The sequence below is a fragment of the Nyctereutes procyonoides genome, unplaced genomic scaffold (genome assembly GCF_905146905.1).
Source record: "Nyctereutes procyonoides isolate TBG_1078 unplaced genomic scaffold, NYPRO_anot_genome, whole genome shotgun sequence".
In the NCBI taxonomy this organism is placed as follows: Eukaryota; Metazoa; Chordata; class Mammalia; order Carnivora; family Canidae; genus Nyctereutes; species Nyctereutes procyonoides.
In genome coordinates, this window is record NW_026575040.1 from 24844772 (window position 1) to 25354209 (window position 509438).

General features: G+C 36.9%; 5 protein-coding genes across 10 annotated transcripts; 2 read left to right on the forward strand and 3 right to left on the reverse strand.

Moving 5' to 3' along the window:
* Positions 1–100154: 100154 nt before the first annotated feature.
* On the reverse strand, positions 100155–121254 carry DTWD1 (DTW domain containing 1). Of its 2 annotated transcripts, XM_055320281.1 has the most exons (6): positions 121158–121254; positions 118574–118667; positions 116619–116937; positions 111985–112128; positions 109522–109765; positions 100155–100472 (listed from the first exon to the last, which is right to left on the reverse strand). In XM_055320281.1, the coding sequence occupies exons 3-6, from the start codon at positions 116880–116882 to the stop codon at positions 100225–100227; spliced, it is 900 nt and encodes a 299-aa protein (XP_055176256.1). In that variant the 5' UTR covers positions 116883–116937; positions 118574–118667; positions 121158–121254; the 3' UTR covers positions 100155–100224. The 2 variants fall into 2 exon arrangements, with proteins under 2 accessions (XP_055176256.1, XP_055176257.1); XM_055320282.1 differs by lacking the exon at positions 118574–118667 and having other exon boundaries at positions 121160–121254.
* A 258-nt stretch (positions 121255–121512) lies between these two features.
* On the forward strand, positions 121513–306665 carry FAM227B (family with sequence similarity 227 member B). Its single transcript, XM_055319907.1, has 16 exons — positions 121513–121576; positions 131921–132047; positions 135017–135070; positions 138879–139110; positions 140448–140515; positions 145315–145350; positions 145804–145908; positions 149339–149437; positions 163716–163817; positions 167235–167361; positions 173372–173509; positions 271428–271525; positions 275830–275992; positions 299241–299316; positions 303494–303563; positions 306549–306665. The coding sequence occupies exons 2-16, from the start codon at positions 132000–132002 to the stop codon at positions 306663–306665; spliced, it is 1533 nt and encodes a 510-aa protein (XP_055175882.1). The 5' UTR covers positions 121513–121576; positions 131921–131999.
* FGF7 (fibroblast growth factor 7) lies at positions 190946–244061 on the reverse strand. Of its 2 annotated transcripts, none has more exons than XM_055319912.1 (4): positions 243846–244061; positions 242698–243070; positions 193350–193453; positions 190946–192071 (listed from the first exon to the last, which is right to left on the reverse strand). In XM_055319912.1, the coding sequence occupies exons 1-4, from the start codon at positions 243882–243884 to the stop codon at positions 191877–191879; spliced, it is 711 nt and encodes a 236-aa protein (XP_055175887.1). In that variant the 5' UTR covers positions 243885–244061; the 3' UTR covers positions 190946–191876. The 2 variants fall into 2 exon arrangements, with proteins under 2 accessions (XP_055175887.1, XP_055175888.1); XM_055319913.1 differs by having other exon boundaries at positions 242698–243074; positions 243846–243924.
* GALK2 (galactokinase 2) lies at positions 306661–436580 on the reverse strand. 3 transcript variants are annotated; one of them, XM_055319910.1, is made up of 10 exons: positions 436403–436580; positions 419353–419441; positions 416649–416772; positions 406936–407026; positions 403814–403960; positions 356686–356784; positions 355063–355215; positions 345207–345417; positions 316944–317145; positions 306661–307251 (listed from the first exon to the last, which is right to left on the reverse strand). In XM_055319910.1, the coding sequence occupies exons 1-10, from the start codon at positions 436420–436422 to the stop codon at positions 307044–307046; spliced, it is 1344 nt and encodes a 447-aa protein (XP_055175885.1). In that variant the 5' UTR covers positions 436423–436580; the 3' UTR covers positions 306661–307043. The 3 variants fall into 3 exon arrangements, with proteins under 3 accessions (XP_055175885.1, XP_055175884.1, XP_055175886.1); XM_055319909.1 differs by lacking the exon at positions 436403–436580 and adding an exon at positions 430153–430326; XM_055319911.1 differs by lacking the exons at positions 355063–355215; positions 356686–356784; positions 436403–436580 and adding an exon at positions 430153–430326.
* A 256-nt stretch (positions 436581–436836) lies between these two features.
* Positions 436837–468667, forward strand: COPS2 (COP9 signalosome subunit 2). 2 transcript variants are annotated; one of them, XM_055320048.1, is made up of 13 exons: positions 436837–436907; positions 449609–449722; positions 450389–450466; positions 454684–454809; positions 457031–457141; positions 457258–457335; positions 460053–460227; positions 460927–461105; positions 461236–461288; positions 465187–465284; positions 466608–466690; positions 467205–467263; positions 467915–468667. In XM_055320048.1, the coding sequence occupies exons 1-13, from the start codon at positions 436854–436856 to the stop codon at positions 468057–468059; spliced, it is 1353 nt and encodes a 450-aa protein (XP_055176023.1). In that variant the 5' UTR covers positions 436837–436853; the 3' UTR covers positions 468060–468667. The 2 variants fall into 2 exon arrangements, with proteins under 2 accessions (XP_055176023.1, XP_055176024.1); XM_055320049.1 differs by having other exon boundaries at positions 457052–457141.
* Positions 468668–509438: the final 40771 nt, after the last annotated feature.

The following is a 509438-nucleotide window of genomic DNA, read 5'->3' on the forward strand; positions in this document are numbered from 1 at the left end:
CTTTTTCTCTCTGCTGTGCAAGAGAGCACTCAGAATTTGAGGAGGGGAGAATCAAGCTTGACAAATGTATTAGTTGAAGCATACAGCTAAGTAAAAACAAAATTCAAATGAAAAGATAGTGACTGAGCCAAGGCTTTTTGCATTCTCCCAATGCTATTGAAGAACATGTTCTGGTCTATTTATTGCTAATCACCCTTCTTAAACATTATTTTCTAGTTATTTTAGGGATAATCTATTTATGTTACTAGTTTATTTTCACTGTGGCCAGGAAAAATATGATTTCAATTATTTATCATTTATTGAAAACTATCTTTTATCCAGCATATGCTCAATTTTGGTAAATCTTCCATGTGCATTTGAAAACATTGTGTATTCCATAGTTATTGAATGTTGGCTATGAATTCATTTCTCCATTCTGTTACGTTATTTCTTAGAATTGTTAAGGCTATATTTTTAGGTGTACATATATTTAGGTTATTAAACCTTCCTTTTGAATTGACCATTTTATCACTATAAAATGTCCCTCTTTATTGCTATTAATATAAAATAAAATAATTATCTTTAATAACATTAAATACTAAAACACTTAGAAGTATTATAACTTCCTTTTGAGTTTGTCAAAATTAACTCTCTAGAATTATTGCATATAAAAGTTTTACTTTATCTCTAGTAATACTACATAATAAAATATTTTAATTATTCAATTTCCCCTCTATTTAATTTTCTATTTTGCATTCTGATTGTTACAATATGCATCTTTGATTATAATTTACTTTAATATTTTTATCAACTTTCCAGACAATGAAAGAATCTTGTAAGACTTTTTTTAAAAAGATTTTATTTATTTATTTGACACACAGCACTGCTAGGGCGTGACCCTCCCAGGGCGTGACCCTAGAGACCGAGGATCGAATCCCACGTCGGGCTCCTGGTGCATAGAGCCTGCTTCTCTCTCTGCCTGTGTCTCTGCCTCTCTCTCTCTCTCTCTCTCTCTCTCTCTGTGTGTGTGTGTGTGTGTGTGTCTCATGAATAAATAAAATCTTAAAAAAAAAAAAGACAAGATAGTCCTGATGTCTGGTCTGACCTCTACCTGGATGGCAACATAAATGATTCCTAGAATTATTCAAACCTTCCAAACAGATCTTTTATCTTTTCATCCTTGAGAAAGGTTTTTGTACTAAATATATCAAAGAATTATGTATGTAATCCTTTCTACCACAACCCTATTATGCCTTTAAATTTGCTTGTGGGGGATCCCGGGGTGGCTCAGTGGTTTAGCGCCTGCCTTTGGCCCAGGGCGTGATCCGGGAGACCCGAGATCGAGTCCCTCATCGGGCTTCCGGAATGGAGTCTGCTTCTCCCTCTGCCTGTGTTTCTGCTTGTGCCTCTGCCTGCCTCTCTCTCTCTGTCTTTCATAAATGAATAAATTAAAAAAAACTTTAAAGTTGCTTGTGGATTTTTCTACATATAAAGAAGGGTAAGACCTTCATCCTTCTTCTCATCCTTACTCCTTTTTATCTGGCTTTAGATAACTGAAAAATAACTAGCCCAGCATCTGGCACAAAATAAATATAAAATAAATGCTGATGAAAGAATAAGTGAAATTGCTTCATTATGTGAAAAATATAGTTAATTCTTTGATTCTTTCTCTTTATTGTTAACCCACCACTTATTTGAATACAAAAGTCATTTAAAGCATAGGAAAACTTGAGACTGCTGAGTCTATATTTAGTGAGTTCCACGGGACTGAATTTCACATATTTTTAGTCCATATAAAGGTATGCCAACAGCTTCATTTATTTACTTTGAATCATTTTTTTTGCCTGTCATGTAGGTGGTCACCCAGAAGTGATTTTTGACAAAAACCTCACTATATATACATATAACTAATCTTGACTGGTATAAACAGTTCTTCTAACATGAATTTCTATTTGAGAACATGACATAGCTGATGAGACAGCTACATTGTTCATTTTTAAAGTATCTCATAGAGTAAACTTAGAAATAGAAAGTCATTGTGTTATGTATTGAATTTCTGTCAGGGTCTGCTGTGTCACGTTTCCAGATCTTGAACATTTTCTTTTTCTTGTGCCTTGAATGTCCTTCTCCCTTTTGCCTTTCTGGTAAGCTGATTCAGTGCTTAAAAATGCTACCTCCCTTGTAAAGTTTTTCCTAATATCCCAGCATCACCATAAGCTTACTTTTTTGGTTTCCCTTTGTTTCCTGGTATTCTACAACAGTGCTTATTATTGCATGCCATTATTTGTCTTTCTTCTTCACTAGACTCCTACAAGGGTACAGGGTATGCATTACTCTTCTTGTTAACTTCAGTGCCCCAAATAGCAACTTATTAGATCCTCAGTATATTTTGTTAAAGATAAAATTCACACAATATCAAATTCACTCTTTTAAATTGTATGATTTGGTGTTTTCATTTATTCACAAAACTATACAGCCATTACTACAATATTATCACATACTTTCTGCACCTCAAAGAAATCACATTCACATTCAAGTGCAGTGACTCCCCATTTTACCCTCCCTCATGTTCTTGGCAGCCACTGATCCATTTTCTATTCCTGTGAGTTTGCCTTTCTTGTATATTTCAAATAAATGGAATTGTACAATATATGGCCTTTTTTGTCTGGTTTCTTTCACTGATCATAAAACTTTCAAAGGTTCTTTCATGCTGTAGTATGAATCACTACTCCATTGGTTTTATGAGTGAATAATATTCCATTGTATGGATATAGCATATTTTGTTTATCCAGTTATCAGTTGATGGATGTTAGGGTTTTTTCCACTTTTTGGTTATTATAAACAATATCTCTGTGAACATTCATGTAAAAGGTTTTGTATGGGTATATGTTTTCAAATATCTTGGATATATAGGAGTATAAGCTCTGGTAATTTTAGGTTTAACTTTTTAAGGAACTACCAAACTGTTGTCTGTAGCTGCACCATTTTACATTTCTATCTGCAGTCTATGAGGGTTCCAATTTCTCAAAATCCTCTCTAGGATGTGTTATTATTTGTCTTATTTATTATGGCTATCCTTGTGGGTCCCAGGAAGCTTTCTTTTTGTAATTGTGGTATATAACATTTTATTAGTTTCAGGTGTACAATGTAATGATTTAGTATTTATATACATTGTGAGATGATCTCAGATGTATGATTTGTACATATCTCAGATGTACATATCAGATGTATGATTTGTAATAGCCTATTGAGAGCTTGCTCTAAATGCCACCCACTGTCTCAGGCAACCAAAACTGCCTGTAACTGTTTTTGACAAATCACCCCTGGAAAAAGCTGTTTTCATGGGGCAAACTCTGTGTCAGGCCAAATGAGGACCAACTTAATATGGGGTCTCCCATGGAACCCCCAGATAGGTCAAATAATGGCTCTTTGGGAAGGTGGCTTTGTAGAAGTTCTAATCCCATTCTGTCTCTTCCACTGGGTGCCAGGCTACTGGTTTTCACCATGATTGCAGGCTATTGGGTTTTAAGGCTATCACACAGCTAGGAGCAGTTGAGTAGGTTTGTGTGAGAATAGGACAAATTAAATCACCACAAAGTTTGCTTTTCAGGATTGAGCTATTTTTCCTTAATGAATGCTCCCTCAGATTATGCTAAGCCTTTGATTAATTTCCAGACTTCTAAAAATGTTGATTCTGATCATTTTGTTGTGTTATTGCCAGTGTTCTTTTAACTTTCAAGAAAAAAAGTTTTTTTAGATGTCCTTCCTCCATTTTTATTGACATTCCCAGTCTGTGTTTTTGAATGGGTGAATGAATAAAAGAACTAATTAAAGTATACATGCTCACTAAATTGCCCTCAGACTCCCCAATTCAGCTAAGATACTTGTTCACAAAACAAGTTGATTTATCTGCTACAACCTGCAGATTCTGTGTTAATTAAGCCCTGGAACTGATTGCTGTAGCAAGAAGTGAGATGAGATAGAAGTTGTTTGTATTGCAGTGCTTCATATTGGCTGTCCAGTTTTTTTGCTCAGGTATGGAGAGCACCACCTGCTGCATTTCCTGTAGTCTAATTATTTCTTGCTTCTTTCTAGACCTTTCAATATGGTCTTTGATCTTGTGTTTGGAATCATATACTTTTGTTCATATCTTTTTGCCTGATCTGAGTAGTTATCTTGCCTTGAATTCAGACTCTGTGAAGCCTTTGCCTCATTATTTCTTTACATTCATTAAGTTTTTTTCAGTCCAGATATCTTAATGAACTTTTAAGTTGAGTCACCATTTTAGTTTTCCTGATCCTTCCTGACCAGCAGCCTTTGGGTACATTTATCTGATCTCTTGCCTGTCACCTGTACTTTTGCCTTGCAGATGATCCTAAACCTCATATTTGCTTCTAGTGATTCCTTTGTTAGTAATGTACCTTGCAATGACACTTCCTTAGCAAGACGTAAAAACGTCTAAGTACTTAAGTCCTTTGGTCTAATCCATGAAGGATTATGGGACTAGTCTTCTGGAGGTATACTATTTCTGGCCACTGTCATCCAACAAACTAAATGAGTAGATTCTATTTTTTTTTAATTTTTACTCCTTTTTAAAAAGATTTTATTTATTTGGGGGAGAGATCATGAGCAGGAGGAAAGGGCAGAGGGAGAAGTCCCCTCAATATGTGACTCAATCCCAGGACACTGCAATCATGATCTGAGCCAAAAAGATGCTAAACAGACTGAGCCACCTAGGCGCCCTGAATGAGTACATTTTAAATGCGTTATTTTTAATGCAAATATTTGTACATCAGATTTAGCTGCTGAAAAATAATTCTACAGACTGGTTCCCATTGGGGGAAAAATAATTCTCTTCATAAAATATAAACTGTAGTACATTAAAATTTTGAAGAATTTGTTTGAGGGAACATTTATTTGAATTGGGCCGTGCCAAACCAAAAAAGGTGTAGGAGCTCTTAAGGAGCAGGAGCTAAGAAAGGTTTTTATAAGACAGATGCAGAAGCAAAGCAAGGAAGTTATTTGATTGGCTATAGCTTAAGCTGTTGCCTTACTTGGGAAAGTTTAGTTGGCTGTGATTGGTTGTTCTTATGTTTTGATTTCTTAACTTTGAGGCATTTACAGGAATTGATTCTGGCTTAAGTTTTAGTTTGCTGACTTAGGCCACCAATGCATTAGAACTCCCTCAGTCTAATGGACTCTTTAATTATTTTCACACTTGCATATATTTAAAATCATTAAAATTCTCTACTTTGGGATCCCTGAAAATACTTTTGGTTCTTGTTATTTCATTATATTAACTAAGACTTCATTCTTTATTCTTCTCTTCCCCTCTCCAATCTTCTCTTAGCACTTGTGTCTAACCAAAAAATATATTCAATTTAGTTAAACAAAAACTATTGCTTTGGAGTTTTTCTTTTAACTGACTAATTGCTTTTTTTTTCAATAGCTGTAAAGGCATCAAGTAAACATGGTCTACTGCATTTAATTCATCTATGCAATCAAGAGCCTAATGGACTACCATCTATATAATTTTCATAGTCACATTAAGAGTTCGTATAGATTATCTCCCTGTTTCTTTATTACATACTTAATTCTTATTTAACAGTCTCTTTGTTCTTCCTTTATCAGGTTTAATATTGCAATAGCTAGATAGGTAGTATTGTTTTAAGCTTTGAACCCCACTCTAAATTTTGAGAAAAAGGACGGATGCCTATATGGAGGTGCTTTTATTAGATTTGACTCAAATATTCATTACTTAATGTCTAGTATTTAAAAACACTGCTACCTCCTTGTTGAGGAAACTATTCTTGGTTGTTTTTGTTTTGTTTTGCCATCACTTAGATTTACCTCAGTTAAGTGCATATTCCTGATCATTTTAGAAATTTCTTATAGATACCAACTTATTAAAAAATACTTTAAAAGGGGATGCTGAGACCCCCAGATCTGCTTATCCATGGATTTATTTTTATTCTAGTCAAAGAGATAAGACCAGGAGACCTAGACAAAAATCTATGGAATAAATTACTATCATATCTTACATTTGTATATAGTCCAAACTGTGCTAAATAAATGAAGTATAAAACTGGATTTGTTTGTAGTGTAGATTCCTCATACTGTTCATAAGTGAACAATTCCCCCCTTTCTATGTATGTATGTATGTATGTATGTGTATGTGTATATATATATATTTTTTTTCTTCCAGATGCAAAACTTGGGTTTAATTTTATTTTATATATATATATATATATATATATATATATATATATATATATATACCCAGTTACCTTAGGGGATAAATAAGCCATATTTTCCAGCTGTTGATATTGAGGCATGGAGAATTGGGACCAATTTCATTTTTACAAGAAAAATTCAGCAGAATAGAAAGGAACAGATAAGATAAGCATCCCTTCTATGTGTGTTCTCCAAAGTTCTCACACAAGTACTAAAGATTTGCTATAGTTCATACTGGTAGGAATTCAAGTTTTCAGGTACGTTCAAATAAATAAACCTGTTGCTGTAGGTGGTGGGCAGTAAAGTGACTTTTGGAAAATCAATGCATTTTATTTACTGCAATTCTTATTTGAGTATTCTCAGCAAAATTAAATAAATGTCAAGCCTCTCTCAGGACTCTAGTGAGGAAAAGGAATTTAAAAGCCCCAGGTGAAAAAAATAAATAAATAAATAAATAATACTGCAGGTGTTACCACAGTATTGAAACCTGTCTAGTTTGGATGCTAACAATTGTAGTATAGAACATGGAAACTCCCAGCAAAGTCCTCCTCTAAAATCTTCATAATGATTTGGAACATGGATGAAAGGATATCAAAATTAGTTCTCTTATCTTTATGCTTTATAAAGTCAGACTTAAATGCTGGGTAGGACTTCCCTGCAACCTGAGATTTAAATTAATATTTTTAAGGGAATAAAGAAAACATGCCAGCAATTGGCTTTCAATTTTTATGAAGATGCCTACAACATATTTAGAGACCAGAAATAAAACCTACTAGATTTGAAGCCTATCATCTGAAGAACATAAACAAATCATGATAGCTTCTCCCTTGGTTCAGATGGCTTATTAGCTAAGGGAAAATATTATGAGCTTGTAATTTAATTTGATCAATACTCCTAGAAATTTTCAAATAGTGCCAAGTTAAAAGAAGTTTAAACAAAATAGTATACTCATCAGAGAAAATGTTTTCTACGCAAATCATTAAAACTGTATACTTCTGTATTGTTTTTATTGAAAGTGAACTGAACAGGGAGAACTAAATAGTTATGTTTTGGCTAAATATATTAAGACAGCATTGCTGGTTCACTTTTGACTTTCACCCAGGGCCACAATTTTGACGAAAAACAAAATTATTTGATTTGGTCTTACAGTTCTCATTGAATCCTACCAAATATGCACTGTAACTCTCTTTTCAGATATTCTTGTAAGGGCACAGAAGTATAAAGCAACACATGACACCTACTTGGTTCTCTCGGCTTAAGTTCACACAATTCACTTTGATATTGCTCATAAGCTAAATATGGCAACTATTACATTTTTTAGGTCTCATTGAGTAATTAAGTGGCTCATATTCTATCCATGAGAATGGGAGCTTCATCTTCTGATATGGAAACTAGTCTTCAGACAAAAGTTATATTGAAATATCTGGTATGTGTCCAAATTGCCTATAATCTCAGGATTCCAAATAATCATGTATTTCCTCCAAAGTTGTTTCTTGTCATTCAGAGTTAATTATTTCTGTAGAAAACAACCTGTTTTACAGAGACAAATTCATTGGTTGCATTCTTTGTGCAACACTGATTATCACCAGCCTGTGATACACTACTTGTTCTGAGCCCTTCTGAATGGGGAATCTAGCTTTTATGTAATTCTCTCTCATGCAAATGTACCCCCAAGCCTGGATTTGCTTTTCCCCTACAAATGAAAAATATAAGTGGAGCTCTGGAGACAAACCATCCTTACTTTCTCTTTGCAGGGGGTGGGGAGGGAGTAGGGGAATGGAGGACCCAGGATATTTTACTATGAGTCACAAGCAGGTGCAGGCCCCACAGGCTGTGTGGGCAAGTGATAACTCTATGATCTCTGGCTCAGCAGCACTGTATCACCCAGCTACAGAACCCTTCAGCTGCTGAGAGCTTGATATGTAAGGATCCCATGGCTGCTCCTGTCCCAGCCCTCCCACACAGCTCCGCAAGGCTCCATGAAATAACCACCCAACCCGACATCATTCAGAAATAGTCACAGTTTGAATCAATTCAAACTTGGAAATGATTCCAGAATCATTTGGATCTGGACAAGGAATTCATTAAATGAAAATTCAAACTGGCTCAAATATTGGGCCAATTATAGTCTGATACAAACTACATGCTGAAATGTTTTCAGATTTGAATCCTTTCAGACACTGAGCAGATTCAAGTCAATAAAAATATTGAGTATCATCAAAGTGTCTGGGGAATAATAACAGATGCCCCTTACAAATCTTCTCTGTTAACCCCCTTCCCATTCCTATCTCTGACAGGCATTCAACATGGTTGTGTTATCTCAAGGACACTCTGGAGCTGGGTATTTTGATTGATCTGGCCCACTCCCCAGGATACCAGCCATACTTTTCCACTAACAAGGCACAAAGAACTCCCATCATTCGTTGACTTTCACAGGCATCTCTTACTTGAAGGTACCAGCTTCAAATTTGTTTTTCCTTGGATATTTGTTTAAGTATTTTCAGAGATTGACAGAATTCCAAGGCTTAGAGGACTATAAAGATCAAGAAAAGTCAGCCTCTCAACCACTGGTAATTGAACCACTTCAAGAAAGCCTGCTCTCCTTTTAGGCCTGGGAGAGAGAGTGCCTAATTCATTCATATTTGGAAGGTCTTTCTCACTTGAATCTGCTATTACTGCTCTATTCCATTCTCAGCTCAGAAGATCAATGAAGGAGATGGACTATCCTTCCACATGAAATGTGTTTGTAAGGAAGAATGATTCAGACAACTGTCCTTGTTAAAAATTTGTGTGGTAGATGAAGCGTGCCTAAGGGTGGTGGTTCTTCAACTTGGTTGGCCTGAGCCCAGGCTCCCTGGGCCACATGATCTTTGGATGGAGTCCTACCATTTGCCTTTTTCTTTTTCTTTTTTTTTTTTTGCAAGTTCCACAAATGATTCTGAGGTAGTCCTATGAATATTTGGGAAATGCTGATGTAAGGCACGTTCTCTCCTTTTTCCTTAGCTTTCTCCCCTAATGCCTTCTCACCACCTACTAGCCAATGCTATCCATGGTTCTGTAGACTCTGCAGAGTGGAATCACAGCCTCAAAAGTTCTCCTTGCTGGGGAAAGGTCACCTTCCCCAGCACCTCATACACAAACACAGACTCAATATTCTTAGCCCTCTCTAATAGGTCAAGTATAAAGCAATGAAATTATATCAAATTACAATTGAATTCTCCATAAACTTAATGTGCTAAATCTTTCAGGAGTAATTGCATTTTGGAAAAGAATATAAAGTTTAGGGAGGACATGGGGGGAGGAGACATTATTGGTGAGGGCAGCCTTCTTTAAGAGATCTATTATTAACTGTGCAGCAAATAGTTATCCTATCTTAGGCAGGACAGATTCTCATCTCCCAAGTGGACAAGGTGGGCCCCAGTCAATCAATTCAGGAAAGCCAGAACTGGCTCACTATAGCAACTTGGAAAATACAGAGACAGGGATCCCTGGGTGGCGCAGTGGTTTGGCACCTGCCTTTGGCCCAGGGCGCGATCCTGGAGACCCGGGATCGAATCCCACATCGGGCTCCCTGTGCTTGGAGCCTGCTTCTCCCTCTGCCTGTGTCTCTGCCTCTCTCTCTCTCTCTCTCTGTGACTATCATAAATAAATAAAAAAAAAATTTAAAAAAAAAGGAAAATACAGAGACAGTTGTGTTGTTGCTTCTAATTAGCTCCAGATAGCACTGAGAGAGAATTCCATTTGTTAAGGTTGCCTAATGGTGCTTTGGCCAGTTACTGTGGCATATCCACCTGGTCCCACTGCTGGGGTGGCATCCTAAAGGACAGGCTTATCTTTCTTGCTTTGCTTGCTAGCTGCCCCTGACTGCGCTCTAAAGCTTTGGCTTGGGGTCCCGCTAGTTTGTGTAGGTTTCAAGTTTCAGTTACTACCGCACAAAAAGGTTTTGCAAACACCCTTTATTTAGCCACTGTATTGGGAGCTGGAAGGCCCAATCATTCATTTAAATAAAAAGAAAATAGAATGTTCCTTGGGATCCTAAGAACAGAGTGTATTTAAATTAGTAGCCACATTAAATCTACTCTTGCTATTTGGAACAAAACTGAAAAGGCAGCTGCATAATCTATGGAAAGTGATAGCTCTGTGTTGAGGGGTTATCAATCTTCACTGATTCTTGGGATACTTCTCTTCCAAATCAGGAGCAGAAAGTCCAGTACTGTCCCCTCTTGATTTGCCCTTTCAGCTAAGCCTTCCAAGGCCCTTAGAGCTAGTTGAGATGCTGGTCTCCCAGGAACTGGAGATAGTCCAGGGCTGAGCTCACTATGACCACAGGAAATTCAATTCATGGTAATGACTTGTGGTGCCTGCCAGCCTGAGCTAGATGCAAGCCAGAGACTCAAGAAGCCAAAGGTTCCATGTCCTTTCACTATCCTCTGGAGTCATTTTGTTTCTGTGGTACAGTTTCACTTGATGATTCCCAGACAGAGATAGCCTACAAAACCCAAAAGTCTTCAGGCAAGCTTTAAGACTGAGCTCGAAAAGTTTGGGTCAAATCTAATATTCTCTTCCCCACCTATACCTCACTCATTCATTGTCCCTTCATACCACTCAGTTTTTATTTACATTGAGTTTACTTTCAGCTTATGGTGATTTGTTTTTTCTAGGAAATGCCAGCTAGAGGCATTTAAGCTCCCAAGATTGACAGCAACTGAATCCTTTATGTCTTAGTCCCCTGGACTTGGTTGAACAACAGAAATGTTTTATGATTCCTAGGCCCCATTCCATGCTATTATATCAAAATATCTGTGGGGTGGTCAGGTATTAGGACAGTGTCCTAGGTGACTACAAGTTACCCCTAATACTACACTCCACTAGATTGCATTCATCTTTCTCCTGTTCCAGACTGAGAATTGGATGTCCTGACTCCTAACCCTTGATTTGCCACTAAACTTGTTACATTATCTTGCCTACCTAAATCACTTAAATCTCACAGGCTTCAACTTCTTTATAAGGAGACTGGAGTGGGAGACGGGGGTTAGATCCTATCAGTTATTATCAAATTTAAGTCCCCAACATGTTCGCTTTTGAAGCTTTTGAAAAATTTGAATATGATGGTTCAGATTTATTTTTCTGCATCCTCCTCCAGTCCCTACCATCCCACAACCTTTCTGGGGCTTGGCACATTCTGAGCTAGGATGAAAGACACATTCCTTCAGCATAATATATGGGAGTTATTCTTGTAGGTAGTTAACCTTGACAATTTGAAAGTCTTACAGCTTTTTAGATAAACACTGTAATGTTAAACTAGAGAATGAATGCTTCAGAGCATACTTTTTTGTCTCTACTCCTCTCACAGAATCAAGAGCCCTCCCAGCTCAACAAGAATAAATGATTAGATTTTGATGTGAGGTGAAGGGGGGTCAGGAAAGTATACAATCTGCAGCCTTGGGAGAAGGAGACAGAAAAAGAAGGCCCAAAGGAAAGAAATTTTCTGTTAATCATAGGGACTGGCATGTGGGGACCACCAGAGTGGAAACCCTGAATATATTGGAGGGGACAGGAGTTGGGATAGCCAGAATAGAGTGCAAAAATCCATTCCAGACTCTCCACTGCTCTGTGCTTTTGCATGGGCTTGAAATCCCACTCAAATTTAAAGAACCACAGTCTTCTGGACACAATTTCAGTGTGAAAAGATCTTAAAACCTTTTGATGTTGGAATGTACAATCTACCTGTAAGTGTGAGGGTATACAGGTGATCATTTTTAGAGATTCTGATTTCACAGGTCTGGAGTGGTGGCTAGGCACCTGTATATTTTTAAATACCCACAGGTAATCTTGATACACAGCCAATTCTCAGATTTACTTTATTAAGTTAATTTTTATTTTTTCTTTTGACATGACCAATTTCTTATCACTCTCCTTACCACTGCCCAAGTCTCTCTTGCCCTTGTTGAAAGAGATTTCCCCAAGTTAGAGTCCTCCCCTGCTCCAGGGCACTTGGTTTAGCAAGCAGAGCACAGGCTAGATTTCAGTGCCCAATTACTCCCTTGGTTAGGTGCCTTGTGTAGAGCACAACTTGCATAACTGTGACCAGAAGAAGAAAAAGAATATTGGCTTCCAAGATGGCAGATTTGTGTTTCAGCCATAACTCCACTTTCTACCTATCTAAACTTGGGTAAGTTGCTTAAATTTTTTTTTAAAAAAAGATTTTTTAAAGATTTTATTCTTAAGTAATCTCTACATCCAACATGAGACTCAAACTCAGAACCCTGGGATCAAGAGTTGCACGCTCTACTGATTGAGCCAGCCAGGTGCCCCTTAAATCTTTTTGGACCTCAGTTTGATTATTTATCAAAGAGGGATAAAGGTGGTTACTTACTAAAGTAGTCAAATCCAACAGTACAAGAAATCTATCAAATAATTTCTGAGGCCTCATTTGATCTGTGAGCAGCATTGGGCCCTTGTGACCACTTCCATTTTCATAAGCCATAGCCTTCTGGGACACTCCTGCCTCTTCATTCCTTTCTCGCTCTCTGACCATGCATTCCCAGCCTCATTTTCCAAATTATTTTTTACCTTCCCAACTTTGAGTCATTGAAGTATCCAGGACTTAGTCCTCAGACTTCTTTTCTTACCTCTTTACTCTTATTTCTTAATTTCTTCTAGTTGATTGACTGTAAGTACCACTTTTAGGCTGATGACTCACCAAAGGCTGTATCTCCAGCCATAACCCTTCCCCTGATTCCTAAATGCTGGAATCAAATTCCAACTCAATAATTCTGCTTAGATATATAATATACATTCCAAACTTAATATATCCAAACCAAACTCCTCATTTTTCTCCTCATAGTTAATCTTTCCACTATCTTCCCAACCTCAGTATGTAGCCTCTTGACTTGTCCAATTACTCTGGGCTTAGCCTCTTTTTCTCACTGCACACTTCCAAAACATTAGCCAATCTATTAGCCCTACCTTAAACTGTATCCAGTCCCTGGTCATCACTGCTGTATTCCTACCCTTATCTGCTATCACCTCTCTCCTTGGCTATTGCAATAAAGGAGTAAATACCTCTTCCCACCCCCAGTGACCTTGCTCCTCCATAGTCTACTCCTGACAGCATCCAAGAGATCACTTCTCTGGTCAAAATCTTCCCATGTTTTCCCCTGTCATGGAGAATAAAATTATAAACTCTTCTCATGGTCTCCCCATGAGGGTTTACATGACATGCTTCTATTATCTCTCTGACTTCACAGATCCTTCAGCTCTGTGATCACTTCTCTCCAGATATATTAGCTTCTGTGTTGGCCCTCAAACGTACCACATGTGCTCCTGCCTCAGAAGCCCTGGCTAGCCCTCTTTAGAGAACACTCACTTTCTACATATCTATAGCACATCAGCTTACTGCATTCAGTTCTTTGTTCAAAAGTCACATGATCACAAAGTGCCTCCTTGGTCCTTGGTCTGAAACAGAACATTATCCCAACCCCCATAATACTGTTTTCTTAAACAGCTTTATTTTTCTTCACAGAATATATCACCATTTAATATTTACATATATGGTTTGCCAATTTGTTTGTTGTCTGTCTCCCCTCACTTGGAACTAATCATGTTAAGAGTAGCTGTATTCCTAACATCTAGAACAATGCCTGGGACATAGTACAGGGCTCAATAAATATTTGCTCAATGAATGAATACAAAAATTACGTCAGTGATAGAAGAATTAAATGAGATATTTTATGGGAAGAGTTTGGTACATGCCTCTTACTAGATACTCAGTAATTGGTCATGACTCTTACTAGATGCTCAGTAATTGGTCATTTCCTCTCTACTTCTAGTTTTTGTCTCTCCCCCCAGATATTTATTGAGCTCCCCCTCTAAGCCACTCATTCTGCTAGATGATGGTGATAGAAAATGTCTCTACTATAAGCAGCTCATGTTCTAGTTGTTATATGTTACGAGGAGACAGAGCTATAAAGAAGTAACCACCAGACAATGTAATAGGAGCTGCAAAAGAGACAGTATATTATGAGAACACAGGTAAGGGGACAGTTAAGGAAGAGTTCAAAGAGCAGTGACATTTAAGCTGAACCTTGACAGATAAATAAGGACTTTTGTGCAACAAGAGGGAAGGATATTCCATTTAAATGCATCTTTTTTGGGGGGGGAAGGGCACAGAGACATGAAAATGCCCCCCTCCTAGCACATAGCTTCTTAGTTTCTTAGTTTAAGCAAAAGATTAGCAAAGTGAAATGAAGAGAAAGTGTAGAAATTAAAACAATTGTTTGTCCCCTCACCTTGGTGTACAATGTCATATTTCTCAGAGTTCTTACACCTTCTAAATTTTTTTTTGCTCTAACAATATATCAGTAGGTAGCGATCCCCTATGTTATAACCAAAGAAACTAAGGATGAAAGAAGATAAATGATCTAAGGCCACAAAGAACATCAATGGAGGATTCAGGGTTGGAACTTGATTCCTGTCTGGTTGACAACTTGTGCAATGTGAAGTGAAAGGCAAATGATGGTCTTCTCCAATGAGTTATAATATTTTCAGAACTTCTTTCTAGATCAAAGAATTTCATGTTGTTTTCTTTCTTAATTGGCCATATCCACCTGCCAGTTATTGAGAACCTATCCTACAACACACTGTACTGAGTTCACCACATCTAGGATTTTGCCAGTTTTTACAACAACCTTGTGGTAGGTGATACCATTATTTTATAAATGAGGAAACTATTACCTAATATGTCCAAAGATATTCAAAAAAAGAGGCAATGCTAGGTTTTAGAACCTGGCTTATATGATACCAGTGCCTATGTTCTTTCACCTCTGTTACATTTCTGAAATGAAATCTAACCAAATGTGCAAGTCCATCTTCTATTCGTGCTTCCTCTGAGCTATCTATATGTCAGGGACATGTCATGTAGAATTGTTTACCCACTGGAAATTTCATCTTCCTTTGTAATTTTATATTTATACATTTCTCTCGCCAAGTTATACCACATGTACTCATGTACGTTTTTTCTGCTTTTGCTGTCATATAAGTGTGGTCATATGAATCACTCTCATGTATCCAGTTATAACACTGTAAAATAGGAAAAAATGACCACCAATGGTAAAGTTAGCTGAGGCAATATGGTTACTCTTCATAAAACCATAAACAAAATCAGGAAGAACAATTTTCAAGCATTTTGCTGACAGCTCTTGTATAACCTAGTAATCAAAAGAGAATATGAAACATTTTCTTAATCTACACATATCCTTTCTTAGGTGAAGAAAATATTAAAATCTTCCTAACCATGGAGTTGCCTCTTAACAGGCCCATTTCCTGGGATGAAACCCAATTATGTCTCTACTTTTCAAGATTTTTTTGTTCTTAACTTTGGAGATCGAGATGTTGAGGTAACTTGCTTTTCTCAAAGACACTACACTGGTCAACACTGGCTGACAGTTTGTTGGTAGTATCCTCAGAAAGCAATCAAATGCACTGTCCTGTGAAGGAAATATACCATACAGACACAGGCCTAATCCTTTGATCCCTTGCTTTGAGAAAAGAAAAAATTGGCACACTTCAGTATTATTCCAACTTGCCTTCTATCTAGTTTCTTTTGTTATATTATTTTTACAATGTAAAGATTTTCAACAGCTCTTTTTTACTGTAACCATATTTTTATAATTACTTAGTCTTAATTCTAGCTTTAAATTTGTTTACTATATACCACAAGTGTTTTTTTTAACCTCAGGTTCTTTATTCCCAACTTTTAAATTTTGGTTCATATCTTAGTTAGCCTGGTTTCCTTTTCAAGAAGCTTTTGTTTTTCTGAAGAACAAATTATAGGTGCTGTAGTCTTTTTGCATACTTGAAATTGCCTGTCACATTTATACTTGAAAAACAACTTATCTGGGCATAAAATTCTTTGGTCATCCTTCAGTTTTGTAAAGGCTGTTCCATTATTTTCTGGTACTAAGAATTGTTATGGACAAGTTTGAAGAAGACCAAATTTCTAAATTTCTCCCTTTAACATTAAACTTTTTTTTTCCTGCTTGGATGCTTGTACTATTTCTTTAACCTTAAAGTTAAGGAATTTCACCAGATGTGTCACAGTAATTTTTGGTATTAATTTTTTTTTGGCACCAGGCATACTTTTTTTTTCTGTCTACATATTCAAATCTTTATTTGAAGGAAATTCCTTCTGATAGACTTTTGAATACTTTTGCTTCTTTTTTCCCCTGTGTTCTTTAGGAACATGAAGTATTCTATATATTTTACACATAATTGTCTTCTCTATAAATGGTAGATACTTTTGTGATTTTTCTTCATTTTCTCTGTGTACTTCTCTGTAGGCTGCCTTATAGTCTAAGCTTCATTTCAAATTGTACTTATTCTATTTTATTAATTCATTATGATGTCCCTGTAATATTTTCTTTTTCAACCTGCTCTATGAATTTGCTGGTCATCCTCTATTGTTTTATAACCTATTCTTATTGAGCGTTTTTAAATTTTAAATTTCTTTGAAATTATAACAATTATTTATCTTATTTATCTTTTTAAATTTATCTTTACCTCCTTTTGTCTCCCTTCCTTTCTCCTCACCCCCTCTCTGCTTTCTCTCTGGCCTGTATTTTATGTTGGTTCTTTTCTGATGGTTACATCTCTCTGGTTGGGACCAAATGTCCTTAAAGAACAGAACAGGAAGAGATGGGGATGAATTTAGAAAGTCCGTAATTTTCCGTTGGTTCTACCAGAACTCCTCTCCAGACCTCATCTTCCTTTTGCTCAGTCTTAGCCATCAGGAGGTTGAAATGGCTCATGGGAAAGCCCCTCTGCCCCATGATCACCCTTACTACTCAGATAGAGAGGATGTAGGAAAAAACTGGGAGATCAGCATGACTGCCTTCAACAACTGGGCATCCCTACTATCCTGAGCCAAGCAGGATCTCTATGGGAACATTACTCACTTCTCTTGGGGCTAGCACATGCCTGTGTGGGCCTGACTACTGTAAGCGAAAGAACATTGACCAGACTCTTTGAAACTTGTAGGGAAATCTGTTGTAGATCTAAGCATTTCATGGATTTCATTGGATGTCGATGACTTCCCTCATTGCAGATTGATTTGTAAGCTGGATTTGCCACTTTTTTCATGAAATAAGGACTGACAAATTAGGTCAGTTTGGGTTTACAGACTTGGATATTTGGCAGCATTTTTTTCCCTCAAAAATGAATCAAATGAGCTGTCACATCAAGCAAAGTAACTGACAATATTTGTTGACAACAATAAAATTCCAGCTTTCAAGAGAAAATTGGAACTTTTGAAATCTTGTATCCACCACTGTGAACTTGACAGCTTCTCAAAACATAAATACTTTTCTGATGAGACTGGTGGTGATTTTAATAAATGAAAATTTTTGATATTACATAATAAATTGTGTCAACACTCCTAAGATTTGCATAACTGAATAAATCAATATTTTCCAAATGACCAATCAGGCATGCTACAAAATCATACATGGGGAAAAACTCCATTCAAAGTGAAAGGGAAAAAAAAATCAATGGATTTTAATGTAACAGGGTATTAATTGGTTCATTGATACAGTTTCACATTCTACATTCCAATTAATCTTTAAGAAACTATTACTTATTGAGTTTTGGTGTAATATCAAAGAAGAATATCTAGAATTATCTGGAAATGTTTTAAAAATGATTTCCCTTTTATAATTGCAATCAGTTTGAGGCCATGTTTTCCTCCAAATGATATATTTAATGGAAATATAATTTTCCATTACCAAATGATATATAGCAATAAAGTATCCTATCCTATCTATCCAGCTGTCTTCTATTAAGCCAGATATCAAAGAGATTTGAAAAATTGAAACAATGCCACACTTCTCATTAAGTTCTCTTATTTGGGAAAACATAGCTATGTTTATTAAAATGTTACTTATGTTAGCATGAAAGGGTTATTATTTAGAAATAACAATAATTGTTTTTAAAAGTTTTGTTTTAATTCCTAAGATAATAATTATAAATACAACTCACATAAACAAAAGATCTTTGAAGTCCTTAATAATTATTAAGAATATACAGAAATCCTTAGACCAATAAGTTTGAAAACTTCTGTGTTATGTGTACAATGAAGTAAAACAGTAAGTGGTGTAGGACCACAAAATTGAGAAACATTTTAGTTTGGATTTGGCTTTCTTCCAGAATGGCACATAGACCACAGGTTGCTAAGATTCAAGTGGGAGAAATAGAAGAGGAACAGTGTAAGAAAACGTATGGTAGTAGGGACAGTCAGGGTAGGTTTGGAGGACTGTTTGGAGTCCCTCTCATGCTTCAAGTCTCCCCTTCCTCCTCACCTCTTTGACCCTTCTTCTGTTTTCACATCCTTTCTCTCTCTTGGCTTCCCTCTGATCACTGCTAGAAAAAGTTATCTGCTTTTAAGAATGCATGTAATTATATTGGGTCCACCTGAATAATCCACACTAATCTCAAGGTTTTTCATCTGATCACATTTACAAAGGCCTTCTGTCATGTAAGACAACATCTTCACGGGTTCTGGGGATTAGAACATGAACATTTTTTAGGGATCATTATTCTGTCTATTTGTCTAGTTCTGTTGGGGCTGCTGTCACAAAATACCATGGATGAGTGATTTATAAACAGAAATTCATTACCCACAGTTTTGGAGGCTAGGAGGTCCAAGATCAGGGTGCTGACATGATCGTGAGGGCCCACTTCCTGGTTCCTCATTCTGTTCTCACCTGGTGGAGGGGCAGGGGAGTTCTCTCAGGCCTACTCTATAAGGCTAATCCTATCCATGAGGATTCTTCCCTAATCATTTCACAAAAGCTCCACCTCCTAATACCATCACTTTGGAGGTTAGGATTCAACATAAATTTGGGGGGATACACAAATACTCAGATAATAGCACCACCACACATTGGGGGTTAGGATTCAACATAAATTTGGGGGATACACAAATATTCGGATAATAGCACCACCACACTATGGGATATTTTTGAGCAAGGAAGTGGTATAATGACAGTTGTATTGAAGGAAAAACCTTTCCCAGTAATTACCCAGTATGGAACTAATCTGGTGCCAAGTTTGGGGCAGAGCTCTGCCTCTGCGGAAAACTACTTCCATGTGTTTTTAGTACAATACAGATGAGGCATTCAGGAGGACATCTGCTGATATTCTGGCAAGCAGATCACTTTCCCATTGCCTATCCTATCCAGATTTGTCATTAAGGTCACCAAAGGGACAAATATCCATGGGTTGTAGAAGCAGCAGCATTTCTGCATTTCTTATCTCCAAAGTTTTCCACACAAAGAAAGGACACAAGTTGCCACTCCAGACCTTAGAAACTTGTCAGCAGAATGGAAACTTGTTCCCTTTCAGGAATTGGAATCTTAGGGGTGACCTTTTACATGAAGCATTTCATTAAATAGTGTGGTGAGTTTACCAAACCTTGAAGTCAGAAGCAACGTCTGAATGAGTATTAGGTTACCACCAGTGCTCTGAAGAAAGAACAATAAGCTTAAATGCTTTTGAGTAATAATTTATCAGGAAGACTAAATTATGAAAGAATGCTTGAATTAGACAAAAGAAACCCACAAGATGGATGTAGCTCAAATATTTTTCAACATAAGCTTCCTTTTGAAAGTAATTTGAATGTCTGTCTGCCTTCTCATTGCATTTATGTGTGATATGTTGAACAATTAACTAAGGAGGACAGAAAGGGAATCCCTGTGGTATAAATTCCAGGAACAACTGCAGACTCATCCAAAGGTCACTTATAAATCAGAACAAAGCCAAGTTCATAAGCTAGTCTCAAACAGAAACAAGTATCCTATAAAAATAAGACAAAATGACAAAAACCATTATTTCAATTCCCTCAAAATATTTATATAAAAAAAAGAATGCTGTTTCTTCAGTCAGGCAAATAACTTACCAAGGGCATTCTTAACTATTACAGTATAAGAATGAACTTAGACATTTTGCAACTTGCATTGTGCAAAGTAGATTATCTGTTCAATTTTCTTGGGTGTGTACAGTTTACTATTTTTGCCTACACATGTTTTCTTGAGGAAAAGATGTCATAAAGTCAGGACTATTCTTAAGAAGAACAGGCAATACTTGCTCTAACATGTTCTCACTTCTCTTTCGCAAGATATTTTTTCTGGGAGAAGCTATCACAGCCCTTTCCCCTGTTACCTACCCCAGACAGCCAGGGACATTGTTACCTAGAGGTCTCTTCTCTCCTATTACTATTCCATTGACAGTTCTCTGAGTTGTATTACCTCCTTTTGGACCCAGCTAATTGGTGTTTCCAGTTAATTATAGACAGATGTAACCTAATCAACTAGGTTCTCTTCCAGGCAATGCAACATGCATAATCTAGTAGACACTCCCATGTTCATCTTAGAACTGAACTTGGAGTTGGGCGACTTGGATTCTTATCTATATTAATTGAGATGCTATCTGCTCCAACAATTCCTAAATCTATAAAGGCTTAAATCCAATATAAGCTTACTTCTCATCCAGGAAAATCCAAATGTGTATTCTCAATCGGTGTGCTACTCTCTTCCAAGTGGTGATACAGGGACCCAGGATCCTGCTATATTGTGTCTCTGCCATTGTTAAGATATGGCTCCCAAGGTTGCTATGTTCATCAATATCAAGCTGAAAGAAAAGGAAAGAGCAAAAAGGGATTTTATATTTATTTAGTAAATATTTACTTGTTGATTTGAGAGAGAGAGACACAAGTGAGCATTGTGGAAAGGGGCAGAGGGAGAGTAAGAATCTCAGGAGGACTCCCTGCAGAGTGCAGAGACTGTTGCAAGGCTTGATCTCACACCCTGAGATCATGACTTGAGCTAAAATCAAGAGTCAGCCACTTAACTGACTGAGCCACACAGGAACCCCAATTTTTTCATTTTTAAAGTGGGTTTTTATTAGCCAGACATGAAAGGGGTGCATATAAGTTTGGCTCACCATTCCTTTGACTAGAACTCAAAAATCTGGCCACAGCTAACTATATGGGAACCTAAGAAATGTAATCAAACACTGTATAAAGGAAGAAAAAGAAATAGGTTGGGTGACCAGCTAGCCAGTCCTTGCCATAACCTTAGTTCTGCCACTATTTATTTGATCTTCTCCTTTTGATTATTAGTTTAATTTCATAGTAAGGAACATTTGTCCCCCATTTTTACAACTTCCAGAATATTTATAGAAGTGCCTTAAATATAGTTCATGCTCACTACTGCATGCTTGCCTAACAATAAATGAATAGTGCTAAACATTCATAATTTTTCAGAGAGTTAGAACAAATTATTTTAAGATTTGTGTGGAATCAGAAAAGACCCCGAATAGCCAGGGGAATTTTAAAAAAGAAAACCATATCTGGGGGCATCACAATGCCAGATTTCAGGTTGTACTACAAAGCTGTGGTCATCAAGACAGTGTGGTACTGGCACAAAAACAGACACATAGATCAATGGAACAGAAGAGAGAACCCAGAAGTGGACCCTGAACTTTATGGTCAACTAATATTCAATAAAGTAGGAAAGACTATCCACTGGAAGAAAGACAGTCTCTTCAATAAATGGTGCTGGGAAAATTGGACATCCACATGCAGAAGAATGAAACTAGACTACTCTCTTGCACCATACACAAAGATAAACTCAAAATGGATGAAAGATCTAAATGTCAGACAAGATTCCATCAAAATCCTAGAGGAGAACACAGGCAACACCCTTTTTGAACTTGGCCACAGTAACTTCTTGCAAGATACATCCACGAAAGCAAAAGAAACAAAAGCAAAAATGAACTATTGGGACTTCATCAAGATAAGAAGCTTTTGCACAGCAAAGGATACAGTCAACAAAACTCAAAGACAACCTACAGAATGGGAGAAGATATTTGCAAATAACATATCACATAAAGGGCTAGTTTCCAAAATCTATAAAGAACTTATTAAACTCAACAGCAAAGAAACAAACAATCCAATCATGAAATGGGCAAAAGACATGAAGAGAAATCTCATAGAGGAAGACATAGACATGGCCAACATGCACATGAGAAAATGCTCTGCATCACTTGCCATCAGGGAAATACAAATCAAAACCACAATGAGATACCACCTCACACCAGTGAGAATGGGGAAAATTAACAAGGCAGGAAACCACAAATGTTGGAGAGGATGCGGAGAAAAGGGAACACTCTTACACTGTTGGTGGGAAATGTGGACTGGTGCAGCCACTCTGGAAAACTGTGTGGAGGTTCCTCAAAGAGTTAAAAATAGACCTGCCCTATGACCCAGCAATTGCACTGTTAGGGATTTACCCCAAAGATTCAGATGCAATGAAACGCCAGGACACCTGCACCCCGATGTTTCTAGCAGCAATGTCCACAGTAGCGAAACTGTGGAAGGAGCCTCGGTGTCCATCGAAAGATGAATGGCTAAAGAAGATGTGGTCTATGTATACAATGGAATATTACTCAGCCATTAGAAACGGCAAATACCCACCATTTGCTTCAACATGGATGGAACTGGAGGGTATTATGCTGAGTGAAGTAAGTCAATCGGAGAAGGACAAACATTGTATGTTCTCATTCATTTGGGGAATATGAATAATAGTGAAAGGGAATATAAGGGAAGGGAGAAGAAATGTGTGGGAAATATCAGAAAGGGACACAGAACATAAAGACTCCTAACTCTGGGAAACGAACTAGGGGTGGTGGAAGGGGAGGAGGGCGGGGGGTGGGGGTGAATGGGTGACAGGCACTGAGGGGACACTTGACGGGATGAGCACTGGGTGTTATTCTGTATGTTGGTAAATTGAACACCAATAAAAATTAATTTATAAAAAAAACCAACAATAAAAAAAATTTTCCCTTTCTACACCTCAGAACATTTAAGTGTTGTTCGAGAGGACTGAGAAATGCTTTCCTTTAAGAAGTCACAATATATCTCCGAACCATTTTGACTGTAGAGTAGACTAATACTGCTGCATCCAGGACAAGGCATCTCAGGAGGAGAAACTGATGTCAAGAGCTGCATATCAGAAGAAAATCTGATAAAAGAACCAGTTAACAAATTAGAACAGAAAGGGTGACTCTCCAGTACTCTGCTTATGCTGTCCAGATTCCTTGGAAGAAAAGCAACTACTCTGGATGGTTTGAAGAATCTCTGACTAGACTTGTGAGTTTCAGCCACTAAGGAGGGTATGCATGATCATCATGAAAAACAAGAGACGCCTAAGGATGTCACAGCTTGCAGCAAACTGCATGGAGATAATCAAACAATTATAGGACCCAGAACAAGAGATCTTCCTTCAAAAATTATAGGTAATATGGGGATTTGTAGGGGACGGTGCTGGAATGAAGCTACAGTCTACACCTAGAATTCCTGTTTTGTGGGTAGTTTATAGCCAGCATGCTCAGAAGGTAATATTAACTTAGGAGTCAAGAGACCTGGGTTGTATTTCCATGCCTGTGAATCACTAGCAATGTGACCTTGGGCAAGTCAATCTACCTCACTGGACCCACTTTGCATCCTCTTTTATAAGGAAGAGTTGGATTAAATGGGTGATGACACTGAAAATGGCAGACATTGAAAATCAAACAAAACTTTTTTTCTGAGCCCATATATGATCCCAAGATCCTTATCAACATCCAATCTAAGATCTCCCTATCACTCAACTAGAAGTGACACTGTGTGTCAACTATGTCTTTTATTTTCTGTGTTCTGATACTTTGATATTTGGGCCTTGCTGGCCCTCCCAAGGTTAGTCAGTTCTTATAAATAGGAAACAACTTGTCCAGGAGCACACTTTTCAAAAGCAGACTGACCACTGACCAATATAGAGCTCTCACTACAATCACCTCTTTCATCAGGCTGCCACACCAAGCCACTATCCAGCTGTCCTAATCACCCCAGGGCAAAATACCAGACAACTAAGTTAGACAACTTAGACAACTTAGAATAGCGCGTAACTCCTAGACTCTCTGAAATTATTCAAACTAGTCAATACTAACCCTGCTTTCCCTGCATTGCCCATTTCTTCCTGAAGCTCTTTTCCATAGTTGTCCCCACTCCCTCCTGCCCAATCTCTGTGCTTCCTCCACATGCCTCTTCCTCATGGCATCACATACATCCTTTCTCTTGGGATCTATGAATATTAAAAACTGCCTTTTTAGTGGCAGCTGTCTCCTGATCTGTTGGCTCTACCATATTGAATAACAATGAAATCTATTTTATTATTTTCTAAAGATTTTATTTATTTACTCATGAGAGACACACACAGAGAGAGAGGCAAAGACATAGGTAGAGGGAGAAGCAGGCTCTGTGGGGAGCCTGATGCAGGACTCAATCCCAGACCCTGGGATTATGACATGAGCCAAAGGCAGTTGCTCAACCACTGGGCCACCCAGGTGCCCCATAAAATCTATTTTAAAACAACATAGGATGGAAGCAGATGATATCTGGAATCCTAAAGAGATTCCAGAATTGGAATGAAGCAGATGATCTCTGGAATCCTTTCTAGCTCTAGCAATCTTTTATCCTCTAACTTTACATAGGAGAGTATTTGCTATCTCTAAAATACACATATCAGTTATAATAAGGTCTTAATCCTCTAAAGTTATCTAGTCTTTAACACTGAGGATTTTCTGAATCAGGTGTTATACCAAGGGAAATTCCACAGAAGGTTTTGTGTAAAGATCATTGCTAAATGGTGGCAGGGGGAAATCCTGGTCCTGTTTTGGAAACCCCTTCATTTTTGTCTATTACAGCTGAAGGATAAAAATCATTCTAGTGTGCCTTCTTGGACTTTTGTTAATTTTTCTTTCCTTAACTCGTCTCTCTTCTTTCTTTTTTTTTAAATTTCTTTCTTTCTTTCTTTCCTTCTTTCCTTCTTACTTACTTTTTTAAAAATATTTTATTTATTTATTCATGAGACACACACACAGAGAGAGAGAGAGAATGAGAGAGAGAGAGAGAGGCAGAGACACAGGCAGAGGGAGAAGCAGGTTCCATGCAGGGAGCCTGACATGGTACTCGATCCCGGGTAGAGACCGGGTAGAGATCCTGGGTAGAGAGATCATGCCCTAGGTTGAAGGCAGCACTAGACCGCTGAGCCACCTGGGCTGCCCTCTTCTTTCTCTTTGGATTCAGAGTAGCAAGGTTTCCTGTCTGATAATGTGATTATGAGAGTTTGGAATGTATATTGGGAAGAGTTGGGAAAATATTGGGATAAAGTTATCCCTATAAAAGGCACATGAGCATAGGATTTTGCTTGTAGTGGATGTTCAATAAATACTTATAAATTAATAATAAACACATGTTTTTGCTATTCTAATACACAGTTTTGGGGTTGGGTTTTTTCTCCTCACCATCCTCCAAAACTTGTATATTGAAGCCCTAACCCTGGTACCTCAGAATATGACCTTATTTGGAGAGAGAATTTTTAGAGATAACCAAGTTAAAAGGTGGTCATAGGGTGGGCCCTAATCCAGTATGACTGGTGTTCTTTAAAGAAGGGAAATTTGGAGCCAGATATTTATATAGGGAGAATGCCATATGAATAGTAGACCGAGATCACTTGCTTCTACAAGTCAAGTGATGTCAAAAATTACCAGCAAACCACCAGAAGCTATAGGAGAAGCCCAGAACAGTCTTACAACTCTCAGAAGGAACCAACTTTACCAACATCTTGATCTCAGACTTCTAGCCTCTAGAACTGTGAGACAATCAAATTACTTTGCTTGGTTTTTTTAAAAATACATCACATGGTATATTAGACAAAACATAAGAAATATATCCAAGTATATGAGGAACTAGGTTGATAATGGAATATTACTGAGTATTTACTGAATGAATAAACTAAATTCTAATCTAGTACAAACAATAATTCACTGGGTAGTCTTAATCTATTGCCTCATGCTTTTTTGCCTTTACTCTGTTGTGGAAACAATATTTTCTAACCCCTCTCCAAATTCTTTTCATAGAAATATTGTGAGGAGCCGTTTAACTTTCAAAATTATTCTGGAAATTACTTTCAGTTACTATAAAAATTGCAGGGAAAGATGACATGCAAGACAAAATTATACAAGCATTTGTTTGAGAGAATAAACAAGGAAATGCATTCAGTTCAAGAATTAATACTTTGGTTCAAATTTTAATTAAAGGGTACCGTAGCTGCTGAAATCAAGAAAACAGTTCAGTCTTTTTTTTCCCCAAGAAGTTGTGTGTTTTTTACTTTTGTTACTTTGTTTGATTCTGAAAAAGCACCAATTCACAAAAACTCTGGCCAAATTGACAAAACAGATTTACAATCCTCTGAAATGGGCCAGGGCTCAAGTTGAAGTACAGTTGGCTAGACATTTAAGATGCGGAAATGGCTCACCTTTCTTCTCCACCTGAAGTTGCCAAGTAAAGCCTTCCAAATTTTCAAGAGAAAGAAGATGCCACTGACTCATATTCCATTTGCCTTTAAGTCTCGTTCATAGTATTTTTTCAAGTAGAAAAAGAATGAAAGAAACATTAAAACTCAAGGAACTAATCTTGTGTGGAAAGACTACACAGCTGTGGAATCTCAAGTCTACAATTGTATAAAATTTTTTTAAAAAATTCCACCCTAACTTATTCAATGCCTTAATTTGAAGATGAAGGTGTTAAAGAAAGGTGGGACTGAGGCGCTCCTTCAGAGGGATGGTTTTTTTTCCTCTCTGTTTCAAAGACATTTGAAAGATTGCAAAATGTTCCCCTAGAACCACTTTGAAAATTGGAGACACTGACACCTTTGAATACTTCAAATCTCTGTCAGTGGAAATTTAATAGCCTCCAAAAATACTAGCTCTCAATATAGAAGATAAAAATGTTCACAGAACCCTTTCAGAGTATATGATTTTGTCTAGCTTAGCCATGCTTTAAGATCAACACAATCCTGAAAATCTTCCCTCAATAATAGATTCAGATGAGTAGCATTCTCTCTTGCCCTAAGAACTAAACTGATAACCATTTGTAGGGCCAAGAATTCTGGGGCATGAAAAAACAGAAGTTAACATACTGGGTATATCTTTTAGCTCAATTCTTTCATTTTCAGATGTCTGGGCCAAGGCTCAGAGGTGGAAGTGTACACTGAAACTTATCCTGAGGTCCCTACTGCAGGTAGTAGAGAATATAGCCTTACACCCAAGTATCACTCCAGGTCTTGCCTATCCTCTTGCTGCAATAATGAGGGAACTGTGTTGTCTCTCTTTATAAGTATCTCTAGAATTCTTGCCTGGTTAACTGAGTCTAAGAAGAGTTGATGGGGAAGGGGCCCCTTAAGGGCCACCCCCTTCTACTCACACTCCTCTGCCCTGTAGATTCTAAAACAACAGGATATTCTGGGTAAGGCCTTTGAGCAAACTCTGGGGATGGTAACTAAAAAGGCAAGGTGAGGAAGCAAGGCCTGGCACTCCCAAAAGCAACACTAAGTGGTATGGCATTTGCATTCCCCCCTTCATTTTTTTCTTTCCTTTTAAAAATGTTTTGTTTTGAAGCATGTGGGTGGCTCAGTCAGTTAAGTCTCTAACTCCTGATTTCAGCTCAGATCATGATCTCAGAGTCCTGAGATCAAGCCCCATAGTGGCCTCTGCACTCAGCAGGGAGTCTGCTTGAGATTCTTTCTCCCTCAGCCCTTACCCCACCTGAAAGTGCTTTCACTTTCTTTCTTGCCCTCTCAAATAAATAAATCTTAAAAAAAAGAAAATGTTTTTTTTTGAGCAAGACTTAAAGGCAAACATGATATGAGTCAGATGCATCTTTCTTTCAAGAATTTGGAATGTTTCACTTAGCATCCTTGGAGTTGAAAAGTAAGCATTTTCCTCACTATGTTGTTACATGTCTAGCCAATTGTTCTTTAGCTTGAGTCCTGGGCCATTTCAGAGGCCCCTGGTTATACATCCATTTTGCCTGACTGCTTTTATGAATGGATGTTATTTTCAGAACCATAATTCTAGAGAAGTGCACAGATTTTAACGTGCATAGAAATCACCAGGAGGGCTTGATAAAATGGATTGCTAGGCCCCATGCCAAGTTTCTAATTCAATAGGACTGGGATGGAATCAATTCTAGCAATTTCCCAGGTGATGCCAATCCCAGGGTTTCAGACTAATTGGGACCCAGCCTGAGATGCGCTCTATTCACCTTACCTGCTATTACAGCTCCTCTAAACCCCCTTTTTGCCCCGACTCAGAGAGATGGTGACAATGGTAAGTATTGCCATCTTTTCATAGGAACCTTGCTGCTTTTATTCCTAACTCTTCAGCAATGATTTTAGACTTTGTTTTAGCTCTTTATTTATCCTCGCCTGAAAATGACCACAAAATCCCATAGGTTCTGTATCTACAGAGGCTCTCCCATTCCTCTCCAGCCTTTTCTTGCTGCCTTGATTCAGGTCAACATTATCTCTCACCCAGAATTCTGTAGCAGCTGTCTATTTGGTCTCCTCTTTTACTCCACCACTAGAGCAAATTTTCTGAAACAGAAATCTGATCCTAAAACTGTGCTACTCAGAATGGCTCTAGTGTGTCCCCTGGGCCTTCAGGAGACTGTCAGAGGGACACTGATGTCTCAGGAACATTGCCTCTTTCCATCATTCTCTTCCTTTCTCCAATCACACTAACACTCTAGACCAAACTTGGATGAAGAAGGAAGAGGCTAAATTGGTCAACCTCCTTCTACCTTTTATTTTAGTTTAATGAGCATTTATGGGTACCTACTGTTTGCACTGCTTTGTTGTTTTCACTAATCCTCACAAAGCAGGTGGGGAGAAGAAAATGCGACACAAAGTTAAGGAGCTACCAAAGGTTATACCTGGCTAGTTAGATGACAAATTTGGAAGAGAGAACAGGTCTTTGATTGTCTGTCCAGGTTTCTTATCAGTGAAACTCACAACAGTCTTTGTTTTTCAAATATGTGATTTAGGTCAAAGAAGTTAAATAAATAAGCCCTGTGAGGCGGGGCAGGATGGTGAAGGAGTAGGGGTCCTCAACTCACCTGGCACCACCAACTTACCTAGATAACTTTCAAACCATCCTGAAAACCTACAAATTCGGCCTGAGATTTAAGGAGAGAACAGCTGGAATGCTACAGAGAGAAAAGGTTTTGCTTCTAACAAGGTAGGAAGATGGCAAATGATGATAGATAGATAGATAGATAGATTGATTGATTGATTCTATCTATCTATCTATCAAGTGGGGGAGGGGCCCTGCGAGGAGCCGAGTTAAGGTCTGAGGCCAGAACCTCTGGACAGGAAAGCCCAGCCCCGGAAAAGTAGAAACTTTACAAATCCACGCAGGAGTTTTCCCGGAGGGAGAAGTGCTCAGCAGGGAACTGGGGCAGAACCGCAGGAGGGGCAGTGGAGCCTCCAGGTTCCCGGGGTCACTATGAGAGGAGGGGTGCCCAGGGGGAAGCTCACCTCACACTGCAGGCTGATCTCGGTAAAGGGCTGGAGGGCGCCCGGCGGGGCCTGGGGAAGCCGGTCGGTCGGGGGGGGGGGGCGGGCATCTGGGTGGAGGGGGCTGTGCCCGTTCCCTTCAGGAGCCTTGGTCCCGGGAACACAATTCCAGCAGCACAGGCCCCGGATTCCCAGGCGCTGAGCCGACACAGCCCAGGATCCTGTGTTCCCCCGGGTAGGGGGAGGCGGGGAGGGCACAGGACAAGGAGGACGCTCCTGCCGCCGGGCGCTCCCCAAGCTGTGCAGGTCAGTACCCGCCCCCTGCCCCGCCCCGGGAGCACTTAGGCCAGTGTGGATGGGGAGACTGCGGTAGTTACTGCAGAGCTGACTCCAGAGCTGTAGACCTGGCTGCCACCGTGTGGTTGTTCGTCCTTGTGTCACCTCCTGCCTGGGATGGAGCAGGCCGCCAGGGAACAGGAGCCTCACCGGGTAAACAGCTTGCACTGAGCCCCGCACCTGGCAGGGGGCGTGGCATGGGCGTGGCATCTCCCCAGGTGCACACAACTGAGAGTCAGCATAGCAGCCCCTCGCCCAGAAGACCAGTGGATGGACAGGGGAAGAGCAAGTTCTTGACCAAGCAGCACTGGAAAGCCTCAGGACCAAAGGAAAATTGAAGAAATATAGTATAAAGAACTAGAGGATCCCCTCCCTCTTTTTTTTTTCCATTACAATTCGTGTTTATATCAGACTAAAAATTTCCAATATTTTTCTCTTTTCCCACCTTAACTACAATATTTTACCAGCTCTTCATTTTTAAGTTTTTTCCTTTTTGACTTTCATATTTCTACAATTACATGTCTTAGATATATTTTTTACTTCAGAACCAAGAAGATCACCCTCTAGGACCCCTCAGGTAGACTACATTCTCTTTCCACTAGCCTTCTTCACCACTACCATCCCTCAACCACCACCCCCCTTTTTTTCTCTTTTTCCTCTTTACTTCTTTTTCTTTTGTCTTCTTTTGAGTTTTTAGCCTTTTATTTTTTACTAATTTGTTGTAAAATTTGTTTTTCACTTTAGTGATCCTTTTGTTTTATTTTGTTCCAATCTTCTTTTTCATTTTCTGGTCTCTGATCTTGTCAGAATGATCTAGGGTGGAATTTACTTAGGTCGTGATTGATATTCTTGACTCAGCCCACTCATACAGCCATCTGCACTGAATAAAATGACTAGAAGGAAGAATTCACCACAAAAGAAAGAATCAGAAACAGTACTCTCTGCCACAGAGTTACAGAATATGGATTTCAATTTGAAGTCAGAAAGCCAAATCAGAAGCACAATTATAAAACTACTGGTGGCTCTGGAAAAAACCATAAAGGATTCAAGGGACTTCATTACTGTAGAATTGAGATCTAATCAGGCCAAAATTAAAAATAAATGAATGAGATGCAATCCAAACTGGGTATCCTGTTAGGGTTAATGAGGTAGAAGATTGAATGACATAGAAAACAAGTTGATGGTAAGGAAGGAAGCTGAGGAAAAAAGAGAAAAACAGTTAAAAGACCATAAGGAAAAGCTAAGGGAAATAAATGATAGCCTGAGAAGGAAGAATCTATGTATAGTTGGAGTTCCAGAAGATGCCTAGGGGGAGAGACAGCCACAAAGTATATTTGAACAAATCATAGACGAGAACTTCCCTAATTCGGGGAGGGAAAGGCATTCACATCCAGGAGATAGGTTCCTCCCAAAAAAAAATCAATAAAAAACATTCAACACCTCAACATTTGATGGTGAAACTTGCAAATTGCAGAGATAAAAAGAAAATCCTTAAAGCAGTGAGAGACGAGATTCTTAACTTATATGGGGAGAAATATTAGATTAACAGCAGACCTCTCCACAGAGACCTGGCAGGCCAGAAAGGACTGGCAGGATATATTCAGGGTCCTAAATGAGAACATGCAGCCAAGAATACTTTATCCAGAAAAGTTATCATTCAAAATAGAAGAAGAGATAAAGAGCTTCCAGGATAGGCAGAAACTGAAAGAATATGTGACCACCAAATCAGCTCTGCAAGAAATATTAAGAGGGAGCCTGTAAAAGAAAGAGGAAGCCCAAAGAAACAATCCACAGGAACAGGGACAGAATAGGTATTATGATGACACTAAATTCATACCTTTCAATAGTTACTCTGAACATGAATGGGCTAAATAATCCCATCAAAAGACTCAGGGTATTGGACTGGATAAATAAGCAAGACCCATCTATTTTCTGTCTACAAGAGACTCATTTTAACATAAGGACACCTGCAGTCTGAAAATGAAAGGGTGGAGAACAGTTTACCATTCAAATGATCCTCAAAAGAAAGCTGGGGTAGCAATCCTCATATCAGATAAATTAAAATTTATCCCAAAGACTGTAGCAAGAGATGAAGAGGGACACTATATCATACTTAAAGGGTCTATCCAACAAGAAGACCTAACAATAATGAATATTTATGGCCCTAATGTGGGAGCTGCCAAGTATATCAATTAATAACCAAAGTAAAGAGATATTAGATAATACACAAATAATAGGAGACTTCAACATGGCATTTTCTGCAAATGACAGATATTCTAGGAAGAACATCACCAAAGAAACAAGGGCCTTAAATAATACACTGGACCAGATGGATTTCAGAGATATATACAGAACTTACCATCCAACCACAACTAAATACACTTTCTTCTCAAGAGCACATAGAACTTTCTCCAGAATAGACCATATACTGGGTCACAAATCAGGTCTGAATTGATACCAAAAGATTGAGATTGTCCCCTGCATATTTTCAGATCACAATGCTTTGAAACTAGAACTCAATCACAAGAAGAAATTTGGAAGAAACTCAAATGCATGGAAGTTAAAGAGCATCCTACTAAAAGATCAATGGGTTAACCAGGAAATTAGAGAATTAAAAAGATTCATGGAAACTAATGAAAGTGAAGATACAACTGTGAAAAATCTTTGGTATATAGCAATAGCAGTCCTAAGAGGGAAATACATTGCAATACAAGCATCCCTCAAAAAATTGGAAAAAATGCAAATACACAAGCTAACCTTGCACCTGGAGGAATTGGAAAAAGAATGGCAAGTAAAACCTACACCAGGGAGAAGGGAGATAATAAAGATTCGAGCAGAAATCAATGAAATAGAGACCAGAAGAACTGTAGAACAGATCAATAAAACCAGCAGGAGTTTGTTCTTTGAAAGAATGAATAAGATAGATAAACCATTAGCCAGTCTTATTAAAAAGAAAACAGAAAAGACTCAAAATAATAAAATCATGAATGAAAGAGGAGAGATCACAACCAACACCAAGGAAATACAAACAATTTTGAAAATGTATTACGAATAGCTATGTGCCAACAAATTAGGCAATCTAGAAGAAATGGATGCATTTCTGGGAAACCACGAATTACCAAAACTAGAACAGGAAGAAATAGAAAACCTGAACAGGCCAATAACCAGGGAGGAAATTGAAGGAGTCATCAAAAACCTCCCAAGACACAAAAGTCCAGGGCCAGATGGCTTCTCAGGGGAATTCTATCAAATGTTTAAAGAAGAAATAATACCTATTCTACTAAAGCCGTTTTGAAGGGTAGAAAGGAACGGACTGCTTCCAAACTTGTTTGATGAGGCCAGCATCACCTTGATTCCAAAACCAGACAAAGATCCCACCAAAAAGGATAATTATAGACCAATATCCCTGATGAACACAGATACAAAATTCTCAACAAGATTCTAGCCAACAGGATTCAATAGTACATTAAGAGGATTAGTCACCATGACCAAGTGGGATTTGTCCCCAGGATGCAAGGCTTGTTCAACACTCGTAAAACAATCAGCGTGATAGATCACATCAACAAGAGAAAAAAACAAGAACTGTATGATTCTCTCAATAGATGCTAGAACTCATACAACAATTCAGCAATGTGGCAGGATACAATATCAATGCACAGAAATCAGTGGCATTTCTATACACTAACAATGAGACTGAAGAAAGAGAAATTAAGGAATCAACCCTATTTACAATTGCACCCAAAACCCTAAGGTACCTAGGAATAAACCTAACCAAAGACGTAAAGGATCTATAACCCAAAAATTTACAGAGCACTTTTTTTTTTTACAGAGCACTTCTGAAAGAAATTGCGGAAGACACAAAGAGATCGAAAAATATTCCATGATCATGGATTGAAAGAATTAATATTGTGAAAATGTCTATGCTACCCAGAGCAATTTACACATTCAATGCAACCCCTATCAAAATACCATGGACTTTCTTCACAGAGTTGGACAAATAATCTTAAGATTTGTGTGGAATTAGAAAAGACTCCAAATAGCTAAGGGAATATTGAAAAAGAAAACCAAAGCAAGGGGCATCACAATGCCGGATTTCACGTTGTACTACAAAGTTGTGATCATCAAGACACTGTGGTACTGGCACAAAAATAGACACATAGATCAATGGAACAGAATAGAGAACCCAGAAATCAGCCGTCAACTCTATGGTCAACTAATATTTGACAAAGCAGGAAAAAATATCCACTGGAAAAAAGGACAGTCTCTTCAATAAATGGTGCTGAGAAAATTGGACAGCCACATGCAGAAGAATGAAACTAGACCATTCTCTTACACCCTACACAAAGATAAACTCAAAATGGATGAAAGATCTAAATGTGAGACAAGAATCCATCAAAATCCTAGAGGAAAACACAGGAAACACCCTTTTTGAACTTGGCCACAGCAACTTCTTGCAAGATACAGCTATGAAGGCAAAGGAAAGAAAAGCAAAAATGAACTACTGGGACTTAATCAAGATAAAAAGCTTCTGCACAGCAAAAGAAAGAGTCAACAAAACTAAAAGACAACCTACAGAATGGGAGAAGATATTTGCAAATGACATATCAGATAAAGGGCTAGTACCCAAGATCTATAAAGAACTTATTAAACTCAACAGCAAAGAAACAATTCAATCATGAAATGGGCAAAAGACATGAACAGAAATTTCACAGAAGACATACACATGGCCAACAAGCACATGAAAAAATGCTCTGCATCCCTTGCCATCAGGGAAATACAAACCAAAACCTCAATGAGATACCACCTGACACAAGTGAGAATGGTGAAAATTAACAAGGCAGGAAACAACAAATGTTGGAGAGGATGTGGAGAAAGGGGAACCCTCTTGCACCGTTGGTGGGAATGTGAACAGGTACAGCCACTCTGGAAATCTGTGTGGAGGTTCCTCAAATCGTTAAAAATAGAGCTACCCTACAACCCAGCAATTGTGCTACTGGGTATTTACCCCAAAGATACAGATGCAGTGAAACAGCAGGACACCTGCACCCCAATGTTTCTAGCAGCAATGTCTGCAATAGTCAGACTGTGGAAGGAGCCTTGGTGTCCATCGAAAGATGAATAGATAAAGAAGATGTGGTCTATGTATACAATGGAATATTGCTCAGCCATTAGAAACGACAAATACCATCTGCTTCGACATGGATGGAACTGGAGGGTATTATGCTGAGTGAAGTAAGTCAATCGGAGAAGGACAATCATCATATGGTTTCACTCATACGGGGAATATAAGAAATAGTGAAAGGGATTATAAGTGAAAGGAGGGAAACTGAGTGGGAAAAATTAGGGAAGGAGACAAAACATGAGACTCCTAACTCTGGGAAATGAACAAGGGGTGGTGGAAGGGGAGGTGGGCAGGGGGATGGGGTGACTGGGTGGCAGGCACTGAGGGGGGCACTTGATGGGATGAGCACTGAGTGTTATGGTATATGTTGGCAAGTCAAACCTCAATTTAAAAAAAAAAGTTAAATAAGTCCTACTTCAAGTACTCCTAATTAGAAACCTGATTCTGCCATGAGATAAACATGAGTAAATTTCTTGCCCTTTTGAGCCTTCATTTCCTTATCTTGAATTAAGTTTAGCATTTATTCTTCATCTAAGAATCTCCTCTGGTAGCTGCATTCTAAGATGACCCTGTGATCACTGCCTCCTGATATCCACGACTTCACCAAATATTCTTCCCCAGAGTGTGGGCATGACTAAAACTGGCTTTTAACTAATAGAATATGTCAATGGTTACATGATGTCTCTCCCCTGATCATGTTGTGGCATAAAGGATTTTGCAGATCAAAGTAAGGTTTGACTTTGAATTAATGAAACATAGATTATTCTAGATGGGTATACTATAATCAGGTAGTCCTTTAAAAGCGGGTTTATTCTTTTTCTAAGCTCACAACGTCCAGACAGCAAAGATTCCCTTTTTCCTGTTGGCCCTGAAGAAGTAAGTTGTCATGAGATCCATAATAAGGAAATAATTCTTAGAAATAAATTCTTCAAACATCCACATGAACTTGCAAGAGGACCTCTAAGTCTCAAATGAGACTGCAGCCTCCTTGAATGCTGTCTTATAAGACCCTAAGCAGAGGAGCCAGCTAAACTTCTGACCTCTGCACACTGTGAAATAATAAATGTATGTCGTTTTAAGCTGTGCTAAATTCACATTAATGTGTTACACAGCAATAGCTAACTAATATATCCTCTTTAATATGTAATTTCACCACCAACTCACCCTATTGAAAAAGGGGAGGTAGAATGCAAGTCCAAAGACCAGACTCTATGGACCAGGTAGGGCTGGCTTGGGAGTAACCACACCTCTACCCATTCCTAATATTAGATAAGCAGAATGGATCTCATCAGCACTGCTTTGAGAAACCAGATGAGATAAGTTGAAGGGGTGGATCCTACTGGAGGGCAAAACAGTATGGGACTGGATTAGAGGACATTTTTCCTCTTCTACTTTTTCCATAGTTCTGCCTTTCTCTGGAACCCCAGGAGGGAAGCACTGTGCCAAGGGAAGAAGGCAGAGCTGGCTCTGCTTCCCAGGCTCTGGGCAGCCAGGAGAGGGCAGCTGCAATCACTCAAGTACTAAGGGCATTCTGAGTACCTAGTAGATATAGTGCTCTGGGTTGGACTCTGTGGGGCTTAGAGACACAGAGTGTCATGCTGTGCTCTGTCCTGCCCTTTAAAGGCCCTAAGAACTGGTGGGAAGAATAGTGTTAACATGTGGGGTAAGTTAAGTAACAAAGCACGCCATATCAGGTGATTGGCACAGGTGGAGACAATGGAGCTAGGTTTGAAAACCCAACACTCACAGTCATAGTTTGATTCTGCCACTAATTGTTTCAGAACTATTAGGCCTTCATAGCACACCTTTGAATTCTTGTTTCCTCGACTCTAACATGAGGAGCTGGGATGTTCAGTAGTTTCTAGTTTCTTCGGAAGTACACTGCCTTTCTTCAGTGACATACAGAAAACACATGAAAAGGAGAGCTGTTGTGGTTAAAGCAGAGGACCCAGCACAAAAAGCTGCTGCAGGGGCGAGCCCCTTCTGCCTCAGACAACTTGTGATGCTACAGGTCTCTGGCAGAGGCTGGCAGGGATGTGGATCAGGGGGATGCATGCAGGGTTAGGCACCTTGCCACTTTAATGGGGGCTTCACAAGTGTGGTAGGGCTGGTGGGGAGAGAAGGCCACAGGATAGCATGAGCCCTCTACTCCTGCAAGACCTCTGAGGCACACATTGAGAACAAACACATGTGTCTCACTTCCAGCCATTCTTCCACTTACAGCTGGTCAGCTAGAACTTTTTCTGATGATCCAAAGACTGCTCTTTTCTTTCTCAACTAGAAAGATTGAACTATGTAAGTTTCATTTTCATTACATGAGCAGTTCCAGGAAAGTCAGTTTGTCAGTTAAAAGGCAGTACATTTCAATTTCACATTGCATCAAATAGAAACTTCCACCCTACTCACACTCCCATCCCCAATTCTTGGTTTCACAATTTGTTCATATGCTACAAATATCCTCACCCACACCAACCCTTGAAGTCAGTATTATAAACACAGACAATAGAAAAAACCTCTCCCTAAACCTTGTAGTTTAGACGTTGGCCAATTCCTTTATAAACATTTTGGTACGTGTATGTTTATAAGTTGTCTCAGATAGCTTTTTGTAGGGTGTAGAGAAAAGACTAGTAAACAGAAAGGATGTTCACTTTTTTCATCTAGTGCATTTACTGCACACCTACAATGTGTCTGGTGCTGTTCTAGCCACTGAGGGTACAGGAGTGAACTGGATAGACATCATTTCCACCTTCGTGGAGCTTACATTCTGTAGAGGAAGAGAAGAAATGAAAAATAATTGTGTCTAGTAGACACAAACAAGATAATTTAGAGTACGGCCACTGAAAGAAATAAGCAAGATGAGATAAATGGGAATCGAATAAAGTGGGAGAAATACCTTTGGTAGGGACATTCCAGAAAGGTTTCCCTAAGGATGCAGCACTCAGCTGAAACCTTGAGGCTGAGAAGAAGCCAGTCAAGCCAAGATTTCAGAAAAACATTTCTAAGAAAGAAGTGATAGCAAAGTCAAAGGCCCTGAGTCAGAAGAGGGCTCAGCCTGCTTGAAGAGTGGAAAGGTCAGTCTGGCTGCAATGTGGGGAAGGCTAGGCGGGTGGCATGTCTTTCCAATGGATCCAGCTCTCTTCTGAAAAGCTTAGCTGAAATTGAAAGGTGTGGCTTGAGCCCTGGCTCTGCAATTCCAACTCAATAGCAGTCTGTAAGAGCCAGTACGTTTTCCCAAGTCCCTAAATAAGCCACAGTGACAATAACCTGACCCAAGACAGTACAGACTGGTTATTCTGGCCATTGCAATGATTAGATTGAATTGCATCAGTGTCTTAGGTTGGGTTCCCTGGGAAACAGACTCTGAGGTAGAGATTTGAATGCAATAAGTTAAATGGGAGGCACACTTAGGTATACACTCCCTGTGAGGGAATGAGGCAAGGTTTGGCGAGGCAGTTGCCAGACGGGCCACAGCCAGTCCCACAAGGTGTTCTGAAGCTGAGAAAACCTATCAGAGTTATTTCAAAGTGAAGTATAGACACCAGACCTTTTATCTCCATGTTGACTAGTCTATCCCTAGGTAGAGAATATAACTTTGGGTGAGACAGCTCCCTTCCACTAAGGGCAAGGCCCAGAGAGTTGGTTGTGCGTCATCATAGGCAACACATCCATCACTGGGAGAATGAGTATGTCTGTCCTACAGCAGGCACTGGATGGCACACCAGAACATTCACTACCCTCAGAGAGCTTCTGGCTGACCCAAAAGCAACCAGCCATCACTGAGACTTAACTCCCATTGAAATTTCTCTGCAGCTCAGGTCATGGCTCTTGAGAGACCACTTTGCTATTTTCTGTGGGAAAAAAAACTATTTTAAACTTTTCCTGAGGTTACTTAGAAGTGTGTCTGTATTTTAAGGTGTCCTGTTAGGTAGGCCTCTAGCCAAATAGCTTCTGTAAGGGTGAAATAAATGCCTTGCAAAAGATATGTGTTCCTGGTTGCTTATGTACTATCTAGGATTTCTTGTAACTGGCTATGCTCCCAGCACCTACTTTGCTACTAAGTTTTAGGGTAGAGACATTTGAAGTCCACAAAACCTAGTTCCTGGCACTCTGAGAGCAGATTAGAGCAATTTAAAGGGAGGGCTTCAGATTCTTCCGTGTGTGGCAGCTCATGCTCCTGTGAAGTGGTTGTATTCTTTGTGCAAATCCAATAGTGTGCTGTCATTGGGCAGTGTTGGTCAAGTACAGGACCAACATCAGGGGATAAGGGGGGAAGGGATACCTTGTGCTACATTCAACAGGATGTTCAGAAAGGCTGTGGGATGAAAAAGTGATATTTGGATTTAGAATTGAATAAACTGAGGGAGAAAGTAGATTCTCAGAAGTAGAAAGTTCCAGAGAAAGAGAAGAAAATGTGTAAATGTCCTGAGGGTGGAGAATGTTCAAGTTACAGTAAAAAGGTCAGTGCATCTGGAGCACAGTAGGTAGAGGAGGAGGGTCAGAAGGTTGGTGGGAGCTAGATCACATGGGGCCAGGAAAACAAACCATCGAAAGGATTTGGGATTACTATTACTATTCTTTTGTGACATGAGAATCATTAGAGAGTTCTGAGGAAGGAGTGATATGACCTGACACTATGTTTTAAAAAGGCACACTCAGAGGGACGCCTGGGTGGCTCAGCAGTTGAGTGTCTGCCTTCGGCTCAGTGCATGATCCCAGGATCTGGAATCAAGTCCCACATCGGCTCCTTGCGAGGAGCCTGCTTCTCCCTCTGCCTGTGTCTCTGTCTCTCTCTTTCTGTGTCTCTCATGAATAAATAAATAAATCTTTAAAAAATAAAAATAAAAAGCCACAATCAGAGAACAGACAGTAGGAAGGAACAGTAGGCAGAGCACAAGTAGGAAGCTAGGATGTGGTAAATAGGATGTGAGAAGAAGGTGGTATAGACCAGGTATCTGTGGAGGTGGTGAGAACTGGTTGTAGCCTGGAAGAACCTCGGAAGTACAACTGGCTGATGATTTGGCTATAGGTATGAGAGGGAAATCAAGGATGGCTCCAGCTCCAAATGTTGTTTTAGTGCACAGCTCCCCTTCTCTCCCCTACTTCCACTTTGCTTTAATTTACTACCCTCTTCTAACTCTAAAGACTCTCACGTAACTTACCCAAGTGCTCCAGTATGACTTCTGTCTCCCACTCCAGACCTGCCCTGTCTGATGGTCCTCATACTCTACTTCTGAATACCCTTGTATATTTAAAACTTTTCTACATGATGCCCTAGTCTATGAATTTCCTGCATAATCACTGATTAACTAGTTTGCAAAAGTAACTGATGACCAAGATGCTACTTTGAAAATATCATTCACCTCTACCACCAGCACCTCATACATTCCCATTTTTAGTACATTACCCCTACTTATCTCAGAGTCATGCAGGAGTTCCAGGTACTTCAGAGTCAATGGTGAGTGATGTGAGGCATGGGGCCTTTTCTAACAGGAGCTTCTTCATTAACTTTATCCCCACAGCAATGTGATCAGTGTTTTTATTCCCATATTTCAGAAAAAACTGAGGGTCCAAGAATGTGGGCTGAAGACATGGCTGGTAAGTAACAATTGGGATCCAACCCAAACTGCTGACTCCGAGATCTGAGCTCTTCCCTCCACTCCATGCTGGAGCACATGGGTGTGCAATTAATTTCTGGTAATAAGAGGACAGAGAATGGGCCTGCTCTCCAACTATGGCAAATTCCTATTAGTTCCAAAGGTTAGCACAGGAGAGAACTGAAAATGCTACCTGATAAATATTTCTTATGTTTTTATTTGTTTCTAGCATTCAAGACAGTTTTATGAATGACTCTTACTTCAGAGTTATAATCTGCCAATTTGCTAAAACTCCAAATTGCCTGCTTTAGTTCCTAGAAACCCACATGTGTGTATGAGCACAAGCTCTATGTCATTTTCGGTCCCTTGAAATAGCCTGATAGTAGATTGGTGGTAAAATTAGAAGTTCAAGTTGGGATTTTTTTTTCATAGACACCTTGAAAGGTAGTGTTTACCACTTCCTGACAAGAGCTTGGAACCTGCTCACATCTGTCTCACCATTTGTAATGTTATTGTACCACAGTAGGTCTATGCTGAATCTCCTTAGCCTTCACCTCTGTCTACAGGTTCAGGGAAAGAATGAACCATTAATGACCAACCCTGTCAATTTGATAGACCATGTCAACTACTTTATTTGGGCCTGTAAACAGAAAATCGACCTGTGGTTTCCTGCTGCTCATCTGGATTTCCAAACTGGCTTTCAGCCATGAACTTCATTCTTCCTGATTAGAAACAGAGACATTGTGGGGAAGGAAGATGGGGAGAGAGGAAGGAAATAGTTATGAATCTTATCAAGGTGACTTCCAACTCTGGGAATGTGTTATTCAACTAGATCATTTTTATGTAGGTAAGCAGACCAGTTGGTATTTGTTTCCTTTCCTTGGAAAATTTTTGTCTCAGCTATTTTTCATATAATACTAAGATTTACTAATTAACTTACATTGGTAGTCATTTACCTCTTAGAAGAAGCATGCCACTACAGATCCACATTAAATTTTTTAGATATTTAGAAGATAGTCTTATGATTTGTAAGAGTAACTTTTAAGTTTATGTATTCCGCTATTAAACTTCAGCAAGCAAGCAGCTGTCCTAGAAAAGTAGCTGTAACTTGTTTAGTGGCTATTAGCACTCAAATTAATTGATTTTAAAAAGTATTAAATTTTAAAGTATTACATAGTTTTCTAAAAGTCACAAATAAAATATCAGTATTTATGTTTTATTTCCCCGGGCTGTTTTTTATTTTTTCTTAGATTCATGCATGGGCATTTAATGGGTTTGCTAAAAAGTAGAAGAGCAAAAAGGAATTACCATGTATTCAACCATACTATCTGTTATTATTTATAACAAGACTGACTATGTACTAGGCACTTCACATATGTTATCATGTTTAAATATCCAAATGAGTAAGTCCAGTGTCCTGAAAAGTCAATATTATCAGTGGACTGCATTGTAGAGAGTCTGCCACAGTTAATTTTAAGTTTTAGTTTGCTCAGTCTTAAAATTAGTTTGTGATTCTGATCATAGTTAAAGCTTATAATGGGCACATTGTCCTGAAACTTAGAATTGTTATCTTTCATTTAGTCAATAAAAAGTGTTTATTAAGCAGCTACAATGTAATAAAGTCTGAGATTAATCAGATACAAACTTAATTCTAATAAAATTATAATCAAATGCAATTTAAATTAAAACATTTTGTGGAACAAGCTCTTTCATGGGACTTTTCATAAGGTGATTTAAAATTGAGATGGAAGCACAAATAGCAAATAATTGCCAGGGCTATTTTTCAAATAGAGAACAAAGTAAGGAGGAATCTCCACTTAACATATACTGGACTTATAATACAGAAATAAATAATAGATGAATGGATCATAACAGAAAGCCCAGAAACAAAGTTACATATACGTAGAGAGATAGATGATAGATACATACATACATATATAGGTACATAGATGTATTTTAAATATCTTTAAAACCCTTTGAAATGGATAAAACACTCAAGTTTGACACAGCCATATGACTGAGTTCTGACCAATGGAATGTTTAAAGATGGCTTCCCAGACCTGGCCCATGAAACCTCCCTTGTAATAATACTCCATGTTCATTTTTCTGGGTCTGCTAGACAGATGTAGAAAATCTAGTGGAGCTCTCTGAGGACGAAAATAGATGGCATAGTCACTAGATGGAAGAAGCTTAAATGGGCTGCATGGGGCAGGAACCCCACTGCACCCTTTCTGCAAACCCACAGTGGACAACAAAATAACCAAGAAATAAATCCTTGTGTTTCTTTTTTTTAAAGAACTTATTTATTTATTCATGAGAGAATACACACACAGAGAGAGAGACAGAGACAGAGACACAGGTAGAGGGAGAAGCAGGCTCCATGCAGGGAGCCTGACGTGGGACTCAATCCCAGGACTCCAGGATCACGCCCCGGGCTGAAGGCAGGCGCTAAACCACTGAGCTACCCAGGGATCCCTGCCCTTGTTGTATTTAACCATTGAACATTAACATTGTTACAGCAGTCAGCCTATTTTGACTAACATATAATTGCATTCACATCCTGTCTTTTCCTGTGAAACAGTGAGCTTTTGAGGGCAAAACCATGTAGTTCTTCATCCAATGTTGCTTAGCAAAAAGATGATCAATAAATGTTTATTAAATTAATAAATATTCAACTAATGCAAGAGAAAAGACTAATATATTTTATAATGTTTTCCTTATACCCACCTCTCCTAAAATGATTATTCAAACAACCATGCACAGAAAAAAGTTCTTAAATATCATAAAATAAAGAGCTAACCAGATTTCACCATTTCTCAAGTATTCTGGGTATCTGACATTTTGCTGCAATAGAAAATAAGAGATTGATCTGGCGGTTTCCAAAAGGCACAATCATACATCCTTCAAAGCAATGAAGGAAAAAACTTTACATATGTCATTCTCATAATGAAAAGAACAGAATTCTCTACATTCTATAAATCCAAATTAATTTCTATCCCTAAGATTCCATTTGAAACAAGAAAATTTTATGGAGTCATTTTCTCAAGGCTCTTTTGACTAGATAGGCTTTTTAACACATTTAACAAGGTAGCTATTTGGCACAACTGAATCAAAATACATTAAAATGGCATTTAATGTACAAGCTTTACCCCTCTTTTTTAATGACCAAGAAATAGTAGAACACATTAACTCCAGGAAATCTTAGGAGACTTTCATTTTATGTATATGAATATATGTGTTTTATTGAGTGCTGAGAGAATCATTAAGTATACAGTGAAAGATTCCCTATGGAGATCTAAGCTAATATTAGCAGATCAAATTATGCCAACATATCCCCCCTTTCCGAAATTTCATATATATCAGGAAGCCCACAAAAAACATATATACTTATCTTCATTTTCACATTTTAAAAAGCAGTTATCATGATTAAGCAGAGGTTCTATGTATTGATTTAAAGTAAATTAGTATGGCTATTATAGCTTTAAAAGAGAAATCAGAATTTGACACTTAGGCCATTCATTTAGAGAATGGATAGTTGCATTAATTAAGAATGATTGATGGCCTTTTTTGGTGTGTGTGTGTGTGTGTGTGTGTGTGTGTGTGTTTTGATGGCCTTTTTTGAAATGAATTTGGTAAATACATGCCTCTTGATTGTAGTTTGTCTTCTAGATGGTGTCTGGGTGTCTCTTCATCCTTACCTTCCCCTCTGCCCCAACTCTTACCTTATCCTTACTAGTTTCTTTGACAGGGAATGGAGGAAGGATGATTATGTCACACATTTCTCAATATTAAAAAGTTGAAATTTTAATATAGTTTGTTTTGGGATTGTGTGAAGGAGTCCACAGATCAAAATGTCTACCTTTAAAGGCAACTATAGAATGCCATTTATCCTGTTTATTCTTTTCCTGTATAACTCCTACCATTTTGTCAACTTTTGTTTTGCCTGAATGGCTTCATGCCAAAGTAACTTCTGGTTCTCAGTTTGATAATTTGGGTTCCTAATTGTTGAGCATCTTCTCTCTCAGCATATGAATAAAAGCACATATGTTTTCTTAATACACTTCCATATATAATACTTATTTTGTGAATGTTGTTCATGATTTTCATATTAGTCAAAAAACAATCCCTGCTTCGATTAAAACAAAAGTTGTGAGTAAGTTTCTTGGGGAAATCATAAGAAAATGTCTTAAAGTGCTAAGAGGAAATTGACAGCAAGACACATCTATGATTCTGTTCATTGACATGTTTAAACTTGTTAAACACCCCAATATATTTTCTAATAATTCAAGACCAAGACAAAATTTTTAGAATTGGTTTTCCAGGCCAATTTCATTATGCAAATGCATCTGAAGTGTAGGATGCTGGGCTGTAGATGTCATGCACACACACAAAAAGATACCAATCCTGATCACAAAGGAGGTAATGGAAGCAGGGAAAGAAGGTCCTATAAATAGGAACTTGAATTAGATGCTAATGCAGGATGCAGTTAGTGTGTTGAACTTAAAATATCTATAGAATCTGACTTAAAAAAAAAAGCTTTACCATAAAAAAAGTCCAAATAGGGGATCCCTGGGTGGCTCAGCAGTTTGACACCTGCCTTTGGCCCAGGGCACGGTCCTGGAGTCCCAGGATCGAGTCCCCACATCAGGCTCCTGGCATGGAGCCTGCTTCTCCCTCTGCCTGTGTCTCTGCCTCGCTCTCTCTGTCTATCATAAATAAATAAATAAATAAATAAATAAATAAATAAATAAATAAGTAAGTAAGTAAGTAAGTAAGTAAATCTTAAAAAAAAAAAGTTCAAATAATGTCACTATGTCCAAGCAATGTTTCAATCAAGAAGAAAGTAGTAAACCTCACAGAAGAAAGGTAGCAGTTTTTTCAGAGCCATTTCATGTCTGCTGTTACAATGCTTGCAAATGGAAATAAAGCACATGATGGTTCAGAAGAAATGAGACAACAAATGCAATGTTACATAGACACATTCCATCTCTTGAAAGCTTTATGCTCTGTTGTTTTTATGAGAAGGATTATTCTGTTCTAAATATCTCTATCCAGAAATGTCCCCAAGAAGATACTTCAAGCTTTAAAAGAATAATGGAACAACCAGAATCCTAAAACAGTTGGGCAAGGGGTGGGAGGCATCAGGAAGTAAGAAGAAACTTCTCGGCATATTCCTTTGATGATATGTGAACACTAAGGTTGGATTGCATTTTATATTTTCTCTCATGATTTGGTTTTATAATTATGTGATAGAAGTGGCATTTTATTCAATTATCCACTCACCTTCCCAAAGAGACCTTCTCTGATCACACTAATATAAAATAGCAACACTTCATTTTCTATCTTACTATTCATGGTTAATTTTCCTGTAGGGAACTTTAAAACCATCTAATGTACTACATTTTGTGTTAGAATGGAATCCCTGAACTATGTTACTGGACATAGAGAAAATCTCCTGGAATATTTAACAAAGAAGAAGTAAAACATTGCCAGGAATAAGGAGGCACTGGGGGAAGACTGTATTTGTGGGAAAGACCTTTCTCTCTATGGGCAGAACCTGATGCTGCCAAACAACCAGCTCCCAGATTGCCCTAATGACTCTGAAAGGGGGTAGTGGAAAGGTGGGGACAGATTGAGAGGCTTATATGTTGCATATGAGATGGCTGAGGTGGAAAGAAATTTCAATCATTGTTAGCATCAGTTTCCTCTAGTCTTTACCATGTTCAATTAAAACAATGCTCAAATTGCAGGGTTTCCCACAACAAAGCAGGTATCCCAGTGGCCTAGGGTAATTCCCTGATTAGGATGGCTCTTCACAAGGCCACACTTTTGTCTTATCCCCTCATCTGAGGCAATGGCTTTGATGAAGAGTGGTGAGTTGTAAATGCCATAAAACATCAGAAGTCTGAAAGCTGGCACTGGGCCCACCATGGTTTACCTCCAAATCCCTGGCTTCCCTAAAGCTGAATGCCTGGTTCTAAGCTTATAAAAGCAACACTCTGGCAGAGACTACTTTGAAAATTTGCACCCAAACTACAATTGCAGGGATTTTAGAAACCACAGAAATAGGTTTTTCTTTCCATTTCCAAAATTAGAGAAATGGAGGGTATTTTTAAGGGTAAAGAGATTTCCTAATTCAGTGGCTCCTTGACTAAGATCTGTCACTGAGGCTAGTATTAACTGTCAAAATCTCCAGACAGCATCATAAAGCAGGGGAGGTGTGCTCTATACATCTTTGTCCCACTCTCACCCCCACCCCAGAACTCTCTCCAACTCTTCCCATCTGTGACCAAGAGGCAGTGATTTTGTGCTGTATTTTTTCACTTATCATCCCCTTTCCTCATCAAAAGCTGTTCTCAGAAAGCAATCTGATATTGGTTACTTTGTTTCCTCTCTGTTTGTTTTCCTCTCCACTAGTGTGTAGGTCACCATGAGGAGGTCACCTTCCGTCAGGAGGATAGAAGTAGAAAACAGAAGCAAACTTTAGGTCATATGCTAAGACAGAAAGACTCATGCACCGAAGCCTTGTCAGTGAAGCAACACCAGGACAGGGGCTGCACTGTCAGAGCAAGAAGCATTCATTTGGGGGAGAGGCACACACACAAAAAAAGATTCACAGGGAAATCCAAGATCAAAATGAGTAAAGAGTTGCAGAGATTATGTTTTGGGTAAGTCATAGGAAACAGGGCACGTATGCAGTTGGTTTGGATGAATCCCCTGACTTGTATGTGTGCGGGGGGAGGTTCCTCTTCAGAAAACTAAAAACTACTGGGTATAAGGCACACCTCTGCTGTTCTTATAGAAAGAATTAACATTCACCAAACACATTATCTGTGATAGGCACTGTGCTGAGGGGTTTACTTGCATTGTTTTATTGAATTCTTGTGACTATCATATGGTGTAAGCATCATGTTTATCCTCATCACTTGTTTAAGCTTAGAGAGTATTATGTGTAGAACACAGGCTTTGAATCTAACTCTAGCTGATTCTAGAAATAATGCCCACTCTAGACAGTTGTATGGGTTGGGTTGAGGGCTGGATTAACATACAGCCTGTATTTGACATACAGCAACACTCCCCAGTGTCTAAGTAAATAGAGTGCTACCTTTTCAACAGCCTCCCTCATGTAATGCCATTCTCCTGAGGCTTTCAATAAATTTTATGGTTCTCTGGAGTTTGTGATAATAATGTATCTGTTTTGAATCTTAGAATTTAATAAGCTACCTTGGCCAGGAAGGATTTGGTCTCTAAAATATTAGCTCTGGGATAAATCTAATATGCCTTTTAATCCAATCCAGATATACCTGATGGAGTCAGCCTTAAATGGGTAACATATAAAGAAAATTATTACAAAGGCATAAGTAGTGACAATTACATTATAAACTTTATCATTTCCTAATAACATACCAGATTGACCAAATTCTCCACTAGGATTCCTAAATCCCCCATAATTGTGGTCCAGGGGACACACTGCCCAAAATCTCTGAAGGGATATCTCCTAATACTTGGAGTATAAGGCCTAACTCCATTTCTAATTCCCTAAATGCTATTCTGGAATACATCAATTTTGACTGAAGCTTTGCCATGGGTCTCCTCAGCCCAGACACTCATGCACTATCACACAATTTATTGGCATTCATTCACTCAACATGGAATCACTAAACATCTACTCTGGGATATACCTTGGGATTGAACAGTGAACAGGAAAGGCACTGTCCCTCAAGCAGCTTATGGTACAAAGTGGTAACTGAGCCACACTGTAGTGTAGAGAGTACTAACCATGAAAGCATCCCATTCTACCTCCCAATGAGCTATACTTTCTAGCCATATTTTTAATTTTAATTAAAAAAATGCTATAGGGTCCTTCACTCAGGTTGAGATTGCTCTGGGGTATCACGTGATGTAGACTGCTCTTGATAGACTGGAGTTTCCTGACCATATACATTCCCCTTCAATATGGAATGAATTTATTCCTGCTTCTGGATATTCCTGCTGTGTATACAGTTTTCTCTTCCTGGAAAACTTTTCTCTTCCATCTTGTTTATCTAATCCTTGCCTTTCTTCAAAGCCCAGCTCAGTTTCCCTACTTCTCTGAAACACTCCCTGACACAAGGAGTTCTTCACTTAAACTCCCAGGTTTTCATTATTTGTGCCACTTGTTGTCATGACACCTTAGATTATATATCTTTTCTTATATCTACCCTCTAGGAATTTTTTTTAACTTTTTTATCTTTGTGTTCTGATGTTTAGAAAAGTGCCTAACACATCATAGTTACCCAGAAAATGTTTATTGATGATAAAAGCACATATTTCTCTATGAACTTGATGATTATCAGGCTCTAAACTTATTCAGAGAAAATACTTTGTGGCAATTAGCTTTTAGTCAGGAAAATTCACTTTTAGACTGAAGATCTACATATTTTCTTTTAGCTATCTCTTTATGCCATGAGTCAAGAGGTCATCTTTTTCATCATTGTTCCCATGTGGGTGGTATATTATAGAAAGGAAGCAGGGAGCAAGAAAGAAGAAAGACAGAAGGCTTATGGTTTGCAATATGGCTACAGTAGGTGATATTCTGTAGGAGGAGATGGTTATTTATACTAAGGGTTGTATAGGCACTATAAGTGATATTGAATAAATAATTGAGTGAAAATCCCAGGTAGGCCACTGGAATTATGAGAACAAGATAAGACAATGAGTTCAAACACTCATCATTAGAAAATGTTAAGAACATAACAGAAGACAGGATGATTCATTTGATCAAAGACCAGGAAAGTTACAAGTATCCAGACAGTAACCCAGGCAGTAAGGGAATCTGAAACCAAATCAAGCAAAGAATCTAAACAGCAAAGTTCAGGAATGAAGGGAAATAATTTTACATGATCTGTGGGGTAAGCAGTACTCGATAAATACATGTTGAGTGAATGAATGAATGAACAAAAAGGACATAGCAGGACCTGACTGTAATCTAAATAAATCAATTTCCCCTCAGATGCATTCCTTGCCCTTGTGCCACTCAACTCTGTATCACAGGAAGATTAACCTCTGTGGGCTATGTTTTCTAGGTGACTTCCTGCTGGGTCAGCAGCACTGATAGGAGATTGGGGTGACAAGGTGTAGCCAGGGTTCTCTTCCCCTTCTTTCCGGTTCCAGTTGGCATTTCAAGCAACAGCTATGTTTCCTTCCTGCCTCCAGTTCTTCATAGGCTAGCTCATCAAGGTTCCAGGGACTCTGAACTTTAGTAACATCACCTCTCACATTTGTTTCTCTAGCCTAGCACCATCAGACAGAAATATAATGTGAGCCATGTGTGTAATTCTTAATTTTCTGGTAGCCACATTTAAAAAGTCAAAATAAGGGGATGCCTGGGTGGCTCAGCAGTTGAGCATCTGCCTTCAGCTCAGGGCTGAAGGGATCGTGCCGTCAAGGGATCGAGTCCCACATCGGGCTCCCTACATGGAGCCTGCTTCTCTCTCTCTTTTTTTTTTTTAATATTTTTTATTATTTATTTAAATGCACAGAGAGGAGAGAGAGAGAGAGAGAGAGAGAGAGAGAGGCAGTAACACAGGCAGAGGGAGAAGCAGACTCCATGCAGGGAGCCTGATGTGGGATTCGATCCCGGGTCTCCAGGATCACGCCCTGGGCTGAAGGCGGCACTAAACGGCTGAGCCACCTGGGCTGCCCGGAGCCTGCTTCTCTCTCTGCCTCTGTCTCTGACTCTCTCTCTCTCTCCATGTCTCTCATGAATAAATAAATATTTTAAAAAATAAAATAAAAAGTCAAAATAAATTTAAATACTATATTTTAATTAACCCAATATGTCATTTTTGTATTCAATATAAAAATTATTAATGAGCTATTCTTCTTTTTTCCATATTAATTCCAAATCTGGCATATATTTCATACTAAAAACATCTCAGTTCAGACTAGCCATATTTCAAATTCGCACCAACCAGATGTGGCTGGCTACTATATTAGACAGTGCAGTGTTAGCCTCCTGGTAAGAGTCAGTTCCTGCTACTGCTAATTTTGGAGTTGCTTCACCATTACTCCTTGTTTTGCTTTTTAGCTACAACATCACTTGCATAACTAATTCCTGGAAATAAAACCTCTCCATTGTAAATACTTGAAGCAGTTTCCAGGGTTTTTACAGCCTGCCTAAAACAGATTTTATTAACAATACTAAAGAAGTAACATCAGAAAAAAATAAAAAATAAAAAAAAAAGAAGTAACATCAGAGAGTCAGCCATGGAGGGGAGAAAAGGAGAGTAAAAAAAAAAAACACTAAAATTTGTATAGAACTACAAAAGATTTTAAATAACTAAGGCAATCTTGAGCAGGAAGAATGAAACTAGATGAATCATATATATATATATATATATATATATATATATATATATATATAATATATATGTGTGTGTGTGTGTGTGTATACCAAAACAACATATTGTACAACTTAAATATATATAATTTTCATTGGTGATCATACCTCAATAAAACTGGGAGTGGGTGAAGGATCACAGAAGCAAACTAGCTATAATGACAAAAGCACTGTTCAAAGAAAGCAATTTTTGTCAGTCAGACTCTTAGGATTATGACTAACAACACTAAGAGTGATGTTAGGAAAGGTGCTTCAAATTCTTTCAGCAGACACTTTATCATTCAACTCCTCCTTTTCTTTCTCTGCTCCATTGCTGTAATTCCATGTACACTGAGCAATCCTCTTTACACTGTGACTTCCTGTGTAGGTCTGCCTATTAAATAGAAAGCACTATAGCTATATGGATTTAAAAACCTGGTCTTTCTCTTTGTGACCTCACTGGGCACTTGCACTAAGGTGTCTTCAGCATGTAGCATCTTGCTGCACACAGCAGACCCTGGCAAGAGCCTGCTGTAGTGCTTCCAGTCAGAAACGACCTGGCAGGTCTTAACTCTTTAAACTTCAGTCCCTACCACCTCCTCTTCTGTAAAATAAGAGATGAATTCTATACAGCTTTTATGGTCACAGAGAATTGGAGGGAACTGTGGTGTCTAGCAGTCCAAATACATATTTTTTTAGAGATTTAGTGAGGTCCACAGGGATTTAAAATATTGTCCAAAGTCATGCAGTAAGCTAGTAGCAGAACAGCTATTATGACCTGTGTTTTCTGTTTCTTAGAACAGTGTTCTTCTAAACTGTGTCACACATTTGATTACCTTAGGTCCTAGATAAAAATCTCAGTTGTATTTGTCTAGCATTTAGATTTCCCAATACAGAAACTCATATATCACTAGCCCTATAAACAAATGATGGGGTTGGTTTGTTGGGTTTTTTTTTTTAAGTTTAATTCATGGTATGAATTTGGGAAATGAGGTTAGGATCTGATATGTTGAATTTAATAACATGGACGCTTGACCACAGTGTGCAAAGTTGGTAAAAGTCTGTTTTTCTCTTTCTTTCTCCATGCTGTCTTTTGCTGGATGATGCCAGAAATGGTAATTAAAAAATGGAATAGAATCCATCTCAAATAAACTATTTTTGTTTAGTTTTGAAAATAACATGTGAAGATTCAAACCAACAAAAGATAATAGGATTCATTCATTCATCTATTTAGTAGGTGTCTGTACTAGTCAAAGGTTTAGGCAATGAAGAAATAACCAATGAACAAAATAGTTCAAGTTTCTGCCTTTATGGAACTTAGATGCTGGTGTAGAAGTCACCTAAGAAATGACTGTCAGATGAAAAGCAATTATAGACAGTGGTAAATGCGGAGAAGAAAACTGTAGGTTGCCATGATCAGTAACATTGAGGCACTTATTTTGAATAGGATAGCTAGGAAAGGCCCCTTAGGATGACGATCCTTACACTGAGTTCTAAATTAAAAGACTTTGCCATTCCTTGGGAAGAAAGGGAGGCATTCTAGGCAGAGGGGAAAGATATAAGGGTACTGAGGTGATAAGTTTTGAGATCTTAACAGTAAAAAATAAACTGGAAAAATTTGGAATATAGACAATTTCATTTCGTAGTAAAGTCAACCTTAATTCAGATTTGACTTAATGATCAAACGGGGAGAGTAGGCTCAGTAACATGTATGGACACAAGGAACTGGGTCCATTTATAGCTCTGCTGCATATGTGGCTCTTGGAGTCTTCCCATAGAATGCCTGAAGACTGTGAGAGAAAAAAATAGATTAAGATAAAATGCCCTGGTAAGGGCCCCCAAAATAAAAGGGAGTATTCCCTCTTAATAGATAACAGAGCATCACTTTATTCTACTTCAGCTGGGAACATACCCATTGCATGACAAATTTTTCACTGCTATGTGCACGTCTGTGAATGACTGTGCAAATGCCCTGAGTATTGACTTTGTGGCTACAAATAAATTTTAGCAAGTAGTCAAATTGATGGGTACAGAATCCATGAATGGTGAAGGTCAATTATACGTATATTTAGTATATTTCAGGCTCTGTGCCAATCACTTTATATGTATTGCTCTATCTTATCCTCATAGAAATTCTATGAGATAGGCACCATTTCTATAACAGTGTGCATATTGAGATTATGTATATTCCTAAAGCCACAGAATTAGTAAGCAATGGAGCTAAGACTCCTACCCTGGGGTCTCTGAATCCAAAGCCCGTGTTCTTAGCCATTATTCTGAGTTTTCCCCATAACTATGAAGTTTCCCATGAGTTTTCTTGCCTGGGTGGAGGTCGGTGAATGAAGGCCATGTTCTACATTTTCAAATGGTCACTTCTTTAAAGGATGAGTATAACCTATTGCTGACCTATCGTGTCAATTATAGTACACTATCTTTCCATTTAACCTCTATGCCTTTAAGCACTCACTAGCCATAGGAATAGTTGACAAAAATGTCAAAATGTTCAGCTCAGATAAATAAGTATGAATTGTTTAATAGGGAAGGTGATCAATGCTACAAGAAAATCTTCTGAATTTAAGATATAGGCTCCAACATTCAAATCCACACAGTGTTTGACATTGTGGAATTGGATCTCCCACCATCATTGAGCCACAATATCAATTTTAATATGATAAGGAATGTGATATTCTGTTTTCAAAATATTAGAAACACATTATTGTAAAACACCACTTATTGAAATCTTACTTAATGATTGAATGAAAACACAATTGATGAGACACTAATTTCCATGTATAAATAGTATCAGAAAAGCAAGGAACATTTTTCAAAGCTTGCACATGCTTTATCCCTTTTCCAAATAAACACTGTGAGAATCTATATACTCAATCCTTGACTACCTTCTAAAATTTCCTCCTACTGCCTTATTGGTAATTGTTCGTTTTTTAAATATATTCTGCAATGAGTGTTCGTTTCATGATTGAATGCCAAGCTTATTAAACTAAGCACTTGAAATACTGGTCTCCAGCAACTCACAACTCCTGATTCTTCTGTATTGTTCTGTATCAAGTATGTTACATGTCAGTGTCCACTGCACAAAAATAGACCATAATAATATTTAGCAATATAAAATGAGGACAGTGACTATCCTCATCCCTCACTCCTTTTCTCATGAGGGTGTGGTGTTCATTGTTTATTGCTTAGAGGAATTTGCCAAGAACCATGGCTACTCAAGCCAGTAGCATTTATTCCAGCTGCATCTTGAATTGATCAAAAACAATTTCTCCATGCAAAGATTATTTTCACCTTGAGCCAAAGGATGACTTGGATTAAGGGATTTAATTGGATCATCAGAGAAACAGTGATACGAAAATTGAGAATAAAAGGATAGTTGTGCTTATTTTCTCAGTTACAACATAAATGCATAACTATTCAGGTTTGACTGATCCAAATATCCAATTTCTGACTTACATATATAGATATTACTTTTCTATTCATTGGATTTTAATTCTTAAGGAAAATATGAATAAATAAATTGATGATAAAAATTGGGATATTTGGTAAAGACCAGACTCTGCTTTGTTTTCAGTTTGTAATTGGTACACAAGTAGGAAATGTTCCACTTGGGAGCATTTAGTAATGCTCCAGAATAATTCAGAAAAATTATCAACAGATTTTTTTAAAAAGTTCTAATTCTGAGGAGCTGAAGTAGGAGAAAGAGTGAGATGGCATCTTTGAAATAGTTTGTTCATTCCAGGGAGTTGGCAAGGGCTAGAGCTGAAGTTCCAATGGAATAATAATATCCCAACTGAAGTGCATGAGGAATAGGTATGCTTCAACAATATTTACATGCAGGTAAAGAGATATTTTAGATGGAAGATTTCCCTAACTAGTCACAGTAGTTCCTTACCAGTGACTGGAAAGTAGATGAATTTAGGTGCCAATGCATGGATGGACTAGCAGAACACTGAGAAAAAACTCAAAAGTAGGTATACTGGCAATTGTCTGTTAGTTTTCATCTACAGAAGAAAACTAGAAATTTTCTAATTCCTCATGAGTATATTCCACCAAGAACATTCCTTCCTAGAAAGTCTAGTTTAATCTAAGGGACCCTGCAAGGAAAGCAGAGAGATTTTGTCCCAGAGATAGGTACTTTGGAAAAAATATGAAATTGCAATTGATTATTGAATAACAGTGGGCTGGAGCTATAATAAGGAGGAGGGAAGTTGGTTAATGAAACATCTACAAATTTAGCTTATGCCATTCTCAATGAATCTTGCAGGTTTCCAAATATACATTATCCCTTAATACATATGCACTAGTGTTATAGGTGTGGCTTTTCTCTCACTAATGTCATGTATCAAGAAAGCAGTTTTGATAGATTATTTCAGTAACATACACTCTCTCTTCTTAGAGGCAGGGGACAGGCCATTCTGACACCCTGGAAACAGTGTCTTCAACGAGAGAAGAACAGAGCAGTTTTAAAAATATGTGGCACTTTTTTTCTATTTAAATTAATATTTTCATTGCTGCCTCATAATATATGTACTTGTGGAGTTTTAGGCATGGATTTACTCTTCATAACTAATACTGTTCCAATTATTATATTTTATAGGAATATCTACATGAGTTTTCAAATAAATTCATGTAAAGTACTTAGTACATTCCAGGTATAGTGTAAGAACTGAATAAGCTTTAGCAAGCTACAGTTTACATATTACATAAAAAATAGCTGTTAAGATCTTCACTTGCTAGTCAGAAAGTGACAACATTAATCATTGGAAAATTAAGTATTTGTCAATTATGTGATAATACTGCTACCAATTTCATTTTTAGTTGATCATTAGTCAAGCCTATACTTAGCCAGCTCATCTCAACTTTATAGAGTTTTGACTTAAGTCTTAACATTTGAAATAAATTCCTACAGGTTTTCATCATGTATTATACATACTTTTCTGCTCTTCTATCTCCAAGACATAAAACAGTAGATTCCTAGACTCCTTGAAGAGAAATAGGTAAAATTTTGTGTGCTTTACCCACCACCATGGTTTAGCCCCAAACTGAACTTGGTACTGGAGATGTCCATGGAAGTTCTAGTCTGGTTGAGGAGATAAACACAAATGGGTATTTGCAGCACAGCTGCTGATAGAATATGTGCTGAGTGCCATGAGAGAGCAAAGGAAATATCTAATTGTGTCTGGTTAGATGAGGGGATTGATCTAGTGGCCATTGAATGCTTGAACTTAGTAGTGAAAACTGAATAGAAATTGGGTTGGTAGATAATGGCTGGAGCACCCTCCAGGAAAAAGGAAAAACTGAAATTATGTCAGGTCATGAGACAATGTGAGGAGAAGCAAGAAGAGATGAGGCCAAGCTGGTACTTCATCCTATAGCTCATTGAAGGAGAGTCATTGAAAGGTTTCATGTTGTAGTATGAAGGACAAGTTGTGAGAAGAATGAAAGTTAGAAGCAAAGTCCAGTGATTGATAAGGTCCTAAGGATAACACATATTTAAATTTTTTAAATAAATATTTACATAGTACTTATGAGTCAAGCCCTGGTCAGAGCATTTTATAAATATTAACTCATCCCCTATAACTACAACATCCCTATGAGGTTAAGTACTATTATTATCATCCCACTTGTTTTTAAAATTTTTATTTAAATTCCAGTTAGCTAATGTACAGTGTAATACTAGACTCAGGTGTACACTCTAGTGATTCAACACCTCCATACAATAACCTAGTGCTCATCACAAGTGCCCCACCTCGGGATGCCTGGGTGGCTCAGTGGTTTAGCACGTGCCTTCCGCCGAGGGCATGATCCTGGAATCCCAGGATCAAGTTCCACATCAGGCTCCCTGCATGGAGCCTGCTTCTCCCTCTGCCTGTGTCTCTGCTTCTGTCTCTCATGAATAAATAAATAAAATATTTTAAAAATTTTTGTTAAAACAGGTGCCCCCCCCCGAATCCTCATCACCTATTTCACCCATCCCCCCCCACCCCTTCTCCAACCATCAGTTTGTTCTCTACAGTTAAGTTTGTTTCTTGGTTTCTTTCTCTGTCTCTTTTTTCCCTTTATATGTTTGTTTTGTTTCTTAAACTCCACTTGTAAGTGAAATCGTATGGTATTTGTCTTTCTCTGAGTTATTTTGCTTAGTATAATGCTCTCTAGCTCCATCCATGGCAAGATTTCATTATTTTTTATGGTCAAGTAATATTCCATTGTGTATATATACCACATCTTTATCCATCAATCAATGGCCACTTGGGCTGTTTCCATAATTTGGCTATTGTAGATAATACTGCTATAAGTATCAGAATACATGTATTCCCTTGAATTAGTCTTTTTGTATTCTTTGTATAATTCTGTTTTTTTGGCCTAGGAGACCAAGGGACTAAAAAATTAAGAATTTTGCTCAAGGTCATACAGCTAATAAGTGATAAAGCCAGGATTTGAATCCTGGTGCTGGAACTGGAACCCAATTCCAGTTTGGCACCAGCATCCTTACTCTTAATCATTATATTTCATTGTCTTTTTATATTCTGGAGGAGGAGTTTGTTTCAAGACATAGGTAACTAGGTGGATGGTAGCATTATTGCAAAGACACAGAAAGAGGAATAGATTTTTTTTTTAAACAAAGTGTAGAGCTAATGAATTCAGATTTATATATGTTAAGTTTGAGAGCCTTCTCTCCCACACTTTTCTCAGGCCTGAACCACAACAGATAATTGTTGGCTCTAGCCAATTGTTTCTAGAACCGTAGAAACTGGAATAAGGGTCAACATCAATGCTAGTCTGAAAGCTTCTTTGTGCCTTGGTGGTTTCTGTGTAATATTAAAAGTAGTGGCACACCATGGAAGTTGGTGGGACATGAGCACTCATATTCCTGCTGCTCACTACACTATCCCCTCAATTCAGAACACAGTAGGAGGTAAATCACTGAGATTTGTACTACTATATATTTTTAATATAAGTTTTTTTCCTCTTCTCTCTCCTCAAATCCCATTGAGAAGATAAAGTTCTCAAATTTTCTTGAGCACATTTTGTACAACAGTCACAGCCCAAAGGTCACTGAGTTAGGGTCATTGTGTTGTAACAAAAATTTCAAATGAATAAACATCTAGAATATTTCATTTTAATTCATTTAAGACAAGGCAATGAAAATAATGTCTGCCTAAGAGAACTAAACGCAGCCAAAATTATGCCCAAACCTGCACATCAACTTCTATTGTTGTCAGTTGGAATTATCCTGAAATACTTAAAAGAGGTAAGACAAGTCTATTATACATCATTGTGCCAGGGCTTTTTATCTGTTGCTTATTGTTAGTTTTATTTTTTTTTCCACTTGTGAAATGGGTACAAGATAAAACAAATTTCTGAAGTAGATTTCAAATCTTTGGTGGTTGCTGAATTCCATTCCTTAATATTCTTGCCTCGGGGTGGGGGGGAGGGAGGGAAATAAAACATTTCTTGACAAATAGGTAAGTTTTGACAGACCGTCCTGTCATGAAACTAGGATGTGGGACAGAGAAAGACAAGTTGTTTTATATTTGAATAAGCACTCTTTCATGTGCAGTGGTTTCCTCTGGGAATGTCTCTGAATTCATTCTAACTCTTCAAGATGCATACAATTTTCTCTAATTAAATTTCCGTGATGTAAGGGCTCATTCAATAGTTTACCCATTGTCCTAGAGCGCAGTGAGTTCTCCCTTAATTTCTCCCAGAAGTCCACAAGTCAGGAAGTCAGAAAACCACTGCAGACAAACACTCCTAAATTTTTGGCTGAGTTTGTAGATTAAATTAGGGGTATCTCTCTCCAAGTACAGGCTGTACCCATAACAGAATGATAGGCACGCCAAGCTACTCAAAATAGTCCTTCCAATACCAACACATGGGTTTGTATTCAAATACTATATTATTATCCTTGGAGAGTGAAGTGACTTTTTCTTTTAGATCTTACTTATGAAAGTAATGAGTAGAATAAAATTCATAGAATTGAAAAAAAATAGCCTATAAATCCAATTTCATCTTTTCCTTTGGATTCATGACTAATATATCAGACCGCATACAAGGCATTTCACCAGGATGTCAAGATCCTTCAATCTCAACATGCCCAACATCTTCTCTGTTAGAGGTACTCTTCCTATTAGAGTTTCTACTTCAGTTAGTACCATCATTATGTACTCAAACCAGAAATCCAAAAAGACTTTTCAATTCCTCCATTTCCCTCCTCTCCATACCAATCAACAGCCCTGGCTTCACATATGATCTAAAAAATCTCTAAATACCTTCTCTCTTTTCCATCACCACTGCTGCAACCATTGTTTTTTTTGCTTATGTTTAGGCCTGGCTCCTCTAAACCATTTCCTCACCTTTCTTTATGCTCTAGTAAAGAGGTCTCTGAACACTCTAAGGTTTTTCATGTCTCCATCCATTCAGTTCTACAATGGGTCAGTTCCTTCAATGGCTACTATTTAAGTAATATCCAAAACCTCTATAAAAACCCCACACAGCTACTACTTTAGCTCAGAGAATTGTCCAGGGTTCCTTCCTATTGAGGTTGTTTTACTCATATTTTCCCCCTATGTTTTATTTTCGTGCTCAGCTTCTCCTTTGCTTTTTCATCTGGTTTTCTCCCCTCTCATTCTGAGCAGGAAGCCCTCAGGCAAGTGACACCCCATCCCTATCTCCTAACCCAAGCCCTTCATACCAAATGTCAACAAGGGTCTATCTGGAGGATGGATGAGTCTCTGCCTTTGTATAACAACACCCTCTCTCTCTGCTACTGATTATAAATCCCTCTTGTTGTCTTTCAAAGCCCATCTCCAATGTTCCCAGCTCTGAGAGCCCTTCCCAAATTAAGCTAATTTTCCCTTTTATTTGTCCTATACCTATTTCATTTATCACTGTTCTGTGATCTTGGGCAATATCTTTTAAGTTTGCCATGACTGATCCATAAGAATAGGATAAATTAACTTTTGGGGTTGCCATCACATAATACTCAATAAGTACCAAGAACTAGTGGAAAGGATACAACTAACTAGGAATAGAAAGCCATATAAAGTGTGTGGATACATCCATGCCATGACAATTTTAGGGATTAGATATAACACTTTTGTAGTTTAAGTTCTTATTATGTACTTTTTAAAACTTATGGCTCTGGACACGGAAATGTTGATATGACTAGGTCCTCAATTTCACAAAATATCCGTAGAGAACTTTATCAAAATTAGACAAAGAATATTAATGCCTGTGTACCCAGATTATTTTGTATGTCATCAGGAGTAGAAGACATATTTATGCACACACTAGACTGCTTAAAATTAAGTTGTTCAATGAACTTATGACTTGCCTCCATTTGGTGGAGAACAAAGACAAGAGGAAATGTAGACAAAATTAAATCACCTTATAACTTGCAGCCCATACTTGAGAGAGGCAGAGTATGAAATTCCTCCAGGAATTCCCAAGAGTCTTAATGTTAATGCCTTGTTAGAAAACAACAACAACAACAACAACAACAACTTTAGCTTGACAATAGTCAGGCTTCCAGGATCCTGTAAATCTTTGACACCTGAAAATCCTTTTGGAAACTACTCTTGTACCCCACAACTTAAAAGTATATAACCAATTGCTCCTCCCAATCCCTAGGCAACTCTTTCTGCCCATGGGTCCTGTCCCCATGCTTTAGTAAAACCACCCTTTTTTGCACCAAAAATGTCTCAAGAATTCTTCCTTGACAGCTCATTCCCAGACCTTACATCATATGACATCAGTGAAGTGGTCTCTGATCTGTGGTGAAGTCGATGTCTTTAGATTCCATGATTTATATAAATAGCATGCCTTTGTACTAACATATCCCAATATCAAGATTTCCTATGTAGCTGAAATCTCAGGGAATCATGAAAATTTCCCCAAGGGTAGTTCTCTTCTCCCAGTAGCACAAAATCTGTTTGCTACTACCTTCATTAGATCATCTGATAGATGGTCTCCACATATTTTTCTTCAGTCTTTGTTTTTCTTGCCCTCTTTGTACTATTTGGGACTTTAATGAAGCCTACCTATTCTTTAAAAAAATTTTCTGTTGGCTTCTACAAACTCACCTATTCTGATCTTTTTTAAACCTTGCCTCTTCTGATTTTTATTTTTTTAGCCTAAAACCATGCATGCTTTACATGCTTTGACTATGGGAATTCTGTTCTTTCTTCTCACTATACTCCGCCTAATCCTCTTGGATGCATGGATGATGCAAAAGCAATTTCTCAAGAATTTGTCTTTAATTTGCATTTATTGAATTTACTTTTAATTTGCATTTATTCTAAGACCCAGTTTGAAATCCCCATCATTACTTTAAACTCAATATTCTATATCCAAAGCTGATAATTGCATCCCTCTCAAGAATGGATTCTCCTTTATCAGTTAATGATGCCATGTTTCAGTTGGACAGATATTTGATTAATGAGCAAAAGTTAGAAAAGCATCTTAAGTATATATTTCTTCTCAAGTCACTTGGAAGACAGGAAAGAGTCTGCACCTTTTCAAAATTTTTACTTTACTTTTCAAAATTTCTATCATCAACAGTTAGGCTTATCCAGAATATTCAACCTAAGAAATGGCTGTAAAAAAACGCCTTTAAGAAAATATATGTAGGAAAATGGAAAATCAGAAAAAATAATGTAGAAAATGTTGTGCTCTTAAGTTTGCAATAGTGTGTTTACTTTTTTTTTTTTTGCAAGTAATTTTACTATCAGGAATTCTGAATTTACTATCCCATTCTTATGTAATAGCATTTTAGGTTCCAAGATCTTTAATCAATGCTAAGTTATGGATCAAAGGTTTTTAATACTAACATCTTGAGGTTTCAGGTTTATAAAAATTTAAAATAACACATTTCCCTTGGATGTGTACTCACTGAAACAAACACTCTCATCACTTTCTTTTTTCTTTTTTTAATAATAAATTTATTTTTTTATTGGTGTTCAATTTGTCAACATACAGAATAACACCCAGTGCTCATCCTGTTAAGTGCCCACCTCAGTGCCCGCCACCCAGTCATCCCAACCCCCCGCCCACCTCCCCTTCCACGACCCCTAGTTCGTTTCCCAGAGTTAGGAGTCTTTCATGTTCTGTCTCCCTTTCTGATATTTCCCACTTATTTTTTCTGCTTTCCCATTTATTCCCTTTCACTATTTCTTATATTCTCCAAATGAATGAGACCATATAATGTTCTCATCACTTTCTTCATGGTACCTAACAATATTCTACGAAGCTACCGAAAGGAGAAAGTCCTTTGTTGTCCCTGCTGGTGGGAGGGGTGAGTGGTCAATTCTCTCTAGGCCCACAAAGATCATATATGTAGATAATATTTTCAGTTGACTGAAACTTTTCATCTCATTGTTTCAACCTCACCCATGAGATGATTCAGATTTGTTTATTCAAATGCAAACTATTTTCTTTTATTTATTTATTTATTTATTTATTTGTTTGTTTGTTTATTTATTTTAATAAATTAATTTTTATTGGTGTTCAATTTACCAACATACAGAATAACACCCAGTGCTCATCCCGCAAACTATTTTCTGAACTCAACATGGAAACTCAGTCAAACCAGTTCTTGGGCCGCAAGAAGACAGGAAGGTCACTGGAAGTCTACAGAAAGCAGATAGGAAGAAGGAAATTCTTTTCAGGATCCCAAAGGCTTTTGTCTTTAGCTAGTTCCATGGACTAAAGCAAGGAATTAAACAAATAAATGGTTTTAGCATTACAAATGTACAGGATCATAAAAAGTTAAACAAAGATGACAGGGTAATTGTAGAAGGTGATTATAAGCCTAAAACAAAAAAAAATTTTTTCCTCCTTTATTGAAAGATTTTTTTTCCTCCTGTTTTTCCCCTCATAATAAAAACAAAGGGGTCAAAAACATGACAGAGAATGACGAACAAAAGGAGACAATGCCATTTAGGGATCATTTAATGTTTGTGTGGTCTTTTTGCTTTAATAATATTCAGATGCTCAACTACTTTCTTTTTTGTCTCCAGATTTTAAAAGTACAACAGTAAAAGATGTGAGAGGCTGATAGAAAATCTAATGGTCAGAATTTAAGACAACTATATTTGTTTTATTCTCTCTTCCCTTCTTTTATTTAGTCTCAGGATTCTTTTGAATTTGCATAAAACAAATATTTTACAGTTCAGGAAAAAATTTCTGTATAGTTTTCCTGTGCAAATTGACAGAAATCTTTACTGTTCAACCAAGTGTAGTACCATAAAGTGCTATAGAAGGTTGGTTACTTTGAGAAAAGGTCATCCATGTGAAGTGCATGGTTTTGAATTCTGCCCGAAGTAGGGTTTGTTTATTTGTTTTTGCAATTCTGGGCCCGTACTTTATTTTTAGTTTAGGAAGGTATTCAGAGTTAGGAATTTTCTTGCTTTTACCCATATAACACTCATGCCCATTTTACTAAGAAACATTTCTGTTGGACCATCTAAAGCAGTCCATCCATAGTTAGCACCCATTTCAGGTACCAACACGGATTCTGACAAAGTTTCCCTACACCTTATGAAACCTCTGCTTCTCATTAGAAGCAAGAGTACCACTGAAGTATAGATTCAAAAAGCTGTATGAGAGGTCATTTTTTCATTATCTATTTGGATACAGAGTTAGCCACAAAAAATTCGAGTCATTAGATTACTTGTTTTTAAACCCTCATGGTACTCATTCATTTTGATTATTTTGTGGATTATGGCATTATGTCATCAGGCATTTGAAACTCATTAAGGTGTTTTGGGGTTTTTTTGTTTGTTTGTTTTTTTATTTTTAGGTAAAATGCCTGAAAGAGGCAATGAGTGGAAGTGTGCTTTAACCAGATGAATATCAGTTGACAGAACTGATTTAGCAAACCATATCCAAAAATAATCAATATCTGTTATATCCTTCAAATATTTCTCTATCTAATGTACTGGGTTGGACAATGAAATATATAGCTAACTAAATTGCTAACATAAAGCATTTTCTCCTCTTTTGTCATTCAGTGAATAAAAATGCTTTGGGCCATGAGTATATAGTATGGGAGAGTACAGGATATATGAAGTAGAAACTTCCAGGGTCAAGGAGATTACATCACTGGGGTTTTTCCTTGCTTTTGTTTTTGTTTTTTCTTCTCTCTCTCTCTCTCTCTTTTTTTTTTTTTGTCTTGTTTTGTTTTTTCGTGTGGTGTATGCTGTTGTTACTATTATGTTTGTAGACTACCATCTTCTAAATAGAATCTTCAGTGAGTTTGGCAAGCAAGAGGGCAGAAATTGGGAGATAATAACCTCAAGAAACCTGAAAAGTTCAGAGTTTGGGGAAATCATTAAGGCTGCTTACCACTCATTAACTCCAGCAACTAAAGGAACCCCCACTAACACTTAGATATGGTAGGGTTGCCAGAATTAGCAAATAAAATTATGGTACACCCTATTAAATTTGAATTTCAAATAAACAATGAATTTTTATTTCATTACCAATGCAATACTTAAAACACACTTATATTAAAAATTTATTTGTTATTTATCTGAAATTCAAATTTAATGTACTTTTTCTGGCAAACCTAGGAAGTAGCAGGCAAGTACACACTACAAGCAACAAAGAGAGGATTATGGCAGGGGTCACTGCTAAAAATGAACCCACATGTCATCTTTAGCATTCAGAGCTTAAGTAATTGATTTCCAATCTATGTTGAGAGTAGGTGTATGACTGTTATTTTATCAGTGTAGACAATCTCATTTCTACAAATATAAATGAAGGTTAAAAATAAAAGCACCACTCTGAAACAAAGTAAATCATCCTGACTAAAAACAGTTGCCAAATGATGGTATCCTTCTTCTGAACATATCCAAGATTCTTTTTAAGATATTTTAATTTTTAGTGAAGTAATTATTATACATAGCTGAGAAATCAAAATGCAGTATAATGATAAAAGGGATAAGAGCCATCCACACTATGGAGTACCACTTCCCAGAGGCACTTTTAAACACATTTTTTGTTTCTCCTGGTATTTATGTCCATATTTCTAGATTGTATGTATAAACTGCTATCAATATTTAGATGGTATCTATGATTTCTGGCTATAAAATATGATACAGCTTTTTCACACAGCCAATCTCCCCCACTATATACACACCATTTCCTTTTATGACCTCATACCTATTATCTCAATATAATTATAATGTAGTCGTTAGCTGTACGGAATAACACTTATATCATTATCAAGACATGAATATAAGTAAAATCACATAGTGTATATTACAATTTGCTTGCTTGTACAACTTTTATTTTCCCTGGAGTTAATTATAGCTTAAATTTGTCAATGTTTACTTCTTTATGCACTAAACTCAAATTCATCCCCAAATTCTTCTGAAGAATTTTAAAACCCTTTTCAATATGTCAAACACAACCAAAAATTTTTAAGTTCCATATTATTTTTTCCTTAAAGGTAGCCTTCTTGGAGGCTTCTGTCCTCTTACTTTGACCTCAAGTAGTTACTGTGTAGTCTTGCTACCCAGATATTGTCCTAGGATTTTTGTTTACTGCCATCAAGAGACTTCCTTCACATCTCCTGTAATGACTTCTCTAGATCCTAGATTCTAGGTCTTTCTCTTTCTTGATTTAATCCCTTATATTGACAGAGTACATTTTTTAGGACTTTGGGAGGAAGAGTGCATGGGTAGTATATACAGACTCCTGAATACCACAGAGTCAAACCATCGATCAAAAAAAAATGTATTGGTCCTAACATCTTTAGAGCTATAAGAAAACTGTAAACTACCCTTCATTTTACAAATGAGGAAAATGAAACTGAAATAAAGAAACTCTCATCAAGGTTATGCTGTTATGAAATCTATAAGACTATTTTTATAAAGAATAAAGAAAAATTCTTCTTTGTTTAACCTTGGGAGAAAACTTGTGATACTCTGAACTACCAGGATAAATATGGGCAAAGGTGAGAAAAAAAAAAAAAGAACATTTGTTGTAACCAGATGAAAAGAACTCTTCCTAACCCCTGTTGGTATAGTGTACTACCTTACCTGAAATGAATATATTTACTATTTATTGCTGCAGTTGACTGGCCTGAAATGAATATATTTACTATTTATTGCTGCAGTTGACTGGCCTCCTTGTACTAATAACTAAAGACAGAAAGAGTTTAAGAGCCATCGTGGCTCTGTCAATCTCTTTGAAATCAATTAGAAAAGATAAAAATAAATACTATATTTTTTTGAAGATTCACATCCCAATGTTCAAAGAAATCTCCAAGTTATTCTCCTTCAAGCAATAAAAGACCTTTTTTTTACACCCCAACCAGTCTGCTTAAAAGAAAATTTCAGTATCCTAGAATTTCTCCTGGTATCAGGAACCTTTTATTAAAACAGGGGACCAGGCATCTCTGAGAATTCCTTCATCTTTAAGAAGGAACACCTTGCCATCTGTAGCAATGAAAAGGATCTCTATTCCATGTATGGAGCATAGAATAAGAATATTGTCTCAGTTGAACCTAATGAAAATAATTTTGGACAAGACAGTGCATTTGTAATCCTTCAAATTACACCATGGACTGGTCTGGGTATGAAAGCAGAGAGTTTTTTTTACTTTAATATAACAAAAGGCCTTTCACTGTTAGGTAATAACATCAAATTTAAAAATCAAAGATTTCTCAAAATTGTCTAGCACAACAGTCACAATTGATCCAGAAGATTGTGCTATGCTTTGCACCTAATTAATAAAAATAGAACCTGCCTTAGCAATGTTAATTTTGGCCTGCACTGTTATGAAATCTTTTCATCAATTCTTGAAGTTTTCCTGCATCCATGGAATTTTCCCAGCTTCTGAAATCATGTGTCAAATTGTTTGTAATCTGTTGAAAGCTATTGGTGACCTTTCTTTAAGCTTAAAAAGAAATAATTCCATCTGTTGGCTACATCACCAGAGGATTCCAGAGAAGGAGCAAGCTCAAAAGTAAAGAGAAAAGGAAGGCAGTTTTTTCTCCTGACCTTTGAAATTGTAATGTCATGTTAATTGAATTTGAATTTCTTGTTAACAGCTATTTTATTGAAGATTTCTGGGAAATGTATTAAGTCCAATGTTTATAAGAAAGCAGGTGTTTTCTCTCACATTTGTGTCTTCCTGTTTTCTACACAAACTCCATTTTCCCCTTTTCTCTCTGAGTAATTCATTCTCACAATGAACTCCTCACTTTTCACCCTGTAAACTCCTGAGAAGTTCCTGTTTTACAAATATTTGTTGAAGAAAACAAATATTTGTGATTAATAGTTGAAAATTATTGCTCTCCCTCAAAGTGAACACTATTTGTAGCTTTATCAGTGATCACTTGAGTCAGAGGATAAATAATGCTTTTTAAAGGCATTATAGGCATATAAGGCATATAAATATAGTTTTTCTTTTGCATTTTATTTTATTGTAAAATATATTGTTAGAAAACATCTGTGCCTATATTTTTCAAAACTAAGAAAAATGCCTTATCTATTTATCCTGTTTTAACTATTTCTTGGGATCTTCATCTTTGTGTAGACTGGAAGGAAGGGAGGTAAGAAATGAGAGAAACTGAGATCAAGATCAAGGTGGGAAAAAACAAACAAACAAACAAAAAAAAAAACAGAGACCAAGATGAAGACCGAGGGAGAAGAATGTTAGGTGGCCTGAACTTTTCTGTGATTTCTTCTCAGCTGCCCTTGACTGTCTACTGGTGCATATTTTAACTCCTTTCTAAGGTTTCAGCTTCTCTGCCCTCTGAAAAGGAGCACTGCCAATCATAGCCCCAGTGAACCAACAGACCAGAGGCCTCTGAGATGGAGGTAGTATGGTGTTAGGAAAGAAAAGAGCAATGCTGGGAAGCTTCTCCGAAAGACCATGCTTGTCTTGGGTCCATCAGATAAGTCAGCCATGTACAAAAGCTGGCTGGAGGACTTCAATAGCCAAACCAATAAGCTTGTCTTAGCAAGGCCAGATGCCATTTGCAAAAGTTAAAATAGGTGGGCAAGAACCAACCTAGCACCAACAGGTAAACTAGTTATGATTTGTTGAATAGTAAACAGTGAGTGGCATCAATTTTCAGGGCCACTGATGACTTGGTAACCATGAAGAAACTATGTTATTTATCCTGGGAGTAGTACCTCAGGGCCTCACAAATAAAATATTCCTCTGGAATATATTTGCTGTGATTAACTGGAATACTGCAGGATAACCCAAGTTCAAGTTTTCCTATAAGTTTGTCCTTTAAATACTCAGCCTCTCCTGGAAAGTCTCAGTCTCAAGAAGCTCAAGTAGAATCACTTTATTTCTTCAGAAGCCAGCCCTTGAGAATTCACTGGCTTCTAATAAGAGTGGAGATAACACCTAGCAGCCGGTAAAGTCCCAAGGAAGTTTATCCCATCACCATTATCAATATTTTAGTGATCCTCAATATCCATAATAACATTGCCCCTCACCTCCATTTCTATTTCCACTACCTCCACTGAGGAACAAATAATAATTATATATCCTTTGGGGGGTTGCTAATACACAGTTTCTGGAATCTTCTTGTGGACTAGGTTTTCTTTGGTTGCTTTATCATCTTGAAAAATAAATAAGAAGTGATCATACCCTGGCATTTTAACAAAGCCAAGGGCTAGAACTACTGCTGCACCATTTTCTTTGATTTTAGTCTGAGCCTCTAATGTCAGAAAACCCTGTCACAGAAATAAAACATGCTCTCACTTACTGTGTATTACTTTGTACCTCAATTCCAGCATTTTTAATAACACAGAACATATTTTCTGCTCTTTTGGATGGTGCTCAAACATTCTGACTTAGTGTAGATATGTCTAGATCAGCCCTCTTGCAGGAAATATCTTTCTAATCAGCCATCTTGTTCTGGGTTGAGATCAAGGAAGTATAAAAGCTATTAGTAGAAATAAAGTAAGGAATAACAGGCTGATCAAATATTCTCTTCCTTTTAAATGAGAGCACTTGAGAAGCTAAAGTCCAGTTCAAGTCACAGAGGATCAGTATCAGCTAACCTAAAGGCTTTTTACATTAACAAAAGTCAAAACACTAGAATTGAATTTGCCTTATTCCAAAGACTGACTCCATTTTCCTTCATCGACAGTTAAGCATAACAAGACAGAATTTTTTTTTTGTTTATTTGCTTTTCCATTTCCTGTATTATTTTTCTGGTGCATGATATATGCTAATCTATTCCCATCTCCCTCCCCACCCCCTGCACCCTTACCCCTAACTACCTTCTTAAGGTCAGGCTTTCACCAAACCATGATTACAGAGCAGGTCTTTTTAAAAGTAAATCAAAATAGAAAACTGAAGTATTAGCATAATGGCACCTAATAGTTATGCTGTTCTTGACGTGGGTCACTTTTGGCAATGTGAAAATTCTAATTGTTTTGAAGATGCTTGGTCTTGATAGTGGAATCTATAGGGAAAAGAAAGAATATAAGACAACCTCATCAATTCTTACCTCTTTTAGCTCATTCAGTTCCATCCAGAGAGAAAGGCTGATGGAAGGAAATAACAGAATCCAGGCAAAAGGCTGAGGAAAGTATGCAAGATTCATGAGGTAGTAGAAACTGAGAAATACAAATAGGAAAGTGAGAAGATTCCAGGTATCTAAAAGAGGGAAGGGAGACCATATAGGCAACCCCTAGAGATGGGAATGAAGGTCCATTACCTCAGAAAATTGTTGGAGGCAGTGAGTAGAGACAATGAGTCTGTCAACCTTCCACACACAAAGTAGACTCTAGGTAAATGGGTATTCATGACGTAAAAGTGAAGTTAAGAGCTGTTTCTTGTCTAAACTCTTCAGAAAAGTTGAATTTATTTGGTCTTGTTTTTGCAATGGAGTACACTATCCTGGTTTCTCATGCTAAGAGGTTACATAGGAACTGAAAGGAAAATAAAATAAGTCTAGAAAGGCTAGTGACTGCATCTGTGTTAAAAATCCAAAAGCAAACAATTTTGTTTCAGCTTACTAAACACACATCTTGCCACACAGCCTGCATATTTGGGTTGACCAAGTCTGTTTGGTGAAAACATTGGTCAAACTAATTACTTAATAGACAATTCACTTTCAACAGCCAGTTTGTAATCCTTATATTCACAAAAGACACCGGGAGCCATCTTCCTTATAAACGAGAAAAAAGAAGATAACAAAAGAAATAAGGAAAGACAGAAGTTTTTGCTCAGTTAGCCCTGGCGGGGAAAACCGTCACTCCTGAATTCTTACAGCTGAGTCAGGTGAAAATGCCAAAGCTTTAGTTTTTCTTAAATAGTTATTTCAAAACAAATGTTCCAAGAGTAAGTGATTAGGGACTAGATATGAAGAAGAAATATTGTTATTATTATTACTTTACCTGGAATACCAAGTCAATCTAGCAGGGTTTGATTGGCACTGTTTTCCAGCTTCCTGGTCAATGAAACCATTTTCCATTGCCTATTTTAATCCTAAAGCAGGATAATTAATCCAATTGTCTTACAATCATAAGCTTCCACTTAACAACTGTTCTATAAATTAATGTTCTATGTCACAAAGTGAAACTCGACAATAGTAAGAATAAAGCCATTCCCACAATTTGAAAAGGTAACTGTATGTGCCTTATTGATAGTTGGACAAGGCCATCTTCATTCCATTTTGGTAAACAGAGATTTCCTGCTGTGTGCTGAGCTTTGTGCCCATTCTATGAGAGACATCATGTCTTGCCCCCTTAAGGAACTCAAAATTATATGATAGGGAAGGCATCATGAAAAATAATCACAAATAGCTATAACTACTGTAATGATGTGATAAATACTATTAAAATGACACCTGAAGATATATGTGAAAGACAATGTATTTTATTAAAGCAAGATAAGATGAGCCATCTTGTGTTCATATTCTTAGTGCTTGATAATATGTCTATACATGTCTATGTACATAGATGAAAATATGCATGAGTAATACTATCTGACTTACTCTTTGACATGCAAGAAAATAAATTATTTTAATTGGTAACAAGTCTTTCCTTTAGACTCCTTTTCCATGCAGAGAAACGTTGGCTATAATGAACAAATTCATATGGTTTGGTTTTCCCAGCCATACTCCATATGTGACATATGGAGTGACATATCACCCTCATACTCTGTCCTCTTTGTCTTCATTCATAAGATCCCCTAAAGAGATAGATCGTGTGCCAAGTTGCATTATAATTTCAACCTCTGCCAACAGAGTTCTACCATCTTGTTCTTAAGGAATGGATCCAACATGAAGCTACCTTGACCCACAGCAGTTGGTGCTTGAGGACCTGTATGGTTCAGGAAACGTTAAAATGCCAAGTTGTTTGTCAGTAACCGAAGTAGAGAATAAGCAAGAGAACTCTCTGCCCCACAATAAAAAGTGAGAACACTTCTAATGATTCTTTCTGACTTTCCCATTACATGCATTCCAGCATGCTCAGCACCTCAAATTCTCACTAAATTATAGTATGTTCAGGACATGTATGCATTTAAAGAGCAAATGTATTTTTATTCAAGTTCCTGAGAGGTAGAGCCTGAGAGGGATTCTTGATCAGTGGATTTATTGGAGGAGTACCCTCAAGGGAAGCAGAGTGAAGAAAGCCATATAGTGCAGAGCAACTAAGTGAAGGAAAAATAGGTTACTGGGTAAGATGGCTTTTGTTTGGCTGAGAGCAATTTTTTGGGGAAACAAGAAAAAGAAGCAGTAATATATTAGCATCTAGGGGATGGATTTCCTGAATCGTAAAGGGCATCTATGTAGGGTACCAGCAGCATCCCCTCCATGATACTGTTTCTAAAAGACTATCACTTTTAGGTAAGAGGTGCTTCATGCTTCATTTTGGGAAGCAGATGTCTTTAAAACCTGGTGGAGTTTTTTAAGCTATGATTCAAATATATAATGCATGATCTTGAAAAAAATTATCTATTAAAAACTTTGCTTGAAAATTAATTGGTTAGCATTATGTATCCCCCCAAAATCTAATATGGTCTATAGGTACTATTCAGTTAACAAATACTCAACTTATCAGCATTTTATTTTTTTTAATGTTATTTATTTATGATAGTCACAGAGAGAGAGAGAGAGAGAGAGAGAGAGAGAGAGAGAGGCAGAGACACAGGCAGAGGGAGAAGCAGGCTCCATGCACCAGGAGCCCGACGTGGGATTCGATCCCGGGTCTCCAGGATCGCGCCCTGGGCCAAAGGCAGGCGCTAAACTGCTGCGCCACCCAGGGATCCCTCAGCATTTTATATATAAAAATAGGATGTCCGATGCTTTACAGAGGAAAGCATAGAGGCTTCTTAGAATTTCCTCACCAATGTGATATAGATACTACTTGATTATTGAGTATCAATTATGGTAATAGTCTAAAATACTTTATAAACGGTATATTGCTTTAAAATTTAATATAGTATTATGGTGATGATGGTGATTAATGAATGAATAAATGATAGATAATTGGTTACGAGAGAGGAATAGAGAAGAAATGTTTCTCTATTTTATGCTTGTTATTTTTATGGTATATTATAATCACCTCATCTCAACAATTTTTCTTGCGTTAGGTTAGACATAGTTAAGATAATCAGGGCTAGCTTTGTTAAAAAAAGATAGATAGATAGATAGATAGATAGATAGATAGATAGATAGATAGATATAGATGTACCTGTTTACTACCACACATTTCTGTCAAGTGGCAATGAAGGGTTTTGGGAAAGGAAGGCTATGTGGACAAGCAATAAGGATGGTTCTGTTTTAGGGTCTTGCAAAATTGTTTTTTCAGTCTTGAAATCCACCTCCTTTCCCCCAGTTATACATTTGGGAAATGCCCGCACCTCTTTTACATCCCTATTCAAATTATACCTTCTCCAGGGCCTTCCCTGACCACCCTACTTAATATGCAACCTGTGCTACCCCAAAAACACTTACATATTCCTGGAACCCTAAGCTTACTCAATTTTTCTTATAGTATTTGTCCCCTTCTAACATGCCATACTATTTACTTATTTTTTTTTAATTTTTTTTTAAGTTTTTATTTATTTATGATAGTCACAGAGAGAGAGAGAGGCAGAGACATAGGCAGAGGGAGAAGCAGGCTCCATGCACCGGGAGCCTGACGTGGGATTCGATCCCGGGTCTCCAGGATCACGCCCTGGGCCAAAGGCAGGCGCTAAACCGCTGCGCCACCCAGGGATCCCTATTTACTTATTTATTATGTTCACAATTTATTGTCTCTCTTCTCCACTAGAATATAAGTTCCACGAACGCTTGGATTTTAGCCTGTTTTATTCATGTATGTATCTTTTTCTGGGGCTCTGCTCATTTGTAAGTAACAAAGTGAGGATTCAGTAGTATCATAATGGTAAAGTACTTGTTAAACACTTAAATCATCAAGACCAAAAAAGCATATTTGTTTTAAGGTTAAAGGTGGAACATTGGCAACTCCAGAATCGAAGCCACTCTTGTGGCAAGGTGCTCATGCATGTATGTACTTTCCTTTACTCTCTCTTTCTTTGTCTCTTGGCAAAAATCTTCTGCATTGATTTCATCTTCAGGCAGCAAAGAGGGTCCCAGGAACTTCAGACTTGTTTGTCCTTTAAAATTTGGTATCTTACAAAAAGAGACTCTGTTTTTCTCAGGCCCATTTGGATCCCCAAAAAGTGGACCCTTTGGGGCCTATCTGTGTCAAACACCTAAGCTTGGATAAATCACTGTATTCAGAGGAATTGGCCAATCTGGGTAATTACTTACTGTTGATGTGGGAAAATCAGGGCTATGTGACTGTAACCTTGGCAATGGAAGGAGTACTGATTCTAAAAAAAAAAAAAAAAAGATGATGAACAAGCAAAAAAAAAATAATAATAACTAATTTCCCAGCATAGGAACAGTATTTGGACTGTTATAGCACTCAATAAATGGACATTTGCATTATATTCTCATTTTTCTTGGTCACACCTCTCAGTAGTTTATTAATATTTTCAGGGAGCTGTTTTATTTATCATCTACTTTAAAACATCTTCCTATTCATTAATTTCTGATATTATCTTTATAAATTCCTTACTTCTCTTCCTTTGATTTTCTTTTGTTGTTTTCTTTTTCAGATTTTCCATCATTTTTGTTTTTTAATAAGTATATGTATTGGTGGCATTCTATATGTTTTGATGTATTATGCATTCATTGTATTTCTAAATAGATTTATAGAAAATTTGGTTTCTTCTTTTGCTCACAGAGATTATTTGTTATGGAAATTTCTAAGAGCTATCTTTTTGTTCTCATTTCTAATTTAATTACATTTTGGTCAGAAAATGTGGACTCCGGGACGCTTGGCTGGCTCTGCAGTTGAGCATCTGCTTTCAGCTCAGGGCGTGATCCCAGGGTCCGGGATCGAGTTCTGCATTGGGTTTTTTGCCAGGAGCCTGCTTCTCCCTCTCCCTCTCCCTATGTCTCTGCCTCTTTCTTTTTGTATCTCTCATGAATGAATGAATGAATGAATGAATGAATAAATAAATAAATAAATAAATATTTTTTAAAAAAGAAAATAAAATGTGGACTCAGAGATTTGATTTACCTAATGAACTACATAATCAATTTTTAAAAATATTCCAAGATGGGGAACCTGGGTGGCTCAGCGGTTTAGCGCCTGCCTTCAGCCCAGGGCATGATCCTGGAGTCCTGGGATTGAGTCCCACATCAGGCTTCCTGTATGGAGCTTGCTTCTCCCTCTGCCTCTCTCTCTCTCTCTGTGTGTCTCTCATGAATAAATAAATTAAATCTTTAAAAAATAAAATAAAATATTCTAAGAATATTTGAATAATCTATTATTCTGTTTCATATCATCCATACTATCCATCATTGTTTATATTTTTCATTTTCACCTACTTTCAATAAATTTATTTTTTCCATGTGCTTGATCCATCAGTTTCTGAAAAGAATACATTAAAATCTACTATGAAGATTGAGTTTCTATACATTTCTTTGTGTCTCCAATTATTCTTTTCAACATATATTATGTGGTTATATTGTTTGATACATAAATACTTGCAGTATCTTCTTTGTTATACTTAATGATCTCTTAAAATTCTACTTTGTCTGATATTAACATCATCTTTTTTTTTTTTTTAAGTAGGCTCTATGCTTGGCTGGCATTGAACTCACTACCCTGGATTGAGACCTGAGCTGAAATCAAGAGTTATATACTTAATTGCCTGAGCCACCCAGGGACTCCTAAGATTATCATTTTTGCTTTAAATTGTCATTTACCTAGTTCAACTTGATTTATTTTTCAATATCCTTTATTTTTCAAACTTTTGGAACTACATTTGGAGGCAGTTACTAAGGCAAAATAAGTTTGGCATAGGGCACAATGGTAACAGACACCTCAGTACAGATATCCAGTCTTATTGTAAGGAGATATAGTTCCCTCCACTTCCTTTCTCTTCCTTAGTCACTGACCAGCCATAGCTATAAGCTAGCATTTGTTTTGGAGCTTTTAACTCATTTTGACAATGGTGGAGAGTAGGAGAGATAAGAGTGGGCTTAGCCTGAGTAGGTGATGAAAACAGAGATGTCTTGTTGGGGGGAGGGTAGTGGGAGAAGTTATGCAGCTGTTAAAGGTAGTAGGCAACACCTTGGAAAGACTGTGGTCTTAAGAAGTGAGAGGAACAAGAGTGCCTCCTTTACAGTGGCCTCTGAGCCAAACCCTGCACATGTTCTCAATCATCTGCTCAAATACTGTGGGCTCCAGTTCTGTGAAGAAGTGCCAGAATGTGGCCATGAGATAGGTGCAGACCCAGAATAAGCCAGAATATCTCCCTACAACAACTACAAACAACTCCCTCATCCCTTTGGCCCCAGAGATGGAGCATGCTGGCTGGTGCACTAACAGTTTATGACATGTTTTACAACTACAAGAACTAGCATTTTAATATCAAAATGAGGCACAGGGGTGGAGATGGCGGGAAGGGTCAGTTGCACTCCTCACCGCTGCACTCTGGTCTGGTGAATGTCTCCAGAAAGAGCTCCTAAGGATTTTCAGGCACATGGTGGGAATAAAAAGCAGGCTAACCACTTTCATTTGGCTTTACTATTTTTAAAAATTCTCTACAGAAAATGCACCCTCCTATTTCCTGCATCCAGAGCAGACAGCTTCCACAGCTCCCTATTCCCTTCCCTTGGGAAGCCACTGCTGGGTTCTCACAGAGATCTCAGAAACTCTCAGTTATATGGGAGGGTATCCCATATAACTCCACCAGCCTCTTTCACCAAAAACTCCTCCCACAGATTTGCTAATTTTGTCTGCTATTTGAGGAAAGCTGAGAAATCTCAGGTCTTCCTGCCTGCAGGAGATTCCAGAGAGGGGTGGGTATTGTTCCCTTAGATAGAAGTTTGAGCAGGATTAGTCAAAAAGAGTTCAGCAAAGAAGGCTTTGATCAAGGTCGATCAAGGTCAACAGAGTCCAAATGAGGCTATCTCTCAATAATCATAGTATTTCTTGATTGATATCAAAAAGAGGGAACTGGACACAGTGATTTTTGACTTTGATGTATCATATTGACTTGGATGAATTGGAAATTTCACTGGGAACCAGCAGACCTGGATTCAGACCCTAGCATTACCAATGACTTTATTATCTTAAATTATTAATTTACTATCTCAGACTCCTCTAAGATGAGTTGATAATGACCTCTTTCCCAAAGGGCTGTTCTATAACAATATGAAGGCAATTGAAGAGGAGCCAGGCAGTGTGACAACAAGAGCTGGGGAGAAACTTTCCTGCCTCTTACTCACTGAAAAAAAGGCTAGGCTTCTGGGCCTCCTATTCCCAAAGTAAACAAATAACCTCTTACTAAAAGGTATATTCCACATACTCCTATAGGTATACTCATTGTATATTATATTATGGTATTATATATTTATTGTCTATTATCATATAGACATGGATTTATTGATCTTTATTTTCTTTGTGCTAAATGGCATTTTCATCCAACATGGGCCTAATACTGCAATTATTGTTATTTATTTTTGCTGAAGTAAAACATACATACAGAAAAGTACATAAATCATAAGGATATAGGTAATTTGTCAAAAATTAAACATATCCACGTAACCAGTACCAGATCAAGAAACAGAGCACAAGCGTCACCCTAGAAGTCCCCCTCATGCCTCCTTCCAGTTACTATCAACCTTTCCTCCCAAAAGTAACCACCACCCTAAGTAACATAGACATATATTAGTTTTCCTGGTAGCTCTTTAACAGAATAGACAGGCTACTTCATTGTAGTTGCTAATAGTGCATTCATCTTTGCTGTGTGATCTTTTGATGATTTAATAAAGGGGGAGAAGTAGGAAGAAAACAAGCAAAACACAGAAGATAGGACTGGAAATTATCTATTCTATAAAATATTGTTGGTTAAGACCAGTGTGTCATTTCCAGCAGGCACATGATCTTGTAATATTTCAGAGAAAGGAAACTTAATGATGTTGGAACTACTGTGTTTCTTTTGTCTCAGATAAATTGCAAAATACCATTTATAGAAAATTTTTTAAAAGAAGGAAAACATTTCTCTGTGGCTTAACTTGGTACGTGTCCATACTTGGAGAGAGTTAGAGATGTACAGTATAATATTGTCATCTTAGTTTTTTTCAAGTCCCCATTAGCACAATATTCCCAAGAGAACAAACAAAATCCAAATGCCAGGTCTTACCCCAATCACCAATCTATTTCCTAAGTGATGAGGAGAGAGTTGGGGGCTGGAAATGGGGGAAGGGGAAGGACCTGAGACTATGTGCCAACTGCCTCAGGACAGGAAACCAAGTTCCCTCTCCTTCCCCCCCCCCCCCATATCAAATCCCCAACTACATTCCATTGTCTGACTGGGCTGGCCACAGCTGTGGCTGTTTCCAAAATGAAGATGGAATCTAGCCACACTTGGATTTAGTATTCTCTAGAACTGCTGTTCCTCTGGGCATTATTTTTAGAAGGATCACATTGCAGAGGGGCCCAATTTTTCTAACTGGCTTTGGAAAAAAATTGCAATCCGTTTCCCCCCTAAATAGAAAAGATTAGTGTAAAAGGCTTCTGTTCCTATTTTCCCTTTGGAATATCCTTATCCCAATGGAAAAAGAAAACATGATTGCTTAACCCAGATATCTCCCTAAAATAACATTGTTAGGGTTTTTTTGTAAAGCAGATAAATTATATATCATAATAGCACAACACAGCTGTGTATTTGAGCTTAAGGGTTTATGAAGTGAAAGACTGTATGATGAGTTCTCAGTACAGTTCTATTTGACTTAGATCGATCAACATTTTCTAAGAATTTATGGTGTAGCAGGCAGTGTTAGATACAGATGACAAAATGATAAGACTTTATCCCTATCTACAAAAAGTTCACAGATCAGTGACAACAACAAACACAAAACCAATAATTAACATATAACAATGAATGTTATAATGAAAGTACTATGTACAATGTTTTGCAGAAGAAGAAATTAACCATCATAGAATGAGCAGCCAGGGAAGAAGTCATAGAGAAGGTATCACAACATAACTGGCCAACAAAGACAAGGTCCAGACATGTCAGGGAGAAGGAATAATGCAAAGGCAAAGAGGAGTGACATAGCCCAGTGTCTTCAGAAACTGAAAGGAAATGAAAATCACCTAATCACCAACTGCAAAGGATGACAGTTGGTGAGACTACAGCAGAGGACTGGGATCATATCATGAAAGGACTTCATTCTCCAAAGAGTTTTAAGAAAGGACCAATATGGTTAGATTTGCAGTGTAAGGATTGACTTTGGCAGAGAAGGGGCTCCATCAGAGGAGGATGAAAATAGAAGCAAGAAGATCAATTAATAAATAATGTTAATCCCAGGCTTAAAATATGCCAGGCCTTTAATATCACACACACTCTCATTCTTACCCTGGCCTGTTTCTTTATTCACCCCCTCGCTTCTATTTCTAGCGTTGCCTTTCTTTCTCCTTACGTCTATAGACCTTACTCACATTTTATGTAATATTATAGGGATTCTAGGGAAATTGTGAAATATCCCGTATCATCCCACAGAATATACCCAAGATCCAAAAGCAACTTGAAGAAAAAAGAAAGGGATTAATATGACCCATTTAAATAATATGTCATGTTACTTTTTCCCATTATTTCAAGTATATTGGAGAAGATACCTGTTAAAATATTTGTCTGGTAGTCTCTCTGTTGGCTCTGTTTAAATGATGGCAGACTTGGTAGCAGAGCCAATATGGTTTCACTTCTATAACAAACTGCAAAGAAGAAAGTTTCTCATTACTAGTGACCTGCTGGTAATGCTTACCTGCTCCCAAGAGTTTGCTGGACTTCAGCCTTTGGCCAACCATCTCTAACCTGTTAGTGTTTTCATGGGCTGTTTTCTTTGAAAACAAAGAAGTGACTTCTTTGCACACTTTTGTGTGAAATAGCTGGCTTCTTTGTGTCCTCCTTTTCTGGAAGGCATGGTTTTATGGGGGAAAATGAGGAGACTATCTATAGTAGTGGAAACTGCTCTATTTCTGGACATACAGATGAACCATTGTCTGACCATTTAGGGTGAAAAAGACCTTAAAGAACAAGAAGACTGACAAAGGATCCCCAGATGGACAGATACCAATGACTTTGGTGGGGAGAAATGACTTGCACTTCCAACATATGGTGTCTCACACTTAGGGAATGTATTTGAATCTTAGGAGAGGGAAACGAGGAATTTGGGGGGAAATACCCTAAATTCCTGAAATTTTTCTTTCAGTCAAAATGTTCATTAATTTAGAAAATTTAAATGTAATATAAGAAGAGTATAGAATATTTATATTTGTGAAAAGGGAACAAATCTTTTTGTTCTTTTCTTTTCTTTTTCTTTTTAAAGACTGAGAAACACTGCTCTAACTTGCCTCTCTAACTTATAATGAATGGAAACAAGCATGGAAGAGTTGTCAGCCAGAAGAGAATAAAAGCTCAAATTCAGTACCTGATGCAATAGTTTAATAGATTTCTTTCCTTTACTATGACTCAGTTTTTCCTCTATAGCTGAGGGGAAGTAACCCTTCCAAAAGGAAATGAATGCATTATTTAAAATAACCAAATTATGGAAACAGCCCAGGAGTCCATTGACTGATGAATGGATAAAGAAGATGTGGGGTATGTATGTATGTTTATATAAGGAATATTATTCAGCCATGAAAAAGAATGAGATCTTGCCATTTGCAACAACATGATTGCAGCTACAGAGTATTATGCTAAGCAAGATAAGTCAGTTGGAGAAAGACAAATATCACATCATTTCACTCATATATGTAAATGAAGAAACAAAACAAACAAGCAAAGGGAAAAAAAGAGAGAGAAAAGCAATCCCCAAAACAGACTTTTAACTACAGAGAACAAACAGGGTTACCAAAGGGGAAGAGTGGGAGGGATGGGTGAAATAGGTGATGGGGATTAAGGAGTGCACTTGTGATGAGGACTAGGTATGGTATGGAAGTGTTGAATCACTATATTGTACACCTGAAACAAATATTGCACTGATTGTTTAACTGGAATTTGAATAAAAACTTAAAAAAATGAAAATAAAAGAGTCAGAAGGGCATGCCTTTAAAATTTGAATATACTAGGAAATATATGTAAAGCCTATTCGTAATGAGCTGTCAATGAAATAAAATGTTTTAGTTTTAAAACATTTGTTTTACTTGAAACAAAAATAAAAACAAGAAAAACTTGTACATATCCTAAGTAAATTTTGACTTTTCTCTTTTAAGCAAAAATAAAACTTACTTGCAGTATAAAGATAAGTTTAAAATTGAGAATTATGTTACACAATACATAAGGGATTGTGGGGGCTTATAGAAAAAGTTTTAAATGTTTCATTATGGCATAATGAAAATATTAACTTAAAAAAATTTGGGTTCAAAATCCAACTTAAATTTCCACTGCTGGTCAAGATGAAGTAAGCCAACTACAATCTATCTCTCCCAGTGATCACGGACCACTTGAACAATACCATCAACCTGCTTGACACTGGAAGGAAAATCTAACATCAAAACATACGCTTTTTTCAAGTATTCCTGGAAACTAATGATGATAGGTCATATCCTGGGCCATAATGCAAATCATAACAAACTTAGAATAATTGAACAAAATAATTTGTTCTCTGATCAAAAGGAATTAAATCATTAAGCCCATTCACGTTCAGAGTTACTTGAACTTCTTCTTAAAGGGGAGTTTTAAGAGTCCCCCTTAAAATTTCTTGCAGAGCTGGTTTGGAGGTCACATATTCTTTCAGTTCCTGCCTGTCTTGGAAGCTCTTTATCTCTCCTTCCATTTTGAATGAGAGCCTTGCTGGATAAAGTATTCTTGGTTGCATGTTCTTCTCATTTAGGACCCTGAATATATCCTGCCAGCCCTTTCTGGCCTGCCAGGTCTCTGTGGAGAGGTCTGCTGTTACCCTAATATTCCTCCCCATGAAAGTCAGGGACTTCTTGTCTCTTGCTGCTTTAAGGATCTTCTCTTTATCTTTGGAATTTGCAAGCTTCACTATTAGATGTCGAGGTGTTGAACGGTTTTTATTGATTTTAGGGGGGGATCTCTCTATTTCCTGGATCTGAATGCCTGTTTCCCTTCCCAGATTGGGAAAGTTTTCAGCTAGGATTTGTTCAAATACATATTCTGGCCCTCTGGCCCTTTCGGCGCCCTCGGGAACCCCAATCAAAAGGCGCAGAGTTTCAGACTGGATAAAAAAACAGGACCCATCTATTTGCTGTCTACAAGAGACTCATTTTAGACAGAAGGACACCTACAACCTGAAAATAAAAGGTTGGAGAACCATTTACCATTCAAATGGGTCTCAAAATATACCCTAAAAACTACAGAACACTTCTGAAAGAAATTGAGGAAGACACAAAGAGATGGAAAAATATTCCATGCTCATGGATTGACAGAATTAATATTGTGAAAATGTCAATGTTACCCAGGGCAATTTACACGTATAATGCAATCCCTATCAAAATACCATGGACTTTCTTCAGAGACTTAGAACAAATTATTTTAAGATTTGTGTGGAATCAGAAAAGACCCCAAACAGCCAGGGGAATTTTAAAAAAAGAAAACCATATCTGGGGGCATCACAATGCCAGATTTCAGGTTGTACTACAAAGCTGTGTTCATCAAGACAGTGTGGTACTGGCACAAAAACAAACATATAGATCAATGGAACAGAACAGAGAACCCAGAAGTGGACCCTGAACTTTATGCTCAACTAATATACGATAAAGGAGGAAAGACGATCCACTAGAAGAAAGACAGTCTCTTCAATAAATGGTGCTGGGAAAATTGGACATCCACATGCAGAAGAATGAAACTGGACCACTCTCTTGCACCATACACAAAGATAAATTCAAAATGGATGAAAGATCTAAATGTGAGACAAGATTCCATCAAAATCCCAGAGAATAACTCAGGCAACACCCTTTTTGAACTTGGCCACAGTAACCGGAGAAGGACAAACAGTGTATGTTCTCATTCATTTGGGGAATATGAATAATAGCGAAAGGGAATGTAGGGGAAGGGAGAAGAAATGTGTGAGAAATATCAGAAAGGGAGACAGAACATAAAGACTTCTAACTCTGGGAAATGAACTAGGGGTGGTGGAGGGGGAGGAGGGTGGGGGGTGGGGGTGAATGGGTGACGGGCACTGAGGGGTACACTTGACGGGATGAGCACTGGGTGTTATTCTGTATGTTGGTAAATTGAACACCAATAAAAATTAATTTATAAAAAAAAATAAATAAAAAAATAAAAAGGGATGTGTTACAAACATAAAAAAAAAGGAATTAAATCAGAAATAAATAGCTTTCTGGAAAATCCCAATTGTTTGAAAATTAAATGGCATACTTCTAAATAAGCTATGGGTCAAAGAGGAAGACTCAAAGGGAATTGAAAATTATTTTTAACTGATTGAAAATGAAGACACACATATCAAAATTTATAGGGTGTAACTACAGTAGTGCTTAGAAGAAAATTTATACCATTAAATGCTTATGTTTGAAAATAAAAAGGATTTCAAATCAGTAATCTAAGTTTTAATATTAAAACACTAGAAAAAAGCAAATTAAACTCAAAGCAAGAAAAAAAGTAAATGATAAATATGATAAATATAAGCATAAATCAGCAAAATTGATTAATTAAAAAGTGGAGGAAATCAAGGTAACAAAAAGTCTATTCTTTGAAAAAGTCAATAAAATTGATAAACCTCTACCTAGATTAATCAAGAAAAATAGAAGACTATCAACCTTGTAGACATTAAAAGGATAATAAGAGAATCCTACAAACAACTCAATGCCCACAAATTCTACAAGTTAGATGAATCAGACTAATTCTTTAAGGAGATGAACTGCGAAATTTCACACAAAAAGAAAAAAAGTTAAATTTTCCTATATCTATAAAGGAATTGAATTTTACTTATAAACTTTCCCAAAATGGAAAATTCTAGGCCCAGATAGTTCCATTGGTCATTTCTACCAAATATTTAAGAAAGAGGGATACAAACCTACCCAAGAGGAGGGAACACTTCATAATTCATTTTAGGAGGCTGGTTTTACTTTGTTACTAAAACGAGAGAGGCAATGAAAAAACAATGGAGCTACGTACCCCACAAATAGAGATGCAAAAATCTTCAACAAGATATTAGCAATATCTCAGATATATTCAATATACCAGTTATATTTGATCAAAATATATATCAAATCTAACAATACATAAATAGAATAATATAATACAACTGAGTGGAGTCTATCCTGGGAATGTAAGGCTAGTCCAACATTAGAAAATAAAATTAGAAAACTGTATTTTGCCATTTCAATAAAGAAGAAAAATCTCACAGACGCAAAAAACAAAAAACATTTGATAAAGTTCAAATTCCATTCATTACTTACATATAAACTCAACAAACTACAAATAGAAGGGAACTTCCCTAATCTCATAATGGGTAACACGTATAAACATGCACATGCATATCCACATATGACTTAAGGCCAATATCATACTTAATGGTAAAGGTTTAAATTCTTTCCCCCTAATATTAGGAACAAGGAAAGGATGTCTGCTCTCACGCTTCTATCCAACATTATACTGGAACTCCTGGCCTACTCAAGTGGGCAAGAAAAAAAAAAGCATACATACTGGAAAGGAAGAAACAAAATCTATCTATTCACAGATGATGTGATTTTCTATGTAGAAAATCCTAAGGAACCTAAAACAAAACAAAACAAAACTCACTTAGTGAGTTTAGCAAATTCATAGCATATGAGGCCAATATACAAAATAAGTCACATTTCTAAATACTAATAATGAAACTTGGAAATAAAATTTTAAAAACCAGTCACAAGTGTATGGATATATCTGCCAAATAGAGGATGCTCAATAGATATTTCTTGAATAAATGTGCAATTTGTATTTCAAATGCATTCTACTTTTGGCTTTTAATAAGTTCACATTTCAAAATATGTTCTTCTCGGTAGTGTTAACATGGTCTGATATCCTCAAAAGTATAACAATTACTCATGGATAGTAGCAGCTGAGAATAAGCTAGATAGCTAAAAGTAGCCAGACTGGCTTAAAGCATGTTTAATAATCCACTCCAAGAATGCTAGAATTCCCTTTAGCTGTGGTATTTAAATGGGCATTGATTCTTCTTGGTAGGTAAGCTTCTAGGAGAATATTAGTTTCTTGTAACTCTGTTTTAAGCAATATACTCTCTACATTTGAGTTGATTACCATATATCAGAAGAATTAAAAATTCTATTTGCATACTCTTAGTAATCTTAATTACACTGAATTTATTAATCTTTTGACACAAATGAGGAGCAAGAATTCTCAAGATTAACATTGCTGATAACAGGAGATCAGGTCCCTAAATGTTAGCAGTATACATCCATTCCAAATCTCATTTTAGAATGTGAAACCAGTTCTAGTCAGCACTACATCTTTAATAAAGTGAACACATATTTATTAGTTACTTATTATTAATTTTACTTTTTTACACTATTACATCCATAGTGTTGCAGTTCTATTGAATACTTGTAGTACATACTCCGTTTTAGCAGGTGAAGCAGGGAAGATTTGGCAATCTTAAGGTCTGTTTTTGAGCACCAAGAGAGACACCTTGCTCATTTTATTTTATTTTATTTTTGTGTGTTTATTTTTTAGAGAGAAAGTGGGGAGGGGAAAAGGGAGAGGGAGAGAGAGAGATGCTTACGCAGGCTCCATGCCGATCAGAGCCCAGTGCAGGGCTCAATCTCACAACCTTGAGATAATGACCTGAGTCAAAATCAAGAGTCAGATGCTTAACCAAATGAGCCACCCAGTTGCTCATTTTAAAGTACTCAGTAATAAAACTATTTGTATCCATCTTTTCAAGCAGATAAATGGGGTCTAAGTCTACAAAAGAAAAAAAATGAAATAAGAGCTTTAAAAAAGTCTAAATATATAAGCAGCTCATCTCCTAACATTTATGTGTAAAAATTATTGTTGGAACAAAATTTCTTATTATATTAACACAACTATTCAGCCAATAGCCTACAATAGAAGAATGTTTGCACCATATGCCTAAATTTGAATAAAACATAGTATGCCATTTCTTTCACTGATTGGAAAATTTCAACTAGAAATAAGGAAAGTAGCCAAAGACTCCACTTTGAAATCACCAATAGAAAAACCTTAATTACTTAGAAATTTATGAGGTTTGATTCTTTATTAAACATGAAATATTAAAAAAAATAAAAAATAAACATGAAATATTGGGACATCTGAGTGGTTCAGGGTTGAGCATCTGCCTTTGGCTCTAGGTGTGATCCCGGTGTCCTGGGATCGAGTCCCACATCTGGCTCCCCGCAGGGAGCCTGCTTCTCCCTCTGCCTGGTTTCTCTCTGTGTGTCTCTCATGTGTGTCTCTGTGTGTCTCTCATGAATAAATAAATAAAATCTTTTTTAAAAAACATGAAATATTTTATGTGGTTGCTTCTGTTTGCATAATTTTAGAATGGCTTTAAGTTTACACTGTCATTGTTCCACAGAATAAAACTGCTGTTATGGTGGTAAATTATTTGGAGGCATTTGTTTTTTGTTTTTGTTTATTTTATTTAAATTCAATTTGCCAATATATTGTTTGAAAGCATTTGAACATTGGAGAGGTAGATTAATGTGGTCAATGAACTTGAGTTTTTTTTTAATTAGAAAGGCCTAAGTTTAATTTTTTTAAATTTTTTTTAAAATTTTTATTTATTTATGATAGTCACACACACACACACACACACACAGAGAGAGGCAGAGACACAAGCAGGCTCCATGCACCGGGAGCCCAACGTGGGACTCGATCCCGGGTCTCCAGGATCGCGCCCTGGGCCAAAGGCAGGCGCTAAACCGCTGCGCCACCCAGGGATCCCCTAGAGAGACCTAAGTTTAAACCCAAGTTCTCTTACTTATTTACTATGTGACTTTCACCAAATTACTAACCTATGAGCTTTGTTTGGTTGCTTTATGTCATCTTAAAATGAGACTGATTAATAATCTTAGGATGCTGAGAAAATTAAGAGATTGCATATAAAATCCCTGGTGCATAATTTCTTTTTTTTTATTTTTTTTATAGATTTTTTTTAAAATTTTTATTTATTTACGATAGTCACAGAGAGAGAGAGAGAGAGGCAGAGACACAGGCAGAGGGAGAAACAGGCTCCATGCCGGGAGCCCGACGTGGGATTCGATCCCGGGTCTCCAGGATCGTGCCCTGGGCCAAAGGCAGGCGCTAAACTGCTGCGCCACCCAAGGATCCCCCTGGTGCATAATTTCTCATTAGATGGCAGTTTTTATTGTTATTATGTAGTTTGTTTTTAAATAATTATATAAGCCCATGTATTTTAGATAGTCCATGTATTGTACATAATTTTTGTTCTTGGATTCCTTTTGCCTGGTAAGCCTCATGTTTTAGGGAAGAATCAGATCAGATATTCCTTTAACTAATTTTCCGAAAACCAGTGACGAATGTCTATAGCAGACACAGCTGGTTGTCTACTCAAGTGGCTTCAAACTCTTTTATTACTTTGACCTACACTAAGAAATTCATCTTAGATCATGACTGAGTATACACTCACATAACTGAAATATAAGTGTCACAAACCATGTTAACACCTATTAAATATAATGAGGTTACCATTTACTTTATTTCATTTTATTAATTTTGTAAAATGTTGATTATACTTCACTAAATTGATTTCATGATCCTCTAATGGGTTGCAACCTGCAGTTTGAAAAATATTAACCCAATAATCATCCCCTTCCTCCTTCCCTCTTTGTTTAAATAAAATGTGACTTTATTCAGATACGTACTATCTCAAGGAAATCAATCTAGTTTAAAGGCAAATACTGGTTGAGCTGCCCTTGTCAATAATTAATTTGGGGTGAGTTTGTGGTGCTGTCCTAACCAATATAAGGAGAGATGATCTCTCTGGTTTATTTTCTTATAAGAGTACTAGTTTGATCCATGAGGATTTCACTTTCATGACCTAATTACCTCCCAGAGGCCCCACTTCCTAATACCATGACACTGAGGACTAGGATTTCAACACATGAATTTGGGGAAGGGGACAGAAACATTTAATCCATTGCACTTGAAAAGAAGGTCTTAATACAGGTAGACTGAAAAAGCAGCACCTCTTTATTCAAATTCACTGCCTCTAATTATCGTGAAGAGCACAGAGTAATGTATAGAACTGTGGAATCACCATATTGTACACCTGAAATTAATATAATACTATATGATAACTATACTGGAATTAAAATTAAAAGCTTAATAAAAAAGTTTCACTGACTCTAAAAGACCTGATTGGTTATCATTTAATTACAATAAATTTTCACCAACCCTTATCAAAATCTTTTATATAGAATAATATATAATGATATGCCTTGCTTTCTAGGAAACTGAAATTTGAAATACCAAGTATTTCTTACTATTACTAATAGATGGATATAATAAGGTGATTTTCAGCAATGTGCAAGCCAACTTCAATGAGCAATATGCTACTCACTATATTTAATGCGCACATTATATTTAAAGGCCTAATGTTGACAATCTTGGGGGAGAAAAGCAATGATGGCAAACTTTCAGCTTTTCATTTTCTTTCTTTCTTTCTTTCTTTCTTTCTTTCTTTCTCTCTCTTTCTCCTTTCTTTCTTTCTTTCTTTCTCTTTCTTTCTTTCTTTCTTTCTTTCTTTCTTTCTTTCTCTTCCTTCTTCCTTCTTCCTTCCTTCTTCTTCCTTCCTTCCTTCCTTTCTTTCTTTCTTTCTTTCTTTCTTTCTTTCTTTTCTTTCTTTTCTTCCTTTCTTCCTTTTTTTATGTAGGCTCCACACTCAGCATGGAGACCCTGAGATCAAGAACTGAGCTGAGGGATCCTTGGGTGGCACAGCGGTTTGGCGCCTGCCTTTGGCCCAGGGCGCGATCCTGGAGACCTGGGATCGAATCCCACATCAGGCTCCCGGTGCATGGAGCCTGCTTCTCCCTCTGCCTCTCTCTCTCTCTCTCTCTGTATGACTATCGTAAATAAATTAAAAAAATTTAAAAAAAAGAACTGAGCTGAGATCAAGAGTTAGATGTTCAACCAACAGAGTTACCCAGGCGCCCCTCCAGTTTTCTCATATATGGCAAAAGTGTCAAGTATGGCTACTTTCATATTACAACAGAAGCAGTGACTAGACAATGAAAAATATTCAGCCAACTACCTGATTGCCTAATATAAAGGTTATGTGGTACCCAGTTTAAATATTTTCTATAGCTGCTTCAAGGGATGTTAACTGGGTTTGTTGTTGTAGCTGCATTCAACTGGTAGTTAATTTGAGCTAGAGAGTTCAAGATGGTCTCTCTACTTATCTGGGGCTTTGGTGCTATTGACTGGGGTACTTCAGTTATTCCCTAGGTGGCCTTTCTTTTCACATAGTGCCTCAAAGGATCTGCCACAATTCCAGCAGGATAGCTTGGATTTCTGGAGATACCATGTTCCAGCTTTAAATATCTCTGTACATTGATTATATCTGAGAAGTAAAATCAATTTACTTTTGGAGTAGCTTCTTAACTCCTATTGTTAAAATAAATTGAGGTGTCCAGACTTAGACTTGGAAAACGTTTTTAACTTTACAAAAGTATTTTCCAAAAGTAACAAAGGCTTCTATTTTTTAAATAGAAAAAACATGTTTTCAGGGAAATATGTCTTGGAAAGAAAAAAAGGATTTTTTTTCCCCTTAAGATTATAAAAGATTAGTCCACTTGGTTCAGTCTGTTTTTTTTTTCCCTTTTTGCCTTCCTTCCTTCTAGACAAAGTGCTTTAAAATCAGAACTCATTATGTATTAAAGTATTAAAAGTTTCTCTAGGGTTTCCTAAAGTGTTTGTGAAATATTTACTTGGGAAATTAGAAGAGAAAAATAGGTTATAATAATGAACGTTTAATAGTTTATCACTGTGGAAAAAAATTGCCTAAAATAAGTGATAAAAAGAAAATTAGGTAAACTTCTTCAAGAACAAAAGTAATCTAGAATTGTTTTTATCCCATTATATTTACAATCTATTAGACTTAAAAAACTCTGAAGATAACTATTTATTTCTCAGATTCAGGGTAGTTATAAAATTCCAAAATGTATAATCAGTTAAAAAAGTAAAAGGAGTCATCAAATTGGAAAATTTGATTCAGTAATTTAGATTCCATCTGCAGCATTGCCAAGGATATATATTTTTTAAAAGGAATCATTGCCCTTGATAATAAGGTTGTAAACATTGTTACTAATGTTCAGGAATAAATAAGATAAAAATTGTTTTGTAAGTATTTGAATTGTTTTTTCAATTCCCAGCAGAGAACCAGACACAATCAACACTTTCATATGGATAATCAAACATAAAGTATTTCTATGCTAATAAATAATTTGCTTCCATAAAAATTTAACCAGAATTTCATTCATGTTCCTTTCTGCTTCAGAAATTAAGTTGTTCATTAAATGTTTGTGGATGCTATGATTATACCATATTTCACTATCATGAATGTTTATAATGCACTCAATAACAAAATATATATTACCTCTAAGTTTAACTTGTATTTGTTTTTAAAAGTACCACTTTCAAAGTTCTTTATGATGAGTCTAGAGAGGAAAGTAAAAAATGTAGACATCATATCCTCCTATAAACTCACAGAGCATACAAAACTGTCTCTAAAGTATTCTCTACTACTTTTATTCTCAACTTGACCAGCTAGAAAAATATTTTCAACGTTATAAGTAGTCTCAAGGCAAAGATAACAAGCCCAAGGTGCCAAAAATAAAAAATAAAACATAGTCTCAAGGTTGTGATTAATCAGAGGCTATAAGACCCTTTAAGATTTTAGAATGATGTCAAGCAATGCCTCATAGGGCCTGTGGGCTCAGAACACTATGAGCATTTTCCACAGCACCCTGAGTCTCAACCCATGGTAGAAGGAACCTGTCTAGAAGAGATTTATAGAAGTGACTTTTGTCTAATGATGTAGACTACTTTGCTATAGAAGGCTCATAAAGTTTTTAAGAAAATTATATTAATGAAGATACTACTGTCCAGCTAAAGGAGACAGAGGCAGTTCAAAACAAAAAAGCGATCTCTTGGCTCCAGCTCTCTATGGCTCTTTTCTTCATAAGTCTCTTTTTCTTAAACCCTTCCTCTACAAACAAAAAGATTGCTGTATCCATTATCTATTGCTATGCAAAAGGGCCATCCCAAAACTTAATGGCTGAAACAATTATTTTTAAATTTCCTGTTTCTGTGGATTGACTGGTGGTTCCTCTGCTCTAAAATGGTGACAGCCAGCTGGAATCATTCATGTGGCTGCATTCAGATGGTGGTTAAACTGAGTTAGAAGGTTCAAGGAGACTTCTCCCATGTGCCTGGGGCCTTGATGCTATTCACTGGAGTATCTCAGTTCTTCCCTATGTGGCCTTTATTACCCTGTGGTTTCTCTAGGGACTCTCCAAATGGTCCTTCTCTCCAACAGGATAGCCTAGAATTCTAACATGATGACTTAGGAAACCAAGAACATGAAAGTAGAAACTCTCAGGCCTCACTTTCACCACACTTTATTGGTCAAAGTAAGTTACCGGGCCAGCCCAGATTGAAGAGGAAGGAAAATGAACTTCACCCCTTGTAGGGAGGAATGGTATGCTTGTAAAGGAAGCAAGAAATTGTTTGGGGACCATCTTTAAAGACTCTATCATAGTCCACCCTTTGGCCACAAACTTGCCCAACCCATATGCAAAAATATACTCACTTTGTACCCTAAAATATCATTCCATTATGACATAGGTTTAAATTCATTAGCTTATTGTCTAAATCAAGATAAAAATCCTCAAGTTATTGCTTGTCAGATGTAGCTGCTTGGAAGTGGCCTCTCACTCCAGGTTTTCTAGGATAGAAAAACCACACAGACATTCCTAGTCAGAAGGCAGGGGGCAGGGAAACAAGAGCTAAAATAGTCAGAGCACCACCAAGGGCAAGGGTAGTCCTTGATTGTGGTTCAGTTCATCCCTCTGATAGGGATTTCCTAATCCATCACTCATTTTGCTTCTTGGATCCTTTCTTCAGTCTGTGTACCATTCAGTTATGCATGCTTCCTTTTCCATAAGAAATGCCAAGTGCTGGGTTGGAAATGTTTCCTTTAAATTCTTCTTTAAAATTAAACAGTTCCTTCTTTAGCTCATTTCTCTCTTCTTGTACATTCCTGTCAGTAGTTACAAAAAGTTAATTGATGGGGCACTTGGGTGGCTTAGCCAGTTAAGCATCAGATTCTTGATTTTGGCTCAGGTTATGATTTCAGGGTGGTGAGATCTAGCCCTGAAGTCAGGCTCTGTGCTCAGCATGGAGTCTGGTTGATAGTCTCTCTCTCTCCCTGCCTCTGTCCCTCCCTCCAATTGTGCACTCTCTCTCTAAGTAAATAAATAAAATCTTTTTAAAAAGTTAATTGATATTTTCACTACTCTGTGTGGAAATCTTAAGAGATCTGTAAGTTCATAAGGCTCATTTTCTATCTTCTGTTATGACAGACAAAAGTATTGCTAAGCATAGCATTTTTTCATGCATAGATCAAGTCCTACATCTTTTAGCATTTGATGATTTTTTTAACTGCTTTTCCACCCTCTACTGTTCATTTGCTATTCTTCAAGCCTTTGCTAACAACCTCCTAACCACCTGTTTTTTTCCTCTGGCTTCTTTAGCAAATCACCACAAACTTAATAGGCTTAAGCAATACAAATTTAATATTATATAGCCTTGTAGACTAGAAGTCCAACACAGATCTCATAGAAAAAAAATCAAGATGTTGGCTGAACTGTATTCCTTTCTGGAGGCTCCAAGAGGGAATCTGTTCCCTTGCCTTTTCCAGCTTCTGGAGGCCAACTGTGTTTCTTGCCTTGTGGTTCCCTTCAACCATCTGCAAAGTCAGCAACAGAGGGCTAGCCCTCATTTTGTATCATACTGACTTTCTCTTATGTATCACTTTTCTACTTTAAGGGTCCTTATATTAGGCCCACCTGGATAATCTGAGGTATCTACCCATTTCAAGATCCCTAACAACATCTGCAAAATCCTTCTTACCACAGGAGGCAGCATGTTCATAATTTCTGGGGATTAGGATGTGGACATATTTGCTGGGGAGAGGTGTTATTCTGCGTACCACATTACCTTTTCAACTCAACGAATAGTGGTCTTGTCATTCTTCCAATCTGCACCTTCCACCTCATCCTAAAGCCAATACCACATGTGTCAGCTTTTTGTTATAGTACCCCATTCCAGATACCAATTTTGGTATCTAATACTAAATAACAAACCATCCTAAAATGTAGTGTTTTAAAATGATTCATTATCTTTCACAACTCTAATTAACTGCTCAGGTTTTTTGGTCCCATGTGTGCTAGGGTCACTTCTATAGCTGCATTCAGCTGACTTCACTTAGCCACCAGATGTGGCAAGGGCATGACTGGCTCTCTGCAGTTGAGGCAGACTCTGAGGAAGCTGACAGCTGGAGGCTGCTGACTTCCTTCCTTGCAGCTGGGCAACAAGTCCTTTCTTGAAGATGAATCTGGGCAGCATTATCTCTTTGCTTACCACAATCCACCCCTTGCTCCACGTAGGTCTGTATCTCCATATATATTTAGGGAGTTGCTCCTACAGGATTGAAGGGGACACTTTTCCTGAAGGAAAAATGGAGGTTTAATGGAAAAAATTCCAATTCCCACTGCTGCAGTCCAACTGCTGGACACAATCAATACTCATCATCTCCCCCTCTGCCATTAATTCTAGATTTCCCTTAATGTCCACTACCACCTAGGCTGCCTTGGTGGCTTCACTGGTGCTGCAGCTCAACTGCATTCCCTGAGAAGCCTGAATTTCTGCTATCATGCAATTTTCAGGGTGAGGTTGCTATACCTATTCATTAGTCACAATTTTTAGTTCTATTATGTGGGCTCCACACTTATTCCTTCCTGCCCTGATTGTGTAGCAGGATCTCTATCTCCTCCTGATGATCAGAGTCCATTGTCCTTGGGAAGATGGTGAGTCCTTTACTCACCTGCTGGTCTCTGGACACAAGGAACCCAGAGGACCAAGAAAGTATCTGAAGCTTCTATTTCAATGTGATTTTTGCTATATTTCTTGACAAAAGTGTGTCCCTTTAGGGACCAAGACCTCTCACTGTGCAGACTTCAGAATTGTGAAGCACAATATACCCTAAAGCTCATCAGAGGTAATTGTAGGGGTGAGGGGGTGAGGGGCACTTCTGTTTCCACCTTTTGGTTCCTACACCCATATTTTTTGTATTGGGGAACAGTGCCATATAAAAAGCTGATCCAGTGCATATAATGCGTTTTTGAGTATGGCATCCTTGCAGACTATTTTCTTGGAACTGATGTTCAGCTCTATCTTTAGCCAGTTGTTCCAATGCTCTGTCAGTCTGGAAATTTCTGGGTGGTGAGATATGATATTATTGGTGGATCCTGTGGATAGGGTCCACTCTTATACTTCCTTTTCTGTAAAACAGCCTCCCTGGTTTGATGTGATATTATATGGAGTCCCATGCCAGTGAATCTAACATTAGATAAGCATTCAGATGGTGGTACTGGTTGAGGTTCTGTGGGCAGCAAAAGCAAACTCATACCTGCATTATGTGTTTAGTTCTGTGACAAGGAACTTCTGGTCTCCCCAGGATGGAAAGGGCTGAATGTAGACAACTTGACATTTGATCTCGAGGAATGTTACATTGGAAACTCAGTCTTATTCTCTATTGCTAGTAGGTTGGGCCATTCAGCAGCAACAGGAGCTAAATTAGCCTTGATGAGAGGAAATTCATGCTGCTGAACCCATGGTTAGTTTTCATCCTTTCCACAGCAGACATTGCATTCATGTGCTTGCTGCCCCAGCACCTGATGGCTAATGGGCTAAGGAAGGAAGGATGATGTCAACTGGGCAATTTGTTCAGTCTTCTTTATTGTTAGTGCCTTTTCAGTAGTGGATGCTCACTGGTGGGTATTACACATTATTTCCTTTATTATTATTATTTTAAAGATTTTATTTATTTATTCATGAGACACAGAGAGAGAGAGAGAGAGAAGCAGATACATAGAGAGAGGGAGAAGCAGGCTTCCTGCAAGGAGCCCAATGTGGGACCCAATACCAGGACCCTGGGACCATGCCCTGAACCAAAGGCAGACGCTCAACCACTGAGCCACCCCTTTCTTACAAGGAATAATGACTAATATTAGCACGATCATCAGTAAATAACTTCCCTTCAAGGTTTTTTTGTTTTTGTTTTTGTTTTAGCAAAATGTTAGCATGTAGCTCCTGGTTTCTTTCTTTTTGTTTTTAATTTATTTATGATAGTCCCAGAGAGAGAGAGAGAGAGAGGCAGAGACACAGGCAGAGGGAGAAGCAGGCTCCATGCACCGGGGTAGCTCCTGGTTTCAAGTACAACTCTCAACTAAGGTTGGACTTTATTGGATCTTACAATTTTCTTTTTTTTTTTAATTGGAGTTCAACTTGCCAACATATAGCATATTACCCAGTGCTCATCCCATCAAGTGCCCCCCTCAGTGTCTGTCACCAAGTCACCCCAACCCCCCGCCCACCTCCCTTTCCACTACCCCTTGTTCGTTTCCCAGAGTTAGGTGTCTCTCATGTTCTGTCACCCTCACTGCTATTTTCACTCATTTTCTCTCCTTTCCCCTTTATTTCCTTTCACTATTTTTTATATTCCCCAAATTATTGAGACCATATAATGTTTGTCCTTCTCTGACTTATTTCACTCAGCATAATACCCTCCAGTTCCATCCATGTCGAAGCAAATGGTGGGTATTTGTCATTTCTAATGGCTGAGTAATATTCCATTGTATACACAGACCACATCGAAAGATGAATGGATAAGGATCTTACAATTTTCTATTCTTATGCTGTATTTTATATGCTCTTAAAACGAATTTTTATTTCAGCAATCATTTTTTAATCTGTAGGATCTCTTTTTGTATTGTTATACTATCACAAACTATACAGTATTATCTCCTTTTTAAAAGATATTTAGTGGGTTTTTTCTTTTGTTATCAGGTTGTCTGGTTCCTTTAAATTTCCCCCTCCTTGTTAATTGAGCCCCTTTTTTTAAGCTTTCACCAAGTGTCTAGTGATACCTGGCTCATATTTATGGGTGTTGATTTTTTGGCTAGTGGTCTTCATTAAAAGCTCATTAAGTGTTAGCCCAACTTCACAAGAGTATTTTGTTAGTATTTGGAGCCAAAATTTTGGTATAAATATTGCCTCCAATAACATGGAAGACAAAAAATGTACCTAATGGCACTCATGGCATTGGGTGAGATTTTAAGGCAGAATTTTGAAAAAATAAGCTGGTTGGTATTAGCTGCAATGGATAAAGTACTTAGTCAAAGAAAAAGACAAGTTCAAAAATAAGGAGGTGTAAGCAAATAGAATAGAAACAGAATACAGAGTTTAAGTGGTCAGAGCTGGAAAATGAAATGTTTTTCACCAACTCAAATGTGTGATAGTTAAATGTAGCCTTAGGACAAAGACCAAATCCAGGATATTGCCATTACTGTGGCCTCAAGAAAAAGACCTAATAAAGAGTGTAACAATACACTCATTTTTTTTTAAAGACCTCTGAAGGGATGAAAGGGGATGCCTTTCACTTAAAATAAAGAGCTACCTCATAGATTAAGGGATTGATTAATTAAGACTAGTAAGAAGGGGGCAGCCCCGGTGGCTCAGCGGTTTAGCGCCTCCTTCAGCCCAGGGCCTGATCCTGCAGACCCGGGATCAAGTCCCATGTCGGGGGCTCCCTGCATGGAGCCTGCTTCTGTCTCTGCCTGTGTCTCTGCCTCTCTCTCATGAATAAATAAAATCTTTAAAAAAAAAAAAAAGACTAGTAAGAAGACTGATATGCTCAAGATGTACATGTCTATAAACTAAGTCATGAATATTTGGAATATCTTGGGCTGAACTAGTTAATGACAGTTTCTGCTTGTCTTCCAGATCTTTACTCCCATGGTGATTCCTATATTTGGGTGAACCCTAATTCCTCTATTAAACCTCTTTATTCATGTAATACTTGTAATGAATCTACTTTCCTCACCAAATCTAGACTAAAACATGTGGCTGCCCTAGAAAAGAGAGCCTAAGGCAAAAACTTAATATATTACTTTATAAGAAGGGGCAATCCCCATGCCAGTGAAAGGGAAGAAAGGCTAGCAAAGATGAGAAGCAAATGCAAATTGTTACTGTATAGTACTTGGTTTCTGTTTCATCAAAAGCCATGAAGACAGATTGCCACTCAGCAAGTATACTTGCTTAGCTACATGGTATATTTCTGGGTGAAAAACTATGCCTTAAAGCAGTCTGTCAGAGGAAAAGAGAGAAATCGATCTGACGGCTTCTTCTAATTCATTGATCCAAGTTTTCCAAATGGTTAACTTCACTGCTTTTTCACATATATCACCTAGCCCTTCTGACAGTCACTTGGGAAAACCTTGTGGCATGGTACTTCCTAGAATGTAGAAGTGTTGGGATAGGCCTGGGATTCTGAGCATATGGCTAGTTGACCTCAGGCAGAGGAATCGCACAGCCTGCTGATAGTCCATTACTATCTATGCAGGATGGCAGCTATGGCAAAGTGAGTGGTTAGTGGTCTGGAAAACAGTGAGGCCAAGAACCTGAGAAGGCACTTGAGGAAGATATGCCTGATACTAAATCTAAAAATGAGGCTTCTACTGGCACAATAATGCTGTATAATAAACAGCTATAAAACTTCAGTGGCACAACCATGGACATTTCTTGCTCACACATCTGGAGTCAGAAAGGTGTAAGGTGGTTCTGCTGATCCCAGAGAAGATTGTTCACATATCTGGGGGTTGACGGGCTATCAGTTAATCTAGGCAGGATTGAGCTAGGGTAACCAATAACTTGACTCTGCTCCATGTGTGTCTGACCCTCCAGCAGGCTAACCCAAGCATGTATGTGCTTATGGCAACAGCAGAAGCACAAGAGTAGGTAAGAATACACTAGATCTTTGGAAATAAAGATGGCCCTGAATCAGAGGAAAGGGTCCTTTAAAGGAGAATGAAAAAGGACTATAAATACAGGGAAAAGTAAAGAATTAGGGACATTTTTACAGTCTGTCCTACCAAAGAAAAACAAAACAATTCATTGTTCTAAAAGGTATTATTGTTTTCTTTGGAAAAACTTGAGATTTTTTCTGGCCTCAGATATAAATTAGGTTCTTACAAAGTATGTAGTCATCTTTTTGATGCCAGCTGTGAGATGGGAGCAAATCCCCTCTCTCTTACCTGTTATGTTTAGCTGGTTGGTAGAGCCAGTTAAATGGCAATAGATTTTGGCTCAGGGAAGTCCAAATTTAGCCAGAGAAATCCAACTTTGGCCCTGCTTAAATCAATTCTGTGCTTCCTCTGTTCTTACAGCCAAGTTCTAAACATGAAGAAATCCACTTTAATTCCATTCTTGTAAAATAAATGTTAAATAGGCAAACCAGTTGATTTGGCTAAAGCTATGGGACTAATAATGTTCAAACTTTATATAATCCACATTACTTTTTATGAAATAGCATAATAAAATGGTGACTTCATTGAACCAAATCAGAAGTCCCAGATGCTAGACCAGATCCTACCACCAACTAGCTGTGTAACCCATGAGCAAATTACTTAATCTCTTTAGGTCTCAGCTGCCTACATAATCAGGGTTTATTTTAAATCACAATGTTCCAAGTATCTCATATCCACAAGATGTGAGTAGGCATTACTTATTCAAATAAGTGTAAGAAATACTAACTTAAAGTTCAAAAAGTTTACTTCCAGACTTTTCACTTTTAAGCTGTACCTTTTGAATCTCTAAGAGGGGAATATAATGTGCAGCAAATTGCACCAATGATTCCTTTTCTCATAAAACATGTTATTTGCCCTGAACGTACTTAGGTAAATGTACTATTAATTGCTAGCATCCACATGGTTGAATTCATCAGTCAGGGTCCCAGAAAGAGATAGAGGGCAACTCACACAGGGACAATGGAGAAGAATATAACAAAATGACTATTGAGTAAAGGCAGCATTCAGGGAAACCAACAAGGAGTGATGTACTACTCTGGGGCTAGTTACACCTAGGAGCCATTTCTTGCTATAAAGGGATGGAACAAGGACTTGAAATTAGAGGAGTAACTGGGATAACTACCTGGGAAAAATGCCTGATAGGATGGCCTCTAGTAGAGGTACACGGCTAAGGGAAATAACACAATTTCATTTTCCTTCAACCTCCAATCTCTTGCTAGTGCTTTTATCTGTTGAACCTAACCAAAAGCCAGAGGGCAAGGGGACCCACCTACAGAGCAGAGAACAGAATGGAAAAGAGTGGAGGGTGATTCAAAGGGGCAAACAGAAGCTATCCTACACAGTAAGGCTCCATTCACAAGCAGCTAGATTAGGTGATTAAATGATGTCCTCAGGACTCAGTCTTCTCTCTCCACTCTGCTTTCTTTTGCTGCCTTCATTCTAAGGCAAGTTCCTATCACCTGCAGCACAGATGCCACCAACAGCTCTAGGTTGTAGCATGGTTAGTTTGCAATTTCAGATAAAATAAAGAGTAAACACATATATAGCACTTAGTTTATGCCAGGTGCTGTTGAAAGCGCCTTGGATACATTAGCTCAGTTAATCCTCATAATAATCCTATAAGGGAGCTACTGTACTACCATCTCTTAGAAATGAAGAAACTGGCATAATGACCGTTGAGTACAAAAGGAAGAGCTGAAATTTTGATTTAGGTAGTTAGCTCTAGAGTCTGTGCTTTTAATTACTGCACTGTATTGCTTTTTGAAAAATAAACCCTATCTCCTACAGCATTCAAATCACTTATCAAAAAGGATGCTGGGTCATGTGCTCATCCTCAGTCACTGGTCATTTTTCTTGCCAAACTGGGTCATATGTCCATACCTATGGCAGGACATGACTGCCAAGAATTTCTTCCTAAATAAAAATGTCAGGTAAATGTAAAAAGCAACAGATGTCCATCACAGGCAGCACGGACTTAAAGAAATAGCCCTAGGGACTGAAGCCACAATTCCAGTTCTACCTGTGTTTGCCACAAACCTCTACCAAATGATTTATGACTTCATTTTCAGCAAGGAGATTCTGGTCCCACCCACCTCCAAATGTGATAGTGGGTATAGATGGAAAAATATGAAGATGCCTAAACAAATATCTAATTATATCTAATTACATAGTTATAAACATATTATGTTAAAATATAGTAATAAAATTGAGATTTGCCAAAATTGAGCAGATAACTTCTGAAATGAGTTTTTCAGTCAACTCTATTTCTGAAAATTCCCTTAGAAATAACTCCCTTTAAAAAATATGAGATAAACAAATGAAACCTTATTTTTTCAAGTGGTCTTACAGATAATACATTGATATTTCCTAAGAATAAACAAAGCACAATTATAGGTTTATTGATTTTTAGCAAAATAAAATGACATAAGTAGCTTCTTAAAAACTAATGGGTAAGTTTTCTTGTTTCCTTATCTCCAGAGCATTTGGCATTCTTTATCAACTGGTACATAAAAGAGTAGAAAAATAAGAGATTGTCATATTGTCCTTGGTATTTCTCTTTTAATATATCAGTATGGTAGTCTACCAGAAAATAGTAAATGGCTTCAATTGTGGAAAGGAAGGTATCTGGCTTTCCTTTTTGATGGCGCCAAAAGCAAGTTTTTCTTGTTTTCAACTCAACTTGTAACAATCCTGCCAAAAACAAATTAAAAAAAAAAGTATAAATCAGAGCCTGGCACAATATTGATAATTTCTCTTAATTATTTTAAGAATTTTTTAAAAAAGGACTTTAAGAGTAAAGGTAAGTTCCTTCAATCCCAATTCCAAGTACAATATCTTCTTAAATGCATTAAGGTATATACAGAAGTAATATAAAACAGAACAAAATCTTATACATGACAGTTAACTTATCTATAAATCTTAGGACTTGCAACCATGAGTTAAAAGTAGTTAACAATTAAGATGTTCACCTCTTTCTATCTTCTATCTGCCAGTGTCTTTTTTTTTTTTTAATTTTAACTAGCGACAGGACTAAATTCACCAATATTCAGAAGAGTTTCATTTCCTTGATGAACTGACATTTAAAATATCATTGTAAAACTCACTAAAAGAGATAGGCAGATTAATGGCCCTTAATATGGTTAAAAGTTTATTTCTGGATTATCACTTTTTGGCTCTATCTTCATGAACAAAGTACCTAGAGTTGTTTCTTTAGCTCTGCTAAGGAAAAAATTCAAATGTTAGGAGATATGGAGGATCCAATGTCTAATAAGACTCCCAGGGAAAGAGAACAAAGAGAACGGTGAAGAGATAGCATTTAAAAAGATAATGCCTATCACTTTTCCAGAGACTATTTTTAAAAGTGCAAAGTCACAGATACATGAAATAATATATCTCAAGCAGAATAAATACAAAGAAATTAGTGTCTAGATCCGCCACAACATAGTAAAACTGCAAAAGAACAAGAATAAAGAGATTTTTAAAGTAGCCATTAAGAAGGGGCAGGTCACTATGACCCAGCAATTGCACTGCTGGGGATTTACTCCAAAGATACAGATGCAGTGAAATGCCGGGACACCTGCACCCCGAAGTTTATAGCAGCAATGTCCACAATAGCCAAACTGTGGAAGGAGCCTCGGTGTCCATCGAAAGATGAATGGATAAAGGAGATGTGGTCTATGTATACAATTATTACTCAGCCATCAGAAATGACAAATACCCACCATTTGCTTTGACATGGATGGAACTGGAGGGTATTATGCTGAGTGAAATAAGTCAATCGAAAAAGGACAAATATTATATGGTCTCATTCATTTGGGGAATATAAAAATTAGTGAAAGGGAATAAAGGAAAAGGAGAGAAAATGAGTGAAAATATCAGTGAGGGTGACAAAACATGAGAGACTCCTAACTCTGGGAAATGAACAAGGGGTAGTAGAAGGGGAGGTGGGCGGGAGGTTTGGGTGACTGGGCGACGGGCACTGAGGGGGGCACGTGGCAGAATGAGCACTGGGTGTTATGCTAAATGTTGGCAAATGTTGGTCAGGACAGCCCCGGTGGCTCAGTGGTTTAGCGCCACTTTCAGCCCAGGGCCTGATCCTAGAGACCTGGGATCGAGTCCCATGTTAGGCTCCCTGCATGGAGCCTGCTTCTCACTCCGCCTGTTATCTCTGCCTCTCTCTCTCTCTATCTCAGTGTCTCTCATGAATAAATAAATTTTTTAAAATATCTTTAAAAAAAAGGGTCAGATCACATATAAAAAAATGGTAATCAGAATGACAGGAGATTTTTCATTAGCAATATTAGCAGAGTATTCATTAGCAGAGTATTGAAGACTATGGAATAAAAATCTCCAAAGTATCAAAAGAAAAAACTAACAACCCAAAATTGTGTACCCGGAAGAACTATCTATTAAGAACATGAATGAAAACATTAGTAGAGAAACAAAAATTGAACACAGGCCAACAGGAAACCAGATGAAAAGAATTTCTAAGGAATGCATATCAGCAAAGACAGTCTGGGTTGTTTTTTTTAAACTATATTGTGTTTTTTTTTTTAATTTTTTTTTTTATTTATTTTTGATAGTCAGAGAGAGAGAGAGAGGCAGAGACATAGGCAGAGGGAGAAGCAGGCTCCATGTACGGGGAGCCTGACGTGGGATTCGATCCCGGGATCACGCCCTGGGCCAAAGGCAGGCACCAAACTGCTGCGCCACCCAGGGATCCTGACAGTCTGGGTTAAAAGAATGGTGAACAAAGAAAACAATAAACATCTATGCAAATCCAAATAAATGTTGCCTGAATGAAACAAAAAAATAAAAATATTTAATTTGTGGGCTGACGATAAAGGATAGAACAAAAATAACAGTAAGTTGGCCAACTAAGACGGAGCTGAATCAAACTTAAGTGTAGTAAATCCTTAGAGCATTCAAAAGCAGAGGTTAAAATATTGTTTAAACTTTGAATTATTCTAAGTCACATGTACACAGTCCAATTTTCTAAAAGAACCAAAATAGGAATATTAAAAAATGGAATAAGGAAAAAAAAAAAAAAAACTCAGGGCACCTGGGTTGAGCATCTGCCTCTGGCTCAGGTCCTGATCCCGGGGTCCTGGGATCCAGTCCCACATCAGGCTCCCTGCAGGGAACCTGTTTCTCCTTCTGCCTAGATCTCTGCCTCTCTCTCGGTGTCTCTCATGAATAAATAAAATCTTTATAAAAAAAAGAAAAAGAAAAAAGAAAAACTCGAGTTTTCAAAGAAAAGGAAAAAAAAGTTAAAAACAGGACAAACAATAATAAAATTTTAGATGGTAGAAATATGTCCAAAAATATCAATACTCATCGCAAATGTGAATAGATGAAACCTACCATATAAAAGAGAGAGATTATCAGATTGAAACACAAGGATGAGCACTACAGGGCTTCTGCTCAATGCACTGGAGGTCTTAGCTGACTTAGTAATAAAAACAATAAATTAATTAGATGCAAAATAAGTGAAAAAGAAGAAACATAATTGACATTATTTACACAGAAAATACTTTTAAAATCTATAAACAAATTTGAAAATATATAGTATCTTAGGGTAGAGAGGATTTAAACAAGACACAAGGGACGCCCGGGTGGCTCAGTGGTTGAGCATCTGCCGTTGGCTCAGCACATGATCCCGGGGTCCTGGGATGGAGTCCTGCATCAGGCTCTCAGCAGGCAGCCTGCTTCTCCCTCTGCCTGTTTGCCTCTCTGTGTCTCACATGAATAAATAAATAAAATCTTAAAAGAAATAAAAATTTAAAAAGCTGTTTTAAATAAATGACACAGTAAGTGCTCAACATGAAAGTCTGATAAATTCTACATGTTCCTCAAAAAATACAATAAAGAAATTTAAAAGATGAGTCATGAACTGCAAGAAGATTACTATCTACATTCTAGTAGATATAAAGAATTCCTACAAATCAATAAAAAAAACACTAGAAAAATGCACGTAGGTATTTCACAGAATAGGATTTGTGTGGCCAAATAAGTGAACAAAATGATGCTCAATCCAATTATTAAAGAAAGGCAAATTATGATCAAAATGAGATCCCACTTTATATCCACTATATTGGCAAAAATCAAACATCTGAGAATACCAAAGTAGGAGGCAACATGGATCAGTGGGAACTCTCATACATCAGTGATGGGTGTATAAGTTTATACCCACACTTTGGAAGACAATTGGCATTATCTGTAGAAGTGACCATTCTCAACCCAAAATTCCACTTCTAAGTATATTTCCTTAAGGAACCTTATACATGCATAAGACTGTTTGTAGGTTCATTATTTGTAAGAGCAAAAACTAGAAACAACTCAAGTGTTTCATCAGTAGGAGCTGATAAACTGTAGTATATTCACACAGTCAGATAATATACAGCAGTAAAAATGAACAAACTATAGCTAATCATACAATAACATAGACAAAGCTTAGAAACAAAATGGTGACTTTAGATTTCAGGCCCCCAGGAATACAACATGCAGGTCAAAATAAAATTAAATAATATAAAGAATATGAAAATAGATGTATAAAAATAATATACAAAGTAATGATAAAAACATAGTTCAGGAGAACAGTTAACTCTGGGGAAGAAGTGGAGTGGCATAGGGGAGCACACAGATAAAAGTTATTGATACAATTCTGGTGCTTGGGTTCTTAACTATTCATTATATCACTATGTGCTATACCATTATACCAGCTAAAAATTTCCCAGCTTTATTTACAGCCAGAGTGCTCAGGTAAAGCATTCTGGCCAAAGAAAGGAAAAATGAAATCTCCTAGGTGGAAATTCCAAGAAAGCTATTATTATTATTCTTATATTTACTTTTAGTGAAACAGACAGACTCAGTGGGCATATACATATTGTCCTTTGTCCTTTATTTTGCCTGAAATATATATGGGATGTCTCAAGACCCAACAGCTATCTTACAAGTGTGAGGATGAAAGTGATGGAGGAAGAAAACGGAATGAGCCTGAGTCTTTATAGGGATTGTGAAATCTTTGAAACAGCTTTGGACTACCCATTTCTGGACTTTAACCCATAAAAAGTAAACCCACTACTTGTTTTCAGATTCTATCTGAGTTTCTGTTTCAAGTGGTGAGACAACCCTAACTAATAGCCATTGTGATCGACTGGAAGGTAGAGATACTGCTTTATTCTCCTTCATATCCGCCAATCTAGGACACCGCCTGTCTAGGAACAGGTGTTTAACCAATATTACTGAATAAACAGACAAATCACAAAAGCTTTAAAGTATTCTATCTAGCTGTTTTGAACAATTCTGATTCAAAGATACACAAAAGTTGTAACAAACCAAACCAAACCTTATTGTACTATTTGTATTAATGTTGATTATACCCAAGAAGTAAGGCAGACATTTGAAAATGTTCTAAGTAATTAGTATAATTTAAATCTTCACATAGGATTTGATATTACATGTAATTTCTAAAAAAACAAAGAGTTACTATTAAATGGTGCTGGTTTCTAATACAGTATGCTCTAAAATGTTAAAAATAAAAATCATAATTTAGTGAATATTACAACTAATCCATCCTGTCGTGAAGATTTACTTACAAGTATATAGAACCTTTTAAAACACACTGAAATAGACAGGCATGGGATTATACAGAAAATATTTATTTTTTAAAAGTTCAACACATACATTAAAAAATTCTTTTACTAGCATTTCTGGCAATTGATAACTTTATGATGAATTCAGAAAATTTTTTTAGAACTTAAATGCAGATAACTATAAATAGATTTCTCTTCAAAATTACTACCTGAGTTTCTTCAACTGAAAAGTGAGAATAAAAATCTTGAGGCATTCTCATACTGTTGATGTGAGGACTAAATGAGGCAATATATGATACAGCAATCAATGACACACTGAATACAGCTCAAGCAATGCTTTTAATCTGAAAAAAGCAGTCACTTTAAACATTGTATCAATACAGCCAAAATGAAGGCAGAGAGCTGGCTAATTTTTAAAACAAATTACAATATAATGCCAGTGTTTATCATTTGGACTACCTTCCGAACAAAAAAATACCATCCTTCCCCACCAAGTCCTCCCAAGGCTTCTTATAGTGAATTTTCAAGAATGTTATGACATTCTTCACTTGTAGGTTCACATTTTATGATTAAACTACACAGTCAACCTTCAAGTGTTTTATTTTGACAGCAGTAAAATATTCAGAGCTATTTCTCTGTAAAATGTGGCAAAACGGTATATTTTTATATTGTTAAGGGCATTCTTAACCTCAGCATTCCTAAGATAACAGAAACATAATTTCCCATATATTACATTTGAGGTTTTTATCTGAGGTTTAGAGCTGGTTTGTTTAGCTTAATCCCATCAAGTAATAAAACATTTTAAAACCTAAAGGCAATGATTAATAGCAAACATGGATTGTTTCTTGAAAAAGTAATGTGGTTTATCTGGAAACTGGTATTTCACATATACAGAGACTATAAATATGTGCAGAGCCCCAAATATTCCGTATGGTGCAATAAAGAGCCAGAAACGGGAGAGGCTGAAGTAGGGTATGCAGAGAAAACTGAATGTTTATTCCATGATTTTGAAGTAATTAAGAAATCTCTTTTAAAATTTTTCATGTAGCACAGAATTGAAATATTGTGGGACCCAGGAAATTTAACAAAATCCCCTACCCCTGGACAAGCAGAGCAGGACTGACTCTATTTTGTGCTGAACCCGCCTTGTGCTGACCTGCTTATTACTTAGGGCACTGCCCCACCCTAGTCAAGCTCAGGGCACACCCTAACCGGAAATCCGGCTCAGTGATAGGCCAGTTCAAATGGATACTTTAAGGTAAAATGTAATTCAATCAGCCACCTGCGAGTGGACCAGCATGACTGTGCAACTTTCTACGTATCCCATTGGCCACTGGCCCCTATAAAGTTGCTAAGCCTCTTAGTCTCAGGTCCAAGTCCCTGCTCCGCTGTGTCCGGTATACTTGGACCCAGGCTCGAGCTTGTAAATAAACCCTCGTGTGTTTGCATCGGTTGTTGGTGGTTTCTCGGATTTGTGATCTTGGGCACAACAATATATGATACTTACTATGTGATCTGGAAGGAATAACAGAAATTTTTCCAAATCTGATTTTAAGCCTTAAGCTTAAGTATGAACACTCTGAAAACAGATTTTGAATTGTGCCTCAATAATTCCTTATATAGTTTTTTGAACTATTCTCACTCACGTTCTTTCACTTGATCCTTTCAATTACCATATAAGGTAATTATAAAAGAAAGTGGCTCAGAAAAATCTTCAGACTGAAGAATGAGTTGATGCCTGAGTTGATGCCGTAAGGATCCAAGGTAATAATATTCACAGGTAGCACTCCAAAGAGCAGGGCCTTAGGGTTTCATCTCTCTATTAAACAGCAAAAGGTTCTTTCAGGTGTTTCCTTTCCCTCTCACATTCCCTCTCCCCCACTGTCTGTCTGTCTCTCACACACTCACACACACACACACACACACACACACACACACACACACACACACAATCTCTGCCTCTATTTTTCTGCCTATCTTTCTCACATACAAACACACAACTAGAATGACAAAACAATCTAACTAACATGTATGTTGACCTCAGAGGTATGAACTCTGTCAATTAAACTAAATCTAGTATTGTCACTACACTTTAGTTTGGGATTACTCACCACAAGTTAAACTCCAAAAATTGTCATTAACTTTCTTTTCTAAGTGACATGCATTTTTCACAGCAGTCTAAGAAAAGCTCTCCTAGGTTGAATCTATTTGGCAACTGCCTAAAACCAACTAGGTAGCTCTCTCTTGCCTTCTAATCATACATGGTATACAAACAAAGTCATCAAGGGCTGGAAATAAATCTAGTTTCTAGAGAAGCTACTGATAAAGCCTGAAGAACTGAGTAAGATGCAAGTAAACAAGAGAAGTACCATGAGTTTCTGAGCACTAGTTGTGCTTCTGTTACTAGTTGTGCTACTTGGACAAGCAAAGCAACACTTTTAAACTATTTTATTAGGAACTGAACTTTTCACTCTAAGAGAAAGGGAGTACAAAGGTATAACAAAAGGAAGGAAATCCCTATAATATTAAGTCTTGGAATTGGAACTATCCATGTGAACTCATGATATATATTTATTTTCCTTGGCTCTATCAACTGAAACAATGACATCCAAGTTGTTATAAATTTACCAGATATATATATATATATATATATATATATATATATATATATATATATATTAGATTTTATTTATTTGTTCATGAAAGACACAGAGAGAGAGGCGGAGACCTATGCAGAGCGGGAGTCAGGCTCCCCACAGGGAGCCTGATGCTGCACTCGATCCCAGGACCTGGGTACGACTCTGAGCCAAAGGCAGATGCTCAACCACGGAGCCACCCAAGTGCTCCAAATTTACCAGATCTTGGTATATCACTAATGCACTAAAAAGAACCATAGCTCCTTTGCACAATCACTGGTTCTAGGTCAGGCACGAAAAAAGTACAAGTGAATTTGGGACATCCTGCTGTACCAGAAAGACTGATGAGGCCATGCCACATAAGACTTGAAGGGCTCCTACTGGCAAAATGATCTGAGACAATTTGGGTATCAAAAGGAATACAATCACAACATATTACATATGATAAACCCATACTGATCTCATAAAAGGGAAGAGAAAAAAAAAGGAATAGGTGGAAGAGGAGCTCTTCATATAAGAATGCCAGCTAACAAATGTAAAAGAAAGAATACTTTAAAATGTCATCATTTTGCTATCCTCAATGTATCCACTGATTTAGGCAAATCATCAATGAATACTAAAACCACTCAGTGAAAAGCAGCTGGGAAATAGTTCATAGTCTCAAAGTATCACCTCAAAGATTATTACTAGCTTCAAAAAGAAGAAATGAACTTTTATAATAGATCTGGCAATCCTCACTTTGATAAAATAATTAAAGTTATTACTAATAATGAAACTTAAATTATATAGCTCCTGATTTGATGCAATAAATATATAACTTTATCTATGAATATGGTAATCATATAATTTATCAGCTTAATAGCTTCATTTCTGAGAGTGAAAGGGAATGCTATTAATAATTATATCAAAACAAAAGGTATAAACTGGAATTGTCATGCACAACCCTAGATTTATCTTTATCTCTAAGTATCCTTACAAAAACACTAAACTGAATCTAATCAGGACAAAGCATTCAGACAACTGTCCCCTTCACACAAGTCTAAGTCATAGAAAACAAAAACAGGGGACTGCTCTACATTAAAAGAGACTGAAGAGGCATAAAAAACTATATGGAATATGAGTCTATATGCTGTAGCAGAAGAAAAAAGGTTTCAGAAGATATTTCTGGATCAGTTAGGGAAATGTAAACATGGATTATATTAGATATTATAGAACTTCTGTTAATTTTCCTAGAATGATAATAGTATTGCAATTATGCAATTATTCTTAAAAGATGTACAGTAAGGTATTTAAGGGTGAAGTATTGCAAAGCCTGTGACTTACTTTCAAGTGGTCAAACAAAAAATGTGTATAATATCTAAGCACACACACGCATATAATAGAGAAATGAAACAAATGTGGCAAAATGTATGGGTATTCCATGCAATTCTTTCAATATATCTGCAGGTTTGAAGTATTTGAAATGAAAGTTAGGGGAAGAAGCTATCCATAACAATTCTGTATTCCTACCTTGAAGTCTTTCATCAGTGAATATTTTGTTTGTTTGGTTCCAGGTGCTATCTATAAATATAATTTTTTTCAGTGTTGCGTCTTGGCACTTGTCATTCAAATCCTGTTCTTCCGTTTTCTTGCGTTTAATAGATGGCCTGTCAGGGTCATCATTTTTGTCTCTAACATTTTGAATCCTTTTTTGCAGATGAAAAGAAATATCTTTTATTGAGACAGACTTAGGTCCAGGAAAAACAAGCGCAACCTAAAGCAAAGAAACTTAAGTTAGTGGTTATGCTGTTATGATCTTCAAAATGAATAAATTCTGATATTCTTAAAACTTTAAGAAAAACAAACATGTTGAATATCTGAGAAACAAACATTAGGTTCTATAACAACCACTTGAGCCATTCTAAAGTTTATGTTTCTTTAATAAGTATGGTAAAGTTTTTGGCTATCCCTTAATAATTTATAAACCATAACATACTAGCTAAAAGTATTGCTTCAAAATAAGTTATTTGCCTATTGATAGAAGCCACGTTAATTGTATAAGGAATCAAAAAACTAAATCCTGTTGTATTTCACAGCATAAGAGACAAAGTACATCATACTAGGTAAAAGAACCAATGAAAAACAGTAATTAACACGATTTTCACCTCTATAACAAGCAGAGAGAAGACAAATATAGTCAATGCTGGTGAGGATATGGTGTTCTGGGCCTTTATATCCATTACTGATGTCAGGTTTCAATAATATAACTCTTCATGAAAGCAGTTTGGCACTTTAAATCAAGAGTCTTAAAATGTTCATACCTTTTGGTTATCTCACTTTTGGGAATTTATACAACTCACAATACCCAGAATATCTGTTAAATACAACTCACAATACCCAGAATATCTGTTAAAGTATATTTATTACAGGGAAAAATACCCAGAATATCTGTTAAAATATATTTATTACAGGGAAAATTAAAAATAGGAAATTTTAATTAAAAATTAAAATAGAAAAATCTGACTTTCAAGGAATAATGCTATCTTTCTTCAGCATGTTTTAACTGAAACCTTACACACTGTCAGAGCCTCCAATGTCTGAACAGGTCCTGCCACAAAGCAGGCACCAATTAATATTTGTTAAATGAACAAATGTTGGTCAAATCATGGGCATTTTATCGCCCATATTTTTCTATATTTCCCGAATTTTTTAATGAGCATATTCCATTTTTAATATGAAAAAATAAGCAGTATAAAAATAAAAGAAAAAATCTTGAATTTAAAAACTTCAGAGTTGTAAAAGTTTCTCAAACATTTATAATGCATGCCTATGTTTCCTCTATACCCAATTAGCAAAGATCAGGGCTTTGTAATTTTCTTGGATTGAAACATATCGCTTTATAGAACCTAGCACTGTCTTCTATTCAAATGATACTTTGCTGACCAGAGAGGGAAACACAAATATATTCCTAGATCCAAAACCCAGAACTCGGGATCCCTGGGTGGCGCAGCGGTTTAGCGCCTGCCTTTGGCCCAGGGCGCGATCCTGGAGACCCGGGATCGAATCCCACGTCGGGCTCCCAGTGCATGGAGCCTGCTTCTCCCTCTGCCTATGTCTCTGCCTCTCTCTCTCTCTCTCTGTGTGTGACTATCATAAATAAATTAAAAAACAAAACAAAACAAAACCCAGAACTCGTTTACAAACACTTTCTATATAAACTCAACCAAAATATATACAGAGAGAGATGGGAAAGGAAAACTAAGTTCTGCCTAGAACAAATGAACACATTGATTTTTAATTGTTTCCAGATTAACCACACCAATAAATGGTCTCAAAACTAAAAGGGTTTACATACTTCTTTTAGAAGTACCCAAGGCCTAGTTTTTTTGAGATCTATTACTTTTCAACAAGAGAAGTAATATCTCACCAATGTGACAATTTCAACTCTGTGAAAACCAATTAAGAATCTAAAAATGATCAAAGTAAGGCCTCTGAACAGCCAAAAGATGTTACAAAGGCCATCTTATAAAGCTCTTAATTCAGAGAGAATTCTTGAAAATCCTTCCAATTCAGAATTTCTTTTATTCTTTTGGAGAAATTCCAACAATGTCTCCAATTTCCAACAACTGTAATATGGTTTCTTAGTTTGCATGAAATTAAATCATCTATACATAGTATTGGCAGGAAAATGGAGAGGCTAGAAAGTAAGAGCAGGCATGGTAATATTAGCAGAGTAAAAACCTGAAGAAATAACGCAGAAAAACTATAAAAAGTAGAAAGACAAGGTTCAAAAAAGTGTTAACAATCTCAGATCATTTGATCTTTGAAGATACCAATGAAATAAATAAATTGTATTGCTTAGTGCTACATAAAGATAACCCCAGGTCATTAATAAAAATATTAAATTATGTTCAAGTAAGTTCAGAAAGGCAACAGAATTCAAAACTCTTTTTTAGATTCAATATGAAGAGTTGTAAAAAATAAGCTGCCTACTTCATGGTCCTTTTCTTCGTATTCTGGAATACAGGGATACGTGTAAATATTTACAAAATCAGGTGCTAATAGTTTTGCATGTATAGCAGTACTTTTGCCATCTGTTTCATTTGGATGTTTAATGATATCAATCTTCAGTGGAAGCTAAAATTAAAAAAAAAGACAAATGAACACAATAAATATAAAAATTCTAATTTTTATGTTAATAAAAATTATCTTCAAAGCTTAAACAAGCTCAACTGAGTTCCTATAATATAATTTGAAAGGCATACTTTTCAAACCAGAATATTAGGAATGCTAAGAGTCATAAAGCAAACCCAAATTTCTTCCTTGATATTGTTGATCATATAAAATAGAACAATTATTTCCAACTCATTTAACACAGAATCTGTTCTTAAAGCAATACTTCAAGGTCATTTTTATTTAAGCTACTTAGGTATTGAGTCCAATTCCTTGCATTTCAGTATCTGTGCCAAGAACATTTTTTTATAATTCCTATAAACTTTAGGTTTGTTAATATTATGACAGTAAAGGAAATATAAGTTTGGGTAAAGGCCTCACATCTAATTCAAGTCAAAATTTTGTTCCCTATACATCCTTTGAGATCAAAGGTACCAACCTTCAAAGGACCCTTTGTTATGAACATCATGATCCTAATCAGTGGTCTTTAACAGCACAAATGAAATAATTATCAATTGGAAAAGTAACAGAATAGGTCTAGGAGGTACACACTTTATACAAAAATCAACTCTCTTCAAAATCATTGTCTATTTTCCTTAAAGTTTCATTATTTGTTATATATTACATCCTACCTCTTTGCAAAAATGATATTCTCTAACATTTTTTGAGTTAGATTTTACTATTATTTCACTGACTTGTAGTTTTCTGTATAATGCCTGTACAAGTGCTGTAGTCAGCCATGATTATGAAAATGAAAGCCGAGTCATATTACCCCCCATAATATATACCTAAGAAACTCTCTAAGATGAATTCTTCACTGTCAATTATAAGTTACTTGTTATTATAAGCACTGCTCCAGCTCCCACCCCACCTAGAACAGCCAGGATTCCAGGTATTTACCCTGGGGCAAGCTAATTTTACCCTGAGGTACAAAATTATTTTTCTTGCTTTTTAAAACAGCTTTAACAAATAAAATTGGTATAATAAGTTCCACATAATTAAAGAGTACAATATAATACATTTTAACATCCTTGAATTCATCACTATAATCAAAATCATTAACATATCTGTCATCCCCTAAAGCCTTCTTGTGCCTCCTCCTTCCCCTTTCCCCATGCTTAGGCAATGACTGATCTGCTGTAACTATAGGTTACTTTGCATTTTCTAGGATTTTATATAAATAATTTCATACAGTTGTACTCTTCATCTGACTACTTTTACTTGAAATAACTATTCTGAGATTTATCCATATTATTGTGTGTATCATCAATTACAGAGCTGTTTTTCAAAGAAGCAGTTGCTGCATGCTACTGAATGACCTCAACTGCATAGACTTTATCTGTCTGGATGATTGTGTGGAAAAAGGATGGTGTATATCCCGGAAGGGCCATAAATATGTATCCCAAATAATTTTCAATTTAGGGTTTCAAACCCTGTGTCTCCTTCCCTCCCCACTTAGGCCTAGTGACCAATTAGGGCCAATTGCTTTAAATCATCAAACCAACTTCTAGTTATAGAAAATTTACCATTTAAGTAGGCAGTTCACAAATGATTTTACATCAGTCTACTTCTGGCTGAACTCTACATCAGAATTTCCTCATGATGCTCAGTCTCAGTTGACACTACATTCCCTTTCCCCGGGGTCTCTCAGTCCCAGGTCAGCATTATCTTAGCCCAGGCAAGATAGGAAAGAGGAAAGAAGAAAAAGAAAGCACATCATGACAAAGTATTCTATTAGTAATAAAACTGACTTTCTTACATGGCTGATGAGTAGAGTTGAAAACTGCAAAGGTTAACCATCAACATTTCTCATCAGCTTGCTATGTCTGAAGGGTATCATTTATATCAAGAACACAGGACTATTATTCATGTATTTAAAAGTCATGTACCAGAGTACCTGGGTGGCTCAGTGGGTTAAGCTTCTGCCTTAGGCTCAGGTTCTGGGATCAAGCCCTATGTCGTGTCAGGCTCCTTGCTCAGGAGGGGGTCTGCTTCTTCCTCTCCTTCTGCCCATCTCCCTGTTCATGCTCACTCCCTACCTCTCTCTCTCCTTTCTCTCTCACTCTCTCTCAAATAAATAAAATCTTAAAAAAAAAAAAAAGTCATGTACCTTGCCTATTATTAACTAAATTCTACAGGTGTAAGGCAATTGTGAAAAATCTGTGTTCAAGAAGTATTCCTGGGACCCAGTCTAGTTCCTTTAGTTCTCCCTGAGCAAGCCTGAAATTTCTGACACTACAAAACAAAAGCCAAGACGCAGATCAAATCATGGAAACATATGTTTGTGCTCTAGTTCACACATTTTAAAGGAAGATAATTCTTAATTAATGACAGAGTACAGGGTAACACCAGTAGTGCTGACCAGACACAGTTCAAATAGAGATGTTCTGTTTTCAAACACATAAAGAACATCAATCTGCTCTCTAACACCTGTATTTTCTTTAAGTGTTTTACCAAACCATTCTGCCCAAATTTATCAAAATATCATTAGCAGGAAGTCCTAAGTCTTTTCCTATGTGATCATCAACTTTCCTAAAGAGAGTCTTACATTTTAGGACTCTAATAAAGATGATGCTTTCTTTGATCTTGTGGGGGTTTTTTGCTCCTCTTCTAAAAAATACCAAGAGCATCTTTTTACTTCTAGTTATGCATTTCTCATGACATTTAAAAAAAAAAACTATATTCTGCATGAAAAAAGAAATCAGTATTTATGAATTTATTCCATAGATTAAAATTTAAAGCTTGGGAGCCACTTACTCATTATGTAGTCGTCTTCCCTTCCCAAGCAGGCTATCTAAAAGCATATGCTGAATGATTTGTAAAAATTAGAAAAAATTTTAGTTTTTATTATTAATATATATTAACATACTGAGGTTTACATTTGGCCATTAAAATATAAACACTTTAAAAAACTCTGAATGCTCCAGTAGGCCATTTAGAGTTGATCAAACACATGGCATAGTGTTTTAAGTCACTTCTAAAGAGTGGACATTAAACCACTGCTTTGGAAAATAATCCTCTATTACTAAATTTTTATGAAGATAAATTATTATGAAAAGTCAGTATGCTACTGACTTTTCTTATTCTGATCTTCAATCCTTTTGAACACAATACATCTTAAAATAAAACCTTTAAAGGGATACTCTTTATGTGGCTATAATGTAAACAGAAGATAGAAAATTCTGTATATACTTCAAAAACTATGCTTTTGAAATGTAACATTCTTACAAGATAACAGGAAACTTAAAGAAGATTATTTTCCTCAAGCCCTCAGTTCTTCTAAAGTAACTATGAAGCTGATTAGATTCCATGCTTACTTCTTGGACAATAAACTTTCCAATAGCTTGTAAGAGTGATTTTAGATCCCCAAAGAGACCCTGGACTTGCCAAGATGACATATAAGCTAAATTGAATTTCAAGTAGAAAAATATAAGTATTAAAATGCTTTACATCAAATTTAAATGAATCTTAAAATCATCACATTAAATCTTTTTAGTTTTAACTTATTTTCTCACTAGAAAGTTCTAATGAGTCCATGTGTAGAGTTTAATCTCTCTAAAGTCCTAGTAAGCAGCAAATTTTATACATTATTTGATTTACTCCTAAAGTTCATGTCAGTGTTAGACAAGTTGACATATATGTAATAAATTTTTTGATTACATAGACATCATGGTCTATAGACCTTTGATCTACACAAGAATAGTCTTGGTAAGCAACAAAAAGTATAAAGCAATCAATTCAAATCAACACTTTAAAATCTGGCTTCAAACGCTACAATTATAACATAGTCAAATGAGTAGATCTTAGTCTTTCCTTTTTTTTGGGGGGGTCCACATCCAGTGTGGAGTCCAAAGTGGGGCTTGAACTCAGAACCCCGCGATTGAGACTTGTTCTGAAATCGAGAGCCAGATACCCAACCGAGCCACCTAGGCACCCCACATCTTAGTCTTTTTAATTTTAGTTTAGTTTTGGTCACCAACATGAGATCCATCTCCATCTAGGATGGGGCTAAGTCTGTTCTACAAAAGTCTAAGCAAAAATCAATCCTAGCTCCTTCAGGATATGTTTTCTTAAAAAGAAGTCCAAGATCCTGAGGGAGCTTTTGAACTTCCTTCAGGCAATCTATGTACTTGTCTCTTGTAGTATTCATGTTTATCATATTTTTCCCCTGTGTTTCAGATGAATTATAATCATTAATGAAAAAGTAATTGATTTCATTCAAAATAATACCATTCATCTCAGACCCAAGTATTTTAGCAGTGTGTATCTCTTTTTCCAGAGACAAGAAAAACAAATAGGTCTACTAGTCTGTAAGATTAATTTTTCTATTAATATTATTCATTTCCATAATAATACTATTTATCACCCTTATCAATTGTATCAGAGAAAGTATATATGAGATGTCTTTTTAAAACTTCTTTCCCTACTTTCAAATAATTAAATTTCTTACCAACCTTCACAAGTGGCATCTGTTCAATAGGTACATTTTCAACTGGGACATAACATGTATAGCAATAGAACATTCTTGAACCACCACATTTGAGACATTTTGATCTTCCACTTTGCTGAGCTTTTTGAAGGACTTCTTGAGATGCTAAGCGTAAGTTTTGAAGAGGATCTTCTGCAGCTATGGAAGTAGTTTGTGAGTGTTGTATTTCTACAAATTTTGAATTATTTTCTTCCGTTTCTTTGAGGAATATAGGTGGATTGAGAGACATTTTTCATTCAAACCAAAGTTTAACATCTATTTCTAAAACATAAATTACGGGTGCACTGCAAAAGAAAAAAAAAAGCGGAGGGGTGAAATAAAGACAGGAAATATTTTATTCCTTGCCTCCACAAAGAAAATTACTCAATTTAACTCACAACTGTGTGCTATTTTTAGTATTTATTAACAAGTGTTAATAAACCACTAAATTAGCACGACTGAAAGTACAAAATTAAAAAGTAATAAACTCAAAACAGTAAGTTACCCTTCTGGGCCATTCCCCCCATAAAAATAAAAAGGTGCTCTCTTAGACAAAGTATTTCAAATATAAAATTTAGGTACCAACAATATATTTTTCAGTGACTCTTATTTTGTTTTATATAGGAATATAGTGTTTTAATGTATCAGCCAGGAATGTATTCAACTCTGTAGGATCTAACTTTAAACTGATGTTATATGACATCAAATCTCAACCTGAATCCTAATGAAAATACAAGGTTGCAGTGAAATTAGTAAAATTTAGTTGGTTATGTTCTAAAGGATATATTCTTCCCCAACTTAAATCACACACAGAAAAATATAACTAAACATCCATTTAAATAGGACAGGCATCTACTGCCAATTACAATTTGTAAAATATCCCAAATGATGAAATACATGCCCAGAGAAATAAAGTGTAATCTTATAAATTTAAAAATTTTGGAGAGTAACATTAATGTCCTCTTGCTCTAAGACTTTATACCACTTTTTAAAAATATGAATCATTCAGATTCTTGAGTTCTAAGTGATAAAACAGTAAAATAACTTTCCCATTTAAGTATTTCCTTCCAAGAAGAATTATGGCTGTCCCAACTGTTATTAAAATACTCTGTAAGCACAGTATCTTTTAAAGGAGAAAAGAGACCAGGGCCGTTTTGATTTGATATGCATTCCAAAGCTGTAAAAGGAGTCTCTCATTATAAAGCTTTATGACATTGTGGTGTTTAACTATGAAGCCCCAGGCATTCTGAGTACAAACAGACAGGGGAGATGCTGTGACTGCAACAGGAAACTTTTTTGTGGTATCCCAAATAGAAAGTGAACAAAACTCCAGTAGAACATAATATGCAACATAATTAACCAACAGGAAGTTAGTGATACTAATTTAATTACTCATCAAGAGTTTTTCATAGATTGTAAATCCCAGTAAGTTTGAGACCCAAACAAAAAGATGCAAAGAAAAAAGATGCTTGCCACTTTTTTTTCCTTGCCACAAGGAAAAATAAAATATGCTGGTCAAATTTACTCAAAGTAAATTTACCAAGCTGCCACCTTTTTCTGAGTCCCAGATCCTTTTAAGATCTTGTGTCTTGGACCTTATCTGCAGAAAATGCATACACAAACACAATATTTTGAACACAATTTCAAGTGGCTTGCAGATCTATGAGAGTCTACAGATCCAGGTGGAGAAATCCTGACTATGATCAAAAAGTCATTCTGGAACACCCAGGAAAATGGAGTCAAGTTAAATTAGTTCAGTCCAGTTTCTTTTTTAGGATGAGTCCCATGATGGAGTAACTCAAGACTATCACAACCTAAAAATGTTTCTCTGTAAGGACCTCAGGCAACACCAGAGCAAACCCAAACCAAGATTTAAGGGGAATTTAACTACATTCCTAAGTGTAGTAATGAGACCCCTACTGGCTTGTGACAATTGCTGACCTTTGGTTGCCCAACAGGTGATTTGTAGCTCCAATTTCCAGAGACTAATAGGATCTCTTCCCAGACATTAAAGCTGCTCTTGTCCTTAGGATGACTTTAAAAAAAAAAAAAAAAAGATTTTATTTATTTAAGAGAAAGGGCGAAAGAGAAAGAGCACACATGCATAAGCAGGACGAAGAGCAGAAGGGGAGGAGTAGAGGGAGAGGGAGAAGCAGACTCCCCACTGAGCAGGGAGCCTGACACAGGCTCCAATCCTCAGGGTTTAATCCTAGGACCAGAGTAAAAGGTGGATGCTTAACTGACTAAGCCACCCAGGTGCCCCAGACTAATTCAACCTGACTCCATTTTCCTAGGTGTTCCAGGAGCTTTGTAGGGGGTCTGCATATGCCAGAAAAAGGCCCAGGCAATAATGGGATTGAAGTACACAGTTCCTGGGGATGCCGTGAAAAGTCAATATGTTTCCTGATGTTCAATGGAAAACTACTGATATGTTTTTCTAGCGCCCTCAAAGAGCCTTCTGCCTCAGAATTATTCCTATATATTTCACTTGGCTTTCCATCCATAAAGCCGAATGGATATTAATGAAGCTTTATATAAATGTTCTTCCTCTAAAAAAAAAAAAAAAAAAAAAAAAAAAAAAAACAACATAAACATGTATAAGGCAGTGAAAGTGAAATGTTTTTGGCTCCTTTCCCTGTCTCACCCATACACTCTCACTTAGGGCTGTGACGGCCACCTAAAAGAGGCCAGAAAGAGTCATGGCCTGCTCCCTCCAAATGTCTCTGACCCATATAATGAAGTCATCTGCCCTGACCTAACAGCCTGCCTCAAATGTGTACCAAAAGTTTGTTGTAAACGTGATGGTTCACAACCTTCAAAAAATACTTATTAACATCAAATTTGTGCAGGGAATACAAGTGGAGATGTGGGAGTTACCTAGAAAACATAAAAAGAACTTACTCCTAAAGAACAAATACTTTTAACATGATGGGTACATTCATCACTCTAACTTAGGCTGAAAACATTTTTCACTCCTCCTCTAACTTCTTTTCCAACAAAACTAATTACTCATCAAATCCCATTAATTCTGCCTTGCATATAATCCTCCATTTTTAGTCTCAAAGTCAGGATCTAGATGATCAATCTAGTTTTGTTTTGTTTTGAACACCAGCCACTGTGATTTAATAAATAGCGGGGTGTTCCCGTGAGGTCTGCCCAGGGGAGAGACAGGCCCGGTGTCCTGCTTTCCCTGCTTTCCCAGAAGCAGAGCCGAGGGAGGGACCTACCGCACGGTGTCCTAAAAGCACCCCTCTGAGGAGAGGCTGGGAAAAGGGCCATAGTCACATAAAAAGAGATTATTTAGGGATTTTACACAGGTAGGGTGTAATCTCAATCTCTGACCTCTCTTTACCGTTGCCCACTTATTACTGGTGCCACATATTTAGCATAGAAAAATCTGCTTTAGTCTGGAGTTGCCATTTAGCCAAGCTATCCCTCCTATCAGCCAACTCTGCAAGAACAGAATTCTCTGCTGATCTTAGTATCTATCCCTGTGTCTTATGCAGCAGGAGGAATCGGACACTTACTAAATCAAAATGATTCTGAAAAAGAAAGCGTATGTATGCATCTCCCTACTGAGGAACCTGACAAACCTGGCATCCGCATTTAACGGTCATCTGCAACTTGGCACGAGTGGCAGCACGACAGATTTTTTTTTTTTCCCCAAAAAAAACGATGTTAAAAGCTCTGAGCTACAAGTGGCCTCCCAAAGGAACACTATATAAAAACTCCCCTACCATGTATCGCAGACCAATTCAGTGCTGGATATAACCCCCTGCAAATGTTTTTTTCCTTAAGTATTTTTAAGAACCTGGTCACATAATATACACAGGCCCAACATTCATATTCTAAAATCCAAGGTGACCCTTTTCGTACAGGACCAACGGCCCCTCCCACACCACCCATCACGGCACACTGGGGTTCAGACAGAAACAACCCTTCCAGGCTGTGGTTTCAAGTCAAGCGGGGATTTTATCATCCAACTCCGTGAACTAGCATCTTAAAGTATTAATATACTTCTTCACTTGTCCTACATTCCCAAGAAAAATTTAGACATAAGAAACAGACTCCTTGGCTTTATTTAGTAACCACTGTCTTAATATTTTAAATACACAGCATGGCCCACTGTGTGCTAAGCTGCTTCTGGGATTCCCAACCCCCCAAACCACTCCAAACACCAAAAAATAGTAAGAACAGTGCCTAGGGGACTGCCTGCCAGAACAGACTTTCTTTGGGGCGGAAACCACTGAAAATAATTGTTAGGGGAAAAAAAAAATTTTTTTTTTTTTTTTTTTTTTTGAGGAAAAATCTGGAAGCCTTTTTCCCAAAGGGCCCGCAGGTTCCTAAGAAAATGCAAGCGCCTGAGCCCAGGGACCAGGGAGGGCCCCGCTCACAGGCGACACGCGGCACGCCCGCCACGAGGCCCCGGCCACGCAGCGTCCGCTCCCTGCAGCGCGGCGCCCGCCAGACCACTGGTCCGCAGAGGGGCGCCGAGACCCGCACCGGGGACCGCAGTGGGACTCACACCTGCGCCGCCCGCGGGTCCTCGCTCAGCTCCCGCGTCTTCCGCTCCGCCGGGGCTCGAGGCGCGCGCCCGGCGGAGGTCGCGGTCCGGGCGCGGCGGAGCGCTTTCCGGGGGACACAGGAGGGCGGAGCCCGGCCGTTGCTAGGGCCGTTGCTAGGGCCGTTGCTAGGGCCGTTGCTAGAGACGGGCGCCGCGCAGGTCCCGCGACAAAAGCAACGGGCGGGGAGAGACGCGGGGCGGGGCTAGAGGGGGAAGCCCCGCCTCGGCCGGTCGGCGGCGGGCGGTGCGGCTGTAGCGCTCGGCCCGGCTCGGGCTCCCGGAGCGAGGCGGGGCCCCACACCCTGACAGCCCGGGGCTGGGTTGCGAGGCCGCTTGGAGGAGACGCGGTTCTGGACGTCTACTCTCGAGGTTTAGTTGCAGTGAGTTGTGAAAGATGCTGCTCCTACAGAAACACGTGTAGTCGTGAAAACGTGGTTCTCCACTTTGTTTATGGCTGTGTCAGGATGAGGCCTAGTGGTGGCGGGAGCTGTTGCAAGAACTGCATCTTGATGGTTTGGTTTCCGGGAGAACTGAACACACGGAAGACTTGCAACTACCGTGTGCCCTTTCCCGTTTTGGAATTAAGCATTATATGTGGGTGGATTATAAAAACCACTTTTCTCTGGTCCGCCCCAGAGAAAAATCCAAACCTAAGGACTGGACGTTAAAAGTGTGGGGCACCTGGGTGGCTCAGCCGTTGAGCATCTGCCTCTGGCTCGGGTCCTGATCCCGGGGTCCTGGGATCGAGTCCCACGTAGGGCTCCCCCTGCTTCTCCCTCTGCCTGTGTCTCTGCCTTTCTCTCTCATGAATAAATGAAATCTTAAAACGAAACACAATGGCCAGATATTGAGCATTGTATTTATTGAGTACTTTGAATTTTTCCTGTGAAGGAGAAAGGACAGAAGCTTGCCCTAGAGGAATTTAGGACAAGTTAAAACGAGTAGTACAGAAATCAACACGACTAATAATTTGTAGGAATTTTGCAAGAGCTCAGAATGGAGTAGTCGATGAAAGCTTAGTGGTTGGACTTGAGTAAGGTCTTGGAGGATGATTACGATTCAGAGCACTGCTTCTCAAAGGGACTGTGTGGGACCCATTGGTAGGAGTGTCATTTGTAAGCAAGGAACTATATTGAGTCAAAACTACACAATTTTTTTTAATTTTGTTAATTTTTTTTTAGAATTTCTTATTTATGATAGTCATACAGAGAGAGAGAGAGAGGCAGAGACAAGGCAGAGACATAGGCAGAGGGAGAAGCAGGTTCCATGCACCGGGAGCCCGACGTGGGATTCGATCCCGGGTCTCCAGGATCGCGCCCTGGGCCAAAGGCAGGCGCCAAACCGCTGCACCACCCAGGGATCCCCTAATTCTGTTAATTTTTTAAAGTAAGCTCTAGGTCCAATATGGGACTTGAACACACAACCTTGAGATCAAGAGTCACAGGCTCCACCCTCTGATCCAGCCAGTGCCCCAAATTCTCCAAAACTACGCATTTAAAAAAATGAATTAGTATAGTGTGAAAATGTCAGTGCATGGCACTTGGCAAAGTTAAGTTTTACCTCGTGGAGTTTTGAATTACAGACAATCCATCACTTAAACGTTGGTTTGGTTTAGGATTTTTCGACTTTATAATATGTGGAATCACTATGCATTCTGTTGAAACCATACTTTGAGTTTTGACTTGGTATTTTCCTGAACTAATGATACATGCTATGGAACTCTTGGTTTTGTGGGTGTGTTTTTTTATTTTTTAAGATTATATTTATCTATTCATGAGAGATACAGAGAGGCAGGTTCCCTGCAGGGAGCCCGATGCGGAATTCGATCCCAGGACCCCATCATGATCTCACTTGAGCTAAAGGCAGACACAACCACTGAGCCACCCAGCTGCCCCTATGAAACTCTCTTGTGATAATGGAGAGCCACGTCAACCAGGCCATTACAAGAGTAAACAACCAATACACTTATATCTATTTTGTACCCATACAGCCATTCTGTGTATCGCTTTCAGTATTTAATTACATGAGGTATTTAACATTAATTACATGATTATGAAATGGGCTTTGTGCTAGATGGTTTGGCCCAGCTGTAGGCTAACATGAGTATTCTGAGCACATTTAAGGCAGATTAGGCTAAGCTAATTCAGTAGGTTAGGTGTATTGTATGCATTTTCAATCTAGGATGGGTATATGGAAACATAACCCCATCATAAGTCAAGGAAGATCTGTGTGTGTGTGCGTGTACACGTGCACATCCTTGCACACTAGATCATGTTTATAAAATGTATTTATTGTGTATTTATCCTTAAAAAGTTTGAAAGCCACTGCTTTATGAAGGAAGATGAGCTGAGTAAGATTATAAACTAGCAATTGCAAAGTCTCCAAGCTAGGAATAAGTAATTTACACCCATTTCTTTTTTAACTGCTTTAGTTCTGGTGCACAGATGACAAAAGCAAATGACGCTATTTATCAATTGAGGTGTATGAGTACTGGCTTACTGTTATTACCATGTAAGAAATTACTCCAAAATATGGCTTAAAACAACTTTTTGTTGTGTTCATGAATTGTGTGTTCGGCAGGGCACAGAGGGACAGCTTTTCTCTGATAACTCAGCTTGGAAGTCTGTGAATGCTAGCAGAGATCATATGTGTAGCCTCTCCATTGTGGCCTGAACTTTCTTAGAGTATGACAGCCGGGTAATCAGACTTCAAGGAATTTGTGGCCATTTTTAATAAAACACCATAATGAATTAAGTACTGTCACAGAAAACCCCAACATTTCAGTGGTTTAATACGATAAACTTTTATTCCTCACAGGAAACCCATTGAGGATGTTACTAGTCAGATGAAACATGAGATTTAAGGATGCAGGTTGTTTGTTTTTTGGATTTTGGGTTTGTTTTTTGTTTTTGTTTTTGTTTTTACATTTTAGTGGTTCTACTATCTCTTAAGACTTGGGTCCATAGCTTATCGACAAGAAAGAAAGCATGGTGAATCACACAGAAGGTTTTAGAGGTCACCCCTGAAAGTGGCATATTATCACTTTGCCCACATTCCAAAGGCCCCCACTTTAACTGCAAGCAAGCCTGGGAAGTGTAGAGAAACATACATATTAGTAAACACTAACAGTTTACCCTATTCTAGGTATTTCATCAAAATCCCACAGTCCCCAGTTCGTCCACTCTATTTTCAGTTCTTCTTTCAAAAGAATTCTTTCAAGTCTTTTCAGTATTTTTTGTTATTTATTGCATATGTCAAAATATACTTATTTTTTTAATAATAAATTTATTTTTTATTGGTGTTCAATTTACCAACATACAGAATAACACCCAGTGCTCATCCCGTCAAGTGCCCCCCTCAGTGCCCATCACCCATTCACCCCCACCCCCCGCCCTCCTCCCCTTCCATCACCCCTGGTTCGTTTCCCAGAGTTAGGAGTCTTTATGTTCTGTCTCCCTTTCTGATATTTCTCACACATTTCTTCTCCCTTCCCTTATATTCCCTTTCACTATTATTCATATTCCCCAAATGAATGAGAACATACACTGTTTGTCCTTCTCCGGTTACTGTGGCCAAGTTCAAAAAGGGTGTTGCCTGAGTTCTCCTCTGGGATTTTGATGGAATCTTGTCTCACATTTAGATCTTTCATCTATTTTGAGTTTATCTTTGTGTATGGTGAAAGAGAGTGGTCTAGTTTCATTCTTCTGCATGTGGTTGTCCAATTTTCCCAGCACCATTTATTGAAGAGACTGTCTTTCTTCCAGTGGATAGTCTTTCCTCCTTTATCGAATATTAGTTGACCATAAAGTTCAGGGTCCACTTCTGGGTTCTCTCTTCTGTTCCATTGATCTATGTGTCTGTTTTTGTGCCAGTACCACACTGTCTTGATAACCACACCTTTGTAGTACAACCTGAAATCTGGCATTGTGATGCCCCCAGATATGGTTTTCTTTTTTAATATTCCCCTGGCTATTCGGGGTCTTTTCTGATTCCACACAAATCTTAAAATAATTTGTTCTAACTCTCTGAAGAAAGTCCATGGTATTTTGATAGGGATTGCATTAAACGTGTAAATTGCCCTGGGTAACATTGACATTTTCACAATATTAATTCTGCCAATCCATAAGCATGGAATATTTTTCCATCTCTTTGTGTCTTCCTCAATTTCTTTCAGAAGTGTTCTATAGTTTTTAGGGTATAGATCCTTTACCTCTTTGGTTAGGTTTATTCCTAAGTATCTTATGCTTTTGGGTGCAACTGTAAATGGGATTGACTCCTTAATTTCTCTTTCTTCAGTCTCATTGTTAGTGTATAAAAATGCCATTGTTTTCTGGGCATTGATTTTTTTTATCCTGCCACACTACCAAATTGCTGTATGAGTTCTAGCAATCTTGGGGTGGAGGCTTTTGGGTTTTCTATGTAGAGTATCATGTCATCGGTGAAGAGGGAGAGTTTGACTTCTTCTTTGCCAATTTGAATGCCTTTAATGTCTTTTTGCTGTCTGATTGCTGAGGCTAGGACTTCCAGTACTATGTTGAGTAGCAGTGGTGAGAGTGGACATCCCTGTCTTGTTCCTGATCTTAGGGGAAAGGCTCCCAGTGCTTCCCCATTGAGAATGATATTTGCTGTGGGCTTTTCGTAGATGGCTTTTAAGATGTCGAGGAATGTTCCCTCTATCCCTACACTCTGAAGAGTTTTGATCAGGAATGGATGCTGTATTTTGTCAAACGCTTTCTCTGCATCTAATGAGAGGATCATATGGTTCTTGGTTTTTCTCTTGCTGATATGATGAATCACATTGATTGATTTACGAGTGTTGAACCAGCCTTGTGTCCCGGGGATAAATCCTACTTGGTCATGGTGAATAATTTTCTTAATGTACTGTTGGATCCTATTGGCTAGTATCTTGTTGAGAATTTTTGCATCCATGTTCATCAGGGATATTGGTCTGTAATTCTCCATTTTGGTGGGGTCTTTGTCTGCTTTTGGAATTAAGGTGATGCTGGCCTCATAGAACGAATTTGGAAGTACTCCATCTCTTTCTATCTTTCCAAAGAGCTTTAGGAGAATAGGTATGGTTTCTTCTTTAAACGTGTGATAGAATTCCCCTGGGAAGCCATCTGGCCCTGGACTTTTGTGTCTTGGGAGGTTTTTGATGACTGCTGCAATTTCCACCCCGGTTATCAGCGTTCAGGTTTTCTATTTCTTCCTGTTCCAGTTTTGGTACTCTGTGGCTTTCCAGAAATGCGTCCATTTCTTCTAGATTGCCTAATTTATTGGCGTATAGCTGTTCATAATATGTTTTTAGAATAGTTTGTATTTCCTTGGTGTTGGTAGTGATCTCTCCTTTCTCATCCATGATTTTATTAATTTGAGTCTTCTCTCTCTTCTTTTTAATAAGGCTGGCTAATGGTTTATCTATCTTATTCATTCTTTCAAAGAACCAACTCCTGGTTTTGTTGATCTGTTCCACAGTTCTTCTGGTCTCGATTTCGTTGAGTGCTGCTCGAATTTTTATTAACTCTCTTCTTCTGCTGGGTGTAGGATCTATTTTCTGTTTTTTCTCTAGCTCCTTTAGGTGTAAGGTTAGCTTTTGTATTTGAGTTCTTTCCAGTTTTTGAATGGATGCTTGTATTGCAATGTATTTCTCCCTCAGGACTGCTTTTGCTGCATCCCAAAGATTTTGAACGGTTGTATCTTCATTCTCATTAGTTTCCATGAATATTTTAAATTCTTCTTTAATTTCCTGGTTGACCCTTTCATCTTTTAGCAGGATGGTCCTTAACCTCCACGTGTTTGAGGTCCTTCCAAACTTCTTGTTGTGATTTAGTTCTAATTTCAAGGCATTATGGTCTGAGAATATGCAGGGGACAATCCCAATCTTTTGGTATCGGTTCAGACCCGATTTGTGACCCAGTATGTGGTCTATTCTGGAGAAAGTTCCATGTGCACTTGAGAAGAATGTGTATTCAGTTGAGTTTGGATGTAAAGTTCTGTAGATATCTGTGAAATCCATCTGGTCCAGTGGATCATTTAAAGCTCTCGTTTCTTTGGAGATGTTGTGCTTAGAAGATCTATCTAGTATAGAAAGAGTTAGATTGAAGTCACCAAGTATAAGTGTATTATTATCTAAGTACTTCTTCACTTTGGTTATTAATTGATTTAAATATTTGGGAGCTCCCACATTCGGGGCATATATATTGAGGATTTTTAAGTCCTCTTGTTGGATAGATCCTTTAAGTATGATATAGTGTCCCTCTTCATCTCTCACTACAGTCTTCGGGGTAAATTTTAGTTTATGTGATATAAGGATGGCTACCCCTGCTTTCTTTTGAGGACCATTTGAATGGTAAATGGTTCTCCAACCTTTTATTTTCAGGCTTTAGGTGTCCTTCTGTGTAAAATGAGTCTCTTGTAGACAGCAAATAGATGGGTCCTGCTTTTTTATCCAGTCTGACACCCTGCGCCTTTTGATGGGGTCATTAAGCCCGTTCACATTCAGAGTTACTATTGAAAGATATGAGTTTAGTGTCATCATGATATCTAGTCAGTCCTTGTTTTTGTGGATTGTTCCACTGAACTTCTTCTTAAAGGGGAATTTTAAGAGTCCCACTTAAAACTTCTTGCAGAGCTGGTTTGGAGGTCACATATTCTTTCAGTTCCTGCCTGTCTTGGAAGCTCTTTATCTCTCCTTCCATTTTGAATGAGAGCCTTGCTGGATAAAGTATTCTTGGTTGCATGTTCTTCTCATTTAGGACCCTGAATATATCCTGCCAGCCCTTTCTGGCCTGCCAGGTCTCTGTGGAGAGGTCTGCTGTTACCCTAATACTCCTCCCCATGAAAGTCAGGGACTTCTTGTCTCTTGCTGCTTTAAGGATCTTCTCTTTATCTTTGGAATTTGCAAGCTTCACTATTAGATGTCGAGGTGTTGAACGGTTTTTATTGATTTTGAGGGGGGGGATCTCTCTATTTCCTGGATCTGAATGCCTGTTTCCCTTCCCAGATTAGGAAAATTTTCAGCTATGATTTATTCTGGACCTCTGTCCCTTTCGGCAGCCTCGGGAACCCCAATTAAATGTAGGTTTTTCTTTCTCAGGCTGTCGTTTATTTCCCTTAATCTATACTCATGGTCTTTTTTTTTTAATTTTTTTTTATTTATTTATGATAGTCACAGAGAGAGAAAGAGAGAGAGGCAGAGACATAGGCAGAGGGAGAAGCAGGCTCCATGCACCGGGAGCCCGATGTGGGATTCGATCCCGGGTCTCCAGGATCGCGCCCTGGGCCAAAGGCAGGCGCCAAACCGCTGCGCCACCCAGGGATCCCTCCTCATGGTCTTTTAATTGTTTGTCTCTTTTTTCCTCAGTTTCCCTCTTTGCCATCAACTTGTCTTCTATGTCACTCACTCATTCTTCTACCTCGTTAAGCCTCGTCATTAGGACTTCTAGTTTGGATTGCATCTCATTCAGTTGATTTTTAATTTCTGGCTGATTAGATCTAAATTCTGCAGTCATGAAGTCTCTTGAGTCCTTTATGCTTTTTTCTAGAGCCACCAGTAGCTGTATAATAGTGCTTCTGAATTGGCTTTCTGATATTAAATTGTAATTCAGATTTTGTAACTCTGTGGGAGAGAGGACTGTTTCTGATTCTTTCTTTTGAGGTGAGGTTTTCCTTCTAGTCATTTTGCTCAGTGCAGAGTAATCAAAAACAAGTTGTATTGCGAAAAGGAGAAAAAGAGAGGAGAGAAAGAAGGAAAGAAAAGAGAAAAAGAAAAAAGGAAGAAAAAAAGAAGAAAAAGAGAATGAAAAAGAAAGAAAGGAAAAAAAGGGTGGGGGAAGCAAACAGAAATCAAAAAGCAAAAAAAAAAAAAAAAAGAAAGAAAGAAAGAAAACACCGGGATGTATCTTCTGATTCTATATACTGTATACTTTAAGTCCCTTGACTTCCCTTGGAACTTGTCCGTCTCGCTGGTCTTCTGGGGGAGGGGCCTGTTGTGCTGATTTTCAGGTGTTGGCACTTGGGGGAGCTGCTCTGCCCCCTGCCTGGTGCAGGGCTCAGTGGGGATTGTTTACCCCATGAGGCCCCAGGAGGAACAACCGCAGTGGCGGGGCCAGCTCTGGAGCCCTAGAGTCAGCTCCCGCAGTAGCTCCAGAGCTCTCCATCTGCAGGGCCTGGAGGCTCCGGGACGGGGCCCCTGATCCGCTCAGCTCGGGGCAGGAGCGTCCTTACGGTACTGGGCTCTCCCGGCCTCTGCCTGTTCCGGGGGGAGGCTGGATCCTGGGCTGTGTCCCGGCGCCCAGTGCTCTCAAAATATACTTAAGTTGCAACTTTTTGATTTACAATTTCAAACATTATCCATTGACTTTATCATACAGAAGCCAATGATAAAACTCTTTTATAACACCGTCCTCAGGTATATGAACGAACATTCCTTCTCTTTCTAACCCCATACGTTCTTCTTTCCCCTCATCTCTCAATATAGAGATATCCTAATTTTTGTTTAAATCAACTTTTGTAAATATCATTCAGCCCCAAGCCAGATATGATCATATTAACTTTTAATACAACCATTTACTTTCTTTTGTCTTAATAATAGCCATATTTTTATGTACTTAATAGTAATCTGTCCTCAAACATTCTGCCAGTAATAAAGTATTATAATCAAATAGTTCGATAAAAAAATTTTTTTGGGATACCTGGGTGGATCAGTGCTTGAGTGTCTGCCTTCAGCTCAGGGCATGATCCCAGGGTCCTGGGATCAAGTCCTGCATCAGGTTCCCCACAGGGAGCCTGCTTCTCCCTCTGCCTATGTCTCAGCCTCTCTTTCTGTGTCTTTCATGAATAAATAAACTCTTTAAAATTTTTTTAATTTTTAAAATTTTAAAAATATATATAATCTAGCAGATGATTTTTCCTCTAGATATATTTTCATCTTTTAAAAAGATGTTATTTATTTATTTGAGAGGGAGAGAGAGTGCACAAGCAGGGGGAAAGGGCAGAGGGAGAGGGACAAGCAGATCCCCCTGCTGAGCAGGAAGCAGGCTCAAACCCAGGACCCTGAGATCATGGCCTGAGCTCAAGAAAGATGGTTAACCAACTGAGCCACCCAGGAGCCCCTATTTTCCTTTAATTTTTAAGATTCATTTCTACCAGGACTTTATTGATTTTCTCATCTTTTAAAAGACCAATTTTTAGTTTGTGGATTTATTTTTTCATATTTTTATTTCATCAGTTTCTGCTTATACCTTTTTTTTTATCCTTTTTCTATTTCTTTTTTAATTCATTGCTTTAGCTTCCTAAGCACTTTGTTTTCTCCTAAGCTTAGCTTTAGCTGCATCCCACAAGTTTTGATATGTTGTGTTTTCATTATCATTTGGTTAGAAATTTTTTCCAATTTTCCCTGTTATTTTTTCAGTGAACCGCATTTTATGTAGAAATGGATCATTTAATATTTATGATTTTTCTAGATGTCTTTTTGTTGCTGTTTTCTCTTTTACTGCTCTTGTTGTCAGAGAACATACCCTGAATAATTTCAGTTATTTGTAGCTTTCGAGATTTGTTTTATGGTATAGCATAGGTCCATCTCAGTGAACGCACTATGTTCCATTACTTTAAAAGAGTGTGTATTCTGTACTTGTAAGTATAGTTCTGTAAATGTCAATTAAGTTGCTTCACTTAAATGTTGTTCAAATCTTTTATCTCCTTACTAATTTGTGTGTATGGTACATATTTGATTCATCAATTACTCTGAGAGGTGTGTTAAGATCTCTAACTGTAATTGTGGTTTTTGCCTATATTGCCTTTAAGTTTTATAAATTTCTGCCATGTGTATTTTGAGACTCTTTTATTTAGATGCAAACACATTTAGCGCTGGTATGTCTTAATGAATTGACCTCTTATCAATATGAAATAACCTTATTTATGCCTGGTAATACCTCTTGTCTTGAAGTCTATCTTATCTAATATTAATGTTGACACAACACTTTCTTATAATTATTAAATGCATTGTTCAGGAATTTCCGTTTGTTTCTTTTTTAGAATTTCTATTTCTCTTGAAATACTCCATCTCTTCATGCACCACAATCTAACCTATATTGTAAAATTTTTAACATGTTTATAATAGATGCTTTAAAGTCCTTGACTGCTGCTTACAACTGGGTTCTCAGTGAATTAGTTTGTAGTGACTGTGCTTTGCCTTGACTGTGAGTCCCATTTTACTTCTTGTTTGTACATCTTGTAATTGTTTTATTGTGGATTAGACATTATGTGGAAAACAATTGTAGAGGATGAAGTGTAACTTAGTGTTGCTTAGTCTTCAAAGAGCACAAGCCTATTACTCTCCTGGGCAATCAAAGTGAGATACTGATCTTTTTATTCCTCCTAGACTGGAGTTGAACTTTAGGGTTGGCTTCAGCTTTAATTGGATTGAGTTCACCTGTGATAAGACAACTTCCAACTGCCCTCATCATAGCCAACTCAGATCTTGTCAATAATGAAGTGGGAGAAACTGGGACTGAAGTTTTTTTAATGATTTTTTTCACCCTCTGAGTCAGCTTTGTCAGGGCCCTGGAACCCAAGTACCATTGGATCTTGTTGGCCTATATAAGTTCTCTACCTTTCCAGCCCCTCCTTTACTGCTGATTTTTAGACAAAACTCAGAAGTGAGGCATAGGAGTCTGGGAAGGGACTGTTTGAGTCATTTGTTTTTGTATTTGGGTGTCTTTCAGACTCCAGTTTGTTCCTCCAGCTCATGTCAACGGCTAAGATCCAGCAGATTTTTCTTCATCTCTGCAAAGTCACTGCACCATGGCAGGCCAACTCTTTCCTCAGTGGATGGTCAGAGCTCACTGCTGGGTAAGGAAGCTAGCTGCCACAGCTTGATGCTCACTTAAAAAGAGAATATTTCTTTATGGATTTCTGGTCATTAAGGCTGCCAGGTAGGGAAGCTTCACAGGCTTGCAGTTACACAGGGCCTTGTGATTAAATGGACCCTACACTTGGTTTTATGGTCTCATGTTATCATCTTAAAATTCTTTATTTTTGAACAAGGGTCTCTACGTTGGCAAAAATGACATAGCCAGTTCTGCTTACTAGCACCCACCACTTTTCACCAACCTCATAAAAAAGGAAGATTTTTATTTTGTCTGGGTTTCTTTTGTTGTTACCATGGAAGCATAGGTGTTTTGAATCTTTCTGCATTCTACTGAGAGCAGAAGTCCATTTAACTTATGCCTGTCTTCTTTGAACATTAGCCTTAGAGAACTTTGGAATTTTATATTGGAGTTAGCTGGAATTTTCTCATGTAAGTTTCACTTCCTTAATACATTATTCTAATTTCCTTTAATTCAAATGTGGGTGTTATTTTAATGCATAAAGAAGATCTATCTCTCTCTGTCTCTCTCTGTCTCTCTCTGTCTCTCTCTGTCTCTCTCTCTCTCACACACACACACACACAGTGGAATATTACATAGCCATGAAAAGGATGAGATATTTCCATTTGCAGCAACATGGATGGTCCTAGAGAGTATTATACTAAGTGAAATAAGTCAGAGAAAGACAAATACCATATAATTTCACTTATATGTGAAATCTAAAAAGCAAAACAAATGAATAAACAAAACCAGAACCAGAACTATAAAAACAGAGAACAAACTGATGGTTGCCAGAATTAGGGGGATATTCAAAATTGGTAAAGAAGAATAGAAGATAGAGGCTTCCAGTTGTGGAATGAATAGCCATAGAAATAAAAGGTACAGCATAGAGAATATAGTCAGTGATATTGTGATAGTGTTGTATAAGGAGAGGTGGAAGCTACACTTGTGGTGAGCAGAGCGTAAACTATAGAGCTGTCAAATTACTATGTTTTACACCTGAAACTAATGTGTGTCAACTGTACTCAAGAAAGAAGAAAAAGAATTTTTAAAAAAGAAATGTGGGTATTATTTTTAGTGCTTTGTACTAGAAGTGGTTGGTCACCATTACAAGTAAAAAAGCCAACATTTAGATTGTTTTAATCAGCTTCTTTATGTTCCATGCATTTCGAAATATACTGATAGCTTTCTTCTAGCAAAACTACTACACTCACTGTCTCTGAAGATATTGTATCCTGAACATTTTTTTTTTTGCCTCTAAGCATTCTCTGCACACCATCTCTTATTTCTTATACTTCTCAGTCTGGAATCCCATGTTTTTCATTAAATTTCTTGACAGATCTATGTAGTTTTGCTTCTGAAAACTGATTTTTATAATGATAGGCAATATACCTTTTATTTTGTTATTAACTGTTATATATTTGCTTTATATTTATCATATTTTTAAAAAATTTTTAAAGATTTTATTTATTCATGAGAGACACAGAGAGAGGCAGAGACATAGGCCAAGGGAGAAGCAGGATTCCTGTGGGGAGCCTGATGCGGAACTTGATCCCAGGACCCTGGGATCAGGCCCTGAGCCAAAGGCAGACACTCCAACCACTGAGCCACGCAGGTGCCCTTTATCATATATTTTAAACAATATTAGAGAATGAAATATTCTCTTCAACCTCAAATGTGTAGCTATTTTTACAAAAATATGGTGATTTTATAATCTTAATCATTTTACATATTGATGTGAAAAATGTGTTTTAGTAAATTATATTACATTCTTTTTGGACAGGTCATCATCAGATTATTAGGATATTCTGAATTCCTCTTATTTTTGCCTTCTCACTGGTTTTTCACTCTCTAGAAATGGTCTTATTCTAAATAATTACACATTTCTCTGACATTTCTCTACTCATTTATTCATTAATTTATACATATTGCAAGTACTTATTATGCACTCACCCAGAGCCGGTCACTGTATGAAATTTTGACAGTTCAATGGTGATTATACCATAGTTTCTCTCCTCATATAGATATGAATCAGCTGTGTGTTACCATAGATAATTATTTGGGGGGAACAAGGAAGGCTTCCTAGAAAAGTGACTTTTAATTTGATATTTAAAATAAGAGTTAGGGATGCCTGGGTGGCTCCACGGTTGAGCGTCTGTCTGCCTTTGGCTCAGGACGTGATCCTGGAATGCCGGAATCGAGTCCCACATCGGGCTTCCTGCATGGAGCCTGCTTCTCCCTCTGCCTGTGTCTCTGCCTCTCTCTCTTTATGTCTTTCATGAATAAATAAATAAAATCTTTTTAAAAAATAAAGTTAAATAGACCAAGAAAGGATTGGAGGGAGTTTGGAACAGGGAGCCTTCCAAGCAGAAGAAAGAATGTGTATACAGTCTCTAAGGCAAGAAAGAACAAAATGTGGTCTTGATTAAAATTAATTTGTCTAATGAAAGAATATGTTTTCAACTTATGAGGAAACTAATAAAAATGCGATTATTACTTATTACACTGAGATATCGAATATTTAAATTATTTTCACCATGTCACTGGTGTGGCCTTTTAAATACATCATCAGCAAGAGGGGCAAGTTACTATATTTTTGGCTTTGGATTTATTGTAGACACCATCCAAGATAGCCCAAAATATCTCAGAACTCTCATAGGAATTTGAAATGAGGATATTCAACAGGACTCATGTAGAGTTTTTTTCTAGGAGCAATATATAATAGGGAAGCCTTTCACAGAATTTGGTTTGGATGCTTGGGATTTAAACATTGATCTCTGTTCCTTTCTAAGGTGCAGGAACTTTACAATGTAAAAGTGAATATTTTACAATGTCTTATGGCTCTGAAAATTACAACTTAAGTCCAATATCATCTACTTAAGTAAATTATATGTAAATATCATAACCAGTCTGAATTGATGTTAATTAGCAATATTGATTTTACTTCATTAGAAAATGCAACAACCTCCAAGGAATATTGAAGAATTCTTAAAGTTTCAAAATTGGGTGAGTAAAACATCTATTTTATGTGCCAAAGCATCTTTTAAAATATAAGTTGTGGAGGGGTGCCTGGGTGGCTCAATCAGTTAAGCATCTGACTTTTTTTTAAAGATTTTATTTATTTATTCATTAGAGACACAGAGAGAGGCAGAGACTTAGGCAGAAGGAGAAACAGGCTCCCTGCAGGGAGCCTAATGTGGAACTCGATCCCAGGACCCTGGGATCACAACCTGAGCCAAACAAAGGTGGATGCTCAACCACTGAGCCACCCAGGTGCCCCAGCATCTGACTCTTGATTTTGGCTCAGGTCTGGATCTAGGGTTGTAAGATGGAGCCCTTCCAGCATGGAGCCTGCTTGGGATTCTCCTTCTACCTCTCCCTCTGCCTCTCTCTTCCTCCCCCTCTCAAAAAATAATAAATAAAATAAAAATAACAAAATAAAATAAATCAGCTATGGAGATGTGGAAGGCTTAGGAAAGACTTTAAGAATAGAAATTCAAAAAACTTCATTTCAGTGGGGGAAATACTTCTAAATATTTATCTCCTTTCAGTAGACTCTGTTCTAGCATTTCCCTCTTGTCAGTATTCTGCTCTCTTTTTGAGTTTGAGAATTCTAGTTCTATATCCTATCAGAAGAATTATACAAATATTTTAATATAATTTTGCTAATATGTTTGTCTTAAATATTTACACCTTAAAGAACATCTGATTATGAGTACTTACTTCATTTATCCATGTACCACAGCTTAGACGCACAGGTAATTTGCAGATGTGTCGAGTTTCCTTGATTATTGAATCAGAGTGAAATATTCAAAATGTGTTTTCATTTTGAAAGCTCCAGTTTCCATTGTTATGTGTAAATACTGACTTCTGCCATTATTGGACTTACTGTTTTCCCTTGGGTCTATACACTTGTGAGTCTAAATATCAGGTTTGTTTTGCATTGAAGAGTGTCAAGGACTAGAATAAGGATGTTAGTGTGGAAAACAGAAAGAAAAGGAGGCTTTTTTTATGAGATGTGTACATACTTTGAGAAGACTGGACTTTAAATTATTTGCACCTATTTGTACTTATATATAAACAATTTGCTATGACTAAACTATTGAGAAGAGAATTTCAAAAATATTTTTATTTTTTTAATGTTTTAGAAAAGAACTGAGTACCCTTTAGGAGCAAATAGAAAATGAAAATATTCCTAGTTTATAAGAGTGTATTTCAATGACTGTGGAAGAGCCTAGTGTTTTAAACTACTATTAGTACAAGCTTTTTGCAATTACTTTGATTTAAATAATGTTGGGAAATGTGCTGTAACCTAATCACAATGTTTGAGGTCTTTTAATGCCAAGGGAAAAGGATTATATAGTCAAAATTAAGGCAAACTCAGCAAATAATTATGGAGACATTTGGGCTATACCATCAATACATGTTTAAGGATCTATGATTTCAGATGAAAATTTCTAATTATTTGAATTAGAAAATGCATACACACTCTACTTAAAAATAATGCTAATCAAATTAAGATCATAGGTTTATGCCAGCCCTTCACTAAAGATAGAATAAAATCAAAATCAAAGCATATGATCTTATTAATGATATGTAAGAAACACTATCCTTGTATATGTTTATATTGTCAGCCTTCAGTTTTTATCAGATCTGAAAAAACAACATATATCCATTTGTACCATTTTCTCATAAATGAGTTTATCTGTAAAATGTTTCTTATTGTCTGGATTTCCTAACCAAATGCTTATATTCTGTAGTTACTTGTTTCAAGGTATGACTATGTCTATGCATTGCCAAGCTATTGGTTATTTCAAAATATCCAGGAATAAAATGACTGGATATTTAATTTTTTGTTTGCTGAATAAAACTTTTGTCTAGAGGCATTGTTACAAAAGAAATAATAACTTCCTCAAATTTATTCAAGAAATATTTTTGAGTACCTATTACATGCTAACCACATCAATAATTAGAATATACCGGTGAATAAAAACAGGCAAAGATCCCCACCTTCATCGAGCTGTCATTTTTTAAGAAATGAGGCATATGATAAACAAATGAATAAAACAAAACAAATTAAAATACATTCTAAACTGCTTATGACTTCCTGGAAAACCTATCTATTTTAATTTCCCTCTAAAATGTGAAAGGAAAGATATACATCTGCATGGTGGTATAGTGGTTAAGAACAGAGGCTCTGGGGCAGCCCAGGTGGCCCAGCAGTTTAGCACCGCCATCAGCCCAGGATGTGATCCTGGAGACCTGGGATTGAGTCCCATGTCAGGCTCCCTGCATCGAGCCTTCTTCTCCCTCTGCCTGTGTCTCTGCTTCTCTCTCTCTCTCTCTCTCTCTCTCTCTCTCTCTCTCTGTGTGTGTGTGTGTGTGTGTGTGTGTGTGTCTCTCACGAATAAATAAATAAAATCTTAAAAAACAAACTGGTAAATTGGTGTCAGCTTGCCTATGCTCAGATCCCAGCTCTGCTACTAGCTAGCCTTAAACCAGTACCTGGAACCTACGTGTTAGCTGTTAGTTTCTCATATCTTATAATTTATCCTTTGTCACATCATCTAAAACTGCATCATTTCAATCAATTCTTACCATTTTTATCTTTCTTTTATAATATTTTATGCTTTCTACTATCTTTACCCTCTTCCTCTTATTATGGTTCTGTATACTTCTGTATACTTTTTTCTACTTTCAATAATTTCTCATTTATCTATTTGATCAATTCCCACATTTTCCCTCCTCCTTCTTTCCCCTTTACTCCATCACTGTTCTATTTTTATTTTTATAAAAATATTTTTATATTCTATTTTTATAACAATCTCCTGTTCCAATAGTGTTATATTACTATCAGTTCTTGTACTTCTCCTATTCATTCATTCATTTAATTTTATTTACTACCTACCAGATCCCGGGTATTGTTCTGGATACTGGAGAAACAATAATGAGCATATCAGAGAAAAATCCTTGCCATCATGGAATTTATATCACCCTTCTGCAGTATTTCTCTCTAGTGTCATACTTGTTTAGTCCTTTTCAATTCCTTAGGTATTAAAAAGAGTTGAAGCAGTATGAAAAGGGTATCTATACAGAAAAGACTCCCAGTGGATAGGAGAGATTGGTTACCTTAAAATAAGTATGTGTATTAAAGATAAGCCAACTAAATATTTTCACTGTTGGAGATGGTAATTATAATATGGAAAGAGAGAATACTAGAATGTTTGGAATTGGAATTTCAGGTTTCATTGTGAACTTGTGGAGGTCAAGAAAAGACTAGGGAATTTTTAGACTGAAAGAGACTAAAGACATATGAAGATACTGAATTAGATCCTTTTGCTATAAAAAGGGCATTACTGGTTCAGGTGATAAGACTTGACCAGAGTCTGAGAATTAGATAGGCACAGTGTATCAATGCCAATTTCCTATTTCTGATGGTTATATTTTGATTATGTAGGAGAATGCTTTTGTTTTTGGGAAATAACTAAAGTATTCAAGGATGATGGGGCATAGTCAAGTAAGCAACTTATTTTCAAATGATTCAGGAAAGTTTTTTTGTGACATATTTGAAACTTCTAAAGTTGGTGATTGTTTCACAATTTTTGGAAAAAAAATGGCATTTAGTAAAAAATAATGCTGTGTTGTATATGTTGGATACCTGAAACTAATATATCATTGTGTCAGTTATACTTAAATAATATAAAAGAAGGTATTGCTATGGAATTAAATCTCAATTTTAGCTCATTGATTTTGAACTCTATTATTTAAATTCACTAAAAATGACTTAAGTTATATTCTTTCACATTTTTTGCAGGATTATTGGCCAAGGGAAATCCATTTTGAAGATTATGATAAATTGTTACACACCATGAAGAAAATAAAAGAAGATAGTTCATTTACTTCAATTTATACACATCTGTGGGGAACTGTCCCTCGAATACATGATGCAGTCATGGCCATGGAGTCAAGATTAGGGGAATGTTCCATTCTTTTGAAGAGTCATGCCTCTAAAATATTTGAATGGAGAAGCATAATTTTTGATACACGTAAATCTTTTTTTATGAGTAAAGTAATAGATTTGTGTGTCTGTGTGACTCTGTCATAAAAAATGAAATCCTAAGGTATAAAATAATCTAAGAGCATAAACTTTATTTTACTTTAAGACTCCTTCATTTCAGCATAGTTCAATAAAGATTTTTAGCTGAATATGAACATGTGGATTTAATGTGTGTTGTTAGAACAAAGCCTAAAGTAGTTGTGAACTTTGTTAAGCTGCAGCTGAGGTGGCCGAGTATCAAGGAAACAGAGTTGCATCAACCCTGTATTGGTAACAGAGACAAGTCAGCAAGGGTCAGAACCTAAGAACAGAAACACTAAAATCCAAAGTAAATTGAGCTCCATGAGCTAGGTGAGCTTGTAGGAAGTGTTTCGCATTTCGTAGTGAAAACCTGCACACTGAGGGAAAAGCATATCTACCAGTAATGATCATTTTTACTTCTTTCCAGTATTTATATAACATTTTTCTTATCTAGTTGTATTTATTAATACTTCTAGAATAGTTTTAGATACTAATGATTATTATTTATATAATAGGCAAATTTCTCATAATACAAGCCTTAAAAATGATAATATTAGTTGACTTATAAAGTATTTTCTATATGTTAAATACATTTAATTAGTTATATTACTTAAATATTTAATATCCTTTTTTGGACCTTGATTTTTCAAATTCTGAGAATTTGTTTTAATATACTACTATTAAATTCACTACTGTTTTATTTTAAATTTTCTTACTAAATTTTTAATCATTTTTTAAATTAAAAATATTTTTAAAATTATATAAGCTATATGTAGAGAGAGAGGGAGGGAGGGAGGGAGACATAGAGAATGAGCTAGTAGGTGTGCACTTTCAAAAAATAATATATTCTTGTTGTCCTCAATTTATAAATATCTGAGTTTGGGCTCAAGTCTAGGTTACCTGACTTCAAAGTCATCCCCCATAATCTTTCATTAGACCTTGCTCCAAAGTACTGTAATTTATTGAATTTAAGATGACCATGAAACAACCAAACGTAAATAGCTGAACTATTTGAAAAACATGGGCTTGTTCATGGGGAAGGGATTGAGATAAAACTTTAGATGTAGGAGTAAGTATCAAAGACCAGTAGTTGGAACATGACATTTCTAAAAAGAGGAAACAGAAGATACAGTATTTATTCATTCAACTAAGGGTATGTGTGTCTAGCATGATGCTTATCAAAATAGCTAGTTGATCTCCTTGATTTTTTTGCGTATAAGTTCTTTAAAGCATTAAAATTTTTTTACTTTGAAAAATATGTGTGTATACATATATATGATATATATATATATCATTCTTTTAAAGGTTCTAAAGGAAAATTGGAAAGATACAAGGCATTTCTAAGGAAGTACCATAGGAGAAAGAAGATAATGGTATGGTATTTGTTTTCATATTCCTTGAAGAGGAAATTTCACAGATAAGCACTGATAGCATTTTTAAAGTTTTCCTGTTAGTCTTTTATTATTATATAATAAAATAGATCTATCTATCTATCTATCTATCTACGTGTTTTTAAAATAGGTAGACTCCTATTCTTCAATACTCAATATTAGAGTGTTGGCATTTTCACATTACTATAAGTTACTTGAAGATTTAATTTGATGCATACATTCCAACCTCTGGTTAATAATTTATAGTAACTTATACTTGGTAGTGCAGGTTCCATATCAATCCTCTTCCTTTAGAAAAAGTTATCAATTCTTTTTTATTATTATTATTTTAAAATTCTTTTTAATTACCTTTAAAATTGCTTTGTCAATTTTTTTGAAAAAAATCTCTTTGAGAGTTTGATTAGAATTATAATAGACTTTGAATTACTTTTAGAAACTTAGTCCTTATAAAAAATACATTCTAAAATTATATAATGTTAAAGCTATAAAGACTTTAAGTGCCACCATTAGTCTATCCACCCCAGTTAATGTTATTTTTCAAATTTCAAAATTTCTTTGTTTTTTCCTGATTCTGACTGAAGTAGTCATTTTAGAAAATTAGAAGCAATAGATAATCAGTAGAAAGGATAAACACCCTAATTCTATCATTTATAGATAAATCGCATGTATCTCACTAGTTGTTGCTTTCATTTTTCTTTTTTTTTTTAAGATTTTATTTATTTATTCATGAGAGACACAGAGAGGAAGGCAGAGACATAGGTAGAGGGAGAAGCAGGAATTCAATCCCAGGACCCCAGGACCACAAGCTGAGCCAAAGGCAGATGCTCAGCCATTGAGCCACCCAGGCGCCCTCATTTTTCTTTTATTTTAAAAATTCAGATTAATATATTTCTAATTCATTACAAGTATCATGAAATTTTCATTAATAAATATTCTCCACTATCTTAAAAGTTAACTAATGTAATAACCCTTTGGTTAGACATTTAGGTAGTTTTCATTGCTATTACTTACAAAGCTGCTCTGAACATATTTGAAACTAAAGATTGTGGGTATCCATGCTTATTTTCTTAAGATAAATTTCTAGAAGTGGAACTACATAGGAAAAGAAATGTGAAAATCTAAGTGTTTTGATATGTATTGCCAAATTGTTCTCTAAAAAGGCAGTACCAATTTATATTTGTAACAATAGGGTTTGTGATTGATCTCTTACTCATTTCCTTGTCCATTTAATACTGTATTTTTTAATGTTTGCACAGTTGATAGGCATAAATGTCATATGTTTTACTAATGAAGTTGATACTTTAGGTTTTCCTTAGTCTTTGAGTTTCTGTTAATGTGAATTGCCTATTTACGAGCTTTGGCCTTTTTTTTTTTTTTGGCTGCTCTTTTATTTCTAAGAGCTGTTTTTACTTTAAAAATATTAACCCTTTCAGTAATATGTATTAGACATATTTGTATTACTTTGTTGCCTTTTATTTTGGATATTTTTTTCCAGCTGGGGACCCATGTGGCATCTTTCCATAAACCTAACAGAGCCAAATCTTCTGGAAGCAATGGAAAAGACTGCGGTCTTTGTTGCCTTTTAAGAGGGTTTTTTGTTATACAGAATTTTGCATTTTTATGGATCTATAATTTTCTATTGAAAATTTCTGCCGTTAGTGCTATAATATTTAAGAAGACTTTGTCACAAGATTATAGATAAATTCACTTGTCTTCTGCTCTGTTATTATTGCAAGATATCTGTGTGTGTGTATTTAATTCTTTAGCCTTTATTTTTGGATAAGAGAGTAAAATATAAGGATTTTATTTTAGGTGGTCAGTAATTTGTGTGATTTTATTCATATAAGGTTTTTCTTTTAAAGATTTTATTTATTCATGAGAGACACACAGAGAGAGGCAGAGACACAGGCAGAGGCGCAGGCTCCATTCGGGGAGCCCGATGCGGGACTCGATCCAGGTTCTCCAGGATCACCCCCTGGGCTGAAGGCAGACACTTAACCTGTAAGCCACCCAGGCATCCCTTCATATAAGCTCTAAATATTCTCTGTTAAATTTATCCTTAGGTATCTTAAATTTTTATTACTAATGTCAGTGAAATTACTTTTTCATTATGTTATTAAATGGGTTATTGTTGGCATATAGGAAATTATTTTTGGTATATGCGTATTATTCAATAATGTTAGTGGTTTCTCATCTTTGATTTGGAAAGAATGCTAATAATTTGCTATTAAGCATCATTTTAAATGTTTAGATAGCTATATTTTTTTAGATTAATGAAATTTATTTCTACTTGTAGTTTATTTTTTTATTTTTTTATTTTTTGCAAGTACACGAGGGTTTATTTTCTACTTGTAGTTTATTAAAGGTATGTAGACATGATGTGGATTAGAGGTAGATCAGTTAGAGATCTAGATACAGGTATCGCTGTGCTCAAACACTTGAAAAAAAAATCTCCATGCTTTGAAATGGAGAGGAAAATAATCCACTGTGATGATAGCAGAAGCTACTTTTAACCTTTAATCTATGTGGCAGATTACATTAATAGCTTTTCAGAAGTTGAGACATTCTTATATTCTTAGAGTATATTTTTTTATCGCCTTACTGGATTTGATTTACTGTTGTTTTGTGTAGATGTTTGCATCCATGTTTGATAAGATATGATTTTCTTTTGGTTTTGAGTTACTTAACTTTATTTCTCTTTCCAGTCTATTGACTATAGAGCATAGTAGTTATATGGGATATCATTTGTTCTGTGAATGTTTGGCAAACGTTGACTATGAACTTCTGTTGACTTTAATTATTATTTATATTTTCCAGAGAGGAGTAGACAGGTTGGTAGAAAAGCTGTGTGGAAGGTAATAGATTTTATAAATATCAACTTGGATAGATTGTCAAAACATAATGTTGAGTGGGAAAAAAGCAAATTACCAAATAATATGTACCGTTGATATCATTTTTTAAAATTATAAAACCACACAAGAAGTGTTTATATTCTTTAAATATATGTACACATATATGTAAAAGTATGTTAATGGAATGGAAGGGATGCAAACCAAACAAATAATAGTGACTATTTCAAGGAAAGGGAACACTTGAATAGAACTATAAAGATCATGGTAGGGGCACATAGGTGGCTTAGTGCTTGAGTATCTGCCTTTGGTTCAGGTCATAATCCTGGGGTCCTGGGATCAAGTCCTGCAGCAGGATCTCCTGAGGGAGCCTGCTTCTCCTGCGTATGTCTCTGCCTCTCTCTCTCTCTTATGAATAAATAAATAAAATCTTGAAAAAAAAAGGTCATGGTAAAAAGAGAATCTGAACTTTATTATATAATTTCACATTTTATTTAAAACATAGTCAAAAACAAATGTCAACAGTAATCAATTCTAGGTTGTGGGAACATGAAAACACTGGTAATTTTTTTTTAATTTTCAAAAGAATTTCAAAATTTCTGACTTTCAAATTTTTATCAGATAACTTCCAAGGATCTATTGCAATGACCTGTATATTAATTATACTGACCAAAGTTATAATTATTTTTTTTGCTAAATGTGATTCATTGATTTTTTATTTGGATTTTAACACATATTATTTATATTTTTGTGGTATCTTTTCCAGGTTGTATGATCAAGAACTAGTTTTGTGTTATTATTATGCTCCTTGAAAACTTCCAGGGTTTCCTTGCTTCCTGCAGAATAAAGCCAGGATTTTGAGATTAACATTAACAACTTTCTAAATTGACCCCCATCCTCATTGACTTATTATATCCATATCTCTCAAATACAAAGCCTTCTTTCTTATCATAATTGATTTCATTTTCTAAATCTTTTTTTATTCCTTTGCATACTTTTTAAAATGACAATTTCATTCTCTTTCTGTTAACAATCTGTTACCATTCTTTAAAATTTGTTTCCTATGTCATTTTCTCTATGTGTATTGTATAATGTGTGTGTATATGTGTGTATCTTTTGCCTGTGAGCTTAGTTGTTCTGAAAGAAGTGAGGATGTGAAAATTAATAACTTACCAACATGTCTAGATGGTCAGAAACTAATGTACACAGAAGGCTACTTATTCTCTGTGTAAAGTAGTGTGGTGGACATAGAGATGCACCACTCAGATTCCCCATGAAGGAAGAATCTGTTGTCCTAGCTGCTAAGAATGCTGTTAGGAGGCACCCCTCAGCTGTCAGCCCCTTTGGGGTTGCTACATCTGCAGAGAACTTCCTCTTCCAAAGACATACGCTTCCAGGAACCACCTACATCCAGTGACTGATCAAGTTGGGGGCGGAAAGGCCTGGCTCTTTCAACCCAATACAGGACAACTATGATGGCCTCTTTCAGCTCTAGAGCCCTTTTTAGAGACCATTGAAGCTATTAGACTTGTATCATACCTGATTTCTCCAACTTCCCAATTACGCCTCTCCCCTTGCCTTCCATAGATACTGATTCCAAAGGCACTCCCAATAGACATTCTGAATACAAAACTCTACCTCAGAGTCTATTTCCTATTGAACCCAAAGTGAAGTAACTGGTTTTATATTTCTATTATAGCCCTTATCTCTTTGTGTTTTGCTTGTATATGTATCTGATTACCCTCTTGAACTATGACTAGCTTGAGAATAAGGACCATCTTTGTATTCCTAGCATCTAGCACAGCAACAACATTCTAGGCTTTAGTAGAAGATACACACACATGCACATACACACATGTGCATGCACAAACAACAAATTTACAAAATATAAAAATTTAGAATGTTAAAGATTTTATTTTAAATGTTTTCCAGCTTTCAGATGAAATGGAGACAAAGAAGACTATAGAGGTATTTAAAATTTCTGTTCTATAAGATTATGTATCAAAAGCATTATGTAGAAATAAAAGAATGTTTATAATAATATAGCTGTAGCTATAAATACAGATGGGGCCCTGAGAGAGAGCAGTAGGAATAGCATAGAAGCCTTCTCCTTCTGCCTAGTCCATTTCTTTATGGGTAATCTAGCTAAAATTCTTGATCATTTGAGTTATGTCAAAGTTGGTTCTGAAATATGATTTTTGTTTTGCTTTTGGGTTTGGCATATGAATATGCCAGGGCTCTTAATTTGAGAGAATCAGGAAATAGGAAGATTTTTTTAAAGTAAGATAAATAGTTATTTTATTAAATGAAAGTAAATAATTAATGGGTTATGGTTAAATATTTGTCTTCTGTAGTCCTGTGAGAGTGCTATACTGAAAAGGGTAAAGTAATTACTATTCTGTGATATTTCCTTCTTTCTAGGATTGCAACTTCTCGGGATTCAAAACAAATGAGCTTACTCAACTACCCAGACATTTGGATGCTGAACGAATTTATCTTTTTATTTTAAAAGCCCATAACTTTGATGTATGTAAACATTATTTTTATTGTATGCTACATTTTGAGAATATGATTTAATGAATCAGATTTTTATTTAAAACTATAACAAATTAGGTGATAAGCATGATTGAACTTTGAGGGCATTAAGTCTGGCAGGAAAAGACCAGTGATATTTAATACCTTGATCTTGATCACCAGAAAAGAATGTATTAGATTCTGTGTTACTGCCTCAGGAGTCTGAAGTTGCTATTGTGCACTGTCTTGGCATGTGACTGGAACAAGTGTTTTCCCCTCCTTCTGCTTGCTTTATTAGCTCAAGAGATTTTAGTCTGCTTATTTTGACCCCAGAACAACTTATTAGAGCCTTCTCCATAACCTCACCTTTTGAACCCCCAAGTGTCTGGGGGAATTTTTGAGTAATAGGATAGCCAGTTGAAAAACTGCAAGCATAGGAAGGTAACTAGATCATTGCCCACTGCTTGCCAAGGGTAGGATGAGAGTTGGATAGTACCTGATACTGATTTCTCCCTTACATATTAGGCGGTTACCTAACAAGGTTTCTATTTCTTGCAGGCTTCAACAATATTCCTTGTACTCCAGGCAGATTCCTTCTAGATAGTTCTCTGGGATGGACGTGGCCTTGGAATTCACCTAAACCCCTCCTTCTAGGGACCAAGTACATCTCTTACCTCTTCATCCCTCCCCATCCCTCACTTTCAGCCTTCCTATGCCTCTTCATTTCTCAACAAAAAATCCCTGTTGTTTTCTCTCCTACTATGGTCCATCAGAAGGAGCATAATCAATCATTAAACCCCTTTTTGTCACTCTGTTCAAGATGCAGTGTTCCAGGAAGTGTGATTGATCTGATTTGGATCCTCTGTGTACCCTTCAGTTAGGCAACCACTAAGCACCTCAATTAACAACTATATCTAGAATGATTCAGTAATGACACTCTTATTTTTCATGCTAATCCAAATGTTTTTCAATTCTCTTTTATATTTTGTGGGATTCTGGTGAGAGTAAAGGCTTAGTCTGCCCCCTTTATATGATTACCTGATCCCATTTTTGTAGAGAAAAACTGTAGATGCTAATTGTAGTTATGCCTGGATCAGGAGCGTATTTATTTGTTTCTCTGATTATATTTTCCACAATTTCCTCAGGAAAAAAGATTTTATTGTTATAAAAAGAAATTGATAAATTATTGTTAAAATAAGTTTATAAGTGTTCTGGGAAATCTATAATATTGTTTCTAACATTCTGTGTTCTAAGATGGTACTGTATTTTAAATATGGTTGTATGTACATCTAACACAAATCATAGGGCAATCACATAAACAAGGCATAGAAGCACAGTATGAGGAATTTTTAATATGGTTAATTTGGAGGATGCTGGCATTATTGAAAGAAATAAGAAAGTGAAGAGTAGGAGTAGATATTGGTTGGGAGTGGGTGGAATATGGCAAAAATCTGGGTATATCTGGGCATAGATACCAGTGTTTTATTTGTTAGTACCCCACCTGATTTCAAAAAAGAATTTAAATTGGCTTATTATAGTATGTCCAATGCAATAGCATTAAAATAAGTAGATGATAAAATAAAGAGAATGTAAGTGTAGGAAAATAAAAATATTAAGGAAGATTATTTCATAGAAATGCTTATAGTAAGATCAAGAGGCTGAATTTGTGGATCTGAAACTTGGAAAGAGAAGGTTATATAGATTTATTGTTACATGATTGAAGGTATGGGAATCCATGGAATTGATGAATTCACTTATACCCATCTAAACACATTCCTGTGCATATAGTCATTAATTAAATTCCTTGATAAAAGTACACATTATCTTCTGTACCTCCCAGAAAAGGTGATGCTCAGTAAAAATTTTATTGAATTAAAATTAATGAAAAATGACCTATATTATGAATAAGAGAAGAAAGCTAAGCCACAGGCATACTGATATACATGAACAGAAATTCAAGAGAAAATAAGAAGTAATTTTGTCCAACCTAAACTCAAGGTTAGAACCAAGCTAGATAATCTAGGTTTTAAGGTATATTTACATTTACTAGAATCAAAAAAGTATCACAAAATGAGGAGGCCAGAGGAGAGAACCATTCAACTTCTTAAACTGGGTTTGAGCTTTTTTAGCTAATTTTCATTTTTTGGTTGTTTTGACTAAATATTGATATACTTTTAAAGAATTTGAAATTTTACTGAAAAAGGAAGTTAGTGATATGAAACATGACCAAACTTGGAATAGAAGCAACCATATTTTTTAGTGTACACTAATTTCATCTTTGCTTGAAATTTGCAAATAATTTAAACAAAATTATTCAGTTTTCCTCCCTATATTTCAATTGTCTTCTTTATGTACTCCACATATGTTTTTGTAATTAAAAAATATGAAATCTAAGCTGTTAAGTGCTAAATTTAAGCTGGTACCAATGAATTTCCATACTATAATTAGTAGCCTATGGAAGAGAAGTGCCCCCACAAAATACCATAATAAGTAATCTTTTTGGTGTAAAAGTCTGCATGATGTCCTTTTTGTAGACAAGTGTAGAGAAACAGGAATTCCTAGTTATGGGTTTCCTTAAAGTAAGTCTTGAACTCTATTGAATCTGGCATTTAAAAACTTTAGGTAAATAAAATAAGATAAAAATGATCTATTGCATATATCTATTTAAGCCAAGATTTACAGTCATGGAAAATGGATCTTACCTTATCTGACAATTTTTTATCAGTTTCTTACAGAGTACATTCTGTTTGGATGGGGTCTAGACTTGTGATGGGGTTTGTTGATATAGAATTCCAAGATTGTTGGTATCTGTCTTTAGTATAAAAAGAAACTGCACCTTGTTTTTTGGAGTCTTGCTGTTCTTTGTCTAGCCTACACTATCATTTCAATAGCTATTAGGCAAATGTAATTACTGAGTATATGAAATGTGGTTAATGTGACTGAGATGAGTTTTTTATTTTATTTCTTTTAATTTATATATAAATTTTAAAACTAATATTTGATTTAGTTGTTAAAAACCTTCAATTATGGTTGGAGCAAAATCACAACTATGTATTTTATGAAGTCTGAACACTGATCTAGTATTTATGACAAAAATTATTATTCAAGTTGAGATGTGCTGTAAGTATAAAATATACAATATTTGAAAGACCTATTCCCACAAAAGAATGTAAGATATTATATTAAAAATTTAATGTCCATATTTTGAAATGATAACATTTTAAATATATTTGGTTTAATAAAATATTCATTAAAAATAATTTCACTTTTTACTTTTATAAAGTAGCTACTAGAAAATGTAATATTATATATGTGGCACAATAGAATTTCATTGAACAGTGCTAGTCTATAACCACTGAAGACATACTCTTTATAAGGCCTATTTGCATTAATATGTTTTATAATGTATTTTAATTTGACCTCTATATCTTTTGTTCCTTAGGAAAAGGTTTTCAAAATCTGGAAGACCCATTTTCTCTCAGAAGCCTCTATTGCTCTTTTACATGATTCCTTTTGGTGGTGGTTTCTGCATAAATTTAAGGTATAATGTCATTTTTTTAAACTTCTTTTTTTTTAAGATTTTATTTATTTATTCATGAGAGACACAGAGAGAAAGAGAGGCAGAGACACAGGCAGAGGGAGAAGCAGGCTCCATGCAGGGAGCCTGACGTGGGACTCCATCTGGGCTCTCCAGGATCATGCCCTGGGCTGAAGGCGGCGCTAAACTGCTGAGCCACGCGGGCTGCCCAAACTTCTTTTTTTAAGTTGATTTGTGGCACATTTAATTTTTTAGTAGAGGTGGCACTGGTACAAAAAAATATATTTCCAGATCCTTTCACAGAATTTGGATTTTTAGTACTCCATACATGTTACGAATCCTGCTCAAAATCTAGAGTTCTTTCAGAGGAGTTAAAACTTTAATATGGATTTCAAAGATCCTGAGTTTTCATGAGTTACAAAAACATCAGTGAAATCAAGCAGTGTAATGAATACTGAAGTTGTAGCTTAACTTAGTACTATAATGTGCTGACAAACAGTTAAACAGAAAACCCACTGCAAATCAATAACATTGAAAGAAGTTTAATTTGGAAAATAATCTGTAGAGCAGATTGAGAAAGTGTCTTTACTTGATTCAGAAAGGTAAAAAGCTCTGATTAGGATTAAGAAGAGAAAGACATCTGGATATTTGGGAAAGGTATCTGGGAAACAATAAGAGAATGGATAAGCAGCACATGAGTCTTATGTTAGAGAATATGTGAGCCCGGAAAAAGTGGTGAATACCAATGTCTGTTGTGTGGCTTCTGGATCTGGGAGAGTAGAAAATGAGAGCAACCTCTGGGATCACAATCTAAGCATTAAGAAGCTGTACCACCCCATCAAGAAAGCCTGAAAATAGACTCCACTCTCCACCTTGCCCCAGCTCAAATTTCTCACACAAATCTGCTTATGGATTGTCACAGCAATTTTACACCATGAAGAAACTGGATGTTAACTAGTTTTATATGCAAACCATTCAGTTAGGGCTTTATGTTAGAAAAACTATAGATTAGAATAACTCTAGATAAGGAGTATCAGTCCCTATTTCTGATATTGTTAGGAGCTCTGGATGAAGCATAGGGAATGCTATATCAGTAATACAAAGATAGTTATCTAGGGAAAATTGTGAAATCAGGAGAGTTTCATTACCTGAAATTTCTTGATCTAGATCTAGATCTAGACCCTAAATTTATATTTTTCCATGAAAACAGAGAAACATTACATTCCCACTTAAATCTGTTGAGATTATATATAAAAAGGAAATATAATCTAGCAATGTTCCTAACAATTGTTTTTTCAGGCAATAACAAACAGATTTAATACAAAAATATTAATGACTACATTTACAGGATTATTTTAGAATAACAAGGAATTAGAGTTTTTTATCTTTTTTTTTTAAGTAGGCTCCACGCCCAACAGAGAGCTCAACATGGGGCTTGAACTCACAACCTTGAGATCAAGACCTGAGCTGAGATTTAAGAGTTGGACGCTTAACTAACTGAGCCACCTAGGCGCTCCTAGAATTTTTAATCTTTAATCAAACTATTCTCTAGAAACCAGCTTTCTGAAATTAAAATATAATAGTATAATAATAATTTTAAACATTATAACTTGACATGTTGTAAAAAAGCAATATATTCAGCTGGATCAGTGTTCTGCTAATGTGCTAGCGAACTGAAGGAGCAACTTAAATTGAAGCAGACTTTCCATGATTTAACTAGAACAGTTCCTCTTTCATCTGTTTTGTTCATTGCATTTTATCTACGATTTTATGTCTAAGAGGGTTTACCATTAAAAATATATATGTAATATATATAAGTATGTATGTTAAAATGGATGCAAAATACATAAATTCTATCTGTTTTGGAAGAATAAATAGTACTGATTTTATACCTAGAGTATATATAGTAAAGCCATGAACCACCTGTTCAATCTAATTACCAAGAGTATAATATGAAAAAATATATAATCATACTCTAGAATATAACATGCTTCAATGTGGCTTTAAAACTTATTTCAGTAAATGTTGTATGATTAATATAAAGCAAAATCTTCTTTATTTAGTGGTAATTTCATCTAGTAGAAAATTTACTGAACTTGGATCCAGAACGCTAGAATTTTAAATCTAGTTTTCCTGTTATTTTAAGACTTTGAGCTAGTCAAAAAATCTCTCTGAGCTTCATTTATCTCATCTCTAAAAGAAAAAACAGGTAGAAAATAACATATACCCTGCTTTTTTCCCTAGGGATGTTTTATTAAAAGTTACACAAATAAGAAAACACCTAGTAAACTATGAAATACTATATAAATGTAACATAGGATTCAGTATAATAGAGTTAAGAGATCTGGCTTTCAAAAACAAGTTTTACCCACTTAGTGAATGATGTGACCTAGCATAATTATTTACCTCTCTAAATCTTTGATAAAATAAAAAAAATCACCTACTTTATATGTTTGTTGGGTTAAATGAGAAAGTGCATGTAAAATTGTTTATATGAAGCTGTGTATATAGTAAGTGTTCAATGGGTACATCTATCGTGACCATCATCATCATTATTATTACTGTTATTATATTAAGGGAGAGAACACTATGTTCTAAAAATTGCGGGCCAATGTATAGGCTAATGACAAAAGTTTCCCTGATGATGTTTGATTAGAAGAACTTTAGTAATGATATTGCAATATACTTAGTGTTTTTTAAAAATTGCTCCTGAGCTCCCGAAAAGATTCAAAAAGCTGGAAAGCACATCATTCTCACACATATAACAACAAAGAAAAGTCATATAACCTATAAGATTACAACTTTTTTGAATTCATCATGTAGAGTAGATTTCAAAGCAAAGAATGTTACCAGGAAAAAAGAGAATAATTGTATAATGATAAAATGGTTGATTCATCAGTATAACATAATAATCCTAAATATATATGCACCTACTAAAAATGCTTTAAAACACATTTAATAAAAAAATTTAAAACTTTAAGGAGAAATAGGAAAATTTGTAAGTGTACTTGGATGTTTCAATACCTCATTCTCAGTAATTGGTAGACTATACAGAAAATCAGTAATGATACAGAAGACTTGAGCAACACTGTCAACCAGCTTGATTGATCTAATTGACATTTGTTAAATATTCCTCCCAACAACAACATAATACACATTTTTCTCAAGTACACATTAAACATTTACCAACTACTTTCTGAGCTAGGAAAACATCTTAATAAATTTAAAACAATTCAGGTCAAACGCAGTATGTTTTTGGACCAAAATGGAATTATATTATAAATGAATAACAGAAAGCTATCCAGAAAATCCTCAAATATTTGGAAACTAAATAACACACTTCTCAGTAACTCTGGGTCAAACCAGAAATCAGAAACTGGAAATATTTTGAATTTAATAAAAATACACATTAAAATGTGTGGGACGCAAGGTGCCTGGATGCCTCAACTGGTTAAGCATCAGCCTTTGGCTCAGGTTATGATCTCAGGGTCCTGGGATCAAGCCTGCAATGGGCTCCCCACTCAACAGGGAGTCTGCTTCTTCTTCTCCCCCTCCCCCACTGACTGTGTGTGCGTGTGCTCACACCTGCACTCTCTCTCAAAATAATAAAATCTTTGAAAACAATAAAATGAAATCTGTAGAATGTAACTCAAGCAGTATTTATAAATTTAGAGGATTAAAATGCCTATGCTAGAAATAAGTGAAGCTCTCAAAAAAATATGACCTCAGCTTTTACTATAAGAAACTAGAAAAAGAGGAATAAAGGAAACCCAAAATAAACAGAAGAAGGGGAATCATAAAGATCAGAGAGGCAACCAATAAAAGAAAAAACTGGAAAAGAAAGGAGGAATTCGAGAAAATCAAAAAGCCAAAAGCTGGTCCTTTAGGAATCTTAAAAACAAGGTAATTCAAGAGGAATTGGAAGCCAGTATTTCACAAATACAGCTCAATACTTGATTTAATTGACTCAAACCATAGAGGCTGACAAAAGAAGAAAGAAGAACCACACCTATTTCCAAGCATAAATACCTCAGTTTTTGCTGTCCTATGAAGATGTCCAGGTCTCAAACAGAAATTACAAAATACATGAAGAGGGAATGGAATTACTGAGTTGTTAAATATGAAAATGTTCAGCTTAACAAGATAATGCCAAATTGTTTCCAAACTGGATGTACAAATTAATTCTCCCATCATTAATAGAGTTCCTAAACAACCAATAGGTCAAAGAAGAAACCACAAGAGAAATTACAAAATACCATGAGATAAATTAAAACAAAAACACAACCTAACAAAACTTATGAGATGTAGCAAAAGCCAAGAGAAAAATTTATAGCTGTGAATACATTTAAAAACAGTATCTCAAATTAACAACCTAACTTTACATTAAGGAACTAGAAAAAGAAGATCAACCCTAAGCCAGCAGAAAGAATGAAATAATATAGTTTGGAATGGAGACAAATAAAATAGAGAATAGAGAATAGAATATGAAAAGTTAGTTCTTTGAGAAGATCAACAAAATTGACACAATTTCGGTTAGATTGACCAGGAACAAAACAGAAAGGACTCAGATTATTAAAATCAGAAAATTAAAGTGGGAACATTACTGTCACCAAAGAAATAAAAAGGATTATAAGAGTACTATGAACAGTGTATGATAACAAATTGGATAACCTATATGGAAATGGACAAATTCCTAGAAACATGCCATCTTCCCAAACCGAATTACCAAAAATAGACAGTATAATTAGACATATAACTAACTAGTAAGGAGTTTGAATCAGTTATCAGAAACCTCTCAACAAAGGAAAGCCCTCTACCAAATGGCTTCACTGATAAATTCTAGCAACATTAGAGAATTAACACCAATCCTTTTCAAATTCTCCCAAGAAATCAAAGACAAGGATACATTTCCTAATATAGTCTATGAAGCCAGCATTTCCCTGATACCAAGGTCAAAGATACTATAAGAAACAAACCTTGGAGCACCTGGGTGGCTCAGTCAGTTAAGTGTCTGCCTTTGGCTTGGGTTGTGATCCCAGGGGTCCTAGGATTGCACCCTGCTTTGGGCAATCTCAGCAGACAGCCTGCTTCTCTTTCTCCCTCTGCTGTTCCTCTTATTTATGTGCATGTGCTCTTTCTCTCTGTATCAAGTAAAGAAATAAAATCTTTTTAAAAATTACATACTAGGGGATCCCTGGGTGGCTCAGCAGTTTGGTGCCTGCCTTTGACCCAGGGCGCGATCCTGGAGTCCCAGGATCGAGTCCCGCGTTGGGCTCCCGGCATGGAGCCTGCTTCTCCCTCTGCCTGTGTCTCTGCCTCTCTCTCTCTATGTCTATCATGAATAAATAAATAAATAAATATTTTTTAAAAATTACATACTAGTATCTTCTTTGATGAATATTAATGCAAAAATCCTCAACAAAATACTAGCAAACTCAATTCAGCAGCACATTAAAGGATTATACACTCTGACCAATGGGATTTAGTCCCAGAATGCAAGTATGATTTAGTATATGTTAAATAGCTTGATCTAATGCTAGTAACCTGAATACCCAAGAGCTACAGGACAAATTTTCTTTTCAAGCATACCAAAAATAATTATATATAATATATATGTATATTATATATGTGATATATATGATTTTTTTAGATTTTATTTATTTTTGTGAGACAGAGACAGAAAAACAATGAGCACAAGGTGGGGGGGGAATCTTCAGAGGGAGAGGGAGAAGCAGGCTCCCCACAGAGCAGAAAGCCCGATGTGGGGCTTGATCCCAGGACCCTGAGGTCATGACCTGGCGAAGGCAGACACAACTGAGTGAGCCACCCAGGTGCCCCCATACCAAAATATTTATTAAAAATGACCATAACACTTTGCTATTTAGTCTCCTTTGGAGGTATTTATGGTATAGACACTAGATTAACTCATATTAATCAAATACATATTCTGGATCTTTCTATTTAAGATCATTTCTATTCTTCATACACATTAAGTATAGATTGTATAGTTGAAGCATGCTAACTTTGTAAATTACATATATGTAGAATCTCATTTAATTCTCATACAACCCTCTATCTTAGAACCACTATTACAAAAATGCTATTGATATTATTATTTTTGCTATTTTGTCCTTCCATAAACTTCTTACACAAATATGGGAGTGCTATTGTGTCTTGGGAGATCTAGATTCTAGTCTGGTTCTCAATTACTTAACTGTATAATCTTAAGCCTTTTAATCTTTCTGAACATTAGCGTAATCACTAAAGTAGAGGGATTTAAGATAAGGTGATATCTAACTTCCATTTTAGGTCTAAGATCCTACACATTTATAAATCCTAGTTCATTTTGCTTGCTAATTTCATAGAAAACTACCACTAAATTTGATAATTTTTGGTGTTTATTGCCATATTGATTAATGCCAATTTGTATATCTATAATTGACATCATAAATAAATTTGGACTCTTTGAATTATCTTTATTGCTTAATTCATGTATATGAACTCTAATTCATCTTTGCATTGCTTAGTAGAGCAAGAAGTCAGGATGCTTGTACTTTAATTTATTAAAGTTTTTATTCTGGTTGGCTAACATACAGTGTTATATTAGTTTCAGGTATACAGTTTACTGATTCAACACTTCCATACATCTCCAGGTGCTCATTATAATAACTGCATTCCTTAATCTCCATCACCTATTTAACCCAACCCTCCAGCTCCCTCCACCCTGGTAACCATCAGTGCTCTATAATTAAAAGACTGTTTCTTGATTTCTCTCTCTCTTTTTCCCCCTTGTTCATTTGTTTTGTTTCTTAAATCGTACATATGAATGAAACAATATGGTATTTGTCTTTCTCTGACTGACTTATCTCACTTAGCATTATACTTCCTAGCTCCATCCTTGTCATTGTAAATGGCAAGATTTCATTTTTATGGCTGAATAATATTCCATTGTGTGTGTGTGTGTGTGTGCGTATACACACACACCACATCTTCCTTATCCATTCATTGATGGACACTTGGGCTGCTTCCATATTTTGGCTATTGTAAATAATGCTCCTATAAATATACGAGTGTATGTATCTCGTTGCATTGTGTTTTTTTAATTTGGGGGGTAAATACCCAGTTGTGGGATTGCCAGATCATAGGGTAGTTCCACTTTTAACTTTTTAAGGAGTGTCCATACTGTTTTCCAGAGTGGCTGTACCGAGTTTGCATTCCCACCAACAGAGCAGGAGGGTTCCCCTCTCTCCACATCTTCTCCAACACCCATTGTTTCTTGTGTTGTTGATTTTAGCCATTCTGCCAGATGTGAGGTGATATGTCATTATAGTTTTGATTTGCATTTCCCTGATGATAAGTGATAATGAACATCTTTCATGTGTCTGCCGGCCATCTGGATGTGTTCTCTGGAGAAATGTCTGTTTATGTCTTCTGCCCATTTTTAAATTGGATTATTTGCTCTTTGGGTGTTGAATTAAATAGGTTCTTTATATATTTTGGATACTAACCTTTTATCAGATATATCATTTGCAAATGTCTTCTCCCCTTCTGTAGGTTGCCTTTTTTAGTTTTGTTTGATTGTTTCCTTTGCTGTGCAGAACCTTTTATTTTGATATAGTACCTATACTTTATTTTTGCTTTTGTTTTTCTTGCCTCAGGAGATATATCTAGAAAAAAGTTGCTATGGTCAATGTCAAGAGGTTACTACTTGTGCTGTCTTCTAGGATTTGTATAGTTTCGTGTCTTATATTTAGATCTTTAGTCCATTTTGAATTTATTTTTGTGTATGGTATAAGAAAGTCATCTTGTTTATTTCTTTTGGATATTACTGTCCAATTTTCCCAGTACCATTTGTTGGAGAGACTCTTGTCTCTCCATTCCATTGGATATTCTTTGTCAAAGATCAACTGACCATATACTTGTGGGTTTATTTCTACGTTTTCTATTCTGTTCCATTGATCCATATGTTTATTTTTGTACCAGTACCATATTGTTTTGATTACTATAGCTTTGTGATACAACTTGGAAGTCTAGAGTTGTGATGCCTCCAGCTTTGCTTTTCTTTTTCAAGATTGCTTTGGCTGTTCAGGATCTTTTGTGGTTCCATACAAATTATAGAATTCTTTGTTCTAGTTCTGTGAAAAATGCTGTTGGTATTTTGATAGGTATTGCATTAAATGTGGAGATTGCTTTGGGTAGTATAGACATTCTAACAATATTTGTTCTTCCAATCCATAAGCATGGAATGTCTTTTCATTTCTTTGTGTAATCTTCAATTACTTTCATAGGTGTTTTGTAGTTTTCAGAGTACAGGTGTTTCACCTATTTGGTTAGTTTTATTCCTAAGTATCTTACTATTTTTGGTGCAATTGCAAACGGGATTTTCTTCTTAATTCTACTTTCCACTGCATCATTATTGGTGTATAGAAATGAAATGGATTTCTGTACATTGATCTTGTATCCTATGACTTTAGTGCTCGCTTCAGCAGCAAATACATTAAAATTGTATCCTATGACTTTACCAAATTCATTTACTAGTTATAGCAGTGTTTTGGTGGAGTCTTGATCGTGGTGAATGATTTTTAAAAATATATTCTTGATTTTTGTTTGCTAACATTTTATTGAGGATTTTTGCATCTATGTTCACCAGAGATATTGACCTGTAGTTCTCTTTTTTAGTGGTATCTTTATCTGGTTTTGGTATTAGGATAATGCTGGCCTCATAGAATGAATTTGGAAGTTTTCTTTTCCATTTTATGGAAGAGAAGAATAGGTATTTTCTTCTGTAAGTGTTTGGTGGAATTTGCCTATAAAGACATCTGGTCCTGGACTTTTATTTGTTGAAATTTTTTATTACTGTTTCAATTTCTTTGCTTGATATAGATCTGTCCAAGTTTTCTATTTCTTCTTGTTTCAGTTTTGGTAGTTTATGTGTTTCCAGAAACTAATCCATTTCTTCTAGGCTGTCCAATTTGTTGGCATATATTTTTTCATAATATTCACTTAGAATTGTTTGTATTTCTGTAGTGTTGGTTCTTATTTCTCCTTTCATTTGTGATTTTACTGAGTTTTATCTTTTCTTTTTGATAAGTCTGGCTAGAAGTTTATCAATTTTACTGATTTTTTTTCAAAGAATCAGCTCCTGGTTTCATTGATCTGTTTTGGTTTTTTTTTGTTTGTTTGTTTTTAGTTTTGGTATCATTTATGTAATGCTCTGATCTTTATTATTTCCTTCTGCTGGCTTTATATTTTGTTTGTTTGTTTTTTATCTAACTCCTTTAGGTGTAAAGTTTGGTTGTTTATTTGAAATTGTTCTTGTTTCTTGAGATAGGCCTGTGTTGCTATAAACTTTTCTCTTAGAAACACTTTCACTGCATACCAAGGGTTTTGGACCATTGCGTTTTCATTTTTACTCATTTCCATGTACTTTGTTATTTCTTCTTTTATTTCCTGGTTGATCTATTCATTGTTTAGTAGCATGTTATTTAACCTCCATGTATTTTTGGTCTTTCTAGATGTTTTCTTGTGGTTGACTTCTATTCTCATAGCATTGTGATCAGAAAAGATGTATGGTGTGACCTCAATCTTAAATTTGTTAAAGCTGGTTTGTAGGGATCCCTGGGTGGTGCAGCAGTTTGGCGCCTGCCTTTGGCCCAGGCGGCGATCCTGGAGACCCGGGATCGAATCCCACGTCGGGCTCCCGGTGCATGGAGCCTGCTTCTCCCTCTGCCTGTGTCTCTGCCTCTCTCTCTCTCTCTGTGTGTGACTATCATAAATAAATTTAAAAAAAAAGAAAGAAAGAAAAAAGCTGGTTTGTAGGCTAATATGGTACTTATTCTAGAGAATGCTCCATGTGTACTTGAAAAGTATGTGGATTCTGTTTTAAGATGGGATGTTCTGAATATATCTGTTAAACCCATCTGTTCCAGTGTGTCATTTAAAGTTATTTTTTCCTCGTTGATTTTCTATTTATATGATCTGTCCATTAATATAAGTGGGGAGTTAAAGTCTTCTACTATTGTATGATTGATTAGTTCCTTTATGTTTGTTATTACTTTTTTTAAAAAAGACTTTATTTATTTATTCATGAGAGACACAGAGAAAGAGGCAGAGACATAGGCAGAGGGAGAAGCAGGCTCCCCACCCAGAGCCTGATGTGGGACTCAATCCCAGGACCCTAGGATTATGACCTGCATCAAAGGCAGACACTCAAGCACTGAGCCACCCAGGTGCCCTGTTATTAACCTTTTTATGTATTTGATTACTTCTATGTTTGGTGCATAAATATCTACAATTGTTATACCTTCTTGTTGGATTATACCCTTTATATAATATCCTTCTTTGTCTTTTGTTACAGCCTTTGTTTTAAAGTCTGTTTGTCTTATGTAGAAGTATTGCTATTCTGGCTTTCTTTTGACATCCATTTGCATAATATATATTTCTCCATCCCCTCCCTTTCAATGTACAGGTGTCTTAAGTCTAAAATGAGTCCCCTGTAAGCATCATATAGATGGATCTTATTTTTTTTAATCTATTCTGTTACCCTGTGTCTTTTGATTAGAGCATTTACTCCATTCACATTTAAAGTAACTATTGATAGATATGTATTTGTTGCCATTTTATTACTTGTTTTATGATTGTTTTTGAAGATTTTCTCTGATTCTTTTTTTGTCTTTCATGTTTTGCTGATTTTTTTAGTGACATATTTGGATTTTTTTGTCTTTATTCTTTATATATTTATTAGTTGTTTTGGCATATGGTTACCATTAGGTTTGTATATAATCTCTTCTGCATATAGCAGTCTATATTAAATTGATGGTTGTTTAAGTTTGACTGTTCTTTTCTCCCCACCTCCCCACGTTTTAGGTATATTGTGTCATATTTTATATTCTTACTGATTTTTTTACAGAAATATTTATTTTTACTGCTCTTGTGTTTCCTACCTTTATACCATCACTTTTAGTCTCTTCTTTCCACTCAAAGAGTCCCCTTTATATTTCTTGAACAGCTGGTTTAGGGATCACAAACTCCTTTCATTTTAATTTCTCTGGGAAGCTCCTTATCCCTCCTTATATCCTGAATGATATCGATAGGGTATTCTTGGCTGCAGATTTTTCTCATTCAACACTTTGAATATTTCATTCCACTCCTCTTCTTCTTTCTTTTGTAAAATTGTCTGCTAGCCTTATGGGCTTTCCCATGTAAGTTACTGACTTCTTTTGTCTTGTTGTTTTTAAGATTTTTTTTTCTTTATCATTATATGTTGCAAACTTAATTACAATATGTCTGGTGTGGGTCTGCTTATATTAATTTTGATGGGAATTGTCTGTGCCTCCTGGCTCTGGACATCTATTTCCTTCCCCAGATTAGGGAAGTTCTCAGCTTTATTTCTTCAAATAAATTTTCTGCCCACTTTTTTCTCTCTTCTTCTGGGATGAATGTTATTGCAGTTGATGGAGTCACTGAGTTCCCTAAGTCTTTACTTGTTTTGTATAACTCTTTTTCTCTCTTTTGTTCAGCTTGATTATTTTCCATTACTGTCTCCTATGTCATTAATTCATTCCTCTGCTTCTGACATCCTGCTATTCATTCATTCAAGCTCATGTTTCGATTATTGAGCCCTTTATCTTTACTATGTTATTTTTTACCTCTCTGTTAAGAGTCTCACTCATGCCTTCCACTCTTTTCTCAAGTCATGTGAATATCCTTATGATCATTGTTTTAAATTCTCCAACAGGCATGTTACTTATATCTGTTTTGCTTAGATATAAACTGTGGCCTTGTCCTGTTCTTTCATTTGAGATAAATATCTCTGTCTTCTCATTTTTATCTGCTTCTCTGTGTCTATTTCTCTGTGTTAAGAGGGTCAGCTATGTCTTTTGCTCTTGAAAGTAGTGACTTTATGAAGGGGATGTTCCAGAGTGCCCAGAAGTTCAGTGTTCCTGTTCACCAGAACCTGGCACTTTAGGATAGTATCCTATGTGTTTTCCTTATACCCTGCTGTTGTGTCTGAGTTACCTTTCCTTTCTCTGCAATCATCTATACTGACTTTGCCTGTTGTGGGTTGCGCTTGCTCTCTTTGGTGCTAGAGAGACTCAGGCAGGCCAGCTCTGAGGGAACTTGCCTGCAGGGGAATGTGGAAGTGGGGTAACAGTGCTAGCAAAATTTGCATTGGGCCACTAGGCCTATGCTGGATCCCCCCAGAGTGCTGCTGTGGCTGGGGGGTGTATACCAGGGCAGCTGGGGGAATAAGGCTGGGCCCAGCATGTGATGGTACCTTGGGGCATGAAGCTAGGAATAGCGTGGTGACTGGACATGGCATGAGACAGCGGTTGTGAACCTGGCAGCTGGACAGGCCACACATGTAGCTTTAACAAAATTTGACCTGAGTCCTTTTATTATAAATGTCTTTATAGCCTTGCCTCACACAGGTGGTTCTATATTTATGCTGGGAAATGGGAAGGGAAAAGGTTCCTGCCAGCTCCCTCATTTTTGGAGAAGTCCATCAACACGCTCTGAAGTCAGTATGAACAGATTTGTCTCCTATTTGCCCCCATAATTGTGTAAACTGTCATTTTTATGTTGCCATTCTGCACAGGCTGGTGTCTCTTTAAAGGTGGTAACCCAGCTATTCTTAACCTCCTGGATCACCCAGCGATGAGTCAGGTGATTTATAAAGCTCCAGGCTCCAAGTCCCACTGGTTATATAAACACAAGAAACTCAACCCTTTTAGTTTTTAAAGTTAAATGTTATGGAGATTAGTCTTCCCCATGTGAGCTCCTGTTGTGAGGACCCATTTCTTTCTTTCTTTCTTTTTTAAAGATTTTATTTATTTATTCATGAGAGACACAGAGAGGCAGAGACACAGGCAGAGGGAGAAGTAGGCTCCATGCAGGGAACCTGACATGGGAATCGATTCCGGGTCTCCAGGATCACGCCCTGGGCTGAAGGTGGCGCTAAACCGCTGAGCCACCGGGGCTGCCCGTGAGGACCCATTTCTTTGCCCTCTCCAGGCATGCAGCTCCCTCCATCCTGCGGGAAGCTTCCCTCTACCTTTCTGACCTTCCTAACCTCTCCGATGCAGTTTCTTCTCTAAATTTAGTTGTGGAGTTTGTTCTGCCACTCTTCAGATTGCACTCTGGTTTATTAACTTGGATATGGATGATATCTAGTTGTACATGTGGATGGGATGAGCTCAGGGACTCCCTACTGCACCACCTTCCCAAACATATCCTATCAGGAGTTTACTAAAATATTGACATTATTATTACTTGTACATTTCTTCCTTCTTACAACATATATACTGTGTCGTTAGCCAACATATCACAATTTCACTAGTTCTTGCTGTGGCTGTCTCATCCTACTAACTGCTTTAATTTCATACTGAGTTACTGATAATGATAGAGTTGGAGTGGTTATAGGACAAGAAAGTAATAGAGTAATAGACATTGATTTGCCTTTACATGCCAGCTCTAATTCAAGAACCTTCATTAACTCACCAGATGTTTGTGTGCTTTTTGTGTGCCAGGCACTGTGCTGAGTCCTTGAAATTCAAAGTCAAAAACATGATTCTTGTCCTTATTTTACTATGCTACTTTAAGGTATATATATTTTACATACATTTGGCAGATGAGGAAACTAGGGCTAGTTAACTAACCCAGGGTAAGGCAACTAATGAATAATAAAGCCAGTATTCAAATTCAGGTCTGCATGGGAACAAACCCATGCTCATCTTCACTATAGCAACTCATCTGCCTTTTTAGAATAAATAAAATTACTGGGGCAGCTGGGTGGCTCAGTCCATTAAGTGTCTGCCTTCGGCTCAGTGCAAGATCCCAGAACCCTGGGATGGAGCCCCCTATGGAGCCCCTTATGGAGCCCCATATTGGGCTTCCTACTCAGCAGGGAGTCTCCTTCTTCCTTTTCCTCTGTCCATCCCCGCTCATGCTCCAGCCCTCTCTCTCTCTCTCAAACAATAAGTAAAATCTTTTTTAAAAAATAAATAAAATTACTGATATGTGTACAAATTCCAATTATATTTTTTTATAGATTTTATTTATTTATCTGAGAGAAAGAGAGATAGCAAGAGAGAGAACAAGCAGGTGGAAGAGGGAGAGCTCAGCAGGGAACCTGCAGTGGAGCTAGATCCCTGGACCCCAGGATCATGACTTGAGCCAAAGGCAGACCCTTAACCAACTGAGCCATCTAGGTGTACCACAAATTCCAATTTTGAATTGTGATATTAATGCTTTTAATTTCATACATGTTCTATTTTTTAAGCCTGACAGAGAAAATCAAGATTTCTTGTTTGACAGAATTTCAGAAAGTTATGTGACACTTTTCATGAGCATCCCTGCAAGTCGAAAAGATACATTCCTTCAGGTAAACATAGAAAATAACTGATTATGCTAAGGATTTTTAGAGCAAATGAAATTTAAACAATAGTTATTTTATTTGTTTAAACACCTATTAGAATATATTTTGTTATTTTGAAAGCAAATTACATGAAATAGAGTAAGTAATGGTCATATTTTAAGTTATGCTTTCCCCTCCTTATATTGTATTCCCTTACCTAAAAGTCTCACAGAATCTCCTTAGTGTGGTATAGATATTTTATTTGCATATTGATAATTTGAAAACTACTGATTTATTCTGTGCATATTTGCATATTCTTGAGTTTTGCTGTTTACCTTCAAAATTATCATTTTTCTTTTACTTTATAATGTACCTTTTAATCTGTTTAAGAGGACTTGAGAAGTTTATGTAATAAATATATGTATTCTGTAATACGTAGGTACCTGTTACAGTAAACAATAATGGACATATTCATAATCAAATATTTGTTTCCCTTTTTTTGTTATAATTAGTGAATACGATTGATTAAAAGAATTTGTGTTCTTCAGTAATGTAAAATGAAAATGTGTAGGAGTTTCATTAGATACTTTTAAATGTAAACATCTAGCATCTCAAAGCTGAAGTCACATTTAAATACTTTGTTGTGTTGATATTTGTAATTCAGAAATGCATTCATATTTTGGAGTTGATAGCTGTTTTCATGGGTAAAACAAACTTAAAAACAGTTAAATGTCCTTCAAAGTAAAAATATAAATAAACTTACATTGCCAAACTATATGTTCAATCTTGATCTATCTTTCTTACTCACAGCCATATACTATAGGTGCAATGTCTATAAAAGGAAACCAGTAGCAGGCTGGGAATAAGAAGATTTGGCCTCATGTCCAGGATATGCTACTAATTATCTGGGTGATCTTGGCAAGACATTTAGTCTCTCAGTTCCATAGTTGGAAGAGGTTAATTAGAATCATGATTCATAGATTTTAATTTTGTAGAACAGTGGTGTTCTGAAAGATGGACTAGGATTTTCTCTGCTAATATTAAAATATTTTTTCTTATTTCCATGTAAAAACTAAGGGTTAGGATTTTTGGCAAATTGTCTAGAAATGACAAAAACAGCTGTTTCTCCTAGCCATAATCTTTCACTTAGTCTGTCCTTTTGTGGTGAGTGACTCTAGCCTACCTACATGGTTTGATGAAATCAAGAATGCTTTAACATAATGCTCTTGAGAAAAGGATAACAGGCCTATTTAAAGTGCATGAAGAAAGAAGTAGTGGCACACGTTGCATATCCCCCATTCTCCAATTTCTAGCCCTACATCTTTGTTGGGGGAGAAATAAATGTTCTCCCCTGGAATGGATATGCCTTTTGATAAGTGTTATATTTATAGCCTTTCTCAAATCATGACTTGATTTTTTTTTTCTGCATTCCTATTTTCTGTGGCTTTTTCTGAGGAGAAGTAAGTTGTTTAATCAAGATTCAAAGGCTCTTTGAGGACAAACAAAGATATATGTCTTGGTGATTTGACCCCTTGGCCTGGGTTCGGTCTTCTGTTAATGCTATCTCACTGTTACTATGCTTTATAATGAGGACACCTCCCTATATATCTATCTCCTCCAGAGCTGTTTAAGTAGAAATAAAGTCTCATCTCATTGACCACCTTCCGTTATTTTTACCTCATTCATATAAGTCAGGATTTTGTTACTACTTGCTCATCTGATTCATCTTACCTAATAAAGAGAAATTTGTTAATTTTTAAGAATCAAAGAGTCATCTTCATGTCCCACTATTCGGTACAAATTAGCTGAATCTAAACATTATTTATTATGACTTCTCTTTCTTCCACTGTCCCACAATGATAGACCTTCAGAAATTTTCCCAATATAATTTGACACTTGACCTTAATCATGAAGATGAGATATTCATAGAAAATATTTAGAAGTTATTCTTATTCACCTTGTTCAACCTTTTAATTTTAATAGTATGATTTTTATACCAAAATATAATATGTGATTGTTTCTGGCAGTAAAATGTTTATGATTCATTTCAATAAAATTAAATATACCAATATATTAAAGCATTCCCCCACCACCACCAAAAAAATTGTGGTGTTCTTCAAAGCATATTACCAGCAAATTTGACCACTTCTGGATTTGCTTACTATATTAGTTTCTTATTGTTGCTATAACAAGTTATCACAAATTTAGTGACCTTAAAAACAACAAAAATTCATTGTTTTAGAGTTATAGAGGCCAAAAGTCCAAAATGAGTCCTACAAAGCTAAAATCAAGGTATCAACAGGGCCAATTCTTTAAAAGGTCAAAGGAGAATCCACTCCTTGCTTCTTTTAGCTTCTGGTAGCTGCCAGCATTTCTTAGATTCTGTTCATTCTAATCTCTATTTCTGCCATCCCACTACGTTCTTCTCTTCTGTAGTAAAAATTTCCATAGCCTTCTTATAAGGACTCTTGTGATTACAATTAAGACCCACTGGATAATTCAATATAATCTCCGCATTTTAAGATTCTTAACTTAATGAAATCTGCAAAGCCTTTTTGCTGTATACATGAACATTTACACATTCCAAGGATTAGGATTAGGACAGTGACTTCTAAGGGACACTTAGATTACAAAATTTTACATTTAGTATTAAGGGGTAAATGTGATCTTGGATATTTATTTGATTGCTGAGTACCATAATAATAAATAATTTTTTAAAAAAATTATAATATAAAACTAACTTATGTTTAGTCACTTCCTAAAAGGAATTTAGTAGTTTAGGGATTTTAAGTCTAACAGAATAATGGTAGCGCCATATATTTGTTGATATCTGACCATAAGTTTTCATATGTAAACTACAGTAGTAATTGCAATATATTAACTCACCTAAACAGACTTCAGTTATTTAAAAATATGCTTGTTACTATTACCTCACACATACGCAAAATAATTATGTGAGGTGATAGAAGTGTTAGCTAACGTTATGGTGGTAATCATGCTGCAATAAATAAGTGTATAAAATCAACATACTGTATACCTAAAATATACGCAGTATTATATGTCAATTATGTCTTATATGTATTAAAAATACTTAAATAATTAATTAAATATACTTTTTATTATACTGATCTGTATATGTCACTTTCTAAAAGAGGATAATAATACCAAGGTTAAATGAAATAATCATCAAACTTGTTAACTTCATCCTTTTATCCAAATTTAATCTTCTAAAATGCCAATAAATAGCCAAATTGATTTTATTTTTAACCCTTCTTTGTTCATTTTTCTCAACTTGAGATACAAAAGAGTTCTGAATGGACAAACACAAGCTATAAGGGAGGAAAAGGACATGTGTATTTCACAAACTTAATAATAATTTCTTTGGTGGTTGAGATATACTATATAAAATATGAAATCATTCTAATGTGACTCTATTTTTGGTAGGTGTATCCTGACTGCTTGGCACAGGCTATCTATGCAACATTCCAGGAAGCATTTCCAGAATCCAGTAATCTTTTTAATGATGAATTTAAAGAAGATCTAGGGAATAATATTTTTCTTTGGTTGTCAGGTATGAGTATATCATTTACATATTGATCATTATTTTCATATATGGTATCTTTTTGACTCCAATTTTTAAAAATTGGTAATTCTTTGCCTTACAAAATATGCCATATCATGCCAATGTTGTTTTTTAAAAATAACAATCATCTATTTTCTTTTGAAAGTTTTGTTGTGAGGGAGACAAACCATGAGAGATTCCTAACTCTAGGAAACAAAGGGTTGTGGAAGGAGAGCTGGGTGGGGGGATGGGGTAACTGGGTAATAGGCACTAAGTAGAGCATTTGATGGGATAAACACTGGGTGTTATACTATATGTTGGCAAATTGAATTTAAATAAATAAATTAATTAATTAATTAAAAATAAAAACCACCCAAGAAAATATAGCTCAGGACCATATGGCTTCATTGGTGAACCCTACCAAACATTTAGATAAGAATTAATGTTGATCCTTATTAAACTCTTCCAAAAGTAACCTGAACTCCCAAACTCATTTTGAGGCCAGCATTACCCTGATACTAAAGGCAGATAAGGGCACGACAAAAAAAAAACTACAGACCAATACCCCTAATGAATATAGACACAAAAATTCTCAATTAAATATTAGAAACCAAATTCAATAGCACATTAGAAGGATCATAAACTAGGATCAAGCATGATTTATATTTAGGATGCAGGATGATTCAACATATGCAAATCAACAAATGTTATACACCACATTAATAAAATGAAGAAAAACCATATGACCATCTCAACAGATGCAGAAAAAACACTTGAGAAATTACAATATCCTTTCATGATTAAAAAAACAACACTCAACACATTGGATATTAAAGGAGCATAGCTTAACATAATAAAGTCCATCTATGACAAGCCCACAGCTAACATATTCAGTGGTGAAAGACTGAAAAGCTTTTCCTCTAAGATCAGGAACAAGACAAAGGTTCCCATTCCTACCATTCCTATTTAACATAGTATTGGAAATCCTAGCCATAGCAATCAGAAAAGAAAAAAAAAATAAGTAAAGTGCATCCAAAAGAAAAAGGTAGGAGTAAAATTGCCTTTCTTTGTAGATGATACACTCTTATACAGGCATACCTTATTTTATTGTGCTTCACAGATACTGCAGTTTTTACAAATTGTAGGGGTTTTGGTAACCCTGCATCAAGCAAATCTATCAGTGCCATTTTCCCAACAGCATTTGCTTACTTCATGTCTCTGAGAGAAATTGGTAATTCTCACAATATTTCAAACTTTCTCATAATTATATTTGTCATGGTGATCTGTGATTAGTGATTACAACTCACTGAAAACTCAGGTAATAGCATTTTTTTAGTAATAAAGTTTTTAAAGTATGTATATTAAATTAGACACAAAGCTATATAGCACATTTAATACACTACAGCATAGTGTGAACATAACTTTTATATGCATTGGGAAATCAAAAAATTCATTTGACTTGCTTTATTGTGCTATTCATATTCAGTTTATAGAAAATCCTCAAGACTCCACCAAAAAAACATTAGAATTAATCAGTGAATTCAGCAATGTTGCAGGATACAAATCACTATACAAAAATAGTTGCATTTCTCTATACTAACAACAAAATATCTGAAAAACTAATAATCCCATTCATAATAGCATTAGTAAGAATAAAGTACTTAGGAATAAATTTAGCCAAGAAGATGAAAGATCTGTATACTGAAAACTACAAAATTTTGATGAAAGAAATTGAAGAAGACACAAATAAATGGAAGGATATCCTGTGTTCATGGATTAGAATAATTAATTTTGTTAAAATGCTCATACTTCACAAAGCCATTTATAGATTCAGTGTAGTTCGTATCAAAATTCCAATGGCATTTTTCACAGAAATAGAAAAAACAATCTTTAATGGATTGTATGGAATTAAAAAAAAAAACCCTGGATAGCCAAAGCAATACAGAGAAAGATCAAAGCTGAAAGCATCATACTTGCTGATTTCAAAGTATGCTACAAAGCTCCAGTAACCAAAATGATATGGTGCTGACATAAAAATAGACATAGACCCATGGAATAGAATCCAGAGCCTAGAAATAAACCATCACAAATACAATCTACTAATATTCAATACTCTTTTCCATAATGGTTATACTGGATAACCACATATAGAAGAATGAAATTGTACTTTTTATACCACTCACAAAAATGAACTCAAAGAGGATTAAAGACTTAAAAATAAGAACCAAACTATAAAACTTTAAGAAAATATAGAGGAAAAGTCCTTGACATTTTGTAAACAATTTTTTGGATATGATACCAGAAGCATAAGCAACAAAAGCAGAAATTGGTAAGTGGGACTGCATCAAACTAAAAATCTTATGCATAGTGAAACCATCAACCATCAACATGATTAAAAGGCAACTCATGGAATATATTTGAAAATCATATTTTGACAAATGGCTAATATACAAAATATATAAAGAACTCAGACAGCTCACTAGAAGAAAAACAAAATCTAATTAAAAAATGAATAGAGGAACTGAGCAGACACTTTTCCAAAGAAGACATGTAGGTGGCCAATAGATACATGAAAAGATGCTCAACATCACTAATCATCAGGGAAATGCAAATCAAAACCACAATGAGATTTCATCTCATACCAGTCAGAATGCCCATTACCAAAAAGACAAGAAAGAAGTCTTGGCAAGGATGTAGAGAATATGGAACCCTTGTGCACTGTTGGTGAGAATGTAAATTGGTGCTGTTACTTTGGAAAATGATATGGAGATTCCTAAAAAATTTAAATAGAAATACCATGTAACCCAGCAATCCCACTTCTGGGTATATATCCAAAAGAAATAAAAACATACCAAAGAGATATCTGTATTCTCATGTTCATTGTAGCCTTATTTACAGTAGCCACGATATGGAAACAATCTAGGCGTCTGTCAATCAAGGGTTAAGTTGGATTGAATTTTGAGTCCCTTGTGTCAAACACATAGTTTAATACATAGTAAGCCTTCAAGTGCTTGTTGAATGTTATTTTTATTTATTATAAGGACCAAGTGGGATCCCTGGGTGGCGCAGCGGTTTGGCACCTGCCTTTGGCCCAGGGCGCGATCCTGGAGACCCCGGATCGAGTCCCACGTCGGGCTCCCGGTGCATGGGGCCTGCTTCTCCCTCTGCCTGTGTCTCTGCCTCTCTCTCTCTCTCTCTGTGTGTGACTATCATAAATAACTTTAAAAAAAAAGGACCAAGTAAGTTTTGTCCCAGAAATGGAATGATTATTCAACATTAGACTGTATTAACCCTTTCTGATGTTCTGATACCTTGACATCCAGGGCCTTGCTTTCCCTGAATGGACTGCACTGCCATAGTTAGCCATATCCTAGAGATATTAAACAACTCACCCATAAACATGCTTTTTAAAACATAATTTTCAAATAAAACCAATTCAGAGGCCACATTACAACACCTTATTTATTGGGTTCTCATATTGTAGATCCCTATCCCCTTATCTGCATCATTCCAGAACCAGGTACCAAACAACCAGGGACAGGCCCTATGCCACAGAACCTGATAAAATTATTCAGGTTAGTCCATTCTGAGCCAGTTTACCCTGCCTTGTCCCTTCCTTCCTCAGAAGCCTCAATAGAGCCTCTTTTTCACAGTTTCTCCTTCTTCCCCTGTGTTCTGACTGACCCCAGTGTTTCCATGTGTGGTCAACATTGCCATGGTGTGGCACCTTCTCTTGAGAACTGTGAGTAATAAACTACCTTTTCAATGCCAGTCATTTCCTGATCTGTTAGCCTTACTATCTCTCATATTTCCTGTTAATACACTATATTTTAAAACAGACAATCTACCAAGAAAATATTCAAGTGAATTAAACTGAAGTCTTCTGCACGTTTTATCTAGTGGCAACTTATGTGAAATAAGTGATAGCCCAATCTAAAACCATTGAGAAAATTCTAATTGACAGCTGAATATATATAGCAAGTAATCCTCATTGAACATTCACTACTAAAAAAAATATTGGTTATATTTCAGAGTATATCAATATACAGTATTATTGATAATAATAAGAGTAGCTCATATTTTTCATTTATTGAACACTTTAACATATTAACTCTCGGAACAACCATATGAAGTGTACAAAGGAATATATATTGTCCTCATCTTTATTGCTGGGGCTATACATGTTTGGTGTGATTAAATAAATTATTCAATCATACACAGCTTTTGGAACAAAAGTAGAACTTTTAAAATTTATTTTTGTGAAATTGTCAACAATACTAAAAGGCAACCTATGGAATGGGAGAAGACATTTGCAAATGACTTATCTGATAAACAGCTAGTATCCAAGATCTATGAAGAACTTATTAAACTCAACACCCAAAAAACAAAAAATCCAGTCAAGAAATGGGCAGAAGACATGAACAGACATTTCTCCAAAGAAGACATCCAGATGGCCAACAGACACATGAAAAGATGTTCAACATCACTCATCATCAGAGAAATACAAATCAAAACCACAATGAGCTACCGCCTCATACTAGTCAGAATGGCTCAAATTAACAACTCAGGAAGCAACAGATATACGTGAGAATGTGGAGAAAGGGGAACGCTCTTACACTGTTGGTGGGAATGCAAACTGGTGCAGCCACTCTGGAAAAGAATATTGAGGTTCCTCAAAAAGTTAAAAATAGGGGATCCCTGGGTGGCGCAGCGGTTTAGCGCCTACCTTTGGCCCAGGGCGTGATCCTGGAGACTCAGGATCGAATCCCACTTCGGGCTCCCGGTGTGTGGAGCCTGCTTCTCCCTCTGCCTGTGTCTCTGCCTCTCTCTCTCTCTCTCACTGTGTGCCTATCATAAATAAATAAAATAAAATAATTTTTTTTGAAAAAAAAAAAGGTTAAAAATAGAGCTCCCCTCTTACCCATTAATTGCAGTGTTAGGTATTTATCCAAAGGACATAAACAGTGATTCTAAGGGGCACACCCCAATGTTTATAGCAGCAATGTTCACAATTCCAAAAATATGGAAAGAGCCCAGATGTCCATTGACAGATGAATGGATAAAGAAGACATAATATGTATATGGAATATTAGCCATCAAAAAAAAAAATCTTGCCATTTGTAATAATGTGGATGGAACTAGATGGTATTATGCTAAGTGAAATAAGTCAGAGAAAGACAAATACTATATGATTTCAATCATGTGTGGAATTTAAGAAACAAAACAGATGAACATAGGGGAAAGGAAGGAAAAATAAAATAAGATAAAAACAGAGAGGGAGGCAAGCCATAAGAGACTCAATTGTAGGAAACAAACTGAAGGTTGCTGGGGGATTGGGTAACTGGGTAATGGACATTAAGGAGGGCAATGAGCACTGGGTGTTATATGCAACTGATGAATCACTAAATTCTACCACCTGAAACTGATAATACAGTATTTGTTAACTAAATAGAATTTAAATTTTTAAAAAAATTTAAATTTATTTTTGTTACTTTTTGGTTACTACAACTGATTCATAAATATTACTCAAAAATAATAAAGGAAGAATAATGATAGTCACCTATACTCAGAAGTGATCATGTTAACATTTAAGCTACAGCCACACATACACAAGAGGTAAAACTGTTCTTCCCAAAAAACATATTATAAATGCCTATGTTAAATATTTATAACTTTTAGTGGATACTTCATGATCCAATGTATGGATGTATTCTTATTGGATGTATAGGTCCTTTCCAAATTTTTGCAATAATTAATTTCCTCCTTTGCCCATCAATGAATTGGATTATGTCTATGAGTCAGAAGATGATACCAAGTTTTGCCTCTTTTCTAATTCACTGGTTTATGGACATTAATACTTCTTAAAGAATTTCCCTCATATAAAACTTGAGACTGACAATTTCCACAGGGTTCTTGTGAGGCCGAAACATGTAATACTCATAAAAATGCTTTTATAAATTAAAGATATTTTCAAGTGCTAATTTCCATGACTAAATAAATATACATTTTATATTAACAGGTTTAAAACCTCAAAAAGGATTTTGGACCTACTGGAAACTAAAAGAGCTCTCCACAACAACCATACATGGTACTAAGAAAGCACCTTCAACATCTATAAAGGATAGGATTGAAAGAAGTCAGGCACGTATCACAGCTGGTAAGTACATTTAGTGTCAACTGCAGGATGAAGTAGCCAAAATAAAATATATTATATTAATGGTTTATTATGATTTTCCAATGATTAATTCTTTGGTGAGGGTCTCAAAATAACATTTGATTTGTAAGTTGTTGTTAACAATAGTTTGAATATTGCTTTACATTTTAGCTTTTCATTATAAAAGTGGTATGTGCTTAATTTCATCCTCCCATTTGCCTGTTATATTTTTATATTGATCTTGTATCCTACAGTCTTGTTAATTCTAGTAACCTTTTTATAGATTTCTTAGGATTTTCTGCATGAAAAATCATGCCATCTGAGAATAAAGAGCATTTAACTTCTTTGTTTCCAATCTATATGCCTTTTGTTTATTTTATGTGCCTACGACTAGGACCCTGGGAAAACGTTAACTAAAAGCAGTGAGAGTGGACATCCTTGCCTCATTCCTGCCCCGAGAGAGGAAATGTTAGGTTATTTGCCTTTAAATTGATTTTGACTGCCAGTTTTTATAGATGCCTTTTGTCAGGTTGAGGTAGTTTCATTCTCAGTTTGCTGAGAGGTTTGTTTTGTTTTTGTTTGTTTTGTTTTGTGTTTTTGTTTTTTTAATTTATGGATAGATGTAGGATCTTGACAAATGCTTTTTAGCATCTGTTGAAATTAAACTATTTTTTTCCGTTTTAGTCTTTTAATATAGTAAATTACAGGGATTGATTTTCAAATGTTAACTGAACCCTGCATCTCTGGGATAAATCCCATTTGGCCATTGTGTATTAACTTCTTCATGTACTACTAGATTTAATTTGCTAAAATTTTGTTTTCTTTTCCTATACTAATCTGTCTCATTTTAGTAATAAGGATTTTGTTCCCTCCTCTTTCCTAAAAGAGTTAGTATAAAGTTGGTATTTATTCTGCTTCCCATATTTGGTAGTATTCATCAATGAAACCATCAAAGCCTAGAATTTTTTCTGTGGGAAATTTCTTGACAACAAATTCAGTTTCTCTAGTAGGACTATTCAATTATCAGTTCCTTCTTAAATGAACTTAGTTGTTTTGTATGAATTATTTTATTCCTTTAAATGTTTTTGAGTTTTTTTCTGATATATAATTTAGTTACTTAGAAATATTTTGATGCATTTGAGCCTTCATTAGGTAGAACCAGTGAAGTCTTTTGTCTAGGCCTAATTAGCTTCCCCTGCTGAGTCAATACCCTTCACAGTATTCTACTTCTTGCTCTGTGTATAGAAGGTTTCCCATCTGATTATCTAGAAAATGAGCTTTGTGTGAGCTCCAAGCTGCTCCTTCCTTTGGGTGGCTCTTTACCAACCTCAGGCAAAGTTTCAAGGATAACCCTCTGAAAATCTTTAGAATGCTCTCTGTGTGCATCTATCTCCTCCACATTATGCTGACCTATGAACTGTAGCTTGCCTTTGCCTTCCTGAATGCTAAATTTTACTTTTTCAACTCAGTGAGACTAGTGGATTCTGTTTGGATTCCCACTCCTTGCACTGTGCAGAAGAGACAATTGAAGGGCTCCTACATTTGTTTCTCTTTCCTTGGGGATTGCTGACCTCTGCTGCCTATTGTCTAACACATGGAAACCATTGTTTCATATATTTTGTCAAATTTTTTAGTTGTTGGGTGGCTCAGAGGTTGAGGATCTGCCTTTGGCTCAGGGCGTGATCCTGGGATCTGGGACCAAGTCCCACATCGGGCTCCCTGCATGGAGCCTGCTTCTCCCTCTGCCTGTGTCTCTCATGAATAAGTAAATAAAATATTTTTTAAAATTTTTTAGTTGTTTAAGAAAGAAGAGTAAATCCAGTCCTTGTTACTGTATAATAGCTAGAAGTAGAAGCAATATTGTGTTTGATTTATTTATTTATTTATTTATTTATTTATTTATTTTAAAGATTTTATTTATTTATTCATGAGAGACACAGAGAGAAAGAGAGAGACTAAGACATAGGCAGAGGGAGAAGCATGCTCCATGCATGGAGCCCAACATGGAATATTATGTACCTTTAAAATATTAAGAGAACACTTAAAATACTTCTCTATATTTATTCGTATATTTATCATTCCTGGCACTTCATTCCTTGTATAAATTTCAGTTCCTTGTGATATTATTTCCCTTCAGCCTGAGAAACTGCCTTTTGGCAATTCTCATAGTTCAATTCTGCTAGCAATGAATTTCCTTGTTTATTTATCTAAAAAAAGTATTCATTTTGCCTCTATTTTTTTATAGGATACTTTTGCTAGGTATAGAATTCTGGTTCATTTTTCTTTTGCCTCTTAGCAAGATATTGTTCCATTGTGTTCCAGTTTCTATTATTTCTAATGAAACATCAGATATTATTTCACCATGTCTAGGGTCAGAAACTTTTCCTGTAAAGGGCCAAATAGTAAATATTATAGGTTTTATTGGATACATATCATTTCTGTCACATAATGATTTTCTTTTTTTACATAATAATTTTCTTTACAACTCTTTAAGAGTATAAAAACACTTCTTAGATTCTAAATGACATGAAAAATGAGCCATGGGCTGGACAGGACCTGCAGGCTGTAGTTTGTTGATTCCTACTTTATTCAATATGCTTTTTTTCTTCTAGTTACTGTCAAGATTTTTCTCTTTGTTCTTGGTATTCAGAAATCTGTCCATGATGTGCTGACATACTTTCTTTGTGTTCATCCTACTTGGGCTCATTAAGTTTCTTAAACTTGTAAACTTGTGGTTTGATGTTTTTCACCAAATTTGGGGATTTTTTGCCATTATTTTTCAAATGAATTCTGTTCTGTTATTCTCCTCTGGGACTTGAGTTTAGCATGTATTATAGTACTTAATGTTGTCCACAATTCACTGGGACTTTGTCTCTTTTTTTTCAATTTCTTTTATCTGTTTTATAGATTTCATAATTTCTATCTATTTCATTTTAATCTCACTGACTTTTTCTCCTGTGGTCTCTGATCTATTCTTAATCCCAATAAATGAATATTTCACTTTATATATTGTACTTTTCAGTTAAGAATTCCCATTTGGTTCTTTTTTCAGTCGTTTCCATTTCTATTCTGAGATTCTCTTCTTTAGTTATGACCATATTTTCTTTTGAGTCCTCAACATATTTAAAATAGTTTCTTTAAAGTTCTTGTCTGGTAATACCAACATTTGGATAACTATGAGATTGATTTCTACGACTATCTTTCTCTTGACTGTGAAACACAATTTCTTGTTTCTATTCATGTCCTATAACTTTTTATGTAATCTTGGGAAGTTGAATGATACTTTGAGGATATTCTGAATTCTGTTAACTTCCACAAAACAACATTAAATTTTGTTCAAGTTGTTTACTTTAGCTGTATTCAAAGTCCAAATGTTATGTGTTCTGTGATGGTCAGCCACTAAAATCTCCACTTAGAACTTTTAGCCATCCAGCTATTCCTTTCTACCTATCCCTCTAGATCTCCCTCTTCCCACCCTATTCATGAGTAATTCGGACACCAGCCAAGAATTTATAAAGAGTTTATAATATTCAGATTCTGGGTTTCCCCCACGGCATCCCCTTTCTTTCCAGGATTTCTATAACTTCCTTATTTTTCAGCCATCTGGCAGTCCCAAACACCAGCTCCTTAAACCAAAAATATTTCCACTTTATGTTTGAATTCCATCCACTTACATGCTATGACAACTAAGTAGTATCATCAGCCAAAAACCTGCAACTGCATGAACACAAATTGCATCCACTAGAGGTTGCCTCTTACAAGGCTCAATTCCCCTCCAATTTCTAATTGCTGTTGGTCATTCTCTGGTACCTCCAAATGGTTGTGTTTTTTAAAAATATTTTCAATAATTTATAACTTTTATTTGTGGGAAAGTCAGATTGATGTAGGTTAAATATTTTATTTAAGTATCGAGTTTATTTTATAATTTAAATATGAAATCTTCAACATTTTCCCTTAAAACTGTATTATGTTGCTTCATTATTTTCTATTAATTAGTGTAGTAGAGAAGTCTAAGGCCAACTATTTTATTCTTTCTTTACAGTTAATTTAGGGAATTTTGTTTTACTTTTCCAATATTTTAAAAATTATCTTTAAAATTGGAAAATGTCACTGGAATATGTCTTTATGAATGACAATTTTCATAGGTTTTTTCTTAATGATAAATTTTATTATAATTCTTGCATTTCCCTAAGCTCCATTGCAGACCTAGTAAAGGTCTTAGCCAAATATTTCAAATGAGACAGAAAGTTGTATGTCTGTTTCAGACATTTAACCAAAAAGTTTCATTCTACCATTGGAGAGTATCCTCCTAATCCTGAGGAAATAAAATCCAGAGAAAGGCTTTCACATGATATGCTATAACAGACTAATTGTTGCAGCATAAAAACTGAACATGTGTAGGGATCAATTAAAAAAAATAAGAAAACGACCACCAAAATTTGTTCATTTGGCAAATGTTGTATAAACCAAGAACAGTTTTCTGTTATGGAGTAAATCCTGAAAGTGCCCTGGAAGTTAAGCTGAAAGGCAAAAATCAAGTTCCTAGGAAAGACCACAATTTTTTACATTGTGTCTTAGCCCTTTCTAGAGCTTACCAGGCTACCAGATGCTCCTGGAGTATAGAGGTAAAAGTGACTTTGAGTAAAACTCATTGCTTTCCCAACCAATCATCTCATTTCAGTGCAACTTGTGCTTTTCTCTTTTTTCCCCCCATTTTTAAAATTTATTTAAGTTTTAGTTAACATACAGAGCAATACTGGTTTCTGGACTAGAATTCAGTGATTCATCACTTACAAATAATACCCAGTGCTCATTACAACAAATGCCCTCATTAATACCCATCCCCCAACTAGCCCATTCCCCACACACCTGTTTGTTCTCTATCATTAAGAGTTTCTTGTGGTTTGTTTTCCTTTCTCCTTTCTTTTTTCCCCTCCTTCCTATATGTTCATCCAGTTTCTTTCTTAAATTCCACATATAAATGAGATCATATGGTATTTGTCTTTCTTGGACTGACTTATTTCATTTGGCATAATACACTCTAGCTCTATCCATGTCATTGCAAATAGCAAGATTTCATTCTTTATGATGGCTGAGTAATATTCCATTGTATTATATCCTCCATACTTTCTTTATCCATTCATCAATCAATGGACATTTAGGCTCTCTCCATAGGTTGGCTATTGCTGATAATGTGCCTATAAACATCCTTTATTTACAGGTTTTTTTGGTACCATTTCTAAATCTGGTCCCCCTCTCCAAAGGTAATGACTATAATGAAATTTGTGGGTACCACTCTGTCTATAATATATAATATTGTTTTTATGTTCTTTACATAAATAAAATACATAAACTATTTTATATTTCAAAATTTAACAATAATTAACATTCAATAATTTAAAATAATCAATAGATATTGGTCAATTTTTTTACTAGTATTTTTGACCATCAAGAAAATATAGTTAAGTTACTCTAAAGGCAGTCAAGAAAGTTTTTTCTTTTCTAGGAAATACTGCTTAAGAGCTTTTATTTCAATAATGTTTATTCCAAGCATCCCCTATTTATATGTTGCTTCATGATAATCCTTGTTTTTTTCAGAAGTTATTTCAGTATCCATTTATTGCAATCTAGTATGAAAATTCTAGATGGTGAATTACAATGCTTGAAAGAGCTTTTATACTGTATTTCTAATGATCATTTTCATTTGACAGAAACATAAATATTGTATTTGCTTCAAACACACTTGATTTTAATAATAGGAAATCTTGATAAAATGTATCATATATTTTATTTACTCCTAAATATTTTAAAAATACTTTCTATATTTGACTCTAAAACATGACTAGATTTTTTTTCTCTGGATGACATCTTCTAAGTCTGGGAGGGCAGATTAGAGATTTTCCTCTAATCCATTTCCTCATTTCCTTTCATATACAGCTCAAAATTAAAATTTAATAATTTATCTTAGACTTCTATAAATCTTCAATTTGAAGTATGTACTTGATAACGTGTGTTAACTTTTTAGAGCCTTAACAGTAATGTTCTTATGTGGCAGTTCACTTCTTTTATCCTTTATAAAGTAGGAAAACTGAAGCATAAAAAACTAAGTAATAACTTACCCAAGATCACATAACTGATAAATAGTGGAAAATGAATTCATATCCAAGAAATTCTGGCCTTAGTCTAAACTCAGCAACCTCACATACTTCCTCTCATTCAGTTAATTTTATAAGCTTATAAATACATTAAGGCTTAAAATTGTCATCATAGGATAAGAGTTGTAGCTTATAAAGTTGTCATAGCCTTAATCCTTCATTCATGACTAATGTGAATGAGCTTTTAGATCCTTTCCTGGGATCAAATTTTAGTACATGAGAAGGAAAGAGGGAGAGACGTGAGTAGATGGGCCAGAAAAAGAGCAGAAGACTAAGGGAGAAAATTCATTTGTTTCCAATTTTTTTATATAGATTCCTCTAGAAATAGCAATGATTTGGGGAATTGGAAACCCACATTCTGGGGTCAAAATAATCCAGAAGTACAATGACAGCAAAGTGTTGGAATTTCTAATCCTCTGAAAGTAACTGAGCCTCCACTAGGAAGCACAGGTCTGCTATGCACCAGTGTTTTTGGCAGGGGAATTAAAAGTGTAGTTGTACCATTTCAAAAAGTCAAGAATTGCTTAAAGAGGGTTTGGGTTTGTTTTATTTTGTTTTTTACAAAGTAGTTTTTTCTGTAAATTTCTACTTAGATTGTGACTATTAGGAAATCTATGTGTTTATTTGAACTTTGAGGCTCTTAAATTTTTCTAGGGCCCTAGCCAACCTTTAAGGCTATCTTGTTGAGTTTTTATATTAGCTAGGAGTCAATGAGTACTTCTCCTCCACATAGTGTTTCAGAGATCGAGGCTATTTTCATCTTCTGGGGTCACCAGCCTATAGAACTGCAGTCATTAGAACTAATCTACACCAGGAGAATATGTGAGAACTAGGCACAGAATCTTAAAAGTCTTGGCAAAAGTTATAAATTTCCAAGTATAAAATAAATACTTCATAGGAACGTAATGTGAAGCATAGTGATTTAGTTAATAATACTGTTTTACATATTTGAAAGTGAGTAGGAGAGCGGATCTTGAAAGTTCTCATCATAAGAAAAAAATTGTGTAACTATATATGGTGATGGATATTAACTGGACTTATTGTGGTCATTTTATAATATATACATATATCAAATCATAATATTGTATATTTGAAATAAACAAATTATGTCAAGTATACATCAGTTTTAAAATGTCTTGGCTCAGTAGTTACCCACATCACTCCAGTAGAATAAGCTATGGCTATATTAAAGTGTAAGGAGGGCTGGAAAATAAAAATTCTTGTTGGGAAGCTGCTACATAGTGACAACTCTGTACTATGGAAGGGGAAGCCACACATTTTGAAAGATAGCTAAGAATATCTGCTACAGGTATTCAGTTAAAGAATAGTGTAGTAATCAGTTTTTCAATGCTTAAAGACTGCATAATAAGTCAGTGGTGATATTAACAAATGTAATTTTCATGTCATATAAAGAAATGTATAACATTTAGAAGACCTGCATAACTCACTGAACCAATATTTTTCAAATGACTGTCATATTATATTTTTAAAAATCATACACAATGACAGGTGAAGCTAGAGAGTATAATGCTAAGTGAAATAAGTCAGTCAGAGAAAGACAAATACCATAAAATTTCATTCATATATGGAATTTAAGAAACAAAACAAACAAGCAAAGGGTGAAAAAAAGAAGCAAACAAAAAAACAGACTCTTAACTATAGAGAACAAACTGATGGTTCCCAGAGGAGAGGTGGGTCAGGGAATGGGTTAAATGGGTGGTGGGGATTCAGGAGGGCATTTGTGATAAGCAAAAGTGATGTGTGGAAGTGCTGAATCTCTATATTGTGTACCTGGCACTAATATCAAATTATATTAACTAACTAGAATTTAAATAAAAGTTTTTAAAAAGAAAATAGTTATCTTTTCTAAAAAGATGCTATTTATTTTAACATGAAATGTGTTTATTATTCTTATTTTTAATGAACTAATGTTCGAGATTTCTTAGCTTTAATTTCTATTATAGGAAATACTAGTAGATACAAAATCCATATAAACTAAATTCTTTGGTGTCTTCAATTATTTTTAAGAATATAAAAGAGCCCTGAGACAAAAATGCTTGAGGGACACTGCCCTACAGGAAATCACTGTGAAGGGGGCTTTCCCCATGGCATTTGAGACCTACCATATCCTACTTGCAGTTTAACAGCTTCTGTGTTGCTTATACTCAAGCTGAACTCAGGAATCACTATGGAGAATACCCTAGACATAAGACTCTGATAATTTATTTACTAGGACATAAGTATGTTTTGATTTGGAAACTTTTCTGCAGTTACTAGTGTTTCTTCAGCTCTGACATATTTAATTTGCACATAAAAGACTTAAATTCCTTTATGTTTTATATAACCTGTCTGGGCATTATGTTTCCATAATGTTTCCATAACATTCCATAATGTTTCCTGAAAAAATTGACAAGATTACATTAGATTGTTTCATATTCCCCTCTTCTAACATTTTATTACTCTATTACTTCTATTTTTAGATGCTGAATAATCTTCCCAAGTGGTTGTTGACTATTGAGGTGTAATTAGCAATAGAGACTAGTGGCTTAGATTTATGATTTTAGAACTCTTCCTCCTCTATAGTTGTGTGCACGTGAGTGTGTGTGTGTGTGTGTGTGTGTGTAACTTATGTGTGTATCTTGTGTGTATAAATATGTTAATCTGTGTGCTGGAGGAATGCTAAGGCAGGTCAGGAGCAGAACTAGGGTAAAACATGAATGTATATATAAACACATGTGTGCGTATATATGATTTTCAAGAAATAAAATAACCTATGCTCCATGTGTAATGCTGTCTCAGAATTGCTTCTTCTAATCCAAAACATATTTAAACCATAACTTTTCCTTCACATTTGAGATGTTTATTGTCATGTGGGCTTAACTTCTCCAAAATTTTAAACTAAAAAAAATGTTCTGTTTTTGTTTTTAATGAAATAGACAGCAGATAGTTAAAATTTGCCTTCCAAACCAAATGGCATATCTCCCTTTTTAGGACTGGAATGTAAGCAGTTATAGAATTTCAGTATCTGGAATGACTCAAGATTTACAAGCTAGCTCCCCTTAACCAGTGTGTTATTAGATTATTTACCAGACTAAAGTTTTAATGTTCATTTCTCTTATTGTGGTACACCACCATATAACCTTTTAAACTCAGATAAAGATCGTTTTTGAAAAACTACTTTATACTTCTCTCCTAGTTTTTAAACCCAGTTTCTTTTCTTTATCTGAACTTTAAAGTTAAAATATGAAAACACTTCATGATTTTTATGAACTCAATTTAAACTACATGTAATAAAAAATCCTTATATTCAGTTAACGTGTAACTTTCAAGTACCTATGTGTACATCATTGTACTTAGTGCTGGGGGAGATAGAAAAGAAAAATTGTGGGATCCCTGGGTGGCACAGCGGTTTGGCGCCTGCCTTTGGCGCAGGGCGCGATCCTGGAAACCCTGGATCGAATCCCACGTCGGGCTCCCAGTGCATGGAGCCTGCTTCTCCCTCTGCCTGTGTCTCTGCCTCTCTCTCTCTCTGTGACTATCATAACTAAATAAAAAAAAATAAAAAAAAGAAAAGAAAAATTGTTAGTATACTAGAAACTAGTCATTCCATGCACAAGTACCAGTTGATATTTAGCAAAGGACATGTTCCAAAAATAGTAATAGCCCAATGGATTAGCTACTTGAACTTTAATTTGTATATTTCTGTCAATTTTCTACATCTTCACTGCCAGCAATGTCTAGGGACGATTAACAAAGAATCCTTAAAACTTGGAAATAAAGTAACTTCCTGAGAATTAAGCCAGTAAAATCTTGACATTGTGCTTTTCATTAATAAAATATTGAAAGAAAACCAAGAAATTTGCATGGCTAAAGAAAGAGGAAAACCCAAGACACTAATAAGATGACCAGAGATATAAACTTCCAATGTGTTAGTAATTTAATAAGTTGTATTATTGTATTGTCTTTGGTTGTATTTTATACTATGTGGAGAAAGACTATATGAACAAAAGTGCGATAAAAAATACGTGGCACAAAATAAATGTAGCCTAAAGAACCAGAAGCCTGCATTGTTTTTACAGAACTATCCACATTGACCATTGTAAATTAGATTTTATAATAATTTCAATAATATATTTTTCAAAATCACTTTACCTCCCTTTGCTTTGATGCCATGCTTACCAAGCAACTTTCTAATTGCGAACTTAGTTTTTAGGATAATCTTCTATGGTCTGCCACAGGGTGACTGGCAAATGCCTCCCCCAGATATGTTGGTTTATTGATTAGTGGTAATGGTCAGAGGTGCTGGATAGCATGAAAAAAAAAAAGTGAATTCTCATCGCATTAATGTAATGGAGTGACATGAAAAAGCCATGCTAAGGTGAAGTGAATAACAATAATTTGGATGCTTCTGAGATTTAGTCACTGGTTTGAACAAAACAAGGTGGTATGTTTCTATGCATTTTTAACAACTACATCTGTATCCTGCTTAAATATTAGAATGATGCTTTGTATTGAGGTATGCTCATTATTCTGTCACTAAATTGGAATTGGTTTAACTGCTTATTTAGTGACCATTTACTGAGTGCTTACTCTGTGCTAGATACTTTCAGAGGTGCTTGGGATACACAACAGGTAAGATCATTTTCCTTATTAAAGTTATGGGTTGGTAAGGAGACACAGACAATGAGACAAACACAGTGGACTAAGGAAACTATTAAGTTTATGTTAAACAGTGGTAAGGTGGAGCCAATTGTTTGACAGCTTTGGATGATATTTTTTAAGCAATTTAAACACAATAGGCAATCAAGAACCAATATGGATTTTTCAGGTGGCAACTCACATAGTCAAAATAGTATTTAAGGAATTAGGTAGTATCTGTAATTGGGAAATCATGAAACAGAAGAATGATTAAGGAACTATTGCTAACCTCTAGACATGAGATTATCAGGTTGTAGAAGGACCAAGAAAGAGATACATCTAAAGATGTTGAAAAAGTAGAAGTTGGCTGAGTGTTGTGAAATAAAGACAAGAATAAAGGCTGACTAAATTTTGAATGTAAATATTAGAATGTTTATCTACTCCCATGCACTGTTCGTTGGAACATATATTTGGAAAAAGCTTTCTGAAAATCAGTTTTTCAATTTATGTTTTTAAAGGATTTTTTTTTGTCTAATAACTTGATTTCCTGTAATCATCTTGAGAAAATAACCAGGGGCCCCTAGGTGGCTCAGTTGGCTAAGCATCTGCCTTCTGCTCAGGTCATAGTCCAGGTCTTGAGATTGAGTTTACATCAGGGGGGCCCCTTGCTCAGAGGAAATTCTGTTTCTCCTTCTCCCTCTGCTCTCCACAGCAGCCGCCCCTCTCCCCATGCATGTGCATGCTCTCTCTTGCTCACTTGCCCTAAAATAAAGTCTTAGAAAAAGAAAATAATTAGAAATATAAAGTATATACCAAGAAACTCATATTTATTTTAGCGAAAAGTTTGAAACAATTGAAATAACCAACAATAGATTAGTTAAATATGGAAGAGTAAAATAGAGGTCTTCTCATCTATCTAGCCTGTCAGATCAATGAATTGGTTGATTAATAGAAAAATTTTGTTAAATTGATATATGTATGCCTTCAATTTTTTTTTTTTTACTTCAGATGTAACAATGTGCATTCATTTATCAGGCTTTCTGTGGGGCTATGGACTTTCCTATGATTAATATTATTCTAATAATTATCATACCCACTAAATATTGCCAACAGTGTCCATTTCAAGTTTCTTTAAAACAGACTGAGAGGGCAGCCCGGGTGGCTCAGCGGTTTAGCACCTCCTTCAGTCCAGGGTGTGATCCTGGAGATCCGGGATCGAGTCCCACATCAGGCTCCCTGCATGGAATCTGCTCCTCCCTCTGCCTGTGTCTCTGTGCCTCTCTCTCTCTCTCTCTCTCTGTCTCTGTGTGTGTGTGTGTGTGTGTGTGTGTGTGTCTCATGAATGAATGAATGAATGAATGAATGAATGAATAAATAAATAAATAAATAAATAACAGACTGAGAATTCAATATCTGCCAAGGAATTTGAGTACATAATTCTGGATTGTTATTATTTTACCCTGTTGTCTTGCCCACACCCAGTTTAACATCTAAGCTTTTAATCTCTTACATTTTCCATCGCTACTCCATAGGCCACTCTAAAAACTTTGATTTCTATCCTGAGTAGTATGAGAAATAATTGCAGCTTTGAACAGAGGAATTGCAAGATCTGAAATACAACTTAACAGAATCACTGTGGCTGCTCTGTTTGAGGAAGGATTATGGCACATGTGGGGGTTCCCTTTGTGCACTTTATGCTCCATAATTGTCTGAATGCAAAAACAACCGTAGCTCTCTTTCCAGTGTTTGCATTTTCCTTTAGTTCCAACCATGAATAGCAAAAACATAGAAACATCCTGGAAAATCAGGGACCCAAGAAGCACTGCAGACTTTGAAAACATATTGGAAATATGCTTTTCCATCTAATGGAAAGCAACATAAGGCTTTTCAGAGTGTTTAAGGAAGGAACAAAGATAAAGAACCAAGTTTAGTTCCTAGAGGGATTTCCATTCCCATTCCCACCCCCCAACCCCCATTTAGCTAATTGGTTCTCAAATGCATAGGCACTTTAGAATCTCTTGGGGAGCTTTAAAAATATCATTCCCTGTGCCCCATCCCAGATATATTGATACAATTGGCCTGGGCTGGGGCCTAGGCCGCATTGTCATTTTTTTTTAAGATTTTATTTATTTATTTATGACAAACACACACACACACACACACACACACAGAGAGAGAGAGAGGCAGAGACAAGAGACACAGGCAGAGGGAGAAGCAGACTCCACACAGGGAGCCCGATGTGGGACTCGATCCGGGACTCCAGGACCATGCCCTGGGTCGAAGGCAGGCACCAAACCGCTGAGCCATCCAGGCAGGGATCCCCTAGGCCGCATTGTCTTAAACAAAAAAATTTTCCCAGGTGGTTCCAATATGCATCTAGCATTAAAATCAATTGTTCTTTAAGCCTTTTAAGTCTTCTTTTCCTCACAGGGTCTTGTGCAACTTATGACAGACTGCCTCTACCATCTAGAATAAAACTCTATGGCTCAAGGAAATTGCAACTCGTATTTATGACCATATTCTCATGAGGTAGGGAAGTGAAAGGGAGGACTAAAGGGATTTCAGGTTAAATCTGAAAGCTGGGTCATTTCCTTCATATAGAGGCAAAGTGATATTATTAGTTTTCCAGCTATATTAGGAGTTCTAAGGAGGCACAACTCAAGCTAATATGCAGTCTAGACTGTGGTTCCAACCTTTTCTCAATCATTCTTATGAGAATGGGCCATACAATATCCCACAGGGAAGTATCAAGAATGTTGCCTCAGAGAATATACCTATTTTTCTCTGTTGAATGGCTCACCAATGAAAACCATTGAATTACTTTTAGTACACCCTAAAGAATCCTGTCTTATGGTAGTGACCTTAAAAACATCCTATTTATTATTTGTGTTAGACAGCCTTAAAGATGGCCTGCAATGATCCCTGCTTTTTGGTATTTATGCCTTTGTGTAATTCCCTTACCTTGTATAGGCAGAAGTAATGGGATATCACTTTCAAGATTAGGTTATAAAATATTGTGCCTTTGTGTAATTCCCTTACCTTGTATAGGCAGAAGTAATGGGATATCACTTTCAAGATTAGGTTATAAAATATTGTGGCTTCCATTTTGGGCATTCTCTCTGATTCCTTGCTCCGTGAGAAACAAACTGCAATGTTTTAAGTAGTGCTATGGAAAGTTTTCATGTGGTAAGAAAGTGATGTTTTGAGCCAACAACCAGTGAGGACCTAAGGTGGATTCCTTTCTAAGTTGAGCATTGAAATAATAGATGTCCACAGCCCTAGCCAGCACCTTGTTTGTAGCCATAGGAGAGATTCTAACTAGTGACAACTAGCTAAACCATGTCCAGGTTCCTGACCTCATAAACCATAAGCTAATAAATATTTGCTGTTTTAAAACCAAACTTTATATAAAGTTTTGGTTTTCTTTTTTTTTAAGATTTTATTTATTTATTCATGAGAGACAGAGAGAGAGAGGCAGAGACTCAGGCAGAGGGAGAAGCAGGCTCCATACAGGGAGCCCGATGTGGGACTTGATCCCAAGACTCTGGGATCATGCCCTGAGCTGAAGGCAGATGTCCAATGGCTGAGCCACCCAGGCATCCCAGTTTTGGTTTTCTTTATTTTTTTAATTTTTTAATAATAAATTTATTTTTTATTGGTGTTCAATTTGCCAACATACAGAATAACACCCAGTGCTCATCCCATCAAGTGCCCCCCTCAGTGCCCACCAACAAGTCACTCTCACCCCCCGCCCTCCTCCCCTTCCACCACCCCTAGTTCGTTTCCCAGAGTTAGGAGTCTTCCATGTTCTGTCTCCCTTTCTGATATTTCCTACCCATTTCTTCTCCCTTCCCCTCTATTCCCTTTCACTATTATTTATATTCCCCAAATGAATGAGACCATATAATGCTTATCCTTGCCATGTGTCATCTGTGTGTAAAGTTGGATAATGAAAGGTACAGGATCTCTTGTGTCATTCATGCCCAAGTATATGGCAGTAGGATAGTGGTGTGAATGAAGCTGCATGATAAACTTTGTACATCTTTCTGATGTATCACTTTTGCTTTTTGCTGTGAATTTTATATTAGAACAAACAAATGTATTATAGAATAAAATGCAAAAATCACATTAGTTTTAAGAGAAAAAAGATTTTCAAGATATTTTATGTGCCACCATTGTAATATTCCTTAGCCTCTCATTCTCTACTTCTACTATTATTGTTCTTTCAGTGGAGAATTTTGAGAGATACTGATTTAGTGCATTTGTGGTTATAGAATTACTTTTACTACAGCTGCGGTGTCTTATAGTCAATCTGTATGTTCTTTGCAACTCTAGAGTACCAGAGGAGCAAACTCTAAGACATAGAAACTAATAATTTAGCTCCAGCATCCTTTCTCCTTTACAATTAGATTGATTTATAGCCAATTCAAAGACTGATTTATACTATGGCTTTTTTATATAAAAATATTTTAGTTCACTAATTGAATTGAAAATGTCTTTTTATTACTTCTTTTTTTAACATTTCATATTCTTTCACTTAATTTTTGCCTTCCTTCTTGTTGGAAACCTATACATTTAACTAATTTTCTCTTTCAAAAAACATTTTAGAAAAGGTTACTCTGTTTATATGGATATTTGCTTACTGTTCCTCATTTGTAAATAAAGGAGCACATGAAAGAGTAGAACAGGAAACAGGATTTGAAATTGCACTGTTTCTTTCCTCCTTTTGAGTCAAATCATCACATTATGGACTACTTATTGTGTATGAAGTGAACTGCCAAAATGTAAGTTGTCTTTGCATGCAAACAAAAAGATCATATCTCAATGGAAAAAAAAAAATATATATATATATAAAGAGAGAGAGCACGGTTTGGGAAGGGTGCAGAGGGAGAGAATCTTAAGCAGGCTCCGCACCCAGCATGGGGTCTGACGTGGGGCTCCATCTCCAACCCTGAGATCATGGCCCGAGTCCAAATCAAAAGTCAGATACTTAACCAACTGAGACACCCGGGTGCCTCTCAATAGAAATTTTTTAAAGAAGGAGATTATTAGCTAATAATCCTAATAATCTAAGGGTAGGAAGTGCATGCTAAGTGATCTAGACTTTTTTGACATCTCTGTACCTAACCAGCTACTTTGGTTGTATCACAATCTCAGTTTCCTGGTCTACAGATAAATACAAGGGACTAAGGCCCCTTCAGTATTAAGATTCTAGAATTCTAAATGTATGTAACTAGTACAGATTTTATTTTCTAAAATTTGCATGATACGTTTTTTAAAAGGGGGAGGATAAACAATGAGTTCAAAGTGTTTCTAGATACACTACTAGATTTAATTTCCTGCTAAATTTGGTTTGCTTAATTCAGCACTGCTGTGTAATTTGATTGTAACTCCATAGACAAAGACTATTTGGTCCTAACATAGTTCATATCTTGTATGTATATACACTATTTCTGTTCAAAATCCTGTATCATCATGTTTTGCCCTTACTTTTAAAGATGAAGATTAGTCTGTCTGAATTTTCTTTAATATTCAACCATTGAATAAATTCATAAAAATATTGATTATGGATAGACACTCTGCTAAGCGCTAAGGAAACAAATATGAGAAATATAGATTCTCCTCTGCCCTCAGTATTTTCACAAGACTCCAGCCACAGAAGCCTGATCCAGGAACCTAGCCTAGCAAGGTCCATGAATCAGAGAACAGTCCAGAATATCTTTCATAGCATGTCCTCAAAGTATATCTAAGGAAGAACAATTCTTTCTAGCTTCTTGTCACCTGGATATATAGGTGAGTCACAAAAAGATCAAGTGAATCTGTTGTTCCTGTTGATTTAGCCTTTTTATTTAGCCTATAAATATGTTAGTTGATATTTATATACAATAAAGGGACTTGATGACAAATATTTTGAAATTAAAACCACGATGATTAGCATTCCAATAGTTTAATTTAGATAACTGTTGACCTCCTGTTGGTGAACACAAAGTTTTACTAAATCTGCCAATTAAGGAATTATGAAGTAGAATTTATCATTCTGATAAGACTATTGTCTGTAGCCTGACCTCAAGCCATCATGACATTCAGGTCCTCAAAGCCCTGACTATATATTCCATTTTGGATATTGTGTTCCTGCTATCTAACAGGAAAACAACTCTCAATATGGCAGTATTTTGAATAGAAGAAATTTCTAGACATAGGAAAAATTATTAACTCTAAATATGGATATTTTAAAACTATGGCACTTTTCTATTCATGAACTCAAATATATTATTTTTTCTCAAGTATAATCTAACTTTAAAATCCTTTAAGTTTTTTTATTTGCAGTGATTTTGCTTATATGATCCAATTTAATTGACGACAGTATGTGGCAAAACATATTTTGCATTTTTGTATTGTTCCCTGTGAGACATCTATTGTAAAAATTGCTGCAGGCTGTCATTTTTGTCTGCCATCCAGGATTTGCTGGCCCAAATGCTGTGTACTAGACTTGATATTGGTCATGAGGGGGAGGGGGGAATCTGCCGTTGAGCCAGACGGTTTTGTTATTGCTCTAGAATTAAAAGCATATGAAACAGATACAGCTTATTAAGGTTTTTTTTTTATAAATAACATAAACTTAAATAACAAAACAATAAAGTTCAAATACAACTTAAAATAGAGTTTAATGCTGTAACCACAGAGAAAAAGCATGATTATTTGTGGGAAGAACATTATTAAAAGTCATATTCCCAAATATGAATTATACAAAAGATAGATTATGTTACTTGAAAAAAATGTAAAGATTTCTCAATTTTGCTTTTAGGGATTATAAGATGTTATTTTGTGGCAAGTGAGATGAAGTACAGTATTATCATTATTGCTATTTTACATACAAGATTTTTGAAAACATCCTTTTAGCAATACCCTTTCAGTTTGAGCAGCATTAGAATTTTCTTCTTGTTAATAGATACAAGCATATTCTAATATAATACTTTCATAAAACTACCTATTTGATTCCACTCCATAGAATTTTTGAGAATATTCTCTTTTCTGATTAGATTTATATGGATTATAATTTTTCACCAGAAAGCCTTTCAAATACTGCCCATCTTCAATAGTTAGTATTGGCTTGATTATCTGACAAATCATTCCAGCAGCCTTTATGTCTGACATATCTTATATAACATCATCTGCATTATTATTATTATAGCAGCCATTTTATAAGCAGATAGGAATATTTAAATAATCAATATCAGATAATCAAATCTAACATACTCTTAAGGGTAAATTAATTTAAGAAAAAAACATTACTATTACTAACATCATGATTGTACAACCAGTTTTACAATTTTTTACAACTTTTAGTTACTAAATCTGATTTTTGTGTATATTTTTCAAATCTTTCTTTAATGCAGTCTCTTAAAATAAACATACATGCGCAAGTCCAGCTTGATCAGTTTTTCAGTAGTTTTCCAGCCTTTCTTGGTTACTTAAAAAAAAAAAAAGAAAGAAGGAAAGAAAAGAGAAAAAGAAAGAAAACAGTCCACTTAAAGAAATCTCCCTGCTGGAACTGGTTTCTTATATACCATATATGATTATGTTATTGCCATAGGAAGAAAGTGGGCTGTTTTTTGTTCTTTCTTCGTTTTTTTCCCCCTTACAGGAACCCCCTTTTGATTTAAAGCAACAAACATTTCTCCTCCGCTGTGTGTCCATTTAGCTGATGCATATGTGTTGTAATGGTTTTCCAGAATTAATTCTTTGAAGTTGCAATCTTCATTGCATTCTTTCTGTTAAAACAACAAATAACATTATCCAAATGATTTTTAGAGGGATTCAAAGAATAAGCAGCAAGTAATATTTAGTAAAATTAAAACATATATGACCTTTTCTTTTTTTTTGAGTGGGCCTAATGCATTTTGTTAAATATAGGTTAGCATATTTGCAAAAAAAATAGATATCTTAAATTTTTTTAAAAGGATAAAATGATACATATTTAGTTATGCAACATATTTTCAAATATCTAACTTTTTGGCAGTTAGTTGCTACTATTATTCTTTAGTATTAGGAACTATTTCACCCTAAGTAGCAGCTCTCATATTACCATGCCCATCACTCATTCCCTAACTGCTGAGATAAGATATAATTAGCAGAGCATCTGCCTCCTTGAGTCGAAGGACATATTTCACAACTTTTCTTCATTTACTACTATACTGCTTGCAATGGTGATAGAAAATTAATTTTATTTGTTCATCCGTCCAACTAGTCATTCAATCAGTCGTTCATTCAGTTAAATCTCTATTATTATGTAATTAGCCTGTGCCAGTTATGCTGGGCTGTGGGAATACAAAGGAAAGTTGATTATATTTTTTATGATGGGATGAACTGTTATATATTTCACATTGTAATAAAGTTGGAATAACATGAATGCTTACATTTCAAAGTCCATGAATGTGAGATTGATGTTGATAAACAAATGTCTGAATGTTTTTCCCAAGAATTTTCATGTCAGCAATGTACAGATTGTGTGAACTTCAACAAAAAGAGCTTTAATACTCTCAGAAGGAAATTTTATATTACAAGTATCTAAAATGCACATGGAATCTCAGAGCTGGAAGTATCCTGAGAGGCTGGTTAATTCAGCTCATTTTGCAAATGAAGACACCCCAGCCCAGAGAGTTTAAGCAATTTGTCCAAGGTCCTGCAGGAAAACATTTTTCTCAATACTTGAATATAAAGTGTTTTAATGAAATTATTAAATTATATAATTGAAAGAAATTAGTTTCATCTTTACTTTTCAGAAAGGCAAGATGTTTTGGAGCACCCGGGTGGCTCAGTTGGTTGTGTCTGACTCTAAGTTTCAGCTCAGGTCATGATCTCAGGGTTGTGAGACCTCATTGGGCTCCATGCTGGGTATGAAGCCTCCTTGGGATTCTCTCTCTTTTCCTCTCCCTTTGCCCCTCCCCTACCTCTTCTCTCTTTTCTCTCTCTCCCCTCAAAAAAAATGCAAGATGTTTTTGACAAAAGTAAGTTCAAAAAATTAAGTCTAAACTATCAATTATCAATACCTTTGCATAGAGCTTTCCTTCCTTATTCATTGCAAGATAATATTCACTTTCCACCCCTTTGATTGCCACTATTCCAACTGCCACTGTCCTGATTTCCATGATATCTGCAAGAAATCACAGAGAGATTAGTCAGTTATTCACTTAGCTTCACAGAGTATCCAATAATGAACATTTGTTCTTATTTCTTTTTTCAGTTGGAAGCTATTAAAATTATTAATGTGATTACTTACCCAGCCTGAGACTACCTACCCATAACACATACAAACACAAAAATAGTACTTATTAAATATGGTATATGCAACCTATTGATATTTTCTATAGAAAAAGATACCTGTATTCAAATAAATAGGTACATATTTGAGTTTAGTTTTTTCTTCCCTAGAATTACATTTGTAATTTACTATAATAATAAACATCATGATAACAGCCAATGTTTATTGATCTATACCACATTCTAAGAATTAAAATTTAAAACTCAGTATCTTCACAAAACACAACCACATTATTAGTCCCACCCCAGTAAAAATAGCATCTTCTTAACTTTTCTTCTGTACTCATTCTTAAAATTAGCCAGGTTTGAAATGATGCTTGACTTTTCCAGCTCCTATCCTTATGCCTTAGCTTCAACATCCATTGGGCCTAGAAGTTGAAGAAGTGTACATAGCAAAAGGAATGAATAAATGGGAGAGAATTTTAAACATTTCTGTCAAGTATATGTTGAGTATTTGTGTTGTGTCATTTTTACTGAAAGAAGCTATATTTGACATTAAGGTGGTTCATTCCAATATTGTGCCCCACTTCCTAGAAGATTAACAAAATATAGAGGCAAAGGACAAAGGAATCAGCCTGAAAGAATTAAAAGAAATGCTTTCTTGAACTCAACAGCTTGCTGGGGAAAATCCCAGGATGTAAGGACACCAAGGGAACTATTTGGAGTGACTTGGGATATATTTGTTGTGTTTGTACTTCTGTCTGAATGGTCACCAATCATGTGCAATATAAATATAAATTTTCTTGGCTAGATATGAAAGTGAAAACCTTGAGATACTCTTTTCTATGCTACAGCTTATTAGAGAAGATAAGCATGTTTAGAGGGGACAGAAAAAAACTAATTCAGAAGGGAATCCACGAGGAAAAAAAAATCTCAAGAGTCTAGGGAATCCAAACTATCATTAAGAATATAGCAAAAGGAATAAATTGGGTGGAAGAGAAATAAAAATACATGTGGAGTGCAGCATGCATGGCATGATTAAATGGCAATAAACTGTTTTCTTTAGAAATGAATAGTTATGCTGTTATAACCAACAATGACGAGTCTGCTGTTCAGAAGCATTGGCAACAGTATCTCATGCTTTATGTAACAATAAGGAGAAAAGCTAGAGGAAATTGGTGGTTTCCTGACTGGAAAGCAGTACAACACAGGTTTGAGACAGCTTCCTAGGGGACTGAATATTCCTGACATGTATATCAAGACACGAAGAAGGCCTGGGGCAGATTTATCAAGCTAATAAATGATGGTCCATGTGGGAATGAATGGCTGCACCAGAAGAGACTGCAGATCTCTAGAGACACTGAGGTTCTGAATTGGAAAATGAAAGACATGAAAGCACAGATGTTTTCATTTCTTCTTCTACTTTAATCTCATGACTTTAGAAGTGGGGGTGGGGAAGCTATGAAAGTAAATATCTGGCTATTAACAATAGTGTTGAAAACAGAACTTGCCTTTCTGGCCCGTACTTTAGAGTAACTGAAAAAATGGGCTCCTGGACTTTTATGTGCATTTTGTAAAGAATGCACCTGAGAGGAAAATGTAATTGAGGTACATTAGTTTAGTTAAGACTGGGTTTGTTTTGAACAAAATCATTTGCTTCTGCATCTAATAAACATTGGGAGAAGTGACAACTTTGCTCCACAAAAGCATTTGCAAGTTTCTGGGCTCCATTCAGCTCACTGTTCACCGTCACTTTGTTCTCATAAGACAAAGAAAGTAGAACATACATCCCAGCTGGAGAATGGAATAAAGGAAGAAAATATGGGTACAAAGGGATTCTGCTGGTTGCCTCCCGTGGAAGATTTCTGTGACAAGATTCCTGAGAATGTACAATGGTTGCAGAATATTTATAGCTAATGGCAAATTCAATGACTTACTTTAGGCCAAATAATTTCAAAAGAAAATGTATATAAAATTTTTAAATAATCATTACATATTGTTTCTAATGATGTAATATATATTATATAATGGTGTATATATATATACAGTACAATATATATGTATACACACACACACCATTATATATATATATAATGATTAAGATTTCCTAGTCAACAATAAAGGCTTAACAAAAATCATAAAAATCATTTAACATTTAAAATAATATTATTTGCTGATACCAATTCTTAGCTTTAATGTGCCCAAGAGAGTGTATTTGGTCAGGGACATAATTAAATGTTCTGATTGGCCTAATAACTACTAAACCACTATCTTCCTTCATTTTAAACTTTAAAATAATTTTTAGGTTCATGCTAACTCACCTATATTAATATGTATCCTCTCAAGCTTTAAAATATAAAGCTTAAAAAAATTCAAGGAAAAGAAATATTCAAGGAACTGGGATGGGGGGATTTCTGTGTGATGAAGCAAAATTTTTTTCACTTGACTCCTGAAAAGGCATAAAGGAACCTAAAATGCATATTACTAAGTAAAAGAGGCCAATCTGAAAAGGCTACACACTGTATAATTCCAACTATATGGCATTCTGGAAAAGGCAGATAGTAAGAAGATTAGTGGTTGCCAGGGGTTGGAGGCAAGAGAGAAGGGTAAATAGACAAAGAAAGGGTTTTAGGCAGTCAAAAATACTCTGCATGATAATATAATGGATACATGTCCAAACTCATAGAATGTACAACATCAAGAGTAAACCCTAATGTAAACTATGGACTTTGTGTGATAATGATGTATCAGTGCAGGTTTATTAATTAATTGTACGGTGGGGGGGGTGTTGATAATAAAGGAAGCTATGCATATCTGGGGCAGAGGTATATTTAAAAAAAATCTCTGTACTATTGCCTCATTTTTGCTATGAACCTAAAGCTGCTCCAAAAATAAGTTCTTAATGAAAAAAATTTAAACAGTAAAGTTAAGACACCTTAAAATCACAAATATTACTGGCAATATGAACAAAGAATTAGCATTAATTACTTTTAAATATTTTATTTATTAGAGAGCACAAGCAGGGTAAGAATCAGAGGAAGAGGGACAAGTAGGCACCCCACTGAGCATGGAGCCCAACGTGGGGGCTCCAACCCAGGATCCTGAGATCATGACCCAAATGGAGGTCAGAAAACCAACTGAGCCACCCACACCCCCCAGCATTAATTTTTAAGATACATGAGGGGAGCACTTAAATTCTGAAAGTAAATTCTGGAGAATTTTTTTTAAAAGCAATAGCAGTTTATACCAAGTTTCCTCACTTATTAGAAGTGTGATACAGGTTTAAATAATAAATAGGCAAAAATATTTAGATAGATTTATGCATGTTAAGCCACAGGGAAAAAAACAGGCAAGTCATTTTGGGTATATTCTCTAGTTTGTAAGGGTGACATCCTAAGTAATTAATTGATTCTATTGTTGACAACGTTGTTGACAAAAATATTAACAAGGCTAAATGGCCAATTTACTTGACCTATTGTTTCATTTCTCATGTTCTATTGTATGAGCTGACCTTTTTTTTTTCCTTAACTCTATCATTCTGCTACCACAATCATTATGTTAACAATTGTACCCATGTAATATGTCTTACATCACAGGGAGCAAATTTGCTGTCACTTACACACATAAACTTCTCTTAGACATAAATTCAGATCCACAAAAAAGACAAACTCTTATATTTGTCTTATATAAGGCAATAGATAACACTGTAGACAAAAAAAAATCATGTACAGTAAGTTTGGTAGCTACCTTAATATCTGCATACTATATAAGTTCTATTTTCTGAGCAACTCCCTCGCTTTTGGTTTAGAGGGCAGGATTTCATAAGCTTACATAGTTCATTCTTCCGCAGATCTTTGTGGATCTGTAAAAACATTACTTCTTATTCTGTATTTGAACAAAAGAGTGGTAACTTTTGTTTCTTCATCCTTGTGTTTTCTGGAGTAAAAGCCACAGCACATGGGACAAACAGATTAGAAAGTCAGGGTTGATAGGATAGCAATTCTGCCATTACTTAATGTATTCCCAAGCAATCTACTTTTAGATCTGTTAATCTCCTTGTGAAAGATACTTTAAGGTACATCAATTAAAAATATTATTCATTCAGGAACCTTGCCATTTCCAAGTCTATCTTCATCCCAATTAAAGGTAGAACCTTTAAGGATGGAGCATCTTTTCATATGCTTATTGGCCATCTGTGTATCTACTTTGGTAAGATATCTGTTCATATATTTTGCCCACCTTTTAATTAGGTTGCTAAAAGTCAAAAGATTTTATTTTTATATCCTTAACCCCAAAATGTGGAGGGATAAGTTTAACAATGTTCTTTACTTGGGGCGCCTGAGCAGCTCAGTCAGTTGAGCAGCAGACTCCTGATTTCGGCTCAGGTCATGATTTTAGGGTCCTGGGATCAAACTTTCTCTTGAGGCTTGAGGCTTCTCTTTCTCTCCCTCTGCCCCTCCCCCTGCTCATGCACTCTTGCTCTCTCTCTCTCTCTCTCTCTCTAAAATAAATAAATCTTGAAACAAAATTTTAAAAAAAAACTCTAAAGTTCTTTGCTTACTTAGTGTCAGAGTGAAACAAAAATCTGGTGGTCAATGGATTGGCAGGGGCCAGAAGAAAGGGGTTTGGAGATGGGACAAATAAGAACATGCTGTCATAACTGGACCTGAAAGTGAGGGTGTCCACAAATAATTAACAATACTCCTACCATTCAACGGTTATAATTTATTGATAGTTGGTCCATAAAAGAAAAACCAGCAAACATTATAGGTTCAATTCCCTAATTACAACTGAGCATGGGACATACCCTAAACCTATGCATCAGTATTCTCCTTTTCATGTAACAGAAAATATAATATTGAATAAAGGCAAGAATAGCAGGAGTAAAAGGGACTTGAAGGAAAGGAAAATATTGACTTCATACAATTTTACAGTGGAAAGACCTTTGGAAACCAATCACTCTATCCTTAAATAGATACATTTACTCAATTTTGAAGGTATTGCAAATATGTTGAATCAATACATTTCTTCAGTATTCTTTATTGTGTTAGTACAAATTTAACCTTATTGGATTCTACTGCAAAGTAAATTATTTCCCTTAGATCTTCCTTTAATGAACATGAAGGAGGTAACCTTTAGCAATGTATGCATATTATTCAAAATTGACTTTATGAAAAGTTATAAGGAAACAGACAAACATCAAATTATCTTAGGTTGAAATAAATTTGTTCCATCATGTAAGCAGAGTGATTGCTTAACATGGGAGACAAATCTCTTTTTTTAAGCTAATGTTGGATTAGGACTGTTCAGTGGATATGCTGTACACATGCTGGCTTTAATGCCTGGAGACAGTGATTCAGTGTTTGAATTGGAAAAGAAGTGAGTTCACTTTCCTCACATCTCTTTATTTATTAAATAAAGAGAGTGACACTTAGATGTGTCACTCTAAGTAGGTGACACAAAGGACTTTGTGGAGATAGTAACCTCCAGCAGGTCCAGGTTCTCTTATTTTTCCCATGAACCCTAGAACCCACTACTGTAAATAACACAATTAATATATTTGGTTGATAATGCTAATCTTATCTTTGGATCATTCTACCCTTAAAAAAAACTGTAACTGTTAAATAATAGATCTAAGACAGAACCTTGGAATACACTAAAAGAAATTAGAAGACTAATGAAATCAAAGCCAGCAAGAAAGAAATACGAGTAGATAAATTATTACCAAAACCCGGGAAGTGTAATTCCCATCAAACCAGCATGAAACTCAAAACAGTTACATATGATTGCATAAGTGCTTTTATCAAATATAACTGAAATGTCCTGCATAAGAGAATTGATTCCACACCACCATTATCGTGGGGGCAGGGGAAGGCAAATCTTATCAATCCTATATCTATTCTGTAATGATGCAAAAAACATAAATGATTTGTCAAAGTAAAAAGCATGTAGTTCATTTAGAGATTTATTCAGAAAACAAAGCATTTAAAAATCTTTAGAAAGTACATTAGTGTGTGGTACAGTGATGCCAATGTTTTCTTTTGAAAGAATTTAAGTTGCAACAGCTTATTTCAGCAGGGTTAGAGCTATGCCAGAATTAGAAACAAACTATTCAGCTGTGCAAAAAATAGGATGATTCCAGTGGCATATTACTAACGTATGTCATGGGAACATCGCTGAACTGTATTGAACAGAGTTATATTTCTATGCCAGTTTCCTGACCTTTTTCGTATCATTTATGGTCTCTGGAATACAAAGGGACTAGTTTTCTCACTGAATCAAACAGGAAGAAATACTCTTCGTTTGCCCTGCAATCCCTATAGGTTCTAAATTGTTATTCAGAAAGAGGTTTTTTTTATCTGATCATGTAGAATACTTCCAACTGCTAAATACAACACTTTACTACATTCTAAAAATGGCTCCAAAATTATCACAACAGGTACAGATGATATAATTCCAGAATATGTGAGAAAAATATCTCTTCCTATTACCTAGAAAATCTCCCCCATTTTCTGGCTTTTCCCAAAGTCTTAGGTGCCTTCAATAGGAGAGCAAAAGTTTCATTACCTAGGATTAGAGATAAGGTTGAAAATACAAATACAGTATGTACCCATACTGTGGCATAAGTGACTATATCTTCTCTGAAAGCAGAATTTGATATTGCTTGAAGGGCATGAGCACATGGTACCAAGAATGAAACTGAAAGGGAAAAATGGCCATAAAGGGAAGAAGATATGGAAACTTTCATTAACATTTTACTTACAGCTATCTCTAGAAGTCAAGACATTTAGGCTTCATCTTATATGTAAAGACACCAGTTTCGGAGATAAACCACACATCCACCTCATCCCTCTATTCTAACTATTAATATGTGCTGTGAATTTTTGCTGTGTGGTAGATATTTAATATTTTCTTTCCCTCTTTAACTTGTATTAAATGTTTTGCCACACAGACAATAAGATAATTCTAAACACTTTGGTTTCAAATCTTGCTGGTAATCAGCATTGAAAAATTAAAGTGTGATTTAAAGCCACTTTGGCCATTGGTTTTCTTAAGAATTTTTAGGTACGCATCCTTAGCTACTAGTCTAAACAATGAGTTCTAACGCAAAATAGTTATATGTTTCACAGAAATTAAAGTTAAAGGAAAAAGGAAGAAAATAAAACATCTCAGTTTACAGAGGAAGATATTTAAAATATTAAAAAGGAGATCTGGACATCCCAAACTCTTACTAGGTACTCCCAGTTGCCCTTTCTGTATCACCAAATATGGATTTAACATTTCTCTTCTGTTCCCATTGCTGTCATATTTAGTCTAGGTCTTATTATTTGTACCTTAACTGTTATTTCAGTTTCTTGCCTAGACTTCTGCCCCCAGGGAGCATCTTATAAAAGTTACTGTTTTGCTCCAAAACTTTCAATGGTACACTCTATTAAAAAGCAAAACAAATTAAAACCTCTTATACTTGGAATTCAAAGCCCTCCAAAATTTGATGTAGTCTACTTTTGCAATTTTCTCCCATTGTTCCCCTACAATTTGCATGAGCCGCTGGCCCCAAAAGTCACTGATTTATTCATCTTCCTCTCCCAAACAGATTTCCAGGTACTTTTCATGCTTCTGCCTACCACTACCCATAATTATACAGACTCTCTATTTCAGTATTTCCCAAACATTTCCTCATGGACTGGCTGACTGGAATCATGTGATGAAATTTTTTAAAATGTCAAGTGCCCATTCCTACTTGTCAGAAAGTCTGATCCAGTAGGTCTGAGGTGAAGCTTGGGGGTGAGTATCTTAACAGCTTACATTTACTTGAGTGACACTTTTCTTTGAAAGCCAAACTCAAATTCAAGCTCCTCCGTTAATGTTTTGCAGAATTTTCCAATCAGCCATCATCTCTTTAAGGACAACAACTGCTATACTATGACTTAGCACTCACCTCTGTTCTTCTGTGGTTATTCATAAGTTTAGTCCTTTTTTTCCATCTGAATTATAAGCTATTTGAGGAGACTGTCTTATACTTCTGCAAATCCCTGGTACTTGATACAGAGTTTTGTACCTGGAAGGCTTTCATTAAATGCTGAAGTAAGTATGATGACACATAAACCCATAGTAACTAGTGTGTCATATTATAAATCAGCAAATGAAAGTTAGTAATCATTCCAGGATTAAAGATTTAATGAGTTTCCTAATCATACTAAACATCAGAAAAACTAAGAATAAAAGATTAACCAGAAGTATTTGTTAAATTTCCTTCTAATTTGCATTATGTTTTTGGAGTTTACCTAATTAGATAAAAAAGCACTCGGAGCACCTGGTTGGCTCAGTCAGTGGAGCATGCGACTCTTGATCTTGGGATTGTGAGTTTGAGCCCCACATTGGGTGTAGAGATTACTTAAAACTATAGCCTTTATTTATTTTTTTAAATTTATTCATGAGAGGCACAGAGAGAGAGAAAAAGGCAGAGACACAGGCAGAGGGAGAAGCAGGCTCCATGCAGGGAACCCGATGTGGGACTCGATCCCGGGTCTCCAGGATCACGCCCTGGACCAAAGGCAGTGCTAAACCTCTGGGCCACTGGGGCTACCCAAAAATATAGTCTTTAAAAACAAAAACACAAAATTCCATGGTTAATTCAAACAACAGTCCATCTCAGATTACATTTTATGATGCCAACTCAAAACAATTAAGACAAACTCCAAACATTTCTACTTTTCTAACCAGTTGTAGATTCTCCTTTTTAGTTTTGGCTAAACTTTGCTTCAACATATTTATATTTTTAGCATGCAACACTTCTATGCATAACAACTTTCTCATGCTTTCTGTTTGCTGTATAATATAGCACAACTATTTATCTGCCTTGCTTAGATCTAGTACATTAAGACTTTAAGAAGTGAATGCTAGTCCTAATATTTCATGAAATGACTAACAAGTCTCTGTTCTTCTTATCCATGTTACTATGATTTCATAAACATTGAATATGGTTCATCTTAAATAAACATTTATTATTCTATATCATTTCTGAATTTTTTAGCCTATGTAATATATGTCATATCATTCATTCATTTTAATTCCAAGATCTTTCCATGTGTACTGTGTAGTCTTTATTAATGCTGAGCAAAGAGGACATCTGTATTCCAGATGTAGATATATCATGTTGTTTATGCAAAACCATCATAATATGTTCTGTTTTTTGTCTTACTTTCTTCCTGATGATGCCCATTACTTTATTTGTCTTTTGGCTACAATTGCACATTAAGATAATATCTTTAGGGAAACATCCAAAGTGATTTCTTCGTGCCTTTTTTGTGAGGAAGTTATTATTAAGAACCCTTTATAAGTATAACTTAAATTTCATCATATTACACTCAAACTCATCTGTCAATTTTCCACTTACCTATATACACATGTTCTGTCTACCAGCATTTCATCATTAGCTTATTTCACTAATTTAAAGATACTAGAATAATTTGCAAACTTGGAATTTTTACTGTATATTCTTGCCATTGGGAAATGTTGACTAAGTTGACTCATTTTATTGATCCCTGAGGAATGTCACTGTTACATGTTTTCATTCAAAATATTCATTCAAATTAATTCCTTATTTTGAATTTGTTCCTTTTTCTTCAACCAGTGATTCTTGGAATAAGCTGGGGTAGGAGGTGGGGACAGGCATTGTTGGGCAAAGAACATCTTTCAGGGAAAAAGTTTTCAGAATCACTTGAACTTTTTAAAACTATACATGGAGCTTCTGATAATTCCTACCTATCCTTAGAAAATCATACCCTGCCTAATCCATTTCTCATTGGACTTATCACGATAATTAGTCAATAATACTAATAGAAGTTTTCTCTATATACAACAGGTATTTGGGAGTGGAAAAAGTTCACAAGCTATTCAAAGCCAGGTTTTAATAAGTATCTCACTCCCCCAATAAAAAAGATCAGCTTTGTCCTGGGATCATAATATAGTGACTTTTTTAAAAAGTAACCTTGTTTATTGAGCCACACCAAACAATTCTGAAGATGAAAAATTATGTCTACATGCTTATTTCCTTAAAGAGCATCAACAAATAGGTTTAATTTTCCTCTCGCAGAAACTTTTACCTTTCCTCTACATCTATCCTATAAACATTGTGAATATTTTGTAGCAACATAGGAGTGAGACAGGGAAAATTAGGCAGAATAAACCATATGAGAAAGGCACAGAGGTATAGGAAACTGGTGGCATTTGAGGGTTAGTTGGCTATAGTTGGGACATAAACAAGAGGGACTGCCAAGAGAAAAGAACCAAGAAATATAGGCAAGGACTGGATCCCAAAGAGTCTTATCTGCTAGTTGAGTTTAGATTTTTATCCTGTAGAGGATAGGAAGCCACTGTAAAGGTTAGAAAGGTGCTTCTACTAATAGTGTGGGGGATGGCTTGGCAAGAGGCAAGAACAAAGAAGAGATAATAACACTGTCTAGGAAAAAGCAGATGAATGCCTGCTCCAAGGCAAGGGTGATGGGGCTGTGGGAGATGAGGTGAGTGTACTTGTTTCCTCAAGCAGGTCTATAGAGTATATTTGCATAAATGGTTAATACAGATCCTCAGTCCTATTTTGAGTGATTTAAAATATAACCTCTTAAAAAAACTCAAAGTATTGCTGATACTTAGAGGACCTGATAATGCCCAATCTACCATAGCACAGTTCCAGTGTGCCAAAATTGAATGCCTACATTAGGAACTGGGGAGGAAAAATACTTTATTTTGAATGTAAAATCAAGCTTATCATTTATTAATAATCTTCCAGATAGTCAACCCCTTTGTGCATTTCAGTCTTTACTAGTCTAAGCTCCTTTCATATCCTGATATTTTAGTTGTTCATCTTTTGAAGTTGTGTTTTAACTTAATTGAAAGCAAAATAAATTAAACAGGAGAAGGAAGAAAAGAGAGGAGTCATAGAATCTGTGAGCAAAAGTAAAAGTCCAGGTTAAGGCCTGCTCTCAACCTTCCTCCCTTGTGCTTTCCTGTTCCATGCCACTGGGAGTAGATCATTCATAAGGAATCAAGACACACAAAGTTAAGATAAAACGAGAGAGTTTTAAGCTATATTTGCCCATGCTGGAAAAAAAGATTGTGGGACTAGATTAAAAATATTTTTGGATAAAGAATGTATCTTTAGCCAGTCTGAGGAAAGAAAGGATTGCAGAACAATCCAATATTATGAAACCCCATCTGAGATATTCTAAATTTAGTAGACATATCTCTTAGGTGTTTACTATTCATCCTGCAAAATACATTTGTAGAAAGGACTTTGAGCAAGATATTTTAAATAATGGGATCCTTTTTGTGGATTTATATGAGGTTAAGGTACAAGAAAAGCAATAATTGATTTTCCAAAGCCATATCTAGTATGTATATCAGGGTGTCTTAATAACCATATACAGATAGCAAGCTCTCAACTGTTTGATTTGAGATTGATGAATGCAATAATTAGCAAGGAAATTCAACTTGAATATATGTCATGTTTTGATCAAGTATCAAATTTTTTTCTCAAAAAAAGAATCAGAATTGCCCCTTTTTTTTAATGCCTTGAGAGTCTGCATATTGTACCTACTCTCTCTGGATACATAGTACACAAACTCTTCTAGCCAGTGTATATGCAAGGATCTATCTCATATGAACAAGTTAAAAAGGAGTGTAGACAGGACATCTAGCTCTTAAATGTGAAGTGCCATGCCAGGAACTATGCAGTTTCTCAGACCAGCTATTGCCTGCATTGAAAAACAGACATGATATCAAATAAGCCATTGCTTATAACTTTTATAAGTTTATAACTTTATAACTTTAATAATGACCAAGGAGTATGTCTACTTAATAGTTTTAAAATCTAAATAAATGAATCAGTTAAAGTTTTGACTGTGTACCTGCCCTGTGTCTAGCATTGTACATGGATCTGTTGTGCAGGATGTAGAGGACACAGAAAACAAGTTGCTAGGTCTGTCTTTGAGAAATGAATTGTTGGGGGTGGGGGGAGAATAGAGACTACAATTGGCCCACATGTCAAGGAAAGCTCTACTTTGCAAAGTAGTAAGGAAGAGAAAAGACCAGTGTCACTAGTCCAGTCAGGGAGGACTCCTGATGACCTTGAATGGCAATGCTTGAGTCTGGGAGAAACAGACTAGAAGGAAATAGACTTACAAAATAGGAGAAGTAGAGGAAAAGAGCAGTGTGTACAGGGGAAGGCTGGCCTCCCTGGATTAAACAGCATCCCTCCTTTGTGGTCTACAGGGATACCAGCTATCAACACTGGATTTTAGCATAATGCAATTGGTGTGGGCAGTAGTCCTTTAAAAAAGAAAAACTAAGAACAAAACCAAACAAATTATGAAAAAAAAAAACAAGCAAAAAATTCTATTATTTGATATTTGCTTCACATACAAAGACCGCACAGCTTTGACCTAGAGTATGTCTCTACTCAGGGCAGAAAAATCATATTGCTAAAACAGAGAAGCTCTACAGTTTTTACAAGTGCAAGAAGGATTACAGAATTGTGTAATCATTAATATACATGACTGGTATCAAGAGTTCTTTTTTTTTCTTTTTTAGAATATAATGAATACAATGTGTGTGGGTTAAAATATTTATTTTATGACTTGGCTGTTGCTAGAACATTTTTGGAATTCACTAATACTCCCACCTCAAATATTTGGTAATGATTGTTTGGACTGTGAAGAAATGTCAAAATATAGTAGTGAAAACAAAGTAATCCTGGTATTATAGATTTAGAACTTGAACTAATTTGAGTACATGCATTCCAGACTTTGCAGTGCAGTCAGAGAATATATTTGAACACCAAATACACACCTGAAACAAATAAAATCTATTTCATTCCACAAAAAACTTCGCCTCCTATAAGCATGACTATATGTGTGTCTCAGCCTATTGTTTATCTGTGTGTGGACAGATCAGTAATCACTGATGCATGATATAATTGTATACAATTATTTGTTTCCAGGGCATTGAGTTTTTCAAACTTTTTTTTCTTTTCCTGGAAGCTTCAGAAGTAACTTGAGTAGGTACTAGAAAAACTATAGCACTTTTCTTCCTCTCTTGAGTGCCCAGAGCCTGCCTCTTCCATGATATGTGATGTTCTGGTCTGACATTCTGTGCACAGGTTGCCATAGCACTAAAAGGACATGAAATCTGTTCTTGGTAGAGACAAACCAGGCGGGGGTGAGGTGTGGTGCCAAGGGAGGAGGCTGATAGCTGTGAAAATTTCATTTATGTACAGTGGATGTGCTGGTAAATATTTAACAATTGACTCTCCAGAAGAAAAGAAAGGACCTGATTTGTAGTATTTGCTAATTTCCATGGTATAAATACTCCCACACATCCAATTTCATACCCTTATCAAGCTACCAACATGGTTTAAGAGATAAATATGGAGCTGGAAAAAGATGCATACTGTTGGCTCTCAGGAACCAAGATGAACTGGCTCCAGCAAACCACTGCCTATAAGTCTAAAGCACTGTGAAACATAGCCTGGCCTTGGCTCCTGAAAATGCATAAGATCATTTTTTAAAAGCATAAGATAATAATGTACAACACTATACAAATATTATTATAATTATGCCCCAAACTCTCTATGAATTTACTGAAGATCAAAATTTGCAAAACAATAGAAGAGATGTAAAAGAAAACAAGAGGACTTTAAGATACATTAAGATAAAAATATAGGAAATTGTTGCCCCTTTATCAGGAAAGGAAAAGCATTTATCTTTGAAGGTAAAAATGAACCTGCTGAAGTGCTGGTTCATTTTTAAATCACTTTTCCTTCTTTATCTCAAAAAAAGACAAGAAAATAGCACTGTAGGAATGTTCAATACATGAGTGAGGAGGTTCAGAAAATGCACTGAATAGATTTACTAATTATAGGTGTTAAAATTCTAAAAGAACTTTCGATTTTGCTGCAGGCTAAAGTTGTTAAGAGCCCTGACACAGAGACATGTCTCATGTACAAATCTTTCCTCTAGGACAACTTATACCTGCAAGCCAACTGAAGTGTTGTAGAAGAAACGGATATACACATGCAGTGCCTCTCCTGGACAAAGACCGAGAGCATTTTGAAACCTCCCAGTAAACTCATAAGATACTTTATAATGTTTATATTCATATCACCAAAGAAGGAGAGGATATGGTCAAATGAATTACCTAAGAGTAGCCTTTTAAAAATAAAACAGAAAATAAGAGTAATCACAGGAATTATCTTATTGATCTGGATAGCATTGAATATTTTTTCTAATCAGTGGTAATTTTTCTCAAATAGCCCAATAAAAAGTAATTAAAATATTAATAATTTAAAATAATGTTATAAGTAATTAAAATAATTGATTACTTACAACTCAGGATGTTGGGTAGCCTAGTAAGAAAACTGACAAGATACTTGTGCAGGAAAAAAATTGGAATTTATCTGCAAGGATTATTTTTTTGTCTATAAATTGAATTTATAGAATAAATTTCTCAAAGACAAGATTCTAGGAACTTCAAAGGTATCCACAACTGTAACTAATCCCATTCTATTATGAAACATTATCATAAAGTTGATTTTGAGTTTTGTTGTCTGATGTATTACATTTTCACTTACTCTGAAAGTCAGAAAATATGGGAACACAAAGTTCACTCTGATTTCTATAAAGACAAGAGCCTGGCAATGGTAAAAAGCCATTTATAGTCATTGCATTCTTAAGGAGTTTCTTCTAGTGACTATTATCTTAAAATGCATGAAGTGTCTTGAATCTTAAATTGAGAAAGAGGGAACAAGAAAATCTTGGATGAGAAATGATTCAAATAAAATTGAAACCTCTAAATGATAATTAATTAGAAACACAAGTTAACTAGGCTGGAAGTGCATGTTTATGAGTTTAAATGACCTTTAAAGATGACTCAAAGCCAAATAATAGCTTATTTGTAGATTATGACTATTCAAATGTACTCTTTTTTAGTATTTTGGTTCCATTTTCCTTGGGAAACCAGTTATTTATGTTAATTATAAATACATTGATTTATCCATCCTATCAAGCCAAAGCCATATCTCAGCAGCTTTCACTAAGTTTTTAGAGAATTTTTAGATATTTTTTTGAATTTTTACATATTTTATCTCATTTTATATCCCCAACAACACTTTTGCTATGAAATGAATATCAGGATTAAAAAAACCACTTCAGAAAGTATTATCTACCCAAAGGAAAACAACATCAGTAATACATTTAATACATTTAATGCTATCATTAGCACACATTAACTGGATTATTTTGTTAGAGGGTTTTTTGGTTTTTTGTTTTTTTACTATTATGAACCCTTTCCAAAAATAGGTTTCTTTAATACATTTCCGAACCCTCTTAGTTTCAAATAATAAAGCCTCAACATTCGCCTTCTATTTTCTAAATACTGAATCAATAATTCATTGGAAATCTACTATCATTGGTACTTTGGGACCACTTCAAAGACTCTGAAGATCAGACTCAATTAATAAACTCATTGTCCAAGTCTGTACTCTGTGGTTTCTCTCCTTCTGAGAAATGGAAATGGATAAAGTTTCTGTTGCTTAAGGAATTTGACAATGTATTCATTCTTTAAGAAACTGTAGCTATAGGGATCCCTGGGTGGCGCAGTGGTTTGGCGCCTGCCTTTGACCCAGGGCATGATCCTGGAGACCTGGGATTGAATCCCATGTCGGGCTCCTGGTGCATGGAGCCTGCTTCTCCCTCTGCCTGTGTCTCTGCCTCTCTCTCTCTCTCTCTCTGTGACTATTATAAATAAATAAAAATTTAAAAAAAAGAAACTATAGCTATAGATTTTTAAGAATTGACATAAGTAGTTATATTTTACCAAATTTTAAGTTTAGTCCTCTTGATTTTCCTGTTTTAGTTAATTGCATCAGTTTTCCCAGTCATTCAGCTTTTAAATTTAAATTTTAATTAAAAAAATTATTTCTCATCTTCCACATCTAATTTCCATTCTCCATGAATTCCATCTATGGGAAGGTTTGCCCATTTTTCTCCATTTCTATTATGAATGCCATTGTTACTACCTTGGGAATTTTATAGTATTAACTCTCTTACCCTATTCTCTCCCATTCCAACCATCCAATGAATGGCTTTCTTGTTTCCTAAAGAAATAACATGTTCTGTATGTTTTTAATAATTACCCACTGTCCATGAAACAAAATGCAAAGTCGGCCTTGCATTATAGAGGATTCATATTTTAGCACCATGTTGTAGTAGTAAAAACAATATTGGCTTTCAGACATGGCTTTAAATCTAAACTCCTCTACTTCCTAACCCTGTACTCTTAGACAAGGTAAGTAACTTTTCCAATTCTGAGTTTCCTTCTCTGCAATATAAGTGAAATCCTATTGATTTTTTAAGAAATTAAAGTAGAATAGATTATATATGTAATATACTTAACATAGCACCAAACACTTTGTGCGATTGGTTTTCTATCCTTCTCCAGTCTTGTCACTCATGAACAAAGTTAGACTTATCACTCATTAACAAAGATTCTCACAACTTTAAACCTTTTGTTTTCAGCCTGCAAAATGACCTTCAACCTTACGTTCTTCTCTCAACATCCTGTTCATCTTTCAAACAAAGCTAAACTCAAGTGCCTGAGCCTCCCCCATTTTACCCTTTTCAGAAATTCTTAAAATATATCTCTTACCCTTTTAAAAAAAGAACACTGACTTTATTCTGCTTTATTATATAGTTACTTGTGTAGTTATGCTGTCTTTCCTTTTAGAACCTTAACTTCTTGAGGAAGAAAAAGCCAAAAAACATAATCCTTTAGTATGAGATAGATGATAGATAGATAGATAGATAGATAGATAGATGATAGATGATAGATAGATAGATAATCTGAATGCTTGCCCATGGTAGAAATGCATTTATTTATGAATGGAAATAAAATTTTAAGAAATTTTACCTCAAATATGTTACCTTCATAGCATAACATTTTACATTAACCTTTCTTAGCCTTGTCAAGTAATTTTAATTGGCAGATACAACTTGGCAAACGACACTTTCCAGTTGCTTTCTCTTTCCATTATTTCTTTCAACTTTTAAGTATAACTCTCTACTTCTTGCTTCTTTCACAAAAGGTGCCGTTATGATCATCATACACAATATGGGAATTTGAGTAATAATTCAGGTCTCAGGGTGGAATAGGATAAAAAATGAAACTCTGAAATAAAATGTATTCGGCTCTAAAATATAGTGGATTTGGAATAATAAGTTCAAAAATCTCCATAAGATATGCTTAACAAAAATAGAATGCTGTAATAGAGTCTACATTTAATTTAAAATTTTAGAATATCTCATGAGGCACCCAGGTGGCTCAGTGAGTTACCGCATCTGTCTTCAGCTCAAGTCCTGATCTCCAGGTCCTGGGATTGAGCCCCACATTGCATCAAGCTTCCTGCACAGCAGAGAGTCTGCTTCTCTCTCTCCCTCTGCCCCTCCCTACCACTTGTTCTCTCTCTCTCTCTCTCTCGTAAATAATTTAAGAAAAATAAAATACAATTTTAGAATATCTCTTAAGAGTAGTTATAAAGGCAAAAATACACAAAAGAATGGTAAAAAAATACACAAAAGCACATAATAGCATGTTGAGCTATTATGTTAATGGAAGCTCTCCCACAGTTTTTGTGATACTCCCACTTCACAATATAGTTTCCTTCTGAAACAGTTTCCAACACATTTTATAAGTTGTATAGTGAAAATTGGAAGGAGTATATGTCTGGGTACCAGAATTAAAAAAAGAATAAAGCCATGGTTCAATAATAACCCAATGGTGAAAGGATGGCAAACTTGAGACAAACTGAAATTTTTCTCCTATTGACTATACCAAAAGTAGAATTTTTCCTAAAAGTTTGTTTTCTTATTTCTCCTACTTGGAGCAAGAAAGTAGCATGCACACCTACTTAAAACACCAAAAGCATTTATTTGTTTTAAACCCTACCATTTAAAAATATATGTACTTAGCAGTATGAGATGTTTGATAAAAAATTAAATTATTAAAAATATTTTGTAAAGGACTTTTCCATATATTCCTGTTTATAAATAATGATGAATCTAACCACAAATTCAGCTTCAAAAATATTTGTCCTTCTCAGAATGCTGCATTTAAGCACCTAGATAATACAGAACTTTACTGCTTTCACATGCCTTTACTATATTTGTATTACTTAAGAGAACTCAAAAGCTGTTTTGAAAATTACTGGCTTTTGATGTACTTTTTTATTTTTTAATTTTTTATTTATTTATGATAGTCACACAGAGAGAGAGAGAGAGGCAGAGACACAGGCAGAGGGAGAAACAGGCTCCATGCACCGGGAGCCCGACGTGGGATTCGATCCCGGGTCTCCAGGATCGCGCCCCGGGCCAAAGGCAGGCGCCAAACCGCTGTGCCACCCAGGGATCCCGATGTACTTTTTTTAAAAGTACATGTTGTTTATCAAAAAGTATTTTAAAAATGAAATCGATGTAGAAATACAGGTTGACCTGGCTCTTCATGGTAGATGGATTCATCAAAATTGTGATAATCTCTATACATTAGGGATGTCACGTTCGCCTGTTGAGCCTGTGTATTCAGCATCTGGCACAGTGATGACACATACATGAACAGGAATGTTACCTAGACTTCAGGTGTCTAGTCTTTAGCATGCATACAAATCTTATGAGAAGCTTAATAACAACAGAGATTTTGATTCAGTGGATGAGGATTGAAACTTAGGGAGGATGCTTTTAAATTTAGTGAGCCTAATACAGGATCTACTCTTTAAAATACAGTACTCTATAGGCCTCATTATTTCCTCTCCCTTGTTTTTAATCCCTGAAATTCGCTAATAGAGGATGGCAAGACTGAAGGCCTATCTAGAGTAGTTTAGGACCAAGTTGTGGGCAATGTCTAGATCTTAAGATCTCATCTAGATTAAAAGTACAGATAAGTTGCATGGAACTAATGCCTTCTCATTTATAGAGAATTTCACAGAAAAACTAAATTACTTAAGGAAATGCAATTAGGTAAATACTTTCTATATACAGAGCAAGGATGCAATAAATATTGGTTTTCATTATTACCAGGATTTTTACATAGGGAAATGTTAGTGTTTCTTCTCCCATTCTGTCTGTATATGCTGCTTTCCTGGGATTAGACTGGAAATGGGTAAGAAGAGAAACTACTACATGGGAGAGACCTGACAAGTACCCCTCCTGTGAATCTCTGGGTGATCTGTGATATGTTTCACAGATTCTAAGGCAATTTATTTAGCCCTTACTTCCAATGACAACATGCTAACTCTACTTCAATATGACATGCACTTTTTTTTTTTTGTAAAATTGTGCCCTATTTATATTTTGTCTTCTTACTCAACAGACAAAGAAAGTGGAAAAGATTAGCCAGTAGAAATATAGAGAAGTGTGGCAGAGCTTCCAGCTGGGTCAACTCGGTAGATGATGGCATAAATCATATGTGAGGACTATGAGACAAGAGCAGGTTTAAGGACAAAGACTATGAGTTCATTTGGGAACTTATTGAATTGCAATGCTTAGAGGCTATCAGGAGAATTATCTAGTAGCCATTAGATATACAGACCAAGAACTCAGGAAGAGAAAGAGGAATGGAATTTTAGATTTTAGAATAATCAATATGGGGGTTATAATTGAAGTCATGAGTATAGATTCAATTATCCAGGACCATATGAATAGAAGACAATCATAGTAGAGAATATAAAGTGGGAAAGACACATGCTACAACTTTTCATTGACCTCAGTGCAATATTTTAGCATGCAATGCAATTTTTAACATCTACAATTGTTTATAAAAACCACATCTCCACAGTTTTTAGAGAAAGGAAAACGGTCATTATATTAGCAGCACATTTTTTTTAAGATTTTTTTTTATTAACTTACTCACGAGAGACACACACAGAGAGAGAGAGAGAGTCAGAGACACAGGCAGAGGGAGAAGCAGGCTCCATGCAGGGAGCCCGACGTGGGACTTGATCCCAGGTTTCCAGGATCACACCCTGGGCAGAAGGCGGCGCTAAACCGCTGAGCCACTTGGGCTGCCCGCAGCACAATTTTTTAACTAGAGCAGCATTTTATAAATTTGAGACCTCTAGAAAAAAAAAAAAGTTTATACTGATAAAAATCCCAACTTTGGAATATTTAAAATATTTAAAGAAATTTAGTTTTTGTCATCCTTTCATCCATACCACAGTAAGTAAGGCATAAAATAGCCAACATTTATTGGGTGTTTATATGTAGCATACCCTGTGCTGTACTTCACATATATTCATTTATTTTAATAACCCCACAATCCTAACTTAAATATTGTTATTCCTATTGCTCTAGTGAAGAAACCAAGATTCAGAGAGCTTAAGTAATTTGTCCAAGTCTAATAATGTTTGTATTTATTTTTGAATTTAAACCCAAACTATACTCTCTTCATACTTCCCAAGATATCATATCCAAGAGAGCTCCCTTTAAGGTAGTTGCTTAAATGAAAACCTACACTGGAACTGTATAACAACTCTACATAGACTTTTCTAGACTTTTCCCTCAGGTATTGGAAAATAAATTTTTTTCAGTTTCTCTAAGAGCTTATGTTACTTGTTACTTTGTTTCCCAAACATCTTTTCTTCACAGACAGTATAAAAATAATGTGAACTGGAACTCATTTTAATTTTTACATGTCTAAATTAGGTAGGTAATTCATGTTCAACATTCTGCCGAATATTAGTAAATCAAATTTTGAATCCATGTCACGTAGTGAAAAAGGCTATCATATTGACAGAAAGTTTTCACAAATACCTTTTGTCTCTAATGATTAAACATAGTCTCTCAAATTCTGAAAGAACCCTGGATCTTGGACTCTTGAACCATGAGTTGCAATTGGAAGAACCACATATAAAATAAGTTATTACCTAAAAGATTGCAAAATATGTCTCAGTTTATTCTCCTAGGCAAAGGGTTTACTTAATTTCTATTGATCAATACGTAAATATAGCTTGAGTTACTTAGCAAATAATTATAGACATATTTATGGCATAAACTGTGATGATGGTTTCACAGATGTATACTTATCTCCAAACGTTTCAAGTGATATACATTAAATATGTACACCTCTGTACATCTATGTCAATCATAGCTCAATAAAGTGATCTTCTAAAACTATCAATCCTCAGGAAAGCCTTCAAGTTAAAACATAAGTTTCTTGATTTGAGATATGCTTAAAAATTAAGATGAGTTTAGGATTCTGATTATGTTTCACTTTAAGTTTACTCAAACTATCAATGTAAATGAGTCTATTGGATAGTCAATACAGATAAAGGTGAATTGTGGAAGAATTGTGACAGGATTTGGAAAAATTACAATTAAAGACTAAAATTTCAATACAATTAAGATTTCACAATGTAATCTTATTATTGATATTATGACCTGAGATATATAGCTTAGTTATAGTTATGGTATTGGTTATAGTTATGTAGTGGTTCAACCTTTGGAAATTTTATTAAACTTAACTATTTCCTACAATGAATAGATTTCTTTCTAATGTGAATGTTACATAAAAAGCATTTATTTTATACTTGTTTCAACACTTGACAGAAAAAAAAATCACTTTAATTTTGTGCCTAATAAAACTATTTTGTTTTTTGTAATTTCTTCTCTTACAAAATGTTAGGTCCTATGATATATAAATACCCTAAGAAATTATTATTTTGAAAGTTAGAATTATGATAATCAAATTTTTTTTGTAGAAATTGACAAGATCTAAATTGGTTAGAATTCCATGACAATATTATTCAATTCACATATAAGTAGCCATACTCTTAGTTAATATTTGGGAAGCAAATACATGTAAATTCTACAGAAAATTGTTTTCTGATGTACTTTTTCTAAAAGTCATGGGATTAATATCTGACTTTTAAAATTTTGGCACAATTAAACAGTCTCTTAAAAACAGTTTTGTAGAAATTGAGTATTCTTTGTTGCATGCAGATGGCTTGGATTAAGGCAATACATTTTCTTGATGTATTCAAAAGAGTTGATTAGCTGTAAATATACTAGCTATCTCTTTAGATTAGTTGTATTTTCTAAATGTAGTCAGCCCACATGTGAAAAAAAAGAGACAGCCTTTGAGAACCTAACCTATACAGTTGCCGATAACAGATTTTACAGAAAAATAAGATGAGCCTTACTTCCAAATGCATTTTCATAACAAGTTCCATTTAAATAAGTTTTAGTTGAATTGGATTTAAAGATTGAGAAAATAATTGAAAACCTATGGTATGGGATTCAAGAGGCAAAAAGAAAATTTTTCTTCTCTAAAATACATCCTTTATGAACATTCTTGCCTGCTGCATCTCTGAAATTGCTCCACTGGAAATGAATTTCTCTACATTAAGGATCATATCTCCAGCAGCACTAAAGGGCAAATATTCCTGAGACAGTTTACATGTTGAGCTATTAATTATTACATCAGTTTATAATATTGATTGCTAATGGTGTGGTTGGCTGAGAGGGGGACCGTGAAAAAATGGCATTCATTAAAGTCTTGAAGGATCAGAGAAAAACAAATCTGCAAGAACATAATTTGAAACAAAGGCCCCTAAAATGGAGCTCTGACAGGAGCCCAACAAATTTCCAAGATTTGGAGGAAAAGAATGGCCTATAATGACAGACAATTGCCAAAAGGTGACAAGGAGAACAATGATCACACACTTTCAGTTAATGTCTCTGTCACGTCTAAATTCTCTTTCTGCCATTCTAATTTCATTATGGTGAATTGTCTTCTAAGAGCGCATGTTTATCCTACAACTTTATGTTTTTCATTTATTTCTGAGTCCTAGAGACTTACACAACTGGCACATGCATGCTGATCCATTCCTTATGAGTCCATGCAACTGCATTTGTATGAATGTGCAGTGTCACAGTCTAGTTTGTGATTGAGCATGACATTGTCCTCTTTTCATAAGTCTTTGCAGTGTTCCCTCCATATGTTCCTAAAAGCCTGTTTTCCAACTCAAGAATTATACTAGAAATTCACAGGATGACAATATCATTAAAGTTAAATAATCTCTAGGAATACTTGACCTCTTTCACATGCAACGTTATATTTTTTAAAATAATTGCCTAGAATGGCAATTAATGGAGGTAACAAGATACAATTTAAGCAAGATAATGTTAAGGTGCTGTAAATACAGGTTCAAAACAGCAATTGCACAGGACCTGACTTGGTAACAAATCTTTTGAAAGTGACTTGGAACTTTTAGTAGGCAAGCTTAAGATGAGCCAACAGTATAGCACATTTGCTCCAAAATGGCAAGCTATGCTGCCTTACTAGAAGTATAATGTTGCTGAGGAAGCAGTAATCCTGCTGCTCTTGGCCTTACTTTGCACAATTTAGAGCACTGTGTTCTGGGTATCTCATTTTAAGTGGTATCCAGAGAGGACTGGTGAATGGTGAGAGGTTAGGAAATCATATTTAAGAGAATGGTTGAGGGTGTTTATATGGTTTAGCCTAGAAATGATACGCTTAAACAGAAATATAGATGTCTTTATATAACTGTCCTATAGAGATGATTTATAGGTATAGGAGTAAAAGACATTTACTAATCCAGAGTCTTATTTTGGATTATTGAGTAGTTTAACTTTATGATAATTATATTCCATATAGAAATGAGTAACAACAAATATTAGAAGCTCAATATGAGCCTGTGTAGGTGGAAAATACTTTTATTATCAAGAAAAACTTGGACTTGGTAATACAGTCTAAGGTAGTGCTAGAAAGAGTACTAAACAATTCTTTGTGGACTGAAAATATTGTTCAAGTATCTATTCAAGCCCCTATCTATTAGCCAACCCAGCATTTTAAATAGCCAAAAATCACTGAAAATTTTTACAGGAACTCTAAGATTTTACTTCAAAAAAAAAAAAAGGTGGGGGAGGGTAGAAGAGGGAGAAAGAGAATCTTAAGCAGGATCCACACCCAGCATGAGGCCCAACAAGGAGCTCAATCCCATGACTCTGAAGATCATGACCTGGGCTGAAATCAAGAGTCAGATGCTTAACTGACTGAGCCACCCAGGCACCTTAGAAACTCTAAGATTTTAAAACTAAAAGATATCCTAGCAATAAGCTAGTTTAGTCTTCTTTTGAAGAATAGAGACTGAGAAAAATTAAATGATTTGTAGTCCATAATAAACAAACTACAGATAGATGAAGAACCCAAATTCTGGCCTACTGATTCCTAAATCAGTTGTCAGACTTGTTCATTACACTGGCAAAGTAGTTATTTAAATGACATTAGGGGCATTATTTTCTCTTTGTTGTATAAAATGTTAATTATGGAAATTCCTCATTTATTTTGAAGTCACTTAACAAACCACCTCAATTATAGGAAGTATCACCAGAAAGTATGCATAAGGCATCTAAAGCACAAAAACAGAAGTCTTAAAAACTTACATTGTAGACTCATTAACTCTATGCTTATTGGAAGCTCACTCAGGTCATTTATTCAGACATTATTCTAAATTACCTAATCCTTCCGAGCCTTTATTTCTTCATTTGTAAAAGAAAAATAATAATAATAATGCCTGCTTCTTCCAATTATTTTGAAGATGAAATTGAGTGTCATATGAATTGCTTAGTTTTGTGCCTTAACACCAAGAAAAGTCCCATAAATGTCAGGCATTATTACTATTCACTAGCCAGGTACTGGAGATGTGACATGATGCTTGTGGCTTCTACAAGAGAACAGGAATGGACCTTTCCTAAAAGGTCCAGAATGAAGTAAGGGCCTGTAATTAGTTTATGGCCAGCTATCACCCATCCAAACAGTGGACAGTGATCCTTGTTCCCATAAGCCAGAAGTGGAAGTACCTTCTAACCTCAACATTACACACTACACAAAACAAATATCAACACCTAAGTAACTTTTGCATATTTGCCAACTATCCTTCACCTCAAATACATACATACATTCATAAATCTAAAAATGCTTCATACAAACTCTTACCCTCATATTGCTATGGCAGTATACCATATATTAACTCAGGAACAATGCATAGGCTATATGTTTTATTGATTTAACCACAATTAAGGCTATAGTGTTGTTATGGTGAAATTACAGGGGAATTATATATTGGTCATGGTTTAAGTGAGTCAAGTCATAGAACATAAAACTTGTGCAAATAAAACAATATTTTGTAGTTATAGCTGTGTTTTATATTTTCTAAACTACTCTTCCAAACATATCCTTTGATTATTTCCAAAAGCCTTTTCTCCATATTATTCTTCCAGAAAGTGTTATTCTCTACATGATTATAATGGAAACAAGGACTGCCTTGGAATGCCAGAGCAATGGATGGATTCTGGCCTTGGCTCTGCCACCAATGACTTTGAAAAAGACACAGCATTCCATCTATTACAAATTAGCTAGACTATCCTACCTCCCTCCATGTCTGACTCAGACTATTCAATCGTTTTGATTCTTACTATTTCATTAGAAATAGAAGCCATGCTTTTCCTTCAACATCATACTATTAGTCATATAGTATATACCTTCTAAGTTAAACACAGTCACTTCCTCCACCACACCCCTGCATGTCAGCAGCACTGGTTTAGTTTAATCTCTTGGATCAAGCAACTTGAATTTGAATCCTGGTCTTGCCAACTACTGCCTCTATGGCCTTAGGTACATCTGTTAATGATTCTGTGTGTCTGTTTCCTAATCTGTAATATAAAGATAATAATGCCAACCTCATGATAATTGTTTTGAGGGTTAAGTTAATAATTGTACCTGTGAAGTACTTAGCAGAATTCTTGGTACATAACAAAAGATTTATATATATATATATATATATATATATATATATATATATATATATATCTTCCTATTTTTATTACTATTACTGGAAATATTATATATATATTACTTCCTATTTTTATTACTATTATTGGAAATAAATGTGTTTTTTATTCATTGAGTCATCCAGACAATTATTCAATTAATATTTATTAAATATCTATAAGTCATTCTCCCAAGAATATGCAGTTGTAGAAAAAGTAGTATAGTTTATTTATTGTAATTCTGATAGTCTACATGAGAATGTTGGTCTACATGGTCTAAATTAGAATGTTGTATGAAGTTTCAGATCTTAAATCTCTTAAACCCTATTTTAATATTTGAAATCCATTTTTATATTACCACCTTTTTATTCTAGTGATTTTTCTAAAATGAAAAATATGGAAATATTTTTGTAAACATTTTAATGTTTCCTGAATAATTAAAAATAGGTTATTCAAGAACTCTTATAAGCCAAAATAATTCTAATATTAGTTACAGATCAGAGTGATTTGAATGTGCTAAGATCTTAAAGACCAATTGATAATTCTAAGTCATATAATATCCCTAAATCTGGGCACATGCACATACCTAACCATATGCTTAAAATTAAACTTAACATTGAGCCATTTTAAGTTGATCTGTTCATAATTCCTTCCTTCTTGTGTTCAAATTTTCCCTGACAAATTTCTGTATTTATATATTTATTTCTTGTCATCCCCTAAGTGCTCAAAGAAGGGTAACATTTTATTTGTTCTCTTTGCTTTTTTTTTATTTTTTTTTAAATTTATTTATTTATGATAGTCACAGAGAGAGAGAGAGAGGCAGAGACACAGGCAGAGGGAGAAGCAGGCTCCATGCACCGGGAGCCCGATATGGGATTCGATCCGGGGTCTCCAGGATCGCGCCCTGGGCCAAAGGCAGGCGCCAAACCGCTGCGCCACTCAGGGATCCCTCTCTTTGCTATCTTTAGTGCTTGGCCCAGTGCCTGACAATAAGTAGTCAGTAAATATTTGTGAAATTCATCCATTCCTTCCCTCAACAAATATTAATTGAGCACCTACTGTGTTCAGGCACCATTCTAATTTCTGGCTATATAACAGTAAATGAAACACCTTTCTCTTCCAGTCAAGGAAACAATTTACACAGAAGATAAATCAAAATAATATAGAGTGTGTTAGTCAATAATAAAAGCTAAGGGGAAAAATAAAAGAGGAAAAAGGATAGGAAGTATGTATGTTTGGTAGAGGGGATAGAAAAGGTCTCAGTGAAAAGGTAGCATTTCAGTAAAGACTGGAAACAAGTGAGAGAGTGAGCCACCTAAATATCTAGGGAAGGAAATACTTGGGGCAGAGAAATAGATGATGCTAAGGCCAATTCAGGACATTGCCTGATTTTGTTCTAAAAGCAATAAGGAGGCCAGAGTGAATCGGGCAGCATAAGCAAGGGAGATCGTGGTATTGTGAGTTGATGGTGAGGGCTGTAGATCTTATAGGGCTTTGTGGGTGATCATAAAAATCTTGGATTTTACTCTGAGTATATTGGGAAGGCACTGGAGAGTTTTCTGAGCAGAAGGTGACATGATCTGATTTATATTTTGAAAGAATCCCTCAATTCTATATTACGAGTGCAAGGATGAAGCAGGGAGACTGCTTGATACTAGCTTAGACTAAGGTGGAAGCAGTGGAGGTGGCAAGAAGTGGTCAGGTGTGGATGTATTTGGGAGATAAACACAATAAGATTTATTAATAGGTTGAATATAGAATGTGAAAGAAAGACATTAAGGGTGATATCAGAGCCCAAGGCTCAATCAACAGAAAGACTAGTGTTGTCATTACCAGTTTCAGGAAGCATTGAGGGGGAAATACTGAGATCTACCTTGAACATGTTAAGTTTGGGATGCCTAATAGCCATGTAGGTAGAGATGAATATTTGAGTCTGGAGTTTAGGGGAGAGGTCTAGACTAGAGACATAAATGTGGTGGTCATTAGCCAAGACTAGATGAAATCATCAAGAGATGAATATAAACAGAAAAGAGATGTATTATTTTTCTAAGTATTTGAAAGTGAAGAAAAAGAACATAATGAAAAGGGTTTAAATTAAAGCAGGGATAATTTCCCTAAATATTAAGAAGTGTTCCAATTGTTAGGGTAATATAATACTGGAATGGATTGCAAGAGGTTCCATTTTTAAAGAGTTTTAAGAAAAGATTTGTTATATGTCTTGAATTTCTTAGACTACTAGTGGTTGGGGGAGCTTTTCTTACCCTGTCAAAGTGTGACTGAAAGAGGAAAATGAGAGGCACGTGTGTTAAAAACTACATAGTGTATTATGATTAAATGTATACCCATAAATATATTATATATATATATATATATATATGGTTCATGATCATCAAAAAATGAGTATATGCTCATCAAAAACTATTTGGAAACCACTAGAAAAAAGCAAAGAGATTTACCTGAACATATCATTGTTAAAATCTAGTAATTTATTTTCAAACATTTTTCCTGCTTTTTTGATAAAGTTGTAACTATAAGTAGTTCTTTAATCTGATATATATAAATTAGTCTTTTTAAATTTCTTTTAAAATTCAAATACAGGCGATTTGCTTAGTCGCTTTAGTGAATAGTTAGTATGTACTTCAGTTCTCTAGTGCATTTAGTGAAAGCAAAGAAACAGAAAAAGAGCTCAGAGTAAGAAAGAAAGAAAAGAAAGAGGAGGAAAAAAGAGGAAGGAAAAAGGAGGAGAGAGAAGAGGACGGAGAAGTGGGCAGAGACAGAAGAATTGGGGGAACAACTCATCTCAGTGATAATGCCAGGGAGAAGATTGAAAAGAAAGTTTTAGGGATGTCTGGGTTGCTCAGTGGTTGTCTGCCTTTGGCTCAGGACGTGATCCTGGAGTCCTGGGATTAGGATCAAATCTGGCATCAGACTCCCTGAAGGGATCCTGCTACTCCCTCTGCCTCTGTCTCTGCCTTTCTCTGTGTCTCATGAATACATAAAGAAAATCTTTTTAAAAAGAAAAAAGAAAGTTTTAGTAATTTATGAGATAGTTCCAGAACTAATCTCCATTCATCTTGTCCTCTAACACCCTACCAATAAAAAGGAATGAAATATGTGGTGTTATATTTATGTCCTTTGAACTTCACGTCACTGGTTACTGTTCTTTATCTGCTCTTCAGCATTAAAATAATTTAAAATACTCAGATCAATAGAATAGCTAAAGCTATTACCCTGTAAGTGGGTCAGTCTTCTCTAGTTGCAGAAGCTTAAAGCTAGATCCCTATAGGACAATAGCCTGAAGGTTCTACCTCTGCCAGAGATATTAATGTGCATGAAAAGCAAAAGGCAAACCAGCTGTTTATTCATTTTATTCCTGATCTGTGAATCTTTGATTTTATGGTTTCTTCATCACATTAGTGGTAAGTTAGCTGAGTTAGTTTGGAGTCATTAGTAAGTGAGGACAAAATCATTCCAACTTAAACATTCTCTCATGCACTAACAATTTTCCATGAATGGACTGCAGTTTTACCCAAATTAGCTTTTTAAAACACGGATGTATTGTTTGAAAATAGTATTCCATAGATCATTTCTCTTCACAAAGCCAAGAATTCTATATCTCTCTCTTTCTTACCACTAACTAGTTTTGTGACCTTGGCTTGCTTCTTGGGGAAGCTCAAAATAGATTTAGCCCCTAAGTAAGCTCAAAGTGATGAGATTGTATTTTGCCAGCAGTGTACAAAAGGAATTTCTCAGTTAAGATTCTCAAGATTTTACACTTGTCAAAAGAAATAACAATATAATGCAAGAGTGTTTATAATTATTTACCATGGACCTGTTGAGCCATCTCCATATATTATTATAATTTGAGTTTGTGAAAGCCTTACATCAAAGTGAGAAACCACAGGCTTGCATATCTGACCTTTAACGTGATTTCATTCAGCCACTAGGGTAATATTGGTGGGTTCACAGTTGGTTTGTTCAAAAAGAGAAATCCGCTATAGTCCCTAACTCTGGCAGGCTCTCTGATTATACCCGTCACAATCTCTGTAGACTACAGAACGTCCAGAGCACCTCTCTGCCTTTTCTCTCTCCTATTTCATGATGTATCGGTGTATCCCTTTTCCTTCCCTTTAGTGTTCACTCTCCCTACTGCTTCCCTTGCTGGAGTCTTCCTTTGTTTATGTCCTCACCTCCTTCCTTGCATTCTGTCTCCCCCCTTTCATTCTCTTACTGCTCTCCTATCTTCTCCTTTCATTATATGAAGTTAATAGCATTTCATTAGTTTACTAGCTTGGCATTGGCATTATCACTTCCTTGCACCCTATTCTCCAGGACTCACCATTCATTACATCTGCCCTACTTCATCCATGCCTTTTTGCACGCTTTCCGTCTGCTTGAAAACCTCACCCTCTATCAAAATCCTTCAGCCAATATCCCCTTTGTTCAAATGTACTTTTTCCATGAAATTTTCTTCTCCTGATTCTTCTCTTTTGTCCTTTTCACCTCTTTGAGTAGACCCAAATGTATTCACTTTCAATGCTCCTGATCTCTCCCTTGCTCATATGAAACTTATCAGCAACTTTCAAAACTTAGCAAAATCCCGCATCACTTGCCATCAGGGAAATACAAATCAAAACCACAATGAGATACCACCTCACACCAGTGAGAATGGGGAAAATTAACAAGGCAGGAAACCACAAATGTTGGAGAGGATGCGGAGAAAAGGGAACCCTCTTACACAGTTGGTGGGAATGTGAACTGGTGCAGCCACTCTGGAAAACTGTGTGGAGGTTCCTCAAAGAGTTAAAAATAGACCTGCCCTACGACCCAGCAATTGCACTGCTGGCGATTTACCCCAAAGATACAGATGCAATGTAACGCCGGGACACACCTGCACCCCGATGTTTCTAGCAGCCATGTCCACAATAGCCAGACTGTGAAAGGAGCCTCGGTGTCCATCGAAAGATGAATGGATAAAGATGTGGTCTATGTATACAATGGAATATTACTCAGCCATTAGAAACGACAAATACCCACCATTTGCTTCGACGTGGATGGAACTGGAGGGTATTATGCTGAGTGAAGTAAGTCAATCGGAGAAGGACAAACATTATATGGTCTCATTCATTTGGGGAATATAAAAAATAGTGAAAGGGAATAAAGGGGAAAGGAGAAAAAATGAGTGGGAAATATCAGAAAGGGAGACAGAACATGAGAGACTTCTGACTCTGGGAAACGAACTAGGGGTGGTGGAAGGGAAAGTGGGCGAGCGGGTGGGGGTGACTGGGTGACGGGCACTGAGGGGGGCACTCGATGGGATGAGCACTGGGTGTTATTCTATATGTTGGCAAATTGAACACCAATAAAAAATTTAAAAAATTTTTTTAAAAACTTAGCAAATTATTTCCTATAAAAGCACATTAGAGGCAAAAGTCATATTATTTATCTCTGTAGCCTTTATTATACAGTGTCACCTTGTACATTAAAACTGCTTCATAAATATTGAATTGACTTGAATTCTTAATTTAAATCCCAGTAAGCTAGATCAAATTGTCTTTTACATCCATGATTAGTGGCTTCTGACTTTAAAAATGTTCCCATTTTCACTAAAGTCTTCTTTAGTGAAATTGTTGTCAGCCTACTCCCAAATGTAATATACTGATTATTTCATCTTTATTTTTAAAATAGTAAATAAAGTAAATTAATAAAGCTTTGGTAGTTGGAAATATACCATAGTTTTAGTGTATAAAAAATTTAAATAAAAAATAATGTCTTTATTCCAGTAAGTGAAAAATTCAGAAATTTATATAAAAGTATAATGTCGATGTGGAAATCTACACTATATTATTGTATTCTCCTAGACTTTAGGACCAGGAATTTAAAGTGTGATACCTCTTTACAACTGTTTTATCAACTCTTCCCCAACTCTTCTTCTCATCACCTCTGCTTTCCTTTCCTGCCCCTTCCATCTCAGCCAATAGGTTAATAGTTTGCATAGAGTAGTACTTTATAGTGTCCTTTATAATTGCCTACCATTATAGAGCTGATGTAAAAGCAACCCACTAGCTTAGTTATTTAAGAACTGAATACAGAAAAAAGCTCAGTTCTAAGTTGTTGCTGTTTATACCAGACAATTCAAATCCCCCACCATTTGCATTTCTTCTTTTTAAAATGACATTCTGTTTCTACATGACACCTATAACTCTACTCAGTTCTTACCACCCACCAGTTATATGCCATCCAAACCACTCAACAGATTTGTTAGGAAGAAGAGACTAGAAATAGCAGAGACAGGTAGATGGGAGAGGACTGCTAGAAACTGTGTGAGGGCAGAGAAGTTTCTATCTTGAATCCTGTTGTATCGCCTCCCCAACAACCAGCATGATTCCTGGCACACAATAAGTGCTTAACAATATCTGTCAAGGGAATGAATACAGGAGATCAGTATTTGGGTTTATACTATAAATGACCAATTATAATGTTTGCCAATCTCTTTACGCTATGTATAAACACTAGATTTTCACTTTTATAAACACTTTGGAACAATGTTCTCCTCTCTCTGATGACTCTTACTTATAAAAAAAAATACCCACTTTTTTAATGGGTACAAAAGGGGAAATGATCCTAATAGTAAGAGTGTTTAGATACAGGATAATAAGCTAAGCTTTTGCTTTTGCAGACCACCATAACAATATATATTGCATACATGATGGTTGTATTATTTTAAATACTGAATTAAAAGCCAGCAGACTTCAATTCTAGTTCAAAAAGACTAGATTCTTTGTGTCTCGGGTCTCTCATAAATAAAATGATCAGGATGAACTTTGTATACTTTGTGTACAAAATCAGTACATTGTATACTTTTTTTTGGGAACACAAATATTTTCAAGAATCTGATGAAAGCTTTGAATCCACTTGCTAACATTTGGTATACAATTTTTCTTTACCAGTTTCCCTAAGGGCCACACGAAAAAACTGCATGTCGAGATCACTGGACTAGATGATCTCAAGGATCCCTTCTAGCTCTATTAACTATGAAATGGAGTTGGTTTTGTCTCATACAGCCCCACTTTGTAGCATTGAGAAAGGATATAGATTTTTTGCTTTCGAGTATTAACACACACTATATGGTTTCCTCTCTAAGTTTGTAGTAAGAAAAGAGCACCACATGCTCTTAAGCCACATTAACAGCTTCTGTCAGGACAGCTATCTATTCTTCAGGCTGTTTTCACAAATGTGCTGCTCTGTTATTGCCTTAACTTACTCTTTCTTTATACTTTGGTTTCCAATTTGACTAAAATGTCTTTAGATACAGAAACCCTATGTGATGGGCCAGCCTTTGGTTTGGCCTGTAACGATCACCACCACTTAGTATTCATTCACATCCTTGTATAGTTCCTTCCCACATTTCCCTGTAAGATCTGTTTGACAAATAAAACGAGGAAAAAGTGATGACGTGTCACATCGCAGCTTCCATCTTAAAGATGCCCTCTCTCACTTCCTCTCTTTCTCTCCCCCTCCCTCATCACTCTGTCTGAGGGGGGCCAGTTATTACCACGTTATGAGGACACTGAGAAAGCCTATGGCGAGGCTCTCATAGTAAAGAGGAAGTTACTGGCCAACAGGCTGCTATGAACTGAGGCCGGCCAACTAGCATGAGAGGGAGCTTGGAAGTAGAGCCTTCAGCCCTAAATGGGTCTTGAGAAAACTGCAGCCCCCGCTGACAGCTTAACTCCAGAGAGACCCTAAGCTGGAACTACTTAGCTTAGCTTCTCTCAGATTCAGGACCCTTTGACCCCGTGAGATAATAAATACTGTTTTAAACTGCTGAATTTTGAATGATTTGTTATATAGCAATAGACAGCTCATATACTTCTCTCCCTTTCTGTTGCTTAGTACTTTTGGTAACATTTTACGATTGAAATCTATTCAAACAATCTGCTAGAGCCCCCTTAAAAAATAAACAAACAACAAACCCAAGGCCCAGAATAGTTAAGTACTTGCCTAGGATCAGTTAATTCCTGGAAGGAAAAGGATTAAAGCCCAGATCTCATAATAACAAAATACAGTATTACTTCCATGCCTCTCACTTTCTATTCAATCCAATCTACTCCTAGGTGGTAAATAATACATATTCATGTTTATACTAAAAGAGAACTATTGGATGATAAAGTAAGACTGAGTAAAAAGTAATTGTTCAAGCTTACTTTTTCTGCTCTTTCTCTTCTCCAATGGACAATCTAGTTCTTTCAAAAACTCCTACAGTGACAAGTAATGGATTTTAATTAATATAAGCTAACTTTACCATTTGTAGGTGGTTGTGGTAAGAAGCTTTGGTAAGAAAAGAGGCTAAAATTTTCTAATAAAATAAATCTTCCAATTATTATTAAATATTGACCATCCAGGTCATTTTTTTGAATAATGAAAATAACTGTTTTTATTAATGACTGCTTCTACATTCTTCTTCGATAGCTCCTTATTATCTGTAGAATAAAGTTCATGTTCTCTCGAATGGAAAATAGCTTTGCAAGAAATGGGACTTCACTGCATTCTCATCTCTTCCCACTTCCTACCTTGAAGCCGATACTCCAGAAACACTAATTCCCATAATTCCCATTCATATCTCCTGAAATATCAATCAGCTTTTCCTCATGTGCTATTTTCCGGGAGGGAATGCCCTTGCTTGACTCCCTTCCCAATCCTTTACCCACTTCTCTAGCCTAGTTCATTCACACTAGCTCTTGAAGATATAGTTCAAGGATCATGTCCTTCAAGGGTCTTGCTCAGTGTCTCTTCGGTTATGTTACCTGCCCTCCACTATGGTCCCTCCTTGAACATATTTTTATCACATACTTACCATAGTTTATTAAAATTGAGTTTTAAGGGCACCTGTGTGGCTTAGTAGTTGAGCATCTGCATTTGGCTCAGGTCGTGATCCTGGGATCGTGGTATCGAGTCCCATGGGGAGTCTGCTTCTGTCTATGTCTCTGCCTCTCTCTGTGTGTCTCTCATGAATAAATAAATAATAAATAAATAAATAAATAAATAAATAAATAAATAAATAAATAAAATTGGGTTTTTGGTGTTTTCCTTTCAAATAGGCTGAAATTTTTCAAATAGTGGGTCTCTACCTATACATCCATGTACCCACAGTACATAGCACAATATATGCTCAATCAATATTGCAATAAATAGTATTCTAGTTGTTGAAAAGAACCACTACAACTTTGAGAATAATAACCTTCTAAGATATTTTTAAGATATTGAAAAACCCTAAAGTCAGCCAGGTTACAAATAATGTATATGTCTAGTTTTCAAAGATACAGTATGACTTACACAGAAGCACAAAAAAATAACTTAAAAAAATAGAATCCCAGATATATTGTCTTTGTACTAACCGATCATTTTTGTCCCCTTTTTCTGCCTCTTTTTTTAAGTCCTAAAAGGATTAGAAATAATTTAAAACATATTAATCATGGACAAAATAAAGAACTAATTTGCCAGTAAACTATTTCTCTTTTAACCTATCCTTCAGAAGTGCTTGTTAGAACAAACTCTCTGCTGTTCCCTTTATTTATTTTTGTGTTTGTTCTGTTTGGATTGAGTGGCCTTTAGAGAGGGAAACTATCTGGCTGTACTCCTAAAATTGTCTGATTTATTTTCTGAAATTAAATTGTATATATGTATGTATACTATAATAGTTATGTGCATACTAGTGAACAGAAGTATAAATATTTCAATGTCAGAAATATGTTTAAAATGAAACAAAATTAAATTTTGCAGCATCTTTAGCAATTTGTACACAAAACAAACTGAAAGTTTCTATGCCAATTCAGGGGAAGACAGATGGAGATATTTTGTCCAAGGAGCGTTGGAGTAGAGTTTTTATTTAATAATAAGAAAATGATGCCAAGTGCTCATTAGGTCATATTACAGAGAAGAAAATTTCAGCTGTTTATTGTTCTTCATATGCAAATTATCCCACTGTATTGTTCAAATTCATGTGTGATGTTTTAATTGCACTATAATAGTATAGTGATCATGTGGTGATAACTAAAACTATGCTTTGGAGTTGCCCCATCTGCAAAATGAACATAGCTCTGCCAATTTTATAATATAAGTGTTCTATGAAAATTAAATTAGGTAATGCACATAAAGTATTTAGCACAATCCCAGACACATGGTAAGATCTTGGTAAGTTTACCATTGCAGGAAGAAAAATATTACTTAAAAATGCTTCAGTTTTGCCCCTTTAAAGTCTCTTAGTAACTTGTATTGGCTCTAAGGAAACTGTAAAGTTTAAATCAGTATTCTGAAAATGAACTTTTTACTCTTTAATACTTAATGATGTTAGTCACACAGTGAACTGACCAGGCCTACTATTTATATCTGCTCTCTGTGAGTTAACTGACTACCCAAGAATTTCCAAAAAACAATCCAATCATTGCATATAGAAGATTTTGTTATGATCATTTCAATCATCAGCTAATTTTTAAACACCAATCTTTCTTAATTAAAATGAACAACACCTAAATAGTCCTATGTATAACTTTAAAACTAGAAGTTGTACATTAGCAAGCTTATCAGGCTAACCAATTTCCTGAAAGTCTTTTTTTTCTTTCTGTGAAATGGACTAAAAGTGTAACTGCAAGCTTACAGCAAAGAGGTATTTTGTGAAGTAATTAGGATGGAATGAAGTGTTCTGTGCCAACTTCAATATTGACATATGTATTTTAGAAGAATTAACATTTTAATTATCTTATTATGTTTAGTCAATCAGTGAAAATGTTTCATTCATGCATTTGGGGAATATAAAAAATAGTGACAGGGAATAAAGGGGAAAGGAGAAAAAATGAGTGGGAAATATCAGGGAGGGAGACAGAACATGAGAGACTCCTAACTCTGGGAAACGAAATAGGGGTGGTGGAAGGGGAGGTGGGTGGGGGGTGGGAGTGACTGGGTGATGGGCACTGAGGGGGGCACTTGATGGGATCAGCACTGGGTGTTATTCTATATGTTGGCAAATTGAACACCAATAAAAAATAAATCTATAAAAATAAAATTAAATTAAAATTTAAAAAAAGAAAATGTTTCAGGTGCAATTTTGTATAGACTAAATTAGAAGATTCATGACAATAACAAAATTTATTTCCACATAGCACAGTAATTTTAGTAGTAATATTACTGTAAATAAATGATAAACTATTAAATAACACTTTAAAACATCATGAATTTTAGGTCTAAATACAACTTAATCACCATGATATAGATTAATGTTCATCTCATCCTTGGAGATGAATTATGATTCAGTATCTGATCAACCTCAAGCCAGTTAAGAGAAAATTTCCAGACCAAATTTGGCCAGAGTCTTTTCAAAGTTGACAGCACCTCCTTATGTCTATTAAACATCTAATGTTATTTTGTAATGCATTATTTGTACAAGGAGTTGAGAACAATTTCTCAGAAACAGAGACACCTTGATAGGCTTATCTAAGTGGGAAAACACCTTGCTTCATAGCCTACTTCATGATTTAGAAGAAATAAAGCTATGCACAGCTACTTGACTACTGAGTACACTATTTACATAGCTGTATAGCAGGGGTTGCAGCTCTAATGGTAGTAAAAGTTGGCTTATTTTAAGAATGTGGCAGATAACCTTCCTAATTTTATCCTTAAAAGCCAAACTTATGCCTCAAAACTTTTGTTTCTCTCATTTTTTAAGAAACTGTTATGGGAAAAATATTCTCCTTAATGATAATGTAGCTTTTATAGTGAATATTTATGGACACCTGACTTAAACAGGTTATAATTATGATTAAAGATTGAAAAGACACTAAAAAGAAAAAGTATGCGGTTATCCAGAAAAACAGTATAACTTAAATTAGCAGAACTTAAATTATACCTCCAAAAATTGTTATCCTTTAAGGAAAACATTAGCCTTAAAAAATTACTCTTTAAAAGAAATAGTCATTTTTAGTAAACAGAGCAATCAAAGTCTGAAAACTGATAAAGGGCAAATGTTCTCATATTTTTAATAGAAAAAAAGGTTTGCTTTATTGAACTTAACATTGATACCTGGCAAGATATTAAGTCATTTTGTTTCCCAGCCTTTCAATACTGTTCTACTACAGGCATCTACAAAAGCATCTCTTCTGAAGGTGGTATATTTGTCCTCTTTCTTTCATACTACTCATCCTTCAGGTCATTTTCTCCCAGAAAAGAAAATGCCCATTTCCTTAAGTTGAGTTAGACAACCCCCTAATTGCTCTGAACTTGCCCCTCTGACCACTCATAAAAAATTATGTTCACCCTCCACTCGCAACTGAACTGTTAATTGCTTACTATTGTGGCCCTAGTCTGGGCTAGGAGAGGTATCAATGAATATTTGTTGAATTAATAAAAGAATTAAAAAAGTCATCAGTCTTTCAAAGTTTTGTATGATGTCTTCATTATTCATGCAAACAAGGGAGGAAACTGTCCACTGCCTACAGGTGATCTTCCCATGAGAGATGCCACAATATGAATGAGACCACTGGACTCTTATCAGAGGTACAGTTTGAGACACTATAAAACACCAATATTATCCCAAGATCAGGCTACTGGACTAAAACAAACTGAGAGTATATTCACCAACTTTCTACTTTTTCCCAGCTCTCTCTTCCTATCCATACATATATGTCCTCTCCACCCTTTGACACCAGTCACTAAGTCCAGGATCAAACTTGTATGTGCTACTAATAAGTAGGCAAATTCCCTACCCAAAAATTATCAGCCCATCTCTTGTTTTTACTAGTATAGCTCATTTAATTATTAAAGACTTCTCTCCGTATATCATTTTAATGCAGATATTCCTTAAACCAATACCAACTGATTATCATTTTTTCTGCATGTAGTTTTTGGTATGCAGGAATTAGCTGACAGATGAAAACAAGAATAGGTATTGAGGAGGGCATAACTTTTCCAGGATTGGTCTTCACCATGCTATGTCAATCATCCTTCTAGCAACACCAGTGCTACCTGTGCCTGCTTACATTATTGGCATCTACAATAAAACTTTTCCACCAGTCCCTTGAAATTACCTAGAAAAATGTTAAGTCAAATTCTAGAGGCTAGTATTTTATTTAATGGTAGAGAACAAGACAGAAAAGGGAAATGAGGTATACTTCTATTTCAGCAAAACTTTTAATTCTTGTCTGCATTAAATTTTTGTGATAATTTAGTAATCTATTTCTTATCCATAACTAATTTTAGATGTGTAAAAATTTAAGAGAGAAATATATTGAATGACTGTCAATCATTCTCCCTTCTTCCACCTCTTGTGTTGGGCTCAGTGCTCCTTACTCTACCATTGGGAAACAAAAGGAAAGTAAGACATAATGCTTATCTTTCCAGAACTTACATTTTTTTTTTAGTGGCATTGCCAAATGCAAATAAAAAGAATCATAAGACAAGGCAAATGTGCTATGTATGGCTGGAAAAGGCAATTCTATTTAACATCTCCTATAAGTGACCTCTTAAAGGGTACAGAAATTAATTAAATTTGCAGTTCTCCCTTCAGGTTATATGCTAAATTTCAAATTTCTAAATCGTTTTTGGCCAGTAAATAAAACTTGTTCTTTATTGATGTAATTGAAATAACTTCAGGGACATCTGGGTGGCTCAGTGGTTGAGCGTCTGCCTTTGGCTCAGGTTGCGATCCCAGGGTCCTGGGATCGAGTCCCACATCAGGCTCCCCGCACGGATCCTGCTCCTCCCTCTGCCTATGTCTCTGCCGCTCAGTGTCTCTCATGAATAAATAAATAAAATCTTAAAAACAAAACAGAAAGAACTTCAAACTTGTGCTCAAACTACTTTTTTGAAAAGTAAAAGTTTATTGTTTTTAGGTACATACGTAAGAATTCTTCAATCATGTTCTAATCCTAAAAAATTTTTAGGTTAATGATAGGGAATGCTTTTGGTCAGTTTCTAGGTGGCCTAAATAATAGGTATTGAACTTCATTTCAAGTTAGGAGCATGGTCCTATAAAGCTGCTCAAAGCTCAGAAAAGAGCTTCAAGCTAGGCTTAAATCTCATTGCAAATATCTGGATTTCAGCCAAGTATGCATCTATACCCAAAATACTACCCTAATTGTCCAAAATTATATTCAGGCTCCTGACTTTGGCACAGATTCTTGGTTTAAGGTCATTCTTAAAATATTGCTTCAGGTCCATTATACAGCCTTTTTATTTAGAACAAAAAACTGAGTGGAAGCTTGGCTTAGTTTTTCACTACACTGTAGAGAGATCTCTAGCTCTCAAACTGCAATTTTTTAAGAAAGATTTATGTATCTATTTTAGTGGGGGAAGAAAGATGGAGAGGGGGAAAGAAAATCTCAAACAGACTCCCCGCTGAGCATGGAGACTGACGTGGGGCTCCATCTCATGACCCTGAGATCATGACCCTGTGATCATGACCTGAGCCATCAAACAGACTGAGCCACCCCAGCTGCCCCTCTCAAATTGTAATTTAATGAGATTTAAATGTTTTACCTGAATCAGAGATGAGAGTTGGGGGTGGGGGGGCGGCAGGAGCAGTGTACTCTGTTGTCAAGTAAGTTTAAGAAACCATATGTAAAAAGGTAAAAAAAAAAAAAAAAAAAAAAAAGAAACCATATGTAATTTCCACCTGGAGTTTTGCAATTTATATTAGTATAAATTAGGCTCAGAGATTTTCTACTGTGAAAACTTGCTCACTTTTATTTAACCTAATATTTACCAATCAATTAGCCACAGAAACTGTGCTACAGGAAGCACCATTAATATCTCGAGGGACACCAGTGTTCTAAGAAACAAAGTTTGGAATTGCTGCCTTAAGAAAAATCTGCATGCTACAAACCAGCAATTGCATTGCTGGGGATTTACCCCAAAGATACAGATGCAATGAAATGCCGGGACACCTGCACCCCAATGTTTATAGCAGCAATGTCCACAATAGCCAAACTGTGGAAGGAGCCTCGGTGTCCATCGAAAGATGAATGGCTAAAGAAGATGTGGTCTATGTATACAATGGAATATTACTCAGCCATTAGAAACGGCAAATACCCACCATTTGCTTCCACGTGGATGGAACTGGAGGGTATTATGCTGAGTGAAGCAAGTCAATCAGAGAAGGACAAACAGTGTATGGTCTCATTCATTTGGGGAATATAAATAATAGTGAAAGGGAATAAAGGGAAAGGAGAGAAAATGAGTGAAAATATCAGTGAGGGTGACAAAACATGAGAGACACCTAACTCCGGGAAATGAACAAGGGGTAGTGGAAGGGGAAGTGGGCGGGGGGTTGGGGTGACTGGGTGATGGGCACTGAGGGGGGCACTTGGTGGGATGAGCACTGGGTGTTATGCTAAATGTTGGCAAATTGAACTCCAATAAAAAAATTTAAAAAAAAAAGAAAAATCTGCATGCTGAGTTGATTCTGAATTGGTTCCCAAAGCATTTTCTCAGCACTATCTACAATTACATCTAAAGTTCAAATAGGCAGATAAATGGAAAATATTACATGATAATTTTAACATGATAAGTATGGTATTTAAGGATATTGAGGTATACCTCATTTGCCTTGTCTTATATTAATCATAAAAAATAAACTCAGCTTTCAAATAGTCCTAATAAATAAAGATTATTTCAATTTTAGGCACAAATTTAACAGATGCACAACTCCTATTTGCATATCTTCTGCAATAATCTATTATTATTTCAACCCCTCTGTACACTAGTTTATTTTTTTGATCTCAGAAATTCTCCCACTGTCATCAATCTATTGCATTCCATTACCCTTATTCCTTAAGTGCATCAAAAAAGTTAATAGAGCCCTATTTTATGAGGATCCTGTGTGTTTAAATCCACTCTAAACCTAAAATGCAAAATCTGGGGTGCCTGACTGGCTTAGTTGGAGGAGAGTGCAATTCTTGATCTCAGGGTTGTGAGTTCGAGCCTCAAATTGTGTGTAGAGATTACGTAAAAGTAAAATCTTTTAAAAAAATAAAACGCAAAATCCATTTATTTTTATACAAAGTCCTTTTTTCCTTTCCTCTCTTGCCTATTTCTTCTCCTGTTAACAAAGATGTTGCTATCCTATTTAGTCTCAGAAGGACACTTGCTAATGACTCTAGCAAGTACTCCTGCTCACTCCAGTAGAAGTGATTAGAGTCTTTGGCAGGGAAGTTGACTGGCACAGTCAGAGAACCTCTAGAGCCAGTTCTTCCCCAATATACAGCAAACCTTTTCCCTCTGAGAATGATATTAGCTGGACATGGATAATAGATAATTTTTTTCTCTGCTTCCCCACCCTAATCCCTTTGATTTTATATATTACTACACAAACCCTTTTGGGCAACTAAGGTAAATAGGTATATTTCCTTTGTTTGCAAATTAGGTGTGGCTTCTTTTTCTAAATCAGTTGCAGATATAATCTCAAATGTAGACATGAATCTTGGTCAAGAAACAGTAAAGTGTTCAAGGACTCTTTAATGTGGCTTTCTGAACCATGTGAAACGTAGAGAATTTTCATTTTCCAACCTATTTCGTGTATAGAAAGACACACGAAATGAGCCTGGAGTACATTATGCTAAATGAAATAAGCCAGACACAGATGGACAAATACTACATGATGCCACTTACAGGAGGAATCTAAAATAGTCAAGCTCGTAGAAGCAGAGAGTAGAGTGATGGTTGCCAGGGGCTGTGGGAGAGGAGAAACAGGGAACTAAGTTTCAACTATGCAAGATGACCATCTCCTAGAGATATACTGTGCAGCGTAGTGCCTATAGCTTATAACTGTTGTATGGTATATTTAAATATTGCTAAAAGGATGGATCCTATGTTAAGTGTTCTTATCACAAAATAATAATATGAATTAAAAGGCAGAAGGAACTTTGGAAATTGATAGGTATGTTTATGGTATAGATTGTGGTGATAGTTTCACAAATGTAGAAATTGATCAATTTGTATACATCAAATAAGTACAGATTTCCGTATGTCAACATACCTCAATAAAACGTTTTTTGTTTTAAGAAAGATTGGATATGGTTCAGAAAAGGCAGGAATTCATATGGAAGCCCATTTCATTTAATGAGGTCTTTTTTTTCTCCATATTAGATATGCACAATTCCTGCCTTTTCTTCTGTGTGCCATATGTGAAATTAAAATGTAGAAAAACATTGCATTCCAGTAGTGATGTAAAAGAAGTTACTGTGCTACCAAAAGTTTTGGATACAGAGGAAGAAAGCTAGGATCTTTAGAAAAGAAGGAAAGCTTTGCTTTAATCCCAAACTTACAAAGAAAACAAACCCCTAGCTTCATGTCCTTTCCACTAATCTGGAGAGACCCTCAAGGCTTGTGGTTTCTTTCCCCCATGGGTTTTCTAGACTTGAATTCATCTCTTTAAACCACTACCTTCAACTCTGTGGGGTAGCCATAGGAAGTAAGACCCCAATTTGGGGGCATCTGGGTTCATAGTCATAAGTGGCTCATTTAAGTGCCAAGTAAACTGGCATTGATGTCTATACTCCAGGTCCCCTGCTGTAGCACCACTTGAGAGTGTCAGAAGAGATTCAGACCTGCCTGTCATTGTGAGACTGTGGCAACAGGACCCATTCTTCCCTGCAATTAACTCATTTGCCAAGGAAGCCTTCTTACATAGTAGCTACAGAGTTGTCATCTCAAGCATTTCCAGGCCAGTTCTCCAAATGTCGGAGCCACTGAGATTTGTCAGAGAGGTCAACTGGACCCAGAGGAACATCCTCAATGCATGATTCAGAGAGTCATTCCTGAGAAGCCCATTTTTAAATCCTCCAGGGTAGAAGTTAACTGTGGAGTCATCTAAGAGCTTCAGAACATTCCTGGGACCGGAGGGGATCCAGGCTGAATTAGAACCCATGGTCCCATTAAATGGGGGGTTTTTAACCTTACCTGCACAGTAAACTCACTAGAAAGCTTTCACAAACATTGAGGCCTGAATCTTCCCCACCTTCTCAAGATTCTGATTTAATTGAACTATGGTCTCCCAATAATTTAATGTGATCCTCTAATATGATCCAGTGGTTCTTAGCTTTGGCAACATGTCAGAATTATCTGGGGAGCTTAAGTTCCTGATGCCCAGGCTACCGACCCCCCGCCCACATCAATTTATTTAGAGTCTTCATGGGTGGGACCTGCCATCAGCATTTTTTTTAAATACCCTAGCTGATTATAATACTTAGCCAAGGCTGAGAAATAGGAAAACCTGGAAAAGGGAACCTCTCCATATATCTGAAAACTGTCTTCTTGCATTCCCTCCAATTCACTTGGAAAGTGAACGCTCTAAATGCTCCAAATGCTCTAAAACTGTAGGCTAAAGAATTGTTAATACAGCTAAGTCAAAAGGGAAAATACATGTTCAGATGCCCTGGGTTGGTAAAGAAATGAAAGTGATGGTCAGTTCAAATGAAGATTTACAAAACAAATAAGAGATGCTCCTGTGATAGTAAATTACCTGCACTTTGTAAATGCCAGATGCTTTTATTAGCCAGAGAGAGAGAGAGAGAGAGGAAAACTATACAATAAAATATAATCTTAATTATCAGAATTCTCAAAGAATAGCTAATATTTCCAAATCTGCTCCCCAGCAATTTATCCATCTTCCATAATGTAAAGCCTTGACAACTGACTTAAGGGAATGTAGGTCACCAGTTCTACAAGACTACATTTTGTCAGTAATTCTAGGATTTTGGTTCAATTCCATAGATATGTTTCTCATTGTCCATTTTTTTAAGGTGGAGTTGCCCTGGTTTTCTTATTTTTGTGTTGATAATGTGAATTATTGTTCTTTTAGATAACTTGATAAGAACTGTTTAGAGCATAAGCAAGTTCACCATCTCTATATTTAGAGGTAGTATGTATATTTACTAGCTACTAGCAGAGATTATGGCTGAGTAGGATCTTATCCAAAGAATTGTTGACAATTGGGTTGCTGAAGATTTCGTGGCCAAAGTCAAATCCCACAACACTGTGTTTATTTGCTTTTTGCCAGTTGTTAGGCCATATCCCGTCACAGTCTAACAACCCAAAAGAGAATATTGCTAAATCACTGGCTAGTTTTCAGAATGGCTAACCCTTTTCTTGCTATGGAACTGGCAATGCTTAATTCTAATAAGTGAGGCATGCTTTCTCTTGAATCAGTAGCTTATCACAATCAAGGATTTCTTCCTAAAAGGCTGATATTGACTATTTTGGGGAAGAGCAAAACTTTTTAGTAATTGGATACCAAAAGCAAGAAAGTCATCTTGAGGACTGAGTTCTTTGTTCCACATCTGTCTCTCAAGGCAGTTGTCAGTTGCCCAGTGCACTGCTGCCATCTCTCACTTGGCACCTCAATTCCCAGCTTACACAGCAGTGTTATTTCTGCCAGGTGTGGAGTGATTGACTCTGTCTGTTGATGGAATGTCTGGTTGAAAATTTATCTAAATTCACCCTCTCGCTTTGCCCCAAGGGGAGAGCTCAGATGACAATAGGGGAAGTTTTGACCGTCCATTACCAATCCCCTTAAGAGCTATTGATGCTCTCCTTCTGCAGAGAACATGAATCTTTATTTCATTTTAGAAGGGCACGTTATGCTTTTATTAGCCTTATTATTAGTTCAAGTTAGACTTCAGTTCTGTCACTTGCAAACCTACTGTAAGGCTAAATGTGGAACCACCTGAGAGGACAGGCTTTCTTGCCTTCTGGCTATAGAATAGTATGCAATCTGAGGACCAGTTCTCCAGTAACAGCTTCTCTCCCCTCAGCATCAGAAATGTGGCCCAGCATCTCCTGGTCTCTCACAACTTCCTACATTTACATGGTTGCGTCTTACTGATATGTCTATTAATACAAGTCTAATTTTTGTTGGGTTCCCTGGTATGCTTTTTCTGCAATTTACTCATTCTGATCTAAATTTAAAATATTTCACAAGATAACACTATATTTAAGACTGAAGTGAGATCCTCACAACCCAGGATAGCTTAAATAATTTTTTTAATTCCCTAAAGATATGAGACCTGAGCTATCATATCCACCTCTCCCCTTCTCTTCCTCTAAGCCTTCCATCTACCTACTCCAGCCCAATCTTCTGGAAACAGAATTATATACCCAGATTTTTTACCTCTTCTACTCACTCCAGTCCATTATCTTAGTATCTTATAAGTCACATTTTTTATGAAGGAGTTATCCTTCTGCTAGTAAATAGTCCTTCAAAACCTATTAATTTCATCAGGTAACTTTCCCCTTCACTGAAAGCAAAGCCATAAGAATGGAGTTGGGACCTTCTCATGGTAATGCAGAGGACAACTGTGTTTCACACAAGTTGGCATCTCACATTTCATGCAAAATTTTATCATCTAAGACATTTTTAAGTCTATACCATTTTAAAAGACCTTGAAAAAAAAAGTGTTCAACAACAACTTAACAAATTTAAGGGACTGGAATACTGAAAATGAAATGCAGAGTTTGCTTCTGATCTGTCACACTTTCTGAATTCTGCGGCATTTCACTCTAGTAGACAATCTAACTACCTATTACTCTCATTTTAAATAGGAAGGAAACGTCTTTTGTTCATTTGTTCATTCATTCAATTAATGATTGAGGAATGTAAATAGTCTTCATAGTTATAATTTCATGTTTTTTTGTTCTTCTTTGCCTTCTTAAATTTTTTGAGCACTTTCTTTGTACCTGGATATAGTAGCTTCAACTTCACGTGTCAACTTGCACATTTTATGTATGGGGAATTCACACTTAAAATTAGTAAGGCTGCCCCTGGAATAATAGGAAATGGGTACCAGAATTCTCTTCTAAAAACTCTTCTCCACTTATTTTTTTCTCCACTTCATTTTTCGATGAAGTATTTCCTTTTATATCTTAGGATTTCCCAATAGACAACAGCTTCTTTTTTAACTATGGCAAAGCTTGATTGGCTCCTTCTTCAATAGGATAGCAACACAACCTGACAATAGTTTTAGGGTTAGGGTTAAGGTTAGGGTTATATATACAGCCTATAAAAAGCTTATAGAAGTGAAGACTATTTATATAATATATATCCTGTCCTTAAATACATTGATATAGTGACATTCTAATTAGTGATATAGAATGAGTTTCTTTCTCTCTCTCTTTCATTTTTACTGTAGAATTAGAGTAGAAGAGAAATGGTGTACAATTGGCTTTATGGTTACTCAAGGTTAATGCTAAATTGCATTTCAAACTATCAAATTAGTTTGGCATTTTGTGTATGTTTACAAACACTTGAGCTTTGTGGTTTCAAGAAATTTTAACACAAAATAAAACACATATGTGAATGTATCCCAATTATAGGTACTTTTCATCTCAAATAATTATGTATACTATTCATTTTCATGAATTTTACATCAAAATTTTTTACTTTTTTTCAATATTTGACTAAAGCATTCAAAAGAAACTAGTTGGCATATAACAGAATTCTACAGTGTTTAGGTTTTGGTAACCATAGTGCTACAATTTCAAATTAGTTCTGACAACTCATCTTATCACTGAGATAATATTCACCTATATCATTCAAAGTATGTGGTAATTATACAATGAGTACTTAAATTTGTTCACATTTATATGATATATTCTATGGCTTAGAATAGACTGTACGATCTAGAAGGTGTATTGGAGATCATCTGTACATATCCCACATCTTAGAGATGGAAAAACAGAGAATTGGAAAGAATTAAAAACCATTACAAAAATATTCACAGACAAGGATTAGACCTATGTGTCATAACTTCCACTTGGTGTCTGTCTCCTCTACCAGGTTCCATTATCCAAGATAAATTTTAATGACTTTTAAATAAATTGATTTTAGTCCAAATTCTGTTGCTCACATACAAGAAATTATCCACAGAACCTTCCTCCAAATAGTTATTTCTTTACCTAAATGTTAGTATAATCAGAACAATATTCTAAGACTAACATGATAATTTTATTAATAACAGTAATAAATAACTACAAGTGTTAATAATCCATTAAAATGGCCTTAGCATTCTATATCAATTATAGTTAAAAGGAAGTTTCCTCTCATTTTCATATTGGAAACATAATTCCCCAAATTTCCATTTATTGGTTTATTAATTAAGAAGCCTCAAAACCATTCAGTAAACAAGCAACAAAAGTGTCAAGTACTCACTGCAAGCCTAAAGCAAAATGTACTGCAAGTGCTTAAGCAAATGTTTACATCATCATCCCATGCATTCTTTTTAAATTGATTTTAACATACATAACATTATAAGATGATATAATAATAGCATTGTTCAAGTACTAGTAATACAAACAAAATTTATTTTCATTCAGGGCTTTTAAATTCTTACTACATATGTTGAGTATTTTACCCCCTTAAATCTAAAACTGTTGAAATTGTGTATTAATCATAACTGCTAAATGATAAGTCCAACCATGATATTTTAACACGAAAAAAATAACTGAGTTTTGGAGAAAACGTAGGGTACACTAACAGAAAATCATGGACATCTCTTCCAACTCACTTTATTTCCTCCTTCACATTTACATTTCTCTTAAGGTAACATAGAATTATGGCACAGAAGATCTAAAGAAAATGTTAGGAGGAATCTTGTTTTTTTTTTCCTTAGGTAAATAAACAATCCAATACAAACTCATTATGATGTGAAGAGATGAGGATACTACAGATTCCCTTCTATTTTATAACTGTACACAATTGTACAAGTCACTGAATACATTTTTGAGCACAGATGAAGTATTTCACACCACAGAAATATTTTCAAAGAAAATCAAATTACTTTTTAAAATAACTTTTCTGTTCCTCAAACTAATAAGTAGTTTTGGGTGAGCATTTATTTGCTGAGTACTCTTTTAGAGTTCCTAATGAATTTTGCTAGAAGATAGTGAGTCACATTTCAATGTGAATAAGATCATTTACATTTTGTCTAGTTTATAAGCATTTTGAGCTTAGGACATGGGGATTTTATTTTCAAATTGGCTTGGGTTATCAGTTCCAACTATAATATTAATAGATTTGACCAGTTCCAGGAGATCTTTTTGGAAACATAATTCAATGATCCAAATTTAGAGAAATTAAAAGATGATAGTTAATTTTTTTCCAAAAGAAAAAAAAGTGGGGGAAACTAAGAAAGCCTATGATGATTTTTTCACAGATTAAGGTCCATAAGCAGTGCTGTAAATAAAAGACATTACTTACTGTAACTGTTCTTCATCTCTTGGGTCCCTTTGACTTTGCCTCGTTTATCAATCCTCAGATACCACTGTGTTCGACAGAAGAGTCTTCTCACTCTTATATCCCCTCCTTCCATGTAATCATAACTTCTTGTATGTCGCTCAGGGCTGGAGCAGTTCACATTTGTAGCCATTTGCTCTGGAGTCATGTCATTGCAAGCTAAAGATATAGTGCCCACTAGACAGATAATGTGAAAGCATGATCTGTAGAGCAAAGTTGGCAGGATCCATGTCAGTATCCATTTGCGCATTATAGTGTAGTGCTCCGGGTGTTCATGAATAACATAATGAAAATTAAATCTTGAGTTGATTGTTGCTCCTGGGTCATTGACCTCTTCCTATCTGTGAATTGTAGATTGATTTAAGAAAGAATAGTTGTTTTTTTCCAAATTGTTATCCTTATCCTTTTAGTTCCTGATAACAATACAAGATTCCTCCTTAAATAACTCTGTTGGTATTTCCTTATAAAAACAAGTTGTAATAAGCTCAGTTGCTGCGACACTGTTTACTACTTGACTTCTGTTTGCAATGAGAGATTAAGAATAGGGAAGGGAGGGGGAGGGAAGATGAGAAATTGTATGTATAAATTTCACTGGGTAAATACTATTATAACATACAGTGTAGTTTGTACTGTGAAGGCACATTTAAACAGCTTTCACAGAGGATGTCAATGTCTTTATCTCTCCATATGTAGATTTATAAAAGTTATGCATTATTAGAGACAAATAAGAATATGATTGTACTATTTATTCTGATTGCTATTTGGTAAGAAACATCCTGCAGTTAGAGCTATTGATTTAAATTAAGTCCTAAAATCATTATTAACAAAATATAAATACTTTCCCTAGATTTGTTTATTGTATGCTTTTATGTTTGTGGTTGATCAATTATTTTCTCCTGAACTACCCACATTTCTCAAGTTAAATGCCAGTATTGTCTGGAGAACTTCAACCTTATCTTTATGTAAGTTCTACAACATAATTACTATAGATAATTACATGGCTCAAAAGTCTGGTAACTTTACTTTTCCCCTCAGCACTAAAACCAGAGAAAGAGGTAAACTACTAGAAAACCATGCAGCATTATTTTTAAAGACAAATAACAGTAACTTACTTGTTCTGTTGATAACAGCTGGATACACAAGAATTCCATGTCTGTTGTCTGCCTTGTGCAACTTGAGCCTCTCTACTGTAGCTACAAACTATTTCTCAGCTGAGAAATTCTCCAGCAGAATCATAATTGTTTCCATAAATCAACAGGCAAGAGGATTTTCTCTCTGTGTGAGCGCGTGTATGCTTGTGTGTGTGTATGTGGAGCCTTTTTATTCAGGGCTTTTCGATAAATACCTTTGCTGACCTCATTGGAAGCAATTAAAACTTAACCAGTGAGCTGTTAGTTGAATACAACAGCGAGAATAAAGGAGGCTTATATAGTATTCATTCAATGGTCATGAGAGGGAGCTATGAACATGGTTTATGCTTGAATCTACCAGTGGGTACCTACTTTGTAGCAACAGATCTCTGATTCTGAAGCAGTTAAAAGGGGAAAAGGAATTTTTTTACACCATCTTTACGACATAGCTGTTGTATAGAATTTGAAAAATATTCCTTTGAACATATATAAAAGGATTTTTGCTAGTTAGAAAATCTTTTCCATTGCTTTATGATGTATGCATTTCTAGTATACTTCTTTGCACTCAGAATTTTAGAATAAAACTAGCACGTGTCAATTAAATCACATCTTGGTGTTCTGTGGCTGAGTTAAGTTCATATCTTTTAATAGAGAGATATTTTACCATTGTATATGAGTGTAATTTTTATGTTTTATATTCCTAGACTGAAGTGGGAAGACCTAGTTTCTTATTTGAGCTGAGCCACTGATTACCAGTATGACCTTGGGCAAGTCACTTGGCATTTCTGAGTCTCAGCTACTACATTTGTAAAATTAGTACATTAGTCTAAATGATTGTATGGTGCCTTATAATTTTAAAATTCTGTGACTTATACTAACTACTAATAAGGAAGAGGATGCATACTTTTAAAAATTATAATCCTTAAAAATTAAAAATAAAATGGTTTTACACTGGTTATCAGTATTCAACTCTTGCCTCAATAAGAACATGAGCACAATAAATAAATGTTTATCTAAGGATGAAATTATAAGAGCTACAGTTAATGTAAATAAGAGAAAGCTATTTTACTTTCCAACATGAGTTATTCCCTCCTTTACTTCCTACTCTGACATATATGTATGTGCGTGTGTTCCAGTGTTTTATTAGATATTTGTTGCAAAACAATTGCATTGTTAATTAATCTAAATAAATATTTAGGAATGTATATTGAATACCCCACAACACACACACACACACACACACACACACACACACACACAGCAACACTTGAAATGCACTACTTTACCACCAGGTGGTGCATGTAGACCAAATAGGAAAAGGAAATTAAGTCCTTTCAATCAGATTATAATATATGTGATTTCTATGCTTTTGGGGAACAGAATCAAGAGCATGGAATAGGTCAAATGTACCCAGTTATTCTTTAGGCACCAGATATTGAAATTTACAAGTTTACTAGAGCAGAGGAGGGTGAGTCTTTCTCTAATTGCATCTGTTGAATAGGTCACTGTAAAATATTCTATCATGTATTTCTCCAAAAGGAGGAAGAGGAGAAGGAAAGAAAAGTATGATGCTACTGTTTTCTGAATCATAGCCCCATATACAATAATAAGGAGCAGTGTCAAAATTCCTAGAACTTGGGTATTCCTTCTAAAGAAGTGAAAATTATTAACAGTCAGTTCATGTGTAAAGATATTTAAGAGCTACCAAATCCATCTGTTCCTACCCTGACCCTACAGATTTTAAGCTAAGATAGCAATAGATTAAAAGTCAAAATTTGCCAATTAAATGCTCAAGACTTAAATAAAAGAAATGGATAGTTTGTTGATAAAGACTTATTAGTGCCTCCTTAAAATCTGTTCTATAGGGCTAACTGTAAAATTGGAAACAAAGCATAAAATTGCTATCTATTCACTTTAATTTCATTAGATGCCATTATACTCTGTGATTTGAGAATATAATCTCTGTAATATTAATGAGTGGCTTAATCTCAACAAGGGAAATTATATTTATATCTTTTGATTATCAGTTTCCTTAATGGAAAATAATTAATTCAAGATAGGCCCACAACCTATTTCCCTAGCACCACAGCTGTGATAAGACCTCACTTATGCCCTTATTATAGTTATACTTCAAGAGGCATTCTCCAAAAACCAAGAGTAATTTTAGGTATCTCTAGATAGGTAGCACTCTGGGTTGGGTTTTTTTATTGAATTTTATTTTAATTCACTAATTAACATATATATATAACCATTGGGGTCCAGGTGCCCCTTTGGATCACTATATTTGTGTCCTTCAGGTAAATAACTAGTAGTGCAATTGCTAGGTAACAGGGTAGCTCTATTTTTAACTTCTTGAGGAACGTCTATACTGTTTTCCAGAGTGGCTGTACCAGCTGACATTCCCAACAGCAGTATAAGAGGGTTCCCTTTTCCTCACATCCTCACCAACATTTGTTGTTTCCTGACTGGTTAATTTTAGCCATTCTGATTGGTAGGAGGTGGTAGCTCATTGCAGTTTTGACTTGTATTTATCTAATGCCAATTGATGTTGAGCATTTTTTTCATGTGTCTATTGGCCATTTGTATGTCTTCTTTAGAGAAATGTCTGTTCATATCTTCTGCCCATTTCATGACTGGATTGTTTGTTTCCTGGGTATTGAGTTTGATAAGTTTTTTATAGATCTTGGATACTAACCCTTTATCTGATATGTCATTGGCAAATATCTTCTCCCATTTTGTAGGTTGTCTTTTAGTTTTGTTGATTGGTTCCTTTGCGGTGCAGAAGCTTTTTATCTTGATGAAGTCCCAACAGTTCATTTTTGCTTTTGTTTTTGGTGATGTGTCTAGCAAGAAGTTGCGGAAGCCAAGGTCAAAGAGGTTGCTGCCTGTATTATCTCGGATTTTGATGGTTTCCTGTCTCACATTTAGGTCTTTCATCCATTTGAATTTATTTTCATGTGTGATATAAGAAAGTGGCCCATTTCCATTCTTTTACATGTGTCTGTCCAATTTTCCCAAGACCATTGTTGAAGAGACTTTCTTTTTTCCATTGGATATTCTTTCCTGCTTTGTTGAAGGTCAGTTGACCACAGAGTTGAGGGTCCATTTCTGAGTTCTCTATTATGTTCCATCACTCTGGGTTTTTTTTTTTAAAGTTCTTAGTGTTAATAACATTGATAAGCATTTATTGTTCTAATTTTAATGTACATATGTGATAGGCTAAACACAGAAATACTTTGAAGAAGTATCTCTTTTGTCATTTTTGGATTGTTTTAACTTCATTTTTCATTGGAAAACCTTCAGCTCTTGAGGTTTGAATTTGTAAAACAAAGTTTTAAATCTGTAAAACAGGGCAGCCTGGGTGGTTCAGCGGTTTAGCACTGCCTTCAGCCCAGGGCCTGATCCTGGAGACCCAGGATCAAGTCCCATGTCGGGCTCCCTGTGTGGAGCCTGCTTCTCCCTCTGCCTGTGTCTCTGCCTCTCTCTCTGTGTGCATGTCTCTCATTAATAAATAAATGAAATCTTTAAAAAAAATCTGTAGAACAAAGGATTCTTGTGTCTATTCCTAAACATTGTCTTTTTCTTTTTTTTAATGTTCTTAGAAAGTTAAGATTAGCATCTGGAATTTTTTTTTTTTTTTTATTCATGAGAGACACAGAGAGAGAGGCAGAGACATAGGCAGAGGAGAAGCAGGCTCCATGCAGGACACCCAATGTGGGACTCAATCCTGGGACTCCAGGATCATGCCCTGAGCCAAAGAAAGGCAGATGTTCAACCGCTGAGCCACGCAGGCTTCCCAAGCATCTGAGATTCTTCAAAAAGAGATTATGCCTAATACTTGCCTAGTTTGATTTGAGAATAGAATATGTAAAAAGAACACATTGAATCTATTTCAGTGAATATCTTAAAAACATAAGTGATCCTTAAAGTAATGATTAACCACCATCTAGTTTTGCTTGAACCACCATCTAGTTTTGAATATATCCCTATTTCATAAAGAGGTAAATTATTTTTAAAAAACCTTTTGTTTAATGAATTTTGCATTTCAATAATTAGTTTTAAACCTATGCCACATTCGTATGTATAATAAAATCAATAGAAGGGAGCATCATTAAATATTTTCATTACTTTACATTTATACATTGTATCCTATTCCCTGTCCTTTTAGCTCCCATTATTTACCAAAAATATAGATAATCATTGTTATTAGTTTTTTGTGTATCTTTCCAGAGTTTTCTATGTGTATATAGGCAAACTGAATACATATATGTGGAGATATATATATACATATATATACACACATACATATATATAAAACTTTTCCTCTTTTTGTACAAAAGGCAGCATACTATACACAATGTGCTGCATGTTGCATTTTTTAGTTAATAAAAATAGAAAGTCTTCCCATTAGTATTTAGAAAATTTCCTCAATTTGTTTTACAACTGCATGGTACTCCATTGAAAGGGAATATATCATATAAAGAAAAGTTACATGGTACTAGGAGTGTCTACAACAGGTGGCAGTAGGGAAACTTTCCCTGTATAATGCCAGGAGAGCTGCAGTCTGAAAGATGAGTGGGAGTTAAGCAGGTAAAGAGGTACCTCTAAATGTACAAAGATCCTGTATTGAAAGAGAACATTTTTTTTTCCAACAACGAAACACCATTGTGGTTTTATTAGAGGGAATGAGAAAGACTGCAATGCATGAAAAGGCTGGAGAGGCAGGCAGGATCCTATTGGCTATGTTAGGGAGTAACATCCTAAAAGCAGTAGGCAACCATTAGAGTATGTTAAGCAAAAGGGTGACATGATCAGAATCACACTCCCTGTCTCTGTTCTGGCCCAAACTAATTTAATTTCTATTAGCAGAATAAGTTCATATAATATTAAATTTATGTTCACTTATCCTGTTTTTTTCTGTTCTTCATATTTTCAAAAAGATAGCCAAATTTTGTAATTGGAAAGGAAAGATGAAGGAGAATAAAAATCATATACACTTCCTGACTTGGATAAACCCTCAATCCACTTCACGGGTTGTACTAAGTACCATGAAAGGAAGGGAAGCGTCAAAGTACCTTTCAGAAGCAGCCTGGGGAAGATAAAATCCATAGACTAGGGAACATAAAAATGGCTATTTGGAGAGCCAGGTTCCTACATTTCTGGAAACACCATAGCACAGCAGAAGCAGCAAAGCTCCAGAAAGTAAGGACTGCCTCACGTATCTGAACAGATAGGACCATAAGTACCTCTCATAAAAGATTTCCAATGTTTCGAAAAGAAATCTGAAAGCTGCAGGAAGCCCTGCCTGTGTGAGCAGAGTCAGGGAATACCCAGAAGTAACAAGAGTAGACAAATGATTCAAAAACCAGAGGACCTTGCCCTGCTCCTGAATCCTATCCCATCTTGAGGCAGAAGGGGGGAACCCAAGGACAATGTAGGCTAAGTATTTTTTTTACCAATCTGGGAGGTAACATTCTCAAAGTTGAAGTAAGGTTGATTTATAAACATAAATTTTTATATATTATTTCTTGCATATTTGGGATTATGATCCAAGATCTATTTCTACTGCATTCCCACAGCTATCATCACACTATGGATTTATCTTTATCTTTTCTCCTATCAGGCCCTTTCTATATTTTTTTTCCATTCCATAAATTTAACCCCAACTTTGGATCATGCTGTACAACCAATATTATTTACTTCCTTGATCTACTACTCACTAAACAAATATTTAACAAATAGCTACATGGTGCCAGATGTTGTCCTAGGGTTTTAGAGATACAATGGTGAATGTTCTGGAAGTGATCTCTGACCTTAAAGAGTATGCATTCCAGTAAGGAAACAAACATAAACATGTAAATCTGTGGTGTATGTTGGGGGTGGATATTAAGATGCAAATAAGATATTCAAGGAGATAGGATAAACGGGGAGAGGCACCTACCTTAAATAGAAAAGGCCTGTCCGGGGAGGTAAATTGTAAGCTTCCTTGAACTTCTAAGAACTGAAAGAAGGCCAATGTAAATGAAATACATTAGCAAAGGGAAGAATAGTGAGAAAGAAATGAAACTGAAAAAGTAGGCAGAGGCCAGACCATAAAGGATTTTGAAGGCCATGGTAATAGGAATTTGGGCTTAGTCTAAGTGTAATAGGAAGGTGGAGTATAGATATGTCTGCTCCAAACCTGATGGACCTGGTCAAAGACAATGGTTTAAACTCAGGAGTAAAAATCTCAAAGGTAATTGAGCAAGCCTGGGGTCCCTGTAAATCCTCAGTTATGTAAACTTTGTGTTTACTCTTGGCATAATTCCCTAACATTTTAAGACTAATTGTATATAAGGTACAAAGTCTGAGTCATATGTTCAAAATGGTGGTGTGCCTATGACTCAACTATGTAAATACCTCAGTTTACAAATATAACTTGACATTTTGTGTCTGCCTATAAAAATTTGTTTATTTGATTTAATATTTATAAAAAGTTCTCTGAAATGCTAATCTAGGTTAGAGTTCTTCAAAATATATAATTACTTTTCTGAATTGCTATGCAACTTTAGACCTAGAGTAAGATCTCTAGAGTTATTCTTTTTTTTTCAATTTGGAAATTTCTATATAATGAAGTTACATTACACATTTCACTCTTAATTGGCTTGACCCCACTTAAATTAATGCTTAACTTTAGCAAAGAATCCATCTCCTTGATTCAGTGTTATATATATTAGTGCTTAGTTTTGAAGCCTGGTGCCAACAGTTGAAAGGCATTATAATGGATAGGGAATATCATGAAAAACAACAAAGACCCTGTGCAATTAGGGTTATTACATTCTTTGCTTTAAGTTGTCATTCTTGGTTTCATATTCATTGTCTACATAGCAAGGCAGCAAAATAAGGAAATAAGCAAAATAACAAAATTTTTAAAAATTTGTTCATAATTGTCAATGTGTTAATAACAAAATTGGTTTATTTTTTATTTCATTCGCTTTAAAACCAGGACTTTTAGCAGCAAAGGAACTTTTTTAAAGATTTATTTATTTATTTATTTTACAGAGAGAAAGAGAGCAAGCACACACAGACATATGGGGTAGGGGCATGGGGAGAGGCAGAGGGAAGATAGAGAAACTCAAGCAGATTCTGAGCTAAGCATGGAGCCCCATATGGAGTTCAATCTTATGTCTGTGAGATCACAACCTGAGCAGAAACCAAGAGTTGGCCACCCGACTGACTTTACCACCCTGGCACCCTAACAGCAGACAAACTTTTCAAAAGTAGCAGAAGGAGATAGAATAAAGATAATTATTTTTTTCAAGATTTATTTATTTATTTATTCATGACAGACACACACACACAGAGAGAGAGAGAGAGAGAGAGGCAGAGACACAGGCAGAAGGAGAAGCAGGCTCCATGCAGAGTCCAACTTGGGACTGGATCCTGGGTCTCCAGGATCACATCCCAGGCGGAAGGTGGCGCTAAACCGCTGGGCCACCCGGGCTACCCTAAAGATAATTATTATAGCAAAGAAGACTGTTATGGAGTCTAACATTTTTAGTATAAAAATACACCCATGAAAAGCCAGGTATCCATTAAATTACAGATTCTTGTAAACCTGGTAACTAAATAATTCATGCAAAAGGTAAAGGGGGTTGATACTTCTCCTCAGGCTTCTCTTCAAGCTAAATATTCATACTATCTTTAAATATTATTCAAATTTTTCCTCTCAATGGTATTTAATATTACTTAGTCATAGTTCTCCTTCTTCATCTAATCAGTTCCCAAAGTTATCAATTCTATCACCACAACTTCTTCCACAACTGTTTCTTCCTATCAATTATCACATTCCTAACCTAAGGCAAGTGTTTTTTCTCATGTCAACTCTATTCCTAACTCACCTTCTTGCATTCTCCTTTCTGACCTCCAGTCCATTTTATGTGTTGCTATCAGGCTAATCTTTCTAAAGCACAGTTGTAATCATGTTATATTTCTGCTCTAAAGTCCTCATAAACACCTTCATTTTTCCTGAATAAAACTCTTCTTTTTTTTCCTCCTATAAAAACTTCTGTTCCCAACATCCGTTGTGACCCTCAACATTTCTTAAACACCACCCTCTTACAAGATTTGGGGTGAAGGAAATACACTTGCTCCCCACTTCTCCTCTTGATAGGGTAAGGGACCAACAGAAGAACTCCTCCTCACAAATCCTCTCTCTCTACCTATTCTCTCCACTCTCTCTCTCTTCCTTCTTCTTATAGAAGTCTTATAGACTGAAGAGTCTGCATGAAGGATCCAAGAATCATGTAATCAGATATTTCTTTTGAAATTTTACATATTGAATTTTCAATGAGGCAATAAAATCCTTGATCATATTTATTCTGTTAACTCAGCTAAGTACTTCAAATCATCACTTACAATGTATTTACATAATATGCAAATATAATAGACATATACTGTTCAGTAGGATAAGCAAAGTCCCTGACTTCATGGAACTTAAATTATGGAGGAGAGGACAGATAATAAACACACAAGAAGAATTCTGATGACATTACAGGAGGAAATAAATAGGTTACTATGGTAGCAAATAACACAAAAGAAAAAGGAAGAAAGAGGTTGTTGGAATCTGGGCACAGAAGGCCTTTCTGACAATCTCTTTCTTCCTTTTTCTTTTGTGTTATTTGCTACCATTGTAACCTATTTATTTCCTCCTGTAATGTAAGTAACATACATTTAAACTGAGATCTGAAAGTTAAGAAGAAATCAGAAGTGGCAGTCAAGGGATGTCTGAGTGGTTTAGTCAGTTAAGCATTTGCCTTCGGCTTAGGTCATGCTCCCAGTGTCCTGGATTAGGCCCCAGTGTCCTGGATTAGGCCCCATGTGTGGTCTCTACTTTGAAGGGAGCCTGCTTCTCTCTTTCCCTCTGCCACTCCCCCTGCTTGTGCTCTCTCACTCTTTCTCAAATAAATAAATAAATAAATAAATAAATAAATAAATAAATTTTTTTTTTTAAATTGGCAGCCCTTCTAGGCAAAGGTAACAGGGTAAACAAAGGTTCTGAGGTGAAAGAGAGCTTGGTATGTTCTAGAAATTAAAAGATGACAGTATAACTGGAGCATAGTGAGCAACAGGAAAGTTAGGTAATATGAAACCAATTTATGTAGTGTCTTGATACCAACAACAGGAATTTTGGATTTGATTCTAGGTATAATGAGTTATGATCAGTGAGTCACATATGATCATTCTAAAACCATGAAGAATGGTCAAGAGTGACAAAAGCTGAAATAAGACCAGTTAGAAAAAAAAAAAAAAAAAAGACCAGTTAGAAGGCTATGGCTATAATCCAGATTGGAGGGGATGATGACCTAGATTAGGATCGTGGAGGGGGAAGAGTGAAAGGAGTGGGTAGATAAATGTTGGAGACAACACTTGATGATAGATTGAATCTGAGAGATTAGGAGTCAAGGTTCAATTCCAGATATCTGACATTTGCCACAAGATAAATAGTGGTGCCATTTTGCATAGCTAAGGAAGCCTAGGAGAACAGTGGATGGGAAAATCAAGCAGTTGGAAAGTCGAGCTAAGAGAAATTCTATAACCCAAACTCTAGTCTGTCTGGATCAGAGGGATCTGGACCTCGTACTCTCTTGAAATGAGAACCAGTAAGCATATTGCAAATAAATTACCACAAAAAGTGTGGAAGTAGAAACAGAATCTCTTTTTTAAGGAGTTCTGGTGCAAAAGGGAAGCTTTTCTCATGGCAGTATTATGTATTTTGATGAAAATGTTAAAGGCCATCCTCCCTCATTTTTCTAATTAAGAATGTCTCTGACTCTCAAAATATCATAAGCCCCATGAAGTGATCAAAACTCAAACTATGTTATTATAAAAGCCTAAAACAGTTTTAATCCTTGATTTCAGCCAGAAGCGGGTTTTAAATTTGTCAAAATATAGGGGGAGTTAGAGTGTTCAGTCAATTCTTGTGACACTGAGAAAGGAGTTTCTTAATAACAGTGTAAGCATTTTAAAAACAAATCAATACTTAGTACCTCTCTGATTATTTCATCTAAAAGAAAGTTGCTTCTCTATTCTATATTTCCTTCTGTAGAATAAATATGCTAGTAGAAGAATGTTGGAATAGGGTGGTTCAGATCAGCAGTTGTTTTTACGCAACAAAAAGAATATGGTAAAAACTAAAATTTTGCCTAATGCTAAGAAAAATAGGCTAATTTGGTGGGGGGGAAGCTACATCATTCATCTAATAGTGCCAAAAGAATAATAAAATAAGACTGATTTCTTTCTAATAGAATTCCGTGGGTCCACATGATTATAGCTTTGATTTCCTAGTCTAAGTAGCTTGGAACTGGGAAACATCGTATCATGAATTTAGAAAGGTGCTGAATTAGTGAAAATCAAAATTATAGCATATTTTAAAAGCAATAATGTTTATTAATGCCAAGTACTATATTTGTAATAAATTAAACCATTACCTGGCTTAATTGTATCCATAAGACAAATATCGAAATAGCTTATCAGCTTCTGCAAATATGGATATGAAAGTACTAAAAAATATTTGAAAATTGCTTTCTCTCTTAAATATTTTTTTAAATTTCCCATGGTAACTGATTCTTTTAAAGATTTTATTTATTTATTCATGAGAGACACAGGGGGGGGGGAGAGAGAGAGAGAGAGAGGCAGAGACACAGGCAGAGGGAGAAGCAGGCTCCATGCAGGGAGTCTGATGTGGGACTTGATCCCAGGTCTCCAGGAACATGCCCTGGGCTGAAGGCAGGCGCTTAACCGCTACGCCACTCAGATGTCCCGGTAACTGATTTATCTTATTAATTTGCACTATTTTGGAAATTTCTGCAAACCAAAAAGACAAATTTCAACCCAAACACAACTTGAATGGTAGTAAGTTTTGAATTAAAGGACTTCAAATTAATGAAATTTTACTATATTTTAAAGTATGCTAAGTTGCCTGGGTGGCTCAGTGGTAGAGTGTGTGACTCTTGGTCTTGAGGTTGTGGATATGAGCCCCACGTTGGGTGTAGAGATTATTTGGAAATAAAATCTTTAAATTTTTTTTTTATTTAGTTATGATAGTCACAGAGAGAGAGAGAGAGAGGCAGAGACACAGGCAGAGGGAGAAGCAGGCTCCAATCACCGGGAGCCCGACGTGGGATTCGATCCCAGGTCTCCAAGATCGCGCCCTGGGCCAAAGGCAGGCGCCAAACCGCTGCGCCACCCAGGGATCCCCGGAAATAAAATCTTTAAAAAATAATAAAGTATTCTAAATAGGTTGTTTTATTAGGATAACATTCATTGTTTTATTTTTCAATAAATAAAATTAAAAGAGGTTAATTCTAGTTCTTAATACAAATAAAGGGCTAATTAAAGACTAATTCATAAATAGTAATGAAATTATTTATGATACACTCCTCCCTTCCTTTGCCTTCTTCATGCCTTCCATTTCATTTTATTTCATTCAGGATGTTGGCATATTATGGTAATAAGGATACTTTATTGAAGCAAAAGCATTCAAAAGCATTATTGTTCTTTTTACCCTTTGAAAAGGAAGAGAGGGATAAAAAAAAATATGAAATTTCTGGATTATTTCACTATACCCAGAACATTTCATATTTTAAGTTTAAAGGGGGATTTTTTTTTTCTTTCCACAGTGGTCCTCATCTCGTTGGTACTTAATTTATTCCCTTCAGACTGACAGACCATCTTGTCCAGTTTTTTACTTTTTCAGTTTATAGGTAAAATTAAATTATACTATTTCCTTGGTGATACCACATATTTACAGAGATTTTGAATTTTTTGTACTGTTTTGAATTCTGAAACTGTTTCTTATCCTATTCATCCTCCTTTCCTTTCTCTCTGCATTTTTCTCCTCCACATTTTTTATTCTTTCTTCCCTGTCTCTTTCTCTCTCTTGCTCTTTCTCTTTCTCACTCACATATGTACATACACACTTTTCCTATCATACTTATGTTTCAAGTTTCTGGAAACCTCCTTAGGTCATTCTTATATTAATTTTCTAGTTGTTTATCTTTTTTTTTTTTCAGTAAAGTCCTGAAAAACACATCTGGTTTCTATTCTAATCATACTCCTCTAAGAATAACTTCATATTATAGAAGACAAACAATTCTCAAATAATGACCCATAATGATGCAACCTCTTGTAATTTCCACTTCGATCCAATAATTTTAAAAAGAGCTATTCATCGAATCTTGCTTGACAGGCTTTTTTTTTTTTTAAGGTAAAGTTTGTGGAGGTAGGGTTTGTATGGGCAATCATTTAAAGTTTCCATTATATTTGGAAACATAGCTCTTCAAATGAGAAATCTTGGAAACTAAACATAGAAAATTATTCACTCTTCTCATTAGCAATTCATTTCTGAGAGTCCATAGCTAAATGACACGTACAAAGCATCATGGGAATGAGGAGATAGCAGAGCCTTTGTACCAGTTATCAGGATTACACCCCATGTTCTCTGCTCTCCTGGCCTGTGCTCCTAAGTTCAGTGCTTGCCTAGCACTTCACAATTTCACTTACCCCTCCAGCGATCCTAAGACATTGGTGTTGGTTGTCCATTTTACAGCTGAGGACACAGGTTCAAAGTCACATTGTTAGAAAGGAATCATTGCAGGTCTGTGTTATTTATCTCCTTGTCACTCAAAAGACAGGTCCACAGACTAGTAGCATCACTAATACCTGTTACGTCGGTTAGGCCTCAAGCCCAATAAGGTAAAAAACTGCATTTTAGAAAGATTCTTTTATGCCCTTTGATGTTTGAGGAGCATTGCTGTATTTACCACTCTGTTCTTTCCCATGCACTTTCCACTGTAATATAGTGGTACCAATTATTTTAGAAGTAAAATTGGTTCTTAGATCACACTGTAGCAGCACTCAATCTTTCTCCCTGAGGAAGTGTCATTAAAAAGGACAGATTTTACCAAGGTACTAACTAATTTAGACCGACCATAAATTCTATTAGTGTCCTGTGGTCCTGCACATGAAACCTTTGGTGGTGTTCCTTTTCTTGGTATGACTGATTTGATTAAATTTGGATTCAGTTAGTCCCAGCAGTCAGGGTAGGAGCTTAGTGGTCGCCAGACCAAAGGATTTGGCATTACGAGCCTTCTAAGAGACAATTCTTATTCTAATCATTCATTTTAGCTATTAATTTCTCACTCGCTTAGAAAGAGTTTGTTTTAATTAAAAACAGAACCAAATTTTGCAAATTTGATCTTGGAATATGGACTTATTTTAAGGCATATTATTAGTGATGAATACTGAGAACTCACCCATTGAAGAGGTTTGAGAGCCTATAATTTATTTTTTAAAATAATGGAATAAAATGCTAGTTTCTTTGTTCAGTACAGAAGTCTAACTTATAGTAAATGTTATGATAGAAAGATTTTGGAGAAAGGGTGGGGAACTGACACTGCGTCACTAAGACTTCTACTAGCATTTTTCCCATTAGAGCACAATGGCTCCAAACAAAGAGGAAATGATATGGGTGAACCACAGCACCCTCCATTTAGCATTTGCACTAAGAGGAAACAGAATGAGCCCTTGGAAAACTTTTCTCCCCCCTACACTTGATTCCTCCACCTACATTTTGTAAAACCATGTGTATCTCATATAAATTGTACATAACCCTGACCTTGCCAGAATGAATTCTTTACCACTTTGAGTTCATTATTTCAAGCTTTTGAATTTTTTCATTAACAATACTCCCCCTTATTCCTCTATGGTAACAGGTACCATGCATTCCTTGGCTCCTCTTTTCCCTATTTTTCACAGCAGTATGGTTGGTTCATTATTATTTCTATTACAAAGGCCTATACTCAGCTAACAAAAACTTTGAAGCCATTGGCAACATATTAAAATTATTTGATGACAATAAATAAAAGAGACATATTTGCTTTCATCTTTGATAGGCTATCATGTTACCTTTCTCTTTTACCAACAATCCACAGGGAAATGAAATTTATGATAATTTGAAATAATTGGGCTCATTAGCAACTTTATGACTTAAAGGGTAAAACCACATCAGTCATATTGTTTGTTAAGCAACTATAGTATTTAAATGAACTCATAATTACCCACCAATTATTTCAATCTTCCTCAAAGATTTGAGTTCAATGCATTATTTCCTGACAGACACTTAGTAAAAAATCTGTTTACACTAGGATAACCATTCCATCTTAACCTCCTTTGCTCTTTTTCTTTTCCTTATTCTCAGGACACTCCCCAAGGTAACCCCTTGCTGCAGCGGAGGGTGGTTTTCTCAAGGTTCTGCCTAAATGCCTTGTTACCCAACCTCACCCCTGTGTACACTCCACTGGCCTGCGTTCTTTGTCCATGCTGTGTAAATCCAATCAGTTTTAAAGAGAGCCTTCTCTGCCATCTTCACCCCACAAACAGCCTCTGTCTCATCCTTAAAAGTTTTATTTTTGATACAACCTCTTTGCCTCTTTATCTCATATTAACTTTGTAATAGTTGAATTTTTCACAAATATTACCTACATATGTTTTATCAGCCTATTTGATTGTAATTGACTACTGCAGCCAGGAATTGTACCCTTTCCTTCTCTATAACCTTGCAGTATCTTTCACATAGACTACAAGAAATATTTCTTGAAGGAATGCATGAATAAATGGAAAATAGCAAATTTAGTGTCAGGAAATCACATTTGTGGGTTTTTCCCACTTAGTAGAGGTAGATTAATCTATCCCCTCATGCCTTTATTCATATAATTTAAAGAACATAATTTGAACATAAATTTAAAATCTTTTTTTAAAGCCCTCACTTTTACAAATGAGGAAGTAGAGACTCTAGTGAAAAGTGAGTTGCTGAAGATTACATATGTAGTTAGTTTGTGGCAAAATAAGACTAGAATTTAGATTCCTAAATCCTAATCCTATGTTCTTCTGAAGGACAACCAATGTGCCCCAGTAGATACGAGAATAACCATGCTGTCTGAGCCATTAGGCCATTTCAAGAAAAGCATGAATGAAAGATAAGGTGAAGCACACAGGTAGGTTCATCTTGCATATCACATGTTTCAATCCTTTTTTCTAAAACAATAGGCAATACACATATGTATATATTTAATTATATATATGCCCATCTTTTTCCTGTAAGGATTTAGGTAGCTTTACATAAGTGTGTTCAATATAACAGCATAAAATAGCATGCTAAATAAGCTGATAAAAAAAAGAAGATTCAAGAAAAATGAGATAGAACAAGAAAGTTTGAGACAAGATTAGAATGCAAAATTCTACTGAGAGATCTTTTACTTCTGCTAGACTTGGCTCACAAATAAGGCTGGCTGTAAGCTTTCTGTCTGCCAAGGAAAGGAAATGACAATGTTGCTTACATACTTGGGAAGTATCCATAAAATAAAAACAAACATTTGTGTACATGAAGTAAATCTATTCCTTATACTAAAACTAAATAGTACTATTTTCCTGTGAATCTCTATATCAGTCAGGACAGGCTATATTATAATGAAGTAACAGTGTCAGCAAAATCTTAGTGGCTTATGCTGACAAAGATTTATTTTTCACTCATATTGTGTATCCATTGCATATAGGCTACAGTCCCTATTAGTGTAGTAACTCAGACATCCAAGCCAAAGAAGAATTTATCTCCATTCACCGTAATCACTGAAGCAGGGAGAAGAGAACTCAATGAACTGTGCATTGGCTTTTAAATCTTTCTCCCAAAACACACACACACACACACATCATTTTGACTCAGATTTCATTACTTCATGGCTGAGAACAAGCTGCATGTCCATGCTTATTACTCGAAAGAGGGAAGAGGTTACTATATGCCTTGAAAGGATAAAAAGGTGAATATTTATTCTGGACAGCCCAATTGATTACCACATTCTCTCTAGACAAGCTCTGTGTATAATGTAATGAACTATGTCAATGTAGTGAATACAGCCAGAGTTGAGTCTATAACATTCTAATGTGTTGACCAAGAACACAAAGACAATGCATAATCTGGTAAAAATGGATCTATAGATGGCCAAGAAAATTCAGTTCTTATATATAGTTCTTTGCAGTCTACCTTAATTGGAGAACATCTCCATTCTCCAATGTAGAAATAAACAAAACTCAATCACAACTCAATATTTTCAATATTTTCTCTCAACAAAGCTTTTGTAAGTATGACATAAAAGTGAGTATGAATTTATACTCCTTAAGAAATAAAATTTCTTCTGAGGCCATAAAAACTGATGACATCAATAGATACATCCTAAAGACCTCCTTGTAGGACATTATCCTATCTCCAGCCTATAAAAGATGATGAGGAAGGAACGTTGAAGAACCCAAGAATTCCTTAAGAGGAAAGTATTGAAGTATTCCCCCTCCCCTCCAGCCCAGTGAGAAAGAGCTTGGGAAGTTAAAGAGACCAAGAAACAGAAATTGCTGCCTAGTTCATTCAAACCCAAGTGTCTTCTATACCTGGGGGAGTATGAGAACTGATAGGGAAGACTGTGGCTGGTCATCAGCACCTGAGATTACATGTGAGTCCAATAACATTTCAATTATCATTCTTTTTTTTTCTTTTAATTAAAAAAAGGTGTATCAGTGGTGTTTGAATTACTTTGATTACTGATACAGTTGAACTTTTTTTCAAGATTACCTGACAGACTTTTTTCACATAGCATTATACCCTCTAGATCCATCCATGCTGTTGCAAGTGGTAAGATTTCATTCTTTTTCATTGCTGAGTAATATTCCATTCATCTATCAATGGACCCTTGGATTGCTTCTATTTCTTGGCTATAATAAATAATGCTGCAATAAACATAAGGTGTCTATATCTTATTGAATTAGCATTTTTGTTTTCTTTGGGTAAATAGCCAGTAATTCCATTATTGGGTTATATGGTAATTCTATTTTGTTTTGTTTTGTTGTTTTGCAAACATTTTTTATTTTATTTTATTTTTTAACTTTTTATTTAAATTCTAGTTAGTTAACATATGGGGTAATATTGGCTTCAGGAGTAGAATTTGGTGATTCATCACTTACATATAACATCCAATGCTCATTACAAGTGCCTTCCTTAATACTATTTTTAATTTTTTGAAGAGTCTCCATAGTGTTTTCCATAATGCCTATACCAGGTTACATTCTTACCAACAGTGCATGAGGGTTTCTTTTTCTCTATATATTCTCACCAACACTTGTTATTTCCTCCATTTTTTATTTTAACCATTCTGACGGATGTGAAGTGATATCGCATTGTGGTTTTGATTTGCATTTCCCTGCTGATCAGTGATGTTGAGCATTTTTTCATGTAACTGTTGGCCATTTGTATGTTTTCTTTGGAAAAATATCTTGCAAATATTTTCTGCCAATCCATAGGTTGCCTTTTCATTCTATTGATTGCTTCCTTTGCTGTGCAGATACAGTGTTTGATGTAGTGTTTGCTGTAGTTCCACTTATTTATTTTTGCTATTGTTGCTGAGTATTAATTGTCATATCCAAAAAAGTATTTGCAAGGCCAATGTCAGGAAGCATTTTCCCTTTGTTTTTCTCTAGGAATATTTTAGTTTCAGGTCTTATGTTTAAGTCTTTACTTCATTTTCAGCTGACTTTTGTGAGTGGTATAAGATGCGGTCTAACTGCTTTCATTTGCATGTGGATATCCAGTTTTTCTAACACCATTCATTGAGGAAAATATCTCTTCTCTACTGTATATTTTTGGCATGCTTGTCAAAAATTAGTTGATTATATATGTATGTACAATACATGATTGGTTTCATTTCTGGGCTCTCTATTCTATTAGTCCATATGTCTGTTTTTATGCTGGCACCATACTGTTTTGATTATCATAGCTTTGTAATCAGGAGGTGTGTACCTCCAACTTTGTTCATTTTTATTGAGATTGCTTTGACTAGTAGGGACCTTTTGTGGCTCTATATAAATTTTAAGACTTTTTCTATTTCTGTGAAAAATGACACTGTAATTTTGAAAGGAATCACAATGACTTTGTATATTGCTTGTTTAGTAGGGACACTTTGACAATATTTCTTTCAGTCCATAAACATGAAAATATCTTTCCATTTATTTGTCTTCCTTAATTAGTTTCATCATCATTTTATAGTTTTCAGTGTACAGATCTTTCACATTCTTGGTTAAATTTATTTCTAAGTATTTTATTCTTTTTGGTGCAATGGTAAGTAGTATTGTTTTCTTCATTTCCTTTACAAGTAGATTATTGTTGGTGTGGAAAATGTAGCTGATTGTTTATGTTTATTCTGTCATCCACATCTTTACTGAATTTCTTTATTAGTTCTAACATGTTTTTCTCAATTGCATCTTTAGTTTTCTACATATAAAATCATGTCACTTCATACAAATGGCTAAAGACACATGAAAAAATGCTCAACATCACTCATCATCAGGGAAATACAAATCAAAACCACAACGAGCTATCACCTCACACTGGTCAGAATGGCTAAAATTAACAACTCAGGAGACAACAGATGTTGGCAAGGATGCAGAGAAAAGGGAACCCTCTTACACTATTGGTGGGAATACATACTAGTACAGCCACTCTAGAAAACAGTATAGTTGTTCCTCAGAAAGCTAAAAATAGAACTACCTTCTGAACATCGGGAAAAGGAGTAAAAATAAAGTAAGATGAAAACAAAGAAGGAGGCAAACCATAAGAGACTCCTAACTATAGGAAACAAACTGAGGATTGCTAGAGGGGAGGTAGAGGGGATGGGGTAATTGGGTGATGAAGCATTAAGGAGGGCACTGGATAGGATGGGCACTGGGTGTTGTATGCAACTGATGAATCACTAAATCTTACCTCTGAAACTAATAATGCACTATATGTTAAGTAAGTTGAATTTAAATACAAAAGTAAAATAAAATAAAATTATGTCACTTGCAAACAGAAATAACTTTACTTCTTCCTTTACAATTTTGATGCCTTTTATTCCTTTTTCTCATCTGATTACTCTTGCTAGCACTTCTAGTACTATGTTGAATAGAAGTGGCCATGTTAGGCATCCTTGCCTTGTACTGAATATTAGAGAAAAAGTTCTCAGTGTTTCCTCATTGGTTAGGATGCTAGCTATGGGTTTTTCATAAACAGACTCGATTCTGTTGAAGACATTTTCTTCTATACCTAATTTTATTGAGAATTTTTATCATGAATGAATGTCGAACTTTGTCAAATGTTTTTTCTGCATCTATTGGGATGCTCGTGTGGTTTTCATCTTTCATTCTGCTGAAGTAGTATACCGCATTGATTGATTTGCATATGTTAAGCCAACCTTTTATCCCAGTGATATGTCCTACTTGATGGTAGTACATAATCTTTTTGTTGTGTTGTTGTATTTGATTTGCTAGAGTTTTATTGAGGAATTTTAATCTAGTTCATCAGAGAGATGGACTTACAGTTTTCCTTATTTTTGGTGTCAGAGTGATATATTTTGGCTTTGGTGTCAGGGTAATACTGACCTCATAAAATAAGTTTGGAAGTATGAACCTCTGCTTCTATTTTTTGGAAGTTTTTTTTTAAATTTTTTTTTATTTTATTTATGATAGTCACAGAGAGAGAGAGAGTGAGAGGCAGAGACACAGGCAGAGGGAGAAGCAGGCTCCATGCACCGGGAGCCCGACATGGGATTCGATCCCGGGTCTCCAGGATCGCGCCCTGGGCCAAAGGCAGGCGCCAAACTGCTGTGCCACCCAGGGATCCCTGGAAGTTTTTTTTTAACTTTTTTTTAAATTTTTATTTATTTATGATAGTCACACACACAGAGAGAGAGGCAGAGACACAGGCAGAGGGAGAAGCAGGCTCCATGCACCAGGAGCCTGACGTGGGATTCAATCCCGGGTCTCCAGGATCGCGCCCTGGGCCAAAGGCAGGTGCTAAACCACTGTGCCACCCAGGGATCCCTATTTTTTGGAAGTTTTAAAAGGATTGGTATTAATTCATCATTGAATGTTTGGTAGATTTCACCATCATACCATCTGATCCTGTGCTTTCTGCTTTTTTATTGGGAGATTCTTTTATTACCATGCCAGTCTCAATTGGTTGAGATCAATTGGTTATTGATCCATTCAGGCTATCTATTTATTCTTAATTTTGCTAGATTATATGTTTCCAAGAATTTACTCACTTCTTCTAGAGTATTCAATTTATTGTCATATAATTCTTCGCTATAGTCTCTTATGATCCTTTGTATTTCTCTGGTTTTAGTTGTAATGTTTCTTTTATTTCTGATTCTATTTGAGTCCTTTTTTTCTTTTTTCTTTTTTTTGATGAGTCTAAAGATTTATCTATTTTTTTATCTTTAAAAAAACAGTTCTTAGTTTTATTGATCTTTTCTACTTTCTTATAATCTCTATTTCATTTATTTCTGCTCTGATGTTTATTATTTGCTTCCTTCTAGTAACTTTGGGCTTAGGTTATTTTTCTTTTTCTAGTTCCTTGAGGTGTAAAGTCAGGTTGTTTATTTGAGATCTTTCTTGTTGCTTAATGTAGGCATTTTTCATTATGAACGTCCCTTTTTCAACTGCTCTTGTTGCAGTCTATACATTTTGGTATGTTGTATTTCCATTTTCTTCATCTCAAGATTTTTTTAATTTCTCTTTTGATTTCTTGTTTGATCCATCAATTATTCAGTAGCATGTTGCTTTCTCCACATATTTGTGAGATTTCTAGTTCTCTTCTTTTAATTGATTTCAGTTTCATACCATTGTGGTCATGTTTCTTGATATGAGTTCAGTCTTCTTAAATTTATTAAGACTTGTTTTCAACCTAACATATGATCTATCCCAGAGACTGGTCCACATGCATTTATGAAGAGTGTGTATTCTGTTGCTTTTGGATGGAATGTTCTGGAGAAGTCTGTTAAATCTGTCTGGTCTAATGTGTCATTTAAAGCCAATGATTTTTATTGATTTTCTGTTTGAGTGGCCTATCCATCAATGAAAGTTGAGTATGAAAATCACCTCTATAATTGTAGCGCTGTCCATTTTTCCCTTTGGATCTATTACTATTTGCTTTATATATTTAGGTGCTCCAATATTGGATGCACAAATATTTATAAATGTCATATCCTCTTGTTGGAATGACCACTTTATCATTACTTAATGACCTTTGTCTCTTTTTCACAGTCTATGTCTTAAAGTCTATGTTGTCTGATATAAGTATAGCTACCCCAGCTTTCTTTTAGTTTTTATTTGCATGGAATATCTTTTTCTATCCCTTAATCTTCTGTCTCTGGGTGTCCTTACATGTGAAGTGAGTCTCTTGTGAGCAACATATAGATGAATCTTATTTGTCTGTTTATCCATTTGCCACTCTGTCTTGTCTTGTGATGAACTCCTTTAGCTTTTGCTTGTCTGGAAAACTATTTATCTCTCCTTCAACTCTAAAGGACAACTTTGCTGGATAGACTGTTGTTTGGCAAGTTTTTTTTCTTTTAGCACTCTGAATATATTGTGCCACTCTTTTCTGGCTTTCAAAGTTTCTGCTGAAAAATCTAATAATCTTGAGAGTTCCCTTGTACATAACAAGTGGCTTTTCCATTGCTCTTTATAAGATTCTTTCTTTGTCTTTAATTCTTGACAATTGAATTATAATGTGTCTTGGTGTTGGTCTCTTTGGGGCTATTTTATTTGGAACTCTCTGGGCTTCCTTGATCTAGATGTCTGTTTCCTTTCACAGGTTAGGGAAGTTTTTAGCCATTATTTCTTTAAATAAGTTTTCTGCTCTTTTCTCTCTCTTTTCTCCTTCTGGGACCCTTATAATGCAAATATTATATGATCTACTTGAGGTTGCCTCATAAGTCCTTGAAGCTATCTTTACTTTATTGCTTCTTCCTCTTTTCTCCTATTTTTTGCTTCTTCCTCTTTTCTCCTCATCCTCCCCCCACCAACCCCCAGCCTTTCTTCTTATTCTTCTTTCTCTTCTTCTTATGTGCTGTTCTTCTTGGATGAATTTCACTCCCTGGATCCTTTCTTCCACATCATCTAGTCTTCTATTGAGCCCCTCTATTGTATTTTTCAGTTCTGGCATTATATTCTGTATGTCTGTGATTTCTGTTTAGTACTTCCTTATATTTTCTATATCTATAAATTGAAATTCTCATTTTGTTCATGCATTTTTCTCCTGACCTCAGTGAGCAATTTATGACTTAATTTTAATTCTTTACCAAGTAAATCACTCACCTCTGTTTTGCTAAAGATTTTTTTCCTTGAGGTTTTAACTTATTCTTTCATTTGGAACATATTCCTCTGTTTCTTCATTTTCCTACATTCTCCGTGTTAGTTTCCATGCATTAGATAAAACAGCCACTTCTCCCAGTCTTTAAGGAGTGGCCTTTAAAAAAATAAAAAGATTTTATTTATTCATTCATGAGAGACCCGGGGGTGGGGGTGCAGAGACACAGGCAGAGGGAGAAGCAGGCACCATGCAGGGAGCCCGACATGGGATTTGATCCCGGGTCTCCAGGATCACGCCCTGGGCTGAAGTTGGCACTAAACCACTGAGCCACCTGGGCTGCCCATGGAGTGGCCTTTTGTAGGAGATGAACCTTAACATTCAATCCTGCCCTACCTCTTGGTTTCTCTCAAACCTTTGTGATTTGTTAAAGCAGCCTACTCTGTTTCTTTTTTTCTTTAAAGATTTTATTTATTTATTCATGAGATACAGAGAGACAGAGGCAGAGACATAGGCAAAGAGAAAAGCAGGCTCCTTGCAGGGATCTCCGATGTGAGACTTGATCCCCGACCCCAGGATCATGCCCTGAGCCAAAGGCAGATAGATGCTCAACCAGTAAGCCAAAGTAGTCACAGCCTACTTTGTTCTTAGTGGCTCCCAGTAGTTGAGGGTGTCAAGAACTGTCAGTATCCCAAAGGGAAGGATCTCCGTCAACACTTAGATTCAGGCTGAGTGGAAGCCAAACCCTTAGGCAGTGGCTTTGAAAATATGCAAATATATGTCTTTTAGGAGAAGATTAAGAGATGGACATTTTTGTCTGTTCGCTCCACACTGAGCCCTGGGGCAATAGCTAATTAAGAGCTGTTTCTTTGTTTGCTACTGTCCTATAGAACCCATGAACACAAAAACCCTACTGGCTACCAGAACCAGGTTATTAAGGGATGAGTCCTCTGAGTAGTAATGCAAAAGTCTGTGCCCTAGCCTTCTCTTTTGTAGAACATTTTAAGATATGGGATGGTGGGAACATGGTTTTATCATACAACCCATAAATGATAAGTTCATATAATCACTAATCTGAATAATGTAAAGAATTTTTATGACACCAGGCAAGACTATCAAGGCTTAGTTATAAAATAAAGGTAATCTCAATTCCCTTTAATTTTATTATTTTCAACAATTATACTTTGTATTACTATGTACACTGAAATTAGTCTTAATTTTTATCTTTTTAAAAGTTCTTATGTGAATCAATTTACATATGATATGGGAAAAAAATAGTTTCCCAGATAATATATTCTAATTTTTGCTTCAGAACCCATTTAGTGGTTAGTTTTTTTTAAATGTTTTTAAAATGGGTCCAGTTTCCTTCCACAATACCATTAATCAAGTCAAGCTTAAAAGCTATTTTGTTTTACATTTGTAATGCTTGGCTTCACAGAAGCCAATGTACTAGTTCCTCATTTCAAATACCTGTCACTTAGTTCTTTATACAAAAACCATAGAAATATTTAAAACCTGATCACTTGTGCTTTGCACCTTTAACTTGTCTAAGCAATGATTTTGTCCTTAAAGACACAGATATAATTCATAGTAAGCAGTAATAGAGGGACACCTGGGTGTCTCAGTCAGTGGAGAGTCCCACTCTTGGTGTTGGCTTAGGTTATGATCTCACAGTTGTGGGATTGGGCCCTGCATTGGGCTTTGTACTCAGGGTGGAGCCTGATTCAGATTCTCTCTCTCTCTCCATTCCATTCTCTCTCTTTCTCTCTCTCTCAAATTAATAAATAAAATCTTTAAAAAAAAAGAATAGAAAAAAGTAAACTCCCAAGCCAAAATAAAGTAATAATATTGTATTTTCCTTGGGAAACAAACATAATGTGGATCACTATCTTATTACACATAAAATCTTCATGTTCTTGAATGTATTAAATTTAGCTTAAAGTTCATGAAAATAAAGGATGCTAGTGATACCTCACATACATAGCACTTCATAATTAATGAAGTACATTTGTAGGCACTTAAACTTTCTACACTCTCTGTGAGATTATTCACAATTTTATGTTAACATTACTAGAAGAAGAAATTTAATTGTACTTTAGAGCATTGTGAAGAAAGCCTTAATGCTTTATTTTGCCAGTTTAAAACAAATTTCATATAGAGAGGTGGGAGGATGATTCAATATACAGCTAGTAGACAGATGTAACCAGTTTGAGGTCTAATATGTAAACAAACCAATGACTGGGTCTGCAGATACTAAGATTGAAGGGACTTGGGAAAGTATGTATATAGAGATCTTAAAAAAATCTGGAAAGCATAAGAAAATATATGCAATAAGACAGTAAGTATTGCAGTAAGGCAGTAAGAAAATATATGCAATAAGACAGTAAGTATTGCGCCCATGGGTATGCAATACTTTCTTTGAAATAATTGTATCATGTTCCTATATTATTGAAACTAAATTGTGGTTATTTTATTTCTTATTTGCTCAGTTCATATATATTTTGCATAATGACTACTTGTGTTTTCTCTTTCTTTTGTTTCCTCTTATACTTTAGTACTAGATAAAAGTCTCTTTCTAAAAGTAATACTAATTTAGTTAGATGTATTGAAAATGGATCTCTGAGTAACACTTTTTTTGTTTCTATATTTTATTAAATAACTGTATTAGTATATATGGCCTATATGAAGTTTAACTTTGCCAAGATATATTAATTATTTGCATCTCAGAAAGACTATTAGTGAAAACTACAAAAGTGGATAGAGATAACCATACTTACTTACATAAGTGTCTCCCTTTTAAACATCCTTAAAATAGGGACACCTGGGTGGTTCAGCCAGTTAACTGTCCAACTCTTGGTTCCTGCTCAGGTCATGATTTCATGGTTGTGAGATCAAGGCCTGTATCAAGCTTTGTTCTCATCAGGGAGTCTGCTTGGAGAGTCTCTCCCCCGCCCCTCCCCCAACTCATGTGTGCTCACCCTCACTCTCCTTCTTTCAAATAAATAAGTAAATCTTTTTTTTAAATCCCTAAAATTAAAAAATAAAATAAATAAAATCCCTAAAATAAATAGGGGATAATTATGGAAATGAATTTTTTCCAATGTAGGCAGAGTAAGAGTAGAATATTTTGTCATTAGTGAAATTTCTGAAGCCTAATAAGAACAGTTGAGACTTTTTAAGAGAAAGAACGACAGTGGGGGTGGGGGGTGCAGAGGGAGAGGGAGAGAGAGAATCTTAAGTAGGCTACATACCTAGCATGGAGTCCAACATGGGGCTCAATCTCAGAACCCTGAGATCATGACCCGAGCTGAAATGAAGAGTTAGACACTTAACCAACTGACCACCCAGGTGCCCTGAGACATATTTTCTTATAGTTTTATCAAATAGAATCATTTGGTTTTTCAGATGATCTTCTCAAGCCTTTAGAGATATGAGAACAGAGGATTTATGAAAACTGTAATCAGGGGAAAGTTAATATTCTCACCTAAAATAAATTATGGATTAGGAGGCTATAGGGGAAAAAAGCTAATAAATATAGTCATTTTAAGATTACTTATTACTTTTATCATATCTGGATGGGTTTTTCTTTTTTGTAGGATTTTTCTTCAAATTTTTTCTTTGACACTTTTACTCCTAAAATGTCCTCACTTTGTGCTTTTTATATATCTCTTACTTTTTTGCTTTTTGCCATTATTTTCAGCTTGGGATTTTTAACTGATATTAATGTATATGACCTTCTAATTGTCTACTTTTGCAACCAGGGTTAAGTATTCTGAAAAGTAAGGTTTTTATTATAGGTACAATGGACATGACATAGAGGTCCTTATATTTATTAATATTATGTCTGTTCACAAAGACCAGAAATTAAGTGATATTGCCTAAATATGTATTTAAGAATGATTCAAAATTGAGCAAGTTTTATTTTTTTAAATAGTCCTCCCAGTGAATATTTTTGTTGTTTTTTTATTTATCTTGACAATGTTTCCTTATACAAATGAAGGCAAATTCAATATACTCTTAAACTAAAGGTAGCATACTGTGTATATTCAATCAAATGACATACACTGTTCTGCACCTTTCTTTCATCACTTAATGATATGATCTGTACTGTAGATATCTTGAAATCATTATGAGGATCTTCCTCATTTCTTCTACATTGAATAGTATTCCATCACATGGGGTTGCCTTAGTTTATTTAACTGATACTTGACTACTATTAAATAGAGTTGTTTATAATTTTATAAATTATGCCATGATCAATAAACCTGTATTTGTGTTCTTTCATACTTATATAGGAGATTGTGTAGGATATAGTCTCAGAAGAGGGATTGCTTGGTCTAAGAGAAAATAGGTCTGTATTTTTATAGATATTGCCAGATGCCACTCCATAAGAGGTTGTTTGCTTTAGAGCACATCTTAAAGGAAATAAATCATATGGTTTATTACCTTTCATGCCCATTCTAACTCCAACTTAATCTAATATTGGTTCTACTCAAAATTTTAAAATCTAGGTTCCTTCCTAACCAATTCTTTACTCTATTAGAGATAAATGCCTACTTGCCTCTAGCAATTCAGGCTGGTATCTAATATCTCTTAATGTCCAGAGTCAAAAATGAATCTGAGTGATTTTCCTCAACATTACAACCTGTAGATTGAATTAGTCTACCTGATACCTGATAATAATAATAAGTGCCACAATGTAGTACAAACCTCAGATTACCTGTTTGCTCTGCTCTGTGTTAAGATATCCTTAATAACTAGCTTGTTCTTTTAGGCTGATTGATACTCTGCTTAAGCTGTACAAGTCTCCTTTTCTTTAAGACATGGTTAAGAGTCCCTTGTTACTTTTCTATATATTCATGCTGGTTGCAGGGAAAATTTACGAAGTCTTTCCTTATTTTGGTTTGTTGTCAGCATATGGAAAAGGTGAATCCTAACGTGCAGAAGCCCAAGCTTCCTATTGCATTAAACTAGAGGATCATGAATGGAGCTCTAGCCTCTGAAGCAAAAGACCTAGGCCTGTGTCTTAAATGATAGCTTAGAGTCCTACAATTTCCTGCAGTTAATTATGTCATCTGTAAATTATGGAAAATCTAGCTCACAGAATGGTTTGTGATGGTAATATGAGATAATATAAGTAAATGAATTATATGAATTCTAAAGCCCTCTTAAGTAAAAATGAGATGGTATATTTATTTCCTCTAACAGAAGGAAGCTATCACAATAACCTAACCATCTCTCTCTCATCCATTTTTGGTTCTTTACGTGTTTAGTATACACTGCTAGAAGAAAAAAGTTATGCTTTTTTGTAAAGAAAAAAAATAGAATTTAAGAAAATGTTTTATTTTCTCTTTTAGCGATAGACTTCAATATGACAAAAATTTTAAAGAACCCAAGAGCATATGCAATGTCCACATTCAAGGAAGAATCCAGTATATCAAGACTAACAACAAAGGTTTGGAGTATAGTAGTTATAAAAAATATTCTTACTTCTTTAATTTGCTATATAATTAATTGAATAACTTCATATAGGTAATTTTAATTATTATATAACTGATATATATTTTAGAAAAATTTAACAATCAAAGGTGATTTATTGGAGAGGCTAATCTTAATGTTAAAAAGTCTTACTGTTTTTTGAAAATATCCTTTATCTCTAAAGAAAAAAAAAATCCTATAGCATTCATCTCTTCTTACACTTCTGGCACTGCTTGTCCTTGGGTTGATATACAAACATGGCTCTGATCTCAATAAGTTCTAGTCAAAGTTGCAGGGAAAATTTCACAAGAGTTTTCACAATGGCTCACCTGTCTCTATCTTAAGCCATGATCCTGGGATAACTGGCCATATGTAGATACTATTACTGATAAGTCTGGGTTGCTTAGTTTTTCCATATTTCTGATGGTGCCCACCTAATATAAATCCTTATGGACTTTTCCACCTTATATTGCTTTAGCCAAGATTTGATGAAGTTGCTGGCTTGAAATTCTGAATTTGATCTCTTGTTAGACAAATAGGTTAAATCTGTTGCAGTCTTTATTGCTAAAATTTTGTCTGAATTATCTAGTCAAGTCTGACCATAAATTTTATATTATGCCAATAGAAAAGCTGCTTTCTGAAGTCAATACTCATATATTTCCTGTTCTTTAATAAACCAGATATTTAACATATTTTCCAACATTTACAATGCTGCCAAGGATGGTTTTGTAAGTACTTATAATAGAAATTGGTGACTTCTAGGAGTCAATTTGGGATCAATGATGAGGTCACACCATTGGGTATGTGGGGCACATACAATATTTCTGGATTTAGAAATCAGGAAATGTAATAGAAATTATATGTCTGATCTTCAGCAATCACTAAGAATGGCCCTTTGTACCCTGTTTACAAATTGAAGAAATAAGGGACTCCTGGGTGGTTCAGTGGTCAATTGTTTGCCTTCAGCTCAGGGCGTGATCCTGGGAGCCTGGGATCAAGTCACACATCAGGTTCCCAGCATGGAGCCTGCTTCTCCCTCTGCCTCTCTCTCTCTGCCCCTCTCTCTGTGTCTCTCATGAATAAATAAATAAAATATTTTTTAAAAATTCAAGAAATATGGGTGGGTGGATTTATAACAGACTGAACAACCTTTCTCAGATGACACTGTTAAAAGATGGAAAGCAAATTGCAGATACGTCTTTGGTAATGTACCACATCACTGCATCATTGGCCCTGTCTTACGTAGATTATTTTATCAACAACTTGAATAAAAATATGGTTGCCATTTTTATTAGATATGTAGATGCAGGATGCCTGGGTGGCTCAGCGGTTGAGCATCTGCGTTCAACTCAGGGTGTGATCCCAGGATCCAGAATCGAGTCCCATGTCAGGCTCCCTGTGAGGAGCCTGCTTCTCTCTCTGCCTATGTCTCTGCCTCTCACTTTCTGTGTCTCTCATGAACAAATAAATAAATCTTAAAAAAAAAAAGATGGGGGATCCCTGGGTGGCTTAGTGGTTTAGCCCCTGCCTTTGGCCCAGGGCCTGATCCTGAAGTCCCGGGATCGAGTCCCACATCGGCCTCCCTGCATGGAGCCTGCTTCTCCCTCTGCCTGTGTCTCTGCCTTTCTGTCTCTGTGTCTTTCATGAATAAATAAATAAAATATTTTAAAAAAAAGATGTAGATGCCATAAACCTTGGAAAAACTACAAATACCAAAATATTTAAAGGCACTTCCGCTAGAAAAGATAAGACTCTGGTGACCATAATAACTGTTTTCAAATATGTTGAACGCTAATGTAGGAAAGCTTTTTCTGTGTGGCTTAAAAAATGTTTTTACGAATACAAACTGAAAAGATTTTACATTTACCCATACATTAAAGCTATTGGGAGACAGTTTTTAGTTCAACATAAGGAATTTTCTAAGCATCAGGGTTGTCTAGATGCTGAATTGGGAGCCTGTTCCACATGAGCATTGGCAGGATGCATATTCAAACCTCAAAAATCAAAGTTTAGCTTTCTAGTCATTGTCAGCAATTATCCTTTAATAAATTAACAAAAAAAAACCCTAAACACCAAAATCATCCCTTGGATTTTTTAGCTCATCTCTGTGACTTTTTCAAAGTTTATAGGATTACTTTGTTCTCAAATTTAGTACTAAGTTGACTCTTAACTATGAAAGTCATGTTTGATGGAATCTTAGTTTTCTGATAATTTTCTGCCATTGTCTTTTGTAGGGTAGATGGAAGCAATGGAGCATCTGCTAATTGTTCTGGGTATTTGGAATATTTCTAGCAAGATTTCTTTGGGCAATTTCAAACCTTCTGCTTTAAAGTATCTAAGAAAATAGCTAAGGTTCCACAAAACACTTATAAGCATTTAATACCTAGCTCTGCTCTTGCACGTTGAACAACCCTTTAAAAATTAGGGGCCCTTATAGAGAAAGAAGCAGGTATTAACTGTGATTTTCCTAATTTAAAAATGGATAGCTGCAGCAAAATAATAGAAATGTCTATGTTTAGAATTTCAGTAAGATCAAGGTTCTTTCTTGCAGTATCTAAAGTAGAAACCAGGGGAAAAAAAACATCTTTCAAGATAGGCAATATTTCCTTTTAATCTAGACAATGCTTGGTCTGGTTTTGCATGGAATTTAAAGATTACTCAGCCATCAGAAAGAATGAAATCTTACCATTTGCAACGATGTAGATGGAACTAGAGAGTAATTTGCTAAGTGAAACGTCAGAGAAAGACAAATACCATATGATTTCACTCATGTGGAATTTAAGAAACAAAACAGATGAACACAGGGGAAGGGAAGGAAAAATAAAATAGGAAAACAGAGAGAGGCAAATCATAAGAGACTCTTAACTATAGGAAACAAACTGAGGGTTGCTGGAGGAGAGATGGGTGGATAGATGGGGTAAGTGGGTGATGAGCATTAAGGAGGGCACTTACTTGAAGTAATGAGCACTGGGTGTTATATGCAACTGATGAATAACTAAATTCTACCTCTGAAACTAATAATACAGTATATATTAATTAAAGTTACTTTAAACAAAAATTTTTTTAAAAAAGATCAGGCTTTTCATGTGAATTTTCATGGGAGATTCAGATGATTTTCTATGATTTACATCATAGAAAATATATCTGATTTTGACATTGAGTTTTCACCATCAAAGAATTGCTTTTGATTATGATAGTCCCACTGTTCAAAATAATTATGGAGCATCTCTGAAGGAAAGCAATGAAAAAGTGACCATAAGCAAAATAAACACAAGTAAACATTTATGTATCAGTAAAAGCAAATGAGAATAAAATTGTGTTTCCTCACAGGAAGTGGAAATAATAACTCTCTTATCTAGGCATTACGAAAATGGAGGAAAGACTTAATATATGAGTAATTGTTATACTGATCCTGTATCCCACAAGACGTCATTAATAAAATCTTGGAGCAATTATACTTATGATCACTTTCCTTGACAGAGAATTCATCTGTCGGCACTTTGATTACATTATCCACCTGCCTTCTGGCTTTCTTTGTTCTGATAAAAATTCAGCTTTTAATCTTATTGGGGTTCCCTTGTATGTTGTTTTTCTCTTGCTGCTTTTGAGATTTTTCTTTTTATTTTGGTCTATCAGCACTTTGAGTATGGCAGATCTAGGTGAGTATTTTTCCTACTTGGAGTTAAGCTTCTGGTATATGTTTTCCACAAAACTTTGGAGGTTTTGGTTATGTTTTTCTTCACATTTTTTCCTGTCACTTTTTCTGGAACTATGTTCATTTTATTTCTTTTTTCTTTCTGCTCTTCAGACAGAATAATCTCTATTGACCTATCAAACTGATAAATAAAAAGGCTAGAAGGGTCTTACTGGACAAACACATAGATTCATACTGTAGTAAATTTCTTTAATTAAGAAGATGCTTGGGGCATCTGGGTGGCCTAGTCAGTTAAGTGTCTAACTCTTGATTCCAGCTCAGCTTGTGATCTCAGGATCCAGAGATGGAGCCCCACTCAGCAGGCTTCCCACTCAGCAGGGAGCCTGATGGGATTCTCTCTCCCTTTCTCTCTGCCTTTCCCACTTGTGCGCGCGCGCGCTCTCTCTCTCTCTCAAATAAATAGCAATGTTTTATTAAAAAGGTATTTTTCAGAGTTTCTTTTTATTCTTTTTAATATACCAGATAGTAACTTTATTTATAGTTGCAATTCAGTTATATTTATTTACAGTTCTTTAAAAACTTGTAAAAGTAATAATTGACTTGATTTTTTTTTCTTCCCTTTACAGTCCCATTATATTAGCACTGGTCCAGAGTTTAACCGTGTACTCTTCAATTTTGGAGGTCAGAGTCCACTGATTTTATATTATCTTAAGATGCATGAGTTAGCTGGTATTTCCAAAGCCCCTAGACAAACCAAGATTAAACTTACTGAAATATTGCAAGAACCATATCCTTTTTTAAGCTTTGCTTTAATGTGATCTGTTTCTAAAACGTGCAAAACTTTTTACTAAATGTCACAATCAAGAAAAAAGTTTAATGCATTTTTTAACCAATGTTTTTTACTTAGCATTTAATTATATTCAAGACTTTCATAGCATGTTTGGCTAAAGTATTTTCTCTTTTAGGTCTAAGGCTGTGATGTAAGAAAAAATTTTAAAAACATAAAACTCAGAACCTGGTATATGTAGCTCTTTAGTAAAAGACTGTCTTTGCAACTTTACTGTTCAGGGTTGAGTTTTAAGCATTTGTCAGACTGTGTATCATGGACTCCTAGACTTCTCTAGAGGAATGTTTCAAAAATGTTTTAGAGTGTAATTTTGTTCCAATGAAAATTTGTCAGAAAGGTTAATATGTAAAATATAATATAAATGAACTTGGAGCTCTTTCATTGTAGCAGGGGTGAAGGACCCAAAGTTCTTACACTTATACTCCTCTACCCCTTTGGCATAACTCATGCTTGCCCAAGCCTCACCAGGGACTCAGATGAACCCCAAAGGGATCTAGTAGAGTAGTCTCCAAACTGAAGTGTATTCAGCTCTGGTTAGAAAAAATATATATTATATTTGTATATATTTATATATATATAAATTCTTATTTAATCTTTAAAAATTAAAAAACTTAAGTTTTACTAATATTTAGTAAATTGATACCTTCAGTCAGCTAATATTTCAGTCTACACTCTACTTTTTTAATTTAAATTCAGTTAATTAACATAAAATGTATTATTAGTTTCAGAGGTACAGTTCAGTGATTCATCAGTCTTATAACGCCCAGTGCTCATTACATCACCTGCTCTCCTTAATACTCATCACCCAGTTACCCCATCCCCACCACTTCCCCTCCAGTAACCCTCAGTTTCTTTTCTATGATTAAGAGTCTCTTAAGGTATGTCTTCTGAGAACACTTCCTCTCTTATATTACTGTCATAACCTCCAGAGCCTCACTGACCATGTGTATGTGGAATTATCTCAGATAGCTCTGGAACAAAAGGAGAAAGGCACCACAGGGCTAAATCAGTCTGTTCAGGGACTTGTAAATTAAGTTATGATCCAAAGATTATCATCAACTTTGGATAAGTCCAAAACAAAATTTTTAAATGTTTAGAAGTGAAATTTGAAAGGTGTATAAAACTATTCAGAATAAAATGCTTTTATCTTAAATAATTTTAATTGTAATTATAAAAATGTTAGTCTTTGTATTTACATTTCTGGTAGGCATGGATTTGTCCAATGGCTATGTAAGGATTTGTACCACTAATTTACTGAGAATGTAGGGAGAGGGTGAGTATGTGTAGGGGTGGGAAGAGAAGGAAATGTATATCTAAAGTGTGAAACTTGTTAGGAGAGCATCTCATTTCATAAAAATGTAAAATAAATGGGGCTTTCCCTTTGGAAAGTAAATGGAGCTTTCTGAGCTTATAAAATGTAATAACTCCAACAAGAAAAAAATATCCTTATACCTAATAATAAGCAAAATGATGATGATGCTTCATATTCATCAGCACGTGGCAATTTTTCAAAGTATTTGTTAAATCCCCCTATGTATTATCACAGAAATGACAGGAGTCCTGCAACAATGGGCATATCACACCCACTTTACGTATAACGAAACCAAAGCACAAAGAGAGTAAATGATTTGCACAGGTGATTCATGCAACAGAGCCAGCACCATAATCTTCTACCATTTCCTGAGTCATGCCTGCTCTCCTGACATGGTGATCTAGGCTAGAATTCTGAGTGATTCTAATGGTTGGTGGCTGAGCCCAGTAATGTTTTCTCCAAAATAATGGTAGCTGCTAATGAAATTTCTATTCAGACTTCCCATAATTATATCTGATGACTATATGATCATTGAATTTATCTCTCTCACACTCAAATTTTATTTTTAAGCTATTCAGAAGAGACAACATTTTAAATAATTTTCTCTGTGCTTATTGGAGGCCTGTGGTTTTCCTGAAGTGTTAGAGTGGATAGATCTATGCAGAGTGAGGGAGTAGGAGGAAGTCGAGAAAGCAGGGAAGATAAATATAATTCATTATATTTGAGGTAGGCAGATTCTAGGATGGGCCCCAATGATCTCCTCCTTCTGGTTTCATAACTCAATTCCTTTCCATTGAGTGTAGGCTGAACCTATGACTTGCTCCTAACAAATAGAATGTGGCTAACATAATGCTATAATTACTTCTGAGATTCAGCTGCAAAAAGACTGACATCAATCCTGCCTGAAATTTCTTGCTCACTCTCTCAGAGCCCTCAGGGGTGGGGAATCAGCTATCATGTATAGAGAAGCCCACATGGTGAGGAAGTGAGGAAAACCTCCAGCCAACAGCCATAAGAAATTGAGTCTAACACTCCATGAGAAAATAAATCTTGGTAATCAATAGCTAACTCAACAACATTTGAGCAAAAATCTGATGTAGATTAATCTCTTCAATAAATGTAAATATTTATCACATTGTAGTGTAAACTTCACTTGTTTTTCTCACCCAGTAGAGAACAAAAGAATCGTTTGCCTCTATATTCCTGACATGGGAAAAATTATCTAGCATATGATACATGTTCAATAAATGTCTGATGGGTGAAATTAGTATGATTTCATATAAAGATAAGGACAAATTTCATTTTATTTTTCAAAAAACTGGACATCATTAATATTTAATATTAAGAAAACTGGAGGACAGGGATAGGGATAGAACTTTGGGAGTTTTTGGTCAAAGTTCATCTTTGTAAGTCAACACTATCAAAATTATTTTTTAAAAAATGTATTGAACAGTTACTGTGTACCAAGTGGTCTTTTACGTACTTTAAAGTACTTAATTCATTTCATTCTCATGTCAACTTCTGAGACAGTTACTATTATTGTATCTATTTTAAGATTAAGTAAACTGAGGCACAAGAAAAGTAAGTTGCTAAGTGATGGCATTTGGAGTCTATCCTTGGTAGTCTGGTTTCACAGCCAATACACTCCAACACTCTGGTACTTAACTGTTTACCCAGGAGAACTGTGTAGCTCCAGAAGAAGATAAAAGTATATTCTAGTCTTCTAAGGATAATCACACCTATGTTTTGGGGCAAGGGTGGTAAAAAGGCAGAGAAGTCAACAGAGGATAAAAAAGAAAGGATGCCATGAAATGTCCCTCATATTTGAGAATAGTTATTTGAAATTTCTACAATTGGTTCTGCATTAAATTACTTTAGAAGTTTTTCTCCAGACATGTAAGATTACATGACCATGCACATTCTATTTCAAAACCCTTTATTTAATGAGATATTTTTGATACACTTTCTTAAGCTCAAATACAGAGTAATATCATATTTGATCATTATGTAATTTTTAAATCAAAGTCTTTTAGAACAGATACACTTAAAAATAAGTTTAACATTATAAGTAATATTTCTTCTGATGTGGAGTGACTTGCCAAAGTCATAAGAGGGAAAATTGCTTTATTGTCCAATGTTTTAGAATTTAGATATAAATAATGAGAAGGCTAGAGATGTTTGTGGAAAGGAAGAGGAAGGGTACAAATGTGATTGTGCTTCACAGGGGTGCTCATGATTCTGACAGGATTTTTCAATGTACGTCCATAAAGAAAATAATAAACTTTCTTAGAACTTTTAAATCTGGGATCCCTGGGTGGCACAGCGGTTTGGCGCCTGCCTTTGGCCCAGGGCGCGATCCTGGAGACCCGGGATCGAGTCCCACGTCGGGCTCCCGGTGCATGGAGCCTGCTTCTCCCTCTGCCTAAGTCTCTGCCTAAGTCTCTCGTGACTATCATAAATAAATAAAAATTAAAAAAAAAAAAAGAACTTTTAAATCTTCTTTACGGGCAGCCCCGGTGGCTCAGCGATTTAGCGCCGCCTTCAGTCGGGGTTGTGATCCTGGAGATCTGGGATCAAGTACCCTGTCGGGCTCCCTGCTTGGAGCCTGCTTCTCCCTCTGCCTGTGTCTCTGCCTCTCTCTCTCTCTCTCTCTGTCTCTAATAAATAAATAAGATCTTTTTTAAAAATCTTTTTTATGAATGATCTTTGAATATTTCTTAAACTTGATCACTTAGTATTACAGTTATGAGTAAAATGGAAAAATTTTTACTTCGAGGACTCAGAGCTGAATATGCAATGTCTTTAAACTGTGTGGAATCATGAGAGTAGACCAACAAAAAAAATACCTGAAAGCCTGATATTTTTTCCATGTGAAACACAAATTATTTTTTTAAAAGATAAAGAAACCTCAGGAACACAATATTGGTGTAGTCTGTAGTTTGTGTGATGTAGTTTGTGTCTCATTCTATTAAAAAGGAATGTCTATAGGCTCTACTTATGTGTGGGTCCTGTTAAAAAGAAAGGTCTATAGACTGAATCCGTATTTCTAACATGAATTTAGAAGGTTCACATTTTGTTGTAGTTTAGAAAAAAAATCTGAACTCTGCAATATCATAAAGAGTGCATTGTGTTACTACAAAGTGGTCATGCTCTGACCACCACATATGCATATGTGTATACAGACTTATTAACATGTAAAAACTGTCCAGGGGTTGATTGTTAAAACTGTACAATTGAAAATAATGTGGGATACAGCAAGACTTAAACCAACATAAAAATAAAAGCTATACAAAGAAATCATCTGTTGTGAATTATCTGATGTGGGAGAAGCAAGTAGTCAACAGTGAAAAAAAAAAAAAAAGAAAAGGAAGAAATCCTGAGACTCATGAAAGGTCACCAGCTCTGCATAACATTCGATTTTCACACAGTAAGAGTTCAGTGGGAAACTCTTTAGAGCCATGTGCAACTTCTTTTCACTTTTATTTATAAAAATATTTCTAATAACCTTTGTCATATGTGCATACATAGATTTTTTCCCTCACTAATATGTGAATAACAACTTGTCGGTTGTTACTAAAATTACTATAAAATATATTTTTCATTTCAAGTCACTGACATTTCAAGTAATTAGCATATACTAAGGGTCTGTTAGTCACATTTTTAAAAGGATAAATTAGCTGAAAGACAAATGTTCAAAAAATCCAGAACCCTCCCACCTGATTATTTTTCTAATAAGGATACATAAAATATTTTTTTCCCTCAGTCCTTACAGAATTATCAGGGTGAAATGGTTAGGAAGGCCTACATGTCTAGAAAGTTTGTTCCATTATTTATGAGATTACACCCCCAAATTTTAACCCTCACTTTCCTTCAGCTTCAAAACTAGGGGTGCGGGTATGACAATATTATCTTTTAATGAGACCTTTCAGATAATAGAAACCATATGTTAGCTTCCTGGAATGGGAAGTTTTTTAAAAATACATTTTTGTTGAGAACACCCAGCCCGGAAGCCCTGTGGCAACACAGACGGCCTCCACCAAAATGTGATGGAAGACTAATATTTCCTCTAGTTGTTTGCAAAGAGGAAATATGGGGAAAAGTTATAGTAGGGCTGGGGAAAGAAAGAGAACAAAGGTAGGAGATAAAGGAGTAGAGAGGAATCTAAAAACTCTTGGTTGCATTGAAGGAGTGTCTAAAATTTCATTTGAGCCCACATTTTAGCTTCTTCTCCATCTGTATCAAGCAGATGGATTGGAATAGGTAAATTTCAAGTCTTTTTGAATCTTGAAATTTATGATTTTGTTGGAGAAATTTGACTTTCCGTGCTGTCAGTGCCTAACTAGTAAATAACTCAGTTTTTTCCTGAAATGGCAATATTCTCATTTTGTCAACTCATTGTAAAACCAAGTTCTTCAGAGTGTATACTTTCTCATTCTCAGGGTCAGCTTCCCTAAAAGGCCACCAGAATAACCAGTTGACCAAGTAAAGCTAAGAAAGTATGTCAATTTAAAAGAACTTCAGTAATGTCTCATAATGGGCAAATTCAGGGATGATATTTACAAGGTTTTAGGGCCTAAGTTGGATGATTTTCAGTTGGGCTATGCAAGGCAGAGAATGACCTGGGATTGGGCAGTGTTAATTGGATTGGTGGACCCAGTGAAGTGAGTTTTCATAAGCAAGCTACAATAACAGGGTCAAGGCTTTTCTTTCAGAAGAAAGCATTTACTGGAGCAAGTAGCTAAGGTATTTTTATTCTTATTCTCAGCATTATTAAATACAGAGATTACAAAAACATATGCGCGTTCCCGAACTTTTTAACACAGGGACAGCTAAATAAGACATTCCTCAGTCATATTTCTACCTCCTCTTAACAATAACGATTAGACTTCCAACTGCAGACAAGAGTGCCTTTGTGGGGAACTGTGGGAGCAGCACCATTCACAAGAGAACTGAGGGATCTGAGTGTATCAGATAATAGGTATACAGACCTCAGTTCTGGCTATAGGCCCCATAGTGGCCTGTTAACCAACTCTGGCCCCTCATGGCTACAGTCTGGAACCCCTGGAAAACAATCACCTATGAACTTTGTGGCCTTTGTGGAAGTCCAGGAGAAATTCCAGCTCTAGTATAGAAGGGAAACACACACACACACACATACACACATACACATACACACACGCACATACACACACTCCCCTATATATATATATGAGTGTGGACACACTGGAGAGGGTAAGAAAAGTTTGAGTTCACCCCTCCACCAAGGTGGCATAGCTTAGGGCCAAGAGAGATCCTCTTAGCTGTGATTTATCATGTGAGAGAAAATGTGTATAAATGAGCACTCAGCTTTCCTAACTATGTGGGTTGCTGTCAGGCCCATTTCTCTCTTACCCCATTTGTCATTTATCACTGAATCATGAGCTGCCTGACTTGAGGAGCAAGAAGAGACTAGAAGAGTGGCAGAGAAGACTCTCAAAGGGTATTAAAGGGATGTAGATTCTACTAACTGTGTCATAGACTTGTCAAGAAGCCTGCGCACAAATTGTTAGAGGTACCTCACCTGCACATCTTCCCAACCAGCCCATGGGTAGACCACTTCCACCTGCCTAGTACTCTTTTGCCTTATACTCTCTCTCTCTCTCTCTCTCTCTCTCACCCTGTGGTCAGCTCCCTGTGCATGCTCCAAATGGCAATGGTGAGAGCAAGCTTTGGCATGTGGCTGGTGAGCACACTCAGAAAACCTGTGCCAGCCCAAGTCTGTGGTTCAAGGACAGACCACAAACTTGAGCTTTAGTCCACCTTTGGGAAAACAAAAGGAAGACTGCTAGCACTTGCCCTGGTATGCTACAGGATCAAGAGAAGGCACACAAGCTTAAGAATTCTGCCACAAAGGGGAGCAAGAAACATGGAGCAGACGTATCCATAGAAGATCTGAGAAAGCCTCAGAATCCCTAGCAGGGCTGATGGAAGGTATTTCTTTCCTGAAGGAAGTTAGCAAAGACTAGGGGAGGTGACTGCTTATTCAAATGTGCAGACAGCAACACAAAATTTCAAGGAAGGTGAAGAATCAAGGAAACATGACATCACCAGTAGTTCATAATAATCCTCCAGTAACCAATCCCAAAGACATAAAGATCTCAATTTCCCTGATAAAGAATTCAAAATACTATTTTAAGGAAACTCAATGAGCTACAAGAAAACACAGAAATGTAATTCAATGAAATCAAGAAAACAATACATGAATAAATGCAAAATGTAACAAATAAATAGGAATCATTAAAAAGAATTTAACAGAAATTCTGGAGCTGAAGAATATAATGAATGAAATGAGGAATGCAATACAGGTCATAACAAAATGTAAAGAAAGAATCTGTGATGTAGAAGACAGGAATGTAAAAATTATTCCTGTCAGAGAAGAACAAAGAAAAAAGAAGGAAGGACTGTGAAGAAAGCCTACTTGTTCTGTATGATACCATCAAAAGAAATAATCTGAGCATTAATGGAGTTCCAAAAGAAAAATGGGAGAAGGAAGAAAGGAACTTAATGGCTCTCTTAATGACTAAGAACTTCCCAACTCTGAGGAGAGATTTGGAATATCCAAGTTCATGAAGCTCATAGAACTCCAAACAAATTCAACCTAAAGAGATTTTCTCCAAGACACATCATTTTAAAACTGTCAAAAATCGGAAACAAAAAGAATCTTAAAAGCAGCAAGAGCAAGTAATCTAGTAACTTACAAGGGAATCTCCATAAGGCTATCAGTGGATTTCTCAGCAGAAATTTTATAGGACAGGAGAAATTGGGGTGATATATCCAAGGTACTAAAAGAAAGAAAAAGCCAGCCAAGAATACTCTATTCAGCAAAGTTGTCCTTCAGAAATGAGAGACAGACTCTCCCAGAAAAACAAATCTGAGGGAGTTCATCACTACTAGTCTGGCCTTAAGGAGTTCTTCAAGCTGAAATAAAAGAATGCTAATTAGTAACATGAAACCATATGAAAATATACAACACACTGGGTGTATATTGTTCTGTATACTGTGTTTTAATAGCATAAAAATAAACATATAGACCAATGGAATGGAATAGAGAGCCCAGAACTAAACCCTCACATATACAGTCAACTAATATTTGACAAGAGGATCAAATGGGGGAAAGGATAGTCTCTTCAGTAAATAGTGTTGGGAAAAGTGGAAAATCAAATGCAAAAGAATGAAATTGGATGCCTATTTTACACCACTCACAAAAATTAGCTCAAAATAGGTTAAAGACTTAAACATAAGACATGAACTTGTAAAACACTTGGAAGAAAACAGGGAAAATGCTCCTTGATGTTGGTCTTGGTAACAATTTTTTGGATCTGACACTAAAAGCACAAGCAAAAAAAAACAAAAAATTCATAGGTGGGACTACATCAAACTGAAAACCACACGCCAAAAGAAACTATCAACAAAATGAAAAGGCAATCTACAGAATGGGAGAAAATATTTGCAAATCATATATATGGTAAGGGGTTAATATAAAAAAAGTAAAAGAAACTCAGACAACTCAATAGTAAAGAAATCTAATTAAAAATATGTATAGGAACTAAATAGTTTTCCAAAGACATACAGATGGCCAACAAGTACATGTAAAGGTGCTCAACATCACTGATCACTAGGAAAATGCAAATCAAATCCACAGTGAGATATCAGCTCACGCCGGTTAGAATAGCTATTATCAACATGACAAAATTTGACAATAAGTGTTGGCTAGGACGTGGAGAAAAGGGAACCCTCATGCACTGTTGATGAAATATAAATTGATGCGACCACTATGAAAAACAATATGGAAGTTCCTTAAAAAGTTAAATATAGACAAATACCATAGGATGTCACTCATATGTGGAGTCTAAAAACCAAAAGAATGAGCAAAGGGAAAAAGAGAGAGAGAGGCAAACCAAGAAACAGACTCAACTAGTGAGAACAAACTGATAGTTACTAGAAGGTTATCAGAGGGGATGTGGGTAGGGGAATGGGTGAAATAAGTGATGGGGATTAAGGAATGTGCTTTGATGAGTACTGGGTATTGTATAAAAATGTTGAACCACTATATTGTACAGCTGAAAGTAATATTACACTGTATGTTAACTAACTAGAATTTATAAAAAAAAAACATTTTTTAAGTTAAATATAGAACTACCATATGACCCAACAACTCTACTTTTAGGTTTATAAGGAAAAGAAACAAAAACAGGATCTCAAAGAGATATCTGCAATCACTTTTTTTTTTAAGATTTTATTTATTTATTCATGACAGACACAGAGAGAGAGGCACAGAGACACATGCAGAGGGAGAAACAGGCTCCACAGAGAACCTGACTTGGGACTCGATCCCAGGTCTCCAGGATCACACCCTGGGCTGGAGGCAGCGCTAAACCATTGCCCCACAGAGGCTGCCCGGAAACGTTTTCATTGCAGCCTTATTCACAATAGCCAAGAGAGGGAAACAATATAGGTGTCTGTCAGTGGATGAATGGATGAAGAAGATGGGTATAGGGATCCCTGGGTGGCGCAGTGGTTTGGCGCCTGCCTTTGGCCCAGGGCGCGATCCTGGAGACCCGGGATCGAATCCCACGTCGGGCTCCCAGTGCATGGAGCCTGCTTCTCCCTCTGCCTGTGTCTCTGCCTCTCTCTCTCTCTCTCTCTCTCTCTCTCTCTCTATCATAAATAAATAAAGAAAAAAAATTTTCAAAAAAAAAAAAAAAGAAGAAGAAGAAGATGGGTATATAGACAGTGGAATATTATTCAGCCACAAGAAAGAAGGATATCTTACCATTTGCAACAACATAGATGGACCTTAGGGACATCATGCTAAGTAAAAGAAATCAAATAAAGACAAGTAGTGTATAATATTAGTTATATATGGAATCTAAAAAACCCAAACTCATAGAAACAGAAAGCAGAATAGTTGCCAGGGGCTGGGGGCTGGGGGAAATAGGGAGATGCTGGTCAAAAGATACAAACTTCCAGTTACCAGTTCTGGAGATCTAATGTATAGAATGGTGATTATAGTTAACATACTGTATTATGTACTTGAAAGTTGCTAAGAGAATAAATCTTAAATGTTTTTACCACAAAAAAAGAAATGGTAATTATATGAGGTTATGGAGTTCTTAACTCGTGGTACTATGGTAATTATTTCACAGCATAGAAGTGTATTAAATCAATATATCCATACACTTCAAACTTACACGATGTTACATGTTAACTATATCTCAGTAAAGCTGGAAAAAAATTCTGGAACAGGAAAATATATATGGTGGATGCTCTGAAAACCCAGATTTGCTTCCAGAAAAAGCAACTTATTTTTTGGCTGCTGGGGGGTTACTATGGCAGAAAGCCCTCGGTTGCTAATACCTACAAGGATTGTGTCATTTAATGATAGTGGCCTCACTCAATGTCATGCCCTAGGGCAGGTTATATTTTTCAAAACTGGCCACAACAGTATCTTCCTTCCTACATGTTCTTGTTAGAATGTGATCTTGCCACTTATACTATCAAGAGGTAGGACCTATGTCCACTCCCCTTGAATTTGGGCAGACATTTATATCTTCCTCAACCAATGGAGTGTGACTTCTGAAGCCAGGTCATAGATGGCTTTACAACCTCTGCTCTAATGCTTCTGCTGTTGCTGTTGGAATGCTCCTAGAAACAACTGCTCTTTGAGGAAGATATCAGACCACATGGAGAGGCCATGTTCCAACTAGCAGCCAGAGCTGAGGTTGAGCCACAGCCATCATCAAGCACCAGACATGTGAGGAAGCCTTTGAGATGGCTCCAGCTCCAGCCACTACCTGATTGCAACTACATGAAAGACCCAGTCAACACCCAAAACTATGGAAATAATAACAAATGGCTGTTGTTGTTTTATGCCACTGAGTTTAGGGTTGTTTATTAATGCAGCAATAGATATGTACCATGCCCCCTTTCAAAGGCAGCCCACGTCCATTGACTGTATCACATTATCCCAACAATACTGAAGGGTCATCCCAGCTTTGGAACTCCCCATAGGTCAGCTTAGACTTCCAGTGGGACTATTATCACAGTTCAAGTTCTCTCTCTGCTTAATTTTACTTCCTTCCCTTATAACTCAGAAATGTTAATCCCAAGAGCACTCCCTAATAAACCTGCACACTGATCTCCATTTCTTAGCCTGCTTTCAAAAACCCACCTAGGAGAGTATGTTTGTTCCCAGTATTACTTAACACAGGGAGAACAATGTTGGTTTCAGCAACCACCATTACAGAGAAGGCAACCCATTGATTGCTCACTAGTTTTCTTCTGGATCCTCAATAGTCAATTAAATGGAAATAGAGGGAAAAAAGTGTATGGGAATTACATTTTTAAAGAATTCAACATTGTACTGTGGGGCTCATTTGCTACCATAAAATGGAGCTACTTGCTGCAAGAGTTTGGGCAGAATTGGCAGATGGTTTCCCACATCTTCTAGGGTTATTTCTTCCTAAGGAAAGATCTTACTGGGCAGCCCCGGTGGTGCAGTGGTTTAGTGCTGCCTGCAGACAGGGTGTGATCCTGGAGACCCGGGATCGAGTCCCACATCAGGCTCCTTGCATGGAGCCTGCCTCTCCCTCTGCCTGTGTCTCTGTCTCTCTCTCTCTCTGTGTTTCTCATGAATAAATAAATAAATAAATCTTAAAAAAAAAAAAAAGGAAAGATCTTACCATGATCTAGAAGCAGGAGTGGTTAAATGCTGAATTAGACCAACAATCCTATATTTGGTAGTCATTTTTGCTTGTTTAGAAGACATTTAAAGCTCAAAATCTTGTGATCTATATAAGAATTGTGCAGCATGTAAGTGCCTAAGAGTTATGGCCTTGACAATACGCTTTTAAGGGGAAATGTGATGCATGTGGGCAGACCTGTTTCATACAATGGATTTGGATGTGCCTATCAGCAATCTCTCCTTTTCACCTATTTATCTCTACTCTTGCCCTTTGCCTGGATTTCCTCTCCTGCTGCAATCCTTGTTTTAGATTCTAGATGTGTTGCCTGTTCTAATTGCTATTTTCCAGATACTTCAAATCTTGCTTAAGGGTCTTGCTTAAGGGCCCCATTACTTGAATATGCCTTCATTACCTGCTTCCAGATCAAGACTTTCTTATGTCTTGTTTAACAAGATTTGTCGAAAATCTATGTGCTAGGTGATATGCTATGTGCGGCAGAGATGACTATCATCTCTGCTGTCAGGTAATTTATTGCCTAACAGATGTCCATGTCCACAAGCTTGTTGGCTCTACCCAAGATACAGCCTTTTTCTAGCATTCCTCCCATGCTTACCTGAACAATTTCTGTTCTTCCCCATCCTCACTGTCTAAAAAGCTGCAGCACAGTGGTTTTTAAGAAAGATGACACTTTAAATGTCCAAGGAAGCACATTTCATTTACCTGGAAAAGTATGAAATCTTCAGAGAAATGGGTAATTTTTTGCTTATTCTGGGAGCAATCAGAGCAACAATTGAAACATAAGTGAAGTACTTAAGTACTGAACAAAGGTATCTTTAACAGAAGCTTAACTGGAAAAAAATGGAAAAAAAGATTGACCAGGTTGCCCTTTCCATGAAATGAGCACCAAAGGTGAGTCTGCTTCCTTTCCACAGTCTATGTATCTGCATTATCCAGGATTAAGATATGGGGAAATCTCACTGGAAGGGTGAAAGAGATAGGAGGGAGTAGAATTGGGAAAACTGGAGTCAAAGAGTCAAGTCAGGAGCATAGACATGCACTGAAGCAGAAGAGGCACCTACCAACGTCAGTTTGACAACCATCAAGAGTTATGGTAAGGGCCCAGTCAGTTCACTGTCTTTAGCTCCCATATCCTTGGGAGCACTATTAGGAAAGGAAAAGACATACTCACCCTGAAGCAAATAAGAGAGAAATTGCCCAAGTCTTAGGAATTATATAAGGCAGGGGCACCTGGGTAGCTCAGTGGATTGAGCATTCACTCAGGTCATGATCTCAGGGTCCTGGGATGGGTACCGGGTGGGGCTCCCTTCTCAGCGGGGAGCCTGCTTGTCTCTCTCTGCCTCTGTCCCTCCCGCTGCTTGTGCTCAGTCCATATCTCAAATAAATAGAATCTTAAAAAATAAAAGGAATTATATAAGACAAAAGGTGCAAGAACTATCAAGGTGAGAAAACGGACTCTGAAAAGGGCAAAAGTCACAGCGCCCTCAGGAGCATTCTGAAGGTAATGTAAAGGGTGGAACATTGGTTCTTACTGTGTATACCCAGTTTTGTGGAACTAGCCCATAAATGGTGGTTTTCTTTTCCTCACTGTTCTTATACCTTTGATAACTTCTCCAAGTAAGAGGTTAACAAACTTAATGGTTTTAACTAGATAAACATATATTTAGAAAACCAACATTAGCATGTGATATTTTACAATATTATATCAGATGATAATATATACTATTTAGAGCAGGATTTAAAGAAATAGACATATGAACATAGAGTTGGGCATTTACTATGTTTATCATAATTTTAGAACTGCACTGTTCAGTATGTTAGCCAATAGCTATGTGTGGCTATATTAAAATTAATAAAATTAATGGGGCACCTGGGTGTCTCAGTTGGTTAAGTGTCCAACTCTTGGTTTCAGCTCAGGTCATGATCTCAGGGTTGTGAGATGGAGCCCCACGTCAGGGGTGGTCCATGCTCAGCAGGGAGTCTGCTCAAGATTCTCTCTCCCTCTCCCTCTCCCCTCAGCCAGGATAAATCCTTTTTAAAAATAATTAATAAAATTAAGTAAAGTAAAAATACAGTTCTTCAGTTATACTGTCTCATTTCATATATTCACTCTCTGTGTGTGACTATTGGACAAGGGCAGATATTGAATATTTCCATCATAACAAAAAATGTTCTGTGGACAGCACTGTCTTGAGTAGAAAGGAAAGTTTAATCTATTCACAGAACTTGAGATGTCACCTTGGGATATCAGACAGCCAGAATACACAGTGCATGTGCTGCTGAAGCGAGCACAGCCGGAACACACAGAACTTGCTTTTGCCTTGCCATTTGCAGCCTACTAATTTTAGAAGTTTAGTGGTTTAAGATTACATATTATTTATTCATCCATTCATTATTCATCCATCCATCAAAATTGGATTTCCCCTCATATTTTGCTTTTTGGGGTTGGATATTTCCCCTTTATCCTAGTTTTACTTAATTTTTAGTTTGCTCAGAGATAACTACTTTTAGCATCATGCAGAATTTTGCACTGTTCCTTATGGCTTCAATCCGTGGAAGAAAGCTTACCACTCTCTTTACAAGCTCCCAGGTCAAGACTTTATGAATAACCTAGACCTATATAAAATTCTGTGATTGCCTTTTGACGGTCAGATATTTGATCCGTGGACTTTACTTCATTCCCATTGATGCTAGTTTGTATCAGTTACCAGAATAAACCTGTAGCTCTCCTACTAGGTTCTCAAGGACTCCTTATAGGACTAGTTTTTATATTTAAAAAAAATACATCTGGCTTATTTAATAGAGCACTTTATAAGCAGAAAAATATAATAGAACATAGTAGAATAAATGATACAAGGATTTAAATTTTGCTCTCAGAGAAGGAGGTTTTATTTTTATTTTTAGATGATTTTTAATTGAAGCTATTCTAAACTTTGTCAAGTAGGTTGCTAAGTTTCCTCCTTTCGCAAACCCTGCCAGAGTGTAGGCCAAGTTTTAAAAAAAAATGGAGGGGGGGTTTTAAAATGAACATCATGGTTTTATAAAAGAACTTGAAGAACAAAGGGTTTTTGTTTTACATGACTTAAGTATGTGTATTGTAAGCATTTTGCAGCCGCCTTGAGTCAAAGACAATTACAAAATTGTTTGTGAGATTCAGCCAGCCTTTCTTTCTTATAGACTCAGTTTACGTTCTCATTAGGGTTTTTCTTTTCCTTTCTTTTAATAAAATGCACAAGATAGAAACCACAATTCAGCAAACTTGTTATTAAACTAACTAATGAAATAAATAGAAGACTTTAGTGCCTTAGGTAATCAGGTTCCAGGGAGTGGGTTGTATCAATTTTTTAGCCACAATTGGGATTTTAGATTATAAACCTGGCTCAGTGGAAAGTTAAGAGGGTGGGGGTTGTGGAGCAGAAGGGATTTGCATCCTGGAGAGTTAAGTTAGTAAGAGTTAAGGTTTAGGCTTTTCTTTAACTTATTTCAAATTAACTTATTATAAATTACATTATAAATGCCCAATTTATATCAAATAAGAGAAGAAAATTTCATTTTGAAACAGTTTAAATGATTTCAACCATTGGGGAAAAAATATATTCTTGCTATATGTGCTACTGGTCAATTAAAAAAATCAGGTGGAAAAGCCATAGCTTTTTCAAATGCTTAGAATTTAAGACTGAAAAAGCAGTATCTCAATTAAATATAAACATTGACTAGATTATAATTTTGTGTTCACCTAACCCATTTCTCCTCATAGAAGGTGGCCAGGCAAAGGAGAAAGTAGACAAAATCCACACTGTTACTTTGCATTCGCCCCATAAAAATTACTGCCAGTTTACGGTGCCAAGTGATCTTAAGAGATGCTCCAGGGTCTCTGAAAGTAGAAACCCTATCCTAGTTTAGAGCTAGGGCCCGCATATTTTAAGGACTCCTTTGGTGGTTATCTCACATGTATTCGTTTCTGTTTTGTTACTAATAATCCAGTTTGGCCCATCTCAGGAGAGTAGGGTCTCTAGAATTTCTAGTTTAGATATTGAATCCAGTTATAAGCAAGGCACCGTATTTGCAAAGCAAATCCAGAGTTTGTATATTTATTTGGAATAGCTTCGCGAGTGCAGGAGGGGTTGTGGAAATAGTGAGGATGGCTGAATTCCCTCCAGAGCTGTCTGTTCAGGGGCATAAATTATAAAAATTATGGAATCTCTATAAATCAACAACTTGTTTTTCAGTCTTAGGTAGTGAACTGTTGCCATAACTAAGTTTTCCAGATAACTAGAGCCAACCATCTACGGCACCAAAATTTATGTTAACCATTTTTATGAAAATTTTCCTTGAAGATATATCATACTCTTCCTAGATTTCTTAAACAATATAGCAAAATATAATTAACTTTCTGATGATGACTGGGCTTCTCAGGATGAAGCCTATGATTCAGCTACATGGAAAGATCAGTAAGAATGCTTGCTCAGGAGGCCAAGAACAATAAACACCCCCTGAATACTCCTTCCATACCAGCTGCTCCTATGAAGGTGCTGAGTCATCCAGCTGCAAAGACAGGAAGTGCATCAGTCACAGAATCCGACCCAAGTTGCTATAGCAGCACAGAGGAGCACCCTCATCCGATTGGAGGCAGCTCTGCCCTGAAGCAGAACAGATTGCTAGACTGTATAGTCTTTATGCCTATTTTTTATAGTTCTGTCTTCTACCTGAACAACTGCCTGTTGTTATTTCTCATTCCTACTCATTCCTGTAAGTCAAATACCACGTTTTACTCATCTTCATGTCTCCATGCCTACTGAAAGCCCTGGCAAGTTTGTTGAATGCTTTTCATTAAATCTGCATTAATATTTTTGGTAGCCCTATTCCCTCAATTTTCTAAACTAAGCTACAAAACTGCTTCTAATGATATGTTAAATAATGAAACTTACTAAAACCCCCATTTTACACACAATACCAAGCCATGTAGAAATCTGGGTGATATTCCAACAGTTGGCGCTATCTCCCATGGAATAAGGCATATGGGGTTAGTAATAACTTTTAAAAACATTTATGGGTATACGGCTCTATTGTGGATGTTTGGCACTCTTGCAAATCTAACATTAAAATATTTGGACCATAAGCAGAAGTAAGCAGTAAACAGAAGATAACTGTTCTAAGATCAGTTTGGGCCACATGCTAAGTTATTTTAAGAATTTAGTTTTTAGGATTAAGAATTAAATGAATGCTGGAGTATAAAGGAGGAGATTGTGGCCACTGTTTGCTGCTTGGGTTCTGTTTATTTCTTATACAATAGCATTATGTGTAGAATGGATACTTTGGCCCTAACCTGGTCATCTCATTAGCAATTCTAAAGATACTCTGAGGAATATATCTAAGAGGTGTGGGTTAGACAGCAAGGCCTCCTGCAGCTTCATTCTAGGATAGTACTTTTTGGCAGATAGAAGCAAAATTTGCCTCTGGGAAATTCTTTTCCTGAGTCTCACACGTGCCCAACTTCTCAAAGGCAAGGTACTTCTTTCTAAAAGACTTCGCTTCTTCATCTATATTATAATCAAACTGAACCCTGCAATTTCTAAGGTCCTTTATTTCACGAATACCCCGTGTTTCTAAAGGGAGATCAAAGACCTCAGAGTCTGAATTGAGGCCTTTAGGATGTCTCCAGGTTTTAGTATGTCATATGCCAACCACAGCTCTTGTGAAGTCCCAGAACAGGACCATTTTATTTCTACCCAAATGGCTCCTTCTCCATTTAGTGGTTTGCCGCGTAAACTCCATGTAGCATTGCATGAGAAAACACAGTGTGAGGTCAATTCAGACAGCGGATTTGGAAAACATGTTGCCACAGTCATCCCCAAGGAATAAAATATAGTCATTCTTCATAATTTGTAAACTCTAAGTACTCTAATTTTCTACAGTTAGGGAAAATTGATGACTTTATGTATCTGATGAGAATAAAAATTAGGATACTCATTAACAGACATTAACAGAAGTCTATTAAAAACCATCATGATTGAACAGCGGAAGAAAATGCTGAGGTCTTAGTACCAACATCATATAGCCCAGAACCCCATTACACAACACAAATATACAACTGTGACCAAATTCTGTGGGCAATGAGAATTACTTTATAAAGAATGTACATACCCAGTTCATTTTAATGATATATGTTCAAAATTAAAAATTTATAGAAAATAAAACATAGTTCTTTGTCTTAATGCCAATTATATATAATAAATGTCCAAGGAAGAAAATCCAATTCGTTCAGAGTGACAAGCACCGTCTCACTCATAAATGCTTTATCGTGGGAACCATGGTCAAGAGCACAATATAGCTTTGTAGAAGGATAAAATCTTCAAAATTCTGACAGGCACTCTGAGAAAGAAATTAAATATTACCAGGAAATAGCTACACACAAATTAAATTTCAGCAGCTCCAGACTATGTGCACTTTAGGAAAGTGTTAATCACTCTGTAAGATTGAACTTTCTGTGATTTTTACTCAAGAAAAGATCTTAGGGTTTCAGTCACTAGATGTAGCAAGAAAAGTAAGACAGATGTTAAAAGTAGTCTGAACCTCTTCAGATATTTAGGAAGATTGCTAAGCCTTCTCTACTAAAGCTGCTGGACTTCTTCACAGTCTGTGACAGCCAAAGGAGGAAAAAAACCAAAGGCGGAAATTTGGCATAACTGAAATTGCAGGCTTCTTGCTTACATAATGAACAGAACTACCATCTCATTTCTTGACCATTAGCATCAAAGCACTCCGAAGGTAAGCAAGAATAGGGCTATCTTTTCCCAGAACCCAGACAGACTTGAGTTTGGAGAGACACAGGCCTCCCTTGCTAGACTTGAAGGTGGAGAGTGGGGCTGGGAGATGTCATACTGGAAAACACAATTGGGGGAGAGAGGAGAAATTGATATTTCGTATTAAAAAAAACAGCAAAATTTTTGCATCAGGACCATAGAGCCCCTCTACACACTTCAGAGTGTTTACTCTGAAATCTTTTGCAAACATTAAAATAATGACTACAAGGCCTGCACGTATGGGAAAATTATGATAGTTGGGTAAAGAAAGCAACCATGTCATTCTAAAAATAACAAAATATATATTTGTACATGACAAATGAAAAGGCACCTAGATAAATGAAAATAGTTTTATTTTTTGGGAAAGTGAAATTCTGAGAGAATTTTTTTCTTTTCCTTTGACTACATTAATTCTGCTATTATATTCTTTGCCCAGTAATATTTTTTACTTTTATTGAGATATAATTGAATATAATTGACATATGGCATTGTATAAGTTTCAGGTCTACAGCATAATGATTTGACTTATGTATATTGAGAAATGATTATACAGTGATATTTTTTAAGTCTTACTGAAACACTTGTCAAAATGAGATTTTGTGAGGTTTAGTTTTTGTCTGCTTTATTTAAAGTGAGGCTTTCATTACTTCCCTTTTAGATTTGAGTACTAATCTATCCCTAAAGTTGTCATTTACTGCATAGTCAAAAATATTATTTATGTGGAATGAAATCTCAAAGCCAAAATTTGAAAGTAACTTTGATCCAGCTTATGGAAGTTTTATTTTGGAAACTTCATTCAGGCTTGATTCATATCAAGAGAAAACTATAGTTTATGTGGACATTTAATTCATTTAGAAGATCCCTAAAGACAAGGTAATTTGTACAGTGTGATCAGAACCCATTAATGTCTGTAATTCCTGAAGACAATATTGTGTTTCTGACCACAGGTTGACAGAACAATTGGTTGAAAACAGGAAATTCCAGTTGATACATTAGTTGTTCAGTCACAGCTACTATTTAAATATAACCTACATTACTATGAAATGCCTGTCCCAAAGTAAGATGCATTGCCCTCAGAAGCTCACTGAAAACTTGGGGTGCCCGGGTGGCTCACTCAGTTAAGCATCCAACTCTTGATTTCAGCTTAGGTCATGATGTCAGGGTGGTGAGACTGAGCTCCACATCAGGCTCCATGCTCAGTGGGGAGTCTGCTTGAGATTCTCTCCCTCTGCCCTTGCCCCCACCAATGCATGTGCTCGCTCACTCTCTCTCTCTCTCTCTCTCTCTCTCTCTCAAATAAATAAATACATCTTAAAAAATAAAATAAAAAAGTAGAAGCACACTGAAAATAGAAATCCAGTCCAAAATGAGGCTCTGAGCAGGAAGAGGCTTCCTGGGATGTCCTCTGCCGTGCCACAAATAGGACTGTGTATAGTGTAGAACTATTTTCATGTAAGCAAGACACCAGTCTCAAGAGCCTCAAGCAGAATTCTAGAAATACTGTAAAGATCCCATCACAGTGCATGGGCCATGTTGGATATCCAACAAATGTTAACTTCTCTTTTTCCACTCCATTTCCAATTATTGCCCTACCTCCTTACCACCGCCTCAGATACAATATCTTTGAGGTCTTTTAGTTAACCACATGCCTAATATACTAATCAAGAAGTGGGCTAACCAGATGAACCAGATGTGCTGGTACAATGATATCCTGGGCCCAGGTATTAAACATATGATAGTCTCATCAGACTACACTAGCCACATTTTCTCCCCCCTCCTCCCTATCTTTCATCCAGCCCCCATATCCTTCCTATTACTCAACAAATTCTTCTTCATTCCTTTGCAAAATCTCAAATTCCATCCCACACTCTCTGAGCATTTTGCCATTATTTTAGTGATGAGTCTGAACTTCTAAACTTAAAAAGGCTCATATTCTATTTCATAGAAAACCAGAATAGGGACAGGAGCCACATGACCATCTAACTAAACGCCGACCCCTTTCAAACAAGGAAAAGGAGCGTCAGCCTGGTTAACTACTTTGGCTACCATGGTACTAGATGATTAGTGCTGACCTCAGTGCCAGACCAGAGCTCAATCTCCAGGATGGCACTTCTTCTATAATCTTTGGGAAATGGCCTGTGAGTGCCAGCCAAGGAGAGAGCAAGAGCTGAGGGTACTGAAAGAAGAGCACCAAGAGAGAAGATGAGTAAAGGACATCGGAGACACACACTTTGTTGACTTCCCAATTTTGCTACGTGCTGCCCTGAAGAAGACTGTATCATGAATGAGTCCTTGAAGTTAATTATTATTCGTCCTGTATACATTCAATTGTCACTATTGGTCTGCCTCCTGGGGGTGCCAGATGCTGTCAAAGCAACGATCTGATTTTCACCTACACAGTACAAATCAACTTTCCATTAAATCCTAAGTTCAGGGATGCCTGGGTCACTCAACAGTTGAGCGTCTGCCTTTGGCTCAGGGTGTGATCCCGGATTCCCAGGATTGAGTGCTGCATTGGGCTCCTTGCAGGGAGCCTGCTTCTCCCTCTGCCTATGTCTCTGCCTCTCTCTGTGTGTCTCTCATGAATAAATAAATAAAATCTTTAAAAAGTAAACAAATAATAACAAATAAAATAAATTAAAAAATCATAAGTTCAGGAACTGTATGCCATTGTGACAGTAAACAGTGAAGTCAGGCTCATCTCTTTTTTTTAAAGGAAATCTTACTCTAAAACTTAGATATGATTAAGGGGAAAAAGAAATTTGGAATTTATCAATAAATAGGCTTCTCTAAAATTTATTTCAGAGAATTTTGATCCACTTTAGAATACTATACTCACCCAGACTCTCTTAAACTCCAGGCTTGGTAGGGTAGAGTGTGTTCTGCTGTCAGCACTGCTTCCTTCTATAGTCAGTGATGCTATTAAAAGCCTGCTTAAACAGATTCTGTGACCAGAGAATTTATCTCTTCTGGTGTTGCTGAGAAAGTGGTCTAGAGTGCACAGAAAATTGGGTGTTCTTATCCTTGGTTCTAGACTTTGATGTTCAAATTTTAAGTGATTGAAGTTAATTCCTGAATAGTTTAGAGCTTAGTAGGAAAGACATAAATAAATTTTATTCAAGCTTATTGTGAGCATCTTTGTTGTGGAGCCATTCATGTTTTTCCTTCTGGTTACCTCAACTGAGATACAGTACTCAGGAAGTTAAGAAAGATAAGTAGCTATGTGGTCCCGCTCCAGGGACCAAATCCACCGGGCTTCTCCTAACATTTTTTTTTTAAGATTTCATTTATTTATTCATGACAGACACACACAGAGAGAGAGGCAGAGACACAGGCAGAGGGAGAAGCAGGCTCCACGCAGGGAGCCCGATGTGGGACTCGATTCCGGGACTCCAAGATCACGGCCTGGGCCAAAGGTGGCGCTAAACCGCTGGGCCACCAGGGATGCCCTTCTCCTAACATTCTTACACCGAATAAATAAGGTTAAAATGAGCATCAAAGACAGCCTTGAAATAGACCATAAATTTGCATTCAGAGAAAGACAGAGGTGATACTGAAGTGTGCTTCAGGAGGGGGGGTGGCCGTACAGGACAGTCGATTGCAGAGATTTAAGAGCTCCTGGTTTACCACTAAGGCTAAGGTCTTCTTTTAACACAAGCTGAGGGCTGCCTCCTGGAGTCATTTGCTGATTGCTGTTTGCTGTTTCAGACAGGAATGTGGGTTTAAGACCAGGGTTAGAAGCACAACCACAAGCTGTTCCAAAACAGTGGGATAAGAGCCCCAGGCTCATGAGCAGCACACTTACACCTTCTACTTAGCATCTTTCTTTCCTGTAGTTAGCAGAGGCCACCAGCTGAAGGCAACCAACGTATTCTGCCAGTCCCCTCCAGAGCCTTCCAGAGATCAAGAGACCTTGAGATTCTCAGTATATGTAGAAATGAAGAAATGCCTTAAAAGGGTTACAAAAATTTGGGTATGTTTTTAATATTTACATTTAACAAATTGCCGCTTTTAATCTATACACACACACACAAAAAAAAACCACAAAAAAAAGGCAATTGCAGAATTTATGAAACTATTAAGTTCTAGTGCATTGTGGGTGGTGTAGTCCAGATAATGGGGCACAACTTTAATGTGGTCTAATGAGTACTGTCTTCTTTCAGTTTGCATATTACAAATATCTCCAGATGTAATATTCATGTCCACAATTGAGACCCTTCATGACTGGGAAGCCCAGACCAGACACATGCTCAGTCTCCTTGTGACAGTTACTGTCCTCCTCTCCCAGATGTTCCTAACTAAAAATCTTTCCTTAACCATAAGCCTATCACACCACCTGCTCCAACTTACCGTGATATTATAAAAGAAGCAAAAAGACAATTTGCAAGGAATGAAAAGGATTTTCGGATGTAAGTTGCTGCCCCCTTATTGTTAAATATAAAATCTTAAACTCTTTTAGAGCTGGAAGTAACCATAGAAATCAGCTACACTTAGCTCCTTATTTTACCAATGAGGAAAGTCACTTCTGAGTGTCTAACAGACTTGGAGTTTCTTTTCCGGTAAGTGTCAAGGATGTATGTTGGAGCCATAGAGCCATGGCAAGTGTCAGGGATTGAAGGAAGGAAGAAACCCTTGCTGTGCTGTGGTTGGGGGCATGCACCCCAGCATGGAAAGACCAGAAGAGAGCTGCAGAAAATAGAGACTGGAGTACTGATTGTTTACAAAGATGAGCCATGGAAGAACAGAAAGGTTTGTTTGCAGTATGAGTTCTCTGGAGCTGGGGTGGCATTTGGGGCAGTATTAAGGAAAGCACAATCAAATACATCAGAAAGGGGTATATGGAAGAGTAACCGGTAAGGTCTTATCCAGCAGGCTGGGCAAAAGTTTGATCCTTGGCTTACCAAGCATCGCCATTCCCCTCCCATCTCCTTCCAGTCCCCCACCCCCACCACACATGTACACGCACGCACACACACACACACACAGCCCTTGGATTTCCTGTGCTCAGTGCAAAGAACCAGTATGAACACTTTGTGAGAGGGCCCTTGCTGAAGCAGTGAGGTGGAGTCCAAATCATACTCAGGTGTCATGAGTGATGTCTTTGGTATGTATTTATAGCAGGGAATGTTCTGGGGGATTCCTCTCACCAAGTAGTACATAGGGTGGGGACGTTGAAGAATTGGTCTATAAAGGACTTTTACGACATGTAGAAGTTAGCAATTATTAATTTATTCTTTCCCAATTTGATATCCTGCTTTATTTTAAAATTTAACTCGAAATTTTTATTTTTATAGAGAAACGCACAAAATTAATGAAGAAATAAAACTTCTAAGACAGCGGCAAGAAAGAATTGATAAGGAGCTTGATAGGTTTGTTCCTTATTCAATTTTGTAGTGATTAAAAACATTTTAATTGAGGGACACCTGAGTGGCACAGTCGGCTAAGTGTCCACCGACTCTTGGTTTTGCCTCAGGTCATGATCTCGTGGTCATGGAATCAAGCCCTGCTGTCAGGCTCTGAGCTCAGTGCAGAGTCTGCTTCAGAATCTCTCTCCCTCCCACTCAGTCTCTCTTTCTCTCAAATAAATAAATGAATAAATAAATAAATAATCTTTAATAAAAACCCATTAAACATTTAAATTCAACAACTGTGCTACAAAAAGCTAAAATGGGTTTATTATGTAAAAATACATCCACTCAGATATCTGCAGGGATTTTCTACTCAACAGTTTCATCAGGAATAACATTTTGACCTTCTTTGTCCACAGAACCAACTACTCTGCTAATTTAATTAATTGCTAAACATCATCATCATCTCCTTTTACTCCTCTAGCTATAGTACTTAAGCTCAAGGCCTTTTAAAAATAAACCCATAACCATGCCCTGCCCTCAGAAAGATGGAAACTAGAAAAACAAGCTGTTCAGCTGGCCTTCCTTGGGCTAGTTCTTTGTTCCCGTTCTGCCCCTACACACAACAAACATTTTGGGGGCACATTTAATTTGTTTATTTTATAAATTAGTATATAAAAAGGAAAAATATAAAGTTTTGAGACTAAACTACTTCTAGCATACCCACATGCAAAAGAATGTGTGGGGTGAGCACAGCCCTTCAAACAAGCACCTGTGGAAGACACAGCTGTGTGCCATTCATCTTCTAATTACTATTTTGGAACTTAAAAAGCTAGTTTCCTGTAGAGATGGCAAATCACTATGTTGTATACCTGAAACTAATGTCACATTATATGTATGCTCTGTACTTCAGGGGTCTTTTTTTAAGTTAGTTTTTGGCTGGCTCAGTTGGTGGAGCATGCAACTCTTGATCTTGGGGTTGTAAGTTTGAGCCCCATGTTGTGTGTAGAGAGTACTTAAAAATAAGATCTTAAAATAAATAAAAACAAAAAAGCTATTTTCCCAGTCACATGAGAAAATCCAATTAATGAATTGGACTTTAGAATCTTCTCTCTCTTTTCACCAAATATCTTACCACTCATATTTCTCCTTCATGATACTTAAATTATAAGATCTGATTCCAGGGTCGCCTGAGTGGTTCAGTGGGCTAAGAATCTAACTCTTGATTTTGGCTCAAGTCATGGGCTCAGAGTGTGAGATTGAGCTCCATGTCAGGCCCCATGTGTGTGGAGCATTAAGCCTGCTTGGGATTCTCTCTCTTCCCTCTGCCTCTGCCTGTTGACCCCACACCCCCAACACACACACTATCTCTCAAAGAAAGAAAGAAAGGAAGGAAGAAAGAAAGAAAGAAAGAAAGAAAGAAAGAAAGAAAGAAAGAAAGAAATTTGAAAGAAAGAGAAAGAAAGAAAGAAGAAAGAAAGAAAGAAAGAAAGAAAGAAAGAAAGAAAGAAAGAAAGAAAGAGAAAGAAAGAAAAAGAAAGATAGATAGATCTGATTCCGGGTGACTTTTACAAGTTCCCCAAAATCAAATCTATATGGGATAGGATTTCTCATCACTGAGAATACAACAGAAGAATGTAGGACAGAGTAATTTGCAAGAAGTGCTCAAATATGTTTTATGCAATGGGACATTGTGGGTGAAAAAAGGGGAAAATACACCTTCGTATATCAATCTCATGTGCCTGTTAAATCTATAGGCACAGCATACACATTTCTATCTGTAATCTTCAAAGAAGAGATACTCATGGAGAGGAAAGGAAAGGCAAGCAGAAAGACAGGGGTTAGGGAGTGGTGGTGGTTGCAAAACTGTGAGTGCACTAAAAAAAACCCACTGAATTGTACACTTTAACAAGGTGGATTTTATGGTATGAGACCTATGTCAATAAAACTGTTATTTAAAAAAAGAAAGAGGGGCGCTGTAAATTAAAAGGGTGAGTCCAAAGATGGCTTGATTCTAACAAAGTGAGGTGGAACCAGAGTCTGAGTCCAACACCCATCTCAAGGAGATCCTAAGAGGGTGTTACCGAGAAAGGACATCAGAGATATTTTGGAGTGTGTCTCAATAGGACTATGACAAAGAGACCCACACTGTGAAAGCCAGATCTGAGAAAAGCAGGAGGAGAGCCCAGAGGGTAATCATTAGTGAGGAGAAAAGCCAGTGGAGGAGATAAAATTGGTAGAGGTAAAGCAGAGAATAAGCAAGGGGCATTTGTCAGTGGCCGAGCACAAGTGCAGGGGGTGGTCAAGAGCCAGCCCTGCTGTGCCCCAGGGGGTGCCCCCCACTACCTGCTAAAGAAACCCAGAAGATGCCTTGCGGGGGGGTGGGGGGGTGGCTAATCTATACTTCATGGTTTAGCAAAGTACACTGGGAATTTTCAGAAATGTTTACTTCCTACAAATTCCATGGAGGAAAAAGAATTTTAAAATGTCTCCCTTGAATATTGCCAGTGAAATTAATAGCCATATATCTTTATTTCATTTTTGTTTCTCTTGCTAATACTGCTTTCTCCTTGTCCCAAGTTCTTACCCGTCCAAGCCTCAGCCTACTCCTCTCTGCCTCTCCCCGCATCCACAGATCTCTGCAAAGGTTCCTCCTGCCTCCTGAATTCAGCTGTCCAACTCCTTCATAAATATTTCTTGAATGAGTACTTGGTGACAAAAATCAGGATAGACTCCGGGATTCCTCCATGAGCTTCCAGCCTTCACTATCTCTATCCGCGCCCCCCACCCCCCACCCTCCCTGCCGCCCCAGATCGTTCCCCTGCCAGTCCCTTAGGACACTCCTTCAAGTCTGCACTGGAGCCAGGCAAGCGGAATCAGTTCAGCAAATATTGTGCAAACCGTCTCACTGACGAGAATGCTGCACTCCTGGGACGCAGTGTCACACAGTGGTTGAATTAAAGGCTCGAGTCACGCTGCTTGCGTTCAAATCCTGTATGACTTGCTGGCTATAGGGCTGTGGGCAGGTTAATTAACCTATCTGAGCCTTTTTCATTTAGAATACTGGATAGTAATACTACTTACTTGATAAGATTGTTGTAAGGGTAATTGAATGAATATGTGTAAATTGCTGGCAAATACCCAGCATATTAAATTTCGTGTAAATGTTGGTGATTAGTTGGTGTCGGTATAAAAACAATTGGCTTGGCTACCGTTTTTTTTTTTTTTTTTTTTCCAGACTCCAGGCAAAGGCTACCAAGAAACCTTACGAAGTTAGGAATGACTTTGATAAGTTCCTACATAAACTGGTATGTTTCCTTTTTGAAAACAGTTGAGAATTCTCTCTCTAGCTTCTCTTACATGGCCTGGACAATATTTAATAAGCAATATGTGGTTTCACATCCAAGATACAGTGGGAAGGTAAAATACACTATTGTCATTTAATCATCCACATGCACATTTAAGATAATCCCTGTTTTTCAGATTAGTAGCAGCCTCATGCCCACTTACCCTCATCCCTTGCTTCTGACCACAGGCAGTTTATCCAACTGAAAAGCTCCAAATGCAGTCAAAATTTCAAACTAATAGAAAATTATCAGTGAAGTCATATTTTATTTTGTTAATAATTCAACAAAAATATATTGGTTTCTAATGACTGTGTTAAATGAATGGTCCCTGCAGAAATTACAAGGTTCTAAATGGGACTCAAAGTGTGTGAGAAAAAGAAAAGGAGCCTTCTCTGTCTTTCCAGTCTTCTTTGTCCCTTCCTTTTGCACTCCCTCCTTAACTTCTGGGCAGTTCCGTTAAATCTAAAGGTTCTTTTTCCCTTCCAGCAGGCAAGAGCATGTAGGGAAAAGGGTGCAATAAATCTAAAGGTTGGACAATCTGAGGTCAGGAATAGGAGAGAGCTTTTTATTTTTAGCATGTCATCTAGAACAATCCTTATTAGCTACTGTTGTAATGCCAAAAACAGAGCTCAAATAATCTAATCAAGTTCCTATATGAGCCAGAATGGTGAGAGAAGGGAGTAAAACACCTGAGTATTTAGTATTAAACAAATAGGACTATTCTTTACTTCCGCACACAAAATTCTCTTTCATTCTTCTCAGTCTCCCTTAACTACTACTGTTAGAGACATGGGTACAGAGAATTATTTATGAAGTGTAAGAAAACCACTGTGCCAGTGTGCTGGTGAAGGGCAAGTGACCTCAGCTGGCACATGGTACGTGGCCTGAGTATCAGGGAAGCTACAAGCTGTGGAAACTGTAGCACCCCCTGTCATCGAAGGGTCCACCTGTCATCAAAACAAAGCAGCTATACCTCAGCTCTAGTTCATGGTCATCCCCAGGAGTGGAGGCCAGGGGAGAATCAGATCTTCTGCCATCAGTAATCCAGATTCTTCGTAGAATTCCTCGTTAGAACTCCAAATGTCTGAATATTTTGGGGGCCAAACTAAATGTATCTCTAGACCAGATGTGGCCTATGTGTTGCTAGTTTGCAACCCCTCCTCTAAATGCTGGACTTGGAGCTCTTCAAAAGCCATCTGCAGCCAGGACAGCCTATCTTCTTCTCCACTGTATCCCAGGGCAAACTCCACACCCCCACTGAGCCTTGTGCACATCCCATGTATGACCATTATCAGATATTCGCCCGTCTGCAGTGCCTACTCGCCAGTTTTCACACATTGCTCATCCTTTAGCCCTGTTCAAACTCCATTTTCTTCATGAAGCTTTTTACCAGTTGCCCTAGCCCTAACCCTTCCAGAAAAGTTTGATGTCTCTCATAATTTCTAGAATAACAGTGATGGTTTGATTGAAAAATAGTTCTTTCCTTCAAGCCAGACGAGACAAATACGGAATAGATCCCTGGCTGAGAACAACTGTGTCCTCCAAAGCAGAGGCACGATGGAAATTTTTACTCACCTATTGCAAGAAGGTATCTCATGGTGAAAAATTTAAATGGAATAGCAAAGCAATGGAAAGTACCACATTTTTTGTTTGGGGGGTTTTGGGTTTTTTTTTTTTTTTACATTAATCCAGGTATCTTTAAATAATTATGTACCAACCACAGATCTTCTGTGGAAAATGGAAAGGTATTAAAAAACAATAAATTATAATCTGAGGCTCAGTCAGTTAAGCATCTGCCTTTGGCTCAAGTCATGAGTATTCTGGGATCCAGCCCTGTGTTGGGATCCATGCAGGTGGGGGCGGGGGGGGGTGCAGCTTCTCCCTCTCCCTCTGCCCCTCACTGCCCCCCTTCTCTGCTCCTCCTCGCTCTTCTCTCAAACAAATAAAAAAAATCTTAAAACAACAACAAAGAATTATAATTTAAAATCAATTCAGATTTTGGATTATTGGGTGTTATAAAAACTCAAAATTCTTTCAACAACTTTAACTTAAGCTTTCTCAAGTGTTTACCTTAAAGAATGGAAATGCACCAGAAGTTTATTTTAGAAAAGAAGAATGGATTTCTTAGTATCCAATATATGCCTGCTGTCCTTTGAGATATACTAGAACCAGCTTTGCCTTAACCTCTCTGAAACGAAGATTCAAGATGATGATGTCCAGTCTTTAAGTTGTACATCAGTGAGCAAAACAACCAAAGAATAATACAAAATTGTGATAATTTTCTGGATAATTCATACCATAAGACTGCTGCTGCCTTAATTATCTGATCATATCAGCAAAATGCTTTTTGGTCTAAACCTTCATATAATTCAGGAAGGCCCTCTTGTGAGAAAGTCATTCACTTAGCATCACCACAAGGCCAAACACTTCTGACCACTTTTGATAAACATATACAGGATTCAGCAACTCTCCTCCCCAATCCCAGACCTGCACACCTGTCCTACACTGGTCCACATGCACAAGCGAGACCTGCTAGACACAACAGAGTTGCAAGGCATAGGTGGGGTTTCCTGGAAGGGTAAACAGGCCTTTTGGATCAGAGAGCATTGGAGAGAAGTTAGCATTGAGTGGGAAGAAAGCAAATTCTATGATCAAATTGAATTATCTGAATTATCATCCAGATAATTCTCAATTTCAATGTGAATAGAGATAAAGATAGCAAGTGTCTTTTAGCTAAGTTTCTCTATTAAGTAATAGAGAAAGCTCAGAGCCAAAAAGAAAGTGATTATTTATTTGATATCACATAGTCTGTAAAAAGTAAATGAATCTAAATCCATTGTTGCTTTAAAAAAGAAAGTAAGTCTTCTCATCTTGATAATTGGTGTAAGCTCACATACAAGTGTCCAGGACAATTTGTGAATCTTTAATCATGTATTATTTTAATAGCATTCTGAAGCTCAAACTGAGAAAGAGTTTCTAGCATCACTATCATCATCATCATCAATTGAAGACTACGACTGCAAAGAAGAATGTCAAGAGAAACCAGAAATGAACTGTGTTTAAGAATATGGCAGGCAATGCAACTGTATCCATTTAATTGTAGCAGTATGTTTAATTCACATCCAATCCGTGAGGTCAGTATTGAGTGTCTTTTATCATTCATCTTTAAAAATCTTGAAGTCAATAAATCTCAGTAAATCATCCTGAAGAGAACTGTCCAAGCATAATTTTGGCTCTTATTGGTAGACAACATACTTTAAGATGGAAAAACAATCATTATGAAGCATAGAGAGCTTTCAACCGTTTCTTTGGAAATACATCTTGATAATAGCAACCGTTCATCATAATACAAAACAGAAAGAGGATTAATTTACTGTGGCATAAGAAGCTCTGCCAGTTCCTAAATGCCCTAAATAGTTTCTCTGAGATTTTTTACATTGTTTAGGCCTCAAGGAAAACCAAAGCCCCGCCTCCTGGTTTGGTAGCAAACAAACTCTGCTTCTCAAATGTGAAGTCTTGGTCGCTCCTCTGGTAATAGGCTTCGTGCACATTTGCAAGGAAGCTGGGCAGCTTGTCAGCAGGTACTATGGATACTGTGCAGCCTCCCCATCCTGCTCCAGTGAGTCGTGACCCTTGAGCCCCAAACTTCCTAAAACAATGAGAAAAAAGCCCATGTTAGAACCCGTAAATGCAAATGAGAGTGGTTTGCCTGGTGCTTCCAAAGAACACAACACCCAAGTCCTAAGCAGAGAATATATGTGGGTTTCCTTGTGTGTGTGTTGGGGGGTAGTTCAGTGTTGCAAACATTTTAGGACATGATGAATGTATACTGTTTCAGAAGGTGATTTGAAATTTAGTTGTATCTAAAACTGGGCCATGGTTTTGGTTCTAAGTAGTAGAAGTTAGCAGGACTCCTGGCTGCTGAGAGCTGGCAGTAACCCACTATATAGTCTTGATTCCATAAAGGCACCAACGGAACACTTGTATATAGCAAGCTAACAGGTGATCAAGAAGGAGTAAAAAGCAATAGGCAACAGACATGACCAACATTATGGATCAGAAGGTGGCTGCAGGCAGGGGCACCCAGGTGGCTCAGTCAGTTAAGCTTCCGACTCTTCATTGAGGCTCAGGTCATGGTCTCAGGGTCATGAGATCGGGCTCCCCACTCAGAGAGAGGAGTCAGCTTGAGATTCTTTCTCTCCCTCTCTCTGCCCCTCCCCCTACTCATGCTCCAAATAAATAAAACCTTAAAAAAAAAAAAGGTGACTCCAAATGAGGTCAAATCGAAATTTAAAATGCAAGCCTTATGCAAGAGAGGTCTTCCTCCAGTGGCTACTTAAGGTCTGTTCTTAAGGCTTGGCTATTCCAAATAAAAGAATCCGTCCCCTACAACAGATAGCCTAGATTTGTGCTGAATAAATTTATCAACAAAGAACATGCTATTAAACTGTAGATCAGGGATCCCTGGGTGGCAGAGCAGTTTGGCGCCTGCCTTTGGCCCAGGGCGCGATCCTGGAGACCCGGGATCAAATCCCACGTCAGGCTCCCGGTGCATGGAGCCTGCTTCTCCCTCTGCCTATGTCTCTGCCTCTCTCTCTGTGTGTGTGACTATCATAAATAAAAAAATTTACTAAATAAATAAATAAATAAATAAATAAATAAATAAATAAATAAATAAATGAAAACTGTAGATCAGTCTGTCTGTTTAATCTCTGATAGGAAGTCACACAGACCTTTCCACAAAAAGGACAGTGTTCTCTACAGTTCCAAATGCCTCTTCCCTGTGCTCTTGGGAACTTGTCTAACCACTGGACTCAGAATTTACCATCAGTCAAAATGTGTGATCAGGATGGAAACCACCATTTAAACCTCCACACAAAAAGAGGTCATTTTATTCACCAACAACCAGGCACAGTTTTGTACCAAAGTTACAGGCCCTAACGCAAAGCACAAGGGTCCCTCATCTTTAAAAGATGTAATTTATCCTGATAATATAAGTTCACATGTACTTCCAATTCTTCCTAATAAAATTTACTCCAAATTCATAGCAGATTAAAAATTCCATAATTAGTTTAGCACAATCCTGTCCCCCTTTTTACATCTAAATGAGCTACTTCACTTCCGAGAAAATGTCAGTAAAATATTAACCGTCCTCTAAAACACCAGATTTTTGCACACCAGTAATTCATTTCCCCCTCAATGATTTTCTCAATTGATTCCTTTTCATCATCTGTTTTACACATTAAATATATTTTTCAAATGAATAGATGTTTAAAGAAGAAAACAAGATGCTTGCAAATAAATAAAAATTACTCATCTCCTGCTGTCCCTCAGACATTCAGCTTATAGCCCAGTAGCTGAATTGAGCCCAGACTCCTATCATCCAGGCTGAAAAATTTTTCTGATTGTGGGATTCTGGGATAATTGAGGTCCAGGCTGGCAAAAGGTTATTTTGCAACTTAATGATTTGAAAGGAAAAAACAAAACAATAAGTTGTGATATGCAGTCACCCCAAACTATCTTTCCCATGGAAGATACTGGAAAAAAAAGGAAGTGTTGTGGAGGCATCTTTGGAAGATCCTAAAATCAGGGCATCAAAGCCAACTGTGGCCTGATATAGAGAACAACAGGGTGCCCTCTTATGTGATTCTCTAAGATTCATGCTTTACCATTATGCTGGACTCAAATTATCCAGTCCTTTATGGTCCTCAATAGACTTTAATGGCATATTTTCTTATACTTTCTCATTTGAATAGTTTCTGAAAGCTGTGGTTTCAAAACTGAACCTAAAGCAAACTGAATGTTGTTTCTAACTGACTACAAAACCCATAGGAATCATGCCAAAGGGCTTGTTTCCCTCAGCATCCTGGTAGTTTCCAGAAACTTGAAGACTTTCTGGGTAAATTTATTGACTTTTGAGTCTCCAAAGTTGCTCTGTCACCACCCTGTCTGCTGCAGATGAAAATGGACTGGGCAGCATCAGCCATATGATCTGAAATCATCAGGGTTCAAATTTCTCAGAAAATGATAAATGCTATTATAAATAGCCTTCTGCCCGAGTCAGTGGCTCTTGTGTTCACACATCAAGGGGCTGCCCCAGTAGCTGGTCAGCAGCTGCCGAGCTATATACACTCCCAAAGTCAGAAAGGTCCTGTCTGCAGTGTTCCAAACTGTTCTTCAGTATGCCCTTTAGCATATGCCATAGAAATTCAGGGAGAAATCCTCAAGTTAGGAGACCAATATAAGCTTCAGACTAAGAAAGAAAAGTAGGTGAGCCATGTTTTCCCTGTGACAACAATAAGACTTTAAAAATATAGATCCTTGAGCTATTGCACATCAGAGAAGCAATGCAAGACTTAGGAAAATCAAAACTCTAGAATCCCCCAAATACTTTGTGATGACTGGATTGGAAATAATGTGGAAGGGTTGGCCAAAACACAAAAGCAGCCTCTGCCTTATTATAAGCATGATCTACAAAACAAAGGCTAGGGCAGATGAAAGATGCAGATTATAAAGAATGCTCCCTTTGATCCTTTTATCACTGAAAAGTACATTCATATAACTAATTTTCCAGGCACCCAATACAGATTGACTAAAATTTCCTACTTTAAATGAACTGATTGGACCATAAAGCACTTAGTAAGATATAAGGCACAAAAAAATGCGGGAGGGTAGAGGAAGATGCAGTAAGAGGCAACTTTGCTATAAACTACAAAGAATCCTTGCATGCCTTGTATTTTAAATCAATTTTATTTATTTCAAAATATTTATATATTATACACATGAGTATTAAGTTAATTATTACAGAATATTTTGAATTTAGGGACAGGTTGTATCTCTCTAATCCCAGACCAGCACAATTCCAGGCATCTGGTAACTTCTAATACATGCTTGTTGGATTATTTGTTTTAAAATATCAATCCAGACTGTTTATTTTGTTATTAAATTAATGTTAGAAAACTTCAGTTATGTGAAACAAAGTATAATAATCAAGAGATGGTGTTTACCCAATTATAAAATATCTCTTTTGAATGAACAAAATACGGTTTTTATGAAATAGCCAAATTTTAAAATAGAATTTCCCGAGGCACATAAAACAATTTTCAGTTACCTGTGAGACAGCTCACTTATGTATATTATATATATATAAATATAAGCTTGCCAGTAATGTAATCTGGAAAGACTTCTAGCTTCTGCCCTACAGCCTAGAATCCTCTGGCTAGAATCTCTCAGGAAAATAGACCTTCCAGAACAATTTCTATGACTTTTATAGCCAAGTTAGAAACACTTACAGATTACTTTAGATTAAAAAAACCACAGACTTCAAATACTGTTCAAATGAGAAAGTATAAGAAAATACAACTACAAGTCTATTCGAGAAATGTAAGCCACTAAAGGCTATGAAAGACCAGTTGTTCCTACAAATGTGTAGCAGGGGGAGAGGGGACTGGAGAGGACAGTAAGTGGAAGAGAGAAGTGAGAGCCTAATAGAGTGCGCTCCTAAGCGCAGATGAAATGGGCCTCTCCCTTTATTTGTCAGAGTGTGAAGATTAGCCTCAAGATCATGGGGAAAGGAACATACAAATATGGGTTTACACTTCATTCTTCCCTGACTGATCAGGAGAATGGGTACAAGAGGCTGAGCAGCTTAGCTGTGGAATAAAGTTTGAAAAGACTTCTGAGGAGGATAGCAAATTAACTTTTCTAATCTTTGTTAGCCTATTAACATTTGTCATTCATCTTCCTTAATAGCTTGGACATTGATGCAGCAATGAGGTCTCTAATTTCAGCAAGTGTCAAAACAGAAAGAAAAGGCATTAACTATTCTTTCTTAAGTATAACCAAGAAAACCAGTAACAAATGAGCTGTCTCACATATAACTGACCTGGTTTCAAAATTCTTCTAGTTTCTCAATGAATCCTACTTTACAATTTAGCTGTTTCTTAAAATTTATATTTTGTTCATTTAGTAGAGTTATTTTATAATTGGACAAGCTTCATCTTTTTCTTTCATTATTATTCTTTGTTTCACATAATTGAGGTTTTCTGATGTTAATTTAATAAAAATAATAAACAGTTTAAATGCATAAATGTAGTTTCCTTCTCCCTCCCTGGTCCTTTCTTTGAATGCTAAACTGATTTTCTCTTAAAGGACAGGAAAAGGCTCAACTGAAAAAAATCCCTTCTTTTCATTCCCTCTTCTCCCTACTTGGGTCATATAGTAGCTTCTTACACATTGTCCCTAGAGGCTGGCTACCAAGAGATGTCTTTTGAATATAGTCTAGCTTAGATCACCTTAAGATTTCAGCTTGTATGGCATGTGTTGGTGAGGATGTGGAGAAAGAGGAACCATTTGCACTGTTGCTGGGAATGCAAGCTGGTGCATTTAACCTTTCTAAAGGTTAAAAATATGTGGTGTACATATATACAGTGGAATATTAGCCATCAGAAAGGATATGTAAATATCCATTTGCATCAAGGTGGATGGAACCTGGAGGGTATTATGCCGAGTGAAATAAGTAATTGACTTAGAGAAAGACAAATATCATATGCTGAATATAAGAAACAGTACGAGGGACCATAAAGGAAGGAAGGGAAACTGAATAAGGAAAAATCAGAGGAAGACAAACCATGAGAGACTCTTAACACTGGGAAACAAACTGAAGGCTACTGAAGGGGAGGTCGACGAGAGGATGGGGTAACTGGGTGACAGGCCTTAAGGAGAGCACTTGATGTGATGAGCACCGGGTGTTATACTATATGTTGGCAGATTGAATTTAAATAAAAATAAAATAAAGGTTAAAAATAGAACTACAATCCAACAATCACATTATTAGGTATTCACCCAAAGAATACAAAAACACTAATTCAAAGGGATTCATGCACCCCTGTGTTTACAGCAGCATTATCTACAATAGCTAAGATATGGAAGTGGCCCAAATGTCCATCTATTGATGAATGGGTAAAGAAGATGTGGTATGTATGTATGTACACACACACACACACACACACACACACACACACACACACTGGACTATTACTCAGCCATAAAAAGGAATGAAACCCTGCCATTTGTAAGCACATGGTTGGAGCTAGAGAGTATCATTCTAAGTGAAATAAGTCAGATACCACATGATTTCACTCAAATGTGTAATTTAAACGAGCAAAGTGGGGAGAGAGGGAGAGGGAGAGGGGAAGAGAGAGAGAGAGAGAGAGAGAGGGGCAACCCAAGAAACAGACTTAACTATAGAAAACAATCTGATGGTTATGGGGTGGGGGGAAGGTGGAATAGGTGATGGGAATTAAGGAGTGCACTTGTGATGAGCACTGCCTGTTGAATGGAAGTATTGAATCACTATATTGTATACCTGAAACTAATATTACACTGTATGTTGACTAACTGGAATTTAAATAAAACCTTTTTAAAAATTAAACTTAAAAAAAGATTTTAGCTCGTATGTAATGCCCTAGGTATGTGGACATTGAAATCCTTCATTAACTCAATCAGTTAGCTGCCTTTTCACGCAAATAGTTTCCAAGCAGGCCTTCAGGAAAAGCAAAGAAATTTTAAAGTGGACCAGGGAGTAAAGATTGTCTTTGGCCTTGTTCCTCTTTGCACCCATTTCAGCTTCCCTCTGCCCTCTTCTTTCTACTAAAGGCAACGAATCTTCTCAGGCTTCCCAGTCATAGTTACATCTGCTCCACTGGTGTTAATATTTTTATTTTATTTTAATTATTTATTTATTATTTTAGTCGTTAACATTTTTAAAGGGGACAGGGAAGTGTGGAGATGATCATGATTCTTAAACAAAATAATACTCTCCCCAAAGTTGAGTTTATGTACCAGTGCCCCAGGCCTCTCGAGGATCCTTCGCAGCACAGCCAGTGCCTCCTCTGCCTGGCCCAGTGCAATGGTCATGAAGCTTCAGGAGCAACCAAGGCTTAAGAGTGTCTCATTTTTCATTTGAACCTTTCTACACTTTTACCATCTATAGCTCTCTATTACCCATATTTGTCTCCCAATTTTAACCACCCTATATCACCACTATCTTTTTCATTCTGCATTCTTCTCTCTTCCCGCTTACATCCACAACACAAAAAAGCATGAGAGCTCTTGAAAGTGGAGTTCAGACATCATTGTCACATACGACACAAACACCCTATTGAAAAGTATTTGCTGGCTCATGGAAGGAATGGCATCAATGACTGCATCTACTTTAGTTCCTGTGGGCTATCCTCTGAGGTTGCTCTGCCACTTAGGACCTTTGTAACTGGCAACCAGTGCGAACATCTGAAGACTATCTGCTGGTTACAGTGGCAGCAAAGAAAAAATTAATTATATAAAAAGTTCAAGGACCAGACAACTATTCTGGCCAATATTTACAACATGCCAAAAGGTAATGTTTCGATATTGGAAACTTGGTCCCTATATGCTTAAGTAGAAACTATTTTTGATGCTTAGCAATTGACTTTCCAAATAAAAACAACTGTATAAAAAGGGAGTGCACTCCTTATATTAGACAGAATTGAATTTTCCTCAGAAAAACAATACAGCAGATGAAAATGGGCTAGGCAGAAATAGTTTAAGAAATAAAATGTTTAAGTGTTAAATTCAAAGTTATTAAGAAAGGAGCTTCCAAAAACAAATAAATGAAATAATAAATAAAAGGTGCTCTTCCCCTTTAGGACACAGCCCTAAATCTTACACTGGAACCAATTTTTTAAAAAGATTTTATTTATTTATTCATGAAAGACACAGAGAGACGTAGAGATATAGGCAGAGGGAGAAGCAGGTTCCCCATGAGGAGCCTGATGCTGAATTCGATCCCAGGACCCCAAGATCACGATCTGAGCTGAAGGCAGATGCTCAACCACTGAGCCACCCAGGTGCCCCTGGAACCATATTTTAAAAAATATATCGACCTGGGGCCCCTGAGTGGCTCAGTCAGGTAAGCACCTGCCTTTGGCTCAAGTCATGATCCCAGGGTCCTGGGATGGAGCCCCACATCAGGCTCCCTGCTCAGTTGGGAGCCTGCTTTTCCCTCTCCCTCTACTGCTTCCTCCCCCTGCTTGCATGTGCACACTCTCTCTCTCAAATAAATAAATAAAATCTTTAAAATATGTATATATACCTATGGACTGCTAGAACAGAAAAAGACACTGGAGATCATAAGACAACAGTCCAAAATCACAGAGCTCAGAAGGAAAAGTGGCAGAGCTAGAAACTCAACCTTCCTAACTTCAACTCAGTTGTCCCACTCCACACACTGCCTCCCCGCCTCAGCAAGGTTTTGTTCAATGTTCCAACACCACACACTATGACAACCAAAGCCTCCATTATTAAAGCTTTAAAGCCAACAGAGGAAAATAGATAAAAAAAAAAAAAGACCCACATTTCACATCTGAGTAAACTCAAAGGGAGAGAAAGAGGTGTGGCAAAAACACTGGATCAGGAGCTAGGCTTTGCACAGACTTATTACGTTAACTTGTTCAAATCACTTAACCTCTTAGTGCCGTCTCAGATATCAAAGGGCCCTGCCTACCCTCCTACCTTATGGTACTGTGAGATCATTCTGACCACACAATGTGAAATCTGCCATCCCAGAATGTGGCTTTTACAGAAATGAGGAACATTTCTCAGGCCAAAAACCCAAGAGTCATTTGATTCCTGTCTTTCACCTACAGAGCAACGTTATGAATCTTCCTTCAAGGCGTATCTGGATCATCAGATCCTTTAGCACTTGCACTGCCACCTTTCTCCACCCAAAGCCAGAGTCCTGCCAATGGCCTACAAGGCCCATGTGGTATGCGTCCCCACTATCTCTCTTACTTCATCACCTGCTACTCTCTCCTTTACTGCCCTCCAACCTCCTCGTACATGGCAACCACATCCCCACCTTGGGGCCTATGCACTTGCTGTTCTCATTTCTTCACTTCCTTCAGGTCTCTGCTCAAACATCATCTCAGAGTTCCTAGAAAGATTATCCCCCTAACCTTGGTGCTTTCTATCCCTTCTATTTTCTTTTTCAGAGCACTTATCACTACCACTCAATTTATTTTTAATTGTTACCTCCTTCTTTCCCCAGGAGAATGTAGGCTTCAAAAGAGCAAGAGCTAATTGGCATCCCAGGAAGAGAAAGTTCTTTAAGGGAATTCCAGAAAGCTGACAAATGCCCCTTCACTGCCTTTCAGGTGGGGTTCAAACTATCCTACTACCTTCCTGATCTCTGCACAAATCATTCTACTTCCTCTAATTTCCAGAACTGAACAATATTTGTTCCTTCCATTTACTGGGCCCTTAATACTTTCAGAAAAAAGCATTTGTAACAGAACAAGCTCTGGAAGGCTTTTTGGCAATTAGTGAGCAAACTCTGACGTTAGCAGAATGATCCTCATCAATGCTATGTTCAAGTCTCTCTACAAGTTGGGTTATACATGCCATTTGTGATCACTGAAGCTAGCTGATTTAAACTTTTCAGGCTGGGAGTGTGGCAATGAGTGAGGCAAGCCATCGGCGCCAAGTGGTTAATTATATTTTCATGACTAATTGCAGGCAGCTCTGACTATCTTCTTACAGTGGAAATAATATCTAGCCATTTGAGGGTTCTCCCAATTTCCCTTTCAGTTCTCCCAAGGTCAATGAAATCCCTTCTGGTAAAGTAACCATTTTACTCCTTTATTTATCCTCATTCTCTAACAATTATAAGGAAGCTGTTCTCAGGCTTTGTGAAAGAGTTTTCCTCTTTACATTTCTGTCTCAATCAACCATTTATAAACCAGGCTTTCGTCAAATCCTTAATTCTCCAAATTGCCTAATCTAAATCTGGAAGGCAGGAAATGCTGGCTTTCTGAGTAATTCCTTCAGTAACCTCCCCTGTCCCTGAATACACTCCCATCAGGTTTAAGGCCTCCATGTCTGTTTTCTACTTTCTTTTGAATAATTCTACTAAACTTTGGACACCATATAGAAGATGCTGGTAGGGCCACCATTGCTGTAGATAGCACTGATTAAAATATGATGAGAAAGTAACAGCAGGGTCCATGTCTAAGAAAAGCTCCTTGAAATACCAAATCATCCTAAGATGGAAAGATGGGAGAACTGATTTCAAACCAGGAGCCTCATAAAGTGGTAGAATCAGGTCTCCAATCTTTCTCCCTCAGATATTTAGGAGAGAACAAGTTCAGCTCTGTATATGACACCTCAGAGAGGAAGTGAAGAAGGCTCTCCTTTCACTTAGAAGGTTATGAAAATATTGCCAATTTTTTTCATTCATTTAAACAAGTTCTTTGGCAGTGTCGTACCCCCCACCCCACCTCCACCATGCTGCTCTCTTGGTCTCACCGACAGATGTCCACTAGCTGATCCACCTCAGGGCAGCTGCACTCGTACATGTCCCGGCAGCTGGCATGGCTCTGGTTCATTAACTCCCCCAGCAGCTGAACCATGTTGTCAGGGGCTTCTTCACATATCTTCTTAAACTGGAGCACCCGTGCAGCCTCGCTGTACACATGCTTTGCCCGCTGGTAGAGTTTGAAGGTGAGCACTTAGGAAGAAAGGGAACAGGGAACAAGGTGAGAAATATTCAATGGACAACCCAATGCAAAGAGAACTAGTCATCAAGGACTTCCATTTCTATCTTCATTATCAATAGTTTAAACTTTAAATAGGTTTCTCTTTCATGGAAAGAAATGAAGAATTTTTATACTTTCTAGATTATCCACAATGACTCTAACTTCAGTTATAGAAACATGTCCTACTGCAATGGCTTTATCTATAATGCTTACCCATTCCCTTGAATAACAACTGGGACCTCCTTACCATTTTCAACCTTGCTGAAGTGGCTGAGCTGGTGCTGTGGGCCTGGGGAATTTGTGATTATATGGGAGCCATTTAGCCTACTAAAAAGAGCCAGGGCTGTGAATCTAAAAGTCTGTCATTTCATCTCAGCTCTGTGAAAATTAAGCTGTATCCAGCTGCTACCTCTATAGAGTTCCATTTCCCCATCTCTAAAACAAGGTTGAGAATTACTTCCAGGCCTAACATTTTGTGATTCTATGAAGATCTCCTTCCAAGCATTCCTCTCCCCACCCCATGTTGTTATATATTGTAAAAAAGGATGCTAATTGTGACTGTTACCTTCTGTCTGCACCCCCAATTCTACTCTCTGCTCTTCTCTAACCTGCTTTCTGCCTCAGGAGGCTGACCTGTATGATTACCCTCATGGATTTCCCTGCCATCTAGACTAGGGAAAGACAAACCACTGAGAAATGGGGGGGAAGAGAGTAGTAGGTCAGGGGATTTATTCCCCAGCTCCCTCCTCTTTTTTTTTTTTTTTTAAATTTTATTTATTCACGAGAGACATACAGAAAGAGGCAGAGACATAGGCAGAGGGAGAAACAACTTATTGTGGGATTTGATCCCAGGACCCAGGGATCACATCCTGAGCCAAAGGCAGACACTCAGCCATTGAGCCTTCCAGGCATCCTGTGAACAGCCATTCTTAGGATTTGTGCAAAGTTTAGTAATTACAAGGGTGGGACTTTCTATAAATTAATAAAAAATTAAAAGTTGTCTTTCAAACATTCTCAATTTAGTCATATGTGGCATATTAAACACAGTTAACTGCTTACATCAATAGGATGATGCAAATTCATATGAATTTTCTTGTTCTCTTTCAAAGAGGACCTAAATTCAGTCATCAAATCTAGTCAGTTCTTTTGCAACATGTCTTGTAATCATCCCCTCCTTATATTGCTACTGTCATTACCCAAATTTACACTTTTATTACTTTTCCCACTTGAACTATTTTGCAGTGGTTTCCAAATCAATATCTCTATCTTAATCTCTCCTCCTACCCACTTTGAGGACAACACTGCCAGACTGAGCCCCTACCACACAGCCTTACTCATGTTACTGCCCCAAACTTTTACTGCCTTGCCAGTGTTTCCCATAATCCAGATTCCTGCTCTTAGCGTAATCAGTCCCACCAGGAAGTCTTCCCTCCAGCCAAACTCCTCTACTTAGAGTTACCCAAACAGTCCTCACTTCTCAGGATTCTCAGCAGCCATACAGAAATAGTTTCCTGCCCTTTCTCTCTGTTTCTATGCCCTGAGAAGCCATGATGGCCCCAACTGGAAACAATCTGGGGACTCTATACCACTCTTGCCATCCATGGCACTCACTGATGCTCACCAAACACTTTCTGTGGTAACAGTCTATGTCCACAAAGTTCACCAACTGCCTAAGACAGAAAGCAGGTCTTCTAGTTCCATGTATTCCACACTACAAGCCTTTCACCCCAGAGTACTTTCAGTAGTGCCTCTTAGGACAGGAGGCACTGTTGATGACGGTATATGATTAGGACTTCATTTTTAATCCTAGTTCAAAATCAAGTTACCTCCATATATCCATTGTCACTCAATAATACTAATAATGATAATAATAATAAATGAGGTGCCAATACTCACAGCTCACAGCTTCCTACAGTTTTGAGGCTGAGGAAATGGGACAGCAAGATACACTTTGCTACTGACTCTACAACTGACACTAAGTATGGATGAAAAACAAGGAAAAAGAGAACTTACAAGTTAAATGTAGGTAGGAATAAAAACACAACATGTTTTGCTCCACCAGTAGTCAGGTCATGTTGAGTCGGCCCACGCTGCAATAACAAACCCACTGAAGAAAGGGAATAGAGGGGAAGGGAGAAGAAATGGGTAGGAAATATCAGAAAGGGAGACAGAACATGAGAGACTCCTAACTCTCGGAAACGAGCTAGGGGTGATGGAAGGGGAGGAGGGCGAGGGGTGGGGGTGACTGGGTGGCGGACACAGGGGGGCACTTGACGGGATGAGCACTGGGTGTTATTCTGTATGTTGGCAAATTGAACACCAATAAAAAATAAATTTATTATTAAAAAAGAACACTGAATTTGTTATTTCTGGCAATACATTCAGCCAAAATGGGAACATAATTTCTTTTAGGGTCTGAATATCAAAATATCCGAAAGTAAGAAAGTCTTACCAATACCCAGTACTAGAATATAGCGCCACCAAAACATGCTTTCTGAAAAAAACAGCACAGGTAGATTTAATAACAGCTCCTCAAACTCTCTGAACAGAAAAGGAAAAAGGCAGGCCATTGATTGACAAGCATGTGCTTGAGACAGTGCCAATAATTTTATATATGGTAATGTAATCCAGGTTATGGATTGTACATTCTGAAAGGAAGAAAAATGACTTTAGTAACTGTAGTTTAAGACTGTTTTTTTTGTTGTTTTTTTGTTTTGTTTTGTTTTAGGTCAAAGCAAAACGTTTAAAATACTAGCTTTAGGATTCTGCATGTTTCAGTTTTACCTCCAAACTACTTCACCTCTTAGAATCATAGGCCAAGTTTAAAATCAGAGCATAGCGGGGAAGGGGAGGGTGGTGGTTAAGAGGAGAATACGGATTCATTTTTACTAATGTCCCACATATGAAGAAATCATCTAGTTTCCAGGTGCACTGCTATTTACAGCTGCAGCACAGAAGGCACAAAAAGCAGCATCTACCACAATCACAAAACAGTGCTGCTTAGCTGACAAATCACTGTACTGTCTGTGCACTAATGTGCAGAGATCTTTCAAACTTTAAATCATAAAAAATTTTCAAATATACAGGACAGTAGAGGAAATATTATAGTAAACTCTATAAGCCCATCACCTAGACTGAGCAATTACTAACATTTTGCCATATTTGTTTCAGTTGGTATTTTGCTGAAGTGTTCTAAAATAAATTATAGATGTGACATTTCATCTCTATGTATTTGATTGTAGATTAAAATAAGGACATTTCCTTACATAACATCCATATCATTGTCACATATAACAAAATTATCAGTGGTGTTTAGTATCATCTCATATTCAGCTCATATTAAACATTCCCAGTTGTCATTTAAATTTCAGTTGATTTACACCAGAATCCAAACAAAGCCCACGTTATATTTCACTGTCATATCTAATAAGTCTCTTTTAATCAAGAACTTACAGTGATTTTTGATACTCTGGATTCCCAATGTCTTGTCTATAAAATACAAACACATTTGAGGGTCATATCCTGGAATAAAACTCAACATCCTCCATTAGGGACAGTATGTTTTAGTTTTTCTTTAGGATTACATGATCCTTTAAGATGAAATATTTTCTACTAGGATTAAATATACTAAAATAGAAACTGTCCAGAAAGGTGTTTTATTTTTTTTTAAGATTTTATTTATTTGAGAGAGAGAGAAAGAGAGCACAGGCAGGGGAGGAGCAGAGGGAGAAGCAGACTCCCGGCTGAGAAGGGAGCGGGACACGGGGCTCCATCTCAGGACCCCAGGGTCATGACCTGAGCCAAAGGCAGACACTTAACCAACCAAGCCACCCAGGCTTCCCCAGGAAGGTGTTTTATACTAAACCGTAGGACTGGTGTTTTCATTTGTGACAAGAAACATTCACAAAGCACTGACCAGATGACCAGAACTTCACAAACCTGGCATATCTTCTATCTATTCTCCATTGCAGAGTGTTTCACACAAGACTTCTGAATGTCTACTGAGGTCTCTTGCAGGGCATTGTGAAGGTGTGTGCCAGACTGCCATGGCCCACACCCCCCGAACGGTAGTAAGTTGGGCAATAAGGGAGAAGGCAGAAAGGGCATCTGCTTTCAATTGTGATATAAAAATTTTGCCAAAGGCTACAACAGATTTGGAGACCACCCTTTGGGAGGAGAAGCAGTTCTATGTTGGCTGAACATCACAAATGCTCTCTGGGTCTGGGTTTCTGGCTTGGTTTTGTTTTTTTTTTTTGTTGTTTTTTTTTTTTTTTCTGGCTAGTTTTATACTGGGAACTCATTGGTCTCTTGTACAGATATCAAAAAAAAAATCCAAGAAAATATGAAACTTTGTCCATAATAGCTTTCTTCCTTGTCCAGTTAATTTTAAAACCAGATGCTCCAATTGTCTATAAGCTCTTAAAATCCTTGAGAGCAATTATGATATTAAAAGATGAAGGAAGTTGTTTCTTACTATGTTCACCACATGCATGATTACTTCCGAGACAAATTTAAGAATATTACACCAGATACCCTTTCCCTAAAATACTACTAGTGTCCTATCCTATCATGGGAAATTTGAGGCTTCAAAGCAGGATATACCACACAGACTTTGAAACACTGACTTTCTCCAGTGAGAGTCTTGGATAATGACTGAGTCTAATCCTGAAGTCATGACACAGATTCTAAGATGTAAATGATCGTGACCATAAACATTTAAACTACAAAAGTTGCTGAATAAGTTCACTTATATAATAATTTAATTAGCTATTAGCTTTAAGCTGCCTGTTCCCTCTGACCTCCTCCTGGCTGTGTCTTTAGGACACTCACCACTCGGGCTCCTGACCAGTGCAGGAGCTATTTTGTTGGCCTGGAATGCTCCTCCCCCTGATCTTGACATGGCTGGCCCCCACTTGCCATTCAAGTCTCAGCTGGCACAGCTTCAAGGAGACCTTCCCTCAGTTCCAATCTAGACTAACTCCCTCACATACATATTCTCTAGATCCTATTTTATTTTCCCAACACCTAACTACCATCTCAAATGTCTGGAATATATATTTGTCCATCGGTTTGTGGTTGTTTCTCACCACTAGAAGGTCAGCCTCGGGAAAGCAAGGGCCTTTCTTGTCTACAGAATTTCACTTCTGTATCTTCAGCAGCTGAAATAGGGTCTGGCATATTGCAGGGGCTCAGCAAATGTTCACTGAAGGAATGGTCATTTCCTTGTCTTTGTAGCAAAACCACACTGAAACTTGGGAAAATAAACAATTATGGGACCAATGCAATAGAGAAGACCTACTATTTTGGCAATTTATATTTACTTGCACCTTCACCAAAAAAGTGGGAAATGTTGACTAAAAGAGGCTAAAAGACAATTAATAAGTGCCAGTGTCCGAAGTGTCCCTAATACGAATTATCACAGATGACAGAATTGTTTATATTGTGTTTTGCTTCACAGATGTAGAAGAAAGGAGATTTCTGAAACAAACAAAATGTGTTTCATATGAAAGGGAAGGAAGAGAAATAGATCATCATAACCAGTTAAAATAATTTTTTTTCTTTTAGACAATCTTTGTAACATAAAGGTGCCTGCTCACTTTTACCTTAAAAGGATGGCTGTGTAGCTTATCATCAGAACCCATCTCTAATCAATGGATCTAAAAGGGGGAACAGATAATTTCTTCTTTTGCTGCTTCTTTAGTGAGAAAGAATGAGAAAGAGCCTGTGACAAAGTAACACGCTAGGCACCATTTTCCTCATAAGATCTCTAACAGCAGGAGGTCAACAGGAGATGGGGAGGACATGCCTCTTCAATCTCTGAAGGAGTTCCACTGACTTAATTGCATTTTATTTTTTACTTAAGAGCCTTTTTATTACCTCATCTTCTAAAAGTGATGACAAAAGCCCTGAGTAAGAGGGCCATCTAGCATCAGTCAACCAATAGTTCTTATTGAGCACCTGCTATGTGCCCCACACCGTGCTCCAAATGATAAGAAAGACATGGGAATTAGAAGTCCTGGATTTGAGGAACTTAACAACTCAGCTAAACAGATTTAAAACTATGAGACCACTGTGCAGCAGATATCCAAGTGCTAGAAACGCTGAAGATGCATTAAGATGACAGGGTTTGGTGTGGAACAGTAGTGGGAAGTATCAAAGAAGAGCCCAAGCCACAAAGCTTCCTTGCTGCAAAGAGGATGGCCAAAGACCTGAGCTGGGAACAGGAAGAGTGTGCTTACAGACCTGAAGAGGGCAAACTGACCAGACCCTAGGGCAGTCTCTCGAGGAGGCTGTCCTCACACTTGGGAAGTTTTAACATCCTTTACTAGACATGCTACACAAAGGTTGCAAACTAATAACCCATGGTCCATGCCCTGCCACAGTGATGCCTTCTTGGCCCATGTATTGTGTTCTAAACTGGGAATTTTTTAAAAAGATTTTTTATTTATTCATTGGAGAAAGAGAGAGAGAACACAAACAGTGGGAAAGGCAGAGGGAGAGGGAAAAGGAGACTCTCCGCTGAGCTGGAAGCCCGATGTGGGGCTTGATCCCAGTACCTGGAGCCAAAGGCAGATGCTCAACCATCTGAGCCACCCAGGCATCCCTAAACTGAGAATTTTTATATAAGAATCTGGATTTCTGCTTTCCCTTGAAAAATTGAAGTCTGGCAGCACTGAACCTATATTCTTGCACAAAGGTCGCTGACTGGAGCTGAGGAACAGCTAGCCCGTTTAGAAAGAATGTACATACTTTATTTCCACATAGTTCCTTCCACTCCCATTTGTCTGACACTCAGCCCATCTCACTAGTCTACATGCCTCCCTGTTCCCTGTAGGCATCTGCACATGAGACTTTTTTCCATAAAACTCTCCATTACAGGAATTCCTGGCTAGAGAGGGAAGAGGGGGTAAACCATGTGGGTCATCATGCCATAATAAGCCACTGTTACTCAAAAATACCACCCCCCACCACCTTAGATGTATTGATAGCTCCATATTGAACTAAACTCTGTCTTCTTGTACTTCTACTGATTGGTCTTAGTTCTGCTCTCCAGAGATATGTAAACACAAGACAGTCCTTGAGAGATCTGAAGAAAGCTCTCATGTCTTATGTTTTTTTCACACATTGATGAGGATATAGTTTTCTGTTAATACTGAGGGAACACTAATGAATAAGATAAGCTCTTTACCCTCAAGAGGTAAGAGTTTAACAGAAGAAACGTGTTGGTGAGGATGTGGAGAAACTGGAACCCTTACACACTATTGGTGGGAATGCAAAATGTGCAGCCACCATGGAAAACAGTACATAGGTTCCTCAAAAAATTAAAAATAGAGCTACCGTATGATCCAGCAACCCCACTTCTGGGTATACATCAAAAAAAAAAAACTGCAATCAGGATCTCAAAGAGATACTAGTACTCCTATGTTCATTGCAGCCCTATTCACAATAGCTAAGATGTGGAAGCAAACTAAGTGTCCACCAGGGGATGAATGGGTTTTTAATATATAGTATATACACATAAAAGAATATTATTCGGCCTTAAAAATGAAGGAAATGCTGCAATATACAATAACATGAATGGACCTTGAGGATATTATGCTAAATGAAACGAGCCAACAAAAGAAAGACAAGTATTACATGATTCCACTTATAGGAAGTAATTAAAGTCATTAAATTCACAAAATCAAAGGCTGGAATAGTAATTGCCAGGGCCCAAGGGGAAATGGGGAATTACTAATCAACAGGCATAAAGTTTCAGTTAAATAAGAGGAATAACAAGTAAGATGTACAACAATGTATGTATAGTCAACAATAATATAACACTTAAAATTTGTTAAGAGGATAGATCTCATGTTAACTGTTCTTATCACAATGAAAAATAAAAAAGAAATAATAGTTTACTCGAGAGAAATCACTCAATATTTATCAACAACAGATGCTAAGGCAGCTCCTCAGAGCTCACGTAGAGGCATGAAGTCAAGAGGTTGTCCTGATCTGGGTTAGCCTGAAAGCAGGGGCTGAGACAAAGACTTGGGAGCAGGTAACAGCAATCTAGGAAGAAGGAGCAGAGGAGGAAGGAAAGGGAGACAGGAAAAAAGAAAGGCCCATAAAAGGTGCTGAACAGGTCACCACTATGGACAACTGGGGTACCAGTTGCTCAGGGGCCTCTCTAAAGAGCCATGTAGAAAGTGCCTCAAAATAGGCCAAACAGCAGATGGGAAGCCTGAGGCATTTATCCACAGACATGCCCACTGTGGCCCCCAAAGGGGTTAACTTCTCCACAGAGATGTACCTGGGCAGTGCAGCTACCTTCAGTGACTTTGGAGAATGCCCCAAGACACACTCACATGAGATGCTAATGTGACATGGGCTGATGGCAAAGCTGGAATCAGGTAAGCCAAGAGGATGGAGCACAGAGATTATGACCTTCAGAGAAGAGGTGAAATCTGATGAATAGGTGCACAGAAAACCAACTAAAAGGTGGGGTAAAGAACAAAAAAAAAAAAAAAAGGACTGGGAACTTACAGCAGAAGGAACATCATGAGCAAAGACATGGAGAATAAAAAACATGAGGTGCTTTTAGAGAATCCACAGTACTTAGCTGTGACTTGCATGGAATGAAGACGAAGAGCAGAAGCGACAGGAAACACAATGAAAGAGAAAACTGAAGCAGTAGACAGAGGCCAGATCATCAAGGTTTTGTAAATTTTCCTAAGGTATTTAAATTGTATCCTGCAGATAAGTGGTTCTTAGCCTATTTAGAGTTACAGAAACTTTTGAGAACTGAATAAAAGCTATAGATCCTCCACCCATCTGAATGCACAAATATCCAAAATTCTACATATATAGTACACCATACACACAAGATTCTGTAAAGCTATCCTTGGATCCAGGTTAAAAATTCCAGCTAGAAATAAGAAACCATTACAGGCTGTTAGCAATTATATCAGTCAGGATCCTTGTTTCTGAATAACAGAAACTAACATGGACTAACTTAATAAAAAAAAAAAAAAGGGAGTTTATTTAAAAGATCTTAGAGGGATGCCTGGCTCAGCGGTTTGGCACCTGCCTTCAGCCCAGGGCCTGATCCTGGAGACCTGGGATCGAGTCCCACATCGGGCTCCCTGCATGGAGCCTGCTTCTCCCTCTGCCTGTGTCTCTGCCTCTCTCTCTCTCTCTGCGTCTCTCATGCATAAATAAATAAAATCTTTAAAAATATTTTAAAAACTTAAATAAAAGATCTTAGAGACTCACAAATTCTATTAGAATTATGTATTCCTATTCTCTATTAGAATGCAAGAAAACCAGGCTCATTTGAGTCAGAAGCCAAGGGAAGTAGGCAGTGAATAACACCGTCACAGTCACTTCACACATTTAGATATGACACTGGACTTGAGATACCTTATCAATATACCTACGCCTATTTGATTCAAAGCCCCAGGCATAAGCATACCAGGAGGAGCCTAAAGGCCCTTGCTCACACCCAGGTGACGAGTGACATGGGAGAAGCAAATCCGACCCCTCAGTTCCCACCCTCTCATCAACACACACACAGCAGGTTTCCCTAGGACAGGGGCCTGGATGCTAGGTAACCAAAACTATGGCACCTGCCCAAGCAGCTGTGAAATACTGTGACTCTATTAGCAGTGAAGTTTTCTCCTCTCCAGATCAACCACCCCGCTTCCCTCTCATGATTGGATTTCAAGTCTCCTTCACTGATCATTCCTTCTAAGGGTGATTTCCCCATGTGTCCTAGGAGTCAGTCTGAGGAGTTCAGAGTATGGCTAGACCATCGTCTCCCTCATCCTCAAAACACAGAGTTTCTTCATGTAGCCTCATGTTACCAAGCTGCATAAAGGTTGTATGGATATGTAAGAATGCAAAGCCCTGGTCTTCAGCTAACAAGCTCAAAAGTGATAAATATTTGGGGAATCAGGCTTGAGTAAAAACTTCATCCCGGGACAATTAATCAAAACAGAATAAATAAATATGCTTGTCCGGGAGAACTGGAAATCTTTCTCATGTATGTATATAATTAATCTTTCTGAGACTCTCATATTCCAAAATACTTACCCAGTATTTGGGTAAGGGGCTAAAAGCAGTTGTGTCTTTAGTTGTCTTTGCACTACCGTGTAGCTGCATGCTCCTGGACATTTCTCTTCAAAACAAAAAGCTCCCCTGGGCTAACCCAAAAACTGTTTTCCAAGAACAGCGATCCAGAGGTGGATGGGGAAAACCACTTCAGAATCTACTCTGGAGTCCTCTATTTTCCTATGCAGCAAAGTTATAATAAGTCTCTGCTCTGAGGCATAGAATCTTTGGACTATTTAAGCAGTAGAATGGAAAAACACTATATATTCCTCATTGAAGCTGGACTGTGGTTTCAAATTTATTTTCCTATTAATAATATTTTTCAGAAATGTGAAGTTTCTGAAATGGTCAAACCCACAAAAAATGAACTGCTCTTTTCAGTCACATTAGCATCCCATTCCCATGCTGCAAAACTAAATTAAATTAGCATTTTTACATTTAAGAGGAAAAAATTTTTACCTGCTCTTAAAAGCAAAACCACATATAAAAAATATGTATATATTTTTATATATATGCACTTTCAACACAAACCACATTAATCCATGGAAAACTACATTCCACACGTTATTTGTGAATATTTTCAAATCCACAGCATAATGCCATCTTGTCTGTGGAGAGTAAGGGCATCCCACATGTTTATAAATTCCCTTGCTCAGATTTTCAAGAGCAGCAAGAGCCAGCATTGTCTGTGTCATAATAACCTTTACTCCTCTGATCCTGAAACCTACCTTTGTCTCCCTCTGCTGTTGTCACCCTAACCTGCATTTTATATTCTGGAACACATGAGGCCCGTGTTAAGTCCAGGGCCATTCTTTTTTTTTTTTTTTTCAGTGTGTTGTGACAAGCTTTAGTTTATTTTTTATCTTTTTATAATAAATTAATTTTTTATTGGTGTTCAATTTACCAACATACAGAATAACACCCAGTGCTCATCCCGTCAAGTGTCCCCCTCAGTGCCCGTCACCCACTCATCCCCACCCCCCCCCCGCCCTCCTCCCCTTCCACCACCCCTAGTTCATTTCCCAGAGTTAGGAGTCTTTATGTTCTGTCTTCCTTTCTGATATTTCCCACACATTTATTCTCCCTTCCCTTCTATTCCCTTTCACTATTATTTATATTCCCCAAATGAATGAGAACATACAATGTTTGTCCTTCTCCGATTGACTTACTTCACTCAGCATAATATTCTCCAGTTCCATCCACGTCGAATCAAATGGTGGGTATTTGTCGTTTCTAATGGCTGAGTAATATTCCATTGTATACATAAACCACATCTTCTTTATCCATTCATCTTTCGATGGACACCAAGGCTCCTTCCACAGTTTGGCTAAGTCCAGGGCCATTCAGATGTCAAGACAGAACCCACTGCTCCCTAATTACTGTGTCCCCTTCTAAGTGTAGTTATCACACATTGCTTCAGGAGGGCAGAGGATGTGCTGTCTTCATCTTTACAGCAGTGAAGAACACTGTCACAGTCACTTCACACATCTAGATAGGACACTGGACTTGAGATATCTGTCAATGGACTTTGTGTCTATTAGACTCAAAGCCCCAGACGTAAGTGCATGCCAGGACACCTGGAGAAGTCTAAGGTCCTTGCTCATACCCAGTGACAAGTGACGTGGGAGAAACAAATCCAACCCCTCAGTTCCTACCATAGGAAGCAAGACCCACCCTCTCATCAACACACACACAGCAGGTTTCCCTAGGACAGGGGCCTGAATGCTAGGTAACCAAAACTATGGCACCTGCCCAAGCGGCTGTGAAATACTGTGACTCTATTAGCAGTGAAGTTTTTTGTCTCCAGACACTAGAGCCTAAAAGAGAGTCTTGAATGTAACTATAAATTCCCAATAATTCTCAATAAATGTCAACTTTTTGCTTCCATCCCATCGGCAAAAGAACTGAAGCTGCCTCCTGGATGAGCCACATTTTATGCTTTCCCCTCTTTCTTGAGGAAACTACTTTCCCATTAACTTCTCAGAATTTCACTAAAACTTTGTTCTTGGAAAAAGTGAAAGGACAAGAAGACAATTTAAAGTCATTTGAAAAGGAGCCTAGGGAGTTGGGAAGGAGTCTTGGTCAATGCAGAGCTGAATGAAGGACTGGAAAGGATCATCCTCGCCTAGAGCTGGCCTGCTCTAATATTATAACATCAAAGGGAATGGGCTCTTGTCTTTATTTTCTTCTACTAATTGAACTACATGGGGAAAATGTAAGAGAGCAAAAAGGATGAGGAGAGGCAAAGGGAAACTCAGTGTTTATCTGAGAAATAAGTAGTATATTTTCATCAGAACACTTTAGCAAAAAAAAAAAAAAGAACACTTTAGCATTTATTTTATTGTTGTCTTCACACAAAAGGCTGAATAAATGAGACAAGGATTATGCTGGCCTTCCTGACTGCTATGCACAGTCCCTACGATGGTGCTTGAATAGTTGCCTTTGAATTGAGTACTTGTTGAATAAAGGAATAAAAACTTACTCCTATTTACTTGTATTACTCATTTATTTGTCATTATGATAAAAAAAAGTAGGAGTTTGCCAAATTACAATGATAGATTAAGCAAATGAGAAGCTATGCCATCCACCATGCAAGGAAACCCAGCTAGCTTGTGTAGGCTGTTGTGCAGAGTTTGCTTTTGAGAGGGATGCACTAGTGCAGACCAGGAAGGTGGCCTGTGCACTGCACAAGAGAGGAAAGTAGGAGGAAGCTCTGAGACATGCTAAAAGGCCTCCCCACTCTTAGTTTCCTCATGGGAAGTACTAAGACAGTAGACCCACACTACACCTGGACTTTCCAAAACACAGTGTGATATTAGGGAAGAGAAAAGGGCACACTTTCACAATCATCTAATGAGATGTTTCTATTCTCAAGGTGCTTACCACAAAACTGGTAAGTCCTGCAGAGACAGATGAGGAGGCTGCCATTTCACAGAAGCCGGTGATTACACGTGTGTTTATGAGACTCCCCAGGGACCAGGGTGGCGAGTGAATGCACACAGGCATGAGTTTGTTTGTGGTCTCTCTGTCTTTGTGTTTATGTGCTTTTCCATAAACTGGCTCTATATACACATCAGTCTCTCTCCCTTTATCAGATTCTTTTCTCCTTTCTCCTTGTCTGACTTTTTCCTTTTGATTTGTATCCTCTCTGACCCTTTCCCCTCTTGGACTAATATACAGAAATGAAGCATATAACTTGCTATTTGTTGGTATTGTGTAGAATTTTATACTCCTTGTTCTTAGAACATTTTATAGTTTCTCACTAAAAGACTAAATGTGGGGCCCCTGGGTGACTCAGTGGCTGAGCGTCTGCCTTTGGCTCAGGGCATGATCCTGGGATCGTGGGGTCCTGTGATCGAGTCCCACATCAGGCTCCCTGCATAGAGCCTGCCTCTCCCACTGCCTGTGTCTCTGCCTCTCTCTCTCTCTCTGTCTCTCATGAATAAATAAATAAAATCTTTTTAAAAAAATAAAAAATAAAAGACTAAATGTTACTGCTATTCCTAGGGAGGTGGTCTCTGGTCTTTTTTTTTTTTTTTTAAGATTTTATTTATTTATTCATGAGAGACAGAGAGACAGAGAGAGAGAGAGAGATACAGGCAGAGGCAGAAGCAGGCCCCATGCAGGGAGCCTGATGTGGGACCTGAACCCGGGACTCCAGGATCATGCCCTGGACCGAAGGCAGGCGCTAAACCGCTGAGCCACCCAGGGATTCCCCAGTCTCTGGTCTTTTTTACTTCATCAGTAACCCTTGTTAGAATTAAGGCCTCCCAGTGGCACTAATAGACTAAAGGTGTTCATTCTTGTGCTCTCCTTACCATTCCTGCCTGTAGACAATATGAAGAACCATCTTCCTCAAGCTTTAAAAAAAAAAAAAAACTCTGTAAAGGAGGAGGCAAGACACTGTTGGGGATCTACCCCAAAGATTCAGATGCAATGAAACGCCGGGACACCTGCACCCCGATGTTTCTAGCAGCAATGTCCACAATAGCCAAACTGCGGAAGGAGCCTTGGTGTCCATCGAAAGATGAATGGATAAAGAAGATGTGGTTTATGTATACAATGGAATATTACTCAGCCATTAGAAATGACAAATACCCACCATTTGCTTCAAGTGGATGGAACTGGAGGATATTATGCTGAGTGAAGTAAGTCAATCGGAGAAGGACAAACATTGTATGTTCTCACTCATCTGGGGAATATAAATAATAGTGAAAGGGAATAGAAGGGAAGGGAGAAGAAATGTGTGGGAAATATCAGAAAGGGAGACAGAACATAAAGACTCCTAACTCTGGGAAACGAAGTAGGGGTGGTGGAAGGGGAGGAGGGCGGGGGGTGGAGGTGAATGGGTGACGGGCACTGAGGGGGGCACTTGACAGGATGAGCACTGGGTGTTATTCTGTATGTTGGTAAATTGAACACCAATAAAAAATTAATTTATTTTAAAAAAAAAGGAGGAGGCAAGATAGTGGAAGAGTAGGGGTCCTCAACTTATCTGGTCCCACAAACTTACCTAGATAACTTTCAAAACATCCTGAACACCTATGAATTTGACCTGAGAGGTGAAGAGAGAACAGCTGAAATGCTACAGACAGAAAAAATTTTGCTTCTGACAAGCCACTCTGCACTGGACAAAATGACTAGAAAGAAGAATTCACCACAAAAGAAAGAATTGGAAGCAATACTCTCTGCCACAGAGTTACTCAATGTGGATTTAAATACAATGTCAGAATTTCAATTCAGAAGAAGCACAATTATAAAGCTACTGGTGGCTCTGGAAAAAAGCATAAAGGACTCTAGAGACTCTGTTACTACAGAATTGAGATCTAATCAGACCAAAACTAAAAATAAATGAAATGAGATACGTTCCAAACTGGATGCTCTAACTGCTAGGGTTAATGAGGTAGAAGAAAGAGTGAGCGACATAGAAGACAAGTTGATAGAAAGGAAGAAACGTGGGGGAAAAAGAGAAAAACAAAAGACCATGAGGAAAGGCTTAGGGGGAAAAATGATAGCTTGAAAAGGAAGAATATACGTCTAATTGGGATTCCAAAAGACTGAGAGAGAGAGGACCACAAAGTATATTTGAGCAAATCATAGCTGAGAATTTCCCTAATCTGGGGAAGGAAACAGGCATTCAGATCCAAGAGATAGAGAAGACCACCCCCCCAATCCATAAAAACTGTTCAACACCTCGACATTTAATAGTGAAACTTGCAAATTCCAAAGATAATGAGAAAAATCTTAAAGCAGCTTGAGAGAAGAGATTCTTAACTTAATATGGGGAGAAATATTAGATTAACAGCAGAGCTCTCCACAGAGACCTGGCAGGCCAGAAAGGGCTGGCAGGATATATTCAGGGTCCTAAATGAGAAGAACATGCAGTCAAGAATACTCTATCCAGCAAGGTTCTCATTCAGAATAGAAGGAGAAATAAAGAGCTTCCAGGATAGGCAGAAACGAAAAGAATATGTGACCACCAAACCAGCTCTGCAAGAAATATTAAGGGGGACTCTGTAAAAGATAGAGGGAGCCCAAGGAAACAACCCACAGAAACAGGGATTGTGTAGGTAATATGATGACACTAAATTCATATCTTTCAATAGTAACTCTGAACATGAATGGGGTAAATGATCCCATCAAAAGACGCAGGGTATCAGACTGGATAAACAAGCAAGACCCACCTATATGCTGTCTATAAGAGGCTCATTTTAGACCTAAAGACACCTCCAGCCTGAAAATGAAGGGATGGAAAAGCCATATGCATTCAAATGGTCCTCAAAAGAAATCTGGGGAGCAATCCTCATATCAGAAAAATTAGAGTTTATACCAAAGATTGCAATAAGAGATGAAGAGGGACACTATATCATACTTAAAGGGTCTATCCAACAAGAAGACCTAAAAATTATGAATATTTATGCTCCTAATGTGGGAGCAGCCAAGCATATCAATTAATAACCAAAATAAAGAGATACACAGATAATAAATACACTAATAGTAGGAGACTTCAACACGGCACTCTCAGCAAAAGAGAAATCTTCTCAGTACAACATCACCAAAGAAAAAAGGGCCTTGAATGATACACTGGACCAAATAGATTTCACAGATATATTCAGAACATTCGATCCTATTGCAACTGAATACACATTCTTCTCAAGTGCACATGGAACTTTCTCCAGAATAGACCACATACTGGGTCACAAATCAGGTCTCAACAGATACCAAAAGATTGGGATTGTCCCCTGCATCTTTTCGGACCACAAATGCTTTGAAACTAGAACTCAATCACAAGAACAAATTTGGAAGAAACTCAAACACATGGAGGTTAAAGAGCATCCTACTAAAAGATGAATGGGTCAACCAGAAGATTAGAGAAGAATTAAAAAGATTCATGGAAACTAATGAAAATGAAAATACAACCACACAAAATCTTTGGGATATAGCAATAGCAGTCCTAAAAGAAATACATCGCAATACAGGCCTCCCTCAAAAAACTGGAAAAAACTCAAATACACAAATTAACCTCGCACCTAAAGGAATTGGAAAAAGAACAGCAAGTAAAGCCTACACCAAGCAGAATATGAGAGATAATAAAGATTCGAGCAGAACTCAGTGAAATAGAGACCAGAAGAACTGTAGAACAGATCAACAAAACCAGGAGCTGATCCTTTGAAAGTATTAATAAGATAGATAAACCCCTAGCCAGAAGAAAAAAGATTAAGAAGAAAAAAGATTCAAATTAATAAAATCACAAATGAAAGAGATCACCACCATACCAAGGAAATACAAGTGATTCTAAAAACATATTATAAGCAGATATATACCAACAAATTAGGCAATTTAGAAGAAATGGATGCATTTCTGGAAACCCACAAATTACCAAAACTGGAACAGGAAGAAATAGAAAACCTGAACAGGCCAATAACCAACAAGGAAATTGAAGCAGTCATCAAAAACCTCCCAAGACACAAAAGTCCAAGGCCAGATGGCTTCCCAGGGGAATTCTAAGAAACATTTAAAAAAGAAATAATACCTATTCTACTAAAGCTGCTTCAAAGGATAGAAAGGGAGGGAATATTTCCAAACTCATTTTATGAGGCCAGCATTACCTTGATTCCAAAACCAAAAACCCCCACCAAAAAGGAAAATTATAGACCAATATCCCTGATGAATATGGATGCAAAATTCTCACCAAGATACTAGTCAACAAGATCCAATAGTACATTAAGAGGATTATTCACCATGACCAAGTGGGATTTATCCCCAGGATGCAAAGGTAGTTCAACATTCATAAAACAATCAACATGATAGATCACATCAATAAGAGAAAAAATAAGAACCTTATGATCCTCTCAATAGATGCAGAGAAAGCATTTGACAAAATATAGCATCTATTCCTGATCAAAACTCTTCAGTCTAAGAATAAGGGAACATTCCTCAGTATCTTAAAAGTCATCTATGAAAAACCCACAGCAAATACCATTCTCAGTGGGGAAAAACTGAGACCCTTTCCCCTAAGATCAGGACCATGACAGGGATGTCCACTATCACCACTGTTATTCAACATAGTACTAGAAGTCCTAGCCTCAGCAATCAGACAACAAAAAGAAATAAAAGGCATTCAAATTGACAAGTCAAACTCTTCCCTCTTCACAGATGACATGATACTATATATAGAAAACCCAAGACTCCTAGAACTTATACAGCAATTCAGCAACGTGGCAGGATACAAAATCAATGCACAGAAATCAGGGGCATTTCTATACGCTAACAACGAGACAGAAAAAAGCGAAATTAAGGAATCACCTCATTTACAATTGCACCCAAAAGTATAAGATACCTAGGAATAAACCTAACCAAAGAGGTACAGTATCTATACCCTAAAAACTACAGAGCACTTCTGAAAGAAATTGAAGGAGACACAAAGAGATGGAAAAACATTCCATGCTCATGGATTGGAAGAATTAATATTTTGAAAATGACTATGCTACCCAGGGCAATTTACACATTAAATGCAATCCCTATCAAAATACCAGGGACTTTCTTCAGAGAGTTGGAACAAATAATCTTAAGATTCGTATGGAATCAGAAAAGACCCTGAATAGCCAAAGGAATAATGAAAAAGAAAACCAATGCTGGGGGCATCACATTGCCAGATTTCAGGCTGTATTACAAAGCTGTGATCATCAAGACAGTGTGGTACTGGCACAAAAATAGACACATAGATCAATGGAATGAATAGAGAACCCAGAAATGGGCCCTCAACTCTGTGGTCAACTAACATTCAACAAAGTAGGAAAGAATATACACTAGAAACAGGACAGTCTCTCATCAATAAGTGGTGCTATGAAAATTGGACAGCCACATGCAGAAGAATGAAACTAGACCATTCTCTTACACCATACACAAAGATAAACTAAAAATGGATGAAAGATCTAAATGTGAGACAAGAATCCATCAAATCCCTAGAGAAGAACACAGGCAACACCCTTTTTGAACTTGGCCACAGCAACTTCTTGCAAGATACATCTATGAAGGCAAGGGAAACGAAAGCAAGAATGAACTATTGGGACTTCATCAAGAAAAAAAGCTTCTGCGCAGCAAAAGAAAGAGTCAACAAAACTAAAAGACAACCTACAGAATGGGAGAAGATATTTGCAAATGACATAGCAGATAAAGGGCTAGTATCCAAGAGCTATAAAGAACTTATCAAACTCAGCACCCAAGAAACAAATAATCCAGTCATGAAATGGGCAGAAGACATGAACTGACATTTCTCCAAAGAAGACATACATATGGCCAACAAGGACATGAAAAAATGCTCCACATCACTTGCCATCAGGGAAATACAAATCAAAACCACAATGAGATACCACCCCACACCAGTGAGAATGGTGAAAATTAACAAGACAGGAAACAACAAATGTTGGAGAGGATGTGGAGAAAGGGGGAACCCTCTTGCACTGTTGGTGGGAATGTGAATTGGTACAGCCACTCTGGAAAACTGTGTGGAAGTTCCTCATAGAGTTACAAATAGATCTGCCCTACGACCCAGCAATTGCACTACTGGGGATTTACCCCAAAGATACAGATGCAGTGAAACAGGGGACATCTGCACCCCGATGTTTATAGCAGCAATGTCTGCAATAGTCAAACTGTGGAAAGAGCCTCAGTGTCCACCTAAAGATGAATGGATAAAAATGTGGTCTATGTATACAATGGAATATTACTCAGCCATTAGAAATGACAAATACCCACCAATTGCTTTGACATGGATGAAACTGGAGGGTATTATGCTGAGTGAAGTAAGTCAATCAGAGATGGACAATCATCATATGGTTTCACTCATACGGGGAATATAAGAAATAGTGAAAGGGATTATAAGTGAAACAAACAAAGTATTGCATAAGGGGAGGTGGGGGGGAGGATGGAGTAACTGGGTGATAGCCACTAAGGAGGGCATTTGATGGGATGAGCACTGGCGTTATACTACATGTTGGCAAACTGAATTTAAATTATAAATAAATAAATAAATAAATAAATAAATAAATAAATAAATAAAAAGATTTTTAAAGCTATGCAATACCTCTGCCTTTGAATGTAACATGGTGTTGTGTCATGTTTTCGTCAGGAAACCTGAAGCATGAATGACAATCTATCAAGATCTCATGGGGCTAAAACTGCAAATGTCTATACAGATACAATGGATCATTATTTTGTTGCCATTACTATTAAAATTTGTCAATAAGGACAGCCCAGGTGGCTCAGTGGTTTAGCGCTTCCTTCAGCCCAGGGCGTGATCCTAGAGACCCGGGATCGAGTCCCACGTTGAGCCTGCTTCTCCCTCTGCCTGTGGCTCTGCCTCTCTCTCTCTCTCTCTCTCTCTCTCTCTCTCTCATGAATAAATAAAATAAATAAAATCTTTTTAAAAAAATAAATTAAATAAATAAATAAATAAATAAATAAATAAATAAATAAAATTTGGCAATAACCTGCTCAAAGTCTCTAGATCCATACCTACTTACTTCTCCTGACTCATGTGGAAAGAAACTCGACACAAACTCATGTGGGTAGGAAGAAAGTACACATTTTCTAATTTAAAAGTTATTAGGAACTTTTTCTACTTGAAGCTGGGTGCTTTGAAAAATAACAAAGGCATAGGAAGTGAACAACTAATATCAAACTAGAGATGTTTTCCTGGACCATGCCCGAAGGATAAAATGCCAGCATGAGAGAAATGTGCAAAATAAAAAGAGATCACAGTATGCCTAATATTTAAGTGAAAATACTTGGAATTTGGTGAAGAAAATATTCATTGTCCCAGATGTCTGGAGAGAAATGCCAGCTTCATAATCTTACATGAGAAAGTAAATTGGTTCTCATCACTTAGATTTGATACACTTAGATTTGAGAAAGGATGAGACTCATAGCTACATAGTACATCTTGGGGAGTGTGGTTGTCATTAGGGTTGTTTCCAAAATGTTGCCAGTGTTCCTTACACATGTTAAAAGACTACACACTTGCCCACCTCCTTTGAAGTTCTTCACATCCACATGACTTGCTTGAGCCAACAAAATGAGAATTTAACATTCACTCTCTACTGAATGCTAAAAGTCAATGGGTGATTAGCAATTTCCCTCTTCTGGTCACAGGAATTATGGACAAATATATTGAGATAGGGACCCCCTACTCCACAAGCCTGGGTTCCCGTATGTCTCAGATGAACAAACCCCTCTGCTGCCCTGTGTTGAATATGCAGAATAGGCATATTTTTCAGGGGTCAAGCCACTGAGACTTTGAACTTGCTTGTTACTGACACATAATCAGATTGAACACATCAATGTAGGAGATCATCACATTGACCAAAATAAACAGATTTAACTATAAGGAAAGCAGCTTTGTATACAAGGAAAATATTTACTTACATGGATACTTAAAACTGTGACAATGAAAGCAAAAAAGTAAAAGAGGAGCAGTAAGATTCTGTCCTCTTAGGTAGATGAAGGCTATAGAAAGTGTTTTCCTAATTCAAACCAGTGGAGGGGCAACACGGAATACACTGAGACGTCAGCTGTCCTCCTATCCACAAAAGCCTCATTCTACTTAAAACAGAGTGTCTAATAAATTCATGGTTGACCCTCTGATGATTTTTACCTCTCAGAAGGTAGAGATACATCCATGATAATTTCAAGCAAAAGGAACACTGAATAATGTCATGTATCCTAGACTTAAGAAAAACACATACTTAAAAGTTTAGAAATTCTTTTTCCTTTCCTCTCTTTCTCATCCCTTGAGGCAGCCAAGAATGGCACAGCTAGCAAAACCGGGGTCAAAAAGGCATATGGGCTGAGGAAGTAGCTAGGAACTACAAGGTCAGGGCCAAGAAGGCTGGCAGGGCTGGGACCAAGGTAGCGAGTGGTCAGGCTAAGCAGCCCAGGGGCACCAGCAATGCCAAGGCCAAGGAGGCAGCTGGGGTGAAGAAGGTAGCTGGCAGGGCCAGGAAACCAGGTAGTTATAGAAGAAACAAGGAAATAAAAAAATATATTAGGAAAGATGAAAGGCATTTTTTTAATGCTTCAATGGTCTAAGCAGGGGCACTAGGTGCCACTGCCACTCATGTACCTCATCACTTATCCACCAGCTCACTTCACTGGCACAGAGTAGCAGCTCCGTCCATAGCACCACCCCCTGCCCCGATCCCCTGGCCCTTCTTTCAGCTTCTCTGAAAGCTGAAAGCCAGCGACATTTTTAGCTGCCCCTGCAGGACACCAGTATCATCAAAGTTGCAGGCCTAGAGGTGGTGAGAGTTTGACTCCCGTTCCTGTCCATCCTCATGAGTTCCTGCTTATCCTTGCTGCACCCCCCCCCCACTTCACATCCATTATCACTGCCTGACTGTCTCTCCCATTGACTTCAGGCTCCAGCACCAAATGTCAAGATAGAGCCTTATAGTGTTGCAACAGCTTACACAATTGCATGTGGTCAAATCTAAATAATAAATCCCTTTCTCTGATAAAAGCCCAACACAGCCCCACATGAGTGGTTAAGAGGGAGGGCTTAAGTAGGGGGAGGGCTCTGGAGACATTGCGTGGGTTTGAATCCCAAGACTGCTGTTTGGGTAAGTTATTTAATCATTCTATGCGTCAGTTTCCTCATCTGTAAAACAGCAAAATATTGGAACCTTATGGGATGTACTTAGCAGCAAAATCTTCTGAAAGCCAGTCTTTATTCTTTATGCTCCTCTAAACTAAATCTATGTAGCCTGTGCTATATTTCACTTACATAGATTTCAAATGTTTTAAGAAAAGTCCATGTGTGAATTCAAAGACTACTGTCAAAAACATTGAGATACAAGACAGAATGTTCTACTGGCTGCAAAACATTGGTATCATTCTTTGTTTATAGAATGAAAAAGGAATAGTCAACATTATTAGCAGTTATGTCAGTAAACACAAGCCTAATTATTATTGTAACAGAAAATGCATTTGCCTTTCTCTTTAAAAAAAATATTTTATTTATTTATTCATGAGAGACAGAGAAAGAGAGAGGCAGAGACATAGGCAGAAGGAGAGCAGGCTCCATGCAGGGAGCATGGAGCATGATACGGACTCGATCCCAGGACTCCAGGACACGCCCTGGGCTGAAGGCAGGTGCTAAACTGCTGAGCCACCCAGGGATCCCTGCCTTTCTCTTTTAAAGAAAATTTCAAACAAACAAAGAGCATTTACCAAAAAGTTCTTTATTCCCCACGAGCTGCCTAATTTGAGGAGTTTGACTGTCATATCTCAATAGTATGAATAGATTAGGAGGGCGGAGAAGGCAGTGTAAAGGAACTGTGAATGCATCAATATCTGTGTGTGTGTCTGAATGTGTTTACAGCCTGGAAAAGGACTATTTCATGCAGGTCCTCTAAACATGAGGACAAGTATAGCAAATGTTTTAAAAGGTATCAGAATAGTAAAGTGCTTAGAAAATAGTAAGTAGTCAATGTTAGATGTTGTTAATACCATTCTTGCTATTAATTTAGGATGAACAGATTTTTTTTAAGGCTAAATATTACCATCCTTTACTGAGACTTTGAGTGCTTTCTTGAATTGCCCTCCTACCCATTACTTCTCCATATGGATAGAAGAAAATTAATTTAACTCATCTATTCATGCAGCAAACATTTGCTAGGCATTGTGGGAATATGGAGGTAAACAAAACAGGGACCCTTTTGCAAGGATACAAACCCTAGGGGAAGGTGGTGCCTTGTGGCTCATATGTAGTTGCTGTGACTCTTTCAGGGTTTATTTATGGGAAATGCTATTACAGTAACTACTGTCTGCGAGTTTCATATGAAGCTGGAGAAGTTGTTTCCAGCTTACTTTCATAGCTATAGGTTACCAGGATCTATGGGGCTGCAGTTGTCAGGAAGGTAGATGCCCCCTTCCTCCTTCCCTACACTATATATGGTCTTCCTGAAGCTAAGGTTTTGATATACAAGGATGACCTTCCTAGACAGAGGAAAATACTCATCTTCAACAAAGAGGATCAGAGTGTCTGACACAGGTAAATGTTTAGTCTCACTGGTCTAACTCTCTACCACACCATGTCCTCTCCTGCCAGCCGTGCCCAAATCACATTAACTCGAGAAACTTGGTGGACTCAAGGGTTTGAAGGTAGAGAATATGAAGAGGTAAAGCTCATAGGTTCATTCTGGGCCTATCTCAGTTCAAGATGGCCAAATGTATTTAAGACTGCTGCAGGGGCAACTCCTCCTCAAAATGTACCTTTAGAATCTGTCTCATTTTAGCTCTTTTAAAACTCTCACACAAGGGGATGAAAATTCCAGAATTCTGCTTTTGTGGCTCCAGGGTTGCTCAAGAACTATTATTAGCCTTGTGGGAGGGGGAGGTTCTGAGCTCTAGCCTACCCATCAGTGGTACAGGCACTGGCCAGGACACAAGTATCACTGGCATGATTCCAACACACAGACACTACATAAGTTTAGAGTTTTAAGATGCCATGCCTTTAAAATCATGCCTAATAAGGCATGTTCACATTCATGTTTAGGTCCTTAAATATTTGGAAAGGGAAAGGTAAGCCAACAAATAGGGGTATATAATGCACAGAGTTGAAAGAAGAGGAAAACCCACAAAGGAAGCATTATCCCCAAGTGATCAGAGATGAAAGTTTTATTTTCTAGGAAAATAAAAAACCTTTATTCCTGGCATGATCCTGCCCTCTGTGGCTAGATAGCTAAGTCAACAGGAACTGAGAGACTAGGTAGAAAGGAAAAAGGACTAAGTGAAAGCTAATTTTCCCCACACTTGACTTCCAAAACAATTTAAAGCCTATCTTTTGCACATAACAAAAATAGTTACTTGATTTTTCCTTTTACACTTTGTTTCATAAGAGTCTATTATATTGTAAAATGAAAACAACAAACAAAACTGAAGGATTCATTTTATTTGGCATTATTAGAAGTCCATCATCAGATTTTAAGGATTTCTTCTCAACCAATATCTGTAAACTCTAGAAAGGTCTATAGTTTCCTTTGGAGTTTGGAGCTTCTTCTAGGCTCTTCATAGAAAACTTTTCTTCCAAAATTCTTACAAGAACAATTAAACGCGTTGAGGTCATAGAACTTAGTGCCTGATATCTTACAAGCTGTTTTTAAATCGATTTCTTTAATACCTGTGAACACTTAATTAGAAAATGAAATTACTGACCAACTATTTTTATTTTATAAAGTACCTTTATATTTTTTCTATCACATAAAAACAAACTACTTTTCTTAAGCCTGACTGAGATAATCTAGGAGGACTGCACCTTTATCAAATGAGAAATTCCACAGCACTTCTTATAGCTCCCCTATAACACAACAGCTCATGTATGTTCTGGCTAAGTTGAGTTTGCTTCTTAAATAAAGCAAGCTACTGGATGCCACACTATTTAACGCTTCTAAGATCAGAGGACAAGAATGGGAAAGAGCCAAAAAGAAACCCTTTAACCACAAATAACCTATCTTCATCAGCTGTCTTTAGTTTCAAGAAAAAAATCAGAGCCAAGCAAAATCAAATTCAATACTGACTAGGCGCAGGGTTGCTAAGGCCAGCTTGTTAATATGCTAAGAAAAAAAAATATGCTAAGAAAAAAATGAATAGCAGAAAGAGAATTGGATTAAATCAGAAGACTAGGGTTTGGGATCTAGCTTTAGCAGTTACTATCTGTAAATCTTGAGAAATCATGTAACTCTCTGACCTTATTTTCTTCACCTAGGAAAGCATAACCATATGACTGAGAGTTGTGAAATTCAAACTATATGATGTGAATGAATAATAATATGTAAACCATAAAGCAAACAAGAAGTTTTTTTTGTTGCTTTTTATTTATTCTAGATCTGTCTTCTAACAAGCAGTCCATGTCACTGCCCTGTGCTTGCTCAAAAGCCTGATTATTGCTCACGACTTTGGAAATCACAGGATCCAAACAAATTAGTCAGCAACTGGCCAGCAGTTTGTCAGCATATGGTTGGGCACAGGCAGTTACTAATCTAAGCAATGAGATTCTTGTCCAGCCCAGCACAGTGCATCTGAGCAGCAAGACCACCCCTGTGCCAGCTATATGTGCCCACCTCTCCTAGTTCTGACCATGGCTTCATCTTCTCCTCTTGGTTCACACCTTAAGAAACACCCCTGCTCAAATCAGCCTGGCCCCCAAGCCTTTAGAAACCCATACAACGCATTGTACCCTTAGACTATTCCTACCTGAGGGCAAGGCCTGACAAATAGTACTTAAAATATTCCTAGCCAGTTTCTAGTGAATGACTGTCTAAAGCCATTCTAAACAATGTCTAAAGGATTTGAGGATTTTCCTTTGTGTGTTTAATTTTAATGGCCTCTGAGCATTTCCAAATCTAATTATTAGAAATTTGGAAAGACAAAACAACAATTGTACATGGGCCTCTGGCAAATGTACCCTTAGCAAAGGCTGCCAGCCACAGTTTGATTGTAAACATCTCTCCCTACACTCTCACCTCACAGTCAGTATCTCCCAACTCACACTCATGTCCAGGTAAAGAAAGCAATTTTGGCAGAAAGAGAACATTGGATTCCATGTTGCTTTGAGAAAGACATGATAACCCTGATGAGAAAAATTAGTTGTAGTCAAAACGAAGTATGTTAAAATGTATGCAGCTGGAATAAAGGGTAGAGGCATCCTCCACAGTCCTCTGCTGGGGACACATGTCAACTCTTTGCCCATTCACACAACCTAAGTGCAGCAGCACATTTAGTAAGAATCTCATCTTCTAAAGGGTTAAAAGAAACATTTGCTTAAGGTCTTAGACCAATCAAGCACAAACTCAAAAGGAACAAGGCAAAGATACAATAGGATCTTGATCCCTAACGTTAAAGCTGAGTGCCAAGAGAATTCAGCTGGAAATTTGGCTGAAGTTAGATTGCTAGATTCCAAAAGTAAATCAAGTGATATCTATCTAGAAGATTCTAGAGCCCCACAGACTGACTTACACTCATAGTTTCTTGTTTGTTTGTTTGTTTGTTTGTTTTAACTTACTAATTCCAATAGCAAAAAGAGGAAGAAACCCTTTGAGGATGACAGAATTACAAAATGGATTCATTCATTCAACATAGATTTACTAAATACAAACAAAACATAAGTAAATTATAGGAAGCGTTGCAAGCAAGCCAGTGGGTAAGTTATTTTAGATGAAGGGGTAAGATTAAGCACGCCTCGTTTTTATAAAAAACAATGAAATCATTATTTTTTTGGGAGGAAAACATTCAATATATACATAACCAGCAATAGAGGTACTATGATAAGGAAATTATCTTTTTGTGTTTTCCAAGGTTTTCTGGGAAATTCGCTTATTTTTTTAAATGCTAAAAAAAGAGAGAGGTTGGAAAGATAGGCAGATGCCAAGAAAAAGGAACATGGATACAGAGAGAACAAGCTGTGGATTGAGAAGGATATGGAAAAGATGAGAATTATATTGAACTTTTAAGATAGATAGAAACCACATTTCAGAAAACAGAAAAGTTCCAGTCAGAAAAGAGCAGTGATGTTTAGGATTAAAAGTCCAGAAGCAAGACCAAGATGCAATTACTAAGTGGAATGGTTCAGCCAAGACAACACTGTCCCATTGGGCATGGTGGACTCAAAAGGGAGACAAGATAGCACAGAATTAGGCCAGACTGAGTAGGAAGTTAACATTCATGTTAAGCGGCATAGGCAATGCACTGAATGGAAATGGTACCCTGAGGCTGACCCAAGCTCCCACTCTATGTCCAGGGACAACTGGATCTTAGCTAGATGTCCCCGCTCCCCACTGTTGACTGCCCACAGGTAGACAACCTTTACTTCTGAGAAGAGAAGCCACCCCAGGGCTCCATCCTGCACTTCCAATCTCAGGGATACAACATTATCAGTATGAAAACAAAATTGCTTGAAAGCAGCAGGCAAACAGAAAAGGCTTTCACATTAAAAGTGGGCAATAAGTTTCAGTCCAAGCAGTGGAGACTTTCTGGTGTTTCAGGGGGTGTCTCAGCAGTTATAAGCACTGCTCTAACCTAGACCTTTTTGGGTACATAGTATAATAATCAGAAAAATGCACAGAGGAAAAAAAGAGAAATTTCTTGAAATAGGACCTTCTCGAAGGCAGGAACCATGTTTTATCAACCTTTGCCTAGCCAGGATACCTGGCTTATAGCAGAGATCAGGAAGTGCATGCTGACGAACAAATCAATGGATTTAATGAAGCCAAGAATCTAGATAATTAAGTTTGCCAAAACATACATATTCTCCAAATACCCTCAAGTGTGCTTCAAAATTCATTGGGGAAAAAAAATTCATTGGGAAAATTCACTGGAAACTGGAGTCTTTACAGCTATGAGTAGGAGAACAACCCATGTTCTTCACTTTCTTCTGCAGACTCACCATCTTGAATGTTTGGACTCAGGATTTGGGTTCGAAGCTCCTGCAGGCTAATTCCCAGACACCTGCAAACCTCCTCAGGGCTATAGGGCTCAGGGTGAAGGGTATCCTCTGTGATCTGAAGCATTTCTTCCAGACTGACCCCGAGTTTGGCCTGTACCTCCTCTAGTCGCAATACTTTATCCCATTGCAAGCCTCTGTACTTAGCCAGGAGCTGCAAGTTCAAACCAAGATAATGGTTAGCTTTCATTTCAGAAATTGATATGTACTATTTTAATTAGCCAAATTCAACTGTTTTCTTTTTTTCCATTCAACCTCTCCACATTTCCCATCATTGCTTGAAAATGTACACTGGATTCAGATGTTTGGAATTAAAACATGCTTGTGTGACACTCACAGGCTAGTTAAATATTTTTCCTTAAAAAACCTAATATCCCACTGATTTTTTTTTTTTTGGTCTGTCACCACTTTCCCTCAGGCTATTGCTTTGAATGATTTTTGTTCTTTTATCCCTATTCAGTTCATCCCTAATACACCACTCTCTATAAAGTTTACAGAAAACTGCTCAACTCTCATGTGACCTGGGTCCTGAGGTAGACACTGTATCCCTGATTTCATTAGAGCATTTCCTGTTTACCACAGGCCTCTTTGAAAATGGCTAATGAATTTAAGTATCTGGGCATTTGGAGTAAAGTCCCAGATTTTAAATGAAAACCTCATTGGTGACCTTAGGAAAAACCACTTCATTGGGTCACTGGTAGAACTAGAGCTGTATGTTTCTCCACCCTCAAGAAAAGCGTTTGGCTCCCAACTGTATCTTGGGGCATCCCTCAGTCTGATGGAGGTGGTTAAGTACAAACAAAACCTCTGTAACCAGGTCCACGCATGGGAACCTCATTCTGGAATATGTTTCTCTCATTCTCCCCAAAGCACTGGCTGATCCCCTCAATCAAAACAGTGAAGATATCTCTCATCCTGAGGTCTATAAAATTCAATACCTGGTGTGAGGCAGGTGCACACAGGACAAACAGCAAAAAGAAACAAATGAAAGAAGGAAAACTAGTCTTCGAGGAAATGTGCATCTGATTTACTCTGCTACTATGCTAATGATTTGATTTTCTTTCTTTTCTTAAGCAGGGTTTACCAAAAGATCATTGAACTTTGGTTAGGGCCACTCACTTCTGAAGAATATTAATAGTGGCAGTTCTTATATTCATTAAACCTCTTTTTAAAACTCTGGCTCATACATTGAAAGGAGTTAATGATTTTAAGGCAGAACTGAGAAAAAAGAAAAAAGAATTATATTTTTCTGTTCAATTATTTCCCAGAACATGGTACCATTTTTAAAGCACGGACTAAAGCTAAAACCTTTCTTCTGACTTTGATGGCTCAGCATACTTAGTGTTTACGAGCAGCGCTAGACTGATTACCTCCACAGATTCATTCGTTTGTTTAATTCATTGATTCATATATTCTAATTCTATACTCTAATGTGTTCTAAAAATAATCTGAAAAACCTTATAAAGACATACATAAAACAATATATTGATTTTATACAGAAAAAGAGCTGAAGTTGATAATCTAGAATGATGCTCTCTTAAAACACAGATCCAAATCCTGCTGAAATAAACAACGAAGCAAATAGAAGTATATTAATACCTATACACTGCTGTATGATTTAAAATGTACTTTTTATTTCTTTCAAGCTTCACAAACCTTGTGAGATGGGTACTATTACTCTATTTAAGAAGTAAGAATAAATGACTTGCTCAAAGGCTAGTAATAAACAGAGCTGGAAATTGAACCCTGGTCCTCTAACTCTTTCTGGCTTCTTCAAGGCCACAATCTCATTTAAGTTATGGCCCATACCAATGCAGTGCTGCTCACACTAGTTCAAATTGCTATTCAGGTCCTACAAATGGATTTCTAAGCACAAACTAAGACTTGTGTAAGAAATGAACATTCTAGGGATGCCTGGGTGGCTCAGCGGCTGAGTGTCTGCCTTCTGCGTGATCCTGGAGTCCTGGGATGGAGTCCCACATCGGGCTCCCCTCTAGGAGCCTACTTCTCCCTCTACCTATGTCTCTGCCTCTCTCTCTCTCTCTGTCTCTCAAGAATAAATAAATAAAATATTTTTAAATTAATTAATTTAAAAAAAGAAATGAACATTCTAGTGATTTAAAAACAAATACTTTGATAGATGTGTTCCCTCTAAAAAAAGAAGGAAAAGGAAAAACATCAAAGAACGGCCCCCAAGTGATGAGACTGGGCTCTTCCTATGAACCTTTTAGTCAACAACAGTCTTCAAGTTTCCATCCCTGTGCTCACTTGAACAAGTCGCACTGCCTCAGGCACTTGATCCAAGGAAACTGGGCCAGGGATGTGAGAGAAGAAAGTCTGGGATGGATGCCTGCTGCCTACAAGGCTATTTTTCAAACGCAGCCTCCCTGTGTGCTTTCCTTCCACAGACAGAGGTGTACTAACATACAAAAGTTCGAATTCACTCCAGCAATATCCCCATCTGCTCTTGGCTATGTGGACCTGCCCAGGTGGAGGGGTCCACATAGCCAATTTGGTATGTTATTTCAATTAAGGATGAAATCTACCACATGCCGTCAATGACAGCTGCACGGCCATAAACTGCTGAATAACAGTGCACTGCACTGTGGGAACAAAATAGGAAAGCTGCTTAAGCCCTTTGAAATCTGGCTCAGGACATAGAAGGATGACTTGCAGATGAGGGAAGTGGGTGGGTAAGATCACTGTCATTCAAAGACAGAACTTCATGAAGGAATTTGCCACTTGAGGCCTTGGTGATTGGCCTACATCACATTTATGAAGCAGGGCTATGAGTCAGGGCTATGGGTCATTTCATCACTAAGTTCTCCACTTGTAACAGGGTGGGGAAATAAGAGAAAGCAGTTCTTTGTCAACATTCACCACTTTCTTTCACCACTGCAAGTGTTAAGTATTCATATCAGATACCACCTCTGGGAGGTTCCTGAACCTGTTCCATGCTCTGTGGGCAAGAAAGCAGGCAACAAGTGTTTTGTCCACAGTCTCAGAAAGAGGCAGATAAATAGTGCTAGGATCCTGTCTCAGGTTGGTGTCTCTCAGAAGCAGACCCTGAGGCAAGGATTTAGGGGGAAGGATATTCCAAGATACCGGTAGAGGAGTGGAGAATGGGAGAGGAAAAGCCAATGCAAGGTGCAGTGATATGGACAGGTGAGGCTGGGTCTTCTGGGCCCTCTGTAACAAGGAAGCTGGGATATTTACCCACTAACTCTTATCCATCATCCTTTGAGGGCTACTTCCAAGTATATTAGCTCCCTACCACTTCCAGGTTGTCTCAGATGCAAACTCAGAGCTCAGATGCTTCCAGACTGCTCTTCAGTCTGGAAGAGTTGCTGGAGCTCCAGGCAGAGGACGTGCTAGGAGAGTGCTAAGATATGCACTCTAATTTAGGAGCCTGCCGGTCAGAATCTACCTCTCTGTGACTTTCCCATCACATTTAGCAGTGTTACCAAGCAATGGGAAAAGTACCAAGTCTTTTCTTCACCTGGTCAGCAAAGTCTAAAATGTCTAATCCCTCCTCTGAGTTACCTCTAAAAACAACAATTCATCGAACAAGCTGTTGTACACACAACAAAAGCTGCTATGTTGTTTTTGTTTCTGTTTATATAAATTGCATGCTTATTTTTAAAATTTCAAAAAGCTCAAACCAGTTCAAAGTACAAAAAAAATACAAAGTAAAATAAATCATCTGTAATTACCCCAACAAGATAACCACCAACCATTGTTCTGATAACCATACTATTATATATTTATGCAAACTTTCTCCACACCTGCACACATATAGTGTCACATAAATGGGATCATATGTAGTTGCTTTTATCGTGACTGCTTTTATTTTTTGCTTATGTCCTCCTTTACCCCTTCCAACTACATAGAGCTCTTCTCCAGTATTCCTTAGTGGCTGGTGACTTTCGAGCATATGTTCTACTCATCACCGTCATGAAAACTACCACGTTGACCTTCCCCGACGTTAGTAATCCCCACTGTCTGCGCTCCATATCAGTTTCCAGGCTATAGGATAAATCTGAAGAAACCTGCACAACTGTGCAGAATGGATCTACTACCGTTCTCACCGCACCCTCAGCATCCCCAAACATCATACTCTGGATCACATGTGCACCTCATTCCCAAGGGGCACAATGGAAAGAGCAGAGCTGAAGACAGACCAGGACTCCTGCACTTACTTACAACAGGTCACAGCCTACCTTGGCCTGCCACTCCCAGGATATAAAATGGCCTACTTAAACTTAATGGTTACTTCACAAGCTACTGTGAAGATTAGATAAGAGAACAATAAAAATACCTAGCACCTAACCTGGCCTAGAAGAGGGACTTCTGTGAAGGTCAAGTTTCCTTCCCTCCCCACATTCCCCTGCTCCTTTAGGTAGTTCTCTTTCCCCTGATACTTTTTTCCATGCTTTCAAACATATACAGATGTCTGCCGTCTTGGGAATCCTAAGCCTAATTAGACTGCTCTCCATCTCTGCCACTCTTTCACTGTCAACCAGTGGCCCACAGTCTAGGCCCTCAGTAGCCACTCTCACCACTGAATGAGGCCTCCCAATGGTCTTTTCTTATCTCCCAAACCACTTCTGAAGGCACTGGAGTTCTCTCAGCCCTCTTGCCCTTAATAAGTCAGTGACTTCTGGTGCTCTTCAGTGCCTACCTTCTTCAAATTCCTTGTTTTATTGCTTCGATAGAGCTGGATTTTCCTGGTCTCTTTCTCACCTCTCTGGTCCTCGCACCTTTCTTCCCATGACTCATTTTTCCCCTAATTGAATTCGCCTTCCAAGTTTAACCCCTGGCCTTCCGGTCTTTTCTTGCCACATTCTTTCCCTCAGCAAACGGAACTTAGCTCTTGGCTTTGACTGTTATCTCCAAATAAATACATCTGAAGGCCATTCCCCCAAGCCCAGAGATACACGTGATACAAGGGGATGGCCTTCAGATGTACTCCTAACCACCCATGTGAAAATGCAATGGGGAGGTGTCACCGCTCCTCATTTTCCAGTCACTTTCCACCCAACCTTCTGTAAACCTACCAGTGGCAGCACCATGCTTTCCACCCCACCATTTAAGCTTGAAACTGCAGCTTATCAAATCACTTTTCCTCCATTCTCACATTCCTGCACTCGATGAGAGTTTGCTGAACATTCACAACTGTCAAGGCTTTCGGCACCCAACAGTGAAGAGCACACGCAGCTCACAGAGAGCTCATGGTGGACCAGAGGAGGCAGGTATTCAAGAAGAATCACACTGTGAAGAATTTAACCCAATTGAGATAAACTACTATAATGGAAAAATACAGGATGTGGTAAGAGCACACAGAAGGACATTTAGCCTAACGGGAGTTGGGAGAGTAGCTGGTGAAAGCTTCATGCCCAAAGGAGGACAGAAACCCAATCCTAGAGAGCCTTATACTCAGCCCCGTATATAGGCTCAGTCACAGTTTTTCTCATATTCTTCCCTTTTTATCCCATCCTCACTTCTCCACCACCAAGGCAAAAATTCTGCTGCCAGGTTAATACACCAAATACCTTTCTAACAACATCAGCAGCAACCCACTGCTTCCAGAACCAAGCCTGGTTGATCCTCAGTGCAGCCCTGAAGGCGCTGCCATAACCTGGTCCCACTAAACACATGGACCGTATTCCCCAACATGAGTGTCCCCCACCCTGTGGCGTGGACCCTCCATTCCCTCTAGTGGGAATATTCCACACTAGAGTCTAGGCAGGGTTTGCTCTACTGAATCAATGGAGCTGAGCAAAACTGGCCACATTCCTAGGGATTTGGGTTTTTTCCACCGAAATTCAAGGGAACTGCCAAAGCCCTGACATTATGCCCACTTCTCACATTCTGTCACTAGACAGAGAATAAATTCCATTTTGACCATTAAGTGGCAGAAGCTAAGAAAACGGTGAGTGATGGCCCTGACCAGACAGGCTCTATGAAGAATCACACTGTAAAATTTCCTTGAAGTGCCAAAGGACCACATGAAATTCTCTCCTTCTTTGCTTCACTTGTTGCCACAAGGAGCTCAGGGTATGCAAAAGCAATGGAATAATTTCTCTTCCCTTTTTGACTTCCCATAATACTCATTATCAGCATCACACATTTTATCCCTCAATATAATTAAGGGATACTCTCTTTCATAAACATAAAACATTTCTGGAAAAGTTTAAGCCACTAAATGTGTGTAAAGTATGAAAAATTTGTGCTCATTAAAGATTTTTGGCCACTTTGTTAATTTAAGAACATAAAAATGTGCTTCACTTAAAAGTATCACTTACGTAAGTAGTAATTATAAATCTCTACTGAGTTTGCTTTGAAACGTTTTTAATTTTAGTTCAAATGGCTCTATAAGACTCTGAATTTCAATGAATCTTTATCAATTAGTCTTTGGAAACTACTGGAATAGGAGGAGGAGAGAGAAAGAGAAAGAGGGACAGGAGGGAAACTTGAGAATAGAGATGACACTATCGACATTAAAGCAAAACAAAGAAAAACCATCTTCACGGGTTCACCGTACTTCCTTGTGTTAAGCAGATATAAAAGATACTCAGTTTCATAAAAGGATCTTGGAGAGGTAGGAGGAGTGGAAAAATAAGTGTCCTTCATTACAGTTTTGCCATGTAGAGCCCCATCTGATCTGTCTCATTTTCAGAACTATTCTGATTAGTCATTTCTGCCCTGACACTTCATTTTTACTTTCTGAAAACAGAAAGTTTGTCCAGATTAAGACAATGTTCCTTACCTTTTTTTATGGGAGGTTTTTTTTGTTGTTGTTTTTGTTTTTTAAGATTTATTTGAGAGAGAGAGAGTACATGTGCGGGGAGGGGGGGTGTGCAGGGCAGAGGGAGAGGGAGGAGCAGATCCTTGCTGAGCAGGGAGCCTGATATGGGGCTTCATCCCAAGACCCTGGGATCATGATGTGAGCTGAAGGCAGATGCTTAACCCCCTACATGGGAGGTTTATTTCTCAACTTAAGAGACCATTTCCAAACAAATATTATATTCATTCACATATAAATAAAAGAATGGAACCATATTATAAGGAAAATATACTTAGCAGAATTCCAGCCTATGTTCCTAGGCAAAAGTATATTCTTTTTTTTTAATATTTACTTGTTTATTTACTTGCTTATTTTTAAATCAATTTTTAAACTCACAACCCTGGAGATCAAGACTTGAGCTGAGACCAAGAGTCGGACACTTAACTAAGTCACCCAGGTGCCCTACCTAGGCAAAAGTGTATGGTTAACATCAAAATCATATTAGTAGTTTTATCTTTAGCTTATTTTTATCTTTATTTATTATACACTTGGATTCTAGTGATTGGTAGCCACATGATTTAGAAAACATTTTCCCATCTTGATAAAGTCTTTCACTTTTCTTTTTTCCATATTTTAAAAGAGAGACAAACTTAGAGTATGCACCAATTGGGAGGAGTGTGCAGCAAAAAGCAAAATTCAGATGCCAATTTCCCTGAGCAGAGTATCTCAAAGCCTCATATGGAGCTATCAACTCTTGTTCTTGAAGAGGTTCTGCGGTGGATTAAGGTTTTCAGACACGACTACTTCCAAAAGAGATGCCTTTTTTCCAGTTAATTCTCAGACCATTTCCTCATTCTGATAACTTTTACTGGAGATTTGGCACCACAACTGCATTTTTCTCTCTCCTCGCATCTCAGGAAGAGAGTAGTCACAACAAGAACCTATTTCACATCTCATACTTGCTTGAGTTCACCCAGAGATCTCATAGAGGATATCTCGTTTCGTGATAAAACTTTGAAAACAACATTGTACATGCTTGAAGTCTCCTCAGGAAAGCAACACTTACTCATCAATCTCAAAGTAAAGTCAGCACGAATAAGCCCTCAAACAAATAAGACACTAATTTCTTCCATCTCCTGAAAGAGGAAGCTCTTCCTGTCCTAAAGGAAAAAACCGTTCACTGAAGCCTTGCTACTGAAAAGTTTACTGCACTACTTCTCATATATGCACTGATCAGATACTGTTAAGAGCTTAATATTTTAAAAAAAGAGCTTAATATTAAAACATTTCTTTTAATAATTTTTTTGAAATTATCTAAATGAGTAGATTCCAATTTTAAACATTTAAATGATTTTTTATGTTAATGCCAAAATTTTCCAGAAAAAAAAAAAAACAACTTTTATTTTTCTGCTCATCATCTCTCTAGTCTCCCTAATTTCACAACTTCAGGGAGTGGGAGTAGGATGAAGTGGCAAGTCAGTCCCAAGGGATAAGCCCACACCTACATATCTCCAGAGTAACTAGTCCAATATACACTTGTAAAATATTGTGAAATTGATCAAAATAAATATGAAAGGGCAGGTAACATGGGGAGTAGTCATTCATTTATTCAATAAATGTTTATCCTGTGCCTATTTCAGCCTAAGCACTATGCCAGACATTAGAGATATAAGAGTTAGCAAGATGGATGCAGCCCTGACTCTCAGTTATAACTGAATGAAAAGGAGGAAACAGATATTAAACAATTGTGATAAATTCCATAACTGAGAAGTTCAACAGCAATGAAATATGAGGGAGATATACCTTAATCTAGAAGTAAGGAAGTCAAGGAAGTCTTCTCTGGGGGATATTTAGACTTGGACTTCAAAGAAAGCTAGGGGAAGAGCATTCTGGGCATGTGCAAAGTCCCTGGGGTAGGAACAAGCATTATGGCTAGAGTGTAATGGGAATAGGGGAAGCTAAGATAGGAAAAGGATGAGGTGCACAGGCAACAGATCTTGCAAGGCTCTCCAGGCAGTGATAAGGACTATTTTCTTTATTCCAATGAAATAAAAAAGTTTTGAAGGTGGTAAGCAGGGGAATTATCTGATCAGCTTTAAATTTCTAAACCATCATTTCAACTAGGAGAAAGCATAGTGCAGCTCCTAAGCCAGAACCCACTCCCTGGCTCCCAGCCTGTTTTCTCCACCTTTCTGGTCATACCATGTACCCCTTCTGGATCCTCCACAACATTTCATTTCTGTGTCACTTTTTGGAGCACCAACTTACATATCACCTGATCACAAACTAACATTTCCTATTTCACAACCCTCTAATTTTAACTCTCCACTCTACTCTCTCTATTCTTATGTCTTACATCCTTCTGTATATCTTCATGCTTCTAGGCATATAATAGGTATTCAATGAATACTTCCTAAGTAGATTTAAGGCTTCATCAGCCAAGGTCTTCTAAACTGTAGAACAGAGAATGGCCAAGACTCCCTTCTGGTTTGTGTGTCCTTTACACACATGTAAAAGTCTTTTGGGCACAGGGGCATTATATCAAGCCTATATTTTTAGAGTGACCAGTGATGGCCCACTACAAAAATGGTGCATCTGAGAGGACCAGGTGTTGAGGCTACCATCACATTTGTTGAGGAAACAAGATCAGTTATGGTCACTTCCCATCAATATCACCTCCAGCTATCTTATTCCACCCTTACCTCATCCATGGCCTATGTTTCACAGATATAAACTATCTTCTTCTGCCCTGTGCTGCCCTAGGAGACTCAACTGTGAAGTCCATATAGCTTCCAAATACCTCAAGGTTGCAGGGTACACCTATAGGTTTATTTATCTCCTGAGTTTGGAATCAAATTGCTCTCTTCCCAAAGACCTTCATTTAGAATACTGCTATAGTCAGAATGATGCCCTAAACTTCAGGGAAAGAGACAAAGTAGCAGAGAAAAAAATAAGAGGAAAAAGGATAAGAGAAAGTCTACTCCAAGTTTCACTGGTTTGCCAAGTTCATACCTTTGCAGCCAGCCGACACTCCATCACCCTGATATTGAAATGAGAAGTGGCTGCCTTATTCATTTCCACACAACTGTTGGCAATCACAAATATTGCTCCGCTTGGGAGTTTCACATCAGTTGCCCTCAGAGGGCTAAATTCTATCAATTTGGCCTATTGGAAGAAAAATGACAGGTGAGATATAAGGTATTAGAATCCAGAAAATGTTTAATCATTTATCTATTTATTTACCTTAGCAAAAAATTTTTCCTAAAAATGCACTCTTTCAAATCAAATATTGTTTACTGACTTCCAGGCATTATAGTAGGCATTGGAGCTACAACAGTGAACAAGACACTGTGCCTGCCCTCGTAGAACTTACAATCTAGCAGGAAAGACAATCAAATGAACAAAATTACAAAGGTAGCAAAGTGCAGGGTGCTGTATAGAACATCATTGAAGCATATGATCACCTAATGCAGGCTCCTTTGAAAAAAGAGAAATCTACACTATCTTAAAGGATAAGCAAGAGTAGGGCAGACAAAGGATTTCTTGACCCAAATAGGATATCAGAAAAGAGAGAAGAACATACACAAGTTCAGAGGCAAAGAAAAAAAAAAGACCAACAAGAAAAAACACAACCATGAAGTATTAATTGAGCTTTACGTATTGAAATTTGGCTGGAGCTCAATTTGAGGGTTGAGAATTGGTGAGAGAGTAGAATGGAGAGGTAAAGCAGGAGCCACATTGCGAAGTGCTTTGCAAGTTCAAAGAATGTGGACTTTGTTCAGACTCTATAGCTAACTTACATTAACATCAGGACTCTTGCCACCATGTCTGCCTGTCAGGTCTCATCCAAAACACCCAGAGTATTTTCTTAACATTAAACCACATATCCTTATGGTTCATGTCTTTAGCTTGGAGGAATCAACAATAAATATTCTTAATAAGAAGAAATCCAGGTGTTCTTGGAAAATAGCCAAGCCTGTAAGAATCTGATGAAAAAACTAAGAAAAGATTTTAAAGAAATGTCTGTTTCTATTTTGGAAATAGACAGTTTATGGGCAACACCCAAAACTTCTACTCTGCCTAAGGGAGTTATAGCCAAGGGGAAGTGGTATCCAGCTAAGGAATTCACCCCTGGCTTACTGTCAACATTCTTTTCCCCACCACGGAAGCCCCAAAAATGTTGACAGAGAAAAATGATCCCAAAAGTAAATTATAAAAGAGGGATTATGAATGTATGTGGTAAGAGAAGTTAACATTTGGGTTTAAAACCAACATGAGATTATGAAAATGCCATGAGATGAAGTGATTTGGGAGAAGAGTGGGAAAGGTAATCTTAATAACTAGGGCGTTGAGAAATCTCATCTTAATAAGAGAAATAGAAGGGAGAAAAACGAGGCACAAGAGAAAAACAGATTTGAGGTATGATTCTGGAAGCCTAAGGAAGATGTGATCAACATGAAACAGAATAGGTGAACTGGTAGCAGCCCTGAATTACAAAGTAGTTGAGCAATACCATTTAGAATAGAACCTAATAGAATTAGCTGCCCAGAGTCAATCATGTGCAAGATCTCAAGGCCTTCCTCTCCATATGAACTTTGCCTAGTTGATATTTCCAAATAGCTCAATATCACCTACAGTTCCTTCTTCTGCAAGAAATGATATGGACTGGTCCATCCCTCCTCCTTCAGTGCCAATATAACGCTCACTCTTGGCACAGATTTCTGCAAGTTCCACCTGAAAGAGTAAAAATTGATTTGCACTGTGAGTACAGCCATAATTTCTTTCTCATTCATTTCTTACTCCAGGTATGACAGATAGGCCTGAATTCCAATGTCAATTGACAAAAGTTGCCTGAAGTATTGTGTTAACAAGGACTCTAAACTACCACTGAACTCACTAGGAAAACATAGCATAATGAATTAATGTTTGCAGTGGGATGGAATGAGATATTGGCTGTGCATGCCCTGTATTCACTCTCCAGACAAGATTCGATCGGGCAAGCAGTTTCTTCCATCTTTCTACTTGCTCCAACCCTCTGTAGACTAGTATCACCAAAAATCTCAACTTTATCTTCCAGTCCAAATTAATGTTGTCTCTGTCGCATTTCCATTAAATATAAGAATCAGAACTGGCATCATTTCTCTAGACACATCTTCCTCCAACCATGATGAAGAGGCTCAACACACACAGTTCTAATCCAAACTGAATATGTCAAAATATGTGTTTAAGAATCTTCAGTGGCTTTCTACTGATTAATGAAATAAGTTTAAGCTCCTCAATCTGGCATTTCAAAGCTTTCTGAAATGTGCAACTAATTTGCATATGAAATCATATTATCTACCATTCTTTTCCAATTAAATTTGTCTACTTGACCATCTCACACATTTGTGCAACCTAGTATTACTTCCAATCACCTAGTATGGACAAGTTACTGGGCTGACCACTCAAATCTTCCTCCATCCTACAGTCTTCCTCAAATATTGTTCCTACTATGGCATCCCCATTCTCTGAACTTCTCCAACACTTACAGTTAGTGTCATTCATTTACTCACTCTTCTATTCAACCATTCATTCATTCATTTTTTCTCTTTCTTAAGACTTGATTCAGGCCCTTATTGTTTCTTACCTGTTTCTACTAGAAGATCTTCCCAGAGTGATCATTCTGAAACACTGATATAATCATCTCTGGCCTGCTTGGTTGCCAACAACCTGATGCTCATACTTCTCAACATGTCTTTAATCCATAAAAACACAATGTCTTTAATGACATCCCTTGCCCACTTCTCCAGTCTGCTCTCCTACCAATAACTCTGGAAAACCTAAGTTCGGACCATCAAGAATGCTGAACAAATGCTATTCTTTAGACTTTCTCATCTCTCAGTGCCTTTCAAAATGTGGTTTTCAGTCCTCCTCACTCAATACTTCTCTCTCCAGCATCACCCCCCTCATCAGGATCAACTGAAGCATGGCCTCTCCTTGGAACCCACACTACATGGCACCTCCTCTGCATCCTTGCATATTATTCTATTCGTATTTATCAAATCATGCTTTAAGTGTGAGTTTACTTGTCTTCTTACCCACCAGCCTACAAGAGCCCACTTACCTAATGCGACTGAATCACATGGTGTTTATTACTGTACTTAATTGTGTCAGGTTTCTGTCACATCTGTTTTTCCTGGAAAATTGTTAGTCTTTTAAAAGACAGAAAAAGTCTGGTGTCTCTTTTGTGTCCCCTACCTCACACAATGCTGAGCAACATTGTAAATAATAAATACCTGCTGCTTTCACTTTCTGAGAACAGCTGCCCCAATACCATCTGAGAGATTTTGTATCATACTCCTTGTTGGTCATGTGGATTCACTAACATTAACTTGGGACATGAGGTAAACTTGGGACTTTGACGTATTGGGCATTGTGCATGGCCTTGCTAAATACACAGAGCCAGTGACCTGCCCATAATAGGTATATTTAAAAATAAAGCACCAAATAAAAGATCAAAACAGCTAGATTTTAAAATGTAGAGAAACAATATGAAGAAGTCCACACAGCACCGAGTTAAGAATGATGACACCTGAGTCTCTCTGTCACCCTTAGCCAACGTGAAAATTCACGTCCCCAATATCAGTAACAGTCACATTTACACATTAAGTACCTAGGGACGCCTGGGTGGCTCAGCGGTTGAGCACCTGCCCCTGGCTTAGGGCGTGATCCGCAGTCTCAGGATCGAGTCCCACATCGGGCTCCCTGCCTGGAGCCTACTTCTCCCTCTGTCTATGTCTCTACCTTTCTCTCTCTGTCTCTTTCATGAATAAATAAATAAAATCTTAAAAAAAAAAAAGTACCTAGCATGGTCTCTTTTATGAGCAGTATCTCCTCTGCTTATCCTCCTTTTTATTTATTTATTTATTTATTTATTTATTTATTTATTTATTTATTTATGATAGTCACACACACACAGAGAGAGAGAGAGAGAGAGAGAGAGAGAGGCAGAGACACAGGCAGAGGGAGAAGCAGGCTCCATGCACCGGGAGCCCGACATGGGATTCGATCCCAGGTCTCCAGGATCGCGCCCTGGGCCAAAGGCAGGCGCTAAACCGCTGCGCCACCCAGGGATCCCTCTGCTTATCCTCCTTACACAGATGAGGAAAATGGTACTTGAATTCATAACAGAAAATGGAAGAGCCAATTGAATCTCATCTGCCTGACTCCATAGCCGATGTTCTTTTCACACTGGACTTCGTTACTCCTCTCCTGGCCCCACACCCTTGAAGATAATATAACCCCTTTTTTCACTACCTCAAAGGGATGTGAAATGACAAATGAGATCACTAGAAGTTTTCTCCCCTTTAAGAGGAAAGAACTAATGCACTGAGAAATATATGCTTATTTATTGTTTTTAAAAATGTCTTCCATGTGGCAACAATAGGATACTTTTACTTTAAACAGGATGTTGATTTTTCCAGACTATTTCTGGACAGAATTTGGGGGGACCCCAGAATCTCCTAATAGCTCTGTGTCAAGGAGAGTCCACCTGCAGGGATGAGAGTCCATCCTGTAGGGATGTGAACATCCCTACACCTTGCTGAATTCTGACAGATAGTTCCCATGACTGGACAGACAATACTCAAGAGTTCTAAATGTGAGGAAACAAAAGAAAATGAAGATAAGGAAGCTGAAAAATGAAAAAAAGATGATTCACTTTACAGTCTCTCCAGGGTGCATGAGGAAATCAGTAGTAAATATGGAGGAAAAAAAAAGTACCAAACACCTTCAAACCTTGGTTAAAGCCCCAGCACTCCTGCCAACTAGTTGTTGTGATCTTAGATTTCTTCATTTTTCCAAGTTTCCATTTCTTCATATACTATTACTAATAATGAGGACGACAGTTTTGCAGTTAAGATTTATTGAGCACTTACTGTATGCCAGGCAGTGTTTAATTACTTTGTATGAATTATTTACTTCTTATAAGTACCCTATAAGATAGGTAGTATATACTCATTTTACAGATGAGGAAACAAGTGGGTTTATTAGCTGAGGCTAAGCTAGTAATTATGAAACCAGAAATTCAATCTCAAATTGTCTAACTTCAGAGACTATACTCTTAATCACCCTGCTATATAACCCCCCATCCATAATACAGAGAAAAATACTCACCTCTCTAGCTATGCGATTATTGTGATAATCCAGTGAGTTAAATAAAAATACCTCATAAGCTCTAAAGAACTATACAATTGTTAATTTTATTATCTGTACATAATAAAAAGGAATCATTTGATTTACACAAGTAACTCAGTCCCAAGTCAAAGTAAAGACAGGTATAATTATTCTGGAATACAGAACAATTTTTAAAGTGTTTAGGAAAAGATAGAATGTGAAAGATTCTGGATGCCCCCAGCAGAACTAATTCAACAATAGTCTGTAATAGGGCCTGAGACAAATAGGAGAGTGTGTGCTCCATTTGAAGCAGTTTAGTCTAACTAAACTTCAGAGCCTATACTCTTAATCACCCTGCTATATAACCCCCATCCATAATACAGAGAAAAATACTCACCTCTCTAGCTATGGGATTATTGTGGGGAGGAGTCCCTGCCTGCCAAACAAAACATGCTTGCAGTAGAAACTTCAACTGCAGGCCTACAAGCAAGTTTTTCAGTGGCTCTAGCCTTTCACCCCCATACCAAATGCAAAAAGATCAAATCTAAAATGACATGTGGGGCAGCCTGGGTGGCTCAGCAGTTTAGCGCCGCCTTCAGCCCAGGGCCTGATCCTGGAGTCCCAGGATCGAGTCCCACGTCGGGCTCCCTGCATGGAGCCTGCTTCTCCCTCTGCCTGTGTCTCTGCCTCTATCTCTCTATGTGTGTGTGTCTCTCATGAATAAATAAATAAAATCTTTATTTTTTTTTATTTTTATTTTTTTTAAATTTTTATTTATTTATGATAGTCACAGAGAGAGAGAGAGAAGCAGAGACACAGGCAGAGGGAGAAGCAGGCTCCATGCACCGGGAGCCCGATGTGGGATTCGATCCCGGGTCTCCAGGATCGCGCCCTGGGCCAAAGGCAGGCGCCAAACCGCTGCACCACCCAGGGATCCCTAAAATCTTTAAAATAAATAAATAAAATGACATGTGAAGAAATTAGAAACAAATTTTTTAAAATCTCAAATCCTGATTAAGGGGAAAAAATGGCATGTTTCTTCTGTAGGTCCATAGCCTCAGCCAGAGATTTCATGACCTAAACTCAGAAACACATTAATGGAGTGACCTTACCAGCAGGGGGTATAAATGGGAGCATAAATGCCTATCATTCTGGGTGAGGTGAGGGATTCAGGTGAGCTAGCCATGCCTATTCTGTCTCTGGGGACCCTGGAAATAGAACTATAAAAAAGTCTTGCCAAGAGTTATAATCAATACTATATTCACATTTAAAGAATGTAAAATAGCAAGAGATTTCATGAGAATAAGAATAATCTGTCAAAAATACATTAGCAAAGTGTATGTGAAGAAACCTATTGGAACTTCAAAGAAAGATCAAATAGAATTTGAGGATCCAACTTAATTTAACAAAGGATAAAGTCATCTTTTTCCTGGTTGTTTATAGTATTCTGAGGTTCCCCCATTTTTTCTATCTCCCCACACCACACACACACAGCCCTGAGAACCCTGAGGCAAGAATAGCAGAGCTCTTTGTGAAAAGGGACTCATTCTCCTTCCCACCAATGTATTTTCTTCTGCCCTTACACCTGAATACTTCAAGAACCCCAGGTGCCTCCAAGCTTGTCACCTGTAGCATTTAGCTCTATCCCTTTCCGCAAAATACTAATGTCTGAGAATCATTAGGGATGACAATTTGATAGCATGAGGAACTTTTCCAAAATTTAGAGCTAATAAACTTGTTTCTATTTTCCTGCTCTCTGGACAGTTATGAGAAACCCAGCATTATTCATTGACTTCCTTTTAAAGCTACTGAAGATAGTTAATGAAGCTAATTTATCCCTTTGTGTGTTCTTCTCTTGAAGCAGCCTCGGAAAGAATCAAAAGTCACATGAGTTCCCAAATGAAACAGATTGACTATCTGCTGGACAGTGGGGCATGGGTAAAAGGAGAAATAACAGGGCTAGATTTAATAGTTGCTGAGAAAGGGGGTGCCTGGGTAGCTCAGTGAGTTAAGCGTCTGACTCTGGATTTTGGTTCAGGTCATGGGATGGAGCCTTGCATTGGGTTCCCTGCTCAGCAGGGAGTCTGCTGGTCTTCCTCTCCCTCTGCCCCTCCCTACCAGTCTCACATGCTATTTCTCTGTCTCCCTCTTTCTAGAATAAATAAATAAATCTTTAAAAAAAAAAAAGTCACTGAGAAGGGCTATAGATTCATGAACATGTTGCCTAGGTAAATCTGGATGTTTATAAAAACAATAAAACAAAGACTCAAGATATTAATACAGTAAATTCTATCTTTGCTTAGCAATTTTATTAATGCGATTGTTAAAACGTAGAATAATTACATAAGCAGGAAGTGTTAATCTCTTTGAGTTAGTTAGCCATGACTATAAGAAGCCTTGCTATTCAGAACACAAGACCTTAGCCAAAAGCATTATCCAGCTATTGTTGGCCACCCCAAGTGCAAGTCAAGAGAAAGGAACAGCCCCATTCACTTACTCAACAATCCTTTAAATAGTGTTCCACAGATAAGTGTGGGAAGGCCAGTGTCTTCACTCAAAGAGCTTACAATATTGATATTATCTTCAAGTGACCAAGTCCTTCAAAAGAAAGTGTAAAACTAGTGTGCCAGTCAGCTTCTATATGCCCCTCTAGGTCTTCTGTCCACCCACCTTCATCCTGCTATCTGGCCCAGGAGGCTTCCCATCATGAACTGTTATCAAGAGGCTCCCACCGCATCCTGCTTCACATTAGGTTCTTCCAACACAAAGCTCTGGTAGGAAATGGGAAGTTAAATGTGTGAGGGAAGAAGAGTGAGGTCAGGCCCTTCTGGGCCAAGGTCACTTTCAGGTCCAAGGCCAATAACAACTCAGCTACAAGTAGTCCTGGATTTCCATACACCTTTGTACTCTGTCCTTTATTACTGAGTGTGTGGTTTTCTTTATGGCTCTAATATATCTAGATAAGGTGAAAATATTAATGGCTCCTCTGACTTTTCTTTATATCAAATATTCTCCCTATTTTTCTCCCACTGTAATATTTCTCCATCTAAACTTTTCAAATACCTGGGTTCTTACCTGGAACTATTTTCAGATTATTCCCTATGCTGGCAAACCTATTAGGTAGACCCCAGCCAGGTAAGAGAATCTCTTCATGAAATAGGATCAAGGTAAGCCTAAAAGAGACTGATGCAGACTTGCTTTGTGTTGTAACATGGCTGATGACCAAGCTCTAACTTGTAGACACTTTGAAGTGTCCAAAAAAAAGAAAAGAAAAGAAAAGAAAAGAAAAGAAAAGAAAAAAGAGGCTATTCTTCTTCTTCACATCTCTAACTCAAAGGGATATAACCCAAAGAGATTAGTCACTTTTGCATTTTTTTACTTCAAGAAAAGTTGCCTGAGGACAATAAGGGCCAATTCCCAAAATGCACACAGCAAATGCATCTGACCCTACTGATGGTTCAGACTAAGAGAAGTTCCAGTAAGTAATGCAGGGAACGAAAAAAAAAAAAAAGGAGTTAAAATATTTAAAAGATCCAATGTGGGGTTAAGCATCTGCCTTTAGGTCAGGCCATGACCTCAGGGTCCTGGGATCAAACCCCACATTGGGCTGTCTGATCAGAGGGGAGCCTGCTTCTTCTTCTCCCCATTGCTCAAGCTGTCTTGCTATCTCTTTCTTGCTCTCAAATAAATAAATAAAATCTTAAAAAAAAAAAAAAAAGATCAAATGCTACAGAGAAACAACAGTGAGGAGGGTTCTCAAAAGTAAATCTGAAAAACCTAATAAAATCTACAACCAATCAAAGAATATGCCACAAGCACTCACAAGTATGTATCATAAAAAATTAAAAAGAACAAAAGTAGACTCCTCCATCTGTGTGCATTGGAGAGAACATAATCTAATAAACCTGAAGAAGGCTAGTAATTGGAACACATAGCTCTAAAAATATCTGAGGTGCTTAGTGAGGGCAGAAGCACAGTCTTCAAGTCAGCTCCCCCCAAACTCTGAAGAGACAGACAAAGACCACTTCCCCAACCTAACTGACCTGCAATCTGCATGATGGAGCATAGAGGGACCCAGATTCAGAAAGGAGACTGTCAATAGACAGGAGCATAGTATTTTATGGAAAACAGTTTGGGAGCCCAGATTCATGGTAATTCTGACAAAATGTCTAAGATAGGTTTCTCCTAGACCTCAATCATTGCTGCCTACGCTGGACAAGGGAGAATGCTCTGGGGGGCGTGATAACATACAGCCTTTGCTATTTCTCCAAATGATGATCCTAGAAGTGCACATGTATAGCAAGACTATTAAAAAACTAACATGAAGCTAAAAGGTGATCATGAGATGCAAAGAGAGGAAATACAGAACTGTGCTGCTGTGAGGGCCTCAGACACGGCATTGGTGTCACCTGGGGACTGATGAGAAGTACAGACTCAGGCCCCACCCCAGACCTGCTGAATCAGAATCTGTAGCTTAACAAAAGCCCAGATACCCCATGTTAAATTTGAAAGCACTCCTCTAAATTATTTCCTACACTGAGGTTTTCTTAATAATCTTAGCAGACAAGGAAGAATGAGAAGAAAGGGAAGGAAGCTAACAAAGCAACTGTCTCCTAAGGCCAGACACAATGTGGGGTGTTTTACATGTGCCATATTTTTTAGTCTCTAAAACATCCCTGAAATGTCAGAATTATAATTGCTATTTTACAGAGAAAGAAATTGAAACTCAAAAAGGTCAACAAGCTAACCTAATATTCAGAGCCAGGTAGGTCTAGTTCAAAGTCCACAAGGCTACCTTGTTCCCCTGCCTCAGGCAACAGAGGCTCTGCCGGATACTGGGCCCTGGTAAGCAGATGGAGCAAAATTTATGCCTGCTTGAACTGAACACCCTTTCTGTTAGAATGAACAATGAAGTTTGCCATGAGTCTTAGGATGCAGACACTTCTAAGTTATCATAATTTCACTCCATTTAATGCCCAGATGAAAAAAATATTCCATTTCACTGGATGGTCTGGGGCTTGGGAGTGGGGGGCTTTCCTATTATCCTCTCCACATATAATCCTAAGCACCTCCTTCCCAAACAACCTCAACCTGGGGTGTTCTCAATATAAAACTGACATCTTGGTATGATTTCTGCAGCCTAATAATAACAGCCTAATAATAATAACTTCTGCACATTGAGACAGACACTGTTTCAAGCACTTTTCATGCACTATCAAAGTTCAAATCCATGAGGGAGGTTTTTATTATTAAATGCATTTTATACGGAAGAAGCTGAAGCATAGAGAAGTAAATGGTCTAGTATTATTCAGCTAGTAAGTGACAGATTTGAACTCAGACTTTTAGCTCTATGCTTTTGACCACAATACTATTCTTTATCCCAAAGGGGAACAGAATTTCAGAGGTGGACCAGAACCCAAAATTCAGGAGCCCCATAAAGCCTCCCTGAGTACTTTTATCACTCACAATTAATTCAACTGGTTTCATTGTTTAAATTATAAAAGAGGAAAGAAAGAAAGCAGCAAACACATACCAAGTAACTACTGGGGAGAGGGAGGGAGAGGGTGCTGGTGAGAGAACTGACAATTTTTTTTTTTAATTGTGGTAAGACAGCAGAAAGCAGAAGCCCAGCCACAATGATGGAATCAGACAAGAATATGACCCAAGTCATTGCTACTAAATACCAAAAGGGCCTCCAATGCCTGTGGTAAAGGCTGGTGTCGCTCACTTGGCTGACAGACCATTTATTTTGGCTCTGACCTTTGAAAGACGTTAAATAATGATGATAATAATGGATGGGCAGTAGGCCTGCAATCTCTGGGGTTTGGCAAGTGTTTCCTGGAACTGGACGTCCCTTCCCGTGGTCAGAGGGACACTCCCATTCCCCAGGGGAGGGTTCTTTATACAGCAGCACAATCCTGTCCCACTTTCAAGGTCCTAACTGCAGTAACTCTGACTGTAAACCAGTCTAAACTCTCTGGAAGAAAGTAAAAAAGAAGCTGAGGCATTAAGTATGATTTACATCCCCCCCAACATAATCATAATTGTTAAAATTAACAATTGTTAGTTTTCCTAGTATGACTCCAACTATACAGAAATGGACCCAAATCAAAGATGAAAAAATAAGTGCTACGGATCATCATCAAAAGCAACCAAATCCATAACTTGGGGTACACATTTGCCTTGGAGAAAAGGTTCTATGTGTACAATATTCAATTCACAAAGACTATGACATGAAGTGGGAAGAATATTAAGGGTCAGAAAATGGTGGAGAGCGCTAAGAAAGAGAATGTTATGCCAAGAGCATCTACTGAAGATCAGTATAAGAAATAGTCATGTGGGGCAGCCCGGGTGGCTCGGCAGTTTAGAGCCACCTTCAGCCCAGGGCATGATCCTGGAGACCCAGGATTGAGTCTCACGTCAGGCTCCCTGCATGGAGCCTGCTTCTCCCTCTGCCTGTGTCTCTGCCTCTCTGTCTCTCTGTGTTTCTCATGAATAAATAAAATCTTAAAAAAAAAAAAAGTCATGTGAACATGACTGTTGCATTTTTCAGACTGCTGCAGAGGTCATTTTCATTATGTTTTGTGTGCTATAAAGAATCCATGTAAGCAACACATTTTAGAAAACCCCCAGGGAAAGCATAGCCTCTTCTAAAGAACTGAAATGATTTCTCTATTCTGGTGACAAGATCTATATAACTTACTATGTTTCCTCATTAATTTGGCTTCCATGAATCTCAAACTATTGAAAAAAACCCAATTACATTAAGTAACTAACAGCTTTTACAATTACATTAAGTAATTAGCAGTCATCAACAGGTGTGTTTTCATGTCTTTCTTTTGCCCTACGTTTCCTGTATCTAATTTATTAACCTTATTTAATATATACTCTTGGTCATATAATTCTTAAGATTTCTTTCAAAATAAATAGACCCTTGGAACAAATAAAAGAAAAAACTGAGACATAATATGAATCAGGTGGAATAATAATATTAAGAGGGGCAATGAAAAACAATAGTATGTACTAAGAAGGGAAAGTAAAAATAGCAGTGAGGTCCAGTAACCATATTCCAGAAGGAATAGCCAGAAAAAAATGGTGGATATGTGACCCAAAGAAAGAGTAAGAGGAACCAGGAGAACTTCCTTCAAACTTTGAAAGACTCTAAGAGCAAAAGGAGAAACAGACCCGTAAATGCAGAGAATAAATTGGTGGTAGGCAGAGGGGAGGGGAGAGAGAGGAAGGGAAAAGTGAGTGAAGTGGAGTGGGAGATACAGGCTTCCAGTTATGGAATGAATAAGTCATGGGAATAAAAGGGACATCAAAGGGAACATAGTCAATGATATTGTAATAGTGTTGTATGGTGACAGACAGTAGCTACACTTGTGGTGAACACAGCATAACAAATAGAGTTGTTGATCACTATGTTGTACACCTGAAACTAAGGTGACACTGTATGTCAACTATACATCAAATAAAGAAAAATCTTTCCCATGACTAAAGTGGTCCAAGAATGAAAAGGGCTAATTTGTGAAGCAATGGAGATCATTGAGGTTATTCAACCAGAAAATTGTCTCCTATGTTGAAGAGCAGAATTTTGCTCCAGTTGGCAGGTGACTAGAATAACTATGCACATGGGAGAGAGTCCCTGAGAGTTGGGATTCAGACACAGGAACCTCTTCACTTCAACTGTTGGGGAAACCACATATTTCCTCACCTTCCCCAAGACTGTAAATATTATAACTATTTTGTTTGACAAAAGATGAAGATGAAAATTAGGAGGCCTAGAGACTGCTGTGACTTCACAAAATATTTCCAAGGGAAGAAAAGAGTCTGCCTTTTGTAGGGTAGGAGAGGGAAATAAAGAGAGAACTTCGTGAAACAGTAAGGAATTTCCATTTTGCCCTATATCCCAAAATGTGGATCCTCAGGCACACACCTAGTTCCCAGCCATCATCTCTATGAGGCTCCTTCAGGCACTTGCTGGCTTGGGGCCACAAGGACAGCTTACCCTCACCCACCACGCAATCTACCAGGCCACCTCTCTGCACTGAACTTTATACCCTATGTAAGGGCAGCTAGGAACAGATTGATGTGATCTTTCATACAGCATCTTTGAACATATATTCAGAGCTCTATACCATGTACTGCAGGAGAACCAAAAGAAGGGCCAAAATCCATCCAGTATCTGGTTTCATGAATGGCTAGTGTTATTACAAATCAATAATCCCAAGGACTGACTAATCCAAAAGGTAGAAAAACTGACTGAAAAAAACTTGTCCTTTGGAAAATAACTGTCTGATTGCAATCTTCTTCTCTAGATTTTCATTCCTTGTTTGGTACCTACATGTAGTCATTCCTGGCACTCCCCTAAATTACAAATGTTATAAATACTGTGTTCAACAAAAGACTAAGATGAAAACAGAAACAGTATTGGAAATGATATTGCATAAACACTCTCCTGAATGTAAGCACAGAAATGCCAAAGGTTTAGCAAACTCTTGGCAGAAGGTTTCAGAGGAAGGGCAAACAATTCCTAATGGAAGAGGAGCTAACCTAGACCAGGAGATGTTCCCAATTACTAAGGTAATTTGTTACAAAATACATCCTCTTTACATCCTGCCAACACATGGAACAAGAGACACTAATGTTGTCAGAGGGGAGTGGTAGGAGAGAAGAGGAGAACAATACAAAGAAGGTTTCTAAGAGACACCAGTAAGGATGGGCCCTGGCAGCTTTGCAGAGTGGGTAACAGTCTCTCTGCCATTGGACCAAAGAGCAACCTGCAACATCAGCCACAGTCCTGAGACCTGTGCCTTGGAAGGCAGCTCTGCTCCCTTCCCATTTTTACCCCATGAGTCCTTCCTTCCACTTCTTTTGGGAGGATGTGTATATCCTTTATTTCTACAGCTAAAATTTTAGATCTTCAAAGCAAGGTAGAATATTCTGTGCTTTATGTCAAATAGGACATATAGGGGTGCCTGAGTGGCTCAGTGGTTGAGCATCTGCCCTTGCCTCAGGTTGTTAACCCCGGGATCGAGTCCTGCATCTGGTTCCCCACAGGGACCCTGCTTCTCCCTCTGCCTGTGTCTCTGCCTCTCACTCTCTCTGTGTCTCCCATGAATAAATAAATAAAATCTTAAAAAAAAAAAAAAACAAATATGACATATACTTTTAAAAAACAGGTCATTTTTGCCTGTCATCTACTTCACTTCCACATCTCAATTTCACAAGGCCTTCCCTAAAACTCACTCCCCACGTAAACTGGGTCCTTCCTGTTGTTCTTCCTCATAGTCTATTCCCATCATAGTACATTTCACCATTTGTGTGAAGACATTGGTGTATGTTTGTTTACTATTGGTCTCCCCCATTTGTCTAAGCTCCATGAGGTGAGGGAGCATGTGTCTGTTTACTTCTGTATCTCTAATACCTAACCTATTTGTTGATAAATGAATATTGAATGAACACATGAACAAGTGAATATACATGTCAACTTCTCATTCTGCTACCAATCTACCATATTTAGAAACAAAAATATGCCCAGGGCACCTGGGTAGCTCAGTTGGCTAAGTGTCTGACTATTTCAGCTCAGGTTATGATCTCAGGGTTGTGAGATCCAGCCCCACCTCAGGCTCTGTGCTGGATGTAGAGCCTGCTAAGATTCTCACTTTCCCTCTCTCCCTGCCCCTCCACCCTTCTCCCTCTTGAAAAATAATAATAATGATGAAATGAACAAACAAAAATATGCCCCAGTAAGTGAATATGTAAAGCATTAAAACCCTGGAATTGTTCACTACTCAGCTGTTGCATGACACTGGCACACCTCGGAGAGTGAACTACCACTTCCTCTCTTTTATTTCATCTAGAGTCTATTCTTCCCTACACTTCCATGTGCTAAGATACAGGAAAAAAAGTCCAGAAAACTCATTATATTCAATAATTTCCAACTTCCACCTTTGATAATAATATAAAAGAGAATGATTTCACTTCCTTCCATTTTTCTAATTTATTTCATGGAAAATGTGCCAGTGATTATCAAAATATCTACAATGTCAACAACATGAAAAGGAAGAAATAAAGGACCTAGAAAATTCTCCAAAATAAAATAATTTGTTACCAAATAAATGACACTATGCATAGAAGAAACTGAATGATAAAACCACTTGAGACATTCTCAAACAGAAGATTTCTCAGTATGTTACTGGGAACTCCCTCTGCCATTATTTTTTTTTTTATTATTTATGATAGTCACAGAGAGAGAGAGAGAGGCAGAGACACAGGCAGAGGGAGAAGCAGGGTCCATGCACTGGGAGCCCGACGTGGGATTCGATCCCGGGTCTCGAGGATCGTGCCCTGGGCCAAAGGCAGGCGCCAAACCGCTGCGCCACCCAGGGATCCCTCCCTCTGCCATTATTAAAGAGATTAGTGTTTCCCCATCTTGGACTGAGACCTTGAGACAGAACTGCTTTACTTCTCTACTTTGCTTCTATACCTCTTCTTCATACTGATCTTATGCTCATCATAATTTTAGTAAACATCTTAGAGCAATGCTTTCAGACAATTGGTAACAACCTATTAGTTGATCATGTATCATTTTAATCATTCAAAATAAAACTTTTAAATAGAATGGAATGGAAATCATTGCATTAGAAAGGGTATGTATAGGGGCACCTAAGTGGCACAGTTGGTTGAGCATCTGACTCTTGGTTTTGGTTCAGGTCATCATCTCTAGGTTGTGAAATCAATCCCCATCTCAGGCTCTGTGCTCAGTGCAGAGTCTGCTTGAGACCCTCTCTCCCTCTCGCTCTGCCCCTCCCCACTGTGCTCACTCTCTCTCTCTCTCTCAAATAAATAAGTCTTAAAAAAAAAAAAGAAAGGGTACATATGGTTTGGTGAGACTTCTCAGAGTGTGTTTGACCATGTATATTATACATTACATTGCAATGTAAAACATGTTTTGCTGTGAGTCATGGTTAAAAAGTTTAAGAAACTTTGATTTAGAGTAATTAATTAATAGTAGCAGAAATCTTAGATAGCAAGCTACAGATAGGTAACTTATAGGTCATTGCTTATTTATGAATCCAGATTTCTTACTTTCATTAAATATTAACAAATGTCTATATCTGCACAGAAAATCTGATTCCTAATACTTTCAACTTGAAACTACATTGGGATTCTCCAGCCCTTTCTAGTGAGGCTAAAAATCTAACCCCCCTCAGTCAGGCCACTGCAGCCATATCTTCCATTTACAGGAACATGTGACAGCCCCATCTAGCCTCTTATAGATTCTGCACACCTCCTCTTTAATGTCTTTGCCAGAAAAAGCCTTCTTTTTCAAAAAAGATTTATCTTTTTATTTGAGAGAGAGAGACAGAGGAAGCTGGGGAAGAGGCAAAGAGAGAGACAGAATCTCCAGCAGATTCTGCACTGAGCACAGAGCCCAATGTGGGGCTTAATCTCATGATTGCACCTATCTCATTAGTGGATCTGCTTTTTTATCCTAGCCACCCTTTGTAGACACTCTAACTATGACTGAATCATAACTCTTTTCTTTTCTTATTCAGGTACCCCAATTTACCCTTTGTGATATAATAAAAATAAACATTTTATTTTTGTCCTTTTCCTGGCACACAGCTCCTAAATCTCTTGGAGTCTCTTGACTGTTTCTTGTATACCAATGAGAGGAATGATGGGTGGCTGAGGGCTCCCAGATGGCTTCAGGATGGGGGCTGGTCCCAAAAATGACCTAGGCATGGATTAGGGGATTGGAATTTTCAGCCCACCCACCCCCTTTGGGAGAAGAGAGCCTAGAGATTGAGTTAATCACCAATGACTTAATCAATCATGCCTATGTAATGAAATATCCATAAAAAACCCTAAATGACTGGGTTTAGAGAGCTCTGGGTTGGTAAACACATCAAGGTGCTGGCAGGGTTCACACCCACAAAAGGCATTGAAGCTCTGTGCAACTCCTTCATCCCATATTTCTTCTATGCTTCTCTTCCATTTGACTGTTTCTGCATTGTATGACTTATAAAAGACCAGTAATAATAAGTTAAAAACTTTCCTGAGTTCTGAGAGTCATTCTAGCAAACTATTGAAACTGAAGAGGGGTTGATGGAACTCCTGAATTTATAACTGGTTGGTGGGGATCCCTGGGTGGCTCAGCGGTTTAGCGCCTGCCTTTGGCGCAGAGCATGATCCTGGAGTCCCAGGATCGAGTCCCACGTCGGGCTCCCTGCATGGAGCCTACTTCTCCACCTGACTGTGTCTCTGCCTTTCTCTCTCTCTCTCTGTCTCTCATGAATAAAAAAATAAAATCTTTAAAATATATATATATAACTGGTTGGTCAGAAGTACAGGTACAATTGGGACTTGCAACTGGCATTTGCAATGAGGGGGCAGTCTTATTTTAACTGAGTCTTTATGGAAGTTCTTATGGAACTTACGGAACCTGATGAAAACTCCAAGTGGACTGGATTGGATTGGATTGGATTGGACTGAATTGAATTGAATTGAATTGGATTGGATTGGATTGGATTAAATAACAACTGCTTGGTGTCTGGAGAGTTGGAGAACTGTTAGTGTTAGGAAAAAACCATACATTTGGCGTCAGAACTGTTTTTTTTTTTGTTGTTGTTGTTTTTTTAATTTTATAACTTAATTTTTATTGGTGTTCAATTTACCAACATACAGAATAACACCCAGTGCTCATCCCGTCAAGTGTCCTCCTCAGTGCCCATCACCCATTCACCCCTACCCCCCGCCCTCCTCCCCCTCCACCACCCCTAGTTCATTTCCCAGAGTTAGGAGTCTTTATGTTCTGTCTCCCTTTCTGATATTTCTCACACATTTCTTCTCCCTTCCCTTATATTCCCTTTCACTATTATTCATATTCCCCAAATGAATGAGAACATACACTGTTTGTCCTTCTCCGGTTACTGTGGCCAAGTTCAAAAAGGGTGTTGCCTGAGTTCTCCTCTGGGATTTTGATGGAATCTTGTCTCACATTTAGATCTTTCATCTATTTTGAGTTTATCTTTGTGTATGGTGCAAGAGAGTGGTCCAGTTTCATTCTTCTGCATGTGGATGTCCAATTTTCCCAGCACCATTTATTGAAGAAACTGTCTTTCTTCCAGTGGATCGTCTTTCCTCCTTTATCGTATATTAGTTGACCATAAAGTTCAGGGTCCACTTCTGGGTTCTCTGTTCTGTTCCATTGATCTATATGTCTGTTTTTGTGCCAGTACCACACTGTCTTGATGAACACAGCTTTGTAGTACAACCTGAAATCTGGCATTGTGATGCCCCCAGATATGGTTTTCTTTTTTAAAATTCCCCTGGCTGTTTGGGGTCTTTTCTGATTCCACACAAATCTTAAAATAATTTGTTCTAAGTCTCTGAAGAAAGTCCATGGTATTTTGATAGGGATTGCATTATACGTGTAAATTGCCCTGGGTAACATTGACATTTTCACAATATTAATTCTGCCAATCCATGAGCATGGAATATTTTTCCATCTCTTTGTGTCTTCCTCAACTTCTTTCAGAAGTGTTCTATAGTTTTTAGGGTATATTTTGAGAACCATTTGAATGGTAAATGGTTCTCCAACCTTTTATTTTCAGGTTGTAGGTGTCCTTCTGTCTAAAATGAGTCTCTTGTAGACAAATAGATGGGTCCTGCTTTTTTATCCAGTCTGAAACCCTGCGCCTTTTGATGGGGTCATTAAGCCCATTCACGTTCAGAGTTACTATTGACAGATATGAGTTTAGTGTCATCATGATATCTATTTAGTCCTTGTTTTTGTGGATTGTTCCACTGAACTTCTTCTTAAAGGGGAGTTTTAAGAGTCCCTCTTAAAATTTCTTGCAGAGCTGGTTTGGAGGTCACATATTCTTTCAGTTCCTGCCTGTCTTGGAAGCTCTTTATCTCTCCTTCCACTTTGAATGAGAGCCTTGCTGGATAAAGTATTCTTGGTTGCATGTTTTTCTCATTTAGGACCCTGAATACATCCTGCCAGCCCTTTCTGGCCTGCCAGGTCTCTGTGGAGAGGTCTGCTGTTACCCTAATATTCCTCTCCATGAAAGTCAGGGACTTCTTGTCTCTTGCTGCTTTAAGGATCTTCTCTTTATCTTTGGAATTTGCAAGCTTCACTATTAAATGTCGAGGTGTTGAACGGTTTTTATTGATTTTAGGGGGGGATCTCTCTATTTCCTGGATCTGAATGCCTGTTTCCCTTCCCAGATTGGGAAAGTTTTCAGCTAGGATTTGTTCAAATACATATTCTGGCCCTCTGTCCCTTTCGGCGCCCTCGGGAACCCCAATTAAGCGTAGGTTTTTCTTCCTTAGGTTGTCATTTATTTCCCTTAATCTGTCTTCATGGTTCTTTAATTGTTTATCTCTTTTTTCCTCAGTTTCCCTCTTTGCCATTAACTTGTCTTCTATGTCACTCACTCGTTCTTCCACCTCGTTAACCCTCGTCGTTAGGACTTCTAGTTTGGATTGCATCTCATTCAATTGATTTTTAATTTCTGCCTGATTGGATCTAAATTCTGCAGTCATGAAGTCTCGTGAGGCCTTAATGCTTTTTTCTAGAGCCACCAGTAGCTGTATAATAGTGCTTCTGAATTGGCTTTCTGACATTGAAGTGTAATCCAGATTTTGTAACTCTGTGGGAGAGAGGACTGTTTCTGATTCTTTCTTTTGAGGTGAGGTTTTCCTTCTAGTCATTTTGCTCAGTGCAGAGTGGCCAAAAACAAGTTGTATTGGAACACGGGGGAGTATCACTGGTCCGTCTAGCTGGTCTTCTGGGGGAGGGGCCTGCTGTGCTGATTTTCAGGTGTTAGCACTTGGGGGAGCTGCTCTGCCCCTGCCTGGTGCAGGGCTCAGCGGGGGTTGTTTATCCCATGAGGCCCCAGGAGGAACAACCGCAGTGGCGGATGGCAGCTCTGCAGCCCTAGAGTCAGCCTCCCGCAGTTGCTCCAGAGCTCTCCGTCCGCAGGGCCTGGAGGCTCCGGGGCGGGGCCGCGATCTGCTCAGCTCGGGGCAGGAGCGTCCTTGCTGTCCTGGGCCCTCCCGGCCTCTGCCTGTCCCGGGGGAGGCCGGATCCTGGGCTGTGTCCCGGCGCCCTGTGCTCCGGGGCCTGCGCTGTTGGATTCGCGCTCCCGCCCCGCAGCCCCCTCCGCGGAGCCGCCGCCCGAGCCCCTCCGAGCTGCTCCGGGTCCCGCCGTGCGCGCTGCAGCCCTTAGGGAGCTCGGCGCACTCTCCCGGGGCGCAGGTGTCTGTTAGTGTCCCCGGGAGCCCGAGGGCATCCCCGCCCTCCTGGGTCCTGCTCCACCTCCCTGCGAGCCCCTTTCCGCCCGCCCGGGAAGGTTGGTGCAGCTCCTGCTCCTCCGGGACGGGGCTCTCCTGTCCTGGGGACACTCGCCCCGGCCTCAGCCCGGCTCCTCGCGGGGCCCCTCCCCCTTGGAGGCCTTTTGTTCCTTTATTTCTTTTTCCCCGTCTTCCTACCTTGATAGAAGCGCGAACTCTTCTCACTGTAGCTTTCCAGCTATTCTCTCTTTAAATCTCAGGCCGAATTCGTAGATTTTCAGGATGATTTGAAGGTTATCTAGGTAACTTGGTGGGGACAGGTGATTTGGGGACCCTGCTCTTCCGCCATCTTGCCCCTGACCCTTAGTCGGATTCTTCTTGATCCAGAACTGTTATTAAGTAAAAACAGTTCTTACATTCTTCCTCCAAGGTCTCAGCCAGTGTTCTCAGTCCCCTGAGTTTTCTACATTATAAAACTCAGTGTGGTGGACCCCTATGAGATGTATGTCTAGCCACCCACTTCCAGTATCTACTGTTTTCTGAGGGCACCATCCCCTTCTCCTTACTCCCCCAACCCAACTATCACAAGGTTATAGCAATATAACTCTTGAATCCCCATCTTCCATCTATCTATACAAACACTCACCCCACCCACTCCACCACAGTTCATAGATCCAGTTTCCTGAAGGAAAACTAAACAGATTCCCACTCACATTCTAAATTCCCTTCTCCAAGGGAATCTTCCCAATGGAGAAAGGGAAAGTCAGTTCAGAGATATCTGGATCTGTTCAATATGATCTTAGAGGCTGTCAGCAGCCTTTTCTTTTCTTTTTTCTTTTCTTTTCTTTTCTTTTTTTTTAACCATAGGGACCAGAGAAATAGAGGAAGCTGGTCTGAAAATAGAGAAGAATGACAGGCAAAAGAAACCAAGGCAGTGACAGAGGAAAATCTAATAACATTCAAATTTCTGTCCATTCCTGAAACCCGGCTATAGTCCATTATTATAGACTACAAAATGGCCACAAATCCTTTCCCTCCCTATTTCCAAAGCCTTGCAATGTGACTTTGCAGCTCCTCCCATAAGTAGAATCTATTTCTCTACTTTTTGAATATAGGATGTAACTTATTTTGACCAATGAGGTATGTGGCAAGTGTGACATAAACAGCTTTGAAAAGCATTCATACTTGGAGCTTGTCCTCTTGCTGTCCTTGGAAGCCTGAGATTTCCATTTTAACAAGCCTGGGCTAGCCTGGTGGATGATGAGAGACATGTGGCCCAGTTGCCCTCATCATCGCAGCTGACGACCAGCCAACCCAGAAGCAGCACTGCCTAGCTATCCAGCAGCTAAGAACAGATGTGTGAATGAGCCTAGCCAAGCACTGTCAAGCTGAATCCAGCCCAATGGTTGTTGTTTTAAGTCACTAAGTTTGGGTAGGGTTTATTACATGGGAAAAGCTAACTGATAAACCCACCTTTGCATTCCAGGACACATCCCTTGAATGTGTCTTTTATCTTGGAGGCAAGACTTTTGATAACTACATTTGCATTTGAAATATTTTATCATCACAGAAACCCAAGAATACTCAAACATTCAAACAGTTTTGTTGTTGTTGTTGTTTTTAAAGATTTTATTTATTTATTCATGAGAGACACAGAAGGAGAGAGAAAGGCAGAGACACAGGCAGAGGGAGAAGCAGGCTCGATGGAGGGATCACACCCCGGGCCAAAGGTGGCGCTAAACCACTGAGCCACCCGGACGGCCCAACATTCAGTTTTAAACATTTGTTCCATCAAGTTTAAAATATATATCTGGGAGGCACCTGGTTGGCTCAGTTGATTAAGCATCTGCCTTGGGCTCAGGCCATGAACTCGGGGTCCTGGGATCAAGCCCCTACATCTACCTCCCTGCTCAATGGGGAACCTGCTTCTCCTTTTCCCTTTCCCTCTGCCACTCTACCTGCTTCTCTCTCACTCTCTTTCTGTCAAATAAATAAATAAAATCATATATATTTTTTTTCTGGAACTATTTACACAATCGCACTTTATCCTTTCACAAGCTCCAAATCATCTCCTTTATAGTTCATCAACTTTTATTATATATGTGCTACTAAAATACCCTGCTGTATTTTCATAACAATAAATTCATGGTCTGACCTCTGCTTATTTCTTCTACCATAAGCTCCTGCTACTTTTATCATCAGTCCATGCTCCTGTCTAAGAAAACTAATTTCAGTTTTCTGAATATACTCTCTATGCATCTATGTCTTTGCAAATGTTAATCCACCTGCATTCATTCAACAGATATTTATTGAATGCTGACTATGGGCAAGGCACTATTGTGCATTCTAGTGATAAAGCAAGTGAAGAAATGAGATTGGAATTCTATGGTCTTCTCATCTTCCTAACTATTGCTAATTGCTCTTTTCACTGAGATTAAATTCAAGCAGCAATTCCTCTGGGAAATTTTCATGGCCTCCTAGAATTGAGTTACATACTCTAACGCTCTGCTCTATCATAGAACTCATCAATATAACACAGTGGTTAAAGCATATACATTTCCTCATCTACAAAAATGGTAGTTATAATTGCTCACTTGATTGAGTTGTGAGAATCTATAATCATTCCTGATGAAATCAGGAAAAACCTGGAGTTATTAAAATTATCTTTACACCCATTTAAGATGGTATGCTGTATTTTCCACTTCTGATAGTCACACAGAGAGAGAGAGAGGCAGAGACACAGGCAGAGGGAGAAGCAGGCTCCATGCACCGGGAGCCCAATGTGGGACTCGATCCCGGGTCTCCAGGATCGCGCCCTGGGCCAAAGGCAGGCGCCAAACTGCTGCGCCACCCAGGGATCCCCTGTATTTTCCACTTCTATTCATGACTCTAGGAGCCTACCGCTCATAGGCAGTCCTCAAAACTAAAACTCCCATTTGAAAACTGTTTGTATTCCTACTGCCATTACTTTCAGTCAATACTTAACAATTTTAACTATAACACTTCAGTTAGAAAATATTTCATTGATCTTAAATTCCTAGCCAACAAGGAAAAACTCTCACTTTGCTACTTTACAACAGCTTCCTTTCTCCAATGGAAAGAAAATTAGGAAGCAGAAAATTAAAAAAAAAAAAAAAAACACAAACAAAAAACAAAAACAAGATAGCATGATTTATACAAGTACAAAGAATACAATTAGAGGTAAAAAAAAAAAAAAAGATGTTTTCACATTTATCAAGGGAGATTTGTATCTTTAGAAACACCACTATTGGGCAGCCCCGGTGGCACAGCGGTTTAGCACTGCCTACAGCCCAGGGCGTGATCCTGGAGACCTGGGATCGAGTCCCACGTCGGGCTCTCTGCATGGTGTCTGCTTCTCCCTCTGCCTGTGTCTCTGCCTCTCTCTCTAGCTGTGTCCCTATGAATAAATAAATAAAATCTTTAAAAAAAAAAAAAGAAACACCACTATTTTGGGTAACAAATTATGCATTATAGAAGTGTGTCAGTTTCATCACCTCTTTTGCTCCTTGAACAACTCCCTATGTAATAACTCCTTCACCTGAAAATGTAAGAGGCAGGGGATAAAATTCAGAAAGTTCATATTGGAGTCTAAGAGGTACAGTGTTTACAAATCCTATTACTGTGACATCTCTACAAATGTGCAGGCTTGGATTTATGGGACATGTTTTCACATATGTATATGACAGACAAAGCCTATTAGCAAGTAAGAGGAATCCAGTACCTAGTGCAAACACCTGAAACTAGAGATTATAGTTACATTTTTAACAACAGTATGGCACAGACTCCAACTACTCAAAATGGACATTAACTATAGGAGTGGAAAGAGAAATGGTGGATCAATCCTTCCTAAATATAATAACTCTTAAATAAATGCAGATAAATGAATTAATCTTCTGGATTAAGCCTAATTGTCAAATTAATATAATCTCAAGTGTTAATCCTAAATAAAAGCCTGAGTAATTATTTACATTATCCCCAGCAAATTATCATGTTGCAAATGAGAGCATATTTTTTTTTCTTTTTTTTAATTTTTTTTTTATTTATTTATGATAGTCACAGAGAGAGAGAGAGAAGCAGAGACACAGGCAGAGGGAGAAGCAGGCTCCATGCACCGGGAGCCCGACGTGGGACTCGATCCCGGGTCTCCAGGATCGCGCCCTGGGCCAAAGGCAGGCGTCAAACTGCTGCGCCACCCAGGGATCCCAAGCATATTTTTTTTTTCTTAAGGCACCAGCCCACACTGGGAATCCAGAGATTTAAAAAAAGCAATAGTCTGCCTCTGTGCTTGAAGACCTCAAGGGAAATATCTTTGCTGTACAAAGTGAGAAGCCCTATAGTAAAGTTAGAGGTTATATTGTGGTCACATTGACAAGGGAGCTTTTGTCAGGAGAGGAATCCATTAAATGGTTTTACAGATTTAACCCACAGTTGTAGCTGGTCATCTCACAAAAGCAAAAGTATGCCATTGAGATGGATGGTACTAAATGGGAAAACATATGTGAATGGTTCTGTAGCCCACAATACAACTACCCATCTACCCAACTACTGATCTTACAAGCCAAGGATAGCGCTGTTTATCTTTTCTTTCCTGTAATGTACCAACTAAATGACTAGAAAAATCTAAAAGATCAAATGACCATCCTGACTTCTATCAACACTACCCACTTGGAAAGAAAAAAAAAAACAGAACCCAGAAATATACCTTCAAAACTTTATGGTCAACTAATAATCTTCAACAAAGCAGGAAAAAATATCCAATGGAAAAAAGACAATTTCTTCAACAAGCAGTGTTGGGAAAATTGGACAGCCACATGCAGAAGAATGAAATGGGACCGTTTTCTTAACACCATACACAAAGATAAACTCAAAAGGGATAAAAGACCTAAATGTGAAACAGGAATCTGTTAAAATCTAAGAGAATACAGGCAGCAACCTCTTCAACCTCAGCCACAGCAACTTCTTGCTAGACACATCTATGAAGGCAAGGGAAACAAAAGCAAAAATGAACTACTGGGACTTCATCAAGATAAGAAGATTTTGCACAGCAAAGGAAAGAGTCAACAAAACCAAAAAACAACCTACAGAATGGGAGAAGATATTTGCAAACAACTTATCAGATAAAGGGTTAATATCCAAAATCTATAAATAACTTACCAAAGTCCACACCTAAAGAACAAATGATCCAGTCAAGAAATGGGCAGAAGACTTGAACAGACATTTCTCAAAGACATACAAATGGCCAACAAACACATGAAAAAATGCTCAACATCAACTGGCATCAGGAAAATACAAATCAAAACCACAATGAGATACCATCTTGTACCAGTCAGAATGACTAAAATTAACAAATCAGGAAACAACAAATGTTGGTGAGGATGCAGAGAAAGGGGAACACCCTCTTACACTGTTGGTGGGAATGAAAGCTGGTACAGACACTCTAGAAAACAATATAGAGATTCCTCAGGAAGTTAGAGAGCTACGACCCAGAAATTGCTCTACTAGGTATTTACCCAAAGTACACAAAAGTTATGATCCGAAGAGGCACCTGCATTCCAATGTTTATAGCAGAAATGTCCACAATAGCCAAACTATGGAAAAACCCCAGACGTCCATTGACAGATGAATGGATAAAGAAAATGTGGTGTGTGTGTGTGTGTGTGTGTGTGTATAAAGTATATATAATGGAATATTACTCAGGCATCAAAAAGTATGAAATTTTACCATTTACATCCAGTTCCAGTGGATGGAATCGGAAGGTATTATGCAAGCAAAGTAAGTCCATCAGAGAAAGGCAATGATCATATGGTTTCACTCATATGTGGAATTTAAGAAACAAAACAGAGGATCAGAGGATCATAGGGGAGGGAGGAAAAATAAAATAAGATGAAATCAGAGAAGGAGACAAACCACGAGAGACTCTTAACTGTAAGAAACAAACTGGGGGATCCCTGGGTGGCTCAGCAGTTTAGCACCTGCCTTCAGCCCAGGGCGTGATCCTGGAGTCCCGGGATTAAAGTCCCACATCAGGCTCCCTGCATGGAGCCTGCTTCTCCCTCTACCTGTGTCTCTGCCTCTCTCTCTCTTTCTCTCTCTCTCTCTCTCTCTCTCTCTCTCTGTCATGAATAAATAAATTTAAAAAAAGAAAGAAAAAAGAAACAAACAGAGGGTTACTGCAGGGGAGGTGGGTGGGGGGATGGGGTAACTGGGTGATGGGCATTAAGGAGGGCACGTCATGATATAATGAGCACTGGGTGCTATATGCAAATGATGAATAATGAAATCTACATTTGAAACTAATGATACACTATATATTAATTGAATTTAAGTAAAATAATGTTTTTTTTAAATTAAAAAAAGTTAATACACATTAAAAATGCATGCACATGACAGACAGTTGTCTGCTTGTGTCAGGCCACTCTTAAGTCCACCTGTTCTCTGCAGAAGCTCTGGCTTAACTCCAACATTTATCTAGACAGCCTGCAGTATCATTTTTACAGTTAGATATACTACTGATACTACGGATCAACCTCTTTTAATCTAACAGAAAGCTTTAAAGAATTAAGCCTGTGTAACATAAACCCTTTAAAGGACTACAATAATTAGAGATACAGAGACATGTAAATATTTGTTAGTCAAACCAAATTCATGTTGCCTAGTATTTTCTTTGGAGCCAGCCCATGTCATTACACTGAAATGTGATATATACAAACCCTGAGTGACTGCAAGTGAAATAATGTGACCCTATATACACCGTGACAGTTTAAAATTACATTTGCTTGGGTTATTTTTATGTTAGGTATTTCAAATCGTTTATTCTAAGCTTAGTACATTTTGTTTCCTAAACAAAACAATTAAGGAAAACAAAATAGTTAAATGGCAGTGGAATAGAGGGTTTAATTCCTTGACAAAGCTGAGGATTTTTAATTTTTAAGTCATCAGTATGTTCATTCATTCAACAAATATGCATTGCGTATTGTGTTTATTAAAACATAAAAGACAGCTAGATATGTTATATTTTTCCACTCCTAAAGGACTTTTTAAGCTATGTTTAAATGATTATTAACAAAAAACTCACCTTTATAAAAAGGGAATTTATATTACATACCTAAACTAAAGCATTCTTTTGGATAGACAGCAGAGCTCTATCAGTACCTATGTATTAAAAATTAAGTATATGTATAAAAATTAAGTATAAGTAAATCATATGACAGAAATCATATGATATGATTCACTGAGAAGGACATCACCTATGTAGTATTACTGAGGGGGAAAATGTTCATCTCAATCCAATAAGACAACTTTCTTGACAAATCCAAATTGAGGAAATTTGACCAAAAAAAAAAAAAAAAAAACAGTCTAGACTCTTCAAAAATGTTTATGTTTATGTCATGAAAGACAAAAAAGCTGGAGGACAGTTCTGGAATAAAAGAAACTAAGGAAATATGACAATTAAATGTAATGATTGGGTCAGTAAAAAATTTAAGAGAAACAAAAGAAGAGTTGTAAAGGACATTATTATTGGGACAACTGGGAAATTTTAATATGGACTGCATATTAGATAATTACATTGTATCAATGTGATAATTTATTCGGTTAAGGCTGAACAATGCTTTGTTCTTAGAAGACAAATGTTTAAGTATTAAGGGTGAAATCTGTAGTTAATTCTCAATGGTTCAGGAAAAAAGCAGAGAAAAAGAGCAAATATAGCAAAATGTTTACAAGGATATAGGTAAAACACATATGCATTGCCTATTCTTGCACTTTTTCTATACATTTGAAATTTCCCCACAATAAAAACTTGAGAAAAAAGCACTAAGTGCTACGCTAACAATCGATCTAATTATATGATATTTAACACTATTGTCAACAAGTAACCATGTATCATAGTTCAACTTTTATTCAAAAACATTGAAGCAAATCAATGAAATAAAACTTCTAAATATTAAAGCATCCTGCATTAAAACAAGCTTCTGTGAATTATTCCTAAAGGAAACATACATTTTTAAATTTTTTCTGACAATTTTTTTGCTTTTTCATGAAATTTATCACCAATTTGAAGAATTAAAATAATTATAAAATCTGAAAATTAGAATATTTTGTCATGAAAAACATAAATACAACTTGAATTATAACAATAAAAAGGAGTACTTTTACCTCTTTACTGGGTGGAGGTCTTTACAGCATGTAAAATAAATTCACGTTTAAAATTTTCTTTTCATTTTGAATTTTACTGATTGCTTAAATTTTTGCATATATTTCACAAAAACACCCAAAATTTTATCAAAAGAAGAAACATTAGTCACATATTCTCTGGATGTTCTTGTAACCACAGGAGTCATGACCAATTTTACCTTCCCTGAGCTTTCTTAAATTATAGATTATGAGCTTTGATGACCACACATAAAGTTCCCTAGAGCCCTGCTTCCACTTGATTTAAATAAACACAGTCAAAATTAACAACTGTTTAATAGCCCAGAATCTCTTCTTATGTGGGATGTTACCCAAGATCTTTGAAACAATTATATTTTATTTGCATGCTTAAAATAATTAAATCAACATATTAGTCAAAGAGTAACCTGGGTGGCACTCATTAAAATCCATCATTTGAAAGTGATACCCAAAAAACCCAACCCCCTCGTATGTTGTCCTTAGTAAAAGCATATCCATGTTGATAGAAAGCAGGCACCCGAATGTTAACAGCACAACCTGCATTTCTAGAAGATGAATTAAAGAACTTCCTCAGCTCATTATAAGAAACAAAATGAAATGGGATTCACCACTCATGCTTCCACTATTGCTTCAAATAAGTTACAATATTCCATGGGAAATATTTTAATTATGGGGTAAATTACCTTAAAATGTCAAATTGCCAACCTGCCAGTTGAACAGTCTGCATACATGAAATGAAACTTTAGCAAATGTTACCTTTGCTGTTGAAACATCTAGAAAGAAAATCCCTCCTTCTTTGAAAAGCTTTAATTCCTTAAAATAGTTATTTTTGAAGAAATATAAAAAGAAAACAATAGGAACTCTGGCTTACATTATTTTAGTAATTTATTGGGGGATCTCTTCATATAAGAGAGAAATGATAACAACAGGAACACAAAGACATCATGAAATGAGGGCAAAAAGCATAAATTATAGCAGTCTAGACAACAGAATGGGATTTGATAACAAAAATTAGGGAACTTGAGGCAATTGGCAGTATTAATAATACGTAACTCTAACCAGGGTCAAAAGTCTGAGATTTTCTTTCTTTTTTTTTTTTTTTTTTAAGATTTTATTTATGGGGCACCTGGATAGTTCAGTCAGTTAAGCTTCTGCCTTCAGCTCAGGTCATGATCCCAGGGTCCTGGAATCAAGCCCTGCATTGGGCTCCCTGCTCAGCTGGGAGTCTGCTAGCTACTCCCTCTCCCTCTGCCTGCTGCTCTGCCTACTTGTGCACACTCTCTCTCTCTCTCAAATAGAAAAATAAAATGTATCAGAGAGAGAGTAAGGGCGGGAAGAGGGAGAAACAGGCTCTTCACTGAGCAGGAGCTTGATTCCAGGATCCTGGGATCATGACCTAAGCAGAAGGCAGATTCGTAACTGACTGAGCCACCCAGGTGCCCCAAAGGTCTGAGACTTTCTTACCAGAAGGGTAGCTTCACAAGTCAGTGTATTATAGGACGGTAGGATCCTTAAAATACCAAGCAATAACTTGATCGGAAAACTCAATAGATAGTTTTTCCTCTTTAATTTTGTTTTTTCCCTTAATTTTAAGTCTAATATTGATCATCTAAGATTCCCTAGACAAAGTGAGACAAATAGTACTCACTTGTTCCCCATGTTCAGCTCCAACTGGAACTCGCAGGAAAAACGGGTAAGAAGACATGCAAAATAAAGTCTGGAAATCCACTAGAAGATTCTAATACAGAAACACAGAAGGCTGCCCTTGAGGGGTGTCTACTGACTGTACTCTTGGACATCCCACAGAAAGGAAAGAAGCCCAACCTGCCAGGGCCCTGGAGTATCCCACTCTGCCATTGTCTCTCTACACCTACAAATGGCTCCTTATGGCAGAATCAGCAAGATTGCATCCAAAGAGAATTACCAATCCCCTTAAGAGGAAAATTTTGCAAACTAGCAAATGAACTTTATCTTATTTATTTTTTTTAAGATTTAATTTATTTATTCATGAGAGACACACACACAGGGAGAGAGAAAGAGAGGCACAGACACAGGCAGAGAGAGAAGCAGGCTCCATTCCATGCAGGGAGCCTGACATGGGACTTGATCCCAGGTCTCCAGGACCACACCCTGGGCTGAAGGCAGCGCTAAACCGCTGAGCCACCCAGGCTCCCCTATCTTACTTATTGCCTATACCTGTCTCTCCCTTCTAGAATATAAGCTCATTGTCTACTTTATTTCTCCAGCCCCAATTCTAGAATAGTGCCTGGTTGAAAAAACACTGTTAAATAAAGGAATGAAAAGTAAGGTTCTTTTTACTTTCCTAACCCATTTGGGGTTCATGGTGTCCCTGAACCCCAGAGTTAGAAGGAAAATAAAAAGGCTTCCAGTAAAACTAGCCTAATCATTTTCCAGAGATTCTCCCCTGTAGAGAAAAATCTAAATTGTTAATTTAGATGAGAATTATAGATTATTACTATTATCACCATCATCATCATCATCATCATTATAAAGTGAGGATGACAGTAATGAGCCTTACCATCTACTATGAGTTAGTGGTTGTATTTCATATAATTATTCCAATCTTCACAACAACTTTACTAGGTAAATATCATGATCCTAATTTTACAGACAAAGAAACAGAGTCAGAGAAATTAAGTAATGTGCCAACTCACACAGCTCTTGAGGTTCTGAACTGCGAGTCCAAGGTCTTCTTGACTCTAAAGGACATGTTCTTCCTACCATAATATCCTGTGAGAGGCTGAGCTACAATCATCTTTTAATTCCATCCTTCAGTCCTTATAATCAGGCTAAATTATTTTTTTATCTTCCTTTCCCTTACCCATTCAGCTACTATTAAAATTAAGAAATTATATCCATTCATCCAAATTCCAAATAATCTCTAATAGTGCTTCTAAAGTATCTGGTAGGGGTACCTGGATGGCTTAGCCAACTGGGAGTCTGACTCTTGCTTTCTGCTCATGTTGAGATCTCAGGGTCCTGATCTTGGGGTCTTGGAATCAAGCCCCACACTGGACTCTGCTCAGTGGGAATCTGTTTCCCCTCTCCCTCTTCTTCTGTCCCTCCCCTCACTCTCGCACTCTTGAAGAAAACTAAAGTATCTGGTATACTTGGTAACCAAGAAAAATTTAATATCTAAAATACTCTTTGTCTTGATCATTCATTTTGGGCATACCTGGAAAAGTACCATTAAATTATTTTTATATGCCTGTATCATTCACCACCTACTTGCTTCACTAAAATGTTCCTAAACATATTAGTTTTTCAGTCTCACTTCTAGCATTTTCACCTAGGATTTGACCTCAGCCTCTTGCTTTTATAATCATCAAAGTCCTTAGAATAATAGAGTTAGAAAAGGTCACAATAGGGCAGCCCTGGTGGCGCAGCGGTTTAGCACTGCCTGCAGCCCGGGATGTGATCCTGGAGACCCAGGATCGAATCCCACCCACATTGGGCTCCCTGCATGTAGCCTGCTTCTCCCTCTGCCGGTGTCTCTGCCTCTCTCTCTTTGTCTCTCATGAATAAATAAATAAAATCTTTAAAATAAATAAATAAGTGTCTCCATCTCTTTAAAAAAAAAAAGTCACGGGGATCCCTGGGTGGCGCAGCGGTTTGGCGCCTGCCTTTGGCCCAGGGCGCGATCCTGGAGACCCGGGATCGAATCCCACATCGGGCTCCCGGTGCATGGAGCTTCTGCCTCTGCCTCTCTCTTTCTCTCTCTGTGACTATCATAAATAAATAAAAATTAAAAAAAAAAGTCACAATATACTTACTAAAATGCATCCCATTTCTGTAAAAGTAATACTTATAAATTGCTCAATATGCTTTTAAGAGTGAGCTACTAAAAATTTAATAGGAAAAAATACTCAAAAGAGAAAAATTAAAATTATGTCTATAAATACTAAATCTAGAAATTAAATTTGAGGAACAGGAAAACTTGAAAAATGAAACTTTCTTATGAGTTTTTATTGGATTTTTCAAAGATAGTAAATTAAATGCAATCATTCAAGGGGTGCGGGTATTTGCAAATTAAATCAATGCACTTAGTTTTTTAATGGCAGGAAATAAGCAGTACAGCTTTGAAATGCTTCACAATGATTTATGGTGTATCTGAATCCTTCCTTGGAGCCATGGATAGCTGAATTTCACTCTCAGTTCTCACCCTCACTTTTTTTTTAATAAATTTATTTTTTATTGGTGTTCAATTTACCAACATACAGAATAACACCCAGTGCTCATCCCGTCAAGTGCCCCCCTCAGTGCCCGTCACCCATTCACCCCCGCCCCCCGCCCTCCTCCCTCCTCCCCTTCCACCACCCCTAGTTCGTTTCCCAGAGTTAGGAGTCTTTATGTTCTGTCTCCCTTTCTGATATTTCCCACAGATTTCTTCTCCCTTCCCTTATATTCCCTTTCACTATTATTTATATTCACCCTCACTTTTTTTTGTTCTTTTATTTTTCTTTTCCTTTTTTACTATTTCATTAATTTTAATTAAAACTAAGTGCAGGGGATCCCTGGGTGGCGCAGCGGTTTGGCGCCTGCCTTTGGCCCAGGGCGCGATCCTGGAGACCCGGGATCGAATCCCACGTCGGGCTCCCGGTGCATGGAGCCTGCTTCTCCCTCTGCCTATGTCTCTGCCTTGTCTCTGCCTCTCTCTCTCTGTGTATGACTATCATAAATAAATAATTTTAAAAATTTTAAAATAATTAAAAAAAAAAACTAAGTGCAAACTACCCCAAGTAAAAATATATATGGTCAGTTCAAGACCTTGGTTACCTCAGTATCTCCATCTAGTGGACACTAAGATTACCAAAGTTTATTTTATTCAATAAATTCCTGATTGCCAGTTATTAAACAAAGTAATTATGAGAAAGATACAAAAGAAAGAAAGAAGAAGAAAGAAAGAAAGAAAGAAAGAAAGAAAGAAAGAAAGAAAGAAAGAAAGAAAGAAAGGCAATAGTTTATTTTTCCTCCTGGGAAGGGAGCTGTCAATCAGCAATACAATCAGAATCATATTACATTATCACACTATAATCAGTACCTAAAAAGGCAGTATTCCAAATTTTGGATATAGCTTTCCCAGGGTTCAGGTTTTGTTCCCATTATTGATTTTTTGTCACTAGTATCTAGAATCTTGAAAAATCCATTAGAAGATTTAGATATAGTATAAGCAATAGTTTAATTATTATTAAGCAACTCCTCAAAAAGTGATGGTCTTAAGAATTGCTTTACCTCTTAGATCACATAATCTTAGTGCTAGAAGGGGCCTCAAAGATTTAGTGGTCTAAATTCACTTATTTTACTATTGAGGAAACTGAGACCCAGACACAGACGTTCCCTCAGCTATAAAGCTACAGAGTAGCAGCACCAGAATTCAGGCCCAGCTTTGTTTTTCAGTCCCATACTCTCAGAATAAAAAGAAATGTATTTTCCTAGTAGAAGATAACTGCTTTCTTTGTAACAAATCATTCATTTTATGTTTTTCTTTAATTCATCCAAATACAATACTAATAATAGGGGGAAGTGGCTATTATGCAGATGATGATCGTGGTGATAACTCACTAATTTAATCCAACTCAACTAATTGTATCCTTTATGCCAGGCAGTGTAAAGATGCTCATAAGAAAGTGATACAATCATCTCCTTCTTCTGAAAGAGAGAAAAGTTTTTAAGGTTATTTATCATTTGCCAGATCGGCTGCCCTTCTTTTATTCTTAATGAATTTATATGTCCCTTTAAATTAAAATTAAATTAATTAAAATTAAAATTAAATTAAAATTAAAATTAAAAGGAATCTCCAATGCTTCACCCAGGCCCTAAAAGGGCTGAATGAATCTGGGTCCACCCACATAATGACTGTGCCCTCCAAACAGTTTTCTTGTGTTGTTGCTATTATTATTGTTGTTTAATGTTTTCAGACCTTAAGGGGAAGTAGAAGTAACATTAACATGTTCTAAAAGTAAAACCTACCATATCTCTTTGATATAACGTAAAGTGCAAGGACATAATCCTGGAGCTAGGCTCTAAGAAGTCCTGAGGGGCAAGACTCTGTTCCATGAAGCTGGCAGTTGGACCTTACTTTACAGAGTTAAGTGGCCTGGAAAAAGGATGATTGTAAAGTTCTTTGCATTTCTCCAAGTGCTAAACAGATGCTAAGTTGCATTATTCATAATTCAAAAGTATATATCTTACCGCACAAATGCTATTTGGAAAATATTCCTGTTTAAAATACAAATCAGTTATAATTTTAGTTCCTCTGAGTAAGCTTCTAAAGATACTATGTCAAACGTGGTAAATTAGAGAGCCCTAGGGTCCATTTAATGAAGCAAGTGATTTATTCCTGAGCAATCCTAAGGAAAAAAAAAAAATCCCTGAGTTTGTCAGGCTATTTTGTGTACAGTACTTTACTTCAAAATGAAATGAAATGTGCAGTATTTTCAACTCAAAGAAGATAAAAGTAAACAGATATACAATGATCCATTCTATGTATTTGCTTAAATATGACTAAAGTGACTTCTGCTTCAAAATTACTAGTTTAGGGGTGCCTGGTTGGCTCAGTCAGGGGAACACACAACTCTTGATCTTAGGGTTGTGAGTTCAAGCCTCACACTGGGCATAGAGCTTACTTTAAAAAAACACACACACGGAGAATTATTAGTTTAAAAGAAGTCAAACAGAAAATTGGCTAGTAAAGGGGTGGGTGTTTACAACACATAATATATGAATACTTAATATACAGAGTTCTTATGGAGTAATATAAACTGAGTAGATATACAACAAAGTCCAAAAAATGCAAAGGGCCAATATAAAACATGGAAAAGATGTTTAAACTGTCTAATCATCACAGATATGCCATGAGAGCATCTATGAGATTGGAAATGATTTTAAAGGTTGATAAACTGTTAGTAAGGCTGTGGGGAAATTGTCATGTAATGTTGCTGCATATTAAAATCCTTCTAGATGACAATTTGACAATGAATTTCAAAAGGTAAAATGATCAGTAACAAGACAAGAATATCCCCCATCACCACTCCTTTTCAACATCATACTAGAAGTCCTAGTTAGTGCAATAAGGCAAGAAAAGGAAATAAAAGGGATACAGATTGGGAAGGAAGAAATAAGACTGTCTCTTTGCAGATGACATGATGATCTATGTAGAAAATACAAAGGAAACAACAATAAAAAAAAGATTCTGATACTAGCAAGCAACTTTTTTTAAGATTTTATTTATTTATTGATGAGAGACACAGAGAGAGAGGCAGAGACATAGGCAGAGGGAGAAGCAGGCTCCTTTTGGGGAGTCTGATGTGAGGCTTGATCCCAGGACCCCGGAATCATGACCTGAGCCAACAGCAGATGCTCAATCACTGAACCACCCAGGTGCCCCACTAGCAAGCAATTATAACAAGGTTGTAACATACTAGATTAATATACAAAGTCAATCATTTTCCTATATATTAGCAATAAACAAGTGGAATTTGAAATTTAAAATATAATACCATTTACATTAGCACCTAAAAAAAGGAAATACTTCAGTATAAATTGAATAAAATATGTATAATAAGACTTCTACAAGGCAAACTATAAAACTCAAATGAAATCAAAACCTAAATAAATGGAGAGATATTCTATGTTCATTGAATAGGAAGACTCAATATTATCAAGATGTTAATTTTTTCCAACTTAATCTATAGATTCAGTGCAATCCCAACCAAAATCCCAGCAAGTTATTTTGTGGTTATCAATGGATTCTAAAGCTTATATGGAGAGGCAAAATATCCAGAATAGCAACGCAATATTAAGGAGAAAAATAAAATTGGAGGACTGACACCACCCAATTTCAAGACTTAATATAAGGCTACAGTAATCAAGACAGTTGGTATCCACAAAAGAACAGACAATTAGATCAATGGGACAGAATAGAGAATCAATGGGACAGAATCTTTGACAAAGGAGCAAAAGCAATACAATAGAGCAAAGATAGTCTTTTCAAGAAATAATGCTGGAACAACTGGACATTCATATGCAAAAAAGAAAAGGAATCTTAAACACAGACCTTCTACCTTTACAAAAATTAAACCAAAATGGATCACAGATCTAAACGTAAAACAAAACTATTAAACTCCAAGAATATAACAGAGAAGAAAACCTAGATGACTTAGTGTTTGGCAATGACTTCTGAGATACAGCACAGTCCATTAAAAAAAAAAAGAATTAATAATCTGAATTTCATTAAAATTAAACGCTTCTGCTCTGCAAAAGACAATGTCAAGAGAATAAAAAGAGAGACCACTGACTAGGAGTAAGACACATTTGATAAAGGACTGTTATCTAAAATATACAAAAAATCTTAAAGCCCAACAATATGAAATAAACAATCTGCTTAAAAAATGGGCCAAAGGTCTTAAGAGATGCCTCACCAAAGAAGATATACAAATTGCAAATAAGCATATGAAAAGATGCTCCATATCATATGTCATTAAGACATACGGGATCAAGTCCCACATGGGGCTCCCCTTAGGGAGCCTGCTTCTCCTTCTGCCTACATCTCTACATGAATAAATAAATAAAAATCTTTAAAACAAACAAACAAACAAACAAAAAAAAAAAAAAACAACAATGAGATATCAGTACACAACTAATAAAATGACCAAAATCCTGAACTTCAAATGCTGGTGAAAATGTAGAGCAATAGGAACTCTCATTCATTCCTCATGGGAATGCAAAATGATATAACCAGTTTGGAAGACTGATAATTTCTTTCAAAAGTAAACATACTCTTTTAATATATTCCAGTAATTGCACTCCTTATAATTTACCCAAAGGAGTTGAAACCTTATGCCCACACAAAAGCCTGCATATAGATGTTTATAGCTGCTTTAGTCACAATGGACAAAACTTGAAAGCAACCAAGATGCCCCTCAGTAGGTGTATGGATAAACTGTGTAACATCTACACAATGAAATGTTATTCAGTGTTAGAAAGAAATGAGCTATATCAAGACATAGAGGAAACTTAAATGCATATTACTAAATGGAAGAAACCAGTCTGAAAAGGCTATATAATATATGGTGTCAACTCTATGGCATTCTGCAAAAAAACAAAACTATGGAGACAGTAAAAAAAAAAAAAATCAGTGGTCACCAAGGGTTAAGGAGGAGAGGGAGAAACAGGAGAACACAGAGGATCTGTAGGGTAATGAAACCACTTTGAATGCTACTATAATGGAGGATACATGTCATTATAAATTTATCCAAACCTACAGAGAGTAAGACACCAAAAGTGAACTCTAATGTAACAGGTGAAAACGTTATGTTGGTGTAGCTCTGCCAGGTGTAACTGATGTAACCTCTGGTGAAGAATGTTGATAGAAATGAGGTTTTATGCATCTGTGGAGGTAAGAGGTTGCCAAAGGTTGCCACTCTATGAATCCTATTTCTAATTTGCTCAGTGGGGTTTTTTTTATCATAAATGAATGTTAAATTTTATCAAATGCCTTCCTTTATCTATCTAGATTACCATATGTTTTACTCTGTTAATATAAATTACATTGATTTTAATTCTTGGAATAAACTCAACTTGGCCATGATATATCATCCTATTATATTACTGGATTAAATATGCTAATAACATTGTCTAGAATTTTTTGCATCTAAGTTCATAAGAAATAATGACCTGTAACTTTCTTTTCTTATAATGTCACTGTCAGATTTGATATTAAGGTATCACATTTGGTTTGATAACAAGGTTATGCTGGCCTCATAAAAGAAATTGGGAAATGTTCTCTCTTTTCATATTCTTTGAAAGAATTTGTACATGCTACTTTTATGTGACATTTCTAATTTATACTAATCTAATCTCCTCAACTAAATTGTAAACTCATTAAAACCAAGGACTATATCTGGGACCCACGATTTTCTGTATCTTAAGCATCCAATAATTTGCTTCTGCTATATCAGAATTTGAAAAAATAATCATTATCTTGACAAAGAGTATAAAATCTGTCAACCTATTTAAAAATATTCAATTCATATTATTAAGCATACACATGAAAAACTATAGTTCACTTTCACTATGTTAGGACATCAGAAAGCTCACAGAATCTTAAAGCTGGACTCCTCTCCAATGTGCTCCCTATGTTTGCAATACTAACTACATTACTATGGGTGACAGTGTGGCTAAGTGGTAAAAGTATCTACTGTATTTTGAATCAAATCTATCTGACCTGGAATCCAGACAATCCATTCATGGCCAATCTGTCTTTGGTCACGTTATATAAATTCTCTGAGCCTCAATATTTTCCTCTGCAAAACTGAAAATAAAACTTAGTTTGCAAAGCTACCATAATGTTAGAGATAGTATTTATAAAACACCCAGGTGCTTACTAGTAATGAAAAAAAGATACCCTTTACTCTCACATAAATTCTAACACAATTTGGGGTGCCTGGGTGGCTCAGTGGTTGAGCGTCTTGCCTTGGGCTCAGGTCATGATCCCAGGATCCTGGGATCAAGTCCCACATTGGGCTCCCCACATGGAGCCTGCTTCTCCCTCTGCCTGTGCCTCTGCCTCTCTCTGTGTCTCTCTCATGAATAAATAAAATCTTAAAAAAAAAATTCTAACATAACCTGAAGGTCATATTTTTCAGTAGTAACTGCCAAATCTTTGTGTCTCCAGAACTGCATTCATGCCTTCAACAGTCCCTATGTGTTCACCTTTCTTTTCCCTTTAGGGTCACTTTCTTCTCTACACAATGTGGTGTGTCTCATTAATATTTATTCCCATGACCAAAAAATTTCAAGGTACAAAAATCTCCGTGATTACAAATTTGTTTTCCTACCTTATCTATTTTTTTGCTAACCTCTTCCCCTAAACTTCTTCTAAAATCCTCTATTAGGGGGATCCCTGGGTGGCGCAGCGGTTTGGCGCTTGCCTTTGGCCCAGGGCGCGATCCTGGAGACCCGGGATCGAATCCCACGTCAGGCTCCCAGTGCATGGAGCCTGCTTCTCCCTCTGCCTGTGTCTCTGCCTCTCTCTCTCTCTCACTGTGTGACTATCATAAATAAATAAAAATTAAAAAAAAAATTAAAAAAAAAAAAATAAAATAAAATCCTCTATTAGGAAGGTCAAAGAACTTGAGATATTTGGCACACTTAACAAGTTCACCCCTGTGAACTTAAAGGAACAGCTACTCTCTTACACTTAGGAATTGAGGCATAAAGAATTAATACAAGGGCACCTGGGTGGCTCAGTGGTTGAGCATCTGCTTTTGGCTTAGGTCATGATCCTGGGGTCCTGGGATTGAGTCCTGTATCATTCCCCATGAGGAGCCTGCTTCTCCCCCTCCCTATGTCTCTGCCTCTCTCTCTCTCCGTATGTCTCATGAACAAATAAAATCTTAAAAAAAGAAGAATTTATACAAGTTACAAAGCAAATTGGTCATGAAGGGAGACAAAGTCTAGAGAGCCTTTCATTGATTGTCTTGCTTATTCTATCAATTAGTCTAGGGATCAGCATAGAGTGATTCTTGATCAAGATGGCTACCATCACCTCTGTGAAACATAAATGAATGGAATTAGATGACAAACCTCTCTGAATTTTTAGGGGGGTTATTTTATCCTTGTATGTTCATTTTTAGTTAATTTCTCTGCATACAGTAAATATAGTAGGTAAGGACTATGCACATATGTGGGGTACTTAATATCATGGGGATTGTTCCAGTTGATTCTTTAACTACTAGATAACATATAACATATAACTTATTCCTGGGTGCATATCCAAGCTTGGAGGCCTTGAAACACAGTGACCTAATAATGATAAGGATCTGAGGATCACAGCAAGAGTTCAAAACACAACCGAGCCATATGCATGAATTTTCAACAATAGTGGTTTCATGTGAAACCACCTGGAAACAGTGAACCATATTCTTTCAATCTGTTGCTCCCTAATTTGTCTTGTTTGCCTTAGTTTATGCTAAAGGTAAACACGTATTTAACCTAGTAAAGGAAATGGAAAAAAAAAAAAAAAAACAACAGAGGTGACCTAAAAACTCCTGCAAAGCAAGGCTTCTAATCTGCAAGTAGCTTAGTCACAGCATCCTAGTGAATCTAAATTATTCAAAATTATTAAATAAACGATTCAGTCTCCAATACTCCTAAAAAAAAAAAGAATATAATGAGAGATACAAACACAATGCCACACAATTAAAAGAAACTTGGTTCTTTTTTTATTGATAAAACTATATGAATGGTTTTATATTTACATATATTAACAATATTAACTTTAAATTTCAAACATTTTGAAAGATAGGCCACCCAGTACTAATGTTCAGCCCTCCTGGTTTTTGTACCAGGTTATTTTATCCTTGTATGTTCATTTTTAGTTAATTTCTCTGCATACAGTAAATGTAGTAGGTAAGGACTATGCACATATGTGGGGTACTTAATATCATGGGGAACACATGGCTTTAGTCCATATCCAACACTTAATTAAGAGGTCCTTTTCAAAGATTGTATTCTGGATTTACCATCTTCTTAGAGGCTGCTGCCGTCTGCTGCCGTTCATCAGCAATCCACATCTGGCTGGAATGTTTTAAACTACTATTTTCCTTAACCATTATATGGAGGAGGCTTTTGTTATTCTATACAAACTGAAACAATGTCCTTCCATAGACTTCTAAATATAATAATTAGTGACAATGCAAACTGTTTTCTGATTGTTCTTATATAGCAAACTGCTACTAAAACATTCTCCTCATACTTTAAACTTTTGTGTAATTGTGAGAGGCTTCTCATTTTCATGTAGACCTTGTCTTTACTTCTTAAGGACAAGATCTCATTCTGAAGACCAAGAAATATTTAACTTAAATGTAACTATATGCAGAGAAAAGTAAATCCTTATACTTTCTCCAGAAACTTGGTAAATGAAAACTTGGACATATTTGCACAAAATATTGAGCTTACACTGACCATGCTTCTGAACCTCAAAGATCCCTTGTATCGTATGGATTTCAAACACCAAAACACTCCTCTGAAAGAGGACCAATTCAGGTCTAAACAACTAACTTGCCCCTGAAATTAAGTTATCTAAACTTGTAGAGGGACTCAAGCAACTAGAAAACATCGTGTCATCACTTAAAGTTTTGAAAAGGAATTTCATGAGGCAGCATAGGAATTTCTAGGCCTTGGCTAACACGTTTTTATCAGCCTGGCTCAGAGAACTGTTACAATACACTTAAGGGTTCACTCTGCCCAAAATTCCCCGGGCCCCTCCCAGTACTTTGCGTCAAGACACAGCCACCCCTTTCTTTTTTAGAACTTAACACTTATTTGAAAACTTCCCCATTTAATGTTGCCAAGTAGCCATTCTTACAACCCTGTTCTCCATTTACACATAAAATACTTCATAACTCATATGAGTTAGATCAATAAGTCTTCTGTTAGTATTCCACTATGTGCCCTGAAGTTCCATAAGGGTATTGGCTGTTTCTCTGCTTTTCTTTTTGTTGTCTTTTAGATTCTTCTCTCTTTGGCCTATATAGAGTACAGTATGGTACCTCCAACTCAATGTAAATCATGTCTTGACACTTCAGCTCACAGTCCTTCAAAGCCTTTCTATTATACTTGGAATGAAATCCAAAGAAGATTCTACACAATGTGACAGTGTGGGCTCTGATCACCACTCTTCAGCTCACTTCCTGCCGCCCTGCCCTCTCCCCACTCCCCACACCTCCCCACTGGCCTCTGCTATTCCTGGAACAGGACAAACACATTTTAGCCTTAGGGCTTTGGGATGTTCTGTTGGTCCTTCTGCTTTCCTTTTGTGCTCACTTCCTCAGACTCTGTTAAAATGTCTCCTCCTTAAGGAGGACTTCAGACTCCTCATCTAAAATAGCAACTTCTGGGGATCCCTGGGTGGCTCAGCGGTTTAGCGCCTGCCTTTGGCCCAGGGCATGATCCTGAAGTCCCAGGATCAAGTCCCGCGTTGGGCTCCCTGCATGGAGCCTGCTTCTCCCTCTGCCTGTGTCTCTGCCTCTCTCTCTCTCTCTCTCTCTCTCTCTCTCTCTCTCTCTCTCTCTATCGTGAATAAATAAATAAAATCTTTTAAAAAAAATAAAATAAAATAGCAACTTCCCCCCACTACAGCCTATTTTTCTTCATAGCCATTGCTGATATTACATTATATAGTTATTTGTATAGCTGTTCATTATCTGCCATCACCACCTATCCACCACTATATAAGTTAGATGAAAGCCAGGGCTTCATCAATTTTATTTACAGCTGTATGCCTGGTGCCTAGAGCAATGCCTGGCACATGGTATGTGCTTAATAAATGTCACTGAATGCTGTCACCAAGACTTAGGATAGGAAGTTCATACATGGCTGAAAAGCCTATCTTCTCTGTGAAGCACTCCCTCACAAATCTAGTGTTATTTCTATTAGGCTTCTCAATACCAAACAGGATTTTTGATGCCTTAACTATGAGCTTCTCCAGTTTCCTCTGTGAACAGAACCCTCAAGGGAAACTTTTATGCCCAATCCACATTCCAGGTTACTCAGGCGTCACATGAATTGTATTTTTGACAACTGCCAAAAGATAACTGTGTACAGAATGCCCTTCAACCCCACTGCTCCCTGTTGGTCATTTCTACCCTCATCAACCAAGTTCATAGGGAATTTCTCCTCCTTAGACTTTAACATGAGGATGGACTTCAGCCCTATGTTCTTCTCTTATACCCCGCACTCCTCCAAAATAGGTCTTCTGAACATCACTTACTCAGTCTACCATCTCCTGAATTCAGAGTCTACACCCTACCCTATCCCCACGCTAATAGAAGAAAGAATTTGTGGGTGGAAGTCCACCTAACACACCTTACTATCCAAGGCTAGCCTCCAGAGTTACAACCTGTTTCCCAAGCCAGCCCCCTACCTCTAATTTAAGATCCTTAAAGGGAACTTGGTCCTTCATTCTTGGCATCTAAGGACATTTCAAGAACAGACAGAAACTAAACACAAGTCTAGAGCAACTTGAATCATGAGCTAAAAAAGCACAGGCATGCAGAATGCCTCACTACTTCACATTTTCCTGTTAGAACACGTGGTTTTTTGATTCTCAAACTTCATAGGCTACATATATCAATACAACACTTTTTTAAAGGCATTTATGTAAATATACATATATTTACATCCTAAAGCCTAAAAACAACATTGTACAAAATAATGTACAGTATACTGGGATACCAGGTGTCCTCAAGAAGACATACAGTGTATTACTATGTAAAGTAACTGCTTCTTAACAATCAAATTAATGGTTTCATGTCCTAGAAGACTGTTTTAAGTATTTTTCATTGTATTTCTGTGTTACTTACATGGAGGAATTTTTACTGTGTTTTTGTAACATAGTAGGAAATTAGGCAGAGTTTCTGAGTTGAGAGTAATGCATTATAATTTCTCCTAACTAAAATATAAGAATTAGGCCTATGAGTTTTTGCAGAACAACTGATTTTTGGAATGGACTCATGTTAAGTGGAAGTCGCCTGTATTTTCTTAGATCCTTTCACCCAAATCCCATCAGCAAGCCTCTCCCTAGGCTGTTCTGAACTGGTCTCACCCCAACAGCTCATCTGTTCTCAATCTCTAACTATGATGCCTTGAATCCCTTTCTTGCATCTTCATGTCCACCCTCCAGTTCCCCTCCCTTACTTTTACCTTCCATTCACCCATTCTTACCATCCTTTTCTTTATTTTCAGTTAATTTTTACTTTTGCTAAAGGGATATATGCACATAATCTAAAAGATCAAAGGAGCTGCAAGGCTTAAAACAACATAGCTCTCCCCCGTCTCATCCCCATCCCAGTGCAGCATGCCCAGAGTCACTTTCCACTATTAGCTCTTGCTAGAGAGGAAGACAAACCATGAGAGACTCCTAACTCTGGGAAACAAAGGGCTGTGGAAGAGGAGGTGGGTGGAGGAATGGGGTAAATGGGTAACAGGCATTAAGGAGGGCACTTATGGGATGAGCACTGGGTATTATACTCTATGTTGGCAAATTGAATTTAAATTTTTAAAAACATTTTAAAAAGAAAAAATATTTAAATTTGAAAAAAGTATCAAATAAGCGGAGTAAAATACTATTTCCTTGCTATTCCATTTTAAACTTTATCTACAGCCTTCATATTAGAGTAAGGATTTTCTCTCTTAGACTTTCCCTTCCTCCTAATCTAAATTTATGCCAAAAATTATTGCTTAAATCCATATTTGGTGTATTTATTATTGAGACTAGTGTTCACTTAGGAGCCAAGTCATGAAAAATTGTTGATTTCCTTTCTGGAACAATTATTTTTGTGGTTTTCCTATACTTAATAATTGCCTAATTTCTTCATTTCCTTAGTTTTATTTGCAGGTCCAACTAAGCCTTCCTACCCCAAACAATAACTCTGTAAAATCACTCTCAATTCATTTTTCCATATAGTCAAACATGTCAGATTTACCACTTGTTATTTTATTTTTTCCTGATAATATTTATAAATTCCATTTTTTCCCTCCCTTTCCTGGTTCTAATCTTTACTGTTTCCTAAGCTTCCGGGTGTCATGGGTGTTATGTATGTCTTAACCAATGTTCTATAAATACCCAATTCCTTTCTACTATATTGGATTTCCCATTTCCTAGTTCCCATGTCATCCTCCTTGGTTTATTCCCTGGTTTTGGTGGATTATATCCTATAGTCCAGCATCCTGGGATCACGCCCTGGGCCAAAGGCAGATGCTCAACCGCTGAGACACCCAAGTATCCCCATTTTTAATCATATTATTTGTTCTTATGCTACTGAATTATATGAGTTCTTTATTATATTTGATATTAACCCCTTAGCAGATAAATATTTGCAAATATTTTTTCCCATTCAGTACATTGCCTTTTTATGTTGATGGTTTCCTTTGCTGTACAAAAGCTTTTTATTTTGATGTAGTCCCACTTGTTTATTTTTGTTTTTGTACTTTTGCTTTTGTTGTCAAATTCAAAAAATTATTACCAACACCAGTGTCAAGGAGTTTAATGCTTATGTTTTCTTCTTGGAGTTTTTCGGGTCTTGTGTTCAAATCTTTAATCCACTTTGAGTTAATTTTTGTGTATGGTATAAGACAGCAGTTCAATTTTCATTCTTTTGCATGTGGCTGTCCAGCTTTCCCCAACATCAATTATTGAAGAGACAGTCCTTTCCCCGTTATATATTCTTGACACTTTTGTCATAAATTAATCAACCATATATGCATGGGTTTATTTCTGGGCTCTTTATTCTGTTCTATTGATCCATGTATTTCTTTTCATGCCAACACATTTGCTATTTTTGACTTTGAAAACACAGAGATAAAAGGGACACAGAACATAAAGACTTCTAACTCTGGGAAATGAACTAGGGGTGGTGGAAGGGGAGGAGGGCGGGGGGTGGGGGTGAATGGGTGACGGGCATGGAGGGGGACACTTGACGGGATGAGCACTGGGTGTTATTCTGTATGTTGGTAAATTGAACACCAATAAAAATTAATTTATAATAAAAAAAAAAAAAGAAAACACAGAGATAGCTAAAATTAATTCCAAAGTTTCGAGTGGGTTTTTTCAACATTTTTCAACATTTTTTTCTTCTTTTCTCTTAGATACTAAAGGAAACCATTAAAGGCCCAAAAAAATGCAAAAAAAAATTTTTTTTCACCAATCCTTTCATTAATAAATGAATTCCTTGACCTCACCCCCACCACAGACATCAGATTATCTCTTTCACCAGCACAGTCAGATTTTTTTGTACCAATTGAACTTACCCACTTTCTCACCTCTCATAGACCCTTTAACTCATTCCTATTTTAAACTGTTCTTGCCAAGGTTTTCTTCAATTTCTCTGATGCTAAATCCAATGGATGCTTCTTAGTCTTTGTCTTACCTGACATCTCAGTAGCATTAGACACCATTGCTTTCATGAAATACTCTCTTCCTTGTCTTTGCTGTTGTCTCATCTTTTTTTATTTTCCTTCTATCTATCTGATTACTTCTGAGTCTCTTTAGTGGACATCTTTTCCTCAGCCCATCCCTTAAATATTCATGCTTGTCAAGCCCTTGTTCCCCTTGTCCTAGTCTTCCTTATCTTCCTACTTATACTCTTCCACTGAATGTTCTTCTCTACTCCTATGGCTTCAAAACCCAAATAACACTAATGACTCTCAAATGGGTCATCTCAAGTCCAGATCTTCCTCCTGACCTTCAAGAATATTGTCTGTGACTAAACACTAGATAACTCTATCAGCATGACCACAGACTCCCCCTATTCAACATTTCACTTTCATCTATATTCCTATTCCAGTGAATCACACCAAGCCAGAGATCTGGGTAAAATCCTTCACTCTTTTCTGCCCCTCATTCCCATACCCAATCAATGATCAAGTCTTATTGATTCTGTCTGAGATGTACTTTAAGTCTATGATCCAGGTCTCTCCATTCTCATTGCCATTTCCCTAGACCAAATCAATTCCCTCCTACTAATATTGTTACTATCCTCATATCTAGATTCTATAATACAGCCAGAGTGATCTTCATAAAATATAGGTAAGACCATGTTACATTCTTCCTAAAAGCCTGAAATGGTTTTACACTCCTATCAAGACAAAGCCCATATTCCTCAACATGGTTTACAAGCCCCAGCACCTGGTCTCCTATCCTGTCATTCAAATTACTCCAGCCAAATTAAGCCCCCTTTAGTTCCTCCAACAATCTATGATCACTCTTACTCTAAATATTCCCACACAAGTTTCCCTCCACCTATTACATGCCTATCAATGTTACCAGTATTATCATCTACAAATCCTTATGTCTCTGCTTAGAAGTCTCCATGCTCTCTAAATCTGCATTTAGTGTGCAACCAGAGCACACTACTTATCCACTTATCACACTCTGTTATAGTTGCCTGTTACTTGTCTCTCTTCCCCTTTTAGATCATAAGCACTGTGAGGGTTAAAACTGAACCTATTATAGCTCCAATGCTTTGAACATTACCTGGTAGAAAGTAGCCACTAAATAAATAATGGTTGAATGATGACCAAGAGAATAAACAAATAAACCATCAGATTAAACATAGTACCAATGGAAGTACATTTTACATATGGACTTTCTTTCTCTTGCTTTCTTACCTCTCAATAAACAAAAAACAAGTAAGTTACCCTTCCCACCAAATAAGCCATAGCTTACAAAGAGGTAACTAACGTGTAGTTAGTTATAAATGACAGCCAAGAAGAACTCTATCTGAGCCTTTGCTTTATCCTTTCTCTTTTTCCTCTTACACATAAAATTTTCAAACTGACAGTTGAAACAGGCTGAAGACAAAGCATATGGCTGACTTTCTCTTGCTCTGCCTGATGCCCTCCCCAAACCATCTATGTACATGGGATAAAAAAGAACCTATGATAACATTTTGCTTGAACCAGAACTCCAGAACATTAATTAAAGCTGAGCACACCTGCTCTGAACTGCAGAGTCAGAGATTTATGTGAACTTGTAAAATTGAGGCTTTCTAACCTTTCGTAGGATTTATGTTTCCTTTAAATAAGCATTTCCTCTTTGTAATGCAATTTTTTTTAAAGTTTATGTCAGTGACTAACCTGCCAGTATAAACAGATATGCTGTTCAGTTCCTTTATTGCCTGCTCTTTACCCTTTTTACCCAGTGCCTGTCAAATATTTAATTTAAGGTTTCGGTTGAAAATAAGCAGATCCAACAATGAGGCCTATAATTTCTTGGTCTAAACTGAACTTGTTAGTGAAGTGATCGAAAAAGATGTCCATGCATTCAAACTCCACACTTAATGTAAGAACATTTTAATACAGTTATTCACATATCTGCCTATTATTTCCAAAGTATCAGATACCTTATCATGGTTTGTCATAAACAAGACTTACTGATTTCTTAGGTTACAGAGCATGCCCACATGTAGAGTCCTTTCAGATAAGACCAAGTTTTTAATCAAAGGAAGATACTATAATTTTGAGATTTGGATACTAATGGCCTTGGAAAGAGAGAGTTCGGTGAGGTAAACATATTCAAGTTTGTTACCTTGGATAGGTTCATTCCCAGCACTGTAAGTGTCACCAAGCCAGCACAACAGACCAAAGCACTGGAGCTGGAGAGTCCAGAACTTGGTGGGATGTTTCCATCCACTAAGCAATTCATTCCAGTCAGGCTGCTAAGACCAAAGTGTTCCTAAGAATAGAAGGAGAAACAGTGCTAGTAACTTTGGTGTTGGATTTGAGAAGAAGTAAAACATTCTTTTCGTTCCCTAGAGAGTAAACGTTTATCAATGGACTTATTATGCTATTTATAGAAATGACTTGTGCAATCCAATTTAGTTGAGTCTATACATGACATTTCATTTAATGATTCTTGGCCATAGGGTTCGGTAATCTGAAGTATTTTTTACTTTGTTCAACAAAAAGCTATTGATCCATTTCTTAAAATTACCTTGGATGATCTTTTCTTTGAATGTTGATTTGAATAAATATAGAAAAAATATTAGACAGTTATAATTCAATTTTTCAAGTAGCAAGAGAAGAAATATACATTATTAGTAAGGCAGGTTAAATCCCATGTACCACATCCCAACACACCATGACTGTGAAAGTCTAACACAAAGCACTAGCTTGTTTCTATTGAGTATCTTTCTTCAAGAGGTCCTCTGAAGAAAAAGTGTTCTAAATTTCTTCAGTTTCATTTTACTTATGGAAAAACGTAGGCACCAAAAGATTAAAAGTTTTTTCCAACATTACATATAGGGAGCTGGGAGTAGGACCCAGGTCTCTGATTTCTGGTTGAGAACTTCTCCATTGCAGTCAGAAACATGGGCCAGCATACTGTCACTATGATTTAATATAAGTCAGCCATATGAGGAAATCCAGATTTTTACTAGAGTTTATAGATACAGTTAAACCATATGGTAGCTTTCAAGATGGCCAAATTAGAATTCAGCCACAAATGAGAACACAGACTCTAAACGAAGCAGAGAAACTCTTATTTTTACAAGTAGGAAAGCCCAAAGAAATAATGAGACTCTGATCTAAAGATGGAAATCTCCAGGATACTTAGATGAATATCTAAGATGACACTTAGGATGATATTATAAGATTATATCATAATCTTTGTGGTTTAGGATTAAAAATAAATGCAAGGCCATCTCCTCCTCTAGAAAAAGTACTATCATGTTTGCAAATTACTCAAACAGCTCAAGACCAAAATACAAAATACTATTATATTACATAATTATGCATTTCATCATACATATTATTCTAGGGAGAAATTTCAGTAAACTAGTTAGAATAACCAAAGTAACAACAGAACTCTGCAAATTAAAGGCTGTTTTTTTTTCCTTTTTTTTTTTTTTTGTCCTTTTTTCCTATGTTGGCAAGACTCACACACCACAAAAAAAAAAAAAAAAAAAAGAAGAGATTCTGTTGGATGTACTTCTCTTCTTGATTTCAAGTCATCTAAAAATTCCCTTTCCAGAAATACAAACAAATTATAAACTGAAATACTGCTGCTGCCAATGCCCTTTCATAAGAACATCAGACAGCTTGTTTAAAAAAAATCCTTGGAGAATGCTATATATTTAACCATAAACTGATCCACAGTGTATCCTGAATGTGAATCATACTTACAAACTTATCACACAATGTTTAAATTAAAATGTACAACAGATTCAAAAATGTAAATGGATTTTGCCAAATTCTGTAATAGCTCTATCCCAAAAGGATAACATGTTCAATTTAATATAAACAGATTATCCTGATATTTTCTAGTATTTGAATTTGAAGGTTTCTAAACAAGTTAACATTTAAATTACTTCTCTGCCAAAAGTTTATTGTACAAACCTACTTTTGCACATAAGTTGTCAAACCAAAAAAAGAAGGCTGTAAGACCTCAAAGTCTCAAAAACAATCCAAAGCAACATGCAGTATTTAGGTCACTTTACCCATATGCTATAAAAGGCATGTTGCTATAAGGAAGATCAAATTGCATTTGCCAGGCAAATCCTTCCAAATACCGTAATTCCCACTAATGCATATGATAAGCCAAATATCTTGAAGATTTAAAAGCTGCCAATACCTCTTCCCATAAGTTATTACCATGTGTCTGGATGAAGAAGAAAGAAAAAGAAAAAGGCAAAGGAAAACTAAGAAAGAAGAAAGAAAGAAAAGAAAGAAAGAAAGAGAAAAGAAAGAAAGAAAGAAAAGAAAGAAAGAAAGAAAGAAAGAAAGAAAGAAAAAAAGAAATGAATGCAGGAACTCTTAAGACCAAAACCACCATAATTAGAGTACAGGACTACACATCAGAGATAAATGTGATTCTTTTTTGTAATGGATATGCCACTGCGTCCTAGGCTACTCGTGACAAAGTTTCATATAGGACCACCAGACAGTAAAGAATACAAACTCTAAAACATGGATTTTAACAAACAAATCAAAATGATTTAGCAACTCAATTTTCTTTTCATCTTTACACTTTTTAATTCAGAGAAAAAGTAGAAACATTTCATTTTTTTGTTCTTGCCCATGACATTAGAGATGTCATGGTAATTATTCAATGTTTCTAAGGAAAATGCTTATCCTAGCTAACTTCATCACTACATCTTTTTTTTTTAACCCCAGCTGAAGTGGTAATAACAATACTAGTTGTTTACTTACTGAATCCCTATTATGCGTCAAGCACTGTGTAATCTTTGTAACAACTCTTTGCTGGATGGCAAAGACATCATTATACAGATAACAAACCTAACAATTAGAGGTTGAATTAGGCAGCTGAGTAGAGCTCAGATTCAAACCTAGGGCTGTTGGATTTTAAATCCTATTACACTACATACCTACATATCATTAGAACATATATATTACTAGATTGCATCGTTCAAAAGAAAACTTGAACAAAGATTTTAAAAAGAGAAGGATTTTTGTCAGATGTAACCGATGAACAACCATTCCTGCCCCTGTGAACACCACCCAGGAACAGTCTTATCTGCATTATCCTCTGAAATATATAAATCAGCAAAATAGAACAGAAACATCAGTTAGCATTGAAAGGTGACCAAAAAATACATAAAGTAAATAAAATAAAGTAAAATAAAATAATTATTGATATATAATACACATTATAAGTTCAACAGCTAGTAGTTGCCTTATAAACCAATTTACCTGAATTCCTTTAAATCCGCACAAGAAATAGTTGTGCCACAGAGGCTTAGTTTTGTCAATCTGAATATTATTAGCACTAGTACTGAAGTCCCTGCAAAAACAAAAGACACCATTAATTTAAGTCTAGAGGTAACAAAAAAAAAAGGCTGCAAAATCAATGGCTTACTGCTGCCATCTTGTGCCAAGAGAGTGATACTGAAATTTCATTTTCGATTTATTCTCATCTATGTACTTCACAGTCCATTCAAAAACAACATACATCCCCACATGCTAAAAGTTAGGGAAGTTATAGTGACCTTTACAATTAAACTACATCTGATTGACCCTTTCTATTTCCTGAAACAGAGAGGAACCAATATACTTCAGCATAATCTACACCACTTTTTATTTCATGATGGTCCTTATTACGCTGATGTAAATCACTAAATGCTTATCCTTGGGGTTTGCTGTTTGGCATACCTCTAACTGTAACAGTACTCAAAGACTTCTCTCCCCATACTCTCTGCCATCCATCAAATTTTACCATCTGCACAGTTTAAGAAGAAGACAGAAAAAAAAAAAAAACAAGTAATGGTGATTCTAATGTATCATAATTCATTGAATAAGAGTCCATGACTCTATACTGATACAAATTAACAAATGAATAACTAGCTAAATGAAGGAGAAGGAAATCTCTTCCTTAGAGTAAAATGCCAAATAATAGATGAAGTAGAAATGACAGAAATAAAAAAAATCACTATTTGGTAAACTCCATGATAATTGTGTCAGGAAAGAATCATCAATAGATACTAAAGTTAGGGAGTAAAAATTTGATAAGAAACAAAATATTTACATAGATTCAAAGTATTTCCCCATCAGATACTTATTGAAAAGGGAAAAATACTTTGCAAGACAAAAGTTCTTTGTCTTATGACAAAAAATCTGGCAGACACCACCTTAACCAAATGATTAAAATTAACACCACCAATAAGGGACATCATGTGCCTCCTTGATATCATGCACTGAGAACATATCAGTTGATATGTAGGAATTCTTTGTATTATTTTGTGAGTTCTTTGTAAGGCAAAAATTACCTCAAAATTAAAAATAGATAAATAGGCTTCTAAATCAGCTAAAGGACAAAATAACATGAAATGGAGGAGGAGGGAGTCATTTAAAAAGTGAGGAAATAAGAAACATTCCCTATATTGACTGAACATGCTTTCGACCTAGTTTACTAAACACCCACTATGTGCCAGACCCTGTAGTAGGTACCCTCCATGCATTATCTTAATTCAGTAACATGGACACATCAGGATCCCTGGGTGGCTGAGCAATTTAGTACCTGCCTTCCACCCAGGGTGTGATCCTGGAGTCCCAGGATTGAGTCCCACACCAGGCTCCCTGCATGAAGCCTGCTTCTCCCTCTGCCTGTGTCTCTGTCTCTCTCTCTCTCTCTCTCTCTCTCTGTGTGTGTGTGTCTCTCATGAATAAATAAATAAAATCTTAAAAAAGAATAACATGGACACATCATCTTCTAAAAAAATATTTAAGTATGCAAGGCATTCATAGGAATATAAAGGCAAAAGGCAAAGGGCTTATCTTCTAAGCATTTGTAATCTAGCTGAAACATGAACACAAATCATAATCACACACTATTGTCACACGATGGTGTATAATATGGAATGGGATATGAGATCAAGAGGGCATCATCTTTATAATCAGCATATTAGAGTGGAGACGGTGAGGCCTTCTTGGGAGCTCAGAGAGATTGAGTGACTCTCCAAGAACACACACAGTATGTCTCCAGCTCACAAGCATTTTACTGTCAGCCACAGAAGTTAAAATATATTGCTCACAGTCAACAAGAAGTCACATAATTTGGAAAGCAGATAAAATTATGTTAGCAAAACTGATCAGATTCTGTTTCTAGTTAAGCAAAATCTTGAAAGTCACCACAAAGAAAAGAAAACCAGGAAGGAGTCAGGGCTGGTGATATACTGAAAAAAGAAGAGGAGAAAATTTGTTATAGATGCAGGAAGCTACATGAGAAATATCAAAGAAAAAGCTGAAAAGTGCCAGTTCCTACAGAATTAGAAACATAGCTTAAATCTGTCATAGGAAAGACTTCTCTTTGACTAGTTATTTCATGTCTGTTCTTTCTAGCATCCATGTCTTGCCTCTCTGCCCAACCATTTCCTAAGATTCAAAAACAGGCACACATTTTCCCATCAATTCCTAACTTGTATCACCCATCTGCTTTCTCCACTCTTGCATCCATGTTGCAGAATGCTAGGGAAAAAGTCCTAAAAATGTACAGTTATGATTTACTGCATTGATCATTTCCACCTATACATTCTATTCAGTGATTGACTTGTTCTGCCCAATGTCTACCTTGTGTGTGCCAGACACTGGGCTAGACCATTTACAATAACAATATCATAAAAAAAAATATTTAGGGGTGCCTGGGTGGCTCAGTCAGTTAAGTGTCTGCCTTTGGCTCAGGTCATGATCCCAGAGTCCTGGAATCAAGCCCCATATTGGGCTCTCCACTCAGCAAGGAGTCTGTTTCTCCCTCTCCCTCTGCCCCACCCCCACCCAAGATCATGCTTGCTTTCTCTCACTCTATCTCAAATAAATAAATAAAATCCTTTTAAAAATAAACACTTAGAGAAAAGTTTAAGTTAAAATGTACAAGACATATACCCTTACAGCAAGAAGGTATTTCTGAGAAAAATTGAAGAAGACCTAAATAAATGGACAGATATATCACACTCATAGATTGGAGTAAATACTATTAAGATGTCAGTTTTTCCCAAATTGATCTCTACACTCAGTATAAATCCAATAAAATCCCAGTGTGCTCTTTCATAGAAGTTGAATAGCTGATTCCAAAATTAATAAGGGGGGCTTATTAATGGATGGCTCAGTTGGTTGGACATCTGCCTCCAACTCAGGTCATGATCTCAGGATCTCAGGATCCTGGGATCGAGCCTCACATCAGCCTTGCTGTTCAGTGTGGAATCTGCTTCTCCCTTTCGCTCTTCTCCATCCCCTAGCTCATCTCTCTCTCTCTGTCTCAAATAAATAAATAAAATATTTTTAATTAAATTAAATTAAATTAAAAAAAATAAATTAAATTAAATTAAATTAAATTAATAAGGAAATGCAAAAGATCTAGAATAGCCAGAATTAATTTGAAAAAGATAAACAATGTTAGATATGTCTTACACAACCTGATTCCAGGACTTCTTATAAAGCTACAATTTTCAATTAGCAAACCACATTAACCAATACATCAAAAGGATCATTCACCACAATCAAGTGGGATTTATTCTGGGGATGCAGGATGGTTCAATATTCGCAAGTCAACATCATAGCATCCACAAACTGAAGGATAAAAATCATATGATCAAATCAATAGATGCAGAAATAGCATTTGACAAAATTCAACATCTGTTTGTGATAAAAGCTCTCAACAAAGTGGGTTTAGAGGGAATATACCTCAATATTATAAAGGCTATGAATGAAAAACTCACAGCTAACACATACTCAATGGTGAAAAACTGAGAGCTCTTCCTCTAAGATCAGAAACAAGACAAGATGTCCACTGTCCCTACTTTTATTAAACATAGTGCTGAAAGTCCTAGTCACAGCTTTCAGACAAGAAAAAGAAATGAGGCACAATATGGGTAGGGAAGAAGTTAATCTGTCACTATGTGCAGATGACATGATGCTATAAACAGAAAACGCTAAAGACTCCATCAAAAAAAAAAAACTATTCAAAGTAATAAATGAATTCAGTAAAGTTGCAGGATACAAAATTAATGCCCAGAAATTGGTAACATTTCTACACACTAATAACAAAATAGCAGAAAGGGAAAGTAAGAAAACAATTTCATTTACAATTGCACTGAAAAGAATAAAATACCTAGAAATAAACTTAACCAGGGTGATGAAAGACCTGTACTCTGAACTATAAACCTCTGATGAAAGAAACTGAAGACAACACAAACATACACAAACATATGGAGAGATATTCTATGTTCATGGATTGGAAGAATTAATATTGATAAAATGTCTATATTATCCAAAACAATCTACAAATTCAATGCAAACCCTATCAAAGTACCAGAAGCATTTTTCACAGAACTAGAAAAAATAATCCTAAAATTTGTACAGGACAAAAGATCCCAAATACCAAAAGTGATCTTGAGAAAGAATAACAAAAGTAGAGGTATCACAATTCCAGATTTCAATATATACTACAAAGCTGTAGTAATCAAAACAGTATGGTACTGGCACAAAAACAGACACCTAGATCAAGGGAAGAGAATACAGAGCCCAGAATTAAACCCACATATATATTGTCAATTAATCTATAACAAATGAGATAAGACTATACCATGGGGAAAAGACAGTCTCATCAATGAATGGTGCTGGAAAACTGGATAACTACATGCAAAAGAATGAAACTGGACCCACTTCTAAAACTGCACAAAAACAAACTCAAAATGGCTAAATGTGAGATCTGAAACCATAAAATCCATAAGAGAACACAGGCAATAATTTCTGACATCAGTAGTAGCAACATTTTTCAAGATAGGTCTCCTCAGGCAAGTTTATATTTTTATTATAAAAAAAATAAACTACTGGGACTATATCAAAATAAAAAAAAACCATCAGCAAAATAAAAAGGCAACCTACTGAATGGAAGAAGATATTTGCAAATGATATATCTAATAAAAGTTAATAACCAAACTATACAAAGAAATTATACAACTCATATCAAAAAACCCAAACAATCCAATTATAAAATGAGGAGAGGATCTGAATAGATACACAGATGGCCAACAGACACGCAAAAAGATGCTCAGCATCACTAATCATCAAGCAAATGCAAATCAAAACCACAATGAGATATTACCTCACACCTATCAGAATGGCTAGGATCAAAAGGACAGGACATGGAGAAAAAGGAACCCTCATGCATTGTTGGTGGGAGTATAGATCAATAAAGCCACTGGGGAAAACAATATGGAGGTCCCTCAAAAAATTAAACATAGAAACATCATACAAGGTGGGGCACCTGCGTGGCTCAGATGGTTGTCTGCTTTTGGCTCAGGTCATGATCTCAGGTTCTAGAATCAAGCACTGTGTTGGGCTCTCTGCTCAGCGGGGAGTCTGCTTCTTCCTCTCCCTCTGCCCCTCCCTCAGCTCATGCGCTCTCTCACACTCTCTCAAATGAATAAATAAAATCCTTAAAAAAATAAGAAATATCATACAATGCAGTAATTCCACTACTAAGTATTTACTCAAAGAAAATGAAAACACTAATTCAAAAAGATATATGCTCCCCTATGTTTATTGCAGCACTATTTATAATAGCCAAGATATGGAAGCAACCTAAGTGTCCAACTTAGTGATCAATGGATAAGGAAAATGTAGTACATATATATACTGAAATGTTACTCAGCCATAAAATGGATGAGATCTTGTCATTTGTGACAATGTGGATGGACATAGAAGGTATTATGAAAAGTGAAATAAGTCAGACTGAGAAAGACAAATGCCATATGATTTCACTTATATGGGGGATCTAAAAAACAAAGCAAATGAATAAATAACAAAAAGCAGAACCAGATCTAAAAACAGAGAATAAACTGATGGTTGCCAGAAGGGAGTAAGGGGATGAGCAAAAAAGAGGGGGAGATTCAGGTTTCCAGTTATGGAATGAGTAAGTCACCAGAATAAAAGGCACAGGATAGGGAATATAGTCAATGATATTGTAATAGTATTGTATGGTGACAGATGGTAGCCATATTTATGAGCATAACAGAAGGTATAAAGAAGTTGGATCACTATGTTGTACACCTGAAACTAATGTAACATTGTATATCAACCGTAGTCAAAAAAATTTTTTAAAAAGCTATGGTTTTCAGATAATGTGATATTGGCATAAAGACAGACAAATATATGGGGCACCTGGATGGCTCAGTCAGTTAAGCATCTGACTCTTGATTTCGGCTCAGGTCATGATCTCAGGGTCATGACATCGAGCCCTGAGTGGAGCTCCATGCTCAGTGGGAAGTCTCCTTGAGATTACCTCCCTCTCCCTCTGTTCCTCCCCTTGCTTATGCATGTGTTCATGCTCTCTCTCTCTCTCTCTCTTTCAAATAAATAAACAAATCTTTAAAAAAAGATAGACAAATGCAACAATAAACAGAATAGAGTCCAGAAACAGATCCATACATTTATTGTCACCTGTTTTCCAACAAAGGTTGCCAAGATAATTCAATGGGAAATGATAATCTTTCCAATAAATGGTGGGATACAATTGGATAGCCATATGCAAAAAAATAAACCTCAACCCTTATCTCATGCTACATACAAATATTAATTCAAGGTGGATCATAGACCTAAATATAAGTGCTAAAATCATAAAATTTCTAGAAGAAAACACTAGAAAAACTTTTAGTGCCTTGGGTTTGGCAAAGGGTGCTTAAAAACAGCCAAAAACTACAAACCATGAGGGGCACCTGGGTGGCTCAATCAGTTAAGCATTGGCCTTTGGCTTATGCCATGATCCCAGGTCCCTGGGATAGAACTCCAAGTTAGGCTCCCTGCTCAGTGGAGAGTCTGCTTCTCCCTCTCCCTCTGTCCCTCCCTCTCCCTTTCCACTCATGCTCTCTCTCTCTCTCTCTCTCTCTCTCTCTCTCTCCCCCTATATATCAAATAAATAAATTAAATCTTTTTTAAAAACTATATAAATCATGAAAAAATGAATAAATTGTACTTCATCAAAGTTAAAAACTATTATTCTTCAAAAGACATAGTAAAGAAAATGAAAATCCAAGTCACAGACTGGATGAAAATATTTATAAAATATTAATCTGACAAGGACTTGTAAGCTACAGTATAAAAGAAAATCTTACAGGTCAATAGTAAATGAAAATCCTGCTTAAAAATGGGCAAAAGATTTGAATATGCCCTTCAACAAATAAGATATCTAGGTGACAAGTACATGAAAAGATGTTCAACATCATTACAGAAATTAAAATTAAAAATAAAAACCACAATGTGGTAATACTACACACTTATGAGAGTGACCAAAATTTTAAAAAGACATGATAGCAAAAATGTAGAGCAAATGGAACTCTCATACATTAGTAGTAGGAATGAAACATGGTACAACCACTTTGGAAAACAGTTAGGCAAGTTCTTAAAAAGGTGAACTAGATAGTCCCAGATAGTTACCCAAGAAAATGAAATACATGTCCACACACAGATTTGTATACAAATATCCACAACAGCATTGTTCATAATAGCCAAAGCTATCTAAATGCTCATCAATGGTGAATAGATAAATTATGGTACCTCCAAGCAATGAATGTTGCACAACATGTGGACAATTCTGGGAGGCATGCTCATACTTCCTAGCAGTGCTGGTAGAATGAAGCCCCTTACCTACAGCAAGGACTACCTACCTTAGGAATCATCTCTGCCTCCCTAAATCATTCTCCATGTTGTTTGAGTTCCATACCTGGGATCATATTCCAAATACTCTACTTTCATTCAGGTCTGTCTCAGGCTCTGCTTTTGTAGAAAAAATGAAACTGAAACCATATATTTATGATGGTGGGAATGGTTAAGTAAATTTGAGTAAATCAATACAACAAATTATTATGTAGACAGTTTTAAATGCTTACAAATAATGACACAAAACTGTGTTTGAGGCAATTTAAAGTTTTCTTTAAAGAATTCAACATGTGGATGTACAATTTTCCCAACACTATTTATTGGAGAGACTTTTTTCCAGTGGATAGTCTTTCCTCCTTTGTCAAATATTAGTTGGCCATAAAGTTGAGTCCACTTCTGGATTCTCTATTCTGTTCCACTGATCTATGTGTCTGTTTTTGTGCCAGTACCACACTGTCTTGATGACCACAGCTTTGTAGTACAACCTGAAATCTGGCATTGTGATGCCCCCATCTATGGTTTTCTTTTTTAATATTCCCCTGGCTATTCGGGGTCTTTTCTGATTCCACACAAATCTTAAAATAATTTGTTCCAACTCTCTGAAGAAAGTCCATGGTATTTTGATAGGGATTGCATTAAACGGGTAAATTGCCCTGGGAGCATTGACATTTTCACAATATTAATTCTGCCAATCCATGAGCATGGAATATTTTTCCATCTCTTTGTGTCTTCCTCAATTTCTTTCAGAAGTGTTCTGTAGTTTTTAGGGTATAGATCCTTTACCTCTTTGGTTAGGTTTATTCCTAGGTATCTTATGCTTTTGGGTGCAATTGTAAATGGGATTGACTCCTTAATTTCTCTTTCTTCAGTCTCATTGTTAGTGTATAGAAATGCCACTGACTTCTGGGCATTGATTTTGTATCCTGCCACACTGCCAAATTGCTGTATGAGTTCTAGCAACCTTGGGGTGGAGTCTTTTGGGTTTTCTATGTACAGGATCATGTCATCGGTGAAGAGGGAGATTTTGACTTTTTCTTTGCCAATTTGAATGCCTTTTATTTCTTTTTGTTGTCTGATTGCTGAGGCTAGGACATAAAAGTCAGAAATTTCTGTATTTTGCACAACCTGTATTGTGCCTTATTAATGGCACACAAAAAATATTCACTGAATGAACAAGTATTACTGTGTAAGCAAACTAGCCAATGAATAATAAGCCAAAAATACAAGGTGCCAAACATATTCCTAAATCTTTTTTTGTAATTAGCAAATCAAGTCCATCAAACTATACTATAAGCAAGTAGGACATATCCGGGAATGCGACAAATAGCTCAACATTAGAAAACCCATCAGGGGCACTTGGGTGGCTCAGTGGTTGAGCATCTGCCTTTGGTTCAGGGCATGATCCTGGGGTCCTGGGATGGAGTCCTGCATCAGGCTCCCTACAGGGAACCTGTTTCTTCCTCTGCCTGTGTCTCTGCCTCTCTCCGTGTGCCTCTCATGAATAAATAAATAAAATCTTAAAAAAGAAAGAAAACCCATCTGTGTAATTCATAGTACTTTTTTTAAACCATTATTTAATACTGAATAGAGATTTAATAAAATTCAATACCCATTAACAAATTTCTTTTAATCTCAGCAAACTAAGAACTCAAAAACAAGAGGAAATACAAAGTATGTCCCTAACTTGATAAAACATATGCACTAGAAACTTATATATATTATGCACAAGACTTGAAGTTTGACACTGAGCCTACAGCACTGGAGATACAACAGTACCTGAAGTCACAGAGTTTATGATCTACTGGGAGAATACAGGCAAGTAAGCAGGTAATCATAATATAATGTGATAAAATGTTATGATGAGAGAATTAGAGGGTGCCCCAGTAATACCAGAAAGGCACCACCATTGATTTGGCTGAAGATAGCTACCTACACAGATAATAAATACCTTCGGGGAAAGGACAGAGTTATTTTAAGTTTTGTATGGCCCAGTATCTAAAACAATGCCATACACATAGTAAGTCTTCAGGAAATGTTTCTCAAATGAATGAGCAAATGAAAAATATGAAAGAGAAGCCTCAGACTCTTGGGAAGTAAGATATAGATTTTCTTTTTTTTTTTAAGATGTAAATTTTCAATAAATTCAATGATTTATTACAAATTTGATTTCTTCTAAAGAGTTCATTTGGATATGAATACACACACATACACACACACACACCCCATTACACATAGTATCAATCCTAAATACTCACAGGTACAAGGGATTTGTATTGGCTAGTTGAAGAGTTTGTGTTTTCACAGGCTCCACAGCTATTAACATATCTTGTTCTATAGCCATAGGAAGAACAGAGTACCCACAATAATCTATATGTTCTCCTAGAAAAAAAAGAGAAAGAATTTTTAATATTGCAGCATAAAAAATAAGAGAAACTCAAAGTAGGCTGATATACAAGAAAAATTTGACCACAAGTCAGGTTTTAACAGAAAATAAAAATACTATGCAATGGAAACGATTCAGTTCTCTTTTTCTCCCAGACATTCTAGCCTGAAACATCTGCTAGAATAAGTATGTTATTTATTAATTTCTGTTAATTTTTAGATTCCTTTAAATCTTACAAGTTTCTTTCTACTTTATAATTCAGTGATCTTCTTCAAACATCTTGTTTTGTGACTAGTTAAATGGAGTATCAAAAAAACTACTATCTCATTTCTCTGTTGCTCTTTCCTATTACTTTGTTAAATATGAACAATTGAAGGGACTCCTGGGTGGCTCAGCAGTTGAATGTCTGCCTTCGGCCTAGGGCGTGAACCTGGAGTCCCCAGATCGAATCCCACATTAGGTTCCCTGCATGAAGCCTGCTATTCTCTCTGCTTGTGTATCTGCTTCTTTCTCTCTGTGTCTCTCATGAATAAATAAAGAAGTAATTTTTTAAAATATGAACAATTGAAGCCTTTAGCACACTCTGCCTTACATTACCTCATCCTTCCTTATTAGCCAACACGCTAAGTTGAGGACTTTGCTTTATTCAAATTTGTGGCATAACTAAATGCCTAACCAATTTTTTTTAAGACTTTATTTATTTATTCAGAGAGAGACACAGACATAGGCAGAGGGAGAAGCAGGCCTCCCACAGGGAGTCCCATGTCAGGCTCCCTGCATGGAGCCTGCTTCTCCCTCTGCCTGTGTCTCTGCCTCTCTCTCTCTCTCTCTCTCTCTCTCTCTCTCTCTCTCTGTGTGTGTGTGTGTGTGTGTGTGTGTCTAATGAATAAATAAATCTTTCAAAAAAAAAGATAAAAATAAAATGAAATGATAAAGAGTTGGGTTCTTTTTTATGGATTGACAATGATGGAGAAGTGGTTTTCAAAGCTGTCATTCTCACAAACTTCCTTCAAAAAGACAGGGATATAAAACTGGTTTCACAAGGAGAAAGTTATACATTTATCTACATGAAACTGCATCCTTTTCTTTCTTTGCCTGCTGCTAAAAGAGTCAAAGCTGCCCTCTTCTGATGCCCTAGATACCAGCCCCTCTTGCCTTCAGGAAATCTGCTCCATCAGTTCCTCCCTTCTCAGTTATCTACAATCTCTCTCTCCACTGGCTTTACTCCATTCCCCCTCCCTCCTTCATTTAACCATGCTCAAACATCCCTTTTTTTTAAAAAAAAAAAAAAGCCGCCATTATTTGCCTCAAAGTAAAATAAGTCGCCTGAGTTAATAATAATTGAAGCTAGATATCAGTTACATGGGAGTTCATTATATTACTCCAACTATTTTTTGTATGCTTACATTTTTAATTATAGAAAAAAATTTTTAATAATAAATTTATTTTTTATTGGTGTTCAATTTACCAACATACAGAATAACACCCAGTGCTCATCCCATCAAGTGCCCCCCTCAGTGCCCATCATCCATTCACCCCCGCCCCCTGCCCTCCTCCCCTTCCACCACCCCTAGATCACTTCCCAGAGTTAGGAGTCTTTATGTTCTGTCTCCCTTTCTGATATTTCCTACCCATCCTGGGTGGATGGGGGATGGACGAGGGGAGGGGAAGGGACAGAGCCAGAGGCAGAAACAGACTCCCTGACAAGCAGGGAGCTGACTCAGGCCTCTGATCCCAGGGCCCTAAGATCATGACCTGAGCCAACGGCAGACACTTAACCGATTGAGCCACCCAGGTGCTCCCAACATGTCACTACACTTTTAAAAGGGCTTCCCAGTATTCTTCCAATCCAATGAATAAATGTAAAACCACCAAGAGTTTTCACCACAAATTAAAAATTTAACCTGCAGCACAAAAAAAAATCTTTTCGTCTTTCATGAAAACAATATCTTTTTTTTAAATATTATATTTATTTATTCATGAGAGACACAGAGAGAGAGGCAGAGACACAGGCAGAGGAGAAGCAGGCTCCATGCAGGGAGCCCGATGTGGGACTTGATCCTGGGTCTCCACGATCAGGCCCTGGGCTGAAGGCAGTGCTAAACCGTTGAGCCACCTGGGCTGCCCATGAAAACAATATCAATAACCAGGTTTCAACAAATTTTTTAAATAAGTGGAAAAAATTAACATTAATAACATGCATTGGGATAGATGAAAACATAGTGTGTTCCCTAATACAAAAGCTTATCTTACTATATGAAATACTCTTCTCAGTTCTCCTGGGAAAAATTAAGAAAAAAAAACAGGATTTTAACAAAAATTTCAATCTTACCAAAGGAGGAAAAAAAATTAGAAAAGGAACTTCTTTTTGTTTGTTTGTTTTTTATTGTTGTTTTTTGTTTATTTTTTTATTGGAGTTCGATTTGCCAACATATAACACCCAGTGTTCATCCCGTCAAGTGCTCCCCCCTCAGTGCCCATCACCCAGTCACCCCATCCGCCCGCTCACTTCCCCTTCCAGTACCCCTTGTTCATTTCCAAGAGTTAGGAGTCAAGAGAAGGAACTTCTGAAATACCTATTATGTTGACTCTTCCTGGTGCTCGAACATAAAACTTGGGAATGGATCCAAACTTAGAGTTAAACATCTCTTTTAGCTTCAGCAATCTGAAAGCAAGAGTACAATACATCACAATATCTGTATCACAGAAAAATCCATAAAATATACATACACACATTTCATATGCCTACCACCATTAATTATCTCTAAAAAGAAAAGCAAAATTCTTTTACTGACATACTTCTTTGAAAATCCTAGGATACGACAATACGATAATTCCCTAAGTGACACAAGTGTATAGCTAAGAACACAGAAGAGTAAAAAAGACTAATGTATTCAACAGGAAAAACTATTTCCCTCAAGTACAAAGAATATAACTTTTTGTAGAATTCTTAATGATATTCAGAGAAGGATCTCTATACTAAAAGAAAGAGTATGGGGTAGTGTTTCAGTTTCCTAGGGCTACCATAATACTACAAACTGGGTAGTTTAAAAGAATAAAAATTTATTGTCTCACTGTTCTAGAGGCTAGAAGTCCAAAACCAGAGTGTTAGCAGAGCCATGCACCTCTAAAACCTGTAAGGGAGAATCCTTCCTTGCCTTTTTCTACTTTCTGGTAATAGCCATCCATCCTTGGCATTCCTTGGATTACAACTGCATCACTCCAAATTTTGCCTTTGTCACCACATAGAATTCCCTGTGTGTCTCTATCTGTGTCTCTGTTTTTCCTTTTTATAAGGACACCAGTCTTAGCAAATTAGAGCCCACCTTCATTCACTATGATCTCATCTTAACTTGATAAAATAATTATATAAAGATGCTAATCCAAATAAGGTCACATTCTGAGGTTCCAGATGGACATGAATGGGTTGGGGGTGAGGAGTCATTATGCAACCCAGTACAAGTAGTCAAATGAAAACTAGACTGGATATCAGGAGACCACAGTTCTAATTCCAGTGGGGCAAATCATTTTCCCTTGGCCTCTCTTCTGTGAAATTATAGAGAATATAACTAAATATTCCTTATAGGCCTCCTCTAGATCCAAAAGTCTTATAATAGATTTAATAATTTTATACCATTAAGTAATCTCAAAACACTTCTATGAATGAATACGTCTCCTTGATTATCATCCCACATCATAGTGTATCTGAATAATAACACCAGGACAATAAATATCTATAAAAGCTTACTATATTCAAGACTCATTAATTAATCGATCTTAAAGATGAATTCATTGTAAGAAATAGAAAATCACACCAAAACCAGCTCAAGGAAAAAGTAAATTTATTATAATAATAGAAAGAGATGTTGAATATCTTTGGAAGTTATTCAAGATGGCCTCTAAAGAATCAGACAGCCATCAGAAACTGCTTATATTAGTGTCTTTGGTTCTCTTTTCATGTCTAATTCCATCATCCCTCCAAAGACACCATCTCTACTTCCCTTTGCTCAATGCTGTTCACATTTCAGTTGCCTCTGTTAGCATCTTAGTTTCTGTTCCTCCATACCTTCCGTTTTCATGACACTGTAACCTCAACTCTACAAGATTTAATGGCTCCAATGTCCCATAGTATCTGATTAGATCTCTGTGCCCATTGATTCAAATTCTCAAAAAAGATAATCTGGTTGGCAGAGCTTAGGAAACAATAAGAAAACAGAGGTAGTAATCTTGATATCAAACATCATAGAATGTAAGCCAAAGAGCATACAAGGAAAATTCTTAATGCTGAGGGCTTCAAAATGAAGGTAATAGTTTAAGAAATGCCTCCAAATGAAACTACAACCATTTTAATAAGGCAAAAATTATAAGGAATGTAAGGAAATACAGACAGGAATATACTAACAATAAGAGACTTAAAAAATACCATTCTCAGTATAATAACAGATCAGATGGACAAAAGAAAGAATAACTCAAACAACAAAATTGATCAAGTAGATTATGAATATGTACATATACTTAACATCATACTCTGATAATGGGGTATATAACTTAAGAAAGCATGGAATATTCACAAATATTCATCATATATTAAGTCATAAAGAACACATCAGTAAATTCTCATATATTAATGATAATATATAATATATAATTAAATATACAATAACTATATAATATAGTTATTATTATAAATAATATATTCATTACAAATAATAATTTATAATATATATTATATATGTAAGAAGAACGTATGCATATATTAAACAAAAAATTATAAAGCAATTAAGGTAAAATGTTACCACTTGGAGAATCTGGGATAAGAGTATATGGTAATTTTTTTTACTATATTTGACTTTTATGCACGTGAAGTTATTCCAAAATAACTAAAAAAATTTTAAGGCGTGCCTGGGTGGCTCAGTGGGTTAAGCATCTGACTCTTGATCTCAAGGTCGAGTTCAAGCCCTACTTAAAAAAATTTTTTTTGTTTTTAAAGAAGCATTTACTAGTGCTTTTCTAAGTACTCTTAGAAATTAATAACAGCCCCTGGCCTCTAGGAAAAATCTGGCAGAAAAGAAAGATAGCTAAACTATAAAGTACAATATAGAGACAATAGAGTGATAAGCCAGAAAAACACAGTCCTTTGGGAGCACAGAGAAAAGCTATTTCATCCCTACTGTAGAAGGTGGTAAAATAAATCCAGAAGGGGGAGGATAAGTTAGAGAAGGCTCCCCAAGAAACAATAATAGTTGAATTTTAAAGGATGATGTCAGACAAGTGGGATGAAGTGATGTATTCTAGGCAAATGGAATGAAAAGACCCAACATACTGTATTCAGAAAATTATAATTAGGATTTAAATACATCAGAGGAGGAGGCTTGTGGTAATCAAGCTCCAGGTCTTAAAGGGCCTATTAAGGAATCTGGCTTTTAACCCATAGGCAATGAATGTGAACACAATTTACAGATAGCATGATATTAATCAGTTTTACACCTGAAAAAGCTCATTGAGAAATGTATGAAAGATGGGTTATAGGAAGACAAAGCAAAAAAAAAAAAAAGGAAATCCAATAGATGGCCATTTGTAGTGAACCTAGAGAAAAAGGCTGAGGGTACATTAGTGATAGGATAGAGAAAGGTGAAAATTAAATTAAGGTGATATTCAAAAAGTCAAATCCATAGAAATTGGTGACCAATTAGAAGTAAGAAAGAGTGAGAGAGAGGGAGAAGCATGTAACTCCTAGTTTTCTGGCTTCCATTACCCCACTAGCCTCAAAAAGAGGTTCATGTTGTTTCTGCTTGTGGAAATCATATGCAGACAAAATTCAAGTTCCGCTGAATTTGAATCCTTATTAATTTGCTTTTATAAGCACTGCAAACACAAATAAAGTGAAGTGCTAACAGCAAAGTTAAAATAAATTCATCTCCTAAAATGTGCTTTAATGAAATGATTTTGGGTTCTCAAATGTGCCGTTTTCCCAGACTACCTCAGGAAGGCAGTCTGTACTCGCTTTATTATAACTGCCCAGTGCTGGAGGCTTACCATTCAACATTCCTCCCTTTGAAATTCAAATGCATGGAGGCTATAAAAGGAAACAAGAAAAGTATTTCTCTCTAAGAATAGAAAGAACTGAAGTGTACAATGTTTTTCTAAACTTCATACCTAATCCTCTAATAATGAAGCAGTATGGCTGTAATTGGGGAAGTAGCTGGATTTCAAAGCTCTGGGCATCACCAGCAAGACTCCATTTGTTAAAAGATGGTCATTTAAAGTATCCCCCTCCTGAAAAGTACAATGAGTATTTTCAATATGAAAATAATAGCTCCTACAAAGATTATACTGTTAAAGGCAGAACTAGCCAAAAGATCACCATACAAATTGCTGAATCTGGTGCTCTGAATGCTTTTGACTTAAGATATATCACATTTATGTGATATATATATGTCTATATATATAAAATAGAAGTTTTAGTAACAGAACTTGAGAAAAAAAATTATGATTACAGTAATTGAAGTAGATTTTAGTATAAGGACTGATTCTCAGAAAACACCAGGGTGATCATATAGCTAACCGCAGAGATGAAGGAATTAAAATTTCAGGAGACAAAGTATGTATCTTTAGTTTGCCATTGTGACCTTAGGCAAGTCTCCCACCCTGTCTGTGCTTTGGTTTCCTCTTCAATATCAGGATACCTAGTCACACATTACAGAAAATATTAATTTTTACTACTATGAATAATTGGTTAATATGTATTTTTATGGTGAAAGGGATCAGAATAATGCCACTCCAATAATATGCCATTTGACATAGGATTATCTTGAGCAGAAGGCCACAAGAAATAGCAGACACAGGAAGCACTCTCTACCCTCCCTCTGTCTGCTTAAAAGCAGGACATACATTTCTCCTTCCCTTTGTGAAAGTGTCTCTCCTCCCCTCTCCCACACCAAGAGATGACTCATCACTAGAGTTTTCACGGACTGGAGTCTACATAAACAAAACTTACTAAAATAACCCTTACCTTCCATTAGTTCTCCCCATATAGTCCCCCACTACTTACCACCCCTAGAAGCCCAAACAGCGTTCCTTTGCCTACTCACTTCTCGCAATCTATCATCTTGTTAAAATAATATAAATTCCTAGATCCAACCACTTCTGAGGATTTTACCGCTTTTCTGTGAAACCCCCTAGTGGATGTGAAATAAACTTTTTCTCCTGTTAATCTACCTTTGGCAGTGTGACCTTGAGGACCCAAGCTACTAAATCTAAGAGGGAGAAAAAAAGTCCTCTCTTATAATAGTGATTTATGTGAGTTCAATATCTTACTTTCCACAACTACAAATTGAGGATAATAACAGAACTCACTGCAAAGTTTTGTTTTGAGGATTTTTTTTTCAAGATTTATTTATCTATTTGAGGGCACCTGGGCAACTGAGTTGGTTACGCAGGGTCCTGGGATCAAGGCCCACATCAGGCTTCCTTCCACCTCAGCAAGGAGTCTGCTTCTCCCTCTGCCCCTGTTAGTTCTCTCTCTCATACACGCTTTCTCTCAAATAAATAAATCTTTTTTTAAAAAGCATTTATTTATTTGAGAGGGAGGGAGGGAGGGGGAAAGTGTCAGAGGGAGGAGAGAATTCCAAGGAGTCTCTTGCTGAGTGCAGAGCCCCACACAGGCCTTGATCTCAAGACCCTGAGATCATGATCTGAGCCAGAATCAGGAGTCAACACTTAACTGACTGAGCCACCCAGGCCCCCCTGTTTTGAGGGTTTTATAAGCATGCTAAAATTATTATTTATGATTTTAATTGTTATTTTGAAAATGTGATGAATGTTAAAAAGGGCATTTCAAAGCATAGATGACTGTCACTGAGGGAGGGGAAACCTTCACAATAAATTCCTCCTGATCAGAAATTCAAAGGTAGGGGTGCCCAGGTGGCTCAGTCGGTGAAGTGTCTGCCTCGGCTCAGGCCATGATCCCAGGGTCCTGGGATCAAGCCCCACTTTGGGCTCCCTGCTCAGTGTGAAGTCTGCTTCTCCCACTCCCCCTGCTTGCGCTCTCTCTGTCAAATGGGTGAATAAAATCTAAAAAAAAGATAAAGCTGAGAGAAAGTAGATATTAAGGCCAAGGTTACAATTATTTAGAATATAACCAGGGATTTATATATCAAAACTTACAAGATGCAACCATAATGATACTTAGAAAAAACTTCAGTATAGGAAAACAAGAAATAATGAATATAAATAAAGTATGAATATAGCACAAGAAGATAGCAATAGAGAAATCAGAAGGAAAATGAAAAGCGGGGACGTCTGGATGGCTCAGTGGTTAAGCACCTTCCTTCCACCCAGGCCCACATCAGGCTCCCTGCATGGAGCCTGCTTCTCTCTCTGCCTGTGTCTCTGCCTCTCTGTGTTTTTCATGAATAAATAAATAAAATCTTTATATATATATATATATATATATATATATATATATGCAGAATTTACTGAACTAGGGGGAAAATAGCAGACATGGTCCAAATAATTAGAAACTGGTTCTTTGATAAAAACAGTAATATAGAAAAAAATTTTGAGTCTCATTATACAAAATCAATACGAGAAATAAGAGACTATAGATTCAAGAAAGATTTTTAAAATTTTTAATACAGAAAAAGGGGTGATTTGTCTAAGAAAATATAAATTTCTAAAAATTGCCAGAAGAGACACAGAAAAAGTAAGTCAGAAATAATCTCCTTAACAAAGCCCAGAAAATGTTAGGAGTTAGTTCTACCAGACCTTAAAAGAAAGATGATCCTTTGTTTTTATAAATGGTTCTAATAGTACAAGCTATGGAAAGCCTTTCTGAAGTGGGAAACAAAGGCAAAAGAAAAATTAAATTTCCTTACTCCTTACAGTCCATCAGCAAGTCTTTGAAACAGGCAAAGTGACATTCTTCTAGGAACTCAGCTGCCTACATGCTGACACTTTGCTAAGGGCAAGAGGCAATCTTAGACCGACCACCGCCCCCCCCCCCCCAAATCCTGTAAGTCTATTTCACATACAAAATTTCCTTGGAAATTTCCTTTACCTCTAAACCTCCCCCCAAGATATTTGTTAGCAATCATCCCCCAAGCTTATGACCCACCAATATACATCTGAAGGATCTCAAGACTAAGGTTTTATTGGACAGAATAAATGACCTAACAATAGCTAGCCCCCTCAAGATCCTGGAAACCTTGCTTCCAAAATTTCTTCTAACCCCCTCTCAGCTTGAAGGTATATAATTGCCACCCCTCACAATCCCAGTGCAGCTCTTTCTGCCCACAGGTCTTGTCCCTGTGCTTTAACAAAACCATCTTTTTGCACCAAAGACATCTCAAGAATTTTCTTGGCCATCAGCTTCCAATCCTAACATCTTTCCTATATCACTTTCTATCTCCTTTTGAGAGGCCAGAAAAACCCGGATGCTAAAACAACAGCCCCCAAAAGCAAAATATAGGCTACTATCACTTGTGAAAACAGAGAAAACCTAAGTAAAATGTTGGTAATTTTAATCCAAAACACATTATTTAATATTTGTGACCAAACAGAGTTTATTCTGGGAATCTAAAGATAGTAGGAGGAAATCTATTAATTAAATGCACTATTACAACAGAATAAAAGGCGAAAACTCTATATAATTCCATGGTCCTCTCAAAATATGCCACAGAAAAATATTCAATAACTATGAATAATTTTTTAAAATAAAATTTAAAAGTTAAAAAAAAAAGCCATGGACATCCTAGGAAAGAAAGAAATGTCCTAAATTTAATAAAGGCTATTTATCAGAAATAGTAAACATCTTATTTAATGACAAAATATTAGAAGCTTCCCCACTGAAATCAGAATAAGGAAAGGGTGATATCATATACAAGGGTACTATAATGCATAAAGTATAAAATGTCTACACAACAAAGGATATCATCAAGTTAAAGGGAAAGTGCTAGACTGGGAACAATATATAATATATGCAAAACAACAAATGGTTTATATCCAAAAATACATCTGTTCATAGCAAAAAATGCATACATACATAAAGATTTCCTAAAAACTCAAGAAATAGATAATCAAATAGCATCTTTTTTTTTGCAGGGCTATTTGGCAGTAATTATCAAAATTTCAAATATTTATTACCTTTGATTCCATTTCCATGAATAAGCTTAAAGAAATATCATCAAAAATACTCAAAAATACATGTACAAAGATGGTTACTGGAGCATTGTTTATATGAGTGAAAAATTGGAAACTTAAATGTACACGGTAGTTTAGTGGTTAAATAAATAATGGTATTCATACTATGAAATACTCTCAGCCCTAAAAAACAATGATACAGGGCAGCCCAGGTGGCTCAGCGGTTTCGCACCGACTTCAGCCCAGGGCGTGATCCTGGAGACCCAGGATTGAGTCCCATGTCGGGCTCCCAGTGTGGAGCAAGCTTCTCCGTCTGCCTGTGTCTCTGCGTCTCTCTCTCTGTCTCTCATGAATAAACTAATAAAGAATCTTAAAGAAAAAAAAAAGAAAAACAATGATATAAATCTTTATGGAATGATATGCCAGGATCTATGGGAAATATTGTTAGGTGAAAAAAATAAAAGAAAAATAAATTTCACATGTATGAATATAATGATACCATTTTTATTAAAAATGGTAATAATGGGATCCCTGGGTGGCGCAGCGGTTTGGCGCCTGCCTTTGGCCCAGGGCGCGATCCTGGAGACCCGGGATCGAATCCCACGTCGGGCTCCCGGTACATGGAGCCTGCTTCTCCCTCTGCCTGTGTCTCTGCCTCTCTCTCTCTCTCTCTGTGACTATCATAAATAAATAAGTTTAAAAAAAAAAATGGTAATAATGATATAAAGATACAGTGATACTATAAAGATAAAATGATATTGCAAGAATGTAAACCAAATGGATAACTTCTAAGACGGGAGTAAGAATTGGCAGCATAGGAGAGCAATCAGAGACTATAGTGAGGAAAGGAACTGTGGGATTTTCAAGCTTTAATGAATATATTTTTAAAGAATCCAAATCTTCCATATTAAGAATGCATTCATGTAGCATCATTACTCACAGAGCCAAAAGATGGAAACAACCCAAATGCTCATCAACCAGTAACAGATAAACAAAATGCGATATATCACACTAGGGAACATTATTCAAGCATAAAAAGGATTGACATACTGATAACATATTACAACATAAATGAACCTTAATAACATTACATTAAGTAAAGAAGCCAGTCACAAAAACCACATATTATATGATACCTTTTATTTGAAATGTCCAGAATAGGCAAATCTATAGAGACAGAAAGTACATTAGTGGTTGCTTAGGGCAGGGTAGGAGAGGGTGGGATGGGGGGCCTGGTGATAGTTTAGGGGATACAGAGTTCTTTGGAGGATGATGAAAATGTTCTAGCTTCAATTATAGCAATGGTTGTACAATCCTGTGAATATACTAAAAACCATTTAATTGTAAACTTTAAACAAGTGAACTGTATGGTGTGTGAATTATGTATCAATAAAGCTGTTATAAAAAAAAATAATAACAATCCAACAATTTAAAAGTTCATTCCAAAGAGAAGAAAAAGAGAAGACACACACCACTCCTAAGAACGCAAAGAAAGCTAAAAGAGTGGAATTCGAAGAAGTCTTACAGTACAGGGTGCATGCAAGATTGAAATGCAGAAAAATAAAATTAGAGTTTCTATTTCTATTTGACATTTATATAAAAAGAATAAAAAAGAAATTAAGTTTACTGAAATGTTTAATGTGATGGACTAGTGCCTTTACTCGGATGATCATGTGAAGTTGAAGAGGCATTCTAAAGAACTAGTAGAAATTCCAAAGAAGGTAGTCTGACCATGGGGCCCTTGTGCATTTTTTTCCCCTTCAGCGTATTTCAACATATGACCAGTTAGGTGGGCTTAGAGATACACTATCTAGATTTAACTGAACTCATCCCTGTTAAAATGAATAAGTGGCTGAAACATTGCTTGAAACTTATCACTGTATTTCATGCAAAAGTGAAAAACATGAAGTGGCACAACACAATTATCTGACCATTATTCTGATCTCTTCTGCAGCCAGCACAGAATAAATATTAACAATAAATATCTGTTGCGTGAATGAATACTGTGAAAGTCATAAAGGCAAGAAACAGCTTCAAGGAAACCTAGTAAACAACTCTTCACTTTTCGTACATATTACCACCATTTCCCTTCCCCCACAGGTAATTATAGAAATAGTAAGTATCATGATTAAATCCTAACGGATGGGAACACAGAAGAAATTAATACACAGATATGTTGTATGTAAAAAAAAAACTGAACTACAAGGGTCCAGATTATTTTCATATAGGGAATTTCTCATGAATTTTATTTGAAGCTTATCTTTCAGAATGTGTCCTAATTTATTCAAGTGTGTAAATCCAATTACTACCTCCCAAGGACCTCCAGGGAATATCCAAAGACATACACAAGTAGTCTAAAGCCCTGCTGGTCTCCATGCCAAAAAAACTGTTTCTTCTGGGTAACTAAAGACCCACTGTCTGCTTTCTTAGAGGTGAAAAAGTATTTGCAAGTTTTAGTAAATTATAATATCATCAACTGTCACATGACGATGAAAAACCAGGAAGTAGGGAGAGTTTGAGGGCTTAACCCTAGAGAAAAAAAAAAAATTAACAGGGAATGAAGTAAAAATCACAAACAGCAAAGGGGGAGACAAGTCAACCTTAGAAAAGCTGCGAGGCTAAAAAGTAGCAGGCTAGAGACTTCATTCTAGGAGATTTCCCTCGTAGGCCAGAACCAGGTACGTCTACAAAGTATCCGCAAGATGCCCTCAAGCGAAAAGATCCTCCACTAGGTCTCCCTAAGCTACAGTACCCCCGTGGCTAGGCGCTGGCAGCCCATTAATTCCCTAAGTGGCAGTGCACAGATTTTGTGATTTGCTTAAAAGGATGTAGAGACCAAGGGGGTTTTGTGTGGGTTTGGTGTTTGTTTTCGATGACTATTTTAGGAAGGGGACTTTCGAAAGCAGTCCCGACTGGCAGGCAAGACAAAGACAGAGGAGGTTCAAAGTCGACTTGGGCACTTCTGCTAAGGCCCGGCAGCAAGAGTACCACCCTCCGCAAGCAGGGGGAAAGAAGGATCTCTCTGCACGAACGAAGGAAAACACCCAGCCCCTGATAGGGATCGAGGTGTAAAGGGTCTGCGGCGTGGCCTTTCTTGCAAGCCCGGGCGCGCCTTCTTGCAAGCTTCGGTGCACGCCGGGGAGCACGGCCCGCGCCCGGCGAGGAGCCAGGGGCGCCGCCGCTCTCCACCGGGCCTACCCCGCCGGTGCCCAAGCGCGGCGCCTGCTCTCCCCCACCTGGGATGTTCTGCCACCTGGACTCGACGCGTGGCAGGGCCCTCCGTAGCCATATCGCGCTAGATCCTCCTTCCCTCCGCAGTGACCACGGCGAGGCAGAGCTCCCAGGTAGTCCCGAGACGTCTGCGGCAGGAGCCTCCGCCCTCGGCCCTCGCCCCGCGGAAATCCTGGCGCTCGGCGGGGGCCGCTTCCCGCCGGCCCCGCCCACGGCTCCTCCTCCCCGCCGCGGTCGGGCGCCGCCCCGGGCCGCTCGGAGCTGGGGGACCCGGGGCCGGACCCGCCGGGCCCCCGCGCCAGCGCCCGCCGACGCGCTCAGAGTTTATTTTCTGTGCCCTGGGGCGTTAGGTCTGAGGACACGGTTATAACCTGGCGCCTCAGGTGGCTTTTTCCTTTCCTTTTTTTAGAGTTAGGGTGCCTTTTTTTTCTTTCGTGACCAGCAGCTACACCCCCAAATTACGCTGAATTGTTTAGTTACGTCTTTTGCGTGGATTATTTAATAATCAGGCGGTATAAAATTGATGCAGCATTTCATCTAAATGTATTTGCTTGTCTCCAGAATGGAGGCATTGGTGGGCCTTCCTAGAACACAATGAATAGTGAAAAGAACAAAATACATGTCTTTCAAACAGCCAAGAACTCTTTGCATCCAGTTCAACCCTTTCATTTTACAGCTACCTAGAGAAATCCTAGATACCCTACTCAAAAGGCACACCATTTCCATCCTATCATTCTAGTATATTTATTTCCTTCACAGTTCTCATAAGTGCTGCATATTTCTTTTCCTCCCTATGGTCGCCTCACCACCTCCACCATCACTACCGCTGCAAAGTAAGCAAGTTGAGGGTAGGAACTGTGTATTTAGGCAGCACCCGGCAGATAGGTTCTTCATAGGTAAGAGGAACTGAATGAACAAATGAAAGGTGAAGTGACTTCCGAAGGTCACACTGTTGATTGCTAGTAAAACTTGAGTTGTCAGTTGAGCACCGTCAGTGCTGCTTTAGTTCACAGAGGAATCACGGGAGGATTAATGCAGAACATAAAGAACTTCTAGATTTCAGTAAAGGAAACGAACAAAGACAAATTTGTAATGACAGTATAATTTTGTCTGCTCCCTGCTTTGCCTCCACACCCATACGTCGTTCTGAAAAGTAGGTAGTTCATTTCATAGACCTAGGGATGTATGGTCACCATTTGGGGTGGGAATAAAAACAAATGGACATTAGAGATACCAAAATGGCAAACAATAATATTGCTAAAAGTGTGCAACATTGCATTTTTACAAGATCAATGTCAGTTTAAGAAATGAAAACTCCGGGGACGCCTGGGTGACTCAGTGATTGACTGCCTGCCTTTGGCCCAGGGCATGATCCTGGGGTCCCAGAATCGAGTCCCATATCAGGCTCCCTGCATGGAGACTGCTTCTCCCTCTGCCTGTGTCTCTGCGTCTATCTCTCTCTGTCTCTCATGAATAAATAAATAAATAAATCTTTAAAAAAGAAAAAAAAAAAGAAATGAAAACTCCTAGCATGCCCAATTATCTTTTTTTTTTTTTTTTGGCACATTCCTCCTATGGCAGTTTTAGAGATAAAAGATGTAACTGCAGTATAGAGCATTCTGAAGGATCAATATGAGAAGTTGGTTGAGTTAAAGATGATACACTTATTAAGCACTTTGGAAGCACTATGTGTTTAACACATGCATCATTTTATTTAATCAGAAAAGATTGAGGCAGCTTAAAAGGAACACTAACTAGGAAAGGTCATTAGTCTATAAGGTGGGAATGTAATGAGATCATGCAAACTGTATTTATCAGAACTCCTCTCAGGAAGGAGTGGGTATTAAATGTAGGGGGAAATAACATTTTCACTAGCCACTTAGGTTGTTTGGTAAGATCAAGGAATATGCTCCAACAATACATAGTCATCAATTTGCCTTTGAAAGAGAAATTTCCTTCCCTGAGTGAAGTATATGATTTAGACTATAGCCAAAGTTGAGGTATTTATCACCATCCCCTCCACTTTTGCTACACAGTTAGGGCAGTAGCTGTGTTTCTCTATAACCACAGCTGCTGTTGGAAGTCCATCTTAAGTTTCATTAAATCCAGTTGAAAAAGAAAAAATCCAGTTGATATATTTTTAAGTAAGCTCTATACCTAATGTGTGGCTTGAACCCGCAACCCTGAGATTAAGAATCTCATGCTCTACCCACTGAGCCAGCCAGGCACCTCAGTCTTGTCATTAAATTTTTATTTATTCCCCCTGAGTATACCATGAGTTTCCTGTCCAGATCTTAACTAATACAAAAGGAATCCTCCTCTTTTGCCTTCTAACATATGGTATTCAGCCTCTCTAAATAAATGTAGTAAAAAAAAAAAATTAAGATGATCAATCTGAAGCGATGTCAAATCAGGAGCCTATTTGGAGTAACCATATGTCTCAACCCAGAGAAGTGAGGGATCATGAATGCTAGAGTTTAAACACATCACATTTTTATTGAGCATTTTATTGAGCATTTTCTATAGGCAAAGCACATGCTTAGTTTCAAGGGATTCAGGGGTAAATAAGATAGCTGTGTCCTCAGGAACTTTCAGCTTAATAAAGAATATAAAATAATCATAATACAGAGTAGCAAAGCTATCAAAAACATACTTTTAAAGGGTCAGATTATGTTAGGAATTAAATGTCCATTATTTTTGACAAAGGTGCCAAGACAATTCAACACAGAAGGGATCTTTTCAACAGATAAAGTTAGAACAATTTGATATCCACACGCAGAAAAAAATAAACCTCTACATTTATCTCATACAATATACAAAAATTCAACTTGAAATTAAACTCTTAAATGTAAGAGTTAAACTATAGGAAAACTTCTAGATTAAAATATTAAAACCATTCCTTTGCTAAGTATTTATCCAGATTCATTCTATTACTACATAACAATTACCACAAACATAGCAATATAAAACAATGCATATTGACTACCTCACACTTTCTGTGGTTCAGGAGTCAGGGTATGGCTTAGCGGAGTCTCTATTTTAGGGTCTCACAAAGTCTTATCTGAAGTTCAACTGGGGAAGGATTCATTCCTAAGATCACCTGTTATCAGTATTCAGTTCCTTATGGATTGTCAGAGTGAAGGCCACAGTTTCTTGCTGGCTAATGGCCAGATGTGACCCTCAGCTCATTGCCACATAATCCTTCATAACATGGCCACTTGCTTTCCTGAAGCAGCAAGGGAGATAGATTCACTCCCAGTAAAATGAGTTTACAATCTTATGCAATATAATTAATTATGTTCACATAATCACATTTATCACCTTTACTGTGTCTTTCCTATTGGCTAAAAGCAAGTCACATTTATTTGTCAATTACACCTCACTAAAACTGAAAGGAACAAAAAAGAAACAAGTCAGGGATCCCACCCACATTCAAGGGGGAAAGGATTATCCAAGAGCAGAGTTAATAAGGAGACCACCTCTGTCCACCACATTACTCAAGAGAAATTAAACACGTCCACACAAAAACTTGTACAGATACGTTCCTAACTGCTCTATTTGTAGTAGCCAAATACTGAAAAAACTCAAATATCCATCAACAAGTGAATACATATCTTTTGAGATATCCATACAATAGAACATTCAGCAATAAAAAGAAACCATCAGTTGAACTAAAATTGAAACAACATGGATGAATCTCAAAGTAATTATACTGACCAAAAGAAGCCAGGCAAAAGAGAATTCATTTATATAAACTTCCAGAAAACGAAAAATAATCTATATGACAAAAAGTAGATTGGTGGTTGCCTAGGAAAAGTGAAGGGTTTGAAAAAGAAGGATCACCAAGAGGTAATGAGGAAGCTTCTGCAGTGATAAATATGCTCATTACCTTGGTTGTGGTAATGGTTTTACAAGTGTATACATATGTCAAAATTCATCAAATGGTACACTTTAAGCATGTGCAGCTTAATGTACTTCAATAAAGCTGATAAATTATACCTCAATAAAGTTTTTTTTATATATACTTTTAAAACAGAGGATCCACTTTCTACAAGGGCACCACATCACATCAATGCTCCCTGTTAAAATAAAAAAATGCAGTTATTTACCATTGAATAAAATTGATGTCAAGAAAAAAAGAATATCATAATTGCACAAAGTATTCAGGATAGGTCGTGTGAGTAAGGTGACATTTAAGTGGATTTTTAAGGACAGAAAAGATTCTGAAGCATAGAGATAGCTATAAGGGCATTCTTTGCACAGAAAAATGAACATGTTTATTCATTCAACAAACATTTATTACCACTTGTGTACTCAAGCAGTGTGCTAAACACTATGAAGACCTTTTATCCTGTCTTAGCAAATTTCCAGACTGGGTTGATTAGATTTGGAAATGATTAAAAACATTATGCCCAACATTTAGCTGTTTTTCTAGGGCACCTAGTCACTAGTTTACTTGAATAATTCTTTTCCCCTTGTAGGAATAAAGAATTATATTAAAAAGAAAATTGTATCAATAAATTTGGTGAAAATCAACATGCAGTTTTATTCATGTGACTACTATGCACATGGTTACTAGATAATTGCTATACTGCCTAAAATGCAAAACTATGTGGTTCCAATTACTCTGAGCAAATAATCCTCTTAACCATCTTGGAATACTATTTTGTCTTTTGAAGAATTATGGATTTCAGGTGAAGTAACCATATGATTTATTGTCCAAACTTCTGAGAGTAATGGATACTGATAGTTATTATTCTGGGACAACAGTACTAAATCAGGGCTGTCCCAGGCAAACCGGGATGTGTAGTCACCCCAGTTATAGGGAGATTTGGGGTTATCTTGAGGTTTATAAGTATATATTCCTGAGCTTTACCCAAGACCTACTGAATCAGAATCTCTGATGTGGATGTGGGAAGTTTATAATCTAATGAACTGCTATGCTTGGAAAGCCTTGGACCCTAAGATAGTATCATAAAGGCTCTTCCGGTTCTAAAATCCTTATAGGGGAATTTCTAAAAGACTTTATTTATTTATTTGACACAAAGAGAGAGAGAGAGAAAGCACAAGCAGGGAGAGCTGGGAGAGGGAGAAGCAGGTTCCCCTCTGAGCAGGGAGCCCAATTACGAGCTTGACCTCAGGACCCTGGGGTCATGACTTAAGCCACCCAGGCGCCCCATCTTATAGGGGAATTTTGAATATGAAGTTGATACTATATATCAGGGTATTATTAATTTCTTGATGCAATAATGATCTGAAAACATAAGAAAATGTCCTTGTTTTTAGAAAGTACACATAGCTGCATCTAAGAGTGATGCATCACAATATCTGCATTCTACTTTCAATTGATTCAGGGAATACACACACAAACACAAAGTTGATTGTGGGTATACACACATTCACTGGACTATTTCAATTTTTCTGAATGTTGTAAATTCTCATCATAAAAAGTTGGCAGGAAAGGACTATTAGGGAAAAACTTTGTTTATAGGTAGGCAGTCTTCAAATATAACTTTGAAGAACTAGAACCAAAAAGATGGCAAATTCAATTGATTACTAAAAAATCAAACCTGTAATTCCTCCCCTTGGACTTTTTCCTAAGGAAAAAATAAAGTGGCAAGGATTTTCGCTGCAAAATTGTTTAACATCATACTGCTTTTGCAATATTCTAACTGTATAACAATAGTGGCATGCTTATGTAAATCATGGTGCATTGGAGGCATTATTCAATGGAGGCATTATTATGCAACCACTAAAGTAATCACTGCCGAGAACATATTGCATACATTGTCCTATGCTGTTACATAAATAGGTGCAAAAATAATCCGAGATTTTATCTGTGCTCTAACCATATAAAATTTGTTGACTCAAGTGGACAGAACGGGAAGTTTATATGGGAAATGCCGTTTAAAACGCAGTTGCCCCGCGTATTTCATTCATTTTGAATTCTGCTAATGATTTTGTGCAACAATGCATATTTTTTAAAAAAAAATCGTTACCTGTTATCATTAATTTTGGTTAAGGGCAGTAAAGGTCAGTTTATAAATCGTTGAAAAACTGAATGAGATTTTAGGCGCCTCAGTCAATTGATGCTTAGCTGGTCTGGGACAGCTACAGCACCGTTTCGCCGACTACAAATATAACAAGCATTATGTGTAAACCGTGCTGCTGAGAAGGTCTCCAAACATCACAGGAACACCCACCCCAATGTGTGGGCGAAATGCACATAGATAATCAAGGCAGAAATACTACTACCTGTCAAATAGGACGGGCATGTCAGCCTTTTCTCCGCGAAAGGCTTCTGATTCTACGGTGCCTCTTATTTTCACCAGAATGAGATGGTTCCAGAGTCCCAGGCAAGGGAAGAGACTGTTCCCTTGCCCAGGAGGCTGGAAACTGCTCAGTGTGAGCGCAAGGTTTCCAAGGCCCTTCGGCAGAGATCCTCAGCACCAGACGATTCCCCCGTTGCTAGGCGTCGTTGCCAAGGCACCAACCGTCTCGCAGGAAGACGAGGCAGTGCACTCCCTTTTGGCGTCGTAGCGAATCCTCTCGACGCGCAGCGCGTTTGTTCCGGGCGGGAACACTCAGGCGCTCAGCGAGCGACGGGAAGGCGAGGAGCCGCTGGGAGTGACGCCTCCGAGCCGTGGAGGATTGTGGGAGGAGGTTGTCTCCAATTTCTCCTCCCTCTCCCCCCCTCCCGGCCAAGATGTCTGACATGGAGGATGATTTCATGTGCGATGATGAGGAGGACTACGACCTGGTGAGGCGGTGGGGACGGAACTCTGGGGTTAAGGGTGGTGTCTGGCTTTAGGGGCTGGGGCAGGGGCGACCGCGGCCTCTACCCGTAGAACATGTGCTTCTTCAGTCTCTCCCGGTGCAGTGACAGGACGGGTTTACCTCCTCCCCCTTCCCGCACCGGGCCCGGGCCCTGCTTCTCCAGCATGGGGGAGGGGAGGGTAAAGGAGGCAGCGAGAGGGGTCCCGAGCGTCGCGCTCCGATTCCGAGCGCCTCCTCGTTTCACATGGACACCCCTGGCCGCCGGCGTCCGGTTTTCGGTGCCTTCTCCTCCTCCCCAGGGCGCAGCCGCCTGCGGGATCGGGAAGCGGTCTAGGCCCTGACTGCCCGTTCGGGCCCCGCTTTCCGGGCCCCTCTCCTTCACCCTGGAACTGAGCGAGTGCGAAATCCAGAGAGAAGGGTCTGAGAACTGGGGGGGAACGGCCTTCTTCCTCCTAGGCCCGACCGCGAAACGCCGCTCGAGGGTTTCCTGGAAACAGCCTAATAATAAGTCTTGTCCAGGGTCCGTTTTGGTTTAAGGTAAAGGTGCAGCAGAGCATTCAGAGCAAGGGTAGCTGTTTCAAAAAAAAAGTAAGACTACTTGTTTTGAGAAAAGCTGGGGAGGAGGTTTTGCTTGTTTGTTTTGGTACACGTAGGGGGAGGGATAAAGGAATTGGCCCAGTGGATTTTTTGTCTTAAGAGATTTCCCAGTATTCAGAGTTAAAAATATCAACAGTATAAAAATGAACGAATTTTTTATGTGGCTGAATGGTGATTTGTAAAGATTTTAAAGGGCTTAAACAGATTTACAAGATTTCAAAAAAAAAAATTTTACTACCATTTCAGATTGCTTTTGAGAAACAATGACTGTGTGCCAACTAAGGATAATTATCCGGGCCAAGAATTAGCATCAACTTTGTTTTTTATTCTGGGGCCGTTTTGTGCATGTTTCTTGTATATTACAGTGATGCTGCATTACCGTCAAGTTGTGAAGTGGATCCTTAAGGGTATCGGGCTCGTCTTATATTTCAAGTGCCAGATATTCTTAAACATTAACAGTTTCGTCTGAATTCGTGTAAAGCTTCTTGGTATAGTCATTTACAATTAATCTATTTTAAACGAAGGCACATTTGTGAAAGGTAGCGGGAAAGGCTTGCACTTACCCGAAAATCATAGTCGAGGTTTCGATAATTCTTTAAAAGTTGAATGTAAAATTTTAATTTGGCTAATAGTTAACGGTTTCTGCTTTACGTTTTAGTTTGTGCAGCTCAAGCCAGTTGTAGGCAGTGCGTGAAGAATGTTACTTGTGATATCATGTGGGTTTTTATTGATTGCATGTTTATTTATATTACAGGTATTTTTATGACTGTGGAAGGGTTTCTTTTAAATATGTCGGTATTTTTTATTTTTACTTTTAAACGTTTCTGCTTATCTTTCCTAAGCAATAGTTTATTCAGTACGTGACTTATTAGCGCTGATAAACTTGAAGATCATCCTTGCGAATGTAAGGTAGAAATGGCAAGGAGAATTTTGTTTTTGCATAAAGTACTCAATTTCTGTAAGAATTTTAATTAAACATAGTTTACTTTGGCTGGGTTTTTCCAGCCTTTTGGAGCCTTCACTACATGTATAATATAAAGTTGAATGTATGGTTGTTTTGACTTTTTTCTCTTAACCAAAAAAAGTAAGATTTTACACTATTACATAATTAAATACCTACCCCCCCCCCCCATACTCTGTTAAATAGGTTTCGGTTCTCCCCCATCTCTGTCCTGTGGAGATACCACTCTGGATTCCCAATCAGATACCAAGTAGTGAAAGCTTTTATGCTCTGTTTACTATGAGTTAATATCTTTTGATGGTGAAATGTATTTAGCAGTTTATTGTTTGGTTTGTTAATTTCCTTAAAACACTGTATGTTTTTTAAAAAATTGGATTAAGGGGGGGGGCACCTGGCTGGCTCAAACTGTAGAGCACGGGACTCTTGATCTTATGGTTGTAAGTTCAAGCCCCACATTGGGTATAGAGATTACTTAAAAATGAAATTAAAAAAATGATTAATAGGGCAGGTTGCCATTTCATGCTTACATGTTGATAAAAGAAGTTGGGAGTTTTTTCATGGTTATTTGCCTGGGACATCGTTTCTTGGGCTTAAAGAGTCAAAAAAAATTGACTTGCTGTTTTAGGGAAATATTTTTTCCTTTCCTTCTTTTTAAGACTTTATTTATTTGAGAGAGAGAGAGTACTAGCGAGAAGGTACAAGCAGAGGAAGAGGGAGAAGCAGACTCCCCACTGTGGTTGGGGGGGGAGGGGATATGATGCTGGGGGAGAGGGCTTGGACTCTATGCCAGGACCCTGATATTATGACCTGAGCTGAAAGCAGCCACCCAGTGGCCCCAGGAAATTTCTTTTTTATTTAAAAAAAAAAAAAAAAAGTATTGTTTGTTGGAAAATTTGCCATCATTTCATCTTAGTTAAAATGTTAATTAAAGCCGTGGGTATTTCTGACCACAGACATATTCAGCATGTCTTTTATAGGTTGTCTGTTGATAAATTTTAATGCTCTAAATCACTTTTTGTGCTTCTGCAATCTTGTGGAAATAGGTAGGTAGTATACAACCAGAAAAAGTAAAAACCTGTTTCTAAAACTATACTGTTTTTATATAGGAAAATAATTAATGGTTTGTGCCCAAGATCTAGAAGAAAACAGAACTAGCTTACTTTAAAAAAGAATCAAACATGGGCAGCCTCGGTGGCGCAGCAGTTTAGTGCCGCCTGCAGCCAGGGGTGTGATCCTGGAGACCCGGGATCGAGTCCCACGTCGAGCTCCCTGCATGGAGCCTGCTTCTCCCTCTGCCTGTGTCTCTGCCTCTTTCTCTCTGTCTCTCATGAATAAAGAAATAAAAATCTTAAAAAAAAAAAAAAAGAAAAGAAAAGAAACAAACATGAGAAAAATTTAATTTGCTTGAGCTCTTATTTCTGAGACCTATTTTATTTCTTTATTAGAGGCGAGAGCGGGCTTTTTTTTTTTTTTTTTAAGTAGACTCCACGCCTAGCATGGAGCCCCACATGGGGCTTGTACTCACAACTGGAACCAAAAATGAAGAGTCGGCTGCCCAGGTGCCCCCAGAAGCAGGCATTTTGTAAGCATGGGAATTTATGTAGCAGTGAATGGAGAAGTAGGAGATGGTACTGGTAAATGTCTTGATTATTTGCTGGTCTGATGATCTAAGTAATAACGATACTGCCATTCATTAAATTAATAAGGCTATTGATACGTTAACTGTATTGTAATTCCACAGTCCGGCCACTAGCTTAAAGTTGCTTAGTACTTCTAATAGTCTTTTTAGAAAGGACTTAAGACAGACTGATTTCATATCAAAAATTACTCTTTAGGGCAGCCCCGGTGTGGCAGCGGTTTAGCACCTCCTACAGCCTGGGGTGTGATCCTGGAGATCCGAGATCGAGTCCCATGTCAGGTTCCCTGCATGGAGCCTGCTTCTCCCTCTGCCTGTGTCCCAGCCATTCTCATTCTCTCTCTCTCTCTCTCTCTCTCTAAATAAAATAAAATAAAATAAATAAATAAATAAATAAATAAATAAATAAATAAATCTAAAAAAAATTACTCTTTAGTTGATCCTGTGATAGGTAGGGAATTGTATATTTAAATTTAAGTATATTTCAAAGAAAAAAAATTGTCAAAAAGGTAGAATAATTCCACTGGGTTAAATATATTGCCAAGGGATGCCTGGGTGGCACGGTGGTTGAGTGCCTTTGGCTCAGATCAAGATCCTGGGGTCCTGGGATTGAATCCCCCATAGGGCTCCCTGCAGGAAGCCTTTTTCTCCCTCTGCCTATGTCTGCTGCTCTCTTTCTGTGTCTCTCATGAATGAATAAATAAATATAATATTTTTTAAAAAAGAAAAAGAAAAAATAAAATAAAAAGATATATATTACCAAACTGTGAGCCTCATATTCTCCTAGTCAAGCTCATAGTTGTTACTAGTGAATGAGTGTTTATTAGTATTGGGGTTTGGGTGGGTTTTTGTTTTGTTTGTTTGTTTGCCTTAATATATTGCATTTTTAGTGCTCTAAATGCTTCTTTTTTATCTACTTTTTTGAGGTGGGGGAGAGGTGAGTTGTAGCTGTAGTTTATCTTACAGAATCTCTTATTTGTCACCATTTTAACAAGATCAGCAAATGATGGCTTGAACTTTACTTTCTTGTGTTATAAAGAACCTTAAGACATAGTGTAACGAATTAAAAAATAATAGTTGAATTTTTAAAAGGTGCTTTTGAATTACTACAGATAGAATATATATTCTTTGAAAAAGAAGTGGTGATATAGAACAAGTGCAAAAGAATAGCCTTAGGAATTTGTTTATTTAGTAGAAGGGCTGTCACTTGTCATTCATTGTGCATATAAGGAGCTTGGAAGTTCTGGGACTGTTGTCCCAGGAACTTACAATTTCACAAACTGTGGGGGACCTTTAAGTATAGATTTTCAAAGTATATTGTTGATGGTCTGGGCCAGTGTTTTTTTTTTTTTTTTAATTTTATTTATTTATGAGAGAGAGAGAGAGAGAGAGAGGAGCAGAGACATAGGCAGAGGGAGAAGCAGGCTCCATGCACCGGGAGCCCGATGTGGGATTCGATCCTGGGTCTCCAGGATCGCGCCCTGGGCCAAAGGCAGGCGCCAAACCGCTGCGCCACCCAGGGATCCCTGGGCCAGTGTTTTTTATGCTGCACACACATTTGGAATTCTACATATACTCTTCATGAAGAAGAAATTTGATTGTACAGCTGAGGTTTCTAAAAGAAACTTAATATGTTTAATCATAAATAATTGGAAACAACTCCAAACTATCCATAGTAGGAGAATACTAGTACTATTAATACTAATAAGATAATAAATAACTTATGGGGTATCCATGTGATGGAATATTATTTTGGCATTTCAGACCATGCTCTAAACAATACTTAGTGATATGAAAAACTTTGGTAAATTGTATTGGCCAAGACTCTTGGGCATAAGAGACAGGAATATTTTCAAACTAGCTTAAAGTCAAAAGAGCATGTATTGGTACACATCACCAGGAAGCAGAAGTATGGCTGGATTCATGGTTCAGATGATGGTGGTGGGTCTTTTTCTGTCTCTCTCATCCTGGCCTGCTTTCCTTGCTGTATTGGCATAATTGTCTTCACATTACACTACAAGATGTAATGCAACATCTTTCTAGTATTATAACCCTAAAGGCAAAAGGATGTTCCTTGCTAGGGCTAACAGCAAAGCCCTGGAAAAGACTTTTATTGACTCGGAGATCCGTGTAGCTTTCTGTGAACAACTGCAGAGAGGGAGATAGATTGCTTGCCCTCCTCTGTGGATAGGGCATTGTAATCCCTCTCACCTGGGAGAGGAAGGGGTGATCAGCAATGCTGTGCAGTGCAGTATAAATATTGGATGGGAATAAAATTAGGTTGAGTGGGAAAATACAGAAAAAAATGGAAGATCTGAAAAGTGTCAGGAAAACTAAAATTTGTGTATTTCTTGCAAACTTTTCCCAGTGAATCTGTATTTTATTGCTGAGGTGAAAGGGGGCAGATTCTAGGGTACAAATGATGAACAAAAATCTTACTTTGATCATGAGAGCCCAAACAATGATTTTGTCATAGCTCACAGTTTTTTAGAGTTCTTAACAAATTATCTTCAAAGAACCTGAAGCATGTAGCTTTTTAAAATAGGTAATACACGTACATAGTTCAAAATATAAAATTTTTCCTTTCCATTCTTATTCCCCATTTGTCCAGTTCCCATTCCTCCCATACATAATCAAATACATGTTTTTATCTCCTCTTTGTTTTTAAACCAGGATATAGCCTATTATACATACTGTTCTACACTTTGTTTTTTTAATGTGCCTTAAGAATTATTCCATGTAAGTATACAAAAAGCTCACATTTCTTTTTACAGCTCTATTGATTGTATGGATGTGCTATACTTTATATAACCAGTTCTCCCTTGATAAGCATTTGGCCTATTTTCTTTTGCTGTTATAAACAATGTGCAGTTTTGTTTTTAAACTTCAGTGATAGAGTTTGTCTTTTGTAGATGTCAAAACCTATTTTGAGTCAGGTTTGATAAATAAGTTGGGCCATCAAGCCGATGATACTCTTAGGTTAAAAACATCTAGTGAGGGAAATGAACTAGGGGTGGTGGAGGGGGAGGAGGGCGGGGGGTGGGGGCGAATGGGTGACGGGCCCAGAGGGGGACACTTGACGGGATGAGCACTGGGTGTTATTCTGTATGTTGGTAAATTGAACACCAATAAAAATTAATTCATTAAAAAAAAAAAACATCTAGTGAAGTTTTTCTTCAGAGTTTCAGAAACATTACTTAATAATCCATATCAGTATAATGATTGAAATAATTTTACTACCTCTTGAAATTACTACTTCAAAGATAGACATTGGTTTTGAATATAAGGGGTTTTTTTTTAAGATTGATTGATTGATGAGAGACATAGGTAGAGACACAGGCAAAGAGAGAAAGCAAGCTCCCTCCGGGGAGCCTGATGTGGGACTCTATCCCAGTACACCAGGATCACAACCTGAGCCAAAGGCAAATGCTCAACCACTGAGCCACCCAGGTGCCCCTGGAATATAAGTTTTGATGCATTTCCAAAAAGTTCGGTTGCATTACCTCGTAGGTGTACTCTGTATAATGAGATTAGATAGGTTCAAACAAGAATAACTAAAATGATAGGTAACAGGAAAAAGCTCTTCCATGCTAAGGATAAGGTAAATTTAGGGCTTTTATCCCTAACTGAAATCTGTAAACTGTGACTATCCAGCAGCATGAATTTGTGCTTATGTATTATATCTCAAAATGAACATATGGACTTCAGGGGGAATTAGAAAGTTCCTAGGATTCACCCCCCACGTTTGATAAGAGAGAAACTAAGCATCATGTCTGAGTGACTTACTTAAATTTACAGGACAAATTAGTGGAAGAATCAAAAATATAGCCCAAGTCTCATGACATTTATGATTTCCCTCTTTGGAAAATTTAATTTGAAGACTGAAAGTTTAAGACAAATAAAAGAATGTTCTGATTTACACCATACATGAATTAGGACCATTAACTTAAGTTAAATTTTAAAAACTCAGGACAACTTTATGAAGGGCTGAACCACAAACAACCACCTAGGACTTGTATTATATCTAGTCCTTGAGGATAATGAGATCTTGCCCTTTTGCCTCTCTGTCCTAGACATCTAGTACAGCTGTCCAGACATGGTCAGAGCTTGGGAAGCATTGTTAATGATGAGTCTTGTGTTCCTAGAGCACATTTCAAAAACCTCTGTTAACAAGGGACACAGGAATAAGTAGAAACTATGAAACTGACCCTGATTAGCAGTAGGTAGATTCCAACATAGAGTCACAATTGCCCCTGGCTGTTTGTTGTATTCTTGTGTGTTATTTTGAAACATTCATCCACTTTTCATTTCAATTAAGCAAACATTCGTTCAGCATTTTGTGTTATACCAGACTCTGGGGATGCCAAAATAAGGAAGAGAAAGTTCCTGCTTTCTGAGAAACTCAGTAGTGAGATGAGGGGAGGTGGAAACAAACAAAACACTGAACAAGGCTCCATGTTACAGATGCCTGTCATGTAGAAGCATGACTAAGGAGAAAATTTCTTTTGCTAAGTAGAGCTGGAGGAAAGAACCACAAGGTAAGCCTTGATGAATACATTTTCCAGGAGTGTTAGGATATCATAGGAGAAAAGTGGGACGTGTGTTAAGAGGGTTGTTAGTTTAGAATTCCTAGCAGAGTTTATGCCAAAGCAGAGATTTTGAATTGTGTGGCACATCTGGGGAAGGAAGACTAGGTTTGGGTGGTGTGCATGAATCACAGATTGCTTTGGGGAGATGTTAAGGCATGAATTATTAAATAAGTACTTCAGTGGGTTTTAATTTTTTTAAATCTCTTTAACAGTGTTTAACTGCTTTTCATATATTGCTTAATTTTGTTTAAAGCAGTCCTAATATATTGATTGAAATAGCAGTTTCTCTTTTTAAAAGCATTCTCTTTAAACTTTTACAAATTTTAGTTATACCCTTCTCATCTGATGTAATTCAGATAACAATATTTAATATTTTTGTGTAGTCTCTGTTCTAACAACACTGTGTGTAACCAAGTTATTAGAGATAACTTTTTTTTAAGATTTATTTATTTAAGAGAGAGAGAAAGCTCACAAGTGCAGGGAGGGACAGAGGGAAAGAGAGAGAAAAATCTCAAGCAGACTCCACGTTGAGTGAGGAGCCAATTTGGGGCTTGTGACCAGAGCCAAAAACATAAGCCAGTCACTCAACCTGAGTTGAGCTGAGCTACCCAGGTACCCCAGTCATTAGAGATAACTTTATTTCCCTTTATCCTATGCCCATGTGGTGGGTCCTTTTTATTTTACATCCATAACATCACCTGACATCTTCTATACTTATTCAATTGCCTTCTATACTTTGTCCTTCCTTTTCTCTCGTCCCACTACTTGGAATCAAACTTCCATGTCTTTTAGCCAGACTTGTTTTTTTTGTTGTTGTTGTTTTTTGTTTTTTTATTCATTTATGATAGTCACAGAGAGAGAGAGAGAGAGAGAGGCAGAGACACAGGCAGAGGGAGAAGCAGGCTCCATGCACCGGGAGCCCGACGTGGGATTTGATCCCGGGTCTCCAGGATCGCGCCCTGGGCCAAAGGCAGGCACCAAACCGCTGCGCCACCCAGGGATCCCCTAGCCAGACTTGTAAGACTACCCAGTGGGCTACTTCATTACTACCAGAGTACTGTTCTTAAAACACAATCTGATTGTTTCCCTGTAAAATTTGTTCAGCGGCTTCACTTAATCTAAACTCCTTATTAGACTTCTATTGTCTTGTTCCTCAGTCTGATACTAGTTTATCTCAAATCATTTCTTTATACACAGCCCGATCTATTTATTCATGCTTCTTTCAAATATGCAGTACCATTTCAAGCTTCCTTGCCTTTGCACATGTTAACTGTTTTGTTTCAGGTGCCTTTCCTCATCCCCAGGCAACTCCCATTCATACTTTTAGACCCGCTTCAGGTAACTTTTCCTTCTCGAACTCACTCCTTTCTTTGAGCTGCCAGTATACCTACTATGTGTCTTTATTGTGTTGTAGCATTGCTGTTTCATTTGCATATCTGTCTCTGACCATGAGTAGCTTAATGGGAAGGTTTTTTGGGTTTTTTTGGTTTGGTTGTTTTGTTTTGTTTTGTTTTCAGATTTTATTTATTTGAGAAGGAGCACAAGCAGGGGGAAAGGCAGAGTAGGAGTGGGATAAGCAGACTCTGGGTCCAGTCCCACATCACTGGGATCATGAGGGCCGCTGAAGGCAGATGCTTACCGACTGAGCCACCCAGGCACCCAGAGGGGAAAGATTTAATTTGCATTTGTATGAGCAACACTTAATTGCTGGTATATGCTAAAGATCATTATCATTGAGTGTCTAAATAGGTATCAGTAGACATCTAACCAACAGAATTATTCTAAAGACTTCTCAAAATATCTGTGTAATAACTGAAGAATAGTTGCTGTAGTACACAGCTTGTAATTGATTGAGCTGTATATGACAGGTTTGAACCTGGTTCAAACCATCTGAATACACTGTTGGAGATCGTAACAGGGGACTGCCTGATTATAAGAATGCCAGTCAGTAACATCAATTCTTACGTATTTATACATTTTGACAATAGCATTTAAGAATTGAATTGCAGTTATGCAAAAATGTTATACATGCCACTTCTTCATCCATATATAGTTGATCTTTGAACAATGAGGTTAGGTATGCCACCACTCCCAGTTGAAGTTCTGTGTATAACTTTTTATTACCCTCAAATTTAAAGTCGTTGCCTACTGTTGACTTACTTGATAACAAAACAGCCAATTAACACATATTTTCTATTATATGTATTATATTCTGTATTCTTACAATAAAGTAAGCAAAGAAAAAGTGTTATTAAAGTCATAATGAGAAAATAGATTTACAGTACTGTATTTATCAGGAGAACAAATCCACATGTAAGTGGACCGATGCAGTTCAAACTTGTGCTGTCCAAGGGTCAGCTGTAATATGAAAAATGAAGAGAATATATTCACAAAATGTTGAGGACTTGATTAAATCTTATCATCATTGTGATTTTGGGGAGTTATAACATCTAAAGTTTAGAAATATTAATCTGGAGCCAATCAGAAATTGTAGGTAACCAGTCTTGTACTATAAAAGCATTCAGTGAATGATAAAGAACTGTATTAGACGTGATAGAAAATGTAAAGATTCCTGTCTTCAATGACATAATCAGTTCAGTAATTCCTGGGTAACAAATTTTTAATTTTTAAAAATATTACTTTATCTACTTCCCTCTTCTCATATCCTGGCCTACTAAGTTGTTTTACTATAATCCATTATGGTCTAAAAAAACAAAAATAAATGGACTTCTGGGTGAGAGTACAAATTCTTAGACTTTAGGATAGATACAAATTTAAAAAAAAAAATGTCCAGGTTCAAGGATGTATTCTGAAGGTTTGAGTTGTAGAAAAATCATTTCTTGATCTAGTTAGTTGGTCCTGTAAGTTATTGAACAGTTAGCTAGAGAAGACTTGATTTCTGAAGGTATAAAGTAGGTATTATAGCTGTGATTCCTTATTCCCAAAGCTTCCCTGAGGAGGTGATACTATGCAGTAGTAGTTACCCAGATGAAGAGAGAGGGAAAAGAGTTTTGGCCACTTGTGTGGTAAGGCCAGGGTGGCTGCTATAGAATGAATCAGGGAGAGCTGAATTAAAAGATATGATCAGATGTGTAGTCAGTAAGATTTTGATGATTTTTGAAATTAATTTTAAGAGCAATATGAAACCATTTTTTAGAAAAGGAATGTGCTTATTTACATTTTATGAAGATGATGCTGGCTGCTTACCATGAGAAAGTTGGAACTTGAAAGTTAAAAATGAGAATGGGAAAGCTGTGGAGAGATGCTAGTGGTTTGGTAGGCTAGGGTGGTGAAGAAGAGGGAGTAAAGTACATGAATTTGAGATGTATGTTGAAGATAGAATCAAAAAGGACTTTTTATGTTCGAACAACGTGACTGCTTTTAGTTCTTTACTTGCCTCTGATGATGCTATTTTGTATCTGCTATTCTCTTACTACCCCTCTCCCTGTTTCCTCTAGCAAGCAAACTCCCTTGGGTCTTTCAAAACCTAGTTCAGAAGCTGTCACTATTGCAGCATTGTTTGATGAATAGTTTATTAAGTCTTTATCAATTGCTTTGCTAGTTCGCTAGTTTGGTTGGTTGTAGTCAGACCTAACTTACAAGGTCAAGAAGCGAATGAGTGATTATGAAATGTATTCATAGAATTTGACCTCATCCTAAAGAGAAGTGATACAAAGGATTTTCATAAACTTAAACATAACAATTCCCATTCAAATCTGGAAGACTGCATCCATGCTTCATATCCTTACACAAGGAAATAATTGTCCTCTAGAGGGTGCACATTACAAAACCTCTGTGGCCAGATAAAACTGATTTTGTAGTAACATCAAACATCCCCCTCTATCTGCCTGTCACAGGAAAAATTCATTTTATATTCATGTACTTTTGAGCACTCTAGCATTACACTCACTATACTTTTTTCATTTTTTGGCCTTTATGAAATATTATAAATTTTTCATGAATAGCTCAACAAATTATCAAGTATTTGGAATTAGAAATAACTGTAATAATAAAAAAATTAATAACTGTAATAGTGTTCTTGTCTTTGTGTGTTTACTTCTTAATTTCACATGAAGCTTGCCTTTTGTAATGACTTGTAGTTGATGGAAATAATTTTGTGTCTTCCTAATGATTTTCATTATACTAATCTACGTAAATTTTATAATCCTCATCATTAAACAGACTATCTTGGACCTATTTTAAACTCTTGTTTATACTGCTCCACAAAATAGTTGTTTTATTCCAACTTTCTACTTTATTGTTTCAGTACTAAGAACTGAACTTACGTGATGAAAGTCACATAAAATTATGTAAATTCATTTTCTTTTAGTTTGATTTGTTAAAGCTAGTTAGAGTGTATTAATATAATAAAAGCTATTGGGTAATGTGGAATGCACATAAAGCAGAAATTTGTTATTAACATAATTATATTTAGCAATAAATTACTCTGCCATGTATAGATTATCATTGTAGATAGTCAGGCCATGTTAGAAAAATGAAACTTAGACTTAAGGAGTAGAGAAATTTCAATTAGAACTTAAAATGAATATTAGTATTTATGTAATAATTAGCAAATATGATTATTTTTCTTGGGCTCTGTGACCAATAAAAGATTAACCACTGCAGAATTGGGGGGTCATTAACCAGTATTATTTCTTTGCATTTTGCTTTTCTGTTAATTCTATGGAAATTGTAGTTTTGATCTGAAAGAAACGCTTCTATTGATTTTGGCTTTTTCACTTGTTTTTTGAATAATGATTAGGTACAATGGCATTTCACCTATTTGTGCAAAGTTGCTTTGTATAAATGTATGGTTTTTGCATCTTAACAGTATTCACTTTTTATGGGGCAATGTGTAGGGTTTTTTTTTTTTCATTTTAGTATCTCTTTCTAACACACAGGAATACTCTGAAGATAGTAACTCTGAGCCAAATGTGGATTTGGAAAATCAGTACTATAATTCCAAAGCGCTAAAAGAAGATGACCCAAAAGCAGCATTAAGCAGTTTTCAAAAGGTTTACTTTTTTTTCTGATTGATCCTGTGTTTTAAAGTTTATTTTTTTAAACGATATCTTAGAGCAAGTAAGTTCCAAGTGATTTTATCCCAGAAGTGTGTTTTGGAGACCGAGTGATAATCCTGTAAATAAGTTTGCATTATGCAGTACAAAGAGATGTTCCAAAGGGGATATCCTGTTGTTTTTTTCTAGTCAAGCTTTGTGTATATATAGCAGGTCTGTTGTCCTGAAAAGCTAGTATGGTTTTGGCAGAAGGATACCAGCATGATGATCAATAGTATTATCCCTGCAATTTTGTTCCTCCTTTGGGGGCCAGATCACACAGGTGTGGTTTCACTATTAAATAATGTGATTTCTTGACTACTGATACACTTTTGGATTTATTCTTACCAACGGATTATTCAGAGGGAAAAAAAGGACTTCTGGGACTATAGAATAATTGAGCAGTAGTTCTTATTTAATTTTTTGATGAAGAAACTTCGAAATAAGCTCACCCTTAGGCATTTTAAGATCTGTTTCTTTCTTAAAGCCTTTTAAAAATGGCCTTGAGAAATGATGGAAATGTTTGTCATGTATATGATGTAAAATTAATTCAAAACAGATATTGGCGTCATTAGAAAATAACATTAGCATTAATTTAGACTAAACATGTCTTCTATGTTTTAGGTTTTGGAACTTGAAGGTGAAAAAGGAGAATGGGGATTTAAAGCACTGAAGCAAATGATTAAGATTAACTTCAAGTTGGTAAGATTTGTTTTGAGGGGCAATAATTATTTCATTATTAAATGAAATTTTGTGGGTAAAAACCTCATGGCAACAAAATGTCATTCTACCTCTTTAAAATAATTGTTGATATATTTCTCTATTTAGCCTACTTTTCATTTGTGATGACAGTAACACGAAGTAAAAATTCTGCATAGGAGTCAAACTTTTCTGTTTAAGAAAACTTATCCTCTAGATACATATCTGGCTGCATTATTAACAGAATGATTTTTCCACAAACTATTAGTGTAATTTTGGAATTTAAAAATTCTACTTTATATTACAAGGAGTTCCTCTCACTGGTAAGGGCCAAAACTAGCAATATTCTTAACTCCTCTCTTTGTGTGTCTCCCCTCAAATAATCCTTTGGTAAACCCAGGTGTCTTTATATATCTTGAAAATATATCTTGAAAATATATCTAGTATCTGACTGTTATGTAACCATTTTACCTCTATTACTCTGGTCCAAGCCAACATTCATCTCTCATCTGGATGATTTCAGTAGCTTCTTAACTGGTTTTCTTACTTTTATCCATGCTTTAGTAACAATCTGTTCTCCACAAGCAGCAGAGTGACCCTTCTGTTTCTGTTTTTAGAGTGATACTTTTAAAATATAGGTCAGATTATGTCATTCCTTTGCTCTGCATCTTCTAATCAATCCTACTTTCCTTAATAAAAATCCAGATTTCTACTGTGGCACATAAGGCCCTATGTCAATTTATCCTTTACTACCTTTCTGATCTTATTGTCTCTTCTCTCCTTTACTGGGTTCCTTGCTGTCCTCATGTCATCCTAAGCATGTTCCTACTTGTAAACACTTGTATTTGCTGTTTCCTGTGCCCCAAATTCTCCTCTCAAATAGCCATGTGGCTCTTTTCAGAGTTCTTTCAGTATTATCATATATCAGGATGGCTTTCCTCTTCCTTTTATGGCCTTCCTTTTATGTAAGACCAACTTACATAAAATCTCATCCTTCCCATCATCACTTATATTCATCTTACTTTTTCTTCTTTTGAATGCATCACCACTTGGTCTGTTTACTTAATGCCTTTCTGCTGCCTTATCCTCAGAGGCTATAAACTCCGTGAGAGCAGGACTTCGTTTTATTCACTGTTAACATTGCTACCACCATAATGGCTGACATTTAGTAGATGCTCAAATATATTGTCTTATGAACTTGTAGAGAAGCTGGGATTGTCATGACACTGTATTCTTATAGAATTGCTGGTCTTAAGAGTGCAGAGTAGAGGTGGAGGGGAAAATAAATAGATGAGAGGTCTAGGGACAGATATGAACCTTTAAAATCCCTAAGGATAGAAGGGTTTTGTTTTGTTTTTTTTCTTTTTTTTTTTTTTTGGATTGAGGTATTTTTGAGAAAAATATCAAGTGGAGCTTAGCAGAAATAAATACTTGCAAATGGAAGAATAGCTGATAATCTTTTTTTTTTAAAGATTTTATTTATTTATTCATGAGAGACACAGGCAGAGGGAGAAGCAGGCTCCATGCAGGGAGCCCAATGTAGGACTCGATCCTGGCACTCTAGGATCACATCCTGAGCTAAAGCAGACGTGCTTAACCACTGAGGCACCCAGGAATTCCGAGAGCTGATAATCTATTACTACTTTCTTTTTTTTCCTATCTCTATATTTCTCATATGTCTCCTCCCTCTCCTCATTAACTTCTCTATCCCATCCATTTGAAATCAATTTTCAATTCCCTGAATTGACTATTACCTTGTCCAGTTAACTTCCACTAATCTTGCATCCTATTCTTGACATACTCTGGCATCCTCACTGACCTTCAGTGGGAGGGGCCCTCCATTACATCTACAAAAACTATCCACAAAATATCAAGACTATTCAAAATATGTTAAACATTAATAAGTATATTGTGTGTTGCATTTAAATATAGTTAAAGAAGGGAGAATGTCTATCTTGAATTTAACCTTTCTAGTTCTGCTGATATTCTCAAAAAATATCTTTATATTGTACAAAGCTCTTGTGCTATCTTTTCATTTATTATTTGTGAAAATACTAAACACTCATACTATATTTAAATTCATAGTTTAGAAGGATATGGGAGGAGCATCAGGTGTCTCAAGGGACAGAGATTTTGACTAAACAATTTTAGTGACATTAAAAGCCCAATGTTTGGGACGCCTGGGTGGCTCAGTGGTTGACCATCTGCCTTTGGCTCGGGTCGTGATCCCAGGGTCTGGGATCAGGTCCCGCGTCAGGCTCCCTGCTAGGAGCCTGCTTCTCCCTCTGCCTGTGTCTCTGCCTCTCCCTGTGTCTCTCGTGATTAAATAAATAAAAATAAAATCTTTAAATAAAAATAAAAGCCCAATGTTCAACTCTTAGGATTCTGTGATTTGAAATAATACAAAGAGACTCTATAGAAAGCTGCTATCTTAACATACTAGCAGTGATTTAATTTTTGAGCTCATTTAAATACATGCTACCCTTAAAACTTGATTTTGCTATTTTACCTTGAGCTGAGATGGAAGAAAGTAAGGGAAAAGATTATTTGTATTTTGTGTTATTTTGCCTGTCTTCCTTCTCTACCTTTTATTTGCTCAAACAGCATCTGTGAATAAGTTGGGTATTATAAGAGTAGTTTCAGCTTCCATCCCTTTTTTTCTAGTTGTATTCAGAATAGAACCCATGTTGCTATGTGAAGGTTTTGAGCAATAAAAAGTTGGAAGGGTTTGTTATCAACTGCTCTATGTTCACCAGTGTAATTTATCTAATCTTCCCTTAGTCTTTAAATATAATAACAGAATTATTGAAAAATGAGTTTTAAAATTATTAGAGCATAAGGAAATGAATTCAAAACTAACTTTTTGCTAAAATCCTATTTCAGTATCTAGTTACAATCTCAAAGCTAGGACAGTCCTGTTTCTGATTTGCCTTTGCCATAAGATATGTTCTTCTGTAACGTGGATTTTAACAGCTCACTGATAGGATATTACCTATTATTTTTCCTCGCATGGTACTGGCATTCTTGGAAATAAAAGTAGCTTGATATACGTAATTAAGGCTTTTCCCATTGTTCTGTCCACTTTTTCCCACCCACCTCAACTACTGTTTTCTTTTTTGTAAGTCAGTTCTTGCTTAGGTTTCAGGGAGTCTTCTCATGTTCATAAACACATACGGTCTGTTAGTCAAGAAAAACACTATCTGCTAATGCTTACCTCCTTGATCAAAAGTAGAGTAGAACCCAGTGAAAAAAGGGATTAACAGCAATTGGAGATTGTGGGGACAGTGCATGCAGGTTATCAGGTTGGACTCAAAAATTGACTTAAATGGTACACTTTGAGGGAGAATAGACCATCCATGAAAATACTTAAGTGCTGGAAATTTGACTGGTAGTTCTTTATTTCCTCAGATCTCCCATGTTTCCTGGAATAATCACAGTAGTGCAAATAGTCCTGCAAGGAATAGCAACATTAGCTACATATACTATTGAGTAGAGCCTTGGGTGGGAGGACTTTTTTTTTTTTTTTTAAGATTTTATTTATTTATTCATGAGAGACAGAAAGAGGCAGAGACACAGGCAGAGGGAGGAGAAGCAGGCTCCATGCAAGGAGCCTGATGTGGGACTCAGTCCCGGAAATCCAGGATTACACCCTGAACCAAAGGCAGATGCTCAACCACTGAGCACCTAGGCATCTCGGGAGGACTTTTCTTGATAGGGGAATGAGTACCTGGGCTTGAAAAGATTCCTTCACTTCACATTTTATCATTGAGCCATCCAATAATATGGGAGAAAAGAAACATACCACTATTCCTAGAGAGCTTTCTCATCAAGAGGTAAATCTTCAGGAGAGGATATAGCTGATATCTGTATAGTTGGTATCCAAGGCATTTGAAAAGTTGGATTTATTTATAATTTTTGGTCTGTGAATATTTTAGTGGTTCTTTTGATCTATAAGTGTTTTTTGTGCAATGAGAACAATATCTGAAATTTTGAAAATCTATAAATTGTACTTTTTATCGGATAACTTCATAAATTTGGTTTGCATGTCAATCTAGAAATTTCAAATTTAAGCTAAAATGTTTATAGTGTTTCTGTCATACATACTTTATCATAAAACTTTATTGTTTTTTAATTATGTAGTAGTGTTATAATTTTAATCATGTAGATATTTCAATACATAAATACATATCTAATAATGCATTTATCTTCTTTCTTGACAGACAAACTTTCCAGAAATGATGAACAGATATAAACAGCTATTGACTTATATTCGGAGTGCAGTTACAAGAAATTATTCTGAAAAATCCATTAATTCTATTCTTGATTATATCTCCACTTCTAAACAGGTTAGATTCTGGTTTTTCCCCTTGGTACTTATCAATGTGTTATTTATGCTATTATAACAAACCCTTCCAACTTTCTATAATTATTTATTTATATACTAAAGGCTTTTTTAAGGCCTAGAGTTTCTAGCTAAGCAGTTATGCCAGACATTGATATGCTTCAGAAATAATATAATACTATTTTCTTAATTATAGTACTAATTATACAATATTAAAAAGCAACAACTAGCTAAATTTCTTCAAATAATATCTTGAGATACATAATCTACACAATTTTTATAGGCTTAAACTCCCATATAGTTAGTATCATAGTTCCTTCCAAAAAACTCCATCACCACTTCAGTTAGATTTATGTAGGTTTGATTAAAGATGCTTAAGAGAAGACCCTGTACTCATATTAGTACTTGGAATTACTCAATAGGTATTTAGTAGACGCTTTTACAAAGAATGAGTGTGTAATTAATGATGAAGAAACTATAGTGGGCCTTAGGAAGGATAGTGCTTTTGTTATTCTAGATTTTGGTTATTAAGAAAAGCAATAATGATTTTATTGTATTGCTAAGATAATTTTTAGTTGGATTGCTGTTCATAATCTTTTAAGCAACATAGCTTTCTTAAACACCGTGATCTGATGTTTTAGCACAAAAAGTATTCTCTATGTCATTTATTCTCCATGTCTTTTAGGATTTCTTAAAATATTTAATACTTTTAATACTCATAAAAAAATGTTCATGTCAGAATCTCTCTAGTCTTTTCTACTAGAAATCATTTTGAGTTAATTTATTACTTTTAATCTTCTATCTAAAATACACGTAATGGAAATAGAGACAAATAAACTTACAATTGATCCTTGAACAACATGGGTGTTATTGGAGTGCCAAGCCCCTCTCCTCTGCCCCGCTGCCATGTAGTTAAAAATTCATGGTATAACTATTGACTTCTCAAAACTTAACTACTAATATAGCCTACTGTTGATCAAGAGCCTTACATATAATATAAACAGTTGATTGACGTATTTTGTATGTTATGTGTATACTGTATTCTTACAGTAAACTAGAGAAAAGAAAATGTTATGGAAAAAATCATAAGGAAGAGAAAATAGATTTATGATAATGTACTGTATTTACCAGAAAAAAATTATATATAAATGGACCCATGCAATTCAAACCCATGTTGTTCAAGGGTCAACTATATATGTTTTGTTAAAACATGAGTAGATATTGGCACTAATTCTAAAGTTATTACATATTGAGGGGGCTTTTCTTATGTGGGGAAATGTTTTCTGAGTTTTACAAACAAGTGTCATCAAAACATTTTTGGTACACTATTTATAAATGTTATGCCAGATGTTGGGGGGGGGTTAATTTCAAACTTCAAGGTTGCGTGTTGCTGCGTGCTATTATATGTACACTTTTTGTCTTTTGAAAGTAAGAATAGATACTGGGTGGGCGTACTCAACTTATTCAGTATGCCATCAACAGTCATGAATAGATAGGAAGGTTTTCTGAAAGTATTAAACTTTCCTGTTTTCGTGGATCCTCTTGATCCTGTTAAATAGAGATCTAGAGAATCAGGTTTTCAAACAAAGGCAGAGCCCAATGTGGCAGAAAGCGAGTACTTAGGGGACCTTATCATAATACAAAATAAAATGATTTCCATGAAAAAAATGTCACACTCAGATTGGTAAATTGATAGTGTTTAGACACAGCTAAAATTATGCTAGACTTTTCCCTCTACCCAACTCCAGAAGTTTATCAGTACTTAAGAGCATGTAGTTCGGTTACTTGATTGATTACATTTATAGAAGAATTTTTGAGAGGTTATTCTTTGTTTCTTTAGGTGCTTGGCTAGTGTTTGCCACTTAATAGGTACCAAGTGAGAGTTGAGTGAATAAGATATGCTGTTAATAACAGCACAGCTAGATCAATGTGGATGTCATTCACTTCTGTCAATACAAGATGAGTTACTAGATTAGAAAGGACAAATCTTTATTATTAGAGCATTAGATATTTTCTGGGTTTTATTTTTTAAAAACTCACATAAAAACAGATCTTGGCACTTTTTGTAAGTTTGGTCTCTGTTTTGCTGAAGTTTTGTTAAATTATAGACTGACACATTCGGAAACAGATAGTGTATCTTATGTGTATTAAAGTTCAAAGATGCACTTTTAGTTTGCTCAAATTAACTTTATTAACAGGTACAAATTTGCTGTTTACAATTATAGAATTCTGATTTTTTATGTCAGATGGATTTACTGCAGGAATTCTATGAAACAACACTGGAAGCTTTGAAAGATGCTAAGAATGATAGACTGTGGTTTAAGACAAACACAAAGGTAACAATTACTTTTCTTTTTTGAAGAGTGGGAGGGTGTCCTTAATAAACTCTCCTAAAGATTCACACCTTTTCCTATTGAAATCTTTTAATTTTAATAAGTATGTTCTTTTACAGCTTGGGAAATTATATTTAGAACGAGAAGAATATGGAAAGCTTCAAAAAATTTTACGCCAGTTACATCAGTCCTGCCAGGTACCATTCTCTTTTTTTTCCTCAATATTTCTTCATAATAAAGCATAAGAAAAATTTTATTTGAAACTTACTTGGGGGGCAGCCCGGGTGGCTCAGTGGTTTAGTGCTGCCTTCAGCCCAGGGCATGATCCTACAGTCCTGGGATCCAGTCCCACATCAGACTCCCTGCATGGAGCCTGCTTTCTCCCTCTGCCTGTCTCTCTCTTTGTGTCTAAATAAATAAATAAATAAAATCTTTAAAAAAAAAAAAAAAAAAGAAAAGAAGCTTACTTGAGGATGTTTTTGTTCCAGAAACATCCCCAAGGGACGCCTGGGTGGCTCAGCGGTTGAGTGTCTGCCTTCGGCTCAGGGCATGACCCTGGGATCAGGGATCCAGTCCCACATGGGGCTCCCCACAGGGAGCCTGTTCTCCCTCTGCCTGTGTCTCTCATGAATAAATAAATAAAATCTTTAAAAAAAAAAATCGTCCCCAAAATAAAAATTGGCAAATAAGATACCAAAAGAAGCTCAGTTTTTCTTAGTGTTATATTTCTTCTTGTTTTAATTAAATCTTTATTTTTGTGGAGTGAAGCACAGGTATCCGCAAATAGACTAGGCATTAATACTTATTTATTAAGAATAAGCCTTTCATGGGATGCCTGGGTGGCTCAGGCAGTTGAGCATTTACCTTTGCCTCAGGGCATGATCCTGGAGTTCCTGGGTAGAGTTCCGCATTGGGCTCCCTGCATGGAGCCTGCTTCCCCCTCTGCCTATGTCTCTGCCTCTCTTTCAGTGTCTCTCATGAATAAATAAATAAAATCTTTAAAAAAAAAAAAAACCTTTCATGTTTAGTTACAGATCCTGTGAAAATCGGAGAGAACACGTAATACATGTAATATATGTATGAGACATGTAATAAAGATATTTCATATTCTGTTTTATAATATGTGAATCTTCTATAACAGTACTGTCCATTAGAACATCATGTGATACTAGAAACTAGAAACATTCTGTATCTGCACTAATATGATAGTGCCAGTTGTACATGTCCTCAGGCAATTAGTGTGCCTGAATTTTTAATTTTACTTTTAATTTAAATTTGAATAGCCACATGATCTGGACAGTACACCTCTGTAACTTTTTAGCTGTGGTTATACTTTTGTATTTTTTTTTTGTCTTGGTCAATAAGTTATTTCATATTGGTTTACAATTTATATGGGAATACTGTTTTAAATGTTTTTAAGCTCTTCCTATGCTACATACTATTTTAATTTTTTTTATTTTTTTCATTTTTATTTTTTATTTATTTTAATTTTATATGGTATTTCTACAAGTGGGAGAAAAGTTGATCAGGAAAGTGTTCTAAATCACCTGCAGATATTTTTGTTTACTTTTTTTTTTTTTTTTTTTCAATTTTTAAAGAAAATGTTTTCAGGGATTCCTGGGTGGCTCAGAGGTTGAGCATCTGCCTTCAGTTCAGGGTATGATCTCAGGGTCCTGGGATCAAGTCCCACATCTCGCTCCGTGCATGGAGCCCACTTCTTCCTCTGCCTGTGCCCTCTCTCTCTCTCTCTCTCTCTCTCTCTCTCTCTCTCTGTGTGTGTCTCTCATGAATAAATGAATGGGGTCTTTTAAAAAAAATGTTTTTATTTCATAATAGTTTTGCTTCATAAAGCAAATTAGTTATGTATGAATTCTTTCTTACCTACACAGTCTTAGAAAAGCTTAGTCTGATGCATAAACGACTATTAGTTCAATTCCACATGAAGTGGAAATGGTAAGAGAAGCCATTTCTGAATGGAAGAGGGTCTTTCAATGTGTGTGTGTGTGTGTGTGTGTGTGTGTGTGTGTGTGTGTGTGTATAAGAGAAAGTCCTCTGGAGAAATTTTTACTCAGGTTATTTTGGAACATAAGATTCTCTCTGATAATAACAATAGCAGAAACATGATAATCTAGATGTACAAATTATGTCTTATATGTCATATGTTATACTCTGGTTGTAACTCATTAGTGAATGACTAAACAATTCAGTTGGAAGATCAAATAATACATTTTGGCTTTGTGTAAGCGCTTGATATTTGATTCTCAGACTGTGGCCCATATGTTGTTTTTCATGGTCTGTAGTTTCTGGGCTGTTGGTAATTTTTCAAAGTTGAACTAACATGTTACTATCTTTATTACTCCTTTAACATCCCTTAGCAGAGTTAGTCACTTTCTTTTCCATTCTTCTGGGTATTTGCTTCATGGTTCATACTTCAGCTAGAATCATGATCATTTATTTATATTGTAATTTATCTGCTGACAGAATTAATCTTCTAGATTGTGAACTTTTGTAGAAGAGGAACATTAGCTTATATTTAATTGTGTATTTCTCCAAGGTAGAACAGTGCCTAGCACTAGGAAGGCACTTGGAACTACTTTTTGATCAGATCAGTGAATATAAAGTAGTTGTGAAGATTTGAGGAAGACTGAAGAATCTCCTAGATAGAAACAAACATTACAACGTTTTATACGTTAAAAAAAGTACGTCTGGTCACTTTTCTCTTATTGAAAGACTAGGAAGTACAAAGGATGTGTACATTCTGTTTTTGGCTATGTTCTTAGTGTTCAAGATCTTAATCATGGTGCGTTTTCACACATAATTGGTATTATAAATGTAAGGATCTCAGGCTAACTCAAAAATTACTAGGTTTACTGTGAATTCCATTTTGACTAAAGGTCATTATTTACTTTCCTAGACTGATGATGGAGAAGATGATCTGAAAAAAGGTACACAGTTATTAGAAATATATGCTTTGGAAATTCAAATGTACACAGCACAGAAGAATAACAAAAAACTTAAAGCACTCTATGAACAGTCACTTCACATCAAGTCTGCCATCCCTCATCCACTGATCATGGGAGTCATCAGAGGCAAGTTTTGTTTGGAGAAGGGTGGGCAGTGTCACAGGAAGTTACCAAGGCATCATTATATATGACTAAATAACTGAAGGTTGTTTCTGTGTTAGTGAAAATAAATGGCAAAGTTACCAAAATCAATGAAATGATCTTGTCTTAGAAATTAGAAGTTGAATTTTTTTTCTTGTATAGTTTTATGTCAGTGAAATATTTCAATAGGAAATTTACCATCAGAAGTTCTATTCTTGTGACTATGGGGTAGGGAAGGGGGAAAAAGGAAGTTCTATTCTTGAATTATGATACACATAAAATTACTTTGTGCCTGAACTGAGAATAAAGATTCGCAAATGCTTGTTGGATGTTTAATGAAGAGCTGCTTTTTAGAATTAAAGTGAGTACTGGGGCACCCAGGTGGGTCAGTCATTTAAGCAACTGACTCTTGATTTTGGCTCAGGTCATCATCTCAAGGTTGTGAGATCAAGCCCGGCATCTCCCTTTCCTTCTCCCCTCCCCCCACCCTCTGTACCCTCCTCTAAGAAAAAGAATTAAAATGAGTACCTTGGGGCTAGTATGAGTACCTTGGGCTGGTACTATGCAGGCTATAGAATTAAAAGACTGGAAAGCCACTATCCTAAATTTCATTTGATTTTTATAAAGTGCTCAATCTTACTACAGAACTGCAAATGCCCTTTTATCCTGTTTTGTTCTTTATAGAATGTGGTGGTAAAATGCACTTGAGAGAAGGTGAATTTGAAAAGGCACACACTGATTTTTTTGAAGCCTTCAAGAATTATGATGAATCGGGAAGTCCAAGACGAACCACTTGCTTAAAATATTTGGTGTTAGCAAATATGCTAATGAAATCGGGAATAAATCCATTTGACTCACAGGAGGTATGTGTGTGTTCATTTCTATTAGCTGTGTTTTGTGGAAATGTTACTGTTTCTTTTTACATATAGCATACTTTATTTATTTGTTTGTTTATTTATTTATTTATTTATTTATTTATTTTACTGTTCTTAGGCAAAACCATACAAAAATGATCCAGAAATTCTAGCAATGACGAATTTAGTAAGGTAAGATTTTATATTTCAGTTAAGGTAAATCTCATAAAGCAGTGAATTAGAGGGGAAGAAGAGAGAAATTTTGAGAATTCAGTTAATACTCTAAATTTACTCTTGTATTTTGGTTTGAACTATTCCAAAATTTGTGAAATTTTTTATCTTTTGAAGTCATTTATTCTGTTCAGTAGTCACAAGATTTTATACAGTATTGATTTATAAAGTACACTACTGGCTACTTGCCTTTTTTCTCTTCTTATCCACATGTGTATTTGCTATTTTTCAGTGGAAAGCTGACAATAGACGCTTTATTATTTTTTTTATTTTTTTTTATTTATGATAGTCACAGAGAGAGAGAGAGAGAGAGGCAGAGACACAGGCAGAGGGAGAAGCAGGCTCCATGCACCAGGAGCCCGACGTGAGATTCGATCCCGGGTCTCCAGGATCGCACCCTGGGCCAAAGGCAGGCGCCAAACCGCTGCGCCACCCAGGGATCCCACAATAGACACTTTAAAACAATTTCACAGTGTTTGTTGTTTTTAACTGCCTTAATCCTAAATAAAATTATGAATTGGTCCACATAAATAAAATATTTTCAACAAGACAATGTCTTTATTCACATATTTTCTCAATTGACAAGATTTAAAAATCATTTTTAAAAAGTTTCCCTCAGATAATTTTCTGAGGTGAGGAGCAGAGAAGTACTGGTAAGCAACCCAAGGATTGGGATCCCTGGGTGGCGCAGTGGTTTGGCGCCTGCCTTTGGCCCAGGGTGCGATCCTGGAGACCCGGGATCGAATCCCACATCGGGCTCCCGGTGCATGGAGCCTGCTTCTCCCTCTGCCTATGTCTCTGCCTCTCTCTCTCTCTCTCTCTCTCTCTCTCTATCATAAATAAATTAAAAAAAAAAAAAAAGAAACTCAAGGATTTATTGATGACTTTCATGAAGAATGGTATGGTTAGCAACTGAAAAAGGTGCTATGATCAATTAGTATTAAATAAAATTATAGAAGATAAACAAGTGGAAAACCTAGAAAATAAAGCTTCCTTTTGCAAAAGAAAACAGTGAACAAGAAAAATTTACCTCTGGTCTGGGAATAATGGAGTTTAAGTTTCTTCAAGTCTTTCATTTTAGATTGTGCAGCTGAGTTTACCAAGACAAAAAGAATATCATTAGGGACAGAGTGTAGGGTGGGGTTTTTTGCATATGTATGTAGATAACTTAAGTGAACAGACATTCTTTTATTTTTTTTATTTATTTTTTAAGATTTTATTTATTTATTCATGAGAGACACAGAGAGAGAGGCAGAGACACAGGCAGAGGGAGAAGCAGGCTCCATGCAGGGAGACCGACGCGGGACTCGATCCCGGGTCTCCAGGATCACGCCCTGGGCCAAAGGCAGGCACCCAACTGCTGAGCCACCCAGGGATCCCCGACATTCTTTTAATAGTCTTTTATAATTTAAAAGTACTGTTAGACTATAAATTATGAGTCACCCATATATATATTTGGAGGAAAAGCTTATTACATGATATTAAGTTCCTATGTAAAATGTCCTCATTTATTTTGTTTTTATCTGGCTATAGGTTTTACAAATTACTGGGTTTGTTTAAGGAAACTTTAATTCTAGCTATAAAAAATAAGAATGATTTTACTTTAAGAGGACAAAACATAGGAGATAAAAACTCTAAATTGCAGTATTAAAAAATCAATTTCTTTGGGGTGCCAGGGTGGTTCTGTCAGTTAAACATCTAATTCTTGATTTCAGATCAGGTCTTAATCTCAAGGTCATGAGTCCAAGCCTCTTGCTGGGCTCCATATCAGCGTGATTTAAAAAATAATAATTTAGGGATCCTTGGGTGGCGCAGCGGTTTGGCGCCTGCCTTTGGCCCAGGGCGCGATCCTGGAGACCCGGGATCAAATCCCATATCTGGCTCCTGGTGCATGGAGCCTGCTTCTCCATCTGCCTGTCTCTGCCTCTCTCTCTTTCTCTCTCTGTGACTATCATAAATAAATAAATAATATAAAAAAAATTAAAAAAATAATTTAATTTTTTATTTCTGTAGTTTATTTTGATACGTATATGTTGAATTATGTTGATTTTAGTTATGAAAGGAGATTTCTCCATCTTTATTTCAAATGGTTTATTCCATCAACATTTGGCCACATTAACTGAAAGATTTGGTTAGAGATTTACTTCATAATACTTGAGAAAAAATGTTTATAAAGTTAAATTGCTAAGCAACAGTTTAAACTTTTTTTTTTTAATTAGGATTTTATTTATTCATTCATGAAAGACACAGAGAGAGACAGAGGTAATATATTACCAGTAAGTAGGGAGCCTGATGTGGGACTCAAACCTAGGACCTAAGCCAAAGGCAGATGCTCAACTACTGAGCCACTGAAGCACCCCAACAGTTTAAACTTTTAAAACTCTTAAAGAAAAATTGAGGGAGAGTTTTGCCCTAGACATTAATATTTCATCTAAATTAAATTGGTTAAATACATTAAAATGGATTAAAAGATTGATTTATCAGACCTTTAAAAAACAGTAGCTATGTTTATATATTATATAACTTATTATAGTGAAACCTCCATGTTGGAACTCATCTGATTTTAATGGTAAATTTTGACCCAAACAAGTGGCCTGTGGTATCCCACATTTCATATAAGATTTTTTTTTTAAGATTTTATTTATTTATTCATGAGCGGCAGAGGCAGACACATAGGCAGAAGGAGAAGTAGGCTCACCCAGTGTGGGACTCGATCCCAAAACCCCGGGATCACACCCTGAGCTAAAGGCAGACGCCCAACCACAGAGCCACCCAGGCATCCCTCATATAAGATTTTTTCTTCCTAAGTCACTTAAATAGTGGAAGAATGTCACTTGATTAAAATATACACATGTGCAAGTATTTTCATTACTTGAATATATCCTCCTATAGTATATATTACAATAATGTATTTGGGGTAGGTGAGAAAGTAATGCTTCCTAATTTTATCTTCCTAGTCAGTTGCCAGCAGACTAGAGGAAAATAATTCCTGTTGAAGCACTTGAATCACCTGCCCCTAACATGAAGTTACATTGCGACCCAACAGATGGAAGCACAGCAGAGGGCGTGCAGAATGGCTGATGATATGTCTTACATATAAAGCAGACAGTGGTGCCATATCCAGAAGGTTGGCTTCTTCCTTCTCAGCACCTTTAGCAGTCCCCATAGTGCCCTACAGAGTTATTTTAAGAATAGATAATAGACACCTCAGAGAATTATGAATATAAATCAGCCTTTGGCCTTCTGCAACAGGGTCATCACTCTCCTTTGTGTGTGTCCCATTTGGCACTAATTACCTACCACTGATATTTCTGCTGTATAACTCGGTGGAATTTTAAGGCTAGAGAAAATTTACAATCAGATACTCCCTTTGCAGAGTGTTAGCAGTTGCTGGTAGCTTTCTAGAAGATAAAAATTAGGAAGCTACATTTCTGAATGATTTTCAGAGAGGATGTGTAGTGTCTTATTTCAAAGATAAGGCCAAACTCCTCCATACAGTAGTATGTATAAAACTTCGTTTCTTAGGGACTAAGTGATAAATGCACAGTTTGAAAGTATCAAACATGAAACAGTTATTATATCTGTCAGTTTTTAACAGTGCTAAGATTTTGAGATTTTAGTGAGTAAATATAGTGTATGACCCCAGAAGATTTATTTAATCTTTCCTTTATAAAACCAAAAGCATCAAAAAAGAAATTAATTTTATTTGCTAAAGGGTATGTTTGTGTGTTTAATTCTGATTTCTATGACAAACTATAATGTAATTTATATTATTACATTTGAGAAATAGGCTTTTTGGATTATCTGAGTTAATACATGACCTCTTTGTGTTTGACAAGATTTATACTTTTTCTTTTAGTGCCTATCAGAATAATGACATTACTGAATTTGAAAAGATTCTGAAAACAAATCACAGCAACATCATGGATGATCCTTTCATTAGGGAACACATTGAAGGTATGTTCTTTCTGCTAACTGAATTCAGTTACCTTCTTTGCTTGTCACTGTCAAACAGTGCTTCTTAATGGATCTGCATGTTTTCCTCTGTGTTGCTAAGTATAGAAATGTTTCTAAATGCTGTCATAGAATAGGATATTATTTAAAATTATGAAGCTGTTTTAAAGAAATTATTCACCAGTTTCCTGCTGTTAATTAACATAATCAAGTTCTAATATGTCCATTTCATTTAAGGTGACTGTCCCTTTACCTTTTTATTTTAATTTAGATATTATTGCATGTTTATTACAGATATTTAGGTTCACAGTTAATTTTTAGGAGTTAGGACAAGTAACAAAAGCTTTAAGAAGTCTGCTGTAGGTGATATAGAGATGCATTTATTTGAAGGGTAGTAGGCTAATGTACCAGTAAGTGTATGAGATTTTTAGTAAGTTCTGTTGGACTAACAAGGACAAAAATCATTCCTTGTTCTGGGACCTCTTTTGTACCTCCAGTGTTCCCACCTGTTATGGATCTATTTGAGGGTTTTTAAATGACCATTTGGAACAACTCAAATACTTAAATTCCAGATGCATCAGGAAAATCTGAAGAATACTTTGGAAGTAATGTTCTTTCTCCCCCTCCCCCCTCCTTTCTCTTTCATTCAGCAGACATTTTAAAAATTCTTGTAGGAAACTAGAATGATATTACCCATAGTGGATATAGGAAAACTTAGAAGTATGTATATGAACTCCAGTCTAGTTTTTTGTTATTTTTTTTAAGGCACTTGTCTTTGAAGAAATTGGAGAAAATTACAAGATCATTATAAAAATATATTACTCTAGGCTTTGAGAGACCATAAAATAAGAGACTTGACTAGCATGAATCAGAGCTTCTTGAAAGATGTTAACTATAGAGGAAATGATGAGCAGTGTGGTGTATTATTGAGAAGGCAAGAGACTATTTTAGGTAGCATCACAACATAAGCAAAATCAGGGAGGTGGGAACAAAAAATTATGGGAAAGTCAGCCTCTAGTCTTAATCTGTGTATGTTGGACCCAGATATTTTTGGATCCAGATACCTTATGTCCAAGGTACCTGGCCGGCTTAGTCAGTAGAGCATGTTACTCTTGATCTTGGGGTGATGAGTTTGAGCCCCCTGTTGGGCATAGAGCTTACTTAAAAACAAACCAAAAAAGCCAAATATGCTATGTCCTTGCCAGGCAGAAAGATGTATTTTGAGAAAACAATTGATATAGTTAATTATTATGATTTAGAGTGCATAATGTTTAGTGAAGATATATAAACTATTAAATTTATTTTCATTTTTGTCTTTTCTTTCAGAGCTTTTACGAAACATCAGAACACAAGTGCTCATAAAATTAATTAAGCCTTACACAAGAATACATATTCCTTTTATTTCTAAGGTACTTATATTCATGGACCTTAATATTTACAATTTGTAGTTATAAATGCAGCATATTTAAAAATGATTTTTGGTAACATTTTATAATACATTTTCAAAATACAACATAACTTAGGGCTTTCCTTTTCATTCTGTGTTTTCTTGGCATAAATTAACAATAAAGAGAAATAAGGAGTCATTAAATTTCTTTTTAAAGATTCCTCAGCCTCAGAGAACATCAGAAGACAGAGTAGTGGCTAAAATATGTAATTGATGTAGTGTTGACCCAACCACAATAAAATTATGGTAAGAATGTACTTTAAAAGTTACAAAGTTTAAAATAAAAATTACAAAGTTAAATATGATCAGATCTGTGTTCTCAGGAATATTTTCATGTGATAATGAAATTTGTCTTAACCTTTCTTTTCATTATATTTCTTTTAAGTGGTAGGAATAAATTTAAAATTAGAATATTCATTATCATAAAGCCTTTAAAGAAGTTAATTAGTAGAATTATAATGAGTCTTTTGTCTTAGGAGTTAAACATAGATGTAGCTGATGTGGAGAGCTTGCTGGTGCAGTGCATATTGGATAAGTAAGTACTTGGCTCTATCTTATCACAAAATGTTTAGGACCATAACATTTGAATAATGGGGGCAAAGATAGCAGAATTCTTGAGTTTTCAAAAAAGCACCCCTTGGCTAGGATTTTCTATTAAAAGAGATATATTATGTATGCATGGTGGCTTTTTGTGAATGAGTAAATATATTAAGCCCTTGATCTCTGAAAAAGTTGTAAATGGTTTTCAGTAAGATTTCTGATTCTGTATATGACCCGTATCTAGAGAGTTAATGAATAGTATTTTTTTTAAAGTATAAGATATGGTATAGAATAGTTTTGAAATTATATTTTTCTTGAAAGCAATATGGTATTTAAAGCTTCACAAATTAGTCACTTTGCTCCTGATTAATCATATAAGTCTTTGCCTCTTGGTTCTTTTAGTGAAATTGATGAAAGGTAGCTCAATTCCAGTTTCTGTCTAAAGTTTTATAAGGCAAAAAAAAAAAAAAAGAAGATTTGTAAGGCGATGAATGAAATAAGTAATCCTGAATTCAGTCACTTAGTGGAGGCAGCAGTTTTTTCTTTTGCATTTATTGATATTCTAAATATTTTATGAAACAGTCTAAAAGATACACTCAATGAAAATGGTTTGTAGACATGTCTTCTTTTATTTATTTATTTCTAGCACTATTCATGGCCGAATTGATCAAGTCAACCAACTCCTTGAATTGGATCACCAGAAGAGGGGTGGTGCCCGATATACTGCACTAGATAAATGGACCAATCAACTAAATTCTCTCAACCAGGCTGTAGTCAGTAAACTGGCTTAACAGAGAACAAGCTTTTACAGACGTACTTAATGCAACAGTGCAGAGATGTAATCCTTAAAAAGAACTGGGAATGGCAAAACTACTGTCGGTTGATGTGTCCTGAAAATTATTGGAGTTATGGCAGAAGTGCTTTTTTTGATCAACTGGTTTGTGTTTTGCTGCTGCATTTATCCCAAGAAAAACAGCTTTAATCTCCAGAAGAAAACCAAAATGCAATGGGATTTATGCTGTATTGACATCTTGCCCTAAACATACAACATCATAGTAATTTGTCATGGGCAACATGACCAGAGAGAAGATTTTTGTCATGATTTTAAATACACTGACATGTTACTGTTGGTTAAATTTAAACATGTTTTACCTGCAGAAATTCTCTCACAAATAACCTGCAATAACTTGAAATGCATACCCTTTTGAACACTTCCTTTTCTCATGTATAAATTAAAATGTTTGCTGCATTTTGCAAAATGTCAATTCTCCAAAAAATGTGTCCGTATATTTCTGTACCTGCAGTGTAGTAAAGGTTTAGATGAAACCCCATAATTATAGTGGCATACTGTCACTTAGGTTTCAAGCAGCAAAATAAACAGTGCAGCTCAGAAATTGTAGTTTGGTTCTTGATGTGTTTTTATTACATTTGGGGTTTTTTGTTTTTTAGTACCTTAGAAAATTATTTTATCTTCAGTTAATGATTTTAAAAAGCCTGGGAGCAAATAAGTTGGTTATTTGCTTTCAAGTTTTTTAAAGTAGTCTTTATTGATAAAGTAAGGAGAACTAGTTTCTAACAAAACACTTGCATAGTACTTACTTTGACAGTGATGCTTTAAAGGAATAAAATTCTTTTTTTTTTCTAAGAATGATATTCCTTTTTAAAAACAAATTCTAACTCAGAATGTTCACTTTAAACAAATATGCCAGAACATAGACAGCTAAATGAATGTTACCCTGTATAGTGATCATGCTGGGAAATTATTTCCTAATTCCAGCAATCTACCATTGCTCAAAACCTCTTGGGTTTTGCTCTTTTAGAATTGCATTCAGAGCTCATTTAAGTCATACGCACTATTAACTTTATGATACACATGTTTAAGAAAACAAAAAGTATCATCAAGCTTGATTTTTTTAAATTTTTTTTATGGTCACCATCATTTGGCACCAAATGACTTTGGACAGTTTCCAAAAATTAATCTGTCTTTGAGGTAATAGTAGAAAGTATGCATCTGGCTTTGAAGGTGATCCCAAAAGAGTTTGAAAGGTATTTTGAGCAGTGGTAGCATAGTTAGGATAATGAACTGTGGCCTTCCACGGTAACTACCATAAAGGAGACACAGCTCATTTGAATGTATTGAGTTTTGGATGTATTTGTTTCATTAAAAAAAAAAAAAAATCACATTATTTTATAGTGTCAAAAGGAAGAACTAAGATTAAGATAATTCCTTTGGTTTTTCTATTGCTTGTTATTATGTAAAAAGAAGTGAGTGGCAGTTCAGAAGGAAGACTGTTGTAACTGAAGAATGACAACCAAGAATTTTTGATCATTTAAATCAGATTTTATAAACAGTGGAAGGAGCATGGACTTAAAAAAAGGCATGCTTATTCGGTTTTGTCAAAATTTTACGAAAATATGTGATATATATTTATACTAAAACTATATAATCCTTAGATTTAGGAAAGCAATCAGTTAATGTCTTTAGCAGATTAAAGCAGTATTAAATACAGGTGCAACTTGGAAATTGTAGAAAACTGAAAGAAAACGAAAGACAAAATGTCTCTGGTAGGGAATAAAAAAGTTTAAGATATTATAAAATGTGTATTTTCTTCTCTTTTACATACATCATTTGTGAAAAATGTGCTAAATTTTTTTTACAGGAGTGATAATAATTAGGACTTATTTTTCAATATAATTTGGAGACCCTTTGTTACCCAAATAAAATTGACAAGTTTCTGTGCCTGTATTCAAATATGTATGCATGTGACAACTGTGGGAAAAGGCCCTGCTTAACTCTGAGTTGATGGAATTAGAATTTAAAGGATTTGAACCATGTGATTTAACCTTTGCATTCCAACCTTCACAATGCCCAGTTCACCTGTGATATCCTTGCCCTGTGGCAGTAGTGCATCTTCCAGTTTCTAGAGGGAAAGCATGCACTTACTCTGGGAAACTGGGCTAAGCATATAACAATATCCAAAGTTATACCGTAATCTTTAATGTAATTGTATGTATTATATAGGTTTTGTTTAATAGTCCCTAAATATAAGTTCCTTTTTAAACATTATTTGCCACATTTGTTTTAGGACAGAGGTTTTTGATATATCTTAACAGTCTAACTTAAAGCTTTTTTTATTTTTTTTCCCATTAAATGTGTTCTGTGTTCCTGTGCATCTTATAGAGTTGAAATCTTTTTTTGAAAAAAAAAAAAAGAAATCTTTTTTTGAGATTGCCTATCAAAATATAACTAAATTTAAGGGAAGTAAAAAATTAATTGGCAAATTTTGAATTACTGATTAAATCTTTCCTTCTGTGAAAACTATAGTAACAAGTAGTTTATATCATATTGTAATGTGTTTATCGCCTTTTTCTTTTACCCCAAACCTGGAAAAACTTACTCCACAACAAACTTTGGCTGCTATTTGAGAGTCATAGATAAATGTCTGCTACAAGAGCTGAATTTCCACTACTTTTTCTGGCGCTTAGAGAATTTTTTTTTTTTTTTTTTTTTTTTTTTAGTAGTCTCTATGCCCTATGTGGGGCTCGAATTCTTGACCCTTGAGATCAAGATTTGCATGCTTCACAAATTGAGCCAGGTAGGTGCCCCTCAAATAACTTTAAGATGAGATGAATATGTATATACTAAGACTTGCTCAAGACTATCTGAGACTCTGGTTTCACATTAGGGTATAATTTTAGTGAGGCCTGTTTTAAATGGGCTACACAGTGGTGGGCTACACAGTGGGGGGTTATTTACTACCTTATAATGGTTTGTCGTGGACTAGAAAAGAGCTATTCTTGATATTTAAAATACGATGGTAAAAATTTTTTTTTAATTTTCTTTTTTAATCCATAGTCTTAATAAATCTTCAGTCAACACAGGTAAGTAAACTTTTGGAGTGGGGCTGGGGGTTGAGGATATCTAATCAGCATACAAAGCAGATTATGTTGGTAAGGAACACTGGCCAGTTTAGTCCATAGGATACCTTTTTTTAAGGGACTCCGAGATAGTTTTATTTATTTACCGAAGATGGTTTTTAAAAATAATAACTTGTAAAAAAATAAAAATAATAATAATAACTTGTTTTTAGAATATTTTAATTATCATTTATATTTAAATAAACGTGAAAAGTTTTCATTTGATTCAGGTCTTTAAAGTGAGACTTGTGCTTAAGAAACTAGTAAAGCTAGGAGTTTCATTCTTTACATGGGATTTATAAAATATTTTGAACTGAGATATTTTAACAAAATACAGGAAGAATTGACTTTTAGCTATTTTGTTTCAAAGTGTTAATGAATACCATCCAAGTACTTCAAATAAATAAAACACTGGGTGTCAGGTGTCAGAATTTGAAGCTCAAGGACTTTGATCTTCATATCTGTGACCAAAATCAAAACTTTTCTTTTTTTGGAGGCTTTACTTGTGTTTGCATTGGTTTTCTCCCCACACACATAATAAGAACATCCCTATATTTTGATACAGTTATAAGTAGGAATCATTTGTAAAAACTGCCTTAATGTAGACATCAGATTTTTAATTTTGCAAGTGTATCAGCTATTAATTTCAGATTAGATTTTACTATATCTTCTAGCTAGCATGTGCCCTTAATAGCATAGATTAGCCAATGATTTAAAATTTTTGTTTACTTCTCTTTGAATCATTCAGTGAGATTTGATGAGGTTTCACTTTTGGAATTTCAAGGCAAGTTAGAATAGCAATGTCATTTGGAGAATTTAAGTTTTATGATGCTAAGCACCACAAAACTGTCAGTGATTCTAAATCACCAGTTCTAAATATTTCTCAAAGAGCTAAAATTCGGTATCACTTGATTTGCTTTTTGAATCTTGAAAAGATTTATTTAACTTGGGTAATATCCCAAAAGAAACCGATGTGTGGTTCTCTAAATTTTGGCTTTAGAGTCATGTTCCTTTAAAACCTGCCGGAATCATTAAAAATGGTGTCAAATCATACAGCATCAAAGGCAGACAACTATACCTTAAAACCCTGGGATAGGCAGAAAAAAATAATTTCTTACTTATCTTACTACTATTGGGGCCAACTTTGTTTCCTCTCGGCCAGGATTTTAAATTTAAACCTTGGTCAGGAGACGCTGAGTGACTCCATGGTTGAGCATCTGTCTTTGGCTCAGGGTGCGATCCCGGATTCCTGGGATCCAGTCCCACATCGGGCTCCCTGCATGGAACCTAATTCTCCCTCTGCCTGTGTCTCTGCTTCTCTTTCTGTGTTCTCATGAATAAATAAAATATTTTTGAAAAAAATAAATGAATAAATAAACCTTGGTCAGGATTTCCACATTAATGGCTAGCCAGTATTTGTGTGTGTGTGTGTGTGTGTGTATACACTTATACATGTGAGTGTATATACAAGTGGGAATACAAAATCTCACTCCCCAATCTCCTCATCATGATTTTTTTTCCAGTTTCCATTTGTCACTTATTTCTGACTCAGGCATATGCCATGAAAAGAATTGCCAGTGTACCAATAACTTACCTGTCATGACTAAGTTTCTCATGGAAGTCAGTGTCCAAAGTTAAAAAATAACCTAAAGGAATTAGGTAGTTGTTTTTTAATTTCTGAATTGGGGCAGTTTAAAGTCAATTGATAAAGGTATTTTTTGGACATCATCTTAATGTGAATTTAGAGATTATAAAAATCTGAAAGTTTTAATCATCCCATGAAGTTCTCAAGTTCTTGCATGCTTAGTTACAGTATATGCTAATACTGTGTTGAATATCTAAGTTTTTGCTAAAGTGTTTCCCAATCTCCTGTTTACTACAATACTAAATTTTTATGCAACTATTTTAAATAACAATTTGGGGGTAGGTAATTAAGATAAATTTTCAATTATATGTCAACCAAGAACTAGGGCAATGATATGGAAAATGCACAATCATAGTTTTGCCATGTTACATAGTTGGTTGCATTACAGGTCTTCTCAGTGTTGTGGTTTGTTTTGTTTTTCAGATTTTATTTATTTATTCATTATTTATGAGAGACAGAGAGAGGCAGAGACACAGGCAGAGGGAGAAGAAGCAGGCCCTATGCAGGGAGCCTAATGTGGGACTCCATCCCGGGACTCCAGGACCACATCCTGGGCCAAAGGCAGGTGCTAAACCGCTGAGCCACTCAGGGATCCCCTCAGTGTTCTTAAACTAGTTTTAAAAAAGACAAATTCTTGAGCTCTTACTAACTGGGTGATAGAAGACAGGTTACTAAGAAGCATGGCAAAGGATGTGTACTTGTAATTAACTTGTCCCACAAGTTAATAACAGAATTGGTTATGTGCAGGATGGGTCATAAGATGCCTTAAGACTTGGTTACTCAAGGATTTTTGACTGAAAGTACACATTCTTTATTGGTAATAAAAGTTACATATTCTACCTCTTAAATATTTACTGTGTAAATACTAGTCTCAGCACAAGACCACAGTGGATCAAACAGTACACTTTATATATTTGTTTGAGTAATTCAATAACGTGTATGTCCCTGAAACAGCTTTTAAATGCTTTAAGAATATTTCTCAGAAAATAGTACTGAAAATCTTGCTTATTTTGTTTGAAATTCAGGGTTTAAGTACTTTCCATTTTTAAGATTACCTTCTTGTTATTTGATTCATGGAGGAGTTGGCCTCCCCTGAACCCTGTATAATGATCTATCCTGGAACAATTCATGTTGCAAACAAGTGTCTCAGGAATTACTCCTTCAGTATAAAATTAAACATTTCTAAGGAGGAAATTAAGCTGAGGAAGGAAGTGGAGGAAAAATGTACTCTCCTAAATCCTTGTTACAGTGCTTTAAAATGAACCCTTTAGGGCTGCAACATGTAAGAAAACACTTGTGAGTTATGTATCCAAAAAATAATGGTCTCAGGTGTAACCTTCAACCTAGTGGAAAGGACCAAACTTAATCTCAAAATACGATAAATCAGACAGCTTTTGAAAGTCAAAGGAGGGATCCCTGGGTGGTGCAGCGGTTTGGCGCCTGCCTTTGGCCCAGGGCATGATCCTGGAAATCCGGGATCGAATCCCACATCGGGCTCCCGGTGCATGGACCCTGCTTCTCCCTCTGCCTATGTCTCTTCCTCTGTGTGTGTGTGTGTGACTATCATAAATAAATAAAATTTAAAAAAAAAAAAGCATAGAGCTTAAAAAAAAAAAAAAAGAAAGTCAAAGGAACTTCCAGGCTAAACCATGTGGCCGCGGTTCCAATGTAAATATATAAAATCAATGTCCCTTTGCACATTGCAAATCCTTTGGCCCTCCAAGTTGTGGGAGTAGGAGGAAAACAGGCAGATCAACTACTCTTTGGGCTACATTTCAAATAGCAGTAGTAGTTGGTATGTTGATAGAATTAGCCCAGGAAGGAACTACCTACACAATATATACATCGAATATCCTGAGTTGTGTTTTTGTTTACTTAATAGTTTTATGGTCCCAGAGTGCCTAGGTGCTCAGTTGGTCAAGAGTCCAACTCTTGATCTCAGCTCAGGTCTTGATCTCAGGTTTGTGAGTTCAAGTGTTACGTTGAGGTCCACCCTGGGCATTGAGCCTACTTAAAAAAAATAAAAATAAAGTTTATGGTCCCAATCCAATTTTTAGAATAATAAATGGAAGCTTATAGTTTTCTTTCTAGAAACTTATTTTAAATTTTGTTGTATTTTGATTGATCCACTGTCAGTTAGTGGCCTTCAACCAAAGAAGGATTACCTATCTTGGACCTGTCAAAAATTACTTGTGAACATAGACTACAAACTGATGTATTTTATTGAGTAGAGTAGGATTGATATTTAAAACCTGGTCTTGGGGGATCCCTGGGTGGCGCAGCGGTTTGGCTCCTGCCTTTGGCCCAGGGCGCGATCCTGGAGACCTGGGATCGAATCCCACATCGGGCTCCCGGTGCATGGAGCCTGCTTCTCCCTCTGCCTGTGTCTCTGCCTCTCTCTCTCTCTCTGTGACTATCATAAATAAATAAAAATTAAAAAAAAAAAATAAAACCTGGTCTTGGGATCCCTGGGTGGCGCAGCGGTTTGACGCCTGCCTTTGGCCCAGGGCGTGATCCTGGAGACCCAGGATCGAATCCCACATCGGGCTCCCGGTGCATGGAGCGTGCTTCTCCCTCTGCCTGTGTCTCTGCCTCTCTCTCTCTCTCTATCTGTGTGTGACTATCATAAATAAATAAAAAATAAAAAATAAATAAAAAATAAAACCTGGTCTTCCCTCCCTTCTCATTATTGTCTTCACCAAGAGGCAGTTAGGAAAGAAATCTGGAAGTACTGGAATACTAAAGAAAAGAATAGAATACTTTCTCTAACCCCTTCATCTTTATTTAACAGAAACTTATTGTGTGCCTGGTATGTCCTAGGAACCAGATGCTCTGTCTTAAAGTTGAAGAATACCATAAGGCACAAATAATCCCTGTGCTAAAAGCTTAGTGCTACAGGGAGAGGCAGATAAGCAAGATAATTTTTGATAGAGAAAAGTTCTATCAATCAATGAAGGTGGGAGAGGCATCACTGAGTATGTGAAAATTGACTTCACACATGAACGAGGAAAAGGAGTTAGGGAAAGAGTAGTCCAGGCAGAGATTAAATCCATATGAGGTAGAATGGGCATATCAAATTCAGGCAAGGTAGAGTATGATATTCAGATGGGAGAGGTGGTCAGACACTAGATTATAAGTAACCTTAGGTTTTGCAATAATGAGTTGAGATTTTATTCTAAAGCAATGGGAAACCATTGGAAATTTAAATTCTGATAAAGCATTTTAAAGGATGATTCTGGCTATCATGTGTAGAAATGATTATATGAGAAAATAGTGTGACCACAGAGACCAGTAAGAGCCCATTGCAGAAGTCTATGATAGGTAATAGAGGCTTTCACATTAGGATTTGTAAAGTAGTGCACAGAATCAGAATAGACTAACCAGACTGGCTTATGAATTGGAATTGAGGGTTGTAAAGGAAATAGAACAAGTTTCCTAGGTTTTCTTCCTAAGCAACTGGTAGATAGTTGTATCATTAAATAAAAATGAAAAAACTAGGAAATCCTAATTTTGGCAAAAGAGGCAGAGTGAGCCAAGAACACAAGAGTGGACTAGAAACTTGGAAATAAATAGTAGTATCACAGAAACTAGGAATTTTAAAACAGTGGTCAACTGTGAATGTTGCTGAGAGGTTAAATAAGGTAAGGGGTTAGGTTAAATAAGATAAAGACCTACGATTTAGCAAGATAGTCATTCGAGAGGCTAATGAGTGATGGGTATGTTCCAGCTCTTCTATGGAATTGCAAGGAACTTCTTTAAATAGTCACTGTCCTTTATTTCTTATAAATTGAAGATGTTTTTTAAAAATCTATTTTTTACATCTTCTGAATGTTAAGCAGGAGAATTTAGGAAATTTTTAAAAGACCAAGCAGACTTTTTACAAAATGTCTCTTCCTTATAAAATATTTAAACTCGTAAGCATTTAATTTAAATTTTCTCTTTGACACCTTTTAACCATGAAATTGTCTCAAACCCATGGCTTTACTTAACATGTTCATGTCCCTACAAAAGCTGTCTAATCTTCCTAGTGTTTATAAAGAATGGATTCATTATATATGTAAACAAGGCCCTTTCGGCTTATCAACTTTCATTATATCTTGGGATATCAGTATAGCTGGATGTTAATGTCACCAAAATCATGAATTCTTGAAATGTTGGATTTGTCTCCAAGGAACTTGTTCAAATATGAACAACACTGTGACAATTAAGAGTTGGTATTTGAGTAATCTCAAACTGACTGTAGAACAACAATATGCCTTATCCAGAAATTATTTTATCTGAAAGTACACATTTGCTTATATACTTGTTGTTCATAGAGCAAGTAGAATAATTTTTTGGAGTTTATTTTGGTGCGTGATTTGAGATAAGTACATAGTAGGGGTTTTAAAAGTATTTTATTTATTCAAGAGAGAGGGAGAGCGAGATAGTGCAAGAGAGCACCAGTTGGGGGAGAGGCAAAGGGAGAGGGAGAAGCAGGCTCCCTGCTAAGTGAGGAGCACAACATAGGGTTCAGTCCCAGGACCCTGGGATCATGACCTGAGCTGAGGGCAGATGCTCACTCAACTGAGCCATTCAGGTGCCCCCAGTAGGGTTTTTTTTTTTAAATGAGTTTAGATTTATAGAAGAGTTGCAAATATAGTATAGAGAATCCTATGTACTCTTAACCCAACTTTCCTCTAATATTAACATCTTATATTATCATGGTACATTTATGAATTTTTAAAACTTATCTCACTCTCTTTTCATCAACAAAATAAAGTACCTTCACATTTTCCCCCACCTACCTCTGGTTTATTCTCTTCCCCCAACCATTATGTTGGAATCCTTTAGAATTTTAGTTGCAGAATATTTTGAACACATTGATCACTGCTTATTTAGACAATAACAGAAAGTCTGCATTCATTTCTTGGTGAATACTTTCAAAGAGAATCTTGTGTGGTAATTATTCTGAGTTCCTGATATGCTTGTGTTTATCTTGACTAATTTTTACATATAAATGATAAGTTAGCTAGAACTAGGCTCAATTTTTTTCCTTCAAAACTTTAAACACGTTATCCGGTTGTCTCCTTGCATGTAGTATTGCCAATAGTGAAATTTGACATGATCTGACTTCTATTACTTTGCAAATAATCTGCTTATACCTTCTGGCAGTTTCTTTAATATTATTTTATTTCACTTCAATATTTTTAGGTGAGGGGTTTTTGTCTGTTGTGTTTTTATTATCCATTCTGTTTGGTATTCTTTCAATATAAAGACATATCTGCATTTAATTCTAGAAAATTGTCATTACTTCTTGAAAGATTTCTTCCCTTGCATTTATTCCTGTCTTTCATCCCTGGAAACCTATTAAATGCATGTTGACACTTATATTCTTGTCTTTCATGTATTTAACTTTGTTTTTTAAGATTTATTTAGTTATTTGAGAAGGAGAGCACAAATGCACATGTGTACAAGCAGAGGGAAGGGGAGAGGGAGAGTAAGAATCTCAAGGAGACACTGCGCTGAGTGCAGAGCCCAATATCACAACCTTGAGATCATTGACCTGAGCCAAAACTAAAAGTTGGAAGCTCTTAGTCACCCAGGCATCCTCGTGTATTTAACCTTTTTCTATTCTTTCCAATTCTTTCCCCCTTCCTGATCTATTTGTATGACCTATATTCCAGTTCACTAATTTGTTCTTCAGGTATATTTATTATATTATGTAACTCATTCACTAAATGTCTTGGACCTATTACTTCTCATTAGTGTATTATTTTCCTTTTATCTCTTTGGAAGATATATAATCTTTTACCATTTCTTTAGTGCTTATTCTAGAGATTACAGCATGGATTTTGATTTATCAAATTATGTTTCTAGACACTGCAAAGAACTTTGTTGTCATTTTTTATGTCAGTATTTATTTTGATTTACCTGCATATTTACCAATAGTTTTACTCTTCATTCCTTCTTGCATTTCTGACTTTCCACCTGGGATAATTTTTCCTTCAGCCTGCACAGTATTCTTTGGTATATTCTTTAGTATTCAACCTGCTAATGATGAATTCTCTGGGTTTTTGTTTATCTGAAAATGTCTTTATTTCATCTCAATTTTTGAAGGATATTTTCATTGAGTATAGAAATCTAACTTTGCTTTTATTTTATTATTTTCCTTTTAGTACATTGAACATACTTCACTGTTTTTGTGCCTTTTTAAAATTTCTTCTCCCAGTTTTATCAGATAAAATTGGCACATAATATTACATTTAGTGTAAGGTGTACAACATAATTATTTGATATATATATACATATTGCAAAATAATTACCATGATAACTTCAGTTAATATCTATCACCTTGCTTAGTTACAAATTTATTTTTATGATGAGAATTTTAGATCCACTGTCTTAGCAACTTTCAAATATACAATACAGTATTATTAAATATAATCACTATGTTGTACTTTAACCCCCAGAACTTAATCATTGTATAATTGTTAAGTTTGTAACTTTTGACCACCTTCACCCATTTTTAGAGTTTCTATTGAAGAGCCAATTGTCAATTTAATTGTTTTGCCTTTGAAAATTATCATTTTTTTCCTTTGGCTACTTTTATAATGTTCTCTTTGTCTTTGATTTTACTATGATGTTTCTAGATGTAGATGTCTCAAAAAATTATTATGATTGGCTTTTATCAGGTCTCTTGTATCTGTGCATTGACATCTTTCACCAATTTTTTAAAAAGATTTTATTTATTCATGAGAGATACAGAGAGAGAGGCAGAGACACAGGCAGAGGGAGAAGCAGGCTCCATGCAGGGATCCCAAAGTAGGACATGATCCCTGGACACCGGGATCACACCCTGAGCCAAAAGCAGACGTTCAACTGCTGAGCCACCCAGGCGTCCCAATCTTTCACCAATTTTAGCAGAATATTAACCATTGTCTTTTTAAGTATTTCTTCTGCCCTGTTTTCCCTCTCCTTTCCTTCTGAGACTCAAAAAAAAAAAAAAATCCAAAACACAAAACCTATGTTAGAACTTTTCATCTATACCTCTTATCCTAATTCTGATTTTTTTTTTTGCAGTTTTTTTTTTTTTTTTTTTGCCTTCCCATGCTTTATTTTGGATATTCTTTCACCCATTCTCCAAGGTTTTTATACTCTTTTCAATTGTATAATCTATTAAACCTAGTGAGTTGTGAGTGTAGTGAGTTGAATAGTATCCTCCTAAAACTCTGGTACACATAGACTGCAGAATGTGACATATTTGGAAGCAGGGTGTTTACAGATGTAATTAGCTAAAGATCTCAATATACAAACATCCTGGATTTAGGACAAGCCTCAAACCTAATAACTGGAGTCTTTATAAGGGAAAGGAGAAGGACATCTGGACACAGAGACACACAAAGAAGAGGGCAATGTGAAGACAGAGGCAGACATTGGAATTATGCTGCCACATGCCAAAGAATGCCAAGAGCCACCAAAAGCTAGGAGAAAGCCTAGGAAGAATTTTCCCCTAAAGCCCTTGGAAAAAACGTGGCCCTGCTAATACTTTGATTTTGGACTTCTGGCTACAGAACTGTGAGAGAAAAATTTCGGTTGCAAGCCACCAAGTTTGTGATAATTTGTTATAGCTCTCCTAGGAAACTAAAACACCCATCCATTAACTTGGTCTCTAAGAAGAACTTGGAAGGAATATAGGGCTAGTGTCCTATGAGCCAATTAATTACCTGATCAATACATAATCTTGCTTTATGTGTGTTTTGTTTAAAGTCACTTTATGTAATTCACCTGTTGGTTCATTAACATTGAACTCATGGCCAACAACATGAATTCATGCCTGAACAAAGCTTACCTAACACACACATTTCCTTGCAAGGCACATTACAACCTTCTTGCACTTAGGAACATGAGAGAGTACTTCAGCACTGTGCTTGGGCCCATTTTAAATAGGGAAGTCACCAACCAAAAGCACCAAATACAAAAAACATGGGATGAAACACACCTCCAAAAGGAGACTTGTTGTCAGGATGAGAGTTGAAACAAGAAGGCAGAGTGTCACTTTGTTTAACCTCAGCTGGGAATGTGCACCTCATGAGTCAAATTTTCCACCTCTTTGTGCATGTGCATGTCTGTGAATGACCATGAAAGAAACAGGAGTGTTGATTTTCAAACTACAGATAAATTTTAGCAAGCAGGTGAATTCACAAATATGAACTCTGGGGATCCCTGGGTGGCGCAGCGGTTTGACACCTGCCTTTGGCCCAGGGTGCGATCCTGGAGACCCAGGATCGAATCCCACATCGGGCTCCCGGTGCATGGAGCCTGCTTCTCCCTCTGTCTATGTCTCTGCCTCTCTCTCTCTCTCTCTCTCTCTCTCTCTCTCTCTGTGTGTGTGTAACTATCATAAATAAATAAAAATTAAAAAAAAACAAATATGAACTCTGCAAACAATGAGAATGAACTTTAGAACAAAATCCACATATGGTTTAACCTTCCATTAGGGAACTCAAGGTAAGGAGGGATTTCATATAACTTCAAAGGTAAAGCTACAGTACTATACAGGATTTGAATACTAGTCATTGCAAAGAATCTAACATTCATCAAGTTGACTAAACTTTCTGTGGTCCCTCATAGCCAACTGGAACCAGCTGCCTAACACTCCCTCTGTAATGCATCTTCCACCATTATGCTGTCCATACCCAAATAAAAGGACATCTTGTTCTTCCTGTGTTTGTTTCCCTCCCTTCGCTGGTAGGTCATTCTTTTACCTCTCTCTCTCTCTCTCTTTTTTTTTTAGCAGGGTCAGCATCTCTTCCTAGTATTCTGACTCTCCAGTGGTACAGACTTGGGGCCTGCCATACCTACCACCATTTTTGCTTGTCTGCTTATAATATGGAGAAAAAAGAAAAAAGCTGAGCAGATAACCTGGTTTAAACTAAAGCTAGAACATCTATTATCTGAATAGTAAAAAATGAAAACTAATCCAAAGGGAAAACAAAACAAAACAAAATAATCCAAAAAATTCAATTACTTTACTGTGAGTCTTCTTGCTTGTTTTTTTTTTTTTTCCTCCAGGTACTTATTGATAATGTATTTTTTGTACTTGTGCCACAAACAAAATCCAGCCAGTTTCCTCTGTCTTGTTGACTCTGAATTAATATATTTAAGGGTTTGGTTTTTATAGTGTTACTATTCTGGGAAATCAAGCATAAAGGAATAGATTATAAGATGCTTCTGTAAAATACAGAGAAGGTCATATGAGACCTATAGGATCACAAAGACAAAGATTTTTTTGCTATTTTCTTCTGAATCTCTTTTACAGAAAGCCTTGTCCTCAATTCATTCCAAACCATCCTATTAGGAGAGGCTTTAACAGACTCTGTCCTATGAAATGAAGCAGGGAGTTCACGTTGGCCATGTCGTCTCTTTCTGTTAATCTGAACAAAGTGAAGTTTTTTTCCTCCATAAACTCTTTTCACACTACCCATATATAGGCTCACTATCCATAGAGCAGTTAAAAATGATTACTGTGTGGGTAGAGGAGCTACAAGTTTCTGCAACATTTTATTTTGTATATTTACTGAAGATGTTGGGAGAGAAGATCATAACTATCTGCTAACCTTAGAAGGACTCTATCAGAAACTGGCATTTTGTCATGGCTTAGCTAAGACCCCTGCTTTTTGGAAGACTTTTCCCTAAGCCTTAGAATGCTTATTCTGATCCTAATCTGGATTTTGTTTGCCATTCAGTTTGGGGACTTTAGGAGGGAGCTCATGACTTCATTCTCTGGTTTCCCTCCCGTATGCTCCCCCATATCAAGAAATTTCTTACCAAGAAACTGAACATTTTCATTAGTTAAATGTCTTTCTTTATGTAAGACTGCAGACAAATTAGATTATAGATGTCATTTGACTCTTCTGTCATGATAGTTAAGAAATTGGGTGTGGGTGCAGGATAAAAAGCAAAATACTTAGGCAATGTAGGGACAGGTAATCCATTCCCCTTATGTTACAGATACAGTCCTTAGAATCATTATTCTGACTCAATGAAGGAAAAGTGTTGAGCAGAATTGAGTGAGGCAGCAAAGATATATCCAGAGGGACAACCAGGTTGAGACAACCAGATGGTGATCCCTGTCACCAAGAAGTATGGCTAGAACCTGTATCAGAAGAGTCTCTTCTGTACTAAACTCCATTGGGTTGCCTCATTGGGTTGCCTGAAAATGCTTCGGCTCAACCTCCCACAGTTACAGAGTAATCATGAGAGTGCTTGGAGGTAAGTCTTAATGGGAACTCCTTGTTCTCAGCAATTAAGCTGTAAGCAATTGCTGTAATACAATAGTTATGTATACACATGCACACATGTATGTTTATTTATCTTTACATTTGTCTTTTATTTTGGAAGATAATTTCAGAAAACAATATTTTATCCCCCTCCCTAAATTATACCTAGAGTATTGAAACCTACTCTTAATCTGGCAATGTAAAGTTTTTTTCTGTATGCATTTTCATATGACTTAGAAAATTATTCTGCAAGTCAATCGGAGAAGGACAAACATTATATGATCTCATTCATCCAGAGAATATAAAAAAATAGTGAAAGGGATTATAGGGGAAAGGAGAGAAAATGAGTGGGAAATATCAGTGAGGGTGACAGAACATGAGAAACCCCCAACTCTGGGAAATGAACAAGGGGTAGTGGAAAGGGAGGTGGGCGGGGGGGGGGTTGGGGTGACTGGGTGACGGGCACTGAGGGGGGCACTTGACGGGATGAGCACTGGGTGTTATGCTATATGTTGGCAAATTGAACTCCAATAAAAAATATACAAAACAATTATTCTGCAGATACTATATGTTCATTTAAAAATTAAATTCAGGGATCCCTGGGTGGCGCAGCGGTTTGGCGCCTGCCTTTGGCCCAGGGCGCGATCCTGGAGACCCGGGATCGAATCCCACGTCGGGCTCCCGATGCATGGAGCCTGCTTCTCCCTCTGCCTGTGTCTCTGCCTCTCTTTCTCTCTCTGTATGACTATCGTAAATAAATTTAAAAAAAAAATTAAAAATTAAATTCAGGCATATATAGGGTATATGATGAAAAGCAAGAGAATCTTGACCTCAGATTTAATTGCTATCAACAGATTATGTTCTGTCCTTCCAGAAATTATCTGTGCATATAAAGGCATATAATTTTTGCATAAATGGGGTCCAAGTAATGTTCTTCCACTCGCTTTGTTCTTAATCCGTATATTTTAGGTCAATATAAAAAAGGAAAAGCAAGACAGTGTCCGCCATGCTACAGTATGACATTTCACAGCATTATATTATTTTCTTTTGTTCTTGACTGTAATCTAAAGTGCCTGTAAAGTGACCTTTTGTTTTGGTATGTATGGCAGGAACACAGGAGTTTTACAATAAACAATATCTCACAATAATGACTCATTATTTGGAGAAAAAAAATCAAGCAAATAAATATCTTGGGAAAATGTCATCATGCATTTGGTGGTCAGCAAACTTGGAGTGGGATTCCTGTCTAGTTCTACTGCATTCCATATTCAGTCTCACAAAGAATGGGATTGTGAGAAAACTCATTCTACCAGTGGGATGTTTGATGAAAATCTTTTTGACCAAGATACTCCCACCATTCTAAGGACTTATAAATTGGTTAGTTTTTTAAAAATAAGCTCCACAGAAAGCTTAACACTTAATATTTTTAGCACTGTGAAGGGTTTCTCTTTTGGATATTAAGGATAACTTCCACCACTTAATTATTTTAATGTGTGCCAAGATATGCTGAATGCTTTGTATATATTATTACATTTAATGTTCACAGCAACCTGTGAGATAAGTACTATTCTTCTCTCGGTTCCTTTCACTTAAGGCAACATAGGCACATGAAGGCTAAATAATGTGTTCAAAGTTACACTGCCAAGTGGGGGAGCTGAGATTTAAACCTAAGTCTGTCTTGAGTCCAGAGACCAGAAGCTAACCTTTATGCTACCTAACTTCTACACCTATGCAACACCTGCCACTTCTCTTCCCACACATTGCCCTTTAACTATTGGCACCCCAGTCAGCATATCCATGGTATTAGCTTAAACAGTGTATGGCCTGTTTTACCTTTTGTTTGTTTCTTTGGAGTCTCCCTTCTGGAAAGTCCTATCCATATTCAACCCAGGCTACTCTCATAGAACAGGAGCTAATAGACATTGTCCATCAAAGTAAAAGGCCGGAGTTCCTTTTGGCCAGATGGCCTCTTCACATAAAACTTAACAAAGATGATATACCTCAACATATGCCTGTTTATGAAACACTGGTTTTTAGTGTATTATTTGCCCATGGAATAGTGGAAAATGTAACTGGGCTCTCACAATAGATGATTAGAATTTCATTGCATATAGTCATGAATCCTTCCCTGGGCTTCATCCTACCCTCTCTCTTAACTGTCACACTTTCGACTCTCCCTCTTACCTACCAGTCTTTTCTCTCACTAACTCATATTTTGAACTCATTCTTTTTCTTCTTCATTTGTATCTTTGAATTACTGTTTTATAGATGAATACAGTTATGTACAAGTGGGTGGGGGTGAGTGAGAGTACATACAATTGAGTGTGTGTGTGTGTGTGTGTGTGTGTGTGTGTGTGTGTATGGATGAGTAAATGCAGTATCTGAATGCCTAGTATACTCTTTGATATGTGCTCTGGTATATGTTCACTAATACAATAAATGGGAATAAAGATGTAAAATTCCTTTTTTTAATTATAAATTTATTTTTTATTGGTGTTCAATTTGCCAACATACAGAGTAACACCCAGTGCTCATCCTGTCAAGTGCCCACCTCAGTGCCCACTACCCAGTCACCCCCAACCCCCGCCCAAAATTCCTTTTCTGTAACAAAAATGTGATAAGAGAGCTAGAGGATTCCACTCAAACTCTCTCCTGCTGCCTCACTAATCTCTCTACCCTTTAGTCCAGGCTTGCAATATTCGATGTCTTGATCCTTACAATATGGCTTCTAAATTAGTCCCCTAGACTTTTCTCTTTCAGTCCATCCTGGTAGCTGATATCAGATTTGTCTCCCTAAAACTCTCTACTTGAGAATCACATTGCTTAAAGAGAGAGAGAGAGAATCACATTGCTGTGGACTGAGTGGTGTCCCTTACAAAGTCACAAACTGAAGTCTTAATCCCTAACATTACTGTATTTGGAGATAGGGCCGTTAAGGAGGTAATTAAAGTAAAATGAGATTATAAGAGTGGGGTCTAATCCAATAGTATTGGTGTCCTAATAATAATAAGAGAGACCTGAATTTTTTCTCTCTAGCCAGCACAGAGGAAAGGCAATGTGAGGTCATAGTGAGAAGGTGGCTGCCCATAAGCCTGAAAGAGATTTCTCACCAGGATCCAACTGGTCAGCCTCTTGATATGGCACTTCCATCCTCCAGAACTATGAGAAAATAAATTTCTGTTATTTAAGTCACCTAGTCTATAGTATTTAGTTATGGAAGCTCAAGCAGACTAATATGCTAGGCTAAGTATTTTTCTGACTCCCGTCTCTTTTACATACTCTACCAAATTCAATCCTACCATAATTACTCAGCTTCATCTCCATCCTCTCCCCATTTAGCATTCTCTATACTACTCAAATATGTTTCTTTAGCATTTCCTGAATCCCTTTGTCCCTTCTTCTTTTGAAATCTCCCTAATTCAAAATACCACCATGCCAGGGGCACCTGGCTGGCTCAGTTGGTAGAGCATGCAACTCTTGGTCTCAGCGTTATGAGGTCAAGCCCCACACTGGGCATAGAGATTACTTAAATTTTAAAAAATAAAATCAGAGACTATCCATTTATGTCCAATAAAATATATTTTAAAAAATACAACCTTGCTAACCACAGCTCACCACCTTCATTGTAACCATTCTGGCTCAAACCCCCACTGTCTCTTGAGAGATTATTTCAACTGCCTCCTAACTGGTCTCCATGTTTCCACCCTTAGTCTACTCCTGGGACACTGCCACAGTGATTCTGTTAAAGCTCATCCATGATGTCACTCCTCTGCTTCAAACCATTCATTGGATTCCTTTCTCACTCAGGGCAGAAGACACATTCTTAAAATGGCCCTGCCCAGACTGTTCTCCCCTCCTCCACTCCCCCACCCCCTTCACTTTTCTGACTTGATCACCTGCTATTCACTTCCTTGCTCACTTCACCCCACCTACATCAGGCTCTTTGCAGTTTCTCAAACTTGCCAGGCACATTCCTCCTCAGGCCCCCGTGCTTGCTTTTTCCAGTGCCTGAAATACTCCTTCCTCCGGAGAGCCACACATCTTATGCCTTCATCTCAGCTCTTTTCTCATATATTCAGGTTCCTCTTGCTTTCTGAGAGTAGAGTGTTCCTGTGAAACTTTTCATAAGCTGAAATGGCATAATGTGAAGAGTATCCTCACTTCTTGAAACTTTGTTTTATGCCACTTTGCTTTCGTGAAAGACCATTAATAAGGTAATGGCTTCTCTTTGTAAAAGCAAAAATCCTCTTTGGATTTCTTTTGGTTAGTGAAAACGGGCATGAACTTAGGTCTTTTGTAAAAGCAAACTGGTGTGATGCAAATTTGGAAAGTGAAGGTACCTGTATATACCACCTTCTGAGCTGTATAGTACCTGACCACTCCCTATTTTATTTTGATTTTTAAGATTTTTTAAAAAGATTTTAGTTATTTATTCATTAGAGACACACACACACACACACAGAGAGAGAGAGAGAGAGGCAGAGACATAGGGAGAGAGAGAAGCAGGCTCCATGCAGGGAGCCCGATGCAAGACTCGATTCCAGGACCCCAGGATCACACCCTGAGCCGAAGGCCGACACTCAACTGCTGAGTCACCCAGGCATCCTGATTGTTAAAGGGTTTTAATAAATATCAATATCAATAGCTGAGTAATATTTCATCTCGGAGATATATCTTAATTCATTCATCTACCTTCCAATGCTGGATATTTCAATTTTATAAATAACATATGCTAAACATCTCTGTACCAAAAAAGAATCACTACACTTATTTTTCCATCTAGCTTTTTCCTGGTTGTTAGTATATCTTACAAGTCTTGAATTTGGAAGCATGACCTTTGAAATATGGGCTTCTTTATCTTCAGTTGGAGAGACAGCCCTGCTTAAGTGCAGATTATCACTCATGATTTCAAAATAGGGTGTGGGTGGTAACAGATGAGACTAAGCAGCTGGGGAGAGGGCCAAGCAGTGTCAGGGGCTGGGACTTGCACCAGGAAGGTGAGGACTCCAGTGCAGCTAGAGATCAGGAGCAAGTTCAAGAACCCTGGCCAGTAGGCCAAGGCACTAAGCAGACAACTGGGTATCAGTGAGTTACCTGGAGTCAGGAGTAAGCTGGGGTCTGGAGGCCAACAGAGACCCACAAAGGAAGAAGTTATCTTGGGGCACCTGGGCAGCACAGTTGGTAGAGCATGCAGTTCTTGATCTTGGGGTTGTGAGTTTGAGCCCCATGTTGGGCATGGAGCCTATTTAAAAAATAGAAAACAACAAAAAACCCCACCAAATAAACAGAAATAATCAACTCTCTTGACTCCTGATAGAATTTAAGGTAGATCAAAACACAATACCAGCAATGGGAACACAGAGGTAAGCCTGGCCCTATGGTAAAAACTATTTGCTATCTGCTCTCTCGCAATGGCTAAAAGGGAGTTGTGTGTGCTGGCACACTGGAACCTGTTAACCCTCCTACCTGTCCAGAAGTAAAAACCATAGTTTCAGGGTTTTACTAGCCTACCATCTTGGTTTGAAAAACATTTTAAACAAATAATTGTAGTTTTACAATTAAATCTAATTAGTTTTAATTAAAAAATGGAAACTGATTTCAAATGGCATGTGAAATAAAGGTAATATTCAGTTTCTCATCTCTCATAGAAATTGACCATAAATGTTCTAAAATTTACTGCGGTGATGGTTACCAAACTCTGTGAATATACTAAAAACTACTGTACACTTTAAATAGGTAAATTCTATAGTGTGTGAATTATAATGGGCTCCCTATAACATCTAGAAGATGGGGCCCATGAACTTTTACCAATGTTCAAAATCTCTCCCTCATGTGCTTCCCAGGGCACGTAAGGTCTTGCCACTGAGCAATAATCCCTCTGTGTCGTTCCATTGCTTCATCTAGCCCTTAAAGGACCTAGAAACCCCATCTTGGAGGAATGGTTGTTAAGAAAACTGTCACTTGCTCCCGGGGGGTTAGCACACAACCATTAAAGGCTATGTGAAAACATAGAAAAACAAGATATGGAATCCATATACTATATCATTACAACCACATAGGAAAAACCTATGCAAAAACAACAAAAAGTTGAGAAGGAATTAAAATGCTAATAGGAGTATGAGAGGAAGGTGAGAATAAAGCTGATTTTTCTCTGATGATTTGCTTTCTGTGTTTTTGAATATTATCAACAGATAAAATTCTGTGGTTTTTAATGATGAATTACTCTGGGGAAGACACCACCACTTCTAGTTCTGTTTAAAGAACTTGCTCTATGAAAAATGAACTATTGGGACTTCATCAAGATAAGAAGCTTTTGCACAGCAAAGGATACAGTCAACAAAACTAAAAGACAACCTACAGAATGGGAGAAGATATTTGTAAATGACGTATCAGATAAAGGGTAGTTTCCAAGATCTATAAAGAACTTATTAAACTCACCAGCAAAGAAACAAACAATCCAATCATGAAATGGGCAAAAGACATGAACAGAAATTTCACCAAAGAAGACATAGACATGGCCAACATGCACATGAGAAAATGCTCCGCATCACTTGCTATCAGGGAAATACAAATCAAAACCACAATGAGATACCACCTCACACCAGTGAGAATGGGGAAAATTAACAAGGCAGGAAACCACAAATGTTGGAGAGGATGCGGAGAAAAGGGAACACTCTTACACTGTTGGTGGGAATGTGAACTGGTGCAGCCACTCTGGAAAACTGTGTGGAGGTTCCTCAAAGAGTTAAAAATAGACCTGCCCTACGACCCAGCAATTGCACTGCTGGGGATTTACCCCAAAGATGCAGATGCAATGAAACGCCGGGACACCTGCACCCCAATGTTTATAGCAGCAATGTCCACAATAGCCAAACTGTGGAAGGAGCCTCGGTGCCCATCGAAAGATGAATGGATAAAGAAGATGTGGTTTATGTATACAATGGACTATTACTCAGCCATTAGAAACGACAAATACCCACCATTTGCTTCAACGTGGATGGAACTGGAGGGTATGATGCTGAGTGAAGTAAGTCAATCGGAGAAGGACAAACATTATATGGTCTCATTCATTTGGGGAATATAAATAATAGTGAAAGGGAATAGAAGGGAAGGGAGAAGAAATGGGTAGGAAATATCAGAAAGGGAGACAGAACATGAAGACTCCTAACTCTGGGAAATAAACTAGGGGTGGTGGAAGGGGAGGAGGGCGGGGGGTGGGGGTGACTGGGTGACGGGCACTGAGGGGGGCACTTGACGGGATGAGCACTGGGTGTTATTCTGTATGTTGGCAAATTGAACACCAATAAAAAATAAATTTATTATTAAAAAAAGAATTTGCTCTGTGAGACCTGCTTTTGCTTTCTGTGACAAAAGGAGTCCAAGGAAATATGAAAACTCAGAGTTTTGTGTTAGGGCTAAAAAAGGAGAAAAGATGTAATGGACGGAAGGAGAGGGAAAAGGAGAATACAAAGTCAAACTATTTTGTCCTTAACCATATGCAAAAAAAAAAATCAATTTGAGATTGTAAACTACATAGGACAAACTGACATCTCTTTTCTTATCTTGGCTTCTTCTACTTCAGAATATTTTCTTTGTAAAAAAAAAAAAAGAATATTTTCTTCGTGAAGATATCAAATACTGGCTTCTAGTCTCTTTCCTCTTAAAGAGATATTCTGTACCAGGTAAGCTGGTATGAATTCAACTGTGTCTTATCTGTAATGAGAATAGCAAAATGATACAGATACAAATAATATGAACATAAATAAAAGCCTTCACCCTGACACCATAACTAACTTGGTGTGAAGACTGGTGTCACCGTAGGCTCCAGCTTGTTGACCATTTGATCTACATTGGGAAAGGTATGGTATGGTACAAGGTGATTAATTTGGTTCTCAGGTTTCAGGTCTCCTTAAAAGGAGTACATGGTGCAATGGAAGGGGTTTAGAAAACTATCTAGTTGACCTGGTATTTCACAAATGAGAAACTAATGCCCAGAGAAACAATAACCTATCCAAGGGCAGGTCAGTAGCAGATCTGGGATCAGATGTCACATCTCCTATCTTGTGGCCCAGGACCAGGCCTTTCTGAAAAAGGTTTAAACCTTCTTTAAATGTAAACAGTGCCCTGTCTACAACTCCCCTTCATGATTCCTTTGAAACAAACCTGATCCAAATCTGGATTTCTCTTCCCAGGGCTGCCTGGATTCAAAGCGGAGCCAGATCGGGTTCTGCTCCTCTGGAGCCAGGCCAGGTCTGAGCAGTTGGGGTTGGATGCTAAGTGCTGGTGGAAGCAGATCTGCCTGGTTAAGTAGTCCCTGGTACCCTCTTCATTATAGACTTCAGGGTACACCACCCCCAGTTCTCAAAAGTAGAAAACATGAAATGCCAGGTGGTAAGCATAACACTTGATGTTCCAAGGATCATTGTCGGGTTAATATAAACAGATTGCTTATTTCAAAGTCAGAGCTGGGAAAGACCCTGGCCCACTCTGACAGCTTTGTGTCAGGGTGTAATCCAAAGAAGGAAGCACTAGTTTAGGGAAGACAAAGGGGGCCGTGTGACATTTGGCAGCAAGGTAGCCATGTGCCTGAGGAATACCTGAATGGCTTCCGACAGCCAGGCTGAAGGGTGTGGCCAGGAGTACACTAGTGGAAGAGCCTTCAAAGGAGAAAGTGGCTGGTGCCTTAGCAGCCTCCCCGCTCTACTTCCTGTATTCATTAGACTCGGAGCTGCAAAGTGGTCTACAGCTTCCGCAGTATTTTTCCCAGCACATTTCAGGTGTGTCTTACAGAAGAAAATAAAAATCAAATTCCAACAACAGCAACACATAAAAAATGTTTTCATTCTGAGAGTCAAAAACGTGGCATTATTCCACTGAAGAGTTTTGCCGATTCTTCTGATCTTTTGCTAAGCTGTAACTAAATATTCATAGATAACTGCTGAATTATGCATGTCTGAACAGAAATTGAAAATTAAAGAGTAATCATTTAAAAATATATTTTTAAAGATTTTTATTTATTTATTCATGAGACACACACACAGAGAGAGAGAGAGAGAGAGAGGCAGAGACACAGGCAGAAGGAGAAGCAGGCTCCATAGAGGGAGCCCGATGTGGGACTCGATCCCAGGACCCCGGGATCATGACCTGAGTGGAAGGCAGATGCTTCAGGTCAGACCACTGACCTACCCAGGCATCCTCGCTGAGCCACCCAGGCGTCCCTAAAAGTATTTTTTAATGGGGTACATGAACTCTCTAATTAAGGTATAGTTCAAGAGATGAGATTATTTCTCTACTGGATTAAAAAATTTAAAAAACTAGAAGTAACCTTACAGATTACTTAAATTAACCCCCTTATTTTATTTTATTTATTTTTTAGCAATGTCTACACCCAACATGGGGCTTAAACTCATACCTGCAAGATCAAGAGTCATACTCTTCCAACTGAGCCAGCCAGGAAGGCAAATCCCCTTATTTAAAAAAAAAAAAAATCTTTTTAAAATATTTTATTTATTTATTCATGAGAGACAGAGAGAGAGAGAGAGGCAGAGACACAGGCAGAGGGAGAAGCAGGCTCTATGCAGGAGCCTGATGTGGTACTTGATACCAGGACTCCAGGATCACACCCTGGGCAGAAGGCAGGCGCTAAACCGCTGAGCCACCCAGGGATCCCCTAAAAAATTTTTTTAAGGAGCACCTGGGTGGCTCAGTGGTTGAGCATCTGCCTTCAGCTCAAGTCATGAACTTGGGGTCCTGGGATTGAGTTCTGCATCAGGCTCCCCGCAGGAAGCCTGCTTTTCCCTCTGCCTATTTCTCTGCCTCTCTTTCTGTGTCTCTCATGAATAAATAAAATCCTTTAAAAAAATTTTTTTAAAAATAAAAATGATTTTTTTAAATAGAAAGATTTAGCCTAAACTATTCCTGCAAAAAGTATATTAGTATTGTTTGGTAAAACCCTAAAACATATTCTTCACAACTTAAAGACAGATGAAGGTCTTATCTTAAAGCCATGACATAGAATTAAATTTATATTATTGGAAAATTTAATTTCTTTCATTATTCTGACTAAGCAAAGCAGTGTTTATAAAGTTTCAAGACAAAGAAACCATCTCTAATTCATGAGCTTAATCTGATGATTCAAAAATATTTTTGTACAGTATAACATCTGCCACTGTATAAATTATCTTAAGAGAATGAAAAAATGTGTTTCAGGTATTTTGAAAACATGTATATGCAAATATATTTGACTATTTTATGTAACTTTTAAAAATAAAAGTTAAATGCTTTTAATGGGTGCAAATGAGAAATTTTAAAGATGAATTCAATAATTTTATCTTTACTATCCTCTTTTGATTATTCATAAACTAGAAAGAAAAGATGACTCTTGCTTTTTCCAGTGTATTTCAAAGGAAGGAAGACATAAACTTGGGAGAAGTATCTAACGTCCTAGATCCCAGAATAAATATTTGGATATCCTCTGAGTGCACTAATTGATGAGAATAATACACTGCAATTTAGCAGGGATTGCTATAAAATCTCACATTTGAGTTAAAAAAAAGTTACATCACTTGGAATTCTTTGCTTAGACAAGAGGAGATTTAGGGAGGAGGAAATAGCTGTTTTCAAATAATTTAACACCTATACAGAGAAAGAGGCATCAGTCTTGTTCCAAAAATCAGAACTAGACCAATAAGAGGTAGAGAAATGAGAAATAATTTCTTTCAATTATAACTGAAGACTGAATAATGGCTGCCTCAAAATATTTTTAAATAAGTCAACTCCTGAACATGGTCTAAGGCTTATTGCTAACATATCACTAAAATAAACAAACTAATATCAAAGTATATAATTAATCTGATAGAAGTCTTTTTAACCAAAACAAAAAACAAAAAAACAAAACAAAACAAAAAAACAAGACAAAACAAAAACCTGGCCAAGCATTTATAATCCTTTTTAACATTTTAAGGATCCCTTTTAATATCGAAAAGATCTGACTTCATTTATCCACACTGCTTTGAACTTCAGGCCGTGTGTGGATTATTAAGTAAAAGCCTACATACAGGGGATGCCAGCTGGACTGCAGAAGAATATTTGTTTCACAACAAAGCCATATTCAGTTTTATGAATCTAAGAAACCCATGTAAGAAACCAATCAACCCAGAGCCCATGACACAAATTAAAATACTTTGCAGTAGGGATGGTATTTTTCCTACTGGAAAAACATAACCATGTATACTATCTGTTTGAATTCTTTTCTTTTTCTTTTTTTTTTTTTTAATTTATGATAGTCACAGAGAGAGAGAGAGAGAGAGAGAGGCAGAGACACACAGGCAGAGGGAGAAGCAGGCTCCATGCACCGGGAGCCCGATGTGGGATTCGATCCCGGGTCTCCAGGATCGTGCCCTGGGCCAAAGGCAGGCGCCGAACCGCTGCGCCACCCAGGGATCCCCTATCTGTTTGAATTCTTTAAAGACAATGCTTTCCCCCCAAACATACAAGAAGGGAAAAGTAATACAGTCTTCCTAATCCATCCACCCATCCATCTGTATATGTGTACATACCTAAAAATTAATTAATTAATTAATTAATTAGTTAGTTAATGAAAGTAAAAAATACAAAGAAGTGAAGTCCTGGAATCCTTCCAGCTAGAGCATTCAGAGGTCATCACTCTATATTTACATGCTCAAAACAAGCAACCAGCATAGAAATCGTGTTCCATATTCAATTATTCTCTTTTTACTTAATGCTATATATATATATATATATATATATACACACACATACATATATATGTATATATATATATAATGATTATATATAATTCTTTATACATACGTAATGTTATTCTGGTTAGGTCTCTGACATTTTGTAGAAAGAAAAATTTTTTCCTGCTCCTTTCGTTCTTTACCCTATGGTATTAGGGCATTCCTGACTTCATTCCCATGAGCCACCACTTTAAACAAACAAACAAAAAAACCTTGAAGGCATGTGTCCATCCATCCTACTTGAATGCATTGTTTAAATTTACAGACTGAGGATTTTGCAAATTCCTTAAAGTGGAATTTAAGAAAATCTTCAACATTTTGTAAGTCATATCCTATTCAATGTCCTATTTTCAGCCTTTTTTTCCCCCAGAGCAGACAAATTCCCCAGAGTTATGCAGCGTTCCAGAGCATCCTCCTTTTTATTTAATTATTTTGGAGGAAGAAAAGCTTTTTCACAGCACCCCCACAAAATCTGTTTCACCAAGCACCACACAGTCACAGAGCATGGAGCCCAACACAATGCCTGTGATTGTAACTCTCCTTGGTTTCTTGTCTCTCCATTCTTTAGGCCTGCAGTTTGGACACGTTATCTCTTCTGAATGTGGGTTTAACGCTAACATACCCAGTAACCACACATTTGCCTGTACCCATTTCAGAGTTTGGGAGAGTTGTTTCTTCAGCGTCCAACTACGCAATGAGAAGATTAGATCTTCTCGAATCCCGGATGAACTGGTTCTGTTGTGAGAGGAAACAAGATGGCCATGGAGCAAATAACGGTCAGCTCCTCTTTAGCCAAAGCCACCCGTGTTGGTATCCAATTCTCAAGATAGAACTGGCTTAAACTTAACTGCATTCAGCAAATGATTTCATTTAGAGACCTACCTAAGTACACCTCTGATAAAAAACTTAATCCAGAAGGGACTACTCAAGGTTAGACTCTGTACGGGTGTTTATGGAGAGTTGTTTTTTGTGTTTGTTTTTGTGGTTTTGGTGAAACATGCTTTAAAAATATTCCCTGGGGCGCCTGAGGGGCTCAGTTGGTTGAGCATCTGCCTTGGAGCCCGGAGTCAGTCTCCGTGCACAGTGAGGAATCTGCTTCTCCTTCTCCCTCTGCCCCTTCCCCAACTCGTGTGCTCTTGCTCTTTCTCTCTCTTTCAGTCTCTCTCAAATAAATAAAATCTTAAAAAATAATAAAATAAAAATGTTCCCCAGTTGTGCTGCCATGGCCTCATGTACCACAGCATGTTCAGCTGTCCTTCCATGGCACAGAATATTAGGCCTTGGACCATCCATTTGTCCCAGCGCGGACTGAGTCTGATTCCCTCAGTCAACTTGTCGCATGTGACTGAAGGGAGGTGTCAGCCTCTCAGGTAAGTCTGAGTAGCTGTGCTTCACCTGAAGGAGAGGCAAGTTTCTTGCTCACAGATTCCATGAATCATTTTACTGACCATGTCTCTTTACTGTCAGAAAAGATCAGACCCGTGTTTGGGGCCCACCTCTAGCAAGTATGCAGAACTTAAAGGCGTGTGCATTAATCTTGTGGGTAGCCTCATCTTATTATTATTTTTTTAATAATATGTCTTTGTTACAACCCTACCATGGGTATTTTATATGTTTTGGGGAGTTGCCTAAAATTCTTTCCAGAGATATAAGTCAATTATTTTAAATCGAACTGTCATTAGATACGAAGTAGAAACAGTTCTGATTGATCTCAAAGAAACATTCTTATTCACGGGCATTTATTTAAAAAATAAATAGACTGCTGCTTTCCAGGAGCTGACAATCTTTAAAAATTCATCGTGAATGATCTCCCCCTGCTACCACTTCTGTGTTTTCTGTACAAGTAGGATTGTCAATAGAAAACTGGATTGGGAGAATCTGCATTAAAAGGAAAGAAAATAGAACATTAGACATACAAACTCAAATTCATCTTATTTATTTATAAATATAAGCCATGTATACTTAAAAAGAATATGCATGTTATTTTATTAAACTAGGATTCTACGGACACCTGGGTGCCTCAGTGGTTGAGCATCTGCCTTGGGCTCAGGGTGTGACCCTGGGGTCTGGGATGGAGTTCTACATCGGGCTCCCACAGGGAGCCTGCTTCTCCCTCTGCCTAAGTCTCTGTCTCTCTTTCTGTCTCTCATGAATAAATAAATAAACTCTTAAAAAAAAAAAAAACTAGGATTCTATTATTCCAGTGAATTGCTAGGATTCTTATTCAAGTTGATAGGAACTAGAGGCTAAACAGACTTGACCTGCTACCTAGTAAATAAATTAAAAGTATTAAAATATCTTAAATGCACAGTGGAAAGTAGGCTATGTCCTATATACAAATTAATCTCAAGTAACTTTCTCTTTTAATTGTCTGGACCTTTAGAATATTATTTTGTTTGGTGAGTGGTTTAAGAGTTTAGATTTGCTTTAAGTTAGGAGATGACTGAGATAGTTAGTGGAGAAAGAGGAAGAGTAACCAGACATTGCTATTTTGATGTTGACATCAAAATCAGACATTTTTATTTACAGAAAAAGAATGCTTTTGTAAGATAATTTACTACCATAGAAAATATCATTGAAGAGAATGTTCTGTAACCAGATGAACAGAATAGCATTATTGAACATCATCTATAATTTTATTTAGAATATATAAATATTTCCTTGCATGTAAATGTACCCTTAGTTTGTCTTTTCATACAATGATAAGTGGGATGAAAACTGAATAAATAGGATGACTGATGGAGAATAAAAACTCAGGGTGAGTCTCAATTTCTCTTCACCTTAGACCCTAGCTCTCTGCTCTGCTCCTACCTTGTCACCTTTTTGCTGGCCATCTTGGATGATGAGGCCCTGACACATTTGAATTTAGAATGAATTAAATGTTGATTCTCACCAGCTGCTCTGGGACTTACTAAAATCTTCTAACTCTCTGGAGTAGCTGACATCTGGCCCGTATTGAGCAGATGTAGCAAAGACCAGACTAGAATTTTACTAATCTCAGTGTTTGTTGTTTTCTGTTATTATAACCAATTATTCTCCTGAAAGACGCCAATCTTGATTTCCCGTAATACTGTTTGTTGACAAATCTTAACTCTGATTCTATGATTTCTCTGATCCAATTACTTAGCTCTTTTCTTCACTCCTTGCTTAAAATCAGCAGCTTTAAATTGTTGTGTAAATTAATGTTGTGCGATTTTTTTCCATTTCACAAAATAAATTCTGTTATGTTATTATCTGTTACAAACTTTGCTAAAGGTAAAACACACTTCTCAGTAAAATGCTTGAAATGCAATGCTCAAGTCTCCTTCATGCGTTTTAGTACAATCTGATTTTATTACCAACTATATTTCACACAAAATCTCAACTGCTATTCCTTTCTCAAGAATCTCCAGTTGTTCTTTCATCTACAGACCCAGGCGTTTATTTTTGATAAAAAGCCAGCATTCTGTTGGCTCTAATTGCTTTGGTTCAACCCATTAGCTGCACTAACAATAGCCTGATTGTCAGTGAAATTAGCCTTTTATCTGTCACCCTCTCCCCTCCTCCACTTTCTAGCTAAGTGGGAGGGCAAAGACAGGTTTTCTGCGGACTTGAAACAAATCATTTCATCTCTCTGAGCCTCAGTTTTCTCCTTAGCAAAAAGGGCATGGTAACATACATATTTTGGGTTGTTGGGCAAAATGGGTCCAATTCCTCCTACAGAGTCAGTGCTCAATAAATGTGAATTTCCTTGCTTTCAAGGAAGGAGCACATAGGGAATGTACAAACATGTATTGGCCCACAATGCATGTTTTGGAAGGTCACTCTTTACAAATTGAAGCTTAGAAAAAAAGTTTTACATTTGTCCCCTCCTTTAAGGTTAACCTCAACTTAGCATTCAAATGATGATAAATTTATTCTTTAAGCATTTTGTATTTCTCTTTTACTGTATTCATCACATCCTAATTAAATGCCTCGGGCCCTGGTTGCTTTGGAGCTCTGTAGTGAGAGAGGAATTGTGCCTGTCTTGGTTCCCTCTATCACCGGCTGTCACAATGTAGGTGATTTCAATAAATATTTTAGGAGTCAATGAGTGAGTCTGTGTTATTTAAAAAAAATTTTTTTTAAAGATTTTATTTATTTATTTGAGAGAGAGAGAGAGAGAGTGCACGAGGCAGAGTGGGGGCAGAGAGAAGAAGTGGAATCCCTTGCAGAGCAGGGAGCTGGTCAGATGCAGGGCTCTATTCCAGGGCCCTTGGGAGACCATGACCTGAGCCAAAGGCAGACGCTTAACCAACTGGGGCACCCAGGCACCCCATAGTCTGTGTTACTTTTAAAGCAGTGGTTCTGAAAGGCTTTGGTAAATCCACTTTGAATCCACTTTTTTCTTTTTCTGAAGACATATGATGAAATTATCACTCATGCTTTCTCCTCATTTCAGACCGCTCATCTCTTAGCACTATCTCATTAATAGTGAGATATTAGTAATTAATGGGATAATAGTAATTATCTCATTAATAATCCATTTTCACTATATTCCTTCTGCTCTATAAATAAATGATTTAATAATTGGAGGAAATAGACTAAAAGGCAAAGGTTTCTATTTGAAGAAATGCTATTGTAAAATCATTGTATTAGAGCAAGAATTTCTTGACATGTGAAAAATTGGCCCTTATATTTTTGTGTAGTGATGTCAGATTTTCACCTGTTACAATTTCATTTCAAAATGTGTACTGATAGGGGGAAGGAGGGAAAAAATGTGCACTGATTTCCTCAGGACACTCAGCAAATGTTCTTAAAATATTTTCCTAAAAGAGCAAAAAACATATTTTAGGTAAATTCCATTTTAGTCTCTCTCTTACTCTAAGCATAAAAATCTACGTTTGCTATAACTATACTTGGCACTTTCCATTCATTATTTAACTAAAAATTCATTGGAAAATCCATCTTTAAATCTATCAGTAGGAAAAAGGAAAGAATTTAATAAAGCTGGGGACAGAGAATAGAAAGAATGTGTCATGGGTTTGAATTCTTCAACTGCTTTTTTCCTGGAGGTGGGGGGCTGAGGGGTGGGAGGCCTTTCTCTAAGAGTTATTGTGATAGGATCTTTTGACAAAGGCAGCTCTTTTTTTATTGTCTTTCAGGCGCTCATGGCTTGGGATGAGGACCTAAGGAGATGGAATGTGCACAGACTAAAAACATGAGCTGGGACTTTTCATATCTCAAGAAACTTCTGAAGATTTGTGAAACAGTTTGAAAAACACTCCTAAATCTGAGTATGAACAGTTCCCATCTTATCCCCAGCCCTTAAAACAAGATTCTCTGTGTATATAAGAATTACCTTGGAGTTTGTAAAGGATACACATTCAGTAGGTGTAGGGCTAAGCTGGAGGACTGCATATTCACCAGCATGCTATGGGATTCTTATGAAAATGATCAATAAAGAATGCTTCAAGGAACAGTATTTTAAGAGAGAAGTGGACAACTGGGTTTTCAATGAGCTTTCCACTCTTCCTGTTTTTCCTTCCCTATTTCCAGTCAGGGTGTCGGATTACCTTTCCAAACATTCTCCATCTACTTTTCACCAGGATCAGCCTTTCCAGGGAGGACCATGAAAGGATGTTGTCCCTAGATCCTTACCTCTCAATCCCACCCTGCACTTCCTGTAGTGGCCCACTTGCTCATGAAGGTCGAAGAATGGTTCTCTATCTCATTCATTCCTGTCCATGGGCTCACAATTAATATTTGTCCAGGCATTTTGTCCTCGATCTCTATGAACCCCAATAATGACCTATGAGTGAGGTCACCACTGAAAGCGTATCCGGGAAGAACAATGATAGGAAATGAGGTATTGAGCTCAAAGAGGATTTAGATGTGATCTGATAGTTACCACTGAGGGTTTGGATGTTGTATGGAAGTTAGCTTAGACTCATTGTGTGGAGTTCTATGAGTCCAAACCAGAAGCACTGAGTAAAAGTCATACAAAAGGAGATGTGGGCTAAAGACAAAAACTTCCTAATAAAGCTGTAGCTCTGCAAAGTTATAAAAATTCAGTCACTAGGAATGTTCAAAGGGGCAGTGGGTTGTTTTCTTCCAGGATTTGGTAAAGGAAAATATTGTATTAGTGAGGATCAGAATTCATTTATTTGTTCCTTTTCTTTTTTTAAAAAAAGATTTTAATTGTTTATTCATGAGAGACACAGAGGCAGAGAAATAAATAGGCAGAGGGAGAAGAAGGCTTGCTGCAGGGAGCCTGATGCGGAACTCCATCCGAGTACCCTGGGTGAATCACCACCTGAGCCAAAGGCAGAAACTCAACCACTGAGCCACCTAAGTGCCCCTATTTTGTTCCTTTTTCAATAAACTTTTATGGAGATTCCACTGTGGGGTTGCACCCCACGGTGATACAAAGATAAGTGATACAAAGATAAGTAAGACATGTTTCATGTTTTGGAGGAGTTCAAAGTCTAGTAGAGAATTGGACATGTGAGCAAATACACTGCAATATAGCAGGTTGAGTGCAAAAACAGAAGTGTAGACATAGAGTTGCGGCACACAGGTGGCAGCCACTGCAGGCATGGGAGTGAGCAGGCTTCAGAGATTCTGGTTCTTACACTGAGCTGCCCCGGTAGACACCAAGGAGGTTTGGAACAGGCTTCCTCCAACCTGCAAGCCTTGCCCCATTCACATATTTGGGAGCAAAATATATATTGTAAGTGTTTTAAGCACTGTTTTAGGGTGATTTGCTACTAGGCAACAGATAACTAGAAAAAAGATGAAATAAATTAATATGTGTGTAAAGCCCAGAACAGTTGCCAGCCACATGGTAATGACGCAATAAATACTGGCTATTGGTCATTAATCTCTTATCACTTATCATTGATATGAAAATAGTATTATTAAAAAGTATATTTTATGATCTATGTCCATTTATTGCTAGCTGTCTGCTTACATATCCTTTCTTTCCACATGCTTTTCCCCTTCTCCACTGTCTTCAACCACTATGCATGTCACTCATGGCTACATGGAGCATGTCTGCAAAAGCTAAGTAGATCACATTTACTATAGGCTCATCCTCACTTGGACTATGACAGTACTCTCCCTTCTGGTCCAGTAATTTTTAGATTATGCCTTCTGATCCATTCTCTTACACAGAAGCCAGAGAGATTTTTCTTTTTAAGTTAAAATCTGACCATATCATTCTCTTATTTAAAATCTTTTGATGGCTTCCCATTGCTCTTAGGACACAGCTCCTAACTTATCATGGTTTTAAGCCCTACATAGTCTGCCCTCTGCTCACCTCCTCAGTCTTATCTTCTCGGCTCACCATGCTTCAACTAGTCTGGCCTGCCTGGACCTACTCTCCTCTCTGCCTCATGGTCCTGGAACTACTGTTCATTCTGGTCCTGGGACCCCTGAATAGCCTTTTTTGTGGGATTAACTCCTCCCTGTCCTCAGCTATCACCTTATGTTGTACTTTCTCAGGGAAGACCCCGTGATCCATAGCATTTCTTAAATGGTAAATAAATGATAGTTTGCAGAATCATGTTTGTTTAATGTCTGTCTCCACAAAGGCAGGAATGATTTAATTTCTTCACAGCTGCATCCCCAACACCTAGCATATAGGAAAAATGAATGTCTAACTGACTTATGTCATGGTATATGCTCAGGCACCTAATGTGTGTGTGAGTGTGTGTGTGTGTGTGTGTGTGTGTCCTTTTTTTAAAGAGTAGTTTCAGATTCAGCAAAATTGAGTAGAAAGTACAGAGTTCCCATGTATCTTCTTTCCACGCAAATGATAGCCTCCCCAAATATCAACATCCTGTACCAGAGTGGTATATTTGTTTACAGTTGGTGAACCTAACTTGATACATCATTTTCTCAAAGAAAGTCCACAGTTTGCATTAAGGTCGTTCTTGGTGTTGTACATTCTATGGCTTTCCACAAATATAACAACATGCACCCATCATACACTATGCACTAGAGTAGTTTCACGGCCCTAAAAATCCTCTGTGCTCTGTCTACTCATCCCCTTCTCCTCTCAAATCAGTGGCAAATACTGATCATTTTCCAGTTTCCATTGCTTTGTCTTTTCCAGAATGTCATTAACGTTGGAATCATACAGTATGTCAATCTCCTAGTTTTAACTAACACTAATCTCATGGCAGCAAACTTTTTTCAATGCTAAAGATATTATCCTTGACTTTAAAGAGTTCATCATTAACTAGTGCGGATTCAGAAGCAAAATAATAATAATAATGATAATAATAATAATGGCCATGAAGTGTGATTAGCACCATGACAAAGTACTTCAGCAAGGTAAAGTAGCTGTTCTTTGGCAAGGAAAGTAAAAGAGTAGGTTAATCAAGAAATCTTTCCTGAAGGAGCCAGTCCCTCAACTGAAACTTAAAAACAAGTAGAATTTAACTAGATCTAGAAATATCCAGGAAAGGTTTTCCAAACCAACCAACCAACAGAAGCAAATTACAAGGATACTTAAAAAAAAAAAAAAGATAGTAAATATTTTTTATCAAACCAGGAACTGTGCTAAATCCTCCACATTTTAAAATTACATTTCATTCACTCTTACGACAATCTTGGCAGGTCAGTACCTTTAACTGAAGCACAGAGAAGACACTAAGATGGTAGAAAGCAAGCTGGGATTTGAACTCAGTGACTTCAGGAAGGATGTACTCAACTCTTGTCCTACGAGCAGAACCTTCCAAATCTTCAAGTAATGAGATGACAGTGTCCTGTCGTAGGACTGTAGTGGCAGATAGGTTAAGAGAAGTGGACAGATTTGAGCCCCATTAAGAACATAGGAGTAAAAGGATTTGTGATTGAAAGAAGTGAGAAAGAAGGGGAGAGATCAGTCAGGATGTTTTGACCCACAAGAGACACCTTAGGACTCCACCAGAATTGACATAAACCAGAGGTAAGGCAGTTTGGGAAGACTTTCCATAGCACCTTGTCATCTTCCTCCAAACTGAGCCCATTCTATTCTTGACTAAATATGTGGCAACATTTACACGAGGTGCCTAGCTGGCTCAGTTTGGAGGAAGACCACGAGGCGCTTGGGCTGGGAGGTTAGGGAATTCAGAGTCCTGGGTATATACAGACACATGTGGAGGGGGCTGCAGACTCAAGGAGATGTGGCCCCTTGGTTCCTCAAACACTACCCCCTGTAGGAAGGGGTGTTGACAAAGGAGTGCCAAAGGATCCTTCTGTTACATCTCTACCCCACACCTCCAGTAGACTTCCCTTCATGTCTGTGCAGCCAGATGGAGCCTTGTGTCCAATTGCAGCTGCAAAGAGTGCTGGGAAAGCAAATGTTACCTTTCAGCCTCTGCCAATGAAAAGGCAATGAAGAGTAGGAATCAAGGGGTGAGATGTTGGGAAGGTAGCCAACCGCATCTGCTACAGAAAGTCAGAAGTTTCTTTAAAAATTGAAATTAAAGGATGCCAAAATTAAATTAAATTAAATTAAATTAAATTAAATTAAATTAAATTAAAGGATGCCTGGGTGGCTCAGTGGTTGGGCTTCTGCCTCCAGCTCAGGGTGTTATCCCAGGGTCCTGGGATCGAGTCCCACATTGGGCTCCCTGTGGGGAGCTTTTCCCTTTGACTATGTCTTTGCCTCTCTCTGTGTGTCTCTCATGAATAAATAAATAAAATCTTTAAAAATTAAGATTAAAAAGTCCTCTCCCCATGGAAAAAATAATAAAATAAAATTAAAACACACCTACCATGTAACCCAGACATTCCCCCCTACAGAAGCTGAACCAAGAAAAATGAAACCATATGTCCATATGTACATGAGTGTTTATACCAGTTTTATTTATAATAGCTCCAAACTTAAACCAACCCAAATGGCCATCAACAGGGAATGAATAACAAATTATGATATATCCATAAAATGGCATGCTACTCACTAATAAAAAGGAATGAACTATTAATACACATAACACATGGATGAATTTCAAAATAGCTCTGCTGAGTGAAAGAAGCCAGATAAAAAAGAGTCATCCTATATGATTCCATTTCCATAAGATTCTAAAAAACCTCAAAGTAACCTATAGTACAGAAAAGCAAATCAGGTAAGCATGTACATTTTTTGAGGTATGTCTATTACACCTCAACAAAGCTGTTTTAAAAATAAAAAGACATTGCTTGTGTTTTTTTGTTTGGGTAATTATTGGTGGTTCACCAAAATGGAGCACCACAAGTTTGAAGGAAGACCACAAGTTCTATTTGCAACATACTGAGTTTGGGGCAACCATGGAATATCCAAATGGAGATGTCACCAAAGTTTTGGATAGAAATCTCTCCAAAAAGAAGACTATCTGTGCTGATGCTGTTATTTTAACAGCCGAAGCATACGCACACTGAATTTTGTGATGGCAGCCATTCATGCTGAGTGATAAAAGAGCCAGACTGGAGTAGATTGAGAGAGAAGCAAAGAAATATAAAGAGAAAAGTAGGCAATTCTTGATGATAAGTTTGGGTGTTCTGGAAAAGAGAAAAAGGGGAATTACCGGAGATGTCTGAACTGAGGGGTATGTGTTTATTTGATTTTTAATATGGGAGATGTTTGAGTTATATTTAAATGCCGAGAGTAAAAATCCAGAAAAGAGGTGGAGATTGAAGATACAGGAGAGAGAAGAAATGTTTGATGGCATTAAATGCATTAAAAAATTTTAGAATGACTTGGAATCAGTGTGCTCTGCTGTACCAAAGGGAATAAGAGACATATCCAGGAGTCGGTGTATAGGTGGGACAGCCAGGATGGGGTTATTGGGAGAACACCTGTAGATGACTTGAAGAATTTTTAATTTTTATTTATTTTTTTAAAGATTTATTTATTAATTCATGAGAGACACAGAGAGAGAGGCAAAGGGAGAAGCAGGCAGGCTCCCTGCAGGAGCCCAATATGGGACTCCATCCCAGAATTCCAGGATCACACCCTGAGCCAAAGGCAGACACTCAACTGCTGGGCCACTCAGGTGTCTCAAAGAACTTTTTTAAAAAGAAAGGGTGATATAATCATTATGCTATTCTTTATAAATATATATTCAATATATTCGTTATGAGTCCTTATGTACTTATTATCCAGCTTCAACAATTACCAATTGATGGCATGTCTTGTTTCATTTGTACTCCTACTCTTCAACTCTCCCATCCTGATGATTTTGAAATACATTTATTTGATATATATAAAGTTCATGTACATTTTAAAATATATATATATTTGTTTACAGTTGACTCGAACAACATGGGTTTGAATTGCATGGGTCCATTTGTACAGGAATTCTGATAAATAAATATTCTGATAAATATATACAGTACTATAAATGTATTTTCTTTTCCTTATGATATTCTTAATAACATTTTCATTTCTCTAGCTTACTTTATTGTAAGAACACTGTATATATAATATATATACAAAATATGTGTTAATCAATTGTTTATATTACTGGTATATAATACACATCACATACAAAATATATGTTAATCAACGGTTTATATTATTGGTAAGGCTTCCAGTTAACAGTAGCCTATTAATAGATAAGTTTTTAGGAACTCAGACATTATATCCAGAATCTTAACTATGCTGGGAGTTGGTACCTCTAACCTCCCACATTGTTCAAAAGGGTCAACCGTAATTACTAAGCCATTATTCTTTCTTTGGCTCTTTTCAGCTTATTGCATGAAATGATACCATTATTAAAACTAAATAAAAAGTAACAATATCCCTTAATGTCTTCCATTATACAGCTGGTGTAGAACCAAACTGCTGAACTTGCCCACTGATGGGTCATAGCTAAGGTCTTTCAGAAGAAAGGAGCAAATGAAAAGTTGTGCTGATGTGCACTCTTGGCTTCTCACTGCAGTACTATCATGGGCATCTTCCCAAAGTAAACAAGCTGAGCAAGAAGTAGGGTTTCAGGAACAGTTCTGGATGGCCAAAAGTTCCAGGCCCAGAGCTTGACCTGTGGCAAATCCAGGCTCAGCAGCACTTGATTAATCCTTACACTCTTTAAATACTTACGAAGCCCCTGCTATGTGTCAGGCACTGTTCAACACACTGGTCATATGAAAGTAAACAAATCAGATACAGTCCCTAGCCTCATGGAGCTTCTTGCCTACTACATACAGTGTGCCCCCTGTGCCCTCTGTGGAGAACGCATAACTCCCTCCCTTTGTTAGCTTACTTCACATCACTTTTTCTTCCAATCTGTATTTCTTTTCTTTTTTTTATATTTCATTTCATTTATTTTCATTAGACCACATTTTCTATATACTTTATGTCTTTTCATATAGCTCTGTCTTTGTGTCTGAGTTTTTTTTTAAATATTTTATTTTAATTCAATTTGCCAACATATAGTATAACACCTATTGCTCAATCCATTAAGTGCCAATTTGTATTTTTTCTTAAATAATATTCTGACACTAAAGGAATTAAAGAATTTTTTCATCTAAAATAGCTGGACCTGGGCAGCCCTGGTGGTGCAGCGGTCTGGTGCCGCCTGCAGCCTAGGGTATGATCCTGGAGACCCGGGATCGAGTTCCGCTTCGGGCTTCCTGCATGGGGCCTGCTTCTCCCTCTGCCTGTGTCTCTGCCTCTCTCTCACTCTCTCTGAATGAATAAATAAATAAATCTTTAAAAAAATAAAATAAAATAGCTGGACCTTCTCATAATTGTTTTAATTTTTTCATATATTCTTCTAGTGTATGTTCATATATTAAACTTGGAAGTGACTTAAATGTCCATGAGTATGGAATCATGAAATCCATATAACCAGGGGATCCCTGGGTGGCTTAGCAGTTTAGCGCCTGCCTTCTGCCCTGGGCGTGATCCTGGAGTCCCGGGATTGAGTCCCACATGGGGCTCCTTGCATGGAGCCTGCTTCTCCCTGTGCCTGTGTCTCTGCCTCTCTCTCTCTCTCTCTCTCTCTCTCTCTCTCTCTCTCTCTCTCTGTGTGTGTGTGTGTCTCTCATGAATAAGTAAATAAAATCTTTTTTTAAAAAATCCATATAACCATTAAATATGACGAAGTGTGCTTATTGTATATAGTCAAAGTTTGCTTCAGTCAAGGCTTCTCAACATTTAGCATGCATCATAATGATCTGGGGGGCTCTGCATAATAATAGAATGGGAGAAAATATGAATTCTGAGTGAAATTAGGAAGAGAAAAAAGAGGCAGGGAAAAAATAGTGAGAGAAACAGCTGAAGGGACTTTGAAGCCACTAAAATATGCAGTTTTAAGTTATTTGCTCTCCTGTCCTGCATTAGAACCTTTTCAATTGTCTCTAAGCATTCGGATATTGCTTTGATCAGTAGCATTTTCGGGAGTGGAGAGATCAGATGTGTCCAATATAGGATGATGTGGTGCAGAAAAGATTCAGGACATCCGAAGGGTGAGACTCAGGGCAAGGATTGAGAATTCAGCAAAAGCAGGACAGAAGAAATGGAAGCCTAAAATTTCTGAGGACAAGGAAAGATGAGGATGGTACTCAAGAGCTATTTTTATTTAAATATTTGAAAATGGGTGTGCCCATCATGCTACAAACTTGGTGATACCATTAGCTGCTACCCAGCCTGAGATTGATCTTGAGCAAAAGACAATAAGACCATGTGTGATAACACACGTATGCTGCAAATAATGGGGGCAGTCTTTTGTTTGTAGCAGAGGGCTGAGACGGAGTGTAAGTCCTCCCAAAAGCTGTGAGGAATTTAAATTGTTAAATAGTTTAAAAAGAAAATAACTCTCTCAATACCAGCAAGGATTTCCGAATCAATCAATAAATGTCTAGTTCCATACAATAAAGAATGTTATCCTTAGTTTGCAATCTAAACTTTAATGCCGTGCGGCATCAATGGCTAAACTGAACACCAGTAATGTAAGGAGAAGTACCCATGGTAACAGCACTCTCTGTGACAATAAGTTAAGACAGTCTCCAAAGTCAACAACCATTTAACATTCTGAAAAGTATTACCTCATGTTGTATAAAATCTGTTTTTCCACTAGCAATACAATGACTTAGCCTTATGTGGAAGAAAGATGGAGTATAAGGAGTACCCCTCCAACAACCTGCTATGGGATAGGTACTTTCACATGCGATCCCATGGTACCCTGTGCTTAATTCAGTCACAGCACTTATTACATTGTATTTTAATGTCTACTCATTTGTCTTTTTTTTTTCTCCAGTGGATTCTGGGAAACTTGAATCAGGAAATATGTTTTTCATTAGGCTCCAGCACATTATATACTCTCCTTAGAGAAACTGGTTTTTTGTAATAAGTGCATGTATACATAAGTGTAATAAGTGTATGTGTCTCATAGAAACCAAAGAAAACAACACTAGGCCTCAAAGTCCTTCTCCATAAAATGACAGGGTGAACTGCATCATTGCCAAAATCTCCAGATGTTGAGGGCATCATTTGTCTCACATGCTTGATATGTTAAAATGATTTAGGACTTCCTGTAGTTTTCTCAAGAATCCATCCACTGCTAATTCAAGCATTTCTTTAACAGAGGACAGAATCTGAAACCCTAGAGACCAAGGGTCTCCATCAAGCATCAGAAAATTCTAAAGATTATCAGA

Excerpts from the sequence above, each read along its gene's own strand:
- DTWD1 (XM_055320282.1), bottom strand. The coding sequence starts at position 116,882 with ATGTCTCTCAATCCACCTATATTCCTCAAAGAAACGGAAGAAAATAAT. Across the intron at positions 112,129-116,618 it reads AACAGATGCCACTTGTGAAG|CTTCCACTGAAGATTGATAT; the intron begins GTTGGTAAGAAA and ends TTTTAATTTTAG. Across the intron at positions 109,766-111,984 it reads ACGAAGAAAAGGACCATGAA|GTTGCGCTTGTTTTTCCTGG; the intron begins GTAGGCAGCTTA and ends TCTTTGCTTTAG.
- GALK2 (XM_055319909.1), bottom strand. The coding sequence starts at position 430,205 with ATGGCTACGGAGGGCCCTGCCACGCGTCGAGTCCAGGTGGCAGAACAT. Across the intron at positions 355,216-356,685 it reads TTCTTGCAGAAGAAGGAACT|GCCAAATTGATAGAATTTAG; the intron begins GTAGGTGATATT and ends TTCTTCCAATAG. Across the intron at positions 345,418-355,062 it reads AGTGTCGGCTGGCTGCAAAG|CTCCTGGCTAAGTACAGAGG; the intron begins GTATGAACTTGG and ends TTGAACTTGCAG.
- FAM227B (XM_055319907.1), top strand. The coding sequence starts at position 132,000 with ATGGCAGGCCAACTCTTTCCTCAGTGGATGGTCAGAGCTCACTGCTGG. Across the intron at positions 145,909-149,338 it reads TAAAAGCCCATAACTTTGAT|GAAAAGGTTTTCAAAATCTG; the intron begins GTATGTAAACAT and ends TTTGTTCCTTAG. Across the intron at positions 299,317-303,493 it reads AATGAAAAGGATTTTCGGAT|ACTCCAGGCAAAGGCTACCA; the intron begins GTAAGTTGCTGC and ends TTTTTTTTCCAG.
- COPS2 (XM_055320048.1), top strand. The coding sequence starts at position 436,854 with ATGTCTGACATGGAGGATGATTTCATGTGCGATGATGAGGAGGACTAC. Across the intron at positions 450,467-454,683 it reads TTAAGATTAACTTCAAGTTG|ACAAACTTTCCAGAAATGAT; the intron begins GTAAGATTTGTT and ends CTTTCTTGACAG. Across the intron at positions 461,289-465,186 it reads GCAATGACGAATTTAGTAAG|TGCCTATCAGAATAATGACA; the intron begins GTAAGATTTTAT and ends TTTTTCTTTTAG.
- FGF7 (XM_055319912.1), bottom strand. The coding sequence starts at position 243,884 with ATGGAATTCTTGTGTATCCAGCTGTTATCAACAGAACAA. Across the intron at positions 243,071-243,845 it reads AGCTGTTATCAACAGAACAA|GAAGAGGTCAATGACCCAGG; the intron begins GTAAGTTACTGT and ends ATTCACAGATAG. Across the intron at positions 193,454-242,697 it reads AGAGATGAAGAACAGTTACA|ATATCATGGAAATCAGGACA; the intron begins GTAAGTAATGTC and ends GATTTCTTGCAG.